The sequence below is a fragment of the Pseudorca crassidens genome, chromosome 11 (assembly GCF_039906515.1).
Source record: "Pseudorca crassidens isolate mPseCra1 chromosome 11, mPseCra1.hap1, whole genome shotgun sequence".
NCBI lineage: Eukaryota > Metazoa > Chordata > Mammalia > Artiodactyla > Delphinidae > Pseudorca > Pseudorca crassidens.
Window position 1 is genome coordinate 25,403,489 of NC_090306.1, and position 576,716 is coordinate 25,980,204.

General features: G+C 40.0%; 4 protein-coding genes, 3 long non-coding RNA genes, 3 other non-coding genes and 5 pseudogenes across 20 annotated transcripts; 9 read left to right on the forward strand and 6 right to left on the reverse strand.

The window, feature by feature from the left end:
• Positions 1 to 9,186: 9,186 nt before the first annotated feature.
• Positions 9,187 to 9,667, forward strand: LOC137202795 (small ribosomal subunit protein eS26 pseudogene; annotated as a pseudogene).
• Positions 9,668 to 14,863: 5,196 nt separating this feature from the next.
• LOC137203084 (U6 spliceosomal RNA) lies at positions 14,864 to 14,970 on the forward strand. Its single transcript, XR_010932911.1, has one exon. It is a non-coding gene; the product is annotated as a U6 spliceosomal RNA (small nuclear RNA).
• A 48,425-nt stretch (positions 14,971 to 63,395) lies between these two features.
• LOC137202796 (uncharacterized) lies at positions 63,396 to 153,097 on the forward strand. Its single transcript, XR_010932790.1, has 3 exons — positions 63,396 to 63,473; positions 132,765 to 132,814; positions 152,927 to 153,097. It is a non-coding gene; the product is annotated as an uncharacterized lncRNA (long non-coding RNA).
• On the forward strand, positions 92,966 to 93,100 carry LOC137203044 (small nucleolar RNA SNORA70). Its single transcript, XR_010932875.1, has one exon. It is a non-coding gene; the product is annotated as a small nucleolar RNA SNORA70 (small nucleolar RNA).
• Positions 94,157 to 123,713, reverse strand: SINHCAF (SIN3-HDAC complex associated factor). 6 transcript variants are annotated; one of them, XM_067696086.1, is made up of 7 exons: positions 121,182 to 121,345; positions 114,711 to 114,857; positions 109,158 to 109,305; positions 107,759 to 107,858; positions 106,024 to 106,150; positions 99,717 to 99,867; positions 94,157 to 96,280 (listed from the first exon to the last, which is right to left on the reverse strand). In XM_067696086.1, exons 3-7 carry the CDS (start codon positions 109,283 to 109,285, stop codon positions 96,121 to 96,123), a joined length of 666 nt encoding a protein of 221 aa, XP_067552187.1. In that variant the 5' UTR covers positions 109,286 to 109,305; positions 114,711 to 114,857; positions 121,182 to 121,345; the 3' UTR covers positions 94,157 to 96,120. The 6 variants fall into 6 exon arrangements, with proteins under 6 accessions (XP_067552187.1, XP_067552184.1, XP_067552183.1 ...); XM_067696083.1 differs by lacking the exons at positions 114,711 to 114,857; positions 121,182 to 121,345 and adding an exon at positions 123,486 to 123,713; XM_067696082.1 differs by lacking the exons at positions 114,711 to 114,857; positions 121,182 to 121,345 and adding an exon at positions 123,259 to 123,413.
• A 12,794-nt stretch (positions 153,098 to 165,891) lies between the features above and the next one.
• On the forward strand, positions 165,892 to 166,250 carry LOC137202797 (cytochrome c oxidase subunit NDUFA4 pseudogene; annotated as a pseudogene).
• Positions 166,251 to 170,456: 4,206 nt separating this feature from the next.
• Positions 170,457 to 382,538, reverse strand: DENND5B (DENN domain containing 5B). 3 transcript variants are annotated; one of them, XM_067696088.1, is made up of 22 exons: positions 382,114 to 382,534; positions 282,965 to 283,030; positions 279,997 to 280,106; positions 271,807 to 272,473; positions 244,952 to 245,139; positions 238,390 to 238,926; positions 235,490 to 235,721; positions 230,779 to 230,929; positions 220,486 to 220,579; positions 215,866 to 215,997; positions 214,432 to 214,584; positions 213,482 to 213,560; positions 206,597 to 206,678; positions 191,104 to 191,232; positions 189,193 to 189,314; positions 186,361 to 186,506; positions 184,386 to 184,504; positions 183,359 to 183,546; positions 179,559 to 179,641; positions 179,219 to 179,345; positions 177,038 to 177,212; positions 170,457 to 175,469 (listed from the first exon to the last, which is right to left on the reverse strand). In XM_067696088.1, exons 1-22 carry the CDS (start codon positions 382,238 to 382,240, stop codon positions 175,286 to 175,288), a joined length of 3,891 nt encoding a protein of 1,296 aa, XP_067552189.1. In that variant the 5' UTR covers positions 382,241 to 382,534; the 3' UTR covers positions 170,457 to 175,285. The 3 variants fall into 3 exon arrangements, with proteins under 3 accessions (XP_067552189.1, XP_067552190.1, XP_067552191.1); XM_067696090.1 differs by lacking the exon at positions 170,457 to 175,469 and adding an exon at positions 175,486 to 176,295 and having other exon boundaries at positions 382,114 to 382,538; XM_067696089.1 differs by lacking the exon at positions 282,965 to 283,030 and having other exon boundaries at positions 382,114 to 382,533.
• LOC137201762 (glucose-6-phosphate 1-dehydrogenase pseudogene) lies at positions 192,235 to 194,142 on the reverse strand (annotated as a pseudogene).
• On the forward strand, positions 324,281 to 327,446 carry LOC137201760 (RNA-binding protein 25-like; annotated as a pseudogene).
• LOC137203099 (U6 spliceosomal RNA) lies at positions 374,573 to 374,679 on the forward strand. The gene has a single exon (XR_010932929.1). It is a non-coding gene; the product is annotated as a U6 spliceosomal RNA (small nuclear RNA).
• Positions 382,539 to 384,891: 2,353 nt separating the features above from the next.
• On the reverse strand, positions 384,892 to 437,506 carry LOC137202799 (uncharacterized). Its single transcript, XR_010932791.1, has 5 exons — positions 437,355 to 437,506; positions 420,495 to 420,595; positions 395,785 to 395,911; positions 393,932 to 394,044; positions 384,892 to 385,272 (listed from the first exon to the last, which is right to left on the reverse strand). It is a non-coding gene; the product is annotated as an uncharacterized lncRNA (long non-coding RNA).
• A 69-nt stretch (positions 437,507 to 437,575) lies between these two features.
• Positions 437,576 to 443,899, forward strand: ETFBKMT (electron transfer flavoprotein subunit beta lysine methyltransferase). Of its 2 annotated transcripts, none has more exons than XM_067696091.1 (4): positions 437,576 to 437,728; positions 439,267 to 439,659; positions 441,836 to 441,966; positions 442,730 to 443,899. In XM_067696091.1, the coding sequence occupies exons 2-4, from the start codon at positions 439,334 to 439,336 to the stop codon at positions 443,071 to 443,073; spliced, it is 801 nt and encodes a 266-aa protein (XP_067552192.1). In that variant the 5' UTR covers positions 437,576 to 437,728; positions 439,267 to 439,333; the 3' UTR covers positions 443,074 to 443,899. The 2 variants fall into 2 exon arrangements, with proteins under 2 accessions (XP_067552192.1, XP_067552193.1); XM_067696092.1 differs by lacking the exon at positions 437,576 to 437,728 and adding an exon at positions 437,755 to 437,858.
• A 2,181-nt stretch (positions 443,900 to 446,080) lies between these two features.
• Positions 446,081 to 509,689, reverse strand: AMN1 (antagonist of mitotic exit network 1 homolog). 3 transcript variants are annotated; one of them, XM_067696095.1, is made up of 7 exons: positions 509,532 to 509,689; positions 470,799 to 470,931; positions 467,128 to 467,272; positions 464,735 to 464,952; positions 463,990 to 464,046; positions 458,794 to 458,905; positions 446,081 to 447,724 (listed from the first exon to the last, which is right to left on the reverse strand). In XM_067696095.1, exons 2-7 carry the CDS (start codon positions 470,913 to 470,915, stop codon positions 447,651 to 447,653), a joined length of 723 nt encoding a protein of 240 aa, XP_067552196.1. In that variant the 5' UTR covers positions 470,916 to 470,931; positions 509,532 to 509,689; the 3' UTR covers positions 446,081 to 447,650. The 3 variants fall into 3 exon arrangements, with proteins under 3 accessions (XP_067552196.1, XP_067552194.1, XP_067552195.1); XM_067696093.1 differs by having other exon boundaries at positions 509,512 to 509,671; XM_067696094.1 differs by lacking the exon at positions 470,799 to 470,931 and having other exon boundaries at positions 509,532 to 509,674.
• Positions 496,315 to 496,788, reverse strand: LOC137201763 (small ribosomal subunit protein uS8 pseudogene; annotated as a pseudogene).
• A 1,223-nt stretch (positions 509,690 to 510,912) lies between the features above and the next one.
• Positions 510,913 to 514,841, forward strand: LOC137201767 (uncharacterized). Its single transcript, XR_010932310.1, has 2 exons — positions 510,913 to 512,762; positions 513,333 to 514,841. It is a non-coding gene; the product is annotated as an uncharacterized lncRNA (long non-coding RNA).
• Positions 514,842 to 576,716: the final 61,875 nt, after the last annotated feature.

The window sequence follows — 576,716 nt, forward strand, 5'->3', positions numbered from 1 at the left end:
TTATATATATACAATGTTATAGTTTTTTTCTGGTTATCTCTTTTTTTTTTCCTTCATCTTTATTGGAGTTTAATTGCTTTACAATGTTGTGTTAGTTTCTGCTGTACAACAAAGTGAATCACCTGCATGTATACATATATCCCCATATCCCCTCCCTCTTGAGCCTCCCTCCCACCCTCCCTATCCCATCCCTATAGGTCGTCACAAAGCGTCGAGCTGATCTCCCTGTGCTATGCAGCTGCTTCCCACTAGCCATCCATTATACATTTGGTAGTGTATATATATCAATGCTACTCTCTCACTTTGTCCCAGCTTCCCCTTCCCCTCCATGTCCTCAAGTCCATTCTCTACGTCTGCATCTTTATTCCTTATATAAGAATATACAAAGAACTCTACAACTAAATAATTTTTTAAAAACCAATTTAAAAATGGGTAAAGAATCTGATTTGGCATTTCTGCAAAAAAGATATACAAATAGCCAATAAGTACCTGAAAAGCTGCTCAACATCACTAGTCATCAAGGAAATGCAAATCAAAACACAGTGAGATACCACTTCACACCTACTAGAATCAAAAAGACAGATAATAACAAATGTTGTTGAGGATGTGGAGAAATTGGTTGGAATTCTCGTGCACTGCTGGCGGAAATGTAAAATAGTGTACCCTCTTTGGAAAACAGTTTGGCAGTTCCTCAAACAGTTAAACATACAGCTTCCATATGACCCAGCAATTCCAAGTATATAGTCATATATATATATATATATATATATATATATATATATATATATATATATATATATATATACTCAGGACAAATGAAAACATATCCCCACTCAAAAATTTGAACACAAATTTTCACAGCAGCATTATTCAAATAACTACAAATTAGAAACAACCCAAATGTCCATCAACTGATGAGTGGATAAATAAAATGTGGTATACCCATACAAAGGAATATTATTCAAGCATAAAAAGGGATGAAGTGCTGATACATGCAAAAGCATGGATGAACCTTGAAAACATGCTACAAGAAAAGAGCCAGACATAAAAGGCCACATACTGTATTATTCCACTTATATGAAATGTCCAGGGTAGGCAGATCTATAAAGACAGAAAGTAGATTAGTTGGTCGTCTAGGGCTTGGGGGAATTTCTAGGGGGAAATGGGGAGTGACTGCTAATACATAGTTTCTTTGTGGGGATTAAAGTGCTGTAAAGTTGATAATAATGATGGTTGCACAATTCTGTGAATATACTAAAAATCATTGAATTGTACACTTTAAATGGGTGAGTGGCTTGATGCTATGGGTTGATTTATGTCCATCAAAAAGTTATGCTGGGGCTTCCCTGGTGGCGCAGTGGTTGAGAGTCCGCCTGCCGATGCAGGGGACATGGGTTCGTGCCCCGGTCCGGGAAGATCCCACATGCCGCGGAGCGGCTGGGTCCATGAGCCATGGCCGCTGAGCCTGCACGTCCAGAGCCGCCTGTGCTCCGCAACGGAAGAGGCCATAGCAGTGAGAGGCCCACTTACCGCCAAAAAAAAAAAAAAGATATGCTGAAGTCCTAACCCTCAAAACCCATGAATGTAACCTTAGTTGGAAATAGGGTTTTTGCAGATATAATCAAGTTAAGATGAGGTCATACTGGATGAGGGTGAGCCCTAAATCCAATGACTGGGGTCTTTATAAGAGGAGAGAGATTTGAAGACACAGAGGAGAAATAAGAAAGAAGGCCAGACCATGGAAGAAGAGAGAATTGGCTACCGGAGATCATGGAATCTCCTGAGCCTGCTGCAGTCAAAAAGCTGATTAAAGCCGAAGGCTTTCAGAGCCATCAGGCCATTAGGGTGATATAAGCGTTGGAGCATCTGGTCCATTACTTTTAATAAGCCACTAGAGGGAGGAAGACCAAGACGGCTGACAGGAGGACATGGAGCTCACCTCCCCCCACAAACACATCAAAAATACATCTACAGGGCTTCCCTGGTGGCGCAGTGGTTGGGAGTCCGCCTGCCGATGAAGGGGACGCGGGTTCGTGCCCCAGTCCGGGAAGATCCCACATGCCGCGGAGCGGCTGGGCCCGTGAGCCACGGCCGCTGAGCCTGCGCGTCCGGACCCTGTGCTCTGCAACGGGAGAGGCCGCAACAGTGAGAGGCCTGCGTACCACAAAAGAAACATATACATGTGGACCACTTCTCACAGAAAACCAACTGAAAGTTGGCAGAAGTGCTCCTATACAATCAAAGCTACAAGAAAGATCTCCACATAAAGAGGTAGAACGAGGGGAAAAGAGGCATCAGGACGGACTGGTGCCCCTGGGAGGATCTGTAAGAAAGAGAAGTTCCACATGGGCAGGCTCATACCCTGGGGAGTTGCCTTGCCTGCTGGGAAATCTACTTGGACAGATAGAGGGGCTGGAGAAGACTAGATTCTGCTCACAAGGAGTGCTTGCATGCAGACAATCAGGGCTGAGAGAGACTTGTGCTGGTGGCTACTGCCTCGCTGCTCTTCCCAGTCTGAAGGGCTGAATGCCCAGCCCCACTCGCTCAACACCATAGCCTAGCATGAGATCATGGCAGAGATTCAGTCTAGCTGTGCAGAGACAGGCAGGGACGCCTGGGGTGTGATCCAGGCCAAACCACAGAGACCACTGTCAGCACATGCACTGGGCAGTGCCACAAGAATGTGCAGTGGCCTGGCACTGAATCTCAGAAGAGGACTGGATGCAGCTGGGGTGTGGTCCAGGGAGAAGAGCAGAGGGAGCCCATTGTTAATGCATGCACAGCAGCAGTGGGTCCAGAATGTGCAGAGGCTGGGCACTGAGTCTTGGGCAGACAGGGCCTGGCAGGAGTACACATTGGTTTGTTTCTGTGAACTACGAGCACTCCAGCTCCTCCACTCCACACCTCAGCTTGGAGCTGAATCTGGGGTGAACAGATCCTGGGAGAAGTTTGCCACAGTGGCAGCCCAGGACCTCAGTGGCAGCACAGCCACCTCGACCTGCAGCCACAACATGCTGGTCCCCACCCCAGCATACTCCACACCACAGCCTTGCACTAGGTCTGGGAAAAACATAACAGACAAAGGGATGCCACCTTGGGCTACTTTTGGGCAGAACTGCAGACACCTGCATGGGTAACACATAGGTTTGCTGTGACCACACAGGCCTCACATGCTTCAATGGCACCTCCTTTGGGGCAGGGCATGCACTCAAACGCAAAAGAGCCTGATCGAACCCAATCCTCAGGGCTTCTACTCCAACAACTGGGGAGAAGATCCCACCCCAGACAGGGCAGTGACAGCTGCAAAGAGGAAGCCCTGCCGCACATCCAGCACAGGCTCTGGATACCACAACACAAATCACATCCCCTATCAAGGGGATAACAACTGGCACACTATAAAGAAAGATATGGCTGGCATCCATACCAAAGCCAGCTCTTGCACCAAAAGAGTTGGAGTCACAGAAGTCTAGACAGGGACACTCCCACATAAAAACACCGGTTCAAGACCACAGTAGCTAACTGTTTCTCCTAAGTTCATAGAAACAGAGAAAGTTAAGTAAAATGAAAAAGCAGAGGAACTACTCCCAATTAAAAGAACAAGAGGAATCCCCTGAAGGAACAAATAATGAAACAGACCTCACCAGTCTACTAGACCCAGAGTTCAAAAAAGGGACAATAAAAATGCTAAAGGAATTAAGAAAGATTATCAAAAGAAATGCAGATCACAGTAACAAGGAAATAGAAACAATGAAGATGAACCAATCAAAATTAGACAATTAAATTGCTGAGATAAAAACCAACCTGGAAGCAATGAGTAGCAGACTAAATGACATAGAAGAAGGAATAAGTGATCTAGAAGACGGAATAATGGAAATCACCCAATCAGAACCGCAGTCAGAGAGATGAATGGAAAAAAAAAATGAAAGCAGCATACAAGATGTATGGGATAATGTAAAGCATGCCAACCTACACATAATAGGGGATCTAGAAGAAGAAGAAAGAGAAAAGGGGATCAAAAGTGTATTTGAAGGGCTTCCCTGGTGGCACAGTGGTTGAGAGTCCGCCTGCCGATGCAGGGGACACGGGTTCGTGCCCCAGTCTGGGAAGATCCTACATGCCACGGAGCAGCTGGGCCCGTAAGCCATGGCCGCTGAGCTTGCTCATCCGGAGCCTGTGCTCCGCAACAGGAGAGGCCACAACAATGAGAGGCCCGTGTACCACAAAAAAAAAAAAAAATGTATTTGAAGAAATTATGGCTGAACACATGTAAATCAATGAAGTTAAAACATACCCTCACATCATACACAAAGATAAACTCAAAATGGCTTAAAGACTTATATAAGACATGACACCACAAAACTCCTAGAAGAGAACATAGGCAAAACATTCTCTGACATAAATTGGACCAATGTTTTCTTAAGAATGATAGTACTAGATACTGTCAGTATCCCAAGACAATAGAAATAAAAGCAAAAATAAACAAATGAGACCTAATCAAACTTACAAGCTTTGTACAGCAAAGGAAACCATAAATGAAAGAAAAAAACAACTTATGGACCAGGAGAAAATATTTGCAAAAGATGTAACCAGCAAGGGCTTAATTTCCAAAATATACAAAACAACTCATACAACTCAGTAACAAAAAAGCAAACAACCCAATTGAAAAATGAGCAGAAGACCTAAATTGACATTTCTCCAAAAAGACATACAGATGGCCAATGGGCACATGAAAAGATGCTCAACATCTCCAATAAGTAAAGAAATGCAGATCAAAACTACAGTGAGGTACCAACTCACACTGATCAGAATGGCCATTATTAAAAAGTCTAAAAATAACAAATGCTGCAGAGGGTGTGGAGAAAAGGGAACCCTCCTACACAGTTGATGGGAATGTAAATTGGTGCAGCCACTGTGGAAAACCACATGGAGGTTCCTGAAAAAACTAAAAATAGAGTTGCCATATGATCCAGCAATCCCACTCCTGGGCAAGTATTCAGACAAAACTCTAACTCAAAAAGATACATGCACTCCAATGTTCATAGCAGCACTATTCACAATTGCCAAGACATGGAAGCAACCTAAATGTCCATCAACAGATGAATGGATAAAGAAGATGTGGTACATATATACAGTGGAATGCTACTCAGCCATAAAAAAGACTGAAATAATGCCATTTGCAGCAACATGGATGGACCTAGAGATTATCATACTAAGTGAAGAAGGTCAGAAATAGAAAGACAAATACCATATTATATAACTTATACATGCAATCTAAAATATAACGCAAATGAATTTATCTACAAGACAGACTTACAGACATAGAGAACAGACTGTGGTTGCCAAGTGGGGGGGTGTGGGGGAGGGTGGGATTGGGAGTTTGGTATTAGCAGATGCAAACTATTATATACAGAATGAATAAACAACAAGGACCTACAGTATAGCACAGGGAACTATATTCAATATCCTGTGATAAATCATAATGGAAAAGAATATGAAAAAGAATGTGTATATATATATATAATACATATATATGTGTATATATATATGTATAACCAATCACTTTGCTATACAGCAGAAATTAAAACAACATTGTATATCAACTATACTTGAATAAAATAAATTTTTTAAAAAATTATGGGGGCTTCCCTGGTGGCGCGGTGGTTGAGAATCTGCATGCCGATGCAGGGGACATGGGTTCGAGCCCTGGTCTGGGAAGATCCCACATGCCGCGGAGCAACTAAGCCCGTGAGCCACAACTACTGAGCCTGCGCATCTGGAACCTGTGCTCCACAACAAGAAAGGCTGCGATAGTGAGAGGCCCGTGCACTACGATGAAGAGTGTCCCCCCCTCACCACAACTGTAGAAAGCCCTTGCACGGAAACGAAGGCCCAACACAGCCAAAAATAAATAAATAAATAATTAAAAATGAATATCTGCTTATAAAAAAAATTATGGCTGAAAACATCCTAAAATTAAAAAAGAAAACAGATATCCAAGTATGGGAAGCATAGAGTGGCCCAGACAAGATGAACACAAACAGACCTATACCAAGACATCTCATAATTAAAATGGCAAAAGTTAAAGAGAGGATTCTAAAGGCAGCAAGACAAAAAAAAATGAGTCAGTTACAAAGGAACCCCTATAAGGCTTTCAGCTGACTTCTCTGCAGAAATTTTGCAGGCCAGAAGTGGAGTGGCAACGAGAAATTTGAAGTCCTGAAAGGAAAAATGTGCAGCCTAGCATACTCTACCCAGCAAAATTATCATTTAGAATAGAATGAGAGATAAAGTATTTCTCAGACAAACAAAAATTAAAGAATTCAGCAATACTAAACCTACCCTAAAAGAAGTATTGAAAGGAGGGAAGAGATATGGGGGTATATTTATAAGTATAGCTGATTTACTTTGTTATAAAGCAGAAACTAACACACCATTGTAAAGCAATTATACTCCAAAAAAGATGTTTAAAAATATATGTATTGAAAGGTCTTCTCTAAATAGCAAAGAAGCAAGAATTTATAGGAAAGGAAAAGTCACAATAGGAAAGGCAGATATATAAAAGGATTGAAGATCACTTAAATAAGCCAGTACCTAGATTAAAAAACATTTTGTAAAAGCGATTATAACTACAAGCAATTGCAACAGCAAAAGGATAAGCATGAAGATGTAAAATAGGACATCAAAATCACAAAATGTGCAGAAGGGGAATATAAAAATGTAGATCTTCTAGAATGTGTTTGAACTTGTATGGCTATTGATTCAAAGCAAGTAGATAGGGACTTCCCTGGTGGAGCAGTAGTTAGGAATCCACCTGCCAATGCAGGGGACATGGGTTCGAGCCCTGGTCCAGGAAGATCCCATATTCCGAGGAGCAACTAGGCCTGTGCATCACAACTACTAAGCCTGTGCTCTAGAGCCAGCGAGCCACAACTACTGAGCCCACATGCCTAGAGCCCGTGCTCCACAACAAGAGAAGCCACCACAATGAGAAGCCTGTGCACCACAATGAAAAGTAGCCCCTGCTCGCTGCAACTAAGGAAAGCCCATGCACAACAATGAAGACCCAATGCAGCCAAAAATAAATAAATAAATTTTAAAAGGACTATTAAAAAAATAAAGCAAGTGGATATAGTTATGGATCAACATACTTGAAATCCAGAATAACCATAAATCAAAAACATACAATAGATTCAAAAAAACCAAAGAGAAAGGAAGTCAAGAATACTATAAAAGAAAATCATCAAACAACAAAAGGAAGAACAAAAAGAAGAAGAAAGAAACTAAGAATAACTACAAAAACAACTGGAAAACAAGGCTTAAAATGGGAAAAAGTACATACCTATCAATAATTACTTAATGTTCTGATTAAAAGACATAGAGTGGCAGATTGGATTTAAAAAAAAACAACAATATGCTGCTTATAGGAGACTCACTTTAGGGCAAAAGACACACATAGATTGAAGGTGAGGGGATGGAAAAAGATATTTCATGCAAATAGAAATGACAAGAAAGCAAAGGTAGCAATATTCATATCAAAAAAATAGACTCTAAAACAAAGTCCATAAAGAAAGAAAAGAAGGGCATTATATAAAGGGACAAATACAAGAAGGGGATATTATACTCATTAACATATATGCACCCAATGTAGAAGGACCTAAATAGAAAAAACTGATACTAACAGACATAAAGGGAGAAATTGACAGGAATACAATAATAGTAGGAGATTTTAATACCCCACTGACATCAATAGACAGATAATCCAGATAATCAATAAGGCAACAGAGGTCCTAAATGACACAGTAGACCAGTTGGACTAAATTAATATCTACAAGATACTATATTCAAAAATAAAAATAAAAACCAGAACACACATTCTTTTCAAGCACGCAGAGAACATTCTCTAGGATAGACCACATACTAGGTCACAAGACAAGCCTTAACAAATTTAAGAGGATAGAAATTATTTCACGCATATTTCTGACCTCAATGGTATGAAACTAGAAATCAACACAGAAAGAAAATGGGAAAAGAATGAACACAGGGAGACTAAACAACATGCTACTAAAAAACAATGGGTCAACAATGAAATCAAAGAAGAAATCAGAAAATACCTTGAGACAAATGAAAATGAAAGCACAGTCTCACAAAATCTATGGGATGCAGCAAAAGCAGTTCTACAAAGGAAGTTCATAATGATACAGGCCTCCCTCAAGAAACAAGAAAATCTCAAACAAACAACCTAACCTACCCTCCATAAGAAACAGAAAAAGAAGACAAAACAAAGCCCAAAGTCAGCAGAAGGAAGGAAATAATAAAAATCAGAGAGGAAATAAATAAAATAGAGATTTAAAAAAAAACCAACAATAGAAAACATCAGAAAAACCAAGAGCTGGTTTTTCGAAAGGATAAACAAGATAGATAAACAACTAGACAGACTCACCAAGAAAAGAGAGAGGGCCCAAATAAACAGAATAAGAAATGAAGGAGGAGAAATAACAACTGATACTGCAGAAATACAAAAACAACAACAACAAAAACTCATAAAAGAATACTATGAACAGTTAGTTATATGTCAATGAATTGGACAACTTAGAAGAAATGGACAAGTTTCTAGAAACATACAGCCTGACAAAACTAAGTCAAGAAGAAACAGATAATTTGAAAAGACTTATCACTACAAGTGAAATAGAATCTGTAATAAAACTCCCTGCAAACAAAAGTCCAGGACCAGATGGTTTCACAGGGGAATTCTACCAAACATACAAAGAAAAACTTATACCCATACTTCTCAAACCATTCCAAAATATTGAAGAGGAGGGAACAGTCCCAAATTCATTCTATGAAGCCACCATCTACCCTAAACCAAAACCAAAGAAACTGCAAATAAAAGAAAATTACGGTCCAATATCTTTGATAAATATAGATGCAAAAATCCACAACAAAATATCAGCAAACTGAATCCAACAATATATTAAAAGGATTGTACACCATGATCAAGTTGGATTCATTCCAGTTTCACAAGGATGGTTCAAAATAAGCAAATCAATCAATGTTATACACCACATTGACAAAAGGAAAGATAAGAAAAACATGATCATCTCAATAGATGCAGAAAAAGTCATTTGACAAAATTCGGCATCCATTAATGATTAAACAAAAAAAACCTCTCACCAAAGTGGATATAGAGGGAACATATTAAAAGCCATTTATGCTCTTTCACCTCCTTGCTTCCAAGATGACCAAGAAAAGAAGGAACAATGGTCATGCCAAAAAGGGACGCGGCCACGTGCAGCCTATTCGCTGTACCAACAGTGCCCGTTGTGTGCCCAAGGATAAGGCCATTAAGAAGTTCATCATTCGGAACATCGTAGAGGCTGCAGCTGTCAGGGACATTTCCGAAGTGAGTGTTTTCGACACCTATGTGCTTCCTAAGCTGTATATGAAACTGCATTACTGCATGAGTTGTGCCATTCACAGCAAGGTAGTCAGGAATCGTTCTCGGGAAGCCCGGAAGGACTGAAAAACTCCACCCTGATTTAGACCTGCTGGTGCTGCCCCACGACCTCCACCAAAGCCCATGTAAGGAGCTAAGTCCTTAAAGACTAAAGAAATACTGTTCCCTGGAAAGACAATAAAGTGGAAATTATACTTTAAAAAAAAAAGAAAAGCCATTTACAACAAACCCACAGCCACATAATACTCAATGGTGAAAAGCTGAAAGCCTTCCTGCTAAATTCAGGAACATGGCAAGGATCCCACTTACACCACTTCTATTTCACATAGTATTGGAAGTCCTAGCCACAGCAATCAAACAAGAAAACGAAATAAATGGTATCCAAATTGGAAGGGAAAGGTAAAACTGCCCCTATTTGCAGATAACATAATACTTTATGTAGAGAACCCTAAAGTCTTCATACAAAAACTATTAGAATAAATGAATCTAGCAAGATACAAGATTAATATACAGAAATCTGTTGCATTTCTTTACACTAACAATGAAATATCAGAAAGAGAAAGTAAAAAAAAATACTGTTTAAAATCATATAAAAAAAAAATACTTAGGAATAAACTTAACCAAGGAGATGAAATACATATATACTGAAAACTGTAAAACACTGATAAAAGAAATTGAAGATGATTTAAAGAAATGGAGAGATATACCATGCTCTTCAATTGGAAGAATAAATATCATTAAAATGACCACACTACCCAAAGCATAATGCAATCCCTATCAAAATACCCATGACATTTGTCACAGAACTAGAACAAATAATACTAAAATTTTTATGACATAGAAGACACAGGATTGAGCCCTGAACCAAGATGATGGAGTAGAAGGATGTGCTCTCACTCCCTCTTGTGGGAACACCAGAATCACAACTAACTGCTGAACAATCATCAACAGGAAGACACTGGAACTCACCAAAAAATGTACTCCACATCCAAAGACAAAGGAGAAGCCACAATGAGACGGGAGGAGGGGCACAATCACAATAAAATCAAATCCCATAACTGCTGGGTGGGTGACTCACAAACTGGAGAACACTCATACCACAGAAGTCCACCCACTGGAATGAAGAGTCTGAGCCCCACGTCAGGCTTCCAACCTGGGGGTCTGGCAACAGCAGGAGGAACTCCTAGAGAATCAGACTTTGAAGGCTAGCGGGATTTGATTGCAAGACACTGACAGAACTGGGGGAAACAGAGACTCCACTCTTGGAGGGCACACACAAAGTAGTGTGCGCATCGGGACCCAGGGGAAGGAACTAAACCAGATCAACCTGCTAGTGTCAGAGGGTCTCCTGCAGAGGCGGAGGGGGGGGTGGCTGTGGCTTACCGTGAGGACAAGGACACTGGCAGCAGAGGTTCTGGGAAGTACTTCTTGGAGTGAGTCCTCCCAGAGTCTGCCATTAGCCTCACCAAAGAGCCCAGGTAGGCTCCAGTGTGGGGTCACCTCAGGCCAAACAACCAACAGGGAGGGAACCCAGCCCCACCCATCAGCCATCAAGTGGATTAAAGTTTTACTGAGCTCTGCCCAGCAGAGCAACAGCCAGCTCTACCCACCACCAGTCCCTCCCATCAGGAAGCTTGCACAAGCCTCTTAGATAGCCTCATCCACCAGAGGGCAGGCAGCAGAAGCAAGAATAATGACAATCCTGCAACCTGTGGAAGAAAAACCACTTTCACAGAAAGATAGACAAGATGAAAAGGCAGAGGGCTATGTATCAGATGAAGGAACAAGATAAAAGGCCAGAAAAACAACTAAATGAAGTGGAGATGGCAACCTTCCAGAAAAAGAATTCAGAATAATGATAGTGAAGATGATCCAGACCTCGGAAAAAGAATGAAGGCAAAGATCGAGAAGATGCAATAAATGTTTAACAAAGACCTAGAAGAATTAAAGAACAAACAAACAGAGATGAACAATACAATAACTGAAATGAAAACTCCACTACAAGGAACCAATAGCAGAATAACTGAGGCAGAAGAATGAATAAGTGACTGGAAGACAGAATGGTGGAATTCACTGCTGCATAACAGAATAAAGAAAAAAGAATGAAAAGAAATGAAGACAGCCTAAAAGACCTCTGGGACAACATTAAATGCAACAACATTCGCATTATAGGGGTCCCAGAAGGAGAAGAGAGAGAGAAAGGACCCAAGAAAATATTTGAAGAGATTATAGTCAAAAACTTCCCTAACATGGGAAAGGAAATAGCCACACAAGTGCAGGAAGCACAGAGAGTCCCATACAGGATAAACGCAAGGAGAAACATGCCGAGACACATAGTAATAAATTGGCAAAAATTAAAGACAAAGAAAAATGATTGAAAGCAGCAAGGGAAAAATGACAAATAACATACAAGGGAACTCCCATAAGGTTAACAGCTGATTTCTCAGCAGAAACTCTACAAGCCAGAAGAGAGTGGCATGATATCCTTAAAGTGATGAAAGGGAAGAACCTACAACCAAGATTACTCTACCCGGCAAGGATCTCATTCAGATTCGATGGAGAAGGAGGCAAGGATATACAATGGAGAAAAGACAGTCTATTCAATAAGTGGTGCTGGGAAAACTGGACAGCTACATGTAAACGAATGAAATTAGAACACTCCCTAACACCATACACAAAAATAAACTCAAAATGGATTAGGGACCTAAATGTAAGACTGGACGCTATAAAACTCTCAGTGGAAACCATAGGAAGAACACTCTTTGACATAAATCAGAGCAAGATCTTTTTTGATCCACCTCCTAGAGTAATGGAAATAAAAACAAAAATAAACAAATAGGACCTAATAAAACTTAAAAGCTTTTGCACAGCAAAGGAAACAATAAACAAGACAAAACGACAACCCTCAGAATGGGAGAAAATATTTGCAAATGAATCAACAGACAAAAGATTAATCTCCAAAATATGTAAACAGCTCATGCAGCTCAATATTAAGAAAACAAACAACCCAATCCAAAAATGGGCAGAAGACCTAAATAGACATTTCTCCAAAGAGGACATACAAATGGCCAAGAAGCACATGAAAAGCTGCTCAACATCACTAATTATTAGAGAAATGCAAATCAAAACTACAATGAGATATCACCTCACATCAGTCAGAATAGGCATTATCAGAAAATCTACAAAGAACAAATGCTGGAGAGGGTATGGAGAAAAGGGAACCCTCTTGCACTGTTGGTGGGAATGTAAATTGATAGAGTCACTATGGAGAACATTATGGAGGTTCCTTAGAAAACTAAAAATAAAATTACCATATGATACAGCAATCCCACTACTGGGCATATACCCAGAGAAAACCATAATTCAAAAAGACACATGCACCCCAATGTTAATTGCAGCACTATTTACAATATCCAGGTCATGGAAGCAACCTAAATGCCCATCGCCAGACAAATGGAAGAAGAAGAAGTGGTACATATATACAGTGGAATATTACTCAGCCATAAAAAGGACCAAAATTGGGTCATTTGTTGAGACGTGGATGGATCTAGAGTCTGTCATACAGAGTGATTAAGTCAGAAAGCAAAAAACAAACATCATATACTAACGCATATATGTGGAACCTAGAAAATGGTACAGAAGAATGGGTTTGCAAGGCAGAAATTGAGAAACAGAAGTAGAGAAAAAAACGTATGGACACCAAGCAAGGAAAGTGGCGGGGGGGTGGGGGTGGGGGGGTGATGAATTGGGCGATTGGGATTGACATGTATACACTGATGTGTATAAAATTGATGACTAATAAGAAACTGCTGTTTTAAAAAAAAGAAAATAGGGCTTCCCGGGTGGCGCAGTGGTTGAGAATCTGCCTGCTAATGCAGGGGACACGGGTTCGAGCCCTGGTCTGGGAGGATCCCACATGCCGTGGTGCGACTAGGCCCGTGAGCCACAACTACTGAGCCTGCGCGTCTGGAGTCTGTGCTCCGCAACAAGAGAGGCCGTGATAGTGAGAGGCCCGCGCACCGCGATGAAGAGTGGCTCCCGCTGCTACAACTAGAGAAAGCCCTCGCACAGAAACGAAGACCCAATACAGAAAAAATAAATAAATAAACTCCTACCCCCAACATCTTCAAAAAAAAAAAGAAATAGAAAGTTTCGGAAAAAAAGAAAAAGAAAATAAACTGACATCTATGTTGATAAAAGAAAACAAATGTCAAAAAAAAAAAAAAAGGAGGGCAACCTGACTTTTCCATAAACCTATCACAAACTGTACCATGTGAGATGTACAAAACAAATTGCTCCTGATACCATGTTTCTTCTCCTTTTGGCTTCTTAGTGTTGTGACAATACCAGGGAGATAGACACTAGTGTGACTTTCAGAATCCTATGCAATTTTATTGGCCTCATGTTATCTATATAGATGTTGCTATCACAGAAATAGGTGATATTTAATTAAACCTTAAAGCAAAGTGGAAAAATAAATTAGTAGTATACTCATTTATTTAGATATATGGATCTAATCTGGATGTATATCTAAAAGAGTTGAGGCTATTGCCTCTAAAGAGTGGGTCAGAAATTGCTTTTTTCATTACAAGCCTTCTAGTATATGTATATATATTTTAAACTATGTATGCACATTATTTTAGTTCAATAAACAACGTTAAAACATTAGCATATAATTTTGGGGTGTCCGCAGTGTCTCAAAGCTTATCCATGGCAGGTAAATAAAGAAATCCATTTTGAAGCGCTCTCTGGGCCACGATGAAAAAAAAAAAAAAAGAAGAAGAAGACACAGGATTGCCAAAGCCATCCTGAGGAAAAAGAACAAAGCAGGAGTCATAACCCTCCCAAGCTTCAGACTATACTACAAAGCTACAGTAATCGAAACAGTGTATTTTTGGCACAAAAACAGACATTTAGATCAATGAAAGAGAACAGAGAGCCCTGAAATAACCTTACACACCTACAGTCAGTTAATCTACAACAAAGGAGGCAAGAATATAATGGAAAAGAGACAGTCTCTTTAGCAAATCGTGTTGGGAAAGCTGGCCAGATACATGTAAATCAATGAAATTAGAACAGTCTCTCACACCATATACGAAAACAAACTCAAAATGGTTTAAAGACCTAAATATAAGACATGACACCATAAAACTCCTAGAAGAGAACATAGCCAAAACATTCTCGGACATAAATTGTAGCAACATGTTCTCAGATCAGTCTCCCAAGCAAAAGAAATAAAAGCAAAAATAAACAAATGGGTCCTAATCAAACTTAAAACCTTTTTCTACAAATAACAAATGCTGAAGGGGGTGTGGAGAAAAGGGAACCCTCCTTCACTGTTGGTGAGAATGTAAACTGGTGCAGCCACTATGGAAAAAAGCATGGAGCTTCCTCAAAAAACTAAGAATAGTGCACTCTTCCACAGCACATATACTAAAATTGCAACAATACAGAGAAGATTAGCATGGCCCCTGCACAAGGATGACATGCAAATTCGTGAAGCATTCCACATTTTTAAATGTAAAATAGATAGCTGGTGGGAAGCAGCCACATAGCACAGGGAGATCAGCTCGGTGCTTTGTGACCACCTAGAGGGGTGGGATAGGGAGGGTGGGAGGGAGACAGAAGAGGGAGGAGATATGGGGATATATGTATATGTATAGCTGATTCACTTTGTTATAAAGCAGAAATTAACACACCATTGTAAAGCAATTATACTCCAATAAAGATGTTAAAAGAAAAACAAACCTAAGAATAGAATTGCCATATGATCCAGCAATACCATTCCTGAGCGTATACCCAGACAAAACTCTAATTGAAAAGGTACATGCACCCGTATGTTCATAGCAGTACTATTTACTACAGCCAAGACAGGGAAACAACCAAAATACCCGTGGACAGATTAAAAGAATAAAAATGTGGTACATATAAATGTGGGGGTATATACACACACACACACACACACACACACACACACATACATACACACACATGCACACATATATATATTAGCATGGAATATTACTCAGACATAGAGAAAGAATTAAATAATGCCATTTTCAGCAACATGGACTGACCAAGAGATCATCATACTAAGTGAAGTAAGTCAGAAAGAGAAAGACAAATACCATATGGTATCACTTATATGTGGAATCTAAAATGTGACACAAATGAACACATCTACTAAACAGAAACAGACTCACAGATATAGAGAACAGAATTGTGATTGATAAGGGAGAGGGGAGGTAGGGAAGGGATGGATAGGAAGTTTGAGATTAGCAGATGCAAACTATTATAAATAGGATGGAAAACAACAAGGTCCTACTGTATAGCACAGGGAACTATATTCAATATCCTGTGATAAACCATAATGGAAAAGAATATGAAAAAGAATATATATATATATCACCTCACACTGGTCAGAATGGCTGTCATCAAAAAATCTACAATCGGGCTTCCCTGGTGGCACAGTGGTTGAGAGTCCGCCTGCCAATGCAGGGGACACCAGTTCGTGCCCCGGTCCGGGAAGATCCCACATGCCGTGGAGCAGCTGAGCCTGTGAGCCATGGCCACTGAGCCTGCGCATCCAGAGCCTGTGATCCACAACGGAAGAGGCCACAACAGTGAGAGGCCCACGTATCACAAAAAAAAAAAAAAAATCTACAAACAATAAATGCTGGAGGTTCCTTTAAAAACTAAAAATAGAGCTACCATATGATCCAGCAATTCCACTCCTGGGCATATATGCAGAAAAGTTGATAACTGTAATTCAAAGAGATACATGCACCCCAACGTTCATAGCATAACTATTTACAATAGCCAAGACATGGAATCAACCCAAGTGCTTAAGAAGATGTGGTATAGGAGCTTCCCTGGTAGTGCAGTGGTTGAGAGTCTGCCTGCTGATACAGGGGACACGGGTTCGTGCCCCGGTCTGGGAAGATCCCACATGCCGCGGAGCGGCTGGACCCATGAGCCATGGCCACTGAGCCTGCACGTCCGGAGCCTGTGCTCCACAAAGGGAGAGGCCACAACAGTGAGAGGCCCGCATAACGCAAAAAAAAAAAAAAAAAGAAAGAAGAAGATGTGGTGTATATATATATATATACACACATACATATATACACATACACACATAATGTGGTATGTATATAGATATATATAATGGAATATTACTCAGCCACAAAAAAGAATCAAATATTGCCATTTGTAGCAATGTGGATGGATGTAGAGAATATTATACTTAGTGAAGTCAGACAGAGAAAGACAAATATCATATGCTATCATATGCTGTCACATATGCTATTCCACTATATGTAGAATCTTAAAAAATGATACAAGCGAACTTATTTACAAAACAGAAACAGACTCACAGAGACAGAAAACAAATTTGTGGTTGCCAAAGGGGAAGGGAGTGGGGAAGGGATAAATTAAGAAGTATAGGATTAAGAGATACAAACTACTGTACATAAAATAGATAAGCAACAAGGATTTACTGTAAAGCACAGGGGACTATATTCAATATCTTGTAATAACCTATAATGGAGAATAATCTGAAAAAGTATATAGATGTATATAACTGAAAAAAAGAAAGAAAGAAAGAATGTCATATGAGGACAGAGACATTGATTGAAACCATGGAGGTACAAATTAAAGAACAGCAAGGATTGCTGACAGCCACCAGAAACTAGGGAGAGACAAAGGAATCTTCCCCAGAGCCTTTGGAGCAACCATGGCCTTGCTGACACCTTGATTTTGATTTCACACTTCTGGTCTCCAGAACTGTGAGAGAATAAATTTCTTTTGTCCTAAGCCAACTAGTTTGTGGTACTGTAATTTGTTACAGCAGCCCTAGGAAACTAATACATATGGTATGTGAATTATATCCTAATAAAGGTGTTCTGTTCTGTTTTGTTTTGTCTTTTAAGGGCTCTGGGTTTAGTTTGCCATAAGTGGAAATTTATATACTCTTGTGGCAGAGAGCATTGGACGTCTAGAATACAAAAGATGGCCCTAACCATGTAGATTTCTCCCAGGGGGACATGAACTTTTGTTTTATTGCATATGGAACTGTCTTGACTGCCGGGCAGTATAATTCAGTCATTCCTAGGTCTTTTATTCTTCCTTATCTGAGAAACCTTCTCCCACCTCCATTTAATTCTGTAACTGGGTCACAAACAAAGAAATCTTGTTCTCTCCATTTCGTTACTTCATTTATTTTCTCAGTTTATCATAGATTCTCAGATTTCCTAAGAACAGACTGGACTAGAAGACAGTCTAAGATACTCTGCATTCTCCTACACATGAAAATTTCCCCCAAGTAATGGACACTGTCTTATTTGTACCCTTGGGATTTTAATTTACAGAGATGACTGAGTGATAACATGGAGAGGTCAGTGCATTGAAAGAAGATTTGTGTTACCTGCATTTTCTGAGAGGAGGGGGGTCACCACATGGTAAGCACCAGGTTTGATAAGAAGGTAGAAGCAGGAGCAAGGAGAAGGCACAGGCCAGAGCCTTAAGTGGGGTTTCTGCAGGAAAGGCAAGGTAGAGCAGAGTAAACAGTTTAGGATTGGCTACTTCGATTAATTTCACTGGGCTTTTGGTTACACGGGTGGTCTCTAGTTGCTGTGGGAAAATTTAGGGCAGGGGAAATGTTGGCTTGGTACATGAGAGTTAGATAAGAATGTGTGTAAGTTCCAGACAAGCTGAAATTTGGGAGAAAGGTAAACACTTTGGCTGTGATTAATGGATATAGGATAAACATATAGAATCTAAGAAAACACAGTAAGAACAGATATCCAATTACTTTTTACCTTGGACTGAGTCCCTTGTCTACTCAAGTACATTGCCTGAGAGGTTAATGACTAAATAATATTCCCTGATTGTTTGGAGCCTTAGCCCTGGGAACTAAACTTTTGTTCCTACTTTACCCAGTCATTAAATGTCCTAAATCCTGCATCCCTCCTAACTGCCAGTATGTCCTAACGTATCTGTTCATGTCACTCTATCATCAATGAAAGATCAAAACAAAATTTTAGTAGCTCCCTACTGCCCTCAAGATAAAATGTTCTGAACTTACAGTATATGAAAAAGAATAGATACATGTATATATATATATATATATATATTCAGTTATATATATATATATATAACTGAATCACTTTGTTGTACAACTGAAACTAACACAACATTGTGAATCAACTATACTCCAATATAAAATAAAAAGTTTGAAAATATAAAAATAAAAACGGTATGTAGGTATGTAGTTTAATAAAGTTATGTAGTTTAATAATAGTTTAATAACTTTATTAAACTACATACCTTTAATAAAGGTATGTAGTTTAATAAAGTTTCCCAAGTACTCTTGAGTTTCATAAAAAAGATAAAATGTTCTTTATAAATTATTTAAAATTTATTTTTCAATAGCTAATGCAATACAGCCACTCTACAGGAGGAAAAATCTCCCTTTACTCTTATCCTCTGTTCCCTTCCCCCAAGGCAACCAGTGTTAACTATTTCTTATGTATCTTTCCAAAGAATTTTACACACATACAACAAATACACATATATATTCTCCCCAAACCACCATTTTTTAGCCAAATATTTGCATACAAACACTGCTGCACCTTGCATTTTTCTCTATATTAATAGTCTTATTCATATATCATCTTGCACATTTGTGAGTGTATCTGGAGGGGAAGTCTCTTGAAGTAGAATTACTGAATTGTGCTTTTGATAGGTGTCTCCAAATTACCATCCATAGAAGCAGTAGCATTTGCATCCCCATCAGCAATGAACTCATCCTCATCAATATGTGCAGCATTTGCCACCTGAGCCCAGCTCACATTCCACAGACCTGTCAGTGAGTTCTGTGACTTCCAACTGTCAATATCTACATCCTTATGCCTGAGGGTTCACCCTCCCCCAACCACAACTGCAGATGGTTCCCTGTAGGATTGCAGAGTTGGGGAGATGAAGAAGGGTCAAAAGCATAGAAAATTACTCTCCCTCTCCCATCTCCTCGACTGAAAAACGTGCACAGCCTAAAAGTTGAGTTATGTTTTATTTGGCGGACAAAACTGAGGACTTCAAGCCTAGGACACAACATCTCCGATCACTCTGAGAGACTGCTCTGAAGAAGTGAGGGAGAAGCCAGGATATATAAGAGTTTTTGCAACAAAGACCAGGTAGACAAAACATCAAAAGATTACAGTTAATTAAAGTAAACCAGATATCTCAAGTTAAGGAATTTAGTGCTTTTCTATGTATGGGAAGATGCAAGAGTCTGGGCTCACTGAAATCATTCCTTTGATATGCACCTGAGCTATCTGGGACAAGTATCCTGTGTTTTCTCATCCTGAGTCTCCTCGGGGTGCAATGTCAAGGGTGGCTGCAGCACCTGAGTGCTAGACAGTGGACATCCTATTTCTCTGAGGGAACTCAGGGGCAGCTGTAATGTGATGACTTGCTTTATTTACTGATATGGCAGGCAATATTTTTCATTCACACACCCCTCCACACACACACACAAGGGTCAGCCTTCACCCATGACTTTTCAGCTCGTTCTTCCCTTGGGTGGGACAATTCTGAGGTTGGTATGTTGCACTATCTCTCAGAGATTTTCCACAAGATAGCTAGCTTAATAATGTACTTTTCGGGATTTCCCTCGTGGGTCAGTTGTTTAGAATCTGCCTGCCAACGCAGGGGACACGGGTTCAAGCCCTGGTCCAGGAAGATCTCACATGCTTCAGAGCAACTAAGCCCATGTGCCATGACTGCTGAGCCTGCGTGCGGCAACTACTGAAGCCTGTGCACCTAGAGCCCATGCTCTGCAACAAGAGAAGCCACTGCAATGAGAAGACCACACACAGCAACGAAGAGTAACCCCTGCTCGGTGCAACTAGAGAAAGCCCACATGCAGCAATAAAGACCCAATGCAGCCCAAATTAAATAAATAAATAATTTTTTAAAAATGTACCTTTCATTAGCTGCCTCACTTTTTCTATGTCACTTCCCTACTTCCCTTTCCAGTGTCCCCTCCCAGCTGCCCAACTGGAAGTGCTTTCCTTGTATTCTTTTTGTTTGGAATTAAAATCAAGCAAAAGTGGGGTGAGCAAGCTCTACCTCCACAAAGATAATTGAGCTACTTCTTGTTATGTGGTCCGAATGTCCCTACATCTGTTGCACACTCATCACAATGTTGATATTTTTCAGTCTCTTGGAAACTAACCTCTTCGAAACCATGCAGCTTTAATTAAAGCTTTATTTAAAACAGATGTCTGTGCCAGAATAAATTCACTAAATTACCTGTTTCAAAAATAAGAATATTTACCTTAATCTCAGGAGGAATCCTGAGAGAATGTATGTTCTCTTCCTGTAGGTTGGCAGTGAAATTATTCTTAGGCCATGGAAAAGAAAGGGAAATAAACAACATGTTGATTTTAATAGGAAAGAGAAAAAAAAGATGTAGACTTTTAAAACCTTCCTAATAGTTTTTTCAAAACGCCTAACAGCTAACAAGTTAAACAACATGGTGGGGGGAGTGGGGAGCAGAGAATAAATAAACTTCACTTAAATGCTTCTTCCCTGATGTAATTTTCTTCTAAGAAAGAGATTTACGTTCAGACACAGGTAGATAAGAACAGTAGCTAAGTGTAAGTTATATTCTTAGAACTTTAGATTTACTACCTCTAAAAGGGAATAATAAGAAGATTAGCTCAAGATGGCAGAGTAGAAAGATGTGAGCTCACCCCTTCTTACAAAAACACCAAAATCACAACTAACTGCTGAACAACCATTGACAAAAAAATACTGGAACCTACCAAAAAAAGATAACCTACATCCAAAGACAAAGAAGAAGCCACAGTGAGATGGTAGGAGGGGCACAACTGCAATAAAATCAAATCCCTTACCAGCCAGGTGGGCAACCCACAAACTGGAAAACAATTATACCACAGAAGTTATTCCACAGGAGTGAAAGCTCTGAGCACCACATCAGGCTTCCCAACCTGGGGGAGGAAAAGTCTCCAGAGAATCTGGCTTTGAAGGCCAGTGGGGTTTGATCACAGGACATCCACAAGACTGGGAGAAACAGAAACTCCACTCTTGGACGATGCACACAAAGTTTCATGTACACGAGGATCCACAGGACAAAAGAAGTGAACCCATAAGAAACTGGGCCAGAACTACCTGCTAATATTGGAGGGTCTACTGCAGAGGCAGGGGGTGGCCATGACACAGTGTAGGGACAAAGACACTGGCAGCAGCAGTTCTGGGAAGTACTCATTGGTGTGAGTCCTCCAGAGGCCACCATCAACCCCACCCTACAGCCTGTAGGCTCCAGTGCTGGGTCACCTCAGGCCAAAAAACAGACAGGGTGAGAATACAGTCCCACGCATCAGCAGACAAGTGGATTAAAGTTTTACTGAGCATGGTCCTGACCACCAGAGGGACAAGACCCAGCTCCACCCACCACCAGTCCCTCCCCTCAGGAAACTTGCACAAGCCTCTTAGAGAGCCTCATAGACCAGAGGCAGAGAGCAGAAACAAGAAGGACAATCCTGCAGCCTTCAGAAAGAAAACCACAATCACAGAAAGTTAGACAAAATGAAATGGCAGAGGAATATGTCCCAGATGAAGGAACAAGGTAAAACCCCAGAATAACAACTAAGTGAAGTGGAAATAGGCAACCTTCAAGAAAAAGAATTCAGAATAATGATAGTGAAGATGATCCACGATCTTGGGAAAAGAATGGAGGCAAGGATTGAGAAGATGCAAGAAATGTTTAACAAAGACATAGAAGAACTAAAGAACAAACAGAGATGAACAATACAATAACTGAAATGAAAAATACACTAAAAGGAATCAAGAGCAGAATAACTGGGCTTCTCTGGTGGTGCAGTGGTTAAGAATCCACCTGCCAAGGCAGGGGACACGGGTTCGAGCCCTGGTCCGGGAAGATCTCACATGCCGCGGAGCAACTAAGCCTGTGCACCACAACTACTGAGCCTGCGCTCTAGAGCTCACGGGTCACAACTACTGAGCCCGTGTGCCACAACTACTGAGCCTGCGTGCCTAGAGCCCATGCTCTGCAACAAGAGAAGCCACCACCATGAGAAGCCCGCGCACTGCAACGAAGAGCAGCCCCTGCTCCCTGCAACTAGAGAAACCCACACACAGCAATGAAGACCCAATGCAGCCAAAAATAAAACAAAAAATAAATAAATTTTTTAAAAAACAAAAAAAACAGCAAACGATTAAAAAAAAAAAGAGCAGAATAACTGAGACAGAAGAACAGATAACTGACCTGGAAGACAGAATGGTGGAAATCACTGCCATGGAACAGAATAAAGAAAAAAGAAAGAAAAAAAGTGAAGACAGTCTAAGAGACCTGTGGGACAACATTAAACACACCAACATTCATATTATAGGGGTTCCAGAAGGATAAGAGAGAAAAAGGACCTCAGAAAATATTTGAAGAGATAACAGCTGAAAACTTCCCTAACATGAGAAAGGCAACAGTCACCCAAGTCCAGGAAGCACAGACAGTCCCAGGCAGGATAAACCCAAGGAGGAATATGGCTGAGACACATAGTAATCAAGCTGACAAAAATTAAAGACAAAGAAAAAATATTAAAAGCAACAAGTGAAAAACAACAAATAACATAAAATGGAACTCCCACAAGGCTATCAGCTGATTTCTCAGCAGAAACTATTCAGGCCAAAAGGATATGGAACAATATATTTAAAGTGATGAAAGGGACTTCCCTGGTGCGTCAGTGGTTAAGAATCCGCCGGCCAGTGCAGGGAACATGGGTTTGAGCCCTGGTTTGGGAAGAAGTCACATGCTGCAGAGCAACTAAGCCTGTGCGCCACAACTACTGAGCCTGCGCTCCAGAGCCTGTAAGCCACAACTACTGGGCCCATGTGCTGCAACTACTGAAGCCCATGCTCTGCAACAAGAGAAGCCACTGAAATGAGAACACCACACACTGCAACAAAGAGTAACCCCTGCTCACCACAACTAGAGAAAGCACAGGTGCAGCAACAAAGACCCAATGCAGCCAATAAATAAATAGATAAATAAATAAAGTGATGAAAGGGAAGAAGCTACAACAAAGAGTACTCCACCCAGCAAGGCTCTCATTCAGATTTGATGGAGAAATGAAGAGCTTTACAGACAGACAAGCAAAAGCTAAGAGAATTCAGCATCACCAAATTCAGCTCTGCAACAAATACTAAAGGAACTTCTCTAGGCAGGAAATAGACCAGCAACATAGAATGACCTTTTACATATATAGACTGCTATATCGAAACCTCATGGGAACAGCAAACCCAAAAACTACAATTGATACACACACACAAAATAAAAAGCAACCCAAACACAACACTAAAGATGACCATCAAACTGCAAGAGAAGAGAACAAAAGAGAAAGGGAATAAAAAAGACCTAAAGAAACAAACCCAAAACAATTAAGAAAATGGCAATAGGAGCATACATATTGATAATTACTAAATGTAAATGGATTAAATGCTCCAGCCAAAAGACATAGACTGGCTGAATGGATACAAAAACAAGACTCATATATATGCTGTCTATAAGAGACTCACTTCAGACCTAGGGACACATACAGACTGAAAGTGAAGGAATGGAAAAAAGATATTCCATGCAAATGGAAATCAAAAGAATGCTGAAGTAGCAATTCTCATATCAGACAAAATAAACTTTAAAATAAAGACTACTAAAAGAGAAAAAGAAGGACACTACAAAATGATCAAGGGATCAATCCAAGAAGAAGACATAACAATTGTAAATATTTATGCACCCAACATAGGAGCACCTCAGTAAATAAGGCAAATACTAACAGCCATAAAAGGGGAAATTGACAGTAACACATTCATAGTAGGGACTTTAACACCCCACTTTCACCAATGGACAGGTCATCCAAACTGGAAATAAATAAAGAAACACAAGCTTTAAATGATACATTAAACACGATGGACTTAATTGATACTTATAGGACATTCCATCCAAAAACAACAGAATACACTTTCTTCTCAAGTGCTCATGGAACATTCTTCAGGATAGATCATATCTTGGGTAACAAATCAAGCCTTGGTAAATTTAAGAAAATTGAAATTTTATCAAGTATCTTTTCCAACCACAACGCTATGAGACTAGATATCAATTACAGGAAAAAAAATCTGTAAAAAATACAAACACATGGAGGCTAAACAATACACTACTTAATAACCAAGAGATCGCAGAAGAAATCAAAGAGGAAATCAAAACATACCGAGAAACAAATGACAATGTAAACACAAAGACCCAAAATCTATGGGATGCAGCAAAAGCATTTCTAAGGAGAGATTTATAGCAATACAATCCTACCTCAAGAAACTAGAAACATCTCAAATAAACAACCTAACCTTACACATAAAGCAATTAGAGAAAAAAGAACCAAAAAACCCGAAACTTAGCAGAAGGAAAGAAGTCATAAAGATCAGAGCAGAAATAAACGAAAAAGAAATGAAGGAAACAATAACAAAGATCAATAAAACTAAAAGCTGGTTCTTTGACAAGATAAACAAAATTGATAAACCATTAGCCAGATTCATCAAGAAAAAAAGGGAGAAGACTCAAATCAATAGAATTAGAAATGAAAAAGGAGAAGTAACAACTGACACTGCAGAAATACAAAGGATCATGAGAGATTACTTCAAGCAACAATATGCCAATAAAATGAACAACCTGGAAGAAATGGACAAATTCTTAGAAAGGGACAAGCTTCCGTGACTGAACCAGGGAGAAGCAGGAAATATAAACAGACCAATCACAAACACTGAAATTGAGACTGTGATTAAAAATCTTCCAACAAACAAAAACCCAGGACCAGATGTTTTCACAGTGAATTCTATCAAACATTTAGAGAAGAGCTAACACCTATCCTTTACAAACTCTTCGAAAATTTGGCAGAGGGAGGAGCAATCCCAAAATCATTCTAGGAGGTCACCATCACCCTGACACCAAAACCAGACAAAGATGTCACAAAGAAAGAAAACTACAGGCCAATATCACTGATGAACATAGATGCAAAAATCTTCAACAAAATACTAGCAAGCAGAATCCAACAACACATTAAAAGGATCATACACCATGATCAAGTGGAGTTTATCCCAGGATGGAAGGATTCTTCAATATATGCAAATCAATGTGATAAACCATATTAACAAATTGAAGGAGTAAAACCATATGATCATCTCCATAGATGCAGAAAAATTTTTCAGCAAAATTCAGCACCCATTTATGATAAAAACCCTCAACAAAGTAGGCATAGAGGGAACTTACCTCAACATAATAAAGGCCATATATGACAAACCCACAGCCAACATCTTTCTCAATGGTGAAAAACTGAAACCATTTCCACTAAGATCAGGAACAAGACAAGGTTGTCCACTCTCACAACTATTATTCAACATAGTTTTGGAAGTTTTAGCCACATCAATCAGAGAAGAAAAAGAAATAAAAGCAATGCAAATTGGAAAAGAAGAAGTAAAGCTGTCACTATTTGCAGATGACATGATACTATACATAGAGAATCCTAAAGACGCTCCCAGAAAACTACTAGAGCTAATCAATGAATTTGGTAAAGTAACAGAATACAAAATTAATGCACAGATATCTCTTGCATTCCTATACAAGAAAAATCTGAAAGAGAAATTAAGGAAACACTCCCAATTACCATTGCAACAAAAAGAATAAAATTCCTAGGAATAAACCTACCTAGGGAGACAAAAGACCTGTATGCAGAAAACTATAAGACACTGATGAAAGAAATTAAAGATGATACAAGTACGTGGAGAGATATACCATGTTCTTGGATTGGAAGAATCAACATTGGAAAAATGACTAGTCTACCCAAAGCAATCTACAGATTCAATGCAATCCCTATCAAACTACCAAGGGCATTTCTCACAGAACTAGAACAAAACATTTCACAATTTGTATGGAAATACAAAAGACTCTGAATAGCCAAAGCAATCTTGAGAAAGAAAAACGGAGCTGGAGGAAGCAGGCTCCTGGACTTCAGACTATACTACAAAGCTACAGTAATCCAAAAAGTACAGTACTTGCACAAAAACAGAAACAGATCAATGGAACAGGATAGAAAGCCCAGAGATAAACCCACGCACATATGGTCACCTTATTTTTTATAAAGGATGCAAGAATATACAATGGAGGAAAGACAGCCTCTTCAATAAGTGGTGCTGGGAAAACTAGACAACTACAGGTAAAAGAATGAAATTAGAACACTCCCTAACACCATACACAAAAATAAACTCAAAATGGATTAAAGACCTAAATGTAAGGCCAGAAACTATCAAACTCTTAGAGGAAAATATAGGCAGAACACTCTATGACATAAATCACAGCAAGATCCTTTTGGACCCACCTCCTAGAGAAATGGAAATAAAAAGAAAAATAAACAAATGGGACCTAATGAAACTTATAAGCTTTTGCACAGCAAAGGAAACCATAAACAAGACCAAAAGACAACCCTCAGAATGGGAGAAAATATTTGCAAATGAAGCAACGGACAGAGAATTAACCTCCAAAATTTACAAGCAGCTCATGCAACTCAATATCAAAAAAACAAACAACCCAATCCAAAAATGGGCAGAAGACCTAAACAGACATTTCTTCTAAGAAGATATACAGATTGCCAACAAACACATGAAAGAATCCTCAACATCACTAGTCATTAGAGAAATGCAAATCAAAACTACAATGAGGTATCACTTCACACCAGTCAGAACTGCCATCATCAAAAAATCTACAAACAATAAATGTTGGAGAGGGAGAATGGCCATTATCAAAAAATCTACAAAGAATAAATGCTGGAGAAAAGGGAACCCTCTTGCACTGTTGTTGGGAATGTAAATTGATACCGCCACTATGGAGAACAGTATGGAGGTTCCTTAAAAAACTAAAAACAGAACTACCATACGACCCAGCAATCCCACTACTGTGCATATACCCTGAGAAAACCATAATTCAAAAAGAGTCAAGTACCACAATGTTCATTGCAGCTCTATTTAGAGTAGCCAGGTCATGGAAACAACCTAAGTGTCCATTGACAGATGAATGGATAGAGAAGATGTGGCACATATATACAATGGAATATTACTCAACCATAAAAAGAAACGAAATTGAGTTATTTGTAGGGAGGTGGATGGACTTAGAGTCTGTCATACAGAGTGAAGTAAGTCAGAAAGAGAAAAACAAATACTGTATGCTAACACATATATATGGAATCTAAGAAAAAAAAATGTCATGAAGAACCTAGGGGTAAGACGGGAATAAAGACACAGACCTACTAGAGAATGCACTTGAGGATATGGGGAGGGGGAAGGGTAAGCTGTGACAAAGTGAGAGAGAGGCATGGACATATATACACTACCAAACGTAAAATAGATAGCTAGTGGGAAGCAGCCGCATAGCACAGGGAGATCAGCTCAGTGCTTTTTGGCCACCTAGAGGGGTGGGATAGGGAGGGTGTGAGGGAGGGAGACGCAAGAGGGAAGAGATATGGGAACATATGTATATGTATAACTGATTCACTATGTTATAAATTAGAAACTAACACACCATTGTAAAAAGAAATTATACTCCAATAAAGGTGTTTTTTTTAAAAAAAGTGAAAGTGAGGGAGGAGACTGAAAAAAAAAAGATGTGGCACATATATGCAATGGAATATTACTCAGCCATAGAAAGAAACGAAATTGAGTTATTTGTAGTGAGGTGGATGGACCTAGAGTCTGTCATACAGAGTGAAGTAAGTCAGAAAGAGAAAGACAAATACCATATGCTAACACATATATATGGAATCTAAAGAAAAAAACAGAAGGTTCTAAAGAACACAGGGGCAGAACAGGAATAAAGACACAGACATAGATAACGGACTTGAGGACATGAGGAGGGGGAAGAGTAAGCTGGGAAGAAGTGAGAGAGTGGCATGGACATATGTGCACTACCAAATGCAAAATAGATAGCTAGTGGGAAGCAGCTGCATAGCACAGGGAGATCAGCTTGGTGCTTTTTGACCACCTAGAGGGGTGGGATGGGGAGTGTGGGAGGGAGACACAAGAGGGAGGAGATATGAGGTTATATGTATATGTATAGCTGATTCACTTTGTTATAAAGCAGAAACTAACAGAGCATTGTAAAGCAATTATACTCCAATAAAGATGTTAAAAATAAATAAATAAAATAAAGACTGTTACATGAGACAAAGAAGAACACTACGTAATGATGGACGGATGAATCCAAGAAGAAGATATAACAATTTTTAATATATATGCACCCAACATAGGAGCACCTCAATATATAAGGCAAATACTAACAGCCATAAACAGAGAAATCAACAGTAACACAATAATAGTGGGGGACTTTAACACCTCACTTTCATCAATGCACGGATCATCCAGACAGGAAATCAATGAGGAACACAGGCCTTAAATGACACATTAGACCAAATATTTATAGAGCATTCCATCCAAAAGCAGCAAAATACACATTCTTCTCATGTGCACATGGAACATTTTCCAGGATTGACCACGTGCTGGGCCAGTAAGCGAGCCTCAGTAAATTTAAGAAAATTGAAATCATATCAAGTATCTTTTCTGACCCCAATGCAATGAAATTAGAAATCAACCATGAGGAAAAAAACTGTAAAAAACACAAACACATGGAGGCTACATAAATCAAAAAGGAAATAAAAAAATACTTAGAGACAAAAGAAAACAAATGCACAATAATCCAAAACCTATATGATGCAGCAAAAGCAGTTCTGGGGATTCCCTGGTTATGCAGTGGTTGAGAATCCGCCTGCCAATGCAGGGGACATGGGTTCGAGCCCTGGTCTGGGAAGATCCCACATGTCGTGGAGCAACTGGGCCCGTGAGCCACAATTACTGAGCCTGTGCGTCTGGAGCCTGTGCTCCGCAACAACAGAGGCCGCGATAGTGAGAGGCCCATGCACCGCGATGAAGAGTGGCCCCTGCTTGCCACAACTAGAGAAAGCCCTCGCACAGAAACGAAGACCCAACACAGCCATAAATAAATAAATAAATAAAAAGCAGTTCTAAGAGGGAAGTTTATAGCAATACACTCTTACCTCAGGAAACAAGAAAAATCTCAAATAAACAACCTAACCTTACACCTAAAGCAACTAGAGAAAGAAAAACAAACAAAACCTAAAGTTAGTAGAAGGAAAGAAATCATAAAGATCAGAGCAGAAATAAATGAAATAGAGACAAAGAAAACAATAGCAGAGGTCAATGAAACTAAAATCTGGTTTTTTGAAAAGATAAACAAAATTGATAAACCTTTAGCCAGACTCATCAAGAAAAAAGGGAAAGGACTCAAATCAATACAATTAGAAATGAAAAAGAAGTTACAATTGACACCACAGAAATACAAAGGATCATAAGAGACTACTACAAGCAACTGTATGCCAATAAAATGGACAACGTAAAAGAAATGGACAAATTCTTAGAAAGGTACAATCTCCCAAGACTAAGCCAGGAAGAAATAGAAAATATGAACGGACCAATCACAAGTACTGAAATTGACACTGTGATTTTAAAACTCTCAACAAAGTCCAGAGGGCTTCACAGGTGAATTTAATCAAACATTTTGAGAAGAGCTAACACCTATCCTTCTGAAACTCTTCCAAAAAATTGCAGAGGAAGGAAAACAAACTCATTTTACAAGGCCACCATCACCCTGATACCAAAACCAGACAAAGATGTCACAAAGAAAGAAAATTACAGGCCAATATCACTGATGAATATAGATGCAAAAATCCTCAACAAAATACTAGCAATCTGAATCCAACAATATATTAAAAGGATTAAGTGGGATTTAATCCAGGGATGCAAGGATTTTTCAATATCCAGAAATCAATCAGTGTGATACACCACATCAAAAAATTGAAGAATAAAAACCCTATGATCATCTCAATAGATGCAGAAAAAGCTTTTAACAAAATTCAACACCCATTTATGGTTAAAAAAAAAAACTCTTCAGAAAGTGGGCATAGAGGAAACATACCTCAACATAATAAAGGCCATATATGACAAACCTACAGCTAACATCATACTCAAGAGCGAAAAGCTGAAAGCATTTCCTCTAAGGCCAAGAACAAGACAAGGATGTCCACTCTCGCCACTTTTATTCGACATAGTTTTGGAAGTCCTAGCTATGGCAATCAAAGAAAAAGAAATAAAAGGAATCCAAATTGGAAAATAAAAAGTTAAACAGTCACTGTTTTCAGATGACATGATACTATACATAGAAAATCCTAAAGACACTACCAGAAAGCTACTAGAGCTCATCCATGAATTTGGTGAAGTTGCAGGTTACAAAATAAATACACAGATTTTTGTTGCATTTCTATACACGAACAATGAAAGATCACAAAGAGAAATTAAAGAAACAATCCCATTTACCACTGCATTAAAAAGAATAAAATACCTAGGAATAAACCTACCTAAGGAGACAAAAGACCTGTACCCCAAAAACTATAAGATGCTGATGAAATAAATTGAAGATGACACAAACAGATGGAAAAATATACCATGTTCTTGGATTGGAAGAATAAATATTGTCAAAATGACTATATTACCCAAGGCAATCTACAGATTCAATGCAATCCCTATCAAATTACCAATGACATTTTTCACAGAACTAGAACAAAAAATCTTAAAATTTGTATGGAGATACAAAAGACCCCGAATAGCCAAAGCAATCTTGAGAAAGACAAAAGGAGCTGGAGGAATCAGGCTGCCTGACTTCACTCTACTACAAAGCTATAGTCATCCAAACAGTATGGTCCTGGCACAAAAACAGAAATATACATCAATGGAACAGTATAAAAAGCCCAGAAATAAACCCACACACCTATGGTCAATTTGTCTAAGACAAAGGAGGCAAGAGTATACAGTGGAGGAAAGACAGTCTCTTCAATAAATAATGCTGGGAATACTGGACATCTACATGTGAAAAAAAATGATATTAGAAAATTCTTTAACACCACACACAAAAATAAACTCAAAATGTATTAAAGACCTAAATGTGAGACTGGACACTACAAAACTCTTAGAGGAAAACATAGGCAGAACACTCTGACATAAATTGCAGCAATATCTTTTTTGATCCATCTCCCAGAGTAATGGAAATAAAAATAAACAAATGGGACCTAATTTAACTCAGAAGCTTTTGCACAGCAAAGGAAACTATAAACAAAACAAAAGACAACTCACACAATGGGAGAAAATATTTGCAAATTATGTGACCAACAAAGGATTAGTCTCCAAAATTTACAAACAGCTCATGTGGCTTAATATCATCAAAACAAACACCCAATCACAAAATGGGCAGAAGACCTAAATAGACATTTCTCCAAAGAAGAGGCACGTGAAAAGATGTTCAACATCGCTAATTATTAGAGAAATGCAAATCAAAACCACAATGACGTATCACCTCACACCAGTCAGAATGGCTATCATCAAAAAATCCACAAACAATAAATGCTGGAGAGCATGTGGAGAGAAGGGAACCCTCCTACACTGTTGGTGGGAATGTAAATTGATACAGACACTATGGAAAACAGTATGGAGGTTCCTTGAAAAACTAAAAATAGAGCTACCATATGATCCTTCAATCCCACTCCTGGGCATATATGCAGAGAAAAACACCGTCCGAAGGGATACATGCACCCCAATATTCATTGCAGCACTATTCACAATAGCCAAGATATAGAAGCAACCTAAATGTCCATCGACAGAGGAGTGGATAAAGAAGATGTGGTACATATATACAATATAATATTATTCAGCCATTAAAAAGAATGAAATAACGCCATTTACAGCAACATGGATGGACCTAGAGATTGTAAGTCTCTAGGTGAAGTAAGACATACTGAGTGAAGTAAGTCAGAGAAAGAGAAATATCATATGATGTTGCTTATATGTGGAATCTAAAAAAAAAAAAAATGATACAAATGGGCTTGTTTGCAGGACAGAAGCAGACTCACAGACTTGGAGAATGAACTTGTGGTTGCCAGGGGGGAAAGGTTGGGGGGGGATAGTTAGGGAGTTTGGGATTGACATGTACACACTGCTAAATTAAAAATGGATGACCAGGGCTTCCCTGGTGGTGCAGTGGTTAAGAATCCGCCTGCCAATGCAGGGGAGCCCTGATCCGGGAAGGTACCACATGCTGCAGAGCAACTAAGCCCGTGTGCCACAACTACTGAGCCTGTGAGACACAAATACTGAAACCCGGGCACCTGGAGCCCGTTCATTCTCCACAACAAGAGAAGACACCGCAATGAGATGCCTGCGCACCATAACGAAGAGTAGCCACCGCTCACCGCAACTAGAGAAAGCCCGCGCACAGCAACAAAGACCCAACACAGCCAAAAAAAAATTTTTTTAAGTTTTTTTTAATGGATGACCAGCGGGGGACCTGCTGTGTAGCACAGGGAACTCTGCTCAATATTATGTAACAACCTAAATGGGAAAAGAATTTGAAAAAGAATAGATACATGTAGATGTGAAACTGAATCACTTTGCTGTACACCTGAAACTAACACAACGTTGTTAATCAACAATACGCCGTTATAGGGCTTCCCTGGTGGCGCGGTGGTTGAGAGTCTGCCTGCCGATGCAGGGGACACGGGTGCGTGCCCCGGTCCGGGAAGATCCCACATGCCGCAGAGCGGCTAGGCCTGTGAGCTATGGCCGCTGAGCCTGTGCGTCCGGAGCCTGTGCTCCGCAACGGGAGAGGCCACAAACAGTGAGAGGCCCGCGTACCGCAAAAAAAAAAAAAAAAAAAAAAATACGCCGTTATAAAATAAAAAGTTAAAAAAAAAAAAGACATAACAACAAGCATTGGTGAGGATGTGAAGAAATTAGAAGCCTCATACATTGCTACTGGGAATGTAAAATGGTGCAGCTGCCTTGAAATAATTTCACAGTTCCTCTAAATTTAAACATAGAGTTATCATATGACCCAGAAATTCCATTCCTGAGTATATACCCAAGAGAGATGAAAACGTATGTCACACACACCAAAAAAGTATACACAAATGTTTATAGCAGCCTTATTTACAATAGAAAAAGTAAAATATTGTATACCTATGCAATGGAATACTATTTAGCAATAAAAAGAAATGAAGTATTGATATATGCTACAACATGGATGAGCCTTGAAAACATCATGTTAAGTGAAATAAACCAGTCACAAAAGACCACAATTCTATGTAATCATTTTTATGAAATGTCGAGAATAGGCAAATCTATAGACAAAAAGTAGATTTGTGGTTGCCAGTGGCTGAGGGAATTGGGGGTAATAGGGAGTGGCTACTTATAGGTACAGTGTTTCTTTTAGGGATGATGACAAAGTTCTAAAACTGATTGTTGTGATAGCTGTACAACTGAGTGAATATACTAAAAGCCATTGAATTGTTTAGTTTAAATGGGTTAATTGTATGCTATGTGAATTATAATCAAAATAAAGCTGTCATTTTAAAAAAGAAGAGTATATTCTATATCAGTGTAGAAAGTGGAGGGAACAAGCTTGACGTAAGAGAGGCCATGAGAATAATAGTATGTTTTTTTCTGATGAGAAAATAAATAAAAATAAATAAAATGGAATAATAATTCACATGCTTGTTTTGATGATTAAATGAACGAATAGATGTAAAGTATTAGCACCTTCCCTGGCACATAATAAAGGCTCCATAATTGGTAGTTATTCCTATGAAAACAGTTTTTGCTCGTATGGCATTGTGTGCTCTAGAAGACTAGAAGAACACATCCCATGAGAGTTCTTGACCCGGAGAACAGCCTAGGGAAGGGCACTACATAAAGTGTTCATTAGACAGAAACCCCACATCTCAGCAGAGTGCAAATCAAGAAGACAGCATAGTCTCCTTTCCCATACTTTGCATTGCTCAGGCAGTCCAGACTTCTATAAATGTATAGAAGGAGGCATCACAGGAGTTGCTACATATAAGAATAGACAGAACCTCTTGCAATACTGGAATAGGCATATTCTCCCCTCTGAGACCATTGCTTTTGCTACTCCTACCTACCACTTGCAATATTAATGTTACCAATTCCAAAAACAACTTTTAGAGATGCAGCAACACCGCCTCCTCTTCAAAGCAAACTGTGCTTTCTTTGTTTGTCTGTTTGTTTGTCAAAGCAAAATTTGGAGGTGAGAGGTAGAGGGTAGGAAATGGGAGTTAGTAGAGAGAGTATGTACTATATATATCATGGCATCTCTAATGATATAGCAGAAAGAGCTGGACTAAGAACCATGGAGGCACAGATCTAATTCTGGCTCTTTCAATGAGAGAGTTTGTGAACTTGGGCAGACTTACTTAGTTTGTCTGTGAACAGCCATATAATAAATTACATGCAAGTGCTGTCAACTCTACCTCCAAGGTATATCTCAATTCTATCCACTTCTTTCTATATATTCTATCACGTAAGCCAGGCCACTATCATCTCCTATCTAAGATACAGCAACAGCCTCCTCTGGATTTCTTGTTTCCCTGCTGACCCCACTACAGTTTATCCGAGACCCTGAAGCAGAGGAATATTTGAGAATTTTTAATCTTAGGAAAAAAATCCATACTTATAATAGCCCTCATGATATTAATCACCCCCTGCCAAAACCTCTCTTACCTTATTGTGCTGGCAGACTCTAAGGTGGCCCCCATGGTGTCTGCCTGGTATTCATGCCTTGTGTAATCTACTCCCCTTGAGTAGATGGGACCTGGACATGTTTTTACTCAACAGGATACAGCAAAGATGATGGAGTGTCACTTCACTAATAACGTTTCATAAGCTTGTAACCCATCTTTCTAGGAGACTCTCTCCTTTGCTGGATTTGAGGAAGCAAGCAACCATGTAGGGAAGGTCTTCAAGGCAAGGAACTGAGGGCAGCCTTCAGCTGACAGCTAGCAAGAAATGGAGGCCCTCAGTCCAACAGCCTAAAAGGAACTGAGTTATATCCACAACTTCATTAGCTTGGAAGTAAATCCTCAGACGAGCCTTGGATGAGAACCCAGCCCTTGCCAATACCTTGACTGCAGCTTTGCAGAAGATCCAGTAAAGCTGTGCCTGGATTCCTGATTCACAGAAATGGTGTCATTTTAAGCTGATAAACTTGTAATATTGTTAATGCAGCAATACCTAATTCTTTTTTTTTTTTTTTTTTTTTTTTTGCGTTACGCGGGCCTCTCACTGTTATGGCCTCTCCCATTGCAGAGCACAGGCTCGGGACGCACAGGTCCAGCGGCCATGGCTCACGGGCCCAGCTGCTCCGCGGCATGTGGGATCTTCCCGGACCGGGGCACGAACCCGTGTCCCCTGCATCGGCCGACAGACTCTCAACCACTGCACCACCAGGGAAGCCCATCAACACCTAATTCTTATCTTCCACCACACTCTTCATCATCCTCTATAATCTACGTACACTGGGCCTTCTTGCTGCTGCCCCTGTATGTCAAGATTATTCCCTCCTAAGGGCCCTTACACTTGCCACGCTCTCTGCCTAGAAGGCTCCTAACCCAACTCTTCACTTAGTTGACTTTATCTTGTCATTCAGGTCTTAGCTCTAGTGTTCATTCTTATCTACCTAAGTAGCCACCCTGACATGAGCACATCATACAATTTTAGTTTTCTGCATAATGCTTTTTACTACCAGTAAAAATTTGCTTATTCAGTTTCTTTACCCTAGAATGTAAGCTATTTGAGATCAAGGACCTTGTCTATCTTGTATGCCTAGAACCTAAAACAGTGCCTGGCAACATTCCTTCAAAACTTGTTATCATTAAATGATCATTGGGCAATATTTAAGTTCCATCCAGCGCCAGAATGATCTCAGGTCCATAAAAGGGCATATGCAAAGATGTTCATTGTGACAGTATTTGTGGCACAGTGAGTGGGAGATAATCTGGGTGTCCATCACTGGGAGAGTTGATAAGTAAACTGTGCTAGATGCACACGTGGAGAGCTATGTAGCAATTAGAAGCAACAGATCAGATGTGCACCTTGAAACACGGCTGGACTGAAAGCATAGCCCTCAAGACTAAGATGTATAAGATGCACGTTTTTTATAAACAAAAACACAGGTGTGCACAAAAATACGTATTTGTAAGAACAATACAAATAGAACCACATTAAATGGATTATAATGCTTTCCTATAGGAGGGGAAGTAGATGCAAGTGGGAAATGAGGTTAAGAGGGAATAAATAAAACAAGAGAAGGACCTTACACAGACTAACGATGAGAATGTGCTGGAATTGGGCTGTATGATAATTTAGTCTTCTGCACCTGAGAACCCAAATTAAGGTCAAACAAAATTGTGTGGTTCAGAGATCATAGGAGACATCATAGGGTGTCACCAGCCTAAAGATAGGAAGTTTTGGGTTAAATACTATAAGGTGACCAACACTAGAAGGCTCACTCATGAACCCCACTATTCCCTCCTTCTCCTTATGGAATCAGGCATCTGGGTGCTTCCAAATTTTCTCTCACCTTTCTCTCAAATAGTCTCCACCTCTCTTGGGTCTCCATCATGATTAGACTTAGGTTCAATTGTCACAACACTGCTGCTTCACAGGTGATGCCATGCTCTTTCAACAGAAATTATATAACATCTGATTATCTCTTTTTGTGTGATACAGAGCTGTTAATGATCAATGTGCAGTCTTTATGTCAAGGTCTCTTTAGTCTTTGATTATCTGAGGCTAATTTTCTAGTATATTCCTCAGGAAGAGTTCATGGGAACAATATTCACTGAGTTTTTAAATGTTTGTAATGGTTTGTCTATAACTTTCTGGAGTTGAAAGTCAGCTCAGAAGAATATAAATCCTTAGCTCACATTTTCTTAACACACAATGAATTTTCAAACCTCTGTTTTATAGCTTATAACTTTTCTCCACCTGGAATGTCCTTCCCACTTGTCACCTGTCAAACTCTATTCAGCCACCTGGGCCCAGTGGTGGCTTTCTACTACTAGGAAAGTGTTCCTATCTCCTCCAGACAGAATTAAGTTCTATTTTCAATAATGCAACTTTATGGGGACTTTGTGGTCCAGTGGTTAAGAATCTGCCTTCCAATGCAGGGGACACAGGTTCAATCCCTGGTCCGGGAACTAAGATCCCACATGCCATGGGGCAACTAAGCCCACGCACCACAACTAGAGAGCCCACGTGCACAACTACTGAGCCCACATGCTCTGGAGCCCACGTGCCACAACTAGAGAGAAGCCCATGTGCTACAACTAGAGAGAAGCCCATGCGCTGCAACTAGAGAAACCCATGCACTGCAGCAAAGTGCCCGAGCACCGCAACAAAAGATCCTGCATGCCGCAACTAAGACCCAACGCAGCCAAATAAGTAAATAAATAAAATTTTTTGAAAATAGTGCAACTTTGGGCTTCCCTGGTGGCGCAGTGGTTGCGAGTCCGCCTGCCGATGCAGGGGACACAGGTTCGTGCCCCGGTCCGGGAAGATCCCACATGCCGCGGAGCTGCTAGGCCCGTGAGCCATGGCCGCTGAGCCTGCGCGTCTGGAGCCTGTGCTCCACAAAAAAAAATAATAATAAATTAAAAAATAAATAAATAAATAAAAATAGTGCAACTTTATACATTTCTCTAGTACATCACTTAACACATTATATATAGCTACAACTTATTAAGCACTGTGTGCTGGGCACAGTTGAGCCATATAGTGGATTAATTACATGTAGTGCACCATATGTGCACACGTGTGTGCTTGCTTTGGAATTTTAAATTGCCTGATGTTTTTGTTTGCCTAGTTTTCTAGGCAAACAAAAGAAACGTGTGTTTTACTTTTTCTTTGGTGATGTCATTTAATTTTCAATCACTATATCATCCCTAAACTTTCACCCAGCTGTCTCTATCTCAGTACATGTCAACACTTCGGGTACCTTAGGATTCATTTTCCTGGAGACACCTCCCTCAAAGCTTTCTAAGCTGCTCCCATCTGGGCTGCAGTCTCTCAGGTGCTGCTATCGAAGGTTTACCTTCACCGTCACCTGGGAATTCTCTTTGCCTCTTTTTGGGGGGTGGATTTCCTATTTCCTGGATCTTATATTATTCCTTTTCTTCAGTTACTTTCCTGTAACTCAGCTATTGGAGATTAAAACTTACTCTGTCCTCACATGTGATTGATAGATTGCCAACTTTATAATTCCAAGCTGATAGTTTTTTCTCTCAGAATATTAAAGACATTGTTCTACTGTCTTCCAGTTTTCAGTGTTGCTGTTGAAAAGCCAATGCCATTATGATTTTGAATCCTTTATGGGTGACTTCTTTCAACCTGGAAGCTTTTCCCAACCTCTTTTTATCCCAAGGTTCTGAAATTTCAAGGTGAGGTGGCCTGGTGCACTCAGTGGGCCCCATCAATCAGAAACTCAACTTTGAGAAATTTTTAAAAATTATTTCTCCAATAACTTCCTCCTCTCTACTTGTTTGTTTCTCTCTCCATGGAACTCCTATCACTCAGATATTGTGTCTCTTGGGCTGATTTTCTAATTTTCATATATTTGCTTTCCTATTTTCCATCTCTGTCTTTTTGTTCTATTTTCTGAGATATTTCCTCACCTTTAATTTACAATCCTACTTTAAAAAAAAACTTTTCAGTCATTTTTACATTTTTTAAAGTGCAATTATGAAAAAATACTACCACCTAGTACAGTGCCTGACACATGATAATAGGTGCTGAGTACATAGTTTTCGAAAAATGAACGGATTTCAACTCCCAAACTGCCACTTGGAGTTAAGGGATCAAAACAGCTGACAACAGCTTTTTTCCATCTTCTTGCTTCCTCCCACTCTGGGGTTGGTTGGCCTGAGCACTCTCCTTTGTGCCCCAGAAAACTGAGGAAATCAAGGACTTTGTGCTCACAGACAGGTGAAAGGATGCCAGATCTGTCAAGATTAAGAAAAATAAGGATAATCTGAAGTTTAAAGTTTGATACAGCAAATACTTTTATACCTTGGTCACCACAGACAAAGGCAGAGAAACTGGAAATCTGTCCCTGCCCCAGGTTTGACAATGAAGGAGCTGAAATGAACAAGGCGTGCTGTTTTGAACTGTATTTAAATCTTTTGAATTTAAAAAAAAAAAAAAAAGCAGCTGACAATAGGCTTCATGAATTTCCCATTGCCCTCTTTTTCTTAGAAATAATTACTACCAGTTTAGTTTTAAAAGTACTTTTGAGTTAATAACATGCTTTTCCATGTTGTTTATATAGGCTAATTTTTTCTAAGAAGCCAATAAATTTAAAAGAAGCAATTATTCAAATAAGTTTATTTGCACGGTAAAACTAATAAACAAACTGATAACTGCTCTGCTAAAATATGGTAAAAAGCAAGTGAAAAAATAAAGTAGCAGTAACTGTGTGCTCATTTCATGTACTAAATCATTTAGTACTCATGACAACCCTATGAGTTAGTTACTGTTGTTATGCCCATTTTATAGAAAGGGAAAGTAAGACACAGAGAAGTTGAATAACATCTGCAAAGTCATACAACTATTTTGTGACATCTGATTCTTTAAATGTCTATCTATTGATTTTTTAATTTCTATCTGATTTTTATTTTCAAGATCTTTTTATTCACTAAATATAGCTTTTTCAAAACATCTCATTCTTTCTTCGTGAATGCTATAGCTTCTTTTATTAGAGTGGGACCATGATTTGTAAGACTTAATTTTTTTGATTCCTCTATTGTCTCAGTTTCCTCCAAATTCTTTTCTCTTTGCTTTTATCTCTACTTTTTCATGCTGAAGACTTTCCTCAAATGTCTGGCAATTCTTATTCATTTATGGGTAAGTGTGAGGCACTAAAACCCAATAAGAAGACCTGTGAGGGGAAATAGGAAGTATTGACTTGTCGACTCCATTGTAGAATGATGGGCAGGGGCCAAGGCATGTGCTAGGGGACACCTCCTCCCAAATGTGGCAGCATCTCTAGGTCTTTTTTCCTGGAGTGGTCATTTTCCCCAGGGAGAAATTCTCCCTCTAGTTCCTTATCTTGGTGAGTGTCAACCTGGCTGCTAGCATTCTGGGAGCCAAGTTAGCGAAAGAGGCTTTAGAATCTTACTTTGCAAGATATTGATTTCCACTTAATCCCCCTGCTTTCCTCAGAGCTCCCTGCCTTTCTGCTATACCTGAACCTGGTGTCCCTAATTCAATGCCCTTGCATTTTCTGTTGGGGCATTGGCAGGCGGATTCTTAACCACTGCGCCACCAGGGAAGTCCCATGTATCTTTTTTAATACCTAAGTATCATCTGGTTGGAGATTCAGGAAGGAGGAGAGGTAAATGTAAGTATCCAATCTTCTGGGTTGAGCAAGAAGCCTGTCCTTTGAACCTCTCTGTTATGCTGCCTCTGTATATAGCCTGCATATCTATCCTCCACATAGATTACGATTTTTCTTGAAGGCAGAGACCTGAAAATAAAAAAATTCTGGGCTTCCCTGGTGGCGCAGTAGTTGCGAATCCGCCTGCCAATGCAGGGGACACAGGTTTAAGCCCTGGTCTAGGAGGATCCCACATGCCGCGGAGCAACTAAGCCCGTGAGCCACAACTACAGAGCCTACACTCTAGAGCCTGCACGCCACAACTATTGAAGCCCATGCGCCACAACTACTGAAGCCCACATGCCTAGAGCTCGTGCTCCGCAACAAGAGAAGCCACTGTAATAAGAAGCCCGTGCACCACAACGAAGAGTAGCCCCCGCTCGCCACAACTAGAGAAAGCCCACGTGCAGCAATGAAGACCCAACACAGCCAAAAATAAAATAAATAAATTTTAAAAAATATATATATATTTTAAAAAATTTCCTACAATCTTAGGAAAAGATTAAATATTCTGTAGCTATGGCAATAAGGAACCACCAGAACCAGTTCTAAACTGGTTTAATGAATCAATGGCAACTTGCCTAAGTGAACAAACTTCTGAAAGTTAGCCAGAAACAGCCCTGTGCTATTGAAAGCCAGCCAGTCCACACCATTCTCATCTAAACAAGCAGGTTTTCACAGCTAGCATCAGCCCACTCCTGCCCCTTGGAAGTCCACTAATCCCTCAACACCACACTTCCCAAACCCTGTATAAAATCAACTCCTTGCTTTGCTGGAAAAGACTGTGCTTCAGTAAGTATTACATTTGGCTTTTTGTTTAGATATTAAACGGTAGTCTTTTCCTTTGGCAGATCTCGACAACTACCACCATGCCTGGCTCATGAGAGTACTCTGTGGGCAGATAAGGGAACGTGCCAAGGCCAGCTATGTCCAGAATAAAAAGGTCTGAGCTGTTTGCCCTAGTGACCCCTGTGGCAAGGCTAGAGCAGGTACAAAATTCATTCAACATTCATGCGTCAGTGCCAATTTAAGGGTACCTGAGATGTAAGGGATATAAGTATCTGCATTCAGAAGCAAGTGTGTTTCCTGCCACCTTTGATACTGTGAAGTTCGCTGTGTACAGCCTGAACAATGGGTAGGACCAGCTAATGAAAGGGGTTTGTTTGTTTCATTTTGTTTTACTCTACATTTTCAACTGTTTTCTTCATCCTAGGGAGAATCTTCCCTCAACAGAGATCACATTTACAGTAGCAAAACTGCTTCTAAGAGATATACAAGAAAATATCCTATATGGAAGTTAATTTATTGTAGGGTTGAAGGTTTTCCAAATAACACTTACCACTGGAGAACATGTGCCCTTTGGAACTGAACTCTTCTAGGAATCAGAATTCACTGGCCACTAGGATCCCTGACAAGATGGAGCAGAAGTTTCTTCCAGGAATGAAAATCAGGGCTGCAAGCTTACAGTAGCAGAAAGGAGACATCAGTTACCAGCTCAAGAACCTGGGCTCCCCAGGGCCCCAGCACCAGGCTCCATTGCTGGGGAGGAGTGGGGAGGGTCAGAAGTCGCTCCTGCCATCGCTTCTGCCACCGTAGCCCTTTGGACGCCTTTTCCCAGACGTCCCTTCCTGCTCTGCCTTTGTTGGAGCCACAGGTCCTCTCTCTCTGGGGTGGTGGCTCTTCCCCGGGGAGGCAACCAGAGCCCTGGGTCCCCTGGACCCCATGCCTCCCGACCCTGACAGCCCCGTGCCTTCGCTCCAGGCTCCCAGCCTCTCCCGCCACGGCTCTGGCACAGGGATGGCACTTCTCCAGGGATGTAGCTTTGCACCTGGCTGTCTGATCTTCTACCAATTAACAGGTTTCGGAAGACTTGGTAGTTCTAGAAACTGCTGATCTGACCTCCAGTGGAGGAAGTCTGCATGGTTGTTGGGAGGCGCTCTGCCCCCTCTTGAGGTCCCTGAAGCCCCAGGCCTTGGGTGTTGGTTTGCCTGAGAAGGTGAACGCGCTTCTCAGAAGGCGCTCCTGCCACCTTAGGTATCAGTGAAGGAAGTTCAGTGGAGGAAGTACAGGTTCCTTTGAGGAAAATGGGATACCCTCTTCCTCTGTCCTTTGACAGACTTTCAGACGTGGAAGGGAAGGACCCGTGGGGTCAATCACCATCTATGTGGGGATGATTCCCAAAGCTTTCTCAGCTCAAATCTCTCACCTGACTCCAGATTCATAAATCCAAATGCCTATTAAACAGCTGCCACAGGGGTCCTCAAACCCAATATGTCCGACCTTGACTTCGGCACACACTCAACACTGCTCTTCTGGGTAATTTTCTTTTGGGGGGATGGATAGGAAGCCTGCCAGTAATCCTCAACTTCTCTTGATTAGCTGTCCCCACCCCTAACACACACACACACACAGAGTAAATCTCCAAAACCTGTCTCTTTAATATCATTCATTCCATTCATTGTTTTTTACTTACCTACTCACATAACGAGAGCTTATATCATCAACACCTCTCATCTAGTTTATGGCAACACTCTCAAACTGGCCTTTTTACCTTCATTCTTACCCCATCCTCCATTGCAACTATTTAAATGGCTCACCGTTGTTCTTTTCAAAAGGCCCAAAGTTCATGAGAAAATTCACAGGACATTTTGGAGAGGGGCCCTCTGTACCCTTACTGCTTTTTTTTTTTTTTTTTTTTGCGGTACGCAGGCCTGTCACTGTTGTGGCCTCTCCTGTTGTGGAGCACAGGCTCCGGACGCGCAGGCTCAGCAGCCATGGCTCACGGGCCCAGCCGCTCCACGGCATGTGGCATCTTCCCGGACCGGGGCACGAACCCGCATCCCCTGCATCGGCAGGCGGACTCTCAACCACTGCGCCACCAGGGAAGCCCCTCTTACTGCTTCTTATTCTCCTGATAGAATGCTGTCCTCCAGCCATGCTGAACAGTGATTCCCTGGACTGGCTAAGATCTCCCTCATTTGGGAGACTTTGCACACATTGGACCCCTGGCCTGAAGACTTTCCCCTCCTCTTTTTTTGTCTGGCTCACTCACAATCAAGCTTAAGTCTCATGTGAGGCATCCCTACCTCCACAATGTCTTCTTGGTTCTTCAAGAAGGGTTCCACTTCCTACACTGTTAGTGGGAATGTAAATTGGTGCAGCCACCATGAAAAACGGTATGACTGTTCCTCAAAAAATTAAAAATAGCATTTTCATATGATCCTACAATCCTACTCCTGGGCATAAATCTGGACAAAATTATAATTTGAAAAGACACATGTACCCTTATGTTCATGGCAGCACTATTTACAATATCCAAGATATGGAAACAATGTACAGATCCATCAACAGATGAATGGATAAAGAGGATATGGTACATAAATTATAATGGAATACTACTCAGCCATAAAAAAGAATAAAATAATGCCATTTGCAGCAACATGGATGGACCCAGAGATTATCATATTAAATGAAGTAAGTCAGAAAGAGAAAGACAAATACCATATGATACAACTTATATGTGGAATCTAAAATATGACACAAATGAACTTATCTAGGAAACAAAAACAGATTTGCAGACATAGAGTTCAGACTTGTGGTTGCCAAAAGGAGGGGGTGGAGAGGGATGGATTTGGAGTTTGAAATTAGCAGATGCAAATTATTACATATAAAATGGATAAACAACAAGGTCATACTATATATCACAGGGGCCTATATTATATATCCTGTGGTAAACCATAATGGAAAAGACTATGAAAATAGAACGTGTATATATAGTGATTTTTAGACATATAAAATATATAGACAGTTTAGTGATTTAGTTTTACATATTATATATGTATAATACTAAATATATATATGTAATATATAATATTTATATGTAATTATAATATATTATATTTACATATAATATTATACATATTTGTATAATGTATAATTATATATTATATACAATATTTTATGTAATATAATTTTATATATTATATAAATACATATTTATATATTAATATAATACATATTTATATGTATTATATATTTAGATGGTATTTTATATATTTTATTATATATAAATATATAAGATATAATATTAAATATATAAAATTTATAATATAAATATATAAATATTATTTTGTATATATAAATATATGTTTAATATACTATATTAATATATTATATTTACATATTACATATTACCTATAGATAATATGTATTATGTAAATATAATATATTAATATAATTAATAATATATGTAATATATATTATAATGTATAATATACTATGTAATAATATATATTACAATATAGTATATAATAATATATATTATAAATATAATGTATTATATAATGTATATATTATAATATGTAATAATATTATATATTATTATCTGATATATTATGTATTACATAATGATATATAAATTATATAATAATATTATATTATACTTTAATATAATATTAATATATTATATATAATATAAATTGTATATATTACATTGTATATATTATATATGTATGGTATGTAATTTATTGATATTAATATAATATAACATATAATATACATACAATATAATAATATATATTTCATTTATTACTATATATTATATATTATTATGTAATATTATAATATTATTATATTATAAAAATATTGTTATATTATAATTTTTTCCATCATGTTTTTTTTCATTTTTGAATATTATTTTATTTAGTTTTTTATACAGGCTGTGATAACATTCAGTTGTAATTCTAGCACGTGAGTTACATGGAGGAGCAGTCCTGATGAGCAGGCCTCTCTTCAGCAGCTGCATTAAATAATGAAAAAGAATAATTTCTGGATAAAGAAAGACTTCTCTTAGAAATTTGGCAAATCTTACTCCTGTCATATTTTGCAACATACATTATTTATCTTTTGAAAGAAGGGACCAAACACATCTTATTGGGTAAGATTTTTCATGGCTGATTTTTCTGGACTCAGTGATCTTCATTTTATCCCAGGTGACTTTAGACACACAAATCACTGCCCCTATCCCAAGTGTTGTTCCTGCGCAAAGAAACACTGCCTAGACCTCTGAAGAGTGGAAGCTGGAGATATTTGCAAGGGTTTCCTGGCCTATTAGTTAGCTTTTGCTGCATCCCAAAGCACTCCAAATGTCAGTGGCTTAAAATAACAACAAGTTATTCAGCTCACAATTCTGTGGGTCAGCAGTTTGGTCTCCGTGGACAGTCATTCTGTGCTCCTGTTCATGCATTTGTAGTCAGCTGCTGGATATGCCGTCAGTTGGATGGTCCTAAGTGGCCTCACTTTCATGTCTGACCGGTGGCTGGCTCTTGGCTGGGGCACCTTGGTCCTTCTCCATGTGACCTCTCATCTTCACCAGGCTAGCCCAGGCTTGTTCACATGGTAGCAGTGTTCAGAACTCACACAGTGTCACTTCTGTCACATCCTTTTTGTCAAAGAAAGTCATGAGGCTGGCCCAGATTCAACGAGGGGAGGAAATAGATACTGCTTCTTGGTGGGAGATGAATTGTGACCATTTTTGCAATCTGTTATAACTAAAGTCACTATTCCTGTCCTAGTAACCCACTACTCCCCATACCAGTTTCCCCTGGACCCCCTCCTGGCTTTGACAGGCTCCAGGCATGAGGCCCCCTTAGTCACTGATCCTTTGTGATCATATACTTCCTTGTATCAGTCATGTTCTGGGTCACTCTTCTGATTCCATATGTATTCAGTCTTGGAAAATCCTCACAGTTTCTGATCCTCTGAGCACTGTTGAGATGGCTGTGTTCACCTACAGCTAGTGTAACCATATGACCTATCATCTCAATTGGGACCTCTGAGGACGAAATGGGGCACCTTGGATAATTGTGCTAGTTCAGCAAGCATAAACTGAGATGTCCTTACTTAATGCTCCAGTGGTTAGAAGCACAGGCTCTTGGACCCACCTTGCTTGGGTTTGAATACCAGCTGTGACAATTATTTTCAACTTACTTAGACTCTTACTAACAGTTTCTTCACCTATTAAATGAAGTTTATAATAGTACTTACTTTACAGGGGTTTTTATGAGGTTTAAATGAGTTAATGTATATAAAATAATTAGCCATTATTATTATATTATTTCTAAGCTCTGCAGAGGATAAGGGGATTGCCTCTTTCATTTAATATTATGTGTGCATATACTAAACTTATTTCAAAATCTTTGTATCTATAAGTTTTATTGGATATTTATAATTTCATTGATTAAAGCTTCCATAATTTACTTAAACATTCTTCTACTATTAAATATTCAATTTATTTCCAGCTTTTTCCTATTATAAATGATAAAACAACAAATTCCATTGTGGATAAATATTTTTATGATAAATTATTTTCTTATATTAGTTCTAGAAGTAATAATGTTATATTAAAGAGTATGAATATTTTAAAGATCTTGGCATATATTTTCATACTGTTTTCCCAAAGGATTATGTTAATTAACACTTTCATGAGAAATATCAGGAAATACTAACTTTAATACAACCTCACTAGCACTGAGTATTATCATTGAAAAATAAAATTTCCCTATTTGTTGTACACTTTTTTTAAACATAAGTGTAACAAACTTGTTTTCTGACTTCCCAGTCGCCCTCCTCTCCAAATCAAAAGCAAAAAATTAGAAGTAAGGTGAAGAATATTGAAAAAGATAATTGGACATGTTTTCTGATAGCTTGAGGGTGAGAGGAAAGACAAAAATGTAGAAATACAAGAAAAAAATCCTAGACATCTGGGATTATTTAACAAACGTGTCTTCAACCTTCAATAGTCCATGATAACATTGTTTGTTGTAGGATATAACAATTAATGTTCATTATAATAACACTAGATGATCAAGAAAAATCCAGAATGTACTGGATAAAACTTGTTTTAGAGTGATTTCCATTAAAAGTAAAAAGAAAACTTTTATGCTGAAAGGGGACATCTATTGCTTGGCTTTATTTTATTTTTAGGCCTTGAGTTACTGTAAAGAGTCATATGGCTTTGCTAAAGGTGAAGTGAGAAAATAGGGAGTCTGTGAGCTCCATATTCAGGAATAAAAAAGGAGGATAAAAGGTCTTGGACCAGGACAGAAAGCTTTTTTAAAATCCCAGGACTTCTGCCATTTCCCCATATTGGTTATTATTTGTTATCCTCTTTCCGTTTTCCTTGAAAACAAAAGGGCCTCTCTCTGCATATCATCTTCCCAAGCAGCAAGGAAGTGGGATGAGGCAGCTTATTTTGCTCCACACTTCTTCAGACATGCTCAGAGTGAAGAGAAGGGTAGAGTGGCTGGCTATGTACCCAAGGAGAGAAACTATGTCCTATTTCCTTAGCTCTGCAGCAAAGAAAGAAAGAACTCAAGCAAACATCTCAGTCTGGAGAAAAGGCCAAGATCCTCTAAATTTATCAAGCAGCAAAATCACCTGGTAGGCTTGTTAAAACACAGATGGCGATCACCAGCCTATGATTTATAGTAGGGCTGGATGGGGTTGAGAATTAATAGTCCTAACAAGTTCCCAGGTGATGCTGGTGATATTGACCCAGGGACCAGACTTTGACCATCTCTGCAGGCGGAGTTCCCAGTTCTGACGAATCATCAGAATCACCTGGGAGGTTAAAAATAAAAATAAAAACAGATTCCCAGGAGGCTCATGCCAGAACCTACCAATGAGACTCTTCAGGACTGGGACCATGTCTGTTTGTTTACTTGATAAAGCTCCCCGTTAGATCTTGGTGGGCAGCAGGCGTGGTGTTCCACAGCTCCAGGATACCTAGCAGTATGCTAAGCTCTCAGTCAGGGTTTAATAAAGCCCTAACTGATGGACTGACTTTGACGCAGAGAGCACTTTCAGCAGTTAAGTGTGAATCCTTTAGTATGCTAATTTTATTTGATTCATGATGATGATATCTTTGGAGAATATCTGTATTGGCCTCTTAGCCACATAAAAATGAGCACTTCTGTAAAGGAAGTTCTCACAATTCTAATAGATAAATAAAAGTGCTGTGACACAGCCCTGTAAATCATCGGAATATTTCCATGACAACAGTTTTTTAAAGGCCCAAATGGAGCTGTTGTGAGATTCTCTCAGGTTTATCCCTTAGGAATAGTTGTCTTTTATCAGAATATCCTAACACTGTAACCAAATTGGTAGCCCATACACTATTCAAAATTCAATAGGTTAGATTTTTCCCAGGCACCACTACTTTCTTTCCCAATATCCTCTATAGGCTGGTGTTTACAATATATTTTTCTTGGTAATCATCTAAATATTCAGCAGAAGTTGAAAGCAGAACAATGATTGCTCCCATTGTTTTAGTCTTTTATAAATAAGAAGCAGGGTTAGCACATCAATGATCTTCTCCAACCATAAACTAGGGATTGGATAATGTGGATGTAAACTGTAATTTCATCTTTTTTTTAATCCATTGTTTTTTTTAATTTTACTGAAGTATAGTTGATTTACAATGTTGTGTTAATTTCTGCTGTTCGGCAAAGTGATTCAGTTTTATATATATATATATATATATATATATTCTTTTCCATTATGGTTTATCACAGGATATTGAATATAGTTCCCAGTTCTATACAATAGGACCTTGTTGTCTTCATCTTTTCTTCATTTATGTGATGCCTATCTTGGTTCTGGGTCAGATTTCTTGCTAATGAACTTCTAAATTTTGTCCAACCAATTTAGCTGAAGTAGACCATCAGGCTTTGGTTTGTTACAGATTGACACAAGTGTAGAAAAAGGTGGCTTGTGAGCTTAACTGAATTGTGGTTCATTGGGAGAAGTTGGTTACTGTATAATTTGTAGATTGAGTATTGAACTCATTTCTGAAATTAGATAATAGTGAGTTATTAGTGACACAAATGGAAAAACACGCCCCATATTCATTAATAATATGCAAAACAGAATTTTATCATTCTACATGTGATGACAAAGAACACAAAAGCAATGTGAAAATTAACTTAATTGGAAATATTGTAAAATTATTTTCAACATCATACGTTAAATTAAGGAATTGCTGAAATTAATAGGCAAAGCCAGGGTAGTAAGCCTGGGTTAGAATTTGTGCATATGCTTTACAAATTGCTTATTTTCTAGTACCGTCACAATACTTAATAGTGGTACATTTAATAGGAAGACAGTTCAAGTTGAAGTACGTGACAGTTAAGTAGATGATTTCAGGGAAGACTACAGGTAGTTTAAAAACTTCTCAAAATAATATATCTTTTGTATCCGGAAAGCTAAAAATACATTCCCCAGTATCTAGTACTTTCCCCAGCGCATAGTTGGCAGTGAATAAGTATTCACGGAAGGAAGGGAGGGAGAAAGGAAGGAAAAAATACAGGAGAAAAGCTTTAAATCTATTTTCTCTTATCTCCTTGGCACTGAAGGAGTCTGGGTACTATACTCAGCTGTGATTCTTATCCTCAAATTAGTTAATTTCACCTTCTAAATATCTTTTGCCAGGCAAATCCTCTTCCAAGAAGTCCAGATGCCAGCTGTTACTTGACACCTCCATCTCAGGCAGTGTAGCCAACAAGTTAAGAATACAGACACTGGTGTGATATATATATATATATATATATATATATATATATATATATATATATATATATATATATATACGCACACACACACACACAATGGAATCATTCAGCCATAAAAAAAAGGAAATCCTGCCATTTGTGACAACATAGATGGACTTTGGGTCCATCATAGATGGACTTATGCTAAGTGAAGTAAGTCAGACAGAGAAAATAAATATCACTTATATGTGGAATCTAAAAAACAAAATAAAAAAACAGAGGGTTGGGCTTCCCTGGTGGCGCAGTGGTTGAGAGTCCGCCTGCCGATGCAGGGGACACGGGTTCGTGCCCCGGTCCAGGAAGATCCCACATGCCGCGGAGCGGCTGGGCCCGTGAGCCATGGCCGCTGAGCCTGCGCATCTGGAGCCTGTGCTCCGCAACGGGCGAGGCCACAACAGTGAGAGGCCCGCGTACCAAAAAAACAAAACAAAAAAAACAGAGGGTTTTTTTGCCAGAGGTGGGGAATGGGGGGTGGTACGTGAAATGGGTGAAGGGGGTCAAAAGGTACAAACTTCCAGTTATAAAATAAATAAGTCCTGGGGATGTCATGTACAGCATGATGACTATAGTTAACAATATTGTATTGTATATTTGAATGTTACTAAGAGAGATCTTAAAATTCTCATCACAAGAAAAAAATTTGTAACTATGTATGGTGATGGAAGTTAACTAGATTTATTGTGGTGATCATTCCACAATACATACATATAACTTTACATGCCAATTTTTTTAAAAAAGCAGCATTAAAAGAAAGAATACAGATGCTGAAGCCAGACAGCCTACGTTCAAATTTCTATACCCTACGACTTTATAGCTGTGTGACCCCGGGCAAGTTACTTGACTACTTGGCACTTCATCTGTGCAATGGAGACAGTAATAACATATTTATCTTAAGGTGTCTTGTAAGGACTAAACAAATTAAGATGTGTAGAGCATTTAGAATAGTGCCTACATGCCTGTGGTAGGCAGCTTCTGACATACCTCCCAATAATCCCCATCGCTTGGTATTCAACCCATGTGGTAATTCCTTCCTGTTGAGTGTGCTGGACCTAATGACTTGCTTCTAGAAGCAAACAGAATATGGCCACATGATGAACTTCTGTGATTAAGTTACAAAAGACTGCCTTCTCTCTTGCTAGACTCTCTCTTCTGGCACGCTCTCTGATGAAGTCAGCTCCCATCTTATGAGATGCTCTGTGGAGAGGCCCAGGCAGCAAGGAACTGAGGGAGGCCTCTAGCTAGGAGTTTGTGAGGAAATAAAGCCTCAGTCCAACAACCTGCAAGGTAATGAACACTGCCGGCAACCACCAGAGCCCTGGGAAGAGGATACTACCCAGTTGAGTCCTGAGACACCTGTAGCTGTGTGAGAGTCCCAGAGCCAGAAGACCCAGCTAAGCCACACCAGATTCCTGACCCACAGATACTGCGAGAAGATAAATATTGTTTTAAGCCCTATATTTGGGGGTCATTTGTTATGCAGCAATAGATAACTAATACAATACTCAAGCACTCTATAAATGTAAGCTAACAATAGACGTTTCAAATTGTATATCTCCTCCCCCAGTATGCACTCGTCAGTAAATGGGACTACTATTCATCCACATCAGTCAAACCAAAAGCCTTCCCCCAAATTATCCTTGATTCTTCTTTTTCTCAACTCCTCCTCCCCTAAAACAAACTAGCTTCATAAATATCTGAGCAAGAGTATTTCAGGAGTAGAAAGTTAAACGGTCTTGAGACAAAAATCAGCTTGTGTTATTTTAAAACAAGGGAGTGGGGAGATGAGAAAACCTGTGTGGCTAGAGCTGCCAGCAAGGGAGAGAATGATATAAAACAATAAAACAGAATTAGAGAGGAAAGCAAGGGATCACCTCACCTAGGGCATTGAAGGCCATAAAGGAGCTTGGGTTTTTATTTCAAGTGTAATAGGAAGGAAACAGAGGACATTAAGCAGAGTTATGACATAGTCTCACCATTTTAGTCCTAGTCTTAGTCCTAGTAAAACCCTTTGGCTGCTCTGTGGAATAATGATTCTAAGACAGGAGTAAAGCAGAAAGACAAATTAGGGAAATGCTCTTAGTGTTCTAGGTGAGGGATACAAAACTTTAGACTATGTTGTGAAAGCACTGATGATGAAAAGAAGTGGATGGACAAGAATGTATTTTGGAGGTAGGGCCAATAGAATTTACCGAACAGGTGGATGAAGAAAAGAGAGGCACTGAGGATGGCTCATAGGTGTTTAGCTTGAGCCACAGGGGAAGATGTGGCAGGAAAATGTCTAAAGTTAGAAATCAAGATTTCCCCTTTGAACATGTAAGCCTGAGATGTCACCCTGCAATGGAGGCCACTGGGTACTGGGGCTGAATTGCTCTTGGATCTGGTTGAGAAAGGCCTCTGGTAAAGAGAAGTATTTAAAAAAAAAAAAAACATGAATAACAAAAAATAAGAATTGGAGGACTTCCCCGGTGGTGCAGTGGTTAAGAATCCTTCTGCCAATGCAGGGCACGTGGGTTTGATCCCTGGTCTGGGAAGATCCCACATGCCGTGGAGCAACTAAGCCCCTGCGCCACAACTACTGAGCCTGTGCTCTGGAGCCCGCGAGTCACAACTACCGAGCCCGTGTACCACAACTACTGAGCCTGTGCTCTAGAGCCCACATGCCACAACTACTGAAGCCCGCACGCCTAAAGCCTGTGCTCCGCAACAAGAGAAGCCACGGCAAAGAGAAGCCTGTGCACCACAACGAAGAGTAGCCCCCGCTCGCCACAACTAGAGAAAGCCCACACGCAGCAATGAAGACCCAACGCAGCCTAAAGAGAGAGAGGGAGAGAGAGAGAGAGAGAGAGGGAGGGAGAGAGAGACGGAGGGAGGGAGAGAGGAAGGAAGGAAGGAAGGAAGGAAGGAAGGAAGAATTGGAGCCTAAACGTTTTAAACAAAAAGTGGAATTTCGAGCCCTACTCAGCCAATATGGTGTGATTCTGGGGTGGACGGTGGGGCTGGGGACTGGGAGGCAGTCCTGTCATTCTCTGTTTACAGCCAATGTACTCTCAGCTGTTTCCATCCTGCAGCTGTGCTCACCACCTGGCCTCTATTATTTCAGGACTCTATTGTCCCCATTACAATCAGTGAGCCCATTTCTGTAACAGCATCTCCTACCAGCAGCCCAGAGCTTCTCCCCAAGGACCTGCTTTATTTCTAAGGTAAACAAGAGTGTCCTCTAGGTTCCCACAGAACGTAATGGCTGGTGGGTTTTCTGGCCTATGTAGTATATTCAGTCTAGCATGCCCACGTCTCTGTACATTTTGATTTCTTCTTTCACTATTTGCCATAGCAGTGCTTCCAGTTCTACCTTATTTAATGTAAGCTAATACATGCTTTATCCTGAGCATCTAAGAGGCGAACTTGCAGTGTATTAGTGCCATCTCCTGGCGTCCTTGCCAAGGTGTAAGCCCTGTACCACGAGAGAACACTCACACAAAACAACCTCCCTTTTCCAATGTTATATTCTGTGCCCCTTGATTCAGCACCCTCAGAATCCAGCCCCACACATACACTCCCAATTTCTGAGGGTACACAATGACCAGGTCCTACAACCACTTCACTTCAGAGTATAGTCCATTTTTCCCTTTGTAGGCCCAGTACTTCTCTGGCCGAGTTATGTTGGAACTTGACCCCAGTTACGGGTCTGATGGCCGCAAGAGGAGACAGAGATACATCCTGAGCAGGGCACAAGATTTTTTGCATCATCTGCAAATAAACAAGGGGCACTAGCCTTTAAAAGGAAGGAGTGTATCACTTCTGCAGGTCTAGAGGGTCCAAAGTAATCATGGAATCTTTAGTGCACAACCCAGCTGTCCCCACCCAACACCTCAGACTCTCACTCCTTCCAAATCAGGGCCCTGACCTAGAAATAGCAGACCAGCTTGAGCTGAGAATTCAACATTCTCTGGAATCCTGTTACTCTTAAAGATGTCTTCAGTTTACTGCTCCCAGGCTGCAGGAGATGGGAATCAATTTATGTAAAGCCAAGGCAGTACTCTGGCTTCACATTTCACAATATATTGGTGAGTAATCGTCCTCAGCCTTTCATTGCCTCTCTCCAAAGCAGCCATGACCATCTAATTGCAAACAACAGTTATCTAATTCCAAAATACTTATACTTACTTAATTCCCCCCGAAACTCTCAAACCCCTGAGATGTTGCACCTGCCGGCACATTTCTTCCCATCAGTATCCCATCTCAGTTTACCACTTGTAAAAGTTTTAGCAATAGCACTGGAACCGCATGCCTGGGACTATTAATGCTCCCCCTACTACCAGCAATAGGGTCTTTATCACAGCCAGCCAGGGCCAGCAACAAAATCCCATTTTAGGACCACAATGAGAACCAGCTGTCATTGGTTGGGTTTCCCAGGAAACAGACTGAGACACTGAGGTTTCTGTGCAGACGTTACTGGAGAGCCCTGGCAGACATAGCCCCTGTGAGTGGTGAGGGAAGAAAGACTGGGCAGAGAAGAAAGTTTGAACTGCAATGAGGTTGCAGCCGAGGTCTCAGCAGATTCCCATGGGGAGTTCTGAAGCTGGGATGGCCCTTCTGTGATATCCCAAATTGAGGCAAAGTCGACAAGTCTTTGTCTCCCACATGAAAAATTCATTAGGTGTGCCCTGTCCCCAGGGAGGGAGCATAACCTTGGGCAAAGTGTCTTTCTTTTGTTGAGAGCAGGTCCTAGCTGGGAAGCATCAGGCAACAACTCCTCCAGCAAGTGGAAGAATAAGAAGTTCTGCAGCCCTGCAGGGGAATCTGGGCGCACACCACAGCATCCACAATGCTCTGTGACCCTGGGCATAGCACTTCACTTGCTGAAACTGTTTTCTGATCTGCAAAATAGGGGAATGATACCTACTTCACAGGATATCCAAAAGATCAAGTGAAAAAACAAGTACAAGCAATTTGGGACTGTTAACAAGGTTATTCTTTTCAGTCTGAATTTTGTGGCAATCTCACCACGATCTATGTCCCACACTCACTTCTCATCTCAAGAGTAGTCAGTATTTTACTTTTCTAGCAAGATTTATCTTTAAAGTCAATCGTATTGTTTCTCCAAAAAGTCGCAGCTATGGGGTTAAGACATGGATAATTAATTATGTGCGTACTTGGATTATTTTTCATCATAAATTTCTAAACTAGATCCTGTAATAATAATAAAAATCTATTAGTCTATAATCTGGGACTCGATAGAGAATAAAAATAAAAAATTTTAAAATTTGAAACTGCTCGCAAAAAATTTGACCAGTTCAAAGGAGATTCTGAAATGAATTATGCTATTTTAAATAATTTTCACTAGAGGGGGCTAGTTACAAATAAATACTTTTACACAGCTTCAATTGCTGAGTTTAAATATATTTCAGACATGTACACAAATCGTGCATCTAAAGCTGCCTGATCGATATGGGTATATTTTTAAAACTCAGATAATATCAGTTGAAGATAGAAGATTAGACCTTAAAATTCTAAAGGGAGCATAAAAATCTTCTCTTTCCAAACATTTTGGAACATTCAAAATATTTGTACAGTAATTCTAGAGCATTCACAGATATGATGTCACTTTTTGTGTTTAGGAAGAGAAAATCAACTCTGTGATCTGTAACTCCCGATCCAACTTACCTATAAAATGATTGTTTGGAATATGAAATGTAAGAGTGTAGTTTATACAGATAATAATTAGAAATACGTTAATTTAGAGTTACTTTTAAACGATTTTGTAATGAATGGAGCTGCAACATGATGAGCTATACGGAACTTAGAGTACCTTGATTTGATTTCACTTATTAAAACAAGGGAACAGGGCTTCCCTGGTGGTGCAGTGGTTGAGAGTCCGCCTGCCAATGCAGGGGACACGGGTTCGTGCCCTGGTCCGGGAGGATCCCACATGCCGCAGAGCGGCTGGGCCCGTGAGCCATGGCCGCTGAGCCTGCGCGTCCAGAGCCTGTGCTCCGCAACGGGAGAGGCCACAACAGAAAGAGGCCCGCATACCGCAAAAAAAAAAAAAAAAAAAGGCAACAATTTGAGAATAGAAGACACTATCAATACCATGTTTAAACATGATTCATCCTATCGATTTAGTGACCTCTATAATGCATTAGCTACAGAAAACCCTTGTTTTCAAAATGGAACTGGGGGTGAGGGGTTGGAGAGGAACTAGTTTGCAAATTTTGCTGTATGGAACTTTGTATTATTGCTGTTTTTCTGGATTACCCTAAACAGAATTATATGTGGTGCCTCTTCTCCTCTCTTCCTCCTCCTTTTATTTATTTATTTATTAGTTAGTTAGTTGAGCTGGGTCTTAGCTGAGGCAGGTGGGCTCCTTAGTTGCAGTATGTATGTGGGATCTAGTTCCCTGTGAAGGGATCGAACCCAGGCCACTTGCATTGGGAGTGCAGAGTCTTTTCCCAGGGAAGTCCTCTCTCCTTCTTTTTTTAAAACTTCATTGACTTCTAAACTCTGAAACTTTTCTACTCTTTCTCAACTTTCATTTCTTGACTTGGTAAAGACTAAGACAAAATAATCTAGAAGCAAGCAAGAAATAAGAGTTCATTGCAACGTGGTGCAAAGCAGAGCCTTTGGCTCTAAACTCAGGTCGACCATGATCTGAACTCAATTACACCAGTTACGAGCTGCGTGATCTGGATAAATTCCATAACCTCTGGAAGCTTCCCCATTTTCAACTGTAAAATGGAGGCAATATAAGAAGATTCTTGCAAGGGAAGCATGTAAAGCACTCAACATAGTGCCTTTGGTACACTCCGGCTATTGTGATGGTGAGAGAGACTTTGTGATGGGCAGGAATGGCAGAATCCCAGGCTGTGTTCATGGACCAAACTCCTGAAAATCAAACCAAGAATTTTGGATCAGGAAGAGACCCCAGAGGTCATCAAACCAAACCCTCTTTTTTTTTTTTAATGATGAAAACCAGGACCAGAGAGGCTACGTGTCTTTCAAAAGTTCCCACGATAACATGCTCACAATATGAAAAGCCATAGTGATAGAGCTGAGGTCTCCTCACTTCTGGTTCCATCGTTGTATCAGGGGCTATGAGTCCACAGCCTAAACCTCCTCTAGGAATAGGGCGCTGGGCTAGGGCTCAGGACCTCGTAGAATGCCAGAGGAGGGTGGAACTTTCCTCAGGAAGTATAAAGACGTTAGCAGCTCTCTCTAGCTCCTGGATGAGGCCAGCCCATCACTTCTTTACATGGTGATTTCTTTGGGGCTCATCTCCTTATTCTCCACTTTGGGTTGTATGGTAGGAACTGATCAGGGGCTCGGTGGCAGGATGGGGCTCAGAAGCAAGGACACAGAAGCTGTGTACTTAAGGGTGGAGGTATTTTGTAGACTTTGCTAGCTGCTTCCTTAGTAGGGCAGTAATCTTTGCCAGTCCTAAAACTATGGTACAGCCATACAGAAAAGGAAGCAGCGCACATATTAATGCTCTAGGCTGTGCCTCAATCTAAAGGGGTGTAGAGTTTGTGTGATCCACCACAGGCCTGCACAGGTCACTGTGGTGACTGGCTACAGTGGATCTGGAGCAAAATTCCTGGCCAGCAATAAGCAACGTTCGTCCTCTGGCATGACCGCTGTGGAGGCTGAAGTGCTCAACAGCTGGGGTCATGGCTGCTCTTCTCCCAGACGACGATGACCACGTGGCCTCCTTCTTCTCATGGGTTTTTGTTCTTCACCTGTACCTTTCCCCTGACTTCGGATGTGCTGCTTATTTTCTGCTCTAGGCACATTAAACAGCTGTTTCCGTTACGTTTCTGCCTTTGAATCATGGATCCAAGATATTAGCTGTAGCACAAATTAGCTGATGCCAAAAATATCCCTTTTCCTGAGTCTTTCACTTCACACATTTCACTCAGTGGTAATGACTTAAAACTTTTATTCTCAAAACCAGTTGGTTTAATGTGAGATCTGAGGGAGAAGTATCAAATAAGTGAACTAAATGTCTCAAATTCAATGATTTCTATTGGCTTTTCTTAAATTCTTCTATGGCATAATTTTGAAAAATTATTTTTAGGGAGGAGGAGAACAAAAAAGAGTTATTCCACTTTTTAAAATGTAAATGAAGAGAGACACTAGTGATTTGCTTAGTCAGGGCTTCATTTTTTTTTTTTTTTTTTTTTTTTTTTTTTTTTTTGCGGTACACGGGCCTCTCACTGTTGTGGCCTCTCGCTTTGCGGAGCACAGGCTCCGGACGCGCAGGCTCAGCGGCCATGGCTCACGGGCCCAGCCACTCTGCGGCATGTGGGATCCTCCCGGACCAAGGCACGAACCCGCGTTCCCTGCATCGGCAGGCAGACCCTCAACCACTGCGTCACCAGGGAAGCCGAGGGCTTCATTTTTTAAGTAAAATAATATTGAGTCAAAGAAGAAAACAAATATAACATCAAACTATTTGCAAAATAATGAAAATGAAAGTAATACATATAAAACTTAGTTTAGGAGTTGTAACCAAATATACTCAATGGTAAATAACCTTAAACTTTAAATGCTTTCCTTCTTAAAAAATTTTTTTTCCAACTATTCAACTCATAAAATTAGAATACCTAAAATTAACCTAAGAAAAAGGAAAATAGAGATAAATTAAAAAATAAAACAGTAAAACTGATAAAGCCAATAGCATGTGTTTGGAGGGAAGAATACAAACAAAAATAAACATCTTCCTGTCAAATTCAATCCACACACACACAAAGGAGAAAAAAACAAATAAAGAAATGAGCAATATACTGGAAATTTCTTGTTATAAAATAACAAACTTCAGTATATGCAGATAAATGAAAATCTCAATAAATTGGATGATTAATAGAAAACTTGTAATGGCCAGAACTGACTTGAAAGAAAACCTGAAACTTATAACTGAAGAAAATATTCAGTTGTCAAAGGAATGCCTACAGAAGCTTTCCAAGCTCAGTTAGTTTTGCAGTTGAATTATTTCAAACTTTGCAGAGTTTGACAAAGATACATAAATATATGAAAAGTAATTTATTTGCCAAACTTAGTCTGTGCAGCGGAACTCATTCATACCCTGGGTGTGAGTTCCTGCCCTCTTTCTTCATTGACTCCGGGAAGTCTACAACTTTCACCCAGGCTGCTAAAACACTTGATTGGACTTTTCATTTCTTTGGTTCTTAGAAAGTTAAAATGTTTTTTATGCCCAGCTCCACAGACTCCTGATTTTGATGAAATTTTGCCTTCTTTCATATTCTTATGTGAAGAGCCACCCAACTTTTTAAACAGTTTTGAATGGCATCTGATTGCATTCTAGAAAACTCTGTGCCTTTGAGAGACCATGAGGTCATACTACTAAGGTCATTTTCCTAACTAGCCCTTCCAGTTATTAAAACATTATAAACCACAATAATTAAAACAGAGTGATATCGACACAAGAAGAGCTTTTCAGTGAAACAGAGAACGCAGAAACAGGCACTAGATCTTAAAAAAACGGAAGTTATAATAATCACTGATCAACAGAAAAGAGGAAAATTGTTCTATTTATGCATAAATCCTTTTAAAATTAGCTAGCTCTTTGGTGATACAAAAAAACAATTATAAATTCCAAATGAACAAAAGATCCAAATATAAAACAAAAGCAAAAACTATAACATAAATGTTTATCTTTTTTAATAGAATAGGACTTTCTAGGTTTAAACACTAAAGAAGATATCCATTTGACTGCATAAAAATTTTAAATATCTATATATCACTAAACATAAAACAAACAAGAATAACCAGTTGAAAATGTGACAAACATAAAATGGTTAATATACTTTATATATAGAGTTCATACAAATTGCTACGAAAAATAATAAGACCTCAACAGAAGATTGATTAAATTATATATAAAGAGGTTTCCCAGAAGAGGAAATATAAATAGAAAAGAAACATGAAAAAATTAACCTAGCACAACACCAAGAGTGAAACTTAATGTGGACAATCAACTTTGGGTGGTTATGAAGTATCAATATAAGTTCATCAGTTGTAAAAAAAACCCCACTCTGGTGGGATTTTTTGATAATTGTGGAGGTTATGCATGTGTGGGTGCAGGGGGTACACAAGAAATCTCTGTACCTTTCTCTCAATTTTGCTGTGAACCTAAAACTGCTCAAAAAAACTGTCTTTGAAAAAAGACTATAAGAAAAAATACTAACCTCACTAGAGATCAAGTAAAAGCAAATTTTTTCCAATGGAAAAATACCTACTTTTTCTATGAAATTAACAAAGATTACAAAACTGAATATTCAGTGGTGATGAAGGTACCATAATATAAGTACTCTCATATACTTCTGATGGGAGTTGATCAATATAACATTTCTGGAAAGCCATTTAATACTATCAAACATGTTTAAATATTCTACCTCTTAATCCAGTTTTTCTGTATATTACTAATCTATTGCTGCATAACAAAGTACCCCCAAATTTAGCAGCTTATAGGACAATAACTTTTCTTTACTGAAATGTATTTGACACATTGTAAAATTTAAGCATGTTAATTTGATACATTTACATATTGTAATGTGATTGCCATTGCAGCAATAATGAACACATCCATCACATGACATAATTATCATTTCTTTTTAGTGCTTGGAGTAATTAAGTTCTAGCCTCTTAGCAAGGTTGATGATTATAATACAATATTGTCTGTATTCACTCTAGACAATACATTTATTATCTCACATAGTTTTTGCAGGTCAGGAATCTGGGAGTGGCTCGGGCTAGATGGTTCTGGGTCAGAGTTTTTCAAGCTGTTTTGTCGTATGAAGGCTTGCCTGGGGCTGGAAGATTGGCTTCCAGGACAACTCATTCACATAGCAGTTGGCAGGAGCCTCAGTTCCTCAACACGTGGACCTCTTCATAATGGACCTCTTCATAGAGATGCTGAAGCATCTTCACAATGTGTCAGCTGTCCTTTGCCAGAGCGAGTGCTCCAAACAGAGAGAACAAGGAAGAACCATGATGACTTTTGTGACTTAGCCTCAAAAGTCACACTTCATCATATTTGCAATATTCTATTGGTTAAACAAAAAAGCTCTATGTGTTTAGTGTGGGGTTGGGAATGGGGAGGACTTAGACAAGGGCAAGAATACCAGAAGAGGGGTCTCACTGGGGGTCATGCTGGAGGCTGGTCACCAGAGTCTACTTGTAGGAATCTAGTTTAATCAAATAATTTGAAATGCAGACAAAATTTTATACATTAAGATATTCATTGAAATGATATTTATAATAGTAACAATTTGGAAACAATATTCAAAAATTAAGCTGGTTAAGTAAACTATGGCATATCTATGCAATAGAATATGATATTCAATCATATGTTCATGAAATGTTTTAAATTATTTTGGAAAATGCTTATGCCCTGGTGTTATACGATAAAAATGGTGTATAATATTGAGCATTTAGGGAAATCCCTGGCAGTGGTTAGAACTCGGCGCTTTCATTGCCATGGGTCTGGGTTCGATCCCTGGTCAGGGAACTAAGATCCCACAAGCCATGCAGCATGGCCAAAAAAAAAAAAAAAAACTGAACACTTATAATGTGCTAGGGACTGTTCTAAGTGCTTTACCTGTATTAATTCACTTAATTCTCACAATAACCCTATTGAGTAGATCACTAATATTATTCCATATTATAGTTAAGGAAACTGAGTTACAGTGAAAATAAGTACCAGATTACACAATTAGAAAGTGGAGGATCCAGAATTCAAACCTAAATATTCTGGCAATGTTAACCACTATACTATATTGCCTCTTATATAGTACCATAGTATTATATAAAATATATATAATTTTCATATTTCTCTGTATATTTATATGTATAGAAAAAAGATGAGAAGAAAACACACTAAAATATTAATGACTACTACCTCTAGATGATGGAATTGTGAATGATTATTCAGTTTATTTTTCATACATTTCTCCATTTTCAAATTTTTCTAAAATGGGTACACATTATGCAGATCATCAGAAATAATCCTTTCAAGGAACGATACATACTGTTAGGGACTGTGTCTAGATTCCAGTGACAAGAAAGCAAAATTTAAAAATTCATTCATCTAGGGGCTTCCCTGGTAGCGCAGTGGTTGAGAGTCCGCCTGCCGATGCAGGGGACACGGGTTCATGCCCTGGTCCGGGAAGATCCCACATGCCGCGGAGCGGCTGGGCTCATGAGCCATGGCCGCTGAGCCTGCGCGTCCGGAGCCTGTGCTCCACAACAGGAGAGGCTGCAACAGTGAGAGGCCCGCGTATTGCAAAAAAAAAAAAAATTCATTCATCTAGGAAAAGCATTACCAAAGTTATTTCACTTTCAGTCCACCACACTGCAAAACCATTTTGTGGAAGGTGAAATATGTTAGACTTTGTGCATGTATTATGTACACAAGTATAAAAAGAATGACAACACATTTTTTAGAGTGTTTTGTAGAGTTTACAAAGCTCATTCACATAGTTATTCATTTGATAAACCAGCGTGATTCAGCAATTAACACCCTTTCCAGCTATTTATATCACTCTTGAGATGTTTGAAAAAGGCTCTTTGTTAATTGGTACTGAACACAGCCCAATTCTTCCAGGGTATGTGGTTTTGTACAACATTCACTGAGGAAAGCAACCAATTGTATGTGTGCACACCCCAGGCAGAATTTGTTTAAGAAAACTGAGATATGTTTTGGGTTTTTTTTTTTTTTTTTTTTTTGCGGTACGCGGGCCTCTCACTGTTGTGGCCTCTCCCGTTGCCGAGCACAGGTTCCGGACGCGCAGACTCAACGGCCATGGCTCACGGGTCCAGCCGCTCCGTGGCATGTGGGATATTCCCGGACCGGTGCGCGAACCCGTGTCCCCTGCATCGGCAGGCAGACTCTCAACCACTGCACCACCAGGGAAGCCCCGAGGTATGTTTGAGTTTGAATGTTTTCCTTCTCTGACTAGTGGTTATCATTTTAACTGTGTTCTTTTTAAAGCTTTATTACACAGCCATGAAAATACCAATTTTAAACCTGCTGATGGGAAGCAAGTAATCTGCTCATTCTTTAAAGGTACATGTATTCTTTCAGGTCAATAGGGTCACACTGCAATATCCTGAGCGTTTGCGCTCAGTTGAATTAGAAAGTTTATGGTTGAATTTGCCTCGCTAAGTAGCTTAGCTACTCAGTTGTCCTCAGTGGGACTTTGCTGAAGGGTATATTTTCATTATTTCCTGCTAATTTTAAAGCGTGGCGTGTTGTACTGCAAAAACTAAGTAATTCTTCCATGAGAGGAAAACAACTACCATAGCACCTGTTACATACCTTCCACTTTACTTATTTAAAAAAACATTAAAAGGTATTGCCAGGTGAGTAAACTGTTTTATTTTGAATCTAAATGACCAAACATCTTTTAAAGGGTATGTAATCAAGGAAAAGAAGGAAATTTGGATATTTTTCCAAGGGTTAAAAGGATGGTTACGTGCATGGGGGTAAAGGAAAGAGGCAGTGATTTAGACTGCAGATCTAATGTCTTCAAAACAATGGGCACAGTTGACAAGGTGTCTGGTTGGTGTAATGGAAAAACCAATAATTCAGGTTTCAAATGAGATTTTGTTTTTATGCTTGAATTATCTTATTTTTAAGATAAGTTTGTCTTATTTAACTACATAATCACCAGCTTTACCCTTTGTGCTAAAAAGTGACCAGGCAGATATGTCACCTCAGGCAAGGGAAACAAAAGCAAAAATAAACAAATGGGACTACATCAAACTTTTGCACAGAGAAGGAAACTATCAACAAAATAAAAAAAACAGCCTACTGGAGGGGAGAAATATTAGCAAATGATGTATCTGATAAGGGGTTAATAATCAAAATATAAAGAACTTCGGGGCTTCCCTGGTAGCACAGTGTTTGTTTAAGAATCTGCCTGCCAATGCAGGGGACATGGGTTCGAGCCCTGGTCCAGGAAGATCCCACATGCCACAGAACAACTAGGCCCGTGCGCCACAACTACTGAGCCTGTGCTCTAGAGGCCGCGAGCCACAACTGTTGAGCCAGCATGCCACAACTACTGAAGCCTGCGTGCCTAGAGCCTGTGCTCAGCAACAGGAGAAGCCACCGCAATGAGAAGCCTGCGCAGTGCAATGAAGAGTAGCCCCCGCTCACTGCAACTAGAGAATGCCCAGGCACAGGAACGAAGACCCAGTGCAACCATAAGTTAATTAATTAGTTAATTTTAAAAAAGAAATAATGTTTGGCACATAGGTGACCATTTTATATATATATATATATGTATGTATGTATATAAAGAACTTATATAATTCAGTAGCAAAAAAATAATCTGACTAAAAAATGGGCAGAGGATCTGAATAGACATTTTTCCAAAGAAGACATACAAGTGGCCAACAGGTACATGTAAAGGTACACAACATCACTAATTATCAGAGAAATGCAAATCAAAACCACAAAGGGATATCACCTCATACATGTTAGGACAGCTATTATCAAAAAGACGAGGAGGGCTTCCCTGGTGGCGCAGTGGTTGAGAGTCCACCTGCCGATGCTAGCGGACATGGGTTCGTGCCCTGGTCCGGGAAGATCCCACATGCCGCGGAGCGGCTGGGCCCGTGAGCCATGGCCACTGAGCCTGTGAGTCCGGAGCCTGTGCTCCGCAACAGGAGAGGCCACAACAGTGACAGGCCCGCGTACAGCAAAAAAAAAAAAAAAAAAAAAAAAAAGACGAGGAATAACAAATGTTGGTGAGGGTGTGGAGAAAAAGGAACCCTCGTGCACCGTTGGTAGGAATGTAAATTGGTCCACCACTATGAAAACTGTATGGAGATTCCTCAAAAAAATAAAAATAGAACTACCATATGATCCAGCAATTCCACTTCTGGGTATTTTTCTGAAGAAAACAAAAACACTAATTTGAAAAAATATATGCACACCTATGTTTATAGCAGCATTATTCATAATAACCAAGATATGGAAGCAACCTAAGTGTCCAACAGTAGATTAACAAATAAAGAAGTTGTGATATATATACAATGGAATATTACTCAGCCATAGAAAATGAATGAAATCTTACCATTTGCCAAAATATGGATGGACCTGGAGGGTATTATGCTAAGTTAAATAAGTCAAAGACAAATACCATATGATTTCATTTATATGTGGAATTCTTTAATGAACAAACATAACAAACAGAAACAGACTCATTGAGGGACTTCCCTGGTGGTCCAGTGGTTAAGAATCTGTCTTGCAATGCAGAGGACGCCGGTTCAATCCCTCGTAGGGAAACTAAGATCCCATATGCCACAGGGCAACTGAGAGCATGCACTGCACCTAGAGAGCCCGTGCACCTCAACTAGAGAGAAGCCCTTGTGCCGCAGCAAAAGATTCCGCATGTCACAACTAAGACCCGACTAAGCCAATAAATAAATAATAAAAAAAAAAAAAAGGAAAGAGACGTTGATACAGGGAACAAACAGGTGGTTGCCAGAGGGGAGGAGGGTTGAGGTGTGCAAAATAGGTGAAAGAGATTAAGAGATACAAACTTCCAATTATAAAATAAATTAGTCATGGGTATATACTGTACAGCACAGTGAACATAGCCAGTAACATTGTAATAATTTTGTGTGGTGATACGTGGTAGCTAGACTTGCTGTGGTGATCATTTTCTAAAGTATAAAATTCACTATGTTGTATAGCTGAAACTAGTATAATACTGTAAGTCAACTATACTTCAATTTTAAAAGGTGACCAGGTATCATAGTATGGCAGGGAAAGCCTCATATACCCCAGAATACGTCCAGTTGGGCTCCATTGGTGTGATCCTCTGACTAGCTGCAAAAAAAAACTGTCATGTGCTTCATCTTACCTTCAAACCATTTTAGTATATGGGGGGGGGGGGGAAATGGCTATGAATTCTTTGCAGCAACTTCCATCAAAATGTAGAATCTTTTTCCCCACATCCTGAACATGGACTGGCCTTGTGACTTGCTTTGGACCATGGGACGCAAAAAAATGAGGGGCAAGCAGAAGCTTGAAAAGCAATTATGCACTGGGGCTGGTCCTCTATTGTTGCCTTGGGAAATAAGCTACTAAATAGGGCTGAGGTTTCCCCTCCATTTCAATAACCACTGAGCTCAACCTTTCTGATAAAACTATTGGTTTAATTAAAATGCTGTTTTTGATAGGAGATATTTATATTTACTTGACAAGAAACTATGCAAGGAGATTTATGAAAGTCATGAAAATGAATACATTCCTGTCTACGTCCTGCAGGAAAATTAATAAGGCAATAGCCTTAAAAATACACAATAGGGTCCTCACTTAACATAATAGGTTTCAATGTAGCAGTTATTGATAAGTCAGTTGTCTGGATATTAGAATATATATCCATGTATCTATCACAGTGTTTGGCACATTGCTGGTGCTCAAGAAATAGTTCTTGAATAAATGAATGAATGAAGGCATGAATGAACAAATGGGAAGCGTAAATGGCTGTTATATTCTCTGACTTGGAACAGCAAAGAAACTTGATGTGCCTTGTGATGATTCATTTTATGTGTCAAATTGGCTAAGCCATTGCACCCATTTATTCAATTAAACACTAATCTAAGTGAAGGTATTTTTTTAGATATGGTTAACATTTACAATTAGTTGACTTTAAGTAACGGAGATTATCCTTGATAATCTGCGCAGGCCTCATCCAATCAGTTAAAAGGCCTTAAGAGCAAAACTAAGAGAGAGAGGGACTTCCCTGGTGGTGCAATGGTTAAGAATCCGCCTACCAATGCAGGGGACACAGGTTCCATCCCTGGTCCAGAAAGAGCCCACATGCCACAGAGCAACTAAGCCCATGTGCCACAACTATGAGCCTGCACTGTATAGCCCACGAGCCACAACTACTGAAGCCCACGTGCCTAGAGCCTGTGCTCTGCAACAAAGAAAAGCCACCCCAGTGAGAAGCCCGCGTACCGCAACAAAGAGTAACCCCTGCTCGCTGCAGCTAGAGAAAGCCCATGTGCAGAAACGAAGACCCAACACAGCCAAAAATAAATAAATAAATAAATTTATATTAAAAAAAAAATACTAAGAGAGAGAGAGAGCAAGAGGTCAACAACTGTTGAATCTATATGAATATATATATATGTGTGTGTATATAGAATTGTGTTACACTATCATTGCAACTTTTTGAAAAATTTTCAACTTTTTGAAAATTTTTTTCAAAATCAAAACAATTTTTAAAGGCTGGAGGAAGGTAAATGGAGTAAAAATGTTCAAAGTCCCCATATTGTCTGGGAATAATAAAAGTACTTATTTATATAATTTTAATTAATCAAGGATTCATGTTTAATCTCTTGAGTAATCACTGAAAGAGTAGTAGTAACTAACAAGCTAATGCTAGAGGTGGGGGGAGTAGGGGCAGCAATGCCCCTTTCTTTTTCCAAAAGAAAGCAGAGAAAAGAGGGAATAAGCAACATAGCATACACAGGATAAAACAGAAAACAAATGGTAAGATGAAAGATTTAAATCCAAATATATAGTAATTACATTAAATGTAAACAGACTAAAAGAGAATGGTTGTCAGACTGGATTTTAAAATGATTCTGTTTTCATAATGAAAGTAAGACTTTTTCACTCTGTTGACATTTGCACTGATGGTGGAAAAAACAATGGTGGGGAAAACTGCTGGCACCTTAACCCAAGTCAAGGCAGTGACACTAACCTGTACTAATAGCCATTGTTCTCTTCTCTGCCAGGTACCGGCAAAAAAAAAAAAGTCAGTTTTACTTAAGAATGACCTTGATGAAGCATTAAACATTACTAATTTTATGAATCTAATTCTCAAAGACAGTTCTTCATACAGGAGTCTTAGCAGTCTTCTCCTCCTGTCCTGTTTTCATACAAATCACCTCTTCAGGATTCTAATAAGTGATCAATTAGTTTGGGCTTGAATGCTTCAAGGGATAGGGAATGTGTTCCTTATTACAGAGTTTATTGAAAGGCCATCAGTTCCTATTGTCTTGTCCCTGACCAGCCTCTAGTTCCCCCAGAGAACAGATGCTCACCTCTCTGCAAAGCAAACTGCATCTTTGACAGTGCTAGTAGCTAAAGGCAACATTTCACCAACATTCTAAATACCTTTGGTTAACAAAGCTGAAGATTCCCTAAGAGTTATAAACCAGATAATACTGAAAGAGCCAGGAGGGTACCGTGTTAAAAGTAATCAAACCCACGGGCTTCCCTGGTGGCGCAGTGGTTGAGAGTCCGCCTGCCGATGCAGGGGACACGGGTTCATGCCCCAGTCCGGGAAGATCCCACATGCCGCGGAGCGGCTGGACCCGTGAGCCATGGCTGCTGAGCCTGCGCGTCCGGAGTCTGTGCTCCGCAACGGGAGAAGCCACAGCAGTGAGAGGCCCGCGTTCCTCAAAAATAAAACAATAATCAAACCCAGTTTTGTGTGTGTGTATATTTCATTTAACCTTATAATAACCACATAAAAATTAATAAACTACTATGGCTCACTCCACAATTTATACATACACATATATTTTAACACACTCTCTAAATTTATTTTCAGAAACTATAATGTGCACAACAATAATGCTAGGAATTGTAGAAAATACAATGTGATATACAACAATAACTGCCCTTAAGAAGCTTAGAGTGCTGTGTCTTTTCTGTAGACTCATGGTAAATTTTACTCGCCCATCGCTCTTTTTTACTTTTGATAAATTTATTTATTTTTGGCTGAGTTGGGTCTTTGTTGCTGCGGGAGAGCTTTCTCTAGTTGCAGCGACCAGGGGCTACTCTTCCGTTCGGTGCACAGGCTTCTCATTGAGGTGGCTTCTCTTGTTGCGGAGCACCGGCTCAGGGGAGGTCTAGAGCGCAGGCTCAGTAGTTGTGGTGCACAGGCTTAGTTGCTCCCTGGCATGTGGGATCTTCCCGGACCAGGGCTGGAACCCGTGTCCCCTGCATTGGCAGGTGGATTCTTAACCACTGCGCCACCGGGGAAGTCCTCGCCCATCGCTCTTTGACTAAGAAATAAGCTGACTTTGCTTCTCTAATCAGTAACCACCATGGCAAGGAAGAACTAGCACCTTATAGAAAAAACATTCAAACAAAAAAGAGGCAAGAATAAAACAGATGACACTCCGTTTAGATTGACACGATGGGAAAATGCCAGCCATGATTAATATTAGTCACAAAGACTCAAGGAGCCAGAATGTACCTGACAGTATTCAGGGTTATATTTTTGGAAAGATATTTTTGACAAAGTTGCATTTTCTTACATTCCAACTAGTTACCAAGGATGTTCAGGGCAAAAACCTGCCTGACAAAGTTCTCTGGTGAATCTTACTTGTAAAGTGTGTTCCACCATCACAAAGGAACAGACTTTAATGCCTACATTCATGGCAGTCAAGCAGTGGACTTTGCATTGCTCCTTTTGTGTTGGATTTACCAAAAAGCACAAAAGATTTCTAAAATCTCTGGTAGCTGCTCCATCCATCAGTATCCAGTAGGTGCTTCCAGTCTGGATAATAATGGGAATCATGACACAGAAAATATTTTTTAAGTGACTTCAAATATATTGGTCTGTAATTTTTTTTTGGTAGTGTCTTTGTCTGGTTTTGGTATCATGGTGATGGTGGCTTCATAGAATGAATTTGTAAGTATTCCCTCCTCTTCAAAATTTTGGAATCATTTGAGAAGGATAGGTGTAAGTTCTTTGTATGTTTGGCAGTGAAGCCATCTGGTCCTGGACTTTGGTTTGCAAGGAGTTTTTTAAATTACAGCTTCTATTTCACTTCTAGTGATCGGTTTGTTCAAACTATCTGTTTCCAATAAATGCTGGAGAGGGTGTGGAGAAAAGGGAACACTCTTGCACTGTTTGTGGGAATGTAAATTGATACAGCCACTATGGAGAACAGTATGGAGGTTCCTTAAAAAACTAAAAATAGAACTACCATACGACCCAGCAATCCCACTACTGGGCATATACCCTGAGAAAACCATAATTCAGAAAGAGTCATGTACCAAAATGTTCATTGCAACTCTATTCACAATAGCCGGGACATGAAAGCAACGTAAGTGTCCATCATCGGATGAATGGATAAATAAGATATGGCACGTATATACAATGGAATATTACTCAGCCATAAAAAGAAATGAAATTGAGATATTTGTAGTGAGGTGGATGGACCTAGAGTCTGTCATGCAGAGTGAAGTAAGTGAGAAAGAGAAAAACAAATACCGTATGCTAACACATATATATGGAATCTAAGAAAAAAAAAAAGGTCATGAAGAACCTAGGGGTAAGACGGGAATAAAGACACAGACCTACTAGAGAATGGATTTGAGGATATGGAGAGGGGGAAGGGTAAGCTGTGACAAAGTGAGAGAGAGGCATGGACATATATAACACTACCAAACATAAAATAGATTGCTAGTGGGAAGCAGCCACATAGCACAGGGAGATCAGCTCAGAGGTTTGTGACCACCTAGAGGGGTGGGATAGGGAGGGTGGGAGGGAGGGAGACGCAAGAGGGAAGAGATATGGGAACATATGTATATGTATAACTGATTCACTTTGTTATAAAGCAGAAACTAACACACCATTGTAAAGCAATTATACTGCAATAAAGATGTTAAAAAAATTATCTGTTTCAACTTGATTTAACTTTGGCAGGATGTATGCTTCTAGAAACTTGTTCATTTCTTCTAGGTTGTCCAATTTGTTGGCATATGACTGTACTATTCTCCTATGGTTTTTTTGTATTTCTGTGGTATCTGTTGTTATTTCTCCTCTTTCAATTCTTATTTTGTTTATTTGGGTCCTCTCTCTTCTCCTCTTGGTGACACTGGCTAGAGGTTTGTCAATTTTGTTTATCCTTTCAAGAAACCACCTCTTGGTTTTACTGATCTTTTCTATTGTTTTTTTGATCTCTATTTTATTTATTTCCTCTCTGATCTTTATTATTTCCTCCCTTCTGCTGACTTTCAATTTTGTTTTTTCTTCTTTTTCTAATTCTTTCAAGTGGTAGATTAGGTTCTTTAGCTGAGTTTTTCTTTTTTCTTGAGGAAGGCCTATATCACTATTAACTTCCTTTTTAGAACTGCTTTTGCTGCATCTCATAGACTTTGTAAGATTGTGTTTTCATTTTGTTGTCTTGAGGTATTTTCTTTATTTTTTTAATCTATTTTCTTTGAGGTATTTTCTGACTTCTTCTTTGATTTCATTGTTGACCCACTGTTCTTTTAGTACAATGTTGTTTAGTCTCCATCTGTTTGTTATTTTCCCCTTTTTCTTCCTGTGGTTAATTTCTAGTTTCATACTGTTGTGGTCAGAAAAGATGCTTGAAATAATTTCTACCTTCTCATATTTATTGAGGCTTGTTTTGTGACTTAGAATGTGATCTATCCTAGAGAATGGTCCATGTGGGCTTAAAAGAATGTGTATTCTGTGTTTTTTTGGATGTAATGTCCTGTAGATATCAATTAAGTTCAACTGCTCTATTGTGTCATTTAGGATCTCTGTTGCCTTATTGATTTTCTGTCTGAAAGATCTGTCCATTGATGTCAGTGGGGTGTCAAATTCTCCTACTATTATTGTATTCCTGTGAATTTCTCCCCTTATGTATGTTAGTATTTGTTTTACATATTTAGGTACTCCTATATTGGGTGAATATATGTTTTTCTTAATGGGATTTGTTTATTTATTTTTTTGGCTGCATTGGATGTTCGTTGCTGTGCATGGGCTTTCTTTAGTTGTGGCAAGCAGGGGCTACTCTTCGTTGTGGTGCACAGGCTTCTCATTGTGGTGGCTTCTATCGTTGCGGAGCATGGGCTCTAGGTGTGCGGGCTTCAGTAGTTGTGGCATGCAGGCTCAGTAGTTGTGGCTCACGGGCTCTAGAGCGCAGGCTCAACAGTTGTGGCACACAAGCTTTGTTGCTCCGCAGCATGTGGGATCTTTCTGGACCAGGGATTGAACCCATTTCCCCTGCATAGGCAGGCAGATTCTTAACCACTGAGCCACCAGGGAAGTCCCATGAATACATGTTAATGAGTGTAATATCCCCTTCTTGTATTGGTCCCCTTATTATTGTATAATTATATATAATTGGTCCCCTTCTTTGTCTTTCTTTATGGACTTTGTTGTAGAGTCTATTTTGTTTAGTATGAGTATTGCTACACCCCTTTTCTTGTCCTTTCCATTTGCATGAAATATCTATTTCCATCCCTCGTTTTCAATCTATATGTGTCTTTTGCCCTAAAGTGAGTCTCCTGCAGGCAGCATGTTGTAGGTTCTCGGGTTTTTTTCCAATCTGCCACTCTGTGTCTTTTGATCTGAGCATTTAGTCCACTGACATTTAATGTAATTACTGATAAGTATGTACTTACTGCCATTTTAAATCTTGTTTTCCAGGTGATTTTGTAGTTCTTCTTTGTTCATTTCTTCTCTTTGTTTTTCCTTTCATGGTTTACTGGTTTTCTTTTGTATTATGTTTGAGTTACTTTCTTTTTGGTTTTTGTGAATCTACTGTATGTTTTTGATGTCATTACCCTGGTTTTCAAGTATGTTAACCTGTAACTACATGTACTTGCTTTAGACTAATAGTCATATAAGTTCACATTCTAAAGATCTACATTTTTTTACTCCTCTCCCCCACATTTTGTGATTTTGATGTCCTACTTTACATCTTCATTTTCATCCTTTTGCTGTTAATTGTAGTTATAATCCCTTTCACAAAATTTTTTATTGTCTTTTAATCTATGTGCTGCACACAAAAACCATAGAACTAATAAATGAATTCAGCAAGGTAGCAGGATACAAGATCAATACACAGAAATCTGTTGCATTTCTTTACACTAACAATGAAATATCAGAAAGAGAAAGTAAAAAAAATTTCATTTAAGATTGCATTTTAAAAAATGCCTAGGGGCTTCCCTGGTGGCGCAGTGGTTGAGAGTCCGCCTGCCGATGCAGGAGCACGGGTTCGTGCCCTGGTCCGGGAAGATCCCACATGCCGCGGAGTGGCTGGGCCCATGAGCTATGGCTGCTGAGCCTGCATGTCCGGAGCCTGTTCTCCGCAATGGGAGAGGCCACAGCAGTGAGAGGCCCACGTACCAAAAAAAAAAAAAAAAAAAACACCTAGGAATAAACTTAACCAAGGAAGTGAAAGACCTATTCACTGAAAATGATAAAACATTGATAAAGGAAATTGAAGATGATTCAAAGAAATGGAAAGATATACCATGCTCTTCAATTGGAAGAATTAGGATCATTAAAATAACCATACCACTAAAAGCAATTTACAGATTTAATCTAAGTTTTAAGATTTAATTTAATAGATTCCTATCAAATTACCCATGACATTTTTCACAAACTAGAACAAATAATCCTAAAATTTGTATGGAAACACAAAAGACCCAGAATTTCCAAAACAATCCTGAGGAAAAAGAACAAAGCTGGAGGTATAACTCTTCCAGACTTCTAACCATGCTACAAAGCTACAGTAATCAAAACAGCATGGTATTGGCACAAAAGCAGACATATAGATCAATGGAACAGAATAGAGACCCCAGAAATAAACCTACACACCCACAGTCAATCTACAACAAAGGAGGAAAGAATATACAATGCAGAAAAGACAGTTTCTTTAGCCAGTGGTGTTGGGAAAGCAGGACAGCTACATGTAAATCAGTGATATAAGAATACTCACTCACATCATATACAAAAACAAACTAAAAATGGTTTAAAGAACTAAATATAAGACATGACACCATAAAACTCCTAGAAGATAGCATAGCCAAAACATTCTCCAACATAAATTGTAGCAATATTTTCTTAGATCAGTCTCCCAAAGCAAAAGAAATAAAAGCAAAAATAAATAAATGGAACCTAATTAAGCTTAAAAGCTTGTGCAAGCAAAGGAAACCATAAACGAAACAAAAAGACAACCCTCAGTATGGGAGAAAATATTTGCAAATGATGTGACCAACAGGGGTTAATATCCAAAATATACAAACAGCTCATACAACTCAATATCAAAAAAACCCAATCAAAAAATGGGCAGAAGACCTAAGTAGACATTTCTTCAAAGAAGACACAGAGATGGCTAATAGGCATATGCAAAGAAGCTCAACATTGCTAATTATTAGAGAAATGCAAATCAAAACCACAATTACATATCACCTCACGCTGGTCAGAATGGCTATCATCAAAATGTCTACAAATAATAAATGGAGGGGGTGTGGAGAAAATGGAACCCTCCTACACTGTTATGAGAATGTAAATTGCTGTCACTATGGAAAACAGTATGGAGGTTCCTTAAATAACTAAAACTAGAGCTACCATATGATCCAGCAATCCCATTTCTGGGCTTATATCTGGAAAAGATGAAAACTCTAATTTGAAAAGATACATGCACCCCAATGTTCATAACAGAACTATTTACAATAGCCAAGGCACAGAAACAATTCAAGTGCCCATCAACAGAGAATTGGCTTTAGAAGATTATATATATATATATATAATATTGCCTTTTGCAATATCATGGATAAACCTAGGAATATCATACTACATGAAGTAAGTCAGACAGAGAAAGACAAATATTATATGATATCACTTATATGTGGAATTTTTAAAACAATACAAATGAATCTATATACAAAACAGAAACAGATGCACAGACATAGAAAACAAACTTATGGTTACCAAAGGGGAAGTGGGGGAGGGATAAATTAGGAGTTTGGGATTAATAGATACAAACTACTATACATAGGGAATTCCCTGGTGATCCAGTGGTTAGGACTTGGCACTTTCACTGCCATGGCCTGGGTTCAGTCCCTGGTCAGGGAACTAAGATCCCACAAGCCATGCAACATGGCCAAAGGGGGGGAAAAAAAAAACTACTCTATATAAAATAGGTATGCAACAAGGATTTACTGTATAGCACAGGGAACTCTAGTCAATGTTTTTTAATAACCTATCATGAAAAATAATCTGAGATATATGTATATATATCTGAATCACATGAAACTAACACAATATTGTAAATTGACTATAATTCAATTTTTAAAAGTCTTCAAATAAATGGTCAATGAGTTTGGGAATGACATAGAAAAATCTAGCCAATCTAATCTCTTATAAAAATATAAAAGTTGAGGAAGCCCAAACTTTAATTGGGCAAACTAATGAAGATAGTAGTTCTGGAAAATCTTCTGGGGAATTGAAAAAAAAAATGCCTAGCCTAGCAAATATCGGATTTAAGCTACAGATTTAAGAATCTTCTTAAAACAATCCTCAACATAGTACTAGCAAACCAAATCCAACAATACTTTAAAAGGATCAATACACCATGATCAAGTGGGATTTATCCCAGAGATGCAAGGATTTTTCAATATCTGCAAATCAATCAGTATGATACACCACATCAACAAATTGAAGAATAAAATCCATATGGAGATAGATGCAGAAAAACTTTTAACAAAATTCAACACCCATTTATGATTTAAAAAAAAAACTCTCCAGAAAGTGGGCATAGAGGGAACATACCTCAACATAATAAAGGCCATATATGACAAACCTACAGCTAACATCAAACTCAATGATGAAAAGCTGAAAACATTTCCTCTAAGATCAAGAACAAGACAAGGATGTCCACTCTCGCCACTTTTATTCAACATAGTTTTGGAAATCCTAGCTATGGCAATCAGAGAAGAAAGAGAAATAAAGGGAATCCAAATTGGAAAAGAAGAAGTAAAACTGTCATTGTTTGCAGATGACACGGTACTATACATAGAAAATACTAAAGATGCTACCAGAAAACTACTAGAGTTCATCAATGAATTTGGTAAAGTTGAAGATACAAAATTAATACACAGAAATCTGCTGCATTTCTATACACTAACAAAAAAAGTTCAGAAAGAGAAATTCAAGAAACAATCCCATTTACCATCACATGAAAAAGAATAGAATACCTAAGAATAAACCTACCTAAGGAGACAAAAGACCTGTACTCTGAAAACTATAAGATGCTGATGAAAGAAATCAAAGATGACACAAACAGATGGAAAGATATAACAGGTTCTTGGATTGGAACAATCAATATTGTCAAAATGACTATACTACCCAAGGCAATCTACAGATACAATGCAATCCCTATCAAATTACCAATGGCATTTTTCACAGAACTAGAACAAAAAATCTTAAAATTTGTATGGAGACACACAAAAGACCCCGAATAGCCAAAGCAATCTTGAGAAAGACAAAAGGAGCTGGAGGGATCAGGCTGCCTGATTTCACTCTACTACAAAGCTATAGTCATCCAAACAGTATGGTACTAGCACAAAAACAGAAATATAGATCAATGGAACAGGATAGAAAGCCCAGAAATAAACCCAAGCACCTATGGACAATTAATCTATGACAAAGGAGGCAAGGATATACAATGGAGAAAAGACAGTCTCTTCAATAAATGGTGCTGGGAAAATTGGACAGCTACATGTGAAAAAATGAAATTAGAACATTCTTTAACACTATACACAAAAATAAACTCAAAATGGATTAAAGACCTAAATGTAAGACTGCATACTCTGAAACTCTTAGAGGAAAATATAGGCAGAACATTCTCTGACATAAATTGCAGCAAAATCTTTTTTGATCCATCTCCTAGAGTAGTAGAAATAAAAACAAAAATAAACAAGTGAGAACTAATTAAACCCCAAAACTTTTAGCCAAGGAAACCATAAACAAAACAAAAAGACAACCCACAGAATGGGAGAAAATATTTACAAACAATGTTACCAACAAGGGATTAGTCTCCAAAATTTACAAACAGCTCATGCAGCTCAATATCAAAAAAACAAACAACCCAATCAAAAAATGGACAGAAGATCTAAATAGACATTTCTCCAAAGAAGACATACTGATGGCCAAGAGGCACATGAAAAGATGCTCAACATCACTAATTATTAGAGAAATGCGAATCAAGACTACAATGAAATATCACCTCACACCAGTCAGAATGGCCAACATCAAAAAGTCTACAAACAATACTGGAGAAAAGGGAACCTTCCTACACTGTTGGTGGGAATGTAAATTGGTACAGCCACTATGGAGAACGGTATGGAAGTTCCATAAGAAACTAAAAATAGAGTTACCATATGATTCAGCAATCCCACTCCGGGGCATATATCTGGAGAAAAACATGGTCTGAAAGGACACATGCACCCCAGTGTTCACTGCAGTGCTGTTTACAATAGCCAAGACATGGCAGCAACCTAAATCTCCATCAAACAGATGAATGGATAAAGAAGATGTGGTACATATATACAATAGAATATTACTCAGCCATTTAATAAATGAAATAATGCCATTGTGGCAACATGGTTGGACCTGGAGGTTATCATACTAAGTAAGTCAGACAGAGAAAGACAAATATCATATGATATCACTTATATGCAGAATCTAAAAGAATGATACAAATGAACTTATTTACAAAGCAGAAACAGACTCACAAACTTAGAGAATGAACTTATGGTTTCCGGGGGGAGGGGTGGGGGTGATGGATAGATAGATTGGGAATTTGGGATCGACATGTACACACTGCTATATTTAAAACAGATAACCAACGAGGACCTACTGTATAGTACAGGGAACCCTGCTCAATACTCTGTAATAATCTAAATGGGAAAAGAATTTGAAAAAGGATAGATACATATATATGTATAACTGAATCACTCCTGTACACTTGAAACTAACACAACATTGTTAATCAACTATACTCCAAATTAAATTTTTTAAAAAAGAATCTCCTTGGGCTTCCCTGGTGGCGCAGTGGTTGAGGGTCCGCCTGCCGATGCAGGGGACACGGGTTCGTGCAGCGGTCCGGGAAGATCCCACGTGCCGCGGAGCAGCTGGGCCCGTGGGCCATGACCGCTGAGCCTGTACGTCCGGAGCCTGTGCTCCGCAACGGGAGAGGCCACAACAGTGAGAGGCCCGTGTACCGAAAAAAAAAAAAAAAGAATTTTCTAAATGCTGACAGAGAATTCTTACGAGGCAGGGGTGGAACAGGTGAGTGGTTAAAAGAATATGCCATATAACATTATTTAAATATTAAATAAAAATATCTGTCCTCATAATCTATTATCTTCACGCCATGCACATCTTATCTTCTTCTCTTTAAGTTTTTGCCAAATACTAGTCAATATTTGTTTGAATTTTTCTCTTCACAGAACAGCAATGATAAAACTTTTATTTAAAAAAATTAGTGTATATGCAATCTTATATTTATATGCCAATAGAAAAGGATGGTGGAAACCAAATCAAGAATAAATGAGAAAATAGTGGTGACCAAAAATAAAAACTAATTTTAAAATCAGTTATGTAATGCTAGTAATATTAAACATTTATTGAGGGCTTGCTGTGTGCTAGGCATTGACTAGGATTTATCATGTACTATCACACTTAAGTGTTATAACAAATCTGAGCGTGTCAGTTGGGTTTTCTGGGAAGCAGATGGAGTTAGGAATGAAAAAGGTTTATTGGGGGACGACGCCTGTGGAAGATAAAAGCCTGGAAAATCAGGATTGGCACAGGGTCTTCAGACCACACTGCAGATCTGACACGTTAAAGAGTCAGCAGGCTGGGACGGGTGAGCCTCAGACCGCGCTGCAGTCTGACAAAGTCTTAGCCATCAGAAACTCCGGAGCAATGTTTCCCTTTAGAGGAGTCTCATCTTGGGCTGCAATGACTACGCCCGTACCCCACTGAGCTCAACCACTGGCCGGGGGCTGCCCCAGATCATGATCTACCTCAGAAATCTGAGCTAGATCCTGAAGGCGCTAACACTCCTTAGAGCTCAAGAGCAAGTCTTTTTTTTTTCTTTGCGGTACGCGCGGGCCTCTCACTGTTGTGGCCTCTCCTGTTGCGGAGCACAGGCTCCGGACGCGCAGGCTCAGCGGTCATGGCTCACGGGCCCAGCTGCTCCGCGGCACGTGGGATCTTCCCGGACCGGGACAAGAACCCGTGTCCCCTGCATCGGCAGGCAGACTCTCAACCACTGCGCCACCAGGGAAGCCCACAAGTCCTTTCTTGAAGACAGATCTGATTGCTGTACCTAATGGCTGTCACAAAGAGGTGGGTTTTATTATGATTCTCGTTTTTTAGAAAGGAAAACGAAGCACAGAGGTTATATAAATTTCCCAAAGTTACACAACTAGTAAAGAGCTAGTAAATGTCCCCTATTTTCCTTGTGGCCGATAAGTAAACATTTCTTTATAATTTATTGGCGTTTTTAGAAATGTTCAACTTTCGTCAGTGCATCTTAAAAGGCTTTTTTAAAATATTAAGTGTTTTACATTGTTTTTAAACCTGCTAAGTATACAAAAAGACTATAATGTAAAAGTTTTCGTTTTAAAAAGCAAAATCATGTGGAAGAATAAGTTCCAGAAATATTTAGTCTTATTTTTCTTTTCTCCCCAATCAAAAGGTGTTGTTGTTTTTAACAATTAAATCTCTGGGCAGCAGTAGTCAAAGGTGCTAAGTCTCATTGTGGATGAAGAGTTTACAACATAGTTTTAAACACCTGAAAACTGGAATTGCAGGAAAGTGCTCGGAGCCCCATAATTACAGTAGCACTCCCTGGTGCTGCCATAACAATTTTATTGCCAACACACTGGTCTTTTTTACCTCCTTCACCAGGGGGATATGAAGGCCCAGGGGAAACTATCAAGCAGCAGGCAGTCTAGCAGTTATAGGTACCATTTGCCTAATGACATTTTCTAAAACGATTTCTTTATTAACTGGAGCACTTTCTCCTTCCCCTTCAATTTTCATGTTTTTCTGACTCTGAGGAAAATCCAGCTTTTGGGCAAGCCAGAGAGTCAAGGTGGCCCAAGTCTTCAGAATTCCTACATCTTAGCCGATTCTTTGATCATAATCTATTATGGGAACGAAGGGAATTGTGGAAAAACCAGAGAATACTAGCAGGCAGAAAGAGGAAGAAAACTGCCACACAGAGCTCTCTAACATGGTAGTGTAAACCCTTCCAGTCTCTCACTCTCTAGTGTATTTTGGTTTTCTTTTTGTTGTTTTTTCAAAATATAGAATCATTCCTTAAATATTATTTTATAACTTTTTTCTTTACTCAAGATCATGAACATCTTTTCACATTAATAAATTAATTTCTACAAATTTATGGCTCTAGTCCAATTCATTCAAAGAACACCCCATAGTTGAACATTTAACATTTTTCTTTTCCTTCTTTTTCTTTATATAAAAGCTAGGAATTTAGTGAATACCCTTGCAGCCAAATTTTTTGCTAATTTTTTGAGATAAAATTCACAAAACAAAATTTACCATTTTAACTATTTTAAAGTGTACAATTCAGAAGTTTTTAGTATAGTCACAAGGTTGTGCAAGTATCTAATTCTAAAACATTTCCATCACCTCAAAAAGAAATCCCATGCTCTTAACAATCACTCCCAGTTGCCGCCCCCAACCCCCTGGCAACTACTGATCTACTTTCTGTTGCTATGTGTTTACCTATCCTGGACATTTTATATAAATGGAATTATACAACGTGTGACTTTTTGGGTCTGGCTTCTTTCACTTATCAAAATGTTTTCAAGATTCATCCATGTTGTAGCATGTATCAATACTTCATTCCTGTTTTTTAAAATTTATTTATTTATTTTTGGCTGTGTTGGGTCTTCATTGCTGCACGTGGGCTTTTCTCTAGTTGCAGTGAGCAGGGGCTACTCTTCACTGCGGTGCACGGGCTTCTCATTGCGGTGGCCTCTCCCGTTGTGGAGCACGGGCTCTAGGCATGCAGGCTTCAGTATTGCAATACGTGGGCTCAGTAGTAGTGGCTCGTGGGTTCTAGAGCGCAGGCTCAGTAGTTGTGGCGCACAGGCTTAGTTGCTCCGCGGCATGTAGGATCTTCCCAGATCAGGGCTTGAACCCATGTCCTCTGCATTGGCAGGCGGATTCTTAACCACCGTGCCACCAGGGAAGTCCCTTCATTCCTTTTTATGACTGAATAATGTTCAATCATATGAATACACCACATTTTATTTATCCATTTATCAGATGATGGACATTTAGGTTGTTTCTACCTTTTGACATATTACGAATAGTGATGCTATGAATATTTTTGTACAAGTTTTTGCATATGTTTTCAGTTCTCTCGGGTTTATACCTAGAAGTGGAATTGCTGGGTTAGGTGGTAACTCTATGTTTAACTTTTTGAGGAGCCACCCATCTGTTTTCCACAGTGGCTGTGTCATTTTACATCCCCGCCAGCAGTGTGTAAAGGTTCTAATTTCTCCATATCTTCCCCAATAGTTGTTATGTTCCTTTTTAAAAATTAGTAGTATCACTATCTTGGTAGGTATGAAATGGTATTTCATTGTGGTTTTGATTTACATTTCCCTAATGACTATTGAAGTTGAACATTTTTCATGTGCTTACTGGTTGTTTATATATCTTCTTTGAAGAAGGTCTATTCAAATCCTTTGCGCATTTTTTAATTGGGCTATTTATCTTTTTATTGTTGGTTGTAAGAGTTCTTTATATATTCTGGATACTATGCCCTTATCAGATATGTTACTTGCAAATACTTTCTCCCATTCCATGAGTTGTCTTTTCACTTTCTTGACTGTGTCATTTAATGCACAAAAGTTTTTAATTTTGATGAAGTCCAATTTATCTATTATTTTCTTCAGTTGCTTGGGCTTTTGGTGTCATATTTAAGAAACTGTTACCAAGTCCAAGGCCATGAGGATTTATACCTATGTTTCCTTCTAAGAGTTTTATAGTTTTAGCTGTTACATTTAGGTCTTTAATCCATTTTGAATTAATTTTTTTATATGGTATGAGGTAAGGGTTGAAATTCATTCTTTCGTGTAGCTAAATCTTACATACAATCTTAGTCACTTACATTGGGTAGATTCCTAGACATACGATGCTTTAGTTTTGAACACAGAATTTGGATTTCTAATTCCAGTGATCGTTCCATCATCAATGAAGATAAAAGAAGCAAGAGTGCACTCTCGAATAAAACATTATGTTAATTTTCTTTATGAGCAAAGGACTAAAATCAACAACAAGAAATTATTGGATCACTGCCTAACTCATTTTCTATTTCTATTTGTCTGCTACCTCTACTATCTTAATTACTTTTGTTTGGTGCTTGTCAGAACGATCACTGTGAGAATTCATTTGGGACCTTAACTTCTAGATCACTATGGGCAAGTTTCATCTCTTTTTAAAGACGGTACATGAGGAGATGGCATGGAGGAGTGAGTGGATACACAAGGCTCTTCACAAACATGAGAACCTGCAGAAACCATTTATGACTATCAACCCTTGTTCATCTAAGAAAATAGACTTTCTTTTATCCTCTAATCTTCCAAATGTGAATTACTCCTCTTTCCCTAAACTTTCTTTCCTTGGAGCTACAAAATAGAAAGAATGGAAGCTCCCATCTCTTCTCCCTGCCAGTATTTCATCAGTGCTGATAAAGCTGTAAAGAAAAAAACTCCTTAAGTCTTCCACCGTCTACAGACTTAGAAAACTGCTTGTGTAGCAGTGGAACATAAACCACAACTGGGAAAGAGCAGGACCTAGACACCAGGATCTGGAGTGGAAGACAAAAGACCAAGGCTATTATTGTACGGGGGCTGGGAATGGAGAGCTGGATTTATAAGTGATTTTTTTTTTTTTTTTTAGTTTGTTTAAAAAAATGTTCCATTATCTTTACAACAAGAATACATGTTTTTAAAGCCAGAAATTTTGGCTTCTTAACTATGGTTATTTGTTCTCGGGTAAAGAAGGTCATGGTTAATGCGCCCATTGCATCCTACATAACGTGATTATAATAGCCACTGTCAAGGAAAATTGTGTGAACTTATTCATCTAATATGCATTAAATTTTAATCAATAAAAGAAGAGACCTGTATCTAACCAAGTAGTAACTGAGTTCTCCCACAATGTGAAAAAAATAAATAACTAAAATATGGGGTTTGAAGATATTTGAGGTCTAAAATCTCTCTCCCTCAGATGAGTTAAAAATTAAGCAGCTTGGTTCTCCAAGCTGCCTGGCACAGCTAATACTGGGAGTATGCACTACAGTAAGAGTCAAGTGGGCAGTATTTTCTGTAGAGCTTACTTTGCAGTTTCACTTTATATTCTATAAGTCCCAAGCAATGCTGCTTTTCTGAGCTCTTTGGTGGTGGACTACAAAATGGTAAAAGCACTTAAAAAATCATTTGCCAACATCTCCTAAAACTGAACATACACATCTCCTAGTATATAACCAACAGAAATGCATCTATATGTTCACCAGAAGACATGTACTAAAATGCTCATTGAAGCTACCCAAATATCTATGAAATGTATGGTACATTCACATGATGAAATATTATATAGTAAGGAGAATGAATGATCTAAAACTATGTGCAACAATATAGCTGAATCTCACAGAGCTAGCAAAAAAAAAAAAAAAAAGCCAGACAGAAAAGAGTACATGCTAAAGTGAGAGAGAGGCATGGACATATATACACTACCAAGTGTAAAGTAGATAGCTAGTGGGAAGCAGCCGCATAGCACAGGAAGATCAGCTCGGTGCTTTGTGACCACCTGGATGGGTGGGATAGGGAGGGTGGGAGGGAGGGAGACGCGAGAGGGAGGAGATATGGGAACATATGTATATGTATAACTGATTCACTTTGTTATAAAGCAGAAACTAACACACCACTGTAAAGCAATTATACTCCAATAAAGATGTAAAAAAAGAAAAGAGTACATGCTATATAATTACATTTATATAAAGTTAAAAAACAGGTAAAATTAATCTATATTGTTAGAAGTCAGGGGAAAGTAGTGACTAGGAAGGGACATGGGAGGTAGGAATAGGAGGGCCTTCTAGAAAACTGGCAATGTTGTGTTTCTTACATTGGATGCAAGTTACATAGGTGTGCTCAGTTACTGAAATTCATCCAGCTGTACATTTACCATAGTGCCCTAGCCTTTTGTGTTACACTTCAATGAAAAGTTTGAAAGTAAATGTACCCAGGGAAGCTTAAATTTTAGTGGCTGAATTGTTTCTTTTATCTTTAATACTTTTCAAATTATTTTTACTTTCTCATATTTCTACTTAAATCTACAAAAATTCTACAGAATTTTTGGTATTGGCATCAAAATTTTTTCTTACTATTGGTCTTTCTGAGCCTCTATTTTCTCATCTGTAAAATGAAGACAACACTAGAGTTTATTAAAAACTCTAGTTTTAAAAGTAGAGTAGCTGTTAAAAGCCAATGTGATTTTTTTTAAAGTGTTTGTTAGCACAGTGCCTGGCACAAAATGCTCAATAAATGGTCACTTAATACCTTCCCCTAAACCAGTGGGGCTGTTGCGTGTGCTAACGTGGCACCAGGGCTTACCCCTGTCTAAGCATTTCTTACTATTTTCCAAGACTATGAGACACTTGAGAGCAGGGGTAGTGTGTAGTCCATTATAATTTTCTCAGTGCCTCGTTCAGCAGCTAGTGTGGAATAAGAACTCAAAATTAACTAAATAGGGCTTCCCTGGTGGCGCAGTGGTTGAGGGTCCGCCTGCCGATGCAGGGGACACAGGTTCGTGCCCCAGTCCAGGAAGACACCACGTGCCGTGGAGCGGCTGGGCCCGTAAGCCATGACGGCTGAGCCTGCGCGTCCGGAGCCTGTGCTCCGCAACGGGAGAGGCCACAGCGGTGAGAGGCCCGCGTACCACAAAAATAAATAAATAAATAAATAAATTAACTAAATAGATGATTGAATAAATAAATTTCTGACACTTTGCAACATCTATTATTTTATTGCTAAATTATGGAATCACATTCGTTTTCCCTGAAACAAGTTTTCTTAGTTTCCACCATCCACTAATAATTTCTCTCAAAATGTTCTGACTTGATTCTCTTCCAAAAGAACCTCTTTCTACTACTTCCTCATATTCTTCATTACCTGTCATGTTGGGTAGCTGTGGAGCTTCATTTTACAACTGCTAAATCTAAATAACTGATTTTCTACCCTCCACTCTCAACCTCCCTTAAAAAGGCTTGCACATAATTTTATCTCTCTTGGCCCATTTCAGTGCCTTCAGTTGTTTGGCAAATGTAGAGACTAATAAGCCAGTGCGGTCATTTCTATTTTCTATGGAGTTTCAATATGATTAAGAAAAAATAATTGGGGGCTAGGAATTGTGGGTATCCAGTTGAATGGGAGGCAAAGGAAGAAACTAGAAATCCCCAGGCTTTTTTTTTCTTTCCACCAATGACAAGGCACACTTAATAACTTTACTCCCGAGGGAGGATATGCCATTCTGAAAAACACTCCACTCTTGGTGATAAAGGCAGGGGAGAGGAAATATTACACCGCGGGAGAGGAAACCGTTTGATAAGCATGTAATATAAACCAGCTCTGGCAACTGTCATTCCTCCTTCCCCATCAAATTTAGGAAAGGTCCATAAACCATTTTCTCTAATATTTCACCAAAATAATCTCTTGGACTTGAAAATAAACAGTTCCTACCCCTAACCCTCCACCACTATGTGGCAACTAGAGCAATGAACTTCAAATATTTTAAAAGTAAACTTCTTATTGACATGTAATACACATACAGAGAAGTATGCAACTCTCTCCAAACCTTTCTGATCTCTCTCCAATTAGTGAAAAAATAAAATAAGTATATACTCTTAATACGTTTCTTCCATACATATATATATATGCACATGTAACACTGTGCTAATATTATGTACCTTAAAAAACATAAGAACATAGAAGGAAAATAGATCTTAAAAGTTATCACAAGAAAAAAAATCTGTAACAATATGTCAGTGATGGATGTTAACTATAGACTTACTGTGGTGATCATTTCACAATGTATACACATAACAAATCATTGTTGTACACCTGAAACTAATACAATGTTATATGTCAACTATACTTCAATAAAAAAGGAGGAGACAAAAAGAATGAGAAAAAATAGATAGAAATTATTTTGTATACCCCAAAGGACCAGCCTTGCACACTACTTGGAAACCACACCTGTACAGACAGTGGGAGCACGCTGCCTTAACAACCAGATCAATCAGAGGCTCTAGGGAGGGCTTGGTAACTTCTGGCCTCAGTTGTATGGCAACAGCTTAATCTCCAAATGTACACTGGACAGACATCCAGGCTGTCCTAATCCTTTAGGACTATGGCCACAGTATCTGCGATATTCAAGAATTGACTCCCCAGTAGCATGTGTTTATCACAATGGCAGTCTTCTGGGATAGGGAATTTGGAGAAGGAAAACACAAGTATGCTTTCTTTCTCTTTTGTGATAATTTAAAATTAACTGCAGAAAGCAGTAAAGGTTGCTTTTAGTTCTTAACAAAGATTAAACTTATCTTTGTGAAAAGGAAATAGAAATAGATTCTCCAGACATTTTAAATATGTTTCTAAGACTTACATTTAAGCTAAAATAACCGTTTGGCTGACTGTGGATTCAACAAGGGATTAGCTCCAGTTTTAGCTCCACAACTAATGAGCTAGGTGATCATTAGGTAAGTTTCTCCATCTGTAAATAAGCGCGCTAAACTGGATGAGCCTAAAACATTCTCAGAGTATTTTGTGTGACTAACACCACCTTGTGGACATTCATATAGTACCATATGATAAGGGAAGCTTCGTAGCCAAGATAGAAAAGCTGCTGGTTAAAACAGTAGCAAAGGGCTTAGTTTTCCCTGGTAGTTCTAGATGTCAGCCTCCTCAATAATGAAATGGTTTAAGTTCTTCAGAAGAAAATGAAAATTAGAATTTTTAATTATGACAGATTCCTTATTTTAACAATTGACAGACTGATATCACCAGGATGCTCTAGAAACGGCCAAAGATATCCCCACTGCATCCCTCATCACTGGTTTATTTGAGATAGAAGGAAAACATTACAAAGAGACCTGAACTCTGTCTCATGGAGTTTAGGAAGCAGAATCTCAAGCTGCTAAAGCCAAAAGCATCCCTGAATTCATGCACTCCACTACCGTTATCTTCAGTGCTAGCATAACGCGGGAGTGGGGGGAAGCCGGGGAGGGGGAGGGGTGGAAGGGACAGCATTTCTGTTGGATGTGAATGGTGCGCCCTTGGAGTTGTTCCAGGAGGCTAGGTTGGCCGAAGCAGGCAACTGGCCTGGCTTAAACTGGAGATTTAGGCCTCGAGGCTAAGAGGTATGTTGTACTATTTCAGCATGTTTTATGAATTGGTTCCACCGTACTGTTACAGCTCAGCCAAACTTTACCCTTCAAAAATCATCCTGAGGGGCTTCCCTGGTGGTGCAGTGGTTGAGAGTCCGCTTGCCGATGCAGGGCACACGGGTTCGTGCCCTGGTTCAGGAAGATCCCACATGCCGCGGAGCGGCTGGGCCCGTGAGCCATGGACACTGAGCCTGCGCATCCGGAGCCTGTGCTCTGCAACGGGAGAGGCCACAACAGTGAGAGGTCCGCGTACCGCAAAAAAAACAAAACAAACAAACAAACAAAAACAACTCATCCTGAGAGCCTATCTTGGCCACTCCCTGGATCTCAGCACACTTTTGTAGAGCGTAATTATATTTGGTATCGCTTCATGCCCTCTATACAATTTCCCAATCCTGGGATTCATGTGCTGCCATAAGCGTAATCATCTGGTAGTGAATACATTTTCTTCTTTAAGCACTGAAACTTAAGAAAGCTTTAGGGTTTTTGGTTTTTGTTTTTTGTTTTTGTTTTTGGAGGGGGTAGGTGTCGATGTGAACTGTTGACGACCTTTGCTGTGTTCACCATAACTACAGGTAATAAAAAAGTTTTCATTCCTCCTGTATCCCGTATTTAGACCCCAGTGCTAAAAAGAACAAACCTGCACTGTGCACCTACTCATTTTATTATTACTACAACTCGGGTTGCTATTATTTCCTCCACTTTACAGAGAAGGAAAAGACCTCAGAGAAAATTTATCAGAGATCATAAAGCCATTAAATACCAAAACCAAGATTTGAATTCAAGTCTTCTAACTTTAATTCCATTGTTTATTCATCTATGCCACAGTGATATTAACTAATAAGCTCACATGCTAAACATAAACCCTACTCCCATCCGTCACACCTTTACTTCTGAATGGGAACCACAAGGAAATCAAGAAAATAAAAGTCAAATGCAAGTAAATGGCAAGAATAAGCAAAAGAACCTTAGTGAGCTAGGATTCTCAAAGGACTTAAGGATTACATGATTTCTCAAGCATCGAAGGACTATTTAGAACCCTTAGTAGGGTCTTGGACATAGGTGCTCCATGAACACTTGAATGAAAGGGTGTTTAAAAAGTTTCACAGTATCAGCCCACAGATTATTCATTTACAAAAGGAAAAACGTGCTTTAAAATGGAAAGATCTGGTAGTCACCATCTTAACCAAGTGATCATCCTAACATCGCCAGCAGTGGGGCAACTTGACATTGTGCGCCTCTGCTGATGCACTAAGAGATGCCCCACACAACCAGAAAGTGTAATCTAAATCTACTAAGAAAACAACCAGAAAAAATCCAAGATTTAGGACATTATACAACCGATTCTGATACTTGAGAAAGTTCAATGTCATGAAAAAATAAAGGCAGGGAGGACTATTACTGATTAAATTAAAAGAGGAGCGACATTAACCAAATGTGCATATAAATTGTGACTAGATCCTGGATGAGGAATAAAGTTTTAAAAGACACATTGGGCCAACAGGGGCAATTATTCCATACAGATCTATCATATTAGATATTACTGGGCTATTCGTCTCAGGTGTGGCAACGGCACACCTAAGGATGTAGAATATCCTTATTCGTAGGAGATGAATGCTTACGTATTCAGGGATGAAGTGTCATATTGCCATAACCTACTTTCAAATGATTCAGCAAAGCAGAAAAAGTACTTGTGGTAAAATTTAACAGTTGGTGGATCTAGGGAGAGGTTATACTATTGTTCTATCCCTTCAACTTTTCTGCGTATTTAAAAATGTTCAAAGTCAAAATATTTTTTAAATTCTTGAAATTCATCAAGACCATTAGCATAAATTCAACTCTTCTATGATCATGACTTGTGAAAATACAAAGTTGTAATCAGTCAGTTAATAAATATTTATTGTGCTCCTACTTACATACTAAAAACCACCGTACTAGACTCCGGGAACTATTGTAGTAAAAAATAGACATGGTTCCTGCTTTCATGGAACCTACTTAGCATACAATTCTGTGTGTGTGTGTGTGTGTGTGTGTGTGTGTGTGTGTGTTGGGGAGGGTAGTGGTTGCTCTGGAAGCCTTCCCCAAGTGGTGCCTAAGCTGAAACCTGATGGATAAGTAGGTGTTGCCTAGCTATAGGATAGTGGGGAAGTGGGTCAGAGGGAACAAACAGTATGTGTAAAGGTACTAATGATGGAGTTGGTCAATCTGGAGAGTGACAGGAATGTTTATTCCTATGGCTTCCCCCAGCCCCCCACCCTTTTTTACATAGCCTGTCTCCTGGTTCCATTGACCACTCCCGACCCCCAACCCTTCAGACCTAGGGGTAGTAACAGCACCCTAACATTACTAGCCCCAATGTTACCAGTCCTGAGAACTACACTTTCCCTTGGAGTTTCCCTACACCATATGCATAGCTTTGTAAAATTCCTTTATTAAACTTTCCTCAAATTATCCAATGTCAGTAAGCCATCTATTTCCTGCTGGCACCCTGATTAATAAAAAGTTCTGGAGAGAGACTTGGGAGATGTCTGCATATTTTAGATAGTATTTGGGACCGTGGGAAAGGAGATGCTCTGGGAAGAGGGTTGAAGGTGAACCCTGGGCCAATGAGCATCTGAAGTAGGAAACCTGGGAACAGCAGTGTTACCAGCCAAGAATGCTTCAAAAAAAGAAACTATCAATTGTATCAAGTGCTATTGAGAGGCTGGATGAGTAAAATGAGGGCTTTGGAATTCCCCATGAGAAAGCCATCAGTGACCCTTGGAGTGTTGGGGGCAAAATCAACACTGGAGTGGACTGTAAAGGTGATTGGAAGCAAAGAACAGACCTGTTACATTCAAAAAAAAAATAACTGTTCAGGTTCCTATTTTAGCTCTACCCGTGACTTGCTGAAGAATCTTGAGACCTCTGTCTTAATTCCTGAGAGGTAAGTATAAACATAAAACAACCACTCTCCTTGCAGTTACAAAAAAACAATACCTGGACAATGATAAAGTTAATGTAAGCTACGGAAGTGTAGAGAATTGAAGTTCTCAAACAGAGTAAATTATTTCCCCCACTTTCAGACACTGAGACAAAGGGCAGGCTTTGCCAAAAATCTTTTTGGTCTCTCTAAACTGAAAGATTAAGCTCTTTTACACTGAAGCCTGCAACTAAGCATGTCTAAGAAGCCCCTACTCGACATACAATAACAAGCAGTTTCTAACCAGGGTGCAAGATATTTGAAACCTAAAGCATTCTCATGACCACAATAAGTAACCAAACTCCATAGCCCGAGAAATTGTTAGAACCCTCAGATCCCTTTCTGTGAGAACATGAGCCTGTGAAATTATCTAACTTTGATCCAATTGGGCTTTCTCCTCCCTTCCCAGTCCACTGAACATCACACAAAAATGACTGCCAGGGCAGCATAATGCTAAATCTGGGCGATTGGGAAACTGCTCTAGGGACGGTCAATCAAGAGGCTCCCTCGGTATCCTCCATTCTTTACTACAGAGCAAGCAGTTAGTTCTGGCTACCTTCATTTATTTTTAGAAGATTCCGTTGTTTCAACTAAACCTCCTAGAGACTATTTTCCCACAAAAAGACAGTATATAATATGTACTTTCAACATCAAAATTAACAACATTTGATTAACTGATTTAGACAAAGTTCAACCTCTTCACAAGGGTGAAACTTGCCCCTCGTTTTCATCCTTCGGAAGAGACCCAGGTGACCACTCAAAATGCAGGTTAAGAAGGCACCATTGCTATAGCAGGGACAGGGTCCAGTTTGAAGAGCACAGGCTTTGGAATCAGGAAAGCTGCTTTTATTTAAGTTATATGGCCCCCCTTGCACCCCTTCACTGACTACCTGTAAACAGGTTGTTTTGTTTTTTCACTTTGCAAGCTTGTTTGAACAGTGTTTACAGGTGCCAAGCCCACCACAGTAGGTATTTCATAATAGGGGAACTATTTTTCTTTTTACTTGCTACACCCAAATGCTTGTATTTTAGGACAAAGAGGCCCAATTTCAAGTGGTTCACGTAAGAAAAAGAAGAGGTGCTATGGCAGACAAAACTCTATGGTCCCCACACACCACCTCTTGTGTTCACTGTGTAACTTGAATGTGGACAAGACGACTGTCTTGTTAGGTGACTGGCTCTGGAGACCTGCTAGCTGGGTACAGTGAGTGCCATGTTGGGAGACCCCAAGTGGTAAGGAACTAAGGGGGCCCTCCAGCCAGTAGTTTGGGCTCTCCATCCTACAGCCACAGGGAATGAATTCTGCCAACAACCCAAGTGAATTTGGGGTGAATTATTCCCAAGTCACCTCATGAGAATGCAACCAAGTTGACACCTGTTGCAGCCTTGTGAGACCCTGAGCAAAGGACCCAGCCACACTGCACCTAGATGGAAACTGAGATCAATTTCTCTTAAGCCACTACATTTTTGGTAATTTTATTAAACAGCAATAGATCATGTAGGTGCTGTCATCTTTCCACTACTTAGGTTAACTTAGTAGCTTCACAGTAACTAGATTAGGTGCTGGCAACATCACCTAGACTATCCCAAAGCTAATTTAATTGTAGTATAAGAAGTTTGACCCACAGGATCTACCTTTCCCAGGTAATAAACTGTTTTTAAAACTTTGATATATGGGAGTTCCCTGGTGGCCTAGTGGTTAGGATTCCAGGCTTTCACTGCCGTGGCCCAGGTTCAATCCTTGGTTGGGGAACTGAGATCCCGAAAGCCGCACGGCACAGAAAAAAACCTTTGGTATGAATTATACCTCTTTGGATTCATCATAAATCTGCAAAGTAAACAATTCTGGTAAGTAACAGAAGTTTAGAGACTCACAAAAGTCAAGTGACTCAAATGGCTAATAAGGGGGTAGAGCCAGGAATCAGAGAACCCAGGTCTGACCCCAATCCCAAAAATCTACCTTTCTCTATAACCACCTTTTATAGTTTCTCTAAAGTCTCAATGATGCTTCCCACTATGTCCATAGACAATACTAATAAAACCATATTACAGACATTGAAACACTGGAGACCTTTTGTCCTTCACTGTTAAAATCATCTTATCCACTAGGTTAATTATTGTGCACATCAGTTAAAATGTCTTTTAGAAAAAAAAAATGTCTTTTACATTTGCAGCCAGTTAAGCCGACTGTGCTCTTTTCCCCGTGGGGGCCCGGTGCGCAACGGCTGCAAACAGCAGCCTCCTCAGTAGTGTATGCAGCCTGTTGCCTGTATGGGTTGCCCTAAGGGACCTTGGAGACAGCCCTTTCCAGCAGACATTAATGACTGACATGCTGTCCCCAGTCTAGGCTCCAGACAGGTATGCGTGGTGCCTTTGGAAAGCCCCAGGGCACAGTGGCCAGGGTCCACATTGGCCAGGTCATAATGTCCATCCACACCAAGCTGCAGAACAAGGAGCATGTGATTGAGGCCCTCCGCAGGGCCAAGTTCAAGTTCCCTGGCCGCCAGAAGATCCACATCTCCAAGAAGTGGGGATTCACTAAGTTTAATGCAGATGAATTTGAAAACATGGTGGCAGAAAAGCAGCTCATCCCAGATGGCTGTGGGGTCGAGTACATCCCTAATCGTGGCCCCCTGGACAAATGGCACGCCCTGCACTCGTGAGAGCCTTGGCACTGCCCCCTCCCTACCCATGCCCACCAATAAACCCTACTTTCTTGTCCCTGTCAACAACAACAACAAAAAATGTCTTTTACAGTCAGTCTCCGACTTAATAATGGTTCAACTTAGGATTTTTTGATTTAACAATCACGCAAAAGCGATATGCATTCAGTAGAAATCAGACTTCAACTGTGATCTTTTTCCCAGGCTAGCAATATGCGGTATATGACACTCTTGTGATGCAGCGGCAGGAGGGAGCCACAGTGAGCCACAGACCCCAGTCAGCCACGCGATCAGGAGGGTAAACTACCAGTACATTTAGCCATTCTTGCTTTCACTTTCAGTACAGTATTCAATGAATTACATGAGATAGTCAACACTTTAATGAAAAATAGGTTTTGTGTTAGATGATCTTGCCAACTGTAAGCTAATGTAAATGTTCTGAGCATGTTTAAGGTAGACTAGGCTAAGCTATGATGTATTAAATGCATTTTTGACTTACAATATTTTCAACTTACTTTGGGTTTATTGGGACGTAACCCCATGGTAAGTGGAGGAAGATCTGTATTTTAAAGTCTGTATTTCTCAGTAAAGAGGACTTCTTTCCTTCATGGCTTGTTATAATACTAAGGGCTTACATTGAGTATCTGTGAGGGTCAAAAACATTAGTTACTCTTACTTAAGAACACCTTTCAGACAAAGCCACAAAACAGCTTCTTTTATTTTCTAGTAAGACTAAATTTATTCAATACCCTAGTAAAAGTTTTGATTATAAGTATCCAACAGTATAAAAAGTACAAAACAGATTTGTAGATTTCTAATATATTAATACAAAGTGCATGACTACATACAGTACATCCTACAGGCAAAGAGAGGTGGAAGGGGAAAAAGAAGACTGTGGTTGAGGTCTAGTAATAAATAAATAAATACAGAAGTAGAGATGATCCATATTATAGTATATTCTACCACCAATACTGCAGCCAAAATGTACAAAAAAAAAGAGAGAGAGAAAAAAACCATTTCAAAATAACTCAGGAGGAAGATGATAATGGCTGGGATTCTTGTAATACACCTCAAAGTCTGTGGGAGAGCTGACCCAACTCACTATGTAGTCTGTGCATATGGTGGCTTGTAGTTTTTTCCAGAGGAAGAAATATAAAACTTTAAGTTTAGATTAAGAACTATAAAACTATAGGGTACCCATAAAAATTGGCTCACTCCTTCTTGTTATTTATACTATCCAATCTTTAAAATCCAGTTTTAAAAATAAGCACTGAGTCATGTTATTACAAGGTAGGCAAAGGATCCTCCTGCATTATGAACAGTCTGAACTGGTGATATATTCTTCCTGAACTTTTAGAAAAGAGGCAATAGATAGTACTTTGGTTTGGGTTCAAGTAAAAGGCTTTTAATGAAGGTTTTACAATTGAAGAGCTCCACGTTTAGGATGTATCATCTAACACCTCAATGTTCAGAAAGCCTGACTAAAAGAAACCAAACCAAAACCAACCCGCTCAGCATGAACACACACCTCTTTTCTTTTAGTAGAATTTTACTTTAATATAGAATGAAAAACAAAAAACAAAAACCCAAAACCCAAAACCCTAATAGGTTAAAACAAGTCAAACAACCATTCTACACAGATAAAACCTTCACAAAGGTCAACCGAAGTAATCCAGAGCTAAAACTGAATTGTGCAGATTTTCATTGAAGTCACCAGTCATGTAACATAAACAAATTATTTACACACTTGCAAGCCCTCTAAGAAATGTGCCCCAAGAAGCATTAACCTTTGTTTTTTTCATGTGCCATCCTGAAGACTTGCACATTTTATTTTTCAGATCATTTAACATTTTAATAGAGTGCATTCTCTACCAAGGGGTAATGCTTTGGTACTATTCATATAGGATTGCCTATCCTAAAGATTTGACATTTCCCCAAGAGGAACTTTGATTCTGCTTTAGAAGTTTCATATAAATTAAAAACTTTATCAAATATCAATATGGAGGGAGGTGACACAGGATGCAACATATACAGTCAAGTTACCTCTGTATATTTAGAAATTACTCCTTCAAGATATTCGCACTAGAGAGCTTAGTCCGTCCCGCTTAATATTCAGTAGTACAGGTTTGAATCATCAGAACCTTGGCAACACCGTAATATTTCAAAGTTATTAACAACTACCTCTAGGGGCAAGTCTGTGTTTACTGAGTTATGACAAATTTATTATAACGAAGGAAAACAAGTGTAGCCAGCCATCTTAAAAAATGCCCCAACCACTGCTTCTCAATATAGAAAGACTAAAACTACATACGTTTATCATACAACAAATCCCATCTCTGTCCCCTGAAATTCCCCTAATTTCATTCATTAGAAGGGGATTTTTTTAAAAAAGCCTTAAAGAGCACTTTACAGCAGCATTCAGCTTTCCTATGAAATACTCAGCATCTTAAATATTATGTACACTTCTTTTTTTCCTTTTAGTAAGCTAGATACTGGCTTCAGACTTTGTGGAACTGGAGGGAAAATAACCCACTCAAAACTATTCTAGAAATCATCTTTTGGCAGAATAACAGGTATCCAAGTTAAAAATAGGAGGGTCATTTTGTTGGTGTTTTCCAAAATTTAACTCATTTTTTGTTCCCCTTCTACATCAACCTCAGTCACCACTCCTGAGTGGAGATGGGCAGAGGCTCTGGCCCCTGAGCCTCCGGCTTCTCAGCAGCTGCCTTCTTATTGCTGCAGCAAGGCTTGAATAGATGTGTGTCGATGAGGACTTCCCCAAAACGGCCTTTATAGATAATGCCACAGCATATTTTCTGTCTAAAAGAAAAAAATGGAGGGACAACAAAATATATTAAATAAGGCAGAAAAATAGGAATACAAAAAAAGGAAACATCTACTCATCATTATAACTAGTACAGCATGATCAAAGGTTTTACTTCCACAATCTCATCACATTCCTAATGAATGGGCTCCTAGAGTGACCCCAATCTGCTAGGTAATGGGAATTACCCAGGCGCCTTAAATCCCGCACTGGAATCGTATCAAATATTAAGAGGGAAGAAGGCAATCTGAGAGACAGCAGTCAGTTTCAGAGGCTGCTCCTAAAGTTATAAACGGTTTCCTCCAAAAATCACCAAATCTTAAAGAAAACAGCCACCATAAACAGGCTGATACAGCTGGTGGTTTTATTTTAATACTGAGCAGACAAAAAATATATACACATATTATCAAATATACATAAAGGCATACAAAAATGACAACACAACAAATCATCCATGGATCACACACTCTAAAAAAACCTATTATTTCCTATGAAGTCCCCCGTAGGCCCCTCTCCAATCCCACTCCACCCAATCTCATTCTCTCCTCCTTAATTTCAGGTTTACCACTCTGTTTTTTCTTTATATACAACGTTTGCATCTCTAAACATATTGCTTGTTATCTCATATATAAAATATATAAAATAAAAAATATATATAGAAATGCGCATATATGGACTCCCACTGTACGCTACAATTTTTTTGCTCAACAGTGACTGAGGTTCATACATATTGTTAGAGCTTTATTTCATTTTAGCTTATGTACCGTATTCCACCATGTGAATATACCACAATTTACCCACTCTCCTTCTGATGGGACAATTTTTGCTATTACAAACATGCTGTACATACTGGTGCACAGGTCTGAAGGTGTTTTCCTAGGTTACGTTGCTGGGCTATAGGAATGGGAACGTGTTCAACTTTACTCGAAAATGCAAATTATTTATCAATGTGGTTCCCTTCTATTCCTATTTTGCTAAAGGTTTTATTTTAAACCTTGAAGCAAAGTTCAAATTTATCAAACATCTTCAATATACCACTAATACAATAAGCATTTTCTCCCTCCTTTAGGAAACTGTCAAATTATATTAGTTGGCTTTCTAATGCTTCAAACAATCTCACATCCCTAGAATAAATCTAATCTAGTTATGATATATTGTTTATAACATATCAAAGTTATGTTAGCCTCATAGAATGCTTGGAGCCTATGCCCTCTTTTATCCATAATCTGGAAAAGCCAGTGCAAGATTAGAATCATTTGTTTCTGGAATGTTTGGTAGAATTTGTCTATCTAGGCCTGGGATTTTTTGAGGGAAGACTTCTGACCACTGAATCCATTCCTTTATTATGAGACAATTCAGGTTTTCTACTTTTTCCTGAGACAGTTTTGGTGAAGTGTCTTTTTCTACTAATGTATCCACTTCACCTGTATGTTCAAATTTATTGTCATGAAGCCGTTTCTAATATCCTATTGTCTTCTAAACTTCTGCTTTTTCTATAGCTGAATCTCCCTTTTCTTATCCAAGATGCTTATGGGTACCATCTCTTTTTCTTGACCTGCTTTATCTCTAGTAACTTTTTTGGTTATGTTTTTCAAGAACCAACTCTTAGCTTTACTGATACTATCCATTCATATTGATTTTCTACTCCATTTATTTCTACTCCTATCTTTAGGATTTCCTTGCTTTTATTTTTTTTTATATTGAGCTTCATTAATCTTTAAATTGGATACATGTAACTTCATTTATTTTAAATCTTTCTTTTGTAAGAAGCATTAAAGGCAACTTTTCTTCTACCTCTTTAACTTCATACCACATGTTTTGATTTGGTATTTTTCAGTTTTTTTTTTAGTTATAAGGATTTTCTAATTTATACTTTCTTCTTGAACCCATGGTTTCTTTTTTTTTTTTTCACGGTTTCTTAATTTACAAATATATGGAGGTTTTCATCATTTTATTTTGCTAGATTGATTGATTGATTGATGGATGCGTTGGGTCTTCATTGCTGCACGCAGGCTTTCTCTAGTTGCAGCGAACAGGGGCTGCTCTTCGTTGCGGCACGCAGGCTTCTCATTGCGGTGGCTTCTCTTGTTGCGGAGCACAGGCTCTAGGCACACAGGCTTCAGTAGTTGTGGCTTGCGGGCTCAGTAGTTGTGGTGCACGGGCTAACTTGCTCCACAGCACGTGGGATCTTCCTGGACCAGGGATCGAACCCATGTCTCCTGCATTGGCAGGTGGATTCTTAACCACTACGCCACCAGGGAAGTCCTGCTAGGTATATTTTAAAACTCTCCATCCTTCTCTTCTTCTCTGGAGGTTTTACATTCTTATTTTTATTCTTTTAGTGGTTATACAGTTAATTAATTGAACTCTAAAGTTATTCAATACATTTACTGTCAACAATACAAAGATATTAGGACATTTTAACTCCCATCACTTCTATTACTTTGACTTATATGTTACTGTTGTCATTTAATTCTTTTTTTAAAAATTCCCATCTATTATCATTTTAAGCCTTCAGTGTTTGTTTAAATTTACCTATAGGCAACAAATATTTATTTATCCTTCTCAGAATTTCAATCTTGGATCTCTTCTTTCTGCCTATAGAATTTTTGTTATTGAGTCAGTTTGGCAGCAAACTCTCAATTTTCTTTTTCTAGTCAAAAAGTCCTATGCCCTCATTTACGAAAGATATTTTTGCTACATATATATAATTTTAAGTTGAGAGCTATTATCTCTTGGGCCATTGAAGGTATTAATCTATTGTTTTATGGCTTCCGTTGTTCATGCTGCCAATTCAGCTTGTAGGTTTGCTGTTCCTTTGAAAATAATGTCTTTATTCTCTCACTACTTAAAATCTGTTTTGCCTCCCATGTTCCATAGTTTCCCTATGATGTACCTGTGGGTGAATCTTCTTCACCCATAAGATAATTGCTTATTACCTTGCTTTTAACTTGTTAGTCTCCCCAAATCTGTGAACTAGAAAATCCTTAACCACTTTCTCTTTAAATATTCTCTCTTTCTTAGTCTATTATCTCTTTTTTGACTTTGGGGTCCCTCATTCACTCAGCATTTGGCCTCTGATTATTCCTTATTAACTTGTCTACTTGTTGATGCCATTTTTAAAGACATAAAAAATATATATACTTCTAGCCCTTTTACTTTTTATCAGTGGGAGAGTTGGTCAGAATGAATACCTAGTATACTCCATCATAGGAAATTTAGATTTCTTAACATGATTTCTACTTTAAATCAATTTTAATAGAAAAAACACACAAAATCCACACTCTCAGCTCCATTCTTGCCTAATCCACCTCCAAACACATACGCTACCAGCTGTGTGCCAAATGCCACTTAATTGCTAAGGAAGTGGGAAACCGTTGCCTATAATTAAGAAGGTTTGCTGGTTAGAGAGTTATTTTCTGTTGCTTTTACCTTTTCCAGTATGTGAGATCTAAAAAGGAAAACACTGGCGTTCTGTTAGAGCCAGAAGCCATCTCTGTATCTGAGCCATCATCTGACTGGTTACTATAACAAGGAGATTGAGCTGGAGAGGCACTTGAGGTGGTACTGTGAGCATCAGAATCTGAAATAAAGTGAAAACAAATTATAATTTCACTATATGCAGCTGCAACTAAGCCTCAGCATAAAATACAGTGAATGAGATTAAAAAAAAAGAAAAAATTTATTTTCTATGCACTACTGACATTTGAAGATATTTGTACTAAAGTGTATCTAAAAGAAAATGAGCTTCCAATAAGATGAAGAGCTGACACACTTTTCTCTATTCTCCTGCTAATAAGTACAACTAAAAATAGATACGGACACAACACATAAAACAAAACTAAACACTCTGAAAGTTGGCAACAGCTAGTGAGCTCAAGACTTAAGGAAGGAAGCGGGGGTGAGCTCCCTAGCTTTTATGGGTTTTCTTTTTGTCTCCTAAATCCCAGTCGCCAACAACTCAGAAATGCCAATGGGTGCAGATATAGACACACACACACACACACACACACACACACACACACACACACACACACACACACACACACACACACACACACACAACAGAAGCCTGCCCTCTCTAGCCAAAGGACCAGGAAAGGGGCAGCTTAGCGAGAGAGGAATCCTTTCGGAGACAATAACCGCCCCCCTTTTTTTTTTTGCGGTACGCGGGCCTCTCACCGTTGTGGCCTCTCCTGTTGCGAAGCACAGGCTCCGGACATGCAGGCTCAGCGGCCATGGCTCACGGGCCCAGCCGCTCCGCGGCATGTGGGATCCTCCCGGACCGGGGCACAAACCCGTGTCCCCAGCATCGGCAGGCGGACTCTCAACCACTGCGCCACCAGGGAAGCCCAACAATAACCCCTTTACTCCAGCCAAACACCGCAGAAAAAAAAAGGGTCCCCACCCCCACCCACTGGAGCAAAGGCCAAGTGGGGAGCCTAGGTTTCCATCCTCCCAAGACTGTTAGGAGGCCCCCCCAACACCTGCACCAGGGTGATGTCAGTGGAAGCCCTCTGAAGAGTCGGGGCCTTCACTGTGGCCCACCGGGAACAGGAGCACCCTCACCACGTGGGAGCCTGAATTCCCAGCCCACCCCCACCCAGCCGCAGTCAGGAGCTCCTCCTCCCTCAGATACCAAAGGAGGCTGGAAAGGAGGTTAAAAGTCAGGGGGAACCTGACTTTCAACACCACTTGGCAGTAACAAGGTGGTGCCCCCCCCATTTCCCCTTCTGGAAAAAAAAAAAGCCAGTTAAAACAGAAGTAATAAAACTCCAAGTCTCACAACACAATTTAAAAACGTCTAGGTTTCAATAAAAAATCGTTATCATATCCAGAACCAGGAAGATCTCAAATTGAATGAAAAGTCAAGCATCTATTAAACACCAAGATGACAGAGATGTTAGCATGATCTGACAAAGATTTTAAAGCAGCTATGACAAAAATGCTTCAATAAGCCATTATGAACAAGTCTGAAATAAATGAAAACATAGCCTCAGCAAGTAGGCCTCAGTTAAAAAAAGCAGCTATAAAGAACCAAGGAGCTGAAATCCGAACTGAAAAAATACAATAAGTGAAATAAAAAGCTGAGTAGACAGGCTCAACAGCAGAATGGAGGGGAAAGAGGAAACAATCAGTGAACTGGAAGAAAGAACAACAGAAATCACCCAACCTGTACAATACAAAGAAAACAAATGAAAGAGTCTTAGAGACCTGTGGAACTACAACAGAAAACATACATTCATGTGACTGCAGTCCCGGAAGAAGAGGAGAAAGAGGGCGGAGGTGAAAAACTACTCAAATATAACAGCTGAAAACGTGCCAAACTTGGCAAGAGACATAAACCTATAGATACAAGAAGCTGAGCAAACCCCAAACAGGATATACCCAAAGAAATCAATGCCAAGACACATTATAATTAAACTTCTGAACACTAAAGAAAAAGAAAAAAATCTTGAAAGCATCCAAAGAAAAATGATACCTGACCCATAAAGGGAAAACAATAGATCCTGACTTAATAAGGAGTAAAGGCAATTCATCAGATACAAGCTAAACATGATTTAGTGTTTTTGCCCTCAGAAGACTTCATATAAATTTACAAGCCAGAAAATAAATCTTTTGGTTGACAGTCACTGAGCTATAAAGCTATCATACTGCTATTCTCAGCAACAGCAACATCAGACAGGGGTTGAGCCTACCACACCTCTTACCTTTGGCTAAAGACTCACCACACGCCCCCCAGGACAGGTGGATAGAATAATCCTCCAATTCATAGAACTAATCAAACATTTATTAAGTATCCACTAGACATCAAACCCTGTGTCATATCCTACATGGGAAGAAACAGACTAAAGAAAACTTTTTTGAATAGCGCTCACAAAGCATTTTCTATTAACAAAAGTTTATATACAATAGCATAAAATTAAGTATCTAAAACAAAGAAGGCACCAATTGGTGTTTTTAATATGTTCATTTACTTCCAATATATGAATAGCTTAACTTCATGAAAAAACAACCAAACAGAATTCTCAAGAGTAGCAGGCTTTACATAAAAAAGAATGAAATAATGCCATGTGCAACAAGATGGATGCAACTAGAGATTATCATACTAAGTGAAGTAAGTCAGAAAGAGAAAGACAAATACCATATGAAATCACTTATATGTGGAATCTAAAATATGACACAAATGAACCTATCTATGAAACAGAAACAGAATCATGGACATAGAGAATAGACTGGTTGTTGCCAAGGGGGATGGGGCTGAGGGAGAGAGGAAGTAGGAGGGTGGGGTTAGCATCTATAAGCTTTAACATATAGAATGGATAAACAACAAGGTTCTACTGTATAGCACAGAGGACTATATTCAATATCCTATGATAAACCATAATGGAAAAGAATATTAAAAAAAGAATGTAAAAAAATAAATTAAAAAAAAGGAGTAGCAGGCTTTAAAGGAATAAGTCTACAGGAATATTTAAAAGACTTCCCTGGGACTTCCCTTGTGGTCCAGTGAGTAAGACTCCGCGCTCCCAACGCAAGGGGCCCAGGTTCGATCCCTGGTTGGGGAACTAGATCCTGCGTGCGTGCCACAACTAAGAAGTCCACATACCACAAATGAGAAGCCTGCATGCCACAAATAAGAGTCCGCGTGCTGCAACTAAGAAGTCGTCCACATGCCGCAACTAAGAAGTCCGCATGCTGCAATTAAAGATCCCACACGTCGCAACTAAGACCCAGTGCAAACTAACTAACTAAATAAATAAACAGCACATACACTGCTAGGGTGTGTGTTTAGAAAAAAAAACAAAAGACTTCCCTAATAATTAACAGCAATAGCAGTCATCTCTATGCTGCTCTAGTGATAGTCATCACTATCCCAGGGAGTGTTTAATATCTATGAACCATTTGAAATTGCAGTTATTTGACCATGTCTACCTATAAAAATGGCAATTTTATATGGTTCAATCTAACACCTGGGACACTAGGATACAATTATATATAGAATCGCAGTTAGGGAAAAAAAAACTCTCTTCTAGAATGTAAATCAGGAAATTCTTCAAAGAACTGAAATTTTTGAAGTCTTAAACATTAGGGAGGTAGGATTTGGAAAGGCACAAAAGACTAGTTAGATAGCTTGGGGTAGGTGGGGATGATGAGTAAAATTGGAAGCAGAATACACTATGCACACGAAGGGAACTGACCCTTTCCCTAAAATGGTACATCCAAAGACATGCTAGGGGTTTTCCATTTTATTCTACAGCAACCAGAATCATTGCAGGTTTTAGGAAGAAGAATGACAAAAAGAATGGCTAACATTTATATGGGAATTTATTTCGCTTTGTTTTGTTTTACAAAACCCCTTTTACTTGATTATCCTCACTTCTGATTAAGAAATTGTGGTTAAATGTTAAGCAACACCAGGGTCACATATTTGTTCAAGAACTGTAACTCAAATCCAGATCTTCAAGCCCTAAGTCCAATGCCTTTCCAGTACACCACAAAGGAAAGAATGTCCCAGGAAGAGGAATACAGGGCAGGTACATGCAAGATGCATGGAAGCAAATATATAACCAGAGACAGGGAAACCATTTAGTGGGTGATGTATAAAAATTCAAATATCTCAAAACTGTTATGGTGCACACAGCTGCTAGCAATTCACAATGCACCTGGGAAAATCATGTTTCACTCTGAGTTTCCAAAATCCAGTTATTTTCAGTTTCTAACCCCTCCACAGCACAGCTTTATCACAAAAATCTGAAATTACACTGGACATATTCCCTTAGGTAAGGCAAAAGTTAGTCAGATACTTTCCCTATAATTAAAGGGAGACGCTAAGAATATACAACGAATATCAATTTCTCTACCCCTCAAGTTATAGAAGAAAATTACTATTTTCTAAATGTTCACTAAAACATTTAAAGAGAATAAAGGGTAGAGTCAGTCTTTCTTACCCCCTTGGTGATAGCTGGTTAAGAAACAAACATGTATAATTAAAATATACACATATTTGATGTTGCCTAAATATTTTACTATAGATGTATTAAAATATTTTAGCCAAAGATTAAATATATTAACAGAATAACTATGGACTGGTAACACCAACTTACCTGAGAGCAGAGTTAGTAGCAGATCTGGAAAGACTCTGGAGTCCTGTGGCATGAGTTACACTATCCCAGAGAGCAGAATGATATTGTAGAAACAGCACAGGGCTTTGCAATTAGACAAACCCCAGGTCAAAATTTATCTCTACCACTTACTAAGTGACCTCGGGTCAAGGTGAAATCACTACTTTGTACTTCCTATCCTAATCTCTAAAATAGAAATCATTGGGATAATTATGTATGTAAAGTGCTTGGTACATATACCAAAATGCTCGAGAGATGATAGTTCTCCTTCCTTCCTCTCATTCTATCTGATCAGTAACTTGTCTTTTTCCATTTTTCTAAAACAAGCACTGATTGATAAAACTTTGTCTAACAAGGTCCTACAGATTTTTTTTTTTAGCTGCACTGCACGGGATGCGGCATCTTAGTTCCCCAACCAGGGATGGAACTCGTGCCCCCTGCGGTGGAACCTCAGAGTCCTAACCACTGGACCGCCAGGGAATTCCCCAGTTTTGTTTTGTTTTTTAATCCTGAAAATTCCAATACAGGTCCACCTACAATTCTGAAAATGTTCTCAAAACAAAAGTTTATTCCTAACCCTTTTGGTCACAAAATCTGGCCTGACCTGGACTATAATTAGGTAAGCAAACCTGACTAGCTTATTTACAGTTAGTTTATTCCACCTATATGAATATGCCTACATTTTTCACACAGAAACACTAATGTGTTTGATTCAATAGTGCTGCCTCAGACCCCCCTGGGTGTAATAAATAACATAATAACATTATATGCAGTGGATTTCCTTTTCAAAATCTGAAATCTAGGGCTTCCTTAGTGGCGCAGTGGTTGAGTCCGCCTGCCGATGCAGGGGACACAGGCTCGTGCCCCGGTCCGGGAAGATCCCACATGCCGCGGAGCGGCTATGCCCGTGAGCCATGGCCGCTGAGCCTGCGCGTCCGGAGCCTGTGCTCCGCAACGGGAGAGGCCACAACAGTGAGAGGCCCGTGTACCGCAAAAAAAAAAAAAAAAAAAAATCTGAAATCTAAATTCCTAAATACAGAAGTACCACAAAAGGTCCCCTGCCCCCAATGACTTCCAATAAAAGTAGACGAGTTTAATATTAATTTATCATTCCCTTCCCATCCTCTCACCCCACACAACACACCAAGCCCCCTTAAACCTAAAGGTCTTGAGGCTGGCTTTTACTGCAATATCTGAGTTATGATTTCCAAAAGTACGCTCCAGAGAATCTGGGCTTTAGTCTCAGATTGTCCACTAATTATTTATATAACTTTCTACATATCTCCAGGCCTCAAACTCGAATAAAAATCAAGTAAACAAACTTGAAAAGTTCATCCTCTAGAAAATTAAGATGTCAATAAAGAGATCAGAATGCTCTGTGTTCTTAGCACAATCTGAAGAAGTGGCGGGTGAAAGTACTTTTAAGACACCAAAATCAAAGATAAAGTTCTAAGATTTCATAGAAATAAAATATCTCTCCCAAGTCAACATTGCCTCCCACTCTTTTTTTAAAAAGCAATAAAAGAAAATATGGTCCATACATGCCATGTGCCACCCCAGACAAAAATAAAAACAATTATTCTTAAATCCTCATGTTTCAATATCAAACTTACTGTGACGTTTAAATTCCTTCTGCAGTTTACTGATCTGGTTGCTTTTTATCCTGTTTCCAGATAGAGTTTTCACTTTCTTTGGTTTCAGGGTAGTCTTTAGACTGGGTCCTGCCCTTGCATCTACCACCTGGAAGAAAATACTGAATATTTAATACCATTTTAAAAATGACACCTCTGTATTCCCTTGGTTCAGACGAATGCTTATTTGAAGGAGCCAAATTTGAATTTCCTACTCAGTGTTTGAGAGCTCATGTGCACTTTTAATCAACACATGGTATTAAAGAATAATTTATCTAGTGGTTTTTTTCCTTTGAAGTAAGTAATAGCAGGAGTCTGCTGGGCAAAAAATTTACATAGATTTTATATATGGTGAAAATGACCCAAGTAGGTTAAGAAAAACCAAACCTAACAACAATTAACATTTCTATAGGATGATGTTCCGCAGTTTACAAAAAGTTTTCATATACTTTTGATTTTAACTTCACCACAAAGCAGTAAGCAGTAATTTGTTACTCCAGTTTTAGGGTAAAGAAAAACAAGAGATATTCAACTATGTATTTTGCCTTATTTCACTAAGCTAGTAAATGGGCAACGGTGGGTGGGGAAGGGGCCCAGATGCAAATCAGGGTTTTCAGACCTATGCTTTATGCTCTTTTTACTACACACCCTTAATCCCTGAGGTCAGCCACGTGAGGGCAATGGCATGTTCTTCCACAGCCTAGCGTGGCCACTGGTCTAGCCCCATATGGTCTCATTTCTCATGCCTTCACTCACATTGGCTATTTGCAGATTTCTACCCTTATGTAAAAGGTTGACATCACCTTCAAAATCACAATTTGGATCTTCTCCAGCTATTAATTAAAGAAAAACTCACATTTTTATAGGTTAACAGACCCACAGAAACCTATTATAATAATGAAACATTGTCACCAAAGGACAGTGTAAGGCTAGTGTAAGAAAAAAGGTAAAGAACAAATATTTTTTGCCCGCTTAAAAACAAACATTTTGTATAAATGTCATAAATCTTCTGAAAGCTAGCATACAGAAAAATTAAATAAGACCTAACGGTGTCGTTCTGGTTATTGAAAATATTTTCTAAAGAATTCTAGTGACGTTATAAAGTGAAATGCAAATAGAAAACACATTTACATTCCAGTTTGATCTCAACTAGATTTAATATAGATTAACAATAGCTTCTACGTGAGTGATTACTATGCATTATACTTTATATACATCATCTCATTCAGTTCTTACAACAGTTCTGTGAGACAGCTATTATCTTTGCACTTTATAAATAAATGTCACTTGCCCAAAGTTCACAACTAGTAAGTGGTAAAGGCAGGCTTTAAATCCAGTTCTGATTATAAACCGATGTGCTCATTAGTACCAACATGAATTAGGACATACATAATCCTAGGAGATGAAAAAAAGGATCCATGTCTAATTAACTCTAGGAATTTCTGGGTTAAACCTAAAAATATGTGAAATGTACACTGTGGATCTCCAAAAATGGGTATATTTGATACAACCTTAGAGAAATGCCATACCAAGCTATTTTGCTCCCCAAAATGCCAAAATGTTAAGTGATTATATCTGAGCAGCAACTAGTGCTTTTCTTTATTCTTTTCAGACTTTTCTACCCTAGGAACATATTATTTCCTAAATTAGGGGGAAAAATTAATGTTACTTTAAATATAACAGAGGTATAATTGAGAAAGACGAAAGATGAACTCACATGATTCCAGTTTTTTTTTGATCCTGCTGGCAGTTTCTTCCATCTTTTCACAAGCAGGACACAGGCATTACAGATGTCTCCTGAACGAGTCTCATGTAACCTGATAAGAAAACAATCAAACCTTTATTAGTCTCCTTTACATTAAAGAACTCATGCAAGTACATTTCTTTTAGAAAAAACACTATTTATAGTTTATAGATGTCATTTCTAATTGTCTGGAGTGATCCAGTTCCATTGTTTCTGTAGAATATTTCAGAAATATAATTAACTTCTAGATCCAATGAATCAATTCCATGTGCTACAATTTGGTCATTTTAAAATAAAGACTGTTTTTTAAAACAATAGCAAAATTTAAGACCTAGAGAAGATCCTGGTCACCATGGTTTTAAACAATGCTGTCCAATTAATCTTTCTTGAAATGTGTAGATACTTCATAAACAATAAAACACGACCCTTTAAGTAAAATAATGTGCCGTGATATTCTAGTTTCACAACAAACAAAACCAGAGAGGCACTGTAATTTTTTTTTTAATGAATATATCTGCATGGGGGAAAGAAATCTATAGTTACCAAGCTATTTTTTAATTGTCTCTCTGAGGAATTTTTCATTTACTATACTTTTCCTGTATTATAAATACACAGAAAAATACTAATAACATTTATTATATATACAATTGGAAATAAAGACATTAGGAGAAAAATGTAATTTCAAAAGGCAAGGTTGGTTAGTGGAGACTCTTTGACAACCTTCAAAATTAAGTACAAAGTCTAGGATTAACAATAAATAATCCACAAAATGTTTTGATAAGAAAGAACAGTGGTGAAATTAATTTCTAACATGGGAAATGGCTCAACATTAAGTATTTTATTTCATCCAAGTATTTGTTGGAAAGTAATTTCCATTTTGTTAAGCAGAGGTTTATTGTCAAAAGATAAATAAAGAACGAAATTATAAAATAAAAGCTAACATAGCCTGACAGGTTTCAGGGCAGTACATTAAGTCCTGCTAGTATCCTCAGCAGATTGGGTTAAAATATATTTCTATAATTTAGAAAAACAATACAAAGGACAGAAAACTAGTGGAGGACAATTACTGTAAGAGAGAATAAGGGTAATTTTTTAAAAAAAATCTCTTTGTACATCCTGAAGTTAACAAAAGGGTTTGTTTGATTATAACTTCTAAAGGGCTTCACAATTAATTTGGTAGTTCCTCATAATCTAGAAAAAGGAAGGCTGTCAGTATTGTTTGATTTAAGAGCAAGTGCCTTGAAATAACCTAGATTAGAATATGAGTGATTTTAATTATTAGCACACTGTTCCAATCCCTTTGCTTAGAAATACTTCTGTATACTGTGATCTTTTTCACTCCAAAAATGGTACAAACATCACATGATCTTACCCAAAACAGCTCTGGAAGTCCTTTTCATAGCGTTTACTGTCAGTGAATCGAGAACTGGAGGATTTAGCTCTGCAAATACAGCAGCCCTCTATACTTCGGTACATCTTTGGCTTGTGAAAACCAAACATCTTTTCTTCTGGGCAATAGTCTGTAAAGCCAAGGGAATTGATGACACAGCTTTGTTGAGGGCTATAACAAGAAACCATTAAAAGCGAACTCTCTGCTCCACCCTACCCCAGCAATGCGGTATTACATGACCGAGAGAGGAGGGCACTGGTGAAAACCTCTTGGACCCACCTCAATTCTAGGCACATGAGCATAGCAAGTGTCTAAAACACACAAAGTAGCTCAGGTATTTAACAAGGCTTCTACTGCCTCCTTCTCCCCTCCTGGCAAACACTCATTCTAAAATTGCAGGAAGGGTACTTCCCTGGTGGTGCAGTGGTTAAGGGTCCACCTGCCAATGCGGGGGACACCGGTTCGATCCCTGGTAGGGGAGGATCCCACATGCTGCGGGGCAGCTGGGCCCGTGCGCCACAACTACTGAGGCTGCGCTCTAGAGCCCACAAGCCACAACTACCGAAGCCCACACGTCTGGAGCCCGTGCTCCACGGCGGGAGGGGTCACCGCAATGAGAAGCCCACACGCCACAACGAGGAGTAGCCCCTACTCGCCGCAACTGGAGAGAGCCCGCACGCAGCAGACAAGACCCAACGCAGCCAAAAAAGGATAAATTAATTAATTAATTAATTTTTAAAAATAAATAAAATAAAATTGCAGGAAGGAGGCATTTTCTAAAATTCAAGATTTTAAGTAGAGAATACAACAAACTCTCCCCACTATCCTGTGAAGTAATGGAATCATACACAATGGAGGACACATCCTAAAATTTAAGCTAAGGCACCCCTTTTTATTTTGCATCTCTGCATTAATGTGATTCCCCCCTCTTGGAAAGTTTTGAGCATTTACTACAGGACCACTATTTGATACTAAGCACAAAAGTAGCTCAATATGCATCAACCTACACTACTTTGCCCTATGGGAAATCAGAGGGGATTTCTTCTGTGATAAATGGGAAGTTCTAAGGCAAGTTGTTCCTGAATTGAAACTACTGAAAGGAGGACGTAAAATACACAAAACTCCAGGGTTATAATTTAAGAATAATAATTTTATAAATCATTAAGATAAATTAAGAATGAGCTCATGTTGCCTGCCCAGTGGTCTGCCCCTCACAGCTGTTACAGAGGTTTTTGAAGTTTTTCAATGAGGTTCTGTGCCTTAGAACAGTAATAGTGGGAGGCATACGTTCAAAAACGTAAACTGTGATTTCCACGATCAAAAAAATCTCAACATCAAGCAAGGAAGGCAGATGCAGCTCCAGGGCCGGATGCAACAAAAATGTAGCTGGCAGTAAACAAGTACCTTGTAAGTAATTTAGAATATCCAAACCAAGGACCAACTTCACCAGAACATCTGGACTAAGAGAGGTGATGAAACGGTAATGAACAGAAACTAAACCCCAAGGGACAAATCCAGAGCAGGGTGTATGTGTGTGTGTAAAGGTCCAAATACAAATTATCACAAAACCGTCATATAAAGCATCAAGAAGAGAAAATTATTAATACCAGCTAGATTTGTGCCCACAGTTTTAGGAGTTATAACTACAGAACACCACCATTTTAAAAGTTCTTTTAGAAATATACTCAAATATACAAGTAAAACAAAAATTTTGGTGTTTGTCTTTGGATGACCTCTTGCCTAACCTCATTCCATTCCATTTCTGGTTAGCCATACCAGAGCAAGTATATGAAAGTGATTCAGAAAAATAACCAAATATCCAGGATGTCGTGTGTGTGTGTGTGTGTGTGTGTGTGTGTGTGTGTGTGTGTGTGTGTGTGTGTGTGTGTGTGTGAGATGCAGGGATTCTGAAATATAAACAAATGATTTATAACTTGTTTTTAAGAAAATATTTTATCAGTAAATAACTAAAGACTTAAGTCTTCCTTTTAAACAGGGGCCACTGTTCATTAAGTGTTCTTTGATGTTCTTGTTGGTGAGGGAGGCAAGCAAAAAGGGAGGTGCAATGGGGCAGAAGGACACTGATGCATTTCAATAATTAAGCCTAAACTAACAGTTACTTTAAGAATTGTTAAAACAAGAAAATAAAATACTCCTAGTTGATTAAGTTAATTATTTTCATTAAATGAGATTTTTTGAAAGGAAAAAAATGAGGAAGGTGCTCTGTATATAGTAGGAAAAGGCACAGACCTGTGAAATGAGGTAGATTTCTTTTTCCATCTAACAAACCCATATGATGAATGAAAAGAAAATTGCCTCCTGAGAAAATGGCCATGTGCTGCTTTGGAAAAAACCACGTCAAATGACACAGGTTTATAGAAACTTATTAAAATAAGTACTCAGAAAGTAGAAGCTATTGCTTTAATTTGTATATTTCTGTTTTGAGGCAAAAATGTAACATAACTTTCTAGTCCTTACACCAAACTGTGGGCTCTCCAAACTCCCCCAACACCTTCCATTACCATCAAGGTCAAAAGTCCAGAGTTCCTCTTGCAGTCACCAGCTTCATCAATAGCTCTAGGAAACTTCAACCTCTCTTCTCAGCAAGGATGAAGGAAGTATACAGCAAGGAAGGCCAGTTCATTCCATTAACACACAGACCAAATCCTATTACAACAGACAGACTCCTATCTCTACCCTCACAATCCCCTTCTCTCCACAAATAAACATGCCATCAAAACTATACAAAAATCAGATCATCTCCAATATATGAACTACCTTCCCTGAGGCTGGATTTGACCAAGAAGCCAGAGTTTGTGCCAGTTATCATGGGGGCAAGCTGCTAAGAAATACTAGGGCTACCGCTAGGTACTGAGGCTTTCCTTTTCATCAGCAGCTACTGTGAATCAACTGTTCATCTTCAGTATGATTTTTGTTGTTGTTGGGGATCTCCACAAAACTTACCCAATAGTACCAGTGAAACAATCCATTCTTCAGCTTGAGGATATTCTTCTTAGACATCAGAAAAAATACAATAGCCTGATGTCTTCTGATTGATAATCTTTTATGTAGCTCTGCAACCTTTTTTTCCTGACAAAATTCTTCTGCCTAAACATCTGAGTGGGGTCTAAATCCTAGGGTTCACCCTCTTCCAAGCAGTGCTAAATGCAGTAAGCAGGCAGGCACTTGTCCTAATGCAGCACACAACTAGCGCATGAGCCTTTTAATGGATGATTACTTAATAAACCTATTAAACCTTTTCTGAGCTTATTCCTGCACTTGAGAGGTACCTGGGAATCTGCAGCAAATACGCAGGCGTTTCATTTTGGGCTCTGTTTACAGCAACCCAGTTAAGCAGTGGTTGGTATTTAGCCATTCTGAGCTTTGGGGAGCAGAGATTAACTGAAAATATTTTCACAAAATCTACAGACCCACTAATGTTTTAAAAAACAAAAAACCTTACCTAATCTCTGAGAAAAAACTAAGGACACAAACTGGCTCTGAAACCAAGTTACTTTGTATATTTGAGAGGGTAGTGGGTGAGCATGGCACATTTGATTTTAAACTTGGAATTTCTGTTATCTCAACAAACCGGGTGGTTCTTTAGAATACTTCTTTCCTATAAAAATACTGAATCACTATGTTGTATACCCGAAACTAACATAATATTGTGAATCAACTTCAATTTTAAAAAAAGAGTATTTCTTTCCTAATTCCACATTTGTGCAATATTAAATGATCCCTCCAGAACAATCTATTTTATCTGTTCAAATTATTTGTGATTTTTGCATCTATTCTTATAGGTGTCACATCATTCAGCAGTGTTTTAATAGAAGGAAGCTAATACCATCTGCTTCCTAATTGATGAATAGTTACAGATGAGAGTGTACCCCGTACAATCTCACCCTTAAGCATGTATTTGCAGAAGGCAGAAGAAAATGTACCTTTGAGATAAAGGCAAAAATCAGAAAGAAGTAAAATGCTGATTAAAAACCGTCATTTGCCTTCTAAAATTAGATAGTAGTGATAGCTGCAAAACTCTAAATACACTAAAAGCCACTGAATTGTACACTTTAAAGAGTGAATTTTATGGTACATAAATTATATCTCAATAAGCTTGTTTTTAAAAATAAAAATAGACTGGGTTGGGAATTCTCTTATTGTCTTTATTCATCTTTGTAACCTCAGCACCTAGAATAGTGCCAATCATGTGGTATGTACTCAATAAATGTGTTGATTAAACTTTTTTAAAAAGCTGTCATTTGTATAGCACTTCATGTTTTATAAAGCACTTTCATTGACATTAGTTCTTTATCTACTGTCAGCCAAAAAGCCACAAATTTTTTTCAATACTGTAACAGTTAAAGACAAATCAACCATGCTGAAATTACTGTTCTGTCCAATTTAATTCAATCGCCCCAAATTAAAAAGATTAAAGTTAATAGCTAAGTCAGCAAAAGCCATAAGAGAAATAACTATAATTACATGAACAAATAGCATACATAGACAACAATGTGAATTTTTTAAATGCAACAATCAATTCTAAACATTTGTTTTGATTGATTTACTGGGGTTTCTTCCACTTTAAAACTTCCAAAAAGTTGATCGTAAAAATTCAGTGATCGGGCTTCCCTGGCGTCACAGTGGTTAAGAAGCCACCTGCCAATGCAGGGGACACGTGTTCGAGCCCTGGTCCGGGAAGATCCCACATGCCGTGGAGCAACTAAGCCGGTGCACCACAGCTACTGAGCCTGCACTCTAGAACCCGTGAGCCACAACTATTGAGCCTGCGTGCTACAACTACTGAAGCCCATGTGCCACAACTACTGAAGCCCACACGCCTAGAGCCCGTGCTCCACAATAAGAGAAACCACCAAAATGAGAAGCCCACGCTCCGCAACGAAGAGTAGACCCCACTCGCCGCAACTAGAGAAAGCCCACGCGCAGCAACAAAGACCCAACGCAGCCAAAAATAAAATAAATTTACCTTTAAAAAGAATTCAATCATCAACTTAATGAAAGGATGGGAAATGCAACCTTAGTGTTGGACAAGGAAAGGCTGAAGTAACCACTGTTTATCAAGATACAAAAGAGCCAATTCTAATCTGATCTAATGAGATTATGAAGCCAAGGAGCAGGGATGATGTCTTACTACACTTAATTCGGCACACATAAGGTAAGTTTACTAAGTACAATACAATATAAATGGGAAAGAAATCTTCACAGCCAATAGTGAAGGGATGCTATTTAAGAAAAGTTTTCTGAAAAATAGCTTGAAGGCGATGTCTTACAATTTTTAATAATACCAAATACCTGATTTTAAGTTCCAACTAAGAAACAGTATGAAGAATCGTGAAATGCAAATTTTAGAGCTTCTAGTACCCTTTTTAATATGGAATTAGGAGACAGTGAGGTGAAGAACTTAATTCTGCAGAGTATTTTCTTGTCTTTCAAATCTTATAAGGGTGTGATTTTAACATTTAGGAAAATGGAGAGGGTCCTTATTATGATAAATGTAACATGTATTAGGCTCACCTTAGTTGTTATGTATGCTTTGAAGGACACCAATAGTTTCTCCAATGTAATAACTTCCCCAATTTTACTTTCTAGACTCCTTCTGGGTAGTAAAGTCTTTCTTATATTCAAAAGTACCTTTCAAAACTCAAAATGCCACTGGATGGACTAGATAGATAGAAGAAAACAGAGAGAAGTATGCCAACGATGATAAATCAGCTTTACAGTTAACTTCACAACTTGTCCATGCCATCTTGAGAAGTGAAATTCTGATGCACAAATTAGGGGTGCAACCTCCCAAATTAAAACATTCCTCAATTAAAGTTATCTTAGTTTTCAACAGACCAAAACCCTATAGCTTCTAATCATCACTTTTTCTCTCTAAAATCCAAATGACCTAGACCTTTAAAAAAAAAATACGTAAGAAATTGGAAGCAACCTAAATGTCCATGGATTCTCAGACTGGTTTACGTATGGTGTCTTCATAATACAGAATACCCTTTCAGCCCTTCAAAAGATGGCAGTAGTTCTACGACATGTGCAGGGAGGGAACTTTTATCCAAGGTATCTTGTTATACAGTATAATCCCATAGTATGTTTTTAATGAGAACCTAAATACACAAACTGGCTTTTTAAAATAGATTTTTAAAAACTAGTAAACAGCAGTTGCCTCTGAAGGGTGCAAGAATGAAGGAGGCTTACTTTCACTTTACTCCCTTCTATACTGATATTTTTTTTAATCAAGTGCACCACACCCCAAAACCTTAGTTATCATCACATATCTTAACTAAAGAGGAATCTGAAAACTCCCAGAGAGTTTAAATAAACTTCCTCAAAGACATACGGACAAAGAGACACACATTAGGAAATATATTCCACAGGAGAGAGTACAGAATAGACTAGTAAAATCAGAACAGACAGAACAGAATGGGAAGGAAACTGCAGAGAAGAGACAAGCAAAAGATTTGTAAAGTGGGAAGGAAGCAGTGGTGAACAAAGACAAAAGGAACCAAGCAACCAAAGACAACTTTGAAGTGAAGGAGATGTATTCTTTAGACCTGAACTTTAAACGGCAGGATGATGGGAAATGAAGAGAAATACGAAAAAACACTCATGATCAAAAGCTATGGGCAACCTTGAGTTTGTGGAACTAGTAATGCTACCCTCGACACCATTTTAGTCAACAGTATGCTATCTTTAATCACATATAAGTACAGGATCCAGTAAACACTAACAGTGTAACTGGAGCAACACTTCACAAAGGGTCAAACAGGACTGAGTGTTTTGTGTTCTCCTACTGCTAGGCCACTTGGATGCAGTATTCCCCTACAAGGAGACATGTTTCGGCAGGGCTTAAGGAAAGCCATGGAGCAATTAAACACTACTATTTCCTCTCACCTGCTTCTAGTAGAGACCAACCCACATCCCAACACCAAAGGTTCTGAATTTACTGATTCACTTTTTTAAGTGAAATTTAACAATTTAAACCTGCCTGGAGGAAAACCGAAAAAGAGGTGATGGATCCCCACTTGTTCGCCAATAGCTTCTCCAAACATGTACCCAGCCTGAGAAATTACATGGTAAAATATTTATACAGTGGTGCCTATGGAATCCACGTTAGCAGAATCTAGAACTCCTCCTACGGGAAAGCGGTCAAACTCAGAAATAAGTGTTCAGCTGAAGTAGCACAGGTTAAAAATAAAAATCACAAATCCAGGTCTGAGTTTTAGATAGTATAAAAAAATCCCATTTTGACAGTGTTATAAAAAAATCTGGGTATCCCAATACCAGATTAAGAGAGATTCCAGTGGATGGGAAAGTTAAAGGTTGGGAACATAGTATTTATTTGCTTTTAAGAGATGATTATCAGTAAGACATGCAACTATTGTGAGTGTGGTGAAGAAGGCGCTATGAGTCAAGTTGGAGTCTATTTCTGCTTTTGTCTTTACAAGTAAATACGAAGTCACTTAGAATTTTACTTCTCCCTTTGTAATATTAGGGTGAAATCACTTAGAATTTTAACTTCTCCCTTCGTAATATTAGGGTGAAACCTCACTTCTACTTTCCAGGGACGCTGTGAAGCAAGAGTAGAAGATAACAGTGTATGTACATCATTTATTTCCTTAAATTTATAAGACTTGCACATTATAGAAATATGAACTCTTATCTGTCCCAAGGCACGCACAACAAATTAAAATGAAGGTAGAATCTTGATTTCTGAAGGTTTTCTTTTAAGACCAGGTTTGTGGGAAAAGAGACACTTAGCATTTTCAGAGAGACTTTTAAGTTCATGAAACTAGACCATATTCCTTTCAGTGAAGCTTGTTCTCCCATTTTCAAGTTTGACAAAAATGTGAAGAAAGCACACACCTGGTCTAACCCAAACCTCAGGAAAGTTCCTTAAGCTCTCTGAAGCACCAATACAAGAACTGGCAGTCCTAACCTTTAAATGCCCCAAATTGATTATATAGTCTTCTCTTCCAAACACGCTCTTCCTGTGTTTACCTATCTTGGTTATCATCCATACAGTCACATATAAAATCTGCAAGTCAACTAGGCTCTCTCTTCTCATCCTCTGCATGGTCCCTACCATGTCCACGATGAAATCCTTAGAAAAATCTGCTTCTTCCTTCACTTCTCTGGTTCATGTCCCTTCCATCCCTATTGCCTGTTTGTCCCTCATTATGGTGTTCGAACACCTGTCAGAGCCTCATAACCGACTTCCTTGCACCCTTCAAACAGGTGGTATCTTCCTAAAGTTCAAATGTTAATATCCCTTCCAAGGTACCAACACTGGCTTCAGGATACATCCAAACTCCTTGGCAAGAAATTCAAAGCTTTTCAGGATCTAGTCCTGGCTACCAGCTGCTCCCAGCTTAGAATTCTGATATTCCAGGAGTGTCAAACCAACTTTAATAACTAGCCGCATCTCTACTTAGGCTCCTATTTTTGTCCAAGATGGTTTCTCCTCCATCCCCTTAACCTGAGAAATTTTTTAAGGATTATATCTTTTTACAAAACCTTTCCATAGCTAACAAACACTCCTGAACTTGTTTAATATGTTATTTCCTCTACTCAATGATAAACCGTTACAGGGCAGAAACTAAATGTATTATTTCCTCTACTCAATGATAAACTGTTACAGGGCAGAAAGTCTTAGATTACAACCAGGTGCTGAATGTACAAAGTATACAAAACTGGGTGGAACTTGCTAAGAAGAGTGGAGTGGCCAAAATAGTGTTGAACAGTGTTTTTAAGGGCATGAAATAGGAATGGTGTCCATAATAAAAACATGTATTAAAAAACTGATGCTTTGAATGGTGTCATTTTTCTTTAACATTTAGTCTGTTGACTTTTGTGGAAAAAAATTGTGAGCTTTAAAGATTTCCAGGAAATGTAAACCAAATGAATTACTTTAATTAGAAAAGATTAATAGTAAACAAGTCAATGCTTTCATAACAACTGGTAGAAGAAATATTTCTTGCTGATTTCAAGCAGGCACGTGGAGAAGAAGGGAAGATTAGGAGAATACTGTGCAGAGAAATGAATCGCAAAATGAGAGCTATTTAAACTCAGCATACATTAACACCAACCAAATTTAAAAAAACATTAATCCAAACAAACTTATAGTACGTGAAAACAACTAAATATGAAGCTAGAAATGAATTAGTTTTGTTCAACTGCAACTTTTGTACTTGAATATATAATAGCAAGTGTGCCTGTGACTTCCATATTTCTAGTACAAAAAGAAAACTTCGCTCCCTTGAAAATACACTCCCCCTTCTTATGCATTAGCTGCATTTCCAGATCATTTCCATAATACAGAAAACCTTAGTTGCAGATTCAATTAAAAGAGAAACTGACAAAAAAGAGAGAAAGAAACTGGAGAACCAAAAGACAATAAAATATTTTCACTTTATAACAGGACACTCTTGTGGACAAGAGAAATCAGGAAGAAAGAAAATAGCATATTCTAGATTTCCACAGGACTTTTTGATGTAAAGTGGTTGAATCAGAATTGGATTGGCAACCAGGAGTTGAAGGCAGTGTACTCCCAGAACCAGTTCCTGAAGGTGGGGGAGAGGCCAAAGACATTCATTCTTTCCACTCATCATTTACTGAATTACTTCCTCCAGCAAGGAAACTGATCCAGGCCTCAGTTTTGTCTTCTGTAAAATGTCTACTTCCCAAAGTTGTCAGGACAATAGTCAGTATTTACCAAGCACATGATTTGCTTATTTATATCCCCAAGAACCAGGTATTATTATTATTATTGCTATTCTGCAGGTGACAAAATTTGACTACAAAATGACTTACATCTTTAAGATGATCAAGTCTTTGGAACCTAGGCATTTCAACCCCAGAGGCTTTTGAACAACTAACCTAGTGCCTCAACAAATGTGTTCCCCTCATTCTTAGCCAATTATATTCCCAACACTGCTTAGGGAAAAAAAGAAAACATAATACTTTTAAAGCAACCTACTATGTGCCTGGCACAGTAAATTAATTTGTCCTTACAACAGCTTATGAAGTTGGTTTAGATTTCAAATAAGCTTAAGCTTTCCCCAGTGAAAAACTTATTTTACATGGAAAATCATTCTCAAATTGCTTTTTTGACATAAATCTGCCTGAATTTGAGCCTCATGAGCCAGGGTTTCCCAGGGCCTGATTACAACTCTGGGAAAAAATTGATCATCCAGGTTCCAGATATACAGAATTAACAGTACTGTGCAACAGCAGCGTTGAGGCCCACAAAAGTTCTAGAATATACTATGTATTGAACTTTTCAACTCCAATCTCTTGCAAAAGTAATGCAAAAAGGGAAGACAGCAGAGACCTTGTCTGTGTCTTTCCCACTCTCAACTCATTTACCTTTATAAACCAAATTTCTACTGCACATTTCATCTTATATTTAAAAAAAAAACCCTTAAGATATTTTATTTGAAATTTCCCAGAATATTGAAATTCTAGCTGTAACTCGGCTATAAAATACTAATTAAGAAAAACAAATCAAAGAATTTCACAGTGTATTTGCAAAGCTCTTCATACTCATTTTATTTATTTTTATGCTGCAAACATTTTAATGATTATTGTTGAACATACATATTGGAAACTTTTTTACTTCAAACTGCAACAAGTTAAATAAATGTTTATAATATACAAAGAAAATACAACCAAAAGTAAAACTTGCTTTAAGTGTGCCTTGCCTCATATGCATTTTAAATACCTGACCCAGAGAAACAACTGCCCAAAGCCAAAAAGTTATTAAATCCAAAGTTTCTCATTCTCTCGACAAGATCTTTCTATTCACTTAAAAAATGTACTGTTACTAATACTGGTAGCCTTTAAGTATTTGTAATTTAGTCAACCAAAACCTGGGGAAAACGTTTATTTAATAACAAAACAATGACAGCACAAAACTGATTTTAATTTGTATGGATGTTTTGGTTTGTGTGGGCATGGCATCTCAGGATATTATTATTTTTCGGTAATGACCACTTTTAGATTCTAGCCCTTAAACATGGTCAAAATGCAGGAGAAATCGGGAAAGAAGCAACAGACGTGGTGCTGCTTATCGGATGTCTAGACTGCAGGCAAACCCCAAATACCAAAGAAGCATCCATGTGTCAAACCAGCATAATTTCTGAGCTATGCCTGGGGCCACATACCAAAAAAAAAAAAAAGTTAGCTTGGAAAGAAAATCTAAGAGGGGTAACCAGAAGGTCAACCCCAGTTCACAGGAACTATGAAGCAGCTAGCGGGGATCGCTAGCCATCACCTTGTGTCAACCCCTGAGCAGCTTCCTCCCCAGCCCCCAGAGAAAATCTCCAAGAAAGGCCTAACTCCTACGTGCTAGCTTCTTCAAGGTCGTCCAAAGATAACGCCCGGAACATTGAGCCAAGCATACCTTTAGGGCCAAGGAAGATTCCCCCTTCCCCAAACCACTATATAAATACTTTAAATGCCATCGGGCTTTTCTCCAAGTCCACCAGAAATAAACTCCCAGAATTTAATTTAGATTCAGCAACTAATAAACGTGTTCGGTTTTGCAACGTAAGTTATTAAAGGGCTTTTCAAGTCCGGCAAACTCCAGTTCAAAAACAGGTGCTTTCAGAGTACTTTTAATGACAAGGTCAAATTCATTTTTTTAATTATTCGGAGGAAAGGAGGTGGTGTAGTTTTCTTAAGCTTCCTTAGGACAACGTGAGAGAGGAGTGAGGGGGGAAGGACGGCTGGGGAGAAACTGTCTCGCCCCGGGTTGATGTTTGACTGAACAGTAATTCCTGGTCTTCCGGGTGCCTGGAGTAATCGTAATCGAACGTTAGAGCGAGAAAACAAAAACAAAGAAACCTAGTAGGGTCAGAGTTACGAGAACAAACTCTGCACCGCCCTACCACCCCCAAGAAGTCACCCCCCCCCAACCAAACCAGCCCTCGCCCCAGCCGGCCCCCCTCCCACACGTAAACACACAAAGACGAGAGCTGCACGCACGATTCACCCACAGTCCTCACTTCCCTTTGTAGGACAACCGGAGCCCCGAACTTCCCCGCGGTGGTTTTTCGGTGTCGTCGGGGCTGGGCCCCCTGCACTTGCGGGCCGCGGCTCGGCTGTGGGGGAGGGGTGCTCGCCGCGCTCGCCGGTTTCCCCGAAAGCAGCAAAATGCCTCCCCGTCCCGCCCCGGTTCTCCGCGGTCGCCCCAGGCTGCGCTTCCCCCCACCCCACCCCGGGCACGCGGCGACGGCCGAGACAGAAGCACCCAGGCAGCAAAGAGAACCGCTCCCCGGCGGATCGGTGGGTAAACACAGCAACTGGGGTCGGAAGTAAAAGTTCCCGCAGAGAGCTGCCCGCCGGGGCGGGGGTTGCGGCGGCGGCGGCTGGAGGGAAGCGCGTCTCTCGCCGCCGCCTCCCTCACCTGCGCCGGAACAACGGGCCCCGCGCCCGCCCGCCCACCCGGCCGGCCCGGCGCCTCCCGCAGGCCGCGCCTCCCGCACGCCGCGCTGCCGGGGCTTGTTCCTCCTCATGGCTTTGCCCTGACGTAATTCAAACATGGCAACAGTTCGACTTCAAAGGCGGATCCACAGACCTCCCAGACGCAGGCTTCGGCCCCGGGGAGCGGGCCGAGCCCTCGCGGCCGCGCTCTCCCGGGCCCTCGGCCGTCGCGGCACCCGGCGCCGGGGCTCCAGCGCCGGGCCCCGACTGCCGCCCCTCGGCCGCCCGCCGCGCGTTAGCACGCCGCCTCCCCCGCGCACCGGCACCGCGCACAAGTAGCGCCGCCAAAGTTTCCCCGCGAGGGCCCGAGAGACAAAAAGCCCCTCCCGAAACTCGTCCGAACTTAGGGGGGGCCCAGCCCGCCCGGCGGCCGCCCTGAGTGCCGGCCGGGCCCGCACCGGCACATGCAGCTCTTTGTTTTCTGTCCAGCCGGGCGCTGCCTACGTGCAGCCTCAGGGACGTGGGATTGTATCTCAGGGGGAGACACTTCACGACCGCCCAGGGGAAGGGTCCGGACCCTGCGCCCTGGGACTCCGGGGCTAGTCCCAACGTCCTCCCCTAGCAGCAGGCCCATTTAATCGAAGTTTTGCAATGTCCTTGATAAGAAACGCCCGGATTCCCCGCCCCGCACCGGCCGAGAGTTGGCGACTTTCACTCTGCTTTTTAAACTGGCAAGACGCCATCATCAGCAAGTCACATTGTCCTGCCGGCCGGCCCCGACAGCGCCCGCATCTCCCGGCTGACCGCGAGCCGGACGCTCAGCCGGACCCCCGACCAAACCCGGGTCGCAGCCCCAGCACGTGGTCTGTCACGCTCGGCACAAAAAGCAGTGCCCTCCGCAGTTGCCGCACTCCTCCGGCTCAGTCAACGCCGCTGCCTCCATCCCGGAGTCAACTCGGCTCCGACTGGCCATCTTAAGCCGCGCACGGTCGCCCTAGAGAGCGCCGCGGCGCCCACATCTACGCTACAGGTGAATAAATTGCGAACCAAAGTTGAGGCTCCACAGACACCCCGGACGCCCGCGCTGACTGGGCGCGGCCCGGGGAGAGGCGTCTGCTAGCCGGGGCCGCTTCCGAGCAGCCGCGTGTTGCTCATTGTCGCATCCGCATCCCTCCAGAGTTGGGCGGACAATGCCACCCGCGTGCACTCGGGCCACGCCGGCACCGACCCGAAAGGCCGATTTAAACGCCCTCCGCCCGACAGCTCGCAAGTAGGCGGCAACTTAGTTTTCGAGCGAGGGGCGTTCATTGTCCACCCTCATCACAACACGCGCGGGGGCCGCAAGAAACTAAAGCACGAGGTCCAACAACGGCGGCCGGCCACTCCCGGGCGCGCGCCCACGCGGGTGCACCGACCCGGGGCCCCTCCGCAATCGGCAGCAACTCCTTTTCGCTCGGGCCTTTCAGCCACCGAACTCCTTGTCGCCTGCGAACACTGCGGCTGAGAAAAGTCATTGTCACCTTCAACGTGGATCCCTCACCTCAGGCGATTCCTCACTCCTTTCCAGGCTCCACTCACTTCCCCCACCTCAAGACTTTCGGTTTGCCTCAGATACCCTCCCCAACTGAAAAGCACTCACTAAACATGCAGATACAAAAGAATCTGAGGTCTGAAGATCACGAAAACAGCGCTCCCAGCAATGCCATCTCCAAGACAAAACTTCCTGTGTGTATATAAATGTGTGCGTGTGTGTCTGTGTAAGGAAGGGGGAGGTGGTGAGGTTAGGTGAAAAGAGAAAAAGAGCCACTCTCAAATCAATGCCTCGTGAGACAGTTTTGCACCACAGTAATGGTTCGAGTCACTCACCTGCCAAAAGCAGACGTTCCACGCGCAAAAACGTTCCCGAGGTGCGGAGTGCACGCCAAGCCAAGCCCACCTCCCAATCGCTCCCTCCTCCTCAACTGCCTTGTCTAGAAAGATTGTCTCCTGCAGTTCTGCAGTTGCTACCGCTGGCGCGGAAGGTGTAGATTCCGCTTTCCCTCTGCGCACGCGCGGCTCCTGGTACAAAATTCTCCTGAATCGAACTTATTTGCATACGGGCGCGCGCGCGTCGATGGCTGGGAGGGGAGAAGGCCCGGCGGGCGCGCGCGCTCCCGAGGCCTCTATTGTCCTTTTAAGGGGAGAAGCGCCGCGGCGCGGGAAACGCGGCGGCCAGAGAGAAATGGGGGCGGGGACTGCTTACTACAGTGACGTCACGTAAACAAACGCCCCCTGGCTGGAGGCGGCGGCCAACGGGGAGTGGCGGGATGGGAAAGGCGGAAAGGTTAGCAACCCAGGGAGAACACTAGACTGCGTGAAGTGCTTTCCACTCTGAAGCTTTTCAGGCGCACCGTTTCGCGTTGAAAAATAGTTTTGAAAGCTGTTTTTGCAAAATGTTCACACCTGTGCCCGGTTTCTGGCCTGAAGTGACAGGGGAGGTGGTCTTGCAAGCATCCACACTGAGTTTATATGTTTCTCACATTTGCTAAATTTTGTTTGAAAATGGGTTTTTGAATCATTTTTCTTTTTTAATTTTCTGGGGCCAGAAAAGGTTTGTCTTTAATGAGTCTTTTAGTAAAGTCCCATTTTGACACTCTATCCATTCACTAACTCCTGTCTGCCCTCCTCAAACAGTAACCCAACCCATAACAATCCAATTTTCTTCTCCACTTTGGCCTTAAGATTTCAAGTCTGAGTTGAACGGTTGTTAATTTCCGTGGGAACAGTGTCGCTTTCCTAAAAGACTAGTTAGTGGAAAGCCAGTAATCTAGGGACGTGCATACCATCTCCAGCTGCTGGTAAAGTGTGTTCCACTCACCCAGAAATAATACTACCAACTGGTGGTCTTGGGAATTGAAAAAGTAGCCATGCTTCTTGCCTCAGGAGGGGAAAAAAACTGAAAAACTGAAATAAATCTTCTCAAATTGGTAAGTGAAAAATGAAAAATGACTGTGATACACCTTTATTCCCAGAACACTTCTAACACCAACAGGCTGAGACCCTGACTTAATGATAGAGGGACATGGGGAGAGAGGAAGGATGTTTTTCCCAGAAACTTGATATTGGTCCCAGGATACAAAAGTGTGGACATCAACCATAAAACTTAATCATCTGCTGACAAGTTTCACTGCTTTCACTGTAGTGTCAACAATATGGATTTAAATAGATACTTCTGAAATGCTAATTTAATAGGACAGCCAATTCCTAGTACATACAAGACAAATCCACTTCTGAATTCTTCAACTAATGCTTCTTTTTTCTTTAAGCTCTGTAGCATACTACTTCTGTAACTGTATATGAAAGCAATATATTAAATACCTGCAAAGGAGAAAAAAACTGACACCTCTCACTAAAATGTGAGCTCCCTAAGGGCAAGAATTTAATGTTGTAGTCATTTTTGTACTCTAGTGCCTAAAAACAGTGCACAGTACATAATAAACTCTGACTAATTGCTTGTAAGTAATAAATCAGTGGACATTTTCAAATTTATTATAGACTTATCTCACATAAAAACAGTTTTAGTTTAGAATTTTTGTGTTCAACTTAAAATGAGTTTGGAAGTTACAGTGATCACCTTGATTGATATAATGCCTGTCCTTTTCATAAGTAAAGCAGAATAGGCTTAATAACCATTTCTGGGGCTTGGTGGCAAAATGGACTCTAAGCATAAACTTCTACCTTCTTCTTTCTGAAGAGGATTTTTTAAGTTTGGCCCTGGTTGTCTCAAGTACTTATATGGTTTATGACAGATACTCCAAAAATAATTTCACATTAGTATATGCTTCTGAAAGTATGGAAATTGCAAGTATAGTAATATTTTTCAAACTTCAATTATTACTTATAGGATATATCTATATATTTTATTTAAATATAAAATATATATTTATATAAAATATAAATACACACCTTGAATGCCTTTCCTCTTGAAAGTTTATGTAAAGAATATATATTGTAAGCCATTGTTTTATAATAACTTTAAACAGAGTATAATATAAAAATATTGAATCACTATCTTATACACCTGACATTAATATATTGTAAATCAACTATATACTTCAATACAAAAAAAAAGAAAATATATTGTAATCCAGGGATGAAATAGGTCCAAATGTGCAAAGAATGCAGGAATTACAGTATTTTGGATATACTATGCTACTGAGCATACAGTAAGTATGCTTACCATACTTATACTGTATGCTTACCATACAGTAAGACTTCCTCTACTCTCAAAGTAGGGGTCAAGAAGCAATCTGGGTAATTTTTGTAGGAAAGGTAGCAACGAAATCCTTAAAGAGAAATTTGAGTTCCTTAGAATCTTAAAAAAAAAAAAAAAAAAAAAAGCACCTGCTATTTTTGAACAACCAGGTGCATTCCACAGGTTCTTTTGTTCATTTCATTGCTTGAGCATGTTGTTATATCTCGTTCTATCCGCGGCCAATAGCTTCATTTATGAGCTACTTTAAAATACTATTTCCTGAATAGCCTAAGTGACTTTTTCATAAGGAAGTAAGGAAGGGAGGGAGGGAGGAAGGAATTTATAATATGTAAATTTGGATTATAGGAGATTGAATTACACCATGTTAGGAAAATATTCAGATTTTTTAATGACTATAGTGCTATTTTGAAGTCATACTGAGTTATCAAAAATATTGAAATTGAAAATGTAGTAAAAATTGAAATTGAAAATAAGTTACCAGATACTCTGGTTAAGCCAACTACCTTGCTTATAATTTGTTGTCCCTGCTGTAGAATTATGCCTGTTGCTCAAATGTTTTCGTTCACTTAGCAAACACTTAATGATCATAACTTCCAGATAGTAAAACCATTTCAGAAGTAGGGAGGCTCAAGCCCCTCTTACCTCATCTAATTTATTTCTATATAATTCTATTTTACTTGCTACTTTTTCTTCTGTAGCTTTTGTTGTCTTCTTTTGAGGATTAACTATTGTCAGCAATTTTACAATTTATTATAATCTTGGAATGGAGGAAAAATTATATATAAAGGACTGAAAAGGACAATTCATGCTTGGTAATGAAGGATATTATCAGCAATTTAGAAAGGTTTGTAATGACAACTCAAACTAATGACTGTTTTTTAAATGAAGGCTGATACCCTCATCAGAGACTGGTACAAACCACATCAAAACATTTTTGTTGAGCCCAGGAAAGAGCTGATTATTATTAGTAAACATTGGGTTTGGTTCCTTAGCAGGTAATAGCTATAAGACTAAACGTTTTCCTCACGCCTAAACAAGCACAGTATTTTGTTACTTATTTGTGTAAATCCTTTTGAAATTCAACTAGCAAGTGGTTCAGAGCAAGTCAGATAATTTTAAACTATAAGTATGGAATTGGTTATGTGATCTAAGCAATCCTCCAGCAACTGTTGACAGCTGCCAGAAAAAGGTATCTATTAATCAAAATTAACTTTTCAAATTTCTGAACTTAAAGACTTAAAGAATTGTCACAAATTTACTCTTAGAAAGAGCAACCTCTGAATTTATAGAAATTTTAAGTCTTATGGCATTTGAATAGCATACTTTAAAAAATAAAATTATCGGTAACAAAAGTAATTTTATTTTAAGAAGGACATTGACAAACTAGAATGAGTTCACAAGAGAGGAAATCAGGATGATGAAAGAGTCTGGAAACCACAGCATAAATGCAATAATTGAAGGAAGGGTTATGTTTTGGTTGAGCAAGAGAGCAATCTTTGACTATCTGAAGGACCATCATTAGAAAAGCCAGGGACTTCCCTGGTGGCACAGTGGTTGAGAATCCGCCTGCCAATGCAGGGGACACGGATTCGAGCCCTGGTTAGGGAAGATCCCACATACCGCAGAGCAAGTAAGCCTGTGCGGCACAACTACTGAGTCTGCGCTCTAAAGCCCGAGAGCCACAACTACTGAGACGGTGTGCCACAACTACTGAAGCCCGCGCATACTGAAGCCTGCACGCCTAGAGCCGGTGCTCCGCAACAAGACAAGCCACCGCAATGAGACGTATCGAAGAGTAGCCCCCACTCACCGAAATTAGAGAAAGCCCAAGAGCAGCAACGAAGACCCAGCGGAGCCAAAGAAAAAGGAAAAGAAAAGCCAATGGGCTTATTTTTTTACACTTAAGAACCAAAATTAGCCTTGAAAATCACAAGAATGTCTTGCTAAATATCAGAAATATTTCTAAACATATGAATAGTCCAAGGATGGTCCAGGATACTTCAGAAGGCAACTCCCCATCATTAATGATGGCATTCACAAAAATAAAACCAAGACTTTTATTTCAATGAGTTACATTATTTACAATGGAAACTTTGCTATCTGTAAACTCCTATTGAACTCTGTGAATCTATCAGTATGATTCCGTGGGATAAATGAGTGGTATCAACAATAGGAGCCTTAAGGAAACTTCCCTGGTGGTCCAGTAGATAAGACTCCGAGCTCCCAATGCAGGGGGTCCAGGTTGAATCCCTGGCTGGGAAACTAGATCCCACATGCATGCCGCAACTAAGAGTCCACATGCCGCGACTGAAGATCCTGCATGCTGCAACGAAGTTCCCACATGCCACAACTAAGACCCGGCACAGCCAAAATAAATAAATAAATATTAAAAACAATAGGAGCCTTAAGTTCAGGAAAGGGATTTTTCTATCACTGTGGCTGGAGAGGTTAGGAATGTTGTTTTGGAGAGTATGAGATTTGAGTTTGGACATGAATTTATTCATTCAGTCATTCAACAAATACTTATTGAGTATCTACTAATTGCCAGGCTCTAACAATAAAATGAGGAGCAATGCAGAAACAGTTCCTCATGGAATGCAGTAGGCAGGCATTCCAAATAACCAAACAAATATAATTACAAACTGTGAGAAATAAAAGGGAAAAGGAACTGTGAGCCTAACCATGTATAGCAAGGGGATCTGATGTAATCTGGAGGTAAGAGAAAGCATCTTTGAAGAGGTGAAGCTGAATTATCAGCAGGATTAGATGAAGGATTGGAGGGTGAAAAGAATGTTGAACCAATGGCAACTTCAGGAACAAAGTTCTTAGAGACAGCCAGGTACTTGGGGTGGTGGGGAAAGACATGACTAGAAGCATCATGACTTTGAATAAAAGTCACACATGAATCTTGTTCGAGTGAAAAGATCATGTCAGGTATTGGAATCTAAGAGAAATCAGAATGTAAACCCTCCGGATTTGGTACCTACACTGAGTTGGAAGTAGTTGCACCACAAAAGTGCAGAGACTCTAGAGACAAACCCCTATGATTAGATTACAGTTGGTATAATCAATATATATTTCTTCTGCAAAAGTTTATTTTTCTAAATGTCAATAAGAAATTGATCCCCCAGCCATAGAATCCACTTCCTGGAACAACCCTTTTTCTAATTATTCAAATCATTACTGAAGGCAAGCATAGTACATCACCAACAGTTAAACAAGTGAAGAAGCAGACACAATACAGAAAAGTAAAAGAAACATGCTGGGTTGCCATTTCTAAGAACTTTGGGAATAAAATATCTAGGAATCTAGAAAAATTTAATATTTTGCTCACAGTTAATTTTTTTAACTTTTTAAATATATATTTTGAAGAATTTGAATTTTTGTACTTGAATTTTAAAAACTAGAATGCAATCTTATAACTTAGGTCAACAAATAAGAGATATTGGTTTCAAGGTTTCAGATGATATAAACATTAATAGTTTATCTAGATATATTGTTAATTTGGCAGTGCTTTAGTGTTCCAGAAATGGAAATACAAGGCAGAGCAGTTGAAACAGAGGTAGTGAATGTACCATATTGCATCTGTGGCAATGGTTAGAGAAGATGGTATCAGAGGAGAGTAAAACATTGCATACTGTTTTGCTAGCAGGCAAGGTCTAGTATATGAATATAATTTAAATTTCTTTACAGGAATAGAATTAAAACATATCCTCAAGCTTGTTGAAAATAGAGAAGGGTGTTAGTACTCAGTTGTTGACAACTAAAACACTACTGTAATGCCAATAATGTAATCTATACTTAGATTAATAATTTACAAAATAAGACTTTGTGGAAGGGAATCCCAGATCTTTGAAACTACTTCTGAAAAAATGCATTCTTTTTTGAGGCCTCTCACTGTTGTGGCCTCTCCCGCCGCGAGCACAGGCTCCGGACACGCAGGCTCAGCGGCCATGGCTCACGGGCCCAGCCGCTCCGCGGCATGTGGGATCCTCCCGGACCGGGGCACGAACCCGCGTCTCCTGCATTGGCAAGTGGACTCTCAACCACTGCGCCACCAGGGAAGCCCCAAAATGCATTCTTTGAAATTTTACCTCTGACACTTCTTCAAAGCAGAACAGTTGCCAGTAGCACTAGAATAAATTTCATATTTTTAAAATAAACTTATTTATTTTTATTTATTTACTTTTGGCTGCGTTGGGTCTTCGTTGACGTACGCAGGCTTTCTCTAGTTGCGGTGAGCGGGGGCTACTTTCGTTGCATTGCAAGGGCTTCTCATTGCGGTGGCTTCTCTTGTTGCGGAGCACGGCTCTATGTGCGTGAGCTTCGGTAGTTGTGGCACGCACGCTCAGTAGTTGTGGCTCGTGGGCTCAGTAGTTGTGGCCCGTGGGCTCTAGAGCGCAGGCTCAGTAGTTGTGGCACACAGGCTTAGTTGCTCCATGGCATGTGGGATCTTCCCGGATCAGGGCTCGAACCCATGTCCCCTGCATTGGCAGGCGAATTCTTAACCACTGCACCACCAGGGTAGCCTCCATATTTTAAATAATTAGGTATTTTTGTCCAAATTCTTGATTTGGAAAACTGAATATAAACAAAACATATTCCTGTTAACTTTTACCATAATTGATGCAATATAATCAAAAGATAAAATTTATAAACTTTTCCCTATGTTTGTCATATCATGAATATTATTTTTTAAAAATGTTGCAATTAAATGTTGGAATTTAAAACGTATATCAAATAATTTTTTAATCCTGGAGTGAGGGAACTCAAAAGACTTGAAAGATTAATAAATTTAACTACATAAAAGTTAAAAATTTGTACATGGGTAAAAATATGATAATATCAATGAAAAAAAGTCAAACTGAAAAAATGTTGCAAAATAAAGATAATTTCTTAATAGAGTAAGAATATAAAAAAGTTAATTCACCCAAAAATATATAAATGGAAATAAACATGTGGAAAGATGCCGAACTTTAGTCATACTTATAATAAGATTTTTATTTATAAATTTTATAACTTTATTAATAATTTTAATGTAAGGAAAATCAACCACTTTTATCTAGATTTGATTATAAATAAATTTGTTTGATAATATCCAGGGTTGATGAACATGTAGGAAAACAGAAACTCTCATATTCTTTTATTGGGAGTATAAATTATTCATTCCATTAAGATACCAATTTAACATTATCTATTGAAATGTGAAAATTTTGTTTGCTTCCACTCTGGGAATTTCCCCTAAGATATATTTATACAAAGCACAAAGGTCCGTCCAAAGATACTCATTCCAGCATTATTCATAATGGAAATAATGCAAATGCTCATCAATAGGTAACTGATTGAAGAAATGATGAAATACATAAAATGGAATCTTATGCTGCTATTTCAAAGAATAGGGTTGCCTTATATATACTGACATAGGAAGATATTAGCACTCTAAAGTGGATAAAAAGCAGTTTCCTGAACAGTAGGTAAATTATGTTTTCATTTGAGGGGCCAAAAGGAATATATATATATAATGTGGTTGTACATACATAAAAAGTGATTTTAAGTAGACATAGCACAGTCTTAATCACAGTTATCTCTGAGGAAGATAGAATTGAGAAAGAAAGTGGGAGGGGTATTTTTTTTTTTTTTTTTTTTTTTTTTTTTGCGGAACGCGGGCCTCTCACTGTTGTGGCCTCTCCCGTTTGCGGAGCACAGGCTCCAGACGCGCAGGCTCAGCGGCCACGGCTCACGGGCCCAGCCGCTCCGCGGCATGCGGGATCTTCCCGGACCGGGGCACGAACCCGTATCCCCTGCATCGGCAGGCGGACTCTCAACCACTGCGCCACCAGGGAAGCCCAGGAGGAGTAATTTTTATTTTATATAATTTTTTCCTCTTCGAGCTTTTATGAACATCAATTACTTCTAAAATATTTTAAGGTAGAAAGACACCTATTAAAACGCATGTAGCCCATTAAGAATACAAGCAACATTACAAAAGAAAAAGTGTCTGTATTAGTTTAATGAATGAATTACTAAGGTAACTGTTAGCTTCTTGAACCAAAGATCCATATCTGGTTTGGCTTCAAAAGTTCCAAAAATGTTTTGTATGGTACGTGTATATAAATAGCCATAAAACCGTGCAGCCCATAAAAGCTCTTCTTTCTTTCTTCTACCGAGAATTACTTTCCCTCTCATCTCTGAATGTTTAAATCTTATCCATCCTTCAAGCCCTGACTCCAATGCCAGCTCAGGTTCAGACATAATTATCATTTTTTGATTGTCAGCTCTAGATCTAGCATTATTCTCTGTGCTTCCATGTGTTTTTATCTCTCTTCATTGTTTAAAGTCTTCACAATACTTCTGTGACAGATGTGAGTCTTTCTCACAGTTATGAAGCTTATTCGGTGCCTCACGTGTCATGGTAAGAGGTGGAGGTGAAAGAGGAAACCACGTCTCTCATGTCCAAATTCTGGATTCATTCCACTTTAGTCCTCCATGGACTTGGCCCCGATTCCTCAAACAGCAAGTACTATTTTCCTCCTCTGAACTCTTCTAGCACTTTGTCAGTATATCTTAAGGCACACATCAATTTCTGCTTTATATTTCAGTTACTCTGATGTCTCTATATGACGAGAGCTAAATCTAATAGTTTCAACCTGTGGAGGGCATGAAAATCACCAATGAACTTTTTTTTCAATTTTTTTTAATGTGCTAAAATACACATAACAAACTTTATTATCTTAACCATTTTAAATATACAGTTCAGTGGTATTAAATACATTCATAATGTGCAACCTTCACCACCATCCATCTCCATAACTCTTTTCATCTTGTAAAACTGAAAGTACAGTAAAACTATACCCCTTAAACAGTAACTCTCCATTCTTCCTTCCCCACAGCTCCTGGCAACCACCATTCTATATACTTCCTGTCTGTGATTTTGACTGCTGTAAGTATCTCATATAAGTGGAATCATTCAGTATTTGTCTTTTTGTGACTGGCTTATCTCACTTAGCATAATGTGCTTAAGGTTCATTCACGTTGTAGCATGTGTCAGAATATTCTTCTTTTTAAGGCTGAATGATATTCCGTTATACGTATATACCACATGTTGCTTATCCATTCATCCATCAGTGGACACTTGTGTTGCTTCCACGTTTTAGCAATTGTGAATCATGCTGCCATGAACATGTATATACAAATATCTCTTCAAGACCCTCTTTTCAATTTTTTGGGGTATATATCCAGAAGTAGAATTGTTGAATCATATGTTAATTCTATGTTTAATTTCTTTTAGAAAACACCACACTGTTTTCCACAGGAGTTACACCATTTTGCATCCCCACCAACAGTGCACAAATGTTCTCCACATCCTCACCAACAATTGTTATTTTCTGCCTTTTTGATAGTAGCTATCCTAACATGTATGAGGTGGTATCTCATTGTAGTTTTTTTTTTTTTTTTTTTTTTTTTTTGGTACGTGGGCCTCTCACTGTTGTGGCCTCTCCCGTTGCGGAGCACAGGCTCCGGACGCGCAAGCTCAGTGGCCATGGCTCACGGGCCCAGCCGCTCCGCGGCATGTGGGATCTTCCCGGACCGGGGCACGAACCCGTGTCCCCTGCATCAGCAGGTGGACTCTCAACCACTGCGCCACCAGGGAAGCCCCCTCATTGTAGTTTGTTTTTTTTTTTTTTTTTTTTGCAGTATGCGGGCCTCTCACTGTTGTGGCCTCTCCCATTGCGGAGCACAGGCTCCGGACCCACAGGCTCAGTGGCCATGGCTCACGGGTCTAGCCGCTCCGCGGCATGTGGGATCTTCCCGGACCGGGGCACGAATCTGTGTCCCCTGCATTGGCAGGCGGACTCTCAACCACTGCGCCACCAGGGAAGCCCCTCATTGTAGTTTTGATTTGCATTTCCCTGAAGATTGGTGATGCTGAGCATCTTTTCATATGCTTATTGGCCATTTGTATAGCTTTTTTTTTAATAAATTTATTTATTTTATTTATTTATTTTTGGCTGCTTTGGGTCTTCATTGCTGCACGCGAGCTTTCTCTAGTTCTGGCGAGCGGGGGCTTCTCTTGTTGCAGAGCAAGGGCTCTAGATGTGTGGTCTTCAGTAGTTGTGGCACATGGGCTCCAGAGCGCAGGCTCAATAGTTGTGGTGCACGGGCTTACTTGCTCCGCAGCATGTGGGATCTTCCTGGACCAGGGCTCGAGCCCCTGTCCCCTGCATTGGCAGGCGGATTCTTTAACCACTGTGCCACCAGGGAAGCCCCATTTGTATATCTTCTTTGGAAAAATGTCTATTTAAGTTCTTTGCCCATTTTTGAATCAGGTTGTTTTGTTGTTGAGTTTTAGTAGTTCTCTTTATATACTGAATATTAATCCCTTATATATGGTATGCAAATATTTTCTCCCATTCTTTGGGTTGCTTTTTACTTTGTTGATATTTTCTTTTGATGCAGAAAATGCTTTAATTTTTATGAAGTGCAATTTAGCTATTTTTTCTTTTGTTGCCTGTGCTTTTGGTGTCCTATCCAAGAATTCACTGCTAAATCCAGTGTCATGAAGGTTTTGCCCTATGTTTCATCTAGGAGGTTTTTTTGGTGGCCATTTTTGTTTAGGGGGCTGCATGCAGCTTGCAGGATCTTAGTTCCCCAGCCAGGTATTGAACCCAGGCCACGGCAGTGAAAGTGCCGAGTCCTAACCACTGGACCAACAGGGAATTCTCTCATCTAAGAGTTTTATAGTTTTAGGTATTACGTTTTAGATATTACAGTCTTTGATCCCTTTTGAGTTAATTTTTGTATATGGTGTTAAGTAAGTTACAGCTTCATTCTTTTGCTTGTGGAAAACTGTGGGTGCAGTTTTCCCAGCACCATTTGTTGCAAAGATTGTCCTTTCCCTATGAATGGTCTTGGCACTCTTGTCAAAAGTCATTTAACCATATATGCATGGGTTTATTTCTGGGCTCTCAGTTCTATTTCATTAGTCTATATGTCTCTCTTTATGTCAGTACCACACTGTTTTGACTACTGTAGTTTTGTAGTAAGTTCTGAAATCAGGAAGTATGAGTCCTCCAGCTTTGTTTTTTTTCAAGATTATTTGGCTATTCAGGACCCCTTATGATTTCACATAAATTTGGGGATGGGATTTTCTACTTCAGAAAAAAACATCATTGGGATTTTTATAGGGATTGCATTGAATTTGTAGATCACTTTGGGTAGAATTGACATCTTAACAATATTAAGTCTGCCAATCCATAAACATGGGATACATTTCAATTTATTTATATCTTCTTTAATTTCTTTCAACAACGTTTTGCAGTTTTCATTGTACAAGTTTTCCTTCACTGGTTAATTCCTAAGTACTTTATTCTTTTTGATGCTATTGTAAATGGAATCATTTTCATAATTTCCTTTTCAGATTGTTTATTGTTAGTGTATAGAAATGCAGCTGATTTTTGTGGGTTAATTTTGTATCCTGCTATTTTGCTGAATTCATTTATTAGTACTAACAGTTCTTTTTGTGAAATCTTTAGGGTTTTCTTCATATAAGGTCATATCATCTGTGATGATATTCAAGACATGCTACCCCATAATACGGCATCTTGATATGTTGGATATTTTAAGCTAAAGAAGTTTGAGAAAATGGCAGAAACAGGAAAATCATTTTGACCTTCCCCCCAACCCTTTTCCCCTGAAGCAAGTCCTGTTGTTTCATCAACAAGTTTCATCTCATGTGAGAGATGCCCTGCCTTTACCCAGAGAAAAGGAGCATCCTTATCTCCAAAAATAAAGGGTCACCAAGGAAAGTCCAATCAAATAGGCCTTGATAAGTTTCCCTCAGTTTACTACCCTTCCCTCATATTCTGACCTATCATTTTTTTTCACAACTGTCTACACTTTATCAAATCTGGCATAAAAATATTTAGGTTTTAACTGTTTTTTCAGGTCTTTATTTCCTTATGAAAGCTCTCATGTCATGTAAAACAAATAAATCTGTATGCTTTTCTCCTGTTAATCTGTCTTTGTCCATTTACTGTTCAGACGCAGCCAGGGATAAGAGTGTTCAGGAAAATCTTTTCCTTCCTTACATCTGCTAACAGAGATAATTTTACTTCTTCCTTTCCAATTTGGATGTCTTTTATTTAGTTTTCTTGCCTATTTGATCTGGATAGAACCTCCAGTGCTATGCTGAATGGAAGTGGCATAAGTGCGCATTTTTGTGTTGTTCCTAATCTTAGAGAGAAAGCTTTCAATCTTTCATCATTGAGTATGATGTTCACTGTGGGTTTTTTCACACATGGATTTTATTATGTTGAGGCAGTTTCCTCCTACTCCTAGTTTGTTGAGTGTTTTTAATCATACAAGAGTGTTGAATTTTACCAAATGCTTTTTCTGCATCAATTGAGATAATCATATAAGTGGTTTTTTTTTTTTTGGTGTTTTTCTTTTGGTGGGGGGGTTGGTATGTTGAACCATTCTTGCATTCCAGGAATAAATCCCACTTGGTCATGGTACTTTTAATATGCTACTGAATTTGTTTTGCTAGAATTTTGTTGAGAATTTTTGCATCAACATTCATAAGGAAAGTTGGTCTGTACTTTACTTTTCTTTCAGTGTCTTTGTCTGATTTTGGTATCAACAGAAGTGTTAAATTTTAAAATGTATTAGGCACAAACCAATGGAATCAGAATTTCTGCAGTTGATGCCTGCATTTTTTTTTTTTTTTTTTTGCTGTACGCGGGCCTCTCACTGTTGTGGCCTCTCCCGCTGCAGAGCACAGGCTCCAGACGCACAGGCTCAGCGGCCATGGCTCATGTGCCCAGCCGCTCCGTGGCGTGTGGGATCTTCCCGGACCGGGGCACGAACCCGTGTCCCCTGCATCGGCAGGCGGACTCCCAACCACTGTGCCACCAGGGAAGCCCTTGATGCCTGCATATTTTAAAAAAAAGGCTACCCTGGTGGCGTGGTTGAGAATCTGCCTGCCAATGCAGAGGACACGAGTTTGAGCCCTGGTCTGGGAAGATCCCACATGCTGCGGAGCAACTGGACCCGTGAGCCATAGCTACTGAGCCTGCGCTCCGCAACAAGAGAGGCCGCGACAGTGCGAGGCCCGTGCACCATGATGAAGAGTGGCCCCCACTCGCCGCAACTAGAGAAAGCCCTTGCACAGAAATGAAGACCCAACACAGCCAAATAAATAAATAAATTTATAAAAAAAAAAACCCTGCACATCCACAGGATCATCCACACCTGATTTGTCTGTGAATTTCCATAGTGCCTTGTGAAAAGCAGTTGCCTAAGAATACTTGTTAAGCTACTCATAATCATTAATAATTTTTGTAAATTCAAATGTAGAATCAGAGATACCTCTATAGGAAGAAAAGCCCAAGTGATTGGGTGATACAAACACTGTGAGGATCAAGTGGCGTAAGCTCTAGGGAAGTAGTGGACAATGAGGTTAAGGGGTAAAACAATTGGTGCACAAAGGTGTGCTCAAACACACCTGAAGTATTAAGAAGGAAATAGCCATAAGGAATAAGGAGAACAGGCTTCTTAGGTCATTCCCTCAGCCTACATGCTGCCCTTTTATGATGGCTATGTTCTTTGAAAGGTATCCTTATTTTATCCAGATCACACTTGCATAAAAATGTTTATGCTATATTGGAAGAATAAAGAGTTTGCCTTCGTTGCTCTCCTGGTCCCACGGATCTGTCTCTTGCTTCAACAATATTTGGACAGAAAAGGCCCAGGGACACCCTTTCTTCTAGCCTCCTATCACCCTCCACCCTCTTTTCCAGTCACAACCTTCAGAATCAACCACTCAGCCATCCTCAACCTCTGGGACCAGCCAACAGTATGGAGCTTAGCTCCTTACTGCTGATCAACCATGAACTCCCAGATTCATCAGAAGTGTGAGTATCTCTTGAGAATGCAAAGCCTACACGGCGGCTGAGCCCTCTTCCAAGACAAGCAGAAGCACTCCCAAGATGAGTGGGGAAACCCAGGACACTAGGAAAGCCACCATCTCATGAACCAGCTTTTTGGATCTGCATGCCCTGGGTTCTGCCCATGCAGACCCCCATCTCTGTGACTTCCTGGAGAGCCACTTCCTAGATGAAAAGGTGAAACTCATCAAGAAATGGCCACCACCTAACTAAGCTCCACAGGCTGCAGGCCCCCACACTGGGCTGGGCGAGAATCTCTTCAAAAGGGCTTACCCTCAAGCACGTCTAGGAACCTCCAGAACAGAGCCTGGTGGCCTGTGAGGAGCCCCTCTGGCATCCGCCTTGTGTCAGGCCTTTGGCCTGAAGATTCTCTCTGCAACCACTAGGCAACTTTTTAAAAAAATTTTATTTTATTGAAGTACAGTAGATTTACAATGTTGTGTTAATTTCTGATGTACAGCAAAGTGATTCAGTTATACATATATATACATTCTTTTTCATATTCTTTTCCATTATGATTTATCACAGGATACTGAATATAGTTCCCTATGCTATACAAGTAGGACCTTGTTGTTTACCCATTCTATATATAATAGTTTGCATCTGCTAACCCCAAACTTCTAATCCATCCCTCCCCCACCTCCCCTCCCCATTGACAACCACAAGTCTGTTCTCTATGTCTGTGAGTCTGTTTCTTTTTCACAGGTAAGTTCATTTGTGTCATATTTTAGATTTTACATATGTGATATCATATGGTATTTGTCTCTCTCTTTCTGACTTACTTCACTTAGTATGATAATCTCTAGGTCCATCCATGTTGCTGCAAATGGCATTATTTCATTCTTTTTAATGGCTGAGTAGTATTCCATTGTATATATGTACCACATCTTCTTTATCCATTTATCTGTTGATGGACATTTAGGTTCTCTCCATGTCTTGGCTATTATAAATAGTGCTGCTATGAATATTGGGGTGCATGTATTTCTTCGAGTTATAGTTTTGTCTGGATATATGCCCAGGAGTGGGATTGCTGGATCACATGGCAACTCTATTTTTAATTTTTTGAGGAACCTCCATACTGTTTTCCATAGTGGCTGCACCAATTTACATTCCTACCAACAGTGTGGGAGGGTCCCTTTTTCTCCACACCCTCTCAGCATTTGTTATTTGTAGATTTTTAAATGATGGCCACTCTGACCCGTGTGAGGTGGTACCTCACTGTAGTTTTGATTTGCATTTCTCTAATGATTAGCAATGTTGAGCGTCTTTTCATGTGCTCTAGGCAGCTTTTTAACCACCCTGGAGCCCTCTCCCAAGCAGTGGGCCAAGTGGAAATAATAAATATTTTTACAGAAAAAAATGTTTGCCTTGACTCTTCCAAATTCCCTTGAAATTGTAAGAAAGCAAAAGAGGACTAGATCATTCTGGCAGTGCTTTGAAAAAAGGTGAATTTATCTGGGGCGGGGAAGGGGACTTAAAGGTATCACAGCAAGAATGTGGTTGAACAGGACTGTCTACATATGCAGTGTAAAATATGGTGTTCCTTACCTAAGGAATTATCTATTAAGGTAGCCAAATTGTGTTGATATCTCTGCCTGTTAGCTGGATACTTTTACAATAACAAAAAAAAATTTGTGTGTATGTGTAATATTAACTGACACTTCACTCCTCTCAATGTTTTATATTAACTATCAGTATAAGAATTTAGAAATCTTGTTGGAATTTGTTGTAATTAGATTTTACCTCAAATGGACTTCTCTTATTATGTAGGAATGATAGAGCTAACCCATAAGTAGTAGAGTATAAACTTGAGTTGTTTTTCATAATATTCACAATAATAATCGTTAATTAATTTCTTTATGGACATTTGCTATTTGGTAAGGATGCACAATGTTATAAAATATACTTCCTATCCTTAATGGGCTTCCAGCCTCACAAGGGAGACATAACAGTTGCATAAAAAGTAATTACCCAAATACTCAAAATAATACAAGCTCTGTATTAAATAAAACATACTCCCCATTACTGCTGTATGAGTTCACATGGTCTGTGCCCTTACGGAGCTTGTAAGGATCCCAGATAGGTAAATAGATAATTTCAGCATAACATGATAAAGTATGCACAAGGTACTAAGGAAACACAAAGTTGGAATATTTAGCACAGCCTGGTGTTCAGAGAAGGCTTGGAGAAAATGCTGCTTGAGTGGATCTGGAAGGATGAATGTGAGGTTGACAGGTGAACAAACATGGACAGTGCTTCCCAAGTTGCAGTAACAGCATAAACAGAAGCTTTTAAGTGGGAAAATGCATGCCATATTGAAGGAACATGGAGAATTATTACAGTGTCAAGTGCGTGATTGGGATTAATGGGGGATAAGTTTGGTCAGGTCATGAAGGGCCTGTGAGCCATGTTAATAAAGAGCTTGGACTTAAGCTGTAAGAAATGGGAGCCATTAAAAGCATTTAAACAGGGAAATGACATAATTAGATTCATGTTTTTATTTTTTTTATTTAATTTTATTTTTTTTAATTAATTTATTTTATTTTTGGCTGCGTTGGGTCTTCAGTTGCTGCATGCGGGCTTTCCCTAGTTGCGGCGAGCGGGGGATACTCTTCATTGCAGTGCACTGGCTTCTCACTGCGGTGGCTTCTCTTGTGGCGGAGCACAGGCTCTAGGCACGCGGGCTTCAGTAGTTGTGGTGCACAGGCTCAGTAGTTGTGGTGCACGGGCTCTAGAGCACAGGCTCAGTAGTTGTGGCACATGGGCTTAGTTGCTCCGCTGCATGTGGGATCTTCCTGGACCAGGGCTCGAACCCGTGTCCTCTGCACTGGCAGGCGGATTCTTAACCACTGCACCACGAGGGAAGTCCCAGATTCATGTTTTTAACTATCTAATTCTAGGTTCAGTGCGGACAGATTAAAAGGGAATCAGATTGGAGGCAGGCTGATCACTTAAGATTATAGTGCTATAGTTTAGGCAATATATCATTAAGGGTGGGGCTCCCCTGGTGGCGCAGTGGTTAAGAATCCGCCTGCCAATGCAGGGAACACAGGCCCAAGCCCTGGTCAGGGAAGATCCCACATGTCACAGAGCAACTAAGCCTGTGCACCACAACTACTGAGCCTGCGCTCTAGAGCCCGTGATCCACAGCTACTGAGCCTGTGTGCCACCACTACTGCAGCTCATGTGCCTAGAGCCTGTGCTCTGCAATAAAGAGAAGCCACCGCAGTGAGAAGCCCGCACACTGCAACAAAGAGTAGCCCCCCTCGCCGCAACTAGAGAAAGCCCGCGCACAGCAAAGAAGACCCAACACAGCCAAAAAAAAATTTTTTTAGCTTAAAAAATATATATCATTAAGGTCCATAATTGGATATAAATGAACTAACTGAAGAGGACAGATTGAGAGATTTCAAGGAGGGAAATAAGATGGACTTGGTTTTTACTAAATGTACATGAAGGAGAGGATGGAGTCTAGAATAAGTGTTTTTTTTCTAATTTGGATAATGGTCACATGAAGTGAGATTGAGAAAACTGGTAAATCAACATGTTTAGAGGAATAGATGAACAGATCTGATTTGAGGAAGGGAAGGAGAGAGCAGAAGCTATAGAGGAATGAAAGTTCAAGGGAAGTTTTTTGTTTATATGTTTTGTTATGTTTCAGTGTGTGAATAACTTGATCATGCTTGTAGGCTGAGACCCAGCATTGCATTTTATGCTGCATAGTAGGTACTCAATAAATATTTGTTGAAAGAAATGAAAAGAATGAGTTGAGAAGGAAGACATTGGAGATAAAGAGAGAGTATGTCTGATAAAGCAAGGTCCTGGGAAAAGAATACAGAGAAGACTCAAGGACAGAAGTAGATGAGTTGGTCTGGAGCAATAGAAGGATATCTCATCCTCTGAGACCCATGGGAAGGAGGTAGCCATGGTGGAAAATGAAGCCACATTTCTAGGAGTGGGAGAAGCTCAGATATCTGTTGCTTGATGACCTTGATTTTGTCAGTGAAATGGAAGTAAGTTTAGTCAGTTTAAAATGGAAAGTCCCGTCCTTGAGTGGATTGAGAAGAATCGTGAGGGAACCGTTGCTGAGTGGAATGGGAGAGAGTGCTTTCAAAGGATAAATGAAAGTGTTGTCAAGGGGGTGTAGGGGTTTAGCTGAGATTGGACATCATGAATTTGCAGTGGTGCTGATCTGTACTTGCCTAAGTCCTAGAAGGACTCAGGAGTTCTAGAGACAATGGCTTTCTGGATAGGTGGGAGAGAAGACATGAATACAAAGAAGTAGAGGGCGTTGCAGAGAGTGCTTTAAACAATTAACCATGCTGGTTGGAGTTAAGGAAGTAAGAAAGATGGGACAGTGTGGTAGGCTGAATAATGGACCCCATAGATATTCTAATCCACAGAACCTATGAATGTTACCTTGTATGGCAAAAGGGAGGTTGTAGATGAAATTAAATTAAGAATTTTGAGATGGGGAGATTATCCTGGATTATCTGGGTGGGGCCTAAATGTCATCACTAGTGTCCTTATGAGAGGGAGGCAGAAGGAAATTTTACTATAAGAGAGAGAGAAAGCCATTTGACAACGACAAGTGTAGAGATTGAAGTGATGTACTTTGAAGATGGATGAAGGGGCCACAAGCCAAGGAATACAGGTGCCTGCTAGAAACTGAAAAAGGCAAGTTAATAGATTCCCCCTCAGAAGAAACCAACTCTGCTGACATCTTGACCTTAGCCTACTGAAACTGATTGTTGACTTCTGAGTTCCAGAACTGTAAGAGAATAAATATGTGTTGTTTTCAGCTACTACGTTTGTGATAATTTGTTACAGTAGAAATAAGAAACTAATACAAGCAGCGAAAGACTTGTCAGAAAAGCTAGACCTTGGAGGAATGGTAGGACATGTATAAACAAAGACAAGGGAATGGGGAAATGGGTGATAAAAAATGCAGATAGCGAGAAGCTGATAATGCCCACAGCATACTCAGGAACTGGAGACTAGAAGGAAAAGAGTGCTGGAAAATGAGGCTGAATCAGTGGAGTCCGCCAAGTGCTGAGGGCATAGACTGCCTCCTTAATGAGTTGAACTAGTTGAGCCAGTTGCCTGCAGGCCTGGGGGAGCAACCAATGAAAGATAAACTTAAAGTTGATGTATAGGACTTTCCTGGTGGCGCAGTGGTTAAGAATCCACCTGCCAAGTCAGGGGACATGGGTTTCATCCCTGGTCCAGGAAGATCCCACATGACGCAGAGCAACTAAGCCCGTGTGCCACAACTACTGAGCCTGCGCTCTAGAGCCCGTGAGCCACAACTATGGAGCCCGCATGCCACAACTACTGAAGCCTACGTGCCTGGAGCCCGTGCTCCACAACAAGAGAAGCCACCGCAGTGAGAAGCCTGCGCACCGCAACAAAGAGTAACCCCTGCTCGCCGCAACTAGAGAAAGCGCATGAGCAGCAACAAAGACCGAATGCAGCCAAAAAAAAAAAAAAAAAAAGATGTATAAGATTTTGGAGCAGAGAAACACTTCAAATAGGAAGACTAGTTAAGTTTCCAATAGTACGATTATTAGATAAGGGCCTTCGTTAGGGATAGTGGCGCTGTATATCTCTCAGAGTTCTCCAGAGAAACAGAGCCTACATATTACATATGTATATATAAAGAGATTTATTTTAAGGAATTGGCTTAATCATTGTGGGGGCTGACAAGACTGAAATGTGTAGGGAAGACAGCGGGTTGGAGACTTAGAACTCAGGCAGGAGTTGAGACTGCCGTCTTAAGGCAAAATTACTTCCTCTCTGGGAAACTTCAATTTTTGCTCCTAAAGTCTTTTGTGGGAACCCACTCAGAATCCTATATTGGTATAAAGATTATTTTAAGGTGAAGATACTTGAAATTCAACAGATAGAGAAAAAAATCCTTCTCAGAGCTCCCCTTATCTGACTAAAAGCAGCAACTTCTGGGAAATTAGGCTGCCATAAATTCCTCTTCAAGGCAGATCTATTCCCAGAAGGGAATATGTGAAAAAGAGCTACCCCTTCTACAGAGGAGGGTTTTTTTATGGCCCTGAAGGAGTCGGAAAGACTACTCATACCTGTACAGACAAACATTATCACCAACTTTCTTATCTCCTGTTTGTTCTGAAAACCCATTTATCTTTACAAAGATAAATGTTTTCCTGTAAGTGCCTTTCTCCATCTTCCGTTCACCTAGTATTAAGATGATATATAAGCCCCAAATTCTAACCATTCCTTTGAGTTCTCACAGAGTTCTGCTGCTATATGCATATTGCATAAATAAACTCCATTTTCTCTTCCTGTTAATCAGTCTTTTGTCACTTTAATTTGCAGCTCCCATTCGCTCAACCTAAGAGAGTAGAGAAAAAGCTTTTCCTCCCCTATGCTTTCAACTGGTTGTATGAGGCCGACCCACATTAACAAGATAATCTCCTTTACTTAAAGTCAATTGATTGAAGATATTAACCACATCTATAAAATACCTTCAAAGTAACCCACACTTAGATTAGTGTTTGATTAAATAATTGGGTAGTATAGCCTAGCCAAGTTGACATATAAAACAAACCACCACACAAAGGAAAGAAAAGATGGATAATGTCCCCCCCGACCCCGACCCAAAAACAAAAAATTGAGAAAACACTAGGAGGATTTGGTGATTGGCTGGAATGTGGGGGTAAAGAGAAAGGAGGTCCAAGGTTTTAGCCCTGGACACAATGGTTTGCAACTATCCTTCTCACATCTGTCCTACCCTTAACAGCGAGTACTCTGTTTTTACCCTTTAACTTCAATCTCACTCTTGTCCTACCCTGAACAATGGCATATACGTTTCTAACAACTGATTGGGGTTAGGGACACAGTGTGTGGCAAGGTAACAAAGTTCTGTATAGGGATCACGCATGACCTTGGCCCTTTAGGGGTAATGCTTTAGGTAAAAGTAATCCCAATGGAAGTATTACCATGGCTGTTATAGAAAGAGCATTCTGTTACCTAAGAATTGAAAAATCAGTCAGACAGGAGAAGAAAAAAAGAGCAAGAAATGATGTGAGAAATTTTTCTGAAATAATTCTCTCGAATTGCCACTTTCCTCTGGGCAGTGACATACTAACTGGTTAATGTACCTGCTTTCATCGAAATTTAAGCAATTAGTGTAACCTTGAGCACGGTTTACAAGCTTTCTGCATTTGACATAAGATTCATTTATCTGGGTTGGTGTTTTCCTGAGTTTCATTTCTATTTTCGGGTCTGGGTTTCTTTCTAAGTGACACACGGGTACTACTTGTAAATTATAAGCTTGGCGTTCTGGCAACTCTAATAACGAAATTCTGAAGCGTGGAGATTAAAAGCCCTGCCTGGCCAGGTTTTAAATTGAGTCTGGATGCACTTCACTTACTCTGTTAGACTGGTAACTTGTTGCCAACAGAAACCTAAAGAAGCACATTCTGCAATTAATATGTTAACTATCATTAATGGCTTTGTTTTCTCCAGACAAGCCAACAGCATAGGCATTAGTCTTTAGTCTTGATAAACTGGTTCTGAGAAATGAAAATCACATGAGTTCGGGAAAGAGAATACAACCAAGCAGTGAATCTAGCAGCAAAATGCTTTTTACCCTCCAGGGTGAATTATAAAACCTCCAATTTAGAAGTCAATATGACAGACTTTATTTAATGTGTCAGAAATGACAAAGCTTTATAACCTCCAGTCCAAATCTGACTAAGCCAGCAGACCACTTTCTGCAGCCCCCAGGGCACCCAAACTCCTGCACACCCACCTCCCACTTCTCCAGACCAGCACTTCCTCCACTCTGGAGCAACTGTTCTCGAAACCTCACTTGATTCCTTGTACTTTCCTCAGGGCGTCTACAAGCCCACCTTCCTACATTTCAGCTACAGACCAATGGCTGTAACACAAAGCACCAGGAACTTTACCGACATTATCTGGTCTGTCACTTTATCTCTTTACTTCACACTGCTGCTGTGAACTAAACATTATTATTAGACCCATTTTATCGCTGAGCAAAATGAGCTTGAGAGAAATGAAAATCTCACATCTTATAAGTTACAGAAATGGGATTGTACCCTGGTTCTTCCGAATCCAAATAGTGCACCTATCATTTTACCTTCTTAGTTTATATAGGATAATTTTCTGAAAAATGGATGGCTTTTCTCAGTTTGTCTATCACTAAGTGTGTGTGGGGTGTCCTACAGCTTAACGACATGGTGGACATTTCCCAAAACCTTTGCTTACTTAGCATAACCAAGAAAGAATCGATCTGGGCTTCTGAACTGTCCTTACAGCTTCTAAAGGACACAGTCCATCTTCCATTTTTAATCTCTTTGGTGTGATGGAAGAGCAATGGGCCATTCAATAAATGGAGCACTACAGTTGGGGGATGCAGGGGAGGCACGGTAGCCTCCATCGCCTCCTGGTAGGAGGTAGGGTCATTGGTTCACAAGGCCCTGAGCTCTGGGATAATACCGTGAACTGCCAATTCCCTTCCACCACCACAAATAATGCATCACACAGCAATGTGGCAGTACCTTTTTCAAGAGATTTCATATCCCTTATCTCATCCCAACTTCAAACACCATTCTCAGAAAATTAAGTTGTGGGAAAACTTTATTCTACCCTCCACTTTTTGTGCTGAAACAAGAGTAACAATATAAGCCTCCTCCAGGTTAATTGCAGTTAATACATGCATGGTTCCAGTCTGATTGTCCACAGGAACCAGATTACTTCTCAGTCTCATTGTAACTTGTGAGGACATGAGCTGAATTCTGTGGAATGACGGTTAGCTGTGAAAGATACCCACATGATGGGTTCAGGCCAGTCACGAGGCATTTTCAGAGCTGAACGTCAAATCTGTGCTTTTCTGCTTCTACTCTGGCTCCCTGCCCCTTGTTCTTGGAGGCTGACAGCTGGGGAGTGTTGGCAGAATATCTGTGATTATTTCATCATCTATATGAACCTCAAGAGCAATGAAACTACATGTGTAAAGATCCAACTAGAGCTTTGCTTGAAATTTGGGGTTTAGACTACCCAGGATCTGCCATTTATTAGCTCTGTAACCTTGCAAATCTCTTAACTGCTCCTGGTCTCAGTTTCTTCTTTTCCAAATGGGGATACTGAAAACTACCTCACAGAATTCCTATAAAATAGACAACTAATAAGAACCTGCTATGTAGCACAGGGAACTCTACTCAGTACTCCGTAATGGCCTATGTAGGAAAAGAATCTAAAAAAAAAGAAAAAAGAGTGGATATATGTATATGTATAACTGATTCATTTTGCTATACACCTGAAACTAACACAACATTCTAAATCAACTATACTCTGATAAAAATTTAGAAAAAAAGGGCTTCCCTGGTGGCGCAGTGGTTGTGAGTCCACCTGCCCATGCAGGGGACACGGGTTCGTGCCCCGGTCCGGGAGGATCCCACATGCCGCAGAGCGGCTGGGCCCGTGAGCCATGGCCGCTGGGCCTGCGCGTCCGGAGCCTGTGCTCTGCAACGGGAGAGGCCACAGCAGTGAGGGGCCCGCATACCGCAAAAAAAAAAAAAAATTTAGAAAAAAAGAAGAAAGGAGGGAAGTCCCTGACAGTCCAGTGGTTAGGGCTCCGCACTCTCACTGCTGAGGGCCAGAGTTCGATCCCTGGTTGGGGAACTAAGATCCCACAAGCCGTGTGGTGCAGCCAAAAAAACCCTCAAAAAACAAAACAAAACAAAAACCAAGATGAAAGGAGGTAACATCTGTGAAATCAGGATGCTCATTAAAGGTAACTCCTATACTTAAGTTAATTATTATTAGTTCTTACTAAAGGATACTTTGGGGCAAGGATAAATTTTACTAGGTGTTCCAATCACACCACATAGGCTACACTGGGACAAAAAATGTCTCATCAGTATAGTATCTAAGAAAGATGAAAATTCTTCCCAAAGAACTAAACTATAAAATCAAAACACAGCAGACTGAACACAAAGATGTACTGTCACCTTTAAAGACTCTGAAGAAAGTGAAAAATATTCATGGAAATGAAGCATTCTTAGGTCAACCAGAAGGAACGGAATGAGGAGGGAAGGTCATCAACAAAAGCAGAGCAAAGCTGGAGGCAGGCGTTACCCTGTCCGGAGGAGAGTGCATCCTCTCAAGCTACTTCCTCGTTTCCATCTAGTAACTCCTCTGGTCTTTATCCTCCTGGTTGGTTGGAATGATTCCCATTTGCATTCCAATATGCTCTAGTATCTTTCATATTTAAATCCTACCCCTCTTGACCCCCCATTTCCTCTTTGGTCACTGTACCATTTCTCTGCTCCAATGGTTAGGACTCCGAGGTATTAGAGGATTTTGTTGTTGATATCATTGTTATTTGGCCATGCAGCTTGTGGGATCTTAGTTCCCTGACCAGGGATTGAACTTGGTAGTGGAAACGCAGAGTCCTAACCACTGGACTGCCAGGGAATTCCCTAAATAGAGGTTTTGAAAGCACTGTCTACACTTCTTCCTGACTCCACTGCCCACCTCCCATTGACCCTTCCACCCATTCCATCTAGCTTATGCCCCCACCACTCCATTGCGGAAGCTCTTGATGAGGCCACCAAATTCAGTCAACACCTTTCAGTCCTCATCCTACTGGACTTCTCAGCAGTTGATACATGTGACGAGTGGCTCCTCATAACACTCTCCTTTTGGAATCTGTGACACTGCCTTCTCTTGGTTCTTCTGCCACCTGCCGGGTTGTGCCTTCTCAGTCCCCTTTGTTAACACATTGGCTTGTACCCAACACCTCAGTGCAAGGAGTTCCTGTCCGTCCCCAGGCTCTCCTCTTCTCTTGTTCTATACTCTGTTCTTAGGCAGTCTCAACCATTCTGATTGCTTTTTTACAGTGATTCACAGATTTCTACCACCAGCCCAGATCTTTCCTATATCATGAGACTCACATATCCAACTAGTATTTACTATCTTCACCTGGAAGTCCTCCAGGAATCTTAGACGGAACATGTTAAAACTGAAATCCCTCTTTGATCTTGCTTGCCTGTTTCCTTGTGACATCCTTCTTCATTATTTCTCAGTTCAGTTAATGGCACTACCAACCACCAAAAGTTCAAGCCAGTAACCTGAAAGTCATTCTCAGTGCTTGCCTCTTGTCACCTACCATATCCACACCAGGCCCACGCCATCAATTCTACCATCAGCAGGTGTCTCCAATGAAGATGTCTCTGTCATCACCCAGCCCAAGCCATCATCCTCTCTCATCTCAACTATTGCAAACAGCCTCCTAATTGGTCTCTCTTTCGTCTCTGTCCTTCTTCAATCACTTCTCTTTCTTAAAAGGTGCCTTGGAACATTAAATAAAATTCTTCAGTGGCTTTCCATTGCAGTTGGGATAGACTCTAGAATCCTTACATTGGGCCTCTGCCCATCTCTCTAGGCTCTTCTCAAGCCACTCTCTGCCCACCCTAGTTATTCTTCAGCCATGCCTCTCTTTCATTTCTCGTCAAGCTCTTTCTGGCCACAGGGCCTTTGCATACACTGTTTCCTTCACGTGGATTCTCCTGCCGTCTCCTGCCTTGCCTTACCACCCCCTCCCCCATACCGTTGTCTGGCTAACTTCTACTCACTTTCACATCTTAGTAGTCTCTCTTCAGAGAAGCCTTTCTTGACCTTCCGATCTAAAATAGGTTCCTCATAATTCTTATAACGTTTCCTTCACATTTACTACCATTTGTAATTATACGTTTAGTACTATATTTATTCATTAAATATCTTTTTTCTCCATAGACTGAAAGCTCCATGGGAGGGGAAATCACATGTCTTTTGTGTATCAGTATATACTCATTCTTACTGAAGTGCCTGGGACACCATATGCTCTTAATAAGTATTTGTTGAATAATGAATAAATTAATATACGTCTGACAGGCATGTTCTATTGTAAAAACAGATATTGGAGCTTGATGCTAGTAAACAGTTAAGTCATACAGCTCGGGTCAATGCCTCTTGCTAGGATTCTAGGCTTGTCAACCAATCTTTTGATAACTTACCTTTTCGTTTCTAATTCAAATATCTTCAGGTCCCTCCCACAGGGTCATAACTGAGTCCAGCTGAGCTTTAACACCAACATTTCTGATTTGGTGGCTCCCCTGTAGAGCCACATACCTCAGCCCCCAAAGTGTCCCCGAGTATTTCTCAGGGTCCCCTTCTCTTCTCCAGCCAGCCCCTCTGCTCCTCTGGGGGGACGTTATCCTTCCCAAGGGGCTCTCCCCAGGGCTTTCCCAAATGGCACAGCCCTCAAGGATCCACTTAATGCTCTGTCTTTTGTCTTCTCTATGCTACATGTTTCTCCTGGGACTCTTTTCCTTTCAAGTGATAGATCCCAACTCAAACTAGTTTGAGCACAGAGAAGGTCTGATTAGTTCTCATGACCCTGGAAGAGCCAGGGCTGAGCCTGGAGGAAGCTGGGAGAAGGAACCTCCAAGCTCTGGTTCTCTGCACTTCTTCTCATCTCCTCTCCTCTGGTGGTTTCATTTGCTCGTACTGCAGACAAGTTCTCTCCACTTATTTGGGGACACAGCACAGCAGGTCTAGGGTTTCATGCCCAAGTCCCGCATCCCAGGGGGAAGAGCTTTCCCCCACCAACTCTACTTAGAGAAATCTGAGGGAAGGGTTTTAGTTGACTGGCCACATGCTCTTCTTGGGTGACATCTCCGTCCTGTGTGGCCAGGGGTGTGGAATCCCAGGTTTGGACTGGTGGAAAAGTCTCCCTGGAGACAGGAGGAGGGAGGTACCCTAGCAGGAGAAGGAATAAGAGTGTGGAAGGCAACATCAGAGTGTCCACTATGCTGTGTTTCAGGCAGAAATAGTGAGGCTGCCTGTTCCAGGCTGAACTGTATTCTCCAAAAGACATGTTGAAGCCCTAAATCCCGGCACCTCAGATGTGAGGTGGTCATTGTAGTTGTGATTACAGTTGACCCTTGAACAGAGGAGGTGGCAGGGGGAGGTAGGAGCACTGACTTTCCGCTGAAAATCTGCGTATAACTTTTCAGTTTGCCTTCCGTATGCTTGGTTCTGCATCTGTGGATTCAGTCAACTGCAGATCATATAGTACTGTGGTAGTGTAAGTGAATCCATGCAGTTCGAACCCGTGTTGTTTAAGGTGCAACTGTAGTTAAGATGGTATCACACTGCAGTAGTGTGAGTCATTAATCTAACTTGTGTCCTTATAAGAAAGGTTATTCACAACACATTAAAAAATGATGAGGGAGATTTTATTCAGGGTACCATCATGGTAGGTGTAGGGACCACTCCAATGGGGTTTTGCAGTTTGGAAGAGAGCTTGGGCTCGACTTTGAACACAACAAGGAAAAGTGAAAATTTATAGCCAGAGAGCAGGGTTGGGGGGGGGGGCGGTCATTGGATGGAAAATCACTAAGAGGAAACAGCAGGGTTAAGGGGGGATTTCTTGCTTAAGGAAACTAACAGGATTCTTGCTGAAGTCAGGCCAGGGTGATCAGACATTACCTGGGGGATGGAACAGGATGACAAACTAAACCACATATCGAGTGTGATCCGCTATCAACGGTGGGGCATTCTGGCTAAAACTGGGTGATACAAAGAATGACACAGAACTCCAAAAGTCGGGGTCTCGTTGAGAAGAGAGTTCAGAGGAGCCTGACTAGAGTTTGGTCAAGGGGAAAATCTTTATCAAGGAGAACCCCTTGCAGAGATGGAGGCAGAGATTGGAGTGATGTGTCCACAAGCCAAGGAATGCCAAGGATTGCCAGCTGTCACCAGATGCTAGGAAAGAGGCAGGGAACAGATTCTCCCACAGTGCCTCAGAAGGAACCAACGCTGCTGATGCCTTGATTTCAAAATTCTAGCCTCCAGAGTTGTGAGAGAATACATTCCTGTTGTTTTAAGTTTGTGGTACTTTGTTACAGAAGCCCTAGAAAACTGATATACAGCCCATTTCCCGACTCTGAATGGCTTTTTGTCTACTGGGCTCAGAATCACATACAGAGAAATTGATGCCATTCCCACTGTATCTGCTCCACTCTGCCCATTTCTCCCCATCCACCTTGCAACCATGGTCCCCCTATGCACTCACCCAGTGTGCCCTTTTTGGTTAACACAGGAACACACTGCTATGGGTCTCTCTTACTGACCAGGAGAGAGGTCTTTGATTAGGCTGACTCAGTAACTGTTAAGTTGTGCCATTGTATTTCTCATTGGAAATGAATAATTTGGCATTCTATTTTATACACTCCTGTCTTTGGGCTTTGTTAGTGAATTAGTTATCTGCATCCTTTTAACTTGGGGCTGCTAATTAGCAAAAGTGAAAGACAAACCTCTTGGGCCTGTCTGGAGGAGCTATCAGAAGGCCAGGTGATACCTGTCTCCATGATACTACCTTGTTCCTTTCCATTGAAATGTCTTCGTGGATAAAATGGACTCTGCTTCTAGCACCCTTTCCTGACCATGGACACCACCCTCAATCCTAATTGAGGATTAGAACTAAATGTGGTTGTTTTTCCACTTTATCTCCAAAAGCTGCTCTGATTTTATCTCTAATTTATTCTTGTCCTATAAAAAGTAAAATGCTCCCAACTGATTAACTCTACTGTAATTTAGTGGTTGCATCAAATTCCCAAGAGTATTTGTCCTCGGGCATAATTTTTACACGACTAAGTAGGTATGAGTGTCTGTGTGCGTGCGTCGTTGCTTGTCTTCCAATGAGATGCTTTTACAACGTGATAACCTTGTGCCATATGTTGGGCAAATATCTTGGCTGTAATTCACAGGCAACTGACACATTAATAGATCCTCTGCCATTCTCATTGTGGAGACTCTGTGCTAGTGGCCTTTGTCTACCATGGATATGACAGAGGGGCAGGATTAGCTCACTGATGCTCGGAACACAGTTGACAAGCGATTTCATGAAAACAAAGCCAAACAAACAAGGCAGCTTCCAAAGGCACCTGGCTGAAAAAATTACAGTTGATTGAATCCTCTATTACAGTGATAGAAAAGGAGGTAAAATATGCCTTTCCTAATGAGTTTCTTTACAATCATTAACTGTTTAAGACTTGCTCTTCCAGGAAAGCAGCAACTTTGCAAGACACCTTCTACTGGATCTGGGCCCCAGAGGTATTGTTCACACTTCTGGCAAGCAGAGTCACTGGACAACATTGCTTCCAAGCCAGTGCTGGCAAAGAACCCAACACTCTCTTCCCCTTGGCCTGCCCTGGCTACTGAGTGGCCACAGGGAGATGGACTCAATGCGGGAGAAATTAAATGTGCCCAGAAGGAAAAAAACTGAATTAAAGTAACAGTCTAAAAAGGACCATGAAAATAGACAAAATAAGTACAGATTCCATGTGAAAGAAGAAAAAAAAAATAGCACCAAGGTTTACTAATAAACTTGGCATAAATAAATACTGTACCATCGGCTTTAACATTATTTATGGATCTTTCATTGGCTATGAGTTGGCATTACCAGCAAGCATGAGGCGCTCAAATGCAAAAGTACACAGGAAAAGCCATTTTCACTTTGTAAAAATGAGCACATACAAGATTACAACAGTGCCCGGTGAAATGGTGAAAAGTCTGCATAGTGGGATTTTAATGGTCACACCTGTCCAAACAGAAATCCCCATCAACCTGCCATTGTGCTCACCTCCACTGAGAATGTCCACCAACAGTGTCCCTCAACAAAGACAGCAATGTCAGTTCCAGACGAATAGGGTTAAAATACACTGGGATTTAAATATTACCTGGGCTGAGAGGAGTAACTAAGGTTAGCTTTTACCCATTAGTACACTGTGGTTGGCCAGAGAATTAGCTACTCCTCTTGGTAGTTATGGGATTGATGTTTGAGTTCTGTGTTGTATCAGGGTGCCCACCCCAAACAGGAAGTGACCAAGGGTCAGAGAGAATAGAATAAACAAAGCATGTGAAATAGCAAAAGAGGTTCAGAGAGGCAGCGTGCATGGTAAGAATACTCACTTGACAAAGCTCCAGAAAACTGTTATTACTGCCACTTCCTAAACTGTACAAATTTTCAGCAAACTACCTACATTTTTTGGGTCTCAGTTTCCTCATCTGTAAAACTGGGGTCATAATACCACTGTCATAGGACCATTGTCAAAATTAAACTAGATATATGTGTAAACACAAACGTATGAGACACAGTATGCCCTTGAAAATACAAACTTCCCAACTACTTCGCTACAGGATAAGCTGAAATTGTGAAGGGGAGCAGGGTAGGGCGACCAATGGAGCATGGAAGGAGCTTCTGAAGTGCGGCCAAAGTCGGAGGCCACTGCTTTAACTGATTAATACTAGACTTCTTTCATGTAACTATTATAATCAGTGCTAGACCTCAACAGGGGCTTTTGGCAAACTTTTTCTGTAAAGGGTCAGATAGTAAACATTTTAAGCTTTGCAGCTCATGCTCTGTCTCAACTACTCATCCCAGCAGAGCAGAAAGACTGTACTCCTACAAAAAAGAATGAGTTTAACAGTGTTCCAATGAAACTTTATTTTTGGACACTTATATTTGAATTTCATGTAATTTTCACGTGTCATGAAATACTATTCTCCTTTTTTAAAAGTAAATTTATTTTATTTATTTTTGGCTGCGTTGGGTCTTCGTTGCTGCACGTGGGCTTTCTCTAGTTGCAGCGAGCGGGGGGGCTACTCTCCATTGCGGTGCATGGGCTTCTCATTGTGGTGACTTGTCTTGTTGCAGAGCACGGGCTCTAGGCGTGCAGGCTTCAGTAGTTGTGGCACACGGGCTCTGTAGTTGTGGCACACAGACTTAGTTGCTCTGCGGCATGTGGGATCCTCCCAGACCAGGGATCGAACCTGTGTCCCTTGCATTGGCAGGCAGATTCTTAACCACTGTGCCACCCGAGAAGTCCCACTATTCTCCTTTCGATTTGATTTTTTCCAACTATTTAAAACTATGAAAACAATTCTTAGCTCATGGGTCATACAAATCCAGGTGACAGGGCTGGATTTGGCCTGTGGGCTGAAGTTTGCTAACCCCCGTTCTGGACACTGGATTATTTTCTTTATATTCGTTATCTCCTTTAATTCACATATCAATCTGATGAGCTAATGTTAGGAAGGGCACTTATTTTATGGAAAAGAAAATTGACCTTGGGATCAGCTGGGTGACCTTGGCAATTTTCTTAACGTTTCTCTACCTCAGCTTCCTCATCTACCTTGTAAGCTTGGTACAGAATTAAATGAGTTCTGACACATAAAGCACTCAGAACGGTGCCTAACACATGGTAAGCGCCTCATAAATATTAACTGTTACTTCCTCAAGCACTAAAAACTCTTCTCCAACATGGTATTTAATGACGACATAACATTCCATGTAGATTTTCATGATTTACTTACCAAAGTCTCTAATGCTGGACTTTTAATGTGTCCTTTATTTTGTTTCCTCAAAAGGAACTCATAATTACTTTGTAGAAAAAATTTGAAGTGGAGATAAGGGGACTTCCCTGGCGGTCAAGTGGCTAAGACTCTGTGCTCCCAATGCAGGGGGCCCGGGCTCGATCCCTAGTTGGGGAACTAAGATCCCACAAACAGCAACTAAGCCTGCGCGCTGAAACTACTGAGCCCACATGTTCTAGAGTCCTCACGCTGCAACTAGAGAAGCCGGTGTGCCGCAACAAAGACCCAGCACAGCCAAAATACATACATAAATAAAGTGGAAATAAGAAAAATAAAAAATGCTCGTAATTCCATTATGCAGAGATTATAACTGCTATTATAATGTTATGATGTATCTTTTTCCAGGTTTATTTTTATCTTCAAACAAAGCTGGAGGAATTCCCTGGTGGTCCAGTGGTTAGGACTCCGTGCTTTCACTGCCAAGGGCCCGGGTTAGATCCCTGGTTGGGGAACTAAGATCTCACAAGCCTCACAGCCAATAAATAAACAAACAAACAAACAAACAAAGCTGGGGTTACACTGTACATACTGTTTTATAACATGAATTTTCACTTATCATGATAGCAAAGGGCTTCATGACCACTAAGATCCTGATCTTGAACTCCTGGACTCTGATTTCTATTATCCTAGTTTAACATGTGCCTTCCCACTTCTCACACCTATTCCCATAAGGGAGACTGGGCTGACCATCTGGTCTTCTTGGCGTTATACTTCTTACTGTGAAAGTACAAATTGGCAGCTGGTTTTACACATCAGTCTCTTAGGAGTTTAGTTACTGTTAGCTCCCACTGTGAGCCTGAGTGATTACCTCCAAAATAGCAAAATAGGGAGTTTGGGGATCTTCAAAGCCGAGAACCTTGGGCATTATGACCTAAATAAAGTCACGCAGTCCTGTCTGAGCAGACAGTCAAACCCTGTCAGCCTCCTTCCCTGACATCTTTATTTTGCTTCCTTTAAGTGCCTTACCAATGATTATACATGATGACTAGTATTTATCATTTTAAATGGCAAACAACTCTAAGCGGCTCTGGTGGAGAGCAAGTTCAAACATAGTTGCTAGAGACTAGCTGAAAGTAGATGCCCCTTTGGAGTATTATTTGAAATGCTCATTTTATACAAAAATGCCAAATTACCTCTCCCACTGTTAAAATATCTTGTTATACTTCTCCTTCCTGTTTATGTTATCAAGGAAGTAAGTATGTAGACTTCAGAACTCAAATTTTTATCTGTTTTTGACTAAACCTAGGTTTACCACACTATGGTAATTTTTCACATTGTTGAGAGAAAGTTGAATTGTTACCGTGAATTTTCTGTGGATATAGAAGCTCCTACAGTTGATTTAAATATCTAAAACTCTCAACACAATGTGTCTTCTGATCACGCATGAAGTCAGGCACTGGCACACACTAGACCATGAAGTGGACTGACTTGAAAAGACTACTGACTTGCTATCTTACCCCCTGTGTCTACTCTGGGCAATAAGAAGAAAGTTGGCTGCGTTTAATTTTTGAAGTCATGTGTTTATTGATCTGGGAAGTGAGTCTGTATGCCTGCTGCTGATGGCAGAGTGTAGGCAGCGTGCGAGCCACTGTGTCTTGTGTGCTCTGAGCGATGTGGGCTCTTCCCTTTCACCTGTGATGGGGCCAAAGCAGAGGCACAGAGGCCTGAATACAAACAAGAAAAACACCTTACCACCTGGGCGTCTGCGGCAGGTTCAGGCACATCCTTTCCTCAGGCATTTGAGGAGCTGTTTCTACAGCATTGCCCCTAACGGCAGATGGAAGAGTCAGATTAAAAACCAGTGAAACAGTGGTCCCCTAACCTCTTAACCTTCTCCGACTCCATCTCCTGACAAAAAAACAAACAAAAAACCTAAAGAGGCACTTTGTCGGCTAGACATCAACCGTCTTCTTTAGCTTTATATATTTCTAAGGAAAAATTACAAGGATTGTTAAAGTCATTTTAAAACACACAAGAAGCAACTATTGAACACTTACTACTACAATGCCATGCATTGTCATATTCGTGGTTTTTTTAAATTAATCTCAGAACGGGGGAAACAGCTTATTAGCCGACCACCCCCGCCAGAGGATGAGGCCTATAGGTGGCCGGTAACACGAGCAGGGTAAATATCATGAATGGCAGAACTCAGATTTGAAAGCAGATCTGCACCCTCAAACCCATGTCCTTCCCACTATCACACTACCACACACCTAGAGCAGAACCTTCTTAGCCACAGAGAGCAGCTAGCAGAAAGCCACTGCAGGAGGAAGGGCCCAGGGGAGAACTGCTGGGAGTGCCAGTGGGGCAGGGGACAGAAGCACATGCCACACGTGCAGTGTTATTTAGAAGCTTTCGTTCTTCAGTAGACAGAGGTGTGTTCATACCCAGGCATGTCTCTCAAACATTCATTCATCCACCTTGGCCTCAGTAGGGATGCTGGCAGATTGGCAGCGGGGGTTCGTGGTACAGCCAGCACAGGGTAACAGGGGGTCCCCCCCGGGAAGACAATCTAGCCAAGGGCGGGAGCCCAAAGGACAGTGTGATACCTGCGCCGAGGCGGGTGCTGGGCTCCAGGAACCGTATTGAGAGCTCAGGGTTAGGTCTGAGATAGTGAGTGACCCGTGGGTTGGATCACCAGAAAATGAAAGCAGCAGGAGTACTTTGGGCTAGTGGGTTTTTTGTTTCGTTTTGTTTTGTTTCGCTTTTTGCAGGGACTCCCCACGACGTGCTGGAACAAACAGTGTGACAGTTGGGTTGGCTGGAGGAACTGGGCGGCTCTCCCCGCCCCCACCTGCCATTCAGAAACCCCGGAAAAGTGTAGCCTGAGGGTGTGTGTGAAGAAGCAAGGAGTGACTCCACTCTCCCCGCGAGGAGAGGGCAGTGCACCCACAGCGGCCGGGTGTGTGCGCCCGGCTCAGCGCTGGGGGTGGCGGGGGCGGCAGGCTTGGCTCTGGCTGCCTGAGCTTCTTGGAGCTGCAGCTCTGCTTGGGGGCGATTGCTGCCATACTGTAGGTGTGCCAAGGTGTGGCCAGAGCAGGGCGGGATTCAGTCTTGAGAAGGTGAAAGGGACTTTTTCTTTTTTTTTTTTAAATAAATTAATTTATTTTTGGCTGCGTTGGGTCTTCATTACTGCGCGCGGACTTTCTCTAGTTGCGGTGAGCGGGGGCTACTCTTCGTTGTGGTGCGCTGGCTTCTCATTGCAGTGGCTTCTCTTGTTGCGGAGCACGGGCTCCAGACCCACAGGCTCAGTAGTTGCGGCGCACGGGCTTAGTTGCTCTGCCGCATGTGGGATCTTCCTGGACCAGGGCTCGAACCCGGGTCCCCTGCGCTGGCAGGTGGATTCTTAACCACTGCGCCACCAGGGAAGTCCCTGGGCTTTTTCTTTATTTTCCCCAAAGAGCCTGCAGTCTGGGGGCAGAGATCTGGACAAATCCCTAATTCTACTACTAAGGGCTAAGCACTGAGCATGACTGGTGGAAATCGGAAGTCAGGAGGACCCTGAAGTTGGTGTGGAGGAGGGGCAGGGGTCCAGAGGTGGTACTGGTTATCTATTTCTGCGTAACAAATTAACAAAAAGGTGGAGCTGCTTAAACCAACAGACGGTGATTATCTCACAGTTTCTTTGGGTCAGAAATCAAGGTGTGGCTTAGCTGGGCGCCTCCAGGCTGAAGGGCTTTTATGAGGTGGCAGTTTTGCCACTAGCCGAGGCTGCGCTCCCATCTGAACGCTCAACTCTGGTGGAGGACCTGGTTCCGAGCTCGCTCCTGCGGTTGCTGCCAGGAGTCAGTTCCTCACAGGCTGCTGGCTGGAGGCCTCCCCTCTGTTCCTGGTCACGTGGCCCCATCCCCGGGTGTTCACAACAGGGGAGCTGGCTTCCTGCAGAGCAGGTGAGTGGGGGGAGGGCCCCCAGAAAGGAGCCACAGTCTTTGCGGAGCTGATGTCACTCCTGCCATACTCTCTCTGTTCTCCAGAATCACATCAGGAAACACACTCAAGGGCGTGATCCCCAGGAGGCGGGGATCAGCGGGGCCATCTTAAAGGGGACGGGGCGGGAGGGAGTGTCTGGCGGGTTGGGCTGCGGCCGTAACTCTGTGGCTGTGCAGAGAGCGGCTCCCGTGGGTGGAGACGTGTGCTAGAGAGACCAGTAGGGCCCAGAGGGCGTAAGACCTTTTTAACCCAGATTTGTGAAGGTGGACTTTACCCTGGAGGGATGGAGAGCTTCAAGCTGGAGGCTAAAAGTTAAGATCTGACCTTAGAAAGATGACTGTGCTGTGGGGAGAACGGATTGGAGGGAGTAAGAGAGAAAGAGGAAGGCCATTGGGGGATTTTGAACTAAGGTAGTGACTGAAGGAGTCTAGAGATACGAAGGAGTTGGACTGACGGTCGCCACCTTCTAGAACACAAGTTCAGCAGAGTCTCTGGTATCCCCAAACTTCTGGCTTGAATAACTTGGGAGAGCCTTTCTCTGAGATATGAAACACAGAGGACAAACATGGCTAGGAACTCAATATTTGAGAAATAGTGGGTCTGAGGTGCTTCGTGGGACATCCGAGAGTAGATGCTCTGTAGGCAGTTGAAATGAGGGCATCTGCAGAGGTTCCCACAGAAATAGTGAGAGATGCAGATTAGAGAACAGTAAGCACCCAGGCACCGGTCGTGAGAGTGGATGATAGGGCCACCAGAGCTTCCAGGACACCCTGAGCAGCAACAGTGCTTTGAAAGACAGTACAAGAGGAGAGGCCAATTGTCATGCACGAAAGAAAGCCCAAAATATGCTGCCAGGGAGGAAAACCAGGAGTCACGGGAACCAGAGAGAACATGGGGTAGTAAGAGTGTCAAGTAAGGACTGCAGAGCCCAGTGAGCTGAAGCCTGGAGCAGGTGGGGAGAGAGGTGAAAAGGAATGTTTTCCAGAAATGCAAAGTATTGTTTAATATTTTAGAAGTTAAAGCTGCCATTTCCAAATTCCATTAAAAGACAAACAAAATAGATAAGCATTTAGACATCAGTTCCCCAAAGCTGCTCTTTGTAGCGGCAACTTGAAAAAAATCACCCAGGAGGCTTTTTAAAAATACCAGTTCCAGGGTATGTCCCAACCCTATAAAATTGGTCTCCCAAAAGGGAGGCAGGGGCAACTGAAATTTTTTTAAAAGCAGCTAAGTGATTTTTGAAGTGTGACAGCTTTGAAATCACTTACTTAAACCTCTAAGAACTACTGGTTCCTATTTGGCTCAAGCCCTTTCAGAAGAATTAAAGTGACAGAAAAACTCAGTTTGCTGAGCTGTGAGACTGGTTGTTAAATTTGAGGCTTTAATAGGAAATTTAAAGCAATCAAGAAAATAAACTCCCCCACGAAGTTAAAAAAACAACAACTAAAAAACACATCTTGTATGTTTATTATCAAGAAAATGCTAATGACGGCAATTAGGACTATAAATTTATTTGAGAGTAAATGAGAGCTAGGTTAGTAAATAAAATTGTAAACATTTCTAAAATAGTTATCCTCCTTGGTGTGCTTTGTAAAAGAACCCAGGGGATACCTGAAGAGTTGGGGACCAGTTCCTGGCTCTGACTGAGTGGGAAGTCCTCATTGTTTCATAAACCAAGAAAAGCCCCCCAGCTCACAGTTGCCTCTTCTCTGGGAAAAGCCCGAAGCTCTCTTCTCAGCACTCCTGGAGCAGCCTGGGCTGCACCGCGGCCTCCACTTCCTTACTGCCTGCCTTTGCCCCTTGGCAGTTTACCTGGGAGCCTCAAAAGTCCTTTAAAAGCCCTTTCCGGGTCCTCGGGGACCCCTGGCCTTGTAAGCTCCACAACCAAACAGCAGTCTGTCCCATACAAAGTCTCCAGAGTCCCCCTCGGGCCCCTCCAGGCTGGCAGCGGACCCCCAAGGACTTAACCTCCCTTCCTCTGGAAATATGTTTCAAAGTTCACCGCTCACCCCTCCCCTTTCTCCAGGACTTTAAGTTGAGATAGTTTTCCCATTTCTACTTTCTCTTGCTGTCCTTAATGAAAAACCTTATACTGGTTTTTCATTTGTTTTATACCATTAACTCCTCATCAGGAAATGAAAGTAACAAACAGAGGGAGGCTAGTAGATCACAGCTCTCCCTCCCTGGTTCACGGGAAGCCTCTCTATAAAGGCTCAGATGTTTACATCTTCAGGACAAATTGCTCCAAACAATAGGTGCCCTTAGGTTTCCCCTCACTGGGCAGAATGTGCCTAATTTCACTGGTCTCCTACGCCACACAGGATTTCTCTGGGCTCCTTAGAATGTTTCTTTAAAATTAGTTGAATCTCAAACTTATCAGTCCACAAAGAAATGCAAATAAAATATTATTTTTGTTCTATCAAGATGGCAAAAAAATGAAGTTTGATAATACCCAGTTTGAGCCAGCGTGCTGGGAAGCTGACTCATTCTTGCACCGCTGGAGGGGTTCAGAATCGAGAGCCTTAAATGTGGGCGTACCCTTCACAGTAATCCCACTTTTAGGAAAATATCCTAAGGAAATAATCAAGAAATGCAGTCAAGGATTTAGGAACAAAGAATATGCATGGCAAAGCCATAATTGAGAAAAACCGGAAAGGACTTACGTGCCTCCCAGGTGGGGCTATTTCCACAAATCCTCCTGCATCTCTATGGTGGATGGGGCGCATCCAGCCATGCGGTCGTCCAGGTGGCAAATGTTTATTAGGTACCTACTTTGCATTAGGCACTTGCCTGGGTAAACAGAACAGGAAAGTTCCTAGCCGCCCCCGCCGGAAGATGCACTCATTAAATTCATACACTCGTAAAACAAGTCTAAGATCGTTCACATTATGCTTTTTGAGGGGAAGCAGGTTACACACTCTGTCACCCCCGACTCTCTCACCCCCTGCCATAAGCAGTTACCAAATCCGAATATTTTTTCCTTCAGTGGCTCTCCCTAGACGACCTCTTCATTCCTTTTCAAAAGCAGATCCTAAGGCTCGGAGGTAACCTGATAATAGCGGAAAGAACACCCACATGGAAGTCTTCCGATTGGTTTCTAATTCCAGGAAGTTGCCGACTTTGGGCAAATCACATCACCTCGGGACTGTTTCTAATCAGAATAAAGAAAGAAAGGGCTGGACCCATCTTTCAGGTTCTCTGAGTCCAATAATTTCTGACTCTGTGACAGAAACATCCGTAGATGAGGGAGTCTTACGCCACGGCTAGAGGGAGGGGAAGGTGTTGAACCCCTTGAGGATCTGCGCATCTCTGTCTGGGGAGTTCCAGGACAGAGAAAAGGCAAGGGGCCGTGTAGCTAGAAGGAGGGCAACAGTACAGAAGCTGACGGGCCTGTGGCTGGTGGGGAGGCCGGGCTGTGGCACAGGCTCAGCCCCAGGCCAGCTCCCTGCACGCTGCCCTCCTTCCCCTGGGCCGACTCCAGGCCCACCGCGTTGGTAAGCAGGCAACACCCTTCTTTCGAGTTGCTATTTCATAGTAATAAATAACAGCTAATAATTACTGGGTGCTTCCAGGTGCAAAACAGTGTGTAGTCGATTTAGTTACCTCACAACAAAAGTATGAGGTTCATGCTGCTGTTCCTGTTCTTAGCGCAAAACACAGGCTTAGGAAGGTTACAGAACTTAACAGGAAGTCGCTCGGCTAGTCGCCAGGTCCAGGGCTCTTCACCTGCATACTGGCCAGTCTTCCTCTTTTCCTGAAAAGGCAGTGGGACAGTTTCCCATTTTACCCCCTCTTTCCTGCTGCAGAAGACAGGAACTCGGGTCATTATTGTGATAAGGGTTTATTAATTACCAACTGGGAGACTGAAATAAATAAACGGGGTTGCCGAAGTTTATGGATGGTCTTAGAATCTACTGGGGCCTCGTGTTTCCATTTAGAGGCCCCTTCCCCCAGCCCTCGTCCTCCACAGCGCCCTTCCCTGTCAGATCAGGGTGAAGGGTCAGCTCTGAAGGGGCAGTCAGGAAGGAACAATCGTCGTCCTTTCCTCAAAGGGAGAGAGAAATTTGCTACTCGGAGCTCAGATCTTGACACCCAGTTTGGACTTTGATCCTTGCAGCTAAGATCTGCTCTGAGAAATTTCCTGGGACCTGTTGAGGTTTGCTGCTACAAAGCAATAAGGAGTTTCGACATTAAGGTCTACTTAATTCAGGAATCTAAAAAGGCGGTTTAGTGTCAGGGTCCAATGAGCTCCTTGAAATTGTACAGGTGTGTATGTGCACAGGTGCGTTTTTCTGGGGAGAGTGTTCATAGCTCTCCTTGGATTCTCAGAGGGGCTTACAGCTGCCCATAGGTTAAGAATTCCAAGTGACAAGCGGGTGTTGCTAAGGTGGGGGGACAGTGGGCAAATCTGGTGGGAGTGGAAAAGGGAGAAGGGAAGGTGGGGGAGGGGTATTCAGGTAAGACTTCACAAAGAGGCAGGATTCTGGGATTGGGGGTTGGGGGAGCTAACATTTCTTGTGCTCTTACTGTGTGCCAGGCATTGTTCTAGACTAAAATTTACAAGGATTAGTTCATTCTTATAACAACCTTATGAGGTAAATAAGATTATTGTTCTGGCTTTGTAGATTCATTCATTTAATAAATATTTACTGAGCACTATGTATCAGGCACTGTTCCCAGAGCTGGGGCTACAGCAGTTAACAAAACAGTCAAAAATGCCTCCTTACATTCCTGTGGGGAGACAGATGAGGAAACCAGGTTCCCAGAGACTTAAGTGACAAAACAAGGGTCTTCAGATAGTTAAGCAGTAGAGATTTGAACCCAGGCAGTATGGCACCAGAAGCTGTTTTTTTTTTTTTTTTTTTTTTTTAAGGAATGTATAATAACCTTAAACAATTGAAAACTTAAGTTTTCTGTGCAACAAAAAATACCAAAAATTAAAAGGAAAGAGAAAATATTGATATCGTATAGAGCGAAGAATAGCTCAAAATGATTTTTTTTTCTTTTTGGTTTCTGCTTTATAACAAAGTGAATCAGTTATACATATACATATGTTCCCATATCTCTTCCCTCTTGCGTCTCCCTCCCTCCCACCCTCCCTATCCCACCCATCCAGGTGGTCACAAAGCACCGAGCTGATCTCCCTGCGCTATGCGGCTGGTTCCCACTATCAAAAATGTTTTTAAACTATAAATCAAAGCCAAAACAGACATTAAAAATGAATGGGCAAAGATTACTAAAATAACTCAGAAGAGGAAATATACACGATCAGTAATGTTAAATACTGGCTTCCTGAATTAACATGGAAACATTCTGTTTATTGCTTGCACAGTAAGGAAGAGCTTTCCCTTGAGGGTCTTAGTAACCTGTCAGAGGGCAAAGGGCGGAGCCTGGATATTTACTAAGGTTTTGGAGACTGGTCTAAGGCAGACCCTTGCATGGGGAAAGGGGGCTTGGTTAGGTTTGGGTAGGACCATGATCTAATAGTTTGGGATTAACTGACACAGCCATGCAAGGGTTTTAAGGAAAGGAGTTTAAAGAATCACAACAGCATGCCAGGTAGAAACCTAGAAGCAAAAATGCAAGTTGGCTTTCTTTGAAGGAGTGTATAACTGTGACTGCAGTCGTGTGCCTGCAGTTCTTCATGCTAGGCACTTGTTGGGTTTATCTAGATTTACCTGACCTGCTTCCGATCTTTAGCATAGATGTCTTTAGTGCTTGTGGATAAACAGGTGATGGTACACCTGTTTAGAAGCCCATGGAATGAGGTAGAAGGGAATGATTGGTAAATCAAGTTATTGGGTTTTCCCTTTTTTTTAAACCCCATTTTAATTACAGTGTATGTATTCTCAACTTTTCAGTTAGATTTTAAAAAATCCTTGAGGTGTTATTGACAATCAACAAATTTCACTTACTTAAACTATGCAATTTTGTTAAGTTTTGACATGAGTATGTACTCGTGAAATTATCACCACAATTAAAATTATGAATATATCTGTTACTTCCAAAGTCTCCTTGGGCCTCTGTCAAACTCCCCTCGGCCCCCATTTCCAAGCAGCAACTGATTTGTCATCTGTCACTATAGATTATTTGCATTTTTGGTTTGATTTTATACAAACGGAATCCTATAGTATGCATTCATTTTTTGCCTGGCTTTCTTTACTCAGAATAATTGTTTTTAGATGCATTTATGTTGCTTCATATATTAATAGCTTACTCTTTTTTATTGCTGAATAGTATTCCATTGTATGGCTATATCACAAATTATTTATCCATTCATCTGTCTGTCGATGCCAATTGGGTTGATTCCAGTTTTTGGCTATTACAAATAAAACTGTGATTAACATTCATGTGTAAGTATTTGTGTAGACATATACATATGCTTTTATTTCCCTTCAGTATTTAATTACCTAAAGAATGGCTGGATCATGTGGTAGGTATATGTCAAAGTTATTATTATTATTATTTTTTGGCCACAGCTTGCAGGATCTTACTTCCACAACCAGGGATCGAACCTGTACCCCCTGCAGTGGAAGTGCGGACTCAACCACTGGACCGCCAGAGAAGTCCCACAAAGAGTGTACATTTGGGCAGAGACTACTTAATCTGGGGCCTGGCAGATTTGTTCTCGTCTCCTTTCAGGCCAAAGGCCTTTGCCACAAATATGTTCCACTAGATCCTTGGTTAGGCCAAGAAGCATACAAGCTTGATTTCTTTCTTCGTATTTATTGGAGCCGGAGGTACTGGAGCAGCACTGTATATCTTGTATCTGGCATTGCTCAGTCATTTGGAACAGAAAGAATATCCCAGAACCCAGAAGAAATTGAATCCCAGTGATCAATATATGTTCTACTCAGTGAATGTGGATTACAGCAAACTGAAGAAAGAAGGTCCAGACTTCTAAATGAAATGTTTGACTATAAAGCTGCTTAGAATGAAGGTGTTCCAGAAGTTATCTGTAAAATTTTCTAATTAACCAGGAAATATTTCCCCTCTACATACATGAAATCACGTTGGTGTATTGTGTTGGCATTTACACTGATTAATAAATGTCTGAAACTTGAAAAAACAAAAGCATACATACATTCTTTTTTTTTTTTTTTTTTGCGGTACGCGGGCCTCTCACTGTTGTGGCCTCTCCCGTTGCAGAGCACAGGCTCCGGACACGCAGGCTCAGCGGCCATGGCTCACGGGCCCAGCCGCTCCGCAGCATGTGGGATATTCCTGGACCGGGACACGAACCCGTGTTCCCTGCATCGGCAGGCGGACTCTCAACCACTGCGCCACCAGGGAAGCCCCTTAATTTTTGTTAAGTCTAATTTATCAATTTTTAAAATATTTATTTATTATTTTTTTTAATTTTTGGCTGCATTGGGTCTTATTTGCAGCACACGGGATCTTCATTGTGGCATGCTGGATCTTTCCTTGTGGCGCTTGGGCTTCTCTGTATTTGTGGTGCACAGACTTTTCTCTAGTTGTGGCCTATAGGTTTTCTCTCTCTAGTTGTGATGCGCGGGCTCCAGAGGGTGTGGGCTCTGTAGTTTGTGGCATGTGGGCTCTAGCTGAGGCACACGGGCTCAGTAGTTGTGGCGGGTGGGCTTAGTTGCCCTGCAGCATGTGGGATCTTAGTTCCCCGACCAGGGATTGAACCGGCGTCCCCTGCATTGAAAGGCAGATTGTTTACCACTGGACCGCCAGGGAAGTCTCGATCAATGTTTTTTAAGGACTGTATCTTTTTTCATATCTAAGAAATCTTTGCCTAACCCAAGGTCATTTACCATGTGTTTTCTTTCAAAGTTTTTTAATTTTAGGATTTTCATTTATATCTATGATCCATTTTGAGTTGATTTTTGTATATGGTGGGAGGTGTGGATCAAACTTCATTTCTTTTACATGTAGCTATTCAATTGTTCCAGGACCATTCACTGAAAAGACTATCCTCTTTGTCGCTTAATAACCCTTGAACTTTGTTGAGCAATTGACCATATATGTTTGGGTCTATTACCATACTTTTTGTTCTGTTCAATTGATCTATTTGTCTGACTTTACTTCAATTTCCCCACACTGTATTTATTAATCACTGTAGCTTTAATGTAAGTATTGAAATCAGGTAATATAAGTCCCCCGAGTTTGTTTATCTTTTTCCAAGTTATTTAGGCTCTTCTAGGGCTTTTGCATTTCTACATTAATTTTAGGATAAATTTGTTAAGTTCTACGAAAAAGACTGCTGGGAGTTTGAATGGGATTGCATTGACTCTATAGATCAATTTGGGGAGAACTGACATCTTAATAACATTGAATCTTCTGACCTAGGACCACACTATATTTCTCCATGTATTTAGGACTTCTTTAGTTTCCCTCAGTAGTTTTCAGTGAGCAAGTCTTACACATTTTTTGTCAAACTTATCCCCAAGTATTTCAGATTTGCACTGCAATGCTATTGCATATAGAAATACACCTGATTTTTTGTAGATTGACTCTATACCCTGCAACCTTGATACGCTCACTTATTAGCATCAGTAACTTTTTAGTAAATTCCATAGGATTTTCTACATGGACCATCATGTCATCTGTGAATACAGTTTTACTTTCTTTTCAAACTTTACGCCTTTTTTTTCTTGTCTTATTGCACTGACTAGAAACTATAGTACAATGTTGAACAGAAGTATTAAGAGTGGATATCCATGCCTTGTTCTTGATCTTATGGGGGAAGCACTCAGCATTTCCCCATAAAGGATGATGTTAGCTGTAGGTTTTTTGCAGATGACTTTCAGTATTTTCTGATCCATGAACACAGTATATCTGAGGTGAGGAAGTCCACTGAGTTTTTGGGTTTTTTTTTCTAAACCATGAATGAACATTAGAATTTGTCAAAAATTTTTTGTGTATATTGGGATGAGCATATAAATTTTTATTTTTTAATCTGTAACTGTGGTGAATTATATTCCTTGACTGAATGCTAAACCAACCTTGCTCTCCTTGATAGACCCCAATTAGTCATGACATATCATTTTTATCACTGGATTTGAATTACTAACACTTTGTTAAGAATTTTTACATCTACATTCATGAGAGTTCTTGGTATTTTTCTTTTCTTGTAATTTCTTTGTCTGATATAGGTATCAGGGTAATGCTGGCTCATGGGATGAGTTGGGAAGTATTACCTCGTTGTGGGCTGAATTGTGTCCTCTCAGAATTCATATGTTGAAGTCCTAACCCCCAGTACCTCAGAATGTGACTGTATTTGGAGGTAGGGTATTTAAAGAGCTAAGTTAAAAAGAAGTCATTAGGGTTGGCCCTCATCCAATATGACTGGTGTCCTTGTAAGAAGAAGAAATTAGGACCCAGACATGCACTGAGAGAAGACCATATAAAGACAGAGGTAAGACGACCATCTATAAGCCAAGGGAAAGGCCTCAGAAGAAACAAATCCAGCTGACACCTTCATCTCAGACTTCTAGCCTTCAGAATAGTGAGAAAATAGCTTTCTGTGGTTTAAGCCAACCAGTCTTTGTTACAGCAGCTCTAGCAAACTAACACATACCTCATCCATTTTCTGGAAGACTTTGATTAGAATTTTCATTATTTCTTCCTTAAATTTTTGATAGAATTCACCAGTGGACGGCTTCCCTGGCACCCTCTCCAGTGGTTTCCCAGCAAGTTCTGGGCTATGCCACCTCTCCATGGATGTTTCCCTGGTGCCTGACAGCAGATTCCAAACAAGTGGCACTGGTGCAGCATCTCAGTAAACTTCTTTACCATCCAGTGGGCCATGGCTGTGCCCTCTTAATATTAAAAGTCTGACTCTCAGCCTAAGGGGGAGGGGGCTTTTTTAGGTTTGCCTTGCCTCAGCCCTACGGTTAGTGGCTGCTTCCTATATATGCTATTCTTGTATCCTTTAGAGTTCTTTTCATTGCTTAATAGCAAATAGTCCATAATTCCAATTTCTTATTACAGTAGTCTGTGATGGTTAATTTTATGTGTCAACTTGGCTGGGCCATGGAGCCCAGATATTTATCAAACATTATTCTGGATGTTTCTGTGAAGGTGTTTTTTGGATAAGACTAACCATTTACATTGGTGGACTTTGAGTAAAGCAGATTACCCTCCATAATGTATCCTATCAGTTGAAGGCCTTAATAGAGCAAGAAGGCATTCTGCCAGTCAAACCCCTTTGAACTCGAACTACAACTCTTTCCCTGGGTCTCCAGCCCACCAGCCTACCCTGCAGATTTTGGATTCACCAAGGCTCTACAATTGTGTGAGCCAATTCCTTAAAATAAATCTCTCTATATATACATATACATATACATACACACACACATCCTGTTGGTTCTGTTTCTCTGGAGAATTCTAACATAGTTCTATACATTAAACTACCCCTTTTCAAATTGCTGTGTGATTTCTGTTTCTTGATTTGGACCCCGACAAACACACCATTACCTTCCCCTGAACTCCGAATCCATATGTGCAACTGTCTATCAGCATCTTTACTTGGATGTCTATCAGGCATGCCAAACTTACTGCCAAAAGTAAGCTCTTGATGTTCCTCCTGTAAACTTGTTTCTCTTACGCTTTTTCCAATTTCTGCTAAAGACAACTCCATTTTCAGTGAGGCTTTCCCTGGCTAACCCATTTACAATTGCAGTCCATCTCTAAGCAGTCCCAACTATACTTTCAATCCTTCTTCTTTGCTTGTTGTTATTATCTAACTACTATATGTATTACCTATTTGTCATGTTTATTGTGTAACTCCTCCATTAGAATATAAATTCCATGATAGCAGGAATCTGATGTATGTGTATGTTTAAACTGCTTTATGTCCTTAACCTAAAGTAATGCTTAACATATAGTGGGTAATCAATGAATCTCTGCCTTTCATTTTTGCTACGGACTAAAAATCTAGTTATTTTTGAGTGTTTTGTTTAAATACTACCCTTTCCCAAGTTCATAAATACATTCTACATTTTCTTCAAAAATGTTTGTTTTGCCTTTTACATTTAGGTTGTTAAGCCAAGAATTAATTGATCTTTCTGTATGGTGTGAGGTAGGGTTCTTTTTTTTTTTTTAACCCCTTTTAGATAACCAGTTGCCCAGCAGGCTATATTTCTACTACATAATGGTTTTATGTAGTTTTTTCTCTCATAATGGTTTTATCCCTTTACTTTCTGGAGTCACTTGCCCTGTGAACTGCTCGGTATTAAGGTTCTATAAAAATGAAGCAAAACAAAGTATCAACCCCACAGTTTTATTTGTAAAGAATGAAGCATGAAAAGTCATATTTAAATGTACTCCAAAACCTGAAAAACCCACATCAGTTTCTCTGATACATATGTTAAAGTGCTTGATATCACAATACTCTTTAAATTTTAAGTATGCTCAGATGAGAAAAAAAATCCAGTTCTGATGCATTTTGTTAACAATACAAAGAAAACAATATAATTTAAATGCAGAAATGCTCATTTAAAAAAAAAGATACACAGGGTACATTTATACATGGTTCAAGTGTAACACAGAGAATTCTTTTTATAAGTTTAACACCCTCATTTGATTGACAACAGGAACTCTTACCATACCTCTCTACTTTTAATAAGATCTGTCTAGTGTTTGGAATAAAGGCTGGGCCACATGTAAATACATTTAGGTAATTGGGTCAAGCGTGATTCCCTCCCACATAACCCAAGGATACCCTGGATTCCTTCAAATGAGGAGACTGTTTTTGACGATTTTTTTTCACTCTGGTATTAACTGATCAATGTGATAACTTTCTGGAGCCAATCTTTATTTTGTCCTTGAGAGGACAATCATGTCTAGTAAGATGTGATAGGATGAGGTTCTCCTTGGATTACTCTGATCTCACTCCATCGGTACCCTCTTCAAAAAGCTTGGAAATCAGTTTGATTCAAGAGATTTATAAATGTATTTTAACAGGAATAAGAGACCTAGTAGCTTATTATTTGTTTCTGCCTCCTTTTACACTAAAAGGTAATGTAACAAATACTTATATAAGAAACATGGACTTCAAATGACACGGATGACTTGGAAATAGGATTGATTCACTTTAAAAAAGTAGAGATGATCTCAAGACTCCATTCTCAATCAGTGAAGGTGTGTTAATACTGAAATGTAAATAGCTACGGTTCAGACTGTCCTTTTGAATGGTGAAAAAGATAGACTAGTTTCTGTAAACCTCACAGAGAAAATACTCACAGTTCTCAAAATGAAAATCTACTGAAAAAATCGTAATTCTTAGCAGAAAGAAGCTATTTCATCATTAAGAGTTACACTTCCAATGCTGTCAAATAAATATTTCCCTGGGGAATCTGAGGTCCTTGTCTGTTGCCTCATGTTTCAAAATATCTCAGAGGTGTCACCATTTACTACACATGAACTGTTATGTATAGCCTCTATCCCTCTTTTACTTACATTTACATACTACAGTGCTTTATTGCCAAAAAAAGGAAATACGAGCAATTCAGTATTTCCCCTGTATCATTCATATAGTGTGACAGAAGTTCATTAAAATGATTTCTTAAAAAACCATGTTAAAGTAAATACCATAGTGTTACAAAAGGTACAAAATGTGTGAAATATTTAAAATAAATTTTAGAGGGAAATCATAAACTTTTGCAAGCTTTAGGTTCTTCTATCAAATTCTTGCCCCCAGTGGGAAAGAGGATGGATAAGGTTGGGAGGCCTTCCTTTTGTTCTCAGCAGCGCATTTTTCTCCACTGAGAACCCTACTTTATACTACTCCACACTGAGCCTCAGTCATTATTAAGGCGCTGGTAAGCCCCCAGACAGGGCACAGCTTCAGGGTCTCACACATAATACCAATGTCGGTGTAATGCTACTATGTCACCAAGGTTGATATTAGGAGTTTCAGGACATTTGAAAAACACTTGGAAGATAAATGTTTCAAGAGATAATATTTTTGGCAAGTTAATTTTAAAACAATTTCTTCTTAACTATTATTATGTGAAAATACTAATTATGATTCCAGGCATTACTTTTAATTTATTTTGAGAAAAAAAAGGTCAATTACAAAATTGATTTTTATGTACTTTAACTTTGAAGTGTGATGATAAAGCAATATACTAATTTAAAGTATTAACAGGAAAAAAAAATAAAGTGTTAACAGAGCAGAAAGTATACTTCTGAATGACCTTCAGAAGTTAGCTTAGAAGGCTATGTACATTTATTCTAAGGATTCTGCTACTGTCCCGCTCAAAATATTTTGATATTGGCTCAAAGGTAGTTATAAGCCATGTAAGAACTAAGTCTTATTTCTTTAGAATTGTGTTTCTTATGTGACCCCAAACTTTACTTTTCATACATCAACTTGTAACCTAAGGACTTTTTGTTGTTTCAAATTTTAAATTTCTTTTGAAAGGCCACCATTTCCCATCACTGGCAGTATTCAAAAGAATGGGCTGTAGGTCATTCAGGCAGCTCATAAGGAGGTCCCCCAGGTGTCTGGAGCACTGGCTTTATCACTGGCATACATATATGGACTCCCAAGGTGACCACTCTAAAGGGCCTAGCATTCTAGAGGATGTGTCAGTTCTGGTGTGATTCCTTCTTTTGAAATTGGTCATCTCACTACTATAGTCAGACAATAGAAAGTGGGATGAAACTTTAGGTATAACTCTTTTGGGAGGTATTAATTTTTAAAGTATCGGTATTATTCACAGGTCCAAAATCCAATTTTGCTCCTAGTTTTTTTTTTTTTTTTGGCTGCGCTGTGAGGCTTGTGAGATCTTAGTTCCCTGACCAGGGATCAAACCCGGGCCCTTGGCAGTGAGAGTCCTAACCACTGGACCGCCAGAGAATTCCTGCTCCTACTTTTTAAAATAGGTGTAATTCTCTATAACTTAAGGACAATTTGTTACAATGAATATTAATCCCTGTGCTACCTGTATAGGTGGATGAATAAACCAAGGGTAGAAAGACTATTAATATGAATGCCTTGGAGGCCAGTCTCATGCAGCCTGGTGTAATAAAAAACATGAATTCTAGACTGTGTTGTCACAGGTGTGCGGGTAAGTATTTAATCTCTCTGACCCTTGAGTGTTCCCATCTGTAAAATGAGAAGGCTAGACTAGATGACTCAATTCTAGCCTGCTAACCTAAGCCATCTCTCTGTTTGCCCAGAATGTGTCAGAAGCATGGCCTTTGGAAAAGGTAACAATGACAAAATCCGGGATTGGATCACGCTATGGTTTCTCATCACTGAAACAGTAAGTGCCTAGTGTGCAACAGGTTCTGGATGTCTCCCATAACAGACTTTCCATGTCCCTGGAACAGCCACACCACTGTGGACAAACTTCAGCTTCAGCTGTAGGCAAACAAATTCCTGGTCTACCCAGGTCACCCAGAACCATCTTCTCAAACCCTTTCCATGGGTTTCTAAATGCTGCCTTCAACCCTCCCTACCCTCCTCAAGTACCCAGTCCCGTATTAAAAGGGCGTGTGCCTTGGCTGAACACAGTGTTTGATAAAGGGAGTGAGGCACTCGTTTCATTAGTTTCTTCTTCCAGGAAAAAAGGTAAACAACGCTATTGGCTAAAGCCTGGACCCTCAGATTTCACAAGGGTCCTGAGAGGCCATGGCTTTGCTTCTCAGCCACAACTGGGAACAAAATCTGGAGCTCTGCTGAGGCAATTTCCCTGCTAACAACATGCAAATGCCTAATTAGACTTAAAGGACTGACCGTAAGATGAAGACCTAAGGTAACGAGCTAATACCAAATTTATTTAACTTCCTTAAAAAATACCAAACTGCAAAGTGACAATGTTTGGTCTCCTAAAATTGTTGCCTCTTGTTTCGCTTCCATTTTGTCAGTACTGGCCCGTACCTTCTCTGGGCCAGTTGTTTTACATTTTCACCCCTGCTTACAAAAGAACATAAAGCTTGCCCTGAAACACCCAGAAAGGGTTCATTCTTTCTCTCTTCTTCTGTTATTTGCATTATCATGGTCAACAAATACTTTCACAAAAACATTCCAAGCCACACAGGGCCCTCCTCCTTCTTAAACATTCTTTCCATTTCCTGAGGGGGGATGTGCACCGGGAGAGGGGAGGCGGGTGATTGGAACCAAACAAAGACCGTGTTTGTGTTTATCTTTAAGAGGTAAGGGACCACTGCAGGGTTGAGATGGCCAAATTAAAAGTACAGAATCAAATTGCCGTTTGCAGTTCTTAAGACCATGAGGCCAACACTCTGAAATTCACATCTCCCCAAAGTACCTCAAATAACAAGAATAAAAATGCCAAGAATGAAGTTAGTCTAGGCTAATCTTTCCAAAGTGTAAAGAAGTTATAATCCCACAAGTTAACACACTTCTCAGGGCTTTGTGTGTTCTCTTTCCAGTTTAGCCAAGCTCCTGGGGTACAGTATTTAAAATATTTGAATCATATCTTGTGCTGACGGAAAAAATTTTTCCAAAAGACTGGAAAAGTGGCTCAATTCAAATGTATGAAACCATGTGAAACTTAAAAGCTGTAAGTGAGGGCTACCATCCCCTACAGTAGGTAAAGCTGTTTACATTCACAATACAAAGGATCAGACACCAGGATGGCTGGTTACGACATAACAATGCATTCTGAGTTCCTTTGTTATACCGGGAGGGAAAAAAAAGCCCCACTGGGTTGCACTGTATTTACATGTTTACTGGCTTCTTCCTGACTAGCACCACTCTTTCTCCTCCCCCCACCCCCCACCTCCCAATACTTTTAAGCTACTTATTTTAAGTCACAGGAATATTCAATCTAAGAAAAGTTATCTTATTAGAGTAATATAGTTTCTCAAAGAAGAGAGCATATTTACACACATCTAACACATGAAAATACTCTATTTTATACTAAATTCCAGGTTCAAATGAACTACAATACAGCACTTTACCTTGTCTGTAGTGTCAGCATTGTTCAAATTGGGGGATACGGTGTGTTGCCCCCTGCAGTGACTCACTACCTCATCAGACAAGTCCAAATCGGTCCCCGTCGTTGGGGAAGGCTCAGGAACAAGGGGTCTGGACTGCGAGTTTCTAGCTAATTGGGTTACACATCCACTCCTTTGATGAGTGAGCCTTCTAAGACTATAGTGAAGTCCTGGATGGTCTGCAGAATGCGGATGAGGGAGTTGACGGTCATGCGATCTCGCAGGAGGGCACTCTCCTCATACATTCGGGTGATGGCAGGACACTCAGCTAACAGCGGAATCCACTGTGGGAGCAGGCGATCCCTACAGACCCAAACAGAAACAAGTCCTGAGCACTGCTGCCCTCGCGGGAGAACAAGGCACACACTGGAGCTTTTGACGACGGGAAGGTGTGGGTGTGGGACTGGATGGGGAAAAATCTAGCCAAGCTCTGAGGTCACCAAAGACAAAACCAAAGTCAACTAGCTGGATAATGACTGGTTAAAAAGATAAGGTAACGAGACAGTGTAAGCTAACGAGGAAACCCATCAGGTTCTAAAAGTGGGTCTGCGCAAGTTGGCCATAAGGGCTTAGATGTATTAAAGAAATTCTCTATTCTGATTCTACCACTTTAAAAAAAGGCAGAATGCCATTTTGTATTCTTTTTTTACAGGGATGTTAATCAGACATCTGTGGCAAGGCATGCCAAAGTATATTGACCTTTTGTGAAGAAAGTTTCCATTTAATTGTAGGGACTAGCGCTTTTTTTTTTTTTTAAATTTACACAACATTACAAGGTAAGGAACAAAATCAAAGCAGAAAAACATGAAGTAGATTTTATAAACCAAAAGAGGGGTTGCGCTGGTCTAATAAATCAGAACAGTAAAGAGATAAAAGGAGGTAAGGATCATACTCAAAAGGAACTTTAAAAAACACAGCTGAAATTGGGCAGCTTTTATTAAGAAGAAATACAGAACTTAGCTCAGTAAACCAGTTGTTTCAGGAGGACAGGATCTCAATCTTCAGTGTTTCCTGATTAAACTGACATGAGCTATCTGTCGCTAAGTAGCTAAGACATCCTCACTGAGCACCTCTCGCTAAGCTTTCATGACAAGGCAGCTGGGCCGTCCTGCACCTCTTGCTGGGGCTTCTAGGGGTTTAGAAGAAAACAAACGTTGCACAGATAAAACATCTTCTAAAGATCTATGTGGTTCATTTCTTAGAATTCTGAGAGCCGTTTTAAAATTAATGGAGTGTACAGCTCCTAAGCGTCATTTTAAAAAAAGAAAGGGGTAGGAAATTGTCTTAAGGAGAAGACTTTCCATAGTAAGAATTGCTTAGACAGTAAGAATTCCACAATGTATTAAAATTAAAGCAACATGGTAGCATATACACACTATACAAGCTCTATACAGGAAATATATATGTGTGAATGTGCTGGCGTGTCTAATTATCTACCAATCTACCTATTACTTACCCACCCACCTCTGGTGCAGGACTGCGTAACGGTTCAGAGCTTTGGGCTCTGGAGGGCGACTAGGTGTAAATCTTGGCTCTGCCTCTTTCCAGCTGTGTGACCTTGGGAAAGGTTGTTAACTTACCCGTGCCTCTTCTACTTTCTATTTTCTCATCTATACAGTGGGGATATCGCTTGCTACTTCATGCAGTGGTGGTGGTGAAGTAACAGGAGGGTTAAATAAGATAATGTACGTGAAGTACTGAACATACTGCCCGACACATAGCAAGCACCCAATAAACAGCGAGTCTCATAAAATTTGGTACAAAAGAAACCCACGGGAGAGCTTTGGAAGGGGCGTGATCTGGTATAATCTTTTCTAAATTCTTGCTCAACATGTGACAAAGACAGGGAAAGTCAAGAACTGGCTTAATACCGTGTTCCAAGGCAAACTAAAATCTGGAATTTGCCGTCCTTCCCAATGTTCCTGGGTGCAGTATTAATAGCATTTACATAGTGGCAGAAGGTTTTGCAGGATGATTTCTGAATGAGGACATCATCTTCATTGTCTAGAATCTGGTCAGTTGTTTCAAAATAAGCAACTGCTCTCTCTGGAGAAGGAAGTCAGAGTCATATCACAATACACATAATACTTCAAATAAAAAAAGATGAATCACTTGGTTTATTCTGGAAATACTAATGACACTTTGCATTATAGCCAGTCCTAAAACCAAAACCATTACTTTATCCTGGTTTCACAATAAATTCTAGAGGCCCATGTTTCACGCTAGAACAATATGCTCCCAGGAGTTTATTTTCTAATCTAGACTGCATTCCAGATGGTTGGAAAGTTTACTCTCTTTAGAATACCTTCAAGAAATGGCAGTTGACAGCAAAGAAAAAAAACCCCATGAACTTGTCTGTTAAGACTGGAGCCTTCTAAGAGTAAGTAGCAAAGACATGGTAGCCATTGAGGTGGCGCCCTTTGTTCTAGTTATAGAATGGCTGGCTAACACTGCGCAACAAAATCCTTGAAATGGAACTGCTTCAGTAAATCTGAGGAAGAGGGGCTTCCCTGGTGGTGCAGTGGTTAAGAATCTGCCTGCCAATGCAGGGGACACGGGTTCAAGCCCTGGTCCGGGAAGATCCCACATGCCATGGAGCAACTGAGCCCGTGCACCACAACTACTGGGCCTGCGCTCTAGAGCCCGTGAGCCACAACTACTGAGCCCGCGTGCTACAACTACTGAAGCCCGTGTGCCTAGAGCCCGTGCTCCGCAACAAAGAGAAGCCACGGCAATGAGAAGCCCGCGAACCGCAACGAAGAGTAGCCCCCGTGCGCCACAACTAGAGAAAGCCTGTGTGCAGCAACAAAGACCCAACACAGCCAAAAGTAAATAAATTTATTTTTAAAAAAAATCTGAGGAAGAGTTATGTATATACATATCAGAAGCAGGAGCAGTAAGAGTCTATGCATCCCAAAAGAAAAAAAAACAACCCACTCTAGGGGGCCTAGCTCTGTCAACTTTCCTTTCTTTGTCTAAAAGTTATTGGATAAAATCAACTACTTCATCCAGGCCTTATTTATAAACATGAAATGATTAATCTCCCTGTTAAAGAAACTGGGAATTATAGAAGAACCTGCATAGCAAAATAAAGAATACAAAGTTTAGCGAGCTAGAGCAGTACATTCCAGTAGAACTTTCCATGATGATGAAAATATTCTACATCTGCAAGGTCCAATTCTACAGCCACTAGTAGGGCTGGTGTGACTGAGGGAGTGAATGTTAAACTTAATTTAAATTAAGCCAATTTAAATAGCCACACGTGACTACTGGTTACCATATTGGACAGCAGGGAACTAGAGTGATCCTTTTAAAACATAGATTATATGATGTCACTCCTTAGCTCCAGGCCTTCCAGGGACTTCCCATACCATTCAGTACAAAGAACAATGTGCTTCCAGAGGCCTAGAAGGCCCTCCACAACCGGCTCTGGCAGTAAACACCCTCTCCTCCCAATCCCAGCCCCTCTCCCTCACTCCGCTCTGGTCCCACCAACATCCCTGCTGCTCCATGCAAGGCCAAGCACAGCCCCACCCTGCTCTGCCGGGGGCCCTTCTTTCAGCCTCCAGTGCCCTCTTCCCCGTATTCACAAGGCTCACTTCCTTGAAGTCTTTGCTTAATGTTACCTTGTCAACGAAGTCTATAAGGACCCCAATTAAAAGAGTGCCCCCACTCCATTTCCTTTCACCTTGCTCTATTTTTTTCCGGATCAGCGATGACCTTCCAATATATCAGATGAATTGCATATCTGTTATGTTTTTGTGTATGGTTTGCCCCTACCAGATTATAAATTTGTCAACCATAGGAATTTCTGTGTTTTGTCTACTTTTATCTTTATGTATATCTTGAGCATCTAGAATACTGCTTAGAATACTGTGGACATTTATATATATTTGTTGACTGAATGAAAAGCACAGATACTGCTTATTTGATATTTACTTTTAAAAACATACACCCTTATCACTAACTCTTATTCACTCCAATTCCTGAGTTTGAGTTTTCTAAGAAACATTTTGATGACCTTATAACAACACACACCAGCTTTAATTTACCTATGAAGTCCCAGATGAAGACGTTCTTGTGAAAGATGCGAGCAGATTTGAAGCCATGGTGGAAAACTTGCTCAAGTGCTGCAACTAAGCCACTCTCTCCGCACAGCAACACAGTGAGGCTTCCTCTCTGTGGAGCGCAACACACAGTGCCGGAGAATAAGCTCTTGCTCGATGTTTAAGAAAAATACTAGAGGAACAAGTGCTGAGAGTAGCAATGAAGCATTTTTTGTGGCTATTAGAAAGCTTACAAATGAAAATTAAAGCACCTTTTATTGCCTTATGTATCATGTATAAAGCAGCTTTAAAATCCTACCATATTAAGTTTTATAGCCCATCATACCTCTTTTTCAGGTTTGTGAAAATGTTTCACGATATTGTTCACAGCTTCTCCAATTCCTTCTTGGATCTGTCCAGCATTGGGTTCTAAAAAATAATCAATAATGGCTGAATTCTCATGCAAGGGAATAAACCAAAGTACTATAGGACATCAACTGTGCCTGCCTGTGGTGGAAACACTTCACCAGAGCAGGCTGGCTTGTCAGGGTTCCGTGAAACTTGCCTTGGCCAGTTTGGCCAAGGGAGAGGCATATTGGCACAATGGAGTAGAAACCAAGAGACCCCCAAGATTCAAATCCCAGCCTTACCACTTGCAATCCATAACCTTGGTCAAATTATCTAACTTCCTCTGAGTTTGAGTTTCTTCAATCTATAACAGGGAAAACACACACCTCTTGGGTCACAGGGAAAAGTGAATGAGATATTACATGTAAATCATCTGGCATGGTGCCTGTCACAAAGTGCTACTAGTCCTCAGATCTAAGGAGAGAGGTGGGAAAGACCCACAGCATCATTCCTCAGGTACCCCTTATCCCACCTACCTCCGAGTCCTTAGTAGGCACAGACTAAGGCTTCTGGAGCTCTGAATGTCTAATTTGGATCGTGTGCTTTGCTGTTGTCTTAAAAGTAAAGGGTATATGTTTAAAGATGCCAGGTACATGGGGACACCCTGCCTCGAAGCCCAGAACTGTTTCTTTCTGGCCACTTAGACCATCTGGGCACTGCTTCATTCTCTCAGCCAGTACTTGCTGACCTAGGCCCCCTTCCTGAGGGAGAGCTTGGTGGGTTTCTTGAATGGAATCTAAAGCACCTTTGCCTCCCAAACCCCAAGAATGATTAAAAAAAAAAAAAAAAGGAGAAAAAGACGGAAAAGAAAAAAAGGTGGTAAACAGGTTTCATCCATGGATAGAACTAAGTAACAAGAGAAAAATTAAATAATTGGTCTTTTCTTGTAGTGATTAACTCTTAAATCAAACTCACGTATCACACTATAAATGACATGCTATACAGTCTAGAATTTAAGACTCTTTAAATTCATACTGCTGGAGGATTTCTTGCATAAGACATTTTCCAGGTAAGACTCAAGTAAGTTTTCTCTATACCAATGCAAAAAAATTGTTAAAATGGAAACCTCTTATAATTGAAGGACTGATACTGTGTCATCTCCAGCTCCTAGTAATCTTTTTACTTGTACCTTTCTCTTTTAAACATGAAGATCTATGTTGCAAGCTTTTATTCATTTCGAATGAACCCTGTGCTGATCAGCATTACTTTGAAACCAATTTAAAATGTTTAGTTCTCTAAATATCACCTTGCACACACTGTGAAAAAAACACCACAGTACCCATCTCTGAGTTTCACATTATTTAAAATTTTCTGCTTACTGAGAAAGAAAATATGACTGGAAGCGGGGGATAAGGCCTCTCAAAACATTAATACCCCATAAAATTGGACTGATTCACAAGTTGTAATAATTTGGAAGGACTGAACTGAAATCCACTTTTTGATTTTAAATCAGCATAGCTGAGGTATTACATACAATAAATTCACCAATTTTAAGTGTGTAATTTGATGAGTTTTGACAGATGTATAGACATATAACCATCACCACAAACATAATATAGAAAATTTCCATCAACCCAAAAAGTTCCCCGTTCCCCTTTTCAGTCAATCCCCTTCCCCAGCTCATAACCTCTGTCAATTGCTGATCTGCTTTTCATCGTTATTATATTGGCTTTTCCAGAATTTAATACAAATGGAATCATATAGTGTGTCGTCCTTTGTGTCTGGTTTCTCTCACCTGGCATAATAGTTTTGATTCATCCGTGATGCTAGATATATCCACAGTATTGCTGAATAGTATCCCATTGACTAGATCTACCACTATCTGCTTCTCCACTCACCAGCTGGTGGACACTGGGGTTGTTTCCATTTTGGCTATTACGAATAAAGCTGCTAGCAGCATTTGAGTACAAGTCTTGGTGTAGATATATGTATTCATTTCTTTTGGGTATATATCTAGAGTGGGACTGCTGGGTCAAGTGTATGGTTAGTATGTGTATATCTTTAAAAGAAATTGCCAAATGGTTTTTCCTTTTGCATTCCCACTGGCAATATATGAGTATTCCACTGTTCTCTACCCTTATTTTAGCTATTCTAGTGTGTGTGTGTGTGTGTGTGTTAAGTTTACTTCTGAAGGCAGAGAAGAATTATGAATACAGGGAATCATTTGAGAAAGAATAATTTTACATTTTAGACTGTATCGTTCTAATAGCTAATATATTACTATGTACTAAGAAATGGATATGGAATAATAATAGCTAAGGAAGCTGCTTTGTTAGTTAACTAAGGACCTCTTATTCTACTCATGGTTACTGTCTATAAACTGAAATAAAACCACTTCACTGATAAACTTCTGTGATATTTCACTAAATCATACTGCCTCTTTATTAGTTTTCTGTGGTTCTGGTACTAGGTTACCACAAATTTGGTAACGTAAAAAAGCAGAAATTTATTCTCCCACAATTCCAAAGGCAGAAGTCAAGGTGTGGACAGGGCTGCACTTCCTCTGGAGGCTCAGTGGAAGAAGCTGCTCCTTGCCTCTTCAAGTTCTGGTGGCTCTGGCATTCCTTGGCTTGTGGCCGCATCACTTCTATTTCTGTCTCCATCTTTCTATTGTCTTCTCCTCTGTGTGTGTCTAATTTCCTTTTGCCTCCCTCTTAGAAGAATACATGTGATTGCATTTATGGCCTACCTGGGTAATCCAGGATAATCTCCCCATCTCAAGTTCCTTAACTTAATTATATTTGCCAAGACGCTTTTTCTAAATAAAGTAACATTTACAGATCCCAGGGATTAAAATCTGATACCCCTGGGAGACATTATTCAGCCTATTAAAGACCACATTAATATAAATTAGAAGTTTATTGTACTATTCAAAATGGCATATGAACATAGTATCCTATCCACAGAATTCACTTTTTTATAGTATTTTGTTTTATCACTTCTACAGGAAGTTGGGGGTGGGGTAGGGAGAGGAATTTTTAGAATTCCTCTTAGAAAAAGGGGCTCTGGATAACTAGATGTGGGAGTACTGTAACATGTAACTGTCCTTATTCCTCCTTTAAGTTTCAGGCAAGATATTATTTATTCATACTTCCAAAGCTTAATTAAAAACAGAAGCAGGCAGTTTTTGTTGGATTTTAGCATCTAAATTCTTCAGGGGCTTTTAATTATTTGTTAATATCCTGCTTTATTTTTCCTCCTTTTTTCTCTCCCCATTCTTTTTTTTTTTTAAATTAATTTATTTTATTTTATTGGCCTCATTGGGTCTTTGTTGCTGCGCGTGGGCTTTCTCTACTTGTGGTGAGTGGGGGCTACTCTTCGTTGCAGTGCGCAGGCTTCTCATTGTGGTGGCTTCTCTTGTTGCAGAGCACGGGCTTCAGCAGTTGTGGTGCATGAGCTTCAGTAGTTGTGGCACGCGGGCTCAGTAGTTGTGGCTTGCAGGCTCTAGAGTGTAGGCTAGGTAGCTGTGGCGCACGGTCTTAGTTGCTCCGCGGCATGTGGGATCTTCCCTAGCCAGGGCTCAAACCCGTGTCCCCTGCATTGTCAGGTGGATTCTTAACCACTGCACCACCAGGGAAGCCCTCTCTCCCCACTCTTAAAGCCTTTCTCTCAAATTAATTTTCCTCAGCTTTTTTCTTTTCAATCTCCTTACCGTAATTCATTAATACAACAGTTTTCTATGAAATGGCTACATGATGCCTGCAACATGACGCACTGGAAAATAAAAAAACTACTTACTGGTAGTTTTTCCTGTCAGTGAAGTGATGCTTAGTCTCCTGGCCATGGTGGGTGATTTCTGCTGGGGTGGAGTCCGACACTGCTTCACTAGATCCTCATCTGCTGCTGATGTCATCAATTCTCCAATGAGAATTCTCTCCAGGCTTCCATCATCAATGCCTTTCCCCAGCCACCGCCCGCATGGGAACCTGGTAGGACAGAAACAAACTTCAGAATCACCAATATCTTACTAGCTTTAATTAGAATTTTTAAATGGCACCATGGGTGAAGCCCATCATTTTAGTGCCTGTGGGTTGCTTTTTTCATTATGAAAAATTTCAAACACATAAAAAAGTAGAAAAGATAAGAGACACCCTATTCCTCATGACTTAAACATAACATTTTGCCATATGCTTCATTTTTATTTTTTGTTAAAAGTATTTTAAAGTAAATTACAAACAACAGGACATTTTACTCCCAAGCACTTTAGTATGAGTCTCTGAAAACTAAAGATATTCTCTCTTATATAAAGAGAATAAATCGTTATCATCAAATTAAAATAATTCTTTAATATTTTCTCATACCTCGTCTGTATTAAAATTCTGGGGTTAGTTTCAACAACAGTATCTTCAAACTAGATGCTAATGTGGGAGTTAAGTTACAGGAGAAAAGAGGAGAATGTTCTCAAAGAAGAGTGCTGGCTTTGCCCAGGAGCATCTGAAAGACCCTTTCCTCTTACTGACATTATTTTAAGCTTCTTTTTTGTTTCCTTTTTTTTTTTTTTAATCAGACTTCCACCAATCATTTTCAACACTTGTGGACTAAGCATTAGCAGCAAACACAATCAGTTTCTTAAAAGTATTTTGGGGACAATTTTGTATTTGGAACAAAATAACACAATTTTGTTATGACATAAACAAAACCACCCAAAAAACTAAACCAAAATTCAGAAGGCAGCGGGAAAGCTTTGGAATGAAAATAATTCTCAAACCTTTTCTTGTCTAAAGAGTCTTAAAAGAAGTCTGAGCTCCCAAGGACATTTACTTACCTGTATGTATGTCCTGTGATTTCGTTTCTGACCATGACACAATCCACTAGCCATTTGGCTAACAGTCCTGAGTTATCGTGACCAATCTGAACAGTAGTCAGCTTCCCCAGGTTCTGGCACTGCAGGGACAGGACCACAGGTTACTCAGTACCTGATCCCTTCCTGCTACCCCTCAGCTTTAGCAGTGGTGCCATGGTTCCATCCAATTTAACAACTGCGGAGAACCCACTCTGCATAATGTGTTCTGCTGTGCACTAGAGAAAATATTCACACCTAATAGATCCCTTCTAATGAGACAGGAGACATAGGATCATTAACTATCAAATGAGAGGGACTGCACAATGCGCTAGAGTAGAGATGTAAACAGGTACTTGAAGAACACTGGGGAAAGAACGATGATTTCTAATTGGAGAACCCAGAAACACTGCAGAGTCAGTGATTTGTGCCTATGAAGGATGAGAAGAATCTCAAGAAGTGGGAAAAGGATGTTGTTTAGATTTAGTTGCAGAGAGGTCAGAGAAACAATTATAGATACAAAAAAATCACCAACATGACTAGTTTTCTGCTTCTAATAAAATACTAAGGCAGAACTGACTTCAAACCTCACCTAGAAGTCTTTGAAGCTGCTGTTAAAAAGAAAAAAAAAAACAAAAACATAGTTATCAGTGTCCTTCCTGACCCTTTGTGGACAAGTACAAAAGAAAGCAATGATAATAGGAATGGTGAAAATAAATGTCAGCTAAATTCTGACTTTTAAATTCTGATAAAAGATCATAGACCCCAGACATAGACCCCAGATCTGGGGTCTACCCCTGACATAGATCCCAGATCATAGACATCAGAACTATGAGTTCTCAAAGTCCTTGACGTCTTTGAATCACAGCGATCTAGGTGAGGGAGGATGGCATCTTGAATTAGTTGTGGCAGCAGAGATGGAAAGAAGTAGGCAGATGTGAGAGTCTAGAAACAGCAATGATGGGACTTATAATGCAGTTTATGTTCGGTACTTGGTAGTCGAAGAAAAGCCAAGGATTTTAATCTTTTATATACAGATGGCTGTGACCCCACTAGATAGATAGCGTCAAAATAAGCTCTTGGGCAGTGTTATGACTCTGAGTGGAAACTGCTATTCCTAGACTCCAAGGAACATGAGAACAGGACATTTCAATTAGCACCATTTCCCTCCTGAAACAAGAACAGCTGTTTGTCTTCTTCCTGCATGCCAGGATCAACCAGCATGTGGGCTCAAAAGTATGAGAATACTTCACCAGGTAAGACCTGAAAACTACCATAGCGAAAGGTTTATTTTTGCAAAATCACTTTATAAATATCACCACGTGGTCTAAAAACCAAAAGCATGGATAGCAGCTCCCCTGTTCCTTTGTCTAGGTTCAGGCAGGGTGAATTTACAGTTTGGAAGAGAACCACTGTGGGGAAAGCATTTACTTGAATGTTCTCTACTTGCCAGGTTCCGTGCTAGGCACTGGGAATTATGGAATAGGACCTGGCAAAGCCCCAAAGCGCACCATTATAAGTGGAAAAATAGAACTTAACAATTAAAATAACAATAAAAATAGAAAAATTCACGTGTTCAAGACAACTTTAGGTATATAATCCCAAAAATGATCCTGTGTACTTAATTACTCCTTTATATTATTTGACTCGAGGAAAAATGAAAAAGTGAAACTGGCATCGTTGTGTAGAACTATGTATGACACTTTGTGCTAAGAAAGGTATTAGCTGGGCTTCCCTGGTGGCGTAGTGGTTGAGAGTCCGCCTGCTGATGCAGGGGACACGGGTTCGTGCAGCGGTCTGGGAAGATCCCACATGCCACGGAGCGGCTGGGCCCGTGAGCCATGGCCGCTGAGCCTGCGCGTCTGGAGCCTGTGCTCCGCAGCGGGAGAGGCCACAACAGTGAGAGGGCCGCGTAATGAAAAAAAAAAAAAAAAGAAAGAAAGGTTTTAGCTGAACTTACTTCAAAAGTCATTTCGAGGAGATTTTTGGGAATCTGCATTACTCCCGTGTCTCCCAGTTCTCCTGATACACAGATCCAAGGGTTCGATGTGATGATCGCATTGCTCAGCTTTTTGATGGGAATGATCACTGACCTATACGGAATCACTGAAAGAAAAATGCTGAAATTAATACGAAATTACAATACAATTCTCCTGATATCAAAACAAATATACATTAAGAACTCGGCTGGCTTTCACAGATAATTTGCTTTTTAATGATCTATCAAGATGTACTTAAACAAAAAGATAGATCATAACCTCCTCCAGTCTAGAAAGATGAGGTCTGGTTTATAAGCCAAAAGTCCCAATATTTGTGGTTTCCACACATATACAACACCATGTGTACATGACATGCTTACCATTACCACTACATTTATAAACAATGTCAGGCATTAGCACCAGAATCTCTGAGGACATAAACAGTGACTGTGCTATATAGTATTTTCATTGTTTTAATGTTTTTTATTAATTTTGTTCCAGAATCGAGTATAAATGAGCACAGTTACTAGTATGGTTTCATATAAAAAAAGGTGGTAGATGACTTCTTGGATAGCATCCTCTTGTTGCTGATTTTCTTGGCCAACCCTTAAAAGCACTGCACTTCAGAACTTTCCCATCCCAGTTTTACAGTCCAATATGCAAAGCCAAGAATAATAAACAACAGCACCTCCATTCTGGACATAATATGAAGTCTATAAACTACAACTTGGAAAGGTGACTCACGTACAAGAGGTGCCCCAGGGAAAAGAATCAGGATATGGAAAGGGATCTGTAAGAAATCTTTCGCCTCTGAGGGCTCTTCAAAAGGCACACCACTAGATGTCACTGTCCTATCACCATCCTTTGCTCAAATGTGGAAACCACCCAGGCATTACACATACCTCCATTTCCTTTAAAAAATGGGGATGGCTCAAACACATTAGCATATTTTTATCCCTCAGAGCCATACTTTTTTTTTGTTTTTAAAGCAGGGTAGAATCAATATTTTGGTTGGTATTCTCAGGATTTCTGTTCATTCAGCCACAAGAGAGCTAACAGAAAGCCCTCCTTGAAAGAACTACACGTAGAATTAAAAACATTTATTGGATAAGAGGCTCAGATACAGCCTCACAATAGGAGCTCATGCTTCAATGTGCTCTTAGATGAGCGAAATGAATGGGATAAATGGTTCATTTCCCTAACTTTACATAGACGACCTTCTGTTGGGTGAATAACCTCCCTTTTTGTCCTTTTATTTTCGCTGAAGGAAAGGAAAATGTCAGAGGGAAGGCCATACTTTCATGGTTTAGTAATCATGAGACTCAAATGATTTTCGAAACTGAAAGCAGAAGAGGTTAGTGCAAGATGTTATTTTAGGCCCCAGAGGCTACTTTCATTTCTTTCACTGACAGGATTAGAAAAGCTACCGAAAAAGGCCTGTTTAAGGTCAGCAGTTCTGTGGCTGCAAAGGGCTCACAGATGCACAACAATGATTTCATAAAGTAGAAAAAGAGCAATATTATTAAACTCAGCATATTTATTTCATGAAGTATTTCGATTCCTCTAATTGAAAGAGCTCCTCAGATGAAGAGAAATCTGCATATATGGGGAGGAACTTAGGATCCTAACTCTTCTCTTTCAAAACTGTATATAACACCTTAGTTTCTAGTAAACTAATAGTAGCTTGAAAGATAATACAGGTTGGCCCAATAACCATTCCAACTCCATTTCCCCCTTGTCTGCCTCTACCAGAGACTTTGAAGGCCAAAACCTACACAACTGTGCCCAGTGAAATATTGGTGATATTTATTGAGATTTCTTAGAAAACTATGTTTTTCTAGCACAGATTCTAACCCCTCTTCCTTGGCACTCCTTCCCTCTTTGGGCTGGAGCGTGGACTGAGAACAGCCATCGCTGGAGGCGATCAGCACGCACTGATAACTGTCAAAGAGCCTGGGTCCGTGATAGCACTGTGGACTGCCTACCCCAAGACTTATCACTGTGTAAGAAAATTAAAACAACCGAGTTCTTTAAACCACTATTTTCCAAGCTTCTGATACTTGCAGCTGAATAAAACTGCTGATACAAGTAAAAATTCTCCAAAGTAGGGAAGGGGATGCACTGCAACAGAATAAATGCTGTAATTCAATTTATCAAAAACACATCTCCAATCATCATTTCCTTCCTCTATAGACCTACAACACCCAGCAAGATCCTGAAGTCTTTCTGAATCTTCAAAGTTTAATGATGTTCAGTTATATAAGTTTATTATCATATACTGATTCTTTGAATTTATGTGTTTCAGGTAAGATACTGGAATATTTGTTTAATAAAACATTTTTCTTTACATCCATCCCAATTCCTACTGCAGACTGGGTTTCCTGGGAAGCAGACTCTGAGTCAGAAATTAGCATGCAGAATGTGAGGAAGAAAGCAGGATGGGCTGAGGCAGAAGCTGAGCTCTGATGCTGTGAGTGCTCAGCTGGTCCCACAGTGAGTTCTGGGACAGCCCATGGATCAGGCAGGGATGCTGGCCAGCTCTGGTAGGAGGGATAGCTTCAGGCAAGGTAGTTTTCTTTGGTGAGACACTCCCCACAGGAGCTGACAGCTGAGGGTGGTCTTCCAGCAGCATCTCCGGCTGCTGGGGCACAACCTTCATTCATAAATGGAGATGGGGTAGGGCGGGGGTGGTGGTGGATGTCACAGTGTGTGACTCAGTGTGCTGTGATATGTCTCGTTTTAAAAACTATAAACCCTTATTCCATTAGTCATCTGAGCAACTCTTCACTTAACAGTCAATTCTCCAGACTTACTGATAGTGGTGAACACACTGGTGAAGCAGAAATAGTCCACAGCATTGAGGGAAAGAAGATGGTAAAGAAACTGCTCTCTTTCTTCTTCACAACGTAGAAAAGCATAACGTTTATAAAGCTTCCTAGGAAAGGGTAAGACAAGCACAAAATAATAGTATAGTATATTTTTCATTATGTCTTCCACTAAAAATAAACATCTCCACTTAGACAAACTATGGGTAGAAACTTTAATCTAGAAAGAACAGACAATTCACAAAAATGAACACATATACAGTTAATAACAAATTTAAATCTATTTAGTAATTAAAGAAATAACCTGCCATGAATCCATTTTGTCTCTTAAAGTAATAAAGATTTAAAAGTGATGACCACTGCTGATGGGGGGTAGGGGGTGGCAGTGAATAATAGAAAGTGGAACTGAAAATTTCAGAAAAGCAATTTGTTGGTAATAATTATTTTGAACCAATCATATTCTTTGACTCATTAATTTTACTTTAAGGGCTCAGTCCTAGGGATATAATATGAAATGTGGGCAAAGATTTACTCACAAATGTCCACTTGAATATTATTTGTAAAAGTAAAAATATATCATTGTATACCCATTAAAAATAAAGTTTAGGAAGAGTTTTAACAAAAACAAAACTACTACTCCCCAAAATAATAAATAACTTTTCATTAAGCACTTACACTTAAGCATTTTCCAAGTATTTTAAAATTATTAATATATTTAATTCTCGTGACCACGAGAGGTAAGTCTATTAGCATTCTCCCTTTATAGATGAGGAAAACAGAGATACAGTGAAGTTAAGTATTTTGTCTAAGGCTATTCAAATAGTGAATAGTAAAGGTAGTATTTGAACACAGGCATTCAGATTTCAGAGGCTAAATCCTTATGATATAGAAAATGTTATGGTATAATATTAAGCCAAAAAAGATGCTGAATTGCAAATATAGTATAATCTTAACTAAGAGAACATGTACAGAAGTACAGAAGAAAACATGTGAAATACTTAGTAGTCACCTTTATGTAGTAAGATTTTAAATGATTATCATTTTCTTCTTTGTACTTTGGCCACAAAGGGCAAGTGACTTATGGGTGGGGATAAGGTGTGGGGAGAGTAATCAGTTTTAAGAGAACAAGGTCAGGTTCACAGACTGTACTTCACATCACGCACTCTTTATCAAACCTATTCTTTGGACATTAAGACTCATCCTAAAATGCTCCAGAGAGTAACTTAACCCAACAGTGATATGTACAAATGCAAAATCACAAAAAGAATTGGGTTTTGGTGGCATTCCAACACTGTCACGTTTGAGGTCTCTGTTGAATTCTTTGCATACCTTTGGTCTAGAGAACTCAAAGTCCTCAACCTTCAAATTAGTTCTACTATACATATTAGCTGGATGACGCATTTCATCCAAGGTTTCTTGATGGGGTAAAGGGAAACTATCAAAACAGTTAACTATTAACTAATATGCACTTGACTGGTTTTCTGGCTCTAAACTACTAAATGTAAGTATTAGCAAGACTCTCAGAGAAGCCCTTTCCTGTGGACCTTTTTATTTTTTTACCACTCCTGGTTTTGTTGTGATCTTTACAATATGATATACGGTTTACATAAATTCCACCCATCTTTTGGATGTTACTCTCAGCTGTGGGACTATCAGCTTTTGTTCTGAACAGAGTAGCACAATCTGCCCCTTGGCTCTGAAATCTGTACCCTCCCAGATATAATCAAATAGGAGGTCATGACACACAGTTTCTGAAGCATGTGCCTGTTAGAAAGGAAGAGTTCATGTGCAGAGGAGTCAGCAACTCAGGCTGAAGAAACCAGCGTGGCAGCCTATGCAACGTATTTTGTAAGCACACAGGTCACAGAAACAGAAATGCCTCAAGAGGCCATCTCTTACTTTGTGAGCAGTTGGTTAGAGAGCAACTGCTTGAGATGCTGAGACAAGAGCTTCTTTTCTAGAGACAATCTTATCCATGCTCGAGCTCGTCCGACATCAGTCTTGATCTCACTCATGTTTTGAATATGCCTAAAGAATAGTAAAACAGCAAAGATGTAAATCCTAAGGCTAACCTTGAACTGGAAAAGAACTGAAGAGTTACGGCACCTTGCACAGAAAAGTTATTTTGTACTTAGAGGAAGAAACAGGCAACACACAATTTATGTTGATTAAACTTCAAGTGTTCCACCTGAATCACGAAATTAGTCCAACATCAGAATTACCATTACAACACGAGCACACAGGCAGTATCCTAAGATAAAGCATTTAACACTCATTCACTCTTTCAGGTTTTATTTATTCTTGTTTCAGGCTCATAGATACCTATAAACTGGCACTTGGTTATTCCTGACACTCAGAAAAATAAAAGCAATAGAACAGGCTGAATATTCAAGTTCTTATTCAGAATAATTGTTCTACAGTTGAAGTATCTGCTACAACTTTAATCCACTGAATCATTTTTCAAATTGCCCTGACAACATATGGAAAATATGAAATCGCATTTTCTATGGCATTAGAATACAAGCTGTACTATACTAATAAATTCAAAATTCTTAAAAATTTGAGAGACTTAGGAAATTGTGTGGCCACAAACAAACTGTGTGGTCAACCCCCAAATGAATGTTACATATATGTATATATTAGTATTCTGTGTAGAAGTTGATGCCATACCCAGCAGGACTGAATTTATCTAATGATTCTCCTCCTAAGGAGAAAGAAGGATTGAGCAGGAAGGACAAGCCTAAGGGACAGGATAATTATAGAACCACTACAATGACTCACTGAAAAGTCTTTGTGATTGTGACCCACCATCCCTTCCTTTGATTTTTTTTTTTTTTAATGTACAGAATGACTCATCTCAGCTGTAGTAAATATTGCAACAAACCCTTTTCTCTGATGATTCCAAGCATTCAGAGTAAGGAATATCCTCCCAGTAAAACACACACATTCTCTTTTCCCCCCCAGTTTTATTGAGGTATAATTGACACACGGCACTGTATAAGTTTAAGGTGTACAACATAATGACTTGACTTATACAGATCATGAGGCCTATCACTGCCCCTCCCTGTGGCTCCTAACTCCAGGCCTCTGGAAGAAGCCAGGATAGATGAAGAGCCACTCTCCTTCCTTCCACTGGGGCTCAGTCTTGTGGACAGAAGCTGGCTCAGTGGTGGCTGGGGATGGTCACAGCATGACTCTCCGAGGCTTGGTGGTTGAGGAATGTAGCTGGGCTCAAGGCAGCAGTGGCACAGGGTGGCCTAGGCCCGGGGCTGGTAATGTGAGGCTGACGTTTATGGTCCCGAAGTCCTCCTGAAGTGGGGTCAGACAGTGGGAAGGACAGAGAGACAGGGCCAAGGTGGGTGGGAGTGGGGACCAGGTGCTCAGGGCTCAGAGCTTGTGGGAGTTCACCCCTTGTAGGTCCCCTTGTATGGGAAGCCCACTCTCTTCATCAGCTCATCTGCCTCTGTGGGGCCTCAGCTGCTGGAGATGTAGGGGATGGGCTGGGGCTACTCCCATTCGATCTGGGGCAGCAGTGGTGTGAAGATGCACCAGGCCTGCTGGAGCTCATCACTGCACATAAAGTGCGTCTGGCTCCCAAAGAAGATGTCCAGGATGAGGCGCTCATATGCATCTGGGAGCTTCATGTTCTTGTATCTGCTGCCATAGGTCAGGTTCAGCATCGACTCCTCATGGTTGAAGAACATGCTGGGCTTCTTGGTCATCATCTTGGTGTACACAGCCTCGTTGGGCTGCAGGCGGATCACCAGCTCGCTGTGCTTGCACTGCTGCTGGAAGATGTCACCGGCCACGTCTCGGAACTGCAGAGGCACCTCAGCTTTGTGCTCATTCAGGGCTTTGTCGTAGCGCAAGATGAAGGGCACCTGTCCCACCTCTCGTTCCCCACGTAGAGGATGACAGCTGCAAAGGTGGCGGTGGTGGAGCCGCGGGGCACCATGGGGTTGTCCAGGTATGCTTTGGTGGCCTCACCTTCTCCGTTGGGGTTCCCCATGTACTGGCCCAGGACCACACTGTTCGCCTGTACCTTTGAGATACATTTCAACATCCTGACCTTCTCATCACGGACGTCATCTGAGTCGGTGGAGACGGGCTTCTCCACGGCCACCAGACACACCATCTGCAGGATGTGATTTTCCATCACGTCTCAGATGATCCCAAAGTCATTAAAGTAGCCCCAGCAGCCCTCAGTGCCAAAGGACTCCTTGAAGGTGAGAATGACGTAGGACATGTTGTCACACTTCCAGATGGGGCTGAAGATCCTGTTGGCAAACCTCAGAACCGTGAGGTTCTGGGTCATCTCCTTGCCCATGCAGTGGTCGATGCGGCAGATTTAGTCCTCATGAAACAGGGAGGAAATGTGGTTGGAACTCTGCAGGTCCCTCCCAAAGGGCTTCTCCATGACGATACAGTTCCAGCCTATCTGGCTCATGCAGGTCTTGTGGATGTTCTTGGTGACAGCCTCATAGGCTTTGGGGGGCAAGGCCAGGCAGAAGAGGCGGTTGGCTTACGTTCCCTGGTGGAGGGTGTTCATGTGGCTGTTGAGGCGCTCATAGGAGGCCGCGTCATCATAATGGCCAGTCACATAGGAGTTGCGGGCAAAGAACTCCTCCAGCTTGGGCTTCTCCTCTGGGGTAGCTTTGATGAATAGCTCGCTCCACTTGCGTGTATTGGCCACTGTGAGGTGGGAGAGGGCGTAGCCCATGATGAAGGTATCTTCTGGCAGAAGGCCACCCCAGAACAGCCACCAGATGGTGGCGTAGATCTTCCTCTTGGCCAGGTTGCTGGCTGCGCCCATGATGATGAAGATATGTGTATCAAACTGGTGGAAGGAATCACTTTGGTACAGCTCTTCCCGTAGTATCCCACACACCTGGGTCTGGTTCAGAGCCACCTGCTCTGCCATGATGCTCTCTGCGCTGGTTGCCGGGCCACGGGTCACCTGTGGTCCCCAGCGCAGCTGTTCCATGTCCTGGATGCCTCGTGAGTGCCCGTGCATCTCCATGCTGTTCACGCAGGTCCACATCCCTGACCCACCCCGCCCCTGCAATTTGGCTTTCTCGCCAGTCCTGGGCGGAAGGGCTCCACTTCTGCAGTGTGGTCACGCCCCTCGACTCCATTTGTAGGCAGGCCTTCTGCAGCCCCACCCCCTCACCTCCTCGCCCCCTGGCCATTGGTCACCTGCTCAGGTCAAACCAGCCCCATTAGGCAGCCTCGTTGTGGCTCCTCCCCCAGCAGGGGCAGGGTGGCTCGGCTGGCTGCTCGGGCTTCCCGTCTGGGGCAGCCTGTCTTGCGTCTGATCAAACACTCTTGATAAAATGTAAAGCATTATCACATCACACAAGTGAGGCTTAAAGAGATGGCTTAAAAACAAGTCAGAATGAGGAAATAAAAGAAAATTCTGTTGCCGTTTCGTTAACCAACCTCACCTCTAAGAATTTTTTTCAGAAATTATGACAGACAATTTATCTTTAAAGGGCTAATACCATTACACACGGTCGTGAACGGAGAAAGCTGGTGTCAGGCAAGTCCCGCTTAGACCCTGGTTCTGGTGGTGGCGGCAGTGGTAGGATGACCCACACGGGCACCTCCAAAATGAGCCTAGGAAACAGCACTGGCTGTTCCTCAACTACTGACATTGCCCAAATGATGACACAGTTGACTAAAAGCAACAAGGGGGAAATGCTCAGGTATTTACCACTTAAAGTTCCACAGTATGTACAAGGTCCCCCCATGAGCGCAGTGCCAGGTTAGAGCTCACATGATCCAGGAATACCAAGTTGATCAAAGTGTATCCACCAGAAATGAATCTATATGAGGTTTGGTAAGTACGTATGTTGTATAATCTTTCCCTAAGTGTTCTTCCTACTCTAAAACAGTAAAGTCTACTGAAATTAGTTTCATGCTGGTCTTAAGTATCTGGAGACATGATAGGTGAAGAATGTCAAAATGGGAAATAATTATCTGAAAAACAATGTTATGTTAAAGGAAAACGGGAAGGACTGGAATACATAAAGTGAAACCTCTTTTATTTAGGTGGCTATCAGCACTCCCATCATAAAAATGTTTGCACTAATTTTTGTTTATTTGTTTTTTTGTGTTCTTTTTGTCAGGAAGCATGGGAATCAGGAGATGAGGCCACCAGATTCTTCTCCTCAAGCCCCTTGTTCACTGGCACCAGGGAAATTACCTGCCTAAAAAATTGCCTCCTAATGTAATTCCTTTGTCCCAGAATATTCAAAAGCTCACGGGATATAGCCTGAACTGCTCAGGCCTGCATTCAAGGCCCATTACCCCTTGGCCTCAACATATTTTCCTATTAAAAAATTCTATTCCAAGCAGTTAACTTATAAGACTCTGTATTTTATTACCTGAAGTACTTACTCTCTTCTAGCTTCCTTATTTGATTCTATTCATGTTTGAAATCCCAGCTTCTTCTAGAAAGCTTTCCTTGACCATGACAGCCTTCAGTGACCTCTCTAATTTACGGAATTCTATAGTCTGATTTGCATTTATTGTGCATTACTACTTTTATCATTTTCTCTTGGTATACATTTTTCTCAGCTTGACAAAAGCTCCCTGAGAATGAGGAACCCAATACTTCTTACTAGCCTTGAATCCTTCTTTGCTCCCTCTAGGGCCTAGTGTATATAAAAAGCTAAAAAAATTCTGTTGCTCTGTAAATCTATATCTAATTTTATGCTTTAAAACAATTTATATGTGTTGTGTTATTCAACTTTAAATCTATTAAAATTTTTTCTGTGTAGTTATACCATTTGAATCTTTTTTTTTTTTTTTTTGCAGTACGCGGGCCTCTCACTGTTGAGGCCTCTCCCATTGCAGAGCACAGGCTCCGGACGCACAGGCTCAGCGGCCATGCTCACGGGCCCAGCTGCTCCGCAGCATGTGGGATCCTCCTGGACCAGGGCACGAACCCATGTCCCCTGCATCGGCAGGCGGACTCTCAACCACTGCGCCACCAGGGAAGCCCCCATTTGAATCTTTTTAATTGGAATAATTTATTATAGGTAATTACAATGATACTCAGCATAATATTATACAAGTATTACTTATAAAATAGATCCTGGGGACTTCCCTGGTGGTGCAGTGGTTGGGAGTCCGCCTGCCGATGCAGGGGACACGGGTTTGATCCCTGGTCTGGGAGGATCCCACATGCCGTGGAGCAACTGGGCCCGTGTGCCACAACTACTGAGCCTGTACTCTACAGCCCACAAGCCACAACTACTGAGGCCATGTGCCACAACTACTGAGCCCATGCGCCTCAACTATTGAGGCGCACGTGCTCTAGGGCCCGCATGCTGCAACTACTGAGCCCACATGCTGCAACTACTGAAGCCCGTGTGCCTAGAGCCCATGCTCCGCAATAAGAGAAGCCACTGCAATGAGAAGCCCACGCACTGCAATGAAGAGTAGACCCCACTTGGCGCAACTAGAGAAAGCCCGTGCACAGCAACGAAGACCCAATGCAGCCAAAAATAAAAATTAAAATAAAACAGATCCTGTTAATTCACAGAAAAGCAAACATGGTGTGGTTTAAATAGCTTATTTATTTGATTTGTTCCAACCCTGGTACAAAGCTTTCTAATTTTTATGTATTCTGTCTTATCTGATTGTCACAATAACTAGTGAGAGGGAGACCATCATTATTTCACTTCAAAAATGAGAAAACTGAGATTCATCGAGACTAAGTGACCCACCCAAGGTCACAGAAATAGTACATATTCTAGAGATGCCACCCATTTTTTTACCAATCATTTCTTCCTGGTACTCACATTCTTGGAGAAGCTCTCCTTCTACAGACCCAGAAGAACCAGAAGCAACAACTTCAGGTACCACCATGACGATGCTCCTTATCCTTCAGCTAGAACTGAATGGATAAGCAGCATCTATCTGCCTGATCTAAGCTGAGCCAATCAGATTTTCTCTCAGAAACTGGAAATTAGTACACTGAAAAACCAAGTTAGTTTTTGTTGAATGCTTAAATAAGGGACGTTAAGGCCAGGGCTTGGGAGAGCATGTTCACAGTAAAGCAGAAAAGGAGGGAAAGGGACAGAGGGGAGGAAAAGCAGCAGAAGTGGAGGGAAAAGCAGGGACAATTTGCTTCTTCTGAGATGGAGAGTAACCTTGGACAAAACTGTTTCCAATCCAGCCACAGTTCTTGTGCTTGGATTCTGGAAAATACCCTCATGTATCTCCCATAAATCCTCCTTTCTGCTGAAGCTAGTTTGAACGGGCTTCTGTTCCCTAAAACTGAATGATTCCTGAGAGTGGCAGCAACTAAATTTGAATCCACATTTCCTGAGTCCAAAACTGGTGCTTATTTCACTGTATCACCAATGAAACACAATAATATTTATTAGAGAGATTAAGGAATTAGCCAATTTTAGTGTGAGCCCACATTCTGTATAGTCATAAAAATTCCTCAAATATTCCTTCTGAGGGTAACAAAATCAATCGTGACTATTTAACTTTAGTGTAGAATAAAGCCAGATGCTCACAGCTCATATGCAGACATTAGTTATAAAAAGATAAAGTGAGTAGCCAATTTACCCCCAAGTAATTTATTCCCATCGTAAACCAGATATTTCTAGGGTTTACTCAGATATCCTGCTCATTTGTTTACATATTCAGAATATCTATACTTGGATTATAGTACTCACAATCTCCTCAATCATGTAATGTTCTACTATGCCCCTCATTATTAATTGCATTTTGTCATTAAGAATAAAAGTTGGGGAACTTCCCTGGTGGCGCAGTGGTTAGGAATCCGCCTGCCAATTCTGGGGACACGGGTTCGAGCCCTGGTCTGGGAAGATCCCACATGCCGTGGAGCAACTAAGCCTGTGTGCCACAACTACTGAGCCTGCACTCTAGAGCCCGAGAGCCACAACTACTGAGCCCGTGTGTCTAGAACCTGTGCTCCGCAACAAGAGAAGCCACTGCAATGAGAAGCCCATGCACCACAATGAAGAGTAGCCCCTGCTCATGGCAACTAGAGAAAGCCCGTGCTAGTTTGAATGGCTAGATGATATATGCACAGCTACTCTGGAAAGAAATTGGTAATAATGGTAACGGCATGGTAATACTCCTCTTTTATAAGTAGACAACAACTTGTACAATTATTAATATTTACTGTCCCAAGCCTTTCTCTTTGGAAGAAAAGAATCATTCTATAACTGACAGTATGGTGATACTTGGCATCTATGAAGGTCCTGGGGAGTTGTCAGAGATAACAGGGGATAGCCTGTAGACATGTCTGGACTCATGCCAGCTGCTAAGCAATCTGGTACCAAGACACTTGACAACTATGAGGACTCAAAGTCTCTACACTGCCAGTGGCTTTGCTTCAAGAGAGAAATGTGGGAAACAGGAGGTACTGCCAGGGAATGTTCCCCACAGAATGCGTGAACTCAGATATCTTTGCTACCTAATCTTTAAAAAACAAGTTTTTAAGTGCCCATAGTGAAAGAAACCGAAGTTTAGAAATATTACTTGGGTGTTTCTCTTTAAGGAAAAGCATCTACATCAACTATCGCGCTAGCAACTAGGGATTACAATGAAGTACTTGCCAAGAACTTGGAAACAGAAATAAGCCCGTGAACTGAGAGTTAAAGTAAACGTATCAAGAATAAGAACAACAATACATATAAAGTTATCTTAAAGAGGCAGAATGAAGCAGAGAAAAGGGAGAGAGAACCATGGGCAGTGTTTCTGCAGGGCCTTTCTGAGATGACATCAGTCCCCTTAGTATGAGGATCAATGGCATGGAGCTGGGTGATCAGGCATCCATATCTCTGCTCCTGAGGACAGCAAGTAGACTTCTGATTTTGATCTAGCTTCCAGGCAGAGCCTATCTTTATCAATGAAAGAATATCCAGTCCTGGGGCTTCCCTAGTGGCGCAGTGGTTGAGAGTCCGCCTGCTGATGCCGCGGAGCGGCTGGGCCCGTGAGCCATGGCCGCTGAGCCTTGCGCGTCCGGAGCCTGTGCTCAGCAACGACGGGAGAGGCCACAAGAGTGAGAGGCCCGCGTACCGCAAAAAAAAAAAAAAAAAAAAAAAAAAAAGAATATCAAGTCCTCTGGTTAAGGAAATAATAAATTGGTTTAACTGGCTTCCTGTGACCATGCCCTTACCTGGTCATAGATGACTAGACAAGAGTGGACAGATGACCCAAGTTCAGCCTATTATTATTATTTTTTGTATGATCAAGCAATTCCATTTTTGGGTACACACCCAAAAGAACTAAAAGCAGGAACTCAAACACATATTTGTACACTCACATTCACAGCAGCACTATTCAAAACAGCCAAAAGGTGGAAACAACCCAAATGCCCGTCGATGAATGAGTGGAATAACAAAATGTGGTATATACATACACCGGAATACTATTCAGCCTTAAAATGTAAGGAAGTTCTGATACATGCTGTAACACGGATGAACCACAAAAATACTATGCTAAGTGAAACGAACTAGACACAAAAAGCATGATTCCACTTATATGAGGTACCTAGAATAGTCAAATTCACAGTGACAGGAAATAGAACAGTGGTTACCAGGGGCTTGAGGAGCTATTGTTTAATGGGTACAGAGTTTCAGTTTACAATGACAGTAAGTTCTGGAGATGGATAGAGGTAACGGTTGTACTACTGCAAATGTACTTAATGCCACTGACTATACACATAAAAATGGTTAAAATGGTAAATTTTATGAGATATATATTTTACCCCATTTTTTAAAAAAGCCATAGAAAAATGTTAGTGGTAGAATCTAGGTTGTGGGTATATGGATGCATTCATTATAAAATCTTTTGACTTGGCTGTATGTTTAAAATTTTTAATAATAAAATCTTAGGGAAAAACCCTAGGAAGTCAGCTTGTCTTTTCTCGGCAATGCCTTTCTACTATACTAGACACCTTTTGAAAGCAATCAACCAGTTAAGTTTTATTAAAAGTATCTATCATTTGGCTAAAATATCACTTTAGGGTACCCAGGGGTCTCTTTCAGGCAAAGTCTGAAAATTAAAAGCCAAAGTAACCCTTAAGTGAGAAGTCATAGGAGATCAACTTTTTGTTGAGTATCCTGAACAAATATAGACTATTCAAGGTTATACTAAATTATATTTAGGGTGATGTGCACCCACACACTACTGCCAACTTGTTTGTGCCTAGTCACACCTGGCATTTTTTCTGATGACAAGGCGAAGGCTGAGAACTTGAATCTAGTTAGAAAGAGACATGAACTGTGTCAGGAAACCTTAGTTCTAGTTCCACTTCTGCTGTTAGTTGGCTATATATATGGTCTGAGACTTTATCTGCCTGCGCCTCAGTTTCCACATATATAAAAGGAAGAAGCTAAGCAATATGACTTCTCAAGTTTCTTCTATATTCTAAATTTTAAATTGATTAGTAAAAAGTACCTCAGCAATCACCACCTTTCTAAATCTTCAAAACTGTAACCAATATAATTCAGTAACAGTTTGGCTATAAGGAGATATATATATATATATACACATATATATATATATGTATATATATACACACGTATATATGTTAGATAAACACACACACACATACACATGAACACACACACACATTCTCTTACCCACACTCAAAGAGATTAAAATATGGCAAATCCTTCATTTAATAAATATTAATTGAGCACCAATTATGTGCCACTCTGTTAACACTAACTTGCAATTCAACAGTTTCACATGTCAGATAGATTCCCTTCTCTCATGAAGTTCATAAGTACCATTAGAAAAACAAACAAGCAAATAAGTGCTATTATGCAAAGAATTAAAATAAGGGAATTTGAGAGCCTGCATGCAGCAACTAAGGAGACTGTGAGCCACAACTAAGGAGCCTGACTGCCACAACTAAGGAGCCCAGCTGCTGCAACTAAGACCCAGAGCAACCAAATAAATAAATAGTTTTTTAAAAAATAGGGGAATTTGAAAGAGAGTGACTGGATTGCTGCTGTACACCAGGTGGTCAGGGATGGCTAGTGGAAGGAAGCGACATTTGAACCAAGATGCAAATGACAAGAAGGAGCCTTAGCTGTGGAGATTCTATGGGGGTAGGACTCAGGGAAAAGCTATCAGGTGAAGGGAATGGGTAAAGAAGGCCCCAGGGCAGGAAACAAGTTTGGCATGCTGGAGGAAACAAAAGAGAGAGAGTGATAGGAAATAATACTGCAGTCAGACAGGCGTCAGATCAAGTAGGGCCCTGCCAGTCAGGGTAAGTGATTTGCACTTTATTCTAGGATCACCATATTAGCAGTGAGGAGGATGAATTACAGTAGGGCAAGCACTGAAATATGCGGACCATGATGTAATCCAGGAGAGAAATTTTAGGGGCTTAGACTAGAGAGGTCACAGCTCACTGATCTAACATTCAAAGGAAGAGGTGAGCAGCAGCTGTACCAAGAATTATACCCCTGGATAATGAGCTATCTACTCTGGGACTTCCCTGGGGGTCCAGTGGCTAAGACTCTGTGCTCCCAATGCAGGGGGCCCGGGTTCAATCCTTGGTTAGGGAACTAGATCCCACATGCCAGAACAAAGACTTTGCATGTCACAACTAAAAATCCCACGTGCCGCAACTAAAGATCCCATATGACACAACGAAGATCACTGGTGCCTCAACTAAGACCTGACACAGCCAAAAAAATTAAAAAAAAACAACAACAGGGGCTTCCCTGGTGGCGCAGTGGTTAAGAATCTGCCTGCCAATGGAGGGGACATGGGTTTGAGCCCTGGTCCAGAAAGATCCCATATGCCGCGGAGCAACTAAGCCCGTGCGGCACAACTACTGAGCCTGCGCTCTAGACCCTGCAAGCCACAACTACTGAGCCCGCATGCCACAACTACTGAAGCCCACATGCCTAGAGCCTGTGCTCCACAACAAGAGAAGCCACCGCAATGAGAAGCTCGCGCATTGCAACGAAGAGGAGCCCCTGCTCGCCGCAACTAGTGAAAGCCCGTGCGCAGCAATGAAGACCCAACGCAGCCCAAAACAAATAAATAAATTAAAGTAAATAAATTAAAAAATAAAACAAAAAAACAACCCCCAGAAAACAGTATTTTAAAAAAATAAGCTATCTACTCCATAGCTATAATAATAACAGCCCTTAGACATTTACTTTGTACCAGGCCTGGTTTAAAAAAAAAATACGCGGGCTTCCCTGGTGGCGCAGTGGTTGAGAATCTGCCTGCCAATGCAGGGGACATGGGTTCGAGCCTGGTTTGGGAAGATCCCACATGCCGCGGAGCAACTAGGCCCGTGAGCCACAACTACTGAGCCTGCGCGTCTGGAGCCTGTGCTCTGCAACAAGAGAGGCCGCAACAGTGAGAGGCCCATGCACCGTGATGAAGAGTGGCCCCCTCTTGCTGCAACTAGAGAAAGCCCTCGCACAGAAACGAAGACCCAACACACCCAAAAGTAAATAAATAAATAAATTTACTAAAAAACAAACAAACCAAAAAAACGCACACACACACATTTTTTGGAAATAATTTGATTTACAAAAATGTTCTAAAAGTAGTACACCGTATGCTAACACATATATATGGAATCTAAGAAAAAAAAAAAGGTCATAAAGAACCTAGGGGTAAGACAGGAATAAAGACACAGACTTACTGAGAGAACAGACTTGAGGATATGGGGAGGGGGAAGGGTAAGCTGTGACAAAGTGAGAGAGTGGCATGGACATATATACACTACCAAATGTAAAACAGATAGCTAGTGGGAAGCAGCTGCATAGCACAAGGAGATCAGCTCGGTGCTTTGTGACCACCTAGAGGGGTGGGATAGGGAGGGTGGGAGGGAGGGAGACGCAAGAGGGAAGAGATATGGGAACATATGTGTATGTGTAACTGATTCACTTTGTTATAAAGCAGAAACTAACACACCACTGTAAAGCAATTATACTCCAATAAAGATGTTAAAAATAATAATTAAAAAAATTAAAATAAAAGTAGTACAGAGTTCCTGTATACACAGCTTCCCTTAATGTTAACATCTTACATAACCAAACTAAGACATTCACATTGGTACAACACTATTAACTGAACTACAGACTGATTTCACCAGTTTTTCCACTTATGTTCTTTTTCTGTTCTAGGATCTAATCCAGCAACCCTATTGCACTTGGTTGTCACCTCCTTAGTCTCCTCCAATCCATGATATTTCCTCAGCCTTTTCATGTCTTTATGACTTTGATACTTTTGAAAAGTACTAGTCAACTATTTTGTAGAATGACCCCCAATTTGGATTTTTCTCACGTTTTCTCATAGTTACATTGAGTTTATGCATTTATGGTAGGAACACTGCACAAGTGATGTTCTCTTCTTGGTGTATCATATCGGGGGTACATTACTAGTTTTGTCTTATTACTAGTGATGTTAACCTTGATCACTTGCTTAAAGAGATGTCTGCTGGGTTTCTCCACTGTAAACTTACTATTTTTTCCTCTGTAATTAATAAATTCCTGGGGGAGGATACTTTGAGACTATGCAGATATTCTGGTTTCACCTTAGACCCTTCAACCACTAATTTTTCTATTTCATTCTTCTACGTTTATTAATTGGAATGCTTCTGTAAAAAAGAGCTGTCCCATTGCTTTCATCTATTTATTTAATTAGAATAGGCTCTTGGATATTTATTTTATGGGTTATGCTCTATTACTACTGTTATCTATTTTGTTGCTCAAATTGTTTCAGCTTTGGCCATTTGGAGCTCTTTCAGCCTGGCTCCTATGTCTTTTTTTTTTTTTTTTCCTATTTTTTGGCCATGCCATGTGGCATGTGGGATCTTAGTTTCCCGACCAGGCATCGAACCCACTCCCCCTGCAATGGAAGCTCAGTGTCTTAACCACTAGACCGCCAGGGATGTCCCTCCTATGTCTTTATTACCTGATCCTATACTTTCTGAGCACTTCCTTACTTTCTGGCCTTACCAAAGATGCACTAAGTTCATCCTATATTTTCCCTTCCTTAGTCCTGGAATCAACCACTTCTCTAGAGAGCCATGGTTCCTTTCATTGGAGAATGGTATTTGGAAACCAATATGTGGGCACTAGTTGTGCTCATTGTTACTGGGGTATTACTACTTTGAGGCCCTCTCAGTGGAAAGAGCTTGGAATTATACCAGTTGATTGCCAACGGTAGGAAACTGGGAGAGATGTTGATGCGAAAGGAGTGATGGAACTGTTCTGTATCATGATTGTGTGTTTATGAAAACATATAGAACTACACACCAAAAGAGGATGAATTTTACTGTATATAAATTTAACCAAAACCCAAAACAAAAACCACTAGGATGTGGAGGGAACCGCAAACGGAATACAAGCTAACAAATAACCCTAACACTATTAAAAATGAATAATACAACCACACTGAAGGGACTGGAGAAAAAAAGAACTAAACTAAGTTTTGGAAAACAGTATTTTGACTGGATACTGAAAGGCTATTGACAAAGAAAACTGGAGCTGTGCACAGCACTAAACTTAGCTAGTAACCTTGCTCCTTACAGGGGCTGGGGTAGCAATTCCGAAAATACAGGTTGCACAAATAAGTGAATATGTTGCAGATAACGAGAGTCAGGTGTCTCATAGTTGGAGAAAAAAATTACGAATAAGGGAGAAGGCTAGAATGGTCCCCGTGGTACTGAACTGGAAGCAGAGATATCATTATGAATTTATGGTCTTAAAAAAATTAACTGTGTGTAAAAATACATATACACACATATAAATAAATATAGAAACAGAAATAAATATAGATGTATGTGTATTCGTGAGTTCATAAACATAGATTTATTTCCAGGCCTATTTTGAGTGCTTTACACTTATTAACTCACTGAATATTTACACCAAAATTTTAAGAGAAACACTATTATTTTACAGGTGAGATAACTGGGACTATAAGGAACTACCCTTGGCTACGGAGCCTAATGAGTGGCAGAGCTAAAATAGCAACCTTTATAGGCTGGTTCCATAGCCTGAGGTCTTAACCAGCACGCTAGACTGCCTCTTATAAAGTGAAGGGAGTTTACTGAAGCCGGACATCCCTCCCCACAAAAAACCAACAACATGAAGCAGATGAAAGTAAATAAGCAGGAAACTGGAAGGAGCGGGGCAGCCTTATGTGACGCCACCATCTCCTAATTAGGTTTCAGAAGTTTGGCCCTGAGGTCACCACTGCAAAGCTTTTGACAATCATCCCCTTAAAGTGATGGCTACTGTGAAATCACTGCAGAACAGATGGTTTTATGCTTCCTTTAAGAGAGCTGGAGTGCATTTTCCCCTCAAAGTTACAACTATTCATCTCATGCTGACCATCAAAAGGAATCATAAGCTACATGAGGACAACTACATTACATCTATCAAGGAATAAGGGCATTTAAGATACAAACATAGGAACTGATTCAGATAACAAAATCCAACATTTACTGAACTCTCAGGAGGACCCGAGTACTTCTTGAAACTTTTTAGTGTAATGGACTAACTAGTTTAATTCTTATGAGCTAGATAACTCTTCTTATCTCTATTTGAGAGAAGGAAAAACTGAGGCAAAGAGAAGTTACAAAAAGTGCCTAGGATCACACAGCTAGTGTGAAGCCAGGATATGTCACCACTGTACTATGATGCCACTCATAAAAGTTATGCTTTTCACTTGTAAGCCTCTGACAAATCAAATAAACATCAATAGTTAATATTAAAGCATACCACAAAGGAAAAATTTCAAGCGTTATACATGTTATAACATTCACTTTAGACCCACATATTTTAAAAGCTGACTAAAATGTACCCAAAGTGTTTAAAAGAAAAAAGCCTCTGCCTTCCTCATTCAATAAATCTATTTTAGGTATGTTGATGCCTTCTAATGATTTCTAAAGCCAGTAACTGCATGTGATAATTCTCAGATTTGCATTTGCTTCAAAGAAAATCTACCTGTCAGCGATTTTTCTGCTAAGTAACCTGTCATTATTTGCAGATTTTTTGATTTATATTTGGGGGCAGAAGGAATTCAAGGAGATTAAAAAAAAAAAGAACCAAAGAAATTGTAAAATAATTTACAATTTAAAATAGGGCTATTTTAAAATTTTAAAATTAAATTTACAATTTAAATTTACAATTTAAAATAGGGCTATTTTAAAATTCTTCTCACTTGCATTTTGCCTTTGGATTTAATGTCAGGAAAACACATAATAGTATAAAAGTAAAATAAATAAGATTATAAAAAAGGTTTTCTTCAGAATACATAAGCAAAAAATACCATAGCCACAGTTATTTGAGCAATTTAAATGAAAGCCATAAATATTTCAAAGTTATCACCATATGCTAGCACATATATCAAATACCTCATGTCTTGGATAAGAGAGACCCTGAGTGTTGGCAACATAACTCCTGAGTCAGATTTTCTTCTTTCTGGTCCAAGGGCAACTATGTAGAAAAATATCAGCAAAGTATTAGAAAAATAACAGTTAAGACTTAAAAAAACTACATGGTTCACATTCCATAAATAAATACTTTGAAATTATTTTGATGTGAACAAATTTTAAAGACAACAGAAAAGCTCAAATTTGTTTACCTGAATGTTCCTACTTTATTAATACAGTAAACTAGTTATTTTCTTTCTAGTTAATATGGGGCTGTATTTGAAAATTTTAAATGAATCATAAAAGCCCACTTAGCAAATAAGACAATGTGTGCACATTTTGGCCAGAAGGGTCAGTCACTTTCTAAAGTTATCATTCTAATAGGTCCAAATAATTACAGGAAAGTAATGTCTGTAAATTAACCTACTAAGTACGTGAACTATCTCTGGGCTTGTGAACTACAATCATACAAGTCCCCTTTTGAAAGAGGGTTTAAAAAGAAAAACCTAAGAGTTTGGATTCTTTAGTCTGATATAAGTTTCTACTTCAAAGTTCAGAATCCAAACTACAGTATGTTTATCAGGCAAAGTGAGTAATCTTAACGGACAGTTAGAAGTATAATGTCTATGAGCCATTCTCCTATGAAGTCTGAAGAGCTAACATTTATAAAAGGAAAGATTATTCTCTTATATAGCAATGGCTAAACAATCAATTATTGGTTAATATGTTGTAGTTGGAGTGCTCAATCTCACTTTAAATGAGATGCTGTGGAGTTTTGTCCCCTTTCTTTATTTCCATTTTCCCACCTGTAAATGAAAAGTAAATTGCAACGTCACACTTGGCAAATGCATTGATAAAATCAGAATTTAGAATGTGAGTTTTCGTTGTATATTAAACTTGCATTTTCTCAGTTTTTAGATCCATTCTACTTCGGGGGGCTAGAATACAATATCAGAACACATAAATATACATGAAGCTGGCACTGAAGGAAGATAGGGGACATTTTGGTGGATTAGGATCTGCAAGTTTTTGGCACTTGGTGAAAGAAGCTGGGCTGATACTTGGCAGGTATGAGTACTGATGGCGTTGCCAAGACAAAGAGAATGCGGCCAGACCAACCCAAAGGCAGTCCTTTTGAGGGCCTTCCCTACCAAGCAGGTAACAAATAGGGCATTTGTCTTGGCAGTTTGGGGAGGGAGTTTTCAATGGGTCACTGAAAACACTGGTTCATCTTGATACCCAAGAGGTAACAGACACCGAAGACATTGTTCCACAGACTTGCAGGGAATGTGCTGGTTGTCTTCCTGTCTGAGACTATCATCACTTAAGTGTGCTAATTAATGAAAGCACATCCCTCTTTTGGGGGAGAAAGTGAAATACCTCAGAGAATGCCTCTACACTCCAGATGATTAGACAGCATGAAAGATGGCCACACACGTAATAAGAAATGGGTCGAGGGACTTCCCTGGTGGGGCAGTGGTTAAGAATCCGCCTGCCAATGCAGGGGACACGGGTATGATCCCTGGTCCGGGAAGATCTCATACGCTGCAGAGCAACTAAGCCTGTGCGCCACAACTAGTGAGCTTGCGCTCTAGGGCCCATGAGCCACAACGGCTGAGCCCATGTGCCCACAACAACTGAAGCCCGCACACATAAAGCCTGTGCTCCGCAACAAGAGAAGCCACAGCAATGAGAAGCGCACACACAGCAATGAAGAGTAGAGAAAGCCCGCGCATAGCAATGATGACCCAACAGACCAAAAACAGATAAATAAATGAATTAATTTTAAAAAACTGAAATAGGTTGAGAAGAGAAAAAGAAAAGATCATGAGGCAGGAGAAAGGAGCTGAGACCATAATCTGACAACTTGGCCAGAAGAAGACATAAAATACAAGGAATCATGCCTCAGGGAGCAGAGAACAGGTGAGAGACTTAATAAAAGAGGAGTCTGACATTTAAAGAAGTGGTAGCAACCACAATGAGAGCACTCACAGGCCTAACCATGTTCTGGGAATCCTGTTTTGGAATCCTGTATTCTAGCCACCCTTCACTGATCAATATTCCTTAAACATGTGATATACTTTTTCATGTCTCCATGCAATTCGTTAAAGTCTCTGGTTCATCCTTTAGTGATTCTGTATCTTTCTCCTTGTTTATAGCCTATTTATCACTTCAGATTGAGAGGAGTATAGCTTCATGGTTAAGAACATGGCTTTCTCAAGCCCTACAGAGAACTTAATAGCTCGCTGACCTTGTGTTGGTCGTTTAACCCCTCTATGGTCTGTTTCTTCATCTGCAAATTGGGGACAGTCACAATACCTACCATATTCAAATAGATGTAAAGCACTTATAATAGTGCCTGGCATAAAGTAAGTTCTCAAAAAAAAAAAAAGGAAAGAAATTTAGCTTTAATTTTGCCTCTGTGTGAAATCTTTCCTGAATATTCTCTTTCCCCTAGGAACACTGTTGGATAAGTCATTCCCTCTCTCTCATGGGACTTGTAAAACTGAACCTCTATCACAAACTTACCACAATTTAACACTTCTGTTACTCCTATGAAATTATACACCTCTTGAGGCTTGGTCATATCCTGTTCTGAGAATATCCAGAGGGCCCCTCAAAATGCACAGCAAATACTCACTAGGAAGATGAGATTATTTAGGGCCAGATAGCAGAACCTTAAATGACAAGTTAGAAATTTACAGAAATCCTAGGGAGGGGAAAGAAATTTTGAAAAGAAGCGATATGCTTCTCAGTGCTTTTTAGTTAGTTAACTAGAGTGATAGTGTGATGGTATAAGGGCTATAAGGGAGATGAGCTAGAAGTTGTTCCAAAGGCCAGCCTGTGGATGAACTAAGACAGTGTCAGCCAATGAGAATGAAGAGGAGAAATATGCAGTGGACTTAAATGACTGGATTAAGGGTAAGCAGGACTCAAGAGTCACAAACAATATTAAGTATGAATATAAACTGTATTAATATATACTATCCCATAGTTAAAACTTTCCTTAACATTTTTTAACCGTAATTTTGCAAATGAAGAAACTGAGGCTCAAAGAGGTTAAGAAACCTGCCCAATCATATCCATTAATTAAAAGGGGCAGAGTGTTCTGATGTCACGTCCAGTGGGCTGTTACATTAAGGATGACTTTCTGGCTTATAGTTTGACCGACAAGAGGGTACTGATGTCATTAAGTGAAATGGAGAGAAGAAGGGAGAAAGCCTGACTGGGACAGGAGGGAGAGGTGCTAAGATAATGAGTTTGTTTCAGGATGTGTTGAGTTTGAGGTCCCAGTGGGCTATGGACGTCTAGGAACTAGGGATGGAGATAGAGATTTATGAAAAATCTGCTAATGGGATAGTTGGATGATAACATCGGATTAACTGTCAACAAAAAAATGCTGAAGTCCTAATGCCCAGTACCTCTATCATAAATGCCTGTTGTTTAAGCCACCCAGTTTATGGTCCTGTATAATGGTAGCCCCAGGAAATTAATACAGTATTTTATTAGTAACTTTGGAGGAAAGTTTAGAAGCCTGTGAACAAAAATCCAGATTAGGAATAAAGGAGTAAGGCCATACTTTTTATCTAGAGATCTAAAATCTAAGAAGTTTCCATGAAGTCTACTCTAGCCAGAAGAGAAATTTATGAACTATTTAAAAATGTGTATTTCTATTAGTGTGTGTATATATATGTGTATATATATATATATATATATATATATTTTTTTTTTGCCACACTGCATGACTTGCAGGATCTCAGTTCCCCAACCAGGGATTGAACCTGGGCCACAGCAGGGAAAGCCCTGAATCCTAACCATTAGGCCACCAGGGACTCTCTCTATTAGTATTTCTTAATTCACTATACTCAAATGCAATAGGCTACTTTCTCCTTCAATATAAACACTCATGGATTTAATACTTAGCCATAGGAATTCCTTTGTATTCTGCCTGAATCAATGTTACTGCATAGACAGCAAGTTTGTAGAGCGCAGATTGCATATATTATTTTTATAGAGCCATTTATAGTCTACAGGCAGGTAAGTAACTAAAGAAAACTTTGATGAAGATAAAGACGTTTAAAGAGTGACTCCAAATTCTTGGCTAGATCCAGAATAACTGTTTAAAATGGTATTTCCACTCCCTTCTGCACCCTACCCCACCCCCTATGTCTAAGCTGGTCAACATTCTTAAGGGTAGAAACTTTGGGGTGATATGTCAACAACAGTCCTCTTTCTAGAATCAATTGCATTCTGAGATCTTTTCTCTAAAATGGGACTTTTAACTACTAGGTACAGTGACTTGGTCAAAATTTGACTAGGTCAAAATTAAGACAGTTTTAAAAGACATGGAGGAAACTTAAATGTACGTTACTAAGTGAAAGAAGCCAATCTGAAAAGGCCTCATACTATATGACTTCAACTATATGACATTCTGGATAAGGCAAGACTATGGAGACAGTTAAAAAGATCAGTGGTTGACAGGGGTTAGAGGAGAGGGAGGGATAAATAGGAGGAACACACCATTATTAGGACAGTGAAGGTACTCTATATGATACCACAATGGTAGGTCCATGTCATTAACATGTATTTGTCTAAACCCACAGTCTGCACAACACACCAAGAGTGAATCCTAATGTAAATAAACTATGGGCTTAGGGTGACTATATGTCAATGTATGTTCATCAACTGTAAGCAACGTACTACTCTGGTGGAGGATGATGATAACGAGGGAGGCTATGCATGTGTAGGGGCAGAGGCTACAGGGGAAATCTCTGAACCATCTCTTGAATATTGCCATGAATCTAAACCTGCTATAAAAATAAAATCTATTAAAAAAATTTCAAGACATTCTACCCTGCTATGGTCCTCTTACTAAGAGATCTTTTCCATTCTTCTGCAACCCTTAAAATGTCTGATTCCTGTTTAGTGCTGCTTCTGAAAGAACAGTAATGACCATCACCTAATCTCATCCTGGCTCGATGCTAATAAGAGCTGTCTTCAAACCCACTGTGAATCTCTAAGGACTTGGAGGATCTTTCCTTAATATGAAGATGCAGACTGTTTACTGCCATTAATTAGGAAGCTAAGTAGTTGGCAAACAAAAAGTATTTTTTTGGGAAAAAACCAAATACCCAGATTTAAAATCATTAAAGTCAGTAACTGCTAATTTCTAAATAATTAGAACACACTGTTTCTCAACAATGAATGATTTTACTTTTAAACTGATTTTTTCGAACACATTTCACACTGTCATCTTTTTAAGTCCTAACTTTGTGGGCTGAATTATCAGAAGTGTTAGAGCAATATTTATCAAACCCACCCCTTCAAACAGACAATAAATTTGATTTCAAAAGCTACACAGCTTACATTAATCCTACTTAGGATCAGTACAATATTTAGCTTATGTTCGTTCTTAGATCTCCAGCCCTTCATTGACACCTGGCAGTGCAGCACAGGGACTGCATGAGGCTTTGACACATTCCATATTTCTAAGCCTTGACTTCAGAGTTTTACTGGTGTCATTACTGACTGACTGAAAGGCCCTGCAAACAGCTGAGTCTCTGGTCTCTAGCTCAACCACCCACAATTTGACCATTCAAAGCCATGAACTTGCTGGTGTTGCCTGGTAGCTGCTCACTTTAACAGCTGGACATTCTCACATGCCTGTTCAGCACAAGAGTCAAATGCTTCCACCTCCCTGCTTAACTGAGCTTGGCTTTGCAACATTTCATCCTACAAATGGTTATTTCTTCCTAGGAATTTATTTATTCTAATTAGGGTAAACTACCTTGGTTATGGCCTTACATCTGAACAGCTAAATCTTCTATGAACGTGGGTGAACGTTAGAGATAGTTTCAGGGAATATGCCAATGTACTTTTACTTTGTCAATAGAAAAATGGACAACGGAGATAGATGGACACTAGAGAACGCTTTTAAACTCGATCTAAATCTTTATAAATACAGTTACATCCTGGGACATCAGAACCTTGACATTCTGTTTAGAGGGGCTCCAGGGCAATGTTGTATCAAATTCACATTCCTAGCTGTTTTATTGGATACATTGAAAAACTAGGTTTCCAACGATAAACACCACATTTAGGGTAGTATTGCCCTCTAGGGGCAGTGAGGGGAATGGAAATAGGGTGGTTCAATCATATTTGCAATGCTTTATTTCTTACGCTGGTGGTTGGCTTATGAGTTATTAAAAAAATAAAACTTTTTTTCCCACATTTTTCTATGTCTAAAGTAATCAATAATTTTAGAAAATGTTCCCAAATAGCTGACTCAGTATAAAACATTTTACTTCTACTGGCTTTCCACTGTTACTTCTACTTTTTGTGAAATAGATGGTTATTTTACCATTATTAGCTAATGACTCACGATACTGTAACATGAGGTGTCTTGTTATAAACTGAAGAAGAAATCTGATTTCTGAATACTTTTGAAACATATATACATGTTTTCTCCTCTGAAAGATTATTAACGATGTGAATAAACTTTTATTTAAGGAAAAAACCAGTATACACCGTACCCTAATACTGCTGAGAGTAAGGTATACTACTTGTATGATCTATGAGTACAACTCATTAGACGTTTTAAAATGTTTTCTGATTGGATCAACACTACAGCCTTGGCATGCCTAATATTAGTTTCCCTATCTTGTGGATGAGGAAGCTGAAGATCAGAAAGGTCAAGGGACTTTTCCCAGGTCTCATAGCTAGTACGTAATATTGCTCCTTCTACTTTACCCCAAGATGGGATGAGCGTCAGCTTGAGAGAGGTGGAGACAAAGCCACAGGTGCTGATTTTTCACATGGTTCACTGCTGCCAGTGCTGTAGAAACAATCAAGCCAATGAATTCTCACCTGGTGATTCTGCAAGGTGCTCTTGTTTCTCTTCTCTGTCCTGAAACTGAATTAAATGTGACCACAAAGCTGACTTCCCCTGAAAGTACAAGGCATATAAAGTTTTTCATTTTATAAGAAATGATTCATCAAAAAATAACTTATCAAAACTATTCACACTGAAATGCCTATTTTTTGAAGCTGGGAGACCCAAGCTCATCCATTCCTAGCTGTGTGACATTCTGAGCACCCCACTCCATGTGTAGTGAGGGTCGTCCTTTGCCTCACTGACAAGACTGGCAACAGCCTGGGGAAGGGCAGCTAAGCAAAGGGCGGAAGGGCAGGCAAGGAAATTCCTGACTTCAGCTCAGTTGTTACTTAGTTGTATGTAACTAGGGCTGTCTACATTGGCCACACAAGCAAGCAGAGAATTAAAGGCTCCAGCAGCACAGAATGTACTTCTGTATGCAAAATATGTTTGGATGTATGCAGTAGCAATGAGGGAAGAAAACTGGGGCAAGAGGAGAAAGAGAAGAGGGGACAAAGAGAGGAAGATGAACAGAAAAAAAAAACAGAAAGAGAAATGAGGGACAAAAGCAAAGAAATCATCTGTGTTTCTGCCTTGAATAACCAGATAACTTAAAATGGCAAAGAACTGTTAATTCTGGCGAATAGATTTTTTTCTTGGACAGCGATGAAAGCAGATACTTAATGGAATCTACAGGGGATACAGCCTCCACAGTGAATGTGTTGTTTTATCTTTTCCTGTTTACCAGAAAAGAGCCCCAAACTGCCTGCTAATCATGGGTTATATTTTCTTTTTCTGGAATTAAAATGCCTGTGGCGTATTTCTAGTCATCCTGTGACAAAGGGACATAACCTTGAATTTTTATAATATCTTTTTCTTTTTGTTACTTTTCTTAACAGAGCTCCTAACTCGCCCTGTCACCAGGGCCTCCTGAGACTGTTACCTGCTTGACCTGCAAGCCATGGCTCCATATCCTTTCCAGCAGGTCACAGAGGCTGGCGATCAGGGTGTTCTCCTCCAAGCCGGTTATGTTTGCTTCCCCATGGCCCAGTTCCACTGCTTCGTGTCCCATCTTTTCCACCAACATGCGTTTTGTCTGAAAACATCACATGTGGTCGCAAGTGTTAACCCCAGCAGTGAGCCCAAAAGCCATCAAGTCAATTCCTGGATCAGGAGATCTGGGTTCCCCTTCATTATACTTCTAACTGCAGATTTTGAATCACCTTGGGAAAAGTGTCTTAATCTCTGTGGTCAACTAACAAGTAATATTATGTATACTTTTACTATTTTGTCAGAGAAAGAGTCACTAAAGAGAGACTCTGATGCTATTTTAAAGTATCCTCATGTAAATGCTTATGTACAACAATTTTCAGATTACTTGCTTGAATAACATTGGGGGATTACACCAGGCCTAGAAAATACACTGTAGAATCTGAAACCCCAACCTGCCACAACTCACACTTCATCTTAGCATACTAAAGGTATTCACACTTAGTTTTGATTGCATTTAGGCAAAACCCACAATACAAACAGGCAGCTCTAAATTTTTTCAGAGCTGTCTAATTTGTGAGTGAAGCAGACCTCTTTTTTTCCTTACTCTTTTTCTCTTTCATCTCTTCTCTGCTATGAGTATGTACCAGAAAATGGAAAGGAAATGGAAGTCAGTTTCAAGTAAGTTAAGTTACAGCAGACTTAGCTGCCCTCATAAAATGTAAAGTGAGAGAGAATCTAGTTCCTCTAGGCAAGGACCTTGTCTGTGTGATTCAGCATTGTAAGCTGATGCTAAAATAGTGCATTTACTGAATACAGAGAAGGTACTCAAGAAATGACTGTCAAATAAATGAATGAAGTTATTGGCTAAAATGATGTTCTGAGTTTTGTCAATTTGTATTGCTACCTCTGATAAACACAGATGTCTGAGAGGAGACTCATGTGTAATATACACAAACCTACAACACAGCTAAGGTCTTCTTCTTTATGGATATACGCACACACATATGAGCACAGATAAGGTTCTACACAGGTGCACACAGAGACACGTATAAACACATACAAAAAAATGTGTTGCCTTTCACATAAGATGACGACATCCCTGACACAACTTCTGACTGGTTTAATATCTGTCATGTTGGAGAGGAAGATAGCAATGGCTGAAAGGTGAGAAAAACCATGCAGGGCTCCCATGTCACTGATTCTGTGGGTAACAGAACCCATCGAGGTTCATGCCCTCAGTAAAGAGCACATGAGGTTTATGCCCCAGTAAAAGTGTCCTTCTAGGGAATCTACAGGCTCAAGTGGGGGTTGGCTCAGCTCATCTTAGCTTCATACATGGATTGAACATGAATGTACACTGTCCTGCACAGTGAGTAATACATACCTTCATTCTACATTCTTTTAATAAGCCTTCTACAAATTTCCAGTTGGTTTGTGCAATCACTGCAGGAGAGAGGTCTGACAATTTGGGTTGCCTCAGGTTTTTTCCTAAACTTCGTGCCTCTTGCATGTATTTCTAAAAATTAAAGAGTATTTTTAATGCATAAACATCAGATATTCTTCTGACCTACTTAACCTTACAAACAAGTGCGGGAACAACAAGATGCAAAAAAAGGCCATAAGTGTATACGTGCAACAGCAGTTCAAGGTTTAGCACACTGAAAGGCAGAAGGTATTCCCACCCCCTCTACTGTTACCCCGTGAAAAGGAGAGTGACAGAAGCCACACCAAGTAAAAGCTCATTCAAAATGAGATGGAGTTTCATCTAGTTCAGTCTTTTTATTGGGAATACCCAGGGGTGTGATTAGTCAGGATCATGGCTGGGATGGAAAACATTTGCATGTCTGAATAACAAATCCAAGGCTCTCCAGGAACCCAGTGATTCCCAGATCACTGGTTTCCTCCACTCATCTCCCCACAAAACAAGAGCCTTGACATGCTTCTAACCTCTTGGGCAGTGCTGTCCAACCCAACCCTTTGCTCTAATCAAGTCACAACAGTAAAATCAGGAGCTCTGGAAAATGGCTGCAACCAATTTTATGACCTCAGGCATATCTGCTTATTCATAAAATGGGCATAAAACAAGCCCACCTGCCTCACAGAAAGCTATGAGATCACTCTGAAAAGTATGTGCTCCAAATGCAGGAGGAGGCCTCTTGTTTCCAAGACATTTTGCTACATCCCTCCTTTGCCTTGTTCCACAGTCAAAAGAAAGCAGAAATATCATTTTAGGAGACATCGATGGCTCAGAGAGGACCACAGAAACTCAGACCACTGCTCTTGAGCTTTGATTAATGAACTTCCAGGGGAAAAAAAAAAAAAAAATCACTACACATAATTAGCGCAGGACAGCTGTTGTCTCTCTTCTTTCTGTGGTACCTGCAAAAGCTCATCAGATACCTTATGTTTGTCAGGACCACAGGGCAGAATCTCCAAAAAGTCTAAGTATCTTCTTAGGTCCATATTTAGAGAATAATTGCTCTAAATTATACAGTAAAACCAGCAGTTTATTGGAGAGAGAGAGATTGCAAGCCAGCACATCCTCCCACAGATACATATGTGAAGTCTATCTTTTCTATCTTAAGGGGAAATTTGATATTATAAGAAAAAGATGTGTAAAATCCTTTGCATTCTTTAAATAAAAGAGAGTTTGCACATTTAATACATTCCCCCTTGGAAGAAAAATAACCTGCTAAATCTAGTACAATTCGTTAAAAATCTCATCAACTAGGGATTCAACGAATCCATTTACCTTCTACTTCTACCAGCCCTCCTGACGAAAGGCAGCATTAACAAAATAATCTCTTTTCCAGTGTAATTATTTTAAGAACAGATTAAAAACTGAAATGAACTCTGCAAGAATTTAGTTTCTATAACAGCTGTGTATACTTCTTTCTGCTTCAAATCTTTTTTAGAGGGTCAAAGAAAGAGGAAAAATTGACAATGAAAGTCAATTATCACCACTAGGGAAATTAACTGTAACAAGGTCTAGCAAAACATCCTGAAGGTTAATGTTCACATAAATAAAATCAAGAAATGAAAAGTTTCAGAAAAACAAACCTGAGATATAAGACAGGGATCATATATGAGATTATAATACCTGCATTTCCTATCATTTCAGGTTGTACTAATGTTAACTGGAATATTACAAATTAGAGATAAATAGTTGGTAAAAACAAATGTTAACTGTTAAATGTTAAAAGAGTTCTGTTTCTCCCCCAGCCTCAATTCCTCCGTCTTTAGGACTTGTGCAAATGCAGAGAGACCCACTACAACACTCAATTCTCAAGAAGGGTTAAGTCTTAAACTTGGCTTAGGAAGAAATACACTGGCTACAAGGAAAGAAGTGAGGTACATGGTCAGGCAAGAGGCTAGGAAGAAGCCACAGGCATTTTTCTTTTCTCTGAAAAATATGCATAATTAGATTTTTTTAAAGTCAGTAATTGGATTAAAAATTAAGCACTGTTTAAAGTTTATGTTCTATTTTATAAATGACAGCAAGCTAGAATGGGGCTGTCCTTTAGTGGCCATATTCACCAATCACCCTGCACATACAGGGCAGATGTAGTATTAGCCAACAGTGAATTCCACAGGGCCACGTGCAAACTCACCTTCTGAGCACCTTTGCTGAAGCCACAAAATAAGCAACGTTCCACAGACATGCACAGAATGGATACAGGGGTGGCTCAAGGCCCTTCCTCACAGCAAGCAGTGAGGCTGCCCCTGTATACTACAAAAATAGAGCAGTGCCTTTACAGTAAACAAGTGATGATAAGAATGTAATTTTCTTTGGGGTCGCTGGAAGAAAAGGTGTACTTTAAGATAAAAAACTGAGAAGAAAGAGAAATCTTTCACAAGGACTGGTTTTATAATAAAGTCGATTTCCCGACAGAGGGAAGTCACCCCAGGTTTCTGCTGAGATTTTTACGATGCTCTTCGTCGTTGTTGCCTAAGCCAAAAGCAAACCAGTAGGAGCTACCTAGGAAAATATATCCTATTATTCAGTAAACACTGAAATAACTGCTCTTTAGTACAGGCTTTCCCTGAATTTTCTAATAACCACACTGTGCCTCTAACCAGCATGGAGCTTGTGAAGAGCAGACCACTGTAAAGTTAAGTAAATTTATATTAATATGTCGTTACGGGAAAAAATACAACCAGGAGTCCTAAGTAACTCTGGCCCTCAGGTGAGTAGCTGTTCAGTGCAACTCAGTGTGCAGGGTTACTGGGAAGAGCACTGGCTTGGAGTAAGGAGGCCTGGCCTGTGGGCCTAGGCCTGACTTTGTGTGTCCATTTGACTTTAGGCAAGCCTCTCAGACTTCAGTTAAATCATGTCAAGTTGGACAAAGTTACCTCAAATGTTCCTCTTAGCACTAAGATTCTATATTGATGATCTGATTTTCTGACCATATAAAATACAGACCAGGAATAAGGAAGGTAAATTAAAACACTGTGGAGGGGCTTCCCTGGTGGCTCAGTGGTTAAGAGACCGCCTGCCGATGCAGGGGACATGGGTTTGAGCCCCGGTCCGGGAAGATTCCACGTGCCGCGGAGTGGCTGGGCCCGTGAGCCATGGCCGCTGAGCCTGTGCTCCGCAATGGGAGAGGCCACAACGGTGAGAGGCCCGTGTACCACAAAAGAAAAAAACAAAAAACACTGTGGAGATAAAACTCGGCAAAAGAAAAGCTGTTTGAAAATGAATCACTTCTGCACTTTTGCAAAATGCTTAAATAAAATTTGAATATTTAATGTATTTCCCCTTTGGAAGAAAAACAATTGTGTTAAATCTAGTCCCCCCTTTCCCCCTCAAAAACACCACTGATAGGGAATTTAAATAATCAGTTTTATCTGCCAATGGTATAGAATTACTCTTGTTAGCGCACACCACCATGAAAAGGTACCAATCACAAAAGGAAGTGGAGAGCTAACAGTTCACGTCACAAGGTGATGTGAGGCATTCTAGAGCTATGTGCACTCATACACGTGGATGATTCGAGGAACACCAAAGACAAGGTTCAGGAACATCTGCAAAGCACTTTCAGGCATAGAACATACCAGGCAGCACTCAGAGAAGGATTTTTTAGGAAGCCGTGCAGGAGGAGGCGGACCCTGATCCCACTCCCAGAATGCCATGGAGTTCTGACAGACCACAAGTTCCCCGGAAGGCTAAGAGGATGGAGAAGTGCCAATGACAGAAAAGCAAAAAAAGAAAAGGACAGGGAGAAAGAGACAGCAAAACAAGCATGCATATGATAAAGTCACAGCAGAAGGGAAGGGAGAGAAGAAATACAGCAGCACAAAAGAAAAGCAGTAGACAGGCTATGCGTCAGTTCTTAAGAAAATGTTTAAAATCATATATATATACATGAACACATCAACAAAGAGCAATATATATATTTGCAATGCTGTTTTCTGCTTTATTTCTACCCATCTGAGTTTAGAAAATAGTTAACGGATCTTCTGACTGTATTTTCTTTTGATCACAAGAAAAAATAAAAACTTACTTATCATTATCATTATTCAAATGTGTAATTACCGTTTTGTTTTCAAGTAGTACAAATAAAGCATAAAGATCTCAATTTAAAATAATTTAAAAACACTCCTAAAAATGGTGTCAGCAAGCCAAGGACAAAGCACAGGCAAATGTATCTTTACTTACTAAGTTTAAATTATGCTTGAAACTTAGAAAGTCTACGCTTCTTATAGCTTTTTTTCCCTGTGGGAGACACACTGACCAAAAATGTATCCTAAGCTTAGCCTTTACTTGATGTGGTACACAGGGCGACTTGTTTTACAGCCTTATTTTAGATGTATTAAAATTACAAAAAATGGAAAAAAAGGTGCTTTCAGCTATGTCAGTATAAAAGGATTACTATTTTAAAACAAAACTGAACCGATTCTTTTAGAAGAACACAAAAGAACCTACACAATGACACCTGCTGGGCTAAGTAAGCCTAGTTCACAGTTCTTGCATCAAGGCATCCCGGGAGGGCAGCCCACATACCTCCCTCAAGTCGTTGTCCAGCCCAACGTGCTCGGAATGTTGGCGAAGGCGGTCTTTCCGGCGCTGTGCAGTGGCACTCCGACTTACCCAGCGACTGAAAGAACAGAAGGGGTAGGTTAAAAGAAACAACGCAACAAAAAAAAATGTGATCACTTGTCTTTAAAATAGAAAGAATGTACTGTTGAAAACCAAAGACCAACAATACTTATTTTTCAATCAATTCTTTTTAAAAATATATAGCAGCTTTATTGAGATGTCATTTAGATACATACAATTCACCCATTTAAAGTAACCAATTCAATGGTTTTTAGTATATTCATAGAGATATGCAATCATCACCACAATGAATGCTTTGTTGAAACCAAGGTTAAAAAATGCACAGTAGCTGTAATGATCTTCTCTTTTCCACCTTATCTGCCCAACAGAACCCCAAACCTGGATAGGCACTACCCTCTCACTTCCTTTTAAAATATCCATGCAAATTAGTTATTGATCTCCCTCATGACTACCATGAACCACTTTACCTGCCCTTTATCAACTTTCCCTCACTCGCCATTCCCAAACCTCTCACTTTATCCTCAAGAGCCTCCACTCAACTGATGACCCAGCCTTGCCTCCCTCTTCCTACTCTCTACTTCAATGACGCACACACGCAAACCCCTCATCTTTCTTCTAATCCCAAAGTATAATGTATATTGGCCACAACTATTGCTTCCACCAGGATCCCTGACCAGTTCTCTCTTGCCTCCTCCAATCTGCTCCATTAGAAACCTCCTGTGCCATATCTCCAATTTTTCTCTCTCAACTGAGTATTGCCCTTCAGCTTACAAGTATGCTGACATGCGATAGTTACATTTAAAACTGTTTCCTCACTCTTCTCATGTAAACATTCTTAAGAAAAGTTTAGATGTAAGGCCTCTACTTATTTATCTTTGGATATTTTGTTCATCTCAAATCAGCTTCTTCCCCTGAAAATGCTCTTGAAGCCATTTATAGCCCTCACTGCCAATCCAATGGCTATTCTTCAATTCTTAGCTTACTTAAACTCTCTGCTGATCATCCTTTCTACCTTAAAACTCCAGTTGTCTTCAACTACCTCAGTGCTTCCAATAGGATAAGCTCTCTCACCTTTGAGCCTCTGAAGATGAAGTTTTCTCCCAACTTCTATTCATCTCTCAGACAGCTTTAGATGCTACACAGGAAGTCTTCTATGGTTCTTCCAAATCTAAATTAGCTACCCCTCTTATACTCTCCAATTGTAGCATTTATCACAGTGTGTTGTAATTACTTATCTCTATTTTCTATACAATCCTCTCTACTATAAACGCTTGAAGGGTTGGTATCATGTCTTTCAGCCATTTTATTTGCAGAGTCAACTACATCACCTGCCCCTTCTATAAATATACCCTAAATAAATGTAATCAGAGACACAGTCTAATATTTAGGTTTACAGACGTTCATCACAGCATATATGCAATAACCAATTCTGTGTTTCCATTATTCTAAGACTCACATTTTGGTTTTTAAATGTTCCTGAAACTAGGATGAATCTACTATTTCATATACATGTTTAAAGTATAATTTTTCCAAAAAGCTTTTGAATTAATAGCAGATCTTACAACCAACAGTTACTTAGAATCAAGTAAATGTGCTCAAAGCAACCCAAATGTTCAACAGTAGGAGGTGCTATATAATGAAACATCATATAGTCATTTAAAAAAATTAAGTTACTAGGAATATCAATAATATGGGAGAGTACTCATGATACAATAATGAATGAAAAAGCAGGATACAACACTGTGTAAGCATTTTCTACTTTTGTAAAAAACAAAACAAGTATGGACATGCATACATATCAGGATCCATGCAATGGAAGGGCATAAAACCAAATGTTAACATCTCATGGTGATGGCATTATAGGTGGTTTTATTTTTATTTACAATTAATTTTTTATTGAGGTATAGTTGATATACAATATTATACAAGTTTCAGGTATACAACAAAGTGATTCACAATTTTTATTATTTTTTTTAGTTAAAAAATTTTATTTATTTAGTTTAGCTTGCATCGGGTCTTAGTTGTGGCATGCGGGATCTTTCGTCGTGGCGTGCGTGCTTCTCTCTAGTTGTGGCGCGCGGGCTTAGTTCCCCTGCGGCACGTGGGATCTTAGTTCCCGGACCAGGAATCAAACCAATGTCCCCTGAATTGGAAGGCAGATTCTTAGCCACTGGACCACCAGGGAAGTCCCAAAGTGAGTCACAATTTTTAAAGGTCATATCATATTCCATTTACAGTTATTATAAAATATTGGGTACATTTCCTGTGTTGTACAGTATTATCCTTGTAGCACATTTATTTTGTGCATAGTAGTTTGTACTTCTTAATTCCCTCCTCCTATCTTGTCCCTCCCTGCTTTGCTCTCCCCACTGGTAACCACTAGTTTGTTCTCTGTATCTGTGAATCTGTTTCTGTTTTGTTATGTTCACTAATTTGTTTTATTTTTTAGATTCCACATATAAGTGATATCATTATTTGTCTTTCTCTGACTTATTTCACTTAGCATAATACCCTCCATGTCCATCCATGTTGTTGCAAATTGCCATTCTTTTTTTTTTTTTTGCGGTATGCGGGCCTCTCACTCTTGTGGCCTCTCCCGCCATGGAGCACAGGCTCCAGACACGCAGGCTCAGTGGCCATGGCTCACGGGTCCAGCTGCTCCGTGGCATGTGGGATCTTCCCAGACCGGGGCACGACCCCGTGTCCCCTGCATAGGCAGGTGGACTCTCAACCACTGCACCACCAGGGAAGCCCTTTCATTCTTTTTTATGGCTGAGTAATATTCGATTGTGTGTGTGTGTGTGTGTGTGTGTGTGTGTGTGTGTGTGTGTACACACACACATCACATCTTCTGTATCCTCATCTGTTGATGGACACTTAGGTTGCTTTCATATCTTGGCAATTATAAATAATGCTGCTATGAACATTTATTTATTTTTATAGTTGTGCGCCACAACTAGAGAGAAGCATGCACGCCACAACAAAAGATCCCGCATGCCACAACTAAGACCCGATGCAAACAAAAATAAATAAATTGGGGTGCATGTATCTTTTCGAATTCGTGTTTTCTGTTTTTTCAGGTAAATACCCAGAAGTGGAAATGCTATAAAATATAGCAGTAGAACTATAAAATAGTTCTATTTTTAGTTTTTTAAGAAACCTCCATACTGTTTTCCTTAGTGACCTCACTGATTACGTTCCCACCAATAGTGCATGAGGGTTCCATTTTCTCCACATCCTCACCAACGTTTGTTATTTGTGGTCCTCTTGATAACAGCCATTTTGACAGGTGTGAACTGATACCTCTCTGGTTTTAATTTGCACTTCTTTGATGATTAATGATGTTGAGCATCTTTCCTGTGCCTGTTGGCCATCTGTGTATGTCTTCTTTGGAAAAATGTCTATTCAGGTCTTCTGCCCATTTTTTTTTTTTTTTTGCGGTACGCGGGCCTCTCACCGCTGTGGCCTCTCCCGCTGTGGAGCACAGGCTCCGGACACGCAGGCCCAGCGGCCACGGCCCACGGGCCCAGCCGCTCCGCAGCACGTGGGATCCCCCCGTACCGGGGCACGAACCCGCGTTCCCTGCATCAGCAGGCGGACTCTCAACCACTGCGCCACCAGGGAAGCCCTGCCCATTTTTTAATTGCGTTGTTTGTTTTTTTGATGTTGAGTTGTATGAGCTGTTTATTTGTGTTGGATATTAATTCCTTATTGGTCATATCATTTGCAAATATTTTCTCCCATTCAGTAGCTTGTCTTTTGGTTTTGTTGATGGTTTCCTTTGCTATGCAAAAGTTTTTAAGTTTAATTAGGTCTTATTTATTTATTTTCGCTTTTATTTCCTTTGCTCTAGGAGACAGATCTAAAAAATATTGCTATTTATGTCAAAGAGTGTTCTGCCTATGTTTCCTTCATATATCAAACTATTTAAAAAGATTTCTCAGGTCTTGACTTATCATCCCCATGACTGTATTCATTGTACTATTCTAGAAATATTTACTGTTGAGTATATCCCTGACAGCACAGAGCTATACACGAGTTAAGAAATGAATTTATACTTTTGCCATTCAGCGAAAGTCATATTGCATTACTGACAATCCACAATTTAAAATTTTCTTATTAATGAAGTATCCAATTTACAAAAAGCTTAAAATGAGAATGCTGCTTCTTTTGTTGCTTTTTAAATAACTTATGCATGGCTTTGGTTTCAAACTGACGAATCATCTCGTTTCAGTCTGCTATTTAGAGGAACACTGAATAATTATTATAAAAATGGTAGCAAAGGAAGGTAACCCCTCTTAAAATAGTGTTTGTTTGTTTTTTTCTAAAGAATAGGTTTATAGCAGGAAAAAAAGGTACAAAGATCTAGTGACAGATCTTTGAAGTAGAATCCTTGGAAATGTCCCTAAAGCAAAAGATCAATAAAAGACTGTAAAAAGGATACAAAGAGAATTGGGTGACTGAAAAGGAAGATCCAGAAAAAAAGCGTATCAAGACACTGACAAAGATTCTCTGCTTGACCAAACTTTAGTCAGACTCCTAACCCTTCCTAAGCCCATTTGTGCACTTCTTTGTAAAATTCACTTTTAGCAAGAACCTAGCTAAGTCAGTTTAGCAGAAACCATCTCCCCTCTCATTATATGATCATTCTGGATATCTGATCAGGTTCTGAATTCTCCACCATCCCCCAGGTGATGTCTAATCACCTAGGCCTGCCTTCCACAAGAATCCTGGTAGGTCAGTTTAGTCAGAATCCCCCATACCCATGATGTTTCCTCTTAGTAATTTTCTATCCGCTGACCTCCACTCTGCTCCTTGGTGATAAATTCCCACTTGTCCATGCAGTATTCAGAGAAGCCTCTAATCTCCCTCTCCACTGCAAGACCCCATTGCGGTGGTCCCTACACCTTGAATAAAGGTGCCCCTCCGCCTTGAATAAAGTCTGTCTTACCATCTTCAACAAGTGTCATGAATATTTTTTTAACAGCTCTGAAGCAAAATATAAATACCAGCTGATGAACTTATATAATAAATAAAGAGGAAGGGTAAAATATAAGTAACACAATGTACAAAGACCTGGAGGCCTTGGAAACAGCCTTGTAGCAAAAAACAGTCAGTGTAAGATAGTAAAATTTGTTCAGGGATTTAAAAAATTAGGGTTACTGGGCAAGGTGGTTCAAATAAATAGCAAAAATATGAAATAGATTATAAACACCAGCTGATAAACTTATATAATGAATAAAGGAAGGAGCAGAATACACATGGATGAACATTTCTCCTGGCAGGCAAAGTGGAAAAGCACAGAAGATAAGGATAAATATTAATTTACAGGATATAACTAGCATCTCACTCTGTGAGACAAAACGCCCAGTTTAATTTTATTTTCAAAACAGGGAAATGAGCATCTACTTAAGAAAATTACTATGAAGTCCACATATTCCTGGTCTTGTTAAGTAATTAATTTATTCTTTGCATAATTAAACCTCATTTCTAAGCATAATTTTACCAAAGATGACCACATTTGCTGAAATGCTAAAGACTGCTTATTTGCTTTTGCTTTGTAAGTAGTGTATGAAATTCTTACAGTTGATCAACCATTTGTACAGGCACGGTTATAAATCCCTTTACCCTGTAATTAGTTCTGACATCTATTCTCTTTCAGACTACAATCTAGCTGAAAATGTAATGCTTGGGGCTCTGTGTGGAAATGGGGAGATTATATATAAGATTAAAAGCAATAAAATATGGCATTTGAAAATTGAAATCTTCCCTTCTAAGCACTCCTTACTTCCTTTCCCTTCCTTTATTTTTCTTCACAAACCTTATCGCTTTCTGACAGGTTACTTATTTTACATATTAAGTTTTTTTGTTTGCGTCCTCATGTTGAAAGCAGGGATTTTTGTTATTTTGTTCACTGCTAAACTCCCAATGAACAGGACAGTGTCTCATATATAGTAGGGGGGTCCCATAAATATTTGCCAAATGAATGAATGAGCACTCTAATGCTATCAAAAGGAAATAAAAACCATTTAAATTAATAGTCTACTCATATCAAATTGATTCAAAAAATTAGGATAATTTATAAACATAAGAAAAAAATGAATAAACTGATGACTAGTCATTCACTTCTGAAAAATAGAACACTGTATCCAGTACAATCATCTGTAAAGTCTGAATCCCCATAATGGTCAACATCTCTTAGCACATTTTAAGTTCAGTGTTTATAAAAGCAGGGATAGCTCTTCACTAGAAGGTGAAACCCTGTAAATTAACTAAGGTAAGTAAGGTAAAATTTTCAGTCATTAGCTATTTACCTCCATCTTGTAAGCAGCATATTAAATTCTCTCTACAGCCTTCCTACCCAAGACTTTAGCATAAACGCTTGCATTTCTACAGGAGGGGCCGCCTTTCTAGTGAATCATCCTCCTTTACTGTCTTCATTAAAGTTCAAACAACCTATTTAAATAAAAGAGTTCAATCAAATAAAGCTTTTAAAAAATCCACAATTCTTTCACTTTACTGCATAGTGATCCTTTTCCAAATATGTAAAAGAATGCTGGTACTGAAGATTTTCCAGACCTTTCCACAGTTTTTATGAATGAGACACCATGAACGTGGTGCCAGGAATAAGGAGACCTGGGTTCTAATCCTAACCCTGCCATTAACCCAAAAGTGTACTCTTACCAACATATAACGATGACACTACTTCGGGGTTAGGCTATTTGATCTCAATCTTTTCTTCATGAAGCAAGATGGCGCCTGAGAATGTATCTTGCTTCCCAAATTATTATCCTATCTTCTTTTGGGTCCACCCCTCTTTTTTTTTTTTTTTTTTTTTCCGGTATGTGGGCCTCTCACTGTTGTGGCCTCTCCTGTTGCGGAGCACAGGCTCCGGACGCTCAGGCTCAGCGGCCATGGCTCACGGGCCCAGCCGCTCTGCGGCATGTGGGACCCTCCCGGACCAGGGCACGAGCCCGTGTCCCCTTCATCGGCAGGCGGACTCTCAACCACTGCGCCACCAGGGAAGCCCCGGGTCCACCCCTCTTAACAGAGCCCAGTGTGAGGTAGAAGTGAGGCATCTGAGGGCTCTTTCATTCTGAAAGATCATTAGGCTGGTATGACAGGCTGTTGCTAAACTCCCTTACGTTCCATATTTTAGGCTATTCAAAATTTCTTGGGGGCTACCAAAGCAAAACATCCAATTCCAGAAGTAACAAAAGGCACACGTCACCTTTATATTAGAGTAACAGAGCCAGGCAGTATATGTAGTATAATGGTTAAGTGCTTGGGCCCCTGAATCAGCAGACCTAGGTTTGAATCCTAGTTTCACCACTTCCTACTATGTGACCTTGAAGCAAGCTGTTGACTGTCTCTGAGACTCAATCATAAAATGGGTAAAGCAATATAGGCTTTATATGTAGGGATATGCTTGTAATAAGGATCAATGAGCAATGTACTTAATGCAGTCAGAAGAGACGCCAGTGCAGACTGGCTTAATAATATTAGCTATTATCAGCAGCATCTCCACAACCAACACTCTCTTGGAATGGAGAAGGCTCCACTGGCAGGGAAGATAATGCTTTCTGAAAGCAGAAAAAATGGGTTACAAGGAAGGATAATTACTTTAAGTGAAGCAGTGATGAAAATTTCCAAATTTTTTGACTGAGATCTCAAAAGGGGCAGATATTTATAATGATACACACAAGCACACCTCATTTTATTGCACTTCAAAGATACTGCATTTTTTACAGATTGAAAGTTTGTGGCAACCCTGTGTTGTCAGATGACAGCTAGCGTTTTTTAGCAATAAAGTATTTTAAGATATGTATATGTAAAAAAAAATAGACATAATGTTATTCTACACTTAATAGACAACAGCATAGCGTAAACATAACTTTTATATGCACTGGGAAACCAAAAACTTCTTGCTTTATTGCTATATTCACTTTACGGTGGTGGTCTGGAAACAAAACCATAATATCTCTGAGGTATGCCAGTACTAGACTCTGAAAGCAAAGGAAACAGCAATGTATATAGTACTGTAACTGTTTTCCTTAATTCATATACACCATCTTTTTTCCTTTGATGTGTTTGCTATCACTGTAGTTTTCTCACGTGTAGACCTAAATGAATCAGTAATTTTGACACATTTCAGAAACACATTTAAAGGAACACCTTTAGCTGGGAAAATGGTAAGGGTTTCATTCCTTTAGGTTATTAAAAATAGGACAGTAACTATACAAACACAAGATATACAAATATTACCACATATATATGCAGCCCAAGAAACTCCAAGTAGCACAATACTTAGCTTAGTATGTGTTTAATAAATTAAACCAAGCATTACCATCACATATGATAAAGATAATTTACTAAGTTTTCTTTTTTCCTGACCAATAAAATCATGACAATCATTACGGGAAATAAAGAGGTTAAGTACCAAAACTTCCCCAACATGTAGCTCAGCAGATCATATGTTAGACAGAAACAGCATACTTTAAAGCCATCTTTCAAGAACTTGCATATTATTATTTAGATTGGGCCATTTAGGTTAAAAGGCATAATTCCACCTGTCTTATTCCCCTCACTGATTCTCTACTTGCCTTCTGGCTCAACGCCACTTCCATTTTATACACCCAATCTCTACCACAGTCTTCTATCTCATTTGTTGGCCACTGCCTGGCTCCTCCCTTTCCTTCTCTGAGCCTCTTTAATAAAATCACAGATGTTATAGAATGTTATTAAATGAGAAAAGGGGCAAGTGATTCCAAGCTGTCCAAGGATCCTAAGCTGGTTAGTGGTCAGGAATGAACTAAATTCCAGAACTGCTGATTTCCAATTCAAAGGCTTCTTTCCAACTTACCATATTCCCCATTAATACTCTCCTTTGAGTTCTTTTCTTGTAAAATCCTTCTTTATTACATTCTTGTGTTCAGCTAAAATCAAGAATTCCCCTAAATCCAAATAACTTCTCAATTCTAACCATATTCAGATATTTTCTGAGTGGAATCATCTACCATAAAAAATGATATGGTTTACCTTTATTTTTGGTTGTTTTGTAATTTCTGCACTTGATACTTAAAAGTACAGAATGGTGTCATGGGTTGAATTGTGTCTCGCTAAAAGATAAGTTGAAGTCTTTTTTTAAAAATTAATTAATTAATTAATTTTGGCTGCGTTGGATCTTCATTCCTGCATGCGGGCTTTCTCTAGTTGCGGCGAGAGGGAGCTACTCTTCATCGAGGTGTGCGGGCTTCTCATTGTGGTGGTTTCTCTTGTTGCGGAGCACGGGCTCTAGGCACACGGGCTTCAGCAGCTGTGGCACGTGGGCTCAGTAGTTGTGGCTCATGAGCTCTAGAGCACAGGCTCAGTAGTTGTGGTGCATGGGCTCTGTACTTGTGGCACACGGGGGCTTAGTTGCCCTGCGGCATGTGGGATCTTCCCGGACCAGGGCTTGAACCAGTGTCCACTGCATTGGCAGGCGGATTCTTAACCACTGAGCCACCAGGGAAGCCCCAAGATATGCTGAAGTCTTAATCCCAACACCTGTGGATATCACCTTATTTGGAAAGAGGATCTTTGCACATGTAATCAAGTTAAGATGAGGGCATTTAGGGTGGGCCCTAATCCAACATAACTGTTGTCCTTATAAGAGGAGAGTGGACACACAGGGATGGCAGCCTTGTGAAGAGGAGGCAGAGACTGAGTTATGCTCCTGTAAGACAAACAATGCCTGGGGCTACCAGAAGTGGGAAGGGGCAAGGAAGGGTCCTTTCCTACAGGCTTTGGAGGCAGCATGGTGCTGCCAATACCTTGATTTTGGACTTCTAGCTTCCAGAACTATGAAAGAATAAATTTCTCTTGTTTTAAGCCACCAAGTTTATAGTACTTTGTTACAGCAGTCCTAGGAAACTAATACAGACAGTGAAGGCATAACTTTTCTAATTCCATTAGACAGTATTAGCATTATATTTAAAACACAGTCATTTAAAATGAAACTATTCCCAAGTGCACATTACTTCAACAAGAGAAAAATATCTAGGCTTTGGATTTTCTTACATGATGGAATTAAAAGTCAAATACTCATTGAGTGTCAATTCATATTTCAAGCAGATTAATTTGGTCTTTGAAAAAGTAATGACTGATAAAATGTTTAACAGTTAAGCATTCCCCATTAGAGCACTGCGCCCTTCATTCACTCCTTCAACCAACTACTCAAGTGAAGAACATGCTTACTTGTTATTAGCTGGTCCTGTTGCCAAGACATCAGACTGTAACTTTGGAAAGAACCCTTGCTCATATTTGCCTTGACCAATTTTCATGTCAAGTAGATGTGGGTGGATTGCAGTGTGATCCATTTTCATCAGTCGCTGCTCAATTGACTGGGCTATAAATTAAATTCATAACATATTAGAGACATTTCACTGGCTAAACCTTAAAAAATAATGCTTCCTCCATTCATGCAGTGACAAGAAACTCGACCTTTCTGATAGTCTGAAATAGATTTTTACAAAAGCTCTTCAGAAATCACGTATAATGTTAAGTATAAAAAGGTTAGTTTTAAGTAAATACTAGATAATTCATTTTCATACTATTTTCTGCATTTGTCAAAAGCAGGGCAGCGGGGTTAAAAAAAATCTATAATTTAGTATTGAAACAGTTTCCCTTAAGTGGGAAATTCAATATTCTTAATGAAAATATGGTTCTAAGTACAACATTAAAGAAAATGATGGCAAATAAAATATTTTCCTTGAGCTGAAAGATAAAGGGAAGAAAAAAGCAAGCACTGTAGCCTTATGTTACTTTATTTCTTTGTGCAAAGATCCATTAAATATTCATGCTTCTCCATTTGTAAAAACAAGGAACTGTGTAAAGTTTATCACCTCAATTTTAGCAACACATTCTCATTAGTAGGAGTCATTTAGGAGTGTTTATTAGATCAAAAGGCATAATGCAGAGAAAAATAAAATAAGCAGGCATTTAGAAAATGTCCAGGGGATAAGAAGCTGCCTTTTGAAGAATAAAATAGGCCAGAGTTAAAAAATAGGAATTACTCAACATTTCTATTTTAAAACCACATAAAGTTGAGAGATGTTTCAAAGGCCCAGGAAACAGTGAACTATTTCTCTGGTAAAAAATCTGATCTTAAATGCCTTTATCAACTGAATTTTCAAGAAAAAATGTAATACTTGTGAAGCAAGATTAGGTCTCCCATCCCTTGACTAGAGATTACTGCAAGGAGAACAAGCAGTAAGTGTGGTTGTGTGATAAACAGAACACACCATGGGAACTGCCAATCTTGGGATTTGAGAGAAGTAAACAGGTATTTTTACAAATATTTCATAGAATCAGTTTATTTTGCCCCACTCAATACCAGCTGATTGAGTATTGCTGGTTCTTCCCCATATATACTCTAGAAAAATTTCTGTTTTGGATGGGGAGGGGTCTGTCCATGACACAATTCACTCTTGTCAAATGGAGCTGCTTAAGACCATCTTATGTGAGATGGATGCCTCCCAGCCAGTTGTTTGCATTTGCAACATTAAGGCATGTGTGCAGAAGGCATTATTACCCTAAACTTCAAAATGTTAGATATCTGTTTTAAGCTTCCCTAATTTTTCTTTATAACTCATATGAATTTATCCACAACTTTTTGAATTTCATTTTATTTTTAATGTGTAACTTGTAACTTCTCGTGAAACATAGTCCATATGTTCTAGGCTGGGCAAAAGGATGTCATGTTTTAATGTGAAATGATATTTAATTTTCAATAATGCCCCCTGACTCTCCACAACCGTATCTATACTCTTAATGCTTCCTAATATTTATAAAACACAATTAACAGATGGTTAGAGAAATAATGCTTAGATTCATGGCATGGAATTCTCTGAAGTCCCTGACGATTTCATGTTCCATGAAATAGTACAGAATTCCATCTCTGCCAAAAAGTGCTTCTGTTCTCACAAAAGGAAAAAAGGAAAAGTAGCTTCAGTTTTTCCATTGGATTTAAAATGACAGAAAAAATCCATCTGATATTGAGTTATTCTCCTTTAGTTCGGAAGCTCTGTAAAAACAAAAATCATGATTCACAATGAATTACTCTAGGGTTTATAAGATTGCCATAGGGAGCATAACACAATGCTACTTTTCAGTGATTGTATCATCAGTGAATACTGAACATTCAGAAATTATTAAATGCCTGCTTCGAGAGATCATGGGGCTGTTGTTAGACTTTCAAGGGTTTGTGCCAAAACTCATTTCCTGTGATCAGTAAGGAATAAGAAAACTCTGCGTTACTAGCAACTTGGTGTCTTTCTGCACAGAAATCATGAGGTTCTGGTGCCACAATATCAGCAGCAGATAGCCTCTGCCTAAAGAGTTCACCTGCAAATCAAAATTCTTTTTAGTTAGAGGCAAAACAGAAACAAAAGCAACACAACAAAGGACAGAAAAAAGAAAACAAGATACACAATAAAATCCAATGTCAACCAAAAAATCCTAGTTTCTGTTGTGGGTGAGGGTGGGGAGGAGACAATTTTACCTGATAAAAGAAATAACTGCACCATCTGTGAGACACAGTTACAGCTGACTGCCTCCTTTTACTTTTTTAAAAAATAAATTTATTTATTCATTTTTATTTTTATCTTTGGCTGCGTTGGGTCTTCGTTGCTGCGCCCGGGCTTTCTCTAGTTGCAGCGAGTGGGGGCTACTCTTCATTATGGTGCATGGGCTTCTCATTGCAGTGGCTTCTCTTGTTGTGGAGCATGGGCTCTAGGCATGTGGGCTTCAGTAGTTGTGGCACGTGGGCTTCAGTAGTTGTGGCACACGGGCTCAGTAGTTGTGGCTCACGGCCTCTAGAGCGCAGGCTCAGTAGTTGTGGTGCACAGGCTTAGTTGCTCCGCGGCATGTGGGATCTTCCTGGACCAGGGTTCAAACCCGTGTCCCCTGCATTGGCAGGTGGATTCTTAACTACTGCGCCACAAGGGAAGCCCTCCTTTTACTTTTTAAGAAAGTCTTTGATAAATTAAGTTCCTGGGAGACTATTCCTAAATTAGCCTAATCTCTTTTTCATATATATTAAACCTGTAATGGTACGTTTTTGTTGTTGTTGTTCTTAAAGCTTTTTTAATATAAAAGCAGTAAAGAAGTGTTTTGGGTACATATTGTCTGTTTGTCAATGCTTTTTTCAGAGCATCATAAAATAAAAGGACTTCATGTGGGAGGGAGGGAGACGCAAGAGGGAAGAGATATGGGAACATATGTATATGTATAACTGATTCACTTTGTTATAAAGCAGAAACTAACACACCATTGTAAAGCAATTATACCCCAATAAAGATGTTTAAAAATAAATAAATAAAATAAAAGGACTTCATATATAAGCTATAATGGTACATTTTCAACAGTTTATATAATTTCTGCAATGACAGTAGGAGTATAAAACTCTGAGAGGCTGACAGAAAATCTATTTTAATTGAAAAGATTTTCTAGAAGCACACAAATATAGCAATCAGCACTTAACTTCATTTAAAAAATTCTGTCAGGAAGGGAAGAATAAAATTTGCTCAACAAGGCATTACACTATTTACATGGCTATTAAAGCACTGAAAGTCATACTATTCTCTGAATAGGCATAGACAATTTCATTCACTCTACTCCCTCAACTTCTAGAAACACAGAAACAATTGTCACTTCCTAAAGGGGCTCCAAGGATCTATCCTCATAGGTGGGATACAACAGAAGGATGTTTCAGCGAGTCATCAGAAACCTCTAAGGCTACACAAGAGACATCATTTATATACTTCTTTCCTTAAAATATGCTACAACTACAGCATCACCACTCCTGTAACTTTGATCTATTTAAAATAAAGTGAGAAAGGCAAGCAACAGAGGCAGAGCAAAGAAAATCCACATTTGCTGCCCCTTTTTGCTCCGGAAAAAAAAATTGCTCTCAAATAACTTCTACACGAAGGGGAAGAAATAAAAGGAAGGGGCACTCAAGTGATAGATATCGCTTTATTTGGCAAAGAAAGAGTTAGGAACCAGGTATAAATGTATAAAGTTGTGTGGACTGGTACATTTTACATGTTCATTTATTGAATGAACAGCTAATGTGGTAGTGAGGCTCCAGGGGCTAGAATCAGTCAAACTCTGGTCCAAATCAGGGCTCTACCAACCACAAGCTATGCAATCACAGCAAGTTACTTAACCTCTCAGTTTTCTCAACTGTAAGATGACGACAGCAATAAAACAGACAATAAAATGTGTCTATACCCCCTCATTATTAAGATCAAATGTCAAAATGCATGTAAAACAGCTGGCATTATGTCCCTCACATAGTATGTACTCAGTAAACACTGACTATTAATATGATTATTTATTTAACGGACTATATCACACTGCCAGACAAGATTGGCCAAGACTCATAATTCTCTGAGAGAAAAAACTAATGTCAGGGTTGGGAACCTCTAATTTGAATACAAGAATCTAGAGTTTCATTTCAGTAAATGAAGCTATTTTAATTAATGGCACCACTGAAGTAAATATACTGTTTTAGTTATGTAAATTAGGCAGCAACTCAAATTTACTATTTCAAATTAATACTTATCTTTCCTTGGATGAAGAGAGAATAGGTAAAAAGCAAAAAGGCAAAATAAGCAGCAAGACAGAAATTAACAGTTTCACAGCAACCTTATAGTTGTATTCCATTCAATTTGTTATTGTTTTTCATCTTCTGAGGGAAGAGGAATGTCAAGCAGGAACAGGACAGACATTAGCTCACAAAACAGAAGGAAACAAAACGATAGAAAGCATCTCTTGATACAGTACAAGGGTTAACCAAGAAGTCTAACATTGAAAATTAATTCTGTGGTTTATAAGGCCAACGATGTGTAAAAAGATATGATCGTGGATTTTAAGTTAATTTTAAAAGGCATAACAAATGTACCTGCTTCTTTTAAAGTGCTGCATTTCTGATATATAGATGTCCTCAAGGTGGGTGCCCTTACATTATACAGTCTTATCTTCTCAATCCGAGAGTCAAAGACTCGAAGCAAAGGATCTTTCTCTTCCCACTGAGACATAATTTTGTTATCAATAAAGGTGGCAAACATCTGTGTTTCAATGAAGCGTGAAAGAAATGGCAGGTAAGGTTCAGGCTGGTCAGACAGAAAGGAAGCCTGTAATGAGATAATTAGGCAATTATTAGTGCAAAGAGACCATCTCAATACTACATGATAAATCCAAAAATTATCTGTTGCTAAGATCATTCCTTTTCACAATCTTATAACACAAAACTGATGCTTGAAATTTAAAAATCCTTAAAACTCCACTTTTTCTTCCTATCTTCTAAAGTCATAGAATTTAGGTCACTTAGTTCTTCAGCACTGATCCCACCTTTCAAAATTGATTTACGTTCTGGTCCTCATGACCATTATGCAGAAAAAAGGGCATCATTAATGAAAGATGGTGGATCAGTTGCTACATGATCATCAATCATTCTCTTCACTTACCATTAAATTTGACCCCTTTCCCCAGTGAGCTGTAATTTCTTCTGCTCTCTATTCCTAGCCTGTGCCAAATACCTCCAAGTCATAAGGCATCGAGGTGACTAACTGATACAATAAGATATACATAAGCAATAACCTTAAAAAATCCAACAACGTGGAATTTGTCATTATGGGTAAAATCTTTGGTTCAGGGGGATGTTTTCCTAGGACCCCCAGTTAAAAACTGATGGATGAGTATTAGTTAAAGATCAAACTCCATCCAGACCTGTGCTGAAAGAATAGTTTGGGCCTTAACAACTAAAAAAAGCACTGCCTGAAAAACCATCCAAAGCAAGCCAAGCCTTTGGAAAACATGTACAACCAGCCACATGGTCCTGTTACCAGCCTTTCTGCTTGCATGGAACGGTTCAGTAAATTGTAATCAGTTTCTAATTCAAAGGGTTCATTTTTTTCCTTTGGCTCTTCAGGTCCATGTGTGTAGAGGAATTCTAGCCACAATGTGACACTAGCTAAAATTTGGAAGTGGATTACTATTTCAGCTGTGGGGTTACTTTTGTTTTTCATTCTTTTGATTAGGTGCAATGTGGCAAAAGCCAGAAGGGGAAAGGTGGAAGGATAAGTTCTGACCTAAGGTTACTCTCCTTAATACTCACTAGCTTCCTCCTAGCATATTTATTTAGGAAATAAATTCTGAAATTTAGGATAGCTTTGAAAAACTTCCTTACAGAAATCCACTTATTCAATTTAAGTGCCTCCATAGTTCAGATGGAGTTACACAAATCCGAATCACCAAAGAAAGGTTCACAGTCATCTCCAGAAACAGTTCACCTCTTCAAAAGATATTTTACAGATAAATAGCAATTTTACTTTTCACAGAGCAAACAGCCTTTTTTTCCTAAATGGACCAAATGTCTGGCTTTTGATATTTAGATCCTTGTGGGCTACATCACTTAAGGCAGGAAAGACTTGGCTTGCAGGACTACTATGTGATAGTCCTGTAAATTTTCCTAGTGAAAATGAGATGATTACAAGCCTTCTGGAATCCAACATGAAACTTTCATTTCTCTAGGGGTTATATAAAAAGAATTCCATTTATAGTTTGAAGCTACATAAAGATTAAGAAGGAAGAAAGCACCAGTGCTCGATTTAGATAAGAATTTGAATTGCTCCAAGGATAAATCATGAGTATACACAGATTAGTTCCAAGCTGGCTAGGAAAAAATGTGGAAAAATGGTTAAGCTTAATGAGAATGGAAACTAAGAGCAAGAACATATTTGGAGAGGTGAAAGCTTCTTAATTTATTAAAGAAGTTTTCTCAAACATAAAGTGCATCAGAAATTAACTGTTAAATGTGGTTTATATAACTCATCTAAAAAAATCTGATGAAATCAGAAAATAATCTTTTATACCACCCACCTTTACAAAATTTTTTATTAATTCTTATTTGTCAGATGCTCCAAGATTGTAGATTAGCCTCTTAGAACATATTAGCCCCTTTGAGAGGTCTTTCATGATACAAAGGTACTATTTAGCAAAAAGCCATAATTCATTCTAATAGCAATATCATGCCTTGGCAATCACAGAGGCAAGGGACTGAACTATACCCTAGTGACCTGAAAGAGTTAATGCACACCCCTAAGTGCTTTTGTCTGGAAGAAAAAAAAAATTGGTGGATATGTCCAGAAAAACCGGCAGAAGAATACTCTATAGTAAACCTTAGAAAGAAGCTTCAATTTCAGCAGGACAATCAAAAGTTAGTGTCGTTTTCTGTCTTCCCTTTCCAAAATCTTAGGAACAGAGGGTTAAAGTCATAAAAACTCATTTTTCTCATAAAACCTCCCTTTTTCTCTCTTTTGATCCTAAGATGAGATAAAAATTTACCTTCTGAAAGTAAACTGTTACCTTTACATGGGGAAGTTGTGACTTCATTGCAGGATGAAGACAAAATATAAGAATAAGGATTTATTAGAAAAGGAATAGGCCTCATTTAACTAGACTTGATCCTAAAATATGAGTAAATAAAATGCGTACAAGGTGAGACAGTATTAACAGATTTGAAAAACATGGAATTTAAGTTTCATTTCAAACATCTTCAAAGTATAGAAAAGTTAAAAATAAGGTTAAAGGCCATTAAATACATAATTCAATGAGCAGCTTAATGAGCTAGTTGATTTATACTTTCCAGTGAAATTATTTTATATAGTATAAAATACTGGTAAAAAAGAGTTCTTAAAGGGAAAGGAGAGGTGGAAAAATCTGTATTTTAAAAAAGTTAACAAAATCAGTAATGTATAGCCCACTAAAAACCATGAAAAGGGAAACTCTGCTTCTTTTTACTTTGTCAAAGTTCTGCATCTGTTCCCGGTTGGTCAGCCAAGATTCCATGTCCTGAGCAGTCTGAATCACAAACGCTTCATAATCTGCAAACATCTGCGTAAAGCGGTTAGCAAAGACCTCTCGGAGCTGTACGTTGAGCTGGTAGTCCCTTAGTTCTGCCTCTTCACACTGCAGTTTTAAATCTTTTTCTTTTTCACTCAAAGAGGCAGAGAGGTCCATTTTTTCCATGGTCACACCAGTCCGCTCGGCTAGAGCCTGGAGGCGGGCTATGGTTTCGTTCCCCTTCAGTAACTCATACATGCTAATGTTATTAGCAGAGACGTTGCCATTCTTCTTGTCATTGACCAAGTCTTTCAGAACCAGATTCTTTAGCTTGGTGGCACTCTCACTACAATGTAGGCTGCCCTCAGGAGGGATCCCAAATTGAAGAAGAATTTCAGAGAGTTCCTGGATAAAATCTATTTTATTGGGGAACTGTGGAAATTCTTCAGGCAACTCAATAAAATGGTTGTCAATATCCACAAAACACAAATTAGCCTGAAAGAGGAAAAAGAAATACAAAGGTTTTTAAATTGGAGATTGGGATTGACATATACACACTATTATACATAAAAGATAACTAATAACAACCTGCTGTATAGCACAGGGAACTCTATTTGGTGCTCTGTAATGACCTATATGGAAATGGAGTCTAGAAGAGAGTGGATATATGTATATGTATGGTTGATTCACTTTGCTGTACAGCAGAAACTAACACAACATTGTAAGTCCACTATACTTCAATTAAAAAATTAATTTAAAAAACTTTTACTTAATAAAATGCTAAAAGTATCAATTAAAAAATACAAAGGTTTTATAGTAATTTTATGTTCTAAAATATTCTTGCCAACTATTATAAACAAAATCAACTATTATAAAGAAAAGGTTGCACTGCCTTTTATGTTAACCTTCTCAGGGTTAAGAATATTTTACTCTTTAAAAATAAATCTCTGTTGCCAGCATTTTTCCCTATGTGAGGGAATATATAAGTATATATTTAATACACATGAATCATTTCCCCTGGGTCTCATCAGTTTATTATAATCCGGATATAACTCTGTAATACATGGCATCGAACAGACTTTCCTTAGACAGATAAAAGCACACAGACTCATAGTACCTTACAAATTAGGCACTGGGGAAAATAAAATGCTTACTGAGCTTGAACTTTCTATGCCATTCCACTGCTCTAACACCGTTTATAATGTAGAATTCGCAATAACTGCTAAAATTTAGCAGCTGTAGTATCCCAAAATGGAATGAAACTGGCAAAGGGCAATCCAGTCCACAGAAACCCCACAAGTTTTCACTTTATCTAAACTTAGCTTCAACCTCTTACATGGCAAAACCATTTCAGAAGCCACTGGACGAAGAGCAGGAGGCAGAGAGCAGTGGAGGCAAGTGCCTAGAGAAAGGTAAGTGACCAACCCTTGGGTAACTCAGACTTGACTTGAACATTTTTGAGTTGAGGAAAAGAGGAGACAGAAATAAGAGGAAATGTTTTTGAGTTTGTTTACACTTTGGATTTTGAATTAAAAGACTTCTAAATACCTTTCAGATATAGAAAATTCAAGGGGCTAAGTACCTGCCTAAAATTTGCATTGTCCCTCAGGTACTTGATGACAGTATATACAAAAACAGTATTTTACCTTTACTGTCCATACCCTCTTGATCAGAACAAGGTTGTCAGAGTAAAGGAAAACTAAGCTCCTAAACTGGGGAGGAGGAGGGGGGCAAGGTAGTCCATCACATAAAACTGATCCTGACTGGATTAGCAGCTGGACACAAGGCATGGGGTGAAGTCAATAAACAGAATAGGAAGCCTCACCTCATGCTTCCCCATCTCCCCGCCCCTCAACAATGCCCCCAGGTCAGCAAGGAGAGAATTCATACTGTCTTCTGATCCTGAATGCCAAGGTAAGATGAAAAGAGGAGAGCAAACAATTAGGCTCCTGTTATTCTCTCCTTTTTTTTTTTTAGTGTCAAATTTAAAAAAAATAATTAATTAATTTTTGGCCGCATTGGGTCTTCATTGCGGTGCCCGGGCTTTCTCTAGTTGCGGTGAGTGGGGAGGCTACTCTTCATTGCAGTGTGCGGGCTTCTCACTGTGGTGGCTTCTCTTGTTGTGGAGCACGGGCTCTAGGCGTGCGGGCCTCAGTAGTTGTGGCTTACGGGCTCTAGAGCACAGGCTCAGTAGTTGTGGTGCATGGGCTCTGTAGTTGTGGCACACGGGGGCTTTGTTGCCCTGCGGCATGTGGGATCTTCCTGGACTAGGGCTTGAACCTGTGTCCCCTGCAATGTCAGGCAGATTCCTAACCACTGCGCCACCAGGGAAGTCTCTGTTATTTCTGTTTGATCCCTGTTCTTCATATTAGATACTGATGAGCAAGAAGTACAGCAAAATTCCAAATTAAGATTGATAAAAACTCAAGATTTTCCACCATCCAAAAACAGAATCAACAGTGATTCTTCAAGCCTAAAATAACCTTTGAATCCAACCCTTTAATTCTGCAGATGAAGAAACTGAGGCCCAAGAAGGTAGGTGACTTCCTGACACCTGTTCCAGGTACACACCCTCAAACAGCCTGGTAGCTTAAGGGATTTTTTTCTTCTCCATTATGCCTCATCTCCAATGTCAATAGTTTTCTCTATATAGAGTAAGAGCTGAAGTCACATCTTACTGAAGACAGTAGTGCTATTACAGCTTTATTTAAATCCACATCTTTATACATGTTTCTACAGTCTGTAGAAAGTAGGATATACTGTAAGCCTTAAAGGGAGAAACTAGGTCACCATAATTCAAATGGATGATTCAATGTCTTTAAAAACGGAAGAAAAAATTCACTAACTTGCTAATCTAAATGTTAACCAGCAACCTCTCACCACTTACATTTTGTACTGTATCCTTCATTAATGCCTTCCTGCTATCCTTTTCTATACCTCTCCTGCCCCTGTGAAAAGAGAAAAATGATACATTTGGGGAAATTTTAAAGCTTGTTATGCTCATGTAATCACTGCTGAGCCAAAAATGTGCGGCAAGGTGGATGTTCCAGCACCACAGCTACGGGCCTGTCTTCATGTTCCCGCAAGTCCCTCTCACCCTCCTATGCTGACTTACAGGAGCCTGAATTGGGGCTTTGATTATTACAAAGTAGAAATAGGGAATGTAAACTTGTGTTATAAAAATTTATTGAAGAAAAACCAAAAAGCCCTTTTTCTAAAACAGATAAGAACTCCATACAATAGAGTATTCTAAGTCAGTTTCTCACTTTTAATACCATTAAATTAAAAAAAAATTTTAAGAACTCAAGAATAAAAAATATACTCAACATCTCAATCTTATGATGTTTTAGAACTATTTCTTTTTTAAAAAATATTTAATTATTTATTTGGCTGCACCGGGTCTTAGTTGCGGCCCGCGGAATCCTCGCTGCCTCGTGCGAGAACTTCGTTGTGACATGCAGGCGCTTTTAGTTGTGGCATGCACGTGGGATCTAGTTCCCCCACCAGGGATTGAACCCAGGCTCCCTGCATTGGGAGTGCGGAGTCTTAACCACTGGACCAACAGGGAAGTCCCTAGAACTAAATATTTCTATATTTTTACTGATTAACACTGCCCAGAAGCCTTCATCTGTAATTACTTCCAATTAAAAACAACAAACATTCCCTCAAAAGTAGGCGACAAAGACTTGAAGCTTAATGATCTCTTCTGCCATGAAGGCTTCCCATGTTCCTATCCTAAAGGCATCTTGATTTCCTCTGTATATATTCTTAGTTCTTTCATTCCTCTTATTCGTTTTTTTTTAGCCTGTGTTATTGATATTTGTAAATGTCTTACTTTGGAAATCAGAAATCACCTCTTAAAGGTGACATTTTTCTCTAGATGTCTCCCCGTATATTGTACACTAGTAGTGTATGATACAACTGTTTGATGAATGAATGAATAAGGCTTAAGGACATTGTCATTTTGTGGAACCTTAAAAATATAGGCAAGAGGAAGAAGTATCCAGGGATGTGAGTCCAGGACAGCCCTCTTCATGTTTGGTAAGAGTCCTGGTTTCTCAATAGCTGAAGTTAAACTGGTATAAGGGTAAGCCAGAGGGGCACATTTAACATTTTCATAAAATTTTAGGGCAAGATATGACAAAAAGAAAGTAGAAAAGCAATGCTGTTTCAGTTTTTCCCTAGATTTTTTTGTCTACCGTTCAGTGTAAAGATGAGCAAGAATGGTATAGAAAATGAGGTACAGTCTATGCAACTAATCCCCAGTGCCACATCCTTCCACCATCACTCTCCCCCGCTCCCCCGACCAAAACTATATAACAAATCGCTACCTGTGCCTGTCATTTTGGAATCATGGGGCAAGTGAGTGGGTAGTTAATTATAAGTCTATGTAGTTACATTAGTTAGCTAACAACTAAAATCATGTCTTCTTAAAATAATCATTCTGTAAACTTATTTTCACAACTATTCTAAGAAGCCCTCTCACTATTTTTAGCTATTAGTATATTTTACAGTTTTCAAAGCAAGGGAGGGTATTACCAGTCACTTTTTTAAAATGACTATTTTTATACCCACTTCCTCCTCCAAATTCTGTGGAGTAGATTCTTTCATCTCATTGTAAAATGAAACCAGAGCAAAGTGATATGCTATTAGCCTTTTATTATAAAACAGTAATGCTCTAATGAATACTTTCTATACAGAAGCAGTGTTATTTTCACAGCTGATTCAGGTTATTTCTTATTATTCTACTCTATGAATACATGAGTATGTATATTTATTAAATAGTGTTGGTTTAGTGAATGAAAAATTAGAAAATCACGGACATTACTGTAACAGCTTTCAGAATTTTTAAGTTTGTTTATTTTTAGAGTCAGAGTATACACACAGGCATAGAGACAGAAAGATTTCCTGACAAATACATCAAGGTGGCATTTAAAATTGCTCAACAATTATTACTCATGCAAAAATGGAAAGATAATATTTATGTGTCTAAAAATATATCATTTAATTAACATGCAAAGAGACCAGTTACTCAACAAGAAGCTAAAACATGTCACTGTTTAAGTCTTTAAAACAAAATGCATGGGCTTCCCTGGTGGCGCAGTGGTTGAGAGTCCGCCTGCCGATGCAGGGGACGCGGGTTCGTGCCCCGGTCCGGGAGGATCCCACGTGCCGCGGAGTGGCTGGGCCTGTGAGCCATGGCCGCTGAGCCTGCGCGTCCGGAGCCTGTGCTCCGCAGCGGGAGAGGCCACAGCAGTGAGAGGCCCGCGTACCGCCAAAAAAAAAAAGAAAGAAAACAAAATGCATTTGGCTAGTCTATTTCTTTTTCCTTAAAAATTTAAAGGACTTACTTCTTTGAACTAACAAGATACTTAGATTAATTTAATAAAAGAGAAAATGAGAGTTCGGGTATTAGAAAAAAGAGGTATAAGAGAGAGGGAGAAGCAGAGAACGTGCACAAGCTCAAAAAAGAGCAAAACAGTTTGCATGTGTATTTTATATGATCTGAATCAAGCTATTTGCCCCTGAACAAAAATGTTAATTTTCGTAGGGAAACATTCATTAGAATAAAGTAAGCAGTGGATGATTACAAGAATCATTACTGGGTATAACGTCCGTGGCTTAGTGTGTTATTTTAAATTCATTTATTAAAATGAGAATCTCTATGGGTAATAAGAACAAAAAAGAGTGAAGCACAGCATGAAAGATTTTATTAAGAAAGGTGCTAATTAAATAGCGAATAATATAATGTAATTAACCATTTTATGTTTTTTAATAGGCCATGGCACTCTCATCAATATTTCAATTCAAAGGCTTTACATTTCAATTCTGAGTACCATTAACAACAGCTAAAAATTAGATTCAAAATGCTTTCAAGAATTCCTGTTTATTTTCTTCTGAAACAACATTTGAAAATATAGCACACAGAAAGCACAGTAATCTTAAGGTAGACTAAAAGCTAAGGGTTAGAATTTTTATCTCAACCAGAGAGCTAAGCTAACATTCAGAAAAAGCTGATAACTGGCCTTACGTCTGAAAACAGACTGCTAAAGTATTTAATATTTCCATGATCCCTAGCTTGCTGAAAGATGTTACTTTTCATTTGGTAGAGGTCAAGAATCAAATTCACCTCAATTAATACAATAATTTGAAGGATGTTAAAATTGGGCTGTACCACTTAAAAACAAAATTTATAACAGGAATAGGGAAAAAGAAATAAAATGTTATTAAAATAATAAAGCTCCTAGATAATACTACTACTGCTCCATCTTCACAAATTTACAGCTGTGAAAATTTGCCACTGTCCTGTTTTGATCCATGTTTAATTAATGACTATGTCATATAATAATCATCAGGAATCAGGATCTGCATTCTATGGCTGAGCCTCTGCCCTAGACCTACTTGGAAGATGCAGAATAGCCAGAGACTCAGTTCAGACAAAGACAATGCTATCTAACAAAAGTGGGCTTGACCTAAATCAACAACAGCAAGTGCTTCATCGTTCACTGTAAGTTTTTACCTCTTGAGGAAGTTCTAGCTTAGAACGGTCAGTTCCTTCTTTTGACTGAAGGCCCATCAGATAAGGGACAGGAGCATCAAGAAAATGTAGCAGAGAAGCAGGGAGGATGGGCACATAAACATGCTGCCACTGAAATGGGAACAGAAGTGTGGTGATGCCTTCCGCCACAGTCATCAGGCGTTGATAATCTGTACAGAACAGCAACAACAAAAATGGTAGGGAAGATTACAAGTCAAAACATAATCACTGCATTAAGCTTGAAAATATGAATTTCCAGAAAAAATTCGTGTGCTAATAAATAAGTAAAATGTTTCTTCATGACCATGAAGAAAAGAGGTCAGCTCTATTCCACCATAATTAAAGAGTTAAATGGTTTCATTGAATGGTTTTAAGGGGGTATGAGTGGGTGGGAAACATCATTAAGCTTTTTGCTTCTGAAAACACTGGTATGTGTATTGACGTTCCCTCAAAATGCAAAGCAAATAAGAACTAATAAAATTGCTCTTGGCACTTCTCCCATTGAAAATGTGTAAGAATATTGCTACTGATCACTTTTTATATACATGTATATCTATGCAATCCTCAATTCAGAGGCTCTGTTTTTCTTGTATAAATGATCATGGCTATAGCCTATAGGTATCTTATTATATTTATTTTAGCCTTCATTTTGTGGGTACAAGAAGTCAACAGATATATGCATTCATAGTCACACTTCCTACATTAACCTCCAACTCAAATCTAGGGACAAAGTGAAAGCTACCAGAAAATTAGAGGTTGGTTTTTTTGTTGTGTTTTGTTTACATGAACTAATTTATCAAAACTAAAAACTGTCCACAGTATTAAAGTGCCTTCTCACCCCACCCCCAGTTTTATTGAAATATAATTGACATATAACATTTGGTGTACAACATGATGATTTGATATATATATAAACAGCAAAATAAATTACCACAATAAGTTTAGTTAACATTCATCAACTCACATAGCTACAAATAAAGTGCCCTCTAAAACCACTCTGCCATGGATGCTATACATACATATGTCTATATCCCTATTTAAACCTTCAGAGGCAGGGCTTCCCTGGTGGCGCAGTGGTTGAGAGTCCGCCTGCCGATGCTACGCATACCGCAAAAAAAAAAAAAAAAAAAAAAAACCTTCAGAGGCAGACGTGTTTCAGAATTCAGATTTTCTCTTTTTTAATTTAGAAAGGTAATATTGTGCATACCACACATACTTGAAATATCCAGGGCAGCACCCTATAATCAAATACATTAATGTTTCTGCAGCAAACTATATGAGTGTCCCAATATACTCAAAGAACTTAAATAGGGTCACTTTGGTTCAGATCTGATTTTGCCGATAAATGAGTTTCCAAAAAAAGTTTGGTTTTCAGAATGGATACTGTGGAATTGTAATAATTCTCTCACAGGATTTATTGTGCACAAATACAGTAAAATCTGGGGGAGTAAGACTCTGGGGAAGTCTTTTTAAAAAGGTTAAGGGAAATGATCCGATGCTACTTGGTTCATATCAAACTCAAAGAACACCCAACCACGCAAAAGCAGGATGTTTTCCATTAAAATTTTTTCTTGTGTTGTTTTATAATCTGTAAATGACTATCTTTAATAGTCTACAATGGGATTTTGGTCATGAATCATCAGCTATCCATAGCCTACATGTATTTATAATTTTCCTTATTTGATTCATTATAAAATTTTAGGTGAAAACCTGTTTACAGGAATACTTCTAAAAAACAAATAGCAGGGCTTCCCTGGTGGCGCAGTGGTTGGGAGTCTGCCTGCTGATGCAGGGGACACAGGTTTGTGCCCTGGTTCGGGAGGATCCCACATGCCGCGGAGCGGCTGGGCCCGTGAGCCATGGCCGCTGAGCCTGCGCGTCCAGAGCCTGTGCTCCGCAGCGGGGGAGGCCACAACAGTGAGAGGCCCGCGTACCGCAAAAAAAAAAAAAAAAAACAAATACCAGGCAGCTTGAGGGAAGAGGGTGTTTGGTATTTTGTGGGTTACACAGTGACCTTGCTTGGAGTGGATGGTCCCGTGAGACCGTTTATGCTCTACAGAGCAACATGGCTCAGCTATGAGCATCCAATCAGTCTACAGTGACAGGGAGGCTGAGCTGAGAGCTAGATCAGCTCCTGGGTGTCAGGGGCTTTTTAATTTCTTTCTCATTTAAAAGCCAGACACAGGTGAAAGGTTCAGGGTTTTAAACAGTCAGATCCTGTGCCAGTTATCTATTGATCTATTTACTGAGCTCCAAATCACTCCATAGGTGGTCTATGAAAATGGACTGGACCGTAAGCATGTTCTCTTTTATAGTGAACACACCAGAAAACTTTGCCAGAGAGGACAGCAGAGAGACACTGCAGGAGGAAGCGCTTCTCCTCCCTGGTTTTGGAGTGTAGTGGGCAAGGTGCAGTGTTTTGTGTGTTCTTGCTCCTTCTGCATGGCTGATCACTGGTGTGGATATGTGAGGACATCTGGTGTCCCACTTCCCCGGCCACACGCCCAGAGTGGGCAGCCTCAGTGACTGGGCCCTCCTAATGCGGACACGGCACACTCATATCTCACACAGCCACCTGGCGCTCTGACAACTTCTGTGTGCCTGCCCACCAGCCACAGTTCACTTGGACCTGGGAGGTTTGTCTTGTCTTCTGCTTGCCTGGTGACTGAGGATCAGCTCTGGCCCAGGCAACCCACTGACCTCCACCATCCAATGAGCTGCCACCACACTTTCTTCAGTGAGATATGAACCTCAGCCTTGGGAAGTGGGTCCCCTTCCAAGTTTGTCCTTCCTAGGGTACCCTTTAGAGTTTTCTTCATGTCTTTATAGTTTCCTATTATAGTTTAACAATTCTTCTTATTACATTCCTCTATTTAAATTACTGTGTGGTTTAATCTGTCTCGTGATTGGACCTATCCTGAAAGGCAGAGGGTTTTAAGCCGTCATATCAAATCCCTAGCAGCTTGGCTACTTTATTTGTTGTTGATGGAAAATGTTCAATCTCAAAGGAAACACAGATTCTTTAAGGAATGGAAACCAGCATCTTGGGCTATTTTCTTGCTTTGATTATGGTAAACTTTCACTTGGGAAGTAAAAATAAATTATATGTTTTCCCCTCTTCTAGTAGACATGAAAGACTGATACACATGGTTTATTTTTCCTTCACCACAATTCCACCAACTTGTGGGTGTTCTATGTCTATTCTTTTTTCCAGTTCTGCTTTCTCAAGATTGGTTTAAATGCCATACACATTTTAATAATGCAGTTACTTAGCAGAAACAAGACAATTCTTTTTAACTGAATCAAGAAATAAAAGGTAGTTTTCTTCTTTAAGCATGTTTTTAAAAATTTAAATAATTTGGAAAATTATTTTTTCTTTGATACTCAAAGTGAGGAATGTGTAATAAGTTTCCACATTTAAGACATGCCTCAGCACGGTGTATGAGGCTCTTCATAACTTGGCCCTTTCCTGCCTCATTTCTTACCACCACATATACAGTCACATTATCTGCTTAAAATTCATTTACTGAACATGAAATATTTTCACAGGTCCCTGTGCCTCTGTACACCCCTTCCCTCTACCCAGAATATCTCTTCCCCTTGCAGTACCTGGCTAAGTTCCACTTTTTCCTTAGGCAATGGTTCCTTTGGAAAGCATTCTCTGAATACTTATCGTCAAGAGAGTCCCTTCCACATGCTTCCACAGTACCCCACCTCTATTTCCATCACACTAATTATTCCTCTCACTAAAACTATTAAAATTCAATTATAATTATCTGTTCATATATCTCTCCACTATTCCCTGCTAACCTTCACCTGCTGGAGAGCAATGACTATATTTTTAATCTCAGAATTTCTAGCACTTGGTACGGGACCTACTACATAGTGAGTGATCAATGAATGTGTACTAAGAAATTAATATGTTAACATCTAGGACATGTAAAATGAAATAAAACTATTGGACATTATGCTTGCCTATGTTATACAATAAAACATACTGCCAAAAATTTGCCTAGCAGTGGCACAGGCAAAGACTCTGAGATGGCCTGGCCTCCACTGTCTCATCCCCGGGTCTCGGCCCCTGTCCACCAGCATCACTGTGGAGAATAAGGTCAGCCCCCTGGGGACAGTCCAGCGGCCTGGGGCTGGAGCTGAGGTTGGGGGCACAGGACCCATGTTGCAGGCTGAGGAGATGGCTGAGTGACACAGAGCAGGTCCAGCGCTGCCTGGTGGTGCAATGCCCCATGAAAAGGCCATGATTATTGGGGTTTACATACTGCGAAGCACTGCCAGTGGAGGTGTGAGGATGGTGGTGTACAGCACACCTCTGGTGAACATCCTGATGCAGCTGAAAGATTATACATTTACTAACTCGAGGCAGTGACTGGTTACTAACTGAGTCAGGCTGGCTTTGAGGGCTTGGACCCATGCATAATTCAGCTTATCTTCCTCGTTCACAAAGATATCACAAAAGGCAGAATACAAATTCAAATGAACATTAAAAAAAAAATCACCCTCGATGATGGCTGAAAAGTGAGCTACATTTTGCTTTAATCAGATTGACAAAGATTAAAAAGAAAATCACAGCAAAGGTGTGGAGAAAAGGGTATTCTCATACATTGCCTTATAAAGGCAGCATAAATTGCTAGAGCTTTGTACTTGGCAGTATCTATCAAAAGCTTAAAAAATATACAGATCATCTGACCCAGCAATTCTAGTAATTTATCACACAAATATACAAAAACATATGTACATGGACGCGATGTATAAAGTGTCATTTATAACAATAAACTATTTATAATACCCTAAGTAACTAACAAAAGGGTTAGATTTATGGCCAGTTATATAATGAAATATACTGAAGCTATTAAAAGTATATCTATATTATCAACATGGAAAACCAAAGTGTGTTTGGCAGCAGCAGGAAGCAGCTAAGTACGAAAAACCTGCTGAAACTCCACTGCTGGGTATATGCCCAAAAGAACTGAAAGCAGAGTGCTGAAGATATATTTGTACATCTGTGTTTATAGTACCATTATTCGCAGTAGCCAAAAGGTGGAAACTATCCAGGCATCCATCAATGGATGAATGGATAAACAAAATGTGGTATATACATACAATGGAAAGTTATTCAGCCTTAAAAAGGGAGGAAATCCTGACATATGCTACAACATGGATGAACCTTAAGGACATTATGTTAAGTGAAATAAGCCAGTCAAAGAAAGACAAATATTGTATAATTCCACTTACATGAGGTATCTAAAGTAGTCAATTCATACAAACAAACGAAGAATGGTGGTTGTCAGGAAGGGGCTAAGAGGAGTGCAAAATGCAGAGTTATTGTTTAATGCGTATAGAGTTTCAGCTTTGCAAGATGAAAAAAGCTCTGGAGATTGGTTGCACAACAGTGGGAATATACTTAATGCTACTGAACTTTTCACTAAGCAATAGTTAAGATGGTAAATTTATGGGGTTTTTTTCTTATCACAATTTTTTTTTAAAGGAGCTTTTATTTTATTATTTTTTAATTAATTAATCAATTTATTTTTGGCTGTGTTGGGTCTTCGTTTCTGTGCGAGGGCTTTCTCTAGTTGTGGCAAGCGGGGACCACTCTTCATCGCGGTGCGCAGGCCTCTCAGTATCGCGGCCTCTCTTGTTGCGGAGCACAGGCTCCAGACGCGCAGGCTCAGTAATTGTGGCTCACGGGCTTAGTTGCTCCGCGGCATGTGGGATCTTCCCAGACCAGGGCTCGAACCCGTGTCCCCTGCATTGGCAGGCGGATCCTTAACCACAGCGCCACCAGGGAAGCCCCTCTTATCACAATTTTTAAAACTTGCTGAATATAATCTATATGGAAATAATCTGTGGGAAGTAGAATCCCCCCAAAATGGATCTATGAGAATAAATAATTTGAATCTGACTTGAAAAGGATTTATTTGATATGAGATGACTTTTTAAAAAAGTATACATATGTTTCAAAGTCAAATAGGCTTGCAAAATAGGCAATGAACTATATATTCATTGAGAATTGTTTTCTAAATTAAAAGGTCTTGTTTAATTCATAATTTTAAATAAAATATAGCTTCCTATAAATATATATATCTATACATTCATAAAAATATAATTTCCTAACACTCATGAGGATATGTGAAAAGTAGTATCTTATTGCTTCAATGAAGGTTAAAACAAAGTATTTATGCACATACTATGTACTTAGATCATTTAACGTAGGTTAGATATAATTGGTAATTGTTGGTAAAAGAGAAAAAAGATCTGGATTATTTTCCTATTTTACATTACTAGTAGTTACATTAATATGCCTAGCAGTTGTTACATTCTGTAATAACTGTCACACTCAATCTGTTCATTTTAATTTTAGTTCAGTGATCTTTTTTAAACATTTCTATTTATGGCAGTGTTGTAGACTAGGACTCCAAAACTAGTCTACAAATGGTAAATAAAATAGCTATATAACATCCAATACATGACTATGAATTTGCCAAAAAAAATAAGGGAAGTTGGGGCTTCCCTGGTGGCGCAGTGGTTAAGAATCTGCCTGCCAATGCAGGGGACACGGGTTCGAGCCCTGGTCTGGGAAGATCCCACATGCCGCGTAGCAACTAAGCCTGTGCGCCACTACTGAGCCTGCATTCTAGAGCCCGCGAGCCACAACTACTGAATCCCGCATGCCTAGAGCCTGTGCTCCGCAGCAAGAGAAGCTACCACAATGAGAAGCCCGTGCACTGCAACGAAGAGTAGCCCCCGCTTGCCTCAACTACAGAAAGCCCGTGCGCAGCAATGAAGACCCAATGCAGTTAAAAATAAATAAATTAAATAAATAAATTTAAAAAAAAATAAAAATAAGGGAAGTCATTGGAGGCTGGGAACAAAATGTGAGCAAGAGTCCAGTGTGGTAAAACTCATAAACATCTGGCTGTCTTTGGAGTGTTTACTGATCTAAGGTGGCCTAGAGCTTTGGTTTTACCTCTGTGCATGTTGAGGGACAAAGTCCAAGAAGGGCTGGAATTAAGATGGTAGATCCTCTTGCAAAAAGCTAGACCTAAAAGGGCAAAAACCTGTAGAAAGGAAAAAAACAAAACCAAAATCTGTATTGCCAAGGAAAGTAGTCTGTCCTGGCCCTGGCCGAGGCCCAGGGAGGAAGGGGGAAAAAAGCCTCCCTGTGAATTCCTACCTACTGGCTGGTTTTCAAGGATGTTTGGGGGCTCTCATGTTATCTGTATGGCCCAAAGAAAGACTAAGAGTGAGAATTTTAACTTAAAGTAAACCTGTGTTGCCAGTGAATTCAAGTGCCTGGTGAAAGAAAATACAAACCCTTCCTGGAGGAATAAACCCTCAATCCTCAACTCATGAGATATTGAATTTATCTGAGAAGGAATATAAAATGTGTATGTTTAATACGTTTAAGGAAATTAAAGGAAGAATTAGGAGTAAGACTATTTATAGGACCACTGAAATTAAAATGTCAAAGGAAGGGTTAACTATGGATTAAACATGGATAAAAAGAGAATTTATAAGGTGGGAGATAAATCAACCAGAATACAGCACAGAGACAAAGAGATAGAAAAAGAGGTTGAGAGATATGGAAGACTGAGCAAGACAGAGTAACACGTTTAATTAAAGTTCAGGAGGATAAAAAAGAAAAAAGACAGATGCAAGTAAAATTTAGAAAGATGGTTAAGAATTTTCCAACACGTGAAAAATATTAACCCTAGAATTCAGGAAACACAATGAATCACAAGCAGGACAAATAAAGAAACCCTCATTTAGATAAATCACGGTCAAAATACAGGACACCAAAGACAAACAGAAAATCATATATATAGCCAGAATGAAAATAGATTTCTGGCCAAGGAATGACAATTAGAGTGATTGTGATAAATGACTTCTCAATGGCTACAATGGAAACCAAAAGACAGTAGAATATAATGTGCAAAGAGGGAGAGGAAAAACAAACTTTCAACATAGAATTTAATATCCAATGAAACCATCTTTCAAAAACAAGGACAAATTTAAAACACTGTCAGATGAACGAAATCTAATAGACAATGCCACCTCATTTAAGGAACTTGTAAGGATACACTTTAGGAATAAGGAGACTAATCCCAGAAGAAATACCTAAGATACAAAATCGAATGTGAATCTTTTTTAAAATGGCAATTATGAGTAATTTTAAGCAAAATCAAGTACATAAAATATACCTAATTTGAGGGATTATCAAAATTTTGAACAACTATAACAAGTAAGCCATGATGGGGGTGATAGGAGTCAAAGCATTTTTAGAGTACCTGTATTTTAAAGATTCCGATTAACATAACACTGAGTGTTCATGTTAAAATCTCAAAGTTTGCCATTAATAAAGAGAAACAGAGCATATAACACCTACAATAATTAAATAAAAAAAAAAACTGCAATGAGAAAAAACGTTTCAATTATTTCAAAAGAAGGCAAAAAAGAAAAAAAAAGAGGGAGAAAGGCAAATGGTCAAAATAAATGAAAATTTAAAAATTCTTAGAATTGAATAATGAAAATACCAGATACTAAGACTTGTGGGATGCAACTAACTTAACACTCAAATACTTAAGATGCTAATACTGGGGGTGGGATGGGTCCAAAGGAAGTAAAAAACAAAACCAGAAATTAATAAAACAGAAAACAAAGATAAAAAAGAGAGTACAAACAAAGGTAAAAGTTTAAAAAGAATAACATAGTGGGGGACCTTCAAGACGGAGGAGGAGTAAGACGCGGAGATCACCTTCCTCTCCACAAATACATCAGAAATACATCTACATGTGGAACAACTCCTACAGAACACCTACTGAACGCTGGCAGAAGACCTCAGACCTCCCAAAAGGCAAGAAACTCCCCACATACCTGGGTAGGGCAAAAGAAAAAAGAAAAAACAGAGACAAAACAATAGGGACGGAATCTGCACCAGTGGGAGGGAGCTGTGAAGGAGGAAAGGTTTCCACACACTAGGAAGCCCCTTCGTGAGATGGGGGTGGGATGGGCAGTTGTGGGGAAGCTTCGGAACCACAGAAGAGAGCGCAGCAACAGGGTGCAGAGGGCAAAGCAGAGAAATTGCCGCACAGAGGATCGGTGCCGACCAGCACTCACCAGCCTGAGACACTTGTCTGCTCACCCACCAGGACAGGTGGGCATTGGGGGCTGAGGCTCGGGCTTTGGTGGTCAGATCGCAGGGAGAGGACTGGGGTTGGCTGCATGAACACAGCCTGAAGGGGGGCTGGTGCACCACAGCTAGCCAGGAGGGAATCCAGGAAAAAGTCTGGACCTGCCGAAGAGGCAAGAGACCATTGTTTTGGGGTGCGCTAGGAAAGGGGATTCCTTCCCTGTGTGCCCATAGAAGGCAGAGAACTGCCTAAGCAAGCTCCAGAGAAGGGCGCAAGCTGCACCTATCAGTTCAGACCCAAAGATGGGCATGAAATGCTAATGCTGCTGCCGCTGCCACCAAGAATCCTGTGTGCAAGCACAGGTCACTACCCACAACCCCTCCCAACCCCCCCAGAGCCTGTGCAGCACGCCACTGTCAGGGTCCCGAGATTTAGGGACAACTTGCCCAGGAGAATACACAGAGTGCCTCAGGCTGTTGCAATGTCATGCCGGCCTCTGCCACCATAGGCCACCCCGCATTCCAATTATGACTACCATACCTCTCCCTCTCCCCAGCCTGAGATGGCAAGAGAGCCCTAATCAGCCGCTGCTTTAACCCCCTCCAGTCTGGGTGGGGAACAGATGCCTGAGGGCGACCTACATGCAGAGGCGGGGCCAAAACCAAAGCTGAACCTCAGGAGCCATGCAAATAAAGAAGAGAAAGGGAAATTTCTACGTGCAGCCTCAGAAGCAGCGGATGAAATCCCCACAATCAACTTGATGAATCCTGCATCTGTGGAATACCTGAATAGACAACAAATGTTCCCAAAATTGAGGTGGTAGATTTGGGGAGCAACTGTAGACTTGGGGTTTGCTGTCTGTGACTGATTTGTTTCTGATTTTTATGTTTATCTTAGTTTAGTTTTTAGTGCTTGTTATCATTGGTGGATTTCTTTATCGGTTTGGTTGCTCTCTTCTTCTTTTATTTAAAAATTTTTTTTATTTTATTATTTTTTCTTCTTTTAATTTTTCTTTTTATTTTTTTAAAATTTTTTTTTTCTTTTCTTCCTTTTCTTCTGAGCCGTGTGCTGACATGGTCTTGGTGCTCCAGCTGGGTGTCGGACATGAGCCTCCGAGGTGGGAGAGCCAAGTTCAGGACATTGGACCACCACAGACCTCGTGGCCCCACGTATTATCAATCAGCGAGAGCTCTCCCAGAGATCTCTGGCTCAACACTAAGACCCAGCTCAACCCAATGACCAGTGCTGGACGCCCCATGCCAAACAACTAGCAAGACAGGAACACAACCCCACCCATTAGCAGAGAGGCTGCCTAAAATCATACTAAGTTCACAGACACCCCAAAACATAACAATGGATGCAGCCCTGCCCGTCAGAAAGATAAGATCCAGTCCCACCCAGCAGAACACAGGCACCAGTCTCCTCCACCAGGAAGCCTACACAACCCACTGAACCAACCTCACCCACTGGGGGCAGACAAGAAAAACAATGGGAACTAAGAACACGCAGCCTGCAAAAAGGAGACCCCAAACACAGTAAGTTAAACAAAATGAGAAGACAGAGAAATATGCAGAGATGAAGGAGAAAGGTAAAAAACCACCAGACCAAACAAATGAAGAGGAAATAGGCAGGCTACCTGAAAAAGAATTCAGAGTAATGATAGTAAAGATGATCCAAAATCTTGGAAATAGAATGGAGAAAATACAAGAAACATTTAACAAGGACCTAGAAGAACTAAAGAGCAAACAAACAATGATGACAACACAATAAATGAAATTAAAAGTTCTCTAGAAGGAACCAATAGCAGAATAACTGAGGCAGAAGAACAGATAAGTGACCTGGAAGATAAAATAGTGGAAATAACTGTCACAGAGCAGAATAAAGAAAAAAGAATGAAAAGGCTTGAGGACAGTCTCAGAGACTTCTGGGACAACATTAAACGCACCAACATTCGAATTATAGGGGTCCCAGAAGAAGAAGAGAAAAAAAAAGGGTCTGAAAAAATATGTGAAGAGACTATAGTTGAAAACTTGCCTAACATGGGAAGGAAATAGTAAGTCAAATCTAGGAAGTGCAGAGAGTCCCATACAGGATAAATCCAAGGAGAAACACGTCAAGACACATATTAATGAAACTATCAAAAATTAAATACAAAGAAAAAATATTAAAAGCAGCAAGGGAAAAGCAACAAATAACATACAAGGGAACCCTCATAAGATTAACAGCTGATCTTTCAGCAGAAACTCTGCAAGCCAGAAGGCAGTGGTAGGATACTTTTAAAGTGATGAAAGGGAAAAACCTACAACCAAGATTACTCTACCCAGCAAGGATCTCATTCAGATTCAATGGAAAATTAAAACCTTTACAGACAAGCAAGAGTTAAGAGAATTCAGCACCACCAAACCAGCTTTACAACAAATGCTAAAGGAACTTCTCTAGGCAGGAAACACAAGAGAAGGAAAAGACATACAAAAACAAACCCAAAACAATTAAGAAAATGGTAATAGGAACATACATATCGACAATTACCTTAAATGTAAATGGATTAAATGCTCCAACCAAAAGACAAAGACTGGCTGAACGGATACAAAAACAAGACCCATATATATGCTGTCTACAAGAGACCCACTTCAGACATAGGGACACATACAGACTGAAAGTGAGGGGATGGAAAAAGATATTCCATGCAAATGGAAATCAAAAGAAAGCTGGAGTAGCAATACTCATATCAGACAAAATAGACTTTATTTTTTATTTTCTTATTTTTAAAATTTATTTATAATTTATTTACTTTTGGCTTCTTTGGGTCTTTGTTGCTGCTGCACATGGGCTTTCTTTAGTTGCCGCGAGTGGGGGCTACTCATTGTTGAGGCAGACGAGCTTCTCTTTGCGGTGGCCTCTACTGTTGCAGAGCATGGGCTCTAGGCGTGTGGGCTTCAGTAGTTGTGGCACACAGGCTCAGTAGTTGTGGCTCACGGGCTCTAGATCACCGGCTCAGTAGTTGTAGGCGCACTGGCTTAGTTGCTCTGCGGCATGTGGGATCTTCCCAGACCAGGGCTTGAAACCGTATCCCCTGCACTGGCAGGCAGATTCTTAACCACTGTGCTACCAGGGAAGTCCCAAACTGGACTTTAAAATAAGGACTACTACAAGACACAGAGAAGGACACCACTTAATGATCAAGGGATCAATCCAAGAAGAAGATATAACAATTGTAAATATTTATGCCCCCAACATAGGAGCACCTCAACACATAAGGCAAAGGCTAACAGCCATCAAAGGGGAAACTGACAGTAACACAATCATAGTAGGGGACTTTAACACCCACTTTCACCAATGGACAGATCATCCAAAACGAAAATAAATAAGGAAACACAAGCTTTAAATGACACATTAAACAAGATGTACATACATGATACTTATAGGACACTCCATCCAAAAACAAAAGAATACACTTTCTTCTCAACTGCTCATGGAACATTCTCCAGGATAGATCATATCTTGGGTCACAAATCAAGCCTCAGTAAATTTAAGAAAATTGAAATCATATTACGTATCTTCTGACCAAAATGCTATGAGACTAGATATCAATTACAGGAAAAAGACTAAAAAATACAAACACATGGAGGCTAAACAATATGCTACTAAAAAACCAAGAGATCGCTGAAGAAATCAAAGAGGAAATCAAAAAGTACCTAGAAACAAATGACAATGAAAACGTGACGACCCAAAACCTATGGGATGCAGCAAAAGCAGTTCTAAGAGGGAAGTTTATAGCAATACAATCCTATCTCAAGAAACTAGAAACATCTCAAATAAATAACCTAACCTTACACCTAAAGTAATCAGACAAAGAAGAACAAAAAAACCCCAACGTTAGAAGGAGAGAGAAATCATAAAAAACAGGTCCGAAATAAATGAAAAAGAAATAAAGGAAACAATAGCAAAGGTCACTTAAACCAAAAGCTGGCTCTTTGAGAAGATAAACAAAATTGATAAACTATTAGCCAGACTCATCAAGAAAAAAAGGCAGAAGACTTAAATCAACAGAATTAGAAATGAAAAAGGAGAAGTAACAACTGACACTGCAGAAATACAAAGGATCATGAGAGATTACTACAAGCAACTCTATGCCAATAAAATGGACAACCTGGAAGAAATGGAAAATATGAACAGACCAATCATAAGCAATGAAATTGAAACTGTGATTAAAAATTTTCCAACAAACAAAAGCCCAGGACCAGATGGCTTCACAGGTGAATTCTATCAAACATTTAGAGGAGAGCTAACACCTATCCTTCTCAAACCCTTCCAAAATATAGCAGAGGGAGGAAAACTCCCAAACTCATTCTATGAGGCCACCATCACCCTGTTACCAAAATGACACAAAGATGTCACAAAAAAAGAAAACTACATGACAATATCACTGATGAACATAGATGCAAAAATCCTCAACAAAATACTAGCAAACAGAATCCAACAGCACATTAAAAGGATCATACACCATGATCAAGTGAGATTTATCCCAGGGATGCAAGGATTCTTCAACATACGCAAATCAATCAATGTGATAGACCATATTAACAAACTGAAGAATAAAAACCATATGATCATCTCAATAGATGCAGAAAAAGCTTTTGACAAAATTCAACACACATTTATGATAAAAACTCTCCAGAAAGTGGGCATAGAGGGAACCTATCTCAACATAATAAAGGCCATATATGACAAACCCACAGCAAACATTTATCTCAATGGCGAAAAAATGAAAGGATTTCCTCTAAGATCAGGAACAAGACAAGGATGTCCACTCTCACCATTATTATTCAACATAGTTTTGGAAGTCCTAGCCACAGCAATCAGGGAAGAAAAAGAAATAAAAGGAATACAAATTGGAAAAGAAGAAGTAAAACTGTCACTGTTTGCCGATGACATGATACTATACATAGAGAAGCCTAAAAATGCCACCAGAAAACTACTAGAGCTAATCAATGAATTTGGTAAAGCTGCAGGATACAAAATTAATGCACAGAAATCTCTTGCATTCCTATACACTAATGATGAAAAATCTGAAAGAGAATATAAGGAAACTCTCCCATTTACCATTGTAACAAAAAGAATAAAATACCTAGGAATAAACCTACCTAAGGAGACAAAAGACCTGTATGCAGAAAACTATAAGACACTGATGAAGAAATTAAAGACAACACAAACAGATGGAGCGATATACCATGTTCTTGGACTGGAAGAATCAACATTGTGAAAATGACTACACTACCCAAAGCAATCTACAGATTCAATGCAATCCCTATCAAACTACCAATGACATTTTTCACAGAACTATAACAAAAAATTTCACAGTGTGTTTGGGAACACAAATGACCCCAAATAGCCAAAAAAATCTTGAGAAAGAAAAACGCAGCCAGAGGAATCTGGCTCCCTGACCTCAGACTATACTACAAAGCTACAGTAATCAAGACAGTATGGTACTGCAACAAAAACAGAAATATAGATCAATGGAACAGGATAGAAAGCCCAGAGATAAACCCACGCACCTATGGTCACCTTATCTCTGATAAATGAGGCAAGAATATACAATGGAGAAAAGACAGCCTCTTCAATAAGTGGTGCTGGTAAAACTGAACAGCTACATGTAAAAGAATGAAATTAGAACACTTTCGAACACCATACACAAAAATAAACTCAAAATGGATTAAAGACCTAAATGTAAGGCCAGACACTTAGAGGAAACTCTAAGAGGAAAACTCTTAGAGGAAAACATAGGCAGAACACTCTATGACATAAATCACAGCAAGATCCTTTTTGACCTACCTCCTAGAGAAATGGAAATAAAAATAAACAAATGGGACCTAATGAAACTTAAAAGCTTTTGTACAGCAAAGAAAACCATAAACAACACAAAAAGACAACCCTCAGAAAAGAGAAAAAATTTGCAAACGAAGTAACTGACAAAGGACTAATCTCCAATATACAAGTAGCTCATGCAGCTCAACATCAAAAAAACAAACAATCCAATCCAAAAATGCGCAGAAGACCTAAATAGACATTTCTCCAAAGAAGATATATAGACTGCCAACAAACACATGAAAGGATGCTCAACATCACTAATCATTAGAGAAATGCAAATCAAAACCACAGTGTATCACCTCACACCAATCAGAATGGCCATCATCAAAAAATCTACAAACAGTAAATGCTGGAGAGGGTGTGGAGAAAAGGGAACCCTCTTGCACTGTTGGCAGGAATGTAAATTGATACAGCCACTACGGAGAACAGTATGGAGGTTCCTTAAAAAACTAAAAATAGAACTACCATATGACCCAGCAATACCACTACTGGGCATATACCCTGAGAAAACCATGATTCAAAAGGAGTCATATACCACATTGTTCACTGCAGCACTATTTACAACAGCCAGGACATGGAAGCAACTTAAGTGTCCATTGACAGATGAATGGAGAAAGAAGATGTGGCACATATATACGATGGAATATTACTCAGCCATAAAAAGAAACGAAACTGAGTTATTTGTAGTGAGGTGGATGGACCTAGAGTCTGTCATACAGAGTGAAGTGAATCAGAAAGAGAAAAACAAATACCGTATGCTAACCCATATATATGGATCCCATATATATGGACCACCTAGAGGGGTAGGATAGGTAGGGTGGGAAGGAGACGCAAGAGGGAGGGGATATGGGGATATATGTATAGCTGATTCGCTTTGTTATACAGCAGAAACTAACACAACATTGTGAAGCAGTTATACTCCAATAAAGATGTTAAAAAAAAAAAAAGAGTAACATAATTGACACACTTTATGGAAAAACAACCAAGGGAAAAAGAGAGAAGGCATAAATAAATAGTATTAGGGATGAAAACGGGGACAAAACTACAGACACAGCAGATATTAAGAAGATAAAGAAATATTAAGACTTTATGTCAATAAACTGAAAGCTAAGAAAATTATTCCTAGAGAAAACAGAAATGAACAACAATTGATTCAAGAAGAAATAGAGGCACTTCTAGGTTGGTGAACACACTGAGGTGCCAGGAGGATGATGTGCCTGAGGGACACGGAAGCTCTGTGTCCTTCCCCCCCCATACATTCTGCTATACATGTCTTCCATTTGGGTGTTCCTGAGTTGTATCCTTTATAGTAAACGGTGACAGTAAGTAAAGTGCTTTCCTGAGTTCTGTGAGTCGTTCTAGTGGGTTTGTGGGAAAATCTCCCCCCCCCCGAAAGTGGGGTCGTGGGAAATCCTGAATTCGTAGTTGGCTGGGCAGAAATGTGGGTAGCCTGGGCACCCTATTTGTGGCTGGTGCCTGAAGTGAGGGTAGTCTTGCAGGATCAAACCCTTAAACCTGTGGAATCTGATGTTAACTCCAGGTTGTTCGTGTCAGAAGTGAACTAAATTGCTGGTATCAGATCTGATGGATGTCAGGGAGGAAAGTAGCTCTCATTTAGTGTCATAAAATGTGGAATTCAGTAGAATGACACAGGCTCACAGAAGCATGTAGTTTAGGAAGTGAAAGGATGAGCAACAGGGCAGGGTATGAGGAACCTTTGACTCCTGGGTGGCCACATGATCAATCATGGTGTAGGGCAGCAGCTATGCTGAGATAAATGACTGAAGGTAAAAGTTATCGATGGAATTTATTGATGGACCTAACTCCTGGGGAATTGTTTCAACGGATGCATAAAGAAATACAAACCAATAAGAGAAAAGTGAAATATACAATCCCTTGATTATTATTAGTTATAATAGCTAAAATGAAATTAAAAGAGAGTGCTGGGTCAGATTTTGATGCTGGGCCAACTAGCTTCAAAGCTGCCCCCCAAAATGAAAAGTTATTCAGGGACAACAAAGAGCACCTCAAGACTGCTGGTCACCAAAGTTCATGTGTGGGGTTGGGAAGGGCAAAACCAAGAAACTACTGAGACCACGGGGCTCAGTGTGAAGGAGCTGTCTCACTTTGGAGGTTGGCATCACCAGCTTCCTGAAGAAGCTTTACTAAAAAGGACAAAGAGAGAAATTTAGGAGCAGTATATTCATTTTTATTTTTTAAGATTTATTATTTTATTTATTTTAATTTTGGCTGCGTTGGGTCTTAGTTGTGGCACGCAGCATCTTCCTTGAGGCATGTGGGATCTTTTGTTGCGGCACATGGGCTCTTTGTTGTGGTGTATGGGCTTCTCTCTAGTTGTGGCGTGCGGGTTTTCTCTTCTCTAGTTGTGGTGTGCAGGCTCCAGGGACAGTGGGCTCTGTAGTTGTGGCACACGGGTTCCAGAGCATGTGGGCTCTGTAGTTTGCAACACGCGGGCTCTCTAGTTGAGGCACGCAAGCTCAGTAATTGTGGCACGCGGGCTTAGTTGCCCCACAGCATGTGGGATCTTAGTTCCCTGACCAGGGGTCAAACCTGTGTCCCCTGGATTCTAAGGTGGATTCTTTACCACTGGACAACCAGAGAAGTCCCTGGAGCAGTATATTCATTTTTAAATGCTGCAGAGTGGAAGGGTTGGTGCAGGACCCAGAGCTAACTATGGGACAACTACAGATGGCTATCCATGATACAGACACAGAGCAGGTTACTCCTGAGGGAGCAGCCAGCCTGGTGCACTAGATAAAAACTGCTGTAAAGTGTTTATTCAAAGAAGGGGGACTACCTGACTCCCCTTAAAAATGTCAAGTGGAACACCCCAGATGAATTCACCCCTTATTATTCATATGTAAGCCATGTGGGATTGGTGTTATAACTAGTATATTCACAACTGAAAATGTCCATTACTCAGGTCATGGTAAATACTGTGGGCCCCTTCTGCATTAGCAGCCCATGTAACCTTAGAGTCAGAGAAGCCTGTCTCAGCTTCCCCTCATGAATCTTAGCAGATGCTAATAAAAACACTATATTAATTTAAAAGAAAATGTGGAGAGGCAGAGGAAAGAGTCAAGGGACTCATCCCAGCATGGTGGAAATTTTTAAACAATTATTAAGAAACTGAGTGAATAAAGCAAATGTTGATAGAAGTGGGAAAGAGGAAAAAGAAAGAAGGGTGTCAAGAGACTCATCCCAGCAGGATGGAAATCTGTGGATGGTTATTAAGAAATGCGACGAATGCAGGGGACACAGGTTCAAGCCCTGGTCCGGGAAGATCTCACATGCCGTGGAGCAACTAAGCCTGTGCGCCACAACTAGTGAGCCTGAGCTCTAGAGCCCGCGAGCCACAACTACTGAAGCCCACGTGCCTAGAGCCCGTGCTCCGCAACAAGAGAAGCCACTGCAATGAGAAGCCCGCGCACCGCAACAAAGAGTAGCCCCCACTCACCGCAACTAGAGAAAGCCCGTGCAGTAACGAAGACCCAACGCGGTCAAAAATGAAGGAAGGGAGGGAGGGAGGAAGGAAGAAATATATAAATAAATTTTTAAAAATCTTAAAAATAAAAAGATTAAAAAAAAAGAAATGGGATGAATAAAATGGACATTGACATTGATGGGGTTGAAATAAAGGTCTTAATACAGTACTATCTGAGACTGGGTGGATCAAAGGGACCCCTGCTGGACCCCCTACATTAAAGGGCTCTAAGCAAGTTGAGTTTGTTTACCCTAGTTTGGAGAAATGTAAGACACGGGAAAGCAATGATTATAATGAGAAACCAGACCTGACATAACCTGGGGCAATAGTCAGGCAGATTAATCTTGGCTCAAACCCCCTGCTGGCTAAAACGGTCAGGGAGTGGAGAAGTTTCTAGGAGTCCTTTACTGGGATGGGACCTCATGCACTGTGATACCAAAACCCTTTGGTGAAGTCTTAACGCAGGCTACAATTAGATTGAGAGAATATGAAAAAAGTTAAGGTTGACTGATGAAGGTGGAAGTTTGGGTGAAAACTGGAATGTTTAAACAGGCTTACCTGAATGGTTTATGGGAATGGATACTATGTCTAAATGGGGAACACCTCCCCCCAAAGTAAAACAGATGGCATGTCACTCGCTCTCCAATCCAAGCAATATTAATTAGACATCATGCTAAATGGGAATAAGACTGCCGGAGCCCACACAGTGTTATAGACAAGAAGCTGGAGCCTGGCAGACAAACTCTGTACAGGAGCCTTACATAGAGCGCAGACTGGGGCTTACGGCAAAAGCCTGTGAGCACCTCCCAGTGACAACTACTGGGATGACAAACTGGAGCATTTCCATTTGAGAGGCAATTACTAGCCTGCTATTGAACGTTAGTCTAAACTGCCCCTATGACTGGAAGACAAAATAATATTGAAACCCAAGATACCCATGATGTCTTGGGTAATGTCAGAAAAACACTCTAATGAGGAAGGCAGTGCACAGAAGAGTTCCATAATTAAATGGAGATTGTTTATAGAGGATCTCGTTATGAGGAGAAGGCAAGGAGGAGATACAATGAGGAGCCTCTTTTCCCAGAGGACTGACTCTGGAACTGAGTGAGGAGTTGCCAGATTCTGTTGTCACTTGGACAGTATAAATATCTCTCAACTGACCAACAAAGAGATGCTTGGTTTATGTATGACAGTTCCAAGGTGAATGGCCACCACTCTGATCAAAGAAGGTAAACACAGATGGGCTCAGTGGGCTGACTTACATGCTGTTTTCCTAGCAGTGATGGAAGAACTGAACAATGGTAAAGCCCACATGCTTGGGTTTTTACTGACTTATGGGCAACGGAAAACTGGACTATTAAAAGGATGCCTGTATAAGGTGCAGCCATATGGAAATCCCTCTGGGAATTTATGGGCCACTTTAAAGTAGAACATGTTAATGCCCATCAGAAGAACCCACTTTCAGGTTTGGGAGGTGATGTAACCACCAAGTGGACCTTTTGGTACACTCCCTTCACGTGGCCACCTGGGGGACTGCAGCAATGCAGAGATGGGCTGAATCTAGACATAATCCTCTTATACCCTCTGAGGCACAAATTGCCAACAAGAACTGTTTTGTCTGCCAACAGGAGAGACAGAGGATGCAGATGGCTGTGGGGAAGACTCCCCGGGGGGGAAGGCCCTACTACACACAGCCAGCAAGCAGACTACACTGGATTAATGCCAGCAGCCCTGGTGGGGGGGGCTATAAATGGGTCCTACCAGGAATAGACACTTCAGACTGGGCTTTGCAATATGAGGCAGTAGATGCTTAAAATACTATTAGAGGATTGGAACAGAAGATACTCTACCAATGTGGGCCGCCAAGTTACACATCTTCAGGCTATGGGACACAACACGCTTCACAGCACACAGTGTCCAACAGTGGGTGAAAAGATACCACATCAAATGGATATATGATGTTGCTTATCACCCTCACAGTAATGGTTTAATTGAGAATTAGAACAGGCAGTTGAAACATCTGCTGTCTAAAATGTGTAAGATAAAAGCATAAAGGGCTGACTTTCATGCGTTCACAAGTGTGTGCTCACATTCAACATAAGGGGGCCTAAGGGAGAGTCCCCACTAGATAGATACCTCTGTTCTTCTGGTGGATCTGGGGAAAAGGGGATAGAGATGGATGCTGGTATGACTACAATTCTTCCTAAGGAGTAAGGATGCTGGTATGACAATATACTTTTTATTTTCTTCCCCACATCATCTCAGCTTTGTTTTTCCTACCTGATGCAGGACCAGGACTACAGCTACAAGTGCCAGAAGCAGGGATGAAACTCTATTTTTAAACCTTTATGTCAGAATTCCTAAGAGCCTGCTGGGGTGGGCTGTGCCTTCACCCCATCTGGCAAAATGGGGGTTAACAGTGAATGCAGCTATAATGCCTGGAGGTAAAAACAGCCCACTAGTTCTGTACCTATGTAACCTTACCCTAATATGAATGGTAGTGAACTGAGGCGGAGGTACTTGCTAGACTACTATTGCTGCCTGCAATCTAAACCAGCGCTGTGGCTGAACCTAATGTCCCTTCCAAAGGTGGAAAAGTTTGGGTATAAATGGAAAGAAGGAGGAATAGTAGTTAAGGGTAAAGGAGTAAATAAATGAGTTATGGTAGGTAATAAGAGAAATCCAATATTACATTAACACCCTGAAAGAGGCTCGGGGCAAGAGATGACATTGTCTCTTAGCTCAGTTATACCGGATGCCTTGAAAGGGGGAAGCCATATATTGCTGCAGTTGGAACCTGAGAAGATGTATTGTACTGGAACCCTGCAAACCTCAGTGGCCTTGCTCTGGGAGACATTTTCATGCAGTAGGATGATAGACTGAACTAAGCAGTAATGCCAAAGGGACAGGTACTATGCCAGCATCTTAACAGTGAAGCATTAAAAGCATTCTTTTTAACATCAGGAAAAAGACAAGGATGCCTGTTATTATCAATTCCATTCTATACTGTACTGAAAAGCCTAGTTAGTACTAAAAGGCAAGCAAAAGAAATAAAGGTGACAAAGACTGGAAAAGAAGAAATAAAACCATCATTATTTGCACATTATCACCTACTTTGCTATTATAAAACTACCTAAAGACATTAAAGAAAGCCCTTATAAATGGAGAGATTACATCATTTTCATGGAGGGGAGACTCAACATTCTAAATACGTTAATTGTCTCAAAACTACATTCAATGAAATTTCAGTAAAAAGAAGGTGGTGAAGAGAACTGTCCTATAAGATACCAAGACTTACTTTAAAGCTATAGTAATTACAACAGCGTGATTTACTACAGGGACAGAAAAACTAGCAGAATAAACTGAATGCCCAGAAATACATAGAGGAACTTCACATACAGGAACTATACATGACTGAAGTGGCACTGCAGATCAGAGGGAGGAAGAATGGTCTATCTAATAACTAGTATAGAATAACTAATTACAGATATTTCTAAAATATTAAATTTGATCTCTTCCTCATAACATAAACAAAAATCAATTTCTTAGAGATGCTAAATATAACTTAAAAACATTTAGGAAAAAAATGTAGACTATTTTTACAAACTCAGAATAGAGAAGCATTTCTTAAATAGAACAGAAAGTTAAGTCATAAGAAAGATTTGTAAATGAGAATTTATGATTAAGAGTATCTTAATTCATCAAAAGATCCCTAAAAGAAAATTAACAGCCACGAACTGGAAGGAGACATGTGCTTCTCATATAACTGACCAAGGATTAGCTTCTTGAATATATAATGAAAACTTATTAAGAAAAATGTCTTAATATTAAGTTTTTGTTTATCACAAAGTAAAACTAGTATTATAAAAATATTGGCCAAAGCTGTTAAAATTCTAATGCTTTTTGGATACAGGTCATGGGAACCCAGTTTCTGCCATCAAAATATCAAGTTTGACTTTATGATTTATCAACTCCATAACCAATAAGCTATAATGTTTAGTTGAGCATGACTAGCAATTTGTGTTTACAAGGCTCCCAACTTCTTCAAGAAAACTTCAAGCAGCTTCTACTTTCTGACAAGGTTAATTCATGTACAACTTACAAAGGGAGGGGAAGGGAGAGGAGTACTGTGAAGGCTCCCAGGCAGGCAGTGCAGCGTGGGCTGTGGGTAACTGCTTATTTCCATCGTGAAGAGTCGAAGAAGGTAATAAGCAAGGATCCAAAAATGTTCCTGAGATCTTAATTATTGGTATCAGAAGTTGGACCCTGGTTTTAAATTCCCCTTTTATTCCTCCACTATTCCTCTGAAAAGATGATCAGACTCCAATCTTCCCACTCTCTTGCTCCAAGTATTTCTAGGCCGCAGAAGAAAAGTACTCTTTTCTGATCTGGGGTTCTAGAAAAGAGCCTTTACCTCTTGGGTTCATTCCCTGCTTAAAATTTCTAGCCAGTTACCACTGCAAAGTGACTGTGATGTACACACTCTCTAAATAACAGACTGGATAGATTTTTTTAAAATTTATTTACTTTTATTTATCTTTGGCTGTATTAGGTCTTCGTTGCTGTGTGTGGACTTTCTCTAGTTGTGGTGATCGAGGGCTACTCTTCATTGCGGTGTGCGAGCTTCTCACTGCGGTGGCCTCTCTTGTTGCGGAGCACAGGATCTAGGCACGCGGGCTTCAGTAGTTGTGGCACACGGGATTAGTTGCTCTGCGGCATGTGGGATTTTCCCGGACCAGGGCTCGAACGCGTGTCCTCTGCATTGGCAGGTGGATTCTTAACCACTGCGTCACTGGAGAAGTCCCCAGACTGGATAGATTTAAATGGGCTGTGGGGGACTTCCCTGGTGGTCCAGTTGTGAAGAATCCGCCTTCCAATGCAGGGGGGACTCAGGTTCGATCCATGCTGCAGGGCAACTGAGCCCGCACACCACAACTACTGAGCCCAGGCGCCTCAACTAGAGAGCTGCGTGCTGCAAACTACAGAGCCCATGCACCACAACTACAGAGCCTACGCACCCTGGAGCCCACATGCCACAACTAGAGAGAGAAAAACCGCATGCCACAACTAGAAAGAAGCCCACGTGCCGCAACTAGAGAGGAGCCCATGTGCGCAACGAAGATCTCACATGCTGCAACTAAGACCAACGCAGCCAACAAACAAACAAACAAACAGGGCCCAGGAGTGTGTGCAGCAGCATTTTTTTAAAAATAAAGAAAAAAAAGGGCTGTGGACAAGAATTTCAAATCAGTCTAGAAGGACATTTTCATCACTGAAATCCATCTACTTTTATTCTTTTTGGGTTTTCATGGTAATTGTTCAAGACTTGCAATGTTTTTAAATTTTATGGCATTAGTGAACAAGAAATGAAGTGTCAGATGTTATTAAAACCCCTTAACACAGTCAGGAGAAATGAAGAATGGCACCAGAGTACAAATCAATATAACAACACTTAATTCATTCCCTTCTTTCTCTAATGGGAGAGACAGTTGCCATTGTTAAAATTTGCATTTACACAGATAATCTACAATTATTTAACATGGTACCTTTACAAAAGACCCTCAGAGGTGAGTTTATAATTTTAAAATAAATACTGAGACAGATAAGGAAAGGTTAAGTGCAGTGTCCAATACAGCTAACATATGGGTAACTGTTCTGGATAAAGACCGATCCAAGCCCATTCTCAGCTCCACCACGTTACCTAATAGCTGTGTGATCTTGGGTAAGTTACTAAGCTTCCCTGAGCGTCAATTTCCTCCTTCATAAAAGCATGTGCAGTACTAACTCATTGTTGAGAGGATTAAATGCAGGGGGCAAAAAGACCAAAATGTACAAGGCACTTTAATAGTACAATTCCTAATATAGAGTGATTTCTGTGAATGATTAGAAAATTACTTTATGAGCCTTCTTTTTGTATGACACTTTAAAAATATATGTATGATGAGAGTTCTACAATCTCAAGATTCACTCTTGTGTTCAGCATAAAAGACCAAGTTACCAAAAAATACTCATTTGAGTACAAAAACATGCTCATAAATATTCAGTCTTCTTAATTTGAAACTGAAATTAATACGTAGATATTAATTAACTATAACTTTTCAACAGACTCCATAAACTAAATGCTACAAGCTAATCTAGCTGAGAAGAAAGATGAGAGCTCAAGACAGACCACGAGCACAGAGACATAAAGTGCTATTTAAAACAGGAAGTGTGATAACTAAGGGCTTTTTTCTTTAAGAAGCATGACATTCAGTATAAGAGAACATTTATTAAGTTCTCAACCCTGAAACAAATGCCTTGACTATTTAATTTAACAAAGTTATACTTTGAATGCAATAATATGTCAGATCCTCACAACTTAAGATGTGCATAATTTTATAGAGGATTATGTAGGGCTAATAAAACTGATAATAATTACAACAACATGGGCTATCATTTAGTCAGCACAGGTTTCTTACTTTCTCACAATAAATCAGTGAGAGAAGAAGGAAAAAACCTGTTATCCCCATAAAGATGAACTGATTGACACTCAGGAAGATTATGTAACTTGTCCAAGGTTACAGATAGTAAGTGACAGAACAGAGATTTGAACACATGATTGTTATCACTTCAAAAACCAATATTCTTTCTGCCCCAAATTGCTTCTCTAGGCAGAACATTAGGAAACGGAACTAAATGACTGGGAAGATCTCTTGAAAATCTAGGATTTAAATTCTTTTTACTAATAAGCTAATATACCTGAGGGTATTAAGCTTCAAGCCCCTGCCCCAACAAGCAACTCTCCAACCCCTATCCCCTTCAGGGAAAAAAGCAAGACAGGAAGACGCAGAAAAGAAGAAAGAATTACTTAACATTAAATCTTTCAGATACAAAAGGGTGATCTGTGGTAATGACCAGCACTAAGAAAGTGAGAGCACGAGGACAGGAAAGAATTTAGATTAGTCATTAGAGAAGAACTTCCTGACAACAAAAATTGAGTCACTGGAACACATTATCAGAGAACGTTATGTAGGATAAACTGAAGAAAATACAACCTCATGAAGGGCTGTCAACACACAAACAGTGTCAACATACACACAAGATGGGGAAGTACAAATATAGCCTACTTGGCTCAGCCTCATTTATAATTTAAAATAGAAAAGAAAAAAAGGAAACTGGTAAAATAAGCTTGACAGCAACAGTCAGGAGACTGCACTACAATTCCGTCAGCCTAAGTACAAGTTAGCAAAATGCTAACCCAATATTTGTGCCACATTTTTCAAAAGACCCATCAAGGCACAGGTACCATTTTATATTTTCCTTCAATTCACTATCCATTAAAACACAGCATCTCGGGCTTCCCTGATGGCACAGTGGTTGAGAGTCTGCCTGCCGATGCAGGGGACACAGGTTCGTGCCCCGGTCCGGGAAGATCCCACATGCCACAGAGCGGCTGGGCCCGTGAGCCATGGCCGCTGAGCCTGTGCGTCCGGAGCCTGTGCTCTGCAACAGGAGAGGCCACAACAGTGAGAGGCCCGTGTACCGCAAAAAAACAAAAACAAACAAACAAAAAACCCACAGCATCTCTATTTCCTCTGCAAATTCACGTTCAGACTAGAACCAGTGCTCTAGTCTAGGCTCAAAGTTAGTCATCACAGATGCACTGGTAAAATAAAACCCAAATTCTGCTAGTTTTGTAAGTATGTTTTGGGAGAATTTTGAATGAAAAATATCACAAAGATAACTTCCTTTGGGATTAAAAACAAAACAAAAAACCCCCACATAATTTTGGTGGAATTATTAGACCTAGGAGAATCGTGTCTGTTCCACACGCCTGTACCCCTTTCTCTCACTACATGAAATCAACCCATCCAAAGTTGATCGCCTTAGGAAACCGCAGAGTCAACGATTTCGTTTAACCCTTTCCAATGTCAGCTGAGTCTTGATGTGAACTTTTACTATCCTGTAAAAAAATGAGAAGTCTACATGTTCCCGGTAGTAAGAGGATTCTCTCACTTTCATTATAAAAAGAAATATGTTTCTTTTATGATGATTATGTTTATTATCAGGGAAAAAAAGGGCTACTTCCATTAAAAAACAAATACACTCAAGTCAGCCAAGTTAATGCTTTTATATTCCTTCCCTTTTTTTCTCTACAGCCACTGCCATCCAAAAGAGAAGTAACCTCTCAGCCTCTGGTCCTACCTAAAACCCTCTCCTTTCCACGAGACAGAAGAGACTTCGGACCATTAATTATTTGGTTCTAGTAATATACCCCAGTAGTTGAGAGCATAAGTACTTGCTTTTGGGAGACCTAAAAGCTAGGGCAGACCTACCTTGTGAGTAGAGAAGGATCTGCATCTCTAAAAGAACACACGTAAACACCTGTACCAAGTTCTCCAGGCCCAGGAGCTCGAAGACCTCTCGGAGCGGGTAATCGGAGAGAGGAAGTTCACTGGGGCCCGGCCTCTGACAGATGACGGGTTCATAAACACCATAAAATTTCAGTGATCTCCCTGGAGGAGGAAGGGGCACCTCATAGAGAATATTATGGATGTAGCTCTCAAGCGGCAAGGGTGGTGGCTGCTGTGAGGTAACTGCCTTGTAAAGCTGAATAAGGAATTTCTTGCAGGCCTGCATAAAAGGCAGCGGTGTGATCAAACATATACTTTTTGAAACATACAGGGTGTCTCTGCTGATGTCATAAGAGTTGTATCGCTGGAGTTTCAAAAGGGAAGTTGTATCTCCCTCGTCAATACTGCTTGCCAGTGAGTCCATGCTGCAGGAGGATGACGCGTACAAGCTGCTGTAATGCTCTGCGTTGTGCATCTGGTAGAGCGTCTGCATTGCTGTGCAGATTTGCTTACTTGTAACTTCTTCATAAAAAGTGAGAACAAAACCGTAGGTACGAGAACCATCTTCCCGGGTAATTATAAATGAGTGGAACTGAGGGTCTTTATTGTCAGTTTGTGTTCTGAAAGATAGTCCTTTAGGCATGCACAACTGTGGAGGAAGGAGAAGAAAAGCATCAGAAGGCAGTACACAAACAACTTCAAACCAGAAAAAAATGTTTGTGAAGCTCCATCTGAGCTTGTGACCTTCAGTAAGTCATGTAACTTCTCTGAGCCTCGGTTTCTTTATCTACAACATTTGCTGCATCAGTGACTTGAAGACAAAATATGCAAGGGCACTTCACAAATATTTAGTAATTAAGGACTATTTTTAGAGTAATGTTGATAATGTCTCAGAGGAATACAGACAGGTGAAGGCTCATTTGATAAATGGAAAAAAAGTTAAACATAGAATAATAAAAACAACAGTATCATTTTTGCATCATTTTGAACAATATTATCCTTAGGAAAATAAGCTTTGAAAATTAAATGATTTTTTATTTACTGAAGCAGAAGGGCAGAAACAAGACATTTTAGATTATTTCCAGCAGAGACCATGTCCCAGGTCTTGGGAACTACCCAGGATTGAGTCAAACTTGGGAATAAAATTACATGAGGAATTAAAGATGCTATATTTAAGATACTTACAAAGCACAAGAAAATAAAATCAAGTCTTTAAAACATTTTAAACAAATTACAGAAAATGTGAAATACACTAAGGAAAACAGGACTTGTAATTCAACTATCCTAAAATAATGATCATTATTAACTTTTCTATTATTCCTTTCTACTTTTGTATTACAATATACTTTCTGCATAGAAATAATTTTACCATACATTATGACATTTTTTTTCAGATTTAATAGTCGATCTGGTGTAAAACTTAGAAGTTCTCCCAAATCCCCACATCACCAAAAAGACGTAATTCACTTAAGAGTTACATGTCCTTCATCCAAACTGTGAACAAACACTTATTAAGTGCCTTTCTGAGCTAGGCCCTGTGATGGTGATACAATGGTGAGAAAGACACAGTTCCTGCTCCTCTGAAGCTTCCAGTCCAGTAAGGAGGACAGATGATTAAAAAATTATTAAAAAAAAATTATAAAGTATTGGAAGTGCTACGATAGGGTAAATATAGGCTGCTAGGAAAAAACACAGCAGGAGGACATAAATGAGAAAAGAGGAAGCCACCAGGGGAAAAAATGAAGGAAGCCCAAGCGGAGACCTGAGGATAAGTATAGGTGTGTATAGGTGTTAGTGAGATGAAGAGAAGGCAGAGAGGGCACGTGCAAAAGCCCAGAAGACAGAATGTGAGGTTCTGGGGAACTGAAACCTGCTCTTCAGCTCACCTACTCTGCTGGGGGCCTTCAGACAATCCCAGTCCTCGGCCTGGAACCACCCTAACTCACATCCAGTAGAGCAAAGGGGCTACCCTGCCAAACCCTACTCAAACTGCAGATCTGTAAGCAAAACGATGATTTTGTTGTTTTAAATCAAGAGACTATAGCCCTGAGGTCAAATCCAATCTGCCACTTGTTTTTGAAAATAAAATTTTATTGGAACACAATCACGCTCCTCCATTTAAGCACTGTCTACACAGCTGCTTTTGCACTACAACAGCAGAGCTGAATAACTGCAACAGAGACTGCATGGCCCACAACGCTCAACTATTTACCATCTGGCCCTTTGTGGAAAAAAAACCCCTGCCAGCCTATGTTTTAAGCCACTTAAGTAACATTGGGATGGTTTGTTATAGAGCTATATATACCCAAAACACTCCCTTACTTCCTGTAAGTGTCCATATAAATACTACCTTAAAGAGGACTTCCTTTATTTTTCCATAAAAAATAGTGTTTTCATCCTATAAATGCCGTTAAAATGTCACTTCTCCTCTAAAAAGTCTCTGTTGAATGAAGTAGTTAAAATCTTGCACCACAGTATACATATGTACACTGTATAATGACACACAGTAGTTTCTCAAATTTTGTTTCATCTCTAGATTGAAAACTACTCAAGGACTCGTAATAGCCTTAACGATTCAAGAGTACCACACATGGAACAATACACTATTTGGGGCCGTAGTAAATGGTGACTGATAAAGATAAAAAGCAAAAATTGTGAAGCTCAGCTAAGTATCCCAGTGAAAATGTCTTTATATTTCATATCACTGAATATAAGAAGTGGAAAGAGCTACGGTAGCTTTACTTAATTATTATTATATATGTATGTTGACAAAAATTAAATTACTGTGTACATTTGCGCAAAATAAGATATAGATTTAGGTAACACACATGAATACCTCGATCTGTTGGGGGAAATTTTGCTTATTCCTAATCTTGGGAATAAAAGGCCATGGCAGAATATTTTCATAAAGAGGCCTTCATAATTAAAGCTGCTTTCACCATAACAAGTCAATGAGATCTTCTACTGATTATGAATGAAAACTCATCTGACACATTTACTATAGTCAATAAAGATTGTAGGAAGGATGACCTGAATCAGTCTTGCTCCAGGCTAAGCTCAAACCTGCATAGCATAGTGCATGGCACACAGAAGTATTTGTTGACTGACTGAATGAATAAATGAATGAACAAGAAAACAATCAAAAACAACAGCTCGGGGTACAGGATCAGATTTAGTTCATCTCTTCATTCAATCTGTAGCTCTCTTTTTACATCAAATAGGCACACAGAAACACAGTGATCTCCAAAGTCAACATAAAGACTTCATTTAATTGACAGGGTTTCCTGACATCATAAACCACAAAATTCCAGCTCAAACTGTTTTTGAACAGCTGCCAAATATTCCCTGAAGGATCTGTAGTTTTCGTCAGCATGCATTCAAACATCTACAGGAAGAGCCTGCCAAAAGTTGTGCTCAAAATGAAGAATGACTTTCTATGTTACAGATAACAGATGTAAGAATTATTAAATTCTCTTTCTACATATCAACAAAACTAAGAATTATATTTCTAATCTTGGAACCATAAATTGGAAAATGCTATTGCTTTTTCATTTTTAAAAGTGAGAATCATATGATTTGTCAAGTTTATTTTTCATAATCCTAAACTGTAAGTCAAGATTTGCTCACCATGGCATTCAACAACATCTTTTAGCCCCTGATATTGCTGTCTACCAACAATATCCCTCCCCACCCTACTCTCCCACAACAACTAAAAATTTAGAGTTGTCACTGCTGACCAGATTGTCGCTGGCAATCAGATTACTCTAGCCAAATTGGGCTCACAATGCTGTGTACCTCTCCTGGTTTGAGTGACCAAATGTCCTTATTATCTCTCTGGACTCTTTTAGGCAGTGTGGCTAGAATTTTAACAATTCTTTTTTCCATTTTCTATAGTTCTATTAATCCCACTCCTTCTCTCTCACTATACAAATAAAACTCTCAATGAGTCAGCTTGTCCTTCCTTTCTTGCTTCCTTCTTTCCCTCTCTCTTTCCTTTCTTCATTTAATAAACATTTATTTCATGTCATGTATTGCATTAGATCTTGATAACTCAAAACACAAATATGAAAATCACCCCTTACTTCTGGGAGCTTCTAGCCTAATAGGAAAGAAAGACATATAAACCAGCAGTTACAAAATAATGTAACCAATACTGCTACAGAGTGTGTTCAAAGTATTATAGGAATAGAGAAGACAGAGCACCTAACCATTCCTGCTTAAGAGACGGTTTTGCAGTGGAGGTGACACCTGAACAAAGACAGGGAATGGAAGTACTGTAAGCAAGCATATAGACCTTCATTTATTCAATGATTAGAACCTCTACTATGTGCAAAGCTAGGGATATAGCAATGAATAAAAGAGAGTGTTCCTGTCCTAATGGTACTTACTTTATAGCAGGAGACAGGGAGTAGACAACCAGCTACATAATTAATTAATTGCAACTGTAACAGTGCTACAAAAAGGTACAAGGTGCCAAGAGAACCTAAGGGGACCTGGCTGAATGCTGGAAGGGTGATGGAAGGTGGTGGTTAGAGATGGCTTCTCTGAGGAAATCATGTTTACAATGAAATCTGAAGGGTCAATACGAAGAATTCACTAGGGGAAGGAGAAGTGGAAGAGCCTTCCAAAGAGAGGTGAAAGCAGAAGCAGAAGCTGTAGTGTGAAGAACAGAAAGGACAGGGGCAGGAGGCCAGTTAGACAGCTATTGCAGGAATCCAGGTAAGAGAGCTTGCTGGTTTGCACTAAGGCGGGTATGTAGAAGCGCAGAGAAGTAGATGATAACTGATTGCATATGGGAGAGGGTGAGAAAGTGGGAACTTTCATGCATGATGCTAGATTTTTGGCTTAGGCACCTAGGTAGATGGTTGTACCATTCACTGACCAAGATTGGTGGGAAGACTGTGAATTCAGTTTTGGGCATGCTGAGTTTGAGATGCCGGTGAAATATTCTAGCTGTGATGTTAAGAAAACAAGTGGGCTCCCCCAGTAATGGCTGGATTAAAGCCCCCATTCCTTTGATTTTATTGTGAGACATGAACTTAAAGCTGGGTCAAAATGAGGGCTTACTTTCATTCCAATGTCAGATCTATTAATGTAACTAAGGGTTATCCATTTCAAATTCAAGTGCTTCCTGAGTCTGTCAAAAGTATATAGTGCTCTTTTTCCTTGCATTTTGCAAGACGGATCTCTAAATAGGTATTTTCCAGCCAACCCTTTACCCTTTACTCTTCGCTCATCATTCCACTCCACGCTTCTTTGTGATCAAATAGTAAATTGTAAACTTAGAGCTTTACAGATTATAAAGAGCTATATAATAGTCATTACTCTTTAGTTACCTGAAATATCATATATCAGATGTTTCATTTAGGACATATATACAAAAAAGAATCTTTATATTTCGTAAAACTTGCTTTAAAAAGTATTAACCGTATTTTCTTCCTAACAGTTCCTAGGTTCTCTACATTCTTAAGGATAAGCTCCATCTAATTAGAACATTACATAGACGGTCATGGATGCCAATATGCAGATCTCCTTAAAGAGATCTGAAATGGGGGCGGTGGGGTGTGGGGGGAAGACAGGGGAACTTCAGCTCCATTTGCAATGTTTTGTTTCATTTAAGAGGAAAGGTATGACTCTGAAGCAAATCTGTCAAATGTTGACATGTTAGTTCTGGGTGATGGGTATATGACTTGTTTTGTTCTCTCTGTTTTATGATACTTCCATTTTTTTCCCCACAAAAATCTGGGAATCCACAACCAAAAGAGAATAAAAGCAATTAATTCAGAAGCAATTTCAAATGTCACATAACTATTTTCTGTTATAAATGCACTGCACTCTTATACATGGAATTTTTTTTTATTTAGCAAGTTTCATTGCTTTGGGGTACTTAATTTGTATGAAATTCATGACCCTTATCCAAAGCTCCACTTTGTTAGCAGAATGAGTGATATTACAGAAGGCAATAATTTATTGGAGTGGGGTTTTGCTAAAGGCAAGAACAAAGCTTTATACCTTTAGGTAGGAATAAATTATAGCTTCATACAAATGTACTTACTAATAAATCAAAGAGGAAATTAAGGGAAGTAAATCTATGACCCAAATGCAGACTAGTTTAATGCGATGCTTTTCAGAGATTTTCAAGGAGTACCAGCAAATCCCTTTAGATTTGCAGCAATAAACAAAATGTTGTATGGTGCTTAAGCGTCGAAACACAAGCCTACGTGTCTATTCTTCAGAGGGAAATGTTTTCTGCTTCCGTAAAATAACTCAGAGAGAAGAGGTAAAGAAAATATCAAAGACAGATCAAGGAAGCTGATAATTGCTTTAGAGATGAATGTTATGCAGATAGAGGTAAAGGCTAACACAGATATCTCACTGTTAATCCATCCAAATGATTAAAAGTAATAAAACACATCAAGTGTGGCATTTTGTTCCAAATGACTGTGGATTCATATTGTAGTAAGAAACTAGTTTTGGACACCATTCTGATTTCTCACAGAATAATTTATACTTTGAAATATATTACTAATTTAAGAAGATTAAGTGTTGTAATCTATTTACATTCTAATCCATTTTTCCACTGCTTCATGTAGGCACTCTTTTCTTTAATATCTTTCCATTAATTTGCTGGCATAAGCAGCTGATAAATTATTTTCTGTCATTGCTGTTTGCTCACTATTTTAATCAGAAGCTTGTCTGTGCTCCTCCAAGTCTCATAAATATAACTAACAGTTGTGTTCCTCTTAATACCTATAGCACTGTCTTCACCAAAGATGAGGCTAGGCCCCACAGTAACAACTTCCAGCAAAATGGCAACTCATTATTTTGGTATAGGGTAACAGTCAAGAGAAATAAGTACACTGTGCTCTGTAAAGAATCAAAGTCGAACTGCCAAGTGCCTTAGACATCTGTCCTTAGAAAAAGTACCATGCTATTCCATCCTTGGAATAAGTCCAGACTGGAATGGGTTTACTGTGATAAGAGAAATACTGCAAAGGATCCAATGTGACCCATATCATTTTGGGGCATGTCAAAACCAAGTTACATAGCTTTTCTTTGGGGGAGGCAGCATGCAGGTGGGAAAAAAGTGAGCTAGAGAGTAAAAATGATCTGGATTTAACCTCTGAGACTCCCTGTATAACTCTGGGCAAGTAAACTTAACCTCTGTAAAATATGAATAAGAATCCTCACTGGGTACATGTAAGCATGTATGTGAAAGTAACATTCATGACGTATCCAGCAGGCATCTACTACTAAATATTAATTTTCTTCCCTTACAGTATCACATCATAATGGGGTCTTTTGGCTCCACCTTTAAAATACTCAAAAAGAACCACAACTATGTGTCTCACTCCACCTTCCCTTTTTTCTTTTCTGGCCGCGCTGCATGGCATGCGGGATCTTAGTTCCCCGACCAGGGATGGAACCCACACCCCCTGTGTGGAGTCTTAACCACTGGACCGTCAGGGAAGTCCCTGTCCACTTTTAATCACTTCTGTGCCTATCGCGCCTGATTTACTCACTTTGGGGGCCCCTGATTTTTATAATCACAGAGATCATGGAGGAACAAAATATCATGCAGGCCTCTAAGAAGGACCCTTCCTAAATGACCTGAAAATTATGACCTACTGTATTTTTAAGAACCTCTAAAGGGACTTACAATCACCACTGGTAACTCATTACATTAATTTAAATTCCTTATAAACAAATTCCTACTAATGTCTAAATGATGCATTGAAGTTCCTTTCCTACCTTACTTTGTGAATATGATAAATTAAAGACCCATCATAAAACATTCCTTGAAATATGGAAACTGTAATCATGCTCCTTCCATGAGGCTCCACTTCAGGCCATGAAAATGATATCACTGTTACCAAAGTATCTATGTATTAAGTAATACAAATTCACCACACAGCTTAATAGCCGGAAAAGAAAATGGGCTTTGAGGGTCTGTTATACACACTTATTAGCTATGGGGACCTTAGGCAAGTTACTTAACCTCTCTGAGCTTCATTTTCTACATCTGTAAAATGAGGATACTATATCTTAAAGAATTTTTTATTTAAAGGGTTAAATTAAATGAAATAATGTAGACATTCAAAATATAGTCACTATTGTCATCTTAAAATAAAAAGAAGGCTGAAGAGGAAAAAAAAAAAAACAAACACATACCATGTTTACTGCATCTTGATCGAAAGGGTTCCATTCTATATTCTGAGGATAGTGGGCCAGAACTTTGGATTTGAATGTTCTTCTCAAAGGACTCTGGTCAAAATTTTCACCTATAACAGATAATTAGTAATTAGTTAATATCTAGAATTTTTTCAAAAGCATGTCATAGTTTTATTTTTATTTTGTATATATACTGACTGATAATGTTGAAATCTGATTCAATTTCTACCTCTAATAGTCTCAGTTGTAAATTTTTCAATGGACAACTGAAAAGGAACTGTTAATAAGAGATCTGCATTTAAAAGTTCAGAATCTGAATTTTAAAATCCTGGCTACACAACTGATACTAAAAATCAAGACATGCTAAAATAATCCTTGCTGTAACCTAATTACTGTCCTCATTTCAACATGTGGTGACCAAAAAAAAAAAAAAAAAAAATCTATTTGGAAACATTTAACTCACTAAAGAAACATCTCAAATTAAGCTAATTATACTTCTTAAGATCCTGAAATTTTGTACATGGATAGACTTAATGCTGCAGTGCCCAAAGGAGGCAACTTTGCTTGAGTTCCCACAAAAATCTCTGGTAAATTTGACTGCATCTCCATGCTTTTACAAGTAACATTATTAATAGAATCAGAAACATCATTACTGAGTTGTCTGGTTTAGCAGACAGAACACATTAAGCACACTAACCTCTGAAAAGAAACAAGCTATTCTAAGCCAATTTTATCACCTGTTAAAATTCTGGAAAGGTAAAAAGACTATCCTTTGATTATTATATATAAGAAAATTCAGTAATAATTGTTAGCTCTTTATGTCCTTGACTAAATTAACACCCATGGGACCTGTTACCTCCAAATGCCTTACTTTCACAAAATATTTTCATATGGATGGATCTCAAATTCTCAGTGTCAGAAAGTTGAGATTAAGGAATTAGAAGACCTTGGGAGCAATACCATTCTGTCTCCTGTGTTCTTTCTACTTGTTAAGTTCTAAGTAAGTACAAAACACAAGCTGATGTATCAAGATAAATGCCACCTACCAGTATCTGTACAAATAAAAATATCATAAAGCAATTCATGAGTCATATTTGGACACCTAGTTAGACTCAGTTTCCAACTCTGGTAAAAATATAAAAGACATATACTAAAACACCTTTCAGTGCAAAACTTATCAGATCACAGAAGGAGGGAAAAGCCACACTATAAAATCTTGTTGGAGACTGCAATATAAAATACACAGGAGCGTTTTTGAATAAAGGCACATAATTTAAATAGATTTACTGCAACAACTAACCGTTTACTTCTAATTTCAGCCCTTGGCTAATGATCATTTTCCTTTGGATTCCTCTTACTTATTTAGGCAAGCACTTCATCTCTATGTCTTTCTACCTCATATTTCCATCTTCTAAGAGATAGAGAGCTTTCACTTCTAGAAGAGAAACTGTCAAATGCACCCCTAAGGAAAGTTTATCAATTTCTGCACCATGCCTCTAGGGTATGGGAAAGTCAATGGAAAATGTGAAACCATCCATGGGTCACTACTCTGAAGAAAGGAGTGAGGGCTAACGGTTGATTTCAGAAAGGGTAAATGGTACCTTTAAGCTGGTACTAGATTTTCATGCAAATGCTAAGAATTTTTAGATTATTTACTTCTTCATTAAAAAAAGAAAGGTTACTTTTCACTTCAAGTCAGAGAAAAAGAAAAACAAAAATTCTCTCTTGGTTCTAAGGTTTATGCTGCTGACTGTGCTAGTGACACAGCAACGGGATATCCTCAGATAATACCCAGCCATCAAGAAACCCTCTCCTTCGCCCACCCTCAAATACCAAAAATGCTTATTTTATCATTCACAAATGTAAATAAAATATGAAATACCGCAGGAGCAGAAGAAACAGCATATAATGCAGGATATAACTCCTTGCAACTTACCTTTTAATGAATTCCTGCCTCAGTTTGGTTAAAATAGTAACATTATCTTCATTCATATATCAAGTTACTAATGCGTCAGGAAATAAATCAGAAAAGTCATGATACTGCCATTTTCAATATAATTGTCCTGTTAAGGAAGGAACACCACACCCTCTTGAAGCACAATGAATCAACCAGAAGAGAAAGAAGGAAAACCACCTCCAGGGAAGAAGCATTTCACAAAAACAAAAACCCACGAAACAGAAATACAAATCTAACAAAAGAAAAACAGAACCACCACCACCACCATCACTTCTTATGAGACTGCTTTAGAAGGGGGTAAGATCATTGCTATATACACAGCTGTCTTGGCAAATATTATTTTGAAGAAAATTTGGAGAAAATCTGAGTGATAATTCTGCTAACACTGTTAAGGATTCAGAAGTGAGTAAATGCAGCTATTCCTACTAGTACCAGTCAAAGAAGAGAATCTTGGAGATGCCTTTTGGAGGTGTGAGACAGAGCAGCAACCTAACCTTTGCACTTTGAACCCATAAACCTCTAACAGAATTTATTGCTAGGACTTAGCAGGAAATATGAATCAGTCTAAGAATTTGGATTCCCAGGAAATGGAAATTACATAAGTATGCTTTACTTAACTTAAAATCCACCTTTTAAACATTATCCTGAAATAAACAAGGATTATAAATTTGTGCAAATATTAATATTCCCCCATGACAACTACAAGTGGACTTAATTTCAAGTAATATTGCCAAGTAACCTCCTACTGACCTTAAGCTACAATGAAGACTTTTCTCCTAAGAAAATAGGACATATCTGCCAAGAGAGCTTAAACACTAATGAATAAATAATTTCTTCAAGGCTTGAAGCAAATGAGGTCTTTACAAAAATTAAGATGCAAATGAAAGAACAGAAATACAAAATAATACCTTTTTTTTGCCTAAACAAAAGTGAATAAAGAAGCAATTTGATGGGCTTGGGATGAATTAAAATAATAATTTCTAACACCTCAACTTTTATTTTTATTTTTACCTGAAGTCGTATTTGCAGCACCTTGGCTCTTGCCATGACGATCTGCTTCTAGCCATTGGTACAAAACTACATAATGTAACAGAAACAAAAAAGCTTTATGAACAAAGAAACACAAACAAAAAAGCAAAAATGACTGTGAAGAATGGAAAATGAGAATTAAAAAATTAAACAAAAGCAATTAAACATGAGACATTAACATCAACGGAACACAGCTTAACACTAATAGTACGTAGCTTATAAGCTACTAGTAATAAGAAAGGAAAGAAAATAGGTAATTGTATTTTAATGTAATAAGCGAAATGCTATTGAAACATCTGTAACAGTTATTCATATGGGAAAAAGTACACACTTTTCTTAATGCTAATTTAGAGAAATATCAGGAGAAAGCCAATGTTTCTATAGTCAGATATAATAAAATATGGTAGTAAGACTAAATGACCAACTATGGAAATTGCACCCCAATTTCTGCAAACCTATCAGAATGGCTGAAGTCCAAAAAACTGACTATACCAAATGCTGACAAGTATGCAAAGAGACAGAATTGGTGGTGGTAATGCAAAAAGGTACAGCCACTTAGGAAAGACAGTCTGCAGTTTCTTACAAGGCTAAACATAGTCCTACTATGTGATCCTATAACCCCAGCCTAATCAGTAGAGAAACATAATACAAATTTCAAGAGGAGCAACCTACAATATACCTGACGAATACTTGTCAAAACTGTCAAGGTCATCAAAAACAAGTAAGGTCTGAGAAACTGTCATAGCCGAGAGGAGCCTAAGGAGACAAGACAACTGAATGTAATGTAGTATACTGGATGGGTTCCTCCAACAGAGAAAGGACATTAAGTAAACAAAAGGAAATCTGAATGGAGTATAGACTTTAGTTAACAATAATGTATCATATTGATCCATTAACTGCAACACAAGCATCATACTACCCTAGGATGTTAATGACAGGGAAAACTGTGCATGGAGGGAGGTGTGGTGGGGTGTATATGGGAACTCTCTTATTATCTTCTCCATTTTTCTGTAAATCTAAAACTGTTCCAAAAATCAAGTCTGTTTTTAAAAATTACATTCCAATATTTAATGTAAGGACAAAAACATATTATATCCAATCTTATAAGTAGTCTACCTTTTGTAAAGGCTAACACAGATATCTCACTGTTAATCCATCCAAATGATTAAAAGTAATAAAACACATCAAGTGTGGCATTTTGTTCCAAATGACTGTGGATTCATATTGTAGTAAGAAACTAGTTTTGGACACCATTTTGATTTCTCACAGAATAATTTATACTTTGAAATATATTACTAATTTAAGAAGATTAAGTGTTGTAATCTATTTACATTCTTATCCATTTTTCCACTGCTTCATTTAGGCACTCTTTTCTAAAATATCTTTCCATTAATTTGCTGGCATAAGCAGCTGATAAATTATTTTCTGTCATTGCTGTTTGCTCACTATTTTAATCAGAAGCTTGTCTGTGCTCCTCCAAGTCTCATAAATATAACTAACAGTTGTGTTCCTCTTAATACCTATAGAACTGTCTTCACCAAAGATGAGGCTAGGCCCCACAGTAACAACTTCCAGCAAAATGGCAACTCTCATTATTTTGGTACAGGGTAACAGTTAAGAGAAATAAGCTATGCAAACACAAGCTCAAGTTTGCTCGCTACAGAGATTCCATTAGTCAACTATCCTCTTATGTACCATTGACTAAGAAGTATCAAGTCTTGGGGAAAATTTACTACAATTAGGACACAGGGTATTAAAAAATTCACACTAGAGCTCTGTAAGAGTGCTTTGAAGCTTTGAAGGGTGTGTAAACTTCTGTATGTCTTAGAGATGTCAGAGTCTTTCCTTTAAAGAGCCAAATAATGATGACTGTAGGGTCCGAATAGCCAGGGAACACTCCTATCCACATCTCAAAGGTCTGAACGATCCCAAGAGAGTAGCACAGGCTAAGCTTCTACTTTGGGATGCTATTTATCTATCCACAGATATTGTGAGAGTTCTAGATCCCAAACAAGGTTTGCAGAAATTTTCTATGCTCTCCCTCCACAAAACAACAATAACAGGGCTGGGAAAGCTACCTATGGAACTCCTGAACTGAAGGAATAAAGGAACTGACTCATTATAAATGGCTAAGGGCCCCCTGAAATCACGACGGAAGTTATTTGGATCTTTAGGGACAGCCAGAACCGTGAATGGACATCCATCTATCATCAGGGATAGATGACCCAAAATAGACCTCTGAACAGGCCCCCAAAATACACCCAGTGTGCAAAGCCCTTGGTTGAGAGTGCCCCAGTGGGCACACAAGTCAGTGCACTCCTCCAGGTTACTGCATACTCCTGGGAGGCAATATTGTTACAACTGGGACTAACATGAAAGAAGTGGAGAAGCAGACCTCACTCATTGAATATATACTACAAGCTTCCTCTTTCTGGGTCAGGGGAATAACAACTACTAATTAGAGTAGTAGCAGGGTAGGGTAGTATTAGACTACTTACTCCAAGTGACACAAATATCTCCCCATTTAGAAAAGCAAGCATAAATTTTACAAATGACGCTGAATATCCCTCTTACAGAAATGAGACACAAAGTAGGGAAACTAATCCATTCAACGGTCTGATAATTCTACAGAGCTCTTATCTAAAGCCTATCCTGCCCTGTTTAAGGTGTAAACTCTTGGCTGTGTTCAGAGTATCACTGCCATTATATTTACCAATTACTTCATATAGCCTTTGCTTCCGGTTTTACTGGACAAAAAGAAAAAATATGAAAGCTATTCCAGATCATTTTACTCTGGCCAGTTATACGGAGAATGGTACATAAGCAAAAATAATTTTAACAGATTTGAGATTCAATTATTTTATTACTGCCTCCAGATTACAAAAATCCAATTAATTATGGCCTAAATAATTCAGAGAATTTCCAGTGAAATAAGTGCATCTGCTTCATGCAAAGCTATAATGTGAATCACCATTAGACCAAATTTGGATTTCAAAGTCTACTTTATAGCACATATATTTAAAAAGATAATGTATAACTATAAAAGAAATGTAACTAGGGAATTCCCTGGCGGTCCAGTGGCTTGTGCTCCGGGCTGTCACTGCCGAGGGCCTGGGTTCGATCCCTGGTCAGGGAACTGAGATCCCACAAGCCACATCACGTGGCCAAAAAAAAAAAAAAAAAAAAAAAAGATGTAACTAATATTTTTACTTAACATACTAGAATGTATATGGGCAGGTCTAGAAGGACTGAGATCTAAAACTTTCTTAACTCTCATAAAGTTTCTGAAATATGTCATATTACAAAGAATCTAATCCTCTTCTTACTTTGTAGATGATGTTAGAATACCAAAAATACACCTCTTCTCCCTGTGGCTGGGAGCACGAGATCTGGCCTTTTGGTAGCTCCATGCTTCCTCTCAATTGGCACTGGGAGTCAGGGACCCTGCCCCCAGCTCCAAGTCACTGGTGAGGATTTCTATAGTCTGTGCATGAGGTTGCAAGTAGAGGGATATCTGTGAACCTTGAAGCTATTTCTCAGGCTGAGAGACCCTGTTACATATTTCTTCACTCATCTCCTCTCTGAACCTTCCCACTCCTAGGGCCCCAGTGAGTTCCCTCCCTTGTTGTCCATTTCCACCAGTCTATTTCTGAACAGGGTATTTCTCCACAAAACAAGGCCAAGTCTCCCAATACTTCCCTATGCTCCTGTCCCTGAGGGATATCACTGAAGCCTAGGTGCTTTAAAGAAAGTTTGCTGATAGGAATAATGAAAACAGAAGGGAAGTTGAAACAGGTAATCTCTTCTGCCCTGTCCCTTTTTCACTGTGTTCCTTTTCTCTCTAAAGGTAAAGTTAAAACACACACACACACACACACACACACACACACACACACACACACGGACAGAATACTCACAGTCAGTAATTTTTCCTCAGTATTTTGATAAAGGTGAGAGGAGGAAATGGAGATACTATGGATGCTGCCTAAGAAGTCCATGCTGAGGCAAAGAAAAAGGGATGATATGGTGGTGAGGTAACTCTTCTCCTTCCCATGTCTAACCCTACAGGTCTCCAAATGTCTATCTCCAAAGACCCAGCCTGAATTACTATGAGCAGGAGTTGGGAGAGGGAATACTAGGCAGCAATGGGTCCTACAAGAGACTGACCAGGGAAAGAGAAATGGGGGTGGGTGAGGAGAGGTGGGCACCTTCACGGTGGTAACTAAAATAAAGGGGCACTCCTTTCACAGAAAGACATTTCCTGCACATGTGCTGTCTCTACACCACAGTAAGCTGTCCCCTTCAAAGCACATGCCCCAGGAGGCTGCATATTCACCATTCATTCTGATAATTCTCCAACTATTTAGACATCTCTGAGCAGGCGACGTATAAGCAGAGACCTGATGAAGTAGTAGCCATCACATAGTTAACACACAGAGCTTACTATAGGCAGGTGTTATTCTAAGTGCTCTACATATATTAACCCATTTCATCAGCATAATTACTCTATGAAGTAGGTCCCATTATTGTTCTCATTTTACAGATGTAGAAACTGAGGCACAAAAAGGTTAAATAACTTGCTCAGGTCAGATAACGAGGAAATTCAAACCTAAGCAGTCTGACTCCAGAGTCTGTGCTCTTAATTCTATGTACGAGGTCATCTCAGGAAAAGTATTTCAGGCAAGGGAAATAGCAAGTGGACAGTCCCTGTGGTACAAGTGAGCTTGTCCCAGCTGAGATTCAGCAAGACCAGGACACCGATGCATCTGAGTGAGGTGGTGGAAAATGAAGTCAGAGAGATAGCCAGGAGCCAGATAAAACAGGACCTTGTAGGCTGTGGTGTGGACTTTTGATTTTATACTAAGTACCATGGGAAGTAACTGGAGTGTCTTAAACAGAGAAGTGACTTTGTTTTAAAAAGATCACCCTGGCAGCTGAGAGAACAGACTGTAGTGGTCAAGGGTAGATGCAAAGAGATCAGCTAGGAGCTTCTGCAACAGTCCAGGCAAGAGATGATGGCAGTACAGATTAGAGAGAGAGTGCTAGGGTGGTGAGAAGTGATAAGATTCTGAATACATTCTGAAGGCATAAAGTATTATATATGATTTGCTGATGGATTAGATATGAGAGAAACGAATAGTCAAGAAGGATATGGTGATACCATGGATTTTGGTCTAAGCACCTGGATGAATAGGGTAGCTATTTACTGAAACAAGGAACAATGGAGAAGACAGGGATTTTACTGTGGAGAGGAGGGCTGTCAGGGAGCTGGAACGAAGAATTCAGTTTTGGATATGTTAACTCTGAGATGCCTATTAGATATCCAAGAGAAGTTTTTGAATAAGCATTTAGATATACGAATTTTTTTTATTTTTATTTATTTGTTTGTTTATTTATTTATCTTTGGCTGTGTTGGGTCCTCATTGCTGCACATGGTCTTTCTTTAGTTGCGATGAGCGGGGGCTACTCTTTGTTGCAGTGTGCAGGCTTCTCATTGCGGTGGCTTCTCTTGTTGCAGAGCATGGGCTCTAGGCGCGCGGGCTTCCGTAGTTGTGGTGTGTGGGCTCAGTAGTTGTGGCTCACGGGCTCTAGAGCACAGGCTCAGTAGACGTGACACACGGGCTTAGCTGCTCCGCAGCATGTGGGATCTTCCCAGACCAGGGCTCGAACCCGTGTCCCCTGCATTGGCAGGCGGATTCTTAACCACTGTGCCACCAGGGAAGCCCCTAGATATACGAATTTAAATTCAGGGGAAGAGTTAGAAACATAAAAAGGACGGTATTTAACATCACAGGGCTGGGTAAGATCACTTAGGAAATGACTGTAGATGAAGAGAGGAAGCCTGGGGTCAGACCTAGGGAACTCAAGCAACACTGAGAGGCTGGGAAGAGGATGAGGAACTGGCAAAAAGGTAAATGAGAAAAAGCCGTCAGTAAGGTAAGAGAAAACCAGAAGCATCATGCAAGCCAAGTTAAAGAAAATGTTTTAACAAGGACGGTGCTGACAACAGGAAGTCACTGCGACCTTGACAAAGAGATTTCTGTGTGGTGTGGGGGAGAAAACCTGTCTGGCGTTGTTCCAAGGAAGACTGCAAAGAGAGGAAGTCGAAGCAGAGAGCATAGTCAACTCTTCTGAGGAGTTCTGCTGGAAAGATGATAAAGGGATAATATTGGAGGAGAATGTGGGGTTGAGGGAAGGGTTTCAGGTTTTGTTTTGTTAAAGACAGGAGGATGTTAACTCATTCAGGCAACATTTCCAGTGTGCCTACACTATGCCAGACACAGTGACTGATGCTCTAGGCCTGATCAGGAGAGTCCAATCCTCTGAGGATCTCTCACTCTCCTACCTTGCCTTCCTAATTCTACACAGAGAGCTGGTTTGCCTATTCCATACTACGTTATGGCTGATACAGGGTGTACTCCCCAGGCAACCACACTTCCTATCCCCAGCATACAGCTTACCTACTTTACCCTTGTAAGCCTTTATGAAACAGAACAGGACCCTCTGAAGCCCTCCCAGGTACAAATCCTTTCCATGTCACCCATTTCTTGTTTGCAGGAAATAGGCGTCATTCAGCCTCCTTGACCTTCCCTGAGTCCCAAAGGGCAGATTCAAACAGTTGCTTATCAGGGAAGGGAGGGAATGCAGAAACAAAGGAGGAGCAGTCAAGAAAGGGTGGTGTAGCCACAGGGCAGGGTCCTGGTTCCATCACAGGAATATACTTAACAAAATACCTTTGAGTTCTTCTGCAGGAACTAAGGCCCCCACCCAGATGGAGCATGGTAACTTCAGGCTGAGCACAAGAGTCCTGGAACACCGCCCTGTTACCTTACCATCAACCAATCAGAAGAAAGTCTGCACAGAGTGGAAGAGAACAAAGACTCTGACACCCTCCTCAAATAATTCTCCCTTTAAAAATTTCACGGTAGAGCAGAGTCTTCGGAGTTGGTTTTCAGACATGAGTCCGCTTTCTCCCCAGGTTGCTGGCCTCCTGAATAAAGCAACCTTTCCATTCCTACCAGCACTTGTCTCTCAAGTATTGGCTTTCAAGCATCAAGCAGCCAAACCTGAGTTTGATAACATTTATACAGGACACTGAATCCACGAGGGGATGCGCTCTCGCCACTTTATCTTTTCTCCCTCTGGCACTCCTTGAGACAGTCCCAAACCATTCTCACTTGAATAAGCCATGCCAATTATCTTAGCACCAGTGAACAGCTATTACTGGTCCTGGATTTATGACAGACAGCAGGTGCTCACCAACATCCATGTTCTCCTCTCCTTCCCAATATCCTTGCATCTGGGTGGGGGCCAAAAGACTATTTCTTACCAATGAAATGGGAGCAGAAGTGATGGGTGTCACCTCCAGCTTGAGACACACAACCTGCTTTCTTCTGCTACTCATCAGCTAAATGCAAATGGAAATGGGGCCTTAAAGACGGGAAGGCCACACATGGAAGAAACCTGGCTCACTGAATGCCTCTGCAAAACAGAGCCCCTTCCCACGTTGGCCTACATTAGATTAAACAATGAATGAGAAATAAGCTTCTATTGTTTTGAGCCACTGATAGTCTAGGGTTGTTATTACAACAGTTAGCTATTTTTGTATTTCTGGATTAGCGTGAATTTTGTGTTAGTTTTGACCTTCTGACTATAATCAGAAGCAATTCCTGACTATACTGCACCTTCTCTTCCTTGGTAATGCTCTACATTGCCTGCTACTGTGCTCAAATGCATGATGAGTATAGTTCTTCAAATATGGGATAGAATTTGCCCACTTTCTATGGATGCTCTCTACCTTTCACAGAAGAAGCCATATACCCACCACTAAGCTACTAATCAAGACCACAGGTTTTAACTCTCGATGGGCCTATTAGCCTTTCTAAATCTACAACCTCTAGATCCAGCTGGTGATCTTGCAGATGGAGGCTGCTGGTCACAAAGGGAATCAAGCAAAAGAAGCTGGAGGGATCTCTGAAAATTCATAGACACTACTGAAAAATGTTCGTCGATAAAGAAACCTGAATTCTGGTAATCCTAAAAGTTTATTTTGATTAAGATCTTAATAAAAATATATCAACATCCATCCAGTAAGTTGTGAATTTCTAAGAGACTCATAATATATTTCCTTCTTGATTACATCAAATTTAAAGAGCCATACTTTATTTAGTTAACATTAAATATAAATACCCTTCAATTACTGAAGTTTATTCACTGGGAACCAAAGGAGTACACAATACAGATATTCTGTTTCAAACTCAGCTGGAGGTACCCCAATTTAATTCTGTCCCTAACCACCTGGAGTTAGTGCAGGCATTATCCATTAGAGGGCATGGCACCCAATAAGACTGCCCTGATTTCAGAGATTCCGCAGGCCACCTGCACTTCTCACAGACTGGCAATACATTTGGAAGTTCCCACAAGCCCCTCTAGTTTGACAATTTATAACTCACAGAACTCAGAAAAATGCTATACTTATGATTATAATTTTATTACAAGGGATACAAATCAGAAGGACCAGACAAATGAAGATACACACAGGTTGAGGTCTGAGAAGGACTGCAGAACTTTCATGCTCTCTCCTTGTGGAATCAGGGTGTGTTACACACCACCTCACCCCCTCAACAATGTGTTCATCAACCAGGAAGCTCCACTGAGCTTTGGTGTCTAAAGTTTGGGGCTTGACTGGGAGCCTGAACCAAGATGGCAGAGTAGAAGGACGTGCTTTCGCTCCCTCTTGTGAGAACACCAGAATCACAACTAGCTGCTGGACAATCATCGACAGGAAGACATTGGAACTCACCAAAAAAGATACCCCACATCCAAAGACAAAGGAGAAGCCACAATGAGATGGGAGGAGGGGCGCAATCACAGCAAAATCAAATCCCATAACTGCTGGGTGGGTGACTCACAGACTGGAGAAAAATTATACCACAGAAGTCCACCCACCAGAGTGAAGGTTCTGAGCCCCACGTCAGGCTTCCCAACCTGGGGGTCCGGCAACGGGAGGAGGAATTCCTAGAGAATCAGGCTTTGAAGGCTAGTGGGATTTGATTGCAGGACTTTGACAGGACTGGGGGAAACAGAGACTCCACTCTTGGAGGGCACACACAAAGTAGTGTGCACATCGGGACCCAGGGGAAGGAGCAGTGAACCCAGGGGAGACTGAACCAGACTTACCTGCTAGTGTTGGAGGGTTTCCTGCGGAGGCAGGGGGTGGCTGGGGCTCACCGTGGGGATAGAGACACTGGCAGCAGAAGTTCTGAGAAGTACTCCTTGGCGTGAGCCACCCAGAGTCCGCCATTAGCCCCACCAAAGAGCCCAGGTAGGCTCCAGTGTTCGGTTGCCTCAGGCCAAACAACCAACACAGAGGGAACCCAGCCCTACCCATCAACAGTCAAGCGGATTAAAGTTTTACAGCTCTGCCCACCAGAGCAATGCCAGCTCTATCCACCACCAGTTCCTCCCATCAGAAAACCTGCACAAGCCTCGTAGATAGCCTCATCCACCAGAGGAGGGACAGCAGAAGCAAGAAGAACTACAATCCTGCAGCCTGTGGGAAAAAATCACATTCACAGAAAGATAGACAAGATGAAAAGGCAGAGGGCTATGTACCAGATGAAGAAACAGGATAAAACCCCAGAAAAACAACTAAATGAAGTGGAGATACACAACCTTCCAGAAAAAGAATTCAGAATAATGATAGTGAAGATGATCCAGGATCTCGGAAAAACAATGGAGGCAAAGATCGAGAAGATGCAAGAAATGTTTAACAAAGACCTAGAAGAATTAAAGAACAAACAAACAGAGATGAACAATACAATAACAAACGAAAACTACACTAGAAGGAATCAATAGCAGAATAACTGAGGCAGAAGAATAAGTGACCTGGAATACAGAATGGTGGAATTCACTGCTGTGGAACAGAATAAAAAAAAAGAATGAAAAGAAATGAAGACAGCCTATGAGACCTCTGGGACAACATTAAACACAACAACATTCGCATTATAGGGGTCCCAGAAGGAGAAGAGAGAGAGAAAGGACCCAAGAAAATATTTGAAGAGATTATAGTCGAAAACTTCCTTAACATGGGAAAGGAAAGAGCCACCCACGTCCAGGAAGCACAGCGAGTCCCACACAGGATAAACCCAAGGAGAAACACACTGAGACATAGAGTAATCAAATTGGCAAAAATTAGGGACAAAGAAAAATTATTGAAAGCAGCAAGGGAAAAACGACAAATAACATACAAGGGAACTCCCTTAAGGTTAACAGCTGATTTCTCAGCAGAAACTCTACAAGCCAGAAGGGAGTGGCATGATATACTTAAAGTGATGAAAGGGAAGAACGTACAACCAAGATTACTCTACCCAGCAAGGATCTCATTCAGATTTGATGGAGAAATCAAAAGCTTTACAGACAAGCAAAAGCTAAGAGAATTCAGCACCACCAAACCAGCTCTACAACAAATGCTAAAGGAACTTCTCTAAGTGGGAAACACAAGAGAAGAAAAGGACCTACAAAAACAAACCCAAAACAATTCAGAAAATGGTCATAGGAACATACACACCAATAACTACCTTAAACGTGAATGGATTAAGTGCTCCAACCAAAAGACACAGGCTTGCTGAATGGATACAAAAACAAGACCCATATATATGCTGTCTACAAGAGACCCACTTCAGACCTAGGGACACATACAGACTGAAAGTGAGGGGCTGGAAAAAGATATTCCATGCAAATGGAAATCGAAAGCTGGAGTCGCAATACTCATATCAGATAAAATAGACTTTAAAATAAAGAATGTTACAAGAGACAAGGAAGGATACTACATAATGATCAAGGGATGAATCCAAGAAGAAGATATAACAATTATAAATATATATGCACCCAACATAGGAGCACCTCAGTACATAAGGCAAACAGCTGTAAAAGAGGAAATCGACAGTAACACAGTAATAGTGGGGGACTTTAACACCACATTTACTCCAATGGACAGATCATCCAAAATGAAAATAAATAAGGAAACAGAAGCTTTAAATGACACAATAGACCAGATAGATTTAATTGATATTTATAGGACATTCCAACCAAAAACAGCAGATTACACTTTCTTCTCAAGTGTGCACAGAACATTCTCCAGGATAGATCACATCTTGGGTCACAAATCAAGCCTCAGTAAATTTAAGAAAATTGAAATCTTATCAAGCATCTTTTCTGACCACAACACTATGAGATTAGAAATGAATTACAGGGGAAAAAACGTAAAAAACACAAACACATGGAGGCTAAACAATACGTTACTAAATAACCAAGAGATCACTGAAGAAATCAAAGAGGAAATCAGAAAACACCCAGAAACAAATGACAATGAAAACACGACGATCCAAAACCTATGGGATGCAGCAAAAGCAGTTCTAAGAGGGAAGTTTATAGCTATACAAGCCTACCTCAAGAAACAAGAAAAATCTCAAATAAATAATCTAACCTTACACCTAAAGGAACTAGAGAAAGAAGAACAAACTAAACCCAAAGTTAGCAGAAGGAAAGAAATCATAAGATCAGAGCAGAAATAAATGAAATAGCAACAAAGAAAACAATAGCAAAGATCAATAAAACTAAAAGCTGGTTCTTTGAGAAAATAAACAAAATTGATAAACCATTAGTCAGACTCATTAAGAAAGACGGAGAGGACTCAAATCAATAAAATTAGAAAGGAAAAAGAAGTTACAACAGACACCGCAGAAATACAAAGCATCCGAAGAGACTACTACCAGCAACTCTATGCCAATAAAATAGACAACCTGGAAGAAATGGACAAATACTTAGAAAGGTATAACCTTCCAAGACTGAACCAGGAAGAAATAGAAAATATGAACAGACCAATCACAAGTAATGAAATTGAAACTGTGATTAAAAATCTTCCAACAAACAAAAGTCCAGGACCAGATGGCATCACAGGTGAATTCTATCAAACATTTAGAAAAGAGCTAACACCCATCCTTCTCAAACTCTTCCAAAATATTGCAGAGGAAGGAACACTTCCAAATTCATTCTATGAGGCCACCATCACCCTGATACCCAAACCAGACAAAGATACTACAAAAAAAGAAAATTACAGATCAATATCACTCATGAATATAGATGAAAAATCCTCAACAAAATACTAGCAAACAGAATCCAACAACACATGAAAAGGATCATACACCGTGATCAAGTGGGATTTATCCCAGGGAGGCAAGGATTCTTCAATATATGCAAATCAATAAATGTGATACACCATATTAACAAAATGAAGAAGAAAAACCATATGATCATCTCAATAGATGCAGAAAAAGCTTCCGACAAAATTCAACACAAATTTATGATAAAAACTCTCCAGAAAGTGGGCATAGAGGGAACCTATCTCAACATAATAAAGACCGTATATGACAAACCCACAGCAAACATCATTCTCAATGGTGAAAAACTGAAAGCATTTCCTCTAAGATCAGGAAGAAGACAAGGATGTCCAGTCTCACCACTATTATTCAACATAGTTTTGGAAGTTTTAGCCTCGGCAATCAGAGAAGAAAAAGAAATAAAATTAATACAAATTGGAAAAGAAGAAGTAAAACTGTCACTGTTTGCCAATGACATGATACTATACATAGAGAAGCCTAAAGATGACACCAGAAAACTACTAGAGCTAATCAATGAATTTGGTAAAGTTGCAGGATACAAAATTAATGCACGGAAATCTCATGCATTCCTATACACTAATGATGAAAAATCTCTAAGAGAAATAAAGGAAACACTCGCATTTACCACTGCAACAAAAAGAATAAAATACCTAGGAATAAACCTACCTAAGGAGACAAAAGACCTGTATGCAGAAAACTATAAGACACTGATGAAGAAATTAAAAACAATACAAACAGATGGAGCGATATATCACGTTCCTGGACTGGAAGAATCAACATTGTGAAAATGACTACACTACCCAAAGCAATCTACAGATTCAATGCAATCCCCATCAAACTACCAATGACATTTTTCACAGAACTATAACAAAAAATTTCACAGTGTGTTTGGGAACACAAATGACCCCGAATAGCCAAAAAATCTTGAGAAAGAAAAACGCAGCTGGAGGAATCTGGCTCCCTGACTTCAGACTATACTACAAAGCTACAGTAATCAAGACAGTATGGTATTGGCACAAAAACAGAAACATAGATCAATGGAACAAGATAGAAAGCCCAGAGATAAACCCACGTACCTATGGTCAACTTATCTATGACAAAGAAGGCAAGGACATACAATGGAGAAAAGACAGTCTCTTCAATAAGTGGTGCTGGGAAAACTGGACAGCTACATGTAAAAGAATGAAATTAGAACACTCCCTAACACCATACGCAAAAATAAACTCAAAATGGATTAAAGACCTAAATGTAAGACCAGACACTATAAAACTCTTAGAGGAAATCATAGGAAGAACACTCTTTGACATAAATCACAGCAAGATCTTTTTTGATCCACCTCCTAAAGTAATGGAAATAAAAGAAAAAGAAACAAATGAGACCTAATGAAACTTAAAAGCTTTTGCATAGCAAAGGAAACCATAAACAAGATGAAAAGACAACTCTCAAAATGGGAGAAAATATTTGCAAACGAATCAACAAAGGATTAATCTCCAAAATATATAAACAGCTCATACAGCTCCATATTAAAAAAACAAACAACCCAATCCAAAAATGAGCAGAAGACCTAAATAGACATTTCTCCAAAGAAGACATACAGATGGCCAAGAAGCACATGAAAAGCTGCTCAACATCACTAATTATTAGAGAAATGCAAATCAAAACTACAATGAGGTATCACGTCACACCAGTTAGAATGGGCTTCCTCAGAAAATCTACAAACAACAAATGCTGGAGAGGGTGTGGAGAAAAGGGAACCCTCTTGCACTGTTGGTGGGAATGTAAACTGATACAGCCACTATGGAGAACAGTATGGAGGTTCCTTAAAAAACGAAAAACAGGGGCTTCCCTGGTGGCGCAGTGGTTGAGAATCTGCCTGCTAATGCAGGGGACATGGGTTCGAGCCCTAGTCTGGGGGGATCCCACATGCCACGGAGCAACTAGGCCCGTGAGCCACAAGTACTGAGCCTGCACATCTGGAGCCTGTGCTCCCCAATAAGAGAAGCCACGATAGTGAGAGGCCTGCACACTGCGATGAAGAGTAGCCCCCGCTTGCCACAACTAGAGAAAGCCCTTGCACAGAAACGAAGACCCAACACTGCAAAAATAAATAAATTAATTTTAAAAAAAAAAGAATAAAGTCTAAAAAAAAAAGAAACGAAAAATAGAATTACCATATGACCCAGCAATCCCACTACTGGGCATATACCAGAGAAAACCACAATTCAAAAAGACACATGCACCCCAATGTTCATTGTGGCACTATTTACAACAGCCAGGTCATGGAAGCAACCTAAATGCCCATCAACAGATGAATGGATAAAGAAGATATGGTATATATATACAATGGAATATTACTCAGCCATAATAAGGAACGAAATTGGGTCATATGCTGAGATGTGGATGGATCTAGAGACTGTCATACAGAGTGAAGTAAGTCAGAAAGAGAAAAACAAATACCGTATATTAACACATATATGTGGAACCTAGAAAAATCGTACAGATGAACCAGTTTTCAGGGCAGAAACTGAGACACAGATGTAGAGAACAAACGTATGGACACCAAGGAGGGAAAGCCACGGTGGGGTGGGGGTGGGGGTGTGATGAATTGCTCGATTGGGATTGACATGTATACACTGATGTGTATAAAACTGATGACAAGTAAGAGCCTGCTGTATTAAAAAAAAAAAAAGAAAAAAGAAAAAAACCTGAGCCTAGGGGATTAGGGGAGGGATGGAGTGGGAGGTTGGGGTTAGCAGATGTAAGCTATTATATATGGAATGGATAAACCACAAGGTCCTACTGTATAGCACAGGGAACTGTATTCAGTATCCTATGATAAACCATAATGCTAAAGAATATTAAAAAAAATGTATATATATGTATAACTGAATCACTTTGTTGTACAGCAGAAATTAACACAACATTGTATATCAACTATACTTCAATAAAAAATTAATTAGTATTAAAAAAATAAAAATAAAATTTGGGGCTCCATTACATACGCACAACTGATAAAATCATTAACCATGTTATCGAAACTCAATCTCTAATCTCCTCCCCTCTCCTAAGTTGGTTCAATGTCCTTCTGTAACCAACCTCTACCTGAAGCTATCTAGGAGTCCCATCATTAGTTGCCTCATTAGGATAATATTCCTATTACCAGGATATCCCCAGGGTTCTAGAAGTTCTGTGCCAGGAACTCAGGACAAAGACCAGATAAATTCTTACTAGGCACTGTGCATCCTACCACCAAGCATAGAACACAACAGTACATTATTTACTTGCAAAAATAACCTTAACAATGAAGCCAGGATCTATAGTCCTCTGCTAATGATGAAAAAACAAACCGTTTTGCTCCTAATCCATGCTTGTCATACTATCCCTTTTGTAATAAAATATGAAACAAGAAAAAAGCTTTAAAAAGCCATTGAAGTAGTATAACTGACATCATGAAACTCTCTAAGAGGAAAGGGTTTATTATTATAATTATTATAAATAATATAAAAGGGTTTATTTATTATTTAATTGTTATAAATAATAATTATAGCCAAGAAAACAAGGTTCTAGGGACTTCCCTGGTGCCCCAGTGGTTAAGAATCCGCCTGCCAATGCAGGGGACACAGGTTCGATCCCTGGTCCAGGAAGATCCCACATGCCATGGAGCAACTAAGCCCGTGTGCCACAAATACTGAGCCTGTGCTCCAGAGCCTGTGAGCCACAACTACTGAGCCCACGTGCTGCAACTACTGAAGCCAGCGCGCCTAGAGCCCATGCTCCGCAACAAGAGAAGCCACCGCAATGAGAAGCCCATGCACCTCAACGAAGAGTAGCTCCCACTCGCCGCAACTAGAGAAAGCCCACGCGCAGCAACAAAGACCCAACAGCCAAAAATCAATAAAAAAATAAAATTAAAAAAAAAAAAGAAAACAAGGTTCCAGTTCTAGTTGAATATCCTGGAGTCTAGTAGCCTAGGGCAAATCACAATTTCTTTGAGCAAAAATTTCCTCATACATAATATACAGATTATTTTATTACTATAATAACACATTATTAGTATGCAGTATTATTAGATATCTATCTTCTGTGAGAATCATTTACCCAATGTATTTCTGGGAAAGCATGTTAATGTTATTCTTCATGTTGCATTTTATCATACAAAATAAAACAAATCTTCTCCTATTGCTAAAGAACTTATTCTCTGCTAAAGAGCCTCCAAGAGAGCCACCCTTTGCCTTTAGGAACAAAAGAAAGTCACCTACCATTAAAATATTATAGCTGACAAGTAATACTACAGAGCTAGAGTTCTGAGATGTTCAAATGGAAGCTTTTCTGCTGCTTGAATCAAAGAAGCAGCTATTTGCACAGAGCTAACGTAGACCTTTCCCTCCACTTACATCCGTTACTTTTTGCTGCCAATACTCTCACCAAAAAAAAAAAAAAAATTATAAGGTGTTCAGACACACGTGTAACCCAGTTTAGTTTGCACAGGAATATCAATTAACTTACACAGGAATACCACTTTATTCCCCCTACCCTCTTCAAAAAAAAAAAAAAATTCCTGCATAAGAATTCAACCATGTTCTCTGAAGAAAAGAAATTATTTCTTTTGTTTCATTAGTAAAACATTTGTTTTACTAATGCTACTGCCCCATGGTGTATGAAATTATTCTAACATGAGCAAAATCACGCAAAATAAATATTAGTAACAGGATTCACTGGGAAAGAGAATCTTCCTATAAGAATCAAAAAGAAGCAGTATTATTCCAAGAATTACCTGAAGTTGCTGGTAGCTAGAATGGTCCATTGATGTGACAGCCTCTGAGTCTCTGTGCATCAGTGTGCACTTTCACCAAAGGCCTTCCAGGTCCTCCTCTAATATGCTGAATGTGAGATAGAACACTCAGGCTTTAAAATGAACTAACGAGACTCTAGGTTTTAAAATGGTATTAAGGTTGAGCACAGATCCAGGACATCACGGTCCACATACATGGGGAAGGAGGGGGGCATGGGGGGAACATGACCTGTAAGATGACCAAGATCTTCCCATTTCTACAAGAGACTGTGATTTCTAAAGCTACTGTCTAGCATATTAAGAAAGAAGAAGGTCACCTTTGGTGGGGGAAAAACCACTTTTTTAAGGTTTCAAAATTAACATGAAACAAAACCCACCAAGAAGGATAAAAATGGGAGGGGGAGTAGAATTTTCCTCTTCTCTATGGGAAAAACAAACTCCTCCTTCCCCTCTCCACCAGAAAAACACAGAAGAAAACCCTCAAGGTGATCTTTAGCCCTGAGTTTCAATTCACAATTCCCACTTCTCATCAAGAATCTCCACTCATCTCAGCAGTACCAGCAGCCTCAACTTCAACACTTTCAAAGCTAACTCCTCTTCTCCCTCAAAGATTTTCCTCTGTTAATAGTGCCATAACCCATGTAGTTATCAAATATTACTATTTACTATTCATCTCTGAAGAGAGTTAATTTAACACTAAAAATAACTCTATCAAAAAGGTATCACGGGCTTCCCTGGTGGCGCAGTGGTTAAGAATCTGCCTGCCGATACAGGGAACATGGGTTCAAGCCCTGATCTGGGAAGATCCCACATGCCGCGGAGCAGCTAAGCCCGTGCACCTCAACGACTGAGTCTGCACTCTTTTTTTTTTTTTTTTTTTTTGCAGTACGCGGGCCTCTCACTGCTGTGGCCTCTCGCGTTGTGGAGCACAGGCTCCGGATGTGCAGGCTCAGCAGCCATGGCTCACGGGCCCAGCCGCTCCGCGGCATGTGGGATCCTCCCGGACCGGGGCACGAACCTGTTTCCCCTGCATCGGCAGGCGTACTCTCAATCACTGTGCCACCAGGGAAGCCCTGAGCCTGCACTCTAGAGCCCACAAGCCACAACTGCTGAGCCCACGTGCGACAACTACTGAAGCCCGTGCATCTAGAGCCCGTGCTCCGCAACAAGAGAAGCCACCACAATAAGAAGCCTGCGCACTGCAAGGAATAGTCCCCGCTCGCCGCAACTAGAGAAAGCCCGCGCACAGCAACGAAGACCCAATGCAGCCAAATATAAAATAAATAAAATAAAATTTTAAAAATAGTTAAAAAAAAAAAAGAAGGTATCACATCCACTACTTGTATTCTAGCACTCAGAGTACTACCTGGTATGTAGCTGGGACATCTGACTCACTGGGAGCCATTCTAGATTTAGAGTCTAGATTTCTCCCCCTTCCCTCACCTGGACCCGGCTCCTTTCCTTCCATATTCAAATAGCCATTAAATTTATAATTTATGCCTCTTTAATATCCCTCCCAATCATCCTTTCCTTTCTATTTTCACTGCCACTTTGTTAATTCTGAATCTCAGGCCAGCCTCAGAATACTTAGACAGCTTCCTAACTTACAGTCTCCCTGCCATACATTGTACATTGTACTCCCCTTCTAATCATCTCTCTCCTCTTGTTCTCTCTCTCTCTCTCTCTCACTTACTCACTCACTCAACAAATATTTATGGAGCTCTATGAGCCAAGGCACTATTCTAGCTTTGGGGATGTAACAGCACAGCAGACTGTATTTTCCAAAGATGTCCACAACAATATCTCCTGTTCTACATGCTCTTCTGAAACTCCATTAGACGGTGGAGTCCATGTCCCCTGCCTTTAAAGCTAGAAGGGCCTTATGACTGCCTCAAACGTAAGAGTACCAGAGAAATGAGGCTATGGCTTCTAAGGCTAAGTCATAAAAAAATGCCATGCATTTCCACCTCGTTCTCTTGGGACACATGCCCTTAAAACACAGCCACATGCTGTGAGAAGGAGAGAAACTGAGGGCCCAGCCAACAGTGAGCAACAGCCCACCAGCCCTGAAGTGAGCCAACTGCAACTGTGTCCTCTGGCCCGAGTCAGGCCACTCAGCTGATGCAGCATGGAGCACAGACAAGTGGGCCTCATGGTGGGCTGCCCAAATTGCAGATCTGTGAGCAAAACTAATGACTGTCATTTTAAGCAGATAGTTTTCAGGTGGTTTGGTTTGTTATGCAACAATAAGTAACTGGAACAAACAGTGAACAAAAAGGCAAAAAAAATCCTTGTCCTCATGGAGTTTGTATTTTAGGAGGAGATAAACAAAAATAATAAATATAAATTATACGGTATGTTGAAAGACAAAAAAGTGCAATGGAAAGTTAAAGAAAAATAAGAGGAGAGCAGTACACAGCACCAGTTGCAATATTAAATAGGGAGGTCAGGTGGTCTCATTAAGATGATGATGTCTGAGCAGAGACTTAAAGAAGTGAATAAACCTTATCTCTCAGGAAAATCAAAGTGAACTAAGACACCAATCTCATAAGTTCAGATCCCTGTCACCCACAGTCCAGATTCCTCAGATGGCACTTGAGGACCACCGTGATCTAGACCTAGTCTACATGTGCAGCTCTGGCTTCCGAACTCCCCACTCCCAATACACCTGCACTTGAGCTCAATGACTTGCAGTTCCCTTTAAGGACCATCATCTTGTGTCCGGAATGTCTTCCCTCATATTAGTTTTCTATTGCCTCCTTAATAAATTATGACAAACTTGACAACTTAAAACAATACCTACACTTATTATCAGTTTCTGTGGATCAGAAGTCTGGGCATAGTGTGGCCCAAAGGGTTCCTTTGCTCTGGGTCTCACAATACTGGAGTCGTCCTGTTGTCAGGGCTGCATTCCTTTCTGAGCTCTGGGGAAGAATCATTTCCAAGCTCATCCCAGTTGTTGGCAGAGTTCAGTTCCACTCGGTTATAGGGCTAAGGTCCCCATTCCCTTACTGCCTGTCAGCTGGGCTGCCCTTAGCACCTAAGGCCTCACTCTGGTCCTTGCATTTGGCCCCTGCTGGGCTCCTACAGGTCTTTAAGCACAAAAAAAGTAAAGAGTTTCTTCCATAACACAGTATAAAACTACAAATTAGAACAGATCATTTTTATGGTCCAACATCTTTTAAATTCCATGAGCTTAATTTTTAAATGAATCACTACTGTACAAACATTGTACTAAATACCTATTAGTTGATGTGTTAAAATAAAAACTCACTGATATTAAGGTTCAGAACACAGCATTTCTCTTCTTTTCTTGGTTGGCACATAACTATAATGCCTTTTTTTTTTTTTTTTTAAAGGAAATAGAACCGTTTAGTTTTTGGAACTCCATTCCTGTAACTACTCTGCATATTGCTATCCACTGTCCAATTCTATCTCCTCCTTTCGACTTTAATCTCTTCAACACATTATTCATCCTTACTTCCTCAACACCTACTTAATACTATGCCTGGTACATATGTTCTTTAATGTTTGTTGCATAAATGGATAAATGAATGAAAATTGTTCTCACGTCTGAATCATATACTCTAGAATTTGTAAGACTTATTTAAAGAATTGGTAGCTGTGAAAATGAGTCATTTCAAAACTTTGACTATATAAACTGAAATGTAATTTAAGTAAAGGAATAAAATTAGCCCATTTTCTTTAGAACATTTTATTTCTTTTCCAATTTGTGCTGACTTGTACATTAAAAGTTGACACCTACCTTATTTCAAACATAAGAACATAAGGATATTATTACTGTATCATATGTCCATGGTGGTATCACATAACCAGAAGTTTATTATTCTTTGCTTTGAATCCAGGACTACATGGCTAACTTTTTTTTTCAAAGTAAACTTTAGTTTTTGGAATGGTTTTAGATTTACAGAAAAATTGGGAAGATAGTATAGAGTTCCAATATACCCTCCAACTAGTTTCCCCTCATCTGTAAACATTACATTACCATTAATGAAGCAATATTGATACATTATTATTAATTAAAGTCTATACTTTATTCATTTCCACAGTTTTTATCTAAGGTCCTTTTTTTGTTCCAGAATCCCATACACACATTACATTTAGTCATGTCTCTAAGCTCTTCTTGGCTGGGACGATTTCTCAGACTTTCCTTGTTTTAGATGACACTGACAGTTTTGAAGAGTACTTGTCAGGTATTTTGTAGAAAGTCCCTCAAATGGGATTTGTCTGATGTTTTCCTAATAATTAGACTGAGGTTAAGGATTTTGGGAAAAAGATCATGGAGGTAAAGTGCCGTTTTCATCACATGATATCAGGAATATACATCAATAGGACTTATCACTGTTGATGATCACCTTGATCACCGGACTGAGACAATGTTTCTCATTGTAAAATTCCTCTATTTTCTCCATTTTCCAACTATAATCTTTAGAAGGAAATCACTATAACCAGTCCACACTTAGAGTGGAGCATTGTGCTCCATGTCCTTAAGGGAAGAGTAGCTACATAAATTATTTGGAATTCTAGTGCAAGGGAGATGTGTCTCTCCCCTCCTTAATTTATTTGATCATTTATTTACATCTGTATGAACTCATGGATATTTTATATTTTGGGTCATAATCCAATGTACTTTTATTTTGTTGTTCACACGGCCACTGGGAACTCTTTCATTTGTCTCTTGGGGCCCACTGACATACTCTCATCTATGTGTTGTGTTTTGGTTTTGGTTTTGGCACTTCCTTAATTTCTGGCACTATAAGATGCTCCAGGCTCATCTTGAATACGTCCTGCTCCATTTCCAGAGTTAGCCATTTCTTCAAGGATCCCTCAATCCTTTAACTGGAGAATGGTATTACAAACAAGATCTGGGCACTAGGTGTGCTCATTCCTACTGGGGTATCACTGCTTCTAGGCCCTTCAGAAGTTTTTCACTACTAACCTGTTTTTAACTACTACTTAAATAGGAGAAGGGTTACAATACTAGTTTATAAATACATTTTTAAACTTCTTTATAACAATATCTTATGAAGTATTTGTTCTTTGTAATATTTTCAGCAGTTGCCTAATATTTTCATATTAGGATTGCACCTTTCCCCTCCACTCTACCAGCCTACCTTTACATAGTCGTCAATTCTCAGCCTGGAGGGGCAATGGGAGATACAGTTTTTAGCATCTTTGTTGAAATCTTTGGAGAAAAGATGCCAAGAATGTTTTTATAAACTTATTAACTGCTGATTTTATACAAATGTACAAATAGTTTTGTACAAATGTAGCTGCAAAATAGGTCAAACTCTTAATGCAAATAACTTTATCCTACCCTTCCCTCATCTGAAAAGATTTTAGGAAACTCATCCATCCCAGACGCAGACAAGAACTGAGTATATTCAAGACAAGATCTGAGTATACTCAAGAACTAAGTATATCCATATTTCTGTGGAATTCTCGTATTTCTCAGAATATTTTATTTTGGATGGTCTTAAATCTTTCAAATACTAAACAATTTACGTAGTATAATATAGGAGGGCATTTTAAAGAAAAATATATATTTCCTATTCTCTAGGAGTCTCTTTTCACTATGCCCTTTCAGCAACACGTAAGGTAAATTACTTTTACAGTTTATTCATTTTATCCCATTTTCTTGCCTATACTGTACCTTCATTATTAAATTTCTCATAAACTCTATGATTCAAGTTGTCCAAACCAAAGAGTTTTATAGGACTTAACCAAGCCTGCGTGCCACAACTACTGAAGGCCATGTGCCTAGAGCCCATGCTCCGCAACAAGAGAAGCCACCACAATGAGAATCCCGTGCACTGCAACTAAGAGTAGCCCCCAGCTCTCCACAACTAGAGAAAGCCTGCACGTGCAGCAACAAAGACCCAATGCAGCCAAAAAAAAAAAAAAAAAAAAAAAAAAAAAAAGCTTTACAGAGGCCTTCGAGTAGTTTCTACTCTAATATCTTATTTATTTCTTAAAAAGTTTTCCCATTACATTTCAAATATCTTTACAAAGAGATTTATCAATTTGACAATTGCAATGTCACCTTACTTTATTTTTGGCTTAATTCATAACTGTCACAAAGCTCTGCGTAATTATTTTCACAGTTAGTAACTTTATGCATTTGTTTTACATTGCCACTTTGTGAATGTAAAATGGATCATGTAACTTCGTTTATTCACAGAATTGTCATGTTTGGTCATTTAGATGTAAACTATAAATTTTTGAAACAAGTGGGAATTTGAATATTAACTAGATAATATTTTTTAAATGATATTATTTAAAAATTTTAGGTTTGATAATTGTACTAGAGTAATGTAAAAACAAAGAGGCTTTGTTACCTGAAAATTGGGTTTGCCTCTTGGTGGGTATCAAGCCAAAAGACATAATCAGGCCAAAGATTGAGGAAAGGAAGGATTTCTTACAGCAAGTAAAGAGAACACCAGGGATCTTTCCCAAAGTACTGTCTCCTGAACAGCAAAATTGGGGAAGTTTTAAGCTAAAGATACATGCATATTTGCGAAGGGGATTGGGCAGTTTACAGGTCTACAGAGTCCAAGCTTTAGCTGACTGAAGTCAGGAGGGTCAGAAAAGTTCAACATCATCATCCTTTGGGTTCCAACTGATCTCGTGGTTGAGCACTTCAGGTTAACCTATACCACTGACACAGAACTGGGAGTCTTTACAACTGATCTTTGCAACAACAGCAAAGTTACTTCTTTTGCCTGATAACAGTTTGTTTCTGCATTTTTTTTGTTCCCTTAAGATCATTTCTGGGACTTCCCTGGTGGTCCAGTGGGTAAGACTCCGTGCTCCCAATGCAGGGGGCCCAGGTTCGATCCCTGGTAGGGGAACTAAATCCTGCATGCATGCCACAACTAAGAGTTTGCATGCCGCAACTAAGAAGTTCACGTGCTGCAACAAAGATCACACACGCCACAACTAAGACCTGGTGAAGCCTAAATAAATAAAGTTTTCTTTTTTTAAAAAAGATCATTTCTGAGACCTGTTCAAGGACAAGCATTGGGCCAGACTTAGATCACAAAATGGTTTAGGCCAAAATTGGCTTCTCTTATATCAAGAAAGCAATGGCTGGTTCTCTTTCTCCGGGAACCACCTACCCTAACTGCTTACAGCCTTATTTTTCAGAGATAGCTGCTGAAATATTTCAAATAAAATCACATGATGTTTGGGATTTGCTTAAAACATAATACAGGGGCATGAAGAGGAAACAATGCTGACCATGAGTTGATAATTCTTGAATCTGTATAATGGGTATATGGGGGTTCATTGTACTACTCTATCTACCTACATATGTTCAAAATTCTCCATATGAAAAATTTTTTAAAATCATTAATGCTAAAAGAAAATAGGTCATTCATGAAAAACTTAGTAAATGTAAGGGCAGAAAGTAAATATTTCAACATCTCTCTGAAAGATAATGACTCACTCTCCTCCTTTTGTAAGACAACCACAGTGTATTATGCCTAAAAAATAAACAGTAATTCCCTAATATCAAACATCTAGCCATTATTCAAATTTCCAATTATTTCATAAATGTAATAATTATTTTTAACAGTTTGTATCAGGACCCAAATAAAGTCCATATATTGTGATTTGTTGATATGCCCTTTAAGTCTCTCTCTCTCTTTTTTTTTTTTTTTTGCGGTATGCAGGCCTCTCACCACTGTGGCTTCTCCCGCTGCAGAGCACAGGCTCTGGACGTGCAGGCTCAGCGGCCATGGCTCACAGGCCCAGCCGCTCCGTGGCATGTGGGATCCTCCCGGACCAGGGCATGAACCCGTGTCCCCTGCATCGGCAGGCGGATTCCCAACCACTGCGCCACCAGGAAAGCCCCCTTTAAGTCTCTTTTAATCTTAGGGTTTCTACTCCACATCTTTTTTTCCCCCCTTGGGGTTTCTTTGTTGATAGAGTTTCCCACAGTTTGAATTTTGTCGACTGCATTCCCATTCTATGGTTTAACCTGGTCCTGTCTTCTAACTGGTAATCTAGAGCTGCACTGTTCAATAAAGTAGCCACTAACATGTGGCTATTTAAATTTTAATTAATTAAAAACAAATAAAATTAAAAATGCAGTTCCTTAGTTGCATAAGACACATTTCTAGTAGCTATCACATTGGACAGACCCAAGACTCACCCAAGTCAAGGCCAGGGATTGACTCTCTCCTCTCTTGAAAAACGCTGAGGAAAACAGAATGGAAGTAAATAGAAATAAACATTCCTCTCGCACACAAAGTGTTTTCTGTAATAAAGAGGGTTCAATATTCTCATAATGTGGGGAATAAATCTTAGTTTTCTGTTTCTGGAGCATAAATATAGAATGACTAAGCTATATGTGACCTTGGGTAAACTACTGATTCTGTGTTTTCCAGAAAGAAAAACGGCAATGATGAGTAAAGTTATATCATAAAAAATGTAGGGCTTCCCTGGTGGCGCAGTGGTTGGGAGTCCGCCTGCCGATGCAGGGGACACGGGTTCATGCCCCGGTCCGGGGGGATCCCACATGCCGCGGAGCGGCTGGGCCCGTGAGCCATGGCTGCTGAGCCTGCACGTCCGGAGCCTGTGCTCCGCAATGGGAGAGGCCACAACAGTGAGAGGCCCGCATACCACAAAAACAAAACAAAACAAACAAACAAAAAAAGGAATAAAACTGCTGGACTTCCCTGGTGGCTCAGTGGTTGAGAATCCACCTGCCAATTCAGGGGACATGGGTTTGAGCCCTGGTCTGGGAGGATCCCACATGCTGCAGAGCAACTAAGCCCGTGTGGCCAACTATTGAGCCTGCGCTCTAGAGCCCATGAGCCACAACCACTGAGCCCTTGTGCCGTAACTACTAAAGCCCACGTGCCTTTGCTCTGCAACAAGAGAAGCCACCACAATGAGAAGCCCACACACCCCAACGAAGAGTAGACCCCGCTCACCACAACTAGACAAAGCCCACGTGGGGCAACAAAGACCCAACAAAGACAAAAATTAATTAATTAATTAATTAAAAAAGAAGATAAAGTTAATCTTTCTTTAAAAAAGAATAAAACTGTTAGTAAAAGAATGAAATTAGAACACTCCCTAACACCATACACAAAAATAAACTCAAAATGGATTACAGACCTAAATGTAAGGCCAGACACTATAAAACTCTTAGAGGAAAACATAGGCAGAACACTCTATGACATAAATCACAGCAAGATCCTTTTTGACCCACCTCCTAGAGAAATGGAAATAAAACCAAAAATAAACAAATGGGACCTAACGAAACTTAAAAGCTTTTGCACAGCAAAGGAAACTATAAACAAGACAAAAAGACAACCCTTAGAATGGGAGAAAATATTTGCAAATGAAGCAACTGACAAAGGATTAATCTCCAAAATACACAGGCAGCTCATGAAGCTCACTATCAAAAAAACAAACAACCCAATCCAAAAATGGGCAGAAGACCTAAGGAGACATTTCTCCAAAGAAGATAAAAAGACTGCCAACAAACACATGAAAGGATGCTCAACATCACTAATCGTTAGAGAAATGCAAATCAAACTACAGTGAGGCAACACCTCACACCAGTCAGAATGGCCATCATCAAAAAATCTACAAACAATAAATGCTGGAGAAAAGGGAACCCTCTTGTACTGTTGGTGGGAGTGTAAATTGATACAGCCACTATGGAGAACAGTGTGGAGGTTCCTTAAAAAACTAAAAATAGAACTGCCATCCCACCCAGCAATCCCACTACTGGGTATATACCCTGAGAAAAACATAATTCAAAACAAGTCATGTACCACAATGTTCACTGCAGCACTATTTACAATAGCCAGGACATGGAAGCAACCTAAGTGTTCATCGACAGATGAATGGATAAAGAAGATGTGGCACATATATACAATGGAATATTACTCAGCCATAGAAAGAAACAAAATTGAGTTATTTGTAGTGAGGTGGATGGACCTAGAGTCTGTCATACAGAGTGAAGTCAGTCAGAAAGAGAAAAACAAATATTGTATGCTAACACACATATATGGAATCTGAAGAAAAAAAAAGGTTCCGAAGAACCTAGGGACAGGACAGGAATAAAGACACAGACGTAGAGAATGGAGTTGAGGACATGGGGAAGGGGAAGGGGAAGTTGGGACGAAGTGAGAGAGTGGCAATGACATATGTACACTACCAAATGTAAAATAGATAGCTAGTAGGAAGCAGCCGCATAGCACAGAGAGATCAGCTCAGGGCTTTGTGTCCACATAGAGGGGTAGGATAGGGAGGGTGGGAGGAAGGTGCAAGAGGGAGGGGATATGGAGATATATGTATACATATAGCTGATTCACTTTGCTATACACCAAACTAACTCACCATTGTAAAGCAACTATACTCCAATAAGGACATTAAAAAAGAAAAAAAAAGGAATAAAACTGCTAGAAACTTCCATGTGTAAGGGTTTTTGTGCGGATATAAGCCTTCAACTCCTTTGGATAAATAACAAGGAGTGTGACTAATGAATCATATGGTAAGGTATGTTTAGTTTTGTAAGAAACTGTCAAAATGACTTCTAAAGTAGCTATACCATTTTGCATTCCCACTGGCAATGAAGGAGAATTGTCAAGTGTTTACTTTTAACATTTATTAATTTATTTAGATATATTTATGTTGTCATGCTTGTCAACAGTGGCTCTGTTATCATTACAGTTACTTTTTGAGTTATTTGACACATGGCTACATTGACTATAAAGGGTTATGTATAACTTCGTTACATATGTAACTAGACAAAATTATACACTGCCTACAGAAAACAATACTCTCTCTACTTTAATAAATAAACCAATGAGCTGTAACAATGAACCTCACATATTATTTTGAACTCTGAGAGTAACTAGGGATATGGACATCTCAGGAATGACTTTTACATAAGTAGCAGTAAAAATGATCTAATCTGTAGATTAGATAATGAGCTTTCTTAGAAGTGTCAAGAATCAGAAATTCTTACACTCACAATAGGAAGAGTTCTTAGAGATCAAACAGGGAATCACTTCCAAAGCCCTGACTGGTAATTTCTCCAGCTCAAGTAGTACAACCATTCACCCAGTGGCTGAAGGTGTATAGCTGGAATTATCCTTGACTCCTCTTTCCCTCTTATTCCCCACATCTAATCCATTGCTTCATCCTACTGATTTAACCTTCTATTTTTCTTAAATCTATCCAACTCTCTCCATCCCCACTGCCACTTCTCTAGTCCAATCCAATGTCGCCTCTCACCCGAATTATTACAAACATCATCACGTCCTGCTGCCAGGCTTACCACCCATCTCCCCCACCCCATAATGCAGCCCAAGAAATCTTTCTAAATATAGATCCGAGGTTACTCCCCTTCAGAACCCTTCAATAGTGCTTCATTATCCTAACTTTAAATCTCAAATTGCCTAACACTGCTTCAAAATTTTTCATAATCTGACTGCTTATATCTTAACCCTTTCTGCAAGATTTTCCATATCCTTTGTATTCTATACTCCAGCCGTGAGGAAATTACTAGCTGCTCACCATATGTACCTCGCTCCCTCAAATTAGCCGACTTTCACACATGCTGTATGTCTGCCACAAATACTTCTTCCAGTATTGCCCCCACTCCCCATCCCACCTGTAAATTCTTGGCCGCCCTTCAGATCTAAGCTTATAGTCATTTCTTCTGGAAAAGACTGCAGCTCTATGAGGGTAAGAGCTGTTCTCCACTGAATCCCCAGAGCCTACACAGTGCCTAGTATAACATGAATTCAAGGACCATTCACTAAGTAAATGAATAATTATGAACACAGGCTAGTGGAAAGAACATGAGTTGTTACTGACATTATGTAAAGATTTTTATCTTGTTTGTACAAATTTTAGAATAATAGTTTTGTAGTAGTATGAAGGTCATTTAGTAAGAATTTAAGACTTGCAATTATAATTATACCGAAATTATAAATTAAAATTATCGTTACTATCATTGTAAAAGTATTTGTTTCTTTCACAATATTATGTAGAAATAGCTGAGAAATAACTAGGGAAGCTGCATTATGGATTTTGTGCTCCTGCATGACCATTCCAGATACTTATAATTTTGTAGATATACTTGTATAGTGGATAAATTTAATTGTCATAAATGTTTGTTAAATTGTACTTCTGTGAGAGAATATAAGAAGTCAAATTCTTTTAGGATGAATTCTTTCCTTCAACTTTTTTATTGTAGTAAGATACACATAACATAAAATTTACCATCTTAACCATTCTTAAGTATACAATTCCGTGGTATTAAATACATTTATAATATGCAACCATCACCACCACTCATCTCTATAATTCTTCTAATCTAGTAAATTGAAACTCTATGCCCATTAAACAATAACTCCTCATTCCCTCCGCCTCCTCAGGCCCTGGCAACCACCATTCTACTATCTCTATGATTTTGATTACTCTAAGCACCTCATATGAATAGAATCATAGAGTGTCTTCTCATGCCTGGCTTATTTCACTTAGTATAATGTTCTCAAAGTGTATTCATGATGCAGCATACTGAAGAATTTCCTTCCATTTGAGAGCTGAGTTATATTCCACTGTATAGTATAAGCCAAATTTTACTTACCCATTTATCCACTGGTGGACACCTGGCTTGCTTCCTTGTTATAGCCATTGTGAATCATGCTGTTACGAACCTGATACATATATCTCTTTGAGACTCTGGCTTTCAATTCTTCTGGGTATATACCCACAGAGCTGGAATTACTGGATTATATGATGATTCTATTTTTAATTTTTTGAGGAACTACCATACTGTTTTCCATAGCAAGTGTACCATTCTACATTCTAACCAACAGTGCACAAGGGTCCAATTTCTCTACATGCTCACCAACATTTGCTGTTTTCTGGTTTTTTGATAGCAGCCATCCTCATGGGTGAGGGGTACTTTTAGGATAAGTTTTAAAGGCCTTTCCATTTTGCATGAATGAATGAACAAAAATCCAACAAACTCAAACTTCATTCAATTACATATAAATAATCAGTAGTTTGTCATTTAGAAAAACTATGTTACATGGACATACTTTTTTCAGTAAGATTAAACTTATTTTTTCACTAGGAACACAGTATTATTGGTAGTTAATAGACTGTTCACAATTCTATTTCACCAACCAACAAATATATCCAGTTCTTTCTATGAGCTTAACCAAACTTATTAGGAATACAGAAAAATTATTAGTAATGGTTCTTCCCTCAGTGCTTATAGAAGAAATTCCTGGGAAGGCAATAATTCAAGCTGGCGAAGAGAGACAATTATATCACAAAAGAGAGGCTATACAGTATATTTTTACAGAATTTAAATATATGGTCTTTTTTTTTTGGTCACACCGTGTGGCTTGTGGGATCTTACTTCCCCAGCCAGGGATCGAACCCATGCCCCCTGCATGGAAGTGCGGAGTCCTAACCAATGGACCACCGGGGAATTCCCTAAATATACGTATTAAAGCCACTCTCTCAGAAAAATAATTCTTATGCTTACGATTATTTTTCACGGATATATATAGGTGTGAAAACTAGGTGTACAGGTTATACTTACTTCCTTTGTTCCTGAACTTGCTCCTTTCGATGACAGTGACTAAAATATATCATTTATTTATATTCATTTCCTCCAATGATGTACAACATATTTTCTGTGTTAGCATATCTCACTGCATCCTACTCAACCTAAAGGAGGTTAAGTCCAAACCATGGAGAAGCTTTGGCCTGTTATTTATTTTTTCCACTTCTTCATTAATTTGCTCTTTCATGATGGGTGATTTTAATCACTTTTCAGTTCTTTGGTTGCAGAAAAATACATTATTTGTATGTTCCTTCAAGACCCTTGATAAAATGACTACCATTACCCACCTGCCTACTCAAGAGCTGGCTACTGACTTGTATGTTATTTAAGTTCTATCATTTGTCTCTTGTACTGCCCAGCTTTAAGGCTATTTCTTTTCTTTTTTTTTTTTTTTTAAGTATTTATTTATTTATTTGGCTGAGCCGGGTCTCAGTTGTGGCATGTGGGATCTAATTACCCAACCAGGGGTCGAACCAGGCCCCCTGCATTGGGATCGCAGAGTCCTAGCCACTGGACCACCAGGGAAGTTCCTCTTTTCCTTTTTGTAATTAAAAAATATTTCAAACATAGAGAAAAGTAGAACAGAAATAATGAACACCTGTGTGGGTATATTCCACCTGAATTCAACAAATGTTAACACGTTGCGGTATCTGCTTCACAATTTTTTAAAACAGAAATAAAACGTTAGAGATGGAATAAAAGTCCCCTTTGTGCCCCTCCCTGGCCCCTTTAGGCCTGGAGCTTAGAACACCAGCCTGTCCTCACTTGGCCCATCCTCTTTCAGGATGCAGCTTAAATTATAAACTACCCTACTGTAGCCCACAGTGATTCCTGTTTTCCCTAAACCCAACCCACTTTATTTCCAATATAGGCAGATCTTTATTTTTTCTGTGAGTTCCCTCCAGCCTGAACTTACAATGGCCTGTGAGTAGGTAACGCCCTGACTACGCTGCTCTGTGTCTTAATTTAGTACTCCTGTTGCTTCCTTGGTCTTGAGACATAAGGTAAATTATCTCAGTGGAGGTGAAGGGCCATGAAATGTACAGTACAGTGCTGAGTGAGAAGTACACAGTTGGTAAAAGGAAGGATCTCTCTCTAACCACACAAGCTGCAGTTTAATAGTCTATTTCATTAACGGTTATATTCAGGGGTTGGTCTATAAGAGAATTCATTTCCCTTAGGAACAGTGTTATAAGGTGGTTAAGTCTCCCTATCTCCCCAGCCCTAAACTAGCAGGGGTAAAACACCTCACGACCCAGGCCAGGAAAGGTCAGAGCGCAGAGAAGATCAGGAGCTCTCAAACCCACAGCGGATGAAGGACTAGGGGGGTGAAGCATAGAGGCCGGGAGTCAGATGAGACACTGTGTCTTTCGTCTCATACTCTCCGTATTTGCCGTTTCTCCCCCCTTTCCCATCCGATACTTCTGCTCCTCAGCTAATTACTCCCCCTCTTCCCCTCAACTCGGCCCTGAATGCTAGTGTGAGAAGCCCGGGTTCCCAAGAGAGGATCTGTGGGCAGGCTCTGCACAAAAGGAAGAAGAAGAGAGCCTGGTGCACCGAAGCCTGGGAAGTCAGAGACCTCTTGGCTTCGGGGTTCTTTCCTTACATAGTTCACCTTGCTTTCTCATCTAGTCTGCAAGTCTGTCAACCAGAGACCCCTCTATAAACACATAAAATCTGATTCAAATATTTTAGAAAATAACTGCAAAAATGAGTAATTCATACCATACTAGACCTGAATAATCTTTAAAAGATTATACAGTCCACCTATGCCCCTGTCCCACCTGGAGCAAGCAAATCTTTCAAGTGACTTTTAATCAGCTTTTAGTGCTGTATACTACCTTACCTTTTCAACCTAATTTAAAATCACCTGAATTCCATACTCACCGCATCCTACTCAACTAGCATGGATGGTTTGCAATTTTTTTCTTTTTTTTATCCATTTTGCTTCATGCTGTGCTAATTTAACCTCATCTTGGTAAACAAGAAAATGGTCCGCATTTGACAGACTCTACTTGCAGCAACTGCAGCTGGCCTGTGTGCAAACCAATTTTGTTCATTCTTCATCCTGGCAGGGAGCTCTGCCCTAGAATTGTTTTGGGACTAATCAGCATTAAACCTGTGTCAGAAAGGTTGCTGAAAGCAGCCCTAGAGCAAGGCCGCAGTAACAAGGCTGAGCAGGAAAGGGATTAGGACAAATGCAGCAGCTGTGTAAAAATCTGTGACGAGTTCTGCTTTTAACAGAAAAACCGGGGCTCAGCTTCTCTCCTGTGCCTTGGCACTTCTGTGGAAATGACTTGGAAAGAGGTTATGGAGAGAAAAGAGATGCACCAAATCCACTCTATTTCTTCCTTTCTGGGATGATAGGTGCTTGGTGATGAGCCAGAAAATCTTACTTCAGATGGCAGCATACAGGAAAGAAACAGTAAATGCATCCTCTGCTAGTCTCTGTAGCTGAAAACACTGCATGGCTGTTCTCTGGGTATCTAGTGAGTTAGATGGCATGGTTTTCTACAGGATGAACTGAGATACAAGAAACAGGAGACATGCCTAACAAGATCCAAGGTAGATATAAACCAACTCTAACTTGGCCTAAAAACTTTAAGAATAAATTCCTCAACATCGGGCTTCCCTGGTGGCGCAGTGGTTGAGAGTCCTCCTGCCGATGCAGGGGACACGGGTTCGTGCCCCGGTCCGGGAAGATCCCACATGCTGCGGAGCAGCTGGGCCCGTGAGCCATGGCCGCTAAGCCTGCGTGTCCAGAGCCTGTGCTCCGCAACGGGAGAGGCCACAACAGTGAGAGGCCTGCGTACCGCAAAAAAAAAAAAAAATTCCTCAACATCAAATGATCAAATATTGGAGTATTATTTTTTCTACTAACCTGCTGGATTCAGTCTACACCTTTCAGTGTATCACATTCATTTTGTACCAGAATATAAATGAGAATCTAGTGTACTCAGTCAATCTTTCAATCCCTTAAGCTAGATAAACACTGCTTAATAACTTCACAAATACCCACCAAAGAAGGCCACTAAGCTTCCCATCTACCACCAGATCTGTGAGGCTGGTACAGAAGCCAAAAAAGAACAGACCATTTTTGTGTGATCACAGGAATTTTTGTATATATGGTTGCTTTTTGCGTGTCTGCTCACATAATTCTCATTAAATAACTAGGAAATCAGATGTGCATGTAAAGATTGAGGGTTTTTTTTTATTACAGCTTTACTGAGATATGTTCATAACCCTAATATTCACCCTTTTAAAGTATACAACTGAGTGGTTTGGGGTATATTCATAGAGTTGTACAACCATCACCATTATCTAATTTTAGAACATTTCATCACTTCAAAAAAACTCTGTACCCATTAGTAGACAGAGTTTTTGATACAACAGCCATCCCTGTTAGCTATGAATGTTTGTTACCTATGAGGGAATTTCTTGGCCTTTGTCAATTGGAACATGGCAAAAAAAAAAAAACTCCAGAGTGTTTAGACAACACTTAAAAAGTTTCAAAAAGTGTTTTTCAAATAAACTTTTTCTCTAGTCCAGTCTTACCCATGCACCAGTTTTGGAACATATCTTGCAGAAATAATTTATTTGCAGAAGAGTGAATAAACATTACCTAACAATGGATTTAAAAATGCACTGTGACCTCACTGCAAAAGCCAGTTTCCTGCAGATACTCTGTGTTGACACTCTTATTAATAAAATTAATTAATTAATAAAAATACGGTCTTACAGAGCTTTTCAACCTTGTTTCCCAAATATATGAAAACCATTTTGCATTTCTGTAGTTTCCACACCTATTATGAGTTAAAATGAAACACTTTCTTTTTTTTTTTTTTTTTGTGATACGAGGGCCTCTCACTGCTGTGGCCTCTCCCGTTGCGGAGCACAGGCTCCGGACGCGCAGGCTCAGCAGCCATGGCTCACGGGCCCAGCCGCTCCGCGGCATGTGGGATCTTCCTGGACCGGGGCACGAACCCGTGTCCCCTGCATCGGCAGGCGGACTCTCAACCACTGCGCCACCAGGGAAGTCCATAATGAAACACTTTCTAATCAAACAGCTAGCATAAGTTAGGCAAGTAACTGAACTGAAATAAATTTAGTCAGCAATGAAAAAAATAAAAATATAATGTGAGCCATACATATAATTAAAAATTTTCTAGTAGCTACGTTCTTAAAATAGGAAAAATTAATTGTAATGATATATTTTACTTAACCCAATGTATTCAAAATATTGCTTTAACTTGTAATCAATATACAAAAACGTCTTACTGAGATACCAAGGCTTTTTGAAATCTGGTGAGTATTTTACACCTACAGCACATCTCATTTTGCAACAGTCAAGTTTCAAGTGCTCAATAGCCATGTGTGGCTAAGTGGCTCCCACACTCAGCAGCACAGCCTTAGATTACTGAAGTTAGTTTCTCTTTCAATTCATCATAAAGGAGTGCCTTAGTTTAGGTACTCATCATCTCTGGCCCAGAATATACCAGTGGACTCCTAACTGGCCTCCTTGTCAATCTGGCCTCCATATTGCTGCCAAAATGATCTTCTTAATATGCTATTATGCTAGTCTGATCATTACAATCCTCTGCATAAAATCCTTCAGTGGCCCTTTAATGCTGAATAAAAATCCAAATTCCTTCTGCCTTTACAAATATTTTCACTCAGTTTAATACATTCTCCCCTCAATCCCTGCTAATTTAGCAAACATCTGCTCCTAGTTCAGTGACACAATCTCAGGGAAACGTTCCCCATTTCCTGCCAGGGAACATTAGGTGCACTCCTCTAAACCCCCTTTTTCAGCATCTATCACATTGTGCAGTGGAGTCAAATTTTACAAGGGTTTGGATTCATGTAAGGCTAAAATCAGAGTCAAATTACCTCTGGAAACTTCCTAGGATACCATGGCCTTATTGGGAATTGAAATTTGCTGTACTCTGCAGTCCTAAATGCACCTTCCTCTAGGAGTAAGGCAGATCTCCATTTCACAGATGAGGGAAATATCAAATAAGTTATGACTGGTATTAAACTTTAATTAGTAGGGTTGCTAACATTATTCTTGATGTATCCCATAATCATCAGCACTACTTTTCCAACATTTTGTTAAAAAAAAATCACTGGGCTTCCACTATCTAAGGAGGTTATTTTCTCTTTAATCTTCTTGCTTCTATTCTATCCCATTCTAATCATTAAGATGGATATTGGAATGATCGATTCTTCTGGGCAGAGTATTTCTTTGTATTTCTTTTTCCTCACAGATGTCTCCTCCTTCCCCCATCCCTCCACCCCTTTTTAGGTCAAGGGAGGTGGTAGCTAAGTCTTGAGACTATTGTAGGTGTGTGAGGAAGAGTACAGCAAAATTTTAAAAACATCTTTAAATCTCTAATGACTTACTACATCTGTTCAGTCCTTACCTGACCCCAGTAAAACAATGACAAAAGTATCTAAATATCTTTCCATTTTTAGGAGAAGAGGGAGCAGGGCCTGCAAGTAACCTGCAACTTCAAGTTTACTGCAGATAGCCTTGGCCCTCAGGACAACCTGTGGGTCAGTCATTCTGAGGCATAGAAAAGGACGGGAAGAGGCTAATGAATGCCCACAATCCCTGCTCCCCGGAAAAGCGCTGTTCTCAGATCTAGAATGGGTCTGTGAAACTCCCAAGCCTTGGGATAGAGGGGACCAAGGTGGTAGATTCCCTGAGACTGCTTACCATCCTCAGAAGAGAGAAGGTAAGATAAAATTGAACTAACCTTGCAGTTTTAGAGGACTTACGAGGCTGGCAGGAGGCAAGAAGGAGATTGCTTAGGCCATGCTGCTGCTGACCAGATGCTGGCACTTCAGTGGGAAGGCAGTGGTCCCAGCATATCTCTTAAACCATTCCACCAAAGGAGTGTTCTTTTTTTTTTTTTTTTTTTTTTTTTTTTTTTTTTTTTTTTTTTGCGGTATGCGGGCCCTCTCACTGCTGTGGCCTCTCCCGTTGCGGAACGCAGGCTCAGCAGCCATGGACACACGGGCCCAGCCGCTCCGCAGCATGTGGGATCCTCCCGGACCGGGGCACGAACCCGTGTCCCCTGCATCAGCAGGCGGACCCCCAACCACTGCGCCACCAGGGAAGCCCAGAAGTGTCCTTTTTGAGTTAATGTTTGGACATCTTATTAGTCTTTTTTGCCATAATTTTATTGTTCTTCATTTCCCTGACATAAACCCTTCCTTTAAAAAGTATATGAGGAGACGTACAACACTGTGAATGTACTAAATGCCACTAAATTGTACACTTTTAAATGGTCAATGGTTAACTTTATGTTATGGGAATTTTACCTCAATTTTTGAAAATGAAAATCAAGTATATGATAAGAAAAATACTGCAGGATTACCAAGGCCATCCTACTTTCCTTCACTGTGTGTATATGACACATTTGGCCCTATAATGTTGCCCAGGATTAGATCTTGAATCCTAAGACTGCTGTGATGGGCTCAGAGAGAAGAGATTATAATGTCAGAATACTTAGTGCCCAGGATGTGATTAAGCTCATTTTGTTCATCAGCAAAGTGGCATCAGAACGTTCTTTCTAGCATATTAAAGAACATGAATCCTAATTAACATCTTTAATAGCTCAGTAAGCCTCCTTGTTATACACCACTGAGCCTTTTTTTATCATCTCCAATTTTGAATCGTATCTTAGAAACGTTGGTAGCAGAATATATGCAGTAAGGGATAAACAAATGCATGAAATTAAAAAAAAGAATTGGAAAGATACTTAGAAATATAGGAATAACTTACAAATTATATTTTTAATGAAATCACCTTTTATTAGGAAATTCTAAACATCTACTCCACTGTAATAAAATATCACAAAAAATGGCCACCAAAAATTCTTCCCTGCCCTGTATGTGCGCATGCTGCCTCTTCTATCAAAAGAAGGGTTCTATTTTCCTCCCCTTGAATCTGGGCTGGTTCTGTGACTTGCTTTAACCAGCAGAATGTGACAGAAGTGTCGCTGTGCCAGTTCCAGACCTAGCACTTAAGAGTCTTGACAGCTCCTGTTTTTTCTCTCTTAGAATCAAACCACCACATAAAGAGACATGGGCTAAACTACTAAATAATAATGAGATGGCATGGAGAAGCAGAAGAGGCCCACCTGGCCACTAGACATTTCAGCCACCTAAGTCAAGTGAGAGAAGCCATCCTGGACATCTAGCCAAATTAGCGACCCAAGTAGGCACTGGGTGAAACAGAAGACCTGCCTAGCTGACCCAGAGGATTGTGAGAAACAGTAAATAACTGCTGATTTAAGCCACTATGGAATACAGCATACACTGTTACACAGCAATAGATAACCGAAAAATCCACATACCCCCTAACCAATTTTCTTCTACAACCCTAGATTTAAAATTGGAATTGAATTTCTGCCGATAATAAATTGACCTATTACTTAGATGCCCAAAGAATCTTGAAACCTCTAGACTGAATATTTTACTAATTTTCAAAACCAAAAGTCCTTATATCTGACAAAGGATTCATCACCAGAATATTTAAAGAATTCCTATAATCAATAATTTTTTTTAAAAAGACAACCCATTTTTAAAAAATGGACAAAAGATCTGAACAAGAGAATAAATTTAATATATACAAAAAGTCAATAAGCCAATGAAAAGATACTCAACATCATTAGTTGTCAGGTAAAATACAAATTAAAACCACAATGAGACACCACCTCAAACCTACTAGAATGATCAAAATTTAAAAGACTTACCATACCAATACCAAGTATTGGTGAGGATCTTGACCACTTGGAACTCATACATTGTTGGTGGGACTATAAAATGGCAAAGCCACTTTAAAAAACTGTTGGTGAGTTTTATACCTAACCCATACACCTACAATTCTACTCCTAAGAAGCATATATCCACAAAATTATTTGCACAAGACTGTCAGCTTTACTCATAATAGCAAAAAAAACTGGAAACAACTCAAATGTCCACCAACAAGCAGAAGGATATACAAATTGTAGTATATTCATTCAATGGAACACAACTCAGTAGTAAAAAGCAATAAACTGCTGATGTACACAACAACATGGATGAATCTCAGTGACACTTTGTTAAGCAAAAGAAGCCCAACAAAAGATTCCAGATGATGTTTAAGAACTAACCTATGGTTCTGTCAGCGGGAACCACCAACTTCCAGTAATTTGTAAAAAATGACCAACACAAAGGCAAATGAGAGGTACCTGCTACATGTTCTCTAGGCCTTTTAGAAAACATGGAGTTGTTCCTTTGGCCACATACATGTGAATCTGTAAGAAAAGTGATACTCTAGACGTGGGGTACAGTTCAAAAAGGAATACCCCACAACTGTTAATATAGCAAAACAGGAATAAGTCCATCTAAAGAAAGCAGAGGAAGTACACAGCAAGTAAGTTTTTTGGAAGTTAGACAAAGAGGAAAATTATTTTTATAGCTATCTATCTAAGTTTGGAATAAATAAATGGAGCATCATTAATTAAGCCCTGTTGACATAAGAATAAATTAACAATATAATTTAATAACCTTGACATTTGGACCAAAGTACTTTTGGCTTGTAAACTTTCTGTAAAACAAGAAATAATTCCTCAAATGGGTGACTGGTTTTTTTAAGGACTCAAGAGATCTTCCAGCCTTTTAATAAATATTTATTGAATAGCTTATATGAATAAGATACTCTGCAAAGTGCTATGAAAGCAGCAAAGATTAAAAAAAAAAAATCCAGACTTCTGCAGTACTATTTCATAGTAATATCTCATAGAACTTATTCATTATAATATGAAGATTCATTATATACCATATGGAGGGGTGTAATGACTATTGCACCCATCAGATTCAACAAACGTTATGGTACTATCAGCAATCTGATGCTAGATTAATTGGCACACCATCCATAACGCTAATAATGAAGCAGACAATTGGGGCTATTCAAAATCTATCAAGATTTCTGGATCCATCAAGATTTCTGGATTACAAGCATACCATTAAAAATTTTTTTATTGTAATAAGATACAGTATCTGCTCTCCACCAAACTTAAAAATTAAACGGGGAGATAAAAAGTCATTTATTTCTCCTTAAGACCATGAGACCTATAATAGCTTATAAGACAATAACTGATAAAGAATATTAACGTTATGGAAGACTGAAACAAGAGATTACAGGGCTTAAATTAGGATGAATTTAAGTTTGTACAGATAAACCAACTGCACATTTCATACAAAAATTTATTTTTTTACACCCCTCAAATAAGTCATTAAACTTCTTTTCCAGTGACCTCATGAAATAATACATTCTATTTTTTTAAAGGCTTAATAATTAGAAAACAGTTCAACATACAATCTGCTTTCCTATAATTTATACTCTCTAGTCCCAGTTCAGTTCTCTAGAGCTACTGAGGTCCACATTCTCTTCTGTATGACTAGGCCTCAAATTTTCAAATTTGGTTGATATATTCACTAATCTCCTCTTCTAAGGAAGCACACCCTATTCATTTTATCATTCCTCAAGAAATAAAAAAGAAACATCACCATCCTATTCTCTATTCCCTGGATTCAGTAATTAAAAAAATTAAAAACCTGAGCACCTTTGGTCTGCCGGGCATTAATACTCTATATTGTATGTACTGGAGATATAGCAGTCAATAACAGACATAGTCTCAGTCTCACTGAATTAACTTTTTAGGGGATGTGCTCAAGTTAGTCAATATGTATCTTAAAATCTATCACCCTAGTTCAAGACAACATAAGTACAGTGGAACTATTCCGAACATAACATCACATACAACTAGTGCAACCTAGGAATCATACTGAACTGGTCATATTATTGAGTTATATTGAGCTTGCAGTCAATTTTTTTTTTTTAATTAATGTATTTATTTGGCCATGCCGGGTCTTTAGTTGCAGCACAAGGGATCTTTGTTGCGGTGTGCAGGATCTTTAGTTGCGGCATGCGGAATCTTAGTTGTGGCATGTGGGATCTAGTTCCTTGACCAGGGATTGAATCCAGGCCCCCTGCATTGGGAGCATGGAGTCTTAACCACTGGACCACCAGGAAAGTCCCAGTCAATTCTTTTTTTTTTAAAGTGAATTAAGTGATTACATGCCAAGAATATACTAGGAACTATGAATGTAACAACAAGAGAGTATACCTCTGCCCTCAAAGACTATGAAATCCCATAAGGAAGACAAACAAGTAGACGATTATAAGCAGTGAATTAAGTTATAAAAGAGGTCTATATAGAGTGCTAGGAGAAAGCAGTGGAAGAGTACTTAACTTGCAATATACAGAAGCAGCTGTCCTAAGCAATTTCTCCTTAACCAATAGCTTGGATTGAACTAACACTGTTTCTTCTGTAAAAACATAACGGCTGATGTCCACAGTAGGCCAAAAGTGCTCATAGCCAGTAGCACTTCCACATCTTGTACTTGAATTTGTTTGCCACAGCCATTCCCAACATGTTTATCCAGTTTCACATGATACTGAATTCATAATTTAATTATTAAGTAAATTATGAAATATGATTGTGAAAAGACTCATAATTTCTATGAAAATGAAGCTGAATACGTACATAGGCAAGCTGCTAAAAAAATAATAAGGCGGCCTGTGAGAGTAGGTGCTTTGGCACTAGTCTCCCGGCTAGCGGCGTGCAGAAATCTCGAGCTGGTGGAACCCCCTCATAACCTGGAGCCCAGAAGGCCGCGAAGACAGTACAATTTCCTCAGCGGCGGACCACTGTGGTAAGAATGTCTTTCCCCCCTCATTTGAATCGCCCTCCCATGGGAATCCCAGCCCTCCCACCAGGGATCCCACCCCCACAGTTTCCTGGCTTTCCACCACCTGTACCTCCAGGGACTCCAATGATTCCTGTACCAATGAGCATTATGGCTCCTGCTCCAACTGTCTTAGTACCCACTGTGTCCATGGTTGGAAAACATTTGGGAGCACGGAAGGATCATCCAGGCTTGAAGGCTAAAGAAAATGATGAAAACTGTGGTCCCACTACTACAGTTTTCGTTGGCAACATCTCTGAAAAAGCCTCAGACATGCTTATAAGACAGCTCCTTGCTAAATGTCGCTTGGTTTTGAGCTGGAAGAGAGTACAAGGCACATCTGGAAAACTTCAAGCCTTTGGATTCTGTGAGTATAAGGAGCCTGAATCAACCCTCCATGCACTCAGGTTATTGCATGACCTGCAGATTGGAGAGAAGAAGCTACTTGTTAAAGTTGATGCAAAGACAAAGGCACAATTGGATGAATGGAAAGCAAAGAAGAAAGCTTCTAATGGGAATGCCAGGCCAGAAACCGTCACTAATGATGACAAAGAAGCCTTAGATGAAGACACAAAGAGAAGAGATCAGATGATCAAAGGGGCCATTGAAGTTTTAATACGGGAATACTCCAGTGAGCTCAATGCCCCCTCGCAAGAATCTGACTCTCACCCCAGGAAGAAGAAGAAGGAAAAGAAGGAGGACATTTTTCGCAGATTTCCAGTGGCCCCACTGATCCCTTATCCACTCATCACTAAGCAGGATATAAATGCTATAGAAATGGAAGAAGACAAAAGAGACCTGATATCCTGAGAGATCAGCAAATTCAGAGACACACAAGAAACTGGAAGAAGAGAAAGGCAAAAAGGAAAAAGAAAGACAGGAAATTGAGAAAGAACAGAGAGAAAGAGAGAGGGAGTGTGAAAGGGAACGAGAAAGGCGAGAACGGGAACGAGAAAGGGAAAGAGAACGCGAACGAGAAAAGGAGAAGGAACGGGAGCGAGAACAAGAATGGGATAGGGATCGTGACCGGACAAAAGAGAGAGATCGAGATCGGGATCGAGAGAGAGATCGGGACCGTGATCGAGAAAGGAGTTCAGATCAGAATAAGGATCGCAGTCGATCAAGAGAAAAGAGCAGAGATCGTGAAAGGGAACGGGAGAGGTAAAGAGAGAGAGAGAGAGAGAGAACGGGAACAAGGAAGAGAACGAGAGCGAGAAAGGGAACGGGAGCGCGCGAGAGAAAAAGACAAGAAGCGGGACCGAGAAGAGGATGAAGAAGATGCATATGAACGAAGAAAACTTGAAAGAAAGCTCCGAGAGAAAGAGGCTGCTTATCAAGAGCACCTTAAGAATTGGAAGATCAGAGAACGAAAGAAAACCCAGGAGTATGAGAAAGAGGCTGAAAGAGAAGAAGAAAGAAGAAGAGAAATGGCAAAAGAAGCTAAACGACTAAAAGAATTCTTAGAAGATTATGATGATGATAGAGATGATCCCAAATATTATAGAGGAAGCGCTCTTCAGAAAAGGTTGCGTGATAGGGAAAAGGAAATGGAAGTAGATGAATGGGATAGGAAGAGAGAGAAGGAAGAGCTAGAGGAAATCAGGCAGCGCCTTTTGGCCGAAGGGCACCTGGATCCAGATGCAGAGCTCCAGAGGATGGAACAAGAGGCTGAGATGCACAGACAACCACAAATAAAGCAAGAACCAGAATCAGAGGAAGAGGAAGAAGAAAAGCAAGAAAAAGAAGAAAAACGAGAGGAACCCATGGAAGAGGAAGAAGAGCCAGAGCAAAAGTCCTGTCTCAAACCAACTCTGAGGTACATCAGTTCTGCCCCATCTGTTTCCTCTGCCAGTGGCAATGCAACTCCCAACACTCCTGGAGATGAGTCTCCCTGTGGTATTATTATCCCTTATGAAAATTCACCAGATCAACAACAACCTGAGGAGCATAGGCCAAAAATAAGACTGAGTCTTAAACTGGGTGCTTCCAATAGTCCTGGTCAGCCTAATTCTGTGAAGAGAAAGAAACTACCTGTAGATAGTGTCTTTAACAAATTTGAGAATGAAGACAGTGATGATGTACCCCGAAAAAGGAAACTGGTTCCCTTGGATTATGGTGAAGACAATAAAAATGCTGCCAAAGGCACTGTGAACACTGAAAAAAAAGCGCAAACACATTAAGAGTCTCATTGAAAAAATCCCTACAGCAATGGGCTTCCCTGGTGGCGCAGTGGTTGAGAGTCCGCCTGCCGATGCAGGGGACATGGGTTCGTGCCCCGGTCCGGGAAGATCCCACATGCCGCGGAGCGGCTGGGCCCGTGAGCCACGGCCGCTGAGCCTGCGCGTCCGGAGCCTGTGCTCCGCAACGGGAGAGGCCACAACAGTGAGAGGCCCGCGTACCGGGAAAAAAAAAAAAAAAAAAATCCCTACAGCCAAACCTGAGCTCTTTGCTTATCCCCTGGATTGGTCTATTGTGGATTCTATGTTGATGGAACGACAAATTAGACCATGGATTAATAAAAAAAATCATAGAATACATAGGTGGAGAAGAAGCTACATGAGTTGATTTTGTTTGTTCTAAGGTTATGGCTCATAGTTCACCTCAGAGCATTTTAGATGATGTTGCCATGGTACTTGATGAAGAAGCAGAAGTTTTTATAGTCAAGATGTGGAGATTACTGATATATGAAACAGAAGCCAAGAAAATTGGTCTTGTGAAGTAAAATTCTTTTTACATTTAGAGTTCCATTTCAGATTTCTTCTTTCCCACCCTTCAAAGAACTTTAAATTTTTTTTTTTGTCTTCACAGACATTTGTGAGATCTGTAATTTTTTTTTTAATGTAGAAAATGTGAATTTTTTTTGTCCTCTAATTTGTTAATGCCATGTGTACTCCCTTGGCTGTAAAGACATCTGAATCCTACCATGGTTCTCTTTATACTCACCAGGTACAGATTACTGGTATGTTTTATAAGCCGCAGCTACTGTACACAGCCTATCTGATATAATTTTGTTCTGCTGATTTGTTCCTTGTAAATATTAAAATGACTCCCCCCAAATAATAATAATAATAAGCTGTCTAATTAGATACAGAAATACTAAAGAGTGGAATGGAAAATCATAAAAATCTAGAAGGATTTTGCACTCAGATTTCTTTGAAATGGCTTTAAATTCTCACTCTACTGTAAAGAAACGGAAACTAAAAATCAGATGATTCATTATATGCGGGCTTTATAATAAGAGACATCATAGAAAATTATAGTCAGCAGATCCTTATTCAAAGGAAAAGCCTTGGTCCTAAAACAAACATTTATGAAATACACATAGTATGTTTTAAGAGAAAATGTTTAAAATATTCATGTAACTTTTCTTTATAGTTCTTCAGTCTTTTTGATTAATTGGTACAAACGACAGTGGAAAAAACTTCAAGTGTAACAGTCCCAAAAAGAGAAACAAGGATGCCAAGAGGGATTTCAGGATGCTGCTGTGTAAGGGATGATTAAAGATTAAACTTTAGGTCTGAAAAGGTGAAAGCTGAAAGGGGCTATGACCCAAGCCAACAAAATCAGCAACAGCATGAACAAAGTAGACCTGGATTTGTTTACCGAGCCCAGAAATGCTGGATAAAGGCAGCCTCTAACAGGCAGTTTTTTATTGGTAAAAAAATCACCCCCACTAGAAAATAAGCTCCATGAAAAGCAAGGACCTTGCCTGTTTTTGCTCACTGATCTACCCCTCTTACTAAGTGAGGACTGGAACGCCTGCAATGAAGTAAGCCCTCAATAATTCTTTATTTAAGGTTGGATGAATCAATCAAATGCGCTAACCACAACACACTGACATTTACAAAAGAAGGAATATCCTTCAAATTCGAGCAATGTTAAGCTTAAGAGAAGCAGAGGACAGTGTGACTTGACTCATCAAAAAATAAACTTAAGGGCTTCCCTGGTGGCGCGGTGGTTGAGAGTCCGCCTGCCGATGCAGGGGACAGGAGTTCGTGCCCCGGTCCGGGGGGATCCCGCATGCCGCGGAGCGGCTGGGCCCGTGGGCCGTGGCCGCTGAGCCTGTGCGTCCGGAGCCTGTGCTCCGCAACGGGAGAGGCCACAGCAGTGAGAGGCCCGCGTACCACAAAAAAAAAATAAATAAATAAAATAAACTTAAGAGACCCAAGCATCCCTAAAATTTTCTAGTGTCCTTTCTCACTCCCTTCTTCTGGAGACCCTACTCTATAGTTTTACTGATTCTTCACCATTTCTCAGGCCTTTGACCCTGTTCTGTTAGGCTGAAGTGCTCCCTTCCCTTTTCCTTTCTTTATCTATTAAAATTCTATGCCTCAAAAGAAGATCTACAAACGGCTGATAAGCACATGAAAAGATGCTCAGCATCATTAGTCATTTGGCAAATGCAAATCAAAACCACAATGCAATGTCACTTCACATTCACTAGGATTAGGCTAAAATTTAAAAAAAAAAAAAAAACCCTAGGGAATTCCCTGGAGGCCCAGTGGTTAGGACTCCACACTCTGCACTCTCACTTCTGAAGACCCTGGTCAGTCCCTAGTCAGGGAACTAAAATCCCACAAGCTGCGTGGGGCAGCCAAAAAAAACCAAAAAACAGAAGACAGGAACACGTGTTGGCTAGGATGTGGAGAAATTGGAATCCTCATATACTGCTGGTAGGAATGTAAAACGGTACCTTAGAAAATATTCTGACAGTTCCTCAACCCAGCAATTCCACTCCCAATTTCAATACCCAAAACTATTGAAAATATGTCCCCCCAAAATCCTGTACGTGAATATTCACAGCAGCATTATTCGTAATAGTCAAAAAGTAGAAACACTCAGATACCCATCGACTGATGAATGGAAAAATAAAATATAATACTTCCAGTACAATGGAATATTTGGCAATACAAAGGAATGAAGTACTAATATGTACCATAACATGGATGAACTTTGAAAATATTATGCTGAGATAAGTCAGACACATATTGTATGATTTCATTTATATGGATTGTGCAGAATAGGCAAATCTATAGAGACAGAAAGTAGATTTGTAGTTGCCAGGAGCTGAAAGGAAGGAAGAATAGGGAGTCAACACAGATATGGGGTTTCTTTCTAGGATAATGAAAATGTTCTAAAGTTGATCTGTGCTTATGGTTTCATAACCCTGTGAATATACTAAAAGCCACTGAATTGTTTGCTTTAAATGGTATGTTTGGTATGTGTACGGTACGTGAATTACATCTCAATTAAACTGTGTTAAAAGCTCTATGAGTACTTTAAGGGCAAGTTCAAATATGATCCTCCCCCATTTCTTACCTTTCCTAGCAAAAATTAATAATTTCCTCTACACTGTCAAAATAGTTGTTATTATAGTTTGTTAGTTATATGTTACCTATATTAGAGCACAAGCTTCTGAACAGTAAAAAGTTTTTACTCTTCTTTGCATCCACTTTCCCAAGACCTAAGGCAGTGCATTACATAGAGCAGATACTCAATGTATCTTTAGTGTACTACAGAATTAATTACCCTCAAAGAGTAACATAGGCAAATAATGAGTGAAATTAAACATATTGAGTCAAATTTACCTGTTAAAAAGTCAAAAATGGTTAAGTGTTATTCTAGGATTCATCTCTTCAAGTGATAGCATGGATGGGGTGGGAAGTTCTGATGGCAGAAGAAAATGGACTAGATAGGTATACTCTGCACCTAAACCAGAAAATACTGTCAAATCCTATGATTTTCTTGTCTGAAGTTTACCAATGCCCCACGGCTACATATTCTGGTGTTCCTGAGTTTTACCATCTTTCTTTCCCTTGAAATAGCCACTTGCTCAAATAATGCACGAGTTGCAGTGTTTTACAATAATTTACACAAGGTAGTATTCCTGGGAAAGATTTACAGTCTTTTTGAATCAGTCTCTCCACAGATTAGAGCACACTAAAGAGACACCACCAAATGCAATGTGTGGTATCCTGGATTGGGCAGAGGAACAGAAAGAGAAGAGCAGTGGAAAAATTAGTGAAATCCAAATAGAGTCTGTAGTTTAGTTAGCAGTATTATGCCATGGTTAATTTCTTAGTTTTGATAAATGTACCATGGTTATGTGGAACGTTAACATCTGGAGAGGTGGATAAAAGGTATACAGGAACTCTGTAGTGTCTTAGAAACTCTTCTGCAAATCTAAAGTTATTTCAAGGACTTCCCTGGTGGCGCAGTGGTTAAGAATCCATCTGCCAATGCAAGGGACACGGGTTCAAGCCCTGGTCAGGGAAGATCCCACATGCCGCGGAGCACCTAAGCCCATGCGCCACAACTACTGAGCCTGCGCTCTAGAGCCCGTGAGCCACAACAACTGAGCCCATGTGCCACAACTACTGAAGCCCAGGCACCTAGAGCCTGTGTTCCACAACAAGAGAAGCCACCACAATGAGAAGCTGACACACAGCAATGAAGACCCAACACAGCCAAAAATAAATAAATAAATATATTAAATAAATAAAGTTATTTCAAAGTAAAGTGTTTTGCTTATTATTTTTTTTAAAGCAGACTCTCTACTGTGGAGTAACGTAAAATTAGATATACTCATCTAAAGTTCGTTCACGTTTATTCAACAAATGTTGTGTACCTGCTATGAACATAAGATCATGGGATGAATATGTGAACAAAAAACAAAGATTTCTGCCTTGTGGTGCTTGTATTTCAAGTAGGAGAAGCAGACAATAAATAATAACTTTAATAAGTAAGTTATGTGGTGTGTGAGAAGGTAATAAATGCTACGGAAAAACACAACAGTAAAGCAGTGTTGGGAGATCGGAAGTGGGGGAGGGAAGGAAAGATGGATTTTTTAAAATAGTGGTGTGGAAAGGCCTCACTGAGAAGAGGACATCTGAGCAAGACATGAGGGGGAGCAGGCCAAAGGATACCTGGAGGAAGAGCATTCCAGGCAACGGGGCAGCTAGAGCAAAGGTTCCAAGACTGGAGCGCGCCCAGCTTGTTCAGGAAGCGGTACCACAATCAGTGAGAAGGCAGCACAGAGTGAGGGGTGAGTGGGAGGGGAGAAGGTGAGGCAGGTTTCAGGAACCAGACCACAGGAGAGCTTTGGCTTTTCCTCTGAACAGAATGGGGACCACTGGAGACTGCACAGAGTACTGTGCCCCAACTTAATGTTTTAAAAGAATCGCTCTGGCAGTTGTATTAAAAATACTCTTTACTCAACATCACCTATGTGGTATTCTCGCCAAAAAATGTTTAGCCTGAACCTAACCATGAGAAAACAATAAGGTAATTCCAGAATATGGGACATTCTACAAAGCAACAGCCCTGAACTCTTTAAAACAGTCAGTGTCATGAAAAACAAAAAAAAGGGTGAGGGGAACTATTTTAAATTAAAAGAGCCGTAACGACCAAGCAAAATGAACCTCGACTGAAATCCTTAAAAGGGGTGTATATTAGTTTTCTATGGCTGCTATAACAATATCACAAACTGTGTGACATAAAACAGAAATGTAATGCCTCACAGCTCTGAAGGCCAGATATCAGAAATCAGTATCACTGGCTGAAAGCAAGGTGTTGGCAGGGCTGTGCTGCTTCTGGAGGCTCTAGAGGAAAATCTGCTCCTGGCTTCTGGTGGCTGCTGGCATTCCTTGGTTTGTTGGCTGTATCACTGCAATATTTACCTCTGTCTTTACATCCCTTCCTCCTGTGTATGCGTGTGTGTGTGTGTGTGTGTGTGTGTGTGTGTGTGTGTGTGTGAAATCTCTCTCTGCCTCCCTCTTATAGGGACACATGTGAAAAGCATTTAGAGTCCACCAGGATAATCTAGGATAGGATAATCTCTCCATCTCAAAATTGTGAATTTAATCACAACTGCAAAAATACTTTTTCCAAGTAAGGTAACATTTAGGTTCCAGGAATTAGGATCTGATATTTTAGAGGGCTATTATTCAGCCTACTACAGAAGGGAAAGGTATAAAAGATGTTTCTTAGACATTAGATGATACTGAATTAACATTAATTTTCTTAGATGTGATAACAGGATTGCAGTTACAGGATAATATCCTTGTTCTTAGGGGTTATATATTGAAAGAATCAGAGATGAACTTTCATAAAACGTGTAACTTTCTTTCAAATTGTATAGCAAAAACAAATACACATATATAGAGAGAGAACACTCACTAGATAACTTACAAATGTAGCAAAATGTTAACAACAGGTGAATCTAGCAGGAAGGGTTTATGGGTTTTTATTATACTATTCTTTCAACTCTTCTATAGATTTGATATTTTTCAAAATAAGAATGTGCAGGAAAAAAAATTTTAAGTATACACTAGAGGGGGCAAAGGAAGAAGCAGAAGACTGTAGAAGCTGTAATCTAAGCAAAAGATGATAGTAACTCTAACCAGGGTGGTAGCAGTGGAGTTGGTGAGATGTGGCTGGAGTCTGGATGTATTTTGAAGGTTGAGGCAGTAATTACTGATAGACTAAACAGAGTGTGAAGTGTGAGAGAAAGAGAGGAATCAGGAATGACTCCAAGGCTTTGAGACTGACCTACCATCAACTGAGAAGGGGAAGAATACTTTTTATAGGAAATAACAGAATTCCAGTTTTGGACATACTACTTCTGAGATACTAATTCAAAACGGAGATGTTAAGAAAGCAGTTAGATAAAAGTCTGGATTTCAGGAGAAAACTCTAAGCTAGAGATATAAATTTAACATTTAATCAGTAGAGTGCTAATATAAGATTATACTGAAGTCATGATATTGGACTAGATCACCAAAGGAGACAGTTACAGCAACCTATAAAATCACAAAGTGGTACACATCAGGGCAGAAAAGAACCAAAGAAAATTTTATAACCTCAGTCATCCTAAGATTGGATGGAGCTATCAGCATTTCTTTAAGGAAACTGATCCACTGAAGGAAGCCCAGACTACTTAAATGTCTTGAAAGATTTTCTGGTTCCCCCAAATTTTACAATATATACTGCTATATAGCATTCCAAGTCCTACAAAAAGAATTAAAACATCCATCACTCAAGAGAATACCTTTTAAAAAAAATGCCCAACACAAAATGATGACAATTTTTATTAAGAATCTCTTATATTACATTTTTAAAACACAAAGTATATACAAATATATAAAGTATATAAAACAGGGATAGCTATATTTGCCTTATCAGTAGTCATTGCTTTGAATTCTGCACCCTCCAAAAAATCCATTTAGCACAACTGCCCTTCCTCTATTTTCTTTAATTCTTTTTTTTTTTTTTTTTTTTCTTTGCGGTACGCGGGCCTCTCACTGTTGTGGCCTCTCCCGTTGCGGAGCAGAGGCTCCGGACGCGCAGGCTCAGCAGCCATGGCTCACGGGCCCAGCCGCTCCGCGGCATGTGGGATCTTCCCGGACCGGGGCACGAACCCGTATCCCCTGCATCGGCAGGCGGACTCTCAACCACTGCGCCACCAGGGAAGCCCCCTCTATTTTCTTTAAAAATATTTATTTATATATTTGGTTGCACCGGGTCTTAGATACAGCAGGCAGCTCCTTAGTTGTGGCACATGGGCTTCTTAGTTGTGGCATGCCAACTCTTAGTTGCAGCATGCATGTGGGATCTAGTTCCCTGACCAGGGATTGAACCTGGGCCCCTGCATTGAGATCACGGAGTCTTTTATCCACTGTGCCACCAGGGAAGTCCCGCCCCTCCTCTATTTTATTATTGCTTCCAAAGAGACAATCTAGAACTTTTGTGTTATGCAAACTAAACACTATAGCACTGTAGTTCAATTTTAATGAAATTTAATACAATGAGACATTAACTAAATGGAAACAGACTAGTAACATATCTAAGGAGGAGCAACAGTTTTGTTTTTTTTCCCCCGGTAGAAGGAACCTTGTTTTTTAATTTAATTTAATTTTGTTTTGTTTTTTAACTTAGGAGGTGCAACAGTTTAAAAACAATATGTGGATTTTCGTTTCAGGATATTCGTGAAAAATCTCACACTGTATACAACATTTTGAATGTACATACATTTTTCTAGAAAGAAGGTTCAAACATTTTATTACATTTTCAATGGGATCCATGATCTCAACATAGTTTAAACTTTCAGGCTTGAAAATTAACATTGCTAGAGATCTGAAAATCGAAGCACAAACTGAATGTGTCAAAATTAAAAATTTATTGGATTTTAAAAATAGAATACACACTTTCACATCTTTAAAAGCAAGTACACTGATGATAAGGGAAATCTGTCAAGTTCAAGTCATGTTTAGACACCATGAAAATTTTCTTATGAAAACATGCTCCAAAGAAATTCCTTAACAGAACAAGTACATTTACTTCTGAAAACTTTAAACCTTAAAGGAACAGACGCCTAAGACCTTACATTTAAATTCCTGTTCTCAATTACCAGTGAGATTAGCTAATTCCCCCTGCTTCTAATAATCAGCCAAGATTTATCTCCCATTTTACTTCAGGCATCTAAAAAAGGCTTTTAAATTAGAGAAATAGGTAAAACCGAGGAAGGTCCTCAGTAAAATGCGTAAAACATGAAAGAGAAGAAGAGGCAGAAACAGCCTTAATCATTATTTTCAACTTGGTTCAGTTTATTCAGTATTCAAAGAAATTCATACTTTCTTGTTAAAAAGTGTGTAACTACTTTTTTTTTTTTTTTTTTTTTGCAGTACGCAGGCCTCTCACTGTTGTGGCCTCTCCCGTTGCGGAGCACAGGCTCCGGACGCGCAGGCCCAGTGGCCATGGCTCACAGGCCCAGCCGCTCAGCGGCATGTGGGATCTTCCCGGACTGGGGCACGAACTCGTGTCCCCTGCATCGGCAGGTGGACTCTCAACCACTGTGCCACCAGGGAAGCCCTGAAGTGTGTAACTACTTTTAACATTAAACATAAAAGCTGACTTAAAGTCTCCTCAATTATTTACACAATACCTAACATTTATATTCTAACTAAGTGGTAAGAATTGTTCTTAGCACTTTATTTGTATTAGCTCACTTAATCCATGTATGTGTATACATATCTTTTATTTTGTTTTGTCCTTTGCTGAGGCTTGAACTCCCTGGGCTGACAAAAAATACCTGTATCACATCCTAATTATACCCAATGGTTCACTTTGGGGTTTGATTCAGAAGTGTGACTTCCCCAAGAAGAGCCTTCCAAGTCCTGAATCCTGGCATCAGAGCTGTCACTGGTCTGGACTAAAGGTCTAGTGTGGCTCTGTTCAACCTGGGATTACATTCTTTCCAGGATGAATATAAGAATCTCTTTCAGTTCAAAACTCAAATATCGAATGGACCCCGCAACTGCCTTGATCTCTCCAACAGAAAATGACTTCCTATGCCCATTTCCCTCATCATAATAAACAATCTAGACCTAGCCTAAAAATAAATCAAAGCAGAAAGATACTTCTAAGCTACCCATTTGGGGACCATGAAGGTCTTCACTCTGACCTGAAAGAGAATTACTTTACTCAGGTTATATTTATAAAAGACTGAATAATAATGAAAAGTGCATATTTTACAACAGTCAGTGAAAGAACAGGATAAAAGGATATATAAGGTAGGAGAAAAACTATATAAAATCACATTAAAAACAGAAAGGAAATACAATGAAATATTAACAATCGCTGTGGCTGGGGTTTACACTTCTAAAATATTTTTTTTTTATTTTCTAGTTTTTGTTATTAACTTAGCATTAATTTGTGCTTTTTAAATATTTATTCTCAAATTATAAACTATATATATGACCTATAAAATAACTAATCTAGATAGTTAGCTTTATATTAGAGTATATTTGTTTATCCCATATCAAAATGTTATTTCCTAAACAGGTTGTCATCCTATAACTATTTTCTGATCGTTTTCCCGAAACCTTACCAAAACAAAGCTCTCTTATAATCTTTCTCCATTTTGTTTTCAACTCCTCCCTCAAAAATACATATTTAGTGGGAATCAGGATTTTCTGCTCAGAGTGTAAAATCACTCTAGATTTAAAAGCAACATTGGGCTTCCATGGTGGTGCAGTGGTTAAGAATCCACCTGCCAATGCACGGGACACGGGTGTGAGTCCTGGTCCGGGAAGATCCCACAGGCCATGGAGCAACTAAGCCTGCGAGCCACAACTACTGAGCCCACGTGCCACAACTACTGAAGCCTGTGCACCTAGAGCCTGTGCTCCGCAATGAGAAGCCACCGCAATGAGAAGCCCACGCACCGCAGTGAAGAGTAGCCCCCGCTAGCCACAACTAGAGAAAGCCCACGCACAGCAACGAAGACCCAGTGCAGCCAAAAATAAATAAATAAGTTTATTTAAAAAAATTTTTTTAAACCTTGTTTATACAAAATAAATAAATAAATAAAAATAATAAAAGCAACATTATAACCCCACATCTAAAAGCCCCTGGAATAGCAGAAAACATTGTTGAATGTGTATTTCCTGTACACTAATTTAAGTATCTTTGTCCTATTAAAAAAAATGGCGATATCTGATTGATACATTCAACAACAGCAACCAAAATCTATGTTGAGTTCACAGTTTGCAAAGTGAATTTCCAAAAATATCACATTAACACATTCAAGTTTAGTTGGCAGAGACACATCTGCAATGTTTAACAGAAACAAACAGCCTAAGATTGGCACATGGAGAATGGCAGCTCTGAGTTTATCTCCTTCCAGCAAATGTGCTTCATTAGCCATTGTGCTTTTTTCCTTCAAAGACTCTCTCAGGTCACTGCCACATTGCTTCCTATTAGGCAAGTTAGTACTGAGAAATGGTGCCTAAAGCTAAACAGATATAGATATGTATATATATCATCAGTCTGTGATCCTGGCAAATTCACATTTAGTTTTGTTTGTGTTTTACTTTTCTTTGTTTAAAATACATTTTCAAACTTTCACCTAAGGACAGAGAATAAGGAAAAAGTATAATTAACCTCTATGTACCCATCATCCAGCTTCAACAATTACCAATATTTTGTTATTCTTGTTTTATCTATTCCCCCCCAACTTTTTTAAGGGAGGGAGTGGAATACTTTAAAACAAATCTTGGACATGATCAGAAGAAAGTCTCTTGCTATCAAACTTAAAAGTTGTAAAGACACTTGTCTTCTTTCACTTAAACCTAATAGTATTAAAAATATTTAAAATGGAAACTTCCCTGGCAGTCCAGGGGTTAAGACTCCATGCTTCCACTGCAAGGAGTGCGGGTCTGATCCCTGGTCGGGGAATTAAGATCTCACATGTGGGATGTGGTCCCACAAGGTGTGGCCAAAAAATATATTTTTTGGTGTGGCCAAAAAAATATTTATTTAAAATGTTAAGATTTTAAACAATGTCTACTACAGCTTAAGTTAGAATTAGTCTTTTGGAGCTAGAAGAAAAAGATATCATCTATTTCCTTGCTATTCAAATTGTGATATTTGGGCCAGCAGCATTGCTACTACCCAGGAGCTTGTTCAAAATGCAGAACCTCAGGCCCAGCCCAGACCTCCTGAACCAGACTCTGCCTCCCAGTGACTGACATGCTCATTCAGCTCCGCGAAGCGCGGCTGAACCAACTCTGCTCAGTTGAGAAAACTGAGGCCGAGAGAGGTCAAGTGAGTCTCCCAACAGGAGTAAAACCCAGGATATCTGACTCTGAGACCAGGTTTTTTCCTTACATGACACGCTGTCTCTCAACAAACCTGCCTCCCATCACAAGACCTGAGGCTTTCATATCCTTCTGGAAACTAATTCAATAAACAGGTAAGTGAATTTCCCATAGGATAATTTTTTTAAATTCATGAGAGCCTGATATTTTCCCAAATAATATATAATATGCTGGAGCAGAATCTGTAAATTAATCAAACCTTTTCCTTCTTTGGGTAAAAGGATGGACCTTTTCAGCAAGAGTGCCCTCAAGGGGACCAATTTAATTAATTTATGGCTAGGTATTTTTTCAATGGTGAGTACTATAGTTTCCTTACACAGAGAATATATTACTGCGTGCAAATGAAAACTTGGGCCTTTCAGCATAGGATCAATAAGCACAGTACTGAAAGCCAAACTCATTTTCTAATTATGGCTTCAGTAAGAAAGTTCAGAAATGAGTTAAAATGTACCATCTACTCACATCAGCAGTGATAACCAAGTCTCCTTGTTACACTAAAAAGGCATTGTCTTTTTTTCTTAATTGTAAGAAAAGAAATTATAATTTTTAAAGTTGTGAATAAAACCTAAGATTTTAAAAATTATTTTAAAAGGCAAATGTTACTTTAATTATAGTACCTATGTATTTTTTTTAATTTATTTTTATTTTGGCTGCGTTGGTTCTTTGTTGCTGCGTGCGGGCTTTCTCTAGTTGTGGCGAGCAGGGGCTCTTCTTCATTGTGGTGCGCGGGCTTCTCATTGTGGTGGCTTCTCTTGTTGCAGAGCACAGGCTCTAGGCACACAGGCTTCAGTAGTTGTGTCATGTGGGCTCAGTAGTTGTGGCTCACGGGCTCTAGAGCACAGGCTCTGTAGTTGTGGCGCAAGGAGTTAGTTGCTCCACAGCATGTTGGATCTTCCCAGACCAGGGCCCAAACCCGTGTCCCCTGCATCTTTAGGTGGATTCTTAACCACTGTACCACGAGGGAAGTCCCTATGTATTTTTTTAGAAAAAGAAATTTCTGTCACATGGGTTTCTGGAAGAGGACACTCAATTTTCAAAAGAGAACTTTACAACACCTGGAAATTCCAGAGGCTTTTGCAGGACACTAGTAAGAAAGCTATTTCCTATAGAATAAAGAGATTCTGAAATTTTCACTGGAGTGTCTTTTCTTAACAAAATAAATAATGGAGGATTTTTTAAAAATGTCAAAACCAGTAATATTTCTTCAAGAATACTGGTAGAGGGCTTCCCTGGTGGCGCAGTGGTTGAGAGTCCTCCTGCCGATGCAGGGGACACGGGTTCGTGCCCCGGTCTGGGAAGGTCCCACATGCCGCGGAGCGGCTGGGCCTGTGAGCCATGGCCGCTGAGCCTGCGTATCCGAAGCCTGTGCTCCGCAACGGGAGAAGCCACAACAGTGAGAGGTCCACGTACCGCAAAAAAAGAATACTGGTAGAGTAAACCGGTACAGCCCTTATGGAGGGCAGTTTGGCAATATGCATTAAAAAATAAAATATATATGCCACTGGATCCAGTAGCTTCCCCCTTAGGAATATGACCTAAAGAAATAATTTAAAATGTGTGCAAAGGTTTTCCTACTAGGGAGTTTTGTGCAATACTGTTTATAAATAAAAAATTCAAAATAACCCAAGAACTTATCGGAAGACAATATGTAAATAAATAAGTGCATCATAAAGTACATGATATTCTATTCTTAAAAGGATAATGCAGCTCTAAAATGAAATCACCTCCAAAATATATTATTCAGTTTGAAAAGATTAAGATAGTGTTTTATATAATGAAATCATATTATGATTATGAAAATATATTAAATAAAACATTTAAGTCATATATTAAAGTTACTATTAAATAAACAAATAAATTACTTATTATATGTTGTATCTTCACCTATAGAGAGAAGTATGATGTCCAATAAAATATATCAGTAGTTACCTCTCAACAGTTGGGCTGCTGTTCATTTTTACTTCCTTTATATTTCCCTGTACTGCTTGAATTTTCTATAAAATCATGTATAATATATTTACAATCAGTTTAAAAATACAATTATATGCATTTTGTTTAAAAGGCAAAAAGTAGAAGTACAAATTCAAGGCTTAGAGTGAATAAGGAAGCTTAACAATGGAAAAAAAATAATAAAAGCAAAAAGCCCTCCCCACCTGCCTACTACACTTCAGGTCTTTTGGAGAATAGGGAAGAGGAGAAATGAGTAAAAGAGCTGAAGGGTGGCAACAGTGAGCAACCTGTTACACCACAGAGAAGCTCACCACTTTAACCACAGCAGAAGCATAGCACGGGAAGGTGCTCTTAAGTCTACCACCCCCCTCCCCCCGAAACAAAACCAGCCACACAGACTAGTCTCAGCAGCTCACTATCATGATAATCTAGCTTTGGCCATCCTCAGACACTGAGCCCATTCTGAAGTTACATGGAAGTATATCACAGAGTTTTACTGTTATTTTCAGTAATTCCTCATAGAGGGCAGTTCTAAATTTCTTCATATATGATGTATCAATATGGGTCAAAACTTCCCTGTCCCTCCTTTTTTTCTTTTTCCTGGGCTTGGAACAAAAAGCAATTGCAATGATATCACTTCACAAAGATTACTGCAGTGAGGGGACTTCCCTGGTGGGCCAGTGGTTAAGACTCTGTGCTCCCAATGCAGGGGGTCCAGGTTCCATCCCTGGTCAGGGAACTAGATCCCACATGCATGCCGCAATTAAGAGTCCACATGCCACAACTAAAAGATCCTGCATGCCACAACGAAGATGCCACAACTGAGACCCAGTGCAGCCAAATAAATAATTGAATAAATATTACAAAAAAGATTACCGCAGTGAAGCTGAAGGAACAGCAAAATAAGAAAACCAAACCTTTGATCTATGGAGACTTATAGATGTCCAAGGTCAAACAGAAACTATTCTCTAGAACTTCTAAATTTTAGATGCAAGATCCAAATAACTCCCTACCCTAGTCTTTTAGTTTGCACCCAAGTATCACAAGCTTTTATTTTCAAGGTTTATTCTGACTTCGCAAATAAAATTGGGCATTTTACTAAAACTTCTTTGAACTCATTACTCCATGAATAAAACAAGAAAAATACCCATACTGATGTAGAGAAACACATTTTGCACAGTACTCTAAATCAACTCCCCTTTGTTTCCCTCCCGTAAAGGACTGGCTTAATTACAGTAGTAAAGCCCAAAAAACCAATCAATCTAATCAATCTAAGAATTGACTACGCATCCATTTGGCAATTGAAGGTTTATTTTAGTATTTGAAACTCTGTGGTTGTTCAAACTAGAAACCTCATGAATATAGTTTGATATTGATTTCTATTAACAAATGCAACTGACACAATTTCATCCCTCATTAGGAGTGATTTAAGACTCTTAACTGCCAACTTAATCAGCATTGTTGAAGCATTATCTGTGTGGAGAAAAAAAAGTATACTTGTCCTTCCAAATATCAGTCATTCAATCACCAGATACACCTTCATTCAGTGGTAAATACGTTATTTAGAACAGAAGTTTTAATAACAGGTGAAAAATGAAAAGCAAATTTTCTACCATCCTAGTACTGACAGATAATCCTTATTACTGAGGGAAGGGAAAATAATCAGTCTCTAACCTATTTTAGTTGAACCCTTCCATTAGTAGAGGAAATGAACTGATGGCACATCAAGCTACTCTCCATAAATTACTTTTCCTCAACAAATTCAGAGACAAGCTCAAGAACTGGGACACAGAATGGAAGAGAGAAGAAAGAAGGACATGGTCTCCTAAGCCACATTATAGTTCAGAATCGGCTCCATTCAACTAATTGAAACTATCAGTAAGAATTTTCCATCAGCTAGATCAGCTACTTTCTATCATTCATTATGATACACTGCTTAAACACACCAAGTTGCCAAATCACAAATATTTTGGCATTATCTCAAGCAAGGAATAAAATCACAAGAAAAAAATTTAAACCCTACTATGTCCAGCAGCTAGTCATTTTCAAAATTTATAATATTAATATATCAATTATACCAGTGAAGATATTCTGCCTATATTTTGTTTCATTGTTCAGCTTAATGAAAGTGTGATGGAAAAGTAAGCATTTATTACTATCTGTTTAGCAATTATATACTTGAAGTTCAATCAAAGATTTTAGAACATCACTGAAACAGTTAAAGGAACACAATCAAAAGATGTTAATCCACCAGGAAAAGGGTGAGCTGTATCTTCACTCTGACCTTGAGCTTACTACCAAAGGAAAAATTTTAAGAATTTTCTAAGAGAAGGAAAAAGAGGGAAAAGAAAAGAGATACTCTGAGTGCAGCCACTATCCTTTACTATTCTATCCTTTAAAAAAAATACTCACGGGACTTCCCTGGTGGCACAGTGGTTAAGAATCTGCCTCCCATGCAGGGGACACGGGTTCGAGCCCTGGTCCAGGAAGATCCCACATGCCACGGAGCAACTAAGCCCATGAGTCACAACTACTGAGCCTGCGCTCTAGAGCCCGCAAGCTACAACTACTGAGCCTGCGTGCCACAACTACTGAAGCCCACACACCTAAAGCCCGTGCTCCACAACTACTGAAGCCTGCACGCCTAGTGCCTGTGCTCCGGAACAAGAGAAGGCACCGCAATGAGAAGCCCGCGCACTGCAACGAAGAGTAGCCCCCGCTCGCCGCAACTAGAGAAAGCCTGCGCACAGCAACGAGGACCCAATGCAGCCAAAAATAAATAAATAAAAATTTTAAATATATATATTAAAAAAATACTCATAATTTTTCCCTAAAAATGTTTTAAATGTGCTTACTAGATACAGAATTAATGCTAGAGTGTCCATGAGCTCTCGTTGGCACTTTTCCTCTTCTCTATCTACAGTTCTCTCCTTGGGTAATGTTATCCAGGCTCAAGGATTTAAATACATGCATAATTTATAATTCCAGCTCAGCCTTTTCTAACTTGAAACTCATACATTTAACCACATACTTGACCAAGATATCTAATAAGCATTTCAAACTCAGCATGTCCAAAAATAAATTCCTGATCTGCACTGCCATCCCTCCAACCAATGCAACCCCCAGTCTTCCCCATTTAAGCTGACATCAACTCCATTTTTCAAGTTGCTCAAGTCAAAACCTTTGGAACTGTTCTTGATTCCTATCCTTCTCTCACATCCCATGATTTGGTAATGAAATCCTATTGCTTCAATCTTCCAAATATATCTAGAAACTAACCATATCTCACCATATGTTCTGAGCTGCCACCATCTCTTGCCTAGATTACTGCAGGCTTCCTCACAGATCTTCCTGCTTCTACCCTAATACCCCTACAGTTTCGTCTTTATACAGCTGCCAGAATGATCCTTTTAAAACTAAGTCAGAGGTCTCTCCTCTACTCAAACCCTGCCATGGCTGCCCATCTCTCTTAGAGTTAAAACCAAAGCCCTTTCAATGATACAAAGCCCTTCATGATCTGACCTCATGTGCGACCCTTCTGCCCTCCCCTCCTGTTATTCTTCCCACTGTTCATTTCTCCAGGCCCCTTAAGGTTCCCTGAAGTCACAAGACAACCACCAGAACCCCACTGAGGGCCTTTGCTTTTCCTGTTCTCTTAGCCTGGAAGGCATTTATCCCAAACATTCACTCGGTTAACTCCCTTACTTCCTTCAAGTCTTTGTTCAAAGATCACTTCTCAGTGAGGCCTACCCTGTCCACTCTACTTAATATAGCAGAAGGAAGGAAAGAAGGGAAGCAGGGAGGAAGAAATTCACCCTCAGTGAACTCATCTCACCTTGCAAAGACTGTGGAAGAAAGTACTAGTACTAGAGGGAGTATATTCCCATGAGAAAATGGAACAGGAGATTAGCTGGAACCCTTCATCAAGACCCTAGTCATGTTTAGAGACTTGAAGAACTCTATGTGCAAAGGACAAAGAAAAGAGGAGTTCTGCTACCAAAAAGGATCTATACACAGAGGCCCTATCTGAGTCACAAATATATATCTGGTATACACTAATGTAAGAGGCTCATGGGGAAAACAAACAAACACAATTTAAAGCATAGCAAACCATTTCCTTACCTACACATGGCAAAAGAGAAACAGCAAGGAAATATATCTCAATGCCAGGTACATGCAAATAAATTAAATAATTTCTGCTCCGTATACCTGTAACAGTTTGTCTCTTACCTGAGATGCTCAGCTTTAGAAACAAAAAACAAAAAAAACCTCATCATCATTTTGAAATCTGACTAGCCAACATCTAACTTCCTGAATTCATAGTTTCAGTTTTCAAAAAGGACACCTAAAGCTCCAATCAGTTTAGCATAACATGAAGTGCCAAACAGAAAAACTTGTCATTTCAAGGACAAGTGAATAATCAACAATTTATTCAAACATGTATTGAGTACCTAATATTTGTCAGGCCTGTGATAGGAGCTGATATGGCCTTGAGTGTAGTGACTATAGTCAAAATGAGGAACAAATATCAAACACATGAGCATTTGCTTTTATTTTAAGCATATTTATCAATTATATTGATAATGAGTACACATTCTGGCACTGTACTAGATGCTCAGGGGTTATAAAGGTGAATAATAGATTATATTTATTGTTAATTGTATGCCAGACACTGCATATTATCTCATTTATTAATCCAACAATTTTATGAGTTAAACATCCTTGTTTTAGAGATGATAAACTAAAGCTTAGAAAATTTAAGAGGCAAAATTAGCAAGTCTCAGAGCTGGGGTTTAATCTCAGGCACTTTAAACTCCAGGACTCATGTACTTAACTGTTATGCTAAACTGCTTCCCTCAAGTAGCTTCAAGTCTGGAGAGCAGAAAGATAAGCTTAGAAATAATGTTAATACATGTGGCCAGCGCCATCTCATTAGTGCCCAAAAGTCTAACCGGTAAATAAAAATGGCAAATTAAGTACCTACAGTAAAGAATTTACACATTTTATACTACAGAATTACTCCCTAAAGGACAAATTTAATTTTTTAAAATTTATTTATTTTTATTTATTTTTGGCTGTGTTGGGTCTTCGATACTGCACGCGGGCTTTCTCTAGTTGCAGCGAGCGGGGGCTACTCTTCATTGAGGTGCGCGGGCTTCTCATTGCGGTGGCTTCTATTGTTGTGGAGCACGGACTCTAGGTGTGTGGGCTTCAGTAGTTGTGACACGTGGGCTCAGTAGTTGTGGCGCACGGAGTTAGTTGCTCCATGGCATGTGGGATCTTCCCAGAGCAAGGCTTGAACCCGTGTCCCCGGCACTGGCAGGCGGATTCTTAACTGCTGCGCCACCAGGGAACCCCAACAAATTTAATTTTAAAGAAATAAATAGCTTATAGTTGTATATGATTTACATAATGACAGCAATTTTACAAGAGAAGTAAAATGAATGACAATAATAGATAAAAGCAACTAAGTCCTTTCTACTCTAAAAAGGCCGATTTGCAATAACTTCAATTTACTTCAGTGACAAGACCTCCAATTCTGTCCAACTCATCTCTTCCTAACACATGGGAACAAAATCAGGTGACTTTAATATAGCACAAAACTGAAAGCCACTTTAAGTATTCACCTAGAAACTTTTTTTCACAGATTCTAAATACTTATGTAGAAAAGGTTTCCTTCTGCCTCTAAGTAAAACTTCTTTTTACACGTTAGCTACACAAAGCTTCCTAAGACAGATGGGTAGCCTGCGAGGCCTTCAATTCCTTTGTTTAAAAGGTGGCAAATGGGTCCTATTGACCAATAAAGCCAGCCAGGTTTCTGAGAAGCACTGACCCCAATAAAGCCATTATGTTTCTTCATCTTGCAAGACCAGAGCAGACAAAGAAGCCAAAGCTAAAAGAAGAGAAACCAAAGGAAGATCAGACAAACATTAAAATCTGTATCATACAAATTTGTGACACAAACAGCCCCTACTTTTTTTTAACACTGCCTTCACAATGTTAACCTACAAAAATGAAAAGACTGACCCCACTCTGATTTTAAAATCTTAATCTATCACTCAACTAGGTAAAATCTCAGCAGTTGGTATGAATAAAAACTGCTATAACCTCTTTAAAAATATATACAAGGGTTTTCTTCCCATGTAAAACAGGGAGCTAACAGAAGAAAGTCATATTTGACCATTGAAGACATTCCTAAATAGTGGAAAAGTTTCTTCTTAAAAAAAGAAGTAGGAAAAAAAAAAAAAGAAGTAGGTATGTATAGAAATCCCTGAAGAAGCTATCAAAATTCTGTTAGAAATAATAAATTCAGTAAAGTCGTAGGATATGAAATCAATACATAAAAATCTGTTGCAATTCTGTACACTAATAACAAACTATCAGAGAGGGAAATAAAGAAAACAATACCGTTTACAACTGCATCAAAAAGAATAAATATTTAGGAATAAATTTAACCAAGGAAGAGAAAGACTTGGATATCAAAAACTTTAAGACATTAATGAAAAAAAAATTGATGACACAAATAAATGGAAAAATATTCCACGCTCATGGACTGGAAGAATCAAGATTGTTCAAATGTGATTACTACCCAACGCAATCTACAAATTCAGTGCAATCCCTATCAAAACTCCAATGACATTTTTCAAAGAAACAACAAATAATCCCAAAATTTGTAAGGAACCACAAAAAAACCTGAGAAAGAAAGAACAAAGAGAAAGAAGAAGAGAAAGAAGAACAAAGAGGGAAAGAATCTTGAGAAAGAAGAACAAAGCTGGAGGCATCACACTCCCTGATTTCAAACTATATTACAAAGCTATAGTAATTAAAATAGTATGTGACTGGCACAAAAACAGACACATAGATCAATGAAACAGAGTAGAGCATGCAGAAACAAACCCACACATAAATGGTCAATTAATTTACAACAAAGGAGCCAAGAACATACAATGGGGAAAGGACAGTCTCTTCAACAAATCATGATGGGAAAACTGGACAGCCACATGCAAAAGAATGAAATTCAACCACTATCTTACACCATACACAAAAATTAACTCAAATGGATTAAAGACTTGAATGTTAGATCTGAAACCATAAATCTCCCAAAAGAAAATACAGGCAGTAAGCTCCTTGACATAGGTCTTGGCGATGATTTTTTGAATCTTACACCAAGAGAAAAAGCAACAAAAATAAATAAGTGGGACTATATCATACTAAAAAGCTTCTGCACAGGAAAGGAAACCACCAACAAAATGAAAAGGCAAGCTACTGAATGGGAGAAAATATTTGCAAATCATGTATCTGGTAAGGGGTTAATAGCCAAAATATATAAAGAACTCTTACAGTAGCCAAAAAAAAAACAAAACCAAAACAAAACCCCAAACAATCCAATTTAAAAATGGGGAGAAGATCTGAATTGACATTTTCCCAAAGACACACAGATGGCCAGCAGGTACATGAAAAGATGCTCAACATCATTAATCCTCAGGGAAACACAAACAAAAACCACAATGAAATATCACCTCACACCTGTCAGAATGGTTATCATCAAAAAGAACATAAATAACAAGTACTGGAAAGGATGTGAAGAAAAGGGAACCCTTGGGGATTCCCTGGTGGTCCAGTGGTAAGGACTGTGCACTCTCACTGCCAAGGGTCTGGGTTCGATTGCTGGTCAGGGAACTAAAATCTCATAAGCCACGCGGCGGGGCCGGAAAAAAAGGGAACCCACGTGCACTGCTGGTAGGAATTTAAATTGGTACAGGTACTATGGAAAACAGTATGGAGGCTCCTCAAAAAAGTAAAAATAGAACTACAATATGATACAGCAATTCCACTTCTGGGTATTTATCTGAAGAAAATTAAAACACTAACTTGAAAAAATATATGCACCACAATATTAATTGCGGCATTGTTTACAATAGCCAACATATGGAAACAACCAAAGTGTCCATCAATGGATAAATGGATAAAGAAATTGTGAGATATATATATACATAATGGGATATTATTCAGCCATAAGAAAAGAATGAAATCTTGCCATTTATGACAACATGGATGGACCTCGAGGGCATTATGCTAAGTGAAATACGTCAGAGAAAGACAAATACCGTATGATCTCTTTTATATGCAGAATCTAAAAACTATACATATATATATGTATAGTTTTATATATATATAAAACCAAGTTCATAGAAACAGAGAACAGATTGGTGGTTGCCAGAGGTGGGAGGTGGAGTTAGAGAAATTGATGAAGGGAGTCCAAAAGTAAAAAGAAAAAATAAAATTGAAAACAATAACAAAAAAATAATGAAAAAGAAGCACTGGGTAAGGGGGCTCTTTAAACTTCTCACAAGGCATCCCTCTTAAGACAACAGCATCGCCTCCAAAGTGCCAGGATGTCCCTCCATTAAAGCCCAAATCAAGGGAGTTTGAGATCAAACAGACAAACAAACAACAGCAACCAAAAAAAAGAAAAAAAAAAAGAAGTAGGAATAGCTAGATGAGTGAAAAAAGTATTTTCATGAGCTTAGAGAGTAATTTATAAGACCAATTTTCAGAACGTTTTTTTGGAATGTTAACTAATAATTCTAGTATCAATGATCTGGGGTAAAAGAAGTTAAACAACCTACTGAATGGGAGAAAATATTTGCAAATGATATGACTGATAAGGGGTTAATATCCAAAATATATAAACAGCTCATACTACCCAATATCAAAAAGACCCAAACAACCCAATTAAAAAATGGGCAGAAGCTCTGAATGGACATTTTTCCAAAGACATATTGATAGCCAAAAGGCACATGAAAAGATGCTTAACATCACTAATCATCAGGGAAATGCAAATCAAAACCACAATGAGATATCACCTCACACCTGTCAGACAGGCTATCGTCAAAAAGACAAGAAATAACAAGGATGTAGAGAAAAGGGGAATCCTTGTGCACTGTTGGTGGGAATGTAAACTGATGCAGCCACTGTGGAAAACAGTATGGAGGTTCCTCAAAATATTAGAAATAGGACTATTGTATGATCCAGCAATTCCACTTCTGAGTATATAGTTGAAAAAAATGAAAACACTAATTCAGAAAGATACATGGACTCCAATGTTCATAGCAGCATTGTTTACAAGAGGCAAGATATGGAAGCAACCTAAGTGTCCATCAACAGATGAATGGATAAAGAAGATGTCACACACACACACACACACACACACACACACACACACACACACACTATGGAATATTACTCAGCCATAAGAAAGAATGAAATCCTGCCGTTTGCAACAACAATATAGATGGACCTAGAGAGTATTATGTTTAGTGAAATAAGTCAAAGAAAGACAATCTACGTTCTCTCATATGTGGAAATCTAAAAACTAAAACAAATATATATAGCAAAACAGAAAGAGACAGACACAGAGAACTAACTAGCAGTTACCAGTGGGGAGAGGGGAGGGGGAGGGACAAGTTAGGGGTATGGGATTAAGAGATACAAGCTACTATGTATAAAATAGATAAACAACAAAGATATAGTGTACAGCACAGGGAAATACAGCCATTACTTAAATGGAGTATAATCTATAAAAATATTGAATCACTATGTTGTATACCTGAAATTAATATTATTAATCAACTATAATTCAATAAAGAAAGCTAATCTTAAAATATAAAAGGATTCCTTGTGCTCTCTCTTGATCTACATTCGGAATGATTTCAAGAGATCTCTAAGAAATAAGAAACATGCAAATGTCTTTTACAAACAAATTTTTTTAAGTTTACTAATCATATGCTCTTTAAATCAAAAATAAAATTTCTTTTATGAAAATGAAGGGTACTCTTTAAAGATCAAAAGAGATTCATAATTCAGACATGCTTAGAGTATCATACGTACTTTTAAGCATAATGAACTGTAGTGGTTACTTTATTCAAATCTGACATTATTTAATTTGTTTCACAGTTTATTTTTCAAGAGAATTTGAGTATACACAAACTTTTCCTTGAGTGTCTATTCTTTATTGATTACATCCACAACAACAAAGAAAGAAAACAAGGGCAACCCACTGCCACCCCAGATTGGCTACCAAAACTGAGAATATGTGAGACTCTAATGGAAACAAGGCAGGGACTGTTAGAGCCCATGAATATTTCAGAAGAATAATGAAAAAGGGTGCCAGATGGGTTCGCTTGCAGCTGGCTAACTACTAAATTTCTGACCAAAGCCAAATGCTTCCTTACATAATCTATCAAGCACTTTTCAGTTCCCTTCTACTACCACCCTTTTCATTCTTTTTTTTCATTTTCCTTTTTCTTTTCTTTTTTAAAGAGCAATACCACCATCATTTCTCTTTCAAAGTGGGACTGTTTTTTGTTTTTAATTTTTAAAGAAAAGAAAAGAACACCTGTGCGCCCTGTACTGCTGAGGCCAAAGCATGAGTCTAGCTAGGTGTTACTGCTGAAGCAAAAATGGACAAAGGAAGTGCTACAAAAGCCTAACCACTCTTTCGTAAACAAAGTAGTTTAAAATAAACACTAACTGCCAAGCGTTATCAAACATAAGCACAAATCAACTCTGCTTAGCTGACAGAGGGGAAAGCTCATCCTTCCCAGAGCACACTGGTCCCCGCCTACCTCTCCAGACTCATCTTCCAACACTGTACCCTATATTCCAGAGACAAAAGCAGCTGAGTTCACTCAAGTTCTTTTAACAATAAAAATTAAAATTACAAATAACACGTAAGCGCCTACTATGCGCCAGGCATAGTAGGATTTGATCAACAAATCCCAAGAGGAGCTAGAGTACTATTATCATTAGGTAAAGGGAATTTAAGTAACTTGCCCAAAGCAGTCAGCTTCAGAGCCTACACTCAAACTCTGCTGCTGCCTCTCTAAAAGAGCAGATCGGTATTATTTCTTTCAAATACAGATTGCTTCAAATCCTGCCCACTAGTACAGCTTTGACATACTCTATTTAAAATCACTGCTGAATGTTTTAAGTCCTAAATCAGAGATTTAAAAGCTTTAATATTGCCAAAATCATCGTGGTAGCCAGCCCGCAAGATGGCTCAATGACCCCTGCCTCCTGACATCCACAACCCTGAGGAACTCCCTCTCACAGTGAAATAGGGTTGGACTGTGGGTCGAACAGCATACGGCAGAAATGATGGTATGCCACTTCTGAGATAAGGTTATAAAAAACCCACAGATTCCATCATGGGCCCTCTCTCCATCTGTTTGTCTGTGTCTGTCTGTATGTCTCTCTCATCATTTGCTCTGAAGGAAGCCAGCAGTCACGTAATTAGGACAAAGAGGCAGCCTACAGAGAGGCCCAAGTGGTGAGAAACAGAGGCCTGCTAACAGCCACACAAATGAGTGTAAAAGCAGATTCTTCAGCCACAGCTGGGCAGGGCCCTGGGGTGACTGCAGTCCCTGCCAACAGCTTGACTGCAACCTTAAAAGAGACTCTGAGCCAGAAGCACCCAGCTAAGCTGCTCCTGGATTCCTGACCCTCAGAAAGTATGCAAGATAATACACATTTCTGTTCAGCACTAAATTTTAGGATAATTTGTTCCTTAGCAATAGTTAACTAATACAAGCAAGAGGCCCTATTGACAGCTTACTTATAACAAGATGTTAAAAGAAAGGGCCTTTTATTTTACAGCTCAGGGAATATAGACAATATTTCATAATAACTATAAGTGAAGCATAATCTTTAAAAATTGTGATTCACTATGTTGTACACCTGAAAGTTATACAATATTGTAACTCAACTATATCTCAATAAAAAAAGTAGAAAAAGACCAGCAAAAAAAAAAAAATCTAAATTTCTAAACTAGAATAACATTGATGCTTTTAATAATTAGTTACATCTTGGGAATTCCCTGGTGGTCCAGTGGTTAGGACTCTGCACTTCCACTGCAGGGGGCGCGGGTTCAATCCCTGGTCAGGAAACTAAGATCCCCCATGCCACGTGGCATGGCCCCAAAAAAAAAAAAATTAGTCACATCTTTAAAATTATGTCAATTTAACTTTCAAAATGTTAAAAGCACACACAAGATTTACTTCTTGACTTAATTATTGCATTTGGTTAATGAAACATTTCATATTGTTTATTCATTACGTAAATTGTTTGTACCTGGGACCTGAAGATTAAATAGAAAACCAAAACTCATTTCATTAAAGTGTACATAAAAGAGTACTTATCTTTAGAGAAACATTCTAAAACATTATGGTTGAAATGACAAAATCTGGCATTCGTTTCAAAATAATTCTGTAGTGGTAGGTAGGAGTAAGGAGGGAGGAGGGTGAAGATAAAATAATATGGCAGTAAGCTGATAATTAGTTAATGGGCACAAGTGGATCCATTATATGTATGCTTCAAACTTTCCATACTAATGAGGGGTTTTTTTTGTTGTTTTTTGGGGGTTTTTTCTAAGCAGACAAAACAAAACAAAACATACTCTACACTGGCTAATTTCCTACTTTTTTTTAAAACAAATTTATTTATTTACTTTTGGCTGTGTTGGGTCTTGGTTGCTGCACACAGGCTTCCTCTAGTTGTGGCGAGCGGGTGCTACTCTTGGTTGTGGTGCACGGGCTTCTCATTGTGGTGGCTTCTCTTGTTGTGAGCATGGGCTCTGGGCATGCAGGCTTCAGTAGTTGTGGTACGTGGGCTCGGTAGTTGTGGCACGCAGGCTCTAGAGCGCAGGCTCAGTGGTTGTGGCGCACGGGCTTAGTTGCTCTGCGGCATGTGGGATCCTCCTGGACCAGGGCTCAAACCCGTGTCCCCTTCATTGTCAGGTGGATTCTTAACCACTGCGCCCCCAGGGAAGTCACTAATTTCCTACTTAACTACCATAATCCATCAAAACTTCCACTTAACATACCAAGACTCCATGAAATCCAGGTGATGTCACATAATTTATAGAAATGTATCTTACCAAAGAAAAAGGTTAATTAAACCAAAACATGTGTTCTGTACTTCTTTAGATAATAAAGTTTGTTTGTTTGTTTTGGCCATGTGGCGTGGTTTATGGGATCTCAGTTCCCCAACCAGGGATTGAACCCAGGCCCTTGGCAGTGAAAGCACTGAGTCCTAGCCACTGGACGGCCAGGGAATTCCCGATAATAAAGTTTTTTAAAATTTTTTTTGAATTTATTTTATTTATTTATTTATTTTGGCTGCATCGGGTCTTAGCTGCAGCACGTGGGCTCTTCGCTGTGGCACACGGGCTTCTCGCTAGTTGTGGCACTGGGCTCCAGAGCACAAGGGCTCTTTGTTGCGGCGCTCAGGCTCTCTAGTTGTGGCACACGGGCTCCTGAGAGCCTGGGCTCTGTAGTTATGGTTCGCAGGCTCCAGAGCACTCAGGCTCAGTAGTTGCGGCGCACAGGCTTAGTTGCCCTGCGGCATGTGGGATCTTAGTTCCCTGACTAGGGATCGAGCCCACGTCCTAGGCAATGAAAGCGCAGAGTCTTCACCACTGGACTGCCGGGGAATCCCCTGTGGCAATTTCTTAAAATAAGACAACAGTGAAGTCTGCCACATCGATTGACTCTTCCTTTCATGAACGACTTCTCTGTAGCATTCAATGCTGTTTGACAGCATTTTACCCACGGTGGGAATACTTTCAAAATTGGAGTCAATTCTCTCAAACGCTGCTGCTTTATCAACTAACTCAGTTTATGTAATATTCTAACTCTTTGCTGTCATTTCAACAATCTTCACAGCATCTTCACCAGGAGTAGATTCCATCTCCAGAAAACACTTTCTTTGCTCATCCATAAGAAGGAACTCCTCATCCATTCACGTTTAATCGTGAGATTGCAGAAATTCAGTCACATCTTCAATCTTCTGCATTTACAACTTGGCTGACTGGTGTAAAAAAGCTGACAGCTTTCTGCCTGTCTCAGTTTTTGACATGCCTTAATAACTAAGCTTAATCATTTCTAGCTTTTGATTTAAAGCAAGAGACATGCGACTCTTCCTTTCACTTGAACACTTAAAGGCCACTGTAGGGTTATTAACTGACCTAATTTCAATATTGCTGTGTCTCAGGAAACAGGGAGGCCGGAGGAGAGTGAGACGGGGGAACAGTAGATCTGCAGAGCAGTCAGAATACACACATAGGAGGCGGAGTCAAGATGTCAGCGTGGGAAGATGCGGAGTTAGTGTCTCCCCACAACTAGGGGGCCTGCCGGCCGGTGGTGACAAACTCTAACACTCAAGGAGATGGGAGGAACCCCAAAGTGAACTGGTAGGACGTAGGGGGACTGAGAGGGGAAGAGAAGTGGAGGCCAGACAGGATCGGCGCCCCTGAGGCTGGGGAGATCAGGAGAGGCAGGCAGGAGGGGCCCTACCAGACCGGAAGAGGAGAGGAGAGGAGGGCATGTGCCCTGCCCACTCGAGCCCAGGAAGCCTGCTGGGCTCCCAGGTATGGGCCCCTGCACTCTGAGACCAGGGGTGGGGGGCACGCCTGGGCCCCTTCTGTTCCTTGACCCTAAACCCCACCCCCCACGGACCCCAGGGCCTTTTCCTGCCCTGTGGGTCCTAAGCACAGGCCCTGCCCACCGCCCAAACCTCACCCTTGCTTAGGCCCCACCCTCCACAGCCAAGGCCTTTTCCCCATCTTTTTTTTGTTTCTTTCCTTTTCCCTCCTCCTCTTTTTTACTATTGTGTTACTAATGTACCTTCCGATTGTTTATCCATCTATATTTTTATTTTTATATTCTTTCTAACATATCTGTTACTTTCCTAGTCTAATTTTATTTTTTACTTTGTTATTGTGCGCTTTTTTTTTTTTCCACCCCACACAGCTTGCAGGATTTTGGTTCATGAGCCAGGGGTTGGGCTAAAGCTCCTGCGGTGGGAGCTCCAAAGCACTGGACTAACAGAGAACCTCAAGGAATATTCAACAGAGTGAGGTCTCAGGGAGTTCCTCATATCAGCACCAAAACCCAGCTCTACCCAAGAGCCTACAAACTCCACTGTTGGACGCCTCAGGCCAAACAACCAGTAAGACAGGAACACAATCCCACTCTTGAAAAAAAAAAAGAGATAGCAAAAAAATATGTCACAGATGAAGGAGCAAGGTAAAAACCTACAAGACCAAATAAATGAAGAGGAAATAGGCAATCTACCTGAAAAAGAATTCAGAGTAATGATAGTAAAGATGATCCAGAATCTCAGACATAGAATGGAGGCACGGATTGAGAAAATACAAGAAATGTTTAAAAAAGATCTAGAAGAACAAAAGAACAAACAAACAGAGATGAACAACACAATAACTGAAATGAAAAATACACTGGAAAGGGCTTCCCTGGTGGTGCAGTTGTTGAGAGTCCGCCTGCCGATGCAGGGGACGCAGGTTCGTTCCCCCGTCCGGGAAGATCCCACATGCCGCGGAGTAGCTGGGCCCGTGAGCCATGGCTGCTGAGCCTGTGCGTCCGGAGCCTGTGCCTCACAACAGGAGAGGCCACAACAGTGAGAGGCCCGTGTAACGCAAAAAAAAAAAAAAGAAAAAAAATACACTAGAAGGCATCAATTAACAGAATAACTGAGGCAGAAGAACGAATAACTGAGCCGGAAAACAAAATGGTGGAAATAACTGCTGAGGAATAAAGAAAAGAAGAATGAAAAGAATTGAAAACAATCTCAGAGACCTCTGGGACAACACTACATGCATCAACATTCGAATTATAGGGGTCCCAAAAGAAGAAGAGAAAAAGAAAGGGTCTGAGAAAATATTTTCAGAGATTATAGTCAAAAACTTCCCTACCATGGGAAAGGAAATAGTCAATCAAGTCCAGGAAGCACAGAGAGTCTCATACAGGATAAACCCTAGGAAAAACACACCAAGACACATATTAATCAAACTAACAAAAATTAAATTCAAAGAAAAAGTATTAAAAGCAGCAAGGGAAAAACAAAAACTAACATAGAAAGGAATCCCCATAAGGTTATCAGCTGATTTTTCAGAGGAAACGCTGCAGCCCAGAAGGGAGTGGCAGGATATACTTAAAGTGATGAAAGAGTAAAACCTACAACCAAGATTACTCTACCCAGCAAGGACCTCATTCAGATTCGATGGAGAACTCAAAAGCTTTTCAGACAAGCAAAAGCTAAGAGAACTCAGCACCACCAAACCAGCTTTACAACAAATGCTAAAGAAACTTCTCTAGGTGGGAAACACAAAAGAAAAAGATCCACAAAAACAAACCCAAAATAATTAAGAAAATGGCAATAGGAACATACATATTGATAATAACCTTGAATGTAAACAGATTAAATACCCCAACCAAAAGACAGACTGGCTGAATGGATACAAAAACAAGACCCATATATATGCTGTCTACAAGAGACCCACTTCAGACCTAGGGACACATACAGACTGAAAGTGAAGGGATGGAAAAAGATATTCCATGCAAATGAAAATCAAAAGAAAGCTGGAGTAGCAATACTCGTATCAGATAAAATAGACTTTAAAATAAAGGCTGTTACAAGAGATAAGGAGGGACACTACATAATGATCAAAGGATCAATCCAAGAAGAAGATATAGCAATTATTTTAAATGATTACGCACCCAACACAGGAGCACAATACATAAGGCAAATGCTAACAACCATGAAAGGAGAGATCAACAACCATGAAAGGAGAGATCAACATTAACACAATAACAGTAGAGGACTTTAACACGCCATTTACACCAATGAACCGATCATCCAAACAGAAAATAAATATGGAAACACAACCTTTAAATGACACAATAGATCAGATAGATTTAACTGATATTTATAGAACATTCCACCCAAAAGTGGCAGAATACACTTTCTTCTCAAGTGCACATGGAACATTCTCCAGGATAGATCACATCTTGGGTCACAAATCAAGCCTCGGAAAACTGAAATTGTATCATCTTTTCTGACCACAACGCTTTGAGATTGGAAATCAATTATAGGAAAAAAAAGTGTAAAAAAACCACAAATACATGCAGGCTAAACAGTGTGCTACTAAATAAACAAGAGACCACTGAAGAAATCAAAGAAGAAATAAAAAAATACATAGAAACAAATGATAATGAAAACACAACGACCCAAAACCTATGGGACACAGCAAAAGCAGTTGTAAGAGGGAAGTTTACAGCAATTCAATCTCACCTCAAGAAACAAGAAAAATCTCAAATAAACTATCTAATCCTACACTTAAAGCAACTAGAGAAAGAAGAACAAGAAAACCCAAAGTCGGTAGAAAGAAAGAAATCATAAAGATCAGAGCAGAAATAAATGAAACAGAAACGAAGAAAACAATAGCAAAGATCAATAAAACTAAAAGCTGGTTCTTTGAGAAGATAAACAAAACTGATAAACCCTTAGCCAGACTCATCAAGAAAAAAAGGGACAGGATGCAAGTCAATAAAATTAGAAATGAAAAAGGAGAAATTGCAACTGCAGAAATACAAAGGATTATAAGAGACTACTACAAACAACTATATGCCAATGAAATGGACAACCACGAAGAAATGGACAAATTCTTGGAAAGGTGCAATTTTCCAAGACTGAACCAGGAAGAATTAGAAAATATAAACAGACCTATAACAAGTAATGAAATTGAAACCGTAATTAAAAATCTTCCAGGCTTCCCTGGTGGTCCAGTGGTTGAGAGTCCGCCTGCCGATGCAGGGGACACGGGTTCGTGCCCCAGTCCAGGAAGATCCCACATGCCGCGGAGTGGCTGGGCCCGTGAGCCATGACTGCTGAGCCTGCGCGTCCGGAGCCTGTGCTCCGCAACGGGAGAGGCCACAGCAGTGAGAGGCCCACGTACCACAAAAAAAAAAAAAAAAAAAAAAAATCTTCCACCAGGGACTTCCCTGGTGGCACAGTGGTTAAGAATCCACCTGCCAATGCAGGGGACACAGATTCAATCCCTGGTCTGGGGAGATCCCACACGCTGCGGAGCAACTAAGCCCGCGCGCCATCACTACTGAAACCTGCACACCTAGAGCCTGTGCTCTGCAACAAGAGAAGCCACCACAATGAGAAGCCCACACACCACAACGAAGAGCAGCCCCCACTCGCTGCAACTAGAGAAAGCCCGCACACAGCAACAAAGACCCAACGCAGCCAAAAATAAATTAAATAAAGAAATAAATTTATTAAAAAAAAAATCTTCCAACAAACAAAAGTCCAGGACCAGATGACTTCACATGCGAATTCTATCAAACATTTAGAGAAGAGCTAACACCAATCCTTCTCAAACCCTTCCAAAAAACTGCAGAGGGAGAAACACTCCCAAATTCATACTACGAAGCCACCATCACCCTGATACCAAAACCAGACAAAGATATCACAAAAAAAGAAAATTAAAGACCAATATCACTGATGAACATAGATGCAAAAAACCTGAACAAAATACTAGCAAACAGAATCCAACAGCACATTAAAAGAAACATACACCATGATCAAGTGGGATTTATCCGAGGGATGCAAGGATTCTTCAATGTATGCAAATCAATCAATGTGATACACCATATTAATAAATTAAGGGGAAAAAACCATATGATCATCTCAATAGATGCAGAAAAAGCTTTTGACAAAATTCAACACCCATTTATGATAAAAACTCTCCAGAAAATGGGCACAGAGGGAACCTAATTCAACATAATAAAAGCCATATATGACAAACCCACAGCAAGCATCATACTAAATGGTGAAAAACTGAAAGCTTTTCCACTAAGATCAGGAACAGGACAAGGATGTCCACTCTCTCCACTCTTATTCAACATAGTTTAGGAAGTCCCAGCCACAGCAATCAGAAAAGAAAAAGAAATAAAATACAAATTGGAAAAGAAGAAGTAAAACTGTCACTGCTTACCAATGACATGACACTATACATAGAAAATCCTAAAGATGCCACCAGAAAACTACTAGAACTAATCAGTGAATTTGATAAGGTTGCAGGATACAAAATTAATGCACAGAAATCTCTGGCATTCCTATACACAAACAATGAAAAATCAGAAAGAGAAATTAAGGAAACACTCCTATTTACCACTGCAACAAAAAGAATAAAATACCTAGGAATAAACCTGCCTAAGGAGGCGAAAGACTTGTACTCAGAAAACTACAAAACCCTGATGAAAGAAATCAAAGATGACATAAACAGATGGAGAAATATACAATGTTCTTGGATTGGAAGAATCAACATTGTGAAAATGACTATACTACCCAAAGCAATCTACAGATTCAATGCAATCACTATCAAACTACAAATGGCATTCTTCACAGAATTAGGACAAAAAAATTTTACAATTCGTATGGAAACACAAAAGACCCCAAATAGCCAAAGCAATCTTGAGAAAGAAAAACAGAGTTGGAGGAATCAGGATCCCTGACTTCAAACTACACAACAAAGCTACAGTAATCAAGACAGTATGGTACTGGCACAAAAACAGAAATATAGATCAATGGTACAGGATAGAATGCCCAGAGATAAATCCACACACATATGGGCACCTGATTTATGACAAAGGAGGCAAGAATATACAGTGGAGAAAAGACAGCCTCTTCAATAAGTGGTGCTGGGAAAACTAGACAGCTACATGTAAATGAATGAAATTAGAACACTACCTAACACCATACATAAAAATAAACTCCAAATGGATTAAAGACTTAAATTTAATATCAGACACTATAAAACTGTTAGAGGAAAACATAGGAAAAACACTCTTTGACATAAACCACAGCAACATCCTTTTTGACCCACCTCCTAGAGTAATGGAAAAACAAAAATAAACAAATGGGACTTAATAAAACTTAAAAGCTTTTGCACAGCAAAGGAAACCATAAAAAAGACAACCCTCAGAATAGGAGAAAATATTTGCAAATGAAACAACAGACAAAGGATTAATCTCCAAAATATGCAAACAGCTCATGGAGCTCAATATCAAAAAAACAAACAATCCAGTTTAAAAATGGGCAGAAGACCTAAGTAGACATTTCACCAAAGAAGACATACAGATGGCCAAGAGACACATGAAAAGAGGCTTAACATCACTAACTATTAGAGAAATGCAAATCAAAACTACAATGAGGTGTCACCTCACGCCGGTCAGAATGGCCAGTATCAAAAAATCTAGAAACAATAAATGCTGGAACAGGTGTGGTGAAAAGGGAACCCTCCTGCAGTGTTGGTGGGAATGTAAATTAATACAGACACTATGGAGGTTCCTTAAAAAACTAAAAATAGAGGTACCATATGACCCAGTAATCCCACTACTGGGCAAATACCCTGTGAAAACCATAATTCAAAAAGAGACATGTACCACAATGCTCATTGCAGCACTACTTATAATAGCCAGGACATGGAACCAACCTATATCTCCATCGAAAGATGACTGGATAAAGAAGATGTGGCACATACATACAATGGAATATTACTCAGCCATAAAAAGAAACAAAACTGAGTTATTTGTAGTGAGGTGGATGGACCTAGAATCTGTCATACAGAGTGAAGTAAGTTAGAAAGAGAAAAACAAATAATGCATATTAAAAAAATGGTACTGATGAGCCTACTTGCAGGGCAGGAATAAAGAGGGAGACATAGAGAATGGACTTGAGGACTTGGGGTGGGAGGGGGAAGCTGGGGCCAAGTGAGAGTAGCATGGACATATATACACTACCGAATGTAAAATAGGGGGCTGGTGGGAAGCAGCAGCTTGGTGTTTTGCGATGACCTAGTGGGGTGGGACAGGGAGGATGGGAGGGAGGCTCAAGAGGGAGGGGATATGGGGACATGTATATGCATATGGCTGATTCGCTTTGTTGTGCAACAGAAACTAACACAGTATTGTGAAGCAATTATACTCCAATAAAGCTCTATTAAAAATAAAAAAAGAATACACGCATATACTAAGTTCTATCTTATATGGGCTTGGTTCGTGGTGCCCCAAAACAATTACAATAGTAACATCAAAGATCACTTAACACAGATCACCATAACAAATATTACAGTAATAATGAAAAAGTCTGAAATATTTCGAGAATTACCAAATGTGACAAAGAGACACAAAGTGAGCAAAAGCTATTATAAAAATGGCACTGACAGACTTGCTGGGCACAAGGTAAAAATGCAAAAAAGTGAAGAGCAATAAAGCAAAGCTCAATAAAACAAGGTATGTCTGTATGTGTAGATAATCTATTCCTAAAATAGATGGGCAACCAACAAAATCTGTAATTCTCATGCATACAACAGCCCAAAGTTGGTCTTGCTTTCATTCAGAATGCGATTTAAGTTTAATGAGTTTATTATCGTTCTTTTTAAGTATAAGCGCTCTGCTTTCCAATAGATAAAACGGGTGGGCTCTTTTACCCATGAGAATAGTTAAGTTCTTCTGTAGGGAAGGAGACCTGAATTTGGAGAAGAACCTTCCTCTGGTTCTAATTCTACAAAAGCAATGCAAACTTTGGCAAGTCATTTAACATCTCTGAACACGACTGCCAACTGCAAACTAGGGTTTGTACCTGACCTGCTATAAGCAATAAAAAATATAATTTGAGCAATACCTTTATCATTAATGTTACTAAATAAAGTGAGGTAAAAGGGCAATAACATGGGTAAGAGAAATACATCAAAGTTCAAAAGTAAGACTATACTCTGGAATTAATAAGAAACATGTCATGGAACACAATATATCTCTAGAAGTATACACAAGAAAGTGATAACTATATGGTTGTGTCTGGGGAAAGGAATTGGACAGCTGAGGAAACGGGACATATTGTTTAACATAGTCTTTTTGTATCTTCTGAAAATGATTCCACCTAAATGTATTACGTATTTAAAAATAATGGATAAGATTAGCTGTCATTTAAAAAAAAGGATGCAATCCTAGGAATTATCTTTTAATGTCTAAAGGAGAATTCCAGCAACATCTTAAATCTCACCAGTGTCTGAGGTTTAATCCAACCAATTATGTTAAAGAGGGTAGTAGCTGATGCTTATTGAGCAATTATATCTCACCAGCCTCTACAGTACCCACTATACAAGCATTTTCAGCCAATTGGTATGCATAGTTCTACAGGAGTACCAGAGGACCTGAACGTTCTAGGTGGGAATGCCTAGAACCCAGTACAAGCACTCGCAGACATTCAGTACTGGTCGGGTAGTTGTCTGCTGTACAAACTCCAAAGAGTTTATGCAGCATATGGTTCACTGCCTCATAGCTGAAGAATACAGACGCATTCTAAATGCTCTACTAAAGCCTGCCACAAAAACTGTGCATTTTAACTACAAACTGAAGCACTGCAGGAGAAAGGTAAATTGCTTACTAATTAATGCCCAACAAATTACCCTAACTCAAAAATAAGTCTCTCAGCTTGTGTCCTGGGCAGTTTCTATATTTTTCTTAATTATGGTATTTTTACACTTCATGTTTAAAAACACAGTTTTAAATTAACATACACACATTGTTGGCTCCCTTAAAAGAAAAAGAAAGAAAAGGAGGGAGGGAGGGAGAGAAAAGGAGGAGAAAAGAGTTATATCTATAAATAGAAGTAAGTGTGACATAATATAAAGATCATGGAATTCTGGGTCTGAAGGCTTGAATTCAAGTTCTAGCTCCACTACCTGCTCACACACACATCCTTCAACATAGTTAATCACTACTATTATAATAAGATGTGGAGAAAGTGGTTTTGGTCCACCCTGCTACAAAGGAAAATAATGTCATACCAGCACCATCATTACCACAAATTCAAAACCAAACTCACCCACATCCTCTGAAATTTATTTCCTCCTGTGTTCCTTCTATGAATGACATTCTTATATCCTTGTTGCCTGGGCCCAAAGTCGAGTCATGTGCATCTCACCACCCCTTTAACCTCACATACACTAAGGCTGCCAAGTGCAATTCATCCTATGTCTACCCTATCTCCTACATCCATCCTTGCTTCTTTGCTCCCACTGCCACTATCCTAATTCAGGCCTTTCCCCTCTAGTGTGTTTTGGAGAACAATCTCCTAATTGGCTCCCAGTTTAATTCTATTCTACACCCCTCATCCTGGAGCATGCCATTCCCTTGTTAAAAACCTCTGAGGGGCTTTTTTCTGTCTTCAGAGTCTAGCATTCAGCAAGGATGCTTTCCAGCAGCCACTCCCCCACTCTTCCATTGTGAAGCTGCCCTGTAGTTTTCATCCCAAACTGGTCTCTAAACAGTCAGTTTAACCCCATTTTCCTTGGCCACGCTAATGGTTCAAGGATGGCCTTAGGGAAGTGTGACCTAAAGTGGACTGGTCATAGCAAAGACCCAGAATGGGGAGTGGAGGAGGAAAAGTTAAATCTCCTCTAGTGAAGACGTGATATGCAAATGTGAAGCCAGATGGGGACAGACGGAGCATAAAGAACTGCAGTGAGCCTGGGCGAGAGCTCTGTTTAAACTATACCTGATCACCTCCACCCAAAAAAACTGTTATGTGAACCAGCCAAATTCCTTCATTTCTTAGGTCCTGTTTGACCTATAGTCACAAGCATTCTGATAGAAAAGTCTTCTAAAAGCTGGATACAACTCATTTCCACTCCATGAAATGCTTAAAGGAGGCTAGTCTATATACCTCTTTTAAATGTGTAAGCTATACATTCAGTTCTAGAAACAAACAGTGGGAGCAGAGATCTGGGCATAAATAAACCCCCTCTGCCCCATGGTTTGCCCCTCTACTTTCTTTTGTCAATGTGCTAATATTCTCAAAAATTGGTTTAAAGAACCACTGCTAGTCTCAGAGTTTGGAGCAACTAAAATTCACCTCAATTCAGCCCTCCTAAAAAACAACTAAACAGAAACAAAAATGCAAATAATACTCTCCAGATAAGAACTCCCTCCTCCCCTCCCTCTCCCTCCCTCTCCCTCTCTCTCTGTCCTTAAAAAAATTTCCTTTGGAGGAAACATTTTGCCTCATTTACTCAAAATTTTCAGAATGCATGGTCATTACTAACAAAACTAATATTCATGGCAAGAAATTGACAGGTTTAAAGAAAATGAGAAAAACACATCTGTCCTTGTAAAGTTTTTCCAATTACAATGACAAACATGCCTTCTTTGGTATCTTAAGGTGTCTCTGGTTGGTTGGTTAAACACATTAAACATATGACTAAGTGTCTTTTAGGAGGAAAGTAATTTACAGAAAGGATCTAAAAGAACCAACAGCCAAAACATTGCAAGACAATCAAAAAATTGTCCCTGTTCTTATTATTCTGCTACATGAAAAGGGAAACTGCAGGCCCTGCTCTCTGAATTCTCTGAGGCCAGTGCCAGCACTGCTCCTGAAATGTTTACACAGCCCCCACGTGGGAGACAGGAAGGGAGCTGTGAGGGACAAGTGTCAGGTCTGCTGCTGCTTCTAGACTCAGCAACCTGAGGGGAGACAACCAGATTTTCCATCAGAGGTTTCTTATGCCATCTAAACGTATTTCCATTCTGCTATGTGACTACGAATAAATTGGATTCCCAGTAAGACGGAGATCAAGACTTTATCTCATTTGTCACTGAACTGTCTCTTGCTTACCAGCTTCTCTTTCCTCTGTCTTTCCACCTCATTTGTGTACCAGTGCTTTCCTCTTTCTTTTCCAAAATGAAAAAAAAATTTTAATGTATCATTTTAGTGTTAAACTCCTGAGATTCAAAGCTACTCTTTCTTTTTCCATTTCATTTTAATTACTGATCTTAGAGGATTTTGGTTTTTAAAAGATTGTGTTGTAAGTACTAAGGACTTAATTTTATCTCTCAAAGTAAACACCTGAGGTAGACAACTCCATACTATTTATTCATTCACTCCTTCAACCAACAATTCTTCACAGAGATCATCACAACTGTCTTACTAAATCAACGGCAATGACTTAGACAAAAGAAAATCTTATTGTGTTTCTCAGATTATTGCTCAGCTTATCTAACCACAACACCTCAGTAAAATGGTCACTCTGGCTTCTAACTAGTGACCAGAAATCAGAACTTCTTTTCTTAATTTAAATTCCACCCCTTTGGGATAACAGATACTTGTGTTTTCTTAATACAATCCTCTATTCTTCAGCTTTCGAATTGAGCATATATTATTTTTATAATTTAAAAGCCACATACGTTTTTTAAAAGCACTTATTGTCTTTTATTATTTCAAGCCAATTATTTTACCTATCCTCACTTCTGGTAGGATAGTCAGTAGCAGCAAAGTGCCATGCAAACAAAAGTCCAAAAGCTTCATTATTATAAAGCCTTCGGACAGTGTGTAAAACACACATTCCTCAGAAAGTCCTACTAAAATGTCCAAAACAGAGCAAATGTGTAGTTTTCTGGATAAACTTGAAGATAGTATGCAAAGCAATAATAAAACACATAGACAATCCGCAAACCTTTATCTGTGACACTAATTTTACCCTCTTTCCAAAAACAAAACAAAAACATTAACTACAAACAAGTAGCAAAACTAAATGCGTTCATCTCCTTTTGTCTGTCTCTAATTTTCTTCCTACTCACTTTTTGTCTAAAAAGTGCTTATTGAAAGATAAGCAGGTTAAAGTATTGATTCTCTCTGAAAATATTCAATTTGTTGCTCTTGCATAACACCCTATGAATACAGATTTTTAACTTCTCATACCTAAAGAAACAACGATAGGGAGCAAACAGTTGGGTTTCTCTTGGGTTCCCTTACCCTGGAAAGCTCGAATTTTAAGTCTCTCCCTAAATAAACACCTTTACTTTGTGACACTTTTCTCCAAAGAAAAAAACATATTTAGTCATATACACAGTCACAAAACTTTAGAGTTCCTATTAGAAAATATATAGATACTTTGGACAGAAAAAAGCAGATTTTTTAAAGAAAAAATATTTACAAAAGTCATGCCCACAATTAAATCTGAATGTTCTCCCCAATTCTAAGAACACCTTTTAAGGAAGCTTAAAGCTTTATGTTTCTGTATGAGGAAACCTGGGTCGACTGGTGAAAAGCTCAAAGGCCCATAATCTCACACAAAGCAGCAGGGTCAAAAGGCAGAGGTCAGGGAACAGGGGAACAGGGTGCAAAATAGTTCCCACACTTGAGAGGAGGCTGTATCTCATTATCTCAGAAGACATTCAAAAACTGTTCAGTCATGTTCACTAAAATAATACAACCATTTCCTTTAAGTCCCAAAGCAAATCTGAATTTTATGAAGGAATTCCTTACTTTTAAGAGCAAGGAATTTAAGAAGTTACTTCTTTCTCCTACACTGAAAAAAACACCAATCTCTCACACACATACATCCATGCTTCAGCTGCCCCTCAAAGACTGACTTTCAGATAAAAGCTGTCACCTGATCTATTCAACAGGGTTCACGGGGGCATGGAAATAACTACTAAATATGCATACATGTCAACAGACATTTCACAGCAAGGCCTCTGCCCTCTAATGATTCAACAAAATATGTCTACTTTTTGGCCTTATGGCCACATTCAGAAAAAGCTACATCTTTACTCCTAGTTAGAGAAGATTTCATCCCAGGGAAGAGTGAACATGATTCTGTTAAACTTTTAGCAGGTGTGACATTTGTACAGAAGACCCTGTAATGACTCCTCTAGCACAATTACTGTGGGCACTCCAGGATCTAGGGCATTTGTCTGGATATCTCTGTACCATTTCTCGCACTCTAACCACAAAATCTGTGTTCCATGTAGAAGAGAGGGTAAGAGATAGATCAATGAGATCAGGAAAAGAGAATTTTGGAATAACAGGTGTGGTTTTAAGTTTTTGTCTTCCATCCTCTATACGCGCACACTTTAACTCTCTCTCCACCGGCCCCTTCCACCAGGGACAAGATGGTTTACAAGTGCTTCACAGTAAACGAGGCCTGTCAGTCCTTCACTGTGAGGAATACACAAGATTTTACATTCGAGCCCACAAGGCTTTCATGTATTTATTTAAAATAAAATTGTAACTAGGGCTGCCAATGGAAAAATAAGCACTGCCAGACAGGAGTGAGAACAACTAAACAAAATAACCTATTTTAGCATAAACACCTCAATGGTACGGATGCTTATGGTTTAATAAACTGTGAAATCACAGTCATTGTTCTCATGAACAATGGCACAAAGCAAACGGAATCAAGTACGAAAGCTCATTTTCCTGGAGCTGAGCCAGAATATTTTGAAATTTGGACAAAAGTTCATTAAGACACACTTGAGATTGGAGATGGGGAAACATTTTTAAACAATTTGTTATCTTGTTACCCCAGCCACTTAAGTTTCCTTAAAAGTTAGGGTTAAACTTACAGTGAAGAAAACTAACCTGGAAAGTAAAACAAAACACTGTGGTCCTAGAAGTGAATCATCCATAAGCTTTAAACCTACTAAGCAGTCCTAAATTCCTACTGCCCAAACTATTCTTATTAAAGTCTCATTCTCATGGAATTCCAGTTCATATGCTGGTACTGATTCTTATGACAGGGAGGACTTCCACGTCAGGGAATTGTATGAGAGTACGGGATGCTCACCTCCCCCTAAACAATTCACATTTCATCTGCCTACGGGGAAACAATCTCTCCTTGTTATTTTAGTCCTGGGAGGAAACAAAATGATATAAATTTAATATATAGAAAGAATATTGTTGATCTAGCAGATTGTCCCTGTTTTCCCAAAGGCCTATGAGGGAAGGAAAAGGAAGGAAATTGAAGGGATACTAGAAACAGAAAGTATGGAACCTGAATAGCTGTGGGAAATAAGAAAATCCTCCCTGGACTTTCCTGGTGGCACGGTGGTTAAGAATCCACCTTCCAACACAGGGGACACGGGTTCAAACCCTGGCATGTGATCCCACATGCTGCGGAGCAACTAAGCCCGTGCGCCACAACTACTGAACCCGTGTGCCTAGAGCCCGTGTGCCTAGAGCCCGTGCTCCAACAAGAGAACCTGCATACCACAACAAAGAGTAGCTCCTGCTTACCACAACTAGAGAAAGCCCACGTGCAGCAACAAAGACCCAACACAGCCATAAATTCATTCATTCATGCATGCATTCATTCATGCATGCATTCATTAAAAAAAATTAAATTAGAAACTCCTCCCTGGGAAATCCCTGGTGATCCAGTGGTTAGGACCTGGGGCTTTCACTGCTGGGGCCCAGGTTCGATCTCTGGCCAGGGAACAAAGACCCCACGAGCCGCAGCGCAGCCCAAAAAACAAACAAACCTCCTCCCTGTTTGTGCTGGGGATGAAGGTAACTGGAGGATTCATGAGACCTCAATTTCTTCACTATGAGATGTTAATGACAGTGAAAATTTTTGCCAAAAAATTATTTCCCCTTCTCCACGTTGTTATAGAAAAAAGAACCAAAAGAGCAGGTTGTGGTTTTAAGAGGACTAAGATGAAAATAAGGGTGATCTTTGAAGAAGGGATTAGGGGAAAAAAAAAAGTACAAAAGCCTGGTCTATGAGCAAACTTGTGCCATGCTGACTATTGGAAACTTAATTTAGATATCACTTCTACATGAATGTTTCCTCAAACTATAGAATAATTTTCTGTGTTAAAATTGGGAGTGTGTTGTACTAGAAAAGAGAGAGACAGGGAAGGCAAGAAAACATGATCTTCAAAGCAGAAACCTGGATTCTCTAGGCCAGGGCAGGAGACAATTATGCAAAACAGGTGGATTTACATCACAAGGCCTCTGGGATATAGAAAACAAACTATTTAAAATATCTTTAAACTGGGTTTCACAGTTTAAAACCTAGAGGTCTACAAGCTGTATCTAAGGATTCAGACTACTAGTCCACAGCAGGGTTGAACTTTAAAAATTCTACAACTCTAAAATTATAATTCTACCTCATATTTTTATTGTATTCTATAGTTTAAAAGCTCTTTGCAAATCACTGTCATATTTTATAATTGAGAAAAGTATCTAGAAACAATCTAGATCAATGTTAAGTGTTGAAAAACATACTCCCATGTGTGTCCTTGGACTATGAACAAATTTTTTAAAAAATATACAGGGAAGGGAAGCAAATAGACTACTTTTGCAGTGGTATTCCTAAGAGAACATGAATATATGAAAACTATTCACAACTCATCAATAACTAGCTTGGCAGTAGTATTAACAAGACAGATTTCCCATCATGTATGGGGCTATTCACAATTGCTGGTATGGTGCATGTAATGCCACCTCTTTCTCTTCCACTCAATAAAAGCACATAGGAATGTAAGTGAGAGTGACATCATTAGAGGGAAGACCTTGAATTCATCCCACTTATTTAAAAATACATACCATTTACAACCTCAGTGTTTCAACTATTATTAATAATTACTTGTGACCCAACTCACAACTGCCAGGCACGGTAATATGTCACCACCCAGCAGTTGAGGACAGCTGGTCTGGAAGACTTGGAGGGGCAGCAGGGCACAGTGGAGGAGGGTCACCGGGATGCAATTCCAGCTTTGGCCTTTATTGTCTCTGTTACTTTGGGCAACAACTCACCAAACCTCAGCCTCCTCGCCGGTAAAGTGATGATAGTAATACCTTCGCGTTATCGTGAGGATTAAAGACAATGTTTATAAACCAACCACAGTTCATGGCCCAATAAATGTTAACTATTTTCACAGCTTCATCATATAAAGGTGATTTCCTGGAACTACTTCTGACTTAATAGTGCTAGCACGTTATCTTTGAAAGTTCATTTAAAGAAAGCGTTATTTCAAAATTAAACTTTCTGTACCAGTGATGTATACAAGTTTTATACATTTTATATATAAGAAATATATTTTTTATATACATCATATATATGTATAACTTGTATACATTTTATACAAGTTAAAAGGCATTAACTTAAGAAATCCACTAATTAAAATAGTCACAATATTTAATTTAGAATAAAGTTAGTAAAAATCATGGATTCTTGGGAAAGGTACAGGAATGAAGGGGAAAGCAACTGTTTCATGTTCTTCTAGGCTCATGACGTGCTGTCTCAGCAGTGCATAAAATACTTCCATTTTTATTCCCAGAATTCTCAGTTCTTACCCTCCTCACACTAAGACAGATATCCTTGCATTCTGTTTGAAAAGTAATGTAGAAGACAGCCTCATACTGAAAATTTTGGGAATCTCTAGGTTATTAAATGGTGCCATCTTAAAAACTCAAGCCTTAGGCAGAACAGAACATTATACAAGGTACGATAAAGACAGAGTATAGTATAGGGGCTTCCCTGGTGGCGCAGTGGTTGAGGGTCCGCCTGCCAATGCAGGGGACATGGGTTCGTGCCCCGGTCCGGGAAGGTCCCACATGCCGCGGAGCGGCTGGGCCCGTGAGCCATGGCCGCTGGGCCTGCGCGTCTGGAGCCTGTGCTCCGCCATGGGAGAGGCCACAGCAGTGAGAGGCCCGCGTACGGCGAAAAAAAAAAAAAAAAGACAGAGTATAAATGGAAAAAAAATACAAAGGATTAAACTTTATAGAAGAGAACTGTCCTGGCTGATCAGGCCCAAAACTGATGTGGATGCCCATGAAGAAGGAAACTGAATGCAATTTCCTAAGGTATTCCTCTAAAGACACAACTGAAGCTACCAGTGCTCGTTTGTACAGACACTTTCTGAAATTTCATAAACACTACCCACCATTTATGTGCTCATAACTTGGCACTAGTTCATAAATAAGTAAGACATGTTGTTTGCTTAAAAAAAAAAAAATCAAAGCATTGCTGGTATCTGCATGCTTGCTTGCATAAAACTAGTGTTTAAAAAAAAAAGTTTATTAATTTTATTTATCTATTTATCATACCTTATTTCAAGAGGGAAGGATTAGGCTAATAAATATTATAGACATAAGAAATTTTAGTAGCTTTCCACAAAGCTGACATACACCTTTTAAAAAATTAATCATTCATCCACTCTCTTGGTTTTTTTAATCAATTTCAAGCTTCCCATTTTAAAAAAAAAACTCTAGTCCATTTTAGAGGTTAAAAAACCCACAAAAAAAACAAATATACTAACTTTTATTGTTGGTAACAAAAGGAAAAGTTCTATATTTGTCCATCTCAAGTTATCTCATTCATTTATTCAAACAATCTGAGTCCCCATAATGGGCCAGGCACTATTTTAGTCAAAGGGTATACAATACTAAACAAGAGGGACAAGGTCCTGCCCTCTAGGAGCTGACAATCTAATGGGGAAGATTGACATTAAAAAGTAAAAGCAGGGCTTCCCTGGTGGCACAGTGGTTGAGAATCCGCCTGCCAATGCAGGGGACATGGGTTTGAGTCCTGGTCCGGGAAGATCCCACATGCCGAGAAGCAACTAAGCCCGTGCGCCACAACTACTGAGCCTGCGCTCTAGAGCCCGCGAGCCACAACAACGAGGGAAGCCACCGCAATGAGAAGCCCATGCACTGCATGAAGAGTAGCCCCCGCTCGCCACAACTAGAGAAAGCCCACGTGCAGCAACAAAGACCCAATGCAGCCAAAAATAAACAAACAAACAAATAAATAAAAAGTAAAAGTAAAAGCAAGCAAATGCATTCACAATATATTGTCCAGTACTAATAAGTGCTGTGGTAATAAGTGTGAGGGAAATACAGCAGGGCGACTGCAGGGTGGGGCAGGCCGGGAGAGGAAGGATACTATTTTATACAGGGTGGTCTTGGAAGGCTGCTCTGAGGAGGTAACACTTGTGCAAAGACCTGAACGAGGAGAAGAAGCCACTCTTGCAAAGATGTAGGGCTGCACTGCCCAAAGGGTGGCCACCGCCCACATGTGGCTACTAAACACTTGAAATGTGGCTAGTCCAAATTGAGATGTGCTGAAAGAGTAAAATACACACTGCATTTTGAAGATTTAGTAAGAAAAAAAGAATGTAAAATATCTCATGAATAATTTTTATATTGATTATATGTTGAAATAATCTCCTAGACATATAAATAAAATTAATATCACCTGTCTCTTTTTACCTTTCTAAATGTGGCTACTAGAAAATTTAAAACTACAAACGTGTCTCACATTATATTTACAATGGACGATGCTGGTCTAGGGGAAGAGGATCTAGTGAAAGAACAGAAGATGAATAGGCCATGAGATAAGAAGCTTGCTGGGGCTTCCCTGGTGGTGCAGTGGTTAAGAATCTGCCTGTCAATGCAGGCGACACGGGTTCGAGCCCTGGTCTGGGAAGATCCCACATGCCGCGGAGCAACTAAGCCCGTGCGCCACAACTACTGAGCCTGTGCTCTAGAGCCCACGAGCCACAACTACTGAGCCTGTGCTCTAGAGGCTGTGCTCCGCAACAAGAGAAGCCACCACAGTGAGAAGCCCACGCACCACAACCAAAAGTAGCCCCCACCTGCCTCAACTGGAGAAAGCCCACATGCAGCAATGAAGACCCAACACAGCCAAAATTAATAAATAAAATACATAAATTAAAATTTAAAAAAAAGAGGCAGCTTGCTGTGTTTAAGAACCTGCAAGAAAACCAATGTAGCAGGAAAGAGTGATCCAATCTGAGAAGGTTGGAAAGGCAGGCAGAAAGCAGATCATGAACAGCTTTGCCAACCAGGGTGAACAGACTGAATATTTGTGTCCCTCCCCAAAATTCCTATGGTGAAATTTAACCCCCAATGTGATGAATACCATTGGAGGTAGGGCCTTTGGGATGTGCTTAGGTCATAAGAGTGGAACCTTCATGAATGGGATTCATACATATTCTTATAAGCGATACATCAGACAGCAACCTCACCCCTTTCATGTAAGACAGCCATCTATGAACCAGGAAGTGGGCCCTCACTAGACAGCCGATCTGCCGGCACCTTCATCTCAGACTTCCCAACCTCCAGAACAGTGAGAAATAAATTCCTGCTGTTTATAAGCCACCCAGTATATGGTATTCTGTTATAGCAGCCTGAACAAACTAAGATACCATTAAAGAATTTGAATACAAAGGAATCTATTGAAGAATTTTAAGTGGAAAAAATTATTCTCAGATCCCACTGGCTATTTTGTGGAGAACTGGCAGTACCATCCATAATGCTAGAATATAGACTTCTAGAGATTATATAATATCGTCATTTCAAACAGGGATCTCTGGGTTTCTAAGAGTCCATGCAGATAACAACTGAGAGCCCATGAACTGATACTAATATTTCAAAAAGCTTACTAAAAATTGCACCTTTCCTGTAAAGGGCACTGCATAGACTAACTTATTTTTTTCCATTCCTTGTGGATGAAATTATAATTACTCCATCAGTCCTCATGTGAAATATGGGGTATATTCAGTCTTCATGTTCTATATCATTTAGGATTAATCTTTTAAAAAACCGATATACTTAGTTTTTCATTCAAAAATAATTTCAGGCCCATAGAAGACAGGAGTGGTAAGTTCAGAAATCAATAATCTCACTTAACCCCTTGGAGACAGATAAAAACACTTGAGACAAGTCCCGCCCATCAGGAAACTTGCACAAGCCTCTTAGATAGCCTTATCCACCAGAGGGCAGACAGCAGAAGCAAGAAGAACTACAATCCTTCAGCCTGTGGAACAAAAACCACATTCACAGACAGACAAGATGAAAAGGCAGCGAGCTATGTACCAGATGAAGGAACAAGATAAAACCCCAGAAAAACAACTAAATGAAGTGGAGATAGGAAACCTTCCAGAAAAAGAATTCAAAATAATGATAGTGGAGATGATCCAGGACCTTGGCAAAAGAATGGAGGCAAAGATCGAGAAGATGCAAGAAATTTTAACAAAGACCTAGAAAAATTAAAGAACAAACAGAGATGAACAACACAATAACTGAAATGAAAACTACACTAGAAGGAATCAATAGCAGAATAACTGAGGCAGAAGAACGGATAAGTGACCTGGAAGACAGAATGGTGGAATTCACTGCTGTGTAACAGAATAAAGAAAAAAGAATGAAAAGAAATGAAGACGGCCTAAAAGACCTCTGGGACAACATTAAACACAACAACATTCACATTATAGGGGTTCCAGAAGGAGAAGAGAGAGAGAAAGGACCCAAGAAAATATTTGAAGAGATTATGGTCAAAAACTTCCCTAACATGGGAAAGGAAAGAGCCTCCCAAGTCCAGGAAGCACAGCAAGTCCCATACAGGATGAACCCGAGGAGAAACACACCAAGACACATAGTAATCAAATTGGCAAAAATTAAAGACTGGGATTGACATGTATACACTGATGTGTATAGAATGGATGACTAATAAGAACCTGCTGTATAAAAAAATAAATAAAATAAAATTCAAAAAAAACCAAAAAACAAAAAAACACTTGAGGCCCACAGCTGTCCTATGTAACAGGCCCAGGATGGGACTCTCAGCTTCTGACTGTGCATCCAGCTTTAACAACTGTACTGACAGCCACGCAAGCCATGGTTTCACAAGCAACCAACATTCCTCTTCAAAACTATAAACTTACCTAAGGACAAGTAATTTATGCTAAGAAAAGACAGGTATAAAACCCAGTAAGAAGAATGAAAAGGTTTAAGATTTTTTTGAAAGTGGTATTTTTATTTATGCAGTAAATGCCTTATACCTATATAATATCTTATCTTTATAAATATACATTAATAAAAACAAAAGTAGTGCTCACTTAGGCCGCACGTATACTAAAATTGGAACAATACAGAGAAGATTAGCATGGCCCCTGCGCAAGGAGGACACGCAAAGTCGTGAAGCATTCCATATTTTGGTACAGCAGAAACTAACATAACATTGTAAAGCAATTATACTCCAATAAAGATATTTTAAAAATTTAATACCACAAGAAAAGAACAAAAGTAAATCAATTATATATTCTTTTTTTTTTTTTTTAATAAATGAATGATAGAATGCATGCAGTGCCACCTTTAAGAAGAGACAAGCCAAGTCAGGTCTTAAAGATCATAAAGACCAGTCTTCTCCCTCTTAATATCTTTCCTCTACAGAGGAGTTTAAAAAATAATCTCATTTGATTATAAGGTTATCCATGAAGAGTACTGGTAGATTTTATAATCTGTGTGATACAGTATATGTTACTAAGGAGGCAGCAAATGTAGTGGTTATGAGCATGGATGGATCATGTCAGATTTTAATCCAGGTTTCTCACTTCTTATATGAAGTTAGGTAAAGTACTTAAATTCTCTAGCCTGTTTCCTCATCTGGAAAATAGAGAAAATAGTGCCACTTCCTAAGGTTGTTGTCAGGATTAAATGAGGTAATAATCATGAAGTATTATGCCAGTGCTTGGCATGTGGAAAGTACTAAATAAATGTTATTTTATTATTGCTATTTCATTGTAGATTTTTTCAGAACAGTGAGTGTCACCTATATACTCCTCAACCTGGCACACTGTAAGCATTTAACATTGAATAATTAGGGGCTTCCCAGGTGGTGCAGTGGTTGAGAATCTGCCTGCCAATGCAGGGGACACGGATTCAATCCCTGGTCCAGGAAGATCCCACATGCCATGAAGCAACTAAGCCCGTGCACCGCAACTATTGAGCCCGTGCTCTAGAGCCCGTGAGCCACAACTACTGAGCCTGCGTGCCGCAACTACTGAAGCCCGCACGCCTAGAGCCCGTGCTCCACATAGAGAGAAGCCACCGCAATGAGAAGCCCATGCACCGCAATGAAGAGTATCCCCCGCTCACCACAACTAGAGAAAGCCCATGCACAGCAACGAAGGCCCAACGCAGCCGAAAATAAATAAATTCATTTTAAAAAAATTGAATAATTAATCCAAAGCATAATAGTAGTTACAGCTTTACCAAAAACAAAATTTAGGTCACTATTAATCAAAACTGTTAAGGATCTGGACATATAACACTTGTTTCCTAAAGTACTTTTTTTTTAATTGAAGTATAGTCGACTAAAGTACCTTATGTAGGAACCACCTCTACCCTCTAACAAATTATAGAAGAAGAAAATGTTTTCTTCCATATGGAGTTCCATGGAAATTATGACTAACTTCTATTACTCCAAGAGTGTCTGTGACCAGAAGTGGAAATGCAAACAAAAGGATATACTCAGGAATTTCAGAACAGTATGTCTCAACTCCTTAGCAGTGGATATTATGTACTTGCCCTCCTCCAGCCTTCTTCTTCTCTTCCTGTCCCCTTTCTTCCCCTTTCTCTTACTATTTTCTCCTCCTCCAAAGACACTTATGCCCCTTCCTCCTCCCCTCTCCCTATCCATCTTGTCTTCTCTGGTCTTCTGAGCTCCCTATGCTGGAAGGTCCTGCATTAACCAATGCAGCAGGTGCCTGAGCCCTAGGGTTACCACAGGGACTTAGCTGCTCTCACTGCTGGGCCAATTTCACCATGAAGAATTTTATTTCCAGTGGATTTTTTTTAACTTTTTTTTTGTTTTTTTTTAATATTTATTTATTCGGCTGCACCGGGTCTTAGTTGCAGCACGCGGGACCTTCAGCACGTGGGCTCTTAGTTGTGGCATGTGGGATCTGGTTCCCTGACGAGAGATAGAACCCAGGCCCCCTGCATTGGGAGTGCGTAGTCTTAACCACTGGACCACGAGGGAAGTCCCTCCCAGTGGATTTTTAAAATCAAGTTATCACTATACCACAGCAACCAGACCTTGAATCTTCTTTGGCCCCATTACAATGGAAATTGATCCTTGTATTATTCCTTCCCCAGCCTCCCAGTTACCAGGTCAGACCTTCCAAACTCCCAAACATAATCTATTGCGGGCCAGGGATGTCCACAAGGCTAACAACTGAGGCACCACCAATGTAGTCAGATGAAGGAAGCTCCTACCCCACCCACGCCCGTACACCTGGCGGCAGTTTTTAAAAGACTTTAGCACAGACTTGACTACTGACATTCAGTCTGGATTAAGGGCAATCCTGAAATGCTTGCAATTTGAGTAAACCTCATCTTTTTTCTGAGCTTAAATAACTATGGAGCTTTGTGTATTAGAACAAACAGGCTTGGGAATTCCGTGGCAGTCCAGTGGTTAGGACTCACTCAGCGCTCACTGCCGAGACCCCAGATTCCATCCCTGATCAGGGAACTAAGATCCCACAAGCCGCGAGACAAGGCAAAAAAAACCCCCAAAAAACAGGCTTTAGTCTGGTGCCTGCACTGGTCAAATGTGATCTCTAAGACCTCAAACTCTCAGCCTTGGTTTCTTCACTCTAAATGATGTCTAAGATCCTTTCCAGCACTACTGTGGCATGATACTGTCAGTCTCAACTAAATTTTATATTTGAATTTAGACCATGGTCTCCACTGCCTCTAAACTCTTCTGGAAACCAGAGCCAAGACACCAAGGCTAAAAATAAACAGCTGGAGGCACCAAGGAAGATCTCTAAACAAAGGTCTGTGGCAGTGCTCACCCATCAGACTTCCATATCTATCAGCAGTACTGAATCCAAGCTACCATGGGAAAGCTTTAAGAATATTCTGGTCACCACACAATTTGTAGACTCATGTGTAAGTCTTATTAAACACTATGTACTATGTATAAGGTACTATGAAAGAGAGAGGCAAAGGCTTTTCCTTCTTGGGGGTTCGCATATTTATGTTACTTAAATAAAGGTCTAATTACATCCTTCATTTTTCTTTTTTTTTTGTTTGTTTTTTGTTTTTAAATTTATTTATTTATCTATTTTTGGCTGCGTTGGGTCTTCGTTGCTGCTCATGGGCTTTCTCTAGTTGTGGCGAGCAGGGTCTACTCTTCGTGCAGCGCACAGGCTTCTCATTACGGTGGCTTCTCTTTTTGCCGAGCACAGGCTCTAGGCACACAGGCTTCAGTAGTTGTGGCTCGTGGGCTCTAGAGCACAGGCTCAGTAGTTGTGGCGCACGGGCTTAGTTGCTCCACAGCATGTGGGATCTTCCCGGACCAGGGCTCAAACCCGTGTCCCCTGCACTGGCAAGCAGATTCTTAACCACTGCACCACCAGGGAAGCCCCACATCCTTCACTTTTCCATTGCCTGAAAGATCTGTGCTGTAAATCAAGCCACATAAATTCCTACAGCTAGGTATTGGAGGAAATGAGAGACATAAAAGAAAATTTCAAAATGACACCTTCTTCCCTTCACATCAACTAATTCCAGTGACTTCTATTTACAGCCCCTTTCTTCTTTATGCAATAAAGAATCAGTTTGAAACTTTTTGTTTTCTTTAACATTAAGAGAAATTTAAACATTTCTGCTTTAACATTTAAGGGACAATTTTGTTTACGGATAAAGTACATCTTGAAAACATACAGTGAGTAGGAGAAGCACAACAGCTAAGACATGGTAGAGAAAGGACAATAGGCAATACTGCTGTAACAGTATACATATAGAGAGAGATATCTCCGTAAAATTTCTAGGTCTTCCATTTTTAAATATTTTAAATTTATATATATTTAAATTATCTTCTGCTGTTAAAAGACCTATTTGAGATGAAAGAAGTCTTTTCCATTGTTGGTAAAGCAGCACCTTACTGGAAGAGTGTAAAAGTCTCATTTCTCATAAAGTCTCAGTCTATTTAATTGTTACTTCATCATATGGTTTGTGTCCTTCATTTGATAACAATGTCCCACCACCTGCACAGTGTGAGTTCTAGGAATATGCATATGTTAAGAAAAAGTCTATAAAGCAATTGGTAGAATTTACGTTTAATAGAAGTCAATTAAGATCTTCTACAGGCAGGGTGACAACTTGCTAAGAAACAGTGTGATAAAAATGGATCAGCTCCAGAAAAGTAAAATAGAAACTTAACTATCATTAACTTTGAAATTAATGCAGCAAAACAGAAACTACCTTCTGACTAATTTGCCTAACTCACTGGCCTTGTTTCCTGATCCTTAAATGTAACTCTGTGGAAACAGTTAAGAAGACTGTTAGCTGGAACATGATACTACATTCTCTTGTTTCCTCTCCTCTCACTGGTCACATTTCTTTTTTTTTTTTTTGGCGGGGCGGGGGGGCCTCTCACTGCTGTGGCCTCTCCCGTTGTGGAGCACAGGCTCCGGACACGCAGGCTCAGCGGCCATGGCTCACGGGCCCAGCCGCTCCGCAGTATGTGGGATCTTCGCGGACCAGGGCACGAACCCGTGTCCCCTGCGTCGGCAGGTGGACACTCAGCCACTGCGCCACCAGGGAAGCCCTTCACTGGTCACATTTCTTAACCTCCTTGGTTGTTTTCCCCTCATCCTTCTCACCTCTGACTGTTGGAATGTCTCCAGGACTCAATCCTCTTTTCTATCTACACCCACTCCCTGGGTGATGTCACCCAATTTCATGGCTTTCGATTCATATCTAAAAATAAATTCAGACCCCTGAAATATGTCCTGCCTACTTGGTATCTCCATTTGAATGTCTAACGGGAACCTCAAACTTAACATGTCCAAAGCTAAACTAATCTTCTCCAGCCAGCTTCTCCATCAGTCTTCCAATTTTAGTAAATAAAGGTGCTTATAATTGCTTAGGCAGAAAACCCTGGAGTCATCTCTGATCACTTTCTTTGAGTATGAATACCATACTCAATTCATCAGCAAGTCCTGCTGACTCTCCCTTCAAAATATATCCAGCTTCTAACCACTTCACGGCTACTGCCCTCGTCCAAGCCACCAACAACTCTCACCTCCAACAGTGAAAAAGAGCCTCCTAACTGGTCCATCTCTATCCTTGCCCCTGATATACTCCAGTCAACATGGTAACCACAGCCATCTTTTCAGAAGGTACATCAGATCTCATTACACTGCTCAAAACCCAGTGAGATGGTTTTCCACCTCAGAGTAGAAGTCTGTCTATGAGGCCCTACAGAATCTCCCCTACCCCTTCTCAATGATCATATCTACTAACCTCCCTCTTACTCAGTATCAACCACACTGGCCTCCTTGCTGTTACCTGCAAAACTAGGCACCCTTCCACCTCAGGTCTTTGCACGTGCTGTTTCCTCTGCCTACAATGCTGTTCCCTGAGACAATCCACATGGCTTGCTTCCTCACCTCCTTTAGGGTTCTGTTCAAATATCACCTTATCAGTGAGGCCTTCCCTAACCATCTTATTTAAAATCATTACGACCCCACAAGTCTCACCATTCTGCTGGCACTGCCCTACCATCATTTCCCTGCTTTATTTTTCCTCATAGCACTTATTAACCTCTGACAAACTATATATTTTTATTATTTCGTCATGCTAGAATGTAAGTTCTATGATGGCAGGAATTTTTTGACTGCTTTGATTACAGCTGAGCCCAGGGCCTAGAACACAATCTACACCTAAAGGCTTTCAAAACTATTTGCTGAATGAACGAATGAAAATATTATCAGACAAAATTGTTACCTCAAAACACCAAGTATTATGAGGGGCAGAAATCTCAAACAACACCCACACTCACCCATAGTACTGCAAAAGGAGAAGCCAGTTTGTGCTTTAAAAAAAAGCATTAAAAGTTTTTTTACTGTTTAATTTTGTTAAAGCCATTTGCACTATGCCTAAAGAGTCCCAGGCCACACTTACAGGTGTTGTTTAAGCTTTACTAGGCATACAGACTTGATGAAGAAAAAAATACAGGCTTTTTCCAGTCATCAGTCGCCACTGACAGAAGGTCTCCAAGAGCCTCAGTGCCACAAATGCTTAGGGAGATGTTTAGGGGAAAAGGGATTCTAGAAACATAAAATAATCCCTTCACCAATCCCAAAAGAGGAATCTCTCCAAATTCCTCTGCAAACATTTTTTTCTAACTCCATAACCCTTAACAAAGCCATTCTTAATATGTACATGAAATCTTAACTGAAGAAACAACATGAATATATAATTACACATAGAGAAAACCTGGTACTCCTCTCTCTTTTCAAAAAATAAAATTAAGTAAAACTAGACATAGTTTTTGTTGAAAATGTTTTGCTGCGAAATCGACTTAAGATATTCACTTAGGTTAAGAGGTCACTTGGGTATTGTATCTTAAGGCTGAACAGTTTTGTTTACTATTGTTTATTATTTAATACATTCTTCCCAGTCCGCCCCTCCAAAAAGGAAAAGAAAAGAAAAATACACACTGGTGCAATCAAGAATGCTATGTCCAAAAGAAGCTGCTCTGAAAGGCTATGACCTAAGTGTTTAACACTGACACAGATAAAGTTCAAGCGGTAGATGTCACTTATCTCACCCATTAAATAAAAAAAAAAAAAAAAATCCAGATTCAGATCCCAAAAAGGCAAGCAGAAAGACACAGGCATGAAAAATGAAATCAGCCTTTTCTCCCCGGCCTCCTCCAGACACTGTGCACTCACCCCCGGCTCCTCCACCACCATCCTTTAATAGCCCCCCTTCCCAGCGTCGGTTCCCCAGCTCAGTCCTGCACTGCGCCACCAACTGAGTCAAGAGGACGGGCCAATGCCCCTCCAGGAAAACCCAGGCGGCAACACTCGGTGCACCCAACTGAGGGGAAATATCCAACTACTTAAACTCGGAACAGTATAAGCGGTGTCAACAAAGCGTCGTGCCAGGACCCGAGCGTTCAAAGATCGTCGCCAGCTCCGGTGACACTGCCAAACCGACAGGATTCCAAAAGGTGACTCGACGGTCATCGCAGAACCCGAGGCGTGAGGCGGCGCAGACCGGGAACAGTCAGGGATGAAGTACAACCAGCCTCCCGCCCGGTGCTCGCCCCACGGGCCACCGCCACCTGGGTGGGCGCGAACCCCGCGGCCTCCAACTCCCCTCCCCGAGGGGGCCGGGGGGCCACGTCACGTGCCGAGGCTGAAACTTCGCAGCCGGGGCGGAGGGTGGAGGGTAGGGGGCGGGAGCCGCAGGAGCACAGAGAGGCCTGGAGTTAATGCGCCCGGTGACTCACCGGCCGCCTCCGCGGACAGCTGCGGGCGAGGGGGCCGGCGCGCCGGGCTGGGGCCGTGCCCTCGGGGCCGACCCCGACACTGCCCCCGCACCCGTTATTCCTAACCCCGCGCCCGTCAGGCAAAAGCCCCCGGCGGGCGCCCGCGGGCTCAGCAGCGCACCCTGCACGCGGAATAAATAACAATGTCATTAATCGCCGCCCGAGAGCCCTGCCGGCCAGAGAGCGGGCGCCGCCGGGAGCTGACTTTGTCTGGAGCCCGCACGCCGCCTCCCAAGCGTCCCCGCAGCACCCCCCGCGTCCCTGAAGGGACCCCCACGCCACCGCAGCCCGGCCTTACCCGCCAGCTCGTCGGGCTCCAGGCCGCTGTCCGCGTCGATCCCGCACAGCACGAAGTAGTGCGCGAAACGGCAAGCGGCCGGGGAGGAGCCCGAGCCCGGGCCAGGCGCCGCGCCGCTCCCGCTCATCCCGGCTGCGCTGCTCCTGCTGCCGCCGCCGCCGCCGCCGCCGCCGCCGCCGCCTCCCGAGAGGGCTCGCGGCCGAGACTGCCGCTCGGGCTTTGGTCTCCGCGCGCCCGCCCTAGGGCGACCCGGGCGCGCCCATGGCCGCGCAGCCGCCGCTCGTCACCGCAGCTTGGCTCCTCGCTCAGCGCCGGGGAAGGGGCCGCGAGCTCGCGCGCAGTCGGTCCGGATCCCGGTGCGGGGTGGGGGAGGGGCGCGGGGGGGGGGAGTGTCGCCGTGAGAGGCCCGCGCCGCCGCAGCTGCACTCGCGAGCTGGGAGCCACGGCGTCTGGCGCCCGCGGGTCAGCTGAGCCGGCGCTCGGGCTGTGGGAGCGCGGGGGCGCGGAGGACCGGCGCGTGGGGCGGGGGCGCGGAGAGGAGGGCGCGCTCGCGAGGGGCGGGAGCGCGCGTTTCGGCCGTGTGTGTGCGCGCGCGTGCAGCGGGCTCGGAGGGAGAGCCCAGGGCTGGCGGGATTCGTGCCCGCCCGCCGGCGGGGGCTGCGGCGCGGGGGCGACCCCACACACGCGGCTCCTGGCCTCCACCTGCCCGCAAGAGGCAAAGCCGCAGAGCAGGATTATGCTTTCTAAACGGGATGCTACCTATCCTGATTTTTTAAAAAAAGAAATGCAGCTTTGGGAAAGGTTAACGGCGCTCTGAAATCATTTCCCACAACGATCTGGACCATCAACATGTTTTAAACTGTGACAAGTGCAGATGCCAATCTCATTTTAAGATCCTAGTCTTTGAATCCTTCTCCCAGCCCTCAGCCCCATTCACAAGCCATCCTTCCTCACTGAATTGGTGCCAGCTCAATGGTGAAGGGGGCAGGGGGGGAACAATACTCAATATCCACAAAGCTTTGAGACTTCTAAAAGGACTTCAATTACCAACTTCCCCTCCTCGACCCATTCCGTAATTTATCCTGACATTTTCCAGGTCAGTGTAAAGTAGCCAAGGCGCTCCAGTTCCCCAGCTCTGTACTCTTTTGATATTATCAGCTCTCCCAGCAGGTACAATCAGCGGCTGATAAAGCAACAGGAATTAGACCCTGAACTCTGCTCTTCGCAAGACTATGGCTCTCTTACGCTGCACTTTCCTCTGACTTCACATTATTCAGAACGAGCTCACCAGTCAGTTCTTCCTCTCTTGAAAGGTGAAAAACTGAATCCATCCCACTCCACAGTGTCATCCCTTCCACACCACTCCGTACTCTCTTCCTTCGGGATTTGGGGATAAGGGAGCGGGGCGGGGGGGGGGGGGGGGCGTGTGGGTGTGCATCGTGAACAACGCTGCTAGACACAAAAGCAAACCTTCCAGGGAGGTGGACTGAGAGGACGAACCTCAATTATTTGACTGAATAATGTTCTTCCTGGAAGATATGTATGCATGCATACCATCAATTACTGTAGCTTGTACCCTCACTTTCTCTCCAAGTTAGAAGGGTAAGAAGAATCAAAAAATCAGAATGAGCCACAGCCTGGGAAACGCACCATTAGCTCCTGTTGCACCCTGCACTTTTCCCTCAAAACGCTTATAATGACTTTTTCTGTGTCTGTCTGCTCATCTGGGTTGTAAGCTCCACACAGCAGGAGTCACCATCCTGCTATTCCTATTTCTAGTATATATCAGAACCCTGGTCCACGTAGTCCTTCAATTTATGTTTATAGAATGAATGAAAGAAGGGTGGTTATCTAGGTAGTAACAAGTTGTTGATGCTACTAGGAAAATACAGAAACTGTAATATCTGTGACATATTTATGAACATATGCTAATTTGCTATTATACAATGATTGCTGTTTCTCATATACAGAGTACTGAAATATGTAAAACAATTTCACTAATGGTGGGGGGAGGGAATGACAGGTTGTGTATGTTTCTCCTGTCTTTGCTGGTAGATCCTTACAGATTGTTTGTTAGATTCTAGACTAATAAAACAAAGCACAATAGAAAACTAATTTACTGTTTGCACTAGCCAAGGGATATGTCACTTTTTGTTCATTTGAAAAGTAACTGACTTATGAGTTTGTAATGCAGGGCTTACAAACTCATAAGTCAGTTACTTTTCAAATGTTATGCATTCAATTATGATATATAAATTTCATCAAAATAGACAAAATCTCTAAAATCGCCCCTAAGGCTTTCAAGAGAATTGTCACACATTACAAGATTAAACTCTAATTTGAAGATACCTGGATATGTTCTAATTATCACTTCAGAATGACAATGTGTAGGTATATTCTGCATTAAGCTGCAATTAAACAAAGCTGAGGGCTTCCCTGGTGGCACAGTGGTTGGGAGTCCGCCTGCCGATGCGGGGGACGCGGGTTCGTGCCCCGGTCCGGGAGGATCCCACATGCCGCGGAGCGGCTGGGCCCGTGAGCCGTGGCCGCTCGGCCTGTGCGTCCGGAGCCTGTGCCCCGTGGCGGGAGGGGCCACAGCAGTGAGGGGCCCGCGAACCAAAAAACAAAAAAGAAAAAAGCTGAAAGGATAACCAAGAATTAACTATATATCATTGCATACATGTTTTCCTCCAAAATAATGACATAGAAATAAATTAGCTAAGTGAACAAAAATGACTTAAATCTTACAAAATATTTAAGTTGTGTTGAGGGGAGAGATCATATCCCTATTCCCATGCTAAGACAACCTCTGTCGGTACCGTCCTTCATTTCCACCATGTCTTCCACACATACTCACAACCAAGAGAGATGGGATTGCTAAAGTAACTATTCAGAGTCCCAGATGTTCATTGGACCACATTTTACTAGTAGTCAGAGTCACCACATGATATGCCACCAGGTTAGCCGTGCTCAGTCAATTCCTCATTCCTGTGCTTCCTGCAGGCAGCAGACCCTAGCATGGCTGAGCCTCTCCAAGCATAAGTGATGCCCTCCATTGGAGTTTTTACCAGAGAGTCCTTCAGAGACAGCAGATCATTGATCAAATACTTAGAGCATGGCCTTGCATTCTGCTTGTACATATGCTGCCTGACTGGGAACCTGCAATGGAGAAAACAATCCCAGCTTTAACCTCTACATAGCACAAAACATGCCAAATAATCACAATTCCAACAAAAGATTTTCTTTTGTGAGTGACGTTTTCTTGAGTGACATTTTCTTCTGCCAGGGTTTTAGCTTTCTGGGAAAATCTTATCACAATGAAAAGTTATTTGGAAAATCAATAACCATATTCCCTCGTCATTAGTTTCAGAAAAAGTGTCAGTTTATGCCAATAAGAGTTTGGTAGCAAAACAGCCATCTCGCGATTTTGCATAAATCTGTTTCTACTGTATACAATGGGTCCAAGTTTATAAAAAATCTCTTTTATGTAAGTCATTATGCTAATGCTTTGAGAATATGAAACTAAATAAAACACAATCCCTCTTCTTCAGGAGTCTAGAGTCTAGCAGGAAGGAAAATATTTTTCAAAAATAATTAAAATACCGGGCTTCCCTGGTAGCGCAGTGGTTGAGAGTCCGCCTGCCGATGAAGGGGACACGGGTTCGTACCCCGTTCCGGGAAGATCCCACATGCCTCGGAGCGGCTGGGCCCGTGAGCCATGGCCGCTGAGCCTGCGCGTCCAGAGCCTGTGCTCCGCAACGGGAGAGGCCACAGCAGTGAGAGGCCCACGTACCGCAAAAAATTAATAATAATAATTAAAATACCAAAAAGAGATAATAAAAAGTAAAATGTCGTATATTCCACAGGACAAGTTCAAAAAGTGATGTAGGATTTAGTGAGCAGAGGTCAAATCTTATTAAGGAATCCACTAGGACATCAAGAAAGTGGTGCAATTAAACCGGAGCACCACAACTACTGAGCCTGCGTTCTAGAGCCCGCGAGCCACAACTACTGAAGACCACACGTCTAGAGCCCATGCTCCGCAACAAGAGAAGCCACCACAATGAGGAGCCCATGCACCACAACAAAGAGTAGACCCCCACTCACTACAACTAGAGAAAGCCCACGCACAGCAATGAAGACCAACGCAGCCAAAAATAAATAAAATTTTTTTTAAAAAATCCTAATTAAAAAAAATAGGGAGACGCAAGAGGGAGGAGATATGGTGATATATGTATAGCCGATTCACTTCATTATAAAGCACAAACTAACACACCATTGTAAAGCAATTATACTCCAATAAAGATGTTAAAAAAAAAAGTTTCACATGAATGTTTCCTTACTTTCTCAATGAAATCTCTAGACCTTCTTTTCTCCCTTTACCTCATATAAAATACCAAACATTAGTTCCTATTCATCATCTAGTCCTATTCTTTCTCTTTTTTCCAATAATACTATAGTAGATTTATGTGTAATTATTTTCTCAGGACCGCCTCCTTCTTCTGAGAACACTGTTCCTTTCATTCCAACCAAATTGCTCTCTTAGGAGCTATCGATACAATGATGTGATACAACATCTCACAGACACACACACATACACACACACACACACACACACACACACACACACACACACGCACGCACATCTCTCCCTCCTCTCAAAACAATTGATTGGTCTAGAAGAAGCCTTGTGGCCCAAGCTGGGCCAATAAGCAATTTCTCATTGGTCTTGGACTTGAAACCTAGAGAGTTGAGGTGGTCTCTCTGCAGGTGACCAGCATTGTAAGCTGAGAAACTCAGGAGATACCAGTGGTCATGTTTCTGTTATGGGAAGAAAGATAATCTGCAGCAAGAGAGAAGAATGAGGATGACGCTCAGGACAGAGGACACAAATGGAGCAAGCATCCTCTAATGTTATCATGAATTTGACTTTTTTTTGCCTAAGGTAATTTAAATTGGGATTCTGCCCCTTGCAGCCAAAAGAGCATATATGTAAGTGTGATTTGGCCTGGAGAATACTGATAGGAAGGATTAAGCAAAACCTTCTGGCTACCCCAGGCTAAAAGGTATAAATACCTCTCTAGGCATCCACCCAACCCCAATTGAAAAGACGTGAAGAGAAGCTGTAACTCTGTATATGTTTTCAAGATTTATATAACTATAAATACATAAACCTATAAAAACTAATTGTACCTTATCTACTTCTTGAAACAATAGCAGACTATATTTAAAATATCATAAACTTATTTTTTCAATTGTTGATAGATTACATTTTGTGTTCAGAAATCTTCCCCCAAGCCAGACCCTGGCACGGCACACAGAAGGGAACATTTGAGACTGCAGAACATCTACATTTACCCTAGTATTGCTGCCCCACATAAGCTCCAGGTGGAAAGAAAATAGCTGAATCTTCAATGCTTACAACCTTTAATTAGATTAGCTCCATCCAGCAGAGAAATGAGGACCATGAACGTCAGACTTTGCTATCCATCATTCAAGAGAATAGTAAGCAAGGGGCAAAGGAGGGGCCATGAGTGTTACCGTAGTAGAAGTCCCTCCTTATGGAAAAGAGGCAAGAGGAAAGGAAGTTCCTCCCTAAGGAGTGTTTGTTTAATCAGAATCCATTCCCCTCCCTTCATTGTTTAGCCTTGATGTTGTTTGGGTGGGATTGGCCTTACTGCTAGCTCTAGGGTGAGGCTTTGTGAACCTATGTCCCTTTAAGGGTTAATGATTTGAAGATGGACAATTGTCCTAAGCTGGTCTACTTAGTGTGAGGTTCAGAACTTTCATTTGATAACTGGAGGAAGGAACAACCTCTTCTCGTCTTGGATGTAAATGAGGAAGTATACAGAATTGCTGGTAGCCCTACAAGGAAAGCCAGGCCAAGGATGAAGGCAACATACAGAACAGGGCAGAGACTAGAGGAACTCTGAAAAGCAGATTATATCATGAACTCCGGATCAAATCACACAAGAAGCCAGGTCAATATCTGGGATTTGTCAGTTAATGTGAGCCAATACATTCCTTTTATTGTTTCAGCCGGTTTGAGTTATTTTCTTTTACTAGCAACTAAAAGTATGCCCCCCAAATAAGGGGATTGATCTGTAAGTTCCCTCCCAGTTAAAAATAAAATTATACATATTCTAAATCTAAAAGGAAAGAATATATAATTCCATATTCTGGAAAAAGCCCCAGTGCTATCTCTTCTCAAGGAGGTAACAACAATATGCCACTAGAATCTCAGGCAGCTAGGTCAGGCTCCACCTGAGAATCAGGGACCATAGGATGAGGAAGAAATCTTAACAGTCTGCTGTAGAGGATAGTTTCCTTGGTTGGATGGGTTCCTTCTCTAAACCAAGATTGAGAATATAAGAGTAGCGATTAAAATACAGATTTTCCATCAAAATTTAGAACACTCCTACCTTTTGTTTCATCAATTCTGCTTCTCAGAATCTCTCCTACAAAAATACACAAGCAAAGGATATGTGTGCAGTGATATGACCTGAAACATTGTTCATGGTATTAAAAAAATGGAGACAATCTTATTTCTACCAAAAGGAAATGGTTATATAAATTATGGTATATCTATGTGGTGTAATGTAAGAAAGAAGGATGCACGGATAGAAAAAAAATTATCTACTATATGGTTGAATATATAAAATATATCAAATCAAGAAAGAAAAATATAGAGTATGATCCTGTGTTAAAAAGAAACTCTATACTTATGTTTGTGCTTAGAAAATATGAAAAGCTTCCACTTTTTATTTTTCATATCTCAAATATGAAATTTATAAATTGTTAAAAAATTTTACAACAGGCATCTGTTGCAGTTTTGTAATTCAAAACCTTTCCTTTTTAAGTGTGTATGTGTATTTTTCTGTGAGAAAAGATTGTCAACATTGTGAATCATGATTATTTTCATAAATAACTCAAACTTGTAACTCTTTTATTGACTTATTCTTAAGATCAATTTGAATGACTATAGATATATTCATATATGCATATATACACATGCATGCATAAAGGAGTATGAATGTTGACAATTCATTCATTATTCAACAATTCTTATTGAGTGCCTACTGTATGCCAGGCAGTGTTCTAGTGATATGTCAATGCGTCCTATAGATATACAGTGTTGCACATAATGAGATCCAAAATAGTCTCAAGAATATAAGTAACTATAAATGTCGAAATGTAGCAAAGTATAATGTTTATGTGTGTATAATTTTCAATCATCAAAACCACTTAATTTGGCTATTCAGTGATGAACTCGATTTCGTGTTATCAATGTGTGACCTTCTTCAGTTTCAACTATAAACCTCACAGCTGAAAGCACTGAATTGAAGAGCCAGCTAAATAAAACTACGGATCTTGATTTGGGCGTGTTTTGGACCCAACATCTTTAGACCCTTACCACATGCCAGAACGTAAACCTGAGTTCTCAGTGCCAGACTTCATATACAATTTTTCTAATACTTCCTTTAAATCACAGAAATCTCACTCATCAATTCTCTCCCACCCTGAATTCAGAGGCACTTGTAATTAGTCCCACACAATTTAGTCTTGCAATATTAACTAATTCAGATATATAAATCTTTTCTTTCCAACTTGTGCAGCTGAGAGCTTATGGAGGTCAAGAACTGTTTTCTCTTTCCTCACATCCACACATCACAGTTTATTCTTTCAGAAAACTGTAAATGCATCCCTCAGCTTCCTCAACAAAGAGTGTACATTTAAACTAAAAATAGAACACAGATCCTCTGTGTTTTTCAGTCATAATCAATATGACTATTCGTGAGGCAATTATTTTAAGCTTAGCAATTTAGACATAATCCCATCATTGAATTAGGCTTGAAATCTTAGGAGGAAATTGCAGCATGTTTATTCATCTTAGTTGCTTCTAAGCAACTGTTATCCTCCAAGCTTAGAACCCCCTCCATGATTTCTAGGGAGCAATTTTAGATTACATAATACTTTTTGGAATACATTCTGGAAAGTACCTATTCTGTTTTAGGAAAACTATAGCCTCTCTCTCTCTCACTCTTTTAAAAGAATTCTCCTATGACTATTTCCTTGAACTTCAGACTCCAGCGATAAGTAAAGGTAACAAGAAAGATGCCGGGAGAAAAGCCAATTTAATTGTGCTATCCTGAATAATTGTTTCTGACTTCCAGCTTGCCCATTGTGAATTTTTTGGCAGGAAAGAAATTAATATCAGACTCCAACAACCTTCAAACAAGTAAAAATTATAATCTGGTTGGTGCCTATTTAAAGTAACAGAATCCAAGGCAACACAAGAGGCTTAATTTTAGATATGCATGTTATTAACTAAGAGTAGGAAAGAGCATTATCTAGTAGTGAAGAACCAAGAGCATGAAACAACCATTTTAAATTTATACTCCTATTTCTTCAAGGTTTGAGATGGATAACATAACTTCAACTTTCTGTATTAAGCTGTCCTGTCCTTAAATTTAGTTAAAAGTTAAGTTTGCTTAACTTTTTATCACTTTACAAAATTGCTATCTAGGCTTATAAAACACCAAACTCCTTGTCTTAGTTCAGGCTGCAATTATCATAGACTGGGAGGTTTAAATAATAAAAATTTATTTTTCACAGTTCTGAAGGCTGAGAAATCCAAGATCAAAGTGCCAGCAGATTGGGTGTCTGGGGAGAGCCCTCTTCCTGGTTTGCAGACGGCCGTCTTCAAGTTGCGTCTTCACATGTGGCGAGGGGGTGGTGGTGGCAGGAGTATCTTATTCAGGGTGTAAAAATAATTTATAGCTAGAAATGTTAAAATATTGTGGAACCACCTTTTCAACATCGTTGGGTAAAAAGTGAGTTCTGGAGATGCCTCTAAGGCAAAATATGCCCAGATTACAATAATGAACTAAGTTAAAACAGAATTTAAAAATTTTCACCTAAAACAAGTAAATTACTGAAAAATGAAAAACTTGCATGGTTAACATCTGAATTTAGACACTAAAATGTCTGTCTTGTCTAGTGATGTATTACTAGGCAGTAGCTACACAAAGGTAGCAATTAATGTGACAAGAGTTGAACATTAAGACCAAATTAGGGGGAATTATTTACTCTCATTGCTATAATTGGAAGTGTACAGGAGGCACCCAGAAGCTGTGATAAAGGAGATTATGGATAAATACACACTACTTTTTATATTCGTCTTGAAATGTACAATTTTACAGAATCCTTTAAAGAAAAAAGACCCTAAAGCAAGTGAAATATAGAAAACAATTTACAGTCTTGTATCCTGTGTCCTTTTTTTGAACAGCAACAGTCTCTAAACATTGGATAAATATTGAACTCTTTTCTTAAACTTTTGTTCTGGAAATTTCCAAACACACAAAGTAGAAAGAAAGAATGGAATAATGAGTCCCCATGTATTGATTACCTGGATTCAACATTTATCGATATGTGGTCTATCTTGTTTCATTTATAACCCCACTGTCTCCTCACCCCCACTGCACTAGATTATTGGAAATCAACTGTCAGATATAATATCATCTCACCAGAAAATACTGTGGTATGTATATCTAAAAGATTGACTCTTTTTTTAAAGGCACAATCATAATAATATACAGTAAGTAATATTAAAATTCTTACTGATAGTCACCTAGTTTAGATAATAGTAGTAATACAAAATTTTTTTTCAGATTGAAGTTGCAGGAATTTGAATTTTGAGTTTAAGTATTTCCACGTATTGTTTTATTGTGTTGAAATTATGTTAAAATGAATATCTGTTATAAGTCACATTCCCATATGTGATAGGTTGGTTGGTTGGGTGGTTGATTTTATCCGAGGAGTAGAAATGAAGCAAGTTGATTATTTACAGGACAAGAAACAGAGCAAAACGGAAACCCAACGTCTCTGCTTTTTTTTTTTTTTTTTTTTTTGCGGTACGCGGGCTTCTCACCGTTGTGGCCTCTCCCGTTGCGGAGCACAGGCTCCGGACGTGCAGGCTCAGCGGCCATGGCTCACGGGCCCAGAGGCTCCGCGGCACGTGGGATCTTCGCGGACCGGGGCACAAATCCGTGTCCGCTGCATCTGCAGGCGGACTCTCAACCACTGCACCACGAGGGAAGCCCACGTCTCTGCTTTTGAAAACAATTTCTCTGAACCCGGAATGAGAGGAGAAATATTTTAACATCCACCTTCCCAGCACCACAGCTCACTTTCAGCTGGCTTTACACTGCTATAGTTGCACTCTGTTAAAATATTAAAATTCCTCTTAAAATGTGAGAACTTACCTTAGCGCCTCCTCCTCCTCCTCCCCCAACCCGCCCACTGGCTTCTCCTGCCCTGAGTGGAGCAGGCCTGGGCTCTGGTTGGCAACTCTGCCGGCACCCTAGTGGACATGGTTGATGCCCACCTGGTCCCCCTCACCCTCTGCAATCCCACAGAAAACCTGCCGTTGCTACTCCTGGGAACTGCAGCCTCCACAGGGTACCACGCTGGTTGTTACCTATATTAAATGTCACTTTTTACCTAAATCCCTTTATTATTTCCTCCTGTTTGGGAGTTCAGGTGAATTTAGTTTAGGGCGACTGAGCTAAGCCAGGATTTCAGAGTCAGACCTGGTTCAGATCAGGATCTATCTCCCGCGTTCTAGGCAAACTCTGAATTATAATGTCTTCACCTGTAAAATGGAGACAGTAATATCTAACTCATTGGATTGGAGGGAGTATTAAAGGAGGTGATCTTTCAATGTCCAAACGTCTAAATTTCTGACGTAGAACTTGATTTTCAGTACCAAACCTCCTCCTCACACAGTTCTCCCCATTTCAGTTCATGGCATCACCATCCACATTTGCTTAGGCCCCAAACCAGAAGCCATTCTTGACTCTTTTCTTCCTCTTACTACTAACATCTAAACCCCCAGGAATGGAGTCTACCTTCAAACCACTTTGTACTACCTCCATTGCTATTATTCTAGTTCAGCAGCAGTCCTCAACCTTTTTGGTCTCAGGGTCCCTTCACACTCTTGGAAACTAGTATTGTGGACTCCCAAGACCTTTGTTTATGTGAGTTATATTAATACTTATCATTAGTATTAGAAATCTGAGCTGAAACAATTTAAAATATTTATTTGCCCATTAAAAAATAAGTCCATATCATGTTAATATAAATAATATATTTTTCTAAGTAGACATATCTCCTCACAAAATTTAGAGAGAATAGTGGCATTGCTTTACTTTTTTGCCAATCTCTTTAATGTCTGACTTTAAAAAAAAAAAGGTTGCATTTTCACATCTACTTCTGCGTTCAATCTGCTGCAATATCACATGTCACTACCCTCTGGAAAATTCTTTTATTTATTTATTTTTGGCAGCATTGGGTCTTCATTGCTGCATGCAGGCTTTCTCTGGTTGCGGTGCGCGGGCTTCTCGTTGCGGTGGCTTCTTTTGTTGCAGAGCACGGGCTCTAGGTGCACCGGCTTCAGTAGTTGTGGTGTGTGGGCTCAGTAGTTGTGGCTCAAGGGCTCTAGAACACAGCCTCAGTAGTTGTGGCACATGGGCTTAGTTGCTCCATGGCATGTGGGATATTCCCGGACCAGGGATCGAACCTGTGTCCCCTTCATTGGGGACTGTGCCACCAGGGAAGCCCATCGTCTGGAAAATTCTACTGTATACTCATGAAAGAAGGAGAATAAGAAAGGCAAGTAATGTCTTAGTGTTATTATGAAAATACTTTTGACCCTGCAGACCCACTAGAATGTCTCAGAGGGATCTCCAGGTCTCCCCAGACAACACTTTTTAACATTTAAAAATATGGAGCTATACTTACCATAAACTTCACTTACCATACTTTTTAAGATCAACAGGGGATTCACTGGTGGTCCAGTGGTTGAGAATCTCGCTTCCAATGCTGGGAGCCTGGGTTCGATCCCCAGTCGGGGAACTAAGATCCTATAAGCTGTGTGGCACAGCCAAAAAGAAAAAACGAAAAGATCGACAGTTCAATAGTTTTCAGCATGTTTACAAAGTTGTGCAATAATCACCATTATCTGATTCCAGACATCTTTATCACTCCATTAGCAGTCTTTACCCATTGCCCCTCATACCAGCCCGTGATAACCACTAATCTACTTTCTTTTTCTATGGATTTGCCAATTCTGGGTGCTTGATAAAAGTTAAATTGAACTTTAGTTGGTCTTTTCTGTCTGGCTTCTTTTACTTAGCATAATATTTTCAAAGTTCATATGTAGCATGTATCAGTACTTCATTTGTTCATATAGCTTAATAATATTCCATTACATGAATATACTACATTTTATTTATTCATCAATTGGGTTGTTTCCACTTTTTGGCCATTATCAATAATGTTGCTATGAACATTAATGTGCAAGCTTTTGTGTGGATATGTATTTTCAGTTCTCTTGGGTATATACCAAGGAGTAGAACTGCTAGGTCATAGAGCAGCTCTATGTTTAACTGTTTGAGGAAACACTAAGCTGACAAGACCACACTTTGAGAATCGCTTCCCTAGTCTGAGCTATCCTCACCTACTGCCTGGGCCATTGCCTAATTTCCCTGATCTTGCCTGGTGCCCCTACAGTTTTTACTCCACGCAGATGCCAGAGCCATCCTTTTCAGAGACCACATTAGAGAATATCACTCCATTCTGTAAAACTCTCCAATAGTTCCCCATTCTACATAGAATAAAATCCAAACTCCTCCAGGGCCCAGACATAATCTAGTCCCGGCCTACCTCTCTGACTGCATCTCCTCACCATCTCCAGAACGTGCTTCCTTCTAATCATTCAGATCTCTACCTGAAAGCAACTTCCTTAGAAGGTGTTTACTTATTTGTTTAATTGTTAATTTTCACCACTATATCCAGTTCCTAGAACTGTCACATGGTAGACAGTCAATAAATATTTTGGAATGAGCACATTAATAAAAGGCAAAGGCATCTGGTGTTCCAGTTATCTATTGCTGCATAACAAACTATCCCCAAACTTAGTGATTTAAAACAACTGTTCAATTTGGCTAGGCTCAGCTATGTGATTTTTCTATTGATCTTGCCAGTGGTCACTTGGGTATCTGCAATCAGCTGGCATATTGACTGGGGGCTGGGCTCAGTGGGGCCTCCTTCTCCCTGGCCACATGACCTCTTCATTTGTCTCTACAACAAGGTAATTGGATTTCTTCCACGGCAGCCCAGGGCTCCCAACGGCAAAAAGTGGAAGCTACTGCCCTTTCAAGTCGTAATCTTGGACCTAGCACAGCATCACTTCTGCCATATTCTATTGGTTAATAGTGTCAACAAGGCTAGCCCAGATTCAAGGGACTACATAGGGTCTTCAATACCAGGAGGAGTGTTTCATGGGGTTGGGCGGGCGAACCAGTGAAATTGACAAGCACACCATGCAAAGGCACAGTACATTTAACCTTTCATTATTATGACCATCTGGTAGCTGGAGAGCAAGTAAATCCTCTTAAAAGGGTTTGGCTGTATTGCAAATTACAGTATCTTTCCTAATGTAGAGTTGTATGAATAAGAACAAGAGAAAGCTTATGAATTATTTTGAGTACAGGAGTCTTTGCTGCAATTTGATTGAAAAGAATACACCTAGATATGGAAATATTTTATTAGATTTATTAGATCTTTGTAGCTTTATTTGTTAACATGGAATTCTAAGGGAATCCTTACCCAGGCTGCACAGTACAGTAGTAAAAGACTCTGGAGTCTGGCTACATGGGTCTGAGTCCTGGTCAGATGCTTATTGCTGGTGATCTTGCACAAGTTTCTTAACCTTTTCCAGCTTCAGTCTCCTCATCTGTAAAACAATACCTGCATTATGGGTTTTTGAGAATTAAGTTAGTTATTACCTGTAAAGTACAGGATAATGCCACATAATGCCTGGTAGATAAGCATTTGTTAAATAAAACTCCAATTTCAGGAAAAAAGAATACTGAAATGTTAATTCTAAGAATACCAGCAGTTACGTTAATCAACCAGTAGATAAGTTTGTTTTTTTTTTTAACTCGCCAAAAGGCAATCGCCCTAAATCAAAGTAATCTAAACACTTCCCTCCTCCAGGTTTTCTCCAGTCGTTAACTATTCAAACACAACAAGTGGTCATGACAACTAATCAGATAGCTCTTTTTTAAAATTTGTTTTTGCAATTATTTAATCAGACTTTTTTAAGACTTTGACCTTTATTGCAGTTTCTTTCACCTTCCTTAATAAGTTTTAAAAGGCCTTCAAAAAAAAGACACAGTAATGACTGGCAAGTTAAACATTGGAGAGCATTGCCCATTCAAAGGTTGGATTTGGCTGTGAAGGGCTGGAGGTCACCTACAGCTATGACTGTCATAGTCCCAGCCGGGCTGGTTGGTCCCTAGTCTCCCAGACCCAGGTTAAATTCGGGGCCACTTCAGGAACTTCACATGCAGTTTGATTAGCATAGACTATTCCAGACTCTGCAGCCTCTTTCTTCACATACAAAACATGGAGTCCCCAGGCAAACAGGGGCCGTGAGACTGGAGGTAAACTAGGTTCTCACTAGAGCATTCTAGGATAAATTCCCACACTAAATTACCACTGACAATCTTAGAAACTCTGGATAAGATGGAGTCATTATGAAAAAGATTAAATAAAATATCATCTTATGTTTACATGTCATAGTAGCTTTTTAAAGCGTTTTCAGTCTCATATCATGAACAGCCTTAGGAACGTAGCAAGGGTAATATAATAATTATTGATTCCGTGACAATCAGCATACCAAAGATGACAGGTCATAACAGAAAGTTAATTATAAATAAGTATATCTGTGGATCCTCTGACCTGGCAGCTTATCTGAATGAGTGAACTACAGGAAGAACTGTGTTCTCCCTATATCTTTCCTGCACTTCTTCAGTACATGTACCTGCCAAGTACTGAGCACTGACAATTAAAGCTTTAATTATCTTCTTTTCTTCTCATTTTCATTTTTCATGAAGCTGTAACAATAAAGAGGAAAATGGAAGTCATGCAGAATCTTACCACCTCAAGGCAATTATTTTCATTTCTACATATTTCCTTCCAGACTTTGTCCAGATGTGTGCAGGTTTTTACATAATTATCATCATAGTGCACATGCTTTTTTAAAAAAATTAATTATTTTATTTTTGGCTGAGTTGGGTCTTCATTGTTGCGCACGGGTTTATCTCTAGTTGTGATGAGCAGGGGCTACTCTTCTTTGCAGTGTGCGGGCTTCTCACTGTGGTGGCTTCTCTTGTTGCGGAGCGTGGGCTCTAGGCACGTGGGTTTCAGTAGTTGTGGCACATGGGCTCAGTAGTTGTGGCTCACGGGCTCAGTAGTTGTAGTGCACAGGCGTAGTTGTGGCGCACAGGCTTAGTTGCTCCGCGGCATGTGGGATCTTCCTGGACCAGGCCTTGAACCTGTGTCCCCTGCATTAGCAGGCGGATTCTTAACCACTGCCTCACCAGGGAAGCCCCTGCATGTGCTTTTGAATTTTACATTTTCTCTTTTTATAGCAACACTTGTTCATGTTGTTTCATAATCTTCTCAATTATTATGGCTTTTTATTCCTGTTAGTTGGTGTGTGACAGTTGACTTAGTCATTTAGCCATTGGTAGACATGTAGATTGTTTCCACTGTTTTGGGGTTTTTTCCTACAAAAGTCATAATGAACTTCTGTGTTTTTATACCGTCTTTCTCATTATTTCCATGTGATACATTCCTTAGAAGATTATGGGTTGTGGCAGACTGTATGTTCTAAAGATGGCCACAAAATATCTCCCAACCCCATTGCTCTTCTGCAACGAGAACTTGACACTGTCCTTAGACCTCCACAGGCTCTGTGACTGCTTTGACCATCGAATATGGCAATAGTGCCATAGTGCACCTGTTTCGGGTACAGCCCTTAATTGGCCTAGTAACATCTATTTCCTGCTCCTAATAAGTGCAACTTTCTTGAGATCACCATGCTATGAGAAGCCCAAGCCACATAAAGAAGCTCTGGGGTCTGAAGCCCCAGGTGGACAACAAGAAAAGCCCAGGAGCATCAAGACATCAGACCCATGAGCAAACACGCCACCTCAGAAGTGTAGGGGCAGACCTGACGGCCCCACGTGAAGGCAGGCGGACAGACTGCCCAGGGGAGTCCTCCTCAAACTCCTTACCTGTAAAACTGCATGCAAATAAATGGTTGTATTAAGCCCTACATTTTGTGATAGTTAGCTAGTAATATGTATTTGAAACATAGGTCAAAGATAAAAAAAAATTTTCCTAAATGCTGGCAAAAGCATTTCTAACAGGATCGAAACAGTTTATACCAGAGGTCCCCAACCTTTTCGGCACCAGGGACCAGCTTCACAGAAGAGTCTTTCCACAGACCGTGGGGGGCGGGGGGGTCAGGGCATGGGGATGGTTCAGGCGGCAATGCTCCTCTGAGGCTAAGAGAGCCTCACGTCTTATTCCCCCCACTTTAAGCTCTGCTCATCTTCAAGCAAAACTAATACTTACCATTCACCTACTTTGAATTTAAACACATGATGCTCTTTGAACTCACGTGAAGAAAGGAACCAGAGAGGACGGAGTGTGTGGGGACACCTGCCCAGTACATTAAAGATAAACACATGCTTGAATCATACATTCATTCCAAAACCTATTATGTGTTAGGCATATTGATTCTGCCAGTTAGGACTGAGTATACAGTGACAGAAACTAACTCAGACTGGGCTCAGATGAATGGGAATTTATCAGCACACAGAATTGAGGACTGGTTTCAGGAAAGGCCTAACTCAGGGCTCAAAGAGCGCGAAGAAGAAACAGATTTCTCTGTTGGCTGACTCTTCTCTCCTCTGTGTGCTGGTTCTGTTCTCAGGCTCTGAGTCGCTGGTTGAAGCAGTAGCTCCAGCCTCACAGCCTCTTAGGTTCAAGTGCAACGAAAGGGAGAGAGAGAGAGCTCCAGAGAGCTGCAGCACAAGTCCCGGGATTCAACGGCTGGACCATCTGAGGTCTTGCGCCCATTTCTGAACCAGTTGTGGTGGCCTGGGGATGAGGATGTACTGACTGGCTTAAGCTGGGCCCCAAGTTCTATGCCCGGTGCTGAGTCAGCGTCACTGGGAGCACAGGGACTAGAAGTGGGGGAGGGGGTACTCTGCCCAAGATGTGCTACGAGCGACACATTCTCCCCCCTTGCAGGAATTCTCTGCAGACAGTAGGGCATCACTGAGAGCAGTATTGGTTCACAACCTCATTTGACTAAATACTCAGCTCACCCCCACCCCTCTATTTAATCAATGCCTCCCTCTAAAAGTGTTATCTTTACGCCCGCGGTCCACACTGCTTCAGCCTTCCTTTAATGCGCTGGATGCGAGGATATTTCTAAATATTTGGTCACGTCTCCTTTGAGATGCCACGGACTACCCTTCTCTATAGGAGGAAGCAGCCTCTAGGGGAAGGAAGGAGGCCAACAGATGAAAGGTTACTTCTTTCCTTCCACCCCTAGGAAGATTCATAATTAGAACCTTCCTAGATGTAAAGAAAAAGGGCCAGAGCCAGCTTTCCAAAAGCGGAGGGACAGGTATTTTCCCAAAGGAGGGAGGTGGATCAGACAAGTCAGTAAAGTTCCCGCCCGTTACAGGATCCTCTGATTCACACCCTCTCTCAGAACAGGCAGGGTTTGGTTTTGTTTTCAAGAAGGGGAGAGGGCATTGGCTCCTGACAGGCAGGGAGCAGGGGAGACAAGTCCCTTCGGGAAAGAGGAAGGGGCGGGGCTGGGAGGGTGGCGGGACCCACTGCGCCCACTTCCCAGCTGCAAGCGTCAGGCTGCTGCTTCTCACACCCCGCTTGGATTCTGAGCATTTTCATAAATCCGCAGAATTAGCTCAGATCGTCAGCTTGTACTTGACAGCTTTATTCCTTCAGCTCTTGCAAGGGAAAGTAAATCAAAGCTTGACTGCTCAGAACGTGGCAGGAGCGTGTAATAAAGACGTTCCGCAAGGTGGGGGGCAGGCGTGGGCAGCCTCTCAGGGTCTACCCCAGATCCAGGCCGCCTCCAGGGCACGTCGCAAATTGTAGGAATTACAATTACACCCTCTCCACGGTGGACTATATGAGCAGCCCTCAAGCCGTGTCAACGGAGAAGGAAAGGCTACGCAAGGAGAGGACAGAATGAGAGGGAGATTTTCCAGGTGCAGGGTGCCCTGGCTGGAAAGCCCTGACACGCCAGCCAAACGCTGGAACCCATACAGGCGAAGTGAAGAAAGCAGTACAGCTTACTTCGGGGGGTGGGGGTGGGGCAGGGCAGAGGGTGCTCTGCAGGGGGCGTGGGCGGAACAGCATTTCAGCGCTGAGACTCCCCAAAGCACCAGCAGAGAGCTGGGCCCTCAACACGGGTTCAACTAAAGCACGGTTTCAGCCTTTGTGCTGATGTTGCCTCATTTCACGTTTTATTTCTTATTGATCCACTTGTAGGTCAGAAGCAATGCAAGAGCCACACAAGTTACACAACGCGTATGTTCTAAACAGTCCAGTCTGCCGAGGGCTTTGCAAATAAACCTGCTCTTCCCTGGCCCTTCTGCCTTACAGACCTCAGCCTCTGTGTAAGGATCCAGGATCTCTCAGGTCATATTAAAGCCCAAATTTCATCCTTTATCTGAAACACAGCACTTTGAGAAATGGGAAACATGTAATTTGCAACCTGACAACGCTGAATTTTACCTGAGCCCTGGGATCCTGGAACACGTTGGTGAGGATTAAGAAATCCCCCAACAGTCTTTGCTTAATGCCAAGACCGGTCCTTTCTCATCTGACTTAAGATGCCCCCTGTTCACCTGTGACAAGGCCAGACACAGACCCTCATGATCCCCTTTCTTTGCCTCATAAATGATTAGCTGAACTGCTTGTCCCCATTGATCAATGCAACAAAACACTGTTAACCAAACTTTGGTTAAGCTCTCTCCTTCCTCCAGGCCCTTGAACTTTGGCCCACCCTCAGCTTCTGAGAATAGGCTGACCTCAGGGTCAAACGTTCTCTGATCTACCATCCGCTCGTGCCACTCTTTCATCCCACTTCCCCGAGCCCAGCTCTTTCCAGGCTTGTTTACTCCTCTCTATAACGAGGAAAATTTTTTTGCCTAACTCTGAGATGTTTGCAGATCTATGGTCACAGCCCTCTCTCACAGCAGTAGTTCCTCTCACCCCTTGCAATAATTCTTTTGAATACAAGTATCACCTTACTAAGTCTGGAATATATATGTTTTGGACAAACCAGAAATGAAAGACAACCCATCAGCTTCCTTTATGAGCATATGCTGATAGTAGAAGTTTTTTTTAATAATTGTTTGATTCTTCAGTCTCCTAAATGGGTTTCCAGAGTGCACTGACCATTGTGACCTCTGACAAATAATGAATAGGGTAGATTAGTCTAAGTTAAATGCCTATCATGTGTTAGGCACTGTTGTGTTTACATGTTATCTCATTTAATTTCCCCAGTTTCCAGAAGAGATAGGTACTAATTTTACTTTCTTTTACAAAAGAGGAAACAGGCACAGAGAAGTTAAATAACTTATCCAAGGTCACACAGCCAGTGAATGGCAGAGCTGGGATGCAAAGTCAGGTCGGTCCAAGGCCACAGTTCAGGCATTTAGCCATCATGCCATGGGCTTTCCTGGGGATGACTTCCTGGGATGCTCCTTCTAACAGCTGGCACCCCTGTGGATAGGAAGCATGTGAAAAAAAGAAAGAAAGAAAGAAAAAGAATCCCGACAGCTGTCAGCTGGGAACCGGCTTGGCCTCCACAGCTGGGAACTGGTTTTACACCTACCAATCCTAAACCGTTTCGCAGACTAGCACTGTCTCCTGAGATCACTCTGTGGGGTGAGACAGAGACCACTCTGCAACTGTGCCTTTAGCACAAGCCAAAACAGCTGAGAGAACCACAGAAACGAGCAGACAACCACCCCCCATCCCCTGCCCCCGCCCCCACCCCGCCTTCCTGGTTAACATGGGCAATTACCACTTCTTTACGGGTGACAGCGTTAGCTAGATGCCGTTCCTGTCACCTCTTCGATGAAAATCATTAAGATACTCAATCACCAAATCATTAAGATACCCCCACTTTCTTTTTTTTTTTGATACCCCCACTTTCTGACAGCACCCAATCCGGAGCAATCCTCACTCTGCTGAACGCTTCCCAAAATCATCTAACAGAAACCCCAATCCTATTATAAGCCCTCCCAATTCTCTCTTGTCTAGATGCGGCACCGTTCCACGGTGTTTACAGTCGCCCTTGCTTTGTTTGACTACAGGTGGGAACCTGGCGGGCTGTGCGCCACCTGGTGGTTGTATCATGTAATCGCAGGAGCTTTGGGAAGTTCCTCAAAGCCCACTCCCTTTCCCCTCTCTGCTTTGCAGTCCTCCTCCTTCCCTCTTCTTAACCTCTCCCCCAGCTCTCTTCCCCCATCCCCCAGTGTCCCTCTGGAAAAGGCTTTATTTCCTTTGGGATAGTGTGAATTGTTTAACCATACTGAAGAGGTCTCTCTAACTTAGTTATCTTCAACTCAATTTCACCAGCTGCGGAATCTCAAGCCTCAGCCTTTACAGTCCCTGTGCTTTCTCAATACACCTGAAAAGGGAGGAAGGGGGTCAGCAGAGGCCTCTGTGGGTACAGTTAGGCTCTCTCTATGGGAATAGGAACTCCAGAAGCATCTCTACCACAGCTCCTCTTCCCAAAGTTTGCACCCTTGAAATGAAGGATAAAACTGTTCAGTTAAATTATTCTTCTTACTAATAGTCCCAAACACGAATCACAAAAAGACACACACACACACACACACACACACACACACACACACACACACACACACTCACTCTTGGGACTTCCCTGGTGGCGCAGTGGTTGAGAGTCCGCCTGCCGATGTAGGGGACACGGGTTCGTGCCCCGGTCTGGGAAGATCCCACATGCCGCGGAGCGTCTGGGCCCGTGAGCCATGGCCGCTGAGCCTGCGCGTCCGGAGCCTGTGCTCCACAACGGGAGAGGCCACAACGGTGAGAGGCCCGTGTACCGCAAAAAAAAAAAAAAAAGAATCTGCCTGCAGACGCAGGGCACATGGGTTTGAGCCCTGGTCCGGGAGGATCGCACATGCCACGTAGCAACTAAACCTGTGCGCCACAACTACTGAGCCTGAGCTCTAGAGCCCACGAGCCAAAACTACTGAGCCTGCGTGCCACAACTACTGAGCCCACACGCCTAGAGCCCACGCTCTGCAAAGAGAAGACACCGCAATGAAAAGTCCGCGCACCAGAACGAAGAGTAGCCCCTGCTCGCCGCAACCAGAGAAAGCCGGTGGGCAGCAACAAAGACCCAACGCAGCCATAAAAAAATAAATAAATAATTAAAAAAATAAAAACCTCTGGATTAGTGCAGAATATTGTCTCTAAATTTAAAAGTTTATTTTTGTTGTGACTTTCTTTTATTACCTATAATAAAACATGTCCTACGTAACAACCCATGGCTGTGGCCCAGATGAAATAATGACAGCAGCACATTTCTGGAACTTTTTTTGGTTACATGAATATAAGATGGTGATGTGGAAACTCAAATGGACATGATGATATTACTGCAGCAGGCTAAAGGCGATGACTGCTCTACATGGCAACGCGGTAATGAAAATGGATGGCATCGTCACGTACTAACTTCCGTTATAATTACACCACAGGACGTTTCTTAAATTATGTGATTGGAGCACATTAATACAGTTTTCTATGACACTGCTTTACCTACTTCCTAAAGCAATCCTCTCCTATGGTAAAAATCAATGTGAATTTTTTCAGATTTGTATTTTTTCTAGATATTTTCAGGTTATTTTAGAAAACACAAAACCTGTATTACTTAATGAAATGATAGGTTTTTTTAGTATATGATGTGATATTTTCTAATAGTACTGCAATGACTGACAGTTCATGTCTATACATCACTTTTAAAGTTCCACAAATAATTCACTGAGAAATAAATTCTCATGTAAAAATTAAAATTCAGAAAAATACAGAGTAAATGTTAAAAGTCACCCATCAGTCCCAACCCCTCCCCCAAATCTCACTCCCCTTCCCTACAAAAACCACTATTACCACTTTTGTGTGCTCCCTTCCAGATCTTTTTTTTTGCATTTACACTCACATATACGCACATATTTTGCAGATAACAATAGTAAATGTTTCTTCCATATTGATGCGTTTCAGATACACTATTTAATTCTTGTAGGGGAGGCAATATTTTACCTCTACCCTCTTAGAGTTTTCATCTGGGCATGAGAATTAAATTGACATGAGGCAGATTAACCAGAGAAAAGCATACAAATTTATTTAGTATAAGTTTTATGTGACATGAGAGCCTTCATAAGGAAATAAAGACCCCAAGCAGTGGCAAACCTAAATGCCTTTACACTAGATTGAACAATGACAGGCGATTGTGGAAAAGCAACTAAAGGAAACGGGGAAGCTAAAGAAAGCTAAGAGTTATTTTAACAAGGTCTGTTTGCAAAGAAGTCTCTTGCCCTCAACTTCCCACCCTTGATGATACGGTTGTTGGACGTCTCCCATAGGGCAGTTTATCTCCTGCTTTCAGGAAGAAAAGGGGGCCAGTCAGAGCATCTGCTGTGTACCTTTAGCTCGAAATCATCCTCAAGCCAAAGTGGCCTGTTTTGGGGTGGCATATTTGGCCACCCTTCATCTTCACAACAACCTTTGAGGCTCATACCATCAGTTATCCATTTACAGATAAGGTGCCGGAATCACAGAGGAGGTAGCTGTTCAAGTTGCACCACTGGTGAATAATGAAGCCAGATTTTGAACTCAGGCTCTCTGGGTTCTGTCCCAAACTCTCAATCACGACCCTGTATCGCCTGCCAGTGGCCAGTTCAGTATCACCCCAGATGCTTTTCGGTCTGCTAACCACAGGAGCTGAGTGGGCTACATGCTCGTGCTATGTGGCTCTTCAGTGGTGGCTGATGAGACTGCAATGGTGGTCACCCCGGTAACATTGTGCACCTGAACCTGGGCTGTTGCAAAGCTTTGCTGTGGTCTAAACACAATAGGAACACAGTAGAAAGTGCTAGTAACTTGAAGCAACAACTGCAGTAGATCTAAGCTTTTATGCACTGTCAAAAACTAGGGTGGGTTTCTCCAAACTGCAAGATTTACTTAACTGTCTTTGTCAGTTGGGTAAAATTAAATTTGGGAATATTTCTTCAAAATCACTTTCTTGCCACATTGCTGACCCCCAGTGTGGTTCCCCAAATACTGCTCCAATTTATCAAGAGTGAAAAAGTAGGTTTTTCCTTGGATCTCATTTTACGCTGCTGTCTTTGTTTCATCTATGTAATGAAGATAATCCTGGCCCTATTCCTTCAGAAAATTGAGGATTGTATTGGAGGACATATAAGTGAAAGCACTTTATAAGCTGCAAAGTGCTCCTCATGCCTGTCTCTGACAGTGCCCCATGCCTTCCTCTCTGGGCTGTAAAAGTGGATGAATCAGCTCTTAGCATCAATCATTAAGAAACAATTAATGAAAGTGCTCAGATATGATTAATGCTTTCTAAATAACATTCAACCAACACAGACTCTACCTCCATAACCTCTTGTTACGAATATCTGGTTCAAATGTTATAGTGGTAGAATGTTATTCTTCACCACTAATATAAGCACATTCCCTCCTAGGGAATATAAAGCAATGAAATAAAAACTGCATTAGGTTCCTGGCACTAGTAGGCATTCAAATATCTATTCAAAGAATAAAAAAGAAACACTGGTCCCAGTCCAGCCCTATGAAAAGCTGACCACTGAAATTTATCGCACTTTCCATATGCATCCATTTTTCTCATCTTAAGATGGAGAAAATAAAGTCCGCCATCATCTTTGTCTCTCAGAGGTGTCATGAGATTGAGATCATATATGAAGTACAATATATAAATTTAAGCTATTGCTTTTTTCTTTTCCATTGTGGTTTATTACAAGATATTGAATATAGTTTCCTGTGCTACACAGTAGGTCCTTGTTTATCTATTTTGTATATAGTAGTTTGTATCTGTTAATCCCAAACCCCTAATTTATCCCCCCTCCTTTCTCCTTTGGTAACTATAAGTTTGTTTTCTATGTCTGTGAGTCTGTTTCTGTTTTGTAAATACGTTCATTTGTATCATATTTTAGATTCCACATATAAGTGATATCAAATATTTGTCTTTCTTTGACTTCATTCACATAGTATAATAATCTCGAGGTCCATCCATGTTGCTGCAAATGGTATTATTTCATTCTTTTTTATGGCTGAGTAATATTCCATTGTATCTATGTACCACATCTTCTTTATCCATTCCTCTGTTGATGGACATTTAGGTTGCTTCCATGTCTTGGCAATTGTAAACGGTGTTGCTGTGAACACTGGGGTGCATGTATCTTTTCAAATTAGGGTTTTCTCTGAATATATGCCCAGGAGTGAGATTGCTAGATTATATGGTAACTCTATTTTTAAGTTTTTGAGGAACCTCATACTGTTTTCCATAGTGGCTGCACCAATTTACATTCCCACCAACAGCATAGGAGGGTTCCTTTTCCTAAGATATTATTTATATATGTATTTTCCATTAAGGCCCACATAGGTAAGGTGAGTTATCATCAGTGTGTTACACAGGGCATCGATGGAAATGGGAGCTGGCAGAGCTCAGGTCTTGGAGTTAAGCAGCGGGACCAAGGCCAGGTAGGCAGTAGGTAAGGCAGGGAAGTGTGTGTGGGAAGCCTGAGAAGGAACAGCTGGAGGGAAGCAGCATTCAGAGCTCAGGAGGTCTCACCAAGTGAATGGGAACTAGTCAGTGCTGGGAAGAGGGTAAAAGGCAAAGGACTCATCAAAGGTCGGCCACAGCAGGCAGGAGACTGGCAATCAGTGAGCGCGAGCTAGTCCTGGTACGGGAGTTGGTTGCACTTGCCCTGATTTACCACGTCTGCGTCAGAATTCCATTGAGCTTTGCTCCGTAAGGTTTTGCTGACATGTGGAGCTGAAGGTTGAAGTCAAGAGAGAAGCGGTCACCATCCAATCAGCCCATGTTGCTTGTAGCTGTTGCCATGTTATAGGTGTGTGTTCATGGCCCCATCTGCTGCTAACAGTGAGTCATTCTTGCAAATAAAATAAATATCAATACATTTACATGCATCATATACCTTATACAAATCCTGCGAGTGGTGTTACAAAAAATAACACATTTGGGAAGCAAAACAAATGCTTAGGTTGGCAATTTCTTCACATGATTCTGGTAGTGCTGTTAACCTTGCTGGGAGATATGACTGTTACCTTATTCAAATACTATCTACTAATGTTCACCCACGTTTATTCAGTGTTTGGATATCTGCCATAGACTGTAGTTCTCTGTAATACCACTAAACGTAATATTTATTAATTATTAAATAAATTTGTTTCCTATATCCATAATTGTGAATAAAGAGTAGGAATAATGTTGGCAGTATTTTAAGAAAAACTTATGGTTTCAGGAATTCTTGGGAATTCTGATATCTCATCCCTAAATCCCAAAGATTAATATCTGTCAGGAATTTGGAAACATTAATGTTCTTTGTTGTGTTTGGGGTGGGATTAAGGCTTTGCAAATGTGGAGAAGCAAGACCCTACAAATGGCTGTAGGTTCTAAGTGTAACATGGTGTGAAGTCTAAAGGTGGGAATGGTAGGGTGAGGCGGAGTGTGGTCATTGTTCTTCCATCTATGGAGGGTGGCTTATAATTAGAATATTCTTCCAGGTTAAGTGAAATCTTATGTAGATTAAGATGCTTGTGTAGGTTATATAGGTGATAAATTCACAGGGATGCAGAAGTTTTATTTAATTTCTCCCTGTTACTAGAAATTTTACAGAATCCCAGAAGGTGGGATTGAAAGGGAAAGATGAACTTGATATTTACAGAAAGGTCCTTTGTTAGAAATAAAGATTCATGATCATGGCAGAGCTGATTATATGTGTCCACCAAACCATTTCATTTTCTTTTTGAGCTCAGAGGAAGACTACATTTCCCAGCATCCCTTACATAAAACTTTCTCACGTTCTTTCAGTCTGGCTGTCTCTCCATCTGCGCTGCTGGAAGTGAAGACTTCAAGATGGCAGAAACACGTGATAGGAGAAGCGCCAATCCCTGAATTTGCTGCTTAGAGAACAGCTGTCCCGGAAAATGCTCTGACCAGGAACATCAGCATGAATGAAAAACAAATTGTTATACTGTTCAGCCACTGAGAGCTCAGGGTTTCGTTTGTTACCCGGTATAGCCTAGCCTATCTTAACACTGTGCTGTGATCTTCCTTACTCTTCACTGGAGCGAAGGAACAGCATGTGGGACGTACAGTGTGGTAAGTGACTATAAAATAAGGCACATTCATACTGTAGTCTGTGCGGGACATTACAGGAAAATGCATTCCCCACATGTGGAAATGATGTGTCCCCTGAGACATCAGCAAACAAAACCCACATCTAATGGATTTGGCTACTATCAGTTGAAACAACTCAATAACTAAGAGCTTTTTCCATCAAACCGTGTGCCTCCATCAGTGCTCCTCTGCCCTACTTGTTCATTATGATGTAATAAGTTGCAGTGTATTGTTCTTTGTACCATAGTCTCTTGGGAATGTGGTAGTATAAGACTCCATCTTTGTGCCCTGCCAAAGTTCGCTTTTGGACCAGACCCTGACTGTGAGGTCCCCACCAGCTTTCTGCTTCCCAGGAAGACCTTCTTTAGCAGCCGGCAAGGCTTACCAGCCAAAACTTCTCACACAGCCCAGTTGTCTTTTAAATAGTTTAGAGTAACTTAGGCCTTAAAGTAAGCAGATTTTCAGCAATAGGAAACAGCTGAAAGGGGAAAGCATACTGGACAACATTAGTGCAAGAGAAGGGGGGCCTATAGCCATCACGCAGCACCACTAGGTGTCTTCCTGGGAGTGGAGCCCTGGGAACTGAGAGGGGCTGCATGACTGCCATTTTCTTGACTCGGGGTTTGATTTAGTCTAGAATCTGACTCCTGTCTTGACACCAATAGCACTTACGCAGATAAATGTAAGTGCGACAGTTTATCAAATTTAAATAAAGATCTAAGGTCAGATTCTTACTTAGATTTGGTGTTTCAGGGTTCAAAGAGATAAGATAATCTACTCCAGCAGACAAAGCTACTGGGGACTTGTCAGAACTGGAATAATTCTACAGGCTCTTGAGAGAATGGAGAAGTGAGAATCAGTTACCTTCAAGACTGCATTTAAAAGCATTTATACAAGGGATGTCAGTGACAGCAAAATCATTTGCTGAAACACATTCTGAATCTCTGGCAGTCTCTCAGTTACAAATACTAATTTGTAAAAGTCCCAACTGAATGAATGCTTTAAACAACAGTTTGTTTTTTCCTTTTTTTTTTTTTCCCCCGGTACGCGGGCCTCTCACTGTGGTGGCCTCTCCCGTTGCGGAGCACAGGTTCCAGACGCGCAGGCTCAGCGGCCATGGCTCACGGGCCCAGCCGTTCCGCGGCATGGGGGATCTTAGCGGACCGGGGCACGAACCCGTGTCCCCTGCATCAGCAGGCGGACTCTCAACCAGAGAAGCCTTTTTTTTTTTTTTTCTTCTTCTTAAACCACACTGGAAACGCCCTCCCTCACTTACAGCTCCCCGACCAAGGCAGTTATGAATGAGCTGATGGTGCCTCCTGGTGGCCACCATGGAGAATCACCTGGCACAGGTGCTTCCTTGATTTGTACTGGCCACCTCTTTACTCTTGTACCGATGTGCAGCATTTCTGAAAACCAAAAGTTAAAAAGTTGGATTTATGTGGTCTATATGAACTTATGTGTTATGGGAGTTTTCATTGCTAGAGAACTAAAACGGAAAATCAAATCTTTAATTGTATTTCACACTCTTCAAATATATATTTCTAATACTGGGCACATAGTCTTTAATTTTCTTCTTTTCCTTCACAGCTTGACCAGTGGACATTCAACTGAGACTTAGGAGGTGTTCCTTTGAGAACCATCTCTGTTTCAATTGTTTTCTATTAATGTGGTCTTTATTTTTTAATTTTCTCTGATTTTTTAATTAAAATAAGAGAAAACAGAGTAAGGTATTAAATCATATGGGCTAACTGCCAAAGATGACATCCTGTAAAGTTGGCTGGCAGAAACCTCAAACAAGGGCCCAACTCCAACATTTTGCTGGGTACCGTTGTTTACCATGTAAAAGTGAAGGTTTGAAATGTGCAGTGGTTGAAAATCAGTGACTGTTATATTTTATTTTTCTTTTTGGGGATTCTATCCTGCTTTTTTTTTCTTTAAATGGAGTTAACTGCATTCCAGACAGCTTTTTCTTCCACATGTATACATATCATTTTAAGGAAAATATTTCGTCCTCTTCTGCCTCTTTTTAATTCCCGGTACAGGTGCAAAACCACTGCTAATAGTGGTTGGGAAAAAAAGCCATATAAGTCCTGAATGAAATAAGACTTTCTAAAAACTTAGGAGTGTCGACCTCTAAAGCCTTTCAAGTACCCAGATGTTTCTTTTCATCTTGTCAGAAATTTCCGTGTTCGTTTTCATCCATTTAAAAATCTACCCTGGGGACTTCCCTGGTGGTACAGTAGATAAGACTCCATGCTCCCAATGCAGGGGGCCTGGGCTCGATCCCTGGTCAGGGAACTAGATCCCACATGCATCCTGCAACTAAGAGTTCGCATGCCACAACTAAGGAGCCCACGTGCTGCAACTAAGGAGCCCTGGAGCTGCAGCTAAGGAGCCCGCCTGCTGCAACTAAGACCTGGTACAACCAAATAAATAAATTAAATAAATAAATATTTTTAAAAATCTACCCTGTTTTTCTTAAAGTGTCAACTTTCAAGATAAATAAAAAGCTGATTATATTTTAAATCGTTTTTTGTTTTTTCTATTATTACAATAGAACGGTTTTAAATTTGTTTTTAAACTGCAAACATGAAAGTCTTAAGTGATAGCATGGCTTAAAGAGTCTTTTGTTTGAGGGCCTGGGAACTAAACGTCATCTATTACATCTATTACAATGTTTCTGTATAAAGATATACATATTCTAACTCCTGAAACAATGAACAGATGAGGACTTCCTGTGCTAATTTATAAAAATTCTAGCTGATTTGACTCATGCAGAGATATACTTATTGGCATTTTAAATAATAATAATTATTATAAATATTTATTGAATGTTTTCTGTCTTCTAGGTGCTGCTTTAAGAAGCTTATAAGCATTGACTCATTTAATCCTCATCACGACCCTATGACAGTTACCTCTCGTTATCTTGTTTTATATATAGACAAGGATGCTGAAGCACAGAGAGGTTAAGTCACTTAATCGAGCTCACAGAGCTATTAAGTGGGGGAACAGTTTGCCTTTAGAGCCACTGTACTCTGCTCTTTTACAGAGTTTATTTTGTCACATAGGCAGTTAACTACTGAGATTCATATTCAAGCTCCTTGAAGGGAGGCAGCAAGCCTTACTCATTTTTGTTTCTCCCACAGCGTCCACCCCTAGCAGATTCTCAAAAGAGAGTTGTTGACAACTGAGCTAGTTGGGGATACCGCTCTCTAGTCGTTACTATTGTCCATCATACACAAGGTTTCTGTGTTCTTAATATGCCCCCGAGGGACATACTTTAGCAAATGTGAAAAACCTCAGTGCTGTAAATGTTGATTTAATCCAAAGAGCTGACGAGTAGCTTGGGATGCTGGCCTAGGTGAGTCCTTCTAGCCTCCACAGTTGACTGGGAGGGACACAGCCCACAGCCCTTAGCAGTATGTGACCGAGTCAGGGGGCACCTTATACCCGATGCACCTTCTTTGCTCTGGTCCCACCCATTCAACCTTCATGTCTCTGTTGTAAAACCTTGGGTTCTACCTGCTGATCACTGCCAAATATGGTGAGGCCAGGACACTGTGTGTGATGTGAGCTCTTATGGAAGTCACCTAAGTAAACAGAGAGGGCATAGTTCCTGGGTTTCCCTTTTGAAGTGTTTTGCCACACGATCGGGTGGGAGTAAGGGTGGTGGGAGATGCTTCTGGATGCTGTCTCTAGTGGGTGGGGCCCGCTGTTTCCTCCCCAGCACTGGTACAGACGTTAAAGGCATTATGTGTTGAAGCCAGAAGCTGTCCAAGCAGCTTACTGACGGACAGCAATTTGGGTACAACTGGAGACTATACTGGAAGAAGCAACGAAGAGAGAAGAGAGTGCACAGGACGCGATGCAGATGAAGTCTTAAGCCAGATGGACCTGGATCAGAATCCAGTTTCTTGCCACTGCCAGGCCCAGGTGAATTTATGCAAGTTACTTAAGCTCTTTGGCCTCAGTTTCCCTATGTTGTATTAAAACTGAGATTAGTAATCTAGTTCACAAGGTTGTTAGGAGAAGTAAATGAGATATTGTGAGTAAAGAGCCTGCCATACAGTCACACATGATACATATTGTTTGACTTTCCCCTGAATTCCCTTCCTGTACTTCTGGCATATGAAAAAATGATGAGGTAGAAATAGGCTGAGTCCAGAAGGGGAAAATAGACTAAGCTTTCCTGGACTACATTTTTATATGGATAAAGATTTTTGCAACTGCAAATACAGGCAGCCCTTAGTACCCTTGAGATATTCGTGATATTTTCCTCTGATGTTCTTGTAGCTCCTGAGGATTGCTGTGGGCTGAGGGTGAGAGACTGACTTTGTGAAATGCTGCCCATCCCCCCTCTCAGAATCAGGCAGGACTCTGGTGAGTTTCAGATGTTGCAGAGAAAACTGAACCATAGCACGGATGATATTAAAGTTTGTTTCCATTCTAACAGTCTATGAGTCTAGAACTGAGCATCAGTTTCCTCTTATGGACAGGTTGCTGTGCAGATTAAATGAAATACTTTATGTAAAGGATGTGAAATGTAGAACTCGGGTGATACGGTCATGACTGCATCATCACTATTAACAATGGCTAATTACTGACTGGGACATCTAAATCTGTCTGCTGGAGCCAGGGAAAGTTGGTGAGGATTGCCAGGCTACCTTTTCATCTGTTTAAAATGCATAATTAAAATACAGAGTAGTTTGAACTTGGTGATGAGAAAGCTTTTCTTTCACCCTCCCAATACTCCTTACTGTGTCTGCTTTGTTTTCAGAGGCTGTTAACATGCTGACAGCTACTGAACTGCTGTTTACATTTTGTTACTCCTCTGATCACACACCTACCATGACTCCCAGTTGAAATTCCTAATGGAATCCAAGCCTGGCAATTGAGCTGTCCACCAGCCAGCCCCACCCTATCTTTCTAATTTTCTCTCCCATTTCCTGGAGCCCCTGAACATCCTCTCTAGTCAGACTGGGCTCTTTATTCTCTCCAGAATGAACTTGTAAATTCTGGCCTTTCAGAAATGCTGTGCCTGAAATATCTTTCTCCTTTCTCATCAGCAAGTCTAAATCCTTAAAGGCTAAGGGACTACAGCCTGATCTTTACATGCCCAGCTCTGCCTGAGTTCGTCATCCCAGCCCTGCTGCAAATTATTTATGAGACTTTGAGCACATGACCTACCCTCCCTGCGCCTCCGTCTTTACCTGTAAAACAGAAGTCACAGGAGCGCCCACATTCTAGACCCATTTTGAAGCTTAAAAGACAATTTATGTAAAGCACTTAGAACAGTATCTAGTGGGTAGTATGTAGCCAAGAAATGTGAGCTGCCATTGCTCATGCTGCTTTCCTGGACCTGAGCCTTTTGTGATCGCCCAGTGTCACAATGACTCCTTTTTCTAAGTTCACGTATTGTCTCTGCTACTCCTTTGCCACATATTTTTTCATTCCACAAATATTGGTTGGATGCCTACCATGTGCCACACAATGTTCTCAACGCTGAAAACAAAGCGAAGGCCTTGTTTTCATGGAGCTTGCGTTCTAGTGGGGAGACGGGCAGTGGACGATTAAGTAAGTGAGATGTATGGTAGGTCAGGTGGTAATAAATGCGACAGAAAAAAATTAGGCGAGGGATTGGGAATGATGGTGCGGGCATGGCGTTGTTATTTTATATCGGTTGGTCAAGGAGACTCCTTAGAAAGATCATCTGTGAGCAGAGCATGGAAGGAAGGGAGAGCTTAGATATCTGGGGAAAGAGCGAACAGCAGCTAGTGGGAGGACCAGCAAGAAGGCCAGGTGACCAAATCCTCAGAGGGCAGGTGGGGAGAGGGCTGGGGATGAGAGGAGAGCTCTAGTGGGGGCCTTGAAAGCCAAGAAGGACTTTGGCTTTTCATTAGAAGAAAAGCAGTTTGTACATTTGTGGCTTTTTTTCCCCCTGGGTACTGTCTCTATCAATTAACTCCCATATGCTCAGCTTCTCCCTGTCTATTGTTTTTTTACTTTTCCGCAATGTAAAACAAACTTAGGCGTAGTTATGAATTTAGGAATTTCATCCTCTGGTTTGTATCCCCTCATCTGGAGATTGCGTCCTCTCCTCACCTTCGATTTCCACAGCAAGGTCCTTGAAAAGGTGTGGTCATGTGCTTCCCCGTCTTCCCCGTGGCTCTGCTGAAACGGCCCAGGTCAAGGTCACCATTAGACACTTTCAAACATTTATCTTCCTTGGCCTCTCTGCAGCATTTGAAACTGTTAACTCTCCTTCCCCTTAGTTTCTAGGACACAGCTCTTTCTGACTTTCTTCCCACCTTTCTTTCTTTCCTTTTCCATCCCTGTATCAGTAGGGATGGGTTTGGCTGCTCAGTGATATCAATCAAGAATCCAGGCTCTTTCCTTTGGACATGGTTTAGTGGTACCTCCCTCTGTGGACACAAGGTGGCGCTGAAACCCCTGGTAGGTAATATTTGTACCTACCACCAGGACAGTGTCCCATACATTTCATGCCATTTTACCACTGAGGCCTTTCCTGACTTTCCATGTAAAATGTTACTGTACCTCAACCCATTTTCCCTATTCCCCTTATTCTGCTTTTTCTTCTTAGGGATTATCAATAGCTGACATATGCCTTTATTTCTTTATTATCTTTCTCATCCATGAAAAAGTAGACTCCATGAAGTCAAGGATTTTCTTCTCATCTGTATCCCCACAGCCTTGGCACCTGGTAGGCAATCAGTCCCCGCTTGCTGAAGGAACCAAAGAATCTCATTTGTCAGCACTGGGTCACAAGTCCACCCTTAGACCCACATGGAAAGGGGGAGAGGATTGCCACGATTGGCTGGGGCCAGCCACAAGGGAGAATGGCTACTCGGTAACCAACCAACAGAGCCATACTACCTTGGCCAGTTTTTTATTTCCCTACCTTTTCATTTAGTGTTAGCATGCCTCAGGATTCGTTCCTTGGCAGTTTTTTATTTACACCACATTCTTCTTGGGTGATTCCATCCCTTCCTTGCTGTCACTTACAGACTGGTGCTGCCCACATATATGTTTCTAACTCAGCTTTCTCTCTGGGGCCCCAGACCAGTCCTAGGGTGACCAGCTGTCCTGCTCTGCCTGGGACTCTCCTGGCTTTAGCACTGTAAGTCCCATGTTCCAGAAAAGCTCTCAGTCCTGGGCACCTGGGAGGATTGATCACCTTGCAGACTGTCTACACAACATCCAAACCAGAACTCTCTTGAACTCCAGAAGTATATCAACTGCCTCTAGAGCTTCCCTTAATCCCAGAGTCCCTTACTTACCTCAAACTCAAGGTGAACCCAACTGGAATTTATGTATTCCACCCCAAATCCTCTTCTTGTACTTCTCTAATCAGGGGAGTATTGCCACTAATTACATATAGTTTTTCAAGTCAGAAAACTAGGTGTTATCATCAAAGGAAAAAGTCCACAGTGCATTTGCCTTAGTTCTCTGCAAAATTTCTAGATTTTACCAAAAATCTGAAAAGGCCCCTTAGAGTGTGGTGCTCAGGTAGAAAAACAGCTGACTGCCACATTTCTGAGTATAATGTCTCTGCATCTCTTGAATCTGTACTTCCTCTCCATTCCTGCTACAACTTTAATTAAGATCATCCTTTTTGCTGGGGACTAAGCAACTGTCATCCTGCCTTGTTTCTTTGAGTAGTCATACACCTTCCCTTTCCACAATCCATTCTGCATACCTTAAAAGTCTCATCTTAGTTCTTGATGCTTAAAATCATCAATGGTTCTCTTTCATGAGTCCCTCCGCCAACCTACCTCTTCCTCCTTTTTCCAAAAATTTCCCCCTTTACTCTCTTGATCCGGCCACACTGAACTACTTCAGTTTCCAGAACACATCCTGTACTCTCACCCCTCCATCTTTCTCCTCCTGACTCCTTTGACTTGAAGTTCCCCTTTCCCATTCCAGCCTAGTGAACTACTAGTGATCTGTCATGCTACACAGTGGTTATGAATATGGGTGGTTAAAGCTCATTATGCCTGGTTAGGGCTGCTCAGCTTTACCACTTCAGAGCTGTGTGACCTTCTTGCCAGAACTGGGAAGTTTAGCCAAGTCCCTGAACTTCACCAAAGCTCAGTTTCCTCATCTGTAACTTGGGGGTAATGTTTGTACCTACCACATAGGGCTGTAGAGGGGATTAAATGAGATAGTAATCTGTTAATAATGTTAACTACTATTATACAAGAATTAATGTCGGCTTCTCTTAAAAGCATTTACTGAACCCTCTCCTTCCCCGGCCCTGAGTTTGCATTAGGAGGACCTCCTCTGAGTGCTTGCAGCACCCTATGCTCAGTGCTAGTGTTGATCAAACTGTAATACAATTAGTCCTTCTACTAATTTTCTCCAGGAGACAATAAGTTTCCTGAGGACCTTGACTCATTTATCATTGACTTTTAAGGACTACCTTATGGCCTGGACACACTTCCCTGAAGATAAGAACAGTGTTTGATACTTCTTTGTATCTTCCATAGGCCCTGGATACACTGTACTCTCCACGCACGGCTTTATCTACATCTACTGTCCATTTTGCTTGGTGGGAAATATGTTCCCTGACAACTCCTAAGAGTCAGTTGGTTCCAAGTCCAAATTCAGTCATTTTCTTTCTTAGGCCATCTGAATCAGGAGGCAGGGTCTCATAGTACAGACAAGCTGGTAGAACCCAACCCTCTAGAACAGAGCTGGGACCCCTCTGTGGCCTGAAGAAAAGGTGACTACCAAGAAGGTGGGTCGTGAGCTGAGGGAATTTGTCTATTTTAGAGAAATTAAGATATTTCCAGATAGAGACTTCCCTGGTGGTCCAGTGGGTAAGACTCCATGCTCCCAATGCAGGGGGCCCGGGTTCGATCCCTGGTCAGGGAACTAGATCCCACATGCGTGCTACAACTAAGAGTCCGCATGCTGCAGCTAAGAAGTCCACATGCTGCAACTAAGAGTCCGCATGCCGCAACTAAAAGCCCACGTGCCGCAACTAAGAAGCCCGTGTGCCGCAATGAAGATCCGCGTGCTGCAAAGAAGATCCAGCGTGCCACAACCAAGACCCAGTGCAGCCAAAAAAAAAAGGTATTTCCAGATAAACAAAAACCAAGAGAATTTGTTAATAGCAGACAAATAGTAAAAGAAGTCTTTCGGGTTGAAATGAAAGGACACTAGAAATGTTTTTTGGTTTGTAACACTTTTTTCTTATCCTATCTGATTTAAAAGGCAACTATAGAAAGCAATAATTACAAATTTATGTTAATGGGCATAGAATGAAGAGGTAATATGTATGGCATTAATGGCACGAAAGAGGGGGAAGAAATGAAGTTATATAAGAGCAAAGTTTTTGTATACTATTGGAATTAAGTTGGTATTAATCTGAGCTACGTTTTTATAAGTTAATATATTAATTGTAATCCCAGAGCAACCACTAAGAAAATAACTAAAAATATATATACCAAAACAAACAACAAGGGAATTAAAATAGTACATCAGAAAAGATCTACTTACACAAAGGAAGGCAGTAATGGAAGAATAAAAGACCAAAAAAGACATGAGACATATAAAAAACAAGTAGCAAAATGGCAGAAGTAAGTCCTTCCTTAACAGTATACACTTAAATGGATTAAAACACCAATTAAAAGGCAGAGATTGGCAGAATGGATTTTTAAAAAACCATGGTCTAACTATATACTGTCCACTGAGATTCATTTTAGATTTAAAGACATAAACAGGTTGAACATAAAAGAATGGAAAAAGATATTCCATGAAAAGAGTAAGCAAAAGAGAGCTAGAGTGGCTATAACAATATTAGGTAAACAGACAATTAAGACAAAAATACTGAATGGTTATGAAAGACAAAGAAAGAAAGTATATGATGACAAAAGGGCCAATCCATTGAGAATATATTATAATTATAAACACATACACCCTAACAATGAAGCCCCAAAATACAGGAAGCAAAAATTGACAGAACTGGAAGAAGTAGAAAATTTAGTAAGTGGAGACTTTGATAATAGCTTCAGTAATAGCTAGAACAACTAGACAGAAGATCAACAAAGAAATAGAAGACAAACTACACTACAAAACCAACTAGACCTAACAGGCATCTATAGACATTACACCCAATAACAGTAGAATACACATTCTTCTCAAGTGCACATGGAACATTCTCCAGGATGGACAGTATGCTGGGTGAAAAAAACTTGTCTCAATGATTTCAAAAGTACTTAAATCATACGAAGTGTGTTCTCTAATCATAATGGAATGAAATTAAAAATCAGCAACAGATGAAACTTGGGAAATTCACAAATATGTGGAAATTAAACAACACAGAAAGAAAACTGTAAAATTCATATTTCTGCAATTTTCTCATTCTCTGAACACCAACTAGGTGCCCAGTTACTTCTATTCTGACACCATCTATTTGGAGTTAGCATCAGACCCCACAGGTCCAGGGGCTCAATCCCACAGACTGCCCTCACTGCAGACACCAGTCACAAGGACCCGGTCCTCAGGCTACCAACACTTCTGCCCAACTTGGCTGCAAAGTCAGGGGTTCCCACAATCCCTTTCTCAGTTTCAATAAGCCACTACAACTCACAGAAATCAGGAAAGGGCTTTACTTACTGTTACCCGTTTCTTACAACTCAGGAAGAGTCAAATGGAAGAATGCATAGAAGAAGGTACTGGGGAGAGAGGAAGGGCAGAGCTTTCATGCCCTCTCCAGGTGCACCACCCTCCCCCAATCTCGATGCGTCCACCGACCCAGAAGATCTCTGAACCCCATCGTTTAGGGGCTTTTATGGAGGTCCCATTATGTAGGCACGATCGACTAAATCACTGGCCATTGGTGATTGAACTCCATCTCCAGTCTGTCTTTGCTCCCGTGAGTTCTGGGGATGGGGCTGAAAGTTCCAGCCCTCTAGTCATAAGGGTGGTTCCTCTGTTGACCAGCCCCCATTCTGAAGCTGTCTAAAGGTCTACCAAGGGTCTTCCCTGGTGGTCCAGTGGTTAAGACTTCGTCTTCCAATGCAGGGGGTGTGGGTTGATCCCTGGTCGGGGAGCTAAGGTCCCCTATGCTTCGTGGTCAAAAAACCAAAACATAAAACAGAAGCAATATTGCAACAAATTCAATAAAGACTTTAAAAATGGTCCACATCAAAAAAAAAATCTTTAAAAAACTGCATTAAAAATAATAATAAAAAGTAAAGGTCTACCAAGAGTCACCTCATCAACCTAAACTCAGGGATGGTTGAAAAGGGCTTGTTATGAGGAATGAAAGATGCTCCTATCGCAGGAAATTCCAAGGGTTTTAGAAGCTTTGTGCCAGGAACTGGGGACAAAGACCATATATATATTTAAAAATATACCACAGGTCTGGGGATCCTAACAGTTAAGAGATGCAGCACATGACTAGAGCCCATTCAGTCATTAATAATTAGTCCGGTCCAGGATCCATATTGTATGAAAATGTCTCCAGGGTGAGGCCCCTCAGGTTTGCAGCCTTCCACCCCATCTCGTCAGATTCTAAAAGCAGGAGTGCTGTCAGCAATATCTGCTTTTACCCTTTTAGGCTCCTGATAAATTGAGCTGAGAGACAATATCATCTCTTGCTCTGAGCCTCTTTTGAGGTATTAATGTAATATTGGATTTCCCTTATTTCATAACTCTTTTATTTGTTCCTCTACCCTCAGCTACTATTCCTCCTTCTCTCTACCTATACCCAAACTTTTCCACCTTTGGAAAGGACATTAGGTTTGGCCACTGTGCTGGTTTAGACTGCAGGCAGCAATACTAGTCTAGCAAGTACCTCTGCCCCAGCACACCCTGAGTCACATAGGGAAGGGTTATAAGATTAGTGGGCTATTTCTAACACCAGGCAATACAGTTGCATTCACTGTTAACCCCAACTTTTTTCAAATAGGGTGAAGGTACAACATGTACCAGGAACAAAGACCAAACACACATATCTTACTATATCAGAGTCTTCAATAAGCCTTTGTGGGAAATCTTTCATAAGACTTCAGAGGATATCTCTGGAATGATCCATCCATCCAAACCATACTCCTGGGAAAACTGTAAAGAAGGAAAATTGAAATGAGCCAAAACCTTTATGCCCTTTTAAAACTCTACAGATGGATTTAATTCAGTCTCTTTCTCATGGGATTCTAAATGTGTTCTTACTACTCCGTCTCTGTTTTCTGCTTGGGTTGAAGTCTTCTCTTATTGTAAAGTAACTTCTATGACAGTAGCAAAATTTTTTTTAGTATTTATGTCTCCCACTTGAAGAAAACTCACCTAATTTGTCTAGTGATTAAGGAACCCAATTCACTGAAATTGTAGTTAAGGAACTCTCTAGGGCCCTGTCACACGTAAGCTTTGCTGCCTTATCACCAATAGTCCTCAGAGAAAATTAAATGAATAAATGGTAATTTATGAAACTACCAGAGCAACTCTGGCTACTACAGCCAAAGGCTCTAATGGCCTTTCGGGTCACTCCAGCAGGAACTCATAGACAATCCCCACATCTGCTGCTCGCTGAATACTCCATGTGTCTGTGGATCTCACCCTCATCCTTGACTCTGTTCTTGTACAGTCCAATATGGCAAAAGGTGATAGAGGGTGAATGCAGAATATCCCAGTTTATAAAATGGGTCCAGCAGCTTTTCCAAAAGGTAAACTATAGGAACCTCTGCATGACCTTCATCCCAGAGACTTTGGCTTATTGAAAATCATACCAATATAAGACTGTCTTGAGCATCACTGGGATGTTACCAGAAACAGAAACATCATGAAGGAGACCATCTTCCCAAGAGCCTCAGACTACACAGCAGGTGGCTATCTATGAGCAGTTTCTACCCAAGACCTGGGAATCAGGATGCAGGCATACCTGGAGTAAGTGACTGCCAAACTCTTCTTGGTCTCTTTCTCTTCCTTTGCTTGGCTATCTTTTCTCTCTCTGTTAGTTTAAACCTCTTATTGCTAAAGTGAAATTCATAAAGTTTCTTCCCTTAATCTTTGTTACTTTGGGAAAATGAGAAAGATGAGCAAAGAGAGTGTTACACAGACCCGTTAATCTAGAATCTTATTTCTCTAGAGACTCAGGGGCCAGCAGCTTGGGTTCTCGGTGAGGACCCTCTTCCTGTTTACACACAGCCATCTTCCTTTTTTTTTTTTTTTTTTTGTGGTACGCGGGCCTCTCACTGTTGTGGCCTCTCCCGTTGCGGAGCACAGGCTCCGGACGCGCAAGCTCAGTGTCCATGGCTCACGGGCCCAGCTGCTCCGCGGCACGGACCGGGGCACGAACCCGTGTCCCCTACATCGGCAGGTGGACTCTCAACCACTGAGCCACTAGGGAAGCCCCTGCACACAACCATCTTCTTGCTGTATCTTCACATGGTGCTGAGCAGAAAGAGAACAAGTTCCTTCCTGTCTCTTCTTATAAGGGCACTAACCCCACCATGAGTGCTCTACCCATATGACATAATTACCTCCCAAAGGCGCCATCTCCAAATTCCATCACATTGGAGATTAGGGTTTCAACATCTGAATTTGGGGGGATGTAAACATGCGGTCCATGACAGCCAGTATTAACAGGACTGAGAGGCACTGTTCAAGGTCTTCTGATAAATCTCATGCTAATACTTGTCTCCACAGTCATTTGCTATATTCTCCTCTGTGCAACCACTCACTTGTCAAGTGACTGGAGTTACAAAGGCAAAAGTCATGGGAAGCTTGGGTGCCTGTTCTTTGCAGAGTCTGGGATAGCAATCGTCAGGAGTAACATAGATCTAGTGAACTGAACAAACCAAGATGTGGTAAGACCTAGATATGAGACTCAGTATCCATGTCGACCAAAATTAGGGACTGCAAGACCCTGAAAGACTAGAAAATTTCCACTGAGAACCTGGCAGGTGTTTGTCCCAATGGCTCTTCTGCCCAACCCTCTTGCACAGGACTTTAGCTCCTATCAGCTTTCCCAGCACTGTAAGCAAAATCCAGATGGCTAGATATGGCTGCTAATCTTCAAGAACAATTCTTCTCTATTCCCAGAACGATCTGAATTTTGACAGACCCCTCTTGCTGAAGTCCCGTAAAACAGCCTACTCGGGCTTCCCTGGTGGCACAGTGGTTGAGAGTCCGCCTGCCGATGCAGGGCACACGGGTTCGTGCCCCGGTCCGGGAAGATCCCACATGCCGCGGAGCGGCTGGGCCCGTGAGCCATGGTCGCTGAGCCTGCGCGTCCGAAGCCTGTGCTCCGCAAAGGGAGAGGCCACAACAGTGAGAGGCCCGTGTACCGCAAAAATAAATAAATAAAAATTAACAAAAAACAGTCTACTCTTTTCCCCTAAACTGACTGCACCTCTTGAGATTTCTCATGCCAGGTATTCTCAAATAAAGGCTCATGCTTAGATTCTGTGGTTCATTTTTTTCTACATAAACAATAATTAAACTTTCCAAAATGCCTGAGGGATGCCTAGGGTCCTTTCAGAATCACCACCTGAAAGTCTGATTATGGCAAAGTTGAAGAAACAGCAGTTTATCAAGCCCTGGAGGAGATAATTCAGAAGTTAACACCAAAGCTGTCACAGGGAGGAGACCCACACGTGTATGGAGACTAACTTACTTTCTCTTTTCCCACCACAATCCATTGATCTATGCCCACAGCTGTGCTCGCTTAACAGGAACTATGGCAGATGCCACATAAGCAAAACCGCAGAACCAGCCAGAGCTAGAAAGGCCCAAGATGGGGACAGTCAACTGCCCTGAACCGGCTCCAGCCTGACCATGAGGGCAGCGCCTGCACAGAAGAGCCCCAAAGTGTCTAAAAGTTGCCTTTGCCCCTTACCATGCTAGGACCTCCGCCCAAAGGCGGGACTTGCACGTTGCCAGGCACAATTAGTCCGTGTGCAAGGGAGCTCAAGGGACTGCACATGTTCCAGCTGTTTCTGGAACTTTCCGCCCCTTTCCCAGAATTCTGGTGGTGCACCCACCTCTTACCCCTTAAGTTTCCTGCTCTCCCCAACCCCCCAGCAGGGAGAAGGGGTCTTCAGAGCAGGAGCTCTCCCTTGCCCACTCCTTGATCAACAAATAGTTTCTCCTCTGCTTTGCCAAACCTGGTCTCGTTCAATTGGCACCGTCGGCACTGGGCAAGGAAAGGACCCAGTCGGAGTCCACCCTATCCGAGACGGTCGTGACAAAGTCGAATGAATCAAAGAATGAAGAAATCCAAAAGCTGGAAAGCAGAATGGAACGGTTTATAAATTGTGTTTGAGGGCCATCGTCTGCCAAACTTTTGGGCTGCTAGTCATTTATGTCCCTTTTAAAATAGATTCCTGGGTTCCACCCCAAACCTACTAAATCAGCACCTCCAGGCGAAGACCTGAGAACTAGCATTGAATCCAGTGTCTTAGGTGGTTCTTATCATCAGGGCAGTTTGGAATACGTTGTTGTAGCACTGTGTTTGTAAACAGAACTGGTCCTTGGAGCTTTTAAAATGACAGCTCCCAGATTCCGCTCTGAATATGTGCACCTAAACTAGTAGTGAGGGATATACGTGTGTGATTTTTTTTTTTTTTTTTTTGCGGTGCGCGGGCCTCTCACTGTGGTGGCCTCTCCCGTTGCGGAGCACAGGCTCCAGACGCGCAGGCTCAGCGGCCATGGCTCACGGGCCCAGCCGCTCCGAGGCATGTGGGATCTTCCCGGACCAGGGCACGAACCCGTGTCCCCTGCATCGGCAGGCGGACTCTCAACCACTGCGCCACCAGGGAAGCCCCACGTGTGTGATTTTAAAACTCTTCTCAGGTGGGGCTTGGCACTGCCTTCCCTGGGAACTCGACAGGAATGCAGACTCTCCGACACCACCAGGACCTGAACCAGAATCTGACCTTTAACAAGATTCCTAGGTGACTGGTCTGCATATTAAGGTTTGAAAAGCACTGCCCTGGGGTACTTGGAGGTGCAGGTATTCTAATTCTGATTCCTAACGTTTATGTAAGACAAGTACAGCGCCCTCCGGAGGGGAGGCACCGAGGCACCTGTGAAGAGGAGCCCACGTGCCTTCTTGGGCTCTGGGTAATATTTCATTTGAAACAGTTTTTGCTGATGAGAAAATTGGAAACAGACGAAGGTGAAGTGATGTTGTAGAAAGAAAACTGAAGTAGGAGTAAGCAAGATTTGAGGTTCAGAGTTTAGGGGTTACAATATGACTTGAAGGAATGTTGGGGGACGTGTTTGGAAACTATTTGCAAATGGTTTCTTCTTAGGGTGTTTGCTTATTTGAGGCTACTGGGAGAAAGGGTTCATGGCCAAAGACACCCAGGCTATCCTTGGGGTTCCCCGCTGCTCTCTGGTAAACTGCGTCATCTCCCCAGATCTCCATTTTGACTTTTGTAAACAACGAACTTCGGCAAGGGACAAGTCCCTTTCACCTTTAAGATTGAGAAACTGGGAACAAGGCACCTTTTTTCCTGTACTGAAAATTAAAATCAAGTTTATTTTTAAAGTTTCATTTGTAATATTATCTTTATTTATAACAAAAATGACTGGCCTTAGAGTTCAACTCTCTTGTTTGCTGTCCCACAACTTTTCTGTATGATTTCATATCAGTAATATAGTTGAGGAATTTCTAGCTACTTTTTGATCTCCAGGAAGAACGAATGAACCTGTAGTTTTCTGAGTGTTTCCTCTGGGCCAATAATAAATTCTTCATGTAAGTTTCATGATTCTCTAGTGAAGTAAATGTATTATGTGGAAATAAACAAAGGGCACCCAGATGAGAATGAACAGAGGTATTTATTGGGAGTTTGCTCTAGCAAGGGAATCAGCCAGCATCTCTTACTTTGGGCAGAGACCCACAGGGGCATGAGAGTCCCCAGGTGAGCAGTGATTGGAGATTGCTGGCACCGGAAGCAGGAGGTGGGCTGACTAGAGTAGGGCATCTTATGCTTTTGGTCTGAGGAGCATTTTGCCTTTCTCCGGTAGCTCCTGAGTTGGAAGTGGGGCAAATATTAAGGAAGCTGGCAGTCATTGACCTCATCTGATCATTCTGGACTAATAGCTGCAGAGGTTGTGATTTGGCTTCTGGGACTGCTTGCTGCCAAGGTTGTGGCTCAGAGTCTATTGTCATACAGACTGGTCATTGTTCATTTGTATATTCAGTCTCTTAATATGAAACTGTTGGAAAAAAGATAGCATTTTGTTTGTTTCTAAGAATAGCTCCTGTCACAAGCCACATTTAAAATATATTTTGAAGCAGAGAAAATATAGAGCTAGTCTATCTTAGACAACTTTCGTTTTTAAAAGACATAAGAACCATGTCTATTGAAGACCAAGTTTCTTTCTTTTTTTTTTGTAATATAAAGCTTTTTAAATTGAAGTATAGTTGATTCACAATGCCATATTATCTTCTAGTATATAGCAAAATGACTCAGCCATATGTATATATATGAATATATATATTGTTTTTCACAGTCTTTTATACTATAGGTTATTATAAGATATTGAATATAGTTTCCTGTGCTACACAGTAGGACCTTTTATTTATCTATTTATATATGAAGACCAAGTTTCTGATCAAATATTACCTTAATTACCTCTCTGCAATCTGATCCGCTTGATCAGTAGGTAAGTGTAGGGCGAAAAAACAACTAAACTAATTCTGGCTAAACTAAGCCAGATCCCAGTTACTACAGTTCCTCTCTCTGTTAATGATGCATGTAGGTGAACCAGATTCCCAAAGTTAGAACTTAATTATAAGCCTTCTTATATGGTTAACTAATTCTTTAATTGATCAGCCAATTATTTAATTAAAGGATAATTATCCTCCAAAGGGCAAAATTATTACTCCCATACAGATATTATGAAACGAACGTGTGTAAAATATTTTTAAAAACTCATTAATGAGGAAGCTGGTGTCAAAGAAAAACCATCATGGAGGCCACAGTTTGAATATACCCTAAGCAATCACACCTAGCCCCATAACCAAAGCTTCAACTGTCCTGATCTCCCCCAGATGCTGACTCTGACCTTAAACAAAACTTAAGCTTTCTTCACATCAGCATGCCCTTACAGCTTCCTAGCCCATTAGCTCTAAGCAGGTAAGCTTGTGCGATGCTACACTCCCTGCAAGAATGTAAGTTTCTATTAACCAATCGCGATAGAAAACAACATCCTTCCTCATTTAACTGAGCTGTAGCTGCTGAAAGTGAGTGTCTTACCCCTTCTGGTTTTCAAGTCTCCCAGTTTGTGAAGTTTTTCTTGCTCAATAAAATATTCATATCAAGTAAAGCTCTCTGAATTTTTTTTTTTTTTTGGCCGCACCTCGCTGGCTTGTGGGATCTTAGTACCATGAGCAGATGTCGAGCCCAGCCCCGGCAGTGAAAGCGCTGAGTCCTAACCACTGGACCGGCAGGGAATTCCCTCTGAATTTTCTTTTGACACAGGTAAGCTGTTACAACCAGTTCAAAGAGGACTCCAACAGATTCATTCATAGAGCAGGAGAATTGAAATGAATCTGCAGATGGAGGCAAAACTAGCTTCTTTTTCTGTAGAGCAGGAGAGAAGGAAACTGGACAGGACAAGATTTACATGACTATGGTTGGGATTTATTTAGGATTGCTATAAGCTGTCTACAATTTACAAAGTTGTAAAATAGTTCCCAGAGAATCAGACTCGGATGACTGAGAGAGGCTGTAGGCTAAACAATGCATAGTTTTCCATTAAAACAAAATTTTCCCTACTACTGTTAGAAATTCTAACCTCAGAGATTCTTATAGTTTAATACCTCTATTCCCAGCCTAATTTTTCTTTATTAAATAAGGTAATAGTTTATGAAAGCTTGTGCAAATGGTAGTCATTACACTTTAAGAATTCTGAGCATATCAAATAAAAACCCAAGGATAATTTCCAATTAGTTACCTAAATTTTATTAAAAGTTCTTACATTTTTTTTTCTCCCCAAGCTATAAAAGCCTGATGATGTTCAAAAGTAGCAATAGCACTATGGGCATAAAATAATTTGAAAAAATTTAAACAAAGTTTTAGGGAACTAAAGCACTATGGCAAATTCTAACTACCATGACTATCAATGTAATATTAGTTCATAATGGGAAAAATGGGCTGTGAGTTGAATATCATTCCTAGTGAATTAAGCTAGGATATCTTTTCTCTTCCACTAAAGAAAGATTTCAAAATCCAAGTCAGAGAGAATGTTCTTTGGGTTATTATTAAGGGATAACAACCTTGAATCCAATCTAATTTGTTTATTTCTTAGAGTAAATCATTGATTAATTCATTCAACAAATATTCATTGATACCCTAATATGGGCTCCACCTTGCACTAATGGGCAGGAAATAAAGCAATAAATAAAATGGACAAAATCCCAGCCTTCAATAAGCGTGTGGAGGGAACTTCCCTGGTGGTGCAGTGGCTGAGAATCTGCCTGCCAACGCAGGGGACACGGGTACAAGCCCTGGTCTGGGAAGATCCCACATACCGCGGAGCAACTGAGCCCGTGTGCCACAACTGCTGAGCCTGCACTTTAGAGCCCGTGAGCCACAACTACTGAGCCCTTGTGCCACAGCTACTGAAGCCCACATACCTAGAGCCCATGCACTGCAACAAAGAGTAGCCCCCGCTTGCCACAACTAGAGAAGGCTCGCGCATAGCAATGAAAACCCAACACAGCCCTAAAATAAATAAGTAAATTTATATAAAAAAAAAAAAAGCATGTGGAAATAAGTCATAGGAGAATGCAAGTTAAAAACCACAACGAGATCCCACCCCACAGCCAGCAGAATGGCTAAAATTGAGATGGCTGACACCACAGTCCATGATGTGCAGCTCTTACACACAGCTGGTAGGAATCTTAAAATGTTATAATCATTTTGGAAAACTGTTCAGTAGTTTCTTATAAAGTTAAACATACACCTACCCTATAGTCCAGCAATTCCTCTCTTAGTTATTTACCCCAAAGACATGAAAACATATGCCCACAAGAAGAGTTCTACAAGAATGTTCATAGATGCTTTATAGCTTTATCAATAATGGCCTCAAACTGGAAACAACACAAATGTCAATAATCAGAAAAAGAGGTAAACAAACTGAATTATGTTCACACAGTGGAATGCTACTGAACAAGAAAAAGGAGCGAAGGACCACCGCAAGCAACAACGTGACTGAATCTCAAAAACATGCTGAGCAAAAGAAGCCAGATACAAAAGGGTACAAACTGTGTAACTCCATTTATATGAAACTCCAGAGCAAGGAAAGCTAACCTATGGTGATAGACATCAACACAGTGAGTGGGTGGATGTGTGAGACTGACTGAGAAGGGGCAGAAGGGAACTTCCCGGGGCAACGGGAATGTTCTGTTTCGATAGGTGTGTGTTACATGGTTACGTGCATTACATTTACCAAAATTCTCATCAGATTGTTCACTTGAGATTTGTGTCTTCAGCCTATGTGAATTAGACCTCAATTAGAAAAAAGGGAAAAAGGAAACAAATTTCTGTCCTCACGGCAAGTCCCTGTCCTCGTGGGAGTTCAACAAGCCAAATAAGTGATGAATGTCTATGGAGAAAAACAAAACTGGGGGGCTTCCCTTGTGGCGCAGCGGTTGAGAGTCTGCCTGCCAGTGCAGGGGACACGGGTTCGAGCCCTGGTCTGGGAGGATCCCACATGCCGCAGAGCCACTAGGCCCGTGAGCCACAACTACTGAGCCTGCGCGTCTGGAGCCTGTGCTCCGCAGCAAGAGAGGCCGCGATAGTGAGAGGTCCACGCACTGCGATGAAGAGTGGCCCCCGCTTGCCGCAGCTAGAGAAAGCCCTCGCACAGAAACGAAGACCCTACACAGCCAAAAATAAATATTAAAAAATAATAATAATAAATTAAAAAAAAACAAAGATGGGAAATTGTTTGCAATTTTAAATAGGGTGGTCAGACCTCATGGAGATGGTAGCATTTGAGCAAAGACTTAGAGGAGTTGAGGGGTAAAAATCCTCAGCAAAGTACTAGACAACCAAATTCAGCAGCACATTAAAAGGATTATACACCATGACTAAGTGGGATTCACCTCTGGAAGGCAAGGATGATTCAAATACAAAAGTTGATCAGTGTAATACACCACATTAACATAGTGAAGGGGAAAACCACGCCATCCTCTCTTTGATGCAGAAAAAGCATTTGACAAAAATCAAGGATATGAGGGGTTAGTTGTGCAGACGTCTAAGACAAGACCAACCCAGGCTGTTGGTGGAGCAAGTGTGAAGACCCTGAAGCAGGAAACAGCAAGGTGTGTTTGCAAAACATCAAGACTGTAGGCGGAGGGAACTCCCTGGCATCCAGTGGTTAGGACTCCGTGCTCTCACTGAGGAGGGCCCGGGTTCAGTCCCTGGTGGGGAGAAAAAGATCCCACAAGCCTCGCAGGACAGCAAAAGCAAAACAAAAGTTGGCCAAGTGTATTTGAAAAGTCGTCGAAAGGGGAAGGCAGTAGGAGTGGATGTCAGAGAAGGGGCTGGGCTGGATGTGACGGGAATGGGCAACGGGGTGATGTCGGAGGGTTCCAGTGGAGCATCGACAGGACCTAACTTCCTTTTAAAAGGATCACTTTGGCTTTTTTGTTGCAAATAGACCACAGGGAGCAAGGGCAGAAATCAAGGGGTTGGTTAGGAGACCATCACGATAATCCAGGCTAGAGGTGATAGTGGCTTGTACTAGAGGGAAGTGCTGCAGGTGGTGAAGAGAGGCCAGATTCTGGGTATATTTTGAAGGTAGAGACTACGGGTTTCCTGGGGGGTTAGTTGTGGAGTGTGGTGTGTATGTGTGTGTGTGTGTGTGTGTGTGTGTGTGTGTGTGAGAGAGAGAGAGAGAGAGAGAGAGAGAGAGAGAGAGAAGGAGACAGCCAGAGATGGAGAATGTGTCATGGGTGATACCAAATCTTTCCTAAATTTTAGGCCTTAACTCGTTTTTCCCTTTTTTTTTTTTTTTAAAGAATCAATTTTATTTATTTTTGGCTGCGTTGGGTCTTCGTTGGTGCGCGTGGGCTTTCTCTAGTTGAGGCAAGTGGGGGCTACTCTTCGTTGCAGTGCACGGGCTTCTCATGCGGTGGCTTCTGTTGTGGAGCACGGGCTCTAGGCTCACAAGCTTCAGTAGTTGTGGTGCGCGGGCTCTAGAGCGCAGGCTCAGTAGTTGTGGTGCTCGGGGCTTAGTTGCTCCGTGGCATGTGGGATCTTCCCGGACCAGGGATTGAATCCGTGTCTCCTGCATTGGCTGGCAAATTCTTAACCACTGTGCCACCAGGGGAGCCCCAGGCCTTAACTTTTATCAGTGAGAAGTATTCCTGCCACATCCTACAACTAAACAAGTATACCAGTGTGTGGTCAAATTGTGGGTGAGAATCTTTGCTCTTTATTATTTTTTTATTTTTACCACTTTAGCTCAGACGCACCTAAATTACCACTAGATGGCACTATAGCTTTAGTTGGCTGAGGATTTCACTTCTCAGTGGGCGCGCAATCCTTTCTACAACAAACTGGTCTTAAAGGGCCAGATGCCGGAATTTTTAGGCATGACTTAGTGACCGGTGTTTAAAAGGTAGCCTAGGGGGCTTCTCTGGTGGCGCAGCGGTTGAGAGTCTGCCTGCCGATCCAAGGCACACGGGTTCGTGCCCCTGTCCGGGAAGGTTCCAGATGCCGCGGAGCGGCTGGGCCCGTGAGCCATGGCCGCTGAGCCTGTGCGTCCGGAGCCTGTGCTCCGCAACGGGAGAGGCCACAACAGTGAGAGGCCTGCGTACCGCAAAAAAAAAAAAAAAAAAAAAAAAGAACATGTAGATTATGACCTGATGAATGAAGGGGCACAAGACACCCATCCAGAGTCAGGCTGCCTCAGCATCCGAGCTCCCATTTAGGAAAGTAAAGCCCCACAGGTCATTTTGATTGAAGATGCAATTTCAGCACACCCACTCAAAGGAAGTAGAATCACAAGATTTATTATTACTTACAGACCCCAGAAGCAAGAGGGTGCAATGAGCTGGGGGAAGGGAGAGCCGGGCGAGCAGGAGATGGAGAGCAGGGTAGCAAGCACCTATTACTCATGAGGTAGTTGGGCAGAGGTCACTAACTTTCAGCAGGCTTAACCCAAAGTGGTTATTTTAAAAGGTGCCCCGGGAAACACAAAGCGGGTACTTACTGTGGGTATCCTCGACTCAAGTTTTTTTCTAAATGCTCAGACTCTAGGTGTGAGTGGTGTTTTTATACTGTAAAACGACTAGGCCGCAACTCAGAAAAATGAAATTGTTTTCCTCAACACATGGAAGGAACTGGGATTCTCATTCACTGATGATGGGAATGGAAAATGACAACCCTTTTGGAGAAGGTTTGCAGTTAATCACACCACCATGTGATCGAGCCATTTCACTCCTAAGTATTTGCCCAATGGAAAAGAAAGCATATGTCCATACAAAGACATGTGCACAAATATTCAAAGCAGCTTTATTTGTAATAGCAAACAAACAACCCCCCCAGATATTCATCAATAGATAAACGGATAAACACATTTTATATATACATACAATGGAAAACTACTTAGCAATGAAAAGGAGTGAACAATTGATGCATGAAACAACAGATGAATCTCAAAATAATCATGTTGAGTGAAAGCAAAGACAAAAGAGAACATACTGTATAACTGCATTTATATAAAAATCTAGAAAATGCAAACTAATCTATAGTGACAGAAAGCAGATCAGCAGCTACCTGGGGATGGAGGGGATGTGGAGGACAGGAGGGAGAGATAACACAGGGCCCTGAATACGTTCAGTCTCTTGATTTTGGTGACAATTTCACGAGGGTATACACATAGCAAAACACCAAATTGTACACTTTAAATATGTGAAGTTTATTGTACGTAAGTTATACCTCAATAAAGCTGTTAAAAATAACATTTGGAAATGAGACACTGATATATAATATTTGTTAATTTCCTCCTTTATTTGCTTTCTCTTTCATTTAACAGAATTTATTGAGTGTCTTAACTGTGGCAGAAGGTAAAAGAGGAGTGAGATGGTCTGCCTCTAAGCCCAGTAGAGGAGGCAGGCAGTGACAGTTCTGCATGGCGCTCTTGCTGGATATTGTAAGGAACGGCAGCAAGAAACGGAGGAGAGCTTAATCAAGCTTTATTTGGGTACGCTCCCGGGCGAGGTTCACTGGTTCGAGAGAAAGGGGCCAGAGAAGTCGCGCCCGGGTGAGGGTTTGGGCAGAATTTATAGGGGAAGAAGGGAAAGGGGTGTGGTGAATCCGGGAGGGCGCACAGAGTATTCCTTATTTGGTGGTCTTTTCGGCTATCGTGGCAGTATCTAGTGCCGGTTGCATCAGTCTTGGGACCGTTAGTCCCGCCCCTCGAAAGGCGGGAAGGCTGGGCCGGGTGGAAAGTCCCCAGGTCAGTTCCTGGAACTGGGTGGTCCAGAAAGTCCCCAGGTCAGTTCCTGGAACTGGGTGGTCCGGAAAGTTTCGGTCTGATGCAACCTGTGAGTCTGATTGCGTTCCCCTGCCTCGGGCCAGTTGGCCTTACAGATATATCTATAGGAAGCTAAGAAAATGTCAAGATCAGTGTGTGTGTAGGGGCCATTTCTGAGGGCCTTAACTCTGAGCTGCGTTCTGAAGGGTAAGGAGGTGGTTAGGGTCAGTGAGGAGAGGGTGTATGTGTGGTGGCCCCAGCAACTTTGTCTTAAGCAAGGCATGGAGTGAGAGGACAAGGGCTTGCCACAAGAAAGCAAAGTGTAGAGGAGGGGAGGGTTCTGAAACAAGGCAGGATGGGTAAGTAGGGACTGATTACCAAGAGCTTCGGAAGCTGTGATCAGGAATTCGGCTCTGATATTGAAGGCATGGGGAGCCAGAGAGGCTTTCAAGCAAGGAAGAATGAGATCAGATAGCACGGTCATTCAGGTCAAGTTGATAAAGAAAAAATGATATCTTTCCCTTAGATTGTCTCTCATTATGGTTAAGCAAGCATATTTAATTGCTCTCCAAGTCCTGCTAATGGCTTTTCCTGAGTCACGTTCAGATGTGTCCAATTCTTTCCATGCCCTCATCAGTGCTTGCTTGGGTTACCACCACATTCTTCAAGGGATGTCTCCTTCAATCCAACCTCTCTCTTTGATACCAGCAGCTTAAAACGGTTTTCTAAAACTCAAATCTGATCCCCCTCACTCTTCGCTGAAAACCTGATCTTCAGCCTCCAGTCTGCGTCTTACCAGCACTAACTCCATAGTTCCAATAATGATAATCACAGCGTTTACGATATGCCAGGAACTGTGCTAAGCACTTTACTTTTTATCCCATTAAATCCTCCCAATACATTATTATTATCATCATTATTATTTTACAGAGGAGAACACTGATACTTAGTGTAGGGGAGGAAAAACTTTCCTTTACCTTCTTTTTTTTTTTTTAATAATATACTATTTCTTTTTAATGATGAGAATTTTTAAGATCTACTCATTCTCTTAGCAACTTTCAAGTATAAAATACAGTATTAACCATAATCACCATTCTGTACATTCGTTTCTCAGAACTTATTCATCTTACAAGTGGAAGTTTGTGCTCTTTAACCAATATCACCCCTTTGCCCCCACACCCCTGGTAACCACCATTTTAATCTCTGTTCCTATGACTTAAGCATTTTTAGATTCCACATATAAATGAGATCATGCAGTATTTCTCTTTCTCTGTCTTTTTTCATTTAATTTAGTGCCCTCAAGTTCCATTCATATTATCACAAATGGCAGGATGTCCTTCTTCACATGGCTGAATAGTATTCAGGTGTGTGTGTGTGTGTGTGTGTGTGTGTGTGTGTGTGTGTATATATATATATATATATAAAAAACACCTTCTTTATCCATTCATCCACTGACAGACACTTAGGTTGTTTCCATATCTTGGGTGTTGTGAATAATGCTGCAGTGAACATGGTGATGCAGATATCTCCTTGAGATCCTGTTTTTATTTTCCTTGGATATATACCCAGAAGTGGGATTGCTAGATCATATGGTAGTTCTATTTTTAATTTTTGAGGAACCTTCATACTGTTTTCCATAGTGGCTGTACCAATATTTACATCCTCACCAACAATGCCCAAGGGTTCTCTTTTTCCCATATCCTTGCCAGTACTTGTTATTTCTTGTCTTTTTGACGGCAGCCATTCTAATTGATGTGAGGTGATATCTCACAGTGGTTTTTTTTTTTTTTTAACATCTTTATTGGAGTATAATTGCTTTACAATGGTATGTTAGTTTCAGCTTCACAACAAAATGAATCCGTTATATATATACATATATTCCCATATCTCTTCCCGCTTGCGTCTCCCTCCCTCCCACCCTCCCTATCCCACCCCTCCAGGCGGTCACAAAGCACCGAGCTGATCTCCCTGTGCTATGCGGCTGCTTCCCACTAGCTATCTACCTTACGTTTGGTATGTTCAGTGTCTGGGATCTGCAAGTTAAACTGACAAAAGACAGATTAACAGGAGAAAAAAAACAGAGTTTACACATGCAGTGCATAGGCACATGAGAATTCAGTGATGAATAACTCATAGGGGGTGGTTAAAATTTTGTGTTTATATACCTAACTTAGTAGGTGTTGATGAAAAATTAATTAATAGTCAATCTAAAGAAGAAATAGAGGTTTTTTTCCGAGCCAACCTGAGGATTATAACCCTGGAGACAGTCTTTCAGAAAACTCTGAGGGCTGTTCCCCTAGTTAGAAGTCGAAAGCACATTTATATACATTTTTGAGACAAAGGATCGTTCATCAAAATGACACACTGACATTTTACATAACGTTAACCAGAGATACAAAGTCCAGACCTACATGTAGGAAGGGAGCAGCAGGTCACCATGACCCCTTACAGGATTAAGAAAAGAATGTTATCTTCTAAGGAGTTACATTGCTGGCGTCAGAAGAAGGGGAAAAAATGATCTTTATGGTTGAGCAGACATTCCTGCCTTTGAGGAGATCTGGTTAATGTATAATGTAGATGCATATTGCACATTAGGAAGAGCCCTGTCAGGAAGGGCATCTGCTATGCTTAAATTCTCTTGTCCTGCCTTAGAAAACATATATTTTATTTCATCATAGGTGATGGGGAAGGAGAGAAAGGGCACTTATGGGAGTGACTTTTTGTAAAGATAAATGTTTTTTTAGGAGAGTAGATAGGAGATATGATAGCCTTGAGACAATGTCTGTTTGGGTGTGGTGCCCACTTCTCAAGTCCAAGAAGATTAAAGTTGTTCTCAAGGAGGAGTTTTATGACAGTTGAGTTCTTTTGGGAGAGTCAGCTTTAGGCAGATAAGAGATTTCAGAAACTCTTTCGCTCAAAATAATTCTTGTGCCACAATGGCATATCCTAATCCCCTTCATTAGGAAGGTTTAATAATGTGCCCAAGGACATACAACTAATAAGTATAATTAAATAACTTGTTCAAAAAACGCTTAAAAACAAATTTGAGTATGGGGATAAATTATTTTTACTTGCACTTGCAAGAGTGTCCAGTTATTAGAGAATTGGCTCGTGTACAAAAATGTAGGCACATATTTAAAGGCAAAAATCACAAGGTCAGATGATAGCTCAATTGTTATCAGACAGTTGATGGGTCTGCTTTGTTGCATTTGGGTCAATTTTGATAAAAGCGAGACAGTTCTTTCAATTAAAAAGAACAAAAGGGCAGGACTTCCCTGGCAGTCCAGTGGTTAGGACCAGGCAGCTCCCAATGCAGGGGTCGCCGGTTGCGGAACTAAGATCATCTCGCATGAAAAGTGGCGTGACCAAAAACAAAAAACAAAAACACCACCAAACAATAGAAAAGAAAATCCACGTTTGTTTCTCAGGGCTTACAGTCTGTTTCTCTTGGCTTATCTGGTTTATCTTATCTTGTAGGAATGTAAGGCCTTTTTTTGGACTATGGAATGAAAGTTTCAGAAAAAACCATTTCAGCTGCACTATAGAGAATGGGATAGAGGAAGGCAGGATTGCAGAGAGACCAGTAGCAGGAATTCAAGCAAGCAATCATAAGGCAGAGGCAGGAGGGATGGAGAGAAGCAGATCGATTTTAAAACTATCACTGGGATAGAATACAGAAGCTGGTTAAAAACAATAATCCTTGATTTCCCTGGTGGCGCAGTGGTTAAGAATCTGCCTGCCAATACAGGGGACACGGGTTCGAGCCCTGGTCCGCGAAGATCACACATGCCGCAGAGCAACTAAGCGTGTGCGCCACAACTACTGAGCCTGCGAGCCACAACTACTGAAGCGCCCCGTGCCTAGAGCCCCTGCTCTGCAACAAGAGAAACCACCGCAATGAGAAGCCCGCGCACGGCAACAAAGAGTAGCCCCCCGCTCGCCGCAACGAGAGAAAGCCCATGCGCAGCAACAAGACCCAAGGCAGCCAAAAATAATGTGGCTTGATTGCTCATCCATTAAAAAAAAAATCCTTAGACAAATTGATTTTTCAACCGGGGGTGGGGAGTGGGGAGTGGGGGGTGGGCGGCATGCGGGATCTTAGTTCTCTGACCAAGGATGCAACCGCGCCCCCTGCAGTGCAAGCGTGTAGTCTTAACCACTGGACTGCCAGAGAAGTCCTTAGACAAACTGATCTTGAACATCTATTAAGAATCATTACTAGCAAGAGAATCAGTGAGTGTTATTGAAAGGAGAAGTTACAGTTGAAAAACAAAAAAGATTGTACGTGTAGGAAAATTATTATAAAAGGGATGACATATTATGATTTAATTCCAGTTGAATATAAGCGTCATTAAGGGCTTGTGCTGTCTATTTTGCTCACCGCTCTATGCCCAGTGCCTAGAAGTGTGATTGACACGAAGCAGATGATCCACGGCTTCAGAGTGGATTTTTTAGAAATCAGTATTTGACATTCCCTTATTTCCCAAATGAGGTCAGGGCGCCGGCTGATTTCGCACTTCCTGTCCCTTTAAGAAGCCCAGGTAAGGGAGAGAAAGTGCTGCCGGGAAGGAGGGCGGAGCAGGAGGGCGGGGCGGGGACGCAGGGCGGGGGTGGGGGTGCTGGGTGTTGGGGCCCGGCTCTGGGGGGGAGGTGGGACCCACCGTGCAGTTGTAAAGAAGGCGCGAAAAGAGGCGCAAAGGCGAGTGACAGACCTGACCTGTGCTTAGCTTCCCGGGACGGTGTTAGCACAGCCAGGTAAGGAGAAAAGGAGGACTGTGCCTGCCCCTTTAAGACTGACTCCCGTCCTCCTTCGAGGGAAGTTACGTGATAACACTTTGTAACTTGCCCCTTTAAACCTGTCTTCTCACCGTACCAGTTAATACAGGTACCAAGTATCCACCGCATAATCACATATTCATAACGGATGCTTCATTGGTGCTGGCGTGGGCGGGGCATCATCGGTCTGCATGACAGGGTGTCCAAAATCAATCATCTTGTATTTGCTCTGCTGTCTTTTCAAACCTTAGGCTCGTGAGATTCAAGGGCTGACCCAATCCTTCCCTACACGATTAGTCCAATGAGGTCAGGCCGTTAGAGACCCGTAGATTACAAGGAATAAACGTGGGCTGCACCCACTTAAGGTCTGTCCTTGGTTCACAGACAGACATTTTGCCCCTCCTCGTGTCTTGGTATTTTAACTAACTGCCCACGTTTAAAAGTGGGAGTTTATGGGTAAATAGCTGGATTGTTTTGAGAAATTGAAAGATCTGGCCACGTGTCCCCTGGCTGGGGACTGTTTTGAAATAGTTTCCAGTTTGCCACAGCCCTTCTGTGATCTAACAACCAGCCTGCATCACTCATTTATCACCAGTCTGGCCCTGGGTAGGCATTTGAGTTTGGGGCCCCTACTCTAAGTACTTGGGTGGATGTAAGACTATTTATATATTTATGCAGAACAGATCAGAGGTCCCAAACAACTGGGTGTATAATTTGTGCTTAAACTGCTCTTCCTCATTCTTATTTTTATCAAGGTGTCTTTCTATTAAGTCCAGGTTTGGTAAAGATGACTCATCAGAGGTATTTACAGAAAGAGATTTGGAAGTTGATATTCTTTTATTACAATTAAATCCATAGTTTTTTGTTTGTTTTGTTTTTGTTTGTTTTTAGGAAAACACCTGAATCTTGATTACATTGATGTTTTATGCTAGGACTATCTTTATTGAGCAGTCAGTATAATTTGTATATCTCTAACCACAGTTACAATTTGGCAATCTGCACAATCTTGGCTAGACTTCATAAAGGCAAGAACTGTGTTTGCCCTGATAATTGCTCTATTCCATCACTAGAATCTAAGCTTCCTGAAGATGGGGACTTTGTTAATTTTGTTCACAGTTGCCAAGCACAGTGCCTGCTTAAAGGGAAGTGATTTATTAAATGAATGAAAGAACTTTAAAGGTATACCTTATTTTATGTAAAAGGCGTGTTCCTGAGGATTCTCTCAAAATCAGATGCTTGTATATTTGTTGTTATAAGTTACTACAAAGGATTCTGTTGTGGAAAGGCATCTTTTAGAAGATTGGATTTTCCTAAATTAATGCACCAACGCTTTCACCTAAAATGAACTTGCACTTGTGCAGCATCTGCTACAGAGCTAACACTAACATTTTCTTACTATGCAATAGGATTTGGAAGTGTTGGTGAGCCTTGGAGTTTTCAGTATTATTTATGTTTTTAGAGGTCCAGAGATTCCAGTTGAGATCAGTTTGGCAGCCAGACCCTTATTCTTTCCCCAGGAAGGAGGAGGAGGAGCAGCTGTTATTAAGAGCAGCACCAACAAACCTGTGCTTTGGGACAGGACCGATGGCCTTGAGCCCAGGTTGGAGAGCGTTTACATCATTTGCCATGAACCGCTGTGGTGTCCTTCGGAAGGCTGTGAGAAGCAGCGGTTTTCCTTTGTTTCCCTGGGGCCACTGCCCCTGGAGGGAAACCGGAAGCTTTTTGGACCCTGAGATGAAAGCTTTCCTGGAGGAGAACACTGAAGTCACCAACCGTGGTAGCCTCACCCCTGAAATCCAGTTGCGGCTTTTGACCCCCAGATGCAAGTTCTGGTGGGAGAGAGCTGACCTGTGGCCCCACAGTGATCCTTACTGGGCAGTCTACTGGCCAGGAGGCCAAGCCCTGTCTAGGTACGGCCGTAAGTGAAGTGGGAACCTTTAGGGCTCCGCATATCCTTACTCTTTTCAGCCCCTTCCAATGCCTTGTTCTCCCTGTTCCTCACAGAAAACCAGAGTAAAACCCCAAATTCTTTTCTTAATTTAGAGCAGTTTAGGAAAAGTTTTGGGTTGCTTTGTTGCATAGCTTTACCTTCTGCTCCAAGCTTATCAAGGTGTTTCCCGATATATAGCTCTCTCCCCAAGAGAAATCCTAGGTCAGCTATCAAGACCCTAGGTAGCTGGTCATGATCCAGAAATCTCACACTGTTCTCAGGTTCATGGTTCATGATGCATGGTCCGTGCAGAGTTCCTCAGTGGAGCTTAAAGCCCCAGTCCTTCAGGTCGCCTGGTTTAATCCTGTAAATATTGCTCCTTAAACCTTACACTTCCTCCATCACTGCCTCTTCCCAGGCTCCCAAAGGATGAGGGATGTGAGTGATTGGGACATTACTCAGGTGAACTCTGGAGTTGCACCTGCATTAAAATTATTTTTTAAAAAATATTTATTTGGCTGCGCTCGGTCTTAGTTGTGGCATACGGGCTCTTAGTTGCGGCACTGCCTCTGCATTTTTAAGGTTCCCCCTTTCTAACTCCCCATACTGCAAAGGTCTTCTTTAGGACATTTTCTCACACATTCACACAGTGCTTTTTATTAAAACAGCCACTGAAACAAAGGCAAGAACTTATAGCATTTTAATCTAGTCTTTGCTCTTAGACTGGTAAATGATTTAATCTTTTTATGCCTTGAGGTTACAAAACTGAAAGGAAAAGGATAAGGACTTCTCTTTCACAGGAATGGTATGGTCTAGCAGAATTCAGGTTGTATATAGTTTTAAATGCAAAATAAATAAATGCAAACATAGAGCTTTTGGAGAATCCTAAGTTCTGGAAAGCTTTCCAATATCTAACAAGTCCAATATTCTGGCTGTTGTGTTGCCAAATTTTCAAGCTTTATTTACTTATATCATTAAAAAGAATACATTTTAAGTGATATCTATGCAAGTTGTTGTTTATCAACTCCAAATATAAGTGCCATCGAATTCCTTAAGAGACTTGTCTGAATCAGAGGTCACAAATAGGTGATCCACAGATGCATTTTCTTTGGCCTTTACTTGTAAACTTAAAAAAAAAAAATCAGTTGCTAACATTTAAAACTTGAGGGATTGCATGTAAAAATTTATTTCGATTTGAAAAAAAAGAATCTCTGGGGAATTCCCAGGTCCACTGGTTAGGACTCGGTGCTTTCACTGCCTGGTCGGGGAACTAAGACGGCACAAGCCACGAGGCAAGGCAAAAAAAAAAAAAAAAGAAAAGAATATCTGATAACACTGGATTTAAATCTCTGATAACACCCCATTTCTGTGGGGCAACAATTAGCTTAAGATGGGTAACAGCTGCCCCTTTAGACAGGGTACTACATCCCCACCTTGCTGTAGTTCCTTAGTCTTTTTTTGGCTTGCTGGATCTTAGTTCTCTGATGGGCCCTCAGCAGTGAAAGCGTTGAATGCTATCCACTGGACCGCCAGGGAATTCCCTCTGCTCTTCTTTATTATTACAATACTAAGGTCAAGTGTCAGTTGACATTTATTATTTCAGTGTTTTCCCATTCATCGTCACTTGCTTGGTAATTACTTAGCCCAGGTCCAAATTCTTTGGTTGAACTGGACTTTGATTGTACCTTACCAGAGAGGTCATTATAAAACAGTTCAAGCAGTAGGTAAAACCACTCTCTGTTGAACAATGAAAAGGAGACTGTGAATTTTGCATCTAGCTTACTGAGTCCTGACTTTAGCAGTATTTTGTCAGTCTGTGTTTTTGGTGCTTAGTAGTTTCTGGATCACAGTAAGTGCTCACTACTTCTAAAAAGTTGACTTGAAGAGCATGATTAGTCAGTTGTATGGAACTGCTCTTCACACCTGCCAAAGAGAAAGACCAAAATGACTAGGTCCTCCCTCTGCCACCTCTGCCCAGCTCTTAAGATTGACATTTTATCTCATTCTGGTCAGGCCAAACTTGCCAATGTTGGACCAAATTCTTCTGCTAAGTTTCACTATTTCTTTGTCCAGTCAATCCAAAGAAAAATTTTTGTACACCTCTTATTGACCTTCTTCTATCTTAGATAATGTTTTCCCTTTTCTTTCTAATTTAGGTATCTTTTGGATAATCCTGACGTTGTCAGAGGAAAATCTGTGTTAGATATTGGGAGTGGATGTGGAGCTACAGCTATCGCTGCTAAGATGAGTGGAGCTTTAACGATCTTGGCCAATGACATAGACCCTAGTAAGAATTTCACATTTTAAAATATTTGAAGCTCATCTTTTTTTCTTCCAGGATAAATATCTACAGATGCCTCAACCCATCATAGCCTAGCCCATTTCCATGTGAATCTTATAATCTGATATTGTGAACTTACTCAGTGGGACATTATCTGTGGGAATCCTGTGAGGCCTGAGTTGATGGTGCATTTTTCACAGGAGGACTTCTATTTGTGTCTGGCAGATATACCAAAGTGATACCAACCTGGGAGCACTTAACTGTTGGTCATTGCTGGGCTAGGCATTTCCTGAAATATGTAGGTAGTGTTTATTTGACCAAAACCCAAGTGAAGATAGGCCAGTGTCTTTGAGGGAGATTTTATTCCATTCGAACCCAAGTTGAGACAGGTAAGGTTTAATTTTATCTGATTTTCTTCTAGTCTTCCCTTTCACTGAGGATCTAGCCCTTGAGGAGCTTTATTGTGTATGGGGTCTCAGGTCCAACTTGTCATCCTGCTGCACAAGGCTTGTAGATCAGCAAATGTTCCTTAAAACCTCAACATTTCCAGGTGTTTGGTATTGTTTTATTTTCAGGATATTCATATATTTGAGAATTGCAGGAAATAGCTTATATTGGCATACACTTTAGGCTTCTTTACCTAAAAAAACAACTTTCAACAGAATGGGAAAAAAAACATATTGTTGGAGATTTTCTAGATTATTTAAATTAATTAATAGGGAATTAAAACAACTTAGCATATACCAATTCACTATGTGCTTTTTTAAAGTTGCAGGAATGGCTATTACACTAAACTGTGAGTTGAACCAACTGAATCCTTTTCCCATTTTAACCAAAAACATGCTGGATTTGGAACAAGATAAGTGGGACCTTGTTGTGCTTGGAGATATGTTCTATGATGAAGACCTTGCAGACAGTCTACATCAATGGCTGAAAAATTGCTTTTGGGTCTACAGAACTCGAGTACTGATTGGTGACCCTGGGCGACCCCAGTTCAGTGGACATAGCATTCAGCATCAACTGCACAAAGTAGCAGAATATTCACTTCCAGAGCCCACTAGGCAGGAGAACAACGGACTGACAACAAGCACGGTGTGGGAATTTCAGCCTTGAGCTGTTGAAGTACCTCCAATATGGATATAGCTATGTTTGGGTTTAACCCTAAAGACTGTCCAGTTCAAAGAAGGAAATTTGTGTTAAATGGCAAATCTTGTTTCCAAAATATGAAGGTTGAAGTTTTGTCACCCTTTGTCATGTAACTTGTTCTGCAGTAAGCCAAATATAGAAATCTCTATCTGTAATTTTTTTCTAGTTTTACTGCTATAGGAATATAATTATAGAAGGCAATATCCACATGTAATTCAAGTAGCTGAGAGGAATTAGATATTTTAGCAGAGTCTCTTTCTATTGTTGAGGACAACTGTGATGTATCTTTGAATTAAACAAAATAAAAAATACAGAAGAATACTATATTTAAAAAAAATTGTCTGTTAAGATCAGAGATGCAGTTGGTATGGTACAGAATACAGTAAGTCCCCTACATACGAACCTTCAAGTTGTGAACTTTCGAAGATATTAAAGTGCCCCTGTATGCCAGCTGTTGTACTGTACTACCGTACTTTTCAAGGTACTCTACTGTAAGATTAAAAATGTTTTATTTTGTGTATGTTTTTTATGATTATTTGTGTGAAAAGTATTAAAAACCTATTACAGTAGAGTACTGTATAGTTGATTGTGTTAGTTGGGTACCTAGGCTAACTTTGTTGGACCTACGAACCCACTCTCGTAATGGAACTCGTTCATATGTAGGGGACTTACTGTACATGGGCTTCGGAGTGAGGCCACTCTGTCACTTTCTAGTTGGGATTTTGGGCTAGTTAAGCTCTCTGAGCTTCCATTTCTTCACCTATAAAATAGTAATAAAATTTAATAAACTGCACCTCAAAGGGTTATTATAATAAAGTATAAAGTGTGTAATATAGGATAAGTACATAATAGGGCATCAATTAAGAAACACAGATAAAGATTTTAGAATTTCCTACATACTCAGTACTGTGATAGCCTCTTTATGGTTTACTAAGGTCAGTTAGAAATTGGTTATGCCACCACTACATGCCCCAGCTTGTCAGGATCTTATATATCAATAAGAACATTAGGACATAAATGAAAAACAATGTGAAGAATGTGTATAGTATACACTATGTAAAAAAGATGTATGTATATACCTACATATGAATGTATGTGTAAAGAATGCGTATTTACTTGTAGTAGATATAGAATATCCCTGGAAAGAAACTGGTAACAGTGGTTGTCTTCTGAGAGGGTACCAGGTGGCTGGTGGATGAGGGTGGTAGGGAGACCTAGTTCTTACTTTTGGGTCTTGTAATTTCGTACCGATTACCTGTATTATATTTCCTATTCTCCAATTTAAAACAAAACGTGACCACAATATATGTTACAGGTATAAAACGCAGCCTTGCGAATGTACCGTTGACGCTTGTACAACCTGGGCGTTAGGGGTGCTGACTACCCCACCCACCCCCTGGAGTTGAAAATCTATGTATAACTTTACAGTCCGCATCCAAGTTTCTGCATCCGGGGATGGATCGTGTAGTACTGTAGTATTTATTGAAACAAACCAAACAAAAACACATATAAGTGCAGTTCAAACCCGTGTTGTTCAAGGGTCAGCTGTACTCTCGTGTTCTCATATACTAATTAGGAATTGTTTATGACACTTGCATTTTATGTTTTCTAACAATACACACCGCCAGTGGGATTAGGATACCAGGGAGACATGATCAGAGCTACAGTCATTCAAAAGAAATGTAGAGAAAGCAGTTAAGGGCAGGTTGTTGCTTAGGCAGGAAAACAGTATCATTAGGTGGGAGTTTTGGAGCTGGGTCACAGAGGATCTTGTGATCCTTGAACTCTGGAAGTCAGAGTTTATTACAACCCAATGAATCAACTCTTGTTGTATCCAATTTCCATTGGTCTACTGGGGCTTAATTATAAACTCAAAATTTTGATTCAGCATTGGTTAAAATCAATGGAAATGATAGGCTACAGTGGCATTGGATGGCATTTGAGAGGAAAGAGTTTTGTTGACATATTCTTTGAAAATTCAGGATAGTCTGCTGGGTATTGTCCTTCTCAGCAAGATAAGACAGAGAAAATTAAAGGAAATTATACTCTGGAGCACTGTTGGAAATCAGCTTGAAGAGGCCAAGAGTAGATTTAATTTTAAATATCTACATGGGACTTCCCCGGTGGTCCAGTGGTTGACAATCTGCCTTCCAATCCCTGGTTGAGGAACTAGGATCCCATATGCCGCAGGGCAGCTAAGCCCACGCATCACAACTAGAGAGAAGCCCAAGAGCCACAATGAAAAGCCTGAGCGCCGCAACAAAAGATCCCGCGTGCCGCAACTAAGACCCAACACAGCCAGAAATAAATATCTACAACACTGTTTCTGTTATCCTTTCTTAAGTATTTATGAGGAGGGTACAAGAAGGTCTTTGAGACGTCCAAATATTGCTTAAAATATTTTTAAATTGCCCATATATATAACAGTGATCCTTGAAATGACTTCATAGCATAACAAACATGTTTGTATTAAGACTGTTCACGTTTAAAGAGATTGATATAGTTGAATTAATTTCTACCATATTTATAACTGTTCCCTATTCGTTGCCTTTGTTGTTTCTTTTTTGTGTTCTACTTTTTCTGCCTTTTCTGGTTTTATCTTTTTTTTGTGTGCTGCGTCACATGGCTTGTGGGATCTTAGTTCCCTGACTAGGAATCACACCCCAGGCCCTCGGCGGTGAGAGCACAGAGTCCTTAACCACTGGATCACCAGGGAATTCCCCCTTTTCTGGTTTTAATTGAGGATTTTATGTGATTCCATCTTCTCTCCTCCCTTAGGATGTCAGTTATATTTATTAAAAAAATTTTTTTAGCAGTTGCCCTAGAGTTTGCAGTGTATATTTACAACTAATACAAGTCCATTTTGAAATAAACACTGTACTGCTTCATGATTTTCAGTTTGTTCAGCTTTTACCTTGTGAGGACAGGAGTGATGACATCTAATCTCTGTACGTCACAGACCAGAAACTTGAAGTGTGGGTATTACTTTTATTTATTTTCTTGTCTATTCATTCAACGAATATTTGGGTGCTTACTATGTACCAGACACTGTTCTAGGTATTGGAGATACAGCAGTGAAAAAAAGAGAAATAATTTGTCTTCATGAAGCTTATATACTAGGGTCGGGAGACAGATAACAAATAAAAAATAAAACATGTCAGATGGTGACAGGTGGAAAGGGGAAAAATAGAGTCTAGAGTGACAGGTAAGGGTGACAGGGATAGGTAGGATAGGGATGGGAGATCCAAATTTTAAACAGAGTGCCGAGAAACAGCTAAGGTAACTAGCAGTATAAAAAAAGAAGGTCAAGCTGCAAGCTGCTTTAGGATGATGAGTCCTTTATAGACTCTACAAACCTGATACCTTAGATCTTGAAACTAGTTTCCCCCAAAGCGGAAAAAGCTATTGACTTGGTTAGGTGTTCAATATTAAATCTTACTGAATTTGTCTTCAGAAAAATTTCATAGATGGAACAGGCCTTACCCATTTTACACATATATACATATGTACCACCTTTGCAGTGGCAATATATGTTATCTACGCTATAAACATATCACATTTATAAAGTAGTTAGTAGTAAGGACAAGGAGTGGAGTTGAATATGTAAACCCTTCCTTCTAAACATATACAAGAAATCTACCATACCACACTTTCCCTGTTATTCACTACATCACAGTTAAAATAGGAAATCTTTAAGAAAAGTCCCACTGAGACAGGCTCATGGCACAGGGAATATGCTGAATTTGGGGGTAGTTTAAGCACAGTATATGTCAGAGAATTTTGTGATTATAGAGAGTAATACATTTCATTTGAAAACTAAGACCTGTGTGTTTATTTCACAATGTGAAACCAGTAGAGCTTCAGGATACAACCTCTGTGATGACATTTCGTGTTTACTCATTCTTACACATTCTTGACTGCAGTCTTTAAGGATGAAGGTTTGTAGATGAATAGCATGTATTTGGGAAAAGTAGCCATACTCAGTAACATTCATATGCTGAATGGCTAAGGTATATGATGTCCTGGATTATGACATTAAACTATTATATTTCTTTGTTTCATTGAAATAATAAATTCTGTGAAGAAGTTACAGGCCTGATGTTCAGCTTTGCTTTCTGGCCAGTGGACATTTAAATAATTTGGAAGGTAGCAGCCAAAAAATAGCTAGGTAGGTAATTAATGCTTTTAGAAATACCTTTACTTAGAATTCTCCTAATGTTTATCCATATTGGTAAATTTCTCTTACAGCAGCTCAAATATCTAGGTGGGAGAAGGAAATTTCCAGGGAAAACAGGTAATTTAAAACTTTGCTATTAAAGAAACAAACACAATACCCTCCCCAAATACATCAGAGGGCATGCTAGGATTGTCATTTCAAGAACAATCACTCCTCAAACAAACTTAGAAATAACAGCACTATTAAAATGTTTAAGAGCCTGGTTAACTTCAAAGCATAAATCATATTATTGGAAAGCCAATCTCTAGATCGTTGTTTCCTGGGAAAGTTGTATGAAGATCATAGCTTTGATAAGCTTCAATAAGCATCAATAGACAGTCCACGTCACTTGCTTTAGTTTGTTTGGGCCTACTAATTGCTCCAAGACTTCTCGTGAATGATCTACAAAAGAAAACAATGACAACATATTAATTCACAGTAATCAAAGATATTGAATGTGTCCTCATGTATAAACTGGGGATGACGATAACTATTATATCTCATAGGGTTATTTAAAGGATTAAATGAGATGATATATAAAGCATACTATAAGCTAAAAATACATTTAATTAGTGGTAACCATCACTGTTATTAGCTGCAGTAAACATATCATAGTAATACTTCTAAAAAACAGGTATTTACTGTTTTCTCTGTAATTTCATCTTAATTTCACCAACCAGAGAGTAATAGGGTTAAAGTTTCTCAGGGTCCTGGCAGGAAGTAGATGACACACTAAACTAGGGTGCTTGAACAGGTTTTAACTACAAAGGAGTGATTAAAGAAAACATGATTAAAGAAAGCCAACAGGTATGGTAAAACACCTTGGGAAGCTGCAACATGCCCATGAGGGTTAGGGGACAGAGTAGTTACTAAAACAGGACAACTTGACCTGTAGTTGAACATTTTTCCATGTCATATAATATTTATAAAACATGATTTTAAATAGATAACTATTACATGAATTCCTTGTAATTTAACCAATCTGTATGACTGGACATTTAGATGGTTTTCAATTATTCACAATATATAGCAGTGATTTTAATATAGTTTACATATCTTTTGCAAAGTCAGTTTTATAGTATCTTTTAATGCTTTTAATGTTTTAATGCAAAAATACTGCTAAAATTTTATTACTTTAAAAATTATTCAGGAGTTTAATAAACTTGTTCCATAGATACAACCTATGTTGTGTGTATAACATATCTCTAACCTAGTCTTGGGAAATTTCTAGTTTAGTCGTTCTCAGACTTAAAGATTTCGTAGACCACTAGGAAAAAAAGCAGGCCCAACGCATGGTTACTAAGTTTTATTTTAAGTAAAACAAAAATAAGCCAAAACATTAAAGATTTAGTGCAAGAAAGAGAACTAGAGAGTGTTTGGAAACAAGAAGTTATAGTTGTGAAAACAAAGGTTTACTTCAGCAGCTAATTTTTTTAAAAGCAGCTAAAAATATAACAAATGCAGTTTTCATTGTCATAAAAAATATCAGTTATTATAGAGGAAGTCTGTTGTTACAGGAGATCTAGATTAAGGATAGGTTTCAAATAGGTTGAAAGTAAAAGGATGGAGAAAGATACATCATGCAGACAGCAACTGTAACAAAGCTGTAGTGGTTATACTAATAGAAAAGGGAGGAACACTTTCCACCTTATTCTATGAGGTCAGTATTACCTTGACACCAAAGCCAGACAAAAACATCACATACACAAAAAACAACAGACCAATATTTCTTATGAACATGTACTCAAAAATCCTCAATAAAACACAAGCGAACCCAATCTAGCAACACAGAAAGGGTTACATGCCATGATCAACTGGGATTTACCCCAGGAATGCAAGGTTAGTTTAACATCTGGAAATCAATTAATGTAGTACACTGTATTAGTTTCCTCTTGCTGCTGTAACAAATAACCACAACCTTAATGGCTTAAAACAACACAAATTTATTATTGTACAGTTTTGAAGGTCAGAATTTCAAAATGGGCCTTCCTGGGCTAAAAGCAGGTATTAGGAGCTTAGCGTTCTTTTTGGAGGCTCTAGGGGAGAATCCACCTCCCTGACTCTTCCAGCTTCTAAAGGCTGCCACAGTCCTTGAATTCCTCCATGTTCAAAGTAAGCAACATTGGACAAAGTCTTTCTTATGCTGCCATCTCTATGGTTCTCCTTCTGTCTCCCTCTTCTACTTTTAAAGACCCTTATGATTACATTGGGCCCACCTGGGTAATCCAGGATAATCTCCCTATTTTAAGGTCAATATACTTGTAGGTTCTGAGCATTAGAACATGGACATCTTTGGGTGGGGGCATATTTCTGCCTATGGCACCCATATTAATAGAATAAAGGACAAAAACGACATGATCATTTCAACAGACACAGAAAAGGCATTTGATAAAATCCAACATTCATGATAAAAACATTCAACAAACCAGAAACAGAAAGGAACTTCCTCAACCTGATAAAGGGCATCTATGAAAAACCCACCACTAACATCATCCTTAATGGTGAGAGACTAAATAATTTCCCCCTAAGATCAGGAACAAAGATAAGGATTTCCCTGGGGCTTCCCTGGTGGCACAGTGGTTAAGAGTCCACCTGCCGATGCAGGGGACGTGGGTTTGCGTCCCGGTCCGGGAAGATCCCACATGCCGCGGAGTGGCTGGGCCCGTGAGCCACGGCCGCTGAGCCTGCATGTCCGGAGCCTGTGCTCCGCAACGGGAGAGGCCACAACAGTGGGAGGCCCGCGTACCGAAAAATAAAATAAAATAAAATAAAATAAAATAAAATACTTAGGAATACGTTTAACAAAAGAAATGAAAAACTTATACTCTGAAAACTACAAAACATTGTTGAAAGAAATCAAAGAAGATCTAATAAATGGAAAGATGTCCATGTTCATAGATCAGAAGACTTAGTATTAAGATGGCAGTACTCCCCAAACTGACTGCAGATTCAATGCAATCCCTAGCAAAATTCCAGCAAACTTTTTAAAAAGAAATTGACAAAACGATTCTAACATTTACATAGGAATTCAAGGGACCCAGAAGAGCCAACACAGTTTTGAAAAAGAACAAAATTGGAAACGTGTACTTCCCAATTTCACTTTAGCTGGTGTTTCTAAGACTATTTTGGCATTTTTACTAGTTATGAATATATTATCAAATATTATATGTAAATATTTGTTTTCTGACTATATTTGTCACTCTTCTGTAGGAATTTATTATTGTACATAAATAGAAAAACACTTTTCCCTCTAGTTGTTAAGCATACAGTATATTTTTATGTAATTTTAAAAACTGGATGCTAGAGGGCAGTATTACATTACTCAAAGTCTCCTCAGGCAGCTTTTCTTTTCCCCATAAAAGTATACAGTATTTAGAGCAGTGAGTCAATAGTAGGAATATTCGATGCCTGTAAGTTTATTATGCTATAGGGAGAAACTGTGGGGTCTCTAAGTATTTCACATCTCTTGCCAGAATACTCTGTAGAAATTGTGGAGGAGGAAAAATAATTTTCTCTTTACCCTTCTGAGTTCTTGGCTGAGATCCCCTGTGACCAAAGACAGATACAAGAGAAAAACAAACAGAAGTTTATCAACAAGTATACTTCATGTATACATGGGAGATACCCAGGAAAAATGAGTGAACTCCCTGAGAGGGCCCAAGCCACCACCTTAAATACCACCTTCAGCTAAAGACAAAAGAAAGATTTTGGTGTTGTGGGGAGACCGGTTATGGGAAGTTACCAGGAAAAGCATAGTAAACAAGGGTAATGAAACCGGGCAGGACCCTGCTGGGCCCTCCTGGGTACAAGCGCCTCCATGTCTCCCACTTCCTGTTTTCAGAATAAGCTTTCGTCTCCTAGGCCTTCCCCAAGTTCCAAAGAGCAGACTCAAACAGTTAATGATTAGAGAAGTAGAAAATGTAGAAACAAAGAAAGCAGGCAAGCAAGAAAAGTAATAATAGCTTGAACAATGGAGTCACACCTAGTTCCTCCTGAAGGGATAGAGATAACAATCTGACATATCTTTGAGTTGTTCTGCAGAAACTAGGACCCGCCCCCCCAACCAGGTGAAGGATGTTGACTACATGCTGACCACCAGCACACAGACCCCAGACTGACTGGAACCAGGAGATTGATGATTAAGATTCCCAGAACATCACCCTGTTATTTCACCACCAACCAATCAGAAAAATGTCCACGAGCTGATCACACACCCTGTGACCCTCATCCCTAACGTTGCCTTCAAAACCCTTGACTGAAAGCCATCAGGGAGTTCCAGTCTTTTGAGCATCAGCTGTCCTTTCTCCTTGCTTGCACCCTGTACCACAACCCGGTGTCAGTAGATTGGCTTTGCTGCACATGGAGCAAGGAGACCTGATTTTGGTTTGGTAACAGTAAGATTCACTATACAGATTTAAGTCAGTGCCTTCTCCACTGAATATGATTCTGATTTAGAGTCACCCTTCCCTTCTTAGTACAGAGAGGGAGACACTTTACAAATGGAGATTTCCTTTATAAATGTATATTTTCCTTACAAAAGGGTAACTTCTACTGCTTTCAGAGCTCCTCCAGTGTCTGCGAAAAATTAGCTTAAAATAATCCTTATGCTAAAGAGGCATATTTTGGGGTGGCTTATTCTGCCACTCACCAAAACACAGACTCTCAGGACTGAAAGACTCTAAAGGTCGTTTATACCAATCACACTACTGATGCTTGATGTCACTCTTCTACTTCCTTCCCTTTTCTACTACTAGTGAAACCACTTGACACCAAAGGCTTAGGAAATTGCTCTACTGGGGAAAGAAGTAGAAACTGTGGATTAGGTGATTTAGGTTTTTACTTCCAGTTCTACTATTAACTATTTCTAAGATTTGGGGCAAGTCACCTAAATTCATTGTATCTCTGTTCCCTTATTTTTAAAACAAGGGAGTCGTGTAGATGACTTCTAAGGAACCTTTTACCATCTTTCTAAAAATCTCTGACTAATGTAGTTGGAGACCACTTTTTGAAAGAGGTTCATTACGGGAGGTTTTGGAGCCCCAAGAAAAAGAAGAAACTATGGGAAATATAAGTTAACAAACTAAGTTTTTCAAATGATCAAGGAAAATGTAATTTAGACATTTTTATAGAATACACAGTGAAAAAAGTGAGGCTGGACACGTTTTTACAAACAATGATCAAGGTTCTAATGCGTCACTACAGTGTATGGCATAAAGAAGTTTCGTAATTCTGGATTAGTAATGTATGAATAAATAATGATAAGGAAAGAGAATAATATAGGATTTAGAAAATAAAATATATGAAATTTAAAAAGTAGTTGTCCTTGAAGCAAGGAATCAGCTTTAATTACAGGGAAACTCTGAAGCAAACCACTTGTCTCTTTGTGGTAAATCTTGACATATTTATTATCCAGGAATCTAAGTAAAGAACTTGCTTGTAAAGTAATCAAGCTGATCCTTGAATCAAACAAATCCTCTGATATCACTAAAATTTGAGTCGATTAAATCAAAGTGGCAGATTTCCTGTTGGGTTTTCCTGCCTTTCAATGTAAACATAAGGACTCTAGTGCTAATTGCTTTATTGCCCTTCTAAAACCTAAACTTAGATGCCTGTGATTACTGTGAAACACGTCTAGATAATGATAGAAACTGAAATGCATGTCCATTGTAGGAGATTAATAAAACTGTGTGAGTTGAAATTACTGAAAATCATTACAGACATAATTTAAATTAAAATAATTTAATACATTTAAAAATTATTTTGTTTCCATAATGTCTGTGATCTACAGTATTTTAAATAGCAGCTTAGGTTTTTGGTCTCTTCTGAAGAAATAAAATCAGAGTGCTTCTAACAGTTTCAAGACTTAATTTATAATGTGGAGTTTTGCTTACAGTCTGATTGTAATGTTAAGAAATTTTATAAAAACTTACAGTGGAGAAGATAAACCTATTAATTCAGGGAATCTGATGAGTAACTACAGTTGACACTGCCAATTTGGGGGTCAGGTTGCTTTGAGGATAACATAACACTAGAATTGCACAAACATATGATATACATACATTCTTTTTATAGAATATGTATCATTATTGTCTTATCTAGTCAGATGTGAGCAATCACATGAATACGTAAGAGGAAACATATAAGGTGTCATGAAAGAAGAAAGAACATTTATTTATCAGGCAAAAAAAAAGCATTTGTCTTCTCTGGAAAAAAGAGAAATTAACAAATAAATATAAGGTGAGGGCTTCCCTGGTGGTGCAGTGGTTGAGAGTCCGCCTGCCGATGCAGGGGACACGGGTTCGTGCCCTGGTCCGGGAAGGTCCCACATGCCGCGGAGCGGCTGGGCCCGTGAGCCATGGCCGCTGAGCCTGCGCGTCCGGAGCCCGTGCTCCGCAACGGGAGAGGCCACAACAGTGAGAGGCCCGCGTACCGCAAAAACAAAAACAAAAACAAAAAAAACCATATATATATATATATATATATATGGTGAATATATTAGCCCACTTTATTTTCATTCAATGATGGTAGCAAAAATACACAATGGTAGGTGCTGACAGGAAAGCGGGAAGAGTAGAGATGATCTGGGTAGTTGAAAAACTTCAGCTTATTTTCTCTTTAAGAAACTTTATCGGTAAAAGCCATTGTATGTGAACTCTTATATTATTATCAGATCACCCAATTTTATGACTGACATTTACATGTAAGGAAAAGTTGAGGTCCACAGAAGTTAAGTTATTCAGTGTTTTGGAGAGATGGTAGGAGACTAGGGATTGGTGCTTATTTCACTTTATCTTGAGATTTTTGTTTAATCTTAGCACTGTTATTAAAAACTATGTCACAATGGACAAATACCATTTCAGTTTCTCACTTTCCTCTTCTGTGAAAGGAGGGATCAAAATAATAATACATGAATTATTCTGTGTTAAAAAATATGTGGGAAATGCTTGGGTGGGGGAGCAAAACGTGCCACCCCAAAATGTCTCTTTGGCATGAGGATTATTTCAAGCTGATAACAATCAAGGACCAAAAGACTCAAGAAGAAATTTGGCCTTCCCCCTTACTGCCTAAAAGAAGTATAGATCAAGTTATCGCCAGAGGTTGTCTGCAAAAATATGGGCTAGGCGTGGTGGTGGAAACTCAGCAGGGCCTAGAGATGAGAGTACCTTTATGGCGCAAACTGCGCTGCATGGCCCAACAAATATTTGTTTACCAAACATTTGCTTTTTCATCTTTCATGTGAATTGCCTTCCTCCCTTTTGAAGTCCCAAACCTCTACCCCCAACATCCTCTTTAGCTGCTGAAAATGTTATTTAAGGCGAGGGTTTCAGCCATTTTGGTGAGTTACTCAGTTCTCCTGGGTCTCTTCCATGTATACATGTTATTAAACTTTTGTTTGATTTTCGCCTCTTAATCTGCCTCCTATCAATTTAATTCTTAGACCAGCCGGAAGAACCTAAAAGGGTAGAGGAAAACGTCTAACTCCCTGGCACTTAGATAAAAAAAGTTAAGTTTCTTAGCAATAGTATTTCTCAGAGCCTTTGAGAAATTAATATTCATTATAGTGGCATGTTGCATTTCCCAAACATTTGGACATATAAACATATTTTGTTTTATGCTTTATCCCTTGATGTCTTCTAGAACACCATACCATATAACTGTAGTTAGTGAGATCAAGGGATTGTGGGGCAGATCAAGGAAAAAGATACGACCACAAGGTGGCAGTAGCACACAACGAGCTTTAATTGGGCAGCACTTTGATAGGTTTGCATGGAAGGGGAGTCCCTCACAACAGAACTTCCCCTTACTCAGAAAGGGAGTAAGGTAAGGGAATTCCCAGAAGACTGAGCTGAGGAGGGGGTTATGTAGCTGTTGCTCAGCAGCAAGACAGTTGGTAAATTCAGTATTCTGAGCCATTATGTGGAAAGATTTAGTGGGATTAAGTTTTCCTAGTATCTATAATCATACCAGGTAGGCATTTCTCTTGAATTCACCAACTGATAATACATCTTTGGTTTCCAGTGATCTCAGTAATTAAATAATTTATCTCAAAAGCCTTCTGCTTTAAAAATCAGACTAATGACTGCAACATATTTTCCAGACTTCAAAATTCATATTTGTTAGTCATTTCTATATTGATACAGGCACCTTTAAGCATTTTATTATTGGCCTTGTTGTACTCAAATTTTAAGTTTTTGGTTGTATCTTCTAAAGATTTCATTACCTATAGGGTCTCTGATGATTGTTTTAAGCAGTTTGCCTAAGGATAAGTTTTTCTGGTTGACTGTGTGTATAGTTTGTCTTCACTTCTATTGAAAGTAGAGGGAAAATGCCAATTAACTATTTCCAAATTGTAACCAGAAAGATAATCAAGATAAAATTAGCAAAGGCTGAGTTTATAACATGTTATGTAGCCAAGTTATCCTGAGACAAATATAACAGAACATTAACTATTTCAGCTAAGGTTCCAGGACTAGAGGTACCAGCTACGCTCTCATTCCAAAATGAGATACCAGACTTGTACATGATTTGCAAATGCTTGGCTGAAAACTCATTTTGGAATCCGTGGTGCCTCATCCATTCAAAGATATAAAAGTGTTAAAGTGGGAAGCGACGGAAAACTGGACATTGAAGAAAGGATTTCTTTAAAGACAGTTATGATTTGAGTTGTCGAAAGAGGGTTGCAGGTGCTTGCTCTTGCCTTCAAGCCTAGTGAGAGGGGGCTCTAAGGAGATCAGTTGGAGAATCTGATTTGTCCCTTGGAGCTTGGGAGACACATTACACTAATATCAGACCTGAGAAAACTAAAAAGCAAAAGGCTATGGTAAGAGTCCATGTGGCTAAAGAGAGGACTGAAGTTGGGAAATAACCTGCACTCTTACTGTCTAAAGTATTGTGTTTCCTGTGGACAGATGTGGGCTGGCATGGGTTGCCTTGTAGTTTGCTCATGAAAGCAACTTGGATGGTCTAGGAAACCTCAACAGAAAGAGACTGAAGGTGTACCGCCAGCTGCCTGGGTGCAGAGGAAGAAAATGCTAGCTACTAGCCAGAAGAGACTCATTTGCTTGAATCGAGAGAACTGTAGATGTAGAAGATATATGCAGTGATGAGAGGAGTGGCGGAAAGTGGACCCTGAAGAAGATCAGAAGTGCCCCACTTTTGAGAGAGCACGGATCAGGATGAGCTCCCCACAGGCCCTCAGTGCTGCCGCTAGATCACAGCCGTAGTAGTCAAGTTAGACTTTCCTTTCCCGTCCCTTCCCTTCTGCTCACTGCAGTCCCACCCTGTACTGACACTGGTGGGGTCAGAAACCATGGTGGGCAAGCTGGGAAAGGAAGAAGAGAAGCGCGAGGTGGTAAAACAGAGTAACCACGTCCCCTTACCCACAGCAGCGCTTCCACCTACAGCAAACTTGAGCTGACTGGAGGAGCAAAAAGCTTTAATTTGAACTTGTTTGGAGTATTACGTGGGTCTAAGACGTTTTAATTGCTGAAATGAGAGGGTTTCAGTGATATGAAATGACAAGACTTTTAACTATCTGAGAATGATAAGAAAAGTCAGTGGCACATGTCGGAGATTTTCATTTGGCTTTGGGAAATATTAGGCCCTTTGGATTAAACCTGTAATTAATACAGTGTGAGGAAGATGGAGTCACTTTGTGAGTACCACTCTCTTGTTCAATGTATTGATTAAACGTACATATAGCTCAGTGAGTAGATTTACATACTTTTACTTGGTATTCTGAAAAGACCTATCATCCAAAATTGCTGTTATTACATTTCACATACTGTGGTCTCCTCCACCTTACAATAATAGCCTACTTGTTAGAATATAATTTTCTGCCTTGTTTGATGACCAGAGAGCCTCTGCCTGCCTTCCCATAACCCCCAGAATAGTGTTCACATGTACCAATTCCCCGTACTCAGTCACATGAATTTTTCTTGTTCTAAATTATTTTCTTAAAATTATGATTACTAATTTTTAATAGGTAAAATCATTCACAAAATTCAAAAGGACAAACGGGTATATGGTGAAAGCTTTTTCCTAGTTTTGTTTCTCCACAACCTTCCCTAGAGGTACCCACTGGTAACAGTTTCTAACGTCACTTTTGGCTTTAGTGTTGAGAGATGTCTGCCGAAAATAAGATTTAGTCTTCATTATAGATGTCACTGATAACCAAATACAACCCATTACAGGCTTAGTTTAGATTGGCAGTCCAAACACAAGAAAAACCAGAAGATGTCAAAAGTACTTCTAGGGCTTCCCTAGTGGTGCAGTGGTTGACAGTCCACCTGCCAATGCAGGGGACACGGGTTCATGCCCCGGTCCGGGAAGATCCCACATGCCGCGGAGCGGCTGGGCCCGTGAGCCACGGCCGCTAAGCCTGCGCGTCCGGAGCCTGTGCTCCACAACGGGAGAGGCCACAGCAGTGAGAGGCCCCGTACCGCAAAACAAAAACAAAAACAAACAAACAAAAAGGACTTCTAGGACAGTAACTATTAGACTGTAATTAGGAAAAAGAGCTGGAAGGGCTGGGCATAAGTACTGACTCACACATAAGATCCCGGTTATACTGTGGTATGGGACCCACTGTAGGGGTGATGTGAAAGGGGTATTATGGCTCTTATACAAGCCAAAAGGGCTGTGACTACTTTAGTGAAGTACCACATTAGCCAAATGATTCTGAATCTCAATGGCTACAGCTTGATGAGATTACAGTTAACAGGTCATTTATGGGGCTTCCCTGGTGGCGCAGTGGTTAAGAATCCGCCTGCCAATGCAGGGAACACGGGTTTGAGCCCTGGTCCAGGAAGATCCCACATGCCGCGGAGCAACTATGCCCATGCACCACAACTACTGAGCCTGTGCTCTAGAGCCCACGAGCCACAACTACTGAGCCTGCATGCCACAACTAATGAAGCCTGCGTGCCTAGAGCCCGTGCTCCACAACAAGAGAAGTCACCACAATGAGAAGCCCACACACCGCAATCAAGAGTAGCCCCCGCTCGCCACAACTAAAGAAAGCGTGTGCACATCAACAAAGACCCAACACAGACAAAAATAAATAAATAAGTAAATAAAATAAATTAGGAAAAAAAAAGCAGGTCATTTAGCATATTTGAAAGATGCAATATTATATACTTGACTTCATAAAGCATAATGTTTAATATCATGACCACTACCACTGCCACCATCATCCTCCTCAAGGCAGTTAACATTTACTGAGCATTTGCCATCACCACCATCACCATCATCATCATGACTTAACATTTACTGAGCCCTCACTATGTGCTAGGCACCATATGCAGTGTTGTCAGATAATCATCATGACCAAGTTTATGAGGTAGATACTGTCATTATACCCACTTAATGTGAGGAAACTGAATAATGGAATGGGTTAAGTAATTTACTCAAGGTCACACAGTTATTAAAAGGTGAAACCAAGATTTGAACCCAAGCAGCCTCATACTAACCTGTTACCAGGGGGCATCCATGGAAGAGTAATATACATATCTGAGGACAGCAAGTAAGGACAGCTTCTACAGCCTCATCAGTCAGATTCACACAATATCCCATATGAATCTCCTATTTAAAAATAAAGAAAGTATAATCAAAAGAAAAAATAGGACAATAATAACCGTGTGAAAAAGCTTGGGAAATACTGTACTCTGATAACAAAAAACCCAAATATCAACTTGCAAGAAAAACTCTAGAAAGGACCAGTGAAATTCTGTAGTAATTTGGAAGGTATAGTACCTTTAAGAGTTAAATGCCCAACCACTTTATAAGGCAATTTGGCAGTATCTATTAAAACTGACAGTAAGTATGCCCCAGAACCCAGCAATTCCAACTGCAGATGTCCACTATATAGAGAGAAACTCTTGTACATGTGCGTAAGGAAACAACTTATAAATATGCCAATTGCAATATTATCTGTAATAGTAAAGAAGTGGAGACTGGGTAAATAAATGGTGGTTCATTAATATATTGTAATAAGATAAAACAGTTACAATGAAAAATATCTATTTGTATTAATAGACATAAATCTTAAACATAATGTTAGTTCAGACACTTTAGAAAACACTATGGTAGCATCTTATAAAGCTAAACATGTACTCAACTATATGACCCAGCAATTTCATTCTAGGTATTTACCCCCTCAAAATGAAACCATATGTCTACACAAAGACTTGTATGCAAATGTCCATAGCAGTATTTATAATAGTCCAAAATTGGAACAACCTGGATGTCCATCAAATGGTGAATGTATGAACAAACTGTGTCATATTCCAGACTATGGAATACTACTCAGAAAAAAAAAGGAATGAAATATTAACACGTGCAACAACATGGGTGAATCTCAAAAACATTATGCCAAGTGAAAGAAGTAAAAGAAAAAAGTAAAAAACCAAAAGACAATTTACTGCATGATTCCATTCATATAAAAGTATAGAAAAGGCAAAACTATACTGACAAAATCAGTGGTTGCTTGGGAGAGGGCCACAGCAGGGCACTGACTGCAAAGGGATGGGAGATAACCTCTTAGGGTGATGGAAATATTCTATACTTAACTGTGGTCGTGGTTACAAGGCTGTATAACAATTACCAAAATTCATCACACTGTACACTTAAAATAGGTGAGTTTTATTGTATGTAAATTAAACCTCAATAAAGCTTGAAAAAATTTTAAAACATAATTTTGAATAAAAAAGCAAATTGTAAAACAACACACACACTATGAAACTATTATGTACTATTTAAAAACATATAAAATAATACAATATCTTATTTATGGATATATATACACATACACACACATATGCATAGAGAGAGAGATGAAGCATCCAACTATGGAAGGAAAGATGCACAGAAGAGTGGTTACCTCTGAAGGAAGAAAGGGGGAATAAATAAGGGGAGGGAGCTTTAGATGTAACATATAATAATTTTTTAAAAAAGAACTGGAACAAATGCAGAAAATGTTAAAATTCAAGGGGTTGGTCCACAAGTCTGTTATATTACTCTCTATACTTTTTCATATATTTGAAACATTATCTATCTTTTGTTTAATGTTCTAATTCAGAACCCTTTTGCATTGCTGGTGAGAATGTAAAAGGATACAGTTGCTATGGAAACAGTATGGCAGTTTCTCAAACAATTATACATAGAATTAGCATATGATCTAGCTATTTCACTTCTAGGGATATACCCAAAAGAATTGAAAGCAGGGACCCAAAGAGATATCTGTACACCTATGTTCATAGCAGCAGTATTCACAATGGCCAAAAGGTGGAAACATATCAATGGATGAATGGGTTAAAAAAAAAATATGATTATAATGGGCAAATTCATAAAGACAGAAGATAGAACAGAGGTTGCCAGAGGCTGGGGGAGAAGATAATGAGGAGTTATTGTTTAAAGGGTAGAGTTTCAATTTGGGATGATGAAAAAGTTCTGGAGATAGTTAATGGTGATGGCTGCACAATGATGTGAATGTACTTAATTCTACTGAACTGTACACTAAAAATGGCTAAAACAGCAATTTTTATGTATATTTGCCCACATTAAAAAAACTTAACAATTCTGGAAATAAGATTCATGTGGTAATTGATATGTATACTTATGGTAATATCAGCTTTTCAGGAGAAAAGAAATACTATGTTGGTGTACATATTATAATTAATCATATCTTAGAAATAAAGGAAACTTGAATATATTGAAAACTCATAAAAATTGAGGCAGAAAGCATTGTATATTATACATTGGCAAAGGCATCCTATGATATGAATTGGCAAAGGCTACAGACAATGAAATACAACTGAGAACAAGAGATGGAAGGAACAGTGTTCAAGTCAGGTTTCATTTAAAATATATTAAGGCATTAAAAAAAAGAAAATATTCAACTCTGGCAAATTGGGGTCCTAGCAAAAACTGTGAATTCACAACATAACCTTTATGGGAAACAATTCAGCAATCTGAATTTGGGACCATTAAAAAAAGGATTCATACTTATTGATCCACTTGTTTCATTATGGAGAGTTCATTATAGCAATGGAAGAAAAAAGTGATATGTCCCAACATATGAATATTTCCAGTAGCTAAAAGCTGTAAATAATCTGAATTACCAACATTAGAAAAATGATTAAAGGAAAGTGATACATAACATGGACAGATTTTGTTCTCTGATATGCCAGTGCCTAGACACAGCAGATAATAAATATTTGTTTAATAAATGAATAATTTTATACAGCAAATTAAACTTTTAATCATGAAGACTACAGAAAACTATAAAATGACTGTAATATGAAGTTAAGAATATGATAACATTTATTAGGTGCTACCATATGTCTGGAACTGCAGTCAAACCTGGGGATAAAATGACAACAAAGTGATGAACAAAATGGTCCATGCTCGCTGAGAACTCAGATCAACAGAGATTTCAGAGGCAATCCTGACATTCAACAAACGCTGTAGCATACGTTTGTACTAAATGTCAATCTTTAGGAGAGGTCCTTAGACTTTTAATCAAATTTATTTTCAAATTATAAACTATTTAGCAACATTGGTAATTTAATTTTCCAGAATTGAACAAATTAAAAGCAACAGATTAAAACAAGGTATCTAATAAATAGCAGGCATACATGTTACCCAAAAGAGAAGAATCAGTTAAAAAGATGAAGACATCTGTATTTCAGTTTCAGTCAGAAATTGTGGTCAGAAAGATGCTATGAGCCAAAGGTTAAAATATATTCCTTTAAGGAAGGAATTAAGTTCTAACAAATTTCAGAAAGATTTCCATTAAAATGTTTTGGCACTTAACAGAAATAAGCTTTGGAAAACTGAAAAAGTGAAAAATTCAATGACACTACAATGACCAACACATTGGTTACTGATTTTTTCCTAAGTCTGCTTAGGTTGGTGCTCCTAATTTTATAAAGCTGAAGTAAATATGTAGGTATATTTCCTACCACTGCATAACAACTAATTTCCTGGTGGTTTTATTAGGAAGTGATAAACTAGGTTAACTGTTTGAGAACTTTGTTAAAAATGATGGTGACTAACACACCACTATAAAGCAACTATACTCCAATAAAGATGTTAAAAAAAAATGATGGTGATTATAGGATAATGTAAAAATTGAATAACCTGATGAATATAAGGCAGTAGCATGGAGGCTAGAATGTAGTAAGTGCTCAACAAATGTTAGTATTTAAACAGTAAAAATTATGGCAGTTATTGTCCCTACAGTTAGAATGCAATTTGGAATTTGGAACTTCATATTTTAAAGAAAGGAATTTCTTAATTAAAAGATTTGTAAAAATATATATGCTATTTTATACACACACATACACATACATACATAAATACAAGCAGAATGCAAATATATAAATATCACCAAAAAAACTATTTGAGCATTAAATCAAGCAGAAATATTTTGGCAAAAACATGGCACCACCATTCTATTATAATAGTGATTACTAACTTTTATAGTTCATTTATAGCCAGTTTACTTCCAAAAAGGATTTGCTGTGATTTATTGTTGAAAAGCACAGCTATATTAATTATGAGTAAAAACAAAATAAAACATTGTAAACTGAAAAAGGAAAAAAACAAAATCTTGGGACAAAAGTCTTCTTCATATTTAGAAATAGGTTACAGGTATCACATCAGTCATTGGATACAAAGGCTGAACACTAATTTAAGATCTTTTTAAACAGCTGCACAGTGTGGCTTCTGGAGAGGAAAAACCTTTTCTCTATCCTCTTATGTTTGTCTTTGGAAGCCTTCGAATTAAACTGACAGTAAGATTAGCAAGAGAAAAGATGAAGTTTATTCACAAGATCACAAAGAAAGTGGCTCAAAGAAATGGCTAGAATTTAGAGTTTATATACCATCTTAATAGGGGAAGGGGAGGGGGAGAAAGGACACTCAGAAAAACAAGTGACTTTTTAGGGAAGACAAAATGACCTTTAGGAGAATAGATGGGACTTAACGATAATCTTATGACAATGTTTATTTAATGCAATTTGTCATCTGACTTCCCCATGTATGGGAAGCCTACCTTAAAGGGGGTGTGAGGCAGTTGAATTCTTTTGGAATGGTCTGCTTTTAGGCAGATGGGGGAAGGTGGGGTTTAAGACAAAGTCTCTTTTTTTTTTTTAACCCTTGTTGTTTCTCAGACATCTTCAGATCAAAATAATTTTTATGCCACAGTGGTATAGTCTGTATCCCTTCATGGATTCAGAAAAAGATGATGGCAAGAGAAAAAATATGATGTCAAGAAAAAAACACTGGCAAGAGAATAAGTAGTCCTGGTAAAAATATCAGCCAGACATGAAAATTCTAAAGAATGTCATTTTACATTGATAAATTTTCAGTATTTTCATCCATAATAAGACTATCTTTAAATGTATTAGAAGCTAAAATTTCTGGAGAATAAGAACTTTTATTGGAAGTAAAATGGGATTTACTATAAAGTATACTTTATCTCCTAACTTTAACCAGTTTTTCTTCACTCTGGGAATAAAGAGGTGGAGGCAAAAAAAAAAAAAAGTCCATTTTAATATCTAATTGAGAATAAGGCACTGGTTGTCTTCTAGGTTTAAAAAAGAATTTTCTGAGGATAATGTGAATTCAGATAATCATCATCTTTACAGATATTTTAAAATTACCTCTAATTTCTTGGCACAAGGTCCACTAACAAGCGCAACCACACCACTGTCAGATACCTGAGCAAAGGAAAAGAGGAACATAGCACGTAAATGGAGATGATGGAAGCAAACGTTTATAAAAATGATTAATTATTTAGATATAGTTTTATTTCCTCCCGTTTGGCAAAGGTGTCTTAGCCACAGATACCTTCCACCCTTACTGAAAATAATGGGGGGGGGGTGCCAAATTATACTGTAATTATTTAACTATCAAAGCATGAAGCCAACAATTTTAGTGGACTTCCCTGGTGGTGCGGTGGTTAAGAATCCGCCTGCCAATGCAGGGGACACGGGTTCGAGCCCTGGTCCGGGAAGATCCCACATGTTGTGGAGCAACTAAGCCCGTGCGCCACAACTACTGAGCCTGCACTCTAGAGCCCGCGAGCCACAACTACTGAAGCCCACACACCACAACTAGTGAAGCCCGCACACTTTAGAGCCCATGCTCCGCAACAAGAGAAGCCACCGCAATGAGAAGCCCCTGCACTGGAACGAAGAGTAGCCCCCACTCTCCGCAACTAGAGAAAGCCCGCTCGCAGCAACGAAGACCCAACATAACCAGAAATAAATAAATACATAATTAAACAAATAAATAAAAAAAATTTTTAGCAAACAACAAAAAGAATTAATTATGTTCTGATGAGTTATGGAAATACTCTGGGCAAATACATACAGTCTCTACCTTTCAAGTCTGTATTTCATTTACCTGAGTAGCTGAAAAATCAACACACTGCAAAAATGGGCAGTTTTCTCCTAATGCCTGCAAGGACACATCAGTAATACCTAAGCAGCCACCTAAATCAATGATCTTTAGCAGCCGGCAATTGAATGCAAGAGCAAGGACTCCTTCATCAGTGAGATTGCAGCATCTTTTCAAACAAGCTTCGTGCAGGTAAGAACAAGATGAAGCCACAGCTTTTATTCCTGAGGGAAAACATAATTCTGTATCAATGAGCTATATATGTTTATATACGAGAAATATAACTGATTTTCATTTCATCAATCACCAGTACTGATACATCCAATTGCACGTTAGCCTTTTTCAAAGTATGCATGTGGGGATATACTTTATTTCCAGTGATGTTGTCATTATTTAAAACTCTTTTGGAATGTTTCAAGAATTCTCTACATAATCTGTGGTATATTCTTCAGAATATCTGCAATTAATGACAAGACTTTTTTGTTTATGATTAGGCTTGCTTTTAGGAAATAGCCAAAAGTCATTCAGAACCAAAATAGGTAATTAAATAGTAGATGATTCTCCTTTTTGTTAAAAGTTTTAAATAAAGTTAATTTTCTCGTGGACTCTGAAAAGAAATCAAAAGTTAAATGGCCCAAATGTCTTAAGTAATAGTTTTCATGCTTATCCTTAGGAATCATACCTGTATCTCTGTGTTCTCTCTTCCCTCTTTGATTCTGCCCTTTGCTACCAACATGCACCTTCTTTGTTAGCCTGGACCAATCTTACATTTTATCAACGGTCAAGAAAACAGAAGCCCTTAAGTCCAATTCAACTGATGTAAAAGCACTTTGGTGACAGGTACGTGATAATGTGCCACATAAATAGAAACGTACTTCAGGAATCCTGGGCCCTTTAGTCATGGACAAACATTATAGCACTGTTAAAAGACACTTTCATGGGCAAAATACACAAAAGGGAAGATGGTAAATTCGTGTGTAGGTCATTTTTATTGTTTTCCATATCTTAAGAAAGAACTCTTATTTTATTCATTAGTGTCCAGCATGAAAGTTCTTTTTAGTGAATCAATATTTGTGTAAACATTTTAAAACGTATGCTTCTTTGCAGTATTATGAATATCCTAACTTGCTAACCAAGCTGATTGTAAAATAGAGCCAACTACCCACAAGATTTTTCAGAAACCTAGGTAGCCAAATAACTCTTTCTTTCTTATACTGAAGAAAAAGATAAAAATCCTCTATTGAAAAAAAACGGTAAAAATCCATTAATTCATGTAACAGTCACACTGAAAAATGCAGTTTGTCTGGCTATAAAAAACTGTAACTGGAGAGGCCCGCATACCGCAAAAAAACAAAAAAAAAACTGTAACTGGACAAGGCCGGTACCAAGTTCAGCTGCTTGCTGCTCGAAAGGCCAATACTCCAGAGACAAGTATTGGTGGAAAAGGAAAAGTTTGCTGTATTCAGGAGGCCAGCAACCTGGGAAGCTGGTGGACTACTGTCCTAAGACCATCTCCAAGTTGCCGGATGGGAGACAAAGGTTTTATAGGCAGTGTGAGGGAGGGAGCTGCAGGGTGCATGAGCAGTTTGTACACAATTTTCAGATTGGCTTGCATCAAGGTGAAGTTTCAAGCAACACCAATCTTCTGGTTTCAACCAGTCTGGGGTCTACGTGCTGATGGTCAGCAGTTTTCATCTCGTGGGGGTATGCTTCCTGTAAAAACAACTTAGGAGTGTGTGTTAGACCTTTATATCTTTCAGGGAACTGGGAGCTTGGTGATTTTGCTATTTGACTGGCTTATAGTATAAATTGTTGCCATCTTCCAGGCCAATGTCTTTGAAGTTGGTATCTGGAATTAAGCAAGCAGGATTAGTTCTTTCCTAGTCAATCAGTCATTGTCTAACATAGTTTTATGGCAGCAGAAGTGGAAAATATATGATTAGTTTTGTGCTGTTCAAAATGGGGCAGCTTATGCTCTGGCTACAAAACTATGCAGTGAACAGGCTGATAGGAGAGTGCCTAGTAAATTTAATCTGATGATGATTTAACTTTCTGTTGTACTATTACAAGAAAGCCTTAACAAAGTATGAACTGGTCATTTCTTGTTTCACTATACTAGGTAAAATATTTAAAATATAGAGGTATCTATCCATGTTTATTTTAAACATGTTTAAACTTCAAGGTAGTGACTTAGTGTATTTCCCAACTTTCAGCACTGATTATAAGCAAGAATTCTAATTTGGATTCTTTAGCTTAGTTTGAATATTTTATTGATAAATATAGTTCCTATTTCTTTGACATACTTATACTCTCTTTTAACATATTTTCCCCTTCTCTGCTCCAAACTTATGCCAGATGGTGAACAGTACTCAACCAATTCATTGTGTTAATAAACATACCTTTTGAAGTTATGGAAATTCTGTTTTCTTTTGAGGAATTTAAAATTAATTTCTTCAATTTCCTGCAGTTACATAGGTGCAGGAGAGCAGTATCTGAAATATCACAGCTTCGTAGATCTAGAGTTTGGACTTCAGGATGTAAAATCTATAATAAATACATGTTTTTGAGAAATTAATATTTCCTATAAATATAGATGTTTATTCCATATTCAGTGTTTTGACGGTCATAAAAAAACAGCAGGTGGAAAATACAGCAAAGAATACAGAAACATATCTGTGTGAAGACAGATACATAGAGCAGGAAAAAACCAACCTACTTCCAACTGGAGGTGCAGCTTCTAGTGTCCGCAAAGTCTTACTGGGACACAGAGCACTGTTGAGACAGCTGGTACAGAGTAAGGACCCACTAGACCTGCAAGCAGAACCAAGGTGGTGGGGGGAGCTTATCCTCTTCCAGTGGTTCCTATTATTAGAGATTCTAACTCTGTGTCTCTTTGCTCAGCAAGTACGAGTCTTTAGGCACTTATATACCAAATGCTTATCTAGAATATTTACCTCCTTCATTTTTATTTTTGGGAGCTAGTACAAACAAACCCAGTATTACTGAATGTTTACTTGAGGGCAACAAATAGCAGATCAATTTCAAAGCATTCTGAGCTCTTTTTCTGGGGGTATTTTCCTTCTCTTTTGCTTTATTTTTATGAAAATAGAAATGGCTTACACTTTTCTGAACATGAAAGTAATGTATTGTTATTATAAAACATTCAGACAGCACAGAAAAATTACAGAAATGATACAAATAACTATTTCTATTTATTGAGCACTTACCGGGAAGGGTACTAAGTGTTACATAAAATATGTCATTTAATATTCTCTCTCTCTCTCTCTCTTACATACACACACACACACACATACACACACACACACCACCCTAAGAGATTGGTCATAGCTATTTTATAAAAGAGAAAATTGAGTCACCCAGAGCTTAAGTAGCAACACAAAGTACACAGCTAAAAAAGGAGCAGAGAGAGCTAGGACTGGAAGCCAGGTCTTCCTAATTCCAAAGGCCATGCGTTTAACTAGTTATAGCTAAAATTACCCATAATGTCAACACCCAGTGACAAACATAATATTAGTTTTGATGCTTTTTGAGTTTTTAAAAAAATATTTGAAGAAAAATGGGATCAGATCACATGTATTTATAAATGGGCACTTTTAATAAAAATAATAATTGTGGTTGCATACTATTTCATTTTATGCATGCACTGTAACTTATTAAATGCATCCTACACTGGCAAACACTTAAGCTGAACATTCAGACTGATTTTAAGAGGCAATATAGTACAGTGTATAAGAGGAGCATGTACCCTGGAGGCAGGCTGCCTGAGTTCCAACCCTGTAATTGTGATCAAGCTCTGCTTTCTTTTTGTGCCTCACTATCCTCATTAAGAGGAGGATGATATTTGTGAGAAATAAAGGTGCCTTGCTTATAATATATGCTATATATAACTGTTAGCTATTTTATTATTACGAAAATGTTATGGTGAGCATTCTTGTGTGCTTTTTAAATTATTATTTTCTTGAGATTAACACCAGTAAATGGTAATTATGTGAGGTGATGGCGATGTTAACTAACCTACCGTGGTAACCATTTCATAATATATAAGTGTATCAAGTCATCACGTGTGTTGTACACCTTAAACTTACACAAGGTTATATGTCACTTATATCTCAATAAAGCTGGAAAAAAATAACAGAAGTGAAATTTTTGAGTCAATGGTAAGCAAATTTTTAGGACTTTTGATAGAATGCCAAACTGTCCTCCTAAAAGGTTTTTTTAAATCAATTTACACTCTCACAGCAGGGGATAAAAGTGATTGCTCCCCACACTATTGCCAGCACCAGGTATTACTATTTTTTAAGTCTCTGCTAAACTGAAAGACAAACTGTGACTTTGATTACTAATAAGGTTAAATATCCTCTTACGTATTATTGCTGATTTATATTTTTTCCTTGGAGTATTTCCTGATTCTTCTGTTTTATTATTTGTTTGTTTTGATTTTTCTTAGTGGTTTGCAGGCATGATTTACATTGGCAAGATTAAAAAAAATAGAATTTCATACATACTGCAAATATTTTTCCTAGTTTGTTACTTTATTTTTTTCTTCTTGCCATAAAGAAGTTTATATTTTTATGTATTTAAATCTATCAATCTTTTTCTTCTTGTTTTCTAACTTGGTGTCATGTTTAAAAAGGCCTTCTCCACCCAGAGACTACAAAAAGATTTAGGAAATTTTTCAAAAACAGCCATCCCCAGATGTGTGCAACTTTTAAAAAAATGTTAGATCTGGTCTTTTAAATAATTTCATAAGCAGGACTTTCATAAGGATGGGGATTAGACGGAAACACCAAGGAAAATAACGCTTTTGATTTTTCTATCTCATTTACCCCCTTAGCCCTTTTTTATTCAGGTAAAATTAGGTTTAAATGAATGTTCAGGATTGTCATAAAACAAAAATTTAAGTCACTGAAATACAAGTTAAAGGGATGTGGGGAAGTGAAGAAAACCACGTTTTCTGTAGCGTCAATGTTTCATCTGTGAGCCACACATACATTATATACATCCACAGAACCATCAACAATAAGAGCTGGATTCTACCTCCAAAGAGCAAAGCAGACTACAACACTAAAATGTCTATGTTCAAATGCAAGCTAACAGGAAGAAAATAAAGCATTAAAGGCACATCAAGTTAATGTAGAGGAAACACTATGGCACACTGAAGCACAATTCCAATGTGAAGTCACCATTGTAGACATATGGGGAGTGCTACCATCAGAGCTTGCTTCCTTTTGATCACAGGCTTTGGGCAGAGTATGTAGTAAAGTCAGCAATAAGTAGTTCCAGTCTCTGTAGGCAGTGAGTGATGATAGCTGCAAACCCATTTTACAGTTAAGACAACTGTGGTTCAATGTCAGAAAGAGTAGCAAGGCTAGAATTTTAATTCAAGTTGGAGGCCTTTACTACACTTATTCCCTTACAGAATAGTTAATTTTAGCTTAGTTAGTGAAGGGGAGTAAGTATAAATTAGCTGGAGTGAGGTACCCAAGAAGAATGAGAAGAGTTTAGAAGAGTGATTTTTAACTGACTGCTAACCATGAATGGACAAAGTCAATAGGCTATGATCATTTTTTAAATGGAATAAGACATACTAGAATAAAATAGAAAATATCCAAGTGTACTGTACAGAGTACTGTTACACAGAGGTGTGGCTTGTGCGCTAGCGTCACAATGTAACATATATATTTCTTACTGTGGGTCTTTTTTTTTGCTATTTGTTTATTCACCCTGCATTTTAATTTTTTTCCAGCTTTATTAAGGTGAACTCAATCAAAGAGTTTAAACTTCTTGAAAATATGGAGTTCATGGATGCTGGTACCATGAAGACAAGAGAAACACCTGAAAGAATAGTGGGAGAAGATTTTTTAGAAACTATTACACATGGACATTCTGGTTATCTGGAGAAAAAAAGAACCCCAACACTTTATTATATTTTAAAATTATTACTAATCCTACTATAAACCACTGTTCCATAAATGTGAAACCACAGCTAAACAGTAAAATATAATAGCCTGCTTTACAGGCTATACATGCTCTTTGTATATGCTCTTACCTCACTTATATTCGAATCTGTTATCTGCCCCTGCACGCTCATTATTTTGATCAGTCTATCTTTTATGTTGGGTGGCAAAGGCTTAATGTCTGTGATATATCTAGAAATATTCTTCATGAAGCACCAAAGGCATCTGAAATACAAATACAATATAGTAAATTACACTGTACAGGTACTGATTCCTAATATTTGTTTGTTTTTTTTAAAATAGATCTTTATTGGAGAATAATTGCTTCACAATACTGTGTTAGTTTCTGTTGTACACCAAAGTGAATCAGCTATATGCATACACATGTCCCCACATCCCCTCCCTCTTGAGCCTCCCTCCCATCCTCCCTATCCCACCCCTCTAGGTCATCGCAAAGCACCGAGATGATCTCCCTGTGCTATGCAGCTGCTTCCCACTAGCTGTTTTACATTTGGTAGTGTATATATGTTGATGCTACTCTCACTTCATCCCAGCTTCCCCCTTCCATCCTGTGTCCTCAAGTCCACTCTCTATGTCTACATCTTTATTCCTGCCCTGCAACTAGGTTCATCAGTACCATTTTTTTTTTAGATTCCATATATATGCGTTAGCATATGGTATCTGTTTTTCTCTTTCTGACTTATTTCACTCTGTATGACAGACTCTAGGTCCATCCACCTCACTATAAATAACTCAATTTCGTTCCTTTTTATGACTGAGTAATATTCCATTGGGTATATGTGCCACATCTTCTTTGTGATAATTCATCTGTTGATGGGCATTTAGGGTGATTCCACGTCCTGGCTATTGTAAATAGTTTTGCAATGAACATTGTGGTACATGTCTCTTATTGAATTATAGTTTTCTCAGGGTATATGCCCAATAGTGGGATTGCTGGGTTATATGGTAGTTCTATTTTTATTTTTTTAAGGAACCTCCAAATGCTATTTGTTAGTGCTTAGTCCTTTCATAAACAGGGTGTACATTTTTTTTTTTTTTCGGTATGCAGGCCTCTCACTGTTGTGGCCTCTCCCGTTGCAGAGCACAGGCTCCGGACACACAGACTCAGCAGCCACAGCTCACGGGCCCAGCTGCTCCGCGGCATGTGGGATCTTCCCGGACCGGGGCACGAACCCGTGTCCCCTGCATCGGCAGGCAGACTCTCAACCACTGCGCCACTAGGGAAGCCCCAGGGTGTACATTTTATATGAATATTTACAACTTAAGCTTGGTAAGATGCAAAAGCCTAGTCTGTGCTCAGTTATGGGCAAGTTTCTTTTCCTCTACAACTTTTTCTCAGCATACCTCATTTACTAAAATGCATCCTGATAACAAGATATTTTTCTTAAGTCAGTCTCTCCAATTCCTAAGACACAGTTTCCACCAAGTTTTTAGTCACATATTTCTAAGTAAACATTAAATTAGGGCCTACAAATTGACAAATTTTATTTGTTAATGCAACAATCTTGCTTTCACTATTTTTCTTAAAAATTATGCAGGTATTAGAATCACTCAAGAAAGAACTGTAACCACAAAGATTCCACAAATAGTGCAAATCACAGAGATAATAAACTTAGTGCCAGTATTGCATACGCACAGTTATCAAAGCAGGCAACAACCGAGACCTACATGACCAACATACCTCAAATGTGGCCTGAGATTCCAACTATCTGAGACACTCGTATGTTAGACAAATAATACAAACCTTATTTTTATTTATTTATTTTTTTGTGGTACGCGGGCCTCTCACTGTTGTGGCCTCTCCCGTTGTGGAGCACAGGCTCCGGATGCGCAGGCTCAGCGGCCACGGCTCACGGGCCCAGCTGCTCCGCGGCATGTGGGATCTTCCCAGACCGGGGCACAAACCCGTGTCCCCCGCATCGGCAGGTGGACTCTCAACCACTGCGCCACCAGGGAAGTCCAATACAAACCTTATTTAATTTCTGCCTACAAATACTCCCTCATATATACACTTTTACATTCATGAATAAATATGATCATACACTTGAATTTTTTTAGTGCAATCTTTATTTTTTCTTCTTTTGGTTGCCTCTGCCTTTCCCTCTCCTTTCCTTCCCCCTTCCATTATTTAGTTCCTCACCCTATTCCGTGTATGTTCCCTCTTATTTTTTCTCTGTGCTTGTACACACACACGTTTACTCACACATGTATGTATGTACTCAAACATACATTTAAAGGGTTAGGTTGGGGGTGGGGAGAGATCACTGTTTCCTAGAATGGCATCACTGTATACTCACTTTTCTACACCCTCTTTCATTCAATAATACCTTAGGAAATTCTTTAAAGCATCAAGTGTGGTTTTAAGTTTCCTTTAACGCCGATATAATATTTCACAGTGTGGATGACTTTAGTCATCCCCTATTGATGAGAATTCCACTGTTTCAAGGATATGTTAACATATGGTGTCAGATTGTTTTCTTCATATTTCCATCAGCAGTGTTGGAGGGTTCCCTTTCCTCTACATCCCTAAGCAGTAGGTATTATTGTTCATTTTATTTATTTTTCCATTATGTCCATTTCCCAGTCTCATCCCCCACCACTCCAGGAAACCATTCTAATGTCTAATATGTATCCTTTTGTTGTATGTACCGTCAACATGATTGTTATATGGATGTATTTCTAATTTATGTATGTGGTATTTGTCATAGATTTGCTTAGTCTTTCACTCAGCACTGTTTTTGTTTTGTTTTTTTTTTGTTATTTATTTATTATTATTTTTGGCTGTGTTGGGTCTTCATTGCTGTGCGTGGGCTTTCTCTAGTTGCAGCGAGTGGGGGCTACTCTTCGTTGTGGTGCATGCATTTCTCATTGTGGTGGTTTCTCTTGTTGCAGAGCACGGGCTTTAGGTGCATGGGCTTCAGTAGTTGTGGCTCACGGGCTTAGTTGCTCCGCAGCATGTGGGATCTTCCTGGACCAGGGCTCGAACCCATGCCCCCTGCACTGGCAGGTGGATTCTTATCCACTGCCCCACCAGGGAAATCCCTTAGCACTATTTTTAAGATCTACTTACTCTTAAATGTTGGAAGATCTCATGGGTGAAAAGTGGTATCTCATTACTTTAATTTGTGTTTCTTTAATTACTAGTAAATTTAATATCTTTTCATAAACATGCTGGCTATCTAGATTTTCTTTTCTCAGGATTGCCTATTCATATCCTTTGTCTATTTTGCTGTTTTTTACTTAAATTTGTAAGAGTTATTTTGTGGCCAAATACATGACTGATTTTGTATATGCTCTATAAATATTCAGAGAATGTATACTCTCTGAGAAATGTAATGTTCTCTTTCTGTGTATTATATATGTGTGTCTAAATATCTCTCTCTGTGTATGTATACACAAATATGTGTATATGATTATTTATTGATTAGTACACAAATATATTGTGTATATGATTATTTATTGATGAGTATCATTTAATTCTTCTATGTTCTTATTTTTTCTATTAAATCTGTAGAATTCTTAGTTTGCAATACTTGTATTTTGAAATCAACTTTTCTTTTTTTTCTACAAGTTTTTGCTAGTTTATGTACATCACCATTTTATAATGAAAATTTTCAAAAATACAGAAAAATAAAATAGAATGATATAAATCATGTACCCAAAATCAAGAATTTAAAAATTTATTTTATCATTTTGTGTCAGGTATCTTTCATAAGATATAAAACACTTCAGATAAAATTAAAACCTCCTTTGTCTGCCTATTCAGGTTTACTTTCTTTATCTCCCTTTGCAGAAACAACTACTACCATGAAGTTGTTCTTTTTTTAAAAATTTTTATTGGAGTATAACTGATTTAGAATGTTGTGTTAGTTTCAGGTGTACAGCAAAGTGAATCAGTTATACATATACATATATCCATTCTTTTTTAGATTATTTTCCCACATAGGCCATTAGAGTATTGAGTAGAGTTCCCTGTGCTATATAGTAGGTCCTTATTAGTTATCTGTTTTATATACAGTCGTGTGTATATGTCAATCCAAACCTCCCATTTATCTCTCCCCCTCTCCCTATCCCCTGGTAACCATAAGTTTGTTTTCTATGACTGTAACTCTATTTTTCTCTTGTAGATAAGTTCATTTGTACCCTATTTTTAGATTCCACATATAAGTGATACATTTGTCTTCCTCTGTCTGACTTACTTCATTTAGTATGACAATCTCTAGGTCCATCCACGTTGCTGCAAATGGCATTATTTCATTCTTTTTTATGGCTGAGTAATATTCCATTATATATATGTACCACAACTTCTTTATCCATTCCTCTGTCGATGGACATTCAGGTTGTTGCCATGTCCTGGCTATTGTAAATAGTGCTGCAATGAATATTGGGGTGTATGTATCTTTTTGAATTATGGTTTTCTCTGGATATATGCCCAGGCGTGGAATTGCTGGGCCCTATGGTAGTTCTATTTTTAGTTTTATAAGGAACATCCATACTGCTCTCCATAGAGGTTGTACCAATTTACATGGCCACCAACAGTGTAGGAGGGTTCCCTTTTCTCCACACCATCTCCAGCATTTACTGTTTGTAGTTTGTTTTTTTTAAATTTATTTTTGGCTGCATCAGGTCTTAGTTGCAGCGTGCAAGATCTTCATTGAGGCATGCAGGATCTTTCGTTGCAGTGCGCAGTCTTCTCTCTAGTTGTGGCATGCGGGTTTTCTCTTCTCTAGTTGTGGCACACTGGCTCCAGGGCATGTTGGCTCTGTAGCTGTGGTGCACGGGTTCCAGAGCACATGGGCTCTGCAGTTTGTGGCACGTGGGCTCTCTAGTTGAGGCGTGCAAGCTCAGTAGTTGTGGTGTGCGGGCTTAGATGCCCTGCGGCACGTGGGACCTTAGTTCCCTGACCAGTGATTGAACCCGCATACTCTGCATTGTAAGGCAGATTCTTTACCACTGGACCACCAGGGAAGTCCCTGTTTGTAGATTTTTTGATGATGGCCATTCTGACTGGTATGCGGTGATACCTATTGTAGTTTTGATTTGCATTTCTCTAATAATTAGTGATGTTGAACATTTTTTCATGTGCTTTTTGGCCACCTGTATGTCTTCTTTGGAGAAATGTCTATGTAGATCTTCTGCCAATTTTTTGATTGGGTTGGTTTTTTTGACATTGAGCTGCATGAGCTGTTTGTATATTTTGGAGATTAATCCCTTGTCGGTTGCTTTGTTTGCAAATATTTTCTCCCATTCTGAGGGTTGTCTTTTCATTTTGTTTACGGTTTCCTTTGCTGTGAAAAAGGTTTTAAGTTTAATTAGGTCCCAATCATTTATTTTTGTTTTTATTTTCATTAATCTAGGAGGTGGATCGAAAAAGATCTTGTTGTGATTTATGTCAACGAGTGTCCTGCCTATGTTTTCCTCTAAGAGTTTTATAGTATCCGGCCTTATGTTTAGGTCTTTAATCCATTTCAAAACATTATATTAACAATATAATTAATTATTAATAATATAATTATGATATTAATACTACTAATAAGATTAAATCCATTATATAACATTTCAGATAAAATTAAAGCCTCTGTCAACCTATTCAGGTTGATTCTCTTTATCTCCCTTTGCAGAAACAACTACTACCATGAAGTTTTAAAAATAGTTTCTGTCCATGATTTTATTATACTTCTAATACTAAAGTATATATGCATAAAGAGCATATAGTATTCTTTCTGTACTTATAAAATATCGTGTATTAAGTTTCCTACCATGACTAAATTTGACAATTGTCCTTGTAATTGTGATAGTTTTCCTTTTTATAAGACTATGGTGTTGGTTGCAAATTCATGATCATTTTATCTTCTCATGGAACATTCCTTTTACCCTCAAGTAATGTCTCTATCTATATTAATGTTTTTCACTTCAGTAAAACCATTCAGTCTGGTTTTACTATTGCTCCACCATCTTTCTTTGGCTTCTTTTGCTAACATCTTTGCAAGATTCATCTGCATTGTTGTAGATAGCTATAGTTTGTTCATGCCCATTTTCACTGCTGCATAATATTCCACTGTACAATTTATTTTTCTATTTGACTGTTGATGTACAGTGTGGTGGTTTATAATTTTTTACTATTAGGAATATTAATATGGATATTTGGGGACATGTCTCTTGGTACACATGTGCCTATGTTTCAATCAAGTTTATACCTGCGAGTGGAACTGCTGACTCATATGGTATGCATATGTTTAGCTTAATGTCCAACAGTTTTCCAAAGTGTTTGTACTGATTCAAAATCCTACCATCAGTCAATGAAAGTTTCTGGAATCCATATCCTTGTCAACACTTGGCATTGTCAGTCTCTTTAATTTTTGCCAGTATAGTGAGGGTATAGTAACAATGCATTGTGGCTTTAAATTTCAATCCCAGATTATTAATTTGAGCACATTTTCATTCCTTTATTGTATTGATACATTTGGATAGTCTCTTGGAGTTTCTGTTCAAGTATCATGTCCAGTTTTCTTTTGGGTTGACTGTTTTACTTAGTGGTACGTAGGAGTTCCTCTTATATTACAGACATGAGCCTTCTGTTGATTATGTATGTTGCAATTATAGACTCCCATTCTGTGGTTTGCCTTTTCATTCTCTTAATCATGTTTTATGTTGTAAAGAAGTACATTTGATGAGGTCCAATATGTGTTTTCTTTATAGCAAGTATTTTTTTGTGTCCTGTTTATGAACTCTTTCACTGTTCTACATTCATGAAAATAGTCTCCTATGCTTATTTCTAGAAAAAATTCATTCATTGTTTTACCTTTCACTTTTTGACTTAAAAACCCTCTTGTAATTGATTTTTTTCAATTGTCAAGAACTGTGCAGAGTCTGAGAGTTTACCCTACTTACTTGTTTATGAGTTAGCTTTATTACCATTTCATGAATGCTAGCAGAAGACATGAGATCCCTGGGTCAGAGAAAAAGGACTTTATTACTAATGACAAGAGCAGTAGCCAGAGCTTCATGTTTCTGCTGGTTCCCCATGCCCTCCAAGTCCTGCAAATATAATGTAGGTAGGTCAAGATAGATGTTTGCCCATGCAGTGGGTTGTATTACAAGAGAAGAACACTGAGCTTGGGGGAATTCACCATTTTTATATCAAACTGAAGCAAAACTGCTCTTTTTGGAAGGAGAAAATACTTCATCCCTCAAGTCTGTCTGCTACAAACACAACCTTGAGAAATGTCCTAGGTAATCAAGGTCCCGCATTCTTGGTATACCCAGCAAAAATGTGCAGGTCCACAGCACTGCCTCTCCCAACAATCTACCCCAACATGTTCTTGGCTGAATTCAAATATTCATGTAAGTATGCCACTCTGTCAGCCATTTTAATTAATTTGACCAACAGAGGCTAAAACCAAATCCGTTCAATTTGTCACTTAAAGCATTTAATTAAAGCTATTATCAATAGTACTCCAAGTAGCAGGATAAGGCCAACCTTCAGTAATGATGACCTCAAAAGTGTCTGCAGGCAGCCATAAAAAGAAACGAAACTGAGTTATCTGTAGTGAGGTGGATGGACTCTGTCTGCCATACAGAGTGAAGTAAGTCAGAAAGAGAAAAACAAATACCATATGCTAACACATATATATGGAATTAAAAAAAAATGGTTCTGAAGAACCTAGGGGCAAGACAGGAATAAAGACGCAGATATAGAGAATGGACTCGAGGACACAGGGAGGGGGAAGGGTAAGCTGGGACGAAGTGAGACAGGGACATGGACATATATATACTACCAAATGTAAAATAGCTAGTGGGAAGCAGTCACATGGCACAGGGAGATCAGCTCGGTGCTTTTGACCACCTAGAGGGGTGGGATAGGGAGAGTGGGAAGGAGACGCAAGAGGGAGGAGATATGGGGATATATGTATATGTATAGCTGATTCACTTTGTTATAAAGCACCACTGTAAAGCAATTATACTCCAATAAAGAAGTTAAAAAAAAAAACCTTAAAAAAAAAAAAAGTGCCTGCAGGGTCCCAGACTCAGCTAACTGTGAAAAAGTATGGAATGGGGTGGGGGTGGGGGGAACTAGTAGGTCTTATTTTAAGACAGGATGTGGTCAAAATCCAATCTATCATCCATTATGAAACATGCAAAGGAATTTAGGTGGTTATTTCAATGACTACCTTTTTCTTTCTTAGGGCTTTTAATTTTTAAAAAATCCGTCTGTTATTTTATCTATATCCTTCCCTTAAGGATAACTGCTCCTTTGTTTTTGAACATTTCCAATATCTTTGTTTTAAAATATTTTTCAAAATTCTATTGTCTGTAGTTCTTAAAGTGTCAATTCTCCTATTTTCTGTTGAGTCTCTTTCATGCGATTTTTTTCTTTAGATACTTTATAAATTTTGACTGTTAACGCTTCTTTGCACAAGTAGTTTTGCATGAGAGTCCTGTATTCTTTGCGTTGTGAAAGCAAACCTCGCAGAGAAGGTTTCAGTTTTCCTCTTCTTAAGGACCCTGTCTTTATCTTGTTGAACTGCAATAACAAAATACCATAGACCAGGTAGCTTAAAAACAAAAGAACTTTAATTTTTACAGTTCTGGATGCTGGAAGTCCAAGATCAAAGTGCCAGCATGGTTGGGTAAGGGCTCTCTTCCTCATTCACAGCTGGGACCTTCTTTATGTGTCATCACATGGTGGAAGGGACTAGGGATTTCTCTGGAGATTCTTTTGTAAAGGCACTAATCCCATTCATAAGGCTCCACCCTCATGATTTAAACACCTCCCAAAGGCCCCAGCTACTACCAGCATACCTTTAGGGATAGGATTGCAACATAAGAATTTCAGAGGTACAAAAACATTCAGACCATAGCAGACCTCATAAATATTCACAAATTCCAAAGCATAGTTAACTGTTATGTATCCATCTTGAGGATATTAACAGTGAAAATTCAAACCATACACCTGCATATAATAAATGCACAAGATACTAGTTTTTATTTATTTATTTATTTATTTATTTTTGCGGTACATGGGCCTCTCACTGTTGTGGCCTCTCCCGTTGCGGAGCACAGTCTCCGGATGCGCAGGCCCAGCCGCTCCGCAGCATGTGGGATCCTCCCGGACCGGGGCACGAACCCGTGTCCCCTGCATCGGCAGGCAGACTCTCAACTACTGCGCCACCAGGGAAGCCCAAGATACTAGTTTTTAAACAGGAATTCTATTTTTGGCTGGGACTTTATATCCTTGCCATTGATGTGGGCTGCTCTTGGAAGAGTGTGACCTCAAGCTAGGTGGCTCTGCAACAGAGGTAGATTCTGATGGAGCTGAGTAATGGAAGCTATCTGCCCACCCTCCTCCCACAGGAGGGCAGAAAGTCCTTCCCTGAAGGATGAGCTGGGTGGCACATCTCCGTGGATTTCACTCCCGTTTTCCAAAACTATGCATTATTTAGGTTGTTTACACATTTTAAGTAATTCATACTGGATGGACTACAAGAAATAAGAAGGGTAACGAGTTTAGACTCTCTCAGCTCTCATTATCCTCAACTCTGTTATGATATTGAAATCAGATGCTCTACCATCAACAGAAAGTTATGTCATTTATTCTAAAAGTTAAAAGCTTAACTAAAAAAGATCATTTGGGGAGTAACTGCTTTATTAAGATATAACTGATATAACGGTGGTTTTTAGTGAATCCACAGAGTTGTGCATCCATCATCATTATCTAATTCCAGAAGATTTTCAATACACTAAAAAGAAATCTTGTACCAATTGTGCCAATCCTCCCCACCTTCCACAGCCTAGGGAACTACCAGAAGCTCCACAGAAATCCCTAGCCCCTTCTACCATGTGAGGACACAACGAGACAGGGTGCTATTTTCTGTATCTCTAGATTAGCCTATCTGCACATTTCATATAAATGGAATCATAAAATATGTGGTATTTTATTACTGGCTTCCTTCACTTAGCATAGCATTTTCAAGTTCATCTACGTTGTAACATGTATCAGCACTTCATTCCTTTTTACCGTCTTTTGTTTATCCATGCATCAGCTTATGGGTATTTGGGTTGTCTCTACTTTTGGGCTATTATGGATAATGCTGTTATAAACATTTGTGTATGAGTTTTTGGATGGACATATGTTTTCATTTCTTTTGGGGACATATCTAAGAGCTCAGTTGCTGGGTCACATAAAACTGTTGGATCATATGGCAACTCTATGTGTAAACATTTGAGGAACTACTGAACTATTTTCCAAAGTGGCTACACCATTTTATGTTCCTACCAGCAGTGTAAGAGGGTTCCAATTTCTCAACATCCTTTTCAATATTTGATTTTTTCTTTAATCTTTATTTTTAAATTAATTAATTAATTATTTTTTGCTGCACCAGGTCTTAGTTGCGGCACGTAGGATCTTCATCATGGGATGCAGGCTCTTAGTTGTGGCATGTGGACTCTTAGTGGCGGCATGCACATAGGATCTAGTTCCCTGACCAGGGACTGAACCCGGGCCCCCTACATTGGGAGCGTGGAGTCTTGACCACTGGACCGCCAGGGAAGTCCCTAATCTGTCTTTTTTTAATATAGCCATCCCAGTGGCTATGAAGTAATAGCTCATTGTGGGTTTTTTTAAATGGTTTTATTTATTTATTTTTTTTGCGGCACGCAGGCCTCTCGCTGTTGTGCCTCTGCCGTTGTGGAGTACAGGCTCCAGACGCGCAGGCTCAGTGGCCATGGCTCATGGGCCCAGCCGCTCCGCGGCATGTGGGATCCTCCCGGACCAGGGCACGATCCTGCGGCCCCTGCATCGGCAGGTGGACTCTCAACCACTGCGCCACCAGGGAAGCCCCTCATTGTGGTTTTGATTTGCATTTCACTGCTGGCTGATGATGTTGAGCATCTGTGCATGTGCTTGTCAGCCATCTGTATATCTCCTTTATAGAAACATCTGTTTAGATACTGCTCCCACTTTTAAGTTGGGTTTTGCTATTTATAGGATTCTTAGTTGAGGTTTTTCTTTCAGCACTTTAAATATGTCAATCCATTACCTTCTGACTCCATTGTTTCTGATAAGAAGTCCACTGTTAATCTAATTAGGCTTCCTTTATACATGAGTAATTTTTCTCTTGCTGCTTACAGGATTTTCTTCTGGTCTTTGGCCTCAGCAGTTTTACTATGATATTTGTGTTTAGATCTCTTTGTATTTATCCTACAAATTCATCGAGTTAATTTCAATTCAGAGTTTATTGGATGTGTAGATTAATATTTCTCATTAAATCTGGCTTTTAGCTATTATTTCTTCCAAGAATTTTTTTCCGCTCCTTTCTCTCCTTTTGTTCTGGTATTCCCATCACATGTATGTTGACATACTTATCCCATACTTCTCTGAGGTTCTGTTCCATTTTCTTCATCCTATTTTCTTTCCACTCTTCAGATTGCATACTATTATTTATCTTCAAGTTCATAATTCTTTCTTCTGCCAGTTCAAATCTACTACTGAGTCCCTCTAGTGATTTTTAAATTTCAGTTATTGTACTTTTTCAATTCCAGAATTTCCATTTGGTTCTTTTTTATACATAATTTCTATCTCTATATAAATATTCTCTATTATATCTACTGTATGAGACATTGTCATCATGCCTTTCTTTACTTCTTTTATTTTCTTCTTTGAAATTGAGGTGAAATTTGCATAATATAAAATTGATCATTTAAAGTGTACAATTCAGTGGCATTTTGTATATTCATGTTGTGTAACCACCACCTCTATACTTATAAAATATTTTCATTAGCCCAAAAGAAAACTTACACTTATTAAGGAGTCAATTTCCATTCCTCTTTTTCCCCAGTACCTGGCAACTACCAATATGCTTTCTTTCACTGTGGAATTTTCTGTTTCAGGTATTTCATATAAATTAATTCATATAAATGTGAACTTTTGTGTCTGGCTTCTTCCACTTAGCATAATGTTTCTGACGTTCATCCATGCTCATGTATCAGCACTTTATTCCTTTTTATGGCTGAATGATATTTCATTGTATGGATATACCTCATTTTGTTTATTGATTCATTGGTGATGGACATTTTGGTTGCTTCTACATTTTGGCTGTTGTGAACAGTGTTGCTATGAATTTGTGTACAAGTATTTGTTTGAGTACCCAGTTTCAATTCTGTCGGGTACATACCTAGGAGTGGAATTGCCGGGTAATATGGTAATTCTATGTTTAACTTTTTGAGGAACTGCCAAGCTGTTTCTCCCTTGACTTCTGTAAGTATGGTATCCTTTAGTTCTTTGAACACATTTATAGTAGTTTCTTTAAGTCTTTGCTAAGTCCAACATCTGGGTCCTCTCAAAGGCAGTTTCTGGGTAAATACAATAAAAGCTGTTACCACTGTCTTAGACCAGGGGTCAGAAAACTATGGCTAATGGGCCAAATTTGGCCTGTTATCTGCTTTTGTGTATAAAGCTTCCTTGGAACACAGCCATGTCTGTTGATTTATGTACTGTCTATGGCTGCTTTCACACACTATAATGGCAGAGCTGAGACTGTATGGCCTGTAAGTCTGAAAATATTCATTGTCTAGACTTACAGCAGTTTGCCAATATCTACCTTAGATAATGGTAATACTATTAAGATTAAAGCTTATATTCTTACTGACTCTTAGACTATTGCCAATTGCCTAGTCACCTGGTCTGCCATTTGCAAGACCACAGATTGGTAGATTAAAGATCAAGTCCTCTTTAGGACTGTGAATTGTAGAAACAAATTATAGCTGATATACATGGCAATGGCTCATTCCCTAATGGAATGGGCTGGGTTCATGCTGTTAATTAAGTATGCCCCACCCAGATCCCTGTCACTGCTACTGGGAATCCATCATCACACTGAACATGGCAACACATCCACCATCATGGCCGAGGAAAGTAAGGATTATCTGTGTCTGATGTTAAAGCTACCACTGCATGTCAGTCTTGTGCCTCCTTTCAAAAGTTTGCCTGTTGGGCTTCCCTGCTGGTGTGGTGGTTAAGAATCTGCCTGCCAATGCAGGGGACATGGGTTCAAGCCCTGGTCCAGGAAGATCCAACATGCTGCGGAGCAACTAAGCCCGTGTGCCACAATTACTGAGCCCGCACTCTAGGGCCCATGAGCCACAACTACTGAACCCACACGCCACAACTACTGAAGCCCATAAGCCTAGAGCCCATGCTCCGCAACAAGAGAAGCCACCGCAATGAGAAGCCTCCGCACCTCAACGAAGAGTAGCCCCCACTTGCTGCAACTAGAGAAAGCCCGCGCACAGCAATGAAGACCCAACACAGTCAAAAATAAATAAATAAAATAAAATTTAAAAAAAGTTTGCCTGTTTGTTTTCTAATGAAATAGGCCACAATACATAGAGTGTTGTCCCCTCTCACTCCTGACAAGCTGACTATATTGAGCCTTTGACCACTTGCCTTGGGTCCTCCATTGATGCCTTACTGTTGTCGATATGTTTTCAGGTTATGGTGTCACTGTTCCAGTCTGATCAACCAACTCAAGCCACATTGGCCATAACATAAAATGTGTTATGTTTTTGGCCTTTCAGGTCATATTCAGTTGGACGGTATGATGTCTCTTATTGCAAAGGTTCACTCAACACTGGACCAATAGTCAAGGTATTCAATGGACATTTCATATCCCTTATTATCCTCAAGCTGCTGGTTCCAACAACAGGTAAATGGATTTTTTAAAAAGTCAACTAAAGAGATTTCTGACTCTACCTCCTTCACTTTCTCCTGATCCACACATCTTAATTAAATGCAAGCATCCACTGAAAGAGTTCACATCCCCTTGGCCACCTTCTAGATAATGATCAGGATAAAAGGGGTGGAGGGTTTTCTTGACCAATTCTGAAATTTTAGAATTCTATTCTGACATTTCCTGAGCATGATGCATCTTTCTTTTCCCTAACAGTTACCCCAAGCCAGCCTGGTTGGTACAGCTGGGTGGCAGCCTGGCCAAAAAGGAGCTTATAGAATTCAAACTTAATCTTGGTTTAGTCACCCGTATTCTCCTTTTGGATTGAACTGGTTCTAGATCAGAGTCGGCAAACTATAACCCATGGGCCGAGCCTGGTCTGCTGCCTGCTTTTGTAAATAAAGTTTTACTGAATCACAGTCATGACTGTTTCTTTATTATGTATTGTCTATGGCTGCTTTTGCTCTACAAAGGCAGAGTTGAGTAATTGTGACAGAAGCCTACAAAACTGAAAATATTTCTCTTCAGCTCTTTACAGAAAAAGTTTGCCAACCTCTATCCTATGAAGATAATGACCATTTGGTTGAGTAAACTGCTCACCAAGTTCCCCTGCAGTAGCCCATGCCCATGAAGGTGGGAAATATGATGGATTCCTATAAATTTTGGAAAAATATCCTTGTCGGACTACCCTGGTGGTCCAGTGGTTAAGACTCCACACTCCCAATGCAGGGGGCCCGGATTCAATCTCTGGTCAGGGAACTAAGATCTTGCATGTTGCACAGCGTGGCCCCCCAAAACATAAATTAGGGGGACCCTCAAGATGGTGGAGGAGTCAGACTTGGAGATCACCTTCCTCCCCACAAATACATCAAAAATACACCTACATGTGGAACAACTCCTACAGAACACTTACTGAACGCTGGCAGAAGACCTCAGACTTCCCCCAAAGCAAGAAAATACCCATGTACCTGGGTAGGGCAAAAGAAAAAACAGAGATAAAAGAATAGGGACGCGGGCTTCCCTGGTGGCGCAGTGGTTGAGAGTCCGCCTGCTGATGCAGGGGACACGGGTTCATGCCCCGGTCCGGAAAGATCCCACATGCCGCGGAGCGGCTGGGCCTGTGAGCCACGGCCGCTGAGCCTGCGCATCCGGAGCCTGTGCTCCGCAACGGGAGAGGCCACAACAGTGAGATGCCCACATACCGCGAAAAAAAAAAAAATAGAATAGGGATGGGACCTGCACCTCTGGGAGGGAGCTGTGAAGGAAGAAAAGTTTCCACATACTAGGAAGCCCCTTCACTGGCGGAGATGGGGTGTGGGGGGGTGGGAAGCTTCGGAGCCATGGAGGAGAGCGCAGCAACAGGGGTGCAGAGGGCAAAGTGGAGAGATTCCCGCACAGAGTATCAGTGCCAACCAGCACTCACCAGCCTGTGAGGCTTGTCTGCTCACCCGTCGGGGCGGGTGGGCACTGGGAGCTGAGGCTTGGGCTTCGCAGTTCAGATCCCAGGGAGAGGACTGGAGTTGGCTGCATGAACACAGCCTGAAGGGGGCTAATGAGCCACAGCTAGGCAGGAGGGAGTCAGGGAAAAAGTGTGGACCTGCCTAAGAGGCAAGAAACCATTGTTTTGGGGTGCACGAGGAGAGGGGATTCCTTATCTGTCTGCCCACAGAAGGCAGAGCACCGCCTAAATGAGCTCCAGAGACTGGTGTGAGCCACGGCTATCAGCTCAGACACCAGAGATGGGCAGGAAACACTAACGCTGCTGCAGCCACCAAGGATCCTGTGTGCAAGCGCAGGTCACTAACCATACCCACAGGGAGCCTGTGCAACCCACCACTACCAGGGTCCCATGATCCAGGGACAACTTCCCTGGGAGAACACACATGGTCCGCCTCAGCCTGTTGCAATGTCACACCGGCCTCTGCCACCGCTGGCTCACCCCGTATTCCAATTATAACTACTGCACCCATCCCTCCTCCTGGCATGAGTGAGCCAGAGCCCCTAATCAGCCGATGCTTTAACCGCATCTTGTCTGGGCAGGAACAGAAGCCTGAGGGCAATCTACAGGAAGAGGTGGCGGCAAAACCAAAGCTGAACCCCAGGAGCTGTGCAAACAAAGAAGAGAAAGGGAAATTTCTCCGTGCAGCCTCAGGAGCAGTGGATTAAATCCCCACAATCAACTTGAGGTACCCTGCATCTGTGGAATACCTGAATAGACAACAAATCAATCCAAAATTGAGGAGGTGGACTTTGGGAACAACTGTGGACTTGGGGTTTGCTGCCTGCAACTGACTTCTTTCTGATTTTTATGTTTATTGTAGTATGGTTTTTAGTGCTTGTTATCATTGGTAGACTTGTTTATTGGTTTCGTTGCTCTCTTTTTTTAAAGTATTTTATTTTAATAATTAAAAATTTTTTTTATTTTAATAGTTTTATTTTACTTATTTTTTTTTTTCTTTCTTTTTTTTCTCCCTTTTCGTCTGAGCTAGTTGGCTGACAGGGTCTTGGTGCTCCGGCCTGGTGTCAGGCCTGAGCCTCTGAGGTGGAAGAGCTGAGTTCAGGACACTGGTCCACCAGAGACCTCATGGCCCCATGTAATATCAATTGGCGAGAGCTCTCCAAGCAATCTCTATCTCAATGCTAAGACCCAGCTCCCCTCAATGGCCAGCAAGCTCCAGTGCTGGACACCGCATGCCAAACAACTAGCAAGACAGGAACACAACCCCACCCATTAGTAGAGAGGCTGCCTAAAATCATAGTAAGTTCACAGACATCCCAAAACACACCACTGGACTCAGCCCTGCCCAACTGAAAGACAAGATCCAGCCCCACCCACCAGAACACAGGCACCAGTCCCGTACACCAGGAAGCCTACACAAGCAACTAAACCAACCTTACCCACTCGGGGCAGACACCAAAAACAATGGAAACTATGAACCTGCAGGCTGTGAAAAGGACATGCCAAACACAATAAGTTAAACAAAATGAGAAGACAGAGAAATATGCAGAGATGAAGAAGCAAGGTAAAAACCCACCAGACCAAACAAATGAACAGGAAATAGGCAGTCTACCTGAAAAAAAATTCAGAGTAATGATAGTAAAGATAATCCAAAATCTTGGAAATAGACTGGAGAAAAAAAGAGGAAACGTTTAACAAGAACCTAGAAGAACTAAAGAGTAAATACACAATGATGAACAACACAATACATGAAATTAAAAACTCTCTAGAAGGAATCAATAGCAGAATAACTGAGGCAGAAGAACAGATAAGTGACCTCGAAGATAAAATAGTGGAAATAACTACCACAGAGCAGAATAAAGAAAAAAGAATGAAGTGAATTGAGGACAGTCTCAGAGACCTCTGGGACAACATTAAACGCACCAACATTCATATTACAGGGGTCCCAGAAGAAGAAGAGAAAAAGAAAGAGTCTGAGAAAACATTTGAAGACATTATAGTTGAAAACTTCCCTAACATGGGAATGGAAATAGTCAAGTCCAGGAAGCACAGAGAGTCCCATACAGGATAAATCCAAGGAGAAACACACCAAGACACCTATTAATCAAACTATCAAAAATTAAATACAAAGAAAAAATATTAAAAGCAGCAGGATAAAGCAAGAAATAACATACAAGGGAACCACCCCCCCCATAAGGTTAACCACTAATCTTTCAGCAGAAACTCTGCAAGCCCGAAGGGAGTGGCAGGACATATTTAAAATGATGAAAGGGAAAAACCTACAACCAAGATTACTCTACCCAGCAAGGATCTCATTCAGATTCAATGAAGATATTAAAACCTTTACAGACAAGCAAAACTTAAGAGCATTCAGCACCACCAAACCAGCTTTACAACAAATGCTAAAGGAACTTCTCTAGGCAGGAAACACAAGAGAAGGAAAAGACCTAGAAACACAAACCGAAAACAATTAAGAAAATGCTAATAGGAACATACATATCAACAATTACCTTAAATGTAAATGGGTTAAATGCTCCAACCAAAAGACACAGACTGGCTGAATGGATACAAAAACAAGACCCATATATATGCTGTCTAAAAGAGACTGACTTCAGACCTAGGGACACATACAGACTGAAAGTGAGGGAATGGAAAAAGATATTCCATGCAAATGGAAATCAAAAGAGAGCTGGAGTAGCAATTCTCATATCAGACAAAATAGACTTAAAGACTATCACAAGAGACAAAGAAGGACACTACATAATGATCAAGGATCAATCCAAGAAGAAGATATAACAATTGTAAATATTTATGCACCCAACACAGGAGTACATAAGGCACATACTAACAGCCATAAACGGGGAAATCGACAGTAACACATTCATAGTAGGGGACTTTAACACCCCACTTTCACCAATGGACAGATCATCCAAAATGAAAATAAATAAGGAAACACAAACTTTAAATGACACATTAAACAAGATGGACTTAATTGATATTTATAGGACATTCCATCCAAAAACAACAGAATACACTTTCTTCTCAAGTGTTCATGGAACATTCTCCAGGATAGATCATATCTTGGGTCACAAATCAAGCCTTGGCAAATTTAATAAACTTGAAATTGTATCAAGTATCTCTTCCGACCACAACACTATAAGACTAGATATCAATTACAAGAAAAAAACTGTAAAAAATACAAACACATGGAGGCTAAACAATACGCTACTAAATAACCAAGATCACTGAAGAAATCAAAGAGGAAATCAAAAAATACCTAGAAACAAATGACAGTGAAAACACGATGAGTCAAAATCTACAGGATGCAACAAAAGCAGTTCTAAGAGGGAAGTTTATAGCAATACACTCCTACCTAAAGAAACAAGAAAAATCTCAAATAAACAACCTAACCTTACACCTAAAACAATTAGAGAAAGAAAAACAAAAAAACCCTAAAGTTAGCAGAAGGAAAGAAATCAAAAAGATCAGATCAGAAATAAATGAAAAAGAAATGAAGAAAACTATAGCAAAGATCAATAAAACTAAAAGCTGATTCTTTGAGAAGAAAAACAAAATTGATAAACCATTAGCCAGACTCACCAAAAAAAAAGGGAGAAGACTCAAATCAACAAAATTAGAAATGAAAAAGGAGAAGTAACAACTGGCACTGTAGAAATCCAAAGAATCATGAGGGATTACTACAAGCAACTAAATAACAATAAAATGGACAACCTGGAAGAAATGGACAAATTCTTAGAAAAGCACAACCTTCCAAGAATGAACCAGGAAGAAATAGAAAATATAAACAGACCAATCACAAGCACTGAAATTGAAACTGTGATTAAAAATCTTCCAACAGGGCTTCCCTGGTGGCACAGCGGTTGAGAGTCTGCCTGCCGATGCAGGAGACACGGGTTCGTGCCCCGGTCCGGGAAGATCCCACGTGCCGCGGAGCGGCTGGGCCCGTGAGCCATGGCGGCTGAGCCTGCGCGTCCAGAGCCTGTGCTCCGCAATGGGAGAGGCCATAACAGTGAGAGGCCCGCGTACCGCAAAAAAAAAAAAAAAAAAATCTTCCAACAAACAAAAGCCCAGGACCAGACGGCTTCACAAGCGAATTCTATCAAACATTTAGAGAAGAGCTAACACCTTTCCTTCTCAAACTCTTCCAGAATACAGCAGAGGGAGGAACACTCTCAAACTCATTCTACAAGGCCACCATCACCCTCATACCAAAACCAGACAAAGATGTCACAAAAAAAGAAAACTACAGACCAATATCACTGATGAACATAGATGCAAAAATCCTCAACAAAATACTAGCAAAGAGAATCCAACAGCACACTAAAAGGATCATACACCATGATCAAGTGGGGTTTATCCCAGGAATGCAAGGATTCTTCAATATATGCACGTCAATCAATGTGATACACCATATTAACAAACTAAAGGATAGAAACCATATGATAATCTCAATAGATGCAGAAAAAGCTTTTTATAAAATTCAACACCCATTTATGATAAAAACTCTCCAGAAAGTAGGCATAGAGAGCACTTACCTCAACGTAATAAAGGCCATATATGACAAACCTAAAGCCAACATTGTTCTCAATGGTGAAAAACTGAAACCATTTCCTCTAAAATCAGGAACAAGACAAGGTTGCCCACTCTCACCACTATTATTCAACATAGTTTTGGAAGTTTTAGCCACAGCAATCAGAGAAGAAAGAGAAGTAAAAGGAATCAAAATTGGAAAAGAAGTAAAACTGTCACTGTTTACAGATGACATGATACTATTCATAGAGAATCCTAAAGAGGCTACCAGAAAACTACTAGAGCTAATCAATGAATCTGGTATAGTAGCAGAATACAAAATTAATGCAGAGAAACCTCTTGCATTCCTATACACTAATGATGAAAAACCTGAAAGAGAAATTAAGGAAACACTCCCATTTACCATTGCAACAAAAAGAATAAAATACCTAGGAATAAACCTACCTAAGGAGACAAAAGACCTGTATGCAGAAAACTATAAGACACTGATGAAAGAAATTAAAGATGATATAAACAGACGGAGAGATATACCATGTTCTTGGATTGGAAGAATCAACACTGTGATAATGACTATTCTACCCAAAGCAATCTACAGATTCAACATAATCCCTATCAAACTACCAATGGGATTTTTCACAGAACTAGAACAAAAAATTGCACAATTTGTATGGAAACACAAAAGACCCCGAATAGCGAAAACAATCTTGAGAACGAAAAACGGAGGTGAAGGACTCAGGCTCCCTGGCTTCAAAGTATATTACAAATCTAGAGTAATCAAGACAGTATGGTACTGGCACAAAAACAGAAATATCAATCAATGGAACAGGATAGAAAGCCCAGAGATAAACCCGTGCACATATGGTCACCTTATCTTTGATAAAGGCAGCAAGAGTACACAATGGAGAAAAGACAGCCTCTTCAATAAGTGGTGCTGGGAAAACTGGACAGCTACATGTAAAAGAATGAAATTAGAACACTCCCTAACACCATACACAAAAACTCGAAATGGATTAAAGACCTAAATGCCAGACAGTATAAAACTCTCAGTGGAAAACATAGGCAGAACATTCTTTGACATAAATCACAGCAAGATCTTGTTTGATCCACCTCCTAGAGTAATGTAAATAAAACCAAAAAGAAACAAATGGGACCTAATGAAACTTCAAAGCTTTTGCACAGCAAAGGAAACCATAAACAAGACGAAAAGACAGTCCTCAGAATGGGAGAAAATATTTGCAAATGAAGCAATGGACAAAGGATTAATCTCCAAAATATACAAGCAGCTCATGCAGCTCAATATCAAAACAATGAACAACCCAATCCAAAAATGGGCAGAAGATCTAAATAGACATTTCTCCAATGAAGATATACAGATTGCCAACAAACACATGAAAGGATGCTCAACCTCACTAATCATTAGAGAAACGTAAATCAAAACTACAATGAGGTATCACCTCACACAGGTAGAATGGTCGTCATCAAAAAATCTACAAACAATAAATGCTGGAAACGGTGTGGAGAAAAGCAAACCCTCTTGCACTGTTGGTGGGAATGTAAATTGATACAGCCACTATTGAGAACAGTATGGAGGTTCCTTAAAAAACTAAAAATAGAACTACCATATGACCCAGCAATCCCACTACTGGGCATATACCCTGAGAAAACCATAATTGAAAAAGAGTCATGTACCACAATGTTCATTGCAGCACTATTTACAATAGGCAGGACATGGAAGCAACCTAAGGGTCCACTGACAGATGAATAGATAAAGAAGATGTGGCACATCTATACAATGGAATATTACTCAGCCATGAAAAGAAAGGAAATTGAGTTATTTGTAGTGAGGTGGATGGACCTAGAGTGTGTCATACGGAGTGAAGTAAGTCAGAAAGAGAAAAACAAATACCATATGCTAACACATATATGTGGAATCTAAAAAAAAAAAAAAATGGTTCTGAAGAACCTAGGGGCAGGACAGGAATAAAGCAGATGTAGAGAATGGACTTGAGGACATGGAGAGGGGGAAGGGTACGCTGGGATGAAGTGAGAGAGTAGCACTGACATATATACACTACCAAATGTAAAACAGATAGTTAGTGGGAAGCAGCTTCATTGCACGGGGGGAGATGAGCTCGGTGATTTGTGACCACGTAGAGGGGTGGGAGGGAGACGCAAGAGGGAGGGGTATGGGGATATATGTATACATATAGCTCTTTCACTTTGTTATACAGCAGAAACTAACACAACATTGTAAAGCAATTATACTCCAATAAAGATATTTTTAAAAAGTAACAAAAAAATAAATTAAAAAAATAACAAAAATAAAAATCCCCTTGTCCCTCCTGCAGTTGACCACTGTGAGTAGCAGATGATCGGAAAAAAGTGAAATCATTTACACTGGTATGGAGCACACCAATTTTATGATCATAAGGGATGGCAATAACTCCAGAACCTGGGGAGGGAACACTTTAGACCCTGGGAAGTAAGTACTTAAGGAAGGGGAGGAACTAATGCTTCCTTCCACCTCTAGATCCAGCATTGCACCTTGGCAAAACAATTATATGGTCCACCTGAGGCAAGCAGCCGCTGCAGCTGACAATCTGACCTACTGTTGGATTTCTCATCATTGTCTTTGTGCTATGATAACTGAATAATTCGTGTAAATATGGAAGGCCTTGAACTATTCTGCTTTGCCTAGCCTCTCTTCATAAGGGTATAAAAACATGGACCAGCACAACTTGTTTCAATATGACAAATACAAATGCATGTTTTCCTTGATGTCCAAGTGATCTTGAGCTACGTGTTAACAATCAAGGCTGCAACTACTCAGTGACACTTTCCCATGTGATATATGCAAAACAATGTCATGGTGATCCAAATCAAGTTTAACAATAAATCCAAACTAGAGTGACCTGTGTCTCTTGGTTTTATATGCTTGTCTATAGAGAACAGGCCACGGAATATCTCTCAGTTGGGTTTCTTTCTTGGCCCATCTATTATATATGTCCCTGTAATTACAGATAACAGCACCAAAGATTAGCAGGTAAACTTAAATTTCCTTGTGCAGGCCATAATGGAGAATATCCTGGGCTTACACTACATCTTGGATTTCTGAAATAAAACCTACTGGTCTCCCCTGGGATTTAGTCACAGTTGCCTGACTCTGGGACTCTGGAGTCATAGCTGAAGTCAATATTGCCAGTTGGCCTCATCCTCCTTTTGGGAGCGATATTAATAGCTTTAGTTGATTGCTGTATGACACAAATTGAATATATTTGGTCCTAGCCTCTGCTGATTAAATGAATCAGTGTGATGAAGAAGCGTCATACTCATGTGACAATCTGTCAGAAGCCAAGGTGGTAGGACCAAAAGGTGAAATGTTGGGAAAGGCAGTTCTCTACAGGTTTTTCATGGCCTTACCTTTCTTGCTGGGAATGACAAGATTATAAGGCCCTGACACTCTATCTGGGCCACTCTCAGGGTTGTGTTTACAATGAGCAACACTGTGAGATAATGTCTCCCTCCAGAACAAAGAGGTTGCTTACTGCTTGCTATAAAATGCAGAGTCCCCAAATTCAGAGTCTGTCTCCTGTAACACAACCTGCCCTTTGTGTAGGTATCCAGCTTGGCCTTCTGTGTTGCTGGCGTGTGTCTTGGAGGTCAAGGGGAAGTGACATAAACATGCTAATGCTCATGCTGCTTGTTGTGCAATGAATAATAAAGTCCTTAGGGTCTCTGACCCAAGACCCAAGCCTTTAGTCTTCTACCAGCATTCGCAAAACAAGACCAAGCTAAAAACATTTTAGCTTGAAGAAGAGAAAAATCAAATTCCACAATCACTCCTCTTACATTTTCCTTTATACAGATTTCAGCTATATTTTAAATGTTTTCTTCTTTCCATGATAATACCCTTTTTTCTCCCCCACCCTCTTTTTTTTTTTTTTTTTTTTGCGGTACGCGGGCCTCTCACTGTTGCAGAGCACAGGCTCCGGACGCGCAGGCTCAGCGGCCATGGCTCATGGGCCCAGCCGCTCTGTGGCATGTGGGATCATCCCAGACCGGGGCACGAACCCATGTCCCCTGCATCAGCAGGCAGACTCTCAACCACTGCGCCACCAGGGAAGCCCCCCCACCTCCCTCTTCCTCTCAGTCTTTTTCATTTTGTTCTTGGTCTCTTCTCTGAGCTCAGGCTGTGCAATGTGTTCCACAGAATAAAGGGTTTCCTCGTTCTGTTCCAGTTCCCTACAGCAGCACTAGCAGAGAGCCGGGACAGAAACAAATTAAATATTTCTTAATATGCTGCTATGAGAACTATTAAATGGCTCACAAAGACCATCCAAAAAGCCTGTTGGTCAAACAAAGCAAGTTTATTAAATTTGCTGCAGTGAGGGTTTAACAGGGTTTTGATAGTGTCTTAATAGGGGAAAGGTAGGGAAGAGTACATTCAGGATTTGGGGGTGAAAGCTCAAGTAGTTTAAGAGGGTTCTCCCCCTCCAAGATGGGGAATGGGATAGGATTAGGCAAAATTTGTGATGTAATGGTTTAAGAATGATGGACATGGGGTCTTGAAGTAAGCCTCATGAATAATCTATCCTGATAAATATAATGTTCACCCTAACAATCAAAATGTTCACCTTAATAACCAAATGTTTATTTAGATAAACTGACTGCAGAAATTTCCTGGAGCAAAAAGTTATATTGACATAAGCAATCTTAGTTCTCAATCCCAAAGGTTAACATAGGTGGTCTCAGTTCTCAAGCCAAAAATGAAAAGTGGTCAGCTAAAACTAAACAAATCTTCAAAAGCTGTAAAAAAAAAAAAGGGTATGGGTGTGGGAGGAGAAATAGATATCTCACCCAATATGAACTGCTCTAAATTTTATAGATAAAAGAAACAACTTATTAATATTTAGCCAATCAATTATACAGTAAATTAATCTAACAAAGAAATGAATTCAGGCAAAATGGCCTGCTTCTAATGTAAGTGTTGCATAAAATTTGGTCTTTGGTCTCCTTTTCTTCTCTCTATATCCTCTTCCTCAAACTTAACCATGGCTTCACCTACTATCTATAAGTTTACTCCTAATCTTAGACTTACTCCTTGATATCTCTTTCAAATTAAAAATTATATTTTTCCAAGGAAGACACACAGATGACCAATACATGAAAAGATGCTCAATATCACTAATCATCAGAAAAATGCAAATCAAAATCACAATGAGATGTCACCTCACACCTGTCAGAATGGCTATTATCAAAAAGACAACAAATAACAAGTGTTGGCAAGGATGTGGAGAAATGGGAATCTTTGTGCATTGTTGGTGGGAATGTAAATAGGTGTAGGTGCTATGGAAAACAGTATAAAGGTTCCTCAGAAAATTAAAAATAGAACTACCATATGATCCAGCAATTCCACTTTTGGGTATTTATCCAAAGAATATGAAAACACTAATTTGAAAAGATATCTGCACTCCCATGTTCACTGCAACGTTATTTACAGTAGCCAAAATATGGAAATAACCTAAGTGTCCATCAATGGATGAATGTATAAAGAAGATGTGGTATATATACTGTGGAATATTATTCAGCCATAAAAAAGAATGAAATCTTGCCATTTGCAACAACATGGATGGACCTAGAGAGCATTATGCTAAGTGAAATAAGTCAGACAGAGAAAGACAGATACCATATGACTTCTCTTATATGTGAAGTCTAAGAACAAAAACGAAAAAACCCCAAACAAAAGTTCATAGTTACAGAAAACAGATTGGTGGTTCTCGGAGGTGGCGGGTGGGAGAAATGGGTTAATTGTTCGGGTTTTTTTAGTTTAAATAAATTGAATTAAAAAAATTTTGTTTGTTTGTTTGTTTGTTTTTGTCCTCTGAGGCATTTTATTTGCACGTATGTATTACATCCCTAGAAAAAGAATCCAAGGATTTTCCCTCCTGTATGTTTTCGTCTTGCTTCTTCATGGTCCATGACACCAGCTGAGGTTGTCAGTACAATGAAACCAAACTGATGGGACGGGAACAGGTTATTCTGCCATTTTTCTAGATCTTTGAGTTGCACATCAAACCTGGGGCTGATCACTCCACACTTATTTATCCTGCCTGTGAGGTTCACAACAATTTTCCCAGCCCTGTGATCATCGATGATTTCAAATTCGCCAACGTAACCATGCTTCATCATCACAGTGAGAAACATGACGATGACTTTGGAGCATGGCCTAATAAGAACCTGGCATTTGCCTCTCTTTTCGGCATTGTTGATACTCTTGAGAGCATCAGCCAGGACATTCATGTGTACCATTATGGTGGCATGGAAAGATGGTGGAAAGAAAAGTTGAATTAAAAATGTTTTAAATTATATTCCTAACTGCCTATTTCAACTGGATGTTCTGATTAATTTTCCTGAAAAGATACTTACTCCTCCACAATTATCTAACGATATCACCATCCTCCTGGTCAATGAAGCTAAAAACTTTACAGTAATTTTTAATTTTTGCCTTTCCTTGCTCCCCTTATTCAAAATTGTTCACCATATCACAGATCCAAAGGATTCTCCAAGGCAGTGCTACTCAAAGTGCTGGTCCAGTGAAGAGGTTAAGAACTTATGCAAGGATGTAAACCAAGCAGTTTTCCGTCACGGAGAAGTCCCATTCCTGTGGACTTAACAGTGCACTTAGTAAAACAGTTGACTGCTATTCTGAACCAAGCTTGTTACCAAAGTAACAGAAACCCAAGGTAACCCAGAAACAGCTTGCTGAACAACTGCCAGCCTGACCATATCTCATCCCAAGAAAGGTTAGAAAATATTATCCTAAATGTGGACCTTTACATGGGAGACAACACTTTAGTATGACAATGAAGGTCATATGGTCATCTTTTTGCTTTAATTCCAATTTTTGGATAATTTTTCTTAATATATTCTTGTTTCCTCTTTTTTCACTAAGCACTATGTTTTCAAGTTCCATCCATGTGAATATATACACATTTACTCTTTACTTTTCTAATAGCTGAATAACATTCCATGGCACCTCTCCCAGTGATGGACATTCCAATTTTCTTTTACCAGAATGAATTCTGCAAGAACATCTTCACATATGTCTCCTAGTTTGGGCTCTCCTTACTCTTTTCCAAAATTTTAAAACAGTTTCCTGTCTTCTTATTCTTAACTGCTCCCTAATTCAACTCTCCCTCTGCTCCCAGCAGTTCCAAAACCTTTGATAGCTTCCCATGTTACAGAATTAAACACTTATTTCATTGTGGTGGCCAAGGTTCTGATCCTAATTACCTGGCTTTATGTCTTACTATTACACTATTCATATTGTATTCTCCAGCCAAGTAGAAATACTATTTTCTGGTCTTCTCATATATTTCTAACTTTCCTGTTCATCAAGCCTTTGCTCTTATTATTATATTCTTTTTTTAAAATTAAATTTATTTATTTATTTTTGGCTGCATTGGGTCTTCGTTGCTGCACGTGGGCTTTCTCTAGTTGTGGCGAGCAGGGGCTACTCTTCGTTGCGGTGTGCAGGCTTCTCATTGCGGTGGCTTCTCTTGTTGCAGAGCATGGGCTCTAGGTGCATAGGCTTCAGTAGTCGTGGCATGCAGGCTCAGTAGTTGTGGCTTGTGGGCTCTACAGCACAGGCTCAATAGTTGTGGCGCAGAGGCTTAGTTGCTCCACAGCATATGAGATCTTCCCGGACCAGGGATCGAACTCGTGTCCCCTGCATTGGCAGGCAGATTCTCAACCACTGTGCCACCAGGGAAATTCCTGTACTCCCACTTGAACGCATTTCCTCCCATTTGTAAATCCAGCTTTTGTGGTATTATTATACTTAGATTATATTTATTCATATACTTGTCTTGTGCTAGTCCCATAAGACTATACCTCTTTTATGCTAGTTATTTCCAACAATCATCAGCATAGTGCTTCATATGCCACATGTCCTCTTTATATACATGCTTAACTGAATAGTAACTCCTAAAAATAAGGAACTGTGGGTACAAAGAGACAAAAGACTTGATTCTGGCCCCAGGAGTTCATAGGATCATTTGCATGGAACCCTCACGGAGCCTTAGAATAGAGATTGGAACTAAGAGTAGGAATTAAGCTAGGCCTTAGGAAAAAAGGTCAGGTCTTAGGTAACATATTCCTTGTTACAGTGCTTTCCATGGTAGGAATGATATAACATTAATAACTAACATAAATGAATACTTACTATGTGCCAAGCACTGTTTTATGGAATTTACATGTACTGGCTTTTAATCTTCACAGCAGTTCAGTAAGGTAGGTAATAATATCATCATCTTCCATTTACAGAGGAGAAAACTGAATCCCAGGTAAGTTGAAACATTTGCTCAAGATTGTATAACTAGTAAATGGTAGGTGTATGTATAGAACCCACGTAGTCTGTTTTCCTAACTTGCACCCTTAACTTACTCTGTCTTTACTAACAGAAAGGATATTCTGTTTGGATGAGGTGTAAAAGTTTCACCAAGAACTAAAGTAAAGATACTTTTCTCAGGACTCTACACAAGTCTGAGAATCAACAAAGGAGAATCAACAGATTTCCCTTTTATGAAAATTGACTGTGGACCGAGGGCCAGAAGTTTATGAGATATAATGCAAATGTCAAATCCTACTGTTTTAGAAGGCACTCAGTAGATTATAGTGATTGTTCTCCTTAGCCGTAACTTTTTTACATGGGAATAATAATGGACTGAAAGCTCCTGGAGAGAAGCAATTGCCATTATAACTGCAATTTTCAGCACAATTTCTGGTGTGAAATAACTAATAATAACAATAACTAACGTTTAGTAGTGTTTATTATTTGCTAGTGTTAAAGTAAAATAAAATGGAGACCAAGCTTGAAAATCCTCCAAGCAAACAAAACCAGTTAGGCTGCATAAGTTAAACTTAATCTATTGATAGCTTATTTCATGAACTTAAGCAAAAGGTAACATTATTTCTGGTATATGCCTCTGATAACAATAAGCAGAACTTAAATCATCTTCTAAAATAGTATAAGATAAACACTTTTAACCAGTCTCCTGTCATCTGTAAACTCCCACTGTAACAACCAATCATCGTAAATGTTAAACAACTTCCTCATTCTCACTTTAAAAACCATCCTGTAACTACATGCCTCTGAGCTTCTAACCACTTTCAGTTTGAAGTCTCTCTGTTCACAAATAGCTTATTTGTCACTCAATAAAATATTCGTATCAAATAAATCTCTCTGAATTTTCTTTTGACAGTTTTTGGTGTCAGAAGTGGGACCTACAGACGATCCCTGATTAGTCAAGAGGCTGGTGAGTAAACAAGTGCCAGTACTCATGGAGCCCATTATGTTCACTGTTTTCTCACTGACCAAGAAGTTTCACAGTACACCTCTCTTGAATCCAAGCTTCACTCCCTTTCGTGTTGAGCTCTCCAATTTTATTGAGCAACTATTGTTGAAACTTTTTGATAAGTCACCCTATTCTGTTCAAAAAGGGGCAGGAGTGTAATTCCCTGTGTTTCAGAACAGCTGTTCAAAAACAGGACCCCTCAGAGTTAAGATGTCCTGGAGAATCTAAGGTGAACATGGGTTCCACCTGGTCCAAATTACAGACCAGGATCTTGTGCCTTTTGGAAAAATGGGTGAACTTTATGAAGGATGACTGGAATTGCAGTGGCCACTTTGGGGAACCTTTAATTTAGATAAGATAGTCCACCTTAGGGACACCCTTAAAAAGAGAATATTCCAAATTTCTCAGAAACGATGGTAGGCAAAAGCTTCTAAAAGACAAAATGACTCCAAAAACAGCTTCTCTAAAAGAATCCTTACAGCACACAGAAAAAAATTTACCAAAAAAATTTTGGTAGAAAGCTCTAGCCATCAGCAGGTAACCTTAATTTATTACATCTGCCAGAAATAATTTGGATCCAGCTATTCTTTTGAGTTTTATATTACTGTACCTGACACATGGTTAAAATTTAAAAATGAAAGTTATACAATCTCTGTTTGTGTCTGTCTATATATTTACGTATACACGAATTCATGTATGGTCTGTGATATTTTTTAAAGAGCTCTATTTAATCTGCTTAAAGGAAAATAAGCACTTATATAAATTAAGTGCTCTTAAAACTCTCAGAAATATAGAAACTAATCCAAATGCTTTTCAAGTTGGTGTGATCTGGTATGATATTTGGTAAATAAAAGCTACTTTAAATGTGTTGGTTTAATAAAATAGGGTTGTCAACATTAAATATAATGCAAATATACAAACATTTCTACCGAGGTTTACTAGTAAAATAAGCTCGTGCTATCTCTATATTATAAAATTTGGCAGCAAGAAAAACAATATAAGATGATGATTAGCTGTTTAATGTTTAATCCAAGCATATTTACTAAAAACAAGTAAATTAAATAGATATAAGATAAAAGTTTATACTAAGTTAACTTAAATGATGGATATTCATTATCTATTATATCCTATCTAAATCATTTCCAAATAAGATAATATACTGAAACATTAATTGCTAAACCTAAATTTATCATAAGTTTTTGGCTTCTTAATTTTTACAGATAAAAGCTACTTGGGGTTATAATAAACATGTCTTTTGCCAGATTAAAAAACCGTACTATCGAAAATATGAACAGGTCAATTATGAATGTGAATGAAGTTGAATCAGCAACTTAAAAACCTCCCAAAAGTTCAGGACCAGATGGCTTTACAGGTGAATTCTACCAAACATTTAGAAAAAAGTTAGCACCTGTCCTTCTCAAATTATTCCAAAAAATTGCAGAATGAGGAATGCTTCCAAACTCATTCTGTGAGGCCAGCATCACTCTGATACTCAAACCAGACAAAGATATCACAAAAAAAAGAAAATTACAGGCCAATATCACTGATGAACATAAACACAAAAATCCTCAACAAAATATTAGCAAGCTGGGCTTCCCTGGTGGCTCAGTGTTGAGAGTCCGCCTGCCGATGCAGGGGACACGGGTTCGTGCCCCGGTCCAGGAGGATCCCACATGCCGCGGAGCAGCTGGGCCCGTGAGCCATGGCCGCTGAGCCTGCGTGTCCAGAGCCTGTGCTCCACAATGGGAGAGGCCACAACAGTGAGAGGCCCGTGTACCGCAAAAAAAAAAAAAAAATTAGCAAGCTGAATTCAGCAGTACATGAAAAGGGTCATACACTATGATCAATGCAGATTTAACTCAGGGATGGGATTGAACCAATCTCATCCTTGAATGTTTCAATATCCACAAAGCAATTAATGTGATACGCCACATTAACAAATTGAAGAAGAAAATCATATCATCTCAATAGATGCAGAAAAAGCTTCTGACAAAATCCAACAACGATTTATGACAAAAAACTCTCAACAAAGTGGGTACAGAGGAAATATACCTCAACATAATAAAGGCCATATATGACAAGCCCACATCTAACATCATACTCAACAGTGAAAAGCTGAAGGCATCTCCTCTAAGATAAGAAACAAGACAAGGATGCTCACTCTTACCACTTCTATAGTATTGGAAGTCCTAGCCACAGCAATCAGACAAGAAAAAGAAATTAAAGGAATCCAAATCAGAAAGGAAGAAGTAAAACCATCACTGTTTGCAGATGACATGATACTACACATAGAAAATCCAAAAGACACTGTCCAAAATCCTACCATAATTCATCAATGAATTCAGTAAGGTTGCAAGATACAAATAAATATACAGAAATCTGTTGCATTTCTGTATACTAACAATGAACTATCAGACAGAGAAATTAAGAAAACAATCCCATTTACAACTGCATCAAAAAGAATAAAATACCTAGGAATAAATATAACTAAGGGGGTAAAAGATCTGTACTCAGAAAACTATAAGGCACTGATGAAAGAAATTGGAGACGATACAAATAGATGGAAAGATACACTGTGTTCATGAATTGAAAGAATTAAAAATGTTAAAATGACCATACTACTCAAGGCAATCCCTATCAAAATACTAATGGCATTCTTCACAGAACTAGAAAAAATAATCTTAAATTTTGTATGGAAACATAAAAGACCCTCCAATATCCAAAATAATCTTGAGTAAGAAGGTCACAGATGGAGGTATCATGCTTCCTGATTTCAAACTACACTACAAAGCTACAGAAATCAGAAGAGTATGATACTGGCACAAAAACAGAAGTATAGATTAATGGAACAGAATAGACAGCCCAGAAATATACATTTCTGGTCAATTAATCTATGACAAAGGAGGCAAGAATATACAATGGGGAAAAGACAGTCTCTCCAGTAAGTGTTCCTGGGAAAACTGGAAGCTACATGTAAAGGAATGAAATTAGAACATTTTCTCACACCATACATAAAAATCAACTCAAAATGGATTAGAGGGGCTTCCCTGGTAGCACAGTGGTTAAGAATCTGCCTGCCAATGCAGGGGACACAGTTTCGAGCCCTGGTCCAGGAAGATCCCACATGCTGTGAAGCAACTAAGCCTGTGCACCACAACTACTGAGCCTGTGCTCTAGAGCCCGCGAGCCACAACTACTGAAGCCTGTCCACCTAGAGCCTGTGCTCTGCAACAAGAGAAGCCACCGCAATGAGAAGCTCGTGGCACCACAATGAAGAGTAGCCCCCACTCACCGCAATTAGAGAAAGCCCGTGCCCAGCAACGAAGACCCAATGCAACAACAACAAAAAATGGATTAGCGACTTGAACGTAAGACCTGAAACCATAAAATTCCTGGAAGAAAACATAGGCAGTATGCTCTCTGACATTGGTCTTAGCAATATTTTAGGGTACGTCTCCTCAGGCAAGGAAAACAAAAGCAAAAATAAACAAGTGGGACTATATACATTAAAAAAAAAAGTACTAAAAAAAAAGTACTAAAAAGCTTTTGCACAGCAAAGGAAACAATCAACAAAACAAAAAGGCCATCTACTGAATATAAAGATATTTGCAAACAGTATATCTGATATGGGGTTAATATCCAAAATATACAAAGAACTCATACAATTCAACATTAAAAAAAACAAACAACTTGATTAAAAAATGAGCAGTGGAACTGAATAGATATTTTTCCAAAGAAGACACACAGACAGCCAACAGGTACATGAAAAGATGTTCAATATCACTAATCATCAGGGAAATGCAAATCAAAACCACAGAGATATCACTTCACACCTGTCAGAATGGCTATTATCAAAAAACAACAAATAACAAGTGTAGGCAAGGACGTGGAGAAAAGGGAACCCTTGTGCACTGTTGGTGAGAATGTAAATTGGTGCAGCCACTATGCAAAACAGTATGGAGATTCCTTAAGAAATTAAAAATAGAACTACCATATGATCCAGCAATTCCACTGCTGGGTAATTATCCACAGAAAACAAAAACACTAATTCAAAAAGATATATGCACCCCTATGTTTACTGCAGCATTACTTACAATAGCCAAGACATGGACGCGACCTAAGCACCCATCAACAGATGAATGGATAAAGAAGACGTGATATATATTTTAAAATGGAATATTACTCAGCCATTAAAAAGAATGAAATCTAGCCATTTGCAACAATATGGATGGACCTACAGGGCATTATCCTAAGTGAAGTAAGTCAGACAGAGAAAGACAAATACTGTATGATTTCACTTATATGTGGAATCTAAAAAACAAAACTGAACAAACAAAACAGAAATAGTTACAGATACAGAGAACAAAGAGCTGGTTGCCAGAGGGGAGGGGATGGGGGGCAGAAAAAACATAGGTGAGGAAGATTAAGAGGTACCAAACTTCCAGCAGCAAAATAAATGAGTCATGGGTATGAAATGTACAGTGTGGCGAATATAGTCAACAACTATATAATATCTTTATATGGTGACACTGTAACTAGATTTATCATGGTTATCATTTTGAAATGTATAGAAATACTGAATCACTATGTTGTGTAACAGTAACTAACATAGTGTTGTAGACTAATTATACTTCAAAAACAAACAGCAAACAAATTCATAGAAAAAGAGATCAGATTTGTGGTTACCAGAGGCAGGGGGAATTGGATGAAGGCAGTCAAAAGCTACAAACTTCCAGTTATAAGATAAATAAGTACTAGGGATATAATGCACAACATGATAAATATAATTAACCCTGCTGTATGTTACATATGAAAGCTGTTATGAGAATAATTTCTAAGAGTTATCATAAGAAAAAACCCCTTTTTTCTATTTCTTTAATTTTGTATCTGTATAAAACAATAGATGTTCACTAAACTTATTGTGTATGTAAGTCATTATGCTGTATATTTCAGACTTACACAGTGCTGTATGTCAATTATAGCTCCACAAAACTGTAAGAAAAAATTGTACTGTGAGAAAACGTCTCTAAAAAATATAATTTTTTGTAATTATGTATTCATGAATTTGCTAATCTACTATAGGATGCTGCTATTATGACAGTTCACAACTGCATGCTTCCTAGTTTTCACTGGAAAATAAATGTTAATAAAGGTTAAAATTTATAATCAATATATAAAAAAATACTAGAAACAAGAAAGAAAGAAAACAACTTTGTACACAAAGTATGAGAGGAAAATGGGATGTAATTTTAGAAGAAGAGCATGCAAAGAATATAGGTTGTATTTTTGTTATGGAAAAAAGAAAGTAATTTTGTACAGCAATTTTGTAAAGTAAAATTACTGTTCATTCCAGAATGAGAAAGAGAAAAGGAATAACACAAACTCTAAATGGATATAGAAAGTGCTTGTTTAGAAATTTTATGTTGGAAGGTCAAAGTTAGCTAAAATTATTTATAAGGGTTTTAAAAAATGAGCTCAATAATAAACTGAAACAAACTAGAACGTTTTTACCCTCTGTGTTAAAAGCACAAAGTTTCTTTAATTATTGGTCTGCTCTTAATAAGATACAGTAAGTCCCCTACATATGAACCCTCAAGTTGCAAACTTTCAAAGATGCGAACGTGCATTTGCATGTGCAATCACATAAGTTAGTTCACGTGTCTGGCATACATAGTCACATGTGTGCATCCTCTACAAGGGTTGTGTTTTTGCGTACTTCACTGTACAGTACTGTATAGAGTACAGTAGTACAGTATCTTTATTTCAAGCCCAGGATGTCCGGAAGTAAGCGTAAAAGCAGCAGTATACAGCCGATTGTGTTAGTTGGGTGCCTAGGCTAACTCTGTTGGACTTATGAACAAATTGGACTTACAAACGTGTTCTCGGAACAGAACTTGTTTGTATGTAGGAGACTTACTGTATTATAAAAGGTTTTTCTTTACCTTTTGTATAAACTGTCTAGGAACTAAAGATTCTGTGTCTTAGCAAAATAATTTCCTGTGCTTCATGTTACCTAACTACTTAGGAAAACTGAATCTTTACAACATTACAAGAGGTAAGGTTTTTTTGGTTTTGTTTTGTCTTTTAGAACTATGTGACTTTTCTGTATTTGCTTTTGAAATCTTTTAGTTGTCACTTTGGCTGAATGGGTAACTAAGTTTTGCTTCACAGTAAAGCATTTACAATCAACTACAGGCCAAAATGCTTTGTCTTTATGGAGATTCATGGAAAGGACCCTGACAAGTACTCTGGAATACAGGTTTCTGATAACTTTAAGCTCATACCACTAAACTGAGTAAGAACTTCTAGAACTCTAATGGAGAAGCTGCTTAACTCATAAAACTGCTAACCCAAGATCAAGCAAAACAAGGATTAATTACATGGGACCAAATGAACTGATGAAAATAATTATAACTTTTATGACTTTGTTTGAAACACTGTCAGTTCTTCAATGCTTGTTTTCCAGATTTAAAGAACGCTTTTTTCCCTCTCCTTCTAAGCTATCTAAACTTAAAACAATTTGGTAAAGTATACTTTTTTTTTTTTTTTTTTGCGGTACGTGGGCCTCTCACTGTTGTGGCCTCTCCCGTTGCGGAGCACAGGCTCCGGACGCGCAGGCTCAGCGGCCATGGCTCACGGGTCCAGCTGCTCCGTGGCATGTGGGACCTTCCCGGACCGGGGCACGAACCCGTGTCCCCTGCATCGGCAGGCGGACTCTCCACCACTGCGCCACCAGGGAAGCCCAAAGTATACTTTTAAAAGCAAAAATGAAACATTTACTTTTTCTCCTTACCCGATCCCTTCAGAATTAAAACAAACAAATTACAAAAAAAAAAAAAAAACAACCCTTACTGAGTATTCTTATTTTCATGGCAATATAGATCTTTGAATAAATTCAATAAGAACCTGTTCTCTTTGTAACAGGACACAACTGGACAAGTCCTTGGCTTGCCTTCTTAGCATAAAGAGGCTTTTAAAGATCTAACCTGAGTTTACTTATTAAGACAGTTTTAAGGATCTAAAGTTGACTTTATGGAGCCAATAAAGCCCCTTGGATATTACCAAAGCTTTGACTGGAGTATCGTATTTGAGAATGTGCATAAAATCACTGTTCCTGCTGCACTTATGTAAATAACAAGCCAAGTTTAAAAAGACTAGACTTATTTTACAAACAAATTACTTATGATTATCTTTGGTAAAAATGAGGTGACAACAGAGAGAAAAATTATGTTTAAACAGAAAACTTTGGCATATTCATAATCAAATTCGAGTCCTGTTTATTGTCTTTGAGGTTTTGTATCTAACTGTAAACTGGACTGGGTCCTGAACTCTTCTAGTTTTCTCCAATATCTGGCTATGACTCTCCAAACTAATATTTTCAATTTTCTCCTACCCTTCTGACTTGAAATAAAAACTAAAACTGTCCTTTTCCTCAAACCCTACAAGCTAAAGCTATCAGTCTTGATATAGACTTCAGAGAAGTCACAACAGATCATGTATAGACAAGACAACCTTCATACCTACTTCTATGTAGGCCACTCAGAGCTCAGCAGAACACCTGATGACATCATCAAAGACATTCAAACTGCAAACCAGGAAAATCTGTCAGTTTGAAACTGCCACCTTCATTCCACCTTCATCTAAAAATCCGAGCTCAATTCCAAAAATTTTCTCGACGGGCTGCTCTCTAGACTCAACAACTACATTTATAATTTGTTCCAACTAATCTTTAATCTTTGCCTTTTTTTGTTTCCATAGAAATGCTTCTTATTGAATACTTGATTGCTCACACCATATAGAAGCCTACTTAGATGGAAGCTTACCTATAGCACTGCCTCCTAAAATAAGACATCCTCATGTTCATCCCATCCTAAGTAATCATGACATAGTTCAGTACTATAACGCACTAATGCAATATTGAAAGGCTTATTTCCACAGGTCCATAAAGCTTTCTGTGATCTGCTTCCAAAGAAGACAATGTGCCCCATATATTAGAACCCAGAGACTCAGTTTATTGGAAAAGACACCAACAAAAGACTGCACTTAAACTTCATTGGGAGAGACCTTATCCTCTGCAAAATCTCTACAGTTACAGCAAGAATTTGTAAATTCTTTAGCCAGAGTTATTTTAGACAACTGCATAGCCTTAGACACCCTAACCACCCAAGACAGAAGTGCATGTACTGTAACTGGTAAAAAAAAAAATGTTGTTTCTATGTTAATATATCAAAAAGATCTTAAAGATCAGATGCCAGTCTTTAATCAAATAGGCAACGCTTCTTCCCTTGATTATTCAGTTGGTTAAATCATGGCTCCTGGGACTCTCTGCTCTGGGGAATCTTTCAATCCTTGACTACTATTCCCCTCATAGTCATTATATTAACCTCCCTAGTGCCTTGTATCCTCTCAAGAGTTTAAATGTCTTTCAGCGACTACTCACACATCATATGTTATCCATCAGGATTAGACAACTGGAAGAACTCAATGATCCCACTGACCGTATTCAGGGTGACTATGTAACTGCCGGTAACAGCAACTACATGACCATCCATGCCAAGGACTACATCAAAGGGGTAGTGAGAGTAACACCATATTGGTTCACACTCTCAGCTTGTCGAGAGAAAGACCAAAAGTCGGAGACTTTTTAAATAAAATAAATGGAGACCAGGCTTGAAAATCCCCCAAGCTGACCAAGGCAGTTAGACCGCATAAGCGAAACCAAATCTAGTTTATATCATGAACATAAGTGACACTTAACAGGTTATTCCTTGTAAATGCCTCTAATAATCAACGTAAATTGTCTTCTTAAAATAGCGTAAGATAATCACTTTTAACCAATCCCCTGCTGTCTGTAAACTCCCAACGTAATAACCATTGTAAAGGTTAAACAACTTCCTCGCGCTCACTTTATAAGCCATCCTGTAACTGCATGCCTCTGTGCTTCTGGTTTCTCCCTCAATAAAATATTCATATCAAGTAAAAAAATTTATTTTAATTAATTAATCCTTTTAATTAGGAGGTTAATCCTTTTAATACTAGGTGTTAGTCTAGCTGTTAAGTAATAAGGAGGTTAATCCTTTTAATACTAGGTAGCCTTCTAAGGATTTAAATATGTTAAGTTTATTGCTCACTACAACGCCATGAGATAGGTACTGTTATTATACTAATTTTGTAGATCAAGAACTAGGGCCCAGAGAAGTGAAATTACTCTCCTATAGTCACACAACTGGAGAATAATAGCAAAACCGGGAGCTGAACCCAGCAAGCACAATCAAGGATTTGAGCGCTATGTCAAAGAATCAATATTTATCCCTGTTACAGTAACTGGGTGGAACTTTGCTGAAGGCTTTTGAGAGCCCCATCCAGTGTTTTGATTTTTGTTTTGTTTTGTTTTACCAAGGCTTTCAGCTCCCGTCAGAGACAGGCCGCTGCCAGGAACCGCCCGGGCGTGGAGCTGTCAAGGCTGACTGATAGGACATCTATCGGGGGCCAGAGGGGCAAGCCTGCCGGGCAGCCCCCTGGTACGACCGTCCTCAGCGAGAAGACAAAATCATCTACCCAGGTCTAGAAACACCCGCGGGGCCTCCTCGGAGGGAGGCAAGAAGGGGGCGGGGAAGGGAAGCCGCGCGGGGCGGCGGGCGCGGGCGGCGCCGGGGCGGGGCGACAGGGAGGCGGGCCGGGGCGGACTCACAGATCCAGGAGCTGACTGACGCGCTGCTGGCTCGGCATCGCGGCCGCCCTCGGAAGCCTCTTCCGCGGTCCCGGGGCCGTCGAAATCCAGCCAGAGACCGTCTGTCAACTCCAGCCCCGACAAGACGCGTAGGCCCTTGTGACGTCGCCCGCCTCTTCCGGTGACCAGGCGCGGGCGCGCTGGCGACTGCCGAGCCCCTTTGGGGCGGAGCCCGGCGTCGTGCGCCGGAGCGGCGGCGGGATAAAATGCAAACGAACGTTACTCTCAGAGAAGCGCTGCGGCAGTTGTCGTTCTGCAGACCTGCGGCCGGACTCCGGCGCTTTCCCGAGTCGGCCAGCCCCGCGCGCGACCTAGCCCGGTAACCCTGGAGCCGCGCGTGGCTGCGAGGTCGCTGCTCTTACTACAGGGGTGCGTTTGATGCTGGGCCGAGCATCTGGCGATCAGGGACCCCCTTGGATACAGACTCCGGGACCGTCAAACAGAGAGTTTTAGCGGATCCGAGAGTGATTGCCGTTTACCGAGCACTTTGTGTAAGAAAGCACGCACTGAGTGCTTTCAGTAATTAACCATATTCTTTTTAATCCTGTGAAGTCGGAATTATTTAGCTTATTTTACAGATGAGGACATTACGTGCCTACAAAAAATCTCAGTAAGCATTTCATCACGGAGACAGGGGCTTGTGTTTAAATCAGAAGGATTTCTAAAGAAGAGGGACCTTTCCCCAGGTGGAATTGTCTCTCCTTGGTTATGCTGCAGAGTACTTGCTACTTTTTGGTGTTTTTTCATTCTTCCTTGTAGATTAACTTGTTTATATGTCTTCCTTTTGTAAGCTTTTGAAAGTTGGAACCCAGTCTTGTTCATCTCTTCAGGATGCTTGCTTATTCAATCAGCACGCATTTACCAAGCACTGAAGGAGGGCAGGGATTGTGCTGGGTGCTGAGGCTTCAGTGGTGAACCCTTGAACCAGACAAGTAAAAAGACAATCAGAACAACTGTTAAATACTAAGATGGAGTTAGTTCTGCCGGAACACCCATGGAAGGGTGGGGGGAGCAGGTTGAGAGAAAAACGTGGCCTGTTAGGGACTGCAAATAGTTCAGGATGGCTACAGTGGAGAGTGGTGAGGTGCGTGTAGAGGAGGGAACAGGCAAACTTCTTCTATAAGGGGGCAGAAAATAAATATTTTCGGTTTTGTGGGACATCCCTTGTTGCTGAACCGAACTGGGCTCCGCGTGTCCTACCTGAAGCCAAGCTGATCTACTGACAACTGGGTTGTGGTGAGGGAAAGTACAGGGCGCCAAGCAAGATGAACAGGCAGCTGATGATCAAAAGACCGGAACTCAGGCTTTCAGGCAAGAGTTTTTAAAGGCAACACTACAGGTGAGGGTGGCAGGGTGCATGATCAGCTCACGGACATTTTTCTGATTGGTTGGTAGTGAGGTAACAGGGTGATGTTTGGGGAATATTAATTATCATCCTTTGGTTCTATCCAGTCTGGGAGTCTGTGTGCTTGTGGTCAACGTGTGTTCAACATCCTCTACCTGGTTGGGGATCTTAGTTTCTGCAGAACAACTCAAAGATATGCATCAGATTGTTATCTATATCCCTTCAGGAGAGCTAGGAGTTCTGTGGCTATTGTTCTAATCATTAACTGCTTGAGTCTGCTCTGGAACTCATGGAAGGCCAAGCAAGAAGCAGGGGATATGAGAAGTTTGTACCCAGGAAGGCCTCACAGGGTCCTGCTTTGTTTCAGTCCCACTTTTCTTTGATACTCCTCAATCCTGAGGGGAACAAGGGTGGGACAAGAAAAGGAATAAGTTTTGGACAAGAGAGGTTAATCATAAACTTGGCAGGGAAACTCGGTTTTAGGAGGACTGGGTTTCATCCTTGACCTTAGGAGGTCACAGCTGCTCACCTTGTAGCTCAAAAGCAGCCATAGACCATATGAATGGCAGGGGTGGGGGAGGTGTGTTCCAATAAAACTTCATGGATGCTGAGGTTTGAATTTCATGTACTTGTCAGTGTTATGAAATATCATTCATCTTCTGATTTTTTTCAACCATTTAAAAATGTAAAAACCTTACATTGAAAACTGTACAAAAACAGGCAGCGGCCTGGGTTGGATGGCTGTGGTGGCTTGCCTTCCGATCTAGAAAGCTAAAATGGGGGCATGATGGCCTGTGTTACGTTAAACAGTTTAGGCTTTGTCTGAAGTACTTTGTGCAGAGTCATAGATAGGCTTTAAGCAAGGACAGTACATGCATAGGAAGGATGAGTTTTTGAAAGAACTCTAGCTGTTAAGTAGTAAACGAATTGTAGCGGTCACAGATGGAGACTTGGAGACTAGAAAGGTGTCTTTTGTTAATAGCTTAAACTAAGGTAATAGCAGCAGACTGGATAGACAGATTCAAGAGGTAATGGAAATAGAGCCAATAGGATTTAGAGATTGGTTGGAGTGGAGGGAAAAGAGAAGAGTCAAGGCTAATTTCTAGGCTTTGGGTTTGGAGAATTGGGTGACATATGGTGATGCCATTTTAATGAGCTGAGAGGATTACAGGGGTTTTTTGAAAACAAGGGGAGATTAAATTTTGGACATATGAATTTTGCAGTGTCTATGGAAGATATAGCCTTGGGGCTATAGGTCTGGAAATGATGCCGTTTTGCTTTTAAAGGTGAGATTGAATAGCAGCAATAGTACATGCATTTACTTATGAATTCAGTACTTTGGGGGAAGAATCGTCTGCTGCTCTGGGAGTCATTTGGACCTTGGAAGACCTTGACAGATCAGATAAGGGCAGACTTCATGGTCCTTCCTATCTGTTTGTTGAGTGCTGCCCAGCTTGAATGCTACACAGCTATCCATCTAGTTCTTCCTGCTGATTACCTGATTCTTCAACACCAGAAAAGTGCAGGTCACTGCCCCAGTATTATGAGGTGTTAAACTTTGGGTGCCTGAGTTCTTCTAGATAGTCAAAAGAAAATGTCACAGCTGCTTTTTTTATGTTTTTTTCTTTTTTTGGCGGTACGCGGGCCTCTCACTGTTGTGGCCTCCCCCGTTGCAGAGCACAGGCTCCGGACGCGCAGGCTCAGCGGCCATGGCTCACGGGCCCAGCCGCTCTGCGGCATGTAGGATCTTCCTGGACCGGGGCACGAACCCGTGTCCCCTGCATCGGCAGGCGGACTCCCAACCACTGCGCCACCAGGGAAGCCCCCTGTTTTTTTCTTTTTAAGAAAATGTCAATTATATAAAAAGGTAAGATAACAAAGTCCTAGTTATTTCTAGCCAATTAGTTTAAAGGTCAAAGAGTTGTAAACCCTCATGATATCACGATTCTTAGAAGTGTTTTTACAATGATTTCCTGCAGATTTTAGGGCCTACAATTTACAAACTAGCCTCTCAGGTTCTTAGCATAACTGTGTCAAGAATTTGAGTTTCTTGCCACTGAATAATATAGGTCTCATGTATGTTGTGGTTGCCCTAATGTACTCATCTCATTCCTACCTTATTTTTTGGCAGCAGTGTGGTTTGGGGACTGACTTCATCTTCAGTGGTGGCTCCAGATTAAGGCTAATCAGTGATTACTATAGTAATTGATTCAAAGGTTAGCAGGCCTAGATTAATCAAGAAACCACAATATTCCCTCAGCCACCAAGATGGGTTCAAGAATGGGCATGTGGGCATGTGACTCATTCGTGGCCAATAAGAAGCAGGAAAAGTTCTGGAGCTTTCTGGGAAAGAAGTTTCCTCATATTTATTTGTATGATGCTTTGTGAAGCAACACTCTGTTCTCTCATCATTGTCATTTTGAATGAAGTTAAACAGGAAAACAGGGTAAGAGAATCACAGGAAGACAGCCGGAGACCTGATTGAATCGTGCATGAACACCACCCCTCCTCTTTACTATCAGATGCCAAAAATAAAACAAGGAGTTTGATATCCTTTATTCAAGGGGAAACAATTATGGATTGGGGGAATACAGTACTTCACAAACAGTGGAGCACTCTTCCTGAGGGATGTTTGGGCAACAGTGTATTTTACACAGTGTTTGAAGCAGCAATGAGGAAATGGCATGATTGATTGGCTAGGAGGTCAGGGATTTCCTTATAAGGCTAGCAGGTCAGTCAGGGAATAAGGAAAGAGTATTTGGCTTAAGTTGATTGGCTGGGCTTGCATATCTGAAAACAAGGAAATCATCACAGTTTCTTGGCAGTTGGGGATTGGCTGGCTGGATACTGTGCTTCTGATCAAGCAGAGCATTTATAGGAACATGAAAATTATCTAAGTTTGGGTTTGTTGACGTGCCATCCTGGACAGGAGCAGCCTCATCTTGGACCTAGAAATTTATTTCAACACTACTTTCTGTTATATAATTCAGTTAATCCCTTTTGTTGTTGATAAAATTGGTTGACTTGAGTTTTCTGCTTCTTGCTGCCTCAAACAGCCTAACAGTTACATATTCATAGCAGGAGTCACCAGCATATAGACAGAAATTGAAGGTATAGGAATAGATGAGCTCACTCAACAGTTGTATATAGAGTTGTATATAGAGAACAATCAGTCCTTGGAGAGAGAGCTGAGGAATAGCAATTGGCTGGCAATTGACACTGAGAAGGAATAGCCAAAGAGGAAGGGAAGAAATAGGTACTACAGAAGATAAACATCACCAAAATTGTCACATGCTACAGAGAGGTCAACTAAGATAACACTTGAAGGTGATTTAGCAGCAAGGAGGTCACTGAGGGTCACTGAGGTGGTGGTGGAGGATGTAGCCTGATTGTAATGAGAGGAATGAATGAGAGGTGAGGGAATGAACGCGTAAGTACAGTAAGTCCCCTACATATGAATGAGTTCCATTCCGAGAGTGTGTTCGTAAGTCCAATTCGTTTGTAAGTCCAACAGTTAGCCTAGGTACCCAACTAACACAATCGGCTATATAGTACTGCACTGTAATAGGTTTATAATACATTTTGCACAAATAATACATAAAAAACAAACACAAAAAAATAAAACATTTTTAATCTTACCGTACGGTACCTTGAAAAATACAGTAGTACCAGTTATATCACTGCTGCTTTTACTCTTGCTTCCAGACATCGTGGGCTTTAAATAAAGATACTGTACTACTGCACTCTATACAGTACTGTACAGTAAAGTACACAAAACCACTACCAGTTGTAGAGGATGCACGCATGTGACAATGTACGCAAGACATGTGAACTAACTTGCGTGATTGGACGTGTGAACGAACGTTCGCATCTTTGAAAGCTTGCAACTTGAAGTTTTGAGTACTGTATCCCAACTCTCACTCAAATAAATACTTGTTCAAATGAATTGCTGCTTCTATTTAGATTCATGCTGAGAAGAAAAGTAGATTGTGTAAGGCTATATAGCTCTACTTCAAAGAAGGTAAAATGGGGCAATTCAGAACTATTATTTATGGACCTATTTACCCAGATGTCAAACATGATAAATACTTTCATGAGTTCACGTAATCATCAGTCTGAAGTATCATGCTATTTTATAAAGTGAGAACTTCCCCAAATAAAAAGGTGTGTCAGACTCCAAAGGCCATGCTCTTTCTACTCTGTTTGGGCGCTCAGGAGAGAGGTTTATGGTACATCCAGGACCAGCAATATAAAAGTGATTAAGAATTTCAAGACGGTGATAGCAGAGCATTAAACCAGGGGTGGGGCCTGTGCAGCTGCACAAGTGCCCCCCCCCCCCCCCCCCGCATGAGGCTGGCTCTTGGTGCATCTGACCTCAGGACTTCCCAAGAGAATCAGTTACTACTACTGTATTCAGGAACTCTGTCAAAATAAAATTCAGAGACAAATAGTGAACACAGGGAAACATTTTTACTAGCAGTGCAAGGGAACTAGGCCTTTAGAAATAGTGGCTCATCGAATAGAATGAGAGGAAATTGTAGTTCAGATGATATGGCGGATATTTATAGTTCAGATACAGCAGCTGACAATTCAGATTGGATAAGAACAAGATGTTCCTGTCTTTTGGGAAGAAAAACAGGATGTTCTTGTTTTTGTGGCTTATCTCAGGAGGCAAAGCTTTTAGGATTTCCTGTTAGTCAAGGCTTTTAGGAGGTTCCTATTATTCATTGTTTATCTTGGAATGCAAGGTTATTAGGAATGGAAGTCTCTTCTGGTGCATGGTCAGTGATTTGTGGACAGGCTGGGCAAAGGGCAAGATGTCATTTTTCCTTTCTTGCCTCTTTGCTTGCTGTGTCCACTTTACTGTAGTTACCTCTAGCTCAGAACCTTCTCCATTTCCTTCCCTAGATACCATATAAAGAAAACTTTATTATAGTTTGTTCCTCTGGGCAGGTTATATAAGAATAATAAACAATATTACTTTCCTTAAATCATGTTATTCATTCCTAGTGTGTGTATACAAATATATAATAAGTATATATATATAAAATGATTAAGTACATCTCTTATGCTATATATAAGTGAATATTGGGTCAATAATAAGAACATGTGTGCACATAAGCAGACGGCAATAAATTGTTCAAATCATCTTTACATGTCATATCTCAAAATATAAGAATAGGCCATGAGTTAGATTCTTCACTCTTAAGCCATACTGATTATATCTGGATTCAAAACAGCAATTGCGGACTTCCCTGGTGGCGCAGTGGTTAAGAATCCGCCTGCCAAGGCAGGGGACACGGGTTCGAGCCAGGAAGATCCCACATGCCGTGGAGCAACTAAGCCCATGCACCACAGCTACTGAGCCTGCGCTCTAGAGCCCGCGAGCCACAACTACTGAGCCCATGTGCCACAACTACTGAAGCCTGCATGCCTAGAGACCGTGCTCTGCAACAAGAGAAGCCACTGCAACGAGAAGCTCACGCACCACAATGAAGAGTAGCTCCCGCTCACCGCAACTAGAGAAAGCCCACACGCAGCAACGAAGACCCACCACAGCCATAAATAAATAAATTAATTTTAAAAAAATAGCAATTGCTCCTCTAATATTAATTTTCAATTCAGTATAACATGCACATCATCATCTATTACTAACCCAAAGTCATTTCAGTTGGCTCTTGTTAAAGTGAGCAGGTTAGGCCCAAGATGGAATCATTTATGTAAAGCCCCCACATTTGCAAACCAGAGTTTAGCTTAGTTTCTATCCTCTGCTCTCCCAACGGAAGACCTAGGCCAACCAGTCAACGCTTGCCTGCTCAGTAGAAGTTAACCTGACGTGGCTCCAAGATTTCCCTTTGCTCCATATAATGGAAGTAACACTGCCATTGGTTAAAACCAATCAGCAAATGCCCAGTGTCACTTCCTTATACCTCCTTGCTTTGGTCTGTAAACATTTCTTGCCTTGTATGGCTCTTTTGAGCTCCTTTCTATCTGCTAGATTAGATGCTGTCCCATTTATGAATTGCTGAATAAAAGCCTACTTGATCAGTAAATTATCTCTGGAAAATTTTCTTTTAACAGTATCGATGAAGACTATGAATATTTATTGAGTGGTTAGAATGATGACTTGCACACAGTAAGCATTTTACAAGTTCTAACTCATAATCCTCAAAGTAACCCTGATTGGTAGGTATCGTTATCATTATCACCCATTTTCCAAATGAGGAAACAGAGGTCCAAAGAGAGTAAGAAACATGTCCAAGTCCACATGGCTTATCAGTGGTAAAGCTGGTATTTGAAACCAAGCAATCAGGCTGTACAGCTGGATTCTTAAGCATGTAGTCATGAGCTATGTGCAAAAGAATCAAACTGGACTGCTTTCTCACACCATATATTTGAATAACTCAAAATGGATTAAAGGCTTAAATGTAGTCCTAAACCATAAAAATCCTGGAAGAAAACATAGGCAGTATGCTCTTTGACATTGGTTTTAGCAATATTTGGGGGGGTATGTCTCCTCAGGCAAGGGAAACAAAAGCAAAATAAACAAGTGGGACTATATACATCAAGCTAAAAAGCTTTTCACAGCAAAGGAAACTATCAACAAAACAAAAAGGCCATCTACTGAATATAAAGATACTTGCAAACAGTATATCTGATAAGGGGTTAATATCCAAAATATACAAAGAGCTCATACAACTCAACAACAACAACAAAAAATCAGATTAAAAAATGAGCAGAGGACCTGAATAGATATTTATCCAAAGAAGACACACAGATAGCCAACAGATGCATGAAAAGATGCTCAACATCACTAATCATCAGGGAAATACAAATCAAAATCACAGTGAGCTATCACCTGACACATGTCAGAATGGCTATTATCAAAAAGACAAGTAACAAGTGTTGGTGAGAATGTGGAGAAAAGGCAACCCTCATGCAGTGCTGTTGGGAATGTAGATTGGTGCAGCCACTATGGAAAACAGTATGGAGATTCCTCAAAACATTAAAAATGGAATTAGTATATGATCCAACAATTCCACTCCTGGATATTTATCCATAGAAAACAAAAACACTAATTCAAAAAAATACACACCACTATGTTCACTGCAGTGTTATTTACAATAGCCAGGATATGGAAGCAACCTAAGTGCTTATCAATAGATGAATGGATAAAGAATATGTGGTATAAAAAATAATGAAATCTTGTCATTTGGAACAACATAGATGGACTTAGAGGATATTGTGCTAAGTGAAATTAATTAAATCAGAGAAAGACAAATACTATATAATTTCACTTATATGTGGAATCTGAAAACCAAAATAAGTGAGCAAACATAACAAAACAGAGATAGAGTCATAGATACAGAGAACAAACAGGTGGTTGCCAGAGGGGAGGACTTGTGGGGAGGAGAAGAGAAATAGGTGAGGGAGATTAAGAGGTGCAAGTTTCTAGTTATAAAATAAATGAGTCATGGGTATGAGTTGTACACTGTGGGGAATATAGTCAATAATTGTGTAATATCTTTGTATGGTGACAGATGGTAACTATATTTATCATAGCGATCATTTTGAAATGTATAGAAATATCTAATCACTATGTTGTGTAATAGAAACTAACATATCTTTGTAGGTCAATTATATTTCATACACAAACAAACTCATAGAAAAAGAGATCAGATTTGTGGTTACCAGAGGCAGTGAGTGTGGAGGGGAAAGTGGATGAAGGCAGTCTTCCAGTTATAAGATAAATAAGTACTAGGGGTGTAATGTACAACTTGATAAATATAATTATCACTGATGAATATTATATATGAAAGTTAAGTTGCAGTGCGCTTGGGGTCCCACGGATCTGTCTCTTGCTTCAACAGTGTCTGGACTGAACAGACCCAGGGGCGCCTCCATGCTCCAGCCTCTGCAACCATCCTCCAACCTTTTTTCCAGTTGCAACCTTCAGAATCAGCCACTGGCACCAGCCAACACCATTTTTTGGCCTCAACTCCTTACAAACATGACCTCCCAGATTCGTCAGAATTAATGTGCACGTGTGGGCCTCCCACACCTACCTCTCTCTGGGCTTCTATTTCCACCATGACTATGTGGCCCTGGAGGGCGTGGGGCACTATATCCACAAACTGGCCAAGGAGAATCGCAAGGGCACCGCAGGACCATCTCTTGAAAATGCAAAACCATCGTGGCAGCCACACCCTCTTCCAGGATGTGCAGAAGTCACCTCAAGATGAGAGGGGTAAACCCAGGATGTTATGGAAGTTGCTGTACTCATGGCAAACAACCTGAACCAGGCCCTTTTGGATCTGCATGCCCTGGGTTCTGCCTGTGCAGACCCCCACCTCTGTGACTTCCTGGAGAGCCACTTCCTAGATGAGGAGGTGAAACTCATCTAGAAACTGGGCAACCACCTGACCAACATCTGCAGGCTGGCTGGTCCCCAGGCTGGGCTGGGTGAGTATCGCTTCGAAAGGCTTAAAAGGCTTAACCGCAAGCATGACTAGGAGCCTCTGAAGCCCAGAAACATTTGAGGAGCCCCTCTGGTGTCAGGGCTTCTACCTGAAGTCCCACTCTGCAGCCTCTAGGCAGCTTTTTAAACACCCTGGAACCCTCTCCCAAGCCTTGGACCAAATGAAAACAGTAAAGCGTTTTGCAGAAAAAGAAAAAAGAGAAAAAGAAAGCTAAGTGAGTAAATGCTAAGATTTTCTTCATCACAAGGAAAAACATTTTTTCTGTTTAATTTCATATCTCAAGAGATGTTGGATGTTCACTAAACTTTTTGTGGTAATCATTTCATGAGGTAAGTCAAATTATTTTGCTGTATACCTTAAACTTATACATGCTGTATGTCAATTATATCTCAATAAAATTGGAAGAAAAGTAATAAAGTCCTTTACTATTGTGTTATTGTCAAGTTATCCCTTTATGTTTGTTAATATTTGCTTTATGTATTTAGGTGCTCCTATGTTGGGTGCAAAAATATTTACAATTATTATAAATATAATGTTATATTTATTGTTGGATTGATTGCTTTATTCTGTAGTATCCTTCTTTGTCTCTTGTTAGTCTTTTTTTAAAAAATAAATTTATTTATTTATTTATTATTTATTATAAACATTATTTTTGCCTGCATTGGATCTTTGTTGCTGTGTGTGGGCTTTCTCTAGTTGCCGCAAGTGGGGGCTACTCTTTGTTGCGGTGCGCGGGCTTCTCTTTGCAGCGGCTTCTCTTGTTGTGGAACACGGGCTCTAGGCGCACGGGCTTCAGTAGTTGTGGTGCGCAGGCTCAGTAGTTGTGGCTCGTGGGCTCTACAGCGCAGGTTCAGTAGTTGTGGCGCGTGGGCATAGTTGCTCCGTGGCATCCTAAACCGGGATTGAACCCTTGTCCCCTGCATTGGTAGGTGGATTCTTAACACTGCGCCACCAGGGAAGTCCTACAGTCTTTTTTTAAAGTCTATTTTGTCTGATATAAGTATTTTTAACCCAGGTCTTCTTTTCATTTCCATTTGCATGTAATATCTTTTCCATTCCCTCAGTTTCAGTCTGTGTGTATATTTAGATCTGAAGTGAGTCTCTTGATGGTAGCATATATATAGGTCTTGGTTTTGTAACCATTCAGCCACTCTATGTCTTTTGGTTGGAGCATTTAGTCCATTAACATTTAAAGTAATTATTGATAGGTATGTACTTATTGCCATTTTGCTTCTTGTTTTCTGGTTGTTTTTATAGTTCTTTTTTTCCCTTTCTTCTTTTGCACTCTTCCTTTGTGATTTGATGATTATCCTTAGTGTTATGTTTGGATTCCTTTCTCTTTTTATGAGTGTGTATCTATTGTAGGTTTTTGGTTTGTGGTTACCATGAGGTTTATATATAATTACCTGTATACATATACTTGATTATTTTAAGCTGATGATCTCAAGTTTGAATGCATTCTAACAACCTTGCAGTTTTACTCTGTTCCCACTGTTTAACTTTTTTCTTCTTTTTTTCTTTTTCTTTTTTCATCCCTTTTTTCTTTTTCTTTTATCTTTTCAACCAACGTTTAATACTTTTGACATCATATTTTACATCTTGTTGTTTTGTATATCCCTTAAATACTTAGTGTGAGTATAGATGCTTTTACTACTTTTGTTTTTAAACCTTCCTACTAGCTTTACAAGTGGTTGATCTGTTAACTTTACTGTATGTTTGCCTTTACCAATGAGATTTTTCTTTTCTTAGTTTTCACATGTCTTGCTGTGGTCTTTTATGTTCTGCTTAGAGAAGTCCCTTTAACATTTCTTACAAAGCCAATTTATTGATGCTGAACTTTTAGCTTTTGCTTGTCTGTAAACTCTTTATCTCTCCTTCAAATCTGAATGATAGCCTTGCCAGGTAGAGTATTCTTGGTTATAGGTTTTTTTCCTTTAATTCACTTTGAATATCATGCTACTCCCTTCTGGCCGGCAAAGCTTCTGCTTGAAAAGTCAGCTGACAGTCTTATGGGGGTGCCCTTGGCCCACTGATGAGAGAGGCAGGGTCTTGGGGGTGAGGGGGTCCAGGACTGACTGATGCCTTCCCACTAGTGGGCAGGTAACCCCTGGTGCTAATAGGCTAGAGGGAAGATTCTAAATTGGTGCTTGTCAACACCATTGTCTTCATGGCAGAATGAACTTAGAAGAATGGCCGCCACCAGTTTCTGTCTCCAGGGGTGATTCCCAGTTGCCTCCTGCCTCTCCCAGAGGCTCTCCAAGATCAGCAAGTGGGTCTGACCCAGGCTTCTTTCAAATTACTGCCTCCGTGCTAGACCTTAGAGCATGTGATATTTTGCATGCTCCCTTTAAGAGTGTAGTCTCTGTTTCCTACAGCCCTCTGCCTCTTCCATAAGCAAGCCTCACTGGACTTCAAAGCCACATGTTCTGGGGGCTCATCTTCCTGGTATAAGACCCCTGGGCTGGGAAGCCTAATGTGGAACTCAGACCCCTCACTCCTTGGGGAGAATCTCTGAAATTGTGATTATCCTCCTGTTTGTGAGTGGCCTACCTAGGGGTATGAGTCTGGACGATATTGTGTCTCCACTCCTCCTACCCATCTCACTGTGGTTGCTTGTTTATATTTTAGTTGTGGAAAATCATTTCTGCTAGTCTTCAGGTCATTCTCATAGATAGTTGCTCTATAAATAGTTTTAATTTTTGTATGCCCATGGGAGGAGGTGAGCTCAGGCTCTCCCTACTCTGCCGTCTTCACCACATCTATGATTTCCGAGCAGGAAAATGGCAAAGATGGGCGTAGAAAGTAGCCAATCCCTTGTCTGGTACCTTTTTAAAACCTGATCTTTAGGTTATAACTTGGAAGGGGGCTAAGGGCAAATAGAATAAAGATAAGCCAAATAAACCACTACTTTATTATCCTACCGTATGCAGGTTATTTCCCAGTAGGAGTGTCCTTAATTCAAGGTAATGTGAAAATAACATGCGTTCTTTTTATTTAGTTTCTTTTTATATCTCAACTTATGTCTTACTCCAAATTGGAAACAATAGTGCCCATGATCATGAGTTCTTGGGCATTGTTAAAATTTTCCATTAGCTCGATCCTTGATTTACTTTGTTTCTAGGCTATAGATCCATGTCTTTCAAATTCTCATGAGTTTGAGGCATACAGTGTATGACTCCAGATCCAAGGCAGGAAACAGCTGGGCAAATTCAAACAGGATAAGCAAGGAGGTGTTAATAAAGGGGCTGCTTACAAAGGTTTGGGCACAGTTAAGGGCAGGGGTGATAATGTTTCAATACCTTAGGACTAGCAATAGCAGGAAGCCCTTACCTCTCCTAGTCCTGAAAGGGCAGGGAGGGAAAGTTACCAAAACCTGGAGAGAATGGCCATACCCACCTAAAAGGAGCTATGGCCTTTGGGTCAGTTAGGGTAAACAGCCTGTGGCAACCCAGCCAGGAGGGAGCTGGAAGAATAAATACTCTAACCCATTCTCTACCTCTCCTTTTGATCTGCTGATGCGGTCATGTCCTCAACCCAACCAGAAATCAGAGGTCAAGGGATCCTAGTTTATGCAATCCATAAAGGTCGGCTTGTTAGAGCCCAGAGTAGAGAAGGATAGAGTGGAAAATATCCAATTCATAAACAGACCACTGAATTTTTTTTTTTTTTTTTTTTTTTTTTTTTGCGGTACGCAGGCCTCTCACTGTTGTGGCCTCTCCCGTTGCGGAGCACAGGCTCCGGACGCGCAGGTTCAGTGGCCATGGCTCACGGGCCCAGCCACTCCACAGCACGTGGGATCTTCCCGGACCGGGGCACGAACCCACGTCCCCTGCATCAGCAGGCGGACTCTCAACCACTGCGCCACCAGGGAAGCCCTGATTTTTACATAATGTAATTAAATATCATTAACATTTTGAAAATTAAGAATAATCGCTTAGTAATGCCAACGTAATAATGATCAGTTTTGTAACAGTGACAGGGATGGCAATTGTCCTTCATCAGGATGCTGACCCACTGCAAAGACAACCTTGTCTTTTTCTAGTTAGTGTCACCAGTTATTTTTATTTTTACAAAATTATATGATTCCTAACTCACATTTATTGGTCATTTAAATGGGACTTTTAAAATCCATTAATTACATTCATTCAAACAGATATTTAATACTTACTATGTGCCAGGGAGCATGTATCAGTAAACAAACATGTCCTCTTGGAGTATAGATTTTAGTGTGAGAGATAGAAAACAAGCACACAAACAAACAACATGTGGAGATAAGATAAGGACTATAAAGAACAAGATAGGATCAGGGAGAGACAGGGTGTCGGGAGAAGCCAAGAGATGAGAGAAGGATTACTTTTGCTCGGATGGTCAAGGGAGGCATCTCTGAGGCTGTGACATTTTTGCTGAAACCTATTAAAAGATAACTTGAAGCTTATTAAAAATTTTGAGAGTTTATTTGAGCAAAAACTGCTTAGAATTGGGCAGTGCCAAACTAGAAGTGGTTAAGAGTGCTCTGCTAATAGGATTTGGGAGGAAAGACTTACACAGAGAAAGCAAAGAAGGAAATTATTTGGTTGGCTATGGCTTAAAGCTTAGTTGGCTCTTTGTTATTGGTTAAGTGTTTTGATATCATAACTTTGAGGCGTTTACAGGCTTAGATTTTGGTTTGCTTACATAGGATGCCATGGCATTAGAGCCAACCCCAATCTAATTGTTTCCCTATTTAATTGTTTTATACTTCAGACCTGAACTATAAAAAGGAGATAACCATGCAGAGATCTGGGGACAGAGGGAAGAGAAAGACTCTCGTGAAAGGAAAGTAAAAATGGAGTCAGCATTGCTAAGAGAGCTCTCTAAAATGGAGCCAGGAGACCATTAAGGAAGTATGGCTTATGCACATCTCAGTCTGGATGGAATCTGACCTTTTGACCTGATGAAATAATCCAGAACACCTGCCAGAAACCCAAGATACTTATTGGATCCTAACCCTAAAATAACTCGTGATAGTCTATCTAATTATTGGACTCCTATCCTAAAACAACTTGTAATTCCTAAGGACAAATATTTTCTGACTCATATCAGAGTGAATCACAATTCTTGCCAGGCAACTTTTAACAGCCTTGTCTTTTTGTCTTTATAAGCTCCTGACCCTTTCTCTTCCTCAGAACTCTCCTTTTGGTTCACCTGAATCTGTGTCTCTCGAATTGCAGTTCTTAAGACCCCAAATAAACTCCTTTCTTATTTGGAGCCTCCTGCATTATTTTTTTGGTTGACATTCTGACGCAAAAAATACACTTAGTAAAGTTTGAAGGACTGAAAGAGGTCAGTGTGGAGCGGGGAATAGTAGGAGATAAGATTGGAAAAGTCAGAAGCCAGACCAGGTAAAACCTTGATGACCAAAGAACTGAATTTGAATGTTATTCAAAATGAAATGGAAAATAAACAAGCAGTTACATCAGTTTCATTCTTCACGGCAAAGGTAGGAAACTGCAGAATACTGAAAGTAAAGCATTAAAATTCAGATGCATGTCCTCTACCTTTCAGCTTAAAGCTGTAGATGATCCACATTTTATGTTGTATGTGACCGAAATATGTTATTAAAAAGTATTTTAAAGAGTATTTTAGGGACTTCCCTGACAGCGCAGTGGTTAAGAATCTGCCTGCCAAATCAGGGGACACGGGTTTGAGCCCTGGTCTGGGAAGATCCCACATGCCGCAGAGCAACTAAGCCCATGTGCCACAACTACTGAGCCCATGTGCCACAACTACTGAAACCCCTGCGCCTAGAGCCCATGCTACACAATAAGAGAAGCCAGCACAATGAGAAGCATGTGCACCGCAACAAAGAGTAGCCCCTGCTTGCTGCAACTACAGAAAGCCTGTGCACAGCAGTGAAGACACAATGCAGTGAAAAATAAATAAATTCAAAAAAATTTAAAAAGATTATTTCAGTTATCACTGTTAGGAAAAGCAACCGTCAAAATTCCTCCACTCTATGTGCCTGTTAATTTTGAAAACAGCAAAAGGAAACATGTTCTTTACAGATACTAATGTCAAAAGTTAAACATTTTCAAAGTCTAACTAGAATGGATAACCAGTGTTTCCTACTACCTGCATGGGGTTCACTATGTACTATTTTTGTGAGACTTATCACAGAAGGATCACAGACCACTTTAGACTATACACGTAGCAGGTCACCACCTACCTTTGTGTAGTTAGATGTGTGTGGAATACCTGTATCTATTAGTGGCAGTTTTTTACTGTAATGGAGGAAGAAAAGCAGTATCACTGTATATGGGCCGTCAACCCCAATCAACTACTCTTCCCACTGCATTCATCTGTCCTCATGGCTAATTTTTTTTAATATATGCATATATATTTATTTATTTGGTTGTGCTGGGTCTTAGTTGTGGCACACGAGTTCCTTAGTTGTGGCATGCGAACACTTAGTTACGGCTTGCATGTGGGATCTAGTTCCCTGACCAGGGATCAAATCCCGGGCCCCCTGCATTGGGAGTGCAGAGTCTTATCCACTGCACCACAAGGGAAGTCCCCATGGCTAACTTTTAATAAGTACATTTTTGCATTATGTACATTTTTAATCAGCCTGTCCTGTTTAGATTGTATACATCATTATATCTGACATTTTTGTAACCACTGTGCAATCAATAAGATTCCTATAAGAATTCTGCTTTCTAAAGACAAAAATACCATGCTGAGAGGGGTGACTTATATCCCACATTAGTGGGTAGACACTATTTATAGGATCTTTATTATTTATTCATTTATTTATTTTTGGCTGTGTTGGGTCTTCATTGCTGCGTGCAGGCTTTCTCTAGTTGTGGCGAGCAGGGGCTACTCTTCGTTGCGGTGCGTGGGCTTCTCATTGTGGTGGCTTCTCTTGTTGCAGAGCACAGGCTCTAGGCATGGGGGTTTCAGTAGTTGTGGCACGTAGGCTCAGTAGTTGTGGCTCATGGGCTCTAGAGCCCAGGCTCAGTAGTTGTGGCGCACGGGCTTAGTTGCTCCGCGGCATGTGGGATATTCCAGGACCAGGGCTTGAACCCGTGTCCCCTGCATTGGCAGATGGATTCTTAACCACTGTACCACCAGGGAAGTCCCTATAGGATCTTTAAAACAAGTACATTTGTAATGAACTAAGATGAATAAAGGTACAGCTAAAAACTGTCCAAAAAAAAAGATGCAATGAAAACCACTAAAAGTTTAAAGAAGGGGATTGTTACCATTTGGGTTGCAGTGTGAAGAATGGAGGAAGCTGTGGGGAGTGAATCACAGCATGTCTTGAACAGAGCTGAGCCTGGTAGTGGTTTCCCCAAAGGCTACACCTCTCCAGAGCCCCCACCTAGAATCCTCAACCCCCTTACAAACAGGTGGAAGGTGCCCTCCAGGGAAAAAGAACAGTGGTGGTGGTGGTGGCAGTGGTGCTGCTGGAGATGGTGGTAGCGGTGATGGTGTTACCAAACACAAGTCCATGTGCCTGACACACAGTGAGGCCAAATAATACTGAAATGACAGAGTTTAGAGCAGAGAAAAGTTTATTGCAGGGCCACACATGGAGCTCATGCATTAGAAAAACCTTGAACTCCCCAAAGGCTTTCAGCAAAACCTATTTAAAGGTCAGGTGAGGGAGGGGCATGGTTAGTTGTTGCAGACTTCTTGGTGTTGGAGCCTTTGTTCTGGCAGCTGTCCACTTAGGGCAAGTCATGATGTTCCTGTAAACCTCCAACAAGATAAATGTTAATCTCTGTTCTGCAACTTTTTATCTCTATATGAATGAACTCTTAAAGGTCAAGAGCCTTGCGAATAAGCTATCCTATGTATTTCAGGCTATAGGCAACATTCTTTTACAAAAGGTGCAGAGCCAGCATGACTAAGCACAGGCAACAGAGCACAAAGGTTAAAGTAAAATGGAACAGATCTAATATGGAGTCAGATTTGTTCTTCCTTATTACAATGGCATCAGGAAGCATGTGTATCTATAGGACCTCAGTGCCTGGGGCTCTGAAGCCTTTGACCCTGGGTTGCTGTCATGGCAGTGATAACACTTGGAATCTCTTCATCATAGACCCCTAAATCTCAGAACCATGGGGCCTGCATGGTTGGGCTCTGACCTCAGAGTCTGAACCCTTATTTTGGCCCAAGATTAGTGTGATATTGTGATTTATAACAAGAAATATATATTTATTTGTTCTTTGTCCTGTTTCTGGCAAAGAGCTCCTAAAACGCTTGTACTTTCCTAAGCAATAAGAGCAAGGGAAGCATCTTTTGTTACAGTATTTGGTCTTTGTTCCTGAAACAGCTTCAGAGGAACGTCTTGTTCTAACAGGGAAGAACAAATCTGACACCATATTAGATCTGTTCCTTTTGCTTTAACCTTACTTTAAACTGACACCATATTAGGTCTGTTCCTTTTGCTTTAACCTTACTTTAACCTTTGTGCTCTGTTGCCTGTGCTTAGTCATGCTGGCTCTGCACCTTTTGTAAAAGAATGTTGCCTATAGCTTGAAATATACAGGATAACCTGACCGTGACCTGAACAGAGAATAACATCTGTCTTGCTGGATGTTTACAGGAACATGGTGACCTGACCAACATGGACAGTTGCAAGAACAAAGGATCCAATACAAAGAAGTTTGCAACAACTAACCATGGCCCTCTCTCAACTTGGCTTTAGAAGGGCTTTGCTGAAAGCCTTCGGGAATTTCGGGCTTTTAAGGCCTGAGCCACCCATCTCCCTGCATGGCCCTGCAATAAACCTTTCTCTGCTCCAAACTCTGAACTTCAGTATTGTTTGGCCTCACTGTGAGTTAGGCACAGGGACTTGAGTTCAGTAACATTGTTATTCGTAAAAAGCCCCTTTCAACTACACCTGAGTTTATGTTAATGAGTTGAAAAGCTCCTAAGGATGGGAGCTGGTTGCCAAGGGAACCAGCTAGTGATTAGATGGTTGGAACTTTCAGCCCCTGCCCCCCAACCTCTGGGGAGGGGAGAGGGGCCTGGGACTGAATCAATCACCAATAAAACTTGCTCTATATATCTCTTCCATTGGCTGTTCCTGAGTTATATCCTTTCATAATAAACAGGTAGTACATAAAGTATTTTCCAGAGTTCTATGAGCTACTTTAGCAAGTATAATTGAACCCAGGGAGAGGAACCTCCAATTTATAGCTAGAAGGTCAGAAGCCCAGGTGACAACCTGGACTTGCAATTGGCATCTGGTGGGAAGGCAGCCTTGTGGGACTGAATCCTTAACCTATGGAATCTGATGCTATCTCCAGGTAAATAGTGTCAGAATTGAGTTTAATTGTAGGACAGCCAGCTGGAATTGCAGAACTGCTTGATGTGTGGAAAACCTACACAGCTGGGGTCAGAAGTGAAGAAGTGTAGTAGTGTAGTATTTGTCGTGGTCCAAGTGTGGGTTGGAAAAGAATTTCCAGACACAAGGCAGAAAATAAAGAAGACAGAATTTATTAAAGGGAAGGGTCACTGCCCGAACAGCGGGCTGACTTCCTGATAATCCAGGAGAGCTGACCCCAAGCAACGGTTACTGGTCTGTTTTTATAGCCAGGGAACAAAGGAACATGTGAGTCACCTGCTGATTGGGCAGGGTGTGCATACTTCCAGTGTGCAGAGCAGGAGAAGAACAGGACAAATACCTTTCCTTATATGGGATGGGAAGGGAGCAGGGCATGCTGCTTGGGAGGGTTCGGGGATATTGTAATGGTCACTATGTGACAGAGTGTTAAGAGTCTGGTAACTCTCTGTCCCTGCGATGTTGGCCTTTCAGTTTATCTTGTTTTTTGTCCTTGGAGTACCACAGTATTGAGAGTAGAGGAGAAAAACACAGAAGTGAGTGTGTTAGACTGAGTCACTTGACTCCTAAGGTAATTCAATTTCTTCACTTGTAAAATGGCAATAGTAATATAGTACCATACCTAAAACCCATGAGGACAGTATGTCTCAGAATTCAAAACTTTCAGGATTTTAGAAAGATGTCATGGTACATATACCAGATATTATGAGACACCCCCATGGGGGTCTAGGGCATAATCAAAACATTAACATTTCTGCATTTAAAGGTATCAAAATTATGGTGGACAGACTCTTAAGATGGCCCCACAATCCCCATCTCCTGGTGGTATGTGATCTTGTCCCTTCAAGTGTTACGCAGGACCTGTTGCTTCTGACTGAAAGAATAAGGCAAAGGTAATAGGATGTATATGATTAGACATATGTGATTATGTTATATAGGATTGCAGCACTCATCTTGCTGGAGTCTCGTCTCAGCCTCCCCTCGCCCCACTTCTTACCGGCTTTGAGGAAGCATGTGGCCACATTAGGGGACCCCATACAACCAGGATGTAGGCAATCTCTGGCTGACAGGCAGAAAAAGAAAAACAAAAAAACACCCGAACTGAAGCCCTCAGTTCTACTAACTCAAGGTATGCATTCTGCCAATAACACAAGTAAGCTTGGAAGTGGATCCTTCCCCATTTGAATTCAGAAGAGACTGCAGTCCCAGCTGACACCTTGATTGAAGCCTGGTGAGACCCTAAGCGGAGGACCCAGCTAAGCCACACTCAGACTCCTGACCAACAGAAACTTAGAGACAGTTAACATGTGTTGGTTTAAATCACTAACTTTGTAGTAATATCATTACACAGCAATAGAAAACTAATAAAGGTATGGCTATTCATGCTTTTCCCTGATCTTTAAAATTAATAAATAAAAGATATAAAAAATTATAAATAATTGAAATAGCCTCACATCTGTTTGAGACAAATTTTGCCACCAAAAGAGTTTGGGCAGCAAATATAGGAAAAGTCTGTTGGTTTTCAGAGGTTTTTTGTTTCCGAATTACAGATTAGGGATTGTGAGCTTGAGGTATATAAATTTGCAGGGTTGCTGTTGGATGAAAAAAGATACCATGTGTAATGGGCTTGGAACAGGATTTACCACCCAGGAGTACTCCATAAATATTGGCTACTCTTATGATTAGAATCAGAGCTCCTGCGGCAGGTCAGCCTGTCTGCTCTGTTATTCCTTGCCAAGTCACTTTTCCTCTCAGGTTCCCCATCTCTAACAGGAGGGCCTCTCAGAGGAGTCCAAAAAGGGTCAGAAACACCTACGTGTGGAGCCCCTGTTCTGGGGAGCCTCTGGGCTGGGTGCTCAGTGAGCTGTAATGTGAATTGCTCTTGAATGAAGAGGCCTAGGGTCTGCTTGTGGCCTTACTACAGAAGAGATGCACAACCCTGGGGAAATGGCTTCTTGATGAGTCTCAGTTTTTCTGTCTGTCAAATGGAGCTGGTTGGGCCTTCCCACCTAATTATTTGTATGACAAGATATACTCACTGTGGACTGAGGGATTATTTTTGTCTTGAGTATTATTTGAGGGGAAGAACAGGTGCAAGGGTTTGTCTGGCCTCTCCTCATATATACAAAGGAAACAGAAATGTTCCTGACCCTAATTCTAAGCCCCACCCCTACCCCCACAGAGACCACAGAGGAGGGGCTCCTCTCTTCTTGCCTAGTCTTCTGTGCAACTGGAGTGGGGATTGCAGTTCTCCACCCGCCCAGACCACCAGACCCACCTCTGCATTCCTCATATCTCACACAGAAAAGATCTGTGTCAGTACCCCTCTCCCACTTCCCCCACTAGACTGTGGGTTCATATGGGCAGCCCAATGCCCTGCACGTACCTTGGCAAAAGTAGAGTCAGTGAAAATAGGAAGAGTGGGGAGTTTACCAGGTGAACAGGAGGGTGAGACAACACTTCCCACCTGGACACGCACTGATGACAGCCCCAGGGATGGGCAGAGTAGTCAAAGTTGGATATATTTTGAAGATTGAACCAATAGACTTGCTGAAGGACTGGAAGTAAGGGAAAGAGAGAAATAAAGGTGTTGTTCATTAATTTTCAACTAATAATTACTGGTTATTGACTAGATACCAGGTACTACCTAAGATGCTTCAGGTACAGTGGCAAAGAAGAGAAGGACCATGATCTCAAGGAGCTTTCATTCTAATTGATGGAGACAAGCAATAAACAAAATATTACAGAAACTAAGTGCTAAGAGGAAAACAAAAGAGGGCGATGTAATAGATTATGAGGTAGGATAGATGTGGCTGAAAACTCAATTCAGAATGCTTTAACTTTAAGGGTTTTATCTCACATGAAAAGTCAAAGTAGGATGGTTCCAGGGCTGGTTACTCAGTGGCTCAATGGCATTGTGACTCCAGCTCAGCATCTCTGTGATTCTCTTGAGTTTTCCTCTCATGCTTGTAAGATCGTTCTGTGGGTCTAAGCAATATATTCTCATGCTAAGGTGTCTGGAGGCAGGGAAAATGGAACTGTGTTTTCTCATGTCCCATTGTAAGAGCACAAAGTATTTGCCTAGAAGAACCCCCAGCAGTACCCTTGTATTATAGCACATACCATGACTAAACTAATCATTGCCAAGGGAAATGAGACATCACCTTTGGCTTAGATCAGTCGTGCTTTATCTCTTGGGTTGGGGATGGGCCTGACTGACCCTGTAGCTTATGGCCACCTGATACTTGAACAAAATCAGGGTTCTGTTAAAAGAGAAGAGGAGGGCACTGGGAATTAGTGTAAGCAACAAACACTGTCATCCACAGAGAGTCAGGGAATAATTAAAAGGGGCAGTAACTTGGTCTCCCTAGAGATGGTAATGTTTTACTTGAGACTTGTCAAGAAGTTGTCAGTCTTATGAAACCTGGAGACTAGCATTCACGTGTAAAGAGGAAATGCTCTGCTTATGGCTGCAGGGTTTCTTTTGAGGGGGATAAAGATGTTCCAACATTGACTGTGGTGATGGTTGCACAACTCTGAAAATATTAAAATCTATTAAATTATATACTTTACAAGGATATGACTAGATCTGATAGGTTTTTTTTTTTTTTTTTGCGGTACGTGGGCCTCTCACTGCTGTGGCCTCTCCCGTTGCAGAGCACAGGCTCCGGATGCGCAGGCTCAGCGGCCATGGCTCACGGGCCCAGCCGCTCCGCAGCATGTGGGATCCTCCCGGACCGGGGCTCGAACCTGCGTCTCCTGCATCGGCAGGCGGACTCTCAACCACTGCGCCACCAGGGAAGCCCCTGATAGGCATTTTTAACAGATCAATTTGGAGCCATAAATTTGGGAAGAGTATCTGCAGAACAAATAACTGAAGAAGACTAGTATCTAGAGTATTAAAAGTACTCCTACAAATCAATATGATAAAAGAAAAAGAACACAATTAGAAAATTTGCAAAATACTTGATTAAGCAGTTCTCCAAAAGAGGAAATGCAGATAGTCAATAAAGACATGAAAAATGTTTAATCTCATTAATTAACCAGGGAAATACGTATTAAAACTGCAATAACGGGGGCAGAGTCAAGATGGTGTACTAGGAGGACGTGGAATTAGCATCTCCTCACAACTAGGGCATCTACCAGGCAGCTGTGAGGGACCATGGACACCTAAGGGAACGGGAGGAAACCCCAGTGACCGGGTAGGATGTGAGGTGTGGCAGGAGTGAAGGGGGAGGAGAAGTGGAGGTGGGACGGGACCGGCACCCCTGAGGGGCGGCTGGGGGAGGGGAAGGGATCCCACGCCAGAAGGGGGGAAATTGGGGAACCATTGGGAGGACAGAAGATCAAAAGGGAGCGTGGCCAGGTTTCCCCTGACCATTTGGAGCCCCAGGAACCTGCTGAGATCCCAGGCCTGATCCTCTGCCCACCTAGGCCCCCTCCAGCCGGGCGGGTCCTGAGGGAGTGGGAGGGAGGGAAGGGGGAGCAAAAGTAAAGGCTGGACCTCCGGGACCAGCACCCCTGAGGGGTGGCTGGGGGAGGGGAGGAGTCCCTACACCCAGCGGAACCCACCCACGGTTAGCGGTCCAGTGGGGAAGGCAGAGACCCTGGGAGAGATGGTGGGGGAGGGGTGCGAAGGAACGGAACAGAGCGGGGCCAGCACCTTCCCTGTCCACTTAGGCACCGGGGAGCGTGTTGAGCTCCCAGGCCTAATCCTCTGACCTCGGAGCCTCCCTTCTGCCGCACAGAGCCCAAGGCCCCCAATACACCCCCACCCAGGCCTCTACCTCTACACTCGGAGACCCCCTCCAACAGAGCTGGGCCTAAACCACACCCACACACCCTCATGCAGGGCCCTAGCTCCAAACTCTTGAACTCCACACTCCAGGTGCCCTCCTTTCCACATGCTGCCTCTCCCCTTCTGCACAGGTCCTAAGCAGAGGCCCCACCCCACGCTTGAACGTTGCCCTGCCTAGGCCCTGCCCCATGCTCAAACATCACCACTCCACCCACCTAGGTCCCCCGCCACACCTAAACCCCGCCCCTGCCTAAGTTCCACCACCCAACTAAACTCCGCCCCCATAGCCAAGGGTTTTTTTTTTCTTCTTTCTTCCTCTGTTACATCGGGGTTCTGTTTTACCTTGTTGATTCATTATTGTTGATTCTTTTATATTTCTATTTCTCCTAAGGAAGCTTTTATTTTTCTAATTCTATTTTATTCTTTATACTTTGTTAGTGATCGCTCCTTTTGGCTTGTTGCCTCCCCCCCTTTTTTTTCTTTTTTCTGCTGTGGTTTTATTTTACCTTGTTGCAGTGGTTTCAATTATACTTTTATTTTTCCTAAAAAATTTTTATCTTTCTAATTTTATTTTGTTATTTATCCTTTGATATTGTACTGCTCCTTTTTTTCTTTCTTTCTTCCTTTTTTTATAACATTAAATTGACCATCTTAATCATTTTTATTAAAATAATATTAAAAATTTATTTACTTATTTATTTTTGGCTGCGTTGGGTCTTCGTTGCTGCATGTAAGCTTTCTCTACTTGCGGTGAGCAGGGGCTACTCTTCATTGCAGTGCACAGGCTTCTCATTGCGGTGGCTTCTCTTGTTGTGGAGCATGGGCTCTAGGCACATGGGCTTCAGTAGTTGTGGCACGTGGGCTCAGTAGTTGTGACTCACAGACTCTAGAGCACAGGCTCAGTAATTGTGGCACACAGGCTTAGTTATTCCGTGGCATGTGGGATCTTCCCTGACCAGGGCTCAAACCTGTGTCCCCTGCATTGGCAGATGGATTCTTAACCACTGAGCCACCAGGGAAGCCCTTTTTATTTTTTTACCATGCCACAAAGCTTGTGGGATCTTGGTTCCCAGGCCGGAGGTCAGGCCTGAGCTCCTGTAGTGGGAGCTCTGGGTCCAAACCACTGAACTAACAGAGAACCCCAAACCCCAGGGAATATTAATCAGAGTGAGGCCTCCCAGAGGTCCTCATCTCAGCCCCAAGACCCAGCTCTATCTAACTGCCTGCAAACTCCAGGGCTGGACGACTCAGGCCAAACAACCAGTAAGACAGGAATACAGCACCACCCATCAAAAAAAAAAAAGAAAGAAACGACAAAAAAATATCTTACTGATGAAGGAGCAAGGTAAAAACCTACAGGACCAAATAAATGAAGACAAAATAGGCAAACTACCTGAAAATGAATTCAGAGTAATGATAGTAAAGATGATCCAAAATCTTGGAAACAGAAAGGAGAAAATACAAGAAACATTTAACAAGGATCTAGAAGAACTGAAGAGCAAACAAACAGTGATGAACAACACAATTACTCAAATTAAAAATACTCTAGAAGGAATCAATAACAGAATAACTGAGGCAGAAAAATGGATAAGTGAGCTGGAAGATAAAATGGTGGAAATAAATGCCAGGGAACAAAATAAAGAAAAAAGAATGAAAAGAATTGAGGACAGTCTCAGAGACCTCTGGAACAACATTAAACATACCAACATTCAAATTATAGGGGTCCCACAAGAAGAGAAAAAGAAAGGGTCTGAGAAAATATTTGAAGACGTTATAGTCGAAAACTTCCCTAACATGGGAAAGGAAATAGTCACTCAAGTGACACAGAGAGTACCATACAGGATAAACCCAAAGAGAAAAACACTAAAACACATATTAATCAAACTATCAAAAATTAAATACAAAGAAAAAATATTAAAAGCAGGAAGGGAAAAGCAGCAAAGAACATACAACAGAATATCCACAAGGTTAACAGCTGATTTTTCAGCAGAAACTCTGCAAGCCAGAAGAGAGTGGCAGGGCAAATTTAAAGTGATGGAAGGGAAAAACCTACAACCAAGATTACTCTATCCAGTAAGGATCTCATTCAAATTCCACAGAGAAATTAAAGCCTTTACACACAAGCAAAAGTTAAGAGAATTCAGCACCACCAAACCAGCTCTACAACAAATGCTAGAGGAACTTCCCTAGGCAGGAAATACAAGAGAAGGAAAAGACCTGCAAAAACAAAACCAAAACAATTAAGAAAATCGTCATAGGAACATACATATCAATAATTACCTTAAATGTAAATGGATTAAATGTTCCAACCAAAAGACATAGACTGGCTGAATGGATACAAAAACAAGACACGGGGACTCCCTGGTGGCACAGTGGTTAAGAGTCTGCCTGCCAACACAGGGGACACAGGTTCGGCCCTGGTCCGGGAAGATCCCACATGCTGTGGAGCAGCTAAGCCCGTGTGCCACAATTAGTGAACCCTGCAGGCCTAGAGCCTGTGCTTCACAACAACAGAAGCCACTGCAATGAGAAGCCCACACACCACAACGAAGAGTAGCCGCCACTCGCTGCAACTAGAGAAAGCCCACACACAGCAACAAACACCGAATAGAGCCAAAAATAAATAAATAAATAAAACAAGACCCGTACATATGCTGTCTACAAGAGACCCACTTCAGACCTAGAGACACATACAGACTGATAGTGAGGGGATGGAAAAAGATACTCCATGCAAATAGAAATAAAAAAAAAGCTGGCGTAGCAATTCTCATATCAGACTAAATAGACTTTAAAATAAAGACTATTACAAGAGATAAAGAAGGACACTAATAATGATCAAGGGATCAATCCAAGAATAAGATATAACAATTGGAAATATTTGTGCACCCAACATAGGAGCACCTCAATACATAAGGCAAAGGCTAACAGCCATAAAAGGGGAAATCGACAGTAACATAATCATAGTGGGGGATATTAACACCCAACTTTCACCAATGGACAGATCATCCAAAATGAAAATAAATAAGGAAGCACAAGCTTTAAACGACACATTAAACAAGATGGACTTAACTGATATTTATAGGACTTTCCATCCAAAAACAACAGAATACACTTTCTTCTCAAGTGTTCATAGAACATTCTGCAGGATAGATCATATCATGGGTCACAAATCAAGCCTTGGTAAGTTTAAGAAACTTGAAATCATATCAAGTATCTTTTCCGACCACAATGCTATGAGACTAGATATTAATTACAGGAAAAAATGTAAAAAGTACAAACACATGGAGGCTAAACAATATGCTACTAAAAAAACAGGAGATGACTGAAGAAATCAAAGAGGAAACCAAAAAATACCTAGAAACAAATGACAGTGAAAACATGATGAGCCAAAACCTATGGGATGCAGCAAAAGCAGTTCTAAGAGGGAAGTTTATAGCAATACAATCCTACCTCAAGAAACAAGAAACATCTCAAATAAACAACCTAACCTTACAACTAAAGCAATTAGAGAAAGAAGAACAAGAAAACCCCAAAGTTAGCAAAAGGAAAGAAATCATAAAGATCAGATCAGAAAGAAATGAAAAAGAAATGAAGGAAACAATAACAAAGATCAATAAAACTAAACGATTGTTCTTTGAGAAGATAAACAAAATTGAAAAACCATTAGCCAGACTCACCAAGAAAAAAAGGGAGAAGACTCAAATCAATAGAATTGTAAATGAAAAAGGAGAAGTAACAACTGACACAGCAGAAATACAAAGAATCATGAGAGATTACTACAAGCAACTCTATGCCAATAAAATGGACAACCTGGAAGAAATGCAGAAATTCTTAGAAAAGCACAACCTTCCAAGACTGAACCAGGAAGAAGTAGAAAATATAAACAGACCAATCACAAGCACTGAAATTGAAACTGTGGTTAAAAATCTTCCAACAAATAAAAGCCCAGGACCAGATGGCTTCACAAGCGAATTCTATCAAATATTTAGAGAAGAGCTAACACCTATCCTTCTCACACTTTTCCAAAATATAGCAGAGGGAGGAACACTCTCAAACTCATTCTATGAGGCCACCATCACACTGATAGCAAAACCAGACAAAGATGTCACAAAAAAGAAAACTGCAGGCCAATATATCTGACGAACATAGATGCAAAAATCCTCAACAAAATACAAACAAACAGAATCAAACAGCACCTTAAAAGAATCATACACCATGATCAAGTGGGGTTTATCCCAGGAATGCAAGGATTCTTCCATATATGCACGTCAATCAATGTGATACACCATATTAACAAATTGAAGGATAAGAACCATATAGTAATCTCAGTAGATGGAGGAAAAGCTTTCGACAAAATTCAACACCGATTCATGATAAAAACTCTCCAGAAAGTAGGCATAGGGGGCACTTACCTCAACATAATAAAGGCCATATATGACAAACCCACAGCCAACATTGTTCTCAATGGTGAAAAACTGAAACCATTTCCTCTAGGATCAGAAACAAGACAAGGTTGCCCACTCTCACCACTATTATTCAACATAGTTTTGGAAGTTTTAGCCACAGCAATCAGAGAAGAAAGAGAAGTAAAAGGAATCAAAATTGGAAAAGAAGTAAAACTGTCACTGTTTACAGATGACATGATACTATTCATAGAGAATCCTAAAGAGGCTACCAGAAAACTACTAGAGCTAATCAATGAATCTGGTATAGTAGCGGAATACAAAATTAATGCAGAGAAACCTCTTGCATTCCTATACACTAATGATGAAAAATCTGTAAGAGAAATTAAGGAAACACTCCCATTTACCATTGCAACAAAAAGAATAAAATACCTAGGAATAAACCTACCTAAGGAGACAAAAGACCTGTAAGCAGAAAACTATAAGACACTGATGAAAGAAATTAAAGATGAAACAAACAGATGCTTGTTCTTAGACTAGAAGAATACCCTGTTCTTGGACTGGAAGAAACAACATTGTGAAAAAGACTATTCTACCCAAAGCAATCTACAGATTCAGTGCAATCCCTATCAAATTACCAATGGCATTTTTCACAAAACTAGAAGAAAATACTGCACAATTTGTATGGAAACACAAAAGACCTCGAATAGCCAAAACAATCTGAAGAAAGAAAAACAGAGCTGGAGGAATCAGGCTCCTGGACTTTAGACTATGCTACAAAGCTACAGTAATCAAGACAGGATGGTACTGGCACAAAAACAGAAATATAGACCAATGGAACAGGATAGAGAGCCCAGAGATAAACCCACACACCTATGGTCATCTTATCTTTGATAAAGGAGGCAAGAGTATACAATGGAGAAAAGACAGCCTCTTCAATAAGTGGTGCTGGGAAAACTGGACAGCTACATGTAAAAGAATGATATTAGAACACTCCCTAACACCATACACAAAAATAAACTCAAAATGGATTAAGGACCTAAATATAAGGCCAGACACTATAAAACTCCTAGAGGAAAACATAGGAAGAACACTCTTTGGCATAAATCACAGCAAGATCCTTTTGACCCACCTCCTAGAGAAATGGAAATAAAAACAAAAATAGGGCTTCCCTGGTGGTGCAGTGGTTGAGAGTCTGCCTGCCAATGCAGGGGACATGGGTTCGTGCCCCGGTCCGGGAGGATCCCACATGCCATGGAGCGGCTGGGCCCGTGAGCCATGGCCACAGGGCCTGCGTGTCCGGATCCTGTGCTCCGCAATGGGAGAGGCCACAACAGTGAGAGGCCCACATACCACAAAACAAACAAACAAACAAACAAACAAACAAAATAAACAAATGGGACCTAATGAAACTTAAAAGCTTTTGCACAGCAAAGGAAACCATAAACAAGATGAAAAGACAATGCTCAAGATGGGAGAAAATATTTGCAAATGAAACAATGAACAAAGGATTAATCTCCAAAACATACAAGCAGCTCATGCAGCTCAATATCAAAAAAACAAACAGCCCAGTCCAAAAATGGGCAGAAGACCTAAATAGACATTTCTCCAAAGAAGTTATACAGATTGCCAACAAACACATGAAGGATGCTCAACATCACTAATCGTTAGAGAAATATAAATCAAAACTACAATGAGGTATCACCTCACACCAGTCTGAATGACCTTCATCAAAAAATCTACAAACAATAAATGCTGGAGAGGGTGTGGAGAAAAGCGAACCCTCTTGCACTGTTGGTGGGAATGTAAATTGATGCAGCCACTATGGAGAGCAGTATGGAGGTTCCTTAAAAAACTAAAAATAGAACTACCATATGACCCAGCAATCCCACTACTGGGCATATACCCTGAGAAAACCATAATTGAAAACGAGTCATGTACCACAATGTTCACTGTAGCACTATTTACAATAACACGACATGGAAGCAACCTAAGTGCCCATTGACAGATGAATGGATAAAGAAGATTTGGCACATATATACAATGGAATTTCTTTTTTTTTCTTTCTTTTTTCTTTTTGCATTACTCGGGCCTCTCACTGTTGTGGCCACTCCCATTGCGGAACACAGGCTCCAGACGCTCAGGCTTAGCGGCCATGGCTCATGGGCCCAGCCACTCCATGGCATGTGGGATCTTCCTGGACCAGGGCACGAACCCATGTCCCCTGCATCGGCAGGCAGACTCTCAACCACTGCGCCACCAGGGAAGCCCTACAATGGAATATTACTCAGCCATGAAAAGAAACGAAATTGAGTTATTTGTAGTGAGGTGGATGGACCTAGAGTCTGTCATGTAGAGTGAAGTCAGAAAGAGAAAAACAAATGCCATATGCTAACACATATATATGGAATCTAAAAAAAAAAAAATGGTTCTGATGAACCTAGGGGTAGGCAATAAAGACACAGACATAGAGAATGGAGTTGAGGACACATGGAGGGGGGAAGGCTAAGCTGGGATGAACTGAGAGAGTAGCATTGACATATATACACTACCAAATGTAAAATAGAGAGCTAGTGGGAAGCAGCTGCATGGCACAGGGAGATCAGCTTGGTGCTTTGTGACCACCTAGAGGGGTGGGATAAGGAGGGTGGGAGGGTGACGCAAGAGGGAAGGGATATGAGGATATATGTATGTGTATAGCTGATTCACTTTGTTATACAGCAGAAACTAACACACCATTGTAAAGCAATTATACTCCAATAAAGGTGTTAAAAAAAAAAAAAGGGCTTGCTTGTAGCCTTTGCTCTAACCAGAGAAAAGTTTCTGCTCACACTTAGGATGCAGAAGTTAATTCAGAAGTATATTTGTATCTTAAATGCTCTGGTGAACTGTGAATTATATAGAAGTGCAGGGTTAGCCTCCCCAAGGAAAATGGCTCCCGGTTAAAAACCTATGTGTGATTTTTCAGACCCGACCATAGGCAATTACAAAGGCTCTACCTGGAAGGCCTCACGGGTGGGGGGAAAGCTGCCCTCCCCACAAGGGATTTGGTGCAGGGCCAGTGCATGGCAGTCTGTGAAGGGAGATGCAGCCAAGGACTCAGGTCCCCCTTGGCAGGTCACGCTCTTCGCATATTTGCATTCCTGGCCCAGGTGCCTTCATTCCTAAGTCTCTCTTTTTTTTTAATTGAAATATAGTTGATTATCTGAGGTCTTGAGGTCTTTTTCAGGAGGCTCTACTAAGACCTGCTTATTGTGAAGGGAGGGTTGGGGGAGATTTGAAGGCACTTTTCCCCACTCTGACTCTGTACCCAGTACTTTTCCACTCCTCACCCTTCCCCCACCTTCCTCCCCAACACATGCTCCTCAGGGTCCCTAAAACTGCTGGAGCCTTTTGTTCTGGGTCCCTCAGCAATGAGCCGACCCTCACATCTGTGCTGATCCATCTGACCCTCCACCTGTGTGCCTTCCCATGGGGGAAAAATGGACCAGGGGGAGTTGGCACCTGCTCTAGTCTCAGCCTCCTGCTTTACCATCATAGGAAGTGATTAAAGGCTTGCTGCTTTAATCGGCTACTCTGACACCTGGCAGCCTAGCTATCTCCCAACTCAGCAGAGCCCCTGACATCCCCCTTGGTAAGACTTCCAACGCTCAATGGTCTCACCATCAATTAGGCAAGTTAAGCATACTAAGCAATCTAAACATTGCCCGATCTCCACATTGCCAATTTCCATGGGACAAGGAATATCTTTGTGATAACCAGACAACAAATCTCTGCCCATTTTGTCTCTCTATATGAAATTCTCAGCATCACTTAACCTGCAAAGGGGCAAGAAGAGGAACTTAAATTTACTGAGTGTCTACTCTCTATGTCACTCCTTTCACATATATCATCTTGTTTCATCCTCATAACAACTCCTTGTAGTGGGGGCCATCATTCCTATTCTACAAATGAGAAAACAGAGTAACTTCCCCAGACTCAAACACCTGGCAAGCAGTGGTACCAGGATGCTCGCTGGGACCCATCTGCAGTGCTCTGTCCACCACCCATAAGGGCAGCGGTAGCTTGGTTAGCTGTGGAATCTGCCCTTGCCTGGCTCTTGGGGAAGATGCCCAGAAGCACTCCAGTAGTGGGGCTGCCTGTACCTTCGGGTCGTCTTTCACACCCAGGAAGAGGTTGTCCTTCAGCCTTTTCTGGCAGTGCTCACACGTGCAGTCAAAGTAGTACTGCTTCTTCAGCTGCTTCCTGCATTCTTAGCTGACATTAAGGAAGTCGATATAGGACACGGTCAGCTCCTCTCCTTCTGAGATCTTGCCCAGGGCCTGGAGCTCAATTCTGGAGCAGGGTAAAGGAGAAGAGTCCATCAAATCCGGGGTGGGATATACGCTCTTCAAAGTTTCAAGAAGTTGAGTCTCAAAGACAACGACCTCCACTAACACTGAGAAAACTCCAAAGGGGGAGATGTGATGTAAAGGACAGTTTTCTGGATAGTTCTGCTCTACTCATTATAACAATCAAATATGCTCCATTCAGCTAATTGCTCTGGAATCAGCTCAAATATACTCCCAGTAGAGGGCTGGGCTCCGTCATAAAAGCATACAAAGCTTCCACACCTGCAATTCTCCCTGTGCATTAAGCTACTGATTGTCTATAACAAAGGAAGAGAGAAATAATAAGGCAAACACACCAAACAAGAGAAGACTTGATAGTCATTTCTGGTTAGTTTGGAGACTGCTTCTCTCAGAAACATGCACATTCAGTTACCCGGAAGCTTGGCCCATTCTGTGTCTAATTATAAGCCCCCTCTTACCTTAACCTTTGGTCCAATGGTTCAGACCTAATTTATGTGAGGAGACTTATGCCTGGAGATCTCTGAGGCAAATAAAGGCCAGCTCTTTACTAGCCACCCCTCGCCCAAAAAAAACAACTGCAATAACATAACTGTATAAGCCACTAGCTTGGTAAAAGTGGGAAAAAATGTGACATTACCAAAACATTGACAATATCAATGCAAACTCACCCTCTACTAGTTGTCAGAGTATTAAATTGGTGTAACTATTTTGGAAAAATGAGGATGCATACCTTCATGTTTATTAGACAGTCCAATATCTATAGTCTCCTAGATAAAGATCTTAGAGAAACTTGCACATAAGTACCCGGAGACATGTATCAGAATGTTCATTGTAGCACTGTTAATAACTGAAAACGTCCCAAAGTCCATAACTAGTATAATCTAATGGTATTAATTATGGTATGTTATATTATAAAATTTTATACAGAGCTACAGCTATATCCATCAGGATGGATGGAGCTTATGAACATAATATTGAGAAAAAAGAAGCAAGTCACAAAAGAACATATACAGCTGGATTCCATTTATATAATTTCAAGATTGATAAAACTAAACTATATTGTACATATATATATATATACATGGTAAAACTAAAGTAAAGCAACAGAATGATCCAAAACACAAATAAATAAGTACTGTGGTTATTTCAACAGGAGGGAAGAGATACGAGTAGGAAGTAGCCTTATGAAACACAGAAGTTCCATTTCTATGAAGCACAAAAGTTTTTAATTATGATGAAGCTCAATTTATATATATTTTTCCTTTGGTTGCTTATACTTTGGGTGTCATATTTTAATCCACAGACACAAAGATTTATCCCTATATTTTCTTCAAAGAGTTTTACAGTTTTAGCTCATACATTCAGATCTTTGGTACATCTTAAGTTAATTTTTGTATATAGTGTGAGGTAGAGAGTTTAACATAATTCTTTTGAATATAGTGTTCAATTTCTAAAGCTGTGTGTAGACACATGGACATTCACTTTATAACGTATTGTATATACTCTTCTGTATGTAGACTATATTTCATAGATTTAAAAGTATAAATAAGAAATAATCACTTTGGATACTGTATGCGGAGAGCAAGTTGTAGTGGAACAAGAGACAAATCAGGAACACCATTTGGAATGTCTCATGGGTTTTTGGCTGAAGCAAAAGGGTGGATGGTGGTGCCATAACTGAGACAGCAATGAACGCAGAAAGAGCAAGGTTTGGGGGGAAGAAACAAAATTATCTTTAGGATATGTTAATTTTGAGTAGCTTTTTCAATACCTAAGCAGAGAAGTCAAAAAACAATTGGAGAGACTTCCCTGGCCGTCCAGTGGTTAAGACTCCGTGCTTCCACTGCAGGGGGACATGGGTTCGATCTCTGGTCTGGGAACTAAGATCCTGCATGCCGCATGATGCGGCCAAATAAGTAAATAAATAAAAGCGCTTAAAAAAAAAAAGACAAACAATTGAATAAATGAATCTGGAGTTTAGTGAGGGAAGCAGGGCTATAGGAATCTATACCATATTGTTGTCATAAAGCCATGGGACTGGTTGAGATTACATAGAGAAAGAATATAGACAAAAGGAGACTAAGAAGGAACAGCCAGTGATGAAGAATTTTGGAACAGCCAGTGATGAAGAATTTTAGAGAAAAAAATGTGGCAGAGAGAGAAAAATGTTTCAAAGAAAAAAGAATGGTCAAATATTGCTAAGAGATTAACTATGATTTGGACAGAGACTTAATCATTATATTTGACAAAATAAAAATGTTTGGCGACTTTGATAAGAGATATTTCATTGGTGATGCAGATAAAAGCCTGATTGGCTTTACACGACACACTGGGGAGTTGGACAAGTGGCCAACCTTTGGTTTATTCATGTTTTTTACAGTTTCTTTTACATAAGACCTGGAGGCATATTATGGACCACCTGTTCTTCTTTATAAAGCAATGCATGTATTGGCATTAAAGTGCACCTTGCATTGTTACATGTATTTAGCTGGTGTAGCATCAGAACTGAATCCAGCATACTCCTCTAGTCTATGTTATAGCCTACAAAATACTGATAATCTAAATAAAAATATTTTCTCCTGAAGCAATGGATTTTAGTAATGAGCAGAACAAAAATTACTTTAGCACTTCTTCATATACCACATATATGCCACGAACTGATTCATTTTCTAGTGGTTAGTGGCTTCATCCAGCTCTAAACAATACTTGGTAGCATATACACAGGGCCATAATTCCTCTTTCACATTGTATGGCATTGACATTACACAATGATAAATAATACGACAATAGCATTTTGCCAATAGCTTGTTTTACTCTGAGTGTATTTTCAATAACTTTGCAGCTGATTTTTACAAATCTTTCAAGAACAGTAAGAACTGCCGGTTTTAGTGTATAAGGAGTGCAACTTTGTATAAAATATCTGCAGTTTTGGCCTCTTTCTGACTCTAGCAAAAGAATTATTTAATTTTGTACCATATTTTTTGTTTTAGTAACGAAAAATTTAATTGGGTTACCAGAAACCACAGTGTTTTGTTAGAAATTGAAATGAAAGCATTAACTTCATGCCGAAACTTGACCAAGTTTCTCAGAAGATAACACAGTGAGAAAAAAAAGTAGCTGGATTGTGAGTTTTTAGATATCCACTCTCATACTTGTGTTTATATATTTTGTTTCACTTGTTTCTATGAAATTTTCATATTTGCCTCTTGATTTACCTAAAAATGGAAGTCCTATCCATTTTTTTACATTTATGACATTCTGAACTTTAATGTTTACATTACTATTTTTATCATTATGTTTTTGTTTTAGTAAAACACTTCCAAAATCTTTGATAACATTTTTTTTTAAACACTGAAGTCCACACAACAGTAACCACACGAAAAGTTAAAGTCTTGTGAAAATATTTTAAACCAAGATGAGTTGCACCTAGTAATTGAATGTTAGTGGAGACAAACTGCCAAACACAGTTTTTAAAGTGCATCTTGTACCTTCAAAAATGAAATTATCGCAAAAGGTATAGTGGGACTTAAGATTTGAAGACAGCAGTGTAGTTAGAAATTTTCCTTTTTGGGGGAGTATCACTCAGAAGTGACAAGCAGACTGAGCAGAAGAAATTATGAGACAAATCCCTAAATTACAAAAAGTAGAAGGACTGAGTATGGGAGGATGTTAAGAGTGCATATTTTAGAAAGATCTTGTTAGATTTAGGGTTTGGGATTGGATATGGGTCAGGGTTAGGATTAAGTAGCTAAATATATTGCGTAAAGGTTAAGGACATAACTTAAATCTCTTGTTAGAGCCTAAATCTTTCATTTCAGAGGTAGGAATGAGATTCACAGGCTGTTTGGAGGAGCTTCTCTAGACCCCATACAGTTCCAAAAAGCAGAGAAAGTGTAGCAACATACGTATCACACGGACAAGTTGTTTTTGCAGAAAACAGTCTGCATCTGTGACAGTCAGGGAGAAGAGAGACTCTACATTGCAAACATCCCTGTAATGGCCAACCTCCATTGGCTGGGGAGAAGTCAAGGTCAAACAGACTCACACACAGAATGCTGGGTCATAATCCAAATTCCTGACGGCTTGAAAAACAGTAGAGAGCCAGAGTAGCAGGAAGCTGCCTGGGTGGTCAGGAAGCCAGAAAATACAGTGTTGGCCTAAGGAAGTATTCCTATAGCAATACAACTGTAGTGGGTACCAAACCTTGGAATGGCAGCTGTATGGACAAACTGAACCTGGAACACTCTAAGCCCAAACTCCAAGAAGGATTGAGTGGTCCTGGTTAATGACAGAAACAGAAACAAACCTTGTCTGAAGGAGAGCTATTCAAGTTTGGTTCAGAGACTCCCACATATTATGATCAAGCAATGAACTCACAAACAGGACTACCAAACACACAAGAAGGCAATAACCATGAGTGAGAGTCAGCAGAAACAAGAAACAGCAGATTTAAATTTCCCAAAGATTTCAAGTATTGGAGTTATAATTACATACATATAACATAAAACAAATATATGGGAAGTGTGTTAAATAAAGCATGCAATTTAAAAAGTGAACATTCAACTAAAAACACTCAGGAATGGGGTTTCCCTGGTGGCACAGTGGTTGAGAGTCCACCTGCCGATGCAGGGGATGCGGGTTCGTGCCCTGGTCCAGGAGGATCCCACATGCCGTGGAGCGGCTGGGCCCGTGAGCCATGGCCACTGAGCCTGCACGTCCGGAGCCTGTGCTCCGCAACGGGAGAGGCCACGACAGTGAGAGGCCCGCCTACCACAAACAAACAAACAAACAAACAAACAAAACCACTCAGGAATGAACAGAAATGTTTTGGAAACAATCCAAAGAAATCAGAAATAAAAAATATAATTATTGGCAGCAAAAAAAAAAACCCTCAGTGGAGAGATTAACTAGATTAGATAACTCAAGTGAGAATTTGTGAACCAAAAGATATATCTGAAGAACTGCAGGAAAGAGAAACAACAACAACAAAAAAGGAAAATATGAAAGAAAGATTAAAGGACATGGAAGATAGAATGATATGATCTAACAATTGATAGAGTTCCAAATAGAAAGAAAAGTGAGAAAGGAATAGAGGTAATATATAAAGAGATAATGGCTGTGAACTTTCCAGAAATGATGAGAAACATAAATCCAGATCCTGAAAGCAAAGAAGAAAAAAATAATGGAATAGGAAAAAAATAATTCAAGAAAAAACTGCAGAAATGAAAGGAGACTTGAGTCTGAAAATGTACAAGGACACATATTAATTTAAAAAATGATTCCACATGGTCAACACCAATATATGTCCTCATAACATTATTAGATTTCAAAAATAAAGTATTCTTTGAAAGTTAAAGAAAATAAGTTACTTATAATTAGGAAAACTTAGGCTGACTTTGTATTTGATCACAACGTTCACTCCTAGAAGACATTGTAGATATAGCAATACAGACAAAATCCTCAAGGAAAGAGGTGTGGCCCAGGAATTCTATACCCAGTCAAACTGTTGCTTAGGTATAAAGGCAAACAATTTTGAAAACACAAGATTTTAGGGGTATTGTTTCCATGAACTCATTTGAATAATCTGCCAGTGGACACGTTTTATCAAAGAGATGACTAGAAAGAATAAGGTAGATAGCATAAGGACTGCAGATAAATAAGACTAAAACTAAAACAAATGTGGGGGTAATTGTTATTGAACAGAAAGATAATATTAAGAAAGATAATATAATTAACTATAATTGGGAAGTTGTGGAGAGAAAGGGGAGAAGGAAGAGGAAAGCTACTAATTTAATTATTGTTCAGAATAGGACATTTATAATGTCTAAAGAAAGAAGATTAGACATTACATAAAAATGCAAACATTCATAATCATCAGAAGACTGCACATAAAACCATGCAAAATCTCACACAAGAAATTACTTTTTAACCTTGAAAACATGAATCATAACACAAAATAACACAACATAACCATGACTAAATATATCTTTCATATCAATAATTATGATAATTATAAATGAGTTAAACTCACCCTGTAAAAGGGGAAAAGTCAAATTGGATACAAAACAAAAATAATTTAACACTGTAAAGAATGAGAAACTTAAAACCATCAAAAGAAAAGGAAATGAAAAGAAAAAAATGATAAGTGGGCAAACCTGAATAGGCTAATGCAAAAAAAAGTGGTCATGATCTTCATTTCAAATATGACTGAGTTTGGGACAAAAAGCATTAAGTAAGAAGAAGGGCACTTCATATGCTAAAGGGCCCAACTTAGAGAGAGAGCGTTTACAGATATCTATGTACAGATAACATGGCATCAATTTAAACATAGCCCTTAAAGTAAAAGTTAAGGTCTACACAGAGAAGTAAACAGAAGCACATTAGTGGCAGGATACTTTAATTCATCCCCTCAGTCCATGACAAATGAAGCACATTAAAAAAAAAAAGAAGGATATAGTGGGCTTAAATAACATAATTAATAAGGTAAAATTAATTTATAGATATCAAATTCTGTGATTCTGAAAATAGAGAATATACCTCCTATTTATATTCCCAATTAAAAAGGAAACCTCAATAAATTCTAAAAAAGATAAAACAGTACAGACAGCTTTCTCTAGTAGCAATGCAATAAAACTAGAAGGCGTAACAGGAAAACAAAACCTTCTACCCAGCTGGAAGTAAAATATCTTAGGTTGAACAGTTCTTGAACCCAAGGGGAAAATCCACATAGAATTACAACTATTTAGAAAATAGTGATAATGAAAACATTACATATCAAAACATATGTGATATTGCTAAAGCAGTGTTCAGAGGAAACATTATACTTTAAATACTTTTATAGTATGCCATACTAGCAGATATATTGACCTGGATTTGCTCAGAACAGCTAGGGATTGTACTAGGGGATTCCAAAAACCTACTACATATATAAACATACTAGTTAATGTAGAAATCCCTAGCAGCAAAATTACAATCCAAGAATCAATGGAGGATCTGTCTCCTAAGGCAAAAGAAATAAAAGCAAAAATAAACAAATGGGACCTAATTAAATTTAAAAGCTTTTGCAACAGCAAAGGAAACCATGGACATAACAAAAAGACAACCTATGGAATGGGAGAAAATATTTGCAAATGATATGACTGATAAGGTGTTAATATTCAAAATACATAAACAGCTCATACTACTCAATAACAAAAAAACAAACAACACAATCAAAAAGTGAGCAGAAGAACTGAATAAATATTTTTCCAAGGAAGACAGACAGATGGTCAGGAAGCACATGAAAAGATGCTCAACCCACTAATTATTAGAGAAATGCAAGTCAAAACAACAATGAGGTAATACTTCACACCTGTCAAAAAGTCTACAAATAACAAATGTTGGTGAGTATATGGAGAAAAGGAAGCCCTTGTACCTGCTAGGAATGAAATTGCTGCAGCCTCTATGGAAAACAGTATGGAGGTTCCTCAAAAAACTAAAAATAGGAAATTCCCTGGCAGTCCAGTGGTTAGGACTCAGCACTTTCATTGCTGGGGCCCAGGTTCAATCCATGGTTGGGGAACTAGGATCCCAGAAGCCACATGGTGCAGCCAAAAAAAAAAAAAAAAAAAAAACCTAAAAATAGAACTACCATATGATCCAGAAAATATACAAAAACACTAATTTGAAAAGATATATGCACCTCAATGTTCATAGCAGCACTATTTACAATAGCCAAGATATGGAAGCAAACCAAATGCCCATCAATAGACTATTGGATTATGAAGATGTGCTATGTATATATGTATACAATGGAATATTACTCAGCCATAAAAAAGAATGAAATATTGCTATTTGCAATATGGATGGACTTGGAGGGTATTATGCTAAGTGAAATAACTCAGACAGAGAAAGACAAATACTATGTGATATCACTTATGTGTGGAATCTAAAAAAATAATACAAATGAATGTATATGCAAAATGGAAACAGACTCACAGACATAGAAAACAAACTAGTGGTTACCAAAGGGGAGAAGGAAGTGGAGAGGGGCAAATTAGGGGAATGGGATTAAGAGATACAAACTACTATGTATTAGATGGTAAAGAGCAAGAATATATTGTATAGCACAGGGAATTAGAGCCATTATCCTGTAATAACTTTTTTTTTTTTTTTTTTTACAGTATGTGGGCCTCTCACTGTTGTGGCCTCTCCCGTTGCAGAGCACAGGCTCTGGATGCGCAGGCTCAGTGGCCATGGCTCACGGGCCCAGCCGCTCCGCAGCATGTGGGATCTTCCCGGACCGGGGCACGAACCCGCGTCCCCTGCATTGGCAGGCGGACTCTCAACCACTGCGCCACCAGAGAAGCCCTTGTAATAACTTTTAATGGTGTATAATCTGGAAAAATACTGAATCACTATGTTGTACAACTGAAACTAATATAAATAATATAGTAAACCAACTATACTTCAACTTAGAGAAAAGTCAATGTAATTCTAGGAATCAAAGTGTCTTTCAAATTCTTCTGGTATCAAGGCAAAATGGTGAGTCTACAAAGCAACATTTCATTAAGGGAGACTATTACAATAGGCAGATACTCAAAACTGAAGCCAGAAACATCTCTGAGAAGGAGTGCCCAAGCATAGCTTTATATGTAGAGACCATGGGACAGGTGGCTGTGGAAAGAAGAAGTGGTGTATTAAAATTGGTAAGGAAAGTCCTGAACTTAACAAACTATGTCAAATATTGCAAAAACAGGAAGATCAAGGCAGGAAATATTAGTCAGTGGTTAGGCACATGGGGTGGAGTTTGGGTCTTAGATAGAGCAAACAAATTACAGTGTAGAAAGTTTGCATAAAGTTCAGGGCCTAACCTTCTTTTAACAGACTAAAGTTATGTCAAGCTAAGTTTGACCAGCCTTTTCACTGGCTGTCAGTGCCTTCTTAAATGATTTCGGTTTTTAAGCAGATATAAATTGCATATATTCCAAGTTATGCTGACACAAACATATCCTAGAATCTTGCTCTACAAATATGCCAAACTAGGTCTTATTCACAGGTGAATAAATCACAAAGCATCTAGAAAATTTCACTATATCAACTAATAAGAAAGAATGAAAACAAATGAGGTATCCAAATGAAGTTCAACAAAGATCAGAAAATTAATCTAAGAAAATAGAAAGAGGAGATTAAAAAGATAAAAGTAGAAATTACTTAATTATAAAGCAAACAAACAAAAATGGTAGAATTAAATAACCCAAGAGCTGGTTGCTTGAAAAAGTAAACTTTTGGCTAAGTTAATTAAGAAAAAAAGCAAAAATATACTTGGTGCAAAAATTTGGAAATTCTAGATAAAATGGATACTTTTTATTTTTTAATTAATTTACTTATTAATATTTATTTATTTCATTATTTATTTGGTTGATCCAGGTCGTAGTTGCGTCACACAGGATCTTTAGTTGAGGTATGCGGGATCTTTTGTTGCGGCATGCAAACTCTTAGTTGCAGCATGTGGGATCTAGTTTCCTGACTAAGGATCGAACCCGGGCCCCTGGCATTGGGAGCATGGAGTCTTAGCCTCTGGGACACAAGGGAAGTCCCAAAATAGATTCTTTTTAAAGAAACTATCATTTACCAAAACTGATCTCAAAAGAAAGTCTAAACGAATTAACTACCATAAAAGAAAGCACAAAAAAAGTGCCAGGTGCTTTTCATAGGTGGTTATGCTGCACCTTTCAGGAGCACATAATGTCAAAATTATTTAAGCTATCCCATCATATAAAGAAAGAAACCTTCCAAATTCTTTACACAAAGCAAGAATAATTTCAAAACTAAATCTGACAAAGCCTATAGGGGAAAAAACCTGGTCATTAATCTCACTTGTAAATATTGATGAAATAATCCTAAATAAAATATTAAGAAAGGGAATCCTGCAATATCTTAAAGAAATAACATGACAAAATCGGGTTTATTTCAGGAGTACAAGGATGATTAAATATTAGGACATATATTTTATGAATAGATCTGAGAAAGATCAATTCTACAGACTTTGAAAAGCATTTGATAAAAACACTTAACATCTATTTTTGAATCAAAATGTCATGAAAAGAATAAGAATATGGGGCTTCTCTGGTGGCGCAGTGGTTGAGAGTCCGCCTGCCGATGCAGGGGACGCGGGTTCGTGCCCTGGTCCGGGAAGATCCCTCATGCTGTGGAGCGGCTGGGCCCGTGAGCCATGGCCGCTGAGCCTGCGTGTCTGGAGCCTGTGCTCTGCAACGGGAGAAGCCACAGCAGTGAGAGGCCCGCGTACCGCAAAAAAAAAAAAAAAAAGAATAAGAATATGGCTGAGTAATATTCCATTGTATATATGTGCCACATCTTCTTTATCCATTCATGTGTCGATGGACACTTAGGTTTCTTCCATGTCCTGGTTATTGTAACTAGAGCTGCAGTGAACATTGTGGTACATGACTCTTTCTGAATTACGGTTTTCTCAGGGTATATGCCCAGTAGTGGGATTGCTGGGTCGTATGGTAGTTCTGTTTTTAGTTTTTTAAGGAACCTCCATACTGTTCTCCATAGTGGCTGCATCAATTTACATTCCCACCAACAGTGCAAGAAGGTTCCCTTTTCTCTACACCATCTCCAGCATTTATTGTTTGTAGATTTTTTGATGATGGCCATTCTGACTGCTGTGAGGTGATACCTCATTGTAGTTTTGGTTTGCATTTTTCTAATGATTAGTGATGTTGAGCATCCTTTCATGTGTTTGTTGGCAATCTGTATATCCTTTTTGGAGAAATGTCTATTTAGGTCTTCTGCCCATTTTTGGATTGGGTTGTTTGTTCTTTTGATATTGAGCTGCATGAGCTGCTTGTAAATTTTGAAGATTAATCCTTTGTCAGTTGCTTTATTTGCAAATAAACATATTTTCTCCCATTCTGACGGTTGTCTTTTCATCTTGTTTATGGTTTCCTTTGCTGTGCAAAAGCTTTTAAGTTTCACTAGGTCCCATTTGTTTACTTTTCTTTTTATTTCTATTTCTCTAGGAGGGGGTCAAAAAGGATCTTGCTGTGATTTATGTCATAGAGTGTTCTGCCTGTGTTTTCCTCTAAGAGTTTTATAGTGTCTGGCCTTAAATTTAGGTCTTTAATCCATTTTGAGTTTATTTTTGTGTATGGTGTTAGGGAGTGTTCTAATTTCATTCTTTTACATGTAACTGTCCAGTGAGGTGGATGGACCTAGAGTCTGTCATACAGAGTGAAGTAAGTCAGAAAGAGAAAAACAAATACTGTATGCTAACACATATATATGGAATCTAAAAAAAAAAAAAAAGGTTCTGAAGAACCTAGAGGCAGGATAGGAATAAAGATGCAGACGTAGAGGATGGACTTGAGGACACGGGGAGGGCGAAGGGTAAGCTGGGACGAAGTGAGAGAGTGACATGGACATATATACACTACCAAATGTAAAATAGATAGCTAGTGGGAAGCAGCCACATAGCACAGAGAGATCAGCTCTGTGCTTTGTGACCACCTAGCGGGGTGGACAGGGAGGGTGGGAGGGAGACGCAAGAGGAAGGAGATATGGGGATATATGTATATGTATAGCTGATTCACTTTGTTATAAAGCAGAAACTAACACACCATTGTAAAGCAATTATACTCCAATAAAGATGTTTAAAAAAAAAGAGAATAAGAATATAGAACACTTCCTTAACATGAATCTATTTTAACCCCCAAGCCAGCTTATGTTCAATAGGAAAATATTAGAGCCACTCTCATTAACAAAAGTTTTAAAAAATGATGACTACTATTTCCACTAGCATTTTCTATCTAATGTGATTATCTTTATAATTTGAAGAAAAATTAGAAGTATAAAAATACTGGACACAAGGATACCTGCTCCTGTCACTTCTATTCAACATTGCACTGAAGGTTCTAGCCAGGGCAATTAGGCAAGAAAATGAAATAAATGACATCTGGATTGGAAAATAACTAGTAAAATTATCTCTTTTTGCAGGTAACAATCTTATTTAAAGAAAATTCTGAAGAATTTACAAATCCATTAGGGCTAATAAATGAGTTCAGCAATGTTGTGGAGATATAATATCAATATACAAAAGTAGTTGTATTTTTTTTAAATTCTTGTTTTTATTACTTTATTTTTGGCTGCACTGGGTCTTCGTTGCTGCGTGCGGGCTTTCTCTAGTTGCAGTGAGTAGGGACAACTCTTCGTTGTGGTGTGCAGTCTTCTCATTGCAGTGGCTTCTCTTGTTGTGGAGCAGGGGCTCTAGGCACGTGAGCTCAGTGGTTGTGGCTCACAGGCTGTAGAGCGCAGGCTCAGTAGCTGTGGCACATGGGCTTAGTTGCTCCGCGGCATGTGGGATCTTCCTGGACCAGGGCTTGAACCTGTGTCCCCTACACTGGCAGGCGGATTCTTAACCACTGTGCCACCAGGGAAGTCCCCAAAATAGTTGTATTTCCATACACTAGTAATAACAATCCAAAAATGAAATTAAGGAAACAATTTCATTTACAATAACATAAAAAAGAATAAAATACTTAAATTTAACCAAAAAAAAGTGGATGGCTTATACTCAAAAAACAAAACACCACTGAAAGAAATTAAAGAAAACTTGAAATTGAAAAGATATCTGTGTTCATGGATTGGAAGACCTAATATTGATGATATTCACTCAAATTAATCTACGAAAATTCCAATAGCCTTTTTTGCAGAAATGGAAAATCTGGCCCTTAAATTTGAAAAGAACTGCAGGGGGCCCTGAATGACCAAAATGACCAAACAAAAGAAGTCAAAAGTTGGAGGACTCGGGCTTCCCTGGTGGCGCAGTGGTTGAGAGTCCGCCTGCCAATGCAGGGGACACGGGTTCGTGCCCGGGTCCTGGAAGAGCCCACATGCCGTGGTAGCGGTTAGGCCTGTGAGCCATGGCCGCTGAGCCTGCGCGTCCGGAGCCTGTGCTCCGCAACGGGAGAGGCCACAGCAGTGAGAGGCCTGCGTACCGCAAAAAAAAAAAAAAAAGTTGGAGGACTCACAGTTCTGCATTTCAAACCTTATTTCAAAGCTGCTGTAATCAAACTGTGTGGTACTGGCATAAATGGAATGAATTGAGAAAACCCATACACTTATGATCAATTCATTTGCGATAAAGGTGTCAAGACAATTCAATAGGGGGAAGAATAGTCTTTAGCAAACAGTTCTGGGACAACTGGATTATCTACAAACAAAAGAATGATTTGGAACCCAAGTACCACACACTATATACAAAAATTAACTCAAAATGGATCAAGACCTAAATATGAGGTAAAACTCTTGTTAATTCCCTGGTGGTCCAGTGATTAGGACTTGGCACTTTCACTGTTATGGGCCTGGGTCAAGGAACTAAGATCCTCCAAGCCAAGTGGCACAGTCAAAAAAAAAAAAATATATATATATATATATAACTCTTATAAAACATAGATATAAATCTCTGTGACCTTGCATTAAGCAATGGTTTCTTAGATATGACACCAGGAGCACAAGCCACAAAAAAAAAAAAAGATAGATTGGACTTCATTAAAATTAAAATTTTTTGTGCTTCAAAGGTCACTATCCAGAAACTGAAAAGACAACCTATGGAATGGGATAAAGTATTTCCAAGTCATATATCTGATAAGGGATAAGTATCTTGAATATATAAAGAACTCTAACAACCTAACAATAAAAGACAACCCAACTTAAAAAATGGGCAAAGTATTTGAATAGGCATTTCTCCAAATACAAAGGGGCAATAAGCATGTGAAGATAAGCTCATCACCACTAATAATCAGGGAGATGCAAATCAAAACAAAATGAGGGGGCGTCCCTGTTGGCACAGTGGTTAAAAATCTGCCTGCCAATGCAGGGGACATGGGTTTGAGCCCTGGTCCAGGAAGATCCCACATGCTGCACAGCGACTAAACCTGTGTGCCACAGCTACTGAGCCTGCACTCTAGAGCCCGTGAGCCACAACTACTGAGCCCACATGCTGCAACTACTGAAGCCCACACACCTAAAGCCCATGCTCCACAACAACAGAAGCCACTGCAATGAGAAGCCTGCCAATGCAATGAAGAGTAGCCCGCAACTACTTTCTCTCGCTGCAACTAGAGAAATCCTTCACGCAGCAACAAAGACCCAGTGCAGCCAAAAATTAAAATTAAAAAAAAAAAAAAATGAACCTTGCTAATGTGGATGAGTCTTGAAAATATTATGCTAAGTGAAAGAAGCCAAACAGGCACATATTTTATGATTCCATTTATATGAAATGTCCAGAATAGGCAAATTCATAGACAGAAAGTAGATTAGTGGTTGCCAGAGGTTAAGGGGAGGGAGGAATGGGAAATGCCTGTTAATGGCTATGGGGTTTATTTTGGGGTGACAAAAATCTTCTGGGGGGCTTCCCTGGTGGCGCAGTGGTTGAGAGTCTGCCTGCCGATGCAGGGGACGCAGGTTCGTGCCCCGGTCCGGGAAGATCCCAGATGCCGCGGAGTGGCTAGGCCCGTGAGCCATGGCCGCTGAGCCTGCGCGTCCGGAACCTGTGCTCCACAACGGGAGAGGCCACAACAATGAGAGGCCCGCGTACCGGTAAAAAAAAAAAAAAAAAATCTTCTGGAATTAGATAGTGGTGATAGCTGTATAACTTTGTGAATATCCTAAAAATCACTAACTTACACACTTTAAAATCATAAATTTTATTGTATTTTAATTATATCTCAAAAATATTGCCAAACTTTAAGTTATTGTATAGTAGTCAACTTTTCAAAAAAGGAAAAAAATAATTTTGAGGGAAAGGAAGTGGTAAATTTATAAATTATTTGCAGATGATATGATTATATACCCAGAAAATCTAAGAGGAAAACACAAAATCTTACAGATTATCAGACAATTGAGGTGGGTTAGTATGAAATTAATATTCAGAAATCACTCATTTTCATACATATAAACAACAAGCTATTCAAAAAGCTCTACTTACAATAGCAAAAGCAAGATTGAATTCCTGGGAATAATGTAACAGAAAATGTGCAGTAAACAAAGAAAACTTTTAACTAACTACCAAGGGAAACAAAAGAAGATTCGAATAAATGCAAAGGCATAGGCTAGGATAACTTAACATCATAAAACGTAAAATTCTTTCTAAATTAATCTATAAAACCCACCCCTATTTTAAGAAAAAAATTTTAAGAGACGGACTAATTCTAAAGTTTATACACAGGGACTTCCCTGGTGGTCCAGTGGTTAAGAAGCCGCCTTCCAATGCAGGGTACGTGGGTTCCATCCCTGGTTGGGGAACTAAGATCCCACATGCCGCAGGGCAACTAAGCCTGTGTGCCGCAACTACTGAGCCTGTGCGCTCTGGAGCCTGTGTGTCACAACTAGAGAGAAGCCCGCTCGTGGCAACGAAAAGCTCCTGCATGCCGGAACCAAGACCTGATGCAGCCCCCGCAAAAAAGAAAAGTTTATATAGAAAAAGTTAAATGAGAACATGTCCGTGTGCCACAACTACTGAGTCTACACGCCACAGCTACTGGGTCCCCGTGCTGAAACTACTGAAGCCCTCGCACCCAGAGCCCATGCTCCACAACAAGAGAAGCCACCGTAATGAGAAGCCTGTGCACCGCAATGAAGAGTAGTCCCCGTTCACTGCAACTAGAGAAAGCCCGTGCAGCAACGAAGACCCAACTCAGCCAAAAATAAAAGGTTAGAAGTCTGACACAGGCCCCACTAGGCTAACATCAGGGTTTTGGAAAGGCTGTGTTTCTTCTGGAGGCTCTGGGGAAAAATAAATATTTCCTTTCTTTTATCAGCTTCTAGGGGATGCCCACATTCCTTGGCTTATGGCTCCCTTCCTCCTATAAAGCCAGCAACATAGCATTCCTCTGACCTTGTTTCTGTTGTCACATTTCTTTCTCAGATCCTTCCTTCTGCCACTCTCTTTCACTTATAAGGAATTTTATGATCATATTGGGTCCACCCGGAGAATCCAGGATACTTTTCTCACCTGGAGGTCCTTAATCCTGGCTGCAAAGTCCCTTTTGCCATGTAAGGTGATATATTCATAAATTCAAGAGATTAGGACATCAACATTTTAGGGGACCACTATTTTGCCTACAACACATGGAATTGATGAATATATCAGTTAAGACTGCACTTGACTGCTTAAAACAGTAAAGGATCTCTTTGTCTCATGTACCAGGAAGTCTGGGAAAGGGGAGGTCCAAGACTGGTATGGTAGCTCAATAATGCCATCAAGGAAACCATCCCCTTGTGTCTTGCACTTTACCATACTTAGCAATGATTGCCAAGCCTCAGGCATCACACATGTGTTCTGGGGAAGAATAATGAAGTAGAAGGGGCAGTGCCAGAAAAATTCAGTTTATATTTTATTAGCCAGAACTGAATCATGAGATCACCTCTAACGGAAAGGAAATCTGAGAAGGTAAGTTTTTTATTTTCCCGCTTCTCTAAAAAAGGAAGGAAAATTGAAATAAAGTTGAAATGAGTGATATATATACTAACCTACAGAAGTACTGCAACAACCAAGTGAACTTAACAAAGAACTTTATCTCGTTATTGAAGAGCAGGTAGCAGGTATTGGAATTTTCATGGACTATTTGCTACAAGTGTTACTCAATACTGGTTGGTCCTATGTTCAAAATTGATAAAAAGACTCACAGATCAAGACATGTTCCCGGCACCTACACCAGTTTACTTAGCTTTGAAAGATACACAGTAACAATGCACAAAGCCAAATAGCAGAGGCCTTCTGACATCTGGCAACAGGTTAGGTGCAGCTTCTACTCTCCTCCACTCCTCAGGGTTCAGTCCCAAGAATGAGGTAGAGCCCGGTGCAGACAACTTCACCTTAGGGCAGCCACCCTTCCTCTTCCCTTGCCTGTGTGTGTCCTATGCTTGCTGCATGGTCTCTCTAGGAGTGAGTGCCAAGTCACATGCCTCCCAGTGCAGCTGCAACCCATCAGTCAGAGATTTCACAGTGAGTGCTTCTGTAAACCAGGTGTAATCTGACCCACTAACATTCCACATTTATCTTACATCACTACATTCTGGAGAGTAGAGTGGCAAGAAGGCAAATCTAAGGTTATGTCCACAGGGTCGCTGGGTCTGATCTAAGAATTCAGACCAGCTGAAAAAACTTGCCTTGCAAGCACCAGGTACCTAATAAATATTGTCCCATTCTTCCTCCTGAATTCAGAATCAATTGAGATATGAGTCAGACAGATGAAGGTCAAAATATCATCTTAATAAAGCTGACTGTAAGATGTGGCCAAGTGGGCACACTCACACTTTCCCCAGACTTACGCACTACTCACTGACACAGTTGAAAAACACAGGCTTCCCGGTAGAACAATAGAGGTTCATGGGGCTTCCCTGGTGGTGCAGTGGTTGAGAGTCTGCCTGCCGATGCAGGGGACATGGGTTTGTGACCCGGTCCGGGAAGATCCCACATGCCGCGGAGCGGCTGGGCCCGTGAGCCATGGCCACAGGGCCTGCGTGTCCGGATCCTGTGCTCCGCAACGGGAGAGGCCACAACAGTGAGAGGCCCACGTACTGCAAAAACAAAACAAAACAAAACAAAAACTATAGTACAGTATCACAACCAGGATATTGACATTGATACAGGCAAGATTCAGTGTTTCCATCCCCACAAGGATCCTTCATGTTGCCTTTTTATAGCCACAGCCATTTCTCTACTCTCTAGGAAGGTTCATTTTCAGTATGCTCTGCTCTTTTCATAAATGACAGGTTTCCTCTGATGTATTTTCCTTTCTTTCATACAAAGCAAATAAAGACAACTTTTTACTTTTTTTTTTTCCAACCAGTAAGACTATCTTTAAGCACCTAAAACCTGTTGCCTCTAGGTTTCTGTTAACACTTCTGTTATTTGAGAGAATTAGAATCATAGCACAGTTCTTTGGGAAAGGGGGTGGGTAGAACAATAAGTTCATTCATAAAATGTTCTTCAGACATTCTTTACTTTTTGAATATCATGATCAAGGACTTCCCTCATGGCACAGTGGTTAAGAATCCTCCTGCCAATGCAGGGGACACTGGTTTGAGCCCTGGTCCAGGAAGATCCCACATGTCACGGGGCAACTAAGCTCATGTGCCACAACTAGGGAGCTTACACTCTAGAGCCCGGGAACCACAACTACTGAGCCCGCATGCCACAACTACTGAAGCCCACGCGCCAAGAGCCCATGCTCCACAACAAGAGAAGCCACTGCAATTAGAAGCCCATGCACCGCAACGAGAGTATCCCCCGCTCGCCACAACTAGAGAAAGCTCATGCACAGCAACAAAGACCCAACACAGCCAATAAATAAATAAATAAATAAATATCATGATCAATATAGTTTTCATTTTTTCTTTGTTTAACACAAAGCCATAATATTTCTGGGGCAGCTTTTATTTTTAAGATGTCTATGGCCATTAACTGTCTCCCTCCTGCTGAACTTTTCAATAAACCAAATAACTAGTGTGCTTCTGATCATATCAGAAACTAAAACACAATTAGAAATGTATTTGTTCTTTGATGACCCTTCATGACATACTCAGCTTCTCAGGACATCTCTAGCTTGGTTTACATAATAGAATTTCTGGCATCATTTCAGAACATTCTCAGAAATGTCCTCACTTCGCATGTCTTACTGCCTTGTCCCTCCACTTCTCCTGGTTTTCCAGTCCCCTCCTGGCCTCACTCTCTTCCCTCGCTCAGAGACCCTGTCAGCCATCATCATTTCCTGCATTGTCAGAGTTTGCACATTCTTACTCTTCTGTTTCACTTGTGCTCTAACCTCACATGGCAATCTACCTTCTCCATTCCTATCAGGAGGCAACTTGGTAAAGAACATACAACATCAGGTTTTACATCTGACAAATTCACATCTTAATTTTGCTATTTTATCTGCTGTGGATACTTACTAACTTTTGCTCACCATCATCCAACCCCTTTTCTTTGTTTCTTTTCTTCCAGTTCTGTTGAGATATAATTGGCATACAGCACTCTGTAAGTTTAAGGTGTACAGCATAATGATTTGACTTATATACATCATGAAATGATTACCACACTAAGTACATCAATCATTTCATACAAAGTTAAAGAAATAGAAAAAAAAATTTTCCTCGTGATGAGAAGTCTTAGAATGTACTCTCCTAACAACTTCCTTTCTTTTTTAAATTTTATTGGAGTATAGTTGATTTACAATGTTGTGTTAGTTTCAGGTGTACAGTAAAGTGATTCAGTTATACATATGCATATATTCATTCTTTTTGAGATTCTTTTCTCATAGAGGTTATCACAGAATATTGAGTAGAGTTCCCTGTGCTATACAGTGGGTCCTTGTTGGTTATCTATCTTGCATACAGTAGTGGGTGTATGTTAATCCCAAACTCCTGATTTATTCCCTCCCCGCCCCTCACCTTTCCCCTTTGGTAACCATAAATTTGTTTTCGATATCTGTAAGTCTGTTTCTGTTTTGTAAATAAGTTCATTTTTGTCATTTTTTTAAAAATTAGATTCCATATATGAATGATATCGTACATTTGTCTTTCTCTGTCTGACTTACTTCACTTAGTATGATAATCTCTAGGTCCATCCATGTGGCTGCAAAGGGCATTATTTCATTCTTTTTTACGGCTAAGTAATATTCCATTGTATATATGTACCACCTCTTCTTTATTTATTCCTCTGTCAATGGACATTTAGGTTGCTTCCATGTCTTGGCTATTGTAAATAGTGCTGCAATGAACATTGGGGTGCATATATTTTTTGAATCTCCAGATATATGCCCAGGAGTGGAATTGCTGAGTCATATGGTAGTTCTATTTTTAGCTTTTTAAGGAACATCCATACTGTTTTCCATAGTGGCTGTATCAAGTTACATTCCCAGCAACAGTGCAAGAAGATTCCCTTTTCTCCACGCCCTCTCCAGCATTGATTGTTTGTAGATTTTTTGATGACAGCCATTCTGACCAGTGTGAGGTGATATCTCACAGTAGTTTTGATTTGCATTTCTCTAATAATTAGTGACGTTGAGCATCTTTTCATGTGTTTGTTGACCATCTGTATGTCTTTGGAGAAATGTCTATTTAGATCTTCTGCCCATTTTTTGATTAGGTTGTTTGGTTTATTTTTGATATAGAGCTGCATGAGTTGTTTGTATATTTTGGAGATTAATTCCTGTCAGTCGCTTTGTTTGCAAATATTTTTTCCCATTCTGTGTGTTGTCTTTTCACTTTATTTATGGTTTCCTTTGCTGTGAAGAAGCTTTTAAGTTTAGTTAGGTCCCGTTTGTTTATTTTTATTTTAATTACTCTAGGAGGTGGATCAAAGAAGGTACTGCTGCAATTTATGTCAAAGAGTGTTCTGACTATGTTTTCCTCTAAGAGTTTTATAGTATCCAGCCTTACATTTAGTCTTTGATCCATTTTGAGTTTATTTTTGTGAGTGGTGTTAGAGAATGTTCTAATTTTATTCTTTTACATGTAGCTGTCCAGTTTTCTCAGCACCACTTATTGAAGAGACTGTCTTTCCTCCATTGTATATTCTTGCCTCCTTTGTCACAGATGAATTGACCATAGGTGTGTGTCCTAACAGCTTTTGTATATAACATACAGCAATGTTAATTGTTGTACATTACACCCCTCGTGCTTATGTATATTATAACTGGAAGTTTTTACCTTTTGACCACCTTCTTTCAATTCCCCCTCTCCCACCCCCTGCCCCTGGTAACAGACATGATCTCTTTTTCTACGAGTTTGTTTGGTTTTTTGTTTGTTTTCAAAGTGTAATTAACCTACAACACTATGTTAGTTTGTATTGTACAACACAGTGATTCAATATTTCTATACATTTCAAAATTATCATAATATAACAAAACAGAATCATAGAACAGAGAAGAAACAGGTGGTTGCCAGAGGGCAAGGGTATGGTGTAGGAGAAGAGAAATACATGAAGGAGATTAAGAGTTCCAAACTTCCAGTTACAAAATAAATGAGTCACAGGGATAAAATGTACAGCTTGGGAATTTAGTCAATAACTATGTAATATCTTAGTATGGTAAGAGATCACAGCCCCTTTTCTATTGGTGACAGCATCCCAATTCTCCTTTGGTGAATTAACTCTTCCAATCCTGGAGGCACCCCGCTAAGTAAGCATATGACCTTTGCTAGGGCAAACAGTCTCTCTCTCTCTGTCTCTAGAATTGGATTCTGGAGTGGAGTGATCCAAAGACATTAAGTGATTCACACAGGCAGCTATGTCCTAAAGAATCAGTCTATCCATTTCTATTAGTGAGACCTGTGAAAATGCTTTAGTTTCATCCTTTACATATTGATTCATTAGCTTCCTCTTTGTTTTGTCAGCTTGCACACATCCTTTAAAAGAAATTCCTTTTATCTTATATTAGCCAGAGTAATTTTCTGTTGTCTGCAACCATAAAAGCCTAACCAACTAGCAGTGGAAGCTTATATTAGTGACTTAAATTCTGTATAATCAAGAAAATTATATTTACATATATGGATGTCATGAAGATTAAATGTGAAAACAAACTTAAGGGGTCTGGCATGCAAACACCACGATAAATCTGTGACCTCTAAACTCAGGTGAACCTCCAACAGAGCTTAGCAATCTTTTTATTTGTTCTGAGCCATCTGCTTCTCCAAAATTCCCTCATCAGGTTTTAACAAACTTTTACAATTTTCTTCAGGCTGTCCTTTCAGCCTCCCCCTCAATCTCAACAGTCTGTCTCAAGTGTAACAGGAGAATGTCAAGGAGACAGAAGTGCGAGGTTTGCAGAATCTTGGAAAGTTTTATTGATCTTGTAATTCACGTCGGTGTCATGATTTCCTAAACCCTGCTCGTAAGAAGAACTTTTTGAAATAACATATATAATTAAAGCCATCCCAAATTTACAACATTAATCAGAGTCTCCTTACCATCATCTGCATCCTATAGTAAGTGTTTGTGATTCTTGAAGTGGTTCCTTTTGCACATATGCACCACTCTGTAATATGCAGTGTTAACTGGGTAGATCAATGGAGTGAGGTTGTAATTTGCTCTGCTGCTGAAATTCTTCCTCCTAATTTGATGATGTCAGATGTGAAGGTCATATCTGGTAGCTTATCTTCTTACTGTGGGCTTCTGGTATGCAGTGGAAGTCAGTACTATTCAGTCTTTGAACAACTGTTAGGATCACAATGCTCCTGGTTTGTCCTGACACCAGAGATACTATTTGAAATTTTTTGTGCCTTTTTCTCAGTCAGTCATCAGAACATCAAGATTACATATGGCTACAAATAATTTATGTAGTAAAGGACATGAATTATGTCTCAGTTACAAAAGAGTCTATAAAGCATTCTCAACATAACAAAAATACAAACATATCAGTATAAAGTACATCAGCCATAAATTTATGCAATACCAATGATAAATAAAGAAGTAGCACTATGCTATGAAGGACCGTTAACTAACTTGAAAAGGTAGCTTCAGGGTATATAGAACCAAGGCTTGTACCTTTCTCATTGATTTCTGGATAAAGAGGCTCCCTTTTAATATTTTTCCTTTCCCTCCCTCCTCCCTTCCTTCCTCTCTGCTTTTTTAAAGCTACATAAATAATCTAGGACTAGCATTGTTTGTTAGACATGGCATTTTCTCAGTCTATGTGTTTCAATTTTTTTTCTACTTAAAATTTTATTTTGTAATCACCCCCCCACACATACTATTGAAGTTTTTCAGTGTTTAGCTATTTTTCTTGGATGAAACATGAGTTTCTTCTTGTTACCCCGATCAGTTTTTTTTTTAATTGTTTATTTTATTTATTTATTTTTGGCTGCATTGGGTCTTCATTGCTGCACGTGGGCTTCCTCTAGTTGCGGCGAGTAGGGGCTACTCTTCGTTGCGGTGTGCAGGTTTCTCATTGCAGTGATTTCTCTTGTCGCGGAGCACGGGCTCTAGGCACGTGGGCTTCAGTAGTTGTGGCACTTTGGCTCAGTAGTTGTGGCTCACGGGCTGTAGAGTGCAGGCTCAGTAGTTGGCGTACAGGCTTAGTTGCTCTGCAGCGGGTGGGATCTGGGATCTTCCCGGACCAGGGCTCGAACCCGTGTCCCGTGCATTGGCAGGCAGATTCTTAACCACTGCGCCACCAGGGAAGTCCCTCCCCCTGATCAGTTTTAAACTTCAGGACCTCAGTAGCAGTGCTGACTGGCTTCTGGGCAGTCTTTTCGACTAGATGGGCTTGAAGTACAGAGATGGTTTCATCATTCTTAGAATGGAGGCTCTGGAGAGTGCAGCATAAGAAGTTCTGAGTGCTCGGTCTCAATGACAGTGATTACACTGACAAAAATAAGGATCAAGTCTTGAATAAGAGAAAACACCTGTCCACCTGACATCTGGTTTTGCTCTTGAGGAAGGGCATATACAAACATGGAAATGTTAAAATATATGGTCTTGTATGCCTACGAACAGCAGGCTGCTCCCTGGTACCCTGCGATTGGGCATTACGGTATTTTTGAGCATGATGAACCCTTGTTTGCAGTACATTTATATGGTAGAATTGTAGGAACAGCAGGAGTAGCTGTAGTAGTAACAGCTGCAGGATGTGGACTCAGTGTCTATGCTAACAGCACACTGTGGGACATAACTCTTAGAATTTGGTCTCATGACAGTGATTGAGGAGAAGCTTAGGTATGAAACCCTGAGCATTCCAGGGATAACTTGGTCTTAGTTGAGCAATTTTGTCTAGGAGGACAGAATGCAGCAAGGTTCTTGGAGTCTTGGGACAGCCACCAGGAAGCATCTGAAGGAGGTGCTGGCACATAGGAGTTGACATGAAGTTGGGTGCAGCTCTTACTTTTACCATTCTCTGCAGAAACTAATTATTAGGGTGAGCCTTCTGCTCACTCTTTATTGCTTAGGCATGATTTCTTAAAATGTTTCAAATTCTAACCTACGACTAGACAAACCATTTTTATTGCATTTCAAAAAATATTTGAAACATTAGAATCTCCTACTTTTTGTAACATCCCACTCAAAGTTGGCCATAATACTTCTTCTCTTAGCTGATACCCATTTAATCATTCATTTGATAAAGATGTGTTATGTGACATTATTATAAACTTTAGAGAAAGCAATTTTGCTTTTAAAGTGGTTAGTAGTGATAGGTGAGCTATTTGCTACTATATTCAAATTATCCAGCAATAAGGCTTTACTGAACAAAGCAGTATGGGTGTTAGCATAAAAGCATGAACAAATACCCAGATAGCGTATGTGAGAATTAACCAGGCAGAGAAAAATGATATATACTAAAAACCCACACATGCGTGAAGAACAATCTAAGAATGTATCAAATCAAAATTGTGTTCAAAGCAAAAATCATGTTTGCATGACGAACAGTAGAGTACCAGTTAAGACAAATGAATACCCTTGATCACAGAACAATGAGAAATTCTTCCAGCAAGAGGGTGTGACTGCCAAATGGGATCATATAAAAAAAGTATGAAGGGAAAACTAATTTTGAGGGTATAACCAGGTGGAACTGAAACTGATTCTTGAAGTTCTGCTTCAGATTATCCAAGAGAGTTGTCCTCCCCTTTTAACCATTTATGATAAGTAAAAGAGTCAAGCATAAAAAATTATTTTGCTGATGGATGTGACTTACTGCAGTACTAAACTTGCAAATTTTCCAATCATTTCCATTATTTATCTCAGACCTTTACTCTTTTTATTCATTTTGGTAAGGACTTATGTGCAAACCATTGTGAAAATTTTAAAATGACAAATATGCCTTAAAAATTTTAAAGAAAGTGGGTTTTTTCCTTAATGAAAGAGTTTTTAACCACTTTCTATTTTCCTTTATTGTATTTTGGATTTCACTAGGTTGGAACAGGCTGGACCATTGTGAGAGCCTGGAGCTTGACGAAGTCATGGGGCTGGGCAAAGGTGGCAAGATTAACAGGCTCCACTATCATTTCAGAGAAACATCTAACCCAGTGGGCAAGGCATGGTTTTCATGGGTTCCCATTCATAATCTGTAGGAAAAGTTACAGTGCTTGAAAATGGAAGACCTTGATTTTAATTGTTGTTGTTGTTGTGGGGTTTTTTTTGGCCAAGCTACACAGCTTGCAGGATCTTAGTTCCCTAACCAGGGATTGAACCCAAGCTCTCAGCAGTGAAAGCACAGAGTCCTAACCACTGGACCACTGGGGAATTCCCTGAATTCTGGTTTTACTATTTAGTAGTGATACTGAACAAGAGACTTTACCTGGGTCTCAATGTCTCTTCCACAAAAGAGATAAAAAACCCTGCTATTACCACATCCTGATTTTTTTCTTAAAGGTCATATGAGCCTCATATCAAATATATGTGAAGCCATTTTTTAAAAACTTTACAGTATTATAAACATATTATTTTAATTTTTGATACTATTATCATTCCTTATTACCCAGAATCTTTATGTTCTTGGCAAAAGCTATGATAGGACTTAAGTCTTGAATACAGATTGAGAAAGGCTAATAGCTAATAGCTAATGCTGAAAAAAAGAAAAACTATGTCTTTGAAAATATTAACACATTTGAAATTAATTTTTGAATCAGAAGATAATGCCTAAATCTATATTACAGGAAAACATTAAATATTTATCTCCTTGAGATTGCAAGGACTTTGTATCTAGCACCCTAGAATAGGACCTATTTTCCCAGCACCAAAAAGCTGACCTATTAGCATTTGCTATTGCAAATGGTTGCCACCAAAACAAATAGTGGAGATTTAATTTATGGACTATGTGAAAGGCAAATCCCTTAGGATATTTACAAATATTTTTTCTGATTATAAATATAACACATTCATTGTAGAAATTTTGGACACTCCATATATGCATAAAGAAGAGAATTATTATAACTTGTAATCACATTTTGCATAGATAGCCCCTGTTAACATTTCTGCATAGTTTTTCCAATTTCCTTCTCCCTCTCATCTGCTTTTTTTTTTTTTGGCAGTGCAGCTCAGCTTGAGGAATTTTAGTTCCTGGACCAGGTACTGAACCCTGGCCCTCAGGCAGTGACAGGGCGGAGTCCTAACCACTGGACCGCCAGGGAATTCCCTCCACATTTTTAATTGTAAGCAGTACCATAACATTATATAATTTTTAAAAATTATTTATTTATTTATTTTTGGCTGCGTTGGGTCTTCGTTGCTGCACACGGGCTTTCTCTAGTTGCAGCAAGCGTGGGCTAATCCTCGTTGCGGTGCGTGGCGCTTCTCACTGTTGTGGCCTCTCTTGTTGCAGAGCACGGGCTCTAGGTGCATGGGCTTCAGTAGTTGTGGCACGTGGGCTCAGTAGTTGTGCCTCTCAGGGTCTAGAGCGCAGGCTCAGTAGTTGTGGCACATGTGCTTAGTTGCCCCGCAGTATGTGGGATCTTCCCTTGGACCAGGGCTTGAACATGGGTCCCCTGCATTGGCAGGCGGATTCTTAACCACTGCTCCACCAGGGAAGCCCTGGCAGGGGTATTCTTAACCACTGTGCCAACAGGGAAGTCCTATATAATCTTTCAAAACTCAATTTTCTTTTTGCTTGTAAAATCTAATTTTTTTTAGATCTAAAATCTAAAAACCTTTTAATAAAATATCTGAATTTGTTTCAAAGTTAAATATTTTCCCTCCAAGTATATTTCTAAGGACTCAAGTTCAAAACCTTGCACTACTCTGAACCACTTCTCTTTTTTTCTTATGGGAAATCATCTGAATTGACTTAATTCTGAATCAAATCTGAATTCTATCCTAGTAATTCTTTCCTTTCTATTCCTATTACCATGGCCCTGGCCCAGGTCCCTGTTTCCTCAACACCAAATCACTGAAGTAGGTTTTTGACTGGTCTCCTTCTTTCTAGTCTCTTTTCTCTATCATCTATTTTATAAACCTCTTTAATGTATCATTACCCTGCTCAAAAATACTGACTGACTCTACATTCTGTAGCAGAGGTCCCAAACTGGATCCAGCTCCAAGGCTGGACATAGTCTGCAAATTGTGTTCTGTGTTCAGTGTTCTGAACATTGTTTTTTAATTAGTTGGAATCCTTTAGATGCTTCACTGATTTGTGTTACCTGCCTGGCCTCCAGGTTTCCAAGTATGGCTAAGCAGACTGCGTTGTATTAACTCCAGGGGGACTGTGTGCATAGCACTCCCTGGAGTTGTGCACAACCTGTACAATCAGCACTACTCTACCTGGTGGTCCTGCTAAAGCCTATGGATGTTTGAGGTTCTACACTCTGGTCTATACAACATGAGAAAGAAAACTGATATCTTGTCTAACCCTGTCTACCATAATAGCTAATCAATCCCATCCTGTACCACAGCTTGGAAAAGGCTGACATTCCTAAAAGCCTTGCACGCTAAGATAAGCCATGAAAAACAGGAATATTCTAAAAGCCTTGAATTCCAAGATAAGCCATAAAGTTGTTCTTTATTCAAAAGACAGAAACATCTTGTTTCTCTTTTTATCAAAATGGAGCCAGCTGTTACCCAATCAGAATTGTACACTACCGTGTAACAATCTGAGTTATCGCCTGACCTTGTGGTTTTCTACGCAAATGCATCTTGTTTTCTTGATTAGGTGTCTCCTTTGCAAATGCAAGTTAAAACTCTAGTCAGTTCTTCAATTTGTCTCTGAGTTTTGCAGATTAAAGTGTAAAAGTCCTTAAATCCTAATTCCAAGTTCTTCTAATGTGGACCCTATGACCCTAGTTTTCTCCTTGCCTAAATATTATACTTGAGACAAACTGGCTTATTTCCCTCTTAAGATAATCTCAATTCTTTGTTGCATTTTTCTTTCCCCTGATCTTTCTACTCTCCTTTTCCTCTCCTCTTAACCCATATTACTTCCATTCTCTAAGGCCTAAATCAATCCTACCTCCTTCACGAAGCCTTATTTTAAGATAATAATGCCTAAAACAAACCTGCATTACTGGAAAACACTAAATATTTATGCTCTCGAGATTGCAAGGACTTTGTATCTAGCACCCTTTAGTTCTCATCCTTTTTTCCCTAACTCTTTCTACCCTTATTGTCTACCTTATTATTTATTTGACACGATGTACCTCCTATATGTGTTTTTATTTTTCTTATTCATTTTTAATTATCTTTCAAGTTAAAATACAAAAATATAGAGGAGCAAAATGAAATGTCGAAACACTTTTAATAAAACAATAAATACAAAAAAAAACCTAGTTGAATATTTGCATTATCTTGGGATGGATAGGGCCCTCTAGTCTGATGCCAAAAGGTATGAACCTTAAATTTAGAAACAATAATTTGACTTCGTAGAAGTGTTGCATTGCTGTATATTTGTTCCATGGAGTAAAACATGAAGTATCTTATTTTGTTAGGTGGCTTTTCAACTTTTAGAAATGTGCCTGTGCTGTTGTGTTGATTTCAGAAGGGGCTAATTTCCTTGTCCATAACATGGGGAAAAAATGGCCAGCCTTTCCGGGCCTTGATTAACAGCAGCACATATCTCTATAAAGCACTGTTGCCATTGTAAAGAGAGTAAAAATGTGTAGAACATTGATACTTATGATAGATTTCACTGCCAAGGGCCTGGGTGCGGCCACAAAAACAAAAACAAAAAACAAACGAACAAAACTGTCAGTAGTACTAGAGCCTTTGGTTTTAGACAGAATCTGAACAGTTCCAGCAAGAATATAATGGAAATTTTATGAATGCAGGGAATGAAACTACTAAACAGTAGATGGGAGTTAATCACTATTCTTCTAGCCTTAGGGCTAAAGAAAAGCTGTTGGACTGGTCATTAATACTTTTGACAAATGAAGAAATCTATGTTATTTTCAAAAAGCCAAAAAAGGAAGATTCCCCCCACCCCAAGGAAAATATAGTAAAATCTGAGTAATTTGTAACAAGTAAAGCACCTTTAAACTGAAACCGTGCACCTCAGATTGGGACTTGAACCTACATGCTGGGACTCAAACCTGGCCAAAACCCTGACTGGGACTCGAACCCACACAGCCGGGACTCGAACCCGGCCAAAACCCACCGTCTTCCAACTGAGATCACACAGTTGGTTTCAGGACTTAATGAAGCTCAAGTTCTTAATGTCTCATTGCAGAAAGAATTCAGTGAGAGACAAAGCGATAGGTAAGAAGTAGATTTATTTAGGGAGAAACACACGCTACAGACAGATTGTGGGCCATCTCAGAAGGTGAGAAAGCCACCAGGATATGGAGGTTGTCAGTTTTTATAGGGACGGGTAACTTCATGGCTAATGAGTGAGAGGAGTATCCCAGCTATTTCAGGAAGGGGCGGGGATTTCCAGGAATTGACCACTGCCCACTTTTTGATCCTTATGGATCCTTGGAACTGTCATGGCGCCTGTGGGTGTGTCATTTAGCTTGCTGATGTGTTACAGTGAGTATATACTGAGGCTCAAGGTCTAGTGGAAGTCGACTTGTCCGCCATCTTGGACCCATTTGGTTTTAATCTGTTTATGTCATGTCCTCAGGCTATGTTATTCTTTCAAAGGTTGTTCCCTGCCCCCTTCCCTCCTGTTTCAAAACTACTATGAATTGACACTCTGTTCCAATCTGTTGAGTGGGTGAGGTCCAAGTCCAATTTGGGAGGTTCCCTGCTTCCGTAATTTCTATGCACACTCTCTAGACCCTACCCCAGATGCCTCTAAGAGTTTTCATCCTCTGTTATAAACAATTTTCTCAAGCTTATGAAAAATGTAAGTAAAAGCTTCTTTAGTACATTGTGTTCTATTTATTGACCTAGAACATGTAATCTAAGTAGAAAATGGTGAACGTAGTGTGCAAATCCAAGAAAGTGTTGAGAAAGTCCCGTCGCCCTCCCTTCCAGATCAAGAATGTTGGCGTTTAGGGATGGCAACTTGGTTGGGGTGAGAGAAGTGGTGAACAGTGAAGCATGATGGAGATTTGTGTTGGGCTAATTCTTTGAGAAAGTAGTCTTTTGCCCACATCAAAGGAGTTATGTGGGAGAGTTCATTAAACTTACGGAGGCACAAATGCCAATCGAAGCCCCCTCTTGTCACTCTTCCCCTTCCAAACAAATTGTCAGCCCCAAGCCCAACTACGTAAAAATTCTGGAGATGGCACTGCTGTAAACCTCTCTGGCAAATATATCTTCACCCTCATTTCCATTCTACCCTCCTTCAGATGACAGAGGTAAGTGAAGAAAGAAAATAATAACGTTTATTAAGCACTGAATATGTGTCAGATGCTATTGTATCTGCGTTATATTTAATAACACATTTACTCTTCTGAACAATTTATGTTTTATTGGTTTTAATTTTTCAGATGAGGAAACTGAGGTACAGACAAACTAATTAGCCTGCTTAAGGTCACTGTTAAAAAAGCTATGTCAGGAACGACTGAAATGTGACCTGAGGGCCTCCATCTTAATGCACCCGTGCTGGACTTTTGCTGAACACTCTAAATTAAACTGCTGAATAGTTGCTGAGTTGGCAAAAGGAAGGAAGAACGTTGAGAACTGGACTTTGTCTGGACTAAGGATGAGATGTGTTCCCTAACTCAATTGTATGTATAGAACAGTTTTACCCTCCAATCCAAACTCTTGGTAAACAAGAGTTTACCAAACAACTCTTGGTAAACTTCCCCCTTTTTCCCATAAAATGCTTACCCATTTTCCTCCAGAGGGGAATCTGAGATCCCCGAACTGCAATTCTAAGACCCCAAATAATCTGCCTTTTTGCCCTCTTTATAGCTTGGGGTCCTTTCAGCTAACAGTCACAAAGCTAATAACTAGTAGAGCCAGGATTCTAACCCAGGCAGTGAGGCTTCAGAATCTATACGCTTAGCTACTACTCTAGCAACAAGGGGTGGGGGTAAGTGGTGGGGTGGAGGAGGGGCTCAAAGAAATAATAACAGCTGCCATTTATTGAACAATTTGTACTGAGTACCTTCAATCCTCAGAACCACCTACAAATCTGTAAAATGAGGCTTGGAGAGGTTAATTAATGTAAGAGACCCTGAAGTCCTGAGAATTTCCCACGTGGCCCCTGCGTGTCTCTGCCTGAAGTTGTTCCTCCCATTCCTTCTTGCACAGCATCTTAGCCCCTAACTGTTCCTCCCACTCATTCTGATGGATCCAAATCGCCCAAACAATGGCTGCTAATCTGCAACAATTCCCTCCTCCTCCAAGAAGCTTTTCTGACCAACTATTCCCAAAACTAGCTGAATTTTGGCTGACAATCCCCTCCCCGACCCTCGCTAAAATGCTATAAAATTCTTGCTCCTTCTTTCCCCAAGATAGACGATTCCTTAGCCCCTTCAGGAGCCTCTCAAGCCTGACACTTTAAAAATGAGCTCTTACGCTAACGGTGCTCTGGCTGATATTTTTCCACATTAATGTCCCCAACTTCCCCTGGGAAGTAATAGAACTATGATTCAGATCCCGACCATTTATTTGCTACACTATACTGGTAACTTGCAATTTTAAAAGTTACCTGTTGACTTATTTGTTTGCAGTTTGAAATGCCCTTTCTCATAGAAGTGATTTCATGGTCTGAAGCCAGGTCTTTAGGCTGGTATAACCACCGTGATCTGCCGTAAGTGGAGGAAACAAAGCAATAATGAAAGATTGGAACTGAGTGAATGAAAGAAGCCAGTTTTAGCAGAATGACCATATAATTTATTGTCCAACTAGGAGACTTTGGAGAGTGAAAGAGGTGCTATTAATAATTACACTGGGACTATAGGTATAAACTGGGACTCTCCTGGACACACCAGGACATACCTTTTCTCTAGGTTTAGGTCACAACTGAATGACTTTGAGCAAAAGTCATCCTACCTTGCTTGAGCCTCAATTTCTTCATTGTAAAATGGGAGGGTTGACACTAGATCATGGGGTAGTTGTGAGAATGAGAGTGTATAGTGCACACTTGAATTTATAAAGTACCGTAGAAAAATAACTTTTTCATAATAATTATTGCGAGTATACTGACCTGAGGTCTTTGGTATGTTAGAACACTACCACACTGTATATTAATTGTGGATTCATGTTGCTCTCCTCTTTGATACTCTCTTTTCAACTGTGGTGAGAGGTGAGAGGCAGAGAAAGCAACCAAACAGTAAGAGGACATAGACACTCCATCCCCGCACCAGGGCACACCAAGTACCTAGAGAATAAATTCTATTTCCTTCCAGAAATCAAATCAAACCAAACCGAAACAAAAAACCACTTTTGAAACTGAATACTGCTAGACCCATTAAACTATAACTTGCTTGTCTAATAAATAGTAAGTTGTAACCTGCCTTCACTGATCAAGTTCGCTTTAATTGTTCTTGCAAACTGCATACCCGGACTTCCGGGAAGATGGCGGAAGAGTAAGACGCGGAGATTACGTTCCTCCCCACAGATACACCAGAAATACATCTACGCGTGGAACAACTCCTACAGAGCATCTACTGAACGCTGGCAGAAGACCTCAGACCTCCCAAAAGGCAAGAAACCCCCCACGTACCTGGGTAGGGCAAAAGAAAAAACTAAACAGAGACAAAAGGATAGGGACGGGTCCTGCACCAGCGGGAGAGAGCTGTGAAGGAGGAAAAGTGTCCACACACTAGGAAGCCCCTTCGCGGGTGGAGGCTTCGGGAGGCGGAGTGGGGGAGCTTGGGAGCCGCGGAGGAGAGCACAGCAACAGGGGTGCGGAGGGCAAAGCGGACAGATTCCAGCGCAGAGGATCGGGCCGACCGGCACTCACCAGCCCGAGAGGCTTGTCTGCTCGCCCGCCGGGGCGGGCGGGTCTGGGAGCTGAGGCTCCGGCTTTTGTCGGAGCGCCGGGAGAGGACTGAGTTTGGCGGCGTGAACACAGCCTGCAGGGCGTTAGTGCACCGCGGCTGGCCGGGAGAGAGTCCGGGGAGAAGTCTGGAACTGCCGAAGAGGCAAGAGACTTTTACGTCCCTCTTTGTTTCCTGGTGCACGAGGAGAGGGGATTAAGAACGCTGCTTGAGAGAGCTCCAGGGACGGGCGCGAGCCGCGGCTAAAAGTGCGGAGCCCAGAGACAGACATGAGACGCTAGGGCCGCTGCTGCCGCCACCGGGAGGCCTGTGTGCGAACACAGGTCACTAGCCACACGCCCTTCCGGGGAGCCTGTGCAGCCCGCCACTGCCAGGGTCCCGGGATCCAGGGACAACTCCCCCGGGAGAACGCACAGGCGCGCCTCACGCTGCAACGTCTCGCCGGCCTCTGCCGCCGCAGGCCCGCCCCACACTCCGCGCCCCTCCCTACCCCCGGGCCTGAGTGAGCCAGAGCCTCCGAATCAGCGGCTCCTTTAACCCCGTCCTGTCTGAGCAAAGAACAGACGCCCTCCGGCGACCTACACGCACAGGCGGGGCTAAATCCAAAGCTGAGCCCCTGGGAGCTGTGAGAACAAAGAAGAGAAAGGGAAATCTCTCCCAGCAGCCTCAGAAGCAGCGGATTAAAGCTCCACAATCAACTTGATATACCCTGCATCTGTGGAATCCCTGAATAGACAAGGAATCATCCCAAATTAAGGAGCCCTGTGGATGAAAGGCTCTTGGTGCTGCAGCCAGGAGTCAGTGCTGTGCCTCTGAGGTGGGAGAGCCAACTTCAGGACACTGATCCACAAGAGACCTCCCAGCTGCACATAATATCAAACAGCAAAAATTTCCGAGAGATCTCCATCTCAACGCCAGCACCCAGCTTCACTCAACGACCAGCAAGCTACAGTGCTGGACATCCTATGCCAAACAACTAGCAAGACAGGAACACAACCCCACCCATTAGCAGAGAGGCGGCCCAAAATCATAATAAGTCTACAGACACCCCAAAACACACCACCAGACGTGGACCTGCCCACCAGAAAGACAAGATCTAGCCTCATCCACCAGAACACAGGCACTAGTACCCTCCACCAGGAAGCCTACACAACCCACTGAACCAACCTTAGCCACTGGGGACAGACACAAAAAACAACAGGAACTACGAACCTTCAGCCTGCAAAAAAGGAGACCCCAAACACAGTAAGATAAGCAAAATGAAAAGACAGAAAAACACACCGCAGATGAAGGAGCAAGATAAAAACCCATCAGACCTAACAAATGAAGAGGAAATAGGCAGTCTACCTGAAAAAGAATTCAGAATAATGATAGTAAGGTTGATCCGAAATCTTGGAGATAGAATGGACAATAGAATGGACAAAATGCAAGAATCAGTTAACCAGGACCTAGAAGAACTAAAGATGAAACAAGCAACGATGAACAACACAATAAATGAAATTAAAAGTACTCTAGATGGGATCAATAGCAGAATAACTGAGGCAGAAGAACGGATAAGTGACCTGGAAGATAAAATAGTGGAAATAACTACTGCAGAGCAGAATAAAGAAAAAAGAATGAAAAGAACTGAGGAC

Bases quoted from the DNA above. Each gene is read 5' to 3' on its own strand.
- AMN1 (XM_067696093.1), bottom strand. From the start codon at position 509,549: ATGCCGAGCCAGCAGCGCGTCAGTCAGCTCCTGGATCT. The intron at 470,932-509,511 runs GTGAGTCCGCCC...TTTGTATTTCAG, and splicing joins GTCAGTCAGCTCCTGGATCT to ATGCCTTTGGTGCTTCATGA. The intron at 464,953-467,127 runs GTATGTTTATTA...GTTTTCCCTCAG, and splicing joins AATTTCCATAACTTCAAAAG to GAATAAAAGCTGTGGCTTCA.
- DENND5B (XM_067696088.1), bottom strand. From the start codon at position 382,240: ATGAGCGGGAGCGGCGCGGCGCCTGGCCCGGGCTCGGGCTCCTCCCCG. The intron at 245,140-271,806 runs GTAGGTCTGCCC...TGTTCTGTACAG, and splicing joins GATCCTTCTCTACTCACAAG to ATTATCAACGCCTGATGACT. The intron at 191,233-206,596 runs GTATTTGATATA...ACTATTCTTTAG, and splicing joins TCTCTTATCCAAGACATGAG to GCATATTCAAAACATGAGTG.
- ETFBKMT (XM_067696091.1), top strand. From the start codon at position 439,334: ATGGCCTTGAGCCCAGGTTGGAGAGCGTTTACATCATTTGCCATGAAC. The intron at 439,660-441,835 runs GTACGGCCGTAA...TTTCTAATTTAG, and splicing joins GGAGGCCAAGCCCTGTCTAG to GTATCTTTTGGATAATCCTG. The intron at 441,967-442,729 runs GTAAGAATTTCA...GCTTTTTTAAAG, and splicing joins GGCCAATGACATAGACCCTA to TTGCAGGAATGGCTATTACA.
- SINHCAF (XM_067696082.1), bottom strand. The intron at 106,151-107,758 runs GTGAGTTCATCT...ATTTTCTTCCAG, and splicing joins CAAAAAAAAACTGGAATCAT to GTGGTAGATGCAAGGGCAGG. The intron at 96,281-99,716 runs GTAAAAGCAACA...TTTTTCTTTTAG, and splicing joins GATCTCACATACTGGAAAAG to ACAGAAAATATGCTGTGGCA.